This window comes from Bos indicus x Bos taurus, chromosome 8 (assembly GCF_003369695.1).
Source record: "Bos indicus x Bos taurus breed Angus x Brahman F1 hybrid chromosome 8, Bos_hybrid_MaternalHap_v2.0, whole genome shotgun sequence".
Lineage (NCBI taxonomy): Eukaryota > Metazoa > Chordata > Mammalia > Artiodactyla > Bovidae > Bos > Bos indicus x Bos taurus.
This window is the reverse complement of record NC_040083.1, coordinates 23530028-24106743: the sequence shown is the minus strand read 5'-3', so window position 1 is coordinate 24106743 and position 576716 is coordinate 23530028. Positions and strand designations below refer to the sequence as shown.

Here is a 576716-nt window from a genome sequence, read left to right as displayed (position 1 = left end):
AGACCTGGATTGATTTCCAGCTGTGTGTTTTTGGGTAAGTCATTTAAGTTCCATGAGCCTAAATTTTTCTCATCTACAAAATGGGAATAAATTGTAATACTTGTACATATGACTTGGAACAAAGTTAAAAATGTAAAGTAAATGGAAATTATTCTTACTATGTCACCCTTTTTGTCAGTATCCTGGCTTTCTACTATTAGCGCTATTTACTCTATAAAATCCTCACTATTAATTAGCTTACTCTTTCATGCTGTGGACTGACATACTAGGTGACAGCTGGTGGTGGCTCAGTGGTAAAGAATCCACCTGCCAATGAAGGAGACACAGGTTTGATCCCTGGGTTGGGAAGATCCCTTTGAGAAGAAAACAGCGACCTCCTTCAATATTCTTGCCTGGGAAATCCCATGGACAGAGAAGCCTCGTGGTCTACAGTCCATGGGGTTGCAAAGAGTTGAACACAACTTAGCAAGTAGATGACAACAAAGAATAAATAGGCTCTGAGCAAATAATAGGCATAGTTTTCATGGCTGCTTAAAATCAGACTCCCTGTTCCAGATTTGTGTTCTAGAATCTTGAACAGGATGATAAACAAGTTTCATCTTGTATGCCAACTGATCTCTTGGAAGTGGCTTCCAGGAATGTTGGCTTGAAAAGAACTCTGCACTCCAGTCCTAGCTCAGTGTGAAAGACGGCAGTGATCAATTAGTAATGTCTGCCTTGGGCAAGGGATGGAGGTGGGGTGAGACGGGTGATATACATGTGCCACATATTTGCTGAAACTAATCTAGGTTCTCAAGCTTTCCTATCCAACTCAGTTATCTTCATATAAACGAGGGGGTATGTACATGTATGACTATAAGTAAGTAAGGTCTCTCAGTCGTGCCCGACTCTTTGCGACCCCGTGGACTGTAGCCCACCAGGCTCCTCTGTCCATGGGATTCTCCAGGCAAGAATACTGGAGTGGGTTGCCATTTCCTTCTCCAGGGGAACTTCCCGACCCAGGGATTGAACCCAGGTCTCCCGCATTGCAGGCAGACGCTTTAACCTCTGAGCCACCAGGGAAGAACATGTATGACTATATGTGTATACAAATCCACAAACATATCCGTATGTGTATATAAATCCACTTATGTATCTATAAAGTATCAATTTTATTGAAGTCTGAATGCATTGGGGATTCTAACATGACATGGTTTTATTTTTCACTAATCACTGTTCTAAACTGTTATGTCAGAGGCCCCTTTGGGCATATCCCATTAGTTTCTGTTTAAAATGTAGCTATTTAAAAAGGAATTAGTTCAGCCTACTTTGAAAGTCTAACCCCAAAACTATTACAGATCTCCTCTCCTTTTCTCTGCAGCACAGGCTTAGTCTATATTTCAAGAGACTTGCAGAAGTGAAATCAAGTGGGTTTCTCCTTTAATTCATTTTCCTCCTTTCTCTCCTGGGTCAGACTCTGGGACACCTTCTCTCCCTCAGCCCCATCCAATTCTGGGTCTGTAGATCCTCTGGAAAAGGAAAGAGGGGAGAAGGTAGAGGTCCTGACTGCCTGTCTATAGTCAGAGGCATCTTTGATCTCTGGCTTGGTCTGGTTTTGTCTGCCACTGGTAGCCTGTGCTCATGGGATAGTCTCTTCATGGTTTCAGGAGGTGATGGCCATCTTCATTCCATCCCTCTATTCCTGAAGGGCAGTCACGTTACTTTTGTAGACAGAGTTCCACACGTTCAATCCCTTCTCCAGATGGGGTAAATATCAGTTGGGAGACACCTTGGTAGCCCCAGAGTTTCTGCCTCCTGCTATGAAGCCCTGGGGAATCCTTTTACATACTCTCAATGATAAGGTGGGTGGGAATTCGTGCCTGATTTCTTCTCAAGCACAATAAACTGTTGTGGGCTATCTTGCTGTCATCAGAAACTTCCAAGAACGAGACAGATCCCAGACTCTATAGTCACTCAAGCCCCAAACTCTAGAGGATGCGTTGAGCTCTCCCATTTACTCTCTCTCCACCCTCTGCTTCACCATGCTGGCAGGACCAAAGGGAGTCTTCACGGTGCCCATCAAAAGAGCATGTATTTAAGTGAAGAGATGCTAGTCTTCCCTTCATTGGGGAACCTTCAATCTCTAAATCATTCTCTTGAATGCTCCTTTATGTTCATATGATTCATTTATAGCTGTACCTTTTGAACCTGATACTGAGACTAACATCAGCAGGTCAGGCAGTCAGAAGGGAAAGAAGGAAGTAAAGTAGGGGAGAGCAAGGATGAGCCACAACCCACAAGGATGAAGTGGAATCTGGATCAGTCTCTCACTGTCTCCAGCTTCAAAGACAGGACTCCTGGGAAGCTGGTGCCTTTTGTCATGGCACAGAAGGCACGTCTGACCCAAGAGTTCAGCTGAAGCAGGAAATCTCACAAGAACAAAAGAGTCATGGGCTGGGCTCTTCTGCCTTATGCCTGGAAATCAGTGGGCAGGTTCCAGCAGAATGCTTGAGCTGCAATAGCATCTCATCTTCTGAAAGCAAAGATGGCTGCTGCCTCACCTCTGCCTTTTGTTCCCAAGAGAATTTCTCTTGTGGCCAACCCTAGCCCAGACCTTACCAAGAAGGGGATTCTGGGAAACTTAGTTCCAGCTTAGTTACGTTGATCCAGTGTAAAATACCCCCAGGCTTAAGACTTTTAACTCCAGTGTTTCTTTCATCCCTCCGTGACCCTGTCTTCCTGTCTTCTCATATAGATGTGAATGGATATAAGAAGTGGGGAGTGGATGGTGATAGCAGAGCTAATCTCTTAGTAGACCTGGATGAGAACCAGCCCCAGGGGTTGGAATGTAGGGTCCCTGAATCTTGTTACTTACAGTTTCAGGCCCCAGTCACCATTTCCAAGGCAGCAGGAAAAGTCCCACTATCTAAGACTGTATTTGCATAAGATTGTATTTTATTATAGCACTTAAGCTTCTAGCTTACAATCCCATTACATGAGATTTTTTTTTTCTATTTTAAATGAATTTTTCTGAGTGGGATGGGATCAATACTGGACTGTGCTAGTATAGCTTTAGCTATTTAGACATTTCTATGATCACCTGAAAATGTTCACAAGTGTAATAAGCAAATTTTAAAAAGTATACATGACAATTTCACTAATGTAGGTCTGCACCACAGAATGCAAAATCTAAACCAGTGCTTTTTAAACTATGAAAGGAATGTAAAAAATGATATCAAGTAGATCCTTGTTTATCCTAACTATATAATCCATCCCCTTTCTTAGCAATATCAGATTTCTACAGGATCAAAATGTTATTTTTAGCTTGATTCTATTGTATTATTAAAGAACTCAGAATCCTTTCACTAGGATATTGTTTTTAGGAAAAACATGAAAATGTAATAGATACTCTATTGATTGATACATACAATATCTAATTCTAGGACTTGGATTAGAAAGCTATTTTCTCAAGATATAAGTGAGATGTATAATAGAGAAACTTATGAAACAGTTCATGAGGTTAAGTGAGTGGAGTTCTACATTGATTCCCAAGTGATTTCCTAAATATGTTTTGCTTATAATTTTTGCTACATTCACCCATATCCATCCACTACCAAAAAGGATCTGAGGTGACTGATTTTTTAGATTTAACCTAATCCTATGCATAATTCAAGATAAATAAACTATGAACTATGTATGATTTATTTTACTCCTCAACTAAAGCTGTATAAATATTTTCTCAAAGTACTAAGTGTTTTTAAATCATAGAGGATGTATTTAAATTCAGTGACTGATTTGTTGAAAGTGAATATAACAAAAAACCTCCAACAACATACACACACATAAATGTTTAGGAGAAGGTATGGGAGGATCCACTCCCACCTGTGAGTGGCAGATCTTTGGGGAGGACAGTGAGAATGTCCAGGGAGGGAGAAGCGGGTAATTTGGTATTAGGGGAGATAAAAGAGGGCTCCCTCTTGTAATTTTCACAGTATAAATGTGTGTTTTATTTACTACTTGTACACTTAAGGAAACAAGTACTGTTCTAATGAAAAGGCAACAGATTTAAACTTCAAAAAGGCATAGATCTGAATCAAAATAAAATCAATCTAAATATTCATAATAACATGTGCATGTTAATAATTATAATCTTTTCTATGTTAAAGTATAATTAATTTAAAAATATTGAAAGCATGCCTTGTATGATTTCAATTTTATAAAACTATTATCTATCTACCTACCTACCTATTATCTAATCTATCTGTGTGCCTATCTATCAAGTATGTGTCTACTTATGTTTCACAGGTGTGTGTGGAGGAATTGGTACAAGGCTAATGTATGCACTAAGGCATTAAAGAGCTCATCTCTAGGTGGAGACTGCAGTCTTCCTCCTCTTACGCTATCTGTACCTTTATTTTAAAATTTAGGTAAAAACTGTTAAATCATAGATTCCATTACATTCAACAATGTTTAAATGAGAATATATGGGAAGAATCCTTCCTACCTGGCACTTTCCTTCTAGTCTTTATTTTTCATTTGTCCCCTTGAAGATCAGAAGTTGAGTCATTGTCTACATTCATGAGTACATGAGTACTTTTGACACCACATACTGTGTGCATAGACATAATATGAATAAGTGTATTTATATATTTTCTGTATATATATATTGAAATACAGGAGTAGTAGACTGAAAGATGAATATTTTCATGTTAAAATAAGTAACTATTATTATACAAATAATTAAATATCCTCCCTTTTTAAAGGAGTTACATAAATTGGGAGGGAAATGCAGGTAGATGTGTGTGTGTGTACAATCCATTTTTTTTTAACAAAAGCATTTAGTAATATTTATTTCCTTCTTTATGAGGAATTGTGGGAAGGCTATATACATATATATATATATATATATATATATACAGATATATGTGTGTGTGTATAATTTTACACAGATTCATGCATGCACACAAGATAAAATCCAAGGCAGCTGTCACAGCTGTAGAAATCCAGGCGGGTTGACAGAAGCTGCAGTACCGGGAGAAGGAGCTCTGTTTCTCTTTGCCCTGGAGTGTTTCCATGGTGAGAAAGTTGTTAGGAAGAGACGAAGCAATGAGACAACACAGGTTCACTCAGAATCAGACTGCAGTACCAGAGAAGTTTGCAAGCACACGGATGGGTTCAGTGCAGCCTCCTGTTTGGAAAACTCTGTCCGTTGTTCTTGTGCTCTTTTCTCTCCAACTTCCTCCCAAACTCCAGCTCAGATTGTAGCCCTCACGTGTTGGGCTACTCCCAATAGCCATTTACTTCTTTTCCATCTGGTGTCTCTCATAACATTATTATTAGTTGAGGAGCCATCGGTCCCCTCTGCACTAGCGTCACTTCCCACCCTGCCTGTCAGGAGCTGGGAGAGGACAGTCTGCGTCAGCATTAGTTCTCAGCAGACTCGCCTCCACGGTTGGACTCAACTGTGCTCCAAACTCAACTCCCTCAGGTCCCTCCCTCTAACGGACCTTAATCCATGAACTTGATGTGAGGAAAGTGAGTTGGTTGTTACTAAAAACCAGCCAAACTAACAAACCTGGTGTGATGCTATTATCCAGCCTTGGATATTCCCTTGAACAGGTGTTTACTTGCTAATAAGGATGAATATTACAGATCTGAAAGGGGTAAAATCATATACTGAAGTACCTATTATATACCAGACATCTGTCTAGGCATGTTCACCTGAATTAACTTGTTTGATTTAAGAAGATGATATGGGACGGGTATGACTGTGAAGTGGGAGGAGGTCTGGGGTCAACACCAGAAAAATCAGAATAAAATATTAAATTTAATTAGGGCTATATGTTTCACTTACTAACATAAGAGAACATGAAATGACACTGTGGATCTACTGTCATTCACATACTGAGAAGTCTGAAAAATCAGCTTACTCAATTATAAAAACTACAACAGACGGGACTGTTAAAGCACACTCACTATATGTTTTCACAATAGATTTGAGCAAGAACATGGAAATAAAATGCTTGGTCAAAGGTTTGAAATGATCCATTTGACATAATATCAAAGTAGTGCAACAGAATATAGTTAATAAATTCAATTCACAAAGGATGGGTTTCCCATACCTGCTTTTAAAGCATATTTAATGTTAACCCCTCTGCATTTGCATGGAAACACAAAGAGAACTCCAAAGTGAGGTAAACAGGAGGTGATAGAGAAAAGGGACAGAATTACCAGCCTTGGTTGCTGTTAATAATTACCTGGGTAGCAATGATTGCTTTTGGAAATTACACAATCTTTGTAGCTGTCACTCACTTATGGCCTCAGATTTCACATGGACTGGAAACCAAGGAGTTTGGTTCATTTCACAGGCATTCAGAAACTCCCCCACCTACCATCACCAATTCAAGTTATGGTCAAGTACTTTTTCTCTGATCTTGCTTAGAAAACATTCATCTGTGGGAGAAAAGGCACAACCTGCTTGGCCTTAAGTTACCTACTTTTTCATTTACCAAGCTCTTGGCTTGGTGATTTTGTTCAGGATTAGAGAAGAGTTAGCCAAATGCCCAGAGAAGCAGCTGTTCCTCAAAAACAAACCAGGAAGGAAAACAATAGGACCTCCTGCCCCTTAATCAGAGAAGGCAAATGGCTGGGCAATGTGTCCAAAAAGGGATGTCTTTAAGGAGTGCCCACCATTCGAATTAAAACATATGTTCCAATGAGCTAAGGCCCATGGACATCCTAGAGCTAGGAACTTCTGTACTGTAAAAGACTATGCTACTCGGGCAGAATAAAGAGTCAAAGAAGACCAAGCTGACTACTCTAGCCTTTAATTTGCCGCATCTCCACGGAAATGCTTTCCCATTTTCTCAGTTGTCTCTGTAAATCAATTTAGAGCTGCTTTGCTTAGACTCCAGGCAGACAGAGTGGAATCACAGCCCTTCCAGGAGGTGTGAGTTTCTCCCATTTATCATCCTGGGGGCTTGCTTCAAAGCCTGGTTGGGGGACTACTTAAAGGAACACAAATCCAAACAAAATGGGACTGTGCTGTCTGGATTTGGTTAAAAATCTTGAGAATGTGTGGCAGAAAATTCCAAGCACAGACCTGGAAAGCAATTGGGAGGAGACCTCACAAACGGCTTAAAAAAAAATAAACAATTGTTGAACTCCCACCCACAACACATATACACACACGCAAGCATTGGGACTAGAATAGATATGTGAACTTTGTTGGAACCCACAGTTGGTTTTTCCGGCTTTGGCCTTCAGCAAGCAGGTTACTCCTGAATTACCGACACTGCTGCCAAACTTGACTGCCTTTTCACATTTATTGGTTCCCATTCAACCCTGTAAATATTTAAGCTGTCTGTGGCATTGGAATGTGATTATATGATCTTACGTGATTAGAGTTAGTGGATTCCCTGATAAGAAAAGCCTTGAAGTTTACAAATGTAAAGAAAGTATAACAATATATGCATGTATGTGGTACATGTGTGTGTTTGTATATCTAGCTAATTTCAGTCACTGTGAAAAGAGGAGACAGTTTTCAGGCCAAAAAAGAGATCTAGTCCTGAAGCATGAAGCATCTGAACCTAAAGAGCTTCGGACTAGTATTTTCAAGTGCTTTTCAGTCTGTGGACATCTGTTGACTTACTGGAAAACACCTGAGGGGCAAAGTAAAGCCTCGTAATTCAGCCATCTGGTCATCTTCTTGTTCAAGCAGCTGTCCCTCTATAGCCCCTTCCCTAGACCACCAGACCAGTAGCTTTCAATGCTTTTTGATCTCAGTCTTTTGTAAGAAATGCTTTTTACAATGCTATGCAGGATGTTCACGATGCATTCATAGATCCTGTGGAAAGAAATGTTCATAAAATAATACCCAAAGTGCATTTTGATATTTTCTATTCTATTCTGTTTTATTTTCTTTAGTGCTTGTCAGGACCCACTAAATTCATTTTATGTCTCACTAATGAATTGTGTCCTGCTGTTTGAAAACCCTGTAGTAGAATTAATACCAGAAATTATAATCGCTCTGTATCCCAGCTCCTAATACTTGGTCACTTGGTAAGCATTTGTTAAATAAATGAGTGGTGAATAAATAAATGAATAAGTTGAGGCTAATATTCTATATTCAAGATATATAAGGCAGGGATGTTGGCCAACCTGGAAAACTATCATTTACAAACTAATCAGAAAAGATACAAGCATAAAATAAAAGATAAGTGTCACCCTTAGGTGGTGGGTGATTTTGGATATTTGGGAGAGCATTACTACCTGTTGGCCAGCTCTGCCATAGTTGTCATTGTCTTCACTGTAGTAGTAGTACTGGTGTTCAGTCCAGTTGTCAGCCATATCCAAACCATTGCTACTCTTTGGTAACAATATTAACTAAGATAGCGGCAATCATACTAGCCCACTCTTGTTGCTCAGTGGCCGTGGACCAGTTTCTGTGTCGCCAGATAAAGCCATAAAGATGGATGCCACTAGAGCCACTCTTTTGTTTTGAATATTTATTTATTTGGCTGCACCAGGTCTTTGTTATGGCATGTGGGATCTTTAGTTTTGGTATGTGAACCCTTATTGGCAGCATGGGGGATCTAGTTCCCTGTCCAGAGATCGAACCCAGCTGCCCTGCATTGGGAGTACAGAGTCTTAGCCACTGGGCCAGTGGCAAGTCCCACTGTCTTGTCTTTAAAAGCTTCTACTTTGGCATTTTTCTCATGCATCTTCCAATCCAGAAACCAAAGGAACTGAAATCGTAATCACAGGTGAGTTTACAGCTGTTGGCCAGTATAGAAAAATGGCAGTGAGGTCTGTGAGAGAGGCAGAGGTGGGAGGGTCAACACCTCCATGCCAGTAGCTTTTACAGACGGCTGCTCAGTGAGCAAAGAAGTGAGGGGACAGGAAAAAAGGGATGATGCATCGTGACCATTGTCCTTAAAGAAAAATACTAAACCATCCTGTGGAAACCTCGCCATGACAGTAGGGAATACAGTGTATGTTAATATTAGTTAATATTGTTCCCTGGTCAGAAGAATTTGTTTTCAAATCCTAACCTGCTTACCAACTGTGTGGTGTTAGTTAAGTTGCATATTCTTTCTTGGCCTCAGTAATAAAATGGGGACTATGTAGTAATAAAATGGGGACTATGTATGATCTATTTCATCTGTTTTAGGCTGCTTAAAAGCAGAAATCACAAATGCAACTGCTTCCAGGGGTCTGAACTGAAAGGAGTCAAAATTAGGGAGTGTTCCAATACTTTGGCCACCTCATGCAAAGAGCTGACTCATTGGAAAAGACTCTGATGCTGGGAGGGATTGGGGGCAGGAGGAGAAGGGGACGACAGAGGATGAGATGGCTGGATGGCATCACCAACTCGATGGACAAGAGTTTGGGTAAATTCCGGTAGTTGGTGATGGACAGGGAGGCCTGGCATGCTGCAATTCATGGGATCGCAAAGAGTCACACACGACTGAACGACTGAACTAAACTGAACTGTGAACTATAGAAAACTGAAGAACGCAGGTCCCATTTAAAGACATTCAGATTTATGTGCAGAAAACAGAGTTTCCAATAGGCCAGTTTGGCCTGCATGCCACCAGTATGCAATTATTTAAGACAATTACCATAAAACACTTCACATAGAGCCTAGCACATAGTAAGCACTCTATAAATTGGAGCTATTACTAGCTATTATTTCGTCACTTAAAAAAAAAAAGCCTCTGGAACTATTTGCAGATTCTCTTTAAGAGAGAAAATAAATGGCCTCTGAATTATTCCTTTATATGCCTCAGTTAATGGCATCATTAAAAATAAACAGGTCTTAGGCCACCCAGAGATGAAATAAGTAGAGGAGCCTGCAGTCTACTGTCTACAGATGAGAGAATATATATAAGCTCATGGTTAGAAAGCCAGAACCATCCCTGAAGGGCAAGGAACTCATGAGGGAGACCCTTGGACCCATGTTGTGGGGACCTGTATACTGTCATAGGGCTTCCCAGGTGGTGCTAGTGATGTAGAACCCACCTGCCAATGCAGGAGATGAAACAGAAGAGACCAAAATCCAGATGTGATCCCTGGATTGGGAAGATCCCTTGCAGGAGGGCATGACAACCCACTCCAGTATCCTTGCCTGGAGAATCCCTTGGACAGAGGAGCCTGATGGGCTACAGTCCATAGAGTCACACAGAGTTGGACCCAACTGAAGTGACTTGGCACGTACACACTCATTGTCGCAACAATGAGCAGAGGACAGAGGAGCCTGATGGGCTACAGTCCATAGGGTCGCACAGAGTTGGACCCAATTGAAGTGACTTAGCACGTACACACTCATTGTCGCAACAATGAGCAGCAATACAGTCCTTTAAGGGAGCTGAGACGAATGCATTCCTGCCAGCTGATATTAAATTCCAGCCCTCCTTTCCAAAGCAAAGTGATACTAGATGGTTTTAGAACCAGGCAGACATGGGTACAAACCTCAGTCCCCCCCACTTGCAATATACAAGGTGGATTCAACCAGTCAGCCCCTCAGGAGTCTCCTCTGTCATGTCAAGGATGGTAATGGGTTAGCATTAGTGATCCAGCAGCATAAGAGGGGCTCAATTCTTTTAGCCTTCCTTCCTCTCCATTTCCTGTGGGTTGCTTTAAGTTGTTGAGGCTTATTTTTTGCTCAAACATCATCTTGATTTCCGTGTGGGTAATAATGGGGGCAGGACAGTGCCCAGAGTCTCATTTGTCCTGCAGGTTCCTTACCCCTCCACTCCCTTCCCAGATTAACTCCCATGGGTCCCAAATGATCCAAATGGCTTCCCACCCTTTCCTCACTCTGCCATCCTTCACAGAAACATGCCATTCTGCTGGGGCTTCCGCCCTGCTCACGGAGCCCATCAGGTTTACTAGAAAGCTCCCCAAAGGGCAATAAAAAGTTTATGTCAATCTCACGCCCACCTGCAGCATCTCTAGAGTACACAGCCTCCTATCCATCCTCCTCCTTTGATTCCGGGCTTTGTAAATCTTTTACCAGATGTTGTCAAAAGCCTGGCAGATCCCCAACTCCTTCCCTGATAACACTTGGTCTCTTTAAACAACCTGGCAGCACTTCTAAGTGAGAAAAAGCCCTAAAATAAAATACACCATGTTTAGTCTCTAAGGTCATTTCCTGGCTTTGTCCTGCAGTTTCTGTTTCCTCTAACTAATCACCAAGCGACAGACCTGGATTTATTGTGGAGGCTACTTGAAAGTTTGGGTGAGCTTCTCAAGCAGACTACACACCCCCTCCATCACTCTTCCTCCCACTCCCCAGCCATTTATCACTTGCTGTGATTTAGTGAGGAGGCTTGAGGTGCGACGGTAGCAGGAACCAGATCTTGGTCACTGAAGCTTTTCAGAAGGCAAAGGGGCTAAACCCAGCTTGATCTGCAATGTGGAGCATTGTGGGCACAGTGCAGCCAATGGATCACAGCCGGTCAGGGCAGCTGCCTGCACACACTCCTGGCAGAAACTGTCAATGGGAGCTGTGCGTTCACCTTGACATGCTCATCATTCATTTCCAACTTTTATAATGATATCTAACCTTTTTAAAAGATTTACGTGGGCAAGGTGAATCACTTTATTTCATTGACTATCCACAGCAGGCATGTGAGATAAGAACTCTTATTATACAATTTTTCAGACTCCACAGCTCAGTATGGCAACCTGAGTGTCTTACTGCAGAATTCATGCTTTTAACCCAAATCTTTGTTGAGCTATCCTATACTTGACCTGCAGTGCTGATCCTCTAGTGCTGAAGGGTTCCTGATTGTGAAGAAAAATAATATAGTAAAATTTACTGAGCACTTATGAAATGCCAGGCAGTTTTGAGAAACTACGGATTATCACATTTAACCCTCACAATAATCCTAGGAGTGCTAGCTCTTATGAGATCTGTCTTACAAGTTCCAGTTCCATTGCAGAAGCAGAATTTGAAGCCTTTAATTCTGATACTGGCTAGTTACTGGGACCTGTGTGTGTGTCTGTGTCTGCATGTATGGTACGGTAGTGAAATGAAACAAGCAAACAATGTGACAAATAGTACAATGTGACAAATAGTACAGTGTGACTTGGCTCAGGTTAGAATTACGCAAAGGGTGCTCTGCATGCATTGAAAATGGGCCTATTGTGTTAGTCTATTCACACTATCGTAGCAGAATACCACAGACTGGGTGGCTTACAAACAACAGAAATCTAGTTCTCACAGGTCTGGAGGCTAGGAAGTTTATGATAAAGGTGCATAGATTTGGTGTCTTGTGAAAGCCCACTTCCTGCTTCATAAATGGCCATTCTCTGCTGTGTCCTTACATGGAAGAAGTTTTGAGTGGGCTCTTATTTGTCAGACACCTATCCAAGTCATGGGGAATCCATCTTCTTTATCTAATCAGCTCTCAAATGCTCCTCCTCTAAACACCATCACATTGGGGGTTAGGTTTTAGAACACAAATTTTGGAAAGACACAAACATTTATGGCACTCACATTAAACTGGAGGTTTTGGATTGGCATCACAGAGAAGGTGATGTTAGAGGTGACCTTTGAGGTGTCACCACCACATTAGCATGTTCAATGGGGTCTCTCTGGAGCCCACTTGGCAGACACAGGTAGCAACATATGCAAAGGCCTAAAGCCAGGCAGGGGCAGGCTGGGGCCAGGTGCAGTGTGAGGGAAGGGGTGTGGCGTGAAGTGGCTTTAAGAATAAAGCAGAGGCCAGACGTGAAAGGCCTTTTTAGCTATTCTATCACATGAAAGGTATGAGGAGGTTTGAAGGGTTTTGAGAAAAGGAGTAGGGGGGTCACATGTGTGTTTTTGATAAATTACTATCTAAGGGAGAACCAAAGAGAGGAAGACATACCTGAGGTCTGCGGAGGGGGAGGCAAGGAAGAGGCTGCCTTAGTTACAGAGCTCAGCAGTTACTTAGGGAGAAGAACCTGAACTCCTCTCATATGATTACAATCACGTAGGAATGTCATGTCCTGGCTAGTACAATTGCTTCTCTTAGGAAGACTCCAAATCAGGGGACCAAAGAACTGGACCCACGGGCTGAGCCAGTCACTGGTCACTTGTCATGTTCCTTCTGTTCCTGTGGGCTCGAGGGCCTCCACACAGATATCCACACAAACCCCTCTTTCCAGCTCCCTGTCTTTGCTTAGGGAGAAGCAGATATATTGTCTCTTAGAAGGTGATGCAGCATAGCTAAGTGATGACTTTCCCCAGCCATGGCTCCCATTCACTCCTACCTCACACCCTCACCAGTACTTTCTGCCATAGAAATCCCTCTCTGTGAGGAACATGGTCGTTACCCAGCTTGGTCTTTGCTCCCAATAGAAATGTCATGTATGCTGTAACAATGCCACCCTGCCATTGATATAACATAAAAGGACCAAAGACATAAATTTCATTCTGAATGCATATGTACACATACTTCATAAGCAGAAAAAAATCTTATTTATTGAAATGCTAAGAATTTGTTTAATTAAAAAAAATAAAAGAGTAAGCCACTAACAGATTATAAATAAGTTTTAAAGTAATAAAGAATAATTGTGAGGGAAGTGTGTACTATTTTTTTTTTTAATCAAAAGATTGCTGGGAACAGTAACTGTCTGTGACAGAGTTGTTTAAGGATTCAATGAGATGGGCTGTGCACACGACTGGATGTAGAGCACAGACTTGCAACACATCAGGTCCAGGGAACAGGTTCCGAGGACAGAACTCTAGCCTGCAGGTGAGCCTCAAAGCTGACCAGGACTCTTGCCCGGGTAGACAGACAATCCAGGACTCAGTCACAAGTTGTCTCTTTTTCTCTAGGGGTAGTAGTATGTTGGTAAATGCTTAATAACCAGCACTGTGGTGGGGTGGGGGGAGGGTAGGAAAAGCCCTCATTTGAGAGTGTCCCAATTTCTGAGGTGTAAATACTCCTGCAATGACTGATTTCAGACTGCTAATGTGATGTCAAGGAAGCAGAGTTGGGAAGATTCACATAGCTGTCCCTTGGGAGCCACTGTCTTGTTTCCCGCACACAACTGCTTCAGGGGACTCTAGGTGTCCAGGCTGACTGGCTCCTGCCTTGCTCCTAAGCCCTGACCTATACCTTGGAGAACTGGCTATTAACCAACCATCTAGTCTGGTGCTTTGGTAGGAATTACCCTGCCCTACTGTAATTGGTTCATGCTTTGGGTAGTAATTGAGGTTGGAGCTCTTTGTCTCTTTCAAATGGGAGATGTGTGTGTTAGTTGCTCAGTCATGTTGGACTGTTTGAGACTCCATGGACTGTAGCCCACCAGGCTCCTTTGTCCATGGAATTTTCCAGGCAAGAATACTGGAGTGGGTAGCTATTCCCTTCTCCAGGGGAACTTCCTGATCCAGGGATCGAACTCAGGTCGCCTGCACTGCAGGCAGATTCTTTACCAGCTGAGTCACCAGGGACACCCAAATGGGAGATACTCTAATTTAAATTCCCTGATTTTCTCTGTTATAATGATTTTAAATCTCTTCACTGTTTAATTAACAGAGAAGATTTGTTTCTCCCATATTTTTGACCCAGAGCAATTAAGCCACCAGCAAAGTTTGCAGGGGAAGGAAAGATGATCATTTAATTAGAGGTTAAATAATTAATTATTAATTATTGAATTGAGTTAGCATTCATTAATTAGTTTGTAAAGTGCAATAATTACATCTTTTGTGTTTTAATATGGAACTATTTTATAATTATCTGCTAAGTCAATTATGTAGCCATTAGCATTTTGCCCAAGGGTTAGGTTACCATTGTTTTTTGTCTTCTGCAGACTGCAGATGACAGAGAAATGCGGTAACTGGGTTCTTTCACATAAATGGTATCCTGTTTACAGTAAAATGTTAGACAACTTGGGTCACTGAGTCAACTAACTCTCTGTAGTTATGTAGACAAAGAGACAGACAACTCTGCATTATTTACAGTAAAAAGAATTCTGTTAAAAGAGAGTTTCCTGTTGTGAATGAGATGGTTGTGGGAGCTGGTTCTAGTGGGAAGGACCCAGGCCAGGGAGGAATGGTGGGGTGAGGTGGTGATGGTTGTGGGGGTGGGGAAACACACACAATGTGAAGACTGCTTCTATTTCAAGCTGGCTTAGAGCAGTGTGTATACTCAGTTGTGTCCAACTCTTTGTGACTCCAAGGACTGTAGCCCACTAGCCTCCTCTGTCCATGGGATTCTCCAGGCAAGAATACCGGAGTGGGCTGCCACTTCCTCCTCCAGGGGATCATCCGGACCCAGGAATCGAACCCGGGTCTCTTGCATTGGCAGGCAATTCTTGACCACTGTACCACGTGGGAAGCCCTTATGATGACCTAACTATTCCTCATTCCCAGCAGCTGATCAAAACTAGGAAGTGACAAGACACAGTTCCAATTTCTTTCTTTTTCGGCTAGTGTTTTTGCCTTTTTGGGGCAAAGGACCCCTTTGAGAATCTCAAAGATACTCTCTGAATAATGTACCCACAACACCAGCACCAAAGTTTGAGTGCAGTTTCAGAGTTCATAGGCTCCTGAACTCATCTAAGGATTCTCAAATTTGGATGTGAATGAGGATTATTTGGGGAGTCATGTTAAATGCAGATTTTGAGCTCCATACCCACATATTTGGATTTCCTGGGTTTAGAAATCTGCATCTTAAACAACCACTTAATGGAATTTTGATGTGTCTGAGAAATGTGACCCATGGTTCTTCAGGTTAAAAATCCCGCTTAGTGTTTTCAAATAGACTTTGAGCATCCAACTCAGACAGACCTAGATCCAAAGTCAAATTTCTCCACTTAACTGCTAGGCATGTCATTTAATGGTTTCAGGGCTCCGTTCCTTCATCTGTGAAATGGCTATGATACCTAATTTGCATGGCAGCTAAGAGAGAAATGAATGAGAAAACCAATTGGAAAATGCTGGCCATGAGAAATGTTCAGGATCTCCCTTTTAATCTTTAGTAGATAAGGTAGAATCTTGACAGAAACAATTTGTAACAATGGAAAGACTTTGCATTTCAGTGCCTAGGAAAAACTGAATAGTTTTGCTGAAGAAGTGTGTAATTTTTAGTTTATGTTTGTGGTATCTGCTGTCAAAGTACATCATTCTAGCTTTGATTGGTCAATTATAAATACCAAGGCCAAGGGGGAAGAGCGTTATAATGGAAAATATAGGGACCACCTTAGCACTATAAATATTTTTTAAAACTTCATTGGAGTAGTGAGGATGAAATTGGCCAGAGAGAGAAGGTTACAAACATGGGGGAGGGGTGGTTATCAAAGATCTGAATACACCTCAGAAACACAGCTCCAGACCAGAAGTCCTCCGTGCTTGGTTATCGACACACCCCTTCCTTAAAAAATGGTTTCAATCTGCCTAAAATTTTTCTTTAACACAGGAATATTCTTCAGGTTTTGTAACAAAAGTCGATATAAAAGCATAAGATTTGCTATACACAAATTCCACTTGTGAACTACATCTCAGATGAAATGAAAGATGGTTGTATTGATTTTTCGGCAGCTTTCTTTAAGTCACTGCATTACATTTGCCTTCACCCCATTCTTCAAGATATTTTACAAATCGACTGAGCTACAGGGGAAAATGTGCTTATTTGTAAGCACTCTGGTCACTTTAAGATTCAAAAAACCAGTAGATACTATAAAATAGAACTAGTATTGATCCCACATTTGGTGTGAATACTCAATAGGAAAAAATCTCAATTTTACAGGAGTTTATATTTTAAAATTATATTAGTGAACATGGGTGTTGGAAATTCATACTGTATTTCCTCTATGCAAATATCATAAATCGTAACATTTCCTGGGTTTTCTCAAATAACCCATTGTTCTAGAATGTAGTTAAAATATACTGTGTAATTAAATAGAAAAGATAGTAGAGAAAAATGCTATGCTAGTTTTAGAAGTATAGTATAGTAGGGAAAAAGAGAAGCAATAAATTTAGTGGAATACTTTTGACCAAGGTTTGAGTCCTGGTTCTGTCTTTTCCTGACTTTAGGAAAAAAAATTTAAGTTCTCAGAATGTCCACATGCTTTGATATGCATACCCTTAATTTGATATCTGCTGCTACTGCTGCTAAGTCGCTTCAGTCGTGTCCGACTCTGTGCGACCCCATAGAGGGCAGCCCACCAGGCTCTCCCTTCCCTGGGATTCTCCAGGCAAGAACACTGGAATGGGTTGCCATTTCCTTATCCAATGCGTGAAAGTGAAAAGTGAAAGTGAAGTCACTCAGTCGTGCCCGTCTCTTAGCGACCCCATGGATTGCAGCCTACCAGGCTCCTCCGCAGAGAAGGCAATGGCACCCCACTCCAGTACTCTTGCCAGGAGAACCCCTTGGATGGATGGAGGAGCTTGGTAGGCTGCAGTCCATGGGGTCGCTAAGAGTTGGACACGACTGAGCTACTTCACTTTCACTTTTCACTTTCACGCATTGGAGAAGGAAATGGCAACCCGCTCCTGTGTTCTTGCCTAGAGAATCCCAGGGATGGTGGAGCCTGGTGGGCTGCCGTCTATGGGGTCGCACAGAGTTGGACACGACTGAAGCAACTTAGCAGCAGCAGCAGCAGGCTCCTCCGTCCATGGGATTTTCCAGGCAAGAGTACTGAAGTGGGTTGCCATTGCCTCCTACGAATTTGATGTCTAGAATGACGTAAATTCTAAATAACTTTAAGTTAAACTATGCTGACTAAATAAGACAGTACTTGTAAAGCACTTAGAGTGCCCATCATAAAGTAAATACTCAGTAAATACTAGCTACTATTACAAATATTCTTCCTTTTGAATTGTTGAAAATGTAATTATATAGGTTTGCTAAGAATATGCTAGTTCCTGGAAAACAGAGACCTGCAATGAAAAATAAAGCTGAAGAAGAAAATTTCTATCCAGATTTTAAAAGGGGCATCTGTCTACTTTTGAAAGGATTAAAAGTTGATGATGCTAGGTGGGTTTTCATCTCCCCCAAATTTCTCAGCAACACATGTGCCTTAACTTTTCCTGGAAAGGGAATTATCAATAAAAGAGCAGTTCCTCCTTATATTAAGTGGCTAAGATTATATTTTAGCTCATAGGAGTAAAGAGGGCAAAGAAAAAGGAAATGGAGATATAAAATGACTTACTAAGGTAATTAGAAAAGATTAGTAAAAAGAGAGGATGTAGGGAGGGTATGAGGTTGCTAAGAACTCAGTGATTCTCACTAAGGAGAAGTTGTGGAACTCAAGAGAAGTGGATTCGAATAGCTCTGCATGCCATCTCCCAAGTGGCAAGGACATTTTGCTTAAGCTCTTGGGCAAGAATGAATAAAGCACCGGTCCCATGCAGACAAGTCAGGTGCTTAGGATTTGAGCAATGTCTAACACAGTGGTTCTCACCTAGGGTTGATCTCACCTCTCAGGAAATATTAGGCAATGCCTGGAGACATCTTTGATTGTCATGACTCTTTAGAGAAAGAAAGGAAGAGCAAGAGCTGAGATGTATTCTCAGGCTCTAGTGGGTAGAAACCAAGGATCCCATTTGACAGTCCATGATGGACAGCGCAACCCTCACAACAAAATGGTCCAGCCCAAATGTAAACAGTGTCAAGGTTAGAAATCCTGACCAAATGCTAGCTCAAAACATTATTTTTAGGATTATGATGACAATATTATCACTTTAAAAGGCTAGGTCCGATAATATCAGAATTGGCAGAGTTTAGAGAAAAAAGTGATAATTCTCCCTTGTTTGATAAAATAAAGGTTTTGGCCCTTTGGGCTCATCTTCATTCCAGAACATGATAAACTATTTTAAAATCGAGTCTTCTCAGAATAGTTCTGAAAACTAGGGACACTGGCTATGGATCTAGGCTTCCTGGATTGAATTCCAGCTCAGCCATACTAGCGTTGAAGCCTGGACAAGTTACTTAACCTCTGAGCTTCAATTTCTTCATCTTTTAAATGGAGATCATGAGAAGACCACCTTCAGGAGGTTGTGGGAGATGAACAAGCTGAACGATGTAACATACTTGGCCCCAAACCTAGCAGCGGAAGTGCTCCTTAAATATTTGTTATTATCCTACTCACTGTTCTAATTGTTCATCCTCAGGCTGCCATGCCCAGTAGGGATGTTCTTTTGTTACTTCTAAGTGTTGAAGTCTACAGGCGAAAAGTTCAAGACAGGAAGCCTGACTCTCAAGGCAGAGCTCTTTGCACATGACCCTTTGAGTAAAAAATTCAGTACACACTTCAGAAACACTGAGCGTGAGGCAATCTGACACGTGGTGCTGTTACTTCTCCTGCCTTCTTCCCTTCTATGATCTTTCTTCAGCTGAATCAGTAAAAGTACCAGAAAAGAAGGCTTTCCCCCCAAATATAAAATCAGGAATTAAGCTAAAACCACCAGCCTCCTCATTTACATTTAAAACATACTGGTTTCACAAAAGAGAGGCAAGAATGGGTTGTTAGATTACAGGCTTGATGTTACAGTGGCACGGATAATAGGAAGAAAAAAGCTACATCGAGGCAGGATAATTTCTGCTGCTAAAGAGGCAGGAAAGATAAGCCAAGAAATGTGCTAGAATGAAAGAATCAAATGGATTTTTTTCTTAAAGTTATATAAATTTTTTAAAAAGCAGACTCAAAATGTGTTTTTTAAGTAAGAAAAATGGATGAGTTTTAAATGGAAGTGGAAATTCAATGTAATATAAAATGTCACAGGAATAATAGACTAAGAGGGAACAGATGTTAAGACTTAAATTAAAAAGGTGTGGGTGAGGGAGAAATAGAAAGCAAGAAGAAAATATAGACAGAGTGGGGAGAAGGAGGTGAGAGAGTGTGGTGGAAAGATGCTAAACCAGTCTGGACCTGCGAGTCCTAGGTTTGGTGTGTCTCACTCTGTGACCTTGGCAAAAATTCCTGAACTTCCGTGGTCCATGACCCACATGAGGGGTGGGCTAGATGGAGTCTGCTGTGTCCAGAGCACTCTGGGCTTGCCTTGGTTAATTGCAAGAGTCTAGGACAGAGCTCGGAGAAGGCAATGGCACCCCACTCCAGTACTCTTGCCTGGAAAATCCCATGGATGGAGGAGCCTGGTGGGCTACAGTCCATGGGGTCGCTAAGAGTCAGACAGGACTGAGCGACTTCACTTTCACTTTTCACTTTCATGCATTGGAGAAGGAAATGGCAACCCACTCCAGTGTTCTTGCCTGGAGAATCCCAGGGACGGGGGAGCCTGGTGGGCTTCCGTCTATGGGGTCGCACAGAGTCAGACACGACTGAAGCGACTTAGCAGCAGCAGCAGCAGGACAGAGCTGGAGTCTGGAAATGGGCATGCCTGCTGGAGTGGGGCAGTTAGAGGAGGGATTGGGTGAAAGGATGGAAGGAAGTCCAGTCCAGGACAGAATCCAGCGTCTGGAGAGTATAAAAAATAGTGATGAGCACTAGGGAACAGAAGGAGCTGCACATAGCAAAGGTGTTCCTATGGGTGACTGGCTACAGCAGGTGAAGCAGGCAGGCAGGAGACTGACATTGTGGAAATTGGCAGTAAGACCCCAGTTCCTGGGCTCTGGTTGTGGGCATGATGATACTCCTTAGTGACTCATTGGTGAGACAACTTGGAGCTCAGTGCTGGAGACCTGGAGGAACTGGGCACAGGAGATGATGATGGCAAGCAGCTGTAAGAACTAAAGGACACAGTGGCCACCAACTCACAGAAGGGAGGATAAAAATCTCTCCCGTATTGGGAGGGGGCAGGGCTGGAACTATAGGTCAGGAAGAGCAAGGATCAAGGGTGACATTGAGAAAGTTCTCTAGAGCTCTATTATTCATCCATTCATTCCCTCAGCCTTGGGTCAACATCATATGTGGGGCTCTTAAAGTTGTGCTGACTTGTAATCACATCTCATGGCTGCTACTTCACAGCTTTGTGACACTGGGCAAGTGACTGGACATTTCTAACAGTCTATTGTGAAATAAGGTTGAGAATATCTACCTCATACAGTTGTTGTAAAGTCTTTAAATATGTGCTTGGCACTGCTAAGTCGCTTCAGTCATGTCCGACTCTGTGTGATCCCATAGATGGCAGCCGACCAGGCTCCTCTGTCCCTGGGATTCTCCAGGGAAGAATACTGGAGTGGCTTGCCATTTCCATCTCCAATGCATGCATGCATGTTAAGTCTCTTCAGTCATGTCAGACCCTGTGCAACTCCATAGACGGCAGCCCACCAGGCTCTGCTGTCCACAGGATTCTTTAGGCAAGAATACTGGAGTGGTTTGCCATGTGCTTGGCACAGTCCCTAACACAAAGCATGCCCTTCGTAACTGTAAGCGATCCTCATGCATGCAGTCAAGATTTACTCAACACTCACCATCTTATGAATCTAAGTCAAGAATGATGGAACATTTTGTTGTTGTTGTTGTTATTTTAGAGAAATCATGGTGCTAAATAGAACAAAAGCAGGTATGTGTGAGAAGTTTGAGAGCAATTTTTGCTCTGAGGAATGTGAAAAGCAGCGGAGAAACTCATGCTAATACATACAGTGTAGAATGATTCCAGGTTTAGGGTGGGAAAGAGGGTTGGTTAAGATGGAATACAATGAATCGAACGCTGGCCATTTTGTTGCCAGGACTTCTGAGCTTACAGCAAGACGAAAGAGAGCCTTGCCAGCTCCATCCCAATGTGCGTCACCCGGTTCTTTTGAACTTCCACCAAATGACCGAGGCGAGCATGGCTTCAAGTACAAGAATCTTTGTTCCATTTGGGACTGCTTCCGTGAGTTCCACTGTCAGACTTGTCCTTTGTGCCTGCAGGAAAATATATCAAGTAAGTTGGGTAGTTCCAGAACTCTCTGGGATTGTCCAGAGTTCCCCACAGCTTTCACTTGATCATGGAGAGGTGAGTCAAGTCATCCATCGGGGCTGTTGACAGCTGGTGTCCCACCTGGCAAGCTGACCCAGGGAGGGAATACTACTTACAGCCTACTTGAGGTGCTTTCCACATACCCCATGTGACTGAATCCTCACAACAACCTGAGAGTTAGGCCTTTTGTCCACAGGTGTCAGATGAAGTCTAAGAGTTAAGTCGTTTTCTGTGGGTCGCATGGGCTATACAACTGGAGGACTTGAGCACAGGCTTGCTTAACACCGTCAAGGTAGTGCTTTCGTTCTTCATTTTACAAGAGGCCTCTCTGCTAATAATAGGCGTTGAATTTTTAGAACATTTAGTTTTTTAAAAGAAAAGTGAAAGTGAAGTCGCTCAGTCGTGTCCGACTCTTAGCGACCCCAGGGACTACAGCCCACCAGGCCCTCCATCCATGGGATTTTCCAGGCAAGAGTACTGGAGTGGGGTGCCATTGCCTTCTCCGTTTTTAAAAGAAGTAAAGTCTAAAAGTCAGGCAAGTTAACCTGTATACATGCACATGAGCTGAGTGGTGTGTGTGAAAAAGAGAGAGAGAAAGGGAAAGAAAGTTATCTCTTCTTTCATGTATACAGCAACAACGCCTCCCCACTCATTTTCATTCCAGTGTAATCTATGCACATGCAAAATAATTACTTCTTCCTGTAGGAAGTGTCAGTCCTCTGAGCAAAGAAGAAAAGGCTATAGCATATGTTACCGACACATGTTTTCGCTAGTCTTGTCTCTGTTCCGCCTGCTGTGGCAATCAGCTTTTGCAAATACTGTCACTTACCAAATACAAAAAGCATGTGAATGCCCAGCCAATGGCCTGGGATAAACACAACCAGGCTTTCTGACTTGGAACATCCACCCAGAACAGAGTCTTTGTTTCAAAAGAACAAAACCAGCCTTGTATCATCAAAATCAGAGGGGGCAGTGAGGGTAGAGGAAAGACATGGACCCAACCCAACACACGGCTTTGAGTCAACCTCATACATATGAAGGAAAATTGATAGTATCTGATAGTGGGTGTGCTCAATCCAGCCAAGCCAAAGATGGGGTGGGGCTCAAAAGCACTGCTGGAAGAGTTGGGATCTGGCCAAATGGCTAAGTAGCCAGTTGGGGGTCTGAGAAGCACATGCACAGAAGGGCTTTGAGCTCTGCCTCTTGGCTGGATGCCCACTCGTCAAGTTCTTGCAGAGGGTGTGTTGGCAATGGGCACTTCTAATCCCAGAAGCCCTTGACAGGTAGGCTGTCTGCCGAGACCAACCGCGCCCGCCACCAATCCCCCTCAGGTGCCAGACTGCACTTCGGACACAGCAGCTCTGAGAACAATGATGAGACAAAGAAGGGGAGTCTGGCACTTAGAGTGGAGAGCCTGTGGTCGCAGGCATTTGTTTGATGCTTCCTGGCCTGGTGAGTGTGGTGCTGAGAGGTGCATTGTCCCTGGTGGAAGGACTGTGGCAGGCTTGGTTAGGGTCAAGAGGGCACAGCTCTAGACATCTCCAACCTACCATTAGTCCAGCACTTTCTAGAAGGCAGCCTCTAAGTATATTTATATAGTGAACAGCGACAAGAAGGTAGAAACTCCTGGTATTGGGGAAAGGACAAGAACAGTTTCATTTAAAGAGTGTCCCAAGAGACGGACATACCTGCATGCGTGCATGCATGCATGCTGTCGCTTCAGTCGTGTCTGACTCTTTCTGACCCTAGGGACTGTAGCCTGCTGGACTCCTCTGTCCATGGGATTCTCCAGGCAAGAATACTGGAATGAATTTCCATGCCCTCCTTCAGGGGATCTTCCTGACCCAGGGTTTGAACCAGCATCTCTTATGTCTCCTGCATTAGGAGGCAGATTCTTTACCACTGACACCACCTGGGAAGCCCAGCTGACATTTACATACTACTTTATATAAAATAGGTAACTAACAAGAACCTGCTGTGTATAATACAGGGAACTCTACTCAGTGCTCTGTCAGGGCCTATATGGGAAAGTAATCTGAAAAAGAGTGGATGTATGTATATGTATAACTGAATCACTTTACTATACACCTTAAACTAACACCTTGTAAATCAACTATACTCCTATAAAAATGGGGGGGGGGGAGTGGGGGGGAAAGAGTGTCCCAAGAAAAATCTGAATTAAGTTTGCTTCCTGTGGAGCTCTGGGATATTGAGAAGGAATCAGGGGTCCCACTTGTATAAGGACGTTTGAGCCTTCTGGGAGAAATGCTAGAGAGAACTTTTAGAGTCTATAGTTAAATACTACAATCCCTAGAACTAAGGTCCCTGAAGGGACAATGGAAACCAAAGTGGCCTAAGCCTTGAGGACTGAGGCCTGGAGGACGTACTGCTTCTTCCATGTAGGACTGGAGAAAGTGCCAAAGAAATGCAAATGATTCTTTTCTACTGCACAATCAGAATTCTTCTGATTATCCTATTTTATTTGTCTGTCTTGATGCCACCATGCATACAGCTACTACTAACTCATTGGGCTTCTATAATCTCTAGGGAAGCCAAAATCACTACAGCAACTCATAAACTGGTCATTGTTAGACTTGCACGTGGCTGATGTAAGCTTCATCTTGCTGTGCTGTGATTTGTCTGATGCTTGGCTGTTGACCTCTGACTAGGGCTTCTTGAGATCAAGAACCATCTTTTCTACCTCTGCCTAACAATTGATTAATAGCACAAGGTCTGGTACAGAGTGAGTGCTCAGTATATTTTTGTTGAATTAGATACAAACTTACTGATTTAGTTGCTCTAAATGTGTCTGTGTGGGGGTCACTCACTCATGCATTTGGCAAAAATTTATTGAGCATCTACTATGTGCTAGAGTCTGTGCCAGTCACTGGGTATACAATGATCAAAGGAAGGTCACAGCCCAGTGGAGAAGACAGACACACACACCAAGTGATTACATTTATAAACCTGTGATTGGGAAAGAAGAACAGATTTCTCTGAGAACATGTAGCAAAGTGAGGTGGAGAAACTTCCCTTAAAAAGTGACACATAAGCTGAAATTCAAAGGGAGGAAGGATGAGGATTAACAAGGCTCAGTTCAGTTCAATCGCTCAGTTGTGTCTGACTCTTTGTGACCCCATGAATTGCACCACGCCAGGCCTCCCTGTCCATCACCAACTCCCGGAGTTCACTCAAACTTACGTCCATTGAGTCGGTGATGCCATCCAGCCATCTCATCCTCTGTCGTCCCCTTTTCCTCCTGCCCCCAATCCCTCCCAGCATCAGAGTCTTTTCCAATGAGTCAACTCTTCGCATGAGGTGGCCAAAGTATTGGAGTTTCAGCTTTAGCATCATTCCTTCCAAAGAAATCCCAGGGCTGATCTCCTTCAGAATGGACTGGTTGGATCTCCTTGGAGTTCAAAGGAGTCTTAAGAGTCTTCTCCAACACCACAGTTCAAAAGCATCAATTCTTTGGCACTCAGCTTTCTTCACAGTCCAACTCTCACATCCATACTTGACCACTGGAAAAACCATAGCCTTGACTAGACAGACCTTTGTTGGCAAAGTAATGTCTCTGCTTTTGAATATGCTATCTAGGTTGGTCATAACTTTCCTTCCAAGCAGTAAGCGTCTTTTAATTTCATGGCTGCAATCACCATCTGCAGTGATTTTGGAGCCCAGAAAAAACAAAATCTGACACTGTTTCTACTGCTTTCCCATCTATTTCCCATAAAGTGATGGGACCAGATGCCATAATCTTAGTTTTCTGAATGTTGAGCTTTGAGCCAACTTTTTCACTCCCCTCTTTCACTTTCATCAAGAGGCTCTTTAGTTCCTCTTCACTTTCTGCCATAAGGGTGGTGTCATCTGCATATTTGAGGTTATTGATATTTCTCCTGGCAATCTTGATTCCAGCTTGTGCTTGCTCCAGTCCAGCATTTCTCATGATGTACTCTGCATATAAGTTAAATAAGCAGGGTGACAATATACAGCCTTTATGTACTCCTTTTCCTATTTGGAACCAGTCTGTTGTTCCATGTCCAGTTCTAACTGTTGCTTCCTGACCTGCATACAGATTTCTCAAGAGGCAGGTGAGGTGGTCTGGTATTCCCATCTCTTTCAAAATTTTCCACAGTTTATTGTGATGCACACAGTCAAAGGCTTTGGCATAGTCAATAAAGCAGAAATAGATGTTTTTCTGGAACTCTCTTGCTTTTTCAATAAGTAAGTCATAAAAAGGGAACACTTACATGCTACTCTTATGTGCCAACACTGTTCTGCTTACTTTACATACATGTTTATTTTATTCTCCCAACAGCCCTAGGATGGAGCTATCATCATTATGTCTAATTGTATAGGTGAGGATATCAAGGCATAAGAGGTTAAAAACTTTACTGAGGTCACAGACATTGAGTAATAGGCGAACCTGGTAGCCTGGCCTTGGAGTCATGCTCTCCATATATAGAAGAGCTTGTACAAAGGGCCTGGGGCTTAGCAAGCAACAGATCTTCTTAACCCCAGGCTAGACAGGCTCCCAGGTGTCATCTTATCAAATCCTTCCCAACACTGACAACTCTCCTTTCCTGAGAATTTTGGCAAGGGAAATATTTTCCCTTTTGTTTTATCTGTAAGGCATCTTTCATGGTGTTAACTCACAGCCATTTTTAAAGCCAAGTCACTGAGGATGAGTGACCTAAAGGAAGGAGGAAAGGCAAGTGCCCACTGCGTGGAGTGGCCAGGAAGTGTCTCATCACTTGTTGAGAGGCTTGTTGCATCTGCTAATTCTTTGGAAAAAGAGAAGAAAGGAAAGGAAAGGAACAGGCTGACCCAGCAGATTTCCCCATTGCATCTGGAGACTGTAAGTCACAGAGCAAGGAAATACTTAGGTGGACAAAGCCAAACCTTTGGCCAGAATGGTAGCATCAAAGGCTTTTTCATGGGCACTTGAAATTGGTTGTCAACAGAAATGCAAATTGAACCCATCTTTGTCTTGAAGCCATATGTCCACTGGGACAGAAACAACATTTTCCCTGCTGAGAATGCTGTTCAGGGTTTACTTGGTTACAGCTTGAGCAAGTCCTGCATGTTAATCAAGGGGGAATGGTAAAGGGAAAATAGAACACCCAAAGAATTATAACCAAGCTTAGACAACCTTTAGAAAGAAAAAGAGAATTCACAAGCTACTCATCTCCCATCCTCAGAGAATCTCATTTGCTATTTGATCTCACTTACTACCTTGCAGTTTTTTCAAGCAAAGTTCTCTCTCCTTAAAAGTGTTTCTTCACAGTAAATTTCCAGGCTATTATCCCATCTATCTACTTTCTCTTAAAACCTAGGACTCTTTGTTTTTTAATTTCTAATTCCAGTCTCCATGTGGAACAACCAGGAAGATCACTTAGGGAGCCTTTGTTTCTTAGGGGATTGCTGTTCCTGTCCTTTATTATGTAATTCTAGTTTGTGACACTAGAGCTTGGGAGGGGGTCATATTCAGCAGGAGTCTATCAAGGAAGACTGAAGTTCAGAACAACATCTTCCTTATCTAGGATTATGGGATTATCCTATTGCATAGGATCCTGCGAGATGATCTTTAGGAAGTGCTTAGCAAAGCATATTGCAAGAGTGAAAAATCAGGTTAGATGTTAGCTATTATCATTATTAAGATAAGGGGGCCAAAAGCAGTAACTGGAACCAAGATTACAGTAAATAGGTAAGTTGTGTGTGATCAATGAACAAATTATAGGTGATCAGTCACTCAGTCCTGTCCGACTCTTTGTGACTCTTTGGACTGTAGTCCACTAGGCTTTTCCATCCACAGAGTTTTCCAGGAAAGAATACTGAAGTGGGCTGCCATTCCCTTCTCCAGGGGATCTTCCTGACCCAGGGATCGAAGCTGCATCTCCTCCATTTCCTGCATTGCAGGTGGATTCTTTACCACTGAGCCATTGGAAGATGATAATAATATGAATATATAAGTAGATAGGCTGGTAGTTAGGAGTTAGGCTAGAGTGCATAATATGGGAAAAGAACATAGACAGGGGAAGGATCAAGTGGATTGTATATTTATCCCTGCTTGATTCCTTGTGTGTTGGTCGCTCAGTAGAGTCCAACTTTTTGCAACTCCATAAACTATAGCCTGCCAGGCTTCTCTGTCCATGGAATTTTCCAGGCAAGCATACTGGAGTGGGTAGCCATTCCCTTCTCCAGGAAATCCTTCTGACACAGGGACTGAACACATGTCTCCTGCATTGCAGGCCAATTCTTTAACATCCGAGCCACTAAGGAAGCTTGATTCTTTACAGCAGGGAAAACCCAGAATCGGGATGTACATTCCCAGATTATTAGCAATAACTGCCATGTATTGAGCACCACTGTATGCCACGAATAACACAAAAGGCTTTAAATAAGTTGTTTAAATATAATCCCCATCAAATTGTGAGTTTAGCTATTATAACCTTGGAATGCTTAGCACAGTGCTTGGCACATAGTAGATGCTCAGTCAATATTTGTTAATTTTGAAACACTTTGCAACATTCTTAGTTTATCCCTTTTGAATGCACATAATTTGCTTGGCAATTCAAATGTGGAAGCAATATTATAGATGTTTGCCTTTTAAGCATCTGAAGCACAGAGCCCATGCTGATGTTAATCAAGTCTATTGCTAAGATCTTTGTTCATTGGTGACAAGACTTTTCTACATTGGCCTAGATTGAAAGAAAGCAGCACAAGCCAATGATGTGCCAAAGGGGATATTATGAAGAGAGATTGCTTCAAGTTTTACAGACTAAATTGGCAAATGAATAACAAAGTAATTAAGGGAGTCAACATTCAAAACAAGGAAGTGAAAATCTGAAACAGGCACCAAGACAAATAAGAGTACGGCTTCAGCTGGAAATACCAATTGATAGAACTATCCAGATACTAAAAGGGGAAGAAAAAAAAAAGAATTTTCTAATATAATTCCTTTTAGTATTTTTTCTTTAAATAAGGATCTCTATTTCTCATGTGAAAGAATTTTATAAGTAGTGAAACCAAGGTTTACAAATTCTCCCAGAATAATTTAGGCCTAGGATGCTTCCTTCCGGTCCTATTTTTAACTCTTTGAGGGTAGTTTATCAACAATCCTGGGTATTGGGTGAATATTGGAACCTTCTATCCCATTTAGAGGACAGGTATCATGGTTAAGAATAACTGTATGTGGCAAGGATTTTCCTGGGATTTATCTAGCAATATAAAACTTATTGAGATGGACAGCACACTCTATTGTCTTTCAGGAAAAAAAAGGATATAGTCTAAGCATGAAATGGATTATTTTCTGTTTTGTACTTTTATAATAGCTATTGTTCCAAAAGTATCATATCAATCAGTCAACAACTATACGTTTGAACACCTATGAAAATGCCCATATAATTCAGAATGTCACAGTCACTGAGTAGGTATATTAAGTCGTTCAGTGACTCCAACGATTTTTTTCCCTTGGAGATCTTGCTAGCTCGTAGTTTAGCAGCTATAATATTTTTGGCAGTGTATAGGAAACCACAGTCACTAAAGTGGGTGACTCTAATTCATTCCTAAACATGATCAATCTCTCTCACTTTCTTTGTCTCTCCCTCCTTCCTTCTTTCCCTTCCTTTCTCCCCAACCCCCACCCCCCGCCACCACCACACACACACACAATCACTCACATGGTTTCAATCGTGGTCCAACAAGGGAAACAGAAGCCACCTAAGTATTTATACAAGAAGGCATTTAATCCAGGTGACTGGTTACAAAGATGATGGGATACATGAGAGATTAGCGACATCAGAAAGAATTACCATCCTAAACTGGAAGGATTTTAAAAACTCAACCAGAATCAGAAGTCACTAAGTGGAAGCTAGAAATGTATTGCATCTGTTCAGAGGAAATTGGAGCAATAAAATGGAAATAGCCAGTTGGAAAGATGGCCACAGATACAGAGACAAGGGGAAAACACCATGGCTTCTTCTGCCTACAGTCTCACTAGAGTGACCCATTGGCCAAACTTAGCAAGAACCCAGCTTACAGGGGACACTGGGAAATACAACCTTCAGGTCTCAGTCACCCTGCTGAACTGAGCAGAGCAGGGAAGGGACAGGGGACACACCTGGTATCCACAGGCCAGAAACTAACATAAGCGTATACCCATATATGCATGTGCACGCACACACGCAACTTGGTTCCAGCACCAGAACTGTCCCTCTTTGAATCTGAAGATAATTGAATCAATATAAAATAAGGCTAGCCATTCACAAAATAATTTGACTTTCCAAGTCTACTTGACTCTAAGATTCCAGAGTATTGTCTTTAATCTGGTCAAGGTATAGCCTAGAAAAAGAAAGGCATAATAGAAACCCAATGGTTACCATGTATTAGGATCTGTATTTAGTGCTTTTCAACATTATATCACTTTATCTTCAACCCCATAAATTTATTACAGTTTAAGCTTATAATGGTATATTCACCTCATTGCACAAGTGAAAAAACTGAAGAAAGTAAATACATTGTCCAGGATAAGTTTTGGAACCCACATAAGATAGTCTGACTTAAATTTTTTATTGACAATATACAGGCTGTGATGCAACTGATAAAAGGTGTAAGCTGTTCATTTGCTTGTATTTTGCTGTTTATTGTAGTGATACAGATATTGAAAAGAGGCGAATAACAACTTGAACTAAAGGATAATAAAAATATTATATGACTTTCAAATTAACAAGAAAAATGGGAAAAATTATATAATCAGAATAAGGGAAGAAAAGGAAAGATTGACTTTAAAAAACAAGAATTATTGGAAAGCACATAGTAATATAGTAGATTTAAGCCCCTGCTGCTGCTAAGTCGCTTCAGTCATGTCCGACTCTGTGCGACCCCATGGACGGCAGCCCACCAGGCTCCCCTGTCCCTGGGACTCTCCAGGCAAGAACACTGGAGTGGTGTGCCATTTCCTTTTCCAATGCATGAAAGGAAAAGTGAAAGTAAAGTCGCTCAGCGGTGTCCAACTCTTAGCGACCCCATGGACTGCAGCCTACTAGCCTCCACCATCCATGGGATTTTCCATGCAAGAGTACTGGAGTGGGGTGCCATTGCCTTCTCTGAGTGTCCCTAATTCTATTAAATGTAAATGGACTAAATGTACCAACTAAAAAATTATCAGACTGGCTAACAACCTAAAACTAACAATATGCTGTTTCAAGTGACACATAGAAAACAGGACAGAGATAATTTAAATGTAAAAGGATAGAAAAAGGTTAAATATAAGAGGATAGAAAGAAAAGTTATTTGGATGGCAAATACTAACTAAAATAACAATGATAATAATACCAAGCAAAAAAGTTTTATTAAAAATAAGGAGGGATATTCTATAATGATAAAGTTTTATCAGACTTAAAAACCAGTCTAAATTTTTATATATTATGTAAAACCTTTAGAGCATATAGAGGAAAACGGACAGAAGTATAAGAAGAAACAGACAGTTATCACAACATCAGGACATTTACATATCTGAGTAAGTGGTAAAACAGACAACAAATCAGTATAGATAGAGAAAATGTGAAGAACATAGTTAACAAACTGAACAATGATTTAAAAACTTGACATAATAGACGCATATAGGACAGTTTTGCCAACAACTGCAATAGAATCATTATAGTGAAGCATATGTTGAAATTCTCCTACAAGTTACCATAACCTGAGCCATAAATTAAGACAAAGGCATTCTCTGACATGGTGGGTTTCTTTTTCTTTTTTTAATTTCCCACCCCTCTTTACTTGCCTTGGCCTTCATATTTTATTTTGAAGTATTTCTGAAATTTATGGTGATCTTGAAGTATCTGCTAATACTTTGGAGTGAAACACTAGACAGCTGGTTTTAAGCTCTGAGTATGGGAGGCAGGGCTTTCCATCATTCATTAGGGGACCCTTACTGTCACTGTATGTGGTCATTTCAATGATTCAGTTTCACTGAGAAGGTACCTTTAATCCCCTGTTTTCTCATATGTAAACTCAGGATAGCAATTGTCCCTAGTTCACAGGGCTATATTGTAAGGATTAATGAGACAAAGCACTTGATGTGTTCCTGGCATACTGAAGTATTTACTATATATTAGCTATTATTATTTGAAGTTTTCAACTACTCTCATGGTTTTGGTATCATTGAATCAAAATGTTGATGGTACCCAGATGTGTATAAGCAATCATTTCTGTAACATCTCCATGTTACAGAAATGATTTCTTTCTGTAACATCAGCCATTTCAAACATATAACATCCACTCTTTCTTCACTCAGTAAATAATCACTCAGTAAATCATCACTGTCTTAGTAAGCTCAAGCTGCCATAACAAAATACCTTAGACTCCGTTTGCATAAACAACAAAAATTTATTTCCCTCATTTCTGGAGGCTGAAAGCCTAAGATCAGAGTGCCAGCATGGTCAGGTTCTGGTCAGGATCACTTTCCTGGCTTTCAGATGGTCGCCTTCTCACTGTGCCCTCATGTACTGTAGAGAGAGTCAGTTTAGTCTCTTCCTCTACTTATAAGGACCGTAATCTCATCATGGCCTCCCAAAGGCTCCACTTTCAAATACCATCGCATCAGGGTTAGGGCTTCTACATAAGAATTATGGGGCAAATAAACTTTAAGTTTATAACAACCACTTTTGCGATTGCTCAAATGAGAATCCCAACTCATCCTTAAATCTTCCCTTTAATTAGTTTATGGCCTTTTCTCCCCTAATCAAAATGGAAGCCATTAGACAGCAAAGACATTCTCTGTCTCCTTTTTGGGGGGTAATGGAAAGTGAGTCTCTGCATTGGCTGTGTCTGAATCAGCATGTAAAATAGAATAAAGGCACTGAAATAAGGAGCCATCGTACTTTACAACACTGAGTTGTGAAACTTCATTCTTTAAAGGCTGGGTTTGTTTCCAACTCCTTGATCTTCCTTTTTTCCAAGTTTTTTCTGTTTTTGTTTTATTTTATTTTTATTTTTTAATTTAATTTTATTTTTAAACTTTACATAATTGTATTAGTTTTGCCAAATATCAAAATAAATCCACCGCAGGTATACATGTGTTCCCCATCCTGTTTTTGTTTTTACTTGTTTCATTCACTTCCAATTACTTTAAGATAGAGCCTCATTCTCTCCTCCATTTAGATTTTGTTTAATCTTTAGTTCTCTCTCCTTTGTAACATTTGCTGGTGAGAGCTTTACTTAGTTCCGAATTATGTTCTGACTGCCATTTCCAGGGCCCCTGGGCATCATAAAAAAAAAAAAAAAAAAAAGTCTTTAGATTCTTGATGGCAGACTGTTGAGTTTGGAAATGTAGACTCCTTTCAGTTATTTCTGGCTTTCTCTTTCAGACTGTGCTGGTAGGCCTTTGGAGCTTCATATTGCTTATTCTTGGAGACTTCCTGGAGCGTCAAAAATGACTTAAAATGATTACTATGCTGTGCATCCGCATATATGACATTCAATCGCCCAACTCTGAGCTGAATTTCAATGAGATTTGTGTAAATGAATCAGAAACATATGGATTCCATCCTCCCTAACTACCTCTACTCTTTAAAAAAAAAACAAAAAGAAAAAAAACCAGGAACTCAGCATTTGTGTTTCACTGGATATGAAAGGTCTGAAACAGAACAAGTAATGGCAAATCAGAGCGAGAGAGGCTTTCCCATTCTTGATAGCCATCTTGTCTCTCATATATCATCCTAGTCCATGATCAGGGGTTGTTAATTTCTGCTAAATTTCATTGTCCTCTTGCCTTGAGATTTTCCTTCCTTACTATAGTTCCCTATAAACCAACCCCCTGCCTTTTGTCCTTCTGTCCTAGAAATAGTTACCTGTTGGTCACTTCCTTGCCCTCCTGGCACTCACATCCTAGAGAGATGACAGAAAGATATATTATAACCAAGGAATTCTAACACATTGTGAAGGCGTCACAATAGAGAAGCATAAAAAGAATTCTGAGGAGACAACAACTTTGGGGGCATTTTGTTTTTTCCTACCTTTTGCTTGCTTTACTTTTTACTCTATTTTACTTTATTTCCTTGCTCTGGTTTCCATTTCCAGTCTTTTTCCTCCCACCTGAGTTTTCTCCAGTCACATTGGCTCTTTCCAATTCCTTGTAAAAACTCTTTCTTTCCTTCTAGTGCTGCATAAGGAAGGCAACGGCACCCCACTCCAGTACCCTTGCCTGGACAATCCCATGGACGGAGGAGCCTGGTGGGCTGCAGTCCATGGGGTCGCGAAGAGTCAGACATGACTGAGCGACTTCACTTTCACTTTTCACTTTCATGCATTGGAGAAGGAAATGGCAACCCACTCCAGTGTTCTTGCCTGGAGAATCCCAGGGTCGGGGTAGCCTGGTGGGCTGCCGTCTATGGGGTCGCACAGAGTCGGACACGACTGAAGCCACTTAGCAGCAGCAGCAGTGCTGCATATGCATAAGGGGTTTGGTACTGTCCTCTCCTAACCTCTTCTCCATTGTCCTGAATGGAATCCTCACAGTTGGAACCTTTTACTGCTCTTAGGCTGCCTCAGTCTGGTGTAGGTCTCCAGAGAACAGAGCCAGCTCCTGTGGGGCACAAGCTGAGCGACTGCATTGAGATCTCCAGTTGCACAATACAGAATATGTGCCGTGAGTGGCCAAGACTGATGAAATCCTGTCACAGTGAGGAGACAGAATGAAGTGTTGAGTTACATGAGTATATATACTCATAGCAGATACAGTACATAGGATAGTCAGCAAGTCTGATTAATGTTGCCCTTTTCCCCACTGATACGTGTGTTAATTTAGTCACAATGCCCTCAATCATAAAAAAAGAAATATTCCTCTATGTAGTTTTTTGTTAACTATGACAGGGATTGTGTCATTTCTCTTTTTACCACATCTGAAGCATTCTACTAAAAGACAAGTTAATTCTATCAGGCATGTATATGTCAAGCCAGAAGGTTCAGATTCTCAATAATGTCCCTCTAAATCACTCATGCTATTTTTAATGCTGTCGTTTCTAAAAGACTAAATTTGAGAATATTACAGTCTTTACCATTTATAAAGTATTTAATAATTAGTTATAAATATTAGTGGTCCAACCCGACTGTTTCCGTGTACCTGACAAAGTACTTTACTAGCATGAACTTTGCACGTATAACCCATCCATAAAGGAACTTGTGTTTTTAGCTCCTGTCTTCAGTAGTAGGCATAGATTTGCCTATCCAGTCTTTCCTAACCAGATATCAGTGACTTGTGAGATAGCTGATCATAGTTGGGACTGTGGTTAAAAAGTAGAGAGAAATCTCACAGGCTCACATGGAGATAAATGGATATAATGTTTGCATTTGTCCCATTAGCCTCCTAATCCAGACATCTGAAACTCATTGTATTCTCAGATGGAGTTCCTATTCCCACAGGATATATTCATCCTCAATGATGACAATTCACATATGTGTAATTCCATTAATACCATTAAAGTTGAAGTTGTTTGTTTGTTTGCTTTCATTTGAGAGGAATGATGATCCATTTCATTTATTTGGTATTTGACAGTGTTCAGAACATGTTCTCATAACTCTTCAAACTGTCTGAGGCGGATATTATTATCCTCATCTTACATATGAGAAAACTGAGACTTAAAGAGATTATTTGACTCCCCCAAGGTTCTGTAAATTGCAAGCATCAGAACCAGGATACAAAACCACATCATCAGACTGTACTCTAGTAGCTTATCAAAATTATTCCCATGTTACTTTCCATTGCACTTTGTGGTTACCCTTCAAAATTTCTCATTTTGGTAAACAAAGACTTTAAAATAAAGTCTAACAAAGGAGCTCAACACTCAACATTAAATTTACTGTTCAGAAACTTCCTGGCTCACAACTAGAGACTTCTAAGTGATGGAAAGAGGGCAGTTAACATGTTGCGATGCTCTCTCTTTCAGCCATAACTTTTCTTCTAAGTTTATGGTTATGGTTTGGCTTTGGAGTACAAAGCCGTAAAACTTAATTGAATATAAGTCAGATCAAGGTCTTTTCAAGCTGGACATAATGTGAGTAACACAAATAGATGAATCAATATTTTTTTTTAAATTTCAGTTACAAAGACTTCAGTGGAAAATATAACTCCTCACTTATAAAATCTGCCCACCATGAAGCTTATATTGTGTGACATACGCATGATTAGGTCCATAACTATTATTATTAAAAATTAAAAGTATACTATAAAACTCATATCTAGAGGCCAAAAGTATAATTCTGATTCAAATCTATGTCCTTCAAAAAAACCCAGAAATATTTGTGGGTGAAAATGCAGAAGAAAAATGATTTCCCCATGTAAAACCTTTTACCAAGTCACATTTAAATACATTCAATTCAACAAATACATTATACTTTCCTAGTCTAATTTCTACTGTCCTAGAAGTTAAGCCCCTTTTTATTATGACAGAATAATATCCACATTCTGATATTTTAGAACTCTTCAAAATGCTACTTTGATGTTATATTTTGCATCATATTATTGTAGTTGCATGCTCTTTTCCCAGTTTCTAAATCAATGCTGTCCTATATCAAAGGTAGAGAGTGTGCCAACTTCAGATTAAGTATTTAAATATTAAGTATTAAAGCTAAGGCTGGATAGTTACTATGGTAATGGTCTCCCAACTATGTTCACTTCCTTTCCCTGGAACTGGTAAATATGTCCCCTTAAAAAGAAAAAGGAAGGTTGCAGCTCTGATTAAGTTAATAGTGAGATGGCAAGATATCCTGGATTACTTGAGTAGTCCCAATGTAGTCACAAGTGTCCTTGTAAATAGAAGTAGAAAAACATCTAGAGAGGAGATCAACAAGGATAAAGAGAACGTGAACAATACCATAAACCAACTAGTAGACCTAACAGACATATATAAAACACATCATCCAATGACAGTAAAGTGCACATTCTTCTCATGTGCTCAGAGAATATTTATTCTCCAGGATATACCATAAAGCCACAAAACAGATCTCCATACATTTAAAAAGATTAAAATCATACCAAGTATCTTTTAAAACCACTGTGGAATGAAACTAGAAATCAATAATAAAAGAAAAACAAAATTTTACAAATATGTGAAAACTAAGCACACTAAACAACTAAGGGATCAAAAAAATCAAAAGGGAAATTAGAAAATACTTTGAGATAAATAAAAATGTAAACACAACATAGTCAAACTTATGGAATGCAGCAAAAGCAGTGCTCAAGGGAAATTTATAGTTGCAAAAGCCTACAGTGAAAAAGAAAACTCTCAAGTCAATGGCCTAACTGTACCTAACGTTACTCAAAGAAAGAGAAAAAGAAGTACAAACTAAACCTAAAACTAGCAGAAGGAAGAAAATAATAAAGAATAGAGCAGAGATAAATGGAATAGAGAATAGAATAAAGTAGAACCAACAAAATCAAAATTTGGTTGTTGGAAAAATTTGACCAATCTTTAGCTATAATAACTTGAGAAACAAGACAGAGGATGCAAGGAACTAAAATCAGAAGTAAAAGTGAGACATTATTATCAAATCTCACAGAAATAAAAAGTGTTAAAGAACACTAGTTCTTTAGTTAAAAGCCAACAAACAGGATAACATAGATGAAATGGACTAATTTCCAAAATCATATAAATTATCAAAATTGACTTGTGAAGACCTAGAAAATCTGAACAGGTTTATAAGTAAAGAGATTAAACCAGCAATCAAAAACACTCAACAAAGAAGAGTCCAGGACCAGGTGGCTTTACTAGTGAATTCTACCAAACATTAAAAAATTTTACAACAATCCTTCTCAAAATCTTCCCCAAAAACATAAGAAGAGAGAACACTTTCTAACTCATTCTATGAAGTCATCATTCTCCTGTTACTGAAGCCAGACAGAGACATCATAAGAAAACTATAAACCAGTATTTCTCATGACCATCAGTTCAGTTACTCAGTCACGTCTGACTCTTTGCAACCCCATGGACTGAAGCACACCAGGCCTCCCTGTCCATAACCATAGATTCAAAAAATTCTTAAGATATTAGGAAACCAAATTTAGCAATGTACAAAAATCATTACAGTCAAAAGCCAAGTGAGATTTATCCCAGGAATACAAGGTTGACTTAATATATGAAAAATCAACTAATATAATACATTATTGTAGCATAATAAAGGACAAAAACCTATGTGGCCATCTTACAGATACAGAAAAATCACTTGACAAAATCCAACACCCATTCATGATTAAAATCTCTCAGCACATCAGGAATAGAAGGGAATTTCCTGAATATAATAAAGGGCACCTATGAAAAATCTTCAACAAGTATCAAACGTAATGGATAAAGACTACAACTTGTAAACTAAAGAAATTAAAGGAGGGAAGTAGACTATTTGCTGATGACGTCATCCTATACATAGAAATTCTTAAGGAATACACACACATCTGGACACACGATGCAAAACTACTAAAACAACTTCATGCAAGGTTTAGGATGCAAGGGCAATACGAAGCACTCAATTGTTTTTCTGCAAATTAGCAACAAGAAATCCAAAAGTAAATTTAAGAAAATAATTCCATTCACAAAGAATGAATCAGAATAAGATACTTAGTGCAACAAAAGAAGTTCATGATTTGTATGAAAAGTACAAAGCACTGCTGAAAGTAATTAAAGAAGATATCAATAAATGGAAAGATATTCCATTTTCATTGATTAGAAGATTTAAGAATTTTTTGTAGAAGTGACAAGATAAGACTAAGATTTATATGGAAATGAAAGAATCTAGAATAGCCAAAATGATTTTTAAGAGAACAAAGTTTACTTACTATAAGGTTACAGTATCAAGATAGTATAGTATTTGCATAAAAATAGCCCTGAGGATCAATGGAATAGAATTGCGTTCAGAAATAGAACCTGACATTTATGGTCAATTGATTTTTAACAAAAGCTCCAAGACAACTCAGTGAAGAAAACATAGTTTTCAACAAATGTTTGTATCAGCAGTACACACACACAAAACTCAAAGTAGATCATAAGTATCAATGTAACAGCTAAAAATATAAAACATCTTGAAGAAAACATAGGAAATCTTCATGACCTTTGGTTAGGTAATGATATGTTAGATATGATACCGAAAGCCCAAGCCATAAGAGAAAAACTGATAAATTGGATTTTATCAAATTAGAGCTTTTGTACTTCAGAAGACACCATTAGGAAGATGAAAGGACAAGCCACTGAGTGGGTGAAAATATTTTCAAATCATATGTCTGATAAATGCCTTGTATCTAGAATATATAAAGAAATCAATGTTCCGTGAGAAGACAGTCCAGTTACAAAAAGAGCAAAATTGCATATGATTGGTTAACAAGTACATTAAAAAGTGTTCAACATCATTAGTTATTGGAAAAATTAAAATCACAATAAGTTACCACTGTATACCCACTAGAATGGCTCAGATTTCAAAAGACAGAGAAGGGAATTCCCTGGCAGTCCAGTCGTTAAGACTTGGCCCTTTCACTGCTATGGGCCTGGGTTCAATTCCTGGTTGGGGAATTAAGATCCCACAAGTCACACAGTGCCCTCCTCCCCCCAGAACATACAACATCAGGTGTTGGTAAATATGTGAAGAAAAATGTACGGCCACTGTGCAAAAGAGTTTGGCAGTTTCTTAACAGATTACATAAGCTTATCAAAGGACTTAGTGATTCCAGTCTTAAGAGTCTACTTGAGGAATGAAAACATGCACGAAAACTTGAACATAAATGTTCATAGACGCAGTGCTACAACCCAAACAGGAAATGATCTAACAGTCTAGCAACCTGACAGCGGATAAATAAAACATGGTACCAGCACACACGGACTATTATACGGCAGTCAAAAGGAATTAAATAACAATACACAACTAAAACACAGATGAGCCTCAAATACGCCATAGTAAATGAAAGAGGCAAGATCTACCAGAAGATACACTGTGTGATTTCATTTGTATGAAATGCATGGAATTGCACATTTATAGAAACAAGTAGATTAGTGGCTGCTGAGGGAGGGGGTTTTTTGTGAGTGAGGATTAACTGCAAATAGGCTTGTGGAACATTGTGAAGGTGATGAAAAGGTCCTAAGATCAGATTGCGATGATGGTTGCACAACTTTGTAAATTTACAACAAAACACTGAATTATGTACTTATAGCATATAAACTATTTTCCAATAAAGTGGTTTTAGTTGTTAGAGGGAAGATAAGTTAGCCAGGGGAAAAACAATGAAGATTAAGCTCTTCTTTGATCACATAGCCTGCTGTGGTTACTTCTATTCCAGCAGTTAATAACACTCTTTTCAAATCAGCTGCCTTATTCTCTGATTTACATTCCCCGTTAGAAAGGTCAACAGAGCAAGTTGATGAATCTGGTAACTATTCTTTCCTGCTCAGAAAATTATTCCACATTAGATCTTTAGGTGGAGTGTACCAGTCTTGGCCAACTGACATCTCAAGCACCTGGCACTGAGATCAGAAACAGAAATCAGGAAGAGCTGGAGACTACAGAGAACAAGGGCACACGATCTGCAGTTGCCAAGAAGATGTGGTTTGTGGGACTGCTCAGTGCACTCCAAGAGCCCAGTGTGAGAACTGGCTATCAATGTGCCTGCCAGTCAGCCTGAGGCAGGGAAGGGATCCCAGCACAGAAGAGAAAAGGAGGAGAGAGGACAGGAGGAAGTGAGGAGAGAGAACAAAGTGTTGGCAAATCACCCTGTTGCAGGCAATTTCTGCTACTCCAAAAACAGTATCCAACTGACGAGCCTCCAGAGACATGGGAAGGCCATTTGTATTATCAGACAAACTGAAAACACTTGGTTCAGGGCCCTAAAACTGTGAATCCTAGAACCTTATGATCACATTTCATAGCTGTGGGGAAAATCAGAAAAGGAAAGACTGGGCAGAGGTTCAAAGAGGAAATGCCTTCTGCCAAACCAGGTCACCTGAGCTTCCTGTCTAAGCATGGACCCAAGGAGAATGGGTGAGACAAAGGGTCTTATTCGTGAATCAAAATTTACTTCAACAGCAAGGCAGGCTGGGGCAGGATGGGACCGGGTTCACATCTCATTTGTATTTTTCGCTGTGAAAGGCGGAGGATGCAATAAGAATGCTAGTCCCATGTATGTGTGCGTGGATGTTTTTTTGTTGTTGTTAACAAAGTCTTCTTTACTTCTTCCAAGTGTCACGTATGTGTGTGTGGATGTTTTCGTGGGCCAGGCAGAGGAAGAAGAGACGCATGGGAGGAGGTGGTGCTCAGAGGATGCACTTGTTTCTTGAGGGCCTGCATGCTGAGCACGGTTGGGCACTTTTCCTTTATTTAGTTCCTCTGGCAACTTTGTAAGATGTGTGTTATTACACCTACCTGACAGATGAGGAACTGAAGCTCAAAAATCTTTCCTACCTGTAAAATAGGTAACATTATCCATGATACACATTATTTACAAGTAAGAACTTCAGGCTCCAAATTTTGAATGGCCAGTATTATTATTGTTCAGTCGCTCAGTTGTGTCTGACTCTTTGCAACCCCACGTACGGGAGCATGCCAGGCTTTTCTGTCCTTCACCATCTCCCGGAGCCAGTGTTACATACTTAGTAAGTGGCAGAGCTGGGCTTTAAATTTAGGTCCATGTGAGCCTGGAGCTCCTATTTTTCTTTTATAGCTCACTGCCCATTCAGGTTTGGATAGTTTAAAAAAATATTCAGCTTTTCAGCTTTGGCTCTATTTCTTGTTTCTGGATGATAATAAGCCAGCCAACAGTCCTCCTGGGAATTCTTTTCGCCTCTAGGGCTAGAAGAATAGAAAAACACCGCCATGCCCTTGAAGCCTCACTAACAATCACGACTATAAAGGCTAGAGTCAGTGCTGAGAGGATATTATTAACAAATGGCTTAAGAAAAACCTTCAGAGCGTTTGCAGCCACCCACACCATTTGTAAAATCTTAGGGAGGAAACCTGATCCAGAAAATGGTTGGAAAGAAACAAACCCCAGTATCAGAAAAATAAAAGGAGGGGGATCATTGCCTTCAGACAACTTGTTTTATCGAGAGCAATGAAAGTGTTCCAGTTGATTCAACAAAAAATAACCAAAAACAAGGTCATATTTTAAAAGGCATTTACAGGACTGTGGGTTTCATTTCCTTTGCTTTTAGATCTTTAGCCTCTCATTCTGAGCAGCAGATGCGATGCTGTCCTATAAGGAAGACCACCTGCTTTCCAGGGCATCTCTGCAACAAATAGCTTTGAGGGAGAGAGAAGAAAGATCACAGGATGAAAAGGAAAGAATTAGAAAGGGGGAAACGGGAAATTAAGAAGTTGGCTTAATGCACATCTTCTGAATTATTCAACTGCTAAAAAGCCGACAGATTTCTTTTGACACTTGACTGTCTCACAGTGTCGATATCCATGTTCCACTTTTTAAGGACCTACTTAAAGAGAATTACGTCCATCTGCACAGCCCAGTTTTGTGACATATTTATCTTTCTTGGCAAAATGGAGGCATAAAAAATTTATAGAACATGGGTATTAATTAAATGGTGTTTTAGTTGAGGAAAGTTGCTCAGCTTTAAAATGACTCCCAAGGGTGAATCTTTTTGTAAAAGAAAGACTCTTTTGGAAATTAAAATAACCCACAGTCACTCATCCTTCTCATTCACCACCACAAAAAAAAAAAAAAAAAGGCTTAGTATTTTTAAGTTTCAGAGTTTCTAAAAATGTGTTAAAAACTTGTACTTGAGGCAACAGGTATGACTTGATTCACTTGAAATTACAACCTCAGGGGCTAATCGTTTGGAGAGAACTGTGTCCCCACATACCAAAGGAAATAAGACATTAAGGGAATTATTCATACAATTCTGATCAAATAGACATACTCACCTGAAGTACACCAGAAATAAAAGTAATAACAGGAAAATGTCTACAGTTTGAAGTCTCAGGAAATAATTTGTTCTAGAAAGTTGTATTTTCCATATAGTGGAGGTTTTCCTTTTATTAGACACACAAATATTATTTTCAGTTTTAAATAGTTTTAAGATTTTTGTCAAATGTATCATGCATTGCTTTGCCTTCTTAAACAGTGCTTATTTAGTTATAATTCATTCTATTAACACTTTTAAAAAGGATCTCAGAACTACTAAGCTATAGTCTAAACATAATTAGAACTCTCTTCGGTGTTGCAGGATCTTCATATTAAACATCAGCAATAGCACAAGACTATAATAAGGCAACGCCCTTAGGAAGATAAACATACTCGGTCCTTTACTCTGTGGTGGCCATATCCTCCTTTAGTGTTTTAATTCTTGTGTCTGCTTCTTGAAGTTGCTCTGTCTCTTCCTGTACTGCCAAGCCATCTCTTTTTGTTCCTGTTACAAGGCTTCCTCTAACAGTACCCTCCCTCTCTTAAAAACTATCACTTCTAATATTCTACAAGCTCAGAAACCAAATGATCCACTAGAACAAAAAGGTGCTAAGTAAGGACCAGAGAGCACCTGCTCTTCTAACATATAGCCCAGCAACCAGAAAAAAGCAGGCTGGAATAGGTTTTTTCTAAAAGTAGCATTGACAGATGACATTCAAGGTGCAATATTTGGGACATGTTTTTGTTTAGTCACTCAGCTTTTGGAGAGATGCAACACTTACCTGCATGGGTGAAGGAAGAGCCTTTGAGCTAGGCTGGAATTTTTCCTTTCTAGATTTTGCTGATGTTCTTGTGCCTATGTTTTCTGTGCTTGGGCATTCTTAGAACTTGAAACTCTTTTAAGAGTATTCTTTGCTTCTGTTAATGTAGTTGTTTAAAAGTGACTTCAATAAACACACGTTCAAATGTTGATTTTGGGGGGGGTTATTTAACCTCCTGGAATCTACTTTGCAAAATGAGCATTAGAACTCACATTTTTTCACCTGGGGCAGCTTGCTTCACCCAAGACACTGCCAAGATACAGAAGTTAAGGTCTAAGCCTTTTGGCAAGGAGATTCTTCAACGGAGCAAACTTGGCTGTCACAGTACTTCCTGTGCAATGCCACCAATATCTCTCCTCTCCTCCCTTCAGAGGAGAAGAGAATCCAATCAGAGTCACACAAAAAATCTGAAAACTGTGGATGATGTAATGTTGATTTTGATGACACGTATGCCCAATAACCATAGCTTTCTTTTTGGTTATTAAATATATTCCAGATAAAATAGTTGACAATAATTGAGATCTGGATAAGTAAGATGTTTCAGCACTAGAGCAGACTAGATAAGTCAGAATAATTCTCTACTTCAACACTCAAAACACAGATGAGGCTATCGCTTCTGTGGTATTACTGCCAAAATGTAGAAGCCAAATCTAATCATAATGAAATAAATAAATGCCAAATGAGGGCCATTTCTATAGAAGGCTTACACTCTTCAAAAGTGTCAAGATCAAGAAAGACAATCTTAAGAACATTTCCAGCCTGAAGAGTTAAGAGACATGTTTTTTAATCAAAAAACCCCCCAAAAACCTTAAAATTGAAATACGAACAGATTTAGGGCAACTAAGTAGGAGAAATATGGAAAGAGAAAAATGACTGATTACAAATTCCTTTTGATAAAACTGTACCTTAGAATTTGCTCTATTCAGATTCTAAAGGCAATAGATTCAGCTCATAAATGTTGTAGGAAAACAGTATATCGCAAAACTACATTGAATCTCTTCTTCACACACCTTCATAATGATAAATCCCCAATCCAATTATCAAGATCCAAAAGTTTTCTTGAAAAATTCTTATATCTGCGTATCTTTTAGAATGAGCTGAGATCATGGGCCTTTCACTTTCCAGTTCTTCTTATAAGGAATTTGAAAATCATCACTCTGTTCTCACAACAAGTAAAAAGATAAACAGGCTGAAAAATCAACAACTCTTCTTGGATACATAAGAGACAAAAAACAGATCTCTGTGCCCAAGATTGGAGAGACAGACAGGTGAATATAGGGAGTCACAGCTTATTGGAGTAGAGATTCATGAGTGGAAACCATCTGGTTGGAAACTGCTTAAGTTAAAACTGCTCAGGAACAAGTGCCAGGGCAGGAAAACCTAAAGTTTAATTGACAATTACTGCAAGCTTAGTGTGCACAATGCTGAGCGTTAAAAAAACTGTAGGTGACTTAGTAATCGGTAGCCCCTCATGCTGTTGTCCCTGGAGAAGGGAAAGGCTACCCACTCCAGTATTCTTGCCTGGAGAATCCCCATGGACAGAGGAGCTTGGCAGACTTCAGTCCATGGGGTTGCAGAGTCAGACACGACTGAGCGACTAAGCACATGCTTTTGTAGAGCTTTCTAGGTGACTCTAGTAGTAAAGAACCCACTTGCTAATGCAGGAGACATGAGACTTGGGTTTGATCCCTGGGTGGGGAAGAACCCCTGGAGGAGGGCATGGTAACCCACTCCAATATTCTTGCCTGGAGAATTCCCTGATCAAAGGAGCCTGGTGGGCTGTAGTCCATAGGGTCTCAAAGAGATGGACATGACTGAAGCAACTTAGTAAGCATGCAGGCTTTGGTAAAATTTACCTCCAGAAACTCAACCATGTTCTCATAATGAATATTGAGGAAAATCTCTTACTTCTGACAGGGGTGGGAAAAAGTAACCTGTTTGAAATATATCAGAGCATATTTCTTAAGGCCTGCTCTTAGGAGAAACTAGTTGGCTAGAGCCTAACATGCTGAGATGTTATAAGGGAAATGTCCAACTGCAGTCAACAGTAGCCTCCTACATGAGAAAGAAAGTATTCAACACTGGCACATTCTAGCCATTCTGTGTTACGTAAGAGGGGAGAAAAGCCTGAGAAACAGTTGTGAAGTTCACAATCCAGAGACATAGGTTCACTACAAGACTAAGACCTAATCATAGGATTATAAAATTCTTCTTTCCCCACACCATGCCATGACTTTACTAAACGCCTATTTATAGCAGTTCCTTTCACACAGTATGTTGTGTCCAACTATTAAGAAAAAAATTACAAGGCATACTAAAAAGAAAAAAAAAACACACAATATGAAGAGACAGATCAAAAATCAGAAGCAGGCATGGCAGGGGGATTGGACCTATCAGTCCAGAAACTTAAAACTGTTTTGATTAACATGTTAAGGGCTGCAATGGATAAAGTAGATACCATGCAAGAACAGAGGGACAATGTAAGCTGAGAGATGGAAATTCTAAGAAAAAACAAAAATAATTTCTAGACATTAAAAATATTGCAACCAAAATAAAAATTCCTTTGATTGGCTTATTCTAGACTGGAAATGGGTGAAGGAAGAATCCCTGGGCTAGAGGATATATCTATAGAAGCTTTTAAAACTATTGAACACAAAGACTGAAGAAAATAGAACAGAATATCCAAGGACTGTGGGATAACTACAAAAGACGTACCGTATATATAATGGGAATACCAGAAGGAAAAGAGAGAAAGTAACAGAAGAAACATGTGAAACAATATTGACCAAGAATTTCTACATATTGATGTAACAAAATAATCCATAAATCCAGAAAGCTCAGAGAACAGTAAGCAGGATACATGCCCAAATACCCACACCCAGGCAGCTCATTTTCAACCACAGAAGTCAGAGAAAAAACTCCTGACAGAAGTATGAGGGGTAAACAAACCTATAAAGAAACAAAGATAAGAATTATACCTTCCTTCATCTCACAAATCATGCAAGCAAGAAGAGAGTAGAATGAAATATCTAGTGTTGAAAGTAAAAACCACAACTACAGAATTCTGTACCCTGAACAGTTACCCTTGAAAAGTGAAGGTAAAATAAAGACTTGTTCAGACAAACAAATTGGAAGGAATTTGTTACCAATAGACCTACCTTACAAGAAATGCTTTAAAATGCTTTTTTATAGGGAAAGAAATTAATATGTCATAAACTCAAATCTTAAAGAGAAAATAATGTAAATAAAGTAAAAACTTTTATTTTTCTACTTAATTGATCTAACAAATAATGTGGGCTTCCCCGGTGGTAAAGAATAAGAAAAAGTGGTGAGGTGGTAAAGAATCTGGCTTCAGTGCACTAGAACACCTGTAATGCAGGCGACAAAATGATCCCTGGGTCGGGAAGATCCCCTGGAGAAGGAAATGGCAAATCACTCCAGTATAAAAACGTTTATTTTTCTACTTAATTGATCTAGCAAATAATAGTTTGAAAATAACAATAGCAACAATGTATGTTTACATATGTGTGTATATATATATATATATGTAAAATTTGTGTGTGAAATGAATATAAGAGATAAGAGAAGGACTTATTTTTATAATGTACTAACACTACTTGTGAACAGATAGAGTTATTTGATGGACTTCAGTTAGTTGTAGTTCCCAGGTGGCACTAGTGATAAAGAATGCCTGCCAATGCAAGAGATGAAAGTCGTGGGTTGGATCCCTGGGTTGGGAAGATCCCCTGAAGGAGGAAACAGCAACCCACTCCAGTATTCTTGCCTGGAGAATCCCCTGGACAGAGGGGCCTGATGGGCTACCGTCGATAGGGTCGCAAAGAGTCAGACACAACTAAAGTGACTTAGCACTGCTGCTGCTGCTGCTAAGGCACCTCAGTCGTGTCTGACTCTGTGTGACCCCATAGATGGCAGCCCATGAGGCTCCCCCATCCCTGGGATTCTCCAGGCAAGAACACTGGAGTGGGTTGCCATTTCCTTCTCCAAGTATATTGCAAATTCTAGGGCAACCACTAAAGAAAAAAAAGGAGTTAAAAATAGAAATATAATATGCTAAAAAAGAGAATGAATCAAATAAAAGTCTTAACTAAAGCCATAAGAGGCAGAAAAAGAATGGAAAACAAAAATAAGAAAATACAAAAGTGACATATAGAAAATAGTAACAGACATGGTGAATAATGGGTTTCCCCAGTGGCTCAGTGGTAAAGAATCTGCCTGCAATGCAGGAGATGCAGATTTGGGTTCAGTCCCTGGGTTGGGAAGATCCCCTGGAGGACGACATGACAACCCACTCCAGTGTTCTTGCCGGGAAAATCCTGTGGACAGAGGAGCCTGGTGGGCTCCAGACCATAGGGTTGCAAACAGTCGGACGTGACTGAAGCAACAGAGCACACACATGGTGGATAATAATCCAACTATATAACCATCACTTTGAATGTCAATGGTCTAAATATATCAATTAAAAGATAAGGATTGTGAGTGAATCAACAAGAAAGACTCAACTATACATTGCCTACAATAAAAATCACTTTAAATAGAAAGACACAAGCAGATCAAAAACAAATGGATGGAGAAAAACACACCATGGTAACACTAATCAAAAGAAAATAGGAATAGCCATCTTAATTTTAGGTAGGGCAGACTTCAGAGCCTGGAGCATTATTAAAAATAAAGAAGGGAAACACATCATGATAACAAAGAATCAGTTCTCCAAGAAGACATAACAGTCTTTAATATGCATGTGTCTAACAACAGAGCATCAAACTACATGAGGCAACACCTAATAGAATTGCAAGGAGAAATAGATTGATCTACTATCATAGAGACATCAATACCCATCTATCAGAAATGGACAGGCAGAAAATCAGTAATGACATGGTTGAGCTCAATAAGCCCATCAGTCAACTGGGCATAATTAAAATCTGTAGACTATCTCACTCAACAAAGGTGAAATACACTTTCTTCTTGAGCTCACATGGAACATTCACCAAAACAGATTACATTCTGGGCCATAAAACACACCTAACAAAATAAAGAATAGAAATCATACAACATCTGCTCTCAGATCCAGTGGAATTAAACCAGAAATCAGCACAGAAAGTTAACTGGAAAAGCCCAAAATATGTGGATAACAAACAACACACTTCTAAGTAACACATAGATCAAAGAAGAAATCTCAAGAGAAATTAAAACATTTTGAACTAAATGAAAATACAATTTATCAAAATTTGTGGAAAGAAATTGAAGAAGGCACAAATGAATGGAAAGATATTCTGTGCTCATGAATTGGAAGATATTGTTGTTAAATGTTCAATATGCCCAAAGTGATCTACAAGAAAGCACTCTACATTCAGTGCAATCCTATCAGAATCCCAAGGACATATTTCAAGAAACAGAAAACACATTCCTAAAACTTGTGTGGAACCATATAAGACCCCAAATAGTCAAAGCAATTTTGAGGAAGAAGAATATAGCTGGAGGCACTCATTTCCTGATTTCAAGTTATATTACAAAGCTATAGGAATGAAAGCAAGTTGGTATTGGCATAAAATAGACACAAATTTCAATGGAAGAGAATAGAGAGCTCAGAAAAAAAAACCACACATGGGTATCAATTGACGACTAAGAGGCCAAGAATACACAATAGGGGAAGGATAGTTTCTTCAATTTTGGACAGCTACATGCAAAAGAATGAAAGTGGACCACTATCTCATACCATTCACAAAGATAAACTCTAAATAAAGGACTTGAACATCAGACTTGAAACCATAAAACTCCTGGGAGAAAATATGGGTAAATTTCCTGACATCAACCTTTGCAATAATTTTTTAATTTGACACCAAGAGCAAAGCCATCGCTGGCACTCTCTTTGAGGACTTGCATCTCTATCTTTGTCTTCTTGTAGCCACCGAAGGTAAACTTTTGAATCACAATTCTTTCCCAATCCTAAACAAGCTCCCACATTGAAAGTGTTGCCTTAAATCAGACTCTAAAACTCCATAAATATTCTAATTTTTCCCTCTGCCCTCTGAAAAGCACTAGAATTCTGTCAAGCAAGACTGCTTAGCCCACAGTTTATGCTTTCTACAAAAAGGTGAGAATACTTTCAGGATGCTTGGACAAATATGTTTCATGGCCAGCAAGCTTACTAATGCCTCAAGCAATACTGAGCTTGAGAAATTGGAGTTGCATTCATTAGCAGAGGTATAGGGTCCAGAGTGGCAATTACACAACTATTTGTACTATAAATATTACCTTTAGCATGGGAAAAATAAACTCAGATTTGTCTTATTAAGAGGTTGTTTTGATGATATTTTCAAGGAGCCATCATAGTACATTTGATTGAGTTTGTAAATGAACCAAAGAGACCTCAGGCAGCATATTCAGGTTAGAGAGTGTGTTTTGGCATAGCACAGCATTCCTGTGAACTGCTAAAGCACCTAACACTTTGCAAAGAATAACAGAGAGGTAAAGCTTTCCATGGAGATCAAATTATAAAGGCCTGATACTTAAAGTTTCTATTTAATGCAAGAACATTAGGAAAGTCTGGACAGATCCACAGAACAAGATATTAATATTAACGATTCATAGCAGCTAAGGAGCTACAAATAGTTCTTTAAAACGAGACTGTTTAGCCCACATTTTATGCTTTCTTCAAAAAGGTGGAAAGAGTACTCTCAGCATGTCTGGACAAATTTATTTCATGGCCAGTGAACTTTCTAATGCCTCAAGCACACTGACCTTGAGAAATTGAAATTACATTCATTAGAAGAGGTATAGACTCCAGAATTTCTAACCATTGCCATCACTATCATCAACAATGCCTCATCATCATCCTAAAGTCATATCAGGATAAAACAGTGCAGTGGCTAAGGATGGAGGATTAAGATGGAGGGACTGTATTTGACACGTGAGATGGATATGAATCATTGGGGAATAGGAGGTGGACTGTAGTTGGATGAATAATGACCCACCAAATTTGTCATCCTAATTCTCAGAGCCTGTGAATGTTACTTTATAGGACGAAAAGGGCTTTGAAGATATAACTGTTAGTATTGAGATGGGAAGATTATCCTATATTGCCTAGTTGGCCTGATGAATTACAATATCTTTATGAGGGACATCGGAGAAGTCAGATAGATTATTAGAGTTCAGAGTCAGAAAGTTCAGATTATCAGAAAGTTCAGAGTAAGAGAAGGTGAAATGATGATGGAAGCAGAGAGGGGAAGGATGCCCTTTGAAGATAGAAGAAGGGGGTCATATTCAGGGAATACAAAAGTAGCTCACCTTAGAGCATTCAGAAAAAAGCAGCCATGTTGACACTTGAATATTAGCCCAGGGAAACTAATTTTGGACTTCCGACTTCCAGAACTGTAAGAGATAAATCTGGAGTGGTTTAAACCACTAAATTTGTGGCAATTAGTTACAGCAGCCAGAGGAAGCTAATACAGAGACATTATACACAGTTCCACTAACTAAATTCAGATACTACATTCATTTTTGACTTCTCATACTTCTAGGGTTGCATAACAAATTATTATACATGTGAAGTCTTAACACACGTGTATTATCTGTTTTCATAGATCAGGAGTTCAGGCATGTCTTAGCTGGGTCCTATGTGTTGGCTGGGGGTCTCATCTGTGGATTGAGATCCTCTTCCAGCTCCTGTGGTTGTTGGTAGAATTCATTTTCTTGCAGCTGTAGATCTCATGATGTCTTGGAAATTGTCTGTTTCTTCCATTTGACTCCTAGAGACTCTCTTTTAAATGACTCATCTGATTAAGTCAGGCCCATTCAGGATAATCTTTCTTTTGATTAATTAAAAGTCAACTAATTCAAAACTTCAATTAATCTTCAGAATCTTCTCAACTTTGCCAGGTAATATAACCTAATTATAGGACTGATATCTCATTCTATTCGTAGATCCTGCTTAAGCTCAAGTGGGGGGTATCATATAGTGTACATAAGGCAGTGAGAATATTGGGGGCTCACTTAGAATTCTTTCTAACACAGACACATAAAATGTCATTTTTAAGACATTTTAGATGACATAAAATCTTATATTCCTAAATTAAAATTCTCATACTTCTAGGATTTACAGAAAATCTAATCCTAGCAATTGAGGAAGTTATTTTTGTAGATAAATATGTTTAGTGTATGTGTAGATACACAAAATACGAATAAAATTTTACATCTGTCTATATATATTCTTTGGCAGGTCAGGAAGCAACAGTTAGAACTGGACATGGAACAACAGACTGGTTCCAAATAGGAAAAGGAGTACATCAAGGCTGTATACTGTCACCGTGTTTATTTAACTTATATGCAGAGTACATCATGAGAAACACTGGACTGGAAGAAACACAAGCTGGAATCAAGATTGCTGGGAGAAATATCAATAACTTAGATATGCAGATGACACCACCCTTATGGCAGAAAGTGAAGAGGAACTAAAAAGCCTCTTGGTGAAAGTGAAAGTAGAGAGTGAAAAAGTTGGCTTAAAGCTCAACGTTCAGAAAACAAAGATCATGGCATCTGGTCCCATCACTTCATGGGAAATAGATGGGGAAACAGTGGAAACGGTGTCAGACTTTATTTTTCTGGGCTCCAAAATCACTACAGATGGTGACTGCAGCCATGAAATTAAAAGACGCTTGCTCCTTGGAAGGAAAGTTATGACCAACTTAGATAGCATATTCAAAAGCAGAGACGTTACTTTGCCAACAAAGGTCCATCTTGTCAAGGCTATGGTTTTTCCTGTGGTCATGTATGGATGTGAGAGTTGGACTGTGAAGAAGGCTGAGCACCAAAGAATTGAAGCTTTTGAACTGTGGTGTTGGAGAAGACTCTTGAGAGTCCCTTGGACTGCAAGGAGATCCAACCAGTCCATTCTGAAGGAGATCAGCCCTGGGATTTCTTTGGAAGGAATGATGCGAAAGCTGAAACTCCAATACTTTGGCCACCTCACGTGAACAGCTGACTCATTGGAAAAGACCCTGATGCTGGGAGGGATTGGGGGCAGGAGGAGAAGGGGATGACAGAGGATGAGATGGCTGGATGGCATCACTGACTCAATGGACGTGAGTCTGAGTGAACTCTGGGAGTTGGTGATGGACAGGGAGGCCTGGCGTGCTGAGATTCACGGGGTCGCAAAGAGTCGGACACGACTGAGCGACTGATCTGATCTGATCTGAAGAATCTTAGTCCAACAAATCAAATTATGAAACAAGCAACCCACTGGAGGCCTAGGCTCAAAGTTCAGATCTCAACAATTCTTGCTTAAAGTTCTACCCACTATACCATGATATAATCAGTATTTGATTATCAGGAAACACATTATAAACTCAGAATTCAGATTTATATGGTGTTGATGTCAATAATTTCCAGCAGGAGACTATAATACAAGTCCTCATAAATGCTGGTGTTTTCCCTTCACGCCCCAAGGGAAGCTTTAATCATCCAACATTATCAAGTAAGTGCTAACACTGTGTTCTTATTGCCTTTTTGTAGGTATAAGAAGTTGACATGGCCTCATTACTCAATGCACACACACTATTTATGAGGTTCATGTCCTTACCATTTAATCATGGAGCCCAATAATTTATTATTCATTTAGGACAATTAATAGTTTTGTTGACAAATCACTTTGAAGCTGTAATTTGGCATTCCTGATTAAATCATGGCCAGTAGCCTCATGAAACTAATCAGGAAGAAATAAGAAAAGGGGAGGGAGAGAGACAGACAGACAGAAGCAGAGAGGGAGAAGAGGCAGGCAGGGAGATAGGACTTGTATCTTTATTTTTCAGTCTTTTTAGTCATAATATTTTCTGGTAGAAGCCAGCCTGTCAGTACAGATCAAGTTTTTATTCAATATGCAGACCCTCTAGTCATAGTAGGGATCTAGGAGGATTAGAATTTTCTCTAACATCCCATATTGCTTCTATTTTTCTCTCCTCATTTGTCTTTTCCTGGAAATCAGAATTTCTACTACAACTCTACGAAACTCTAGGACAGAAGCTGGGGGCTGTGGCTTCTGGTTTCAACTCTGCCTCTAACAGCTTATGTGATCTTGGCAAATTATTGTTGGCCTTGGTTTTGCATCTGAGAAATATCAGAAGATTTTCAAACTCCATCTAGTTCTAAAATTGTATGATTCTCAATTGAACTGAATCCAAGTGAAATTCAGTATCTATTTAGTGAAACATTATTTTGTATCACAATTTTGGTATTACTACTTTTATTGCTTTTTAATAGCTTGGAGGCAACTCATATGAACTATAACAGCAAAGTAGAAATGAAATTGGGAGCAGAAATAATGATAAAACTGCCATCTAATGAGCACTTAGTATGTGTCTGGTGCCATGATAAGTGCTTTAAACACTTTATTTACTCCTCAGGACAATATTCTGATAGGATTATTACCTCTACTTTACAAATGGAGAACTAAAGTCTTAGAATGGTTAGGTGAGCTCCCCAAGCTTGCCTTGCTAAGCTAGTCAGCAGCAGAGCTCAAATTTGAATCTATACCACTAGAGTCTAAAGATTGTGCTTTTGAGGTTTAAGCTCTTCTAATATCACCTGCTCCATTCACGTGCATTATGGCCAATCAAACCCAACATTGTTAGACAGTGAGGTTACCCAGAGTAGGCAGCATATGCTGTTGTTCACACTCTCCTTCCCACACCCTTTGGAGCACACCAGTGGGAGACTGAATGGCTTGCAAATGTGGGCTCATTCCTTTCTGCTTTCAAAAACTCCAGAGGGTCTCTGTTTCTCTTGTCAGCATCACCATGGCTTTAAGAATCAGGGAAGTTCAAAGGCAGATCTTCCTCTGGAAAAATCTGGAAGACTGCACTACTGCAGTCCAAACTACTTGCCCTTACTAATGTACAATTGCTGGCAGGAAGTGACCTATCTTTCTTTCCCATTTTAAAAGAAATTATTATAGAATTAATACGTGACATAAAATTTAAGGCTGATTAAAAGGGTAAAAGTAAAAAGTTAGAGCCCCTAGAATGTGATACTTGGATGAACATGAGAAATCACCCTGATCCTAGGAAAGAGTGAAGGCAAAAGGAGAATTCTCAGACAGCAGAGGATGAGATGGTGAGACAGCATCACTGATGCAATGGACATGAATTTGGGCATACTCCACGAGATAGTGAAGTACAAGGAAGCCTGGTGTGCTGCAGTTCATGGGGTCTCCAAGAGTTGGACATGACTTGGCGACTGAACAACAACAAAAATATGTTGGTGAGTTTGTACAAGTCACTCAGTTCCTCAGTATAGTAGGAATAGAACTGGTGCCTAGTTCCCTGACTCTCCTGCTTTGGGGCTTTTGCTACTGCTGGGCAGTTCTGATTAAAGAAAGAACACAATATACACAAGAAGAGAATGCCAGGGAAGGACCAAGGTAGAGATTGAAAGAATCAGACATTGTAACTGCAAGCCAAGGAGTGCCAGAGAGTGACTCACAATATATGTTGTCCCCTTCTTTCCGTCCTAAGGGAAGACCAGCCTCCAGCTGAGTATCTCTTGCCTCCTAGTTGCCCCCAACTTTCTGGGGGAAATATGAGATGGGGAGAAGCTCAGAGGCATTTTTTAAAGTCTCATTCATAGCTTGACCAGATGTAGTAATGCTCTGACATCAAAGAGTTAGACATCCTTTGCAGCTGAAGAACTTTGGGGAGGTAGAGACCTCTATTACCTGGAAAAGCTCCCAAGAGCCTCCAATGGCTGCAAACTTGATTTCTACGATTGCCAGGTCAGCCCTAGTGAATCCTTTCTGATATTTTTGTTTGTTTGTTTCTTCCCAACTAGCTCACTCTCTGCCTATTCTCTCTGAACATCCCTTCCCAAACACCAGGGAGACAAAATAATACAGATGCAAGAACTGATTCAGAACTGGAGTTTAGGCTCCCTCAAAGACAATATGTAGGGTGTATGTAAGTGCTGGTGAAGGTGGTGTGCAGAGGGGCACAGCTCTGGGAGAAGGTGTGGGGTTTGTTCTCTGGCACTGGATGGCACAGGGTTTTCCAGTAGCCTCTGGGGAAAAGGGTTTTTTTCAGCCTGTTAGCATCCCTGTTCTTTATGGGTGCTGGTGGAGGGAATCCCCACTGGCCTCATGCTGGACTGGCTTGGCCAAGCCTGTGTGCTTCACGTTCACTGTAAGAAGTAGGAGAGAGCCTGAGCAGAGTCCCTCGGTGGGAATTATAATTCTTCTATCCTCCCTAGAGAATATTTCTGGGGTCATTAAAGGACTCCCCATTGCTTTCAGCCTCTCCCTTCCAAGGTGGGTATGGAGGAAATTAACCGGAACGGCAACATCAGTTGTTATTCCATGTTCGGCAGCTCAGTCATGTCCAACTCTTTGTGACCCCATGGACTGCAGCACGCCAGGCTTCCCTGTTCTTCACCAACTCCATGAGTTTGCTCAAACTCACATCCATTGAGTTGGTGATGCCATCCAACCATCTCATCCTCTTTCATCCCCTTCTCCTCCTGCCTTCAATCTTTCCCAGGATCGGGGTCTTTTCTAATGAGTAGGCTCTTTGCATGACGTGGCCAAAGTATTGGAGCTTCAGCTCCAATATTCTTTCCAATGAATATTCAGAATTGATTTCCTTTTGGATTGACTGGTTTCATCTCCTTGCAGTCCAAGGGACTCTCAAGAGTCTTCTCTAATACCAGCAGCATCAGAGCAGCTCCTATTCTACCCTCTGCAGAGAGCCTGGCTCTGTGCTCAATGTGGGGCTTCCAGCCCATCTCCCCACAGGTGAAGTGACCTGAAGCCTGAAGAACAAGATGGTGACATTCATCTTCTTGTCCTTCTTCCCTTCTCCAATACAAAAGTAGTCTTCAGAAACTCTAGCTGTGAGATAGGCACCAAAACCCCACTCAGGCAGGCCGTGAATGTGAGCTGGCTGCTTCCAGAACCATTCCACACTCCTCCAGTCCCTTCCTGCTACTCTTTCTGTGCTAAGCTGGCTCCCTCTCTCCTCTGCTTTCCAGTTAGCCTCTGACCTCTCAAGTCGCCTACCCTGGTTGCTCTGACCTTTTCTTTTTTCTGCAAAAGAGTCCCTCCCTGTCCCTAAATCTTCATCAGTAAACACTCCCCATGGCACCCCTCAGTCTGTACTTAGGAAGAAAATAACTGGGAGATAAGCTGAAATAAAGAACAGGAGACAGTTTCTAGTGAGCTTGACTGGCTATGCTTCCTTGAGTATGTATACCTTAAAATACTAGTATCTTGATGTAGTGAATTAAATGCTTGTACTTGCATGCTAAGTCACTTCAGTCATGTCTGACTCTTTGTGATCCCATGGACTGTAGCCCATCAGGCTCCTTTGTTTATGGGATTCTCCCAATGGGACTACTGAATGGGCAAGAATACAGGAGTGGGTAGCTATTTCCTTCTCCAGGGGATCTTCCTGACCCAGGGATCAAACCCACCTCTCTTATGTATGTCTCCTGCAGAAGAGTTCTTTACCCTTAGTGCCACCTGGGAAGCCCCAGTGATTTAAATGGTCCCCTTCAAATATATACCCATACCCTAACCCCTGGAGCTTGTGAATATGACCTTATTTAGAAAAATGCTCTTGGCATATGAATTAATTAAGGGTTTTGGAATGAGATTATCCTGGATTTATCCTGGTGGTCCCTAATCCACTGACAAGTATCCTTAGAAGAGAAGAAACATACGCAAAGGAGCACAAGGCCACGTGAAGACAGAGACTGATGGGGCAGAGACTGGAGTTTACAGCCACAAGCCAAGGGTCTCCTGGAGCCACCAGAACCTTCCTAAACATAACCACGCTTAGCAGGTTTTTGCATAAGTCTTCCTGCAAGTTGCTGAGCAAATATCAGCTTACGTGTGCTTATTCTTTTGTTTAACACGAGTGGGATTATATTATCCTGTCTTGCCTCTTGTCTTTTCCACTTAGTATATCATGGATATATTACACATTGGCCATAAAAAGATTTGCTCACCTTTTGATGACTGTAATATTCTCATTGTATGGCTCTATCACAATTTGACTATTCTCTATGGAAGAACGTTTAGCTTATTTCTGGAGTTCTGCTCTTTTAAATAATGGTACGATCATAGCAGTATACATATATCTTTGTGGTTTTGGCAACATTTTTTAGAAATGGAAGAAATTTTTTAGAGTAGGTCAAAGGGCATGTCACCCAGTTAGCTTCCAGAAGGATTGCACCCAGTTTTACTTTCACAGGATTTGAGAGGACCCAATTCCCAGGTCACTGACCATACCAGGTACAATCAGCAATTTTAACTGCTACTGGCCTGTATTTTTCATATTTTTCATGTTATTGGGTGGGGATAGGGAGAAAAATATTCCATGCCTGGGAATTATGACCTAAAACTCAAATAAAAATTCTAATTAATGTTATTTCTTCCACCTGAGGGAAAATAGCCTCCCCAGACAGATTATATTGTAGCTTTATTCCCTCAACCCTGACATGTACTGTTGGGTTAACCCCAGCTGTTCCTCATCACCTTTCAGGGGATTCTCACCGTGATCTGAAAAATATTTTGACTTTTCAAATCCTGATATGATGACTTGAATAGATTTCATGCTACTCCATTAATCTTATGCCAGAGAAACTTGTCTGTAGCACATCGTACCTGAGGTCTCTGTTCCAGTTGGCTCAGATTTTATTTAGGGCTTGTTTGACGTTGATTGACAACATTCCAGGAAATAAAGATGCAAACTTGATATCCTCAACCAGAGTGCCTGCCAGAGAAACACAGGCTGCTGTATTTCTTTGGGATAAATTGCCTCCTATTAACCCTGATTTTGTGTTTGTGCACTTAAGGCTTCTCAGTTGCACAGCAGCAGATCCAGGTCCTGAAACCTCCTTTTTAAGCTAATTCCTGATTCCCAGGCATGTCACATGGAAAGAATATGTTGGAGTGCCCCACATAATCTCTGTCTTATTGCAGTTTAGTCACTCCTGTTTGCAGAGCTTTGTGACTGACACCCAAGGCAGCAGATCTGAGGTTCTGCAAACCCACCGTTCTCCTTGCTCCTTGCCAGGAGTGCTGTAGCCCGAGATCCCACCAGCTGCCATGCTCTGTGGTGATTTTCTCTGCATGGCTGTTCCCCAGCACCCTTGCCGATTGGCTGCCTGTCGGCACTGTGAGATGTGCATGTTCCTGTGCTCTGCCCTCCTTTCCCATCTCTTGACGTTTTGCTGTCATCTAGAGATGGAGAGAGAGGATGCTCTGGATATCCCACCTCTCTTCCCCATGGTGGGGGTGGGGGTATGCTGCTGGCTGTTTCTTAGAAATGGACTTTAACTTAGTTTTCTAAGAACCAGTTAAGAATGTCACACTATGTATATTTTACCCAGTAAAACAGCCCCAAACAAACAGAAAAACAAATTAACAGCTGAGTGTGTGTGTGTTAGTCATGCAGTCATGTCCGACTCTTTGTGACACCATAGACTGTAGCCCACCAGCCTCCTCTGTTGATGGAATTCTCCAGGCAAGAATACTGGAGAACCCCTTTCTCCAGGGGATCTTCCTGACCCAGGGATTGAACCCATGTCTCCTGCTTTAGAAGCACAGTCTTAATCACTTGATGGCCAGAATGTCCCATTATTTTGCTTCCAAAAAAGCCACCAAAATAAGGTATTTGATCTGTCTGCTCCTTTGCATTATTATGTGTCTTAATAGAAAAACATGAGGGCAATCAGGCCTCGCCATGACATGCCTTCCTTGATGTCTAGGGTGCTGGTTAGCTAAGCTAATGAGGTACCAGACTGTTGGTACTGGGGATATTAAGCATAGTAGATTTCACTGGGGCAGCACGTGGTGAAATCATGAATTTGAGCTTCTGAAACTTTTGTCTCTTGATTACAGTAGAGTCATGGATATTTTCTCCTCTGGATCCCCTCTAAGCTCACCTTTGATATCACTACATAGTATCAGATCACATGAAGTCAGGTGGGAGGCATGTGAACACAGTGCATTGCCAGACCTTTCGTTCTTCTTGGCCTTGCTACTTCCTCTCTGGAGTTTCAGGGAAGGCTGCCTTCTACCTCTGATTTCCCCTTCTTAGCAGCTCTGCAGCACCTCACAACTGAGAATAAACAGCAGACCACATCTTTTTCATACCGCAGCTCAGGTATGAAAGGAACCTGAAAAACAGGTGAAAGAAGTAAGAAGTGTGCCAAAAATTGGATAGAGGTCAAAGATGGAAGTGAAAAGAATCACGAAAAAGGATTTTGATCCTGGCAATGTGGCCTGATTGCAGTACCTTCTTCTGTACTGTATTAGAGATGCATTAGCAGCTGAATCACCATTTCCTTGGCCTACTGGTGTCTGGAAATCATTTTAAATACCATTTAGTAGCATTTAGGTTATTTTATGATAACATGGTACCCACTGAAAAGATTATTAAACTCGTATGTGCAGTGGCCTGGGAAAAAAAAATAATAAACCTTATCTCTTTGAATGATAATTCCCACAATTGCCCCTTCAGCAATTATTCATTTAAAAGCCCTTCTGCCTACATTAGACCCTGAGATAAATTGGCATGTGCTAATGCAGGGTTCTGCTGTGGGTTTCTCCTTTAGGAGTTCAGGCTGTCATTACCTACCAACTGATGCTCAGAATCCTCTACCCCATTCCCTTTAGCTTGTTGTCACTGTTATGTTGTTTACTCTGAGCCAAAGTCATTTCTTTTCTATTCCACATACCTATCGCTCCTTTGACAATGGGTTTCCAGGGCAATATTGCAAGTAATAAGCCCGTGGTCAGAGCTCTCTTGCTTGCCTCCCCAGATAATACCTCATTAGGAAATAGATCTCAGCCTTTCACTATAGAATGGGGGGATTTTGTAAAAAGCATCACTTTTCATGGCTCACAGAAGCCCATAACTCACTGGAGGGAGATAATGCTGTCAAGTGAATCCTCAGCTTCTCTGTGGATACCTGAAAGATGAAGCAGGTTAGCCGTGTGCTAGGTGACTTGGTGTGCCTTGGGAGAGTCCACACTGATCATCTCTCCCCAAGGCCAGATTTGGTGACTTGTGTGTGTTAGTCACCCAGTTGTATCCAACTCTTTGTGACACCACAGACTGTAGCCCACCAGGCTCCTCTGTCGATGGAATTCTCCAGGCAAGAATACTGGAGTGAGTTACCATTCCCTTCTCCAGTTGGTGACTCAGGGTAGCCTGTAATTGGCTGGGAAAATTGGGAAACACTACAAATCAGAATTTCCTTCCTCCATCCTTTCCTTTCTGTTTTCCTGCTTTTCCCAGAGCTGATGATTAAACATTTGCCACACCCAGCCACCTCAACAGACTCTCCAGAGTGAAACAATTCCCCAGACACAGCTGGGCAGAAACCAAGACTTGTTCATTGCTGGAGGCTCACTGTGAAAGTGGGCTGCCGGTTCTCGTCCCTGGGTAGCAGCACCAACTCTCTCCTGGCTTATTATTTCTGGCCAACTTATTCAGCCCAGTACCTATACCTTTAGCTTCTCACATATTCATCTGAATTATAACCAAGAAATTTCTGCAATGAAAGTACCATGAGCCTGATTGTACTTGGTTTTGAAAAGGAAAATAAAAAAAACTTCTTCTCAATGATTTAATTATGAAAGATGTTGAGAAGTTTGGAGCACAGTTGAAGGTTTTGAGAGCAAGACAACGGGAAAGGATTGCTTCTATTATTACATCCATTGTTTTCCTAAAACACGGTAAGCAGGACAAGTCCCAACATCTGTTTTAAATTCCTTTAACATAAGCCTTTAATTACTAGTGAATCAAAATTTTATTATTTAAACTCTTATCTTTACTCTAATGTACAAGAGAAAGATTTTGATGGAGGATGAAAGATATGGAGGAAAAAGGGTTTGTGAGCATGGAGCTCCCAAATAAAACATTTCCCACTTTATTTTCTCATCATAATTCCTAGAACTACCCTAGACTATATTAGTATTGTCTGACTAATATTTTAATTACACTGTTGTACTTAAGTAGCATGAAGAGTACAAATGAAAAGTAAAGTTTACTCCCCATCCTACTGTTCATAATTAATGGCAAAATTTTGTTGTGTACCTTTCCAATCAAAAATGGAATATTTGAATGCTAAATAGACTGTTGCATTTGTTGATTAAATATTCATTACAAGCCCACAATAGTTTCAAAGAATGTTTTTCCAAGTATGCTTTTACTCAGACATACAGACATCAAACAATGTTCATTAATATTAAAAACCTGGCTAGTTTGCTGCATTAATTACAAAAGCCTGTGGTTTTGCTGCTTTCCCTTTGGAATTTTTTTTTTTCTTTCAAAGTAACCTGAATACAGTAGAGGAAATGCATGGGAAGTGAGAGTCCAGAGCTGACTTAGCTTCTCTTGGCAGGATTTTTTGCCCTGAAAGATATAGGATACCAGAAGAGTGTATGCTGCCTGCCTCCCAGGTCCTCCTACATCACTGGACTCATAAGACCAAACACCACCACCTCTCCTCCTCTCAGAGCAAAGGACTCTTCAGTAGAGTCATAACTACCAAGAACCTCACAAAATGTTCATAATGGCAGCCACCGGATATCTCCTCTCCAGTAATACTAACGGCCTGTCCTCAAATGCTCACTCCTCCTCTCTCCCACTGTTTCTTTTATTGGACCACAAGGGCTATGTTGCCAGGGCATCTGCTTCAGGGCCTCCCACTTCCGTCTCCCAGGGCCCTGAAGCTTGAGATTCTTCCAGGTGAAGAGGAAAGGGTGGGGTTCTGATCCTGTCAAAGTGGCCCTTGCTGCCTTCACTTGTTTAGACGTAGCCTCTGGACAGTTTTCCTGTCAGGAGAAGTGGGAGGGACCAAGTTCCTAGCTGAGGGCTCCTCTGTGGCTGGGGGACCTCCCCTCACAGGTATTGTTTCCATTGTTACAATCTCATCTCTCTCAGCAACAAAGCATCTATTTCTGGGCCTCTAGCTTTTGCTACTTCATTGCTCCATCCTTTTCTGGGTAACTCTCAGCTTCCTTGTGACACACAGGTCCTAAAGCCTGAATGTACTGTCGCTCAGTCATATCCGACTCTTTGCAACTCCTTGGACTGTACCCCACCAGGCTCCTCTGTCTATGGGATTTTTCACGTAAGAATACTGGAATGGGTTGCCATTTCCTCCTCCAGGGGATCTTTCTGACCCAGGGATTGAAGCAGTATCTCTTGTGTCTCCTGCATTGGCAGGTGGATTCTTTACCACTGTGCCACCTGGGAAGCCCGAATAGCCCTAACCTATTGATATTACATTCATCTTTTTGCATCTTATTGAATTCATTCATATCCTTAAGCACATGAAGGCTTTCCTGGTGGCTCAGTTGGTAAAGAATCTGCCTGTAGTGCAGGAGACCTGGCTTCGATCCCTGGGTCGGTAAGATACCCTGGAGAAGAAAATGGCAACCCACTCCAGTATTCTTGTCTGGAGCATCCCATGGACAGAGAAGCCTGGTGGGCTACAGTCCAAGGGATCACAAAGTGTCAGATACAACTGAGCGCATGACTGAGCACAGAGCCTTCAAGGGCGGCTGTGAAGATTAAATTCGCCATAGTGAAAACTGTAGCTGAACCACAATATACCTGGTTCTTGTCTGGAGTTTGTGCTGATTTTCACTGCCTCTCCCACTCCCCAACACACTAGTCTAAGGATTAGAAGTTAGAGAGAGAGACCTTGATTCATTCTGGCTTCAAACAAGGACATTCATTCATTCAATAAATATTTATTGAGCACTTACTGTAAGTCAGATATTGTTCTAAATGCTAGAGATATCAAGGAAGATTCTTAATCCTCCTTAGCTTCCCCATAGTACAACTGAAACAAGAATGGAATGTTTACATAAGAATAGATGTTACTAACAGAGACATAGATACAGAGAACCCAAGAAATTGAAATTATTTGGTTGACAAGATACACTTGATCTCTGTGTAGATCATGTATCAGGCCACATGTGAAATCTCAGCCTAGATTTTAGATCCAGCATTCGGGAAACCATTTACATAAATCTACTGCCTTCAAAGCCTAAACCCCTTTGCTCAAGTCTCAAAGAAAGATAACATTTCCTTTCCTTACAGCTGAAATCCTGTCTTACTCTGCCTTACTCTTACTCTGCAGGAGGCAAAGTTGATATAAAATCATCATGTATTATTTGGATTCTCTATAACCTGTCTTTCTTTTCTTCCTACTTGATCTAAGAAAGATTTTTAAAAAATTTGTTGGTCTTCCATTTCTAGTTATCTTTCTTTCAACTTCTACTTGTATTTGTATGCCTATTTTTATTGTTTGCTTTAATATATATTTGGTTCATAAAGGTTTAGGGCAGCAGCTCCTTCTTTGTAGAATGAAACCACGGCCAAGAAAAATAGCTGTCTTGGTTCTGTTTAATGATTTCTGATGTGAATTATACTTTGATAATATTTTGATTCTTGCTTCCTTTATGTTCTCAGTTTTTAAAATATACTTATGCATCCTTTTCATTTTTGAGTCACATTTTTGATGTCTTTTTGAAATAGCATATAAATGAATTTTGTTTTCCATGAAATATTTTTCTTTTAAGAGGGTAGGTAATACAAACACCAAAAAAATGTAAGACATCTTGGGTTACAAACTTTGTCTCTCATAATTTCTGTTGTTCCATTATATTCTCACATTTAAAAATTTTACATGTGAAAATACGAAGGTTTTTAAATGCCTTTATAGTAAACCTGTTTGTGTCTGTCATGATGCTTCAGTTCAGTCACTCAGTCCTGTCCGACTCTGTGACCCCATGGACTGTAGCGCTCCAGGTTTCCCTGTCCATCACCAACTCCTGTAGCCTGCTCAAATTCATGTCCATCAAGTCAGCCATCCAACCATCTCATCCTCTGTCCCCCTCTTCTTCTCCTGCCTTCAATCTTTCCCAGCATCAGGGTCTTTTCCAATGAGTCAGTTCTTTGCATCCGGTGGCCAAAGTATTGGAGTTCAGCTTCAGCATCAGCCCTTCCAACGAATATTCAGGACTGATTTCCTTTAGGATTGACTGGTTTGATCTCCTTGCAGTCCAAGGGACTCTCAAGAGTCTTCTCCAACACCACAGTTCAAAGCATCAATTCTTCAGTTCTCAGCTTTCTTTATGGTTCAACTCTCACATCCATACATGACTACTGGAAAAACCATAGCCTTGACTAGATGGACCTTTGTTGGCAAAGTAATGTCTCTGCTTTTTAATATACTGTCTAGGTCTCACAAAGTAGTGATTCTAGAAGTGTGGTCTGAGGACCCATGGTGGTCCCTGAGACTATTCAGGAAGTTCATGAGGTCATTTTCGTAATATTACTAAGATATTCTTTTGTGGTGTTGACATTTGTACTAAAGTGCAAAAGCAATGATGCCTTAGCAAGAATCAAGGCAGTGGCATCACTGTGCTGTTAGTTATTGTATATTCTATTTAATGATAAGGGAAGGAACACAGGCATTCTGCAGCACACCTGAGTATGATGACTGACTTGAGGAAAACAACGGGGGCAATTGTTTGAGTAGCAAACTGAACTACCCACTTCATGAAACACTCCTTTTCTCTTGAAAGGAAAACTAAGAGACAAGCTATGGTAAATCAAACTTCAATATTTGTCAGGCATTGTCTTTCAAATGGACTGAATGAAATTCATTTTCAGGAAAACAACTGACTCTATTTGTTGTCATTAATAACATTCAAACTCCCAAGTGAAAAGTTAGAGCTCTGGAAAACTTTTAAATGACCACTGTGACCTCATTAGCAATTTGTAGAAAAATCCAATACCTGGATTTTTTGGATGATATCAGTGTTGATATTAATGAATGTGATCTTTAAAATTTGTATAATGAAATGTGTCACATTTGGAGATCTGTATAGCTCAGGGAAACAATATATTTTTAAATGATTAATGAGTGAAGTTGTAACAATAATATATAGGTGGAGATCCGTCCAAAGTGTAGAATAGACTAGTGGATTTGGCTATAACTGGGTATGAAAAGTTATTTAATATGATTTCAGTTTCCATATTACAATTAACCTTTAAAAACTACCACATTTTAAATTTGGGTGCAGTATTTTTAAAATATCCACAATTGTCTGAAATGGCTTATACTCTTTTTACCACTACATATCTGAGGGATGATAGCTATTTATCACACACTTCAACAAAAATAGCATATTAAAACTAATTGAATGCAGAAGTAAATGTGACTGCTTCTGTCTTCTACTAAGTTAGACATTGAAGAGATTTGCAACAATATAAAATAGGGTCACTCTTTCCAGAATTTTCTTTGTTTTGGAAAATAGAGGGTTCTTTTCTCACAAAAATATACTTCTTATGTTAACATGAAATGGTATTAAAAAACTAAACGTAGAAATGTTTTTTTTAAACTCTAATTTCTAGTATCGTAAATGTTGATAAATACAATCTATATATAAACAAAGTCCTTTGGGGTCCTGATTGATTTTTAAGAGTGTAAAGCCATTGTGAGACCAAGAAGTTTGAAAATGTTGTTATGAAACATTATATGTTAAAAATACTGCCAGAGTGTGACCAAAAGTGAGTCTTTCTATAGATTTTTGCATGGGTTAGCCACCTTAATCTATAAATCATTCTTTCTCTCAAGCATATCTCCTTGTGTGTATCATTTATTATTACTTGTTATTTATTTACTATCCTTTAGGGACACCAGCTATCCATGTTGAATCCCCATTTTCCATCCTCCTCATCCTCTCTGATCAGATTTGCTTTCTTTTTTACTTTATTCTATGGATTTCAAGTCTGTTATCGTATTTTCTACACCTCTTGTTGAAACTTATGTTGTGTTTTTATCCTGGCATTTTATCTCTTCTTGGCTTTCTATTTCTGTTTCTTTTTTGCAAATAGTTTCCTGATAGTTTTTTTCTGGAATAAAATCTTATATAAAAAGAGAACATTATTTTGGAAATTTAACTTTTCTCTGTCTTCTAAAATATTATTATGTAATATTTCTTAGGTTCAGGCTGGATTTTCCTTTTGTCTTCCTTTTTCATGTTTGTCCTTGTTAATTTTTAATTAAGTTCTTTTAAAATTTGTTTTGTTTCCAAAAACACAGTATTTGGCTGAGGTGACATTGGGCCTGCTCACCGCCTTTTCTGTGTCAGTCCCTCCTGTCCCCAAATCCACAGCTGAAAGGTACAGTAACACGTGAGGAAAAGTGAAAATGAAAGCATTAGTCACTCAGCCGTGTCAGACTCTTTGCGACCCCATGGACAAGAGCCCACCAGAATCCCATAGAATTCTCCAGGCAAGAATACTGAAGTGGGTAGCCATGCCCTTCTCCAGGGGATCTTCTGACACTTAACACACTGACATTGTATTAAGTCTTAATTCAATTTCCAACGTCCTGTGAACTTTCCCCTAGTTGAAAACTACTTTACCAATAGTCCTTTTTTTTTTCCTCCACAATCTGATTCTTGGTCCTGTCAATCAATATTAAGTCATGAGAAACTATAATTCTTGGCTTATACTTTATAATAAATATATCCCACTTCTACCCTACCTACTGCCTTTTACTTAGGAGCTACAACTGCGAGAATTAACTGTGCCGTTACCATTACCCCTCATCTGCCTCGTCTAGGGATCCTTAATGTTAACCTATACCTCTAATGGGAATAATCTAATGGTTGAGAGCAAGGTTGCTGAACAGAGTACTCAGGTTGCCTAAGAATTCATCACACCTTGAGATGCATTCTGAGAAATTTGTTTTCAATATAATTCAACCTGTCTACATTTAGAGTCAGCAAAGATTCGCCTCCAGATATTGGCAATGGGTTATCTAACAGATTTAGTGTTCAGTGTTGATATGAGTTTTTTCTCTTTTTTCTGTTTCTTTATAAATACTCTAGTGGATATTGGGAAACAACATAGTAGAGACTAATAGATTCCACTTTGAAATTGTTGGCAATATTAAACCAGTCTCCAAGTTACTACAACTCTGTATGTGTATGCGTGTGTGTGTGCGTGTGTGTGTGTGCGTGTGCATGCAGTCAGTCATGTCTGACTCGTTGTGACCCCCCTGGACTGAAGCCCACCAGGCTCCTCTGTCCATGGAATTTTCCAGGCAAGAATACTGGAATGGGTTGCCATTTCCTACTCCAGGGGATCTTCCTGACCCAAGGATTGAACATGCATCTCTTATGTTTCCTGCATTGGCGGGCTGATTCTTTACTGCTGTGCCACCTGGGAACCCTATGAAATAGTCCTACAGTTTCTTCTACCGAAAATACAGATCAAACTTCTTGTAGGATAAACAGGGTACCTGAACTTCCCCTTAAGGTGGCTGGGGCAATCACAATATGGATGACACCCAAGTAGACTGATTTCAAGACTGGATCCAGGGTTTCAGAACTTTGAACAGTCTGAAGCAAATGGCACCAGGATATAAATATAAAAGTTGGGGGAAAGGCTCTTGGGTCAGAGCAGAGAGCACTTAGTCATTAGTTCTTAGAAAAGAGCAAAGGGCCAGATATAGCTAATGAAACTCAAGGTCATTTATTCAACAATATTATTATACATATTTGCTAACTGTAAATTATATTATCAGTGCTTAAGCCTAGGAAATGTAGAAATCAAACAGGAAGCAGGAATAAAATAAGTGGGGGAGGTCTAGAACTTTTGTTGGAAATAAGGCTATGATGCCCAAAGTGTTTTCTTCTCAGTTGCTAGGTATCCTGATTTTAAAGATTTAAGAACTAGATACATACTGAAATATTTCCATGGCATCATACACACCGTATGTATCTTTATTTGATCTCCTATCAGTACCAACTGAATTCAGATCAAACCCAGTTTTTCAAAGAAAAAAATTGACCCTGTGTTCCAAATGTAAGTAACTTAGCATTGTGCATGACCGTTCAGTCATGTCTGACTCTTTGTGACCCCATGGACGGTAGTCTGCAGGGCTCCTCTGTCCATGGAATTCTCCAGGCAAAATACTGGAGTGGGTTGCCATTTCCTTCTCCAAGGAACTTAGCATTAGGGTCTAGCAAAAGGCTTCTAGTCAGCCCCCCAAAGATACTGCCTGGCTATTTTCTCTTTATCCCTAAAGTGGGAAGAAACATTCGATCCATCTTGTCTCTTGAATAAACATGCTAGGTTATAAGTCTGCCTGCAAGTGACTTCTGCAGAATCCATATCCCACTTGTGGCTGTCTCTTAGTAGAAGGCAGAATAAAGATACCCGTAAATCCAAGTCAAGCTCTCTTGTAAAACCTCTCATACTTTCTTTACTTACACAAGGAGTAGCCTTGGGGTGGTATTTTCAGAGGTGCTGCCAGTTTCTCTTCTTTCCTCCTCTGCCACTAAATTTTGGATGCAGCGCTCCTTTCCAAACATTGATTTTAGAATACGTGTAACTTAATGAAAAGAAAGCCAAAGAGAAATAAAAGCTTTAAGACACGTCATTATGCAGATAGTAATGCCTCAGCTGCTTCTGCTGTCAACAGAAAAAAAGATAAAGGTGTATGTAGCAGCTGACGAATTTAGGTTAGACACCAGAGGAAATGAATATTACCAGTCAAAAGATGACAAGAAGAAGACATAGGTTCCCCAAGGGAGACTGCATGACTTCCTTTGTAGGTTTTTGAAAGAAATGGTTGACAATTCTATTTCTTATAGAGAATAGAGTTCTATCAGGGCATAGGGGGAAATACCTAATCACTCTCTGGCCAGCCCTTACCAACAGTAATTGTAAATCATATAACTGTAATAATTCATTCACCTGGAAAAGGACACTTGCCTTTATGGCCTTCTTCCTTAATTACCTTTCTGGGTGGAAATCTGCTCACAGGCTGGTTTTGGGTACTGATTTTGCCGTTCATTTACCAGGCTGATGAAAGTGTACATATCCCATAAAGTCTTTAAACTGTAATGAACTTCTAGAACTCTTCCCCTCAAATGAATAAACAGAACAAGGAAAATAGTAGGTTGTCGCAGGATAAAATGAAGACAAACTGTTCTGTGTTTATGCCTGAGGTCAGACCCCAAAAGCTTTCCCGAGGTATCTTCCATGCTTCTTCTAGGGCCAGACTGAACACCAGACCTACATAAAGCAATGAAAGATTGGACCTATAGTTATGGTGTTTTTTTTTTTTTTTTTTAATGCCTGCAAAGTAGCCTGACAAGATTAAACTGTACTTTCTAGATACCTCTAGTTTTGTGATGTGTACTGTTTGGTTCCATAGAAAAATAGCTTTAATATGTAATGCTTTGATAATGATGGAATATTAATAGGATTTTTCCTCCTCTGGTCCTCTCCTACCCAGATATGCCCAAATTCTATGTTTCCTGACAATTTCATGTCTCCTCCCAACCACTCATTCCTGAGCATGTTGTGCAAAATTTCTGTGTTGTGCTGACAAGTTGCATTTTAATCCCTTGTCGTGAAGTTCATTTCCATCTCTTATCTTTCAGTTCGCAGCATAAATGCCCCTTTCTCACAGAAGATTTCCCTGATGTTAAGATTAGGTTAAGTATCCTCGCTGCATACTCCATGTTCAGCTACATTTCCCTAGCACAGCTCTCATTGTAAGTGAGAGATATTTGTACAAAATCTGCATCTCACTAGATTCAAAGTTCATGAGGGTCAGAAGCTTGTCCAAGTTCACTGCTCTATTCCCAACATCTAACACAGTGCCAGACACTTAGTGGTTATTCAGCCAAAGTTTTAAATAATTCATTCAGTTGTAAATTTTGAATAAACCCATGCCACCATTAACACTCAAGAAGGTCAATAATACTTCTTACGACCACGTTCTCAAGTTTTCAGGCTTCCCTGGTGGCTCAGATGGTAAAGAATCTGCCTGAAATGCAGGAGACACAGGTTTGATATCTGGGTCAGGAAGATCCCCTGGAAAAGGGAATGACTATCCACGCCAGTATCCTTGTCTGGGAAATCCCATAGATAGAGGAGACTGGCGGTCTACAGTTCACAGGGTCGCAAAGAGTCAGACATGACTGAGTGATTAACACACTCAAGTTTTCAGTTTTAATATTCTCTTTCACAATTAGTATTTATTTAAAATTCCTTCCACCCTGATTACTTCTCTTATTAGGGATGGTTTCTGGGTCTTGGTTTTGCATTTTGTTTTTCTTTGTCGTTTCCTCCCACCACCATGTCATCTTCCTGGCTCTTTTAGTTTGGAAACAAGTAAAATTCTTAAAAATTTTTTTTTTCTTTTCTTGGGGGGGCCATTCTGTGCAGCTTGTGGGATCTTAGTTCCCTGACCAGTGATTGAACCTAGGCCCCCTGCAATGGAAGTTCAGAGTCCTAACCACTGGACAGACAGGGAATTCTCAAGAAATAAGCAACATTCTTAACAATACACTTCTCCTAGTTCATGGAGACTGCTTACCTTGGAACAGGTCTTTGTTCTCAGAGGACTTTTGTAACAGCCCCCTGAGGTAGGAAAATAGACAAGAAGATATTTATTGCTTTTGAGGAATGGTGTGATGGATCACTTTCGGCCTCATAAAGACCATCCCACCCAATACCCACTTGGAGATTGAACTCAGAGCTCTCTGGTCAGGCAAATTTATAAGCAGGCCAAGGAATTTCCTGGAAGGAAAGGAATGGAGATTTGACCTTTTCCCTTTTGAAAATGAATGATGCTATAACCTCTAATAACTTTAAATGGCATCAACTCAGCTTGAAAAAAACTTTTTAAAGAAAATGATAGACACTAAGAACTGCCAAAATAAACTGACCACGAGGGAAGACAGAGTATAAGCATGGAAAAGAGATCATGGTGGAAACACGGCCTCACTATTGAAAGCCTGGATGAAGATCTGAGAACCCTGAAGTCTAGGCTTCTGGTGACACAGGATTAATACATCTGAGATTAACTCTAAAGAGAAAGGCCTCCTTTTTCTCCTTCAATAATCCTTGAAGCCTCCTTTATTCTAGTGAACAGGGACAACATCTTACGGTACAGCTCTTCCATTTTACAATATGACCCCAAACGGTAACCCCAGAAGCTACAGGTCAAAGCCTGGGTTCTCTCCAGACTAGACTCCTTAGTTCTTTCTTTCTATGTTCAGTTCAGTCACTCAGTTGTGTCCGACTCCCTGTGACCCAATGAAACGCAGCACACCAGGCCTCCCTGTCCATCACCAACTCCCGGAGTTCACCCAAACTCTTGTCCATTGAGTTGGTGATGCCATCCAGCCATCTCATCCTCTGTCATCCCTTTCTCCTCCTGCCCCCAATCCCTCCCAGCATCAGGGTCTTTTCCAATGAGTCAACTCTTCCCATGAGGTGGCCAAAGTATTGGAGTTTCAGCCTCAGCATCAGTCCTTTCAATGAACACCCAGGACTGGTCTCCTTTAGGATGGACTGGTTGGATCTCATTGTAGTCCAAGGGACTCTCAAGAGTCTTCTCCAACACCACAGTTCAAAAGCATCAATACTTCGGCACTCAGGTTTCTTTCTCTGTAAGGAGTTGAAATTTAGCCTATGCCTTCTTCAATGAGTAAGTCCAGAGTGTACTGGAATGAGGACTCCCATAGCCCATAGCTGGGGCAAAAAAGGTTCCATGAAATATATTAGATTTTCTACTTCTCTGGGCAGAAAGAGGATTGAAAAATTAATATGAATAAAAATAATTCAAGGAATATGCATAACCTCCAGTCTTCCCCAGACTGGATAAGCAAGTCAGACAGAAGAGAATTAACATAGTAGGCCTGCAACTTAGACTTAAGGCCTGTTACCCTTAGAAAGGCTTGTTTGCAAGATTAGCCTTTGACTGGCATCTGGTGACCTGGATTTCAGGAATGTTCCCATGACCCTAACTGATAAGAGGGTCTCACTGTTCCTAAACTGTTTGTACAACCAATATGGTTTATACTGAACATCTGCTTTCCTTCTAGGAGTCTTGCAAATTTCAGTACATGCTAAGTAGAGGGTGTCTCTATGACCAGTCCTCTTGAAAACCTTGGACCCTGAGTCTCTAATGAGCTTCCCTGGCAGATGTCACATGCATTGTCACAACTTGTTTCTGGAGGAATTAAGTGTGTGACTCCACTGTGAGAGTGGAAGCTTGTGCCTGGTTTCCTCCAACTTTGCCCCATGCACATTTCCCTTTTGCTGGTTGGGCTTTGTATCCCTTTGCTGTAATAAATCACCACCATGAGTCTGACTGTACACTGAGTCCTCCTAGGGAATTATTAAACCTGGGGCGTTATCCTGGGAGCCCAAGAAAAACACAAGAAAAGCACACAAGTAATATCCATCACATGGGATGTCCCTTTTTCAATGCAAGTAGCAGATTTTGCCAGATAGTTCCATCAACATTTTAAAACATTTTCTCATTTTATGTTTTATTATAGTATAGTCTGTGTACAAGCTTTTGACTCATTTTCCTTACACATTAACAGAGTTATGTTAATTTTTTTAATGGTTCCTATTTCAATGTCAAGACATCTGAACTGAAAGAGATTTTAGAAGAAATACAGTCCTACTTACTCATTTCAAGAAGAAACTGAAGCCACAGTATAAGAAATAAAAGATGGGCTTCCTAGCTTTAGAAATGAGGACTCCGGACATGTGGCTTTTGGAAACCACTTAAACCCTACAAAGGAAGTCACTGTTTACAATATTTGAATTTGTGACATTAAAGCAAGAAAAATAATTGACATATAATGTAGTTATAGAAGGAAATTTTACTCTTACTTTAAAATAAGTACTTATTTATTTATTTATAACTGGATACTTACTGACCCAGTTATATTAGGAGTTCAAGAAAATCTGATGATATGTGGTACCATCAGCCTGGTAAAAAGTTTTATAAATACTTAATCAAATCAACTCCAAAATAAAATCTCACCCAAAGTAGTCCAACTTCTTCCACTACACACACTGCTTTTTTCACTCATACCTTAACCGAAATAACTGTTCGAAGGCTGGCTTGGCTACTTTTACCATATTACAGTCCTACCATTCTTTTCCTCTTCTTGGTATCCAAACTATAAGAGCACAAACTACATGAGAACTGTCTGCAACCCAAACAGTAATACGTGAGGCTATTGTTCTTACATTTTCCCTTTGGTGGAATATTATGACTCATTGGTGCATGAATTAAATTTTAAATTACTTTGAGGGAAGAGAAAATGTTGGCCCTTTGAAAATTCATTAGCCTAAGAATACTGGAGTGGGCAGCTTATCCCTTCTCCAGCAGATCTTCCCAACCCAGGTATCTAACCGGGGTCTCCTGCATTGCAGGTGTATTCTTTTCCAGCTGAGCTACCAGGGAAGCCCTTGCATCCAATTACTCAAACGATTATAAAGTTTCACATTGATCTTTCCTTGGTTTGGGGCAGGGTTTAAGAAAAATACATTTCTGTGTTTCACTAATTCTAACATATACATTTTTTTTTTTCAAATTTTAATCCCTTGAATCAGGATTCATTTTACAATCAATGGCATATCAGGTTTGATTGACAGCACTTTTCCTTGAAGTAGTGTTAGTCGTTCAGTTATGTGCAACTCTTTGCGACCCCATGGACTGTAGTCCTGGCAGGCTCCTCTGTCCATTGAATTCTCCAGGCAAGAATACTGGAGTGGGTAGCCATTCCCCTCTCCAGGGGATCTTCCTGACTCAGGGTTTAAACCTGAGTCTCCTGCATTGTAGGCAGATTCTTTATCATCTGAGCCACCAGGGAAGCAAGAATGCTATTGGTTATAAGATGAAATACAGCAGGCATGTTTAAAGTATCTATTAATTCAAGTAAAATATGCTGTTGAATATGTGCCTGCTCTCCTTCCAGTTCTACTTTCCCTTTCTCCACCTTGCTTGGGGCTCAGGAAGCTGAATTGTGTACATGGCATCAACCAGGCTCCCTTGCCATACTTGTTTTGGTTAGATGTGGTTAGAGGGAGGCACTAGCAGGCAAGCTGGGGGGCAAGGGGAGAGTGAAGTGGGATATATATTCCCATTCTACCCCCTTAAGGATCACCATGAATTGGATGGGTCCCCCCACTGAAGGCAAAGGCTGCCATCAGTCCATCCATCACCCTCCAAGTTGTTCTTTGTCTTTGATCCTTGAGATCTAGGGTTAGTGTCACCATCCAGGTGTTAATAGTCCTGGATATTGCACCATCCCTTGTTACTTCTATATATGATGCCTCAGTCAGTTCAGTTCAGTTCAGTCGCTCAGTCGTGTCTGACTCCCTGCGACCCAATGAATCGCAGCACGCCAGGCCTCCCTGTCCATCACCAACTCCCGGAGTTCACTCAGACTCACGTCCATCGAGTCAGTGATGCCATCCAGCCATCTGATCCTCTGTTGTCCCCTTCTCCTCTTGCCCCCAATCCCTCCCAGCATCAGAGTCTTTTCCAATGAGTCAACTCTTCTCATGAGGTGGCCAAAGTACTGGCGTTTCAGCTTTAGCATCATTCCTTCCAAAGAAATCCCAGGGCTGATCTCCTTCAGAATGGACTGGTTGGATCTCCTTGCAGACCAAGGGACTCTCAAGAGTCTTCTCCAACACCACACTTCAAAAGCATCAATTCTTCAGTGCTCAGCTTTCTTCACAGTCCAACTCTGACATCCATACATGACCACAGTAAAAACTATAGCCTTAACTAGATGGACCTTTGTTGGCAAAGTAATGTCTCTGCTTTTGAATATGCTATCTAGGTTGGTCATAACTTTCCTTCCAAGGAGTAAGCGTCTTTTAATTTCATGGCTGCAATCACCATCTGCAGTGATTTTGGAGCCCCCCAAAATAAAGTCTGACACTGTTTCCACTATTTCCCCATCTATTTCTCATGAAGTGATGGGACCAGATGCCATGATCTTAGTTTTCTGAATGTTGAGCTTTAAGCCAACTTTTTCACTCTCCTCTTTCACTTTCATCAAGAAGTTCTTTAGTTCCTCTTCCCTTTTTGCCATAAGGGTGGTGTCATCTGCATATCTGAGGTTACTGATATTTCTCCCAGCAATCTTGACCTTAGCTTGTGCTTCTTCCAGCCCAGCGTTTCTCATGATGTACTCTGCATATAAGTTACATAAGCAGGGTGACGATATACTTTTCGTATTGACGTACTGCTTTTCCTATTTGGAATCAGTCTGTTGTTCCATGATGCCTACACATCTATAAATAAGTCCTTTATTAGTCTCTCCTCAAATTTCAGTCTGCATATGCCATCTATTTTTGCCAGGGCCCTAACTGATACATACTTTCTTTAGCCCTTGGATTAGAAGCATCTTCATCAGTTGGGAGCTTTTGAGAACTGCAGACACTTGGGCTCCTCCCAGTTCAGTTCAGTCACTCAGTCATGTCTGACTCTTTGTGACCCCATGAACTGCAGCACACCAGGCTTCCCTGTCCATCACCAGCTCCCGGAGTTCACTCAAACTCATGTCTATTGAGTTGGTCATGCGATCCAACAATCTCATCCTCTGTTGTCCCTTTCTCCTCCTGCCTTCAATCTTTCCCAGCATCAGGGTCTTTTCTAGTGAGTCAGTTCTTCACATCAGGTGACCAAAGTATTGGAATTTCAGCCTAAGCATCAGTCCTTCCGGTGAATATTCAGGACTGATTTACTTTAGGATGGACTAGTTGGATCTCCTTGCAGTCCAAGGGACTCTCAAGTGTCTTCTCCAACACCACAGTTCAAAAGCATCAATTCTTCTGTGCTCAGTTTTCTTTATAGTCCAACTCTCACATCCATACATGACCACTGGGAAAACCACAGCTTTGGCTAGATGGACCTTTGTTGGCAAAGTAATGTCTCTGCTTTTTAATATGCTGTCTAGGTTGGCTGTAGCTTTTCTTCCAAGGAGCAAGCATCTTTTAATTTCGTGACTGCAGTCACCATCTGCAGTGATTTTGGAGCTCAAGACAATAAAGTCTGTCACTGTTTCCATTGTTTCCCCATCTATTTGCCATGACATGATAGGACCAGATGCCATGATCTTAGTTTTCTGAATGTTGAGCTTTAAGCCAACTTTTTCACTCTCCTCTTTCACGTTCTTCAAGAGGTCCTTTACTCGCTTTCTGCCATAAGTGTGATGTCATCTGCATATCTCAGTTTATGGATATTTCTCCTGGCAGTCTTGATTCCAGCTTGTGCTTCATTCAGCCCAGCGTTTCTCATGATGTACTCTGCATATAAGTTAAATAAGCAGGGTGACAATATACAGCCTTGACATAATCCTTTCCTGATTTGGAACCAGTCTGTTTTTCCATGTCTGGTTCTAACTGTTGCTTCCTGACATGCTTACAGATGTCTCAGGAGGCAAGTCAGGTGGCCTGGTATTCCCATCTCTTGAAGGATTTCCCACAGTTTGTTGAGATCCAAAGAGTCAAAGGCTTTGGTGTAGTCAATAAAGCAAAAGTAGATGTTTTTCTGGAACTCTCTTGCTTTTTTGATGATCCAGCAGATATTGGCAATTCAATCTCTGGTTCCTCTGCCTTTTCTAAAACCAGCTTGAACATCTGGAAGTTCATGGTTCATGTACTTTGAAACCTGGCATGGAGGATTTTGAACATTACTTTACTAGCGTATGAGATGAGTGCAACTGTATGGTAGCTTGAGCATTCTTTGGCATTGCCTTTCTTTGAGATTGGAATGAAAACTGACCTTTTCCAGTCCTGTGGCCACTGCTGAGTTTTCCAGATTTACTGGCATATTGAGCGCAGCACTTTCACAGCATCATCTTTTAGGATTTGAAATAGCTCCACTGGAATTCCATCACCTCCACTAGCTTTGTTCGTAGTGATGTTTCCTAAGGCCTACTTGACTTTGCATTCCAGGATGTCTGGCTCTAGATGAGTGATCACACCATTGTGGTTATCTGGGTCATGAAGATTTTTTTGGTATAGTTCTTCTGTGTATTCTTGCCACCTCTTCTTAATATCTTCTGCTTCTGTTAGGTCCATACCATTTCTGTCCTTTATTGTGCCCATCTTTGCATGAAATGTTCCCTTGGTATCTCTAATTTTCTTGAAGATATTTCTAGTCTTTCCCATTCTACTGTTTTCCTCTATTTCTTTGCATTGATCGCAGAGGAAGGCTTTTTTATCTCTCCTTGCTATTCTTTGGAGCTCTGCATTCAAATGGGTATATCTTTCCTCTTCTCCTTCACCTTTCACTTCTCTTTTCTCAGCTATTTGTAAGGCCTCCTCAGACAACCATTTTGCCTTTTTGCGTTTCTTTTTCTTGGGGATGGTCTTGATCTCTGCCTCCCGTACAATGTCATGAACTTCCATCCATAGTTCTTCAGGCACTCTGTCTATCAGATCTAATCCCTTGAATCTACTTGTCACTTCCACTGTATAATGGTAAGGGATTTGATTTAGGTCATACCTGAATGGTCTAATGGTTTTCCCTACTTTCTTCAATTTAAGTCTGAATTTGGCAATAAGGAGTTCATGATCTGAGCCACAGACAGCTCCTTCCAGACCTACTGAAATGGAATCTTCATTTTAACAGGATCCACAGATGATTTGTGTGTATATTAAAGCTTGAAAATCACTTATTTAACATATCAGTGGATATAATCAAATATAGCATAGAATGTTAACAGCTTATTCAGAGACTATTTTCTGGTCCTCACTTGATGTATGCTTCCCCAACACTTCCTCCATTCTTTGAACCAAAAAGAAAATACAAAATCTAAAGTGAAAATATCCTTATTTGGCAAACCGAAAGAATCTTATGTAAAAAGTTGTTGATTCTCATCTCAAAATAGTTTAATTTTAATTTCAGTGGAGCATTTGGAAGAAAAAGGAGAGGGAAACAGTACTTACAGATATAGTAATGAACAACAACTTGGCCTGTCTATGCCAAACACCAATAAAATAAGAAAATAGTAGAGTTAACTGGACAAAAATGCTTGCCACATTGCATGCAAGTATTGGTAATTGGAGCCTCATTTGTCAGCGCTAAGCCATTCACATTGATTTTTCTACTTCTGCAAACTGGAAGTCGGGATGCAGAATGAAGAAATAATTGTTAACAAGGTCTCTCTGGATAGAAAAAAAGAGAACATTTAGTCAAATTAAGAAAGCAATCCTCAGTAATTTTTGACACTTGTCTGGATGTAGAAAACAAGGCAGAATCCCCAGGAGGTTTTAGAAACTGCGAATTTGCTGGTCTGTTTAAAATGCTCCACACATTACTCAAGGAAAAATCAGACATACCATGTATGCAGGGAGCTTTTAAGGCATCCTTCCAGGTTCAAGAAATTTATGAGACTGCAGTTGCACTTACTCATTTTCCTTACCATGTAAGATTACCTCACTTTGTACTAGGTGTTCTTGAAAATAATCGAAAACTTCCTTACATTAAGGAGAAATGTCTGATTTATAACTTGGGTTTAAACCTATAATGAGGCATTCCATTCTGAGTGATATCAGGTAGCCAAAGCAATGATAGACCCAAGGTTTCAGTGAACAAGGAGCCCTGCCTGGATGGATGTTCTGCAGAGTCTGGGTCACCCTTTTTTCTCCCTGCTCAGAAAGTGTGGCCTCTGGGGCTCTGAAAAGGGGCTTGGCTGAAGGTGAATCACCTCATTTTTCATGGGTCAATCTTGAACAGCCCTTCCCCCACCCTCGTGCAATGCCCACCATCATCCTTAACATCTTTCTTCTATCTAGGTGGTAGTGGCCTTCAATCTCTAGATGACAGGCCCACAGTTATGTGGTGGGAGGCACCTGGTTAGAGCGGGAAAAGTAGAAGTGAAGCAGGTAGCTCTAGGTTCACATCATGGCTCCGTTACATTAGCTGTTTGGCCCCAGCTAATGGGGGACAAACAGCTGGTCATCTGTTTGATGCCCAGAATTTTTCTAACACAAAGCCTTCTTTAGCAATTGAGTACCTTCCAATTTCAGTGCTGATGCCTTGGTCTTCCAGGAATCACCTGGAAGGGCTCTTTCCCAGGCTTGGTCAAGAAAGCTTCCTTAGTCCTTTCCACCTCATAGTTCTAGGTAGCAAAGTAGCATAGTGTGGTGACAAAGAACAGACTCTGGTCTAGCCTGCCTAGGGTCAGATCCTGACTACATCATTTCGTAACTGGGGAAAGTGAGTTCCATGCTCTGTGCCTCAGTTTCCCCTATGAAGAAATAATTATTACTCTTTTAAAGGCTTGTTGTAAGGATTCAATGATTAGCATATACAAAGCACTTAGAACAGTGCTTGTTGAATAAAAGTGGGCTTTTACAATGTTTATGATTATTCAATTCAGTTCAGTCACTCAGTCATGTCCGACTCTTTGCGACCCCATGAATCGCAGCAAGCCAGGCCTTCCTGTCCATCACCAACTCCCAGAGTTCACTCAAACTCATGTCCATTGAGTCGGTGATGCCATCCAGCCATCTCATCCTCTGTCGTCCCCTTTTCCTCCTGCCCCCAATCCCTCCCAGCATCAGAGTTTTTTCCAATGAGTCAACTCTTTGCAAGAAGTGGCCAGAGTATTGGAGTTTCAGCTTCAGCATCAGTCCTTCCAAAGAACACCCAGGACTGATCTCCTTTAGAATGGACTAGTTGGATCTCCTTGCAGTCCAAGGGACTCTCAAGAGTCTTCTCCAACACCACAGTTCAAAGGCATCAGTTCTTTAGCACTTAGCTTTCTTCACAGTCCAATTTTCACATCCATACATGACCACTGGAAAAACCATAGCCTTGATTAGATGGACCTTTGTTGGCAAAGTAATGTCTCTGCTTTTGAATATGATATCTAGGTTGGTCATAACTTTCCTTCCAAGGAGTAAGCGTCTTTTAATTTCATGGCTGCAATCACCATCTGCAGTGATTTTGGACCCCCCAAAAATAAAGTCTGACACTGTTTTCCAATCTATTTCCCATGAAGTGATGGGACCAGATGCCATGATCTTAGTTTTCTGAATGTTGAGCTTTAAGCCAACTTTTTCACTCTCCTCTTTCATTTTCATCAAGAGGCTTTTAGTTCCTCTTCACTTTCTGCCATAAGGGTGGTGTCATCTGCATATCTGAGGTTATTGATATTTCTCCCGGCAATCTTGATTCCAGCTTGTGCTTCTTCCAGTCCAGCGTTTCTCATGATGTACTCTGCATAGAAGTGAAATAAATAGGGTGACAATATACAGCCTTGACAGACTCCTTTTCCTATTTGGAACCAGTCTGTTGTTCCATGTCCAGTTCTAACTGTTGCTTCCTGACCTGCATACAGGTTTCTCAAGAGGCAGATCAGGTGGTCTGGTATTCCCATCTCTTTCTGAATTTTCCACAGTTTGTTGTGATCCACACAGTCAAAGGCTTTGGCATAGTCAATAAAGTAGAAATAGATGTTTTTCTGGAACTCTCTTGCTTTTTCCATGACCCAGTGGATGTTGGCAATTTGATCTCTGGTTCCTCTGCCTTTTCTAAATCCAGCATGAACATCTGGAAGTTCATGGTTCACGTATTGCTGTAAGCCTGGCTTGGAGAATTTTGAGCATTACTTTACTAGCATGTGAGATGAGTGCAGTTGTGTGGTAGTTTGAGCATTCTTTGGCATTGCCTTTCTTTGGGATTGGAATGAAAACTGACCTTTTCCAGTCCTGTGGCCACTGCTGAATTTTCCAAATTTGCTGGCATATTGAGTACAGCACTTTCACAGCATCATTTTTTAGGATTTGACATAGCTCCACTGGAATTCCATCATCTCCACTAGCTTTGTTCGTAGTGATGCTTTCTAAGGCCCACTTGACTTCACATTCTAGGACGTCTGGCTGTAGGTGAGTGATCACACTATCGTGATTATCTGGGTCATGAAGATCTTTTTTGTGCAGTTCTTCTGTGTATTCTTGCCACCTCTTCTTAATATCTTCTGCTTCTGTTAGGTCCATACCATTTCTGTCCTTTATTGAGCCCATCTTTGCATGAAATGTTCCCTTGATATCTATAATTTTCTTGAAGAGATCTCTAGTCTTTCCCATTCTACTGTTTTCCTCTATTTCTTTGCATTGATTGCTGAGGAAGGCTTTTTTATCTCTCCTTGCTATTTTTTGGAACTCTGCCTTCAGACGCTTATATCTTTCCTTTTCTCCTTTGCTTTTCGCTTCTCTTCTTTCACAGCTATTTGTAAGGCCTCCCCAGACAGCCATTTTGCTTTTTTGCATTTCTTTTCCATGGTGATGGTCTTGATCCCTGTCTCCTGTACAGTGTCACAAATCTCCGTCCATAGTTCATCAGGCACTCTATCAGATCTAGTCCCTTAAATCTATTTCTCACTTCTACTGTATAATCATAAGGGATTTGATTTAGGTCATACCTGAATGGTCTAGTGGTTTTCCCTACTTTCTCCAATTTAAGTCTGAATTTGGCAATAAGGAGTTCATGAGCTGAGCCACAGTCAGCTCCTGGTCTTGTTTTTGCTGACTGTATAGAGCTTCTCCATCTTTGGCTGCAAAGAATATAATCAATCTGATTTCGGTGTTGACCATCTGGTGATATCCATGTGTAGAGTCTTCTCTTGTGTTGTTTGAATTATTATGTGTGTTGTTATGATTATTAGGTTCATTAAAATAGATTCTCCAATAAACATCATGACTTATGGTAAAATTTAGCTTTGCTGGTCATTTCTTTACTGAAACCCTCATTTTTGAAAAGTTTTATTAATATTTTTACTAGATAATTATTGATTATAAAAATTTGAAAAATGCAGCACTGTTAACATTTTAGTGGATTTGCTTTCAAATCTTCTTCTCTGAACATGTTTTTGATTAAAATTGAAATCAAAAAAATAAATTTGCACGTAGGCTTTTAAAACAAACATGATATTACAAATATATTCCCATGCCAGTAAGTATTCTTTGAAAATGTATTTTGAAATGGCTGTACAATATCACATTATACTGATACCATAAAACATTATATGGATATCACAATTACGCCATCCTGTTTGCTGTTTTTATCCCCTTTTATCCTGCTTTTTTGTCTATTTCTAATTACTCTTCATAAACAATAATGCTTTGATGTTCTTCTGCATAAATTTTTATGCACTGACTTCTGCTTTCAGTCAAAATGGAATAACAGAGCTCAGATTTAGTATTCCCATATTGAGACTAAAACAACGACAGCAAAATGAAACAATGGTTTCAGACATTGAACAACAGGCAACTTAGGACAGTGATCCCTGGGAGTGGAGAAACGAATGAGATACATCTTACAATTTAGACTATTACCTTAAAAGAGGTTCCAGATCATATGCCTGACTGGGAGAATCCAGGTGGAAGACAGTGGTTATACTATGCTGTAGAGATGGGGTTGGGAGTTCAAGAAGTCCAGGTGGCAGAGTGTTAAAGAGGAGAGAGCTGCATCTACTAGCTGGACATTAGACTGGCTATTACAAATAATGTTGTGGGAGCTCTGCACAGGAATCCCACCCCCACCCAGTACATGTGTGAGAAAACACTTTCTGAGGCTAGGGAAAGAACCACATCAAAGGAGCAGTTGGAATAACACATGCAACTCACACATGTCCCCACCAACCCTATGCAAAAACCTCATAATACCTGGAGTATCAGGAAGAGTACTCAGAAGGGAATCGCCTCAGTTGTGGGGTAAAATTAGCTGTAGACTAAAAAGGCTGCTCTGGTCCCACCTAATAAAGCCTAAAAGCAAAGACCAGAAAGAACAAGTTTTCCAAGGAACTTAACTGCATCACTTGCTAGTGTTTTCTCATAGATGAAATCAGAGGAACGAAGTACATAGTCACAAGAGTGCCACACTACACCTAGGAGAAATGACTGGAGGAAGGCAAGCCTACACTGCTGTAGGAATGGGCAATGTTCTGGTCCAGCCATGTCCATTCATTTGTTCATTCACTCATTCAAGTATATAAGGAGCACCTATCATGTTCCATGAGCCTCCATACATTTTAGCACAAAATAGTGGAGTCAGTCCATTTACAGAGCTGGTGAAAGTGAGTGTTAGTCGCTCAGTCCTGTCTGACTCTTTGTGTCCCCATAGACCGTAGCTCACCAGGTTCCTCTGCCCATGGAATCTCTAAGCAAGAATACTGGAGGGGGTAGCCTTTCCCTTCTCCAGAGGATCTTTCCAACCCAGGGATTAAACCAGGGTCTCCTGCATTGCAGGCGGATTCTTTACCATCTGAGTCACCAGAGCTGGTGCTCAGTCACTATTTTAGGAACCAGGACGTGGCCAATTGCATTGCACTCTGGCCAGCCTTTCTGGAATATACCTGTAAAATGAAGGGAGTGAGATGTATCTGATGGACACATCAAACCTGGTTTCCTAAGACCAAACTGCTTCCCCTGAAAGTTTGATTTAATTTGTACTAAAGTCACAAAAGGATCTGCTGGTTGAGACCACCCTGTTATGAAATTTGCTGATGCAAATTTCTGGGGCAGGACACGTTGAAAGTTCTGTTTTTCTCCTGTTATTGGATCATAGGTTCAATGAATGGACTGTTTGTGGTGTGTTGAATCTCTCCCATCTTCTTCATTCCAAAATTGTCTATTAGATGGTTTCAATTTGAGACAATTTTCAAGCAATGATTGCATCAAACTAGAGTCTAATTGGGGGAAAGTAATTTCTGGCAAAATCCCAAGCCAGGAGATTTTCTATCTGAGAAAATTATATACTGAAGCTGCCAACTCGGAATGGAAAGCTTAGCAGCCTTAAATACAACTCTGCCTTTGTCCATTTCTGTGCCCTATGTTTGGTGAAGAGCCACATGGGACAAAGCAGAAGTTACTAGGATCTATTCTGCAGTTTTCTCAAGACTGCAGAATAAATATTTGTTCCATTGAAAGGAAACTTAGAGGTAATGTCTAGTCTATTCTCCCACCTCAGGAACTCAGCACAGACCATGCTATTGTTCAAACTGCTCCCGCACTGGATTGCGATTCTCACAACTCTAAATCCATCTAAAACAGGTTGAAACTTACCTTATCCAAAAGCTTTTTCTGTCTGATCCAGCCCTCACGTATCTCCTTTCTAAATGCCTGCAGATCTTAGGATCCATAAGCATTTAGTGAGGTGTGGATTTCAAAAGAGAGCATATATATTGTTTATGGACTGTTGTGAAGGAGAAGGCCAAATCATCCATCATAGCACGAATCCAACTCAGAGTCTACCTCCTCCTCAAGGGGCATTCTCCAATGGGCCCTCACAGTGTCCCAGGCTTACTTCCTTCTCAGTACCTACTGTACTGGGTTATGATCTTTTCAATGCTGGTCTCTCTCAACTACTAACCATGAGTTCCTTGAGGCCTGAGATCATGGCTGGGATGTATTAACACTCCCAGAATATAGTACAGAATAGCACTGCAATGGATACTCAAGGAATGAGTGCAAAGTGAGGGAATAAATGAATGCATAAATGACTGAATTCTAGAAGCCCAATTACTCCTTGCTGATCAATTCATTGATTCTGGTACAAGGGAGCAGAAGAAGGATGGTTTTCCTCTGTGCTTAATGAAAGTTGAAGATGGTAGGTAACTCAGATCATCCTTAGCAAGCATGCATTATACTAAGGGAAAGGAATGAGAAATAAAAGCAACCATAGTCGTGTTCATGTTAGGCCCTGTTAATACCCAAAATATATAAGATCAGTTATGTAAGACCTGTCTCCATCTTTTGTACAACTGAACACTGTCTCTCTTTTTCTACTCTTATCCCCCAAGAAACCCACCTCCACCACTTTAGAGGGAAATCAAGCCTGTCCCTGTCACTTCATTTGGTAGGATTAAGCTAGAAATGTATTTTGGCAGAGACTGATAGCCCCATGTACACCCATTATCATTTCTAGCCAAAAGTAACAGCTCCTTTCCTACCATCTGGGTGTGGTCAAGTAACTAGGTTCTGGCCAGTGAGGTATGAGCAGAGGGGAAACATATGACTTCTGAAAATTTTTCACAAAAGATGGAAGCATGTTCTCCCCTCCTTTTTATCCATATACCGGAGGCTATAATGTGGAGGAGGACAGAGCAATAGCATGGAAGGAGACTGCATCCCTGATATTAGGCTACATACCAGCCCCTTCCATGAAAGGAGATAATTTTGTTATTTTATGATTTCAGGGTTTCTGTAAAGTGGCCTAACCTATATCTTAACTACTACTTGTTCGTTAGGCAACAAGAATCTAGCTCCTACATCTGTATGGGATAATACATCTAAGAGGGGACTAGAGAAAAGATATTTTATGGCAATCCTAGAAAGCACTTATAATGGTCCTCCTTTTAGAAAATGAAGACACTGAAGTTCAGAGAAATCACCTACTGGTACAAGGTTGCATGGCAACTAAAGAGCCTCTTGATAAGGGTGAAAGAGGAAGAAAGCTGACTTAAAACTCAGCACTCAGAAAACTAGGATCACAGCACTCAGTCCCATAACTTCATGGCAAATAGATGGGGAAGCAATGGAAACAGTGACAGACTATTTTCTTGGGCTCCAAAATCGCTGCAGATGATGACTGCATTGAAATTAAAAGACACTTGCTCCTTGGAAGAAAAACCTAGACAGCATATAAAAAAGCAGAGACATTACTTTGCCGACAAAGGTCCATCTAGTCAAAGCTATGGTTTTTCCAGTAGTCACGTATGGATGTGAGAATTGGACTATAAAGAAAGCTGAAAAAAAAAAAAAAAGAAAGCTGAGTGCCACAGAATTGATGCTTTTGAACTATGGTGTTGGAGGAGACTCTCGAGAGTCCCTTGGACTGCAAGGAGATCCAACCAGTAAATCCTAAAGGAAATCAGTCCTGAATAATCATTGGAAGGACTGATGCTGAAGCTGAACTCCAATACTTTGGCCACCTGATGTGAAGAACTGACTCATTTGAAAAGACCCTGATGCTAGGAAAGATTGAAGGCAAGAGGAGAAGGGTATGACAGACGACGAGATTGTTGGATGGCATCACCGATTCAATGAACGTGAGTTTGAGTAAGCTCCGGGAGTTGGTGATGGACAGGGAAGCCTAGTGTGCTGCAGTCCATGGGATTGCAAAGAGTGGTACATGACTGAATGACTGAACTGAACTGAACTGAGCGACTGAACAACAGCAACAACCTGGGTCTTATTGAGTCCAAAGCCCATACTCTCCACTTTATAATAACAGGAATAGTGACAGTAATATTAATAGCTGACATCTACTAAATGCTTATCACATGTCAAAATCTGTGCTGAGCATTATGTGTGAATTATCTCATTTAATTCTCAAAACAGCTCTTTGAAATACCAGCTACTATAGTGTCATTGATTTTATAGTTGAGGCAAGTGAGTTTACAGTTTAATTAAATAACTTTCCTAAAGTCACAAAGCTAGTAAGAGGCAGTTTAAAGTGTCACAGTTTAAACTGTTGTCTGACTGACTTGAGCTGCAGGTCCCACCCTCTGCTTGACTATGAGCACATCCTTAGATTAAATTCTTACTCAGTTAGAAAAGGAATATCTAGTTTGCAGTTTTTGCCTTAGCCTGTAGAGTAAGTCATCCTTCTGAATTCAAGGGTCTAATCACCATTTGGTGACACACATGTGGCCAGTTCGACCCCAGTGTAGAGCTGGTGAAAAGTAAAAGGAAAAAAACCCCCACATTTTCTTAAGTTATCTAATGCACAAGAACTATATAGTAAGACTCATTTGCCTACCTGCCACTGTCAGTGTATACCTTCTTCGCACAGTGGTAATTTGCACATCCAGATCAATGAGTTATTGAATAGAAGTTGAAAGAAATTCACTATATACATTTAGCTGTTTGGGTTTAATCCTGCTAACATCCTATCAAGAAGCTAGGGATCTTATGAAAGGTGACTGATGAACTATAGACATGATTAAGCTTTCATAGGCCTTTGACTGAGGCTTGAATGATGATCAGTACTTTTTTAGTGGCCACTGTGGACTTCCTCTTTTATAAAAAATAAAACTATTAGTGTTGTTCTCAAATATAGTTTTGTTTTTGCTTTCATTTTAAATCATATATTCTACTATTCTATGATTCTTTTAAGTCATATGTTCCTATCAACAATTCAACCTGGTATTTGCTTCTGAAAATCAGTTGAAAATGAGGGAGAAAGAAAAACATGAGAATAAAAAGCATTTTCAAAATTGATCTGCATAACTCACATAACAAAACCTGACAAAGGCATTATAAGACAAGAAGATGGTAAACCAATATCTCTCATGAACATACATGCTGTGATAAGCAGATCTGTGGAAGCTCCTAGTGTTCGTGCCCTTGTATCAGTTCAGTTCAGTTCAGTTGCTCAGTCGTGTCCGACTCTTTGCAACCCCATGAATCGCAGCAGCCAGGCCTCCCTGTCCATCACCAACTCCCGAGTTCACTCAGACTCACGTCCATTGAGTCAGTGATGCCATCCAGCCATCTCATCCTCTGTCGTCCCCTTCTCCTCCTGACCCCAATCCCTCCCAGCATCAGGGTCGTTTCCAATGAGTCAACTCTTCGCATGAGGTGGCCAAAGTACTGGAGTTCAGTTTTAGCATCATTCCTTCCAAAGAAATCCCAGGGCTGATCTCCTTTAGAATGGACTGGTTGGATCTCCTTGCTGTCCAAGGGACTCTCAAGAGTCTTCTCCAACACCACAGTTCAAAAGCATCAATTCTTCAGTGCTCAGCTTTCTTCACAGTCCAACTCTCACATCCATACATGACCACAGGAAAAACCATAGCCTTGACTAGATGGACCTTTGTTGGCAAAGTAATGTCTCTGCTTTTGAATATGCTATCTAGGTTGGTCCCTCTAATTTGAGTGATATGGGAACTGCAGCTTGTTTCTAAATAACAGAATATGGCAAAAGCAATGAGATGTCACTGCATGACATTTATGTACCATGTCTTGCTAGTTGGGAGACCCGAATGGCAAGAAAGTGAGGGTTCACTCAAAGAACTGAAAGCAGCCGTCAGACAATAGCCAACAAGCAACTGGGGCCTTCAACTGTACAACCACAGGGAAATGAATTCTGCCAACAACCTGAAAAGGCTTGGTAGGATATTCCTCCCTAGCTGAGCCTTCAGATGAGAATACAGCATGGCCAACACTTTGACTGCAGCCTTGTAAGACATTAAGCTTGGACCCAGTTAAACTGCAACTATTTAACCCATAGAAAGCTGTGAGATAAGTTTAAAACTGTGTTTTAAACTTTAGATAACTTGTTATGCAGCAATAACACATGTGTGAAAATTGTCAAGAAAATATTAACGGATTAAACTCATCAATACATTTCAAAATTGTGAAATTGGTTCAACATTCAAGAATCAATTAAAACATTTGTCACAAATGGCAACTGAGGTAGCATCATATCTTAAAAGGTGCAGAAAAAGCACTTGAAAAAATTTGATACCTCCATAATAAATATTCCTAAGTGAACTAGGGAAAAAAAAACAAATACTTCTTCAATTTGATAAAGGGCAAACCGACAGCTAACATCATATTAAATGGTGTAAAACAGAATGCTTTCCCCAAAGATTTAGAACAAGACAAGGATGTCTACCCTGACCTTTTCTGTTCAACATTGTAATGGAGTTCCTATTCAGTGCAATAAAGAAAAACAAAGAAGTAAAAGTCGTAAAGATTAGAAAGTAAGAGGTAAAGTTGTCTTAATGCAAACACAACATGATTGCTTACCTAGAAAATCCTAAGGGATTAGTTTCCTATTGCTGCTGTAACAATTACCACAAACTTAGTGGACTTAAACCACACAAACTCATTATCCTCATAGTTCTATAGGTATAGAATGTATACCTAGATGTATATGAGTTTCCACAGGACTGAAATCACAAGTGTTGGCAAGGCTGTGTTTCTTTCTGGAGGCTCTCAGGGAGAACCGGCTTCCTCAACTCTCTCCCTTCCAGAGACCACCTACATTTCTTGGCTTGTCATCCCCTTCCTCCATATTCAAAGCTAGCATAATTGCATGTCTCTGACCATTATTTGCATACAAATATTTTTTTTCTCCAGGAGTATTTTGCCTTTAAGTTTTCTTCGTGGTGTCTTCAAAAGACACCACGAAGACTTAACTAGAAATGTTAAATTTTGATTAGGCCCATATAACACATTTTTCTTTTATGGTTAGCTCTTTCCTGTGCCCTTTTAGGAGTCTCTGGCTAACTCTAAGTTCTATAGGTTCTACAAGGTTTATAGTTTATCTTTTGTATTCAGGTCTATGATCATTTTCTGATCCATTTCAAATGAAAATTTTTGTATGGTGTGTGAAAGGGGTCAAGTTGGCTATCCAACTGATTTAGATCATTTGTAGAAAAGATTAGCCTTTTTCCATTGAATTACCTTGGTGTCTTTCTTGTAAGTCAATTGATTATGTATGTGTAGGCCTGTTTGCAGACTATTCTATTCCTCATATATTTGTCTATCTGTTACCCAACATCACACTGTCTCAATTCAGTTCAGTTCAGTCGAGCAGTTGTGTCCAACTCTTTGCAACCCCATGGACTGCAGCACGGAGACCTCCCTGTCCACCACCAATGTCTGGAGTTAACTCAAATTCATGTCCATCCAGTTGGTGATGCCATCTAACCATCTCATCCTGTATTGTCCCCTTCTCCAACTGTCTTCAATCTTTCCCAGCATCAGGGTCTTTTCAAATGAGTCAGCTCTTCACCTCAGGTGGCCAAAGTACTGGAGTTTCAGCTTCAGCATCAGTCCTTCCAATAAATATTCAGGACTGATCTCCTTTAGAATGGACTGGTTGGATCTCCTTGCAGTCCAAAAGACTCTCAAGAGTCTTCAACACTACAGTTCAAAAGCATCAATTCTTTGGTGCTCAGCTTTCTTTATAGTCCAACTCTCACATCCATACATGACTACTGGAAAAACCATAGCTTTGAATAGATGGACCTTTGTTGGCAAAGTGATGTCTCTGCTTTTTAATATGCTGTCTAGGTTGGTCATAACTTTTCTTCCAAGGAGTAAGCATCTTTTAATATCGTGGCTGCAGTCACCATCTGCAGTGATTTTGGAGCTCAAGACACTAACGTCTGTCACTGTTTCCGTTGTTCCCCAATCTATTTGCCATGAAGTGATGGGACCAGATGCCATGATCTTAGTTTTCTGAATGTTGAGTTTTAAGCCAACTTTTTCACTCTCCTCTTTCACTTTCATCAAGAGGTTCTTTAGTTCTTCTTCACTTTCTGCCATAAGGGCGGTGTCATCTGCATATCCGAGGTTATGGATATTTCTCCCGGCAATCTTGATTCCAGCTTGTGCTTCTTCCAGCCCAGCGTTTCTCATGATGTACTCTGCATATAAGTTAAATAAGAAGGGTGACAATATACAGCCTTGACGTACTCCTTCCCCAATTTGGAACCAGTCTGCTGTTCCATGTCCAGTTCTAACTGTTGCTTCCTGCCCTGCATACAGATTTCTCGAGGCAGGTCAGGTGGTCTGGTATTCCCATCTCTTTCAGAATTTTCCACAGTTTGTTGAGATCCACACAGTCAAAGGCTTTGGGATATTAAATAAAGCAGAAGTAGATGCTTTTCTGGAACTCTCTTGCTTCTATGATGGTCCAGTGGATGTTGGCAATTTGATCTCTGGTTCCTCTGCCTTTTCTAAATCTAACTTGAACACCTGAAAGTTCATGGTTCACATACTGTTGAAGCCTTACTTGGAGGATTTTGAACATTGCTTTGCTTGTGTGTGAGATGAGTGCAATTGTGTGGTGGTTTAAGCATTCTTTGGCATTGCCTTTCTTTGGGATTAGAATGAAAACTGAACTTTGCCAGTCCTGTGGCCACTGCTGAGTTTTCCAGATTTGCTGGCATATTGAGTGCAGCACTTTCACAGCATCATCTTTAGTATTTGAAATAGCTCACCTGGAATTTCATCACCTCCACTAGCTTTGTTCTCAATTACTGAAGTTTTATTGTAAGTCTTAAAATTAGGTAGTGTGGCTCTTCCAACTATGTTTTTCTCTCTCAATCTTTTGTCAAAATTCTTTTGGATGTTCCTGATGCTTTGCATATCTTTGTACATTTTAGCCTCACTCTGATTATTTCTACAAAGAAGAAAAGAGCCTGCTGGTATTTCAGTTGGAACTATATTGAATTTATTTAGATCAATTTGGAGTAATTGACACGTTAGCAATATGTAGTCTTCTAATCTGTAAACATTGTATAGCTCTAATTTTTTAAGGCCTTAATCTTTTAGGAAATACATAGTTTTCAGTATAGACATTTTAGATTTATATGATGCTATTATAAATGGAAATTTTAAATGTAATTTCACCACTGCTTGTCTAAGGGCCAGGAAAAAAAAAAAAGAAAGAAAGAAAGAAAAACTAAAGTTAAAAGGCTTAGGTGCAGATTGCATTTACAATGTCCTTTAACAAAAGAATTAACATCATATTTGATGTTACACCTGTCAATAAAAGTTGGTTGAGTGCCTACTAGTTGCAAAACTCTGGTTACCCCAAGAACATAAAGTTGATCACATACAAATCCTTCAGTAGATATTTTGGAGACATATCAGTGCTTATCAAAACTGTCCACTTCTTCCAGTGAGTTTTTAACTCAGTGGTTCCCAATCATGGTTACACATTAGAGAGACCTGGGGTGCTTTAAGAAAACACCAATACCCATATCCCACCCAAAGCTACCCATAAGCAGAAATTCAAAACTTCTCTCTCGAGAACTCATTCTGAAGTATTATTGTCCTCAGCACATTCATTTTGGCCATAGTGCTGTTATTCTTCCTTCTTAAAAAAAACCACTCAGGCCCCTTTTAACTGTATTACTTTCCTTCATACTCACCTAGAGCTTTATACATAGCACACATTATACATAGCCTCAAAGAGTGGGTGGGTGATCGTTTGCTAACAAAAACAAAAAGAAAAGGGGAAATCTGCTAAAGCAGCATTCCAAGGCATCTCCTGAGAATGTGTTCATTGGACTGAGGACATTTCAGTGAGGTGAGCTAGGAGACACCAAATGTTCCAAACAAGCCTGGCTGCATAATTTGCCCAGCCAGGTGCAAAATGAAAATGGAAGTGCCGTGTTCAAAAATTATTAAGCATTTCGAGACGGTGATAGGAGAGCATTTTTATCCAAGCATGGAGCCCTTCTAAGCACTGGTTCCTTTCTGACTGCACAGCTTACTTGTCCATGAAGCCAGCCTTGGTTCCCAGGACCAGAGTGCTCTGTTTTCACTCAACAGTTATGCATACTTGCTGGTAATCAAGAAGGCATAGTAAAGAAGTTGATTGTATTTCCATCCCAATGGCCTTGTCAAAAACAAAAACAAGAAAACAAAAAAACCCTAGTTTAAAATTTTTGATTTATCCCTACCTTGACTCCTAAAGAATTCACTGGAGACAGAACCACCCTCTCTTCCTGTTCTTGTTTTGAATAAACATACATATTTTTAGAATTGCAAGTTTTCTTTATTGACCAATTTCCATAAAGCTTAAAAATCTGAGTTAAGGACTCAGTTCAGTTCCACTTTTTTTACCCAGAGCCAGTCACTAAATGCCATTCCTGTAGCTTTCAGCTTTTAGTTTTTAAAAAAGCAGTATCTACTGAGCACCCTCTAAATGCTTTATATTAATTTTCCCCCTCACAATAAAGTTTTATTATAAAGGAGGAAATATTTTCTCTACTTTTCAAATGACAAACCCAAGGCTCAGAAAGGTTAAATGATTTGTCCAAGAGGGTACAGAGAAGTAATTAACATCATAAACTTGAAATCAGGCAGATCTAGGTTCACATCTCATGTTTGCAGTTGTACGCATGAGACTTGGAAAAACTACTAAACTATGAACCAGATTTTCTGTAATTATACCATGGAAAGAGTAATATCTACCTCATAAGATTATCATGTGGATTGAGATAAGTAAAGTGCTTAGTACAAGGTAAGCACACCATCAACAGTAGTGCTTATTATTAAAGTCACACCTAGTAAGTAGAAGTGCCAAATTTTTACTCTCTGTCTGAAGATAGCATTGGTAAATTTCCACTCTCTTGTTTTAGATAACCCCTGGATTAAAGAAAAAGCAATAAGCATCAATTACCTTAAAGTTGAGCTTAAGGCTAGGACAAGAAACTTTTAGAGGTAAATATTGGGGAAAGTCAAAATACAGTGCTGACTAGCATTTTGAAAATAACACACCTAAGTGTTCAAGGCCTTGACTTCTCTTCCCTATTCTTGATGATTAGGCTTAAAACACCAAAAGTATCTTCAACTCGTAGAAGAATATAAAGTGTTGTCTTATAAATGCACTTAATGAGTTGACAGCTTTTCCAGTAATTTCTATCTATTCCTTGAATGCTTGGCCCTTGTTACCTCCTATTATGATACAGTTTTTGATGAGAAAGGGCGAGGGAAAGAGAGTGGGACCAGAGGATTTTCCAGGTTCCTCCAGCTCAAAAATAATCTGTGATTTTGTACTGCAGACCTATAGAGAGAAACAGCAAATATGTCATTTTAAAAATTTAAGCTTACCAGGTGTTTTTTTTTTAATTACCAAAAAACACCCTGCTTATTATAAATATATATATATATATATATATATATATATACATATCAGATAATACAGGAAGTTAGAAAAATTTAAAAGAAACAGTTGGCCAAGTTTCTGCCCTCAAAGCCAATCTTGTTCTGATGCCTTTTCTTCAGGGGCTTTATTACCAAGTCTTTGGCTGCACCCTTCTGCCCCTGCCTTCCTCCTTCCTTTGTCACTTACCTAGGTCTTCATGCTGTCTTTCATTATTGCCACCACCCACACACTCCTCGTGTGCTATGGTCAAGCACTGAAACCTGACCTCCCAGAGGGTCCCCATCCACCAGACTTCTCTAATCCTCTCACTCTCTAAAAGGTTTTGCAAGCACTGGGCTTCCTTCAGGGCTTCAGCCCTCTGCCCAAGCTAGCCTGGTAATGAACCTGCTTTTGATTGGCAACTATATTCCATGGAGGCCTTACTATATTCAGAAGATAAACCAGAGGGTAAGAATTTCAGGTAGCCCAATGAAAGATCCATTCAGTGGAGATGAGACCATTGAATGCATTAAACAAGTGTGTGCTCAATACAACTGGAGGCAGCATCATGGCAGAGTAAAAAGAACATGGACAAACAGACGTACATTTAAATCCAACTGCTCACTAACAGGCAACCAACTTCACTTCTCTGAACCTCTCAGAAGTGGTAAGGCCAACTTCATAAGCTTGCCATGCAGCTTTTAAAAATGCGAGTATAAAATGCCTGGTCTGTAAGAGTTCCTTTAAAGGATTAAATTAGTGAAAAGTGCTGTGAAATTTTATAAAATGAATCAGACATGATTCATGTCCTCAGGGAGCTTACTGTCTAAGAGAATAAATAAGACATACATAAAAATAACATGAATATTGATTTTTAAAAACTCATTAAGACCCAGGTCCATAGACTTATTTTGTAGATGAGGAAACAGAGGCTCAGAGAAAGGGAAATGACTTGACCAAGTTTACATAAGTGGGAAATTGCAAGGCCAGAATTTGAACCTCTGTCTGCCCAAATGTATACTAATATACCAAAGGTGCTTGCTTTTACCGCTATTTATAAGACTAACCCTGGACACCAGAAAACACCATCTTGCTCAAGCAAAATGTGGCTCCCCTGGTGGCTAGACTGTAAAGAGTCCATCTGCAATGTGGGAGATCTCTGGGTTTGATCTCTGGGTTGGGAAGATCCCCTGAAAAAGGAAATGGCAACCCACTCCAGTATTCTTGCCTGGAGAATTCTGTGGACAGAGAAGCTTGGCAGATTTTTCATCTTCACTTTCAACCTTGGATCCCAGAAAATACCATCTTGCTCAAGCAAAACTGTAGGTCCCATTTTGAAATTTTTTCTACTATTTAGGCTGTGACCCATCACAGAAAAGTGTTGGGAGTTGAGGCAGTAGATTTTAGGGCCTTGAATTTAGGTTTTTGACCTCCCTTTTCAGATGAGACTATACATATACTCACAGAGATTCACGGTGACAACTTCAATCACATGACTTAAAACTAGTCCTGCTACTGGTTCTGCAAGGTGGCTTAGAGTGGTTCAATTTAAATATTTAAAATGTACCACATTTTTATTCTGTCATTTTGTTATTTTTATCCTGAGAGCTTCAAAAAATGGAAAAGGCTGTACTTCTCTCCATTAATGTTCTGATTTTCATCAAGGCTCCAACAGGAAAGAATCACACCATCATATATGCTGGGCCTTAATCCTTCCATTTGGCCCATGTACTTCCTCGGTAACACTGTACCCTAAGAAAGAGGAGCAAAGACTTCAAAGACTAGGGAATTTCCTCTAGAACAGTTACTGCCATTACCAGGTGGCCAGGCAGCAGGATGAGTCATCAGGGCCTCTGAGTCTCTATACAGATCCTCTGGGTCTTACCCAGGTAAGGTTGTCACACATGCCAGGTAGCAGCATCATTATTCTCAACCACACTTTCTGATAACAGCATGAAAACTCTGACCAGACTCATTTTGATTGTGAGGATGTCCATGTTGAATTGTCATAAAACTTTCTTTTTTAAGAAAGGTTGTGGGACTTCCAGTTTCTGGTCTGGCAAGAAAGGAGCTTGGAAACTGCTGTTGCTGCTAAGTCACTTCAGTCATGTCCGACTCTATGAGACCCCATAGACGGCAGCCCACCTGGGTCCGCCGTCCCTGGGATTCTCCAGGCAAGAACACTGCAAGTCTATCCTAATAACAAGAAAAAACTGAAGAAACTTAAAAATCAGCAATTCTAAGAGAAGTTGGATCATGGAACAAACCAGTGCCACCGAAAAGTGAGAGGTAGACAGACAGACAGACACAGAGAATCACAACTCACCAGAGCAGGAAACTCTTTGGGAACAAGTGCCAGGGTAGAAATATGTGAACTGTAATTGCTGAATTGCTGTAGGCTCAGTGTGGACAAGTCAGAGTCCAGGGGTACCAAGCCATCTGGGATGGGGACAGTCACACTTTTATGAGTTTTTACCTCTACAAGCTTACCCCTCTTGCTTCCTACAGGAGGATTGGAAAGTAACCACTTTGAAATATACCAAGCACTGTGTTCTTCTTTAAAAGGTTGCTTTCAGAAGAAACTTTACCCAGAGCCTTTTCTGCAAGGGTTTTTATCAGAGCCTAAATGACCTGGAGGAAGGGAAAGACCCAACACCATGGGGCTCTAGACTTCATACGGATGAAAGGGAATATCCAACTCTAGCCCATTCTAGCCATCCTGTCCCACCTAAGAGGGGACTGAGACGTACTTGTGAAATTTCACAGTCCAGAGGCACAGACTTACTCAGAGACTGAGACCTAATCATAGGACTTAATACAAAGCTTACCCTCCACCCACATGGCATCACCACATTACTAACAGCCTAGTTACAGCAATTCCTTTTATCTCGTTCATCATGTACAACTATGAAGAAAAATTGCATACTAAAAGGGAGAAAGCAAAGTTTGAAAAGATAGAGCAAACATCAGAGCTAGACTCAGATAGAACAGAGATGTTGGATTATCAAACCAGGAATTTCGAAGAACAATGATTACTATGTTAAGGACTTGAATGGATAAAGTAGACAGCTACTAGCAAGGCAGTTATCAAACTCCTTCCCAAAGTGATTCAATCCTTTTATACTTCTCTGGACACTGTATGAGGTTCCTGTGGTTCTACATTCTTACCAACCATTAGTACTGTTCAAGTTTTTGACAGTCTTGTAGGTATGAAAACATATCTTTCTATGGTTTCAAATTGCAATATATTGGTTAGGTTTACCATCTCCTTGTATGTTTTTGAAAGCATGAGTATTTCTTCTGTGAAACCCTGATTTATAACTTTCACCTTTCAAAAACTAGGTTGTTTGTCTTATAGACTTGTAGAAGTTCTTGTCTAGATATGAAACTCTGTCAGTTAATTGCCTTTAATATCCCCATTTCCACTAGCTTATTCCTGGAAGTCAATCAATAAGGTTAAGTTTCTATAGGAACTTTCACCATACATGCTCATCTAATTGTCTAAGAATTCTTTTCAGAATCTGACAGGTAAAACTTTAAAAAGACACTTGAACACAATTAATACAACTAAACATACTTTTTCTTTCATTCTTACCCCATAGTTAGGGAAAGTGCCGGAAATGAATGAGTCTAAGGATCAAAAGTTTTCAACAGAATCTTAGTTGAGGAATTTTGCTAATTCACTGTTCCTCTTTATATTTTTGGTTTGAGAGCACAATTAAACATACGTATATTTTATATTCATGAGTAGCCTTAATTCCCCTAATTATACCAACTCTGAACTGTAGCAGCAACAGAAGGTATCAGGGGAGGGCAGGGAGAATGTGGAGCCAGAGGCAGGAAACTTTATTGATGTTGCCTCTGTCTATAGGGTGTATCATATTTTTAGGAAGAGGAGGGAAAAACACATTCTGAACTGGTTTCAGTTACTTACATTACAAAGGGGATATCCATGCCTAGAACAGCTTTCATGGATTTATTTGCCAATTGACATAAATTAAAACCAGACCAAACTTCATTCCAAATCTTGTTTTTTTCTTCCAATGATTTCCCTTGTCTTCTCCCCACATTCTCTCTACCCCACCCCAAACCCTTCTTCTCTTAATGTCTTTAAAAATAACCTTGCTTTGCATACATTTTCTACTTTCTCAAGAAAACATTTCCCCATTCCATTCTGCCTGAGGGAATGTTTTCTTCTCTCCTTCATTCCTTCATTGTAATCCTTTCAATTATCTATGAGTCTCTGCCTCAAATCTCTAATAAACATTTGGAAAGGAGAGGGCTCAGGCTTGTTGATTGAGTGGTTTTGATGTTTTTGGTTGTTGTTGTTGTTTTTTTTTTTTTTTTTTTTTTGAGACCAGGAAACTTCAGTTTAAGTCTAACATCTTTTAAGAAAACATCCTTTTCATATTAAGGCAGTCATTTACATTTGGGGTCATTTTAACAACAAATGAGAATTCCTTAAAATCATATAAAATTCTAAAGCACAAAAGCTTATCCAGCTCTGGATAGACAGCCTGCAATGATGGAAAAAATAAAGAACATTATCCTTATTAAAACCTGTGTTCACCCAGTTTTCTGTATTCCCAGGGTAGGGCTTTTCTGTGAGCCTCAGTTTCCTTCTCCATAAAATATTTAATGCGTAGCTATGTTGTGGAGAGCTTCCCAGGTGGCACTAGTGGTAAAGAACCCATCTGCCAATGCAGGAGACGTAAGAGATGCGGGTTCGATCCCTTGGTTGGGAAGATGCCCTAGAGGAGGGCATGGCAACCCACTCCAGTATTCTTGCCAGGAGAATCCCATGGACAGAGGAGCTTTGTGGGCTACAGTCTACGGAGTTGCAAAGAGTTGGACTTGACTGAGTGACTAACTTTCACTTTTGCATGTTGTGGAGATTTACAATAAGCTGAATAAAAAGCCGGAGAAGGCAATGGCACCCCACTCCAGTACTCTTGCCCGGAAAATCCCATGGATGGAGGAGCCTGGTAGGCTGTAGTCCATGGGGTCGCTAAGAGTCGGACACAACTGAGCGATTTCCTTTTCACTTTTCACTTTCCTGCATTGGAAAAGGAAATGGCAACCCACTCCAGTGTTCTTGCCTGGAGAATCCCAGGGACGGGAAGCCTGGTGGGCTGCCATCTATGGGGTCGCACAGAGTTGGACACGACTGAAGCGACTTAGCAGCAGCAGCAGCAGAATAAAAAGCAAATATTTTCTCATTGTTCTAGTTAGAGTTATAACTTACACTTGATCTTAGCCAAAAGGCCAAGAAGCAATTAGAGTTATAACTTAAAGTGAAGGAAATTAGAAGGATGATGTGACTAAGAGGTGGATGGAAAATGAAGAAACATATATCACCAGGAGCATTAACTGGGAAGCTCTGAACATCAGCAGCTACAGTACCTCCAGGCAGCAGGCTTGGGAATGAATCAGCTAAAACCATTACTAGTTCCATGGCAGCTCCTTATCTGAAGGACAAATGGTCCCCTTATCAACAGCCAAACCTTTCCCCCAGTCAGACAGCTAATGTCCCAAGGAAAATGGGGATTCTTTTTGGAAGGGAATGAGGATGCCTGATAGTCAAAAATCAGTGAGAGCTGTCTACACAGGTTATTAGACCTAATTGCATTCCCTGAATCTTGATTTTACTTACATTCCCTAAAATATAATTCCAAGGAGGAGATTCAAGAGATATACCTACTTCATGTGAAATATAACAGTCAACCACCCATAATGACCCAGTTCTTCTGTCTGCTTAAATCTTAACATCCTTTCAGTTCAGTTCAGTTCAGTTCCGTCGCTCAGTCATGTCCGACTCTTTGTGACCCCATGAATCGCAGCACGCCAGGCCTCCCTGTCCATCACCAACTCATCACCTCCTCCATGAAACTTGCCTCTGCCATGCCAAATTGAAGGATTTTCCTCTCTTGGGGCACCACCAACACAAACTGACACCAATACTGAACATACACATGTTGCAGTCCTAGCTATTTGCACGTGTGTGTGTGTGTGTGTGTGTGTGTGTGTGTGAAACAAAAACCTTACAAAATACTTAGCCTTAATATGTATGATGCATGTTGATATTTTAAAGTTCTAATTATTTAGTCAGCACTAAATAGTCATACTAAAGTGATTTCACAATCCACTGATGAGTTTCACAATCCAGTGAGTTTCAGATAGCTTGAAAAATATCAGAGTAGTAATGGAATGTGGACTATAGACATAAAAGAACCAGGTTCAAGACTTGGCCCTGTCATTCAGATGTGTGGGCTTAAACAAGTCACTTTACCTCTCTGAGATTCAGACTGTATCAAACAGAAATCATAACAAACCCTTTCTTCTACCTAAAATGACTCTGAAATGATACACAAAAAGCATTTAATAACATAGTGCCAGAAACATAGTAGTGTTAGCTATTATTAGTATTAAGTACTTAATAAGTAACAGAATTGGAATCAAGATTAGAAGACTGTGAAGTGGGAAGAAAAATGTAAACTCAAATATAGTAATTTTACATCATTCTTCAAATGGACAGGATCTGTCTACAAGCCTCAGGTGACTTCACTACTACTGGAAAACCCAGGAAGGAAAGTCATGTGTATAGACTATATAGAGCCTTTCTTTTTAGTCAGATTATCTGAATAGTTCTCTTTCTTGATCCTGCCATGAATAAGGATGGAGAGTGACCTGGAGTTTGGAGTTTTCAATCAGGTTATAAATGTCTTCATGGATCCATCATCTTCATTCCCATTCTCCCCATGTATGTGTCCCAGTCCCATTTCACTTCTTGTTCTCTGTCTCCACTCTCTGTACCACAGTCCACATGGTAGCTCAAACTAGAAACTTGGCCTCACTCCTCAACACCCAGTCTCTATCTCTTAACAACCAATTCTACCTTCAAAATATTTGTATTCACACAGACATTGCCCTAATTCAGACTTTGCTCAATTTTCCTTGGACTGTAATCGTCTATTAAATGGTCTTCCTGATAATCTCCCCATCCCCAAACCCACTTTATGCTTTCTGCTGTGCTCCCTGAATATTCTTTCTAAGGCATAGATCAATTTTCATGTAACTGTCTGTATCTCCCACTTCTGTCACCAACCTGGGCTTATATATGATCCATGGTTCCCTAAAGCCTGAAAGATAATCTCCCAAATTTCTTTAATATTACATTTGAGGCTCCCTACAAATTAACCCTTGGCTACTTTTCATTCAGAAACACAAGCTGGAATCAAGATAGCCGGGAGAAATATCAATAACCTCAGATATGCAGATTACACCACCCTTATGGCAAAAAGGGAAGAGGAACTAAAAAGCCTCTTGATGAAAGTGAAAGTGGAGAGTGAAAAAGTTGGCTTAAAGCTCAACATTCAGAAAATGAAGATCATGGCATCCGGTCCCACCACTTCAGGGGAAATAGATGGGGAAACAGTGGAAACAGTGTCAGACTTTATTTTTTGGGGCTCCAAAATCACTGCAGATGGTGACTGCAGCCATGAAATAAAAAGACGCTTACTCCTTGGAAGGAAAGTTATGACCAACCTAGATAGCATATTCAAAAGCAGAGACATTACTTTGCCAACAAAGGTCCATCTAGTCAAGGCTATGGTTTTTCCAGTGGTCATGTATGGATGTGAGAGTTGGACTGTGAAGAAGGCTGAGCACCAAAGAATTGATGCTTTTGAACTGTGGTGTTGGAGAAGACTCTTGAGAGTCCCTTGGACTGCAAGGAGATCCAACCAGTCCATTCTGAAGGAGATCAGCCCTGGGATTTCTTTGGAAGGAATGATGCTAAAGCTGAAACTCCAGTACTTTGGCCACCTCATGCGAAAAGTTGACTCATTGGAAAAGACTCTGATGCTGGGAGAGATTGGGGGCAGGAGGAGAAGGGGATGACAGAGGATGAGATGGCTGGATGGCATCACTGACTCGATGGACGTGAGTCTGAGTGAACTCGGGAGTTGGTGATGGATAGGGAGGCCTGGTGTGCTGCGATTCATGGGGTCACAAAGAGTTGGACACGACTGAGCGACTGAACTGAACTGAACTGAACTGAACTTTTCATTCTCGCCTCCTGCCCTCCACACACCCTCAGACTCTTCCCGTCATTTGCCATCCAGCAAATGGATCACACTCATTACTCTGCGCTTGTATAGTGCTGTCCCCCCAGCCTAGAATTCTCCTGTTCTCCTTTTCTGTATGGAAAATTCCTATCTGTAATTCAGGTCTTATCTTGTCCATTTATTTAACAAACATTTGTAGAGCACATAAATGCTCAAAAATTCTTCTCAGCTATGAGGTATGAAGATGAAGAGAGTTCTTACCCTCAAGGATCTCTGTCTAATGGAGGAGTTGTGAAGCCCTAGGCAGGATTAATCACTGTCTTCCCCATGCTATCCAAAGACTTTGTACATAACTTTGATTGATGCCTTTATCACCTTATACCATAGCTCTTTGCTTATATATCTATGTCTCTCACCAAATAGTAAATGCTTCAAAACATGAATATCTTTCAGATTCTTGCAATCCCACAATCCACCCCAGCGCCTGAGAGCCCATAAATAATGTCCGCTTTAGGAGCAAGAGTATAAGCCATGTAAAATGGAATAGTGTGATCAGAGATTGATTTAATCAGGACCCATATTATCAGCTCATGATAAAAGAAAGAGTAGGAAAGACAGGTGACTCACATAACTTAGAAATGAGTACATATTATATTCCACACAATTTTTCTTCTCTCCTCTGTCCATTTTTCAGTTTTTATGATTGTGGAGGGACTGGTATGGGGGAAAAAATGTCATCTTCAAATGTGCCCAGATAAGAGACTCATGCTCTAAAAGTAACATTAACTTAATATTTGTTACTGGATCATATATCTTAGAAGATTCATGTAAATAGAAACTGCCTAGAATTCCTAGTATTTTACTACTAATAATAGTGTTAATATCATCTCAGCAGGAGATTATGATCCCAAACTACAGTAATTAAAATTTACTTGACTATTAGCCTACATTCCTATAATGTGTTAAAACCAGATTATTCAGAACATCATTCAAAAGAGAACATGGAGTTTTCAAAGGCCCCTTCCCCCAGGATCTCAAAATGTATTAGTAGTATCTCCATTTTAAAATAAGCAAGATTTCCTATAGAATTGAGAGTCCAGAAATTAATATATACATTTATAGTCAATTAGTTTTCAACAAGGATGGTAAAACTACTCAATGGGAAAAGAATAATATCTGCTACAAATCATACTGACATACTGGATATACACGTGCAAGAAAAAATGAAGCCTGACCCTTATCTCACACCATATATAAAAAGTATGGTATATCAAAGACATAAAACTCTGAAAAAAAATAGGGATATGGGGATAAATCTTCATGACCCTGGATTTGGCAAAAGATTCTTACTTAAAATACCAAGAGTAGGAACAACAAAATTGAAAATAGATAAAATGGATTTCATCAAAATTAAAACCTTTTGTGCATCAAAGGATACTATTAAGAAAGTAAAGACAATCCACAAAATGGAGAAAATACTTGCAAATCACTTATCTAATAAGGATCTAGTTTCTAGAATATAAACAGCTCTTAGAATTCAGCAACAAAAGAGTCAAAAAAAAGCAAAGCCCAATTTTTAAATGGGCAAAGGACTTGAGCAGATATTTTTCCTGAAAGAAATGGACATACAAGTGGCCAAGAAGCACATGAAAAGATTGTATACATCCTTAGTCATTAAGGAAATGCAAAGCAAAATAATAATGAAATACTATTTCATACCCACAAAGATGAGCTATAATTTAAAACAGGCAAAAAAATGTTTTTTAAACACGTGAGTTGGTAAAGATGATGTGAAGAGTCTGGAATCTTCACACTAGTAGAAGTATGGTAGAAATGTGAAATGGTGCAGCTGCTGTGGAAACCCATTGGTGGTTCCTGAATAAAACAGAACCGATAGGACATATGAATAAATTTGTTATAAGGACTTGGCTTACTCAATTATGGAGGCTGAGAAGTCCACGATCTGCCACCTGTAAGCTGGAGACCACAGAAAGCTTGTGGTGTGATTTAGTCTGAATCCAAAGGCCTGATAACCAAGGGAGGTGCTCGTATAGATTCCAGTCCGAAGAACCTGGAGCACAGAACGCTAGAGTAGATCAATGTGCCAGGTCAGCAATCAGGCAGGGGGAGCAGAGTTCTTCCTTTTTCCACCATTTTGCTCTATTCAAGTCCTCAATGGATTGGATGATGATCACCCATATTGGGGAGTGCAACCAGTTTACTGAGTCCACCAATTCAAGCACTAATTTAATCCAGAAACACCCTCCCAAACCCACTCAGAAATAATATTTAGATAAATATCTGGGCACTGTGTGATCTGGTCAGGTTGACACACAAAGTTAACCATCACAATAAGTTTAACGTAGAAGTACTGTGTGACTCAACAATTCAGAAGAATTGAAAACAGGTGTTCAAATGAAAACTTGTACGAGAATATTCATACAGCACTATTCATAAGAACCAAAAGGCAGAAACAACTCAAATGTCTACCAGCTGATAAGCAGATAAACATAATGTGGTATATCCATAAAATTGGATATTATTCAGTCATAAAAGTGGATGGAGGATTGACACATAGAACCACATGAACCTTGAAAGCATTGTACTAATTGAAAGAAACCAAGAACAGAACACCACATGTCGTATGATTCCATTTACCTGAAATATTCAGAATAGGAAAACCCAAAAGATACAAAGTAGATGAGTGATTTCTGGAGGTTTGAGGTAGAGAGGGGAATGGAGTGACTTCTTCATGGTTGTGTGGTTTCCTTGGAGGTGCTGAAATTGTTTTGTGAATCTCCTAAACATTACTAATGGCAAATTTTATGTGTCATTTACCACAATATAAAAAGTCAAGATTTCCTAAAATGTTTCTCTGGCCTACCATTCCCAGTCTCTTCAACCTGAAGCTGCTGTGAAGAGATTTTCTTCGACTCTAAAACTGTCCTCAGCCAAACACGTTTGTCACCTTACCTCAATTCTCCCATGTATAATTCTAAAAATAGCTGATAATTGTGTGCCAGGAATATTTTATTTATTTCTTAATTACTTAAAAAACTATTACGTTACACCCTCTATATAAGAAACTGGAGATAGCACATTGAACAAGACAAATGAGAAATCTACTCCCAAAGAACTTAAATCACAGGAAAAAGACAGGCAGGAAGTAGATAAATGAAACAGATAATTTTATGAGCACTCTATTATGAGGATGATAAAACAGAGTGACATGATGGAGAAGGATAGGGAGGGGGGAATCTAGTTGAGCTGAGATTCTAAATGCAGAAAAGAGCTGATTAGGAGAAACCTTCCAAGCAAAGGGAACTCATGTGCAAGAATCCAAGGCAGGAAAGGCTCCAACTTGTTCAGAAAAGGCTACAGTGGCTGAAGCAGAGTAAATGAGAAGTGTAGGCATGCATCAGATCCTATAAAGCCTGTAAGTTTATTGCGAAGCCACTGGAAGGTTTTAGGAGAGAGAAATCATGGTCCGATTGATGATTTAAAAAGACCACCACTCTGGCTGCTGTGCAGAGGCTCTGTAGGATGCAAAGCAGAAGTGTGGAGACCAGGTAGGACAGAGTTGCGTTAGATTTCACACGAGAGACAATGGTGGCCACAGCTGGGTGGGAGTTGCGGAGACAGAAAAATCACCCAGGACTCCTTGCCCTGTCTCCTGCTTCTCCTTTTTTTTTTTTTTTTGCCACTCCTGCCTTTTGGACATCATACAATACTGTATGCCATACCCAGCCTCGGGACCTTGCCTCATCAGACTTTGCTCCCACTTTCTCAGCAGGACCTACCCTGTCCTAGTCTCTGTGTGAGGGCAGAGAGAGGCAGAGGTCTGAGCACATCCATGAACAGCAACAATAACAAGAAACACAAGAAAGCACAGTAGCCAAGATTTCTTCTGTTTTCTAGAATGTGGGCTCTTTTGCAAATAAACTGGTCCAGACACTTCCTGTTTATAGAAGGAGATCCTGCAGTTCAAAGCAGAGCAGGCTTTAAAAGGAGGCTTGGCCTGTGACGTGATTTCATGCAGATGATTCCACAGACCACAACTTGGAAAGCAGTTTATTTATCCCATTATCAATGGGGAGGGCAGACTGGGTGCCCAACTTCTGGTCACCTCAAGTTTTCTTTCTGCTTATTCTCAAACTGAACCAGAGGCAGGTAAACTAGACAAGGAACCCAAATTAGAGAATTTGAAGGAAGGGAAAATGACATTCATCAAGAATATGTCTTGGAAAACAAAACTTCTTCACACTTCAGCTCCTTAGGGAAGGCCCAAGTTTTTAAAGGAAGATGCCTCATGTATTTAAAGAAAAATATAACTTTGGTGAAACAAGAAGTTAACGGCCTAAAAAGTAAGATGAGAGAGAGCTGGGGGCTACAGGAGGCTTCCAATTATACTTAATTCAGTGCATATAAGAAAGTGGAAAGGAAGAGAGGCTGAAAGCTGGAGGGCTCCAATAGGTATTTGCAGAAGTTTGTAAGTGTGGCAGTCAGAGGGACAAAGGTCACCCTAAATTTTCTTAAATTTATAAGCAGATAGCCAGACTGCATGTGCAGGCTATTGAGTGAAAGAAGCAGTGATCTAAGTGGGTTGAATGTACAGGTTTAGCATTGTAATAGAATAGCACTTACCGGCAGGTTAATCTAACATATATAGCTAATGGAGTGCATAATCATGACTGTGCTTTGGGGTAATTAGGCATAAATGGTAAACAGTTTACATAATTAAGCGTAATTGGTTTTACCTTTATATAACTGAACACATTTTAGCTTTTCTTTTCTCACTTTAAGTTTTCTGCATCCATTCTGCTATTAGAAGGGCTGATTTTCCCTGATATTAACACTGAGTTATCAGTGTTAATATTGTAAGGAAGGAAGACCCAAACCAATTAATGTATTGCTGTGAATGTTCAGTCTCTCTTCTGCCTACTTCAAACACTTTAGACAGCCTTTGTCCTCCAGACAGGTTCCTTCTTGGTTAACAGTTATTGGGGCTTTCCTGTTCAGGAGAAAGAAGAAAAGAAAAACTGATACGAAAATATTAGCAAAAAATTTGTAGAGGAAATTGCAGAGGTGCAATGGAAGGGAGTTAGATGATAGACAAAAAGAGGATTCTTTGAGTGATGTGTTATTGCATCAAGAAATAGAAATAAAATCTTCAAGTTATTTTGAAAGTTCTTTGATGGCTAGATATTTATTATTTTTTACCATGATACAGCTTTGAAACTGGACCACATGGATCTTGATGGTGTTGATGACGTTTTAAGTGTTTTACCAATTGCCATTATCAAACACTGACATGAGTATCTTTTAAAGGTCTCAGATCTTACTCTATAATCATCTAAATTCTACTTTCTGTCATTCCCAAACTATGTGTCAAGGCTGAGGACTCTTGTGTTCTATCCAATTCTCCTCTGTCAGTCTCTCTCACCCAGGATTTTCTTTTTCATATGTGGAAAGCCTTGTGTACAGAAAAGACTATTTACAGCTATTTGGCTGATTATAACTGCTGAAGCCATAAATACTAAAACCTAGGTTTCCTCATGTCTTTCAGTTCAGTTAGGTTCAGTAGCTCAGTCATGTCCAACTCTTTGTGACCCCATGGACTGCAGCATGCTAGGCTTCCCTGTCCATCACCAACTCCCAGAGCTTGCTCAAACTCATGTCCATTGAGTCAGTGATGCCATCCAACCATCTCATCCTCTGTTGTCCACTTCTCCTCCTGCCTTCAATCTTTCCCAGTATTGACTTTTCCAATAAATCAGTTCTTCACATTAGGTGGCCAATGTATTGGAGCTTCATCATCAGTCCTTCCAATGAGTATTCAGGACTGAATTCCTTTAGAATTTGCTGGTTTAATCTCCTTGCAGTCCAAGGAAATCTCAAGAGTCTTCTCCAACACCACAGTTCAACAGCATCAATTCTTTGGAGCTTAGCTTTCTTTATAGTCCTCTCACATCCATACATGACTACTGGAAAAATCATAGCTTTGACTACATGGACCTTTGTTGGCAAAGTAGTGTCTCTGCTTTTTAATATGCTGTCTAGGTTCGTCAGAGCTTTTCTTCCAAGGAGCAAGCGTCTTTTAATTTCATGGCTGCTGTCACCATCTGAGGTGATTTTGGAGCCCAAGAAAATAAAGTCTGTCACTGTTTCCACTGTTTCCCCATCTATTTGCCATGAAGTGATGGGACTGGATGCCATGATCTTAGTTTTCTGAATGCTGAGTTTTCTAAATGTTAAATTCTGAATGTTGAATCTCATTTCTTTAGGTTCAGTTTATAAATGGTGTCATTTTATTTAGAAAACTAGAAATTCTATCTCAAAAGAAAACTATAACTCATATTTTTTATTTGTATTATGTTTAATTATGTTTAACAGATCAGATGCCACTAAGGGTCCAGTAAAAGTGTTGGTTGCTCAGTCGTGTCCGACTCTTTGCAACCGCATGGACTATAGCCCACTAGGCCCCTCTGTATATGGAATTCTCCAGGCAACAGTACTGGAGTGGGTAGCCATTTCCTTCTCCAGGGGATCTTTCTGATCCAGGGATCGAACCTGTGTCTCCTGCACTGCAGTCAGATTCTTTACCATCTGAGCAATTGGTAAGCCCAAAGGGTCCAACCCATTTACAAATTAATTAAAACATGTTAAACACTTTATGATGGGGTTTTGATGTGTCAACTTGGCTAGGCTACAGTTTCCTGGTTAATTAACCAAACATTAATCTAGGTGCTGCTGTGAAGGGATTTTGCAGATGTAATTAGCACCCTTACTCAATTCACTTTAAGCAAAGGAGATTATTTTGTGTGAGCCTGACTTAGTTCAAAAGCCTTAAAGGCAGAGCTGAGGCTTTCTCAGAAGGAAGAAAAAAAGGAACTCCTCCTGTGGACAAAGCTTTGGCCCATGTTTATGGAGTTCCAGTCTACATATGGTCTTCTCCCCTAAGGACTTTCCTAACCTCAGACCTCTTAGCCAGTGCCCACAATCACACAAGCCAATTTCCCTATGATAAATCACACACACACATATCATACATTCTCCTGGATCTGCTTCTCAGATTGAACTCTAACTGATACACATTTCAAACTTGGTAAAGCTGATTCTCTCACAAACTTCAAATAGCTGACAGGGCTGATTATAAACCCTATGAGCAAAACTTTGATTACTCTAATAGAAGAAATGTTAAATTAAAAACACACACCAAAAAAACAGGTTTTCTTAAGCTTGCAAAACTGTTTACAAAGCTAATCATGTTCTTACTTTTTCAAATTTAGAAAATCACAAATCTAATAATAAGCATTGTAAATTAAAATCACAAAGCAAAGACGCCAGCTTCTTGAAGTGTCAAATTTTCTTAAAGTTTCAAATGCCTAACTAAAATAACTGATACAATCATCATGATAATCAAAACTTTTTTCTTAAAAACACAAATTATAATAACTATAGGTTTAATTTATTCCCCTATATCTATATTTATTTATATAACTTGCCAAAATTGCAATGTTGTTTACCCAATTTTTTAAAAAATCATAAAAGTAAAATTGGACTTGAATCAGGGTAAGAGAATTTATAACTCAGGTAAATGGTACGAACAACTGAACAGTAATCTCAGCCAGCCTAAAATATGCTCAAGAAACCTCATCTCACAAATGTGTCAGAGAGTTTTATAGACAAATACTTATGAGAAGTAGCTGAACATGAATTTCAGTTTGACCTAATAAGGTAAATTCTATTTGAATCTTCCCTGTTTTGACAGAGAAAAAACTTCCAAAAAAGCTGGAGGTGTCTGAAATGAAGAGAAGGGGATGTCAATGAAAGGAAACAGGAGCAGAAAAGAGAGGCCCAAGTTAGGGAACTGATCCAACGAAGGGCAAATATTTGTTAAAACCTTCATGACAACTATAACACTGAGCCGATGCTGTACAAATGGAGGGCAAGGGAAATATTTAAGAAAGCTTCCTGTAGAAAAATAGGCAGAGCTTGGTGAGGTCACAGGAAAATTCTAGTATAATTTGAGAAATGATACTTCAGGTCAGTGAATTGATTCTAAACCCGACCTATATCAGGACTTCCCTGGTAGTCCAGTGGTTGGGACTCTATGCTTTCAATGCAGGAGGTGTGGAGGGGGGCAGGTTTGATCCCTGGTCAAGGAACTAAGAAACCACATGCCACAACTAAAGATCCTGCATCCTGCAACCAAGACCCGGCCCAGCCAAATAAATAAGTAAATACTACCTATACCTCAACTTTCGAAGAACTATGTCAGATGAAGTTGAAGGGAATGGAGGGAAGGGAGGAAGAAAGGAAAAGAAAAAACAGCACAAAAAGAAATTAACTCCCAAGGCTGAGAAGAGAGGTCTGGAGTCTCAGAGGCCAGGAGAACCACAGATCCCCCAGCCACTTCCAGGAGAGGTGAAGCCACTGGGACCCCAAGAAAAGAAGCAACAACAACAACGAAAGCCTTGGGTTAAAGGATCTAAAGAGAATTTTGCATAAAGTTTTGAGAATGTGGATTTAGAGACTGGTAGGAGTAAGAGTCTTTAGTTTGCCAACACAGGTCCATCTAGTCAAGGCTACGGTTTTTCCGGTAGTCATGTATGGATGTGAGAGTTGGACTATAAAGGAAGCTGAGCACTGAAGAATTGATGCTGTTGAACTGTGGTGTAGAGAAGACTCTTGAGAGTCCCTTGGACTCCAAGGAGATCCAACCAGTCCATCCTAAAGGAGATCAGCCCTGAATATTCATTGGAAGGACTGATGCTGAAGCTGAAACTCCAATACTTTGGCCACCTGATGTGAAGAATTGACTCATTTGAAAAGACCCTGATGCTGAGAAAGATTGAAGGCAGGAGGAGAAGGGGACAACAGAGGACGAGATTGTTGGATGGCATCACCGACTCAATGAACATGAGTTTGAGTAAACCTCGGGAGTTGGTGATTGACAGGGAGGCCTGGCGTGCTGCAGTCCATGGGGTCACAGAGTCGGAGACGACTGAGAGACTGAACTGAACTGAACTGAGGAGTGAGAGTAGCTAAAGATGTAAGAAAATTGGAAAGAGAGAAGAATTTTCCAGAATGTTATTAGATTCCCTTTAATTTCCTTTGAAAATTCAAATAAAGTCCTGAACTACATTTTAAAGACTTTTTTTTGGCTGGACTGTGCATCTAACTACAACAGCAGCCTAAATCCAGGCCACTAGGCAGCCTGGGATTTATTCAGATCACGTATTTTGGAAAGTGATTCACTTAATTCTTCGATGCAGAAATAGAGAAGAATACTTTCTGTTGCTGGAAAAAGTACAGATTTATCAGTTGCTTTTTCCAACAGAGCCAATCTGCTTTACACGGGGTCATCTCTATTCTTTTATTTGGGGACTAGAAACCTATTGTAGATATACTTCTCAAGGCAACACATTATGTAGGTTTCAAAGAGAATCTATAACACTGGTGATAGTGTCCATTTATTTAGTAAGTTATTCAGCAAACATCTGTGAAGAAGTTACCACATGCTCAGCACTGGGCTTAGGTTCTAAGATTAGAGAGATAAGACACAAACTGAGAACTTTGCAGGCTGGTGAGGAACATTGTGAATTGATACCTTTAGTCATTTTGGAAATTAAGTTAGCCACAGCTATTAAAAGGAATACAAATTTCACCCAACTCAGTAAATCCATGCCCAGAAATTTGACCAAATGAAATAATTTAAAATCTTTGACTCTTAATTTAATTTTTAATCAATTTAACTTATTTGAAAATTTTTGTGTTGAATAACTTTAGTCAGCCAGATGTCAGTTCAAATCCTGTTTCTGCCATTTATAAGACTACGACTTAGCTTCCTGGAATTGTGCTATCGGTAATATAAAAATTAGGATTCTAGCACCTGGAGTCCTTGTAAGTCATCGTAATTAACTGAAACATGTAGAGTTTATCATTGTGTCTGGGACATGAAAATGCTTAATAAACAATAATGTCTCCTCTGAACCACAGAAAGGTTACATTACATGTCGTTGTTTTGTCTCTATGTTGTGTCCAACTCTTTGTGATGCCATGAGCTCTAGCCCACTAGGCTTCTCTGTCAGTGGGATTCCCCAGGCAAGAATACTGGTGTGGGTTGTCATTTCCTTCTCCAGGGGATCTTCCTGACACAGGGATAGAGCCGGCATGTTTGCTTGGCTGGTGGATTCTTTACCACTGAGCCACCTGGGAAGCCCTACATCTATATATAAGTTTCTAAACATGCAAATGAGGCTGAAAAAACATGCACTTTTTGGATAGTTTTTATTCTTTTTAATTTTAATTTCCTACAGTGTTGTTCTGTAGATGAAACTTTGAGCCCCAGATTCTGAATTATGTTAATATATTTCATTGTGTTGGGGAACATAATGCTTTTTCTTTTTCCAAAGGCAAGACACGTTTTGACATATAATAAGGAAAGAGCAATCCTTCTTGGTATCCATGTACCCTCGTGGTTGGGTGCTCAGCCTCACTACATTAGCCATGCAATTATTAGCCACTCAATAAACATTTATTGAAGATCTACAATGGGCTAGATACTGGCCCATGGTTTCAGAATGAAACCATGTGATTCTTGTCCTCAAGGGGTCTATTTCTGGTATTTACAGACAAATAAATCTATTATTACAGGACAAGGAAATCCTATCACAGAATTACATCCAGTTCTACTATGGGAGCCTGGAGGAGAGGCACCTAAACCAGACTGGTTGGTTAGAGAGGGCTTCCTGAGGTTGTGGTTAAGCTGAGTCTTTAGGATGATGAGAAGTAGTAAGATTTAAAAAAGCAGAAGAGTCATGCCCAGAAGAAAGAAAGGTATATGCAAAGGGAAGGAAACAGCATGATTGATAATGGAGAGCCAAAAATAATCATTCCACACTTCACATTTACATTATATTCTCTGGAATTTTGTTCTTCAGATGAATTCAAACCAATTTTCTCAATTACCAGATATTCTCACAAGACAAGAAAGGAAGACTTAACTCTGAAATTACCCCCCCAAATATTCACCACTTTGCTCCTTGATGTTGGCCTCTCTCTGTGAAATACAGAACAAAGCAATGATTCAGAAGAGCAAGGAGGCAGAGCATCAACTAATACATTGGTTTTCTTGGCCATGTTAATCTGGCAGAAGATTGACTCCACTGGAGGAACCAAAAGCACTGAACATTTACCCAAAATGCATCTGCACACTTTTCCTTTAGTACCTTTCACCTCCAATCATGAACTTTTCAATTGCATTAAAGATAAGAAGTAGGAATGGATAAATTGAGAACAACTGGCCAAAAGGGCATGTTTCTTGAAAATATAATAAATGGAGTCACATCTCACACAGGGTTTAGTTTTAACAGTTAGAAATAAGACACAATGAGTGTGGTCCAAAGTACTCTTGAATATCTCATATGCTATGCTATGCTATGCTAAGTCACTTCAGTCGTGTCCGACTCTGTGCGACCCCATAGACGGCAGCCCACCAGGCTCCCCCATCCCTGGGATTCTCCAGGCAAGAACACTGGAGTGGGTTGCCATTTCCTTCTCCAATGCATGAAAGTGAAAAGAGAAAGTGAAGTCGCTCAGTCATGTCTGACTCTTATCGACCCCATGGACTGCAGCCTAGGAGGCTCCTCCATCCACGGGATTTTCCAGGCAAGAGTACTGGAGTGGGGTGCCATTGCCTTCTCCGTGAATATCTCATAAGCCACCCACAAAGAATAACATGTACATTTCATGTTGACAACCCTGTTCTTCAGTATTGTGCGTGTATAAATGTATAATGCCTACAGTAATAAAAGTCTATGGTAAGTGGCACATATGCAAAATAACATTTAAGCCATTTTTATGTAAATTATTTAGAAGAGCACTTGGAGAGTTGAATTTAAAAACAAACATATGATGGGTCTCTACTTTATAAATCCCTGTTCAATATGTAATGTCAGTCCAGGAATTTAAGATCTTTGTAGGCCTAAGAAGAGCACTGGACTTGGAATCCGAAGACCTGGGATCAAGTTCTGCCTCAGTCACTTATTGACACAAAGGTCCTAGGGGTTTCTAAATCCTTTGGTGTCAAAGCCTTTTGTAGTGTTTTTCCAAGACAGTAAACGTTCACGTTTCTGTTTGACATTTGACGTGTTGGCCCCATGCACCAGACGTGGATATGAAAGAGCACTGGGCAGCTCAGCCAGGAACCCATGACTTCTACCCCTTTCTGTGCTTAGTAATCAGAACTAATCAAGAATCTTTTTATCTCCCTTAAATACCTTCACTCATTCTCTTATTTACTGCTTAATAAATGTTTAGACTATTTTTAGAATGGACTGTTTTAAAAAGTATAACACAATCTTTAAAGAGAATTAAAGAGGTTTTCCCAGTTTATATATGGAATGAAAAACAGCCACAGGAATCATGTGTATGATAAGTTGACCACAAGTTATTTTTCAGAAAGCAAGTCTCATTCAGGATCGACAATGACTGTGTTCAAAAATTAGGGAACAGAGCAAACAACGAAGCGCTAACCTATCTGCCAAATTGGTACTAGGAGGGAGGGAAAAAAAGATGGAGATGGAGACAGAGGGAGGAAAGGAGATCAACCTTGGCTTACTGGCTGTGCCCTAAGAATTCCAGAAAGTTATGGGTATTATCATCACTGTCTCAGGTCCCCTCATCTGTGGATCCCTCAGAACTTAGGAAAACCAGCTAACTTGAATCTTAACCTCTACACACTCTAGCAGAGATGGCCCTTTTTATATGAATGGCTATATTTCATTTTTAAAAGGTGGTTGGTAAACTGGGTTCCTTTGGGGATTTCTACAGTATCATGGGTCTGTTTTCCAAATAATTCAGGCTCAATAAAACTGCCAACTGTGCTTTGTCACTTGATTTTGTTTTTCAAATATGGGTAATTTAATCCATATGTTGCTCATTCATAAAAATCTCTACAATGCAGTTTAAGATATTTTAAGAGCCACTTGTTTTCCCAGGAGATACTGGGGCTTACTTAATACTTTTCTAGAAACTATTTTTAAATCAGATTTCAAAACAGGGGGCTCTCTTTTTCTTATGAAATCTGGATCCTGAAATTTTAGGTTGGGTTTGAAAAGTGATTCCAAATGTTGGGTCTTGTATTTTGTTTGTAGACCACTTGCTCTGAGACCCATTTCAGTGGGTAAGTCATCTCAGCTTTGGAGCTTAAAATCTCTTTAAAGGGAAGAAGGGTGACCAAAGAATGCAAGCAATATTAGTCAGATCCCATTGCACGACTTGTTTTAGGAGCAGGCATCCCAGGAGCTAATGGAAAGATCCTAAATTTCCTTGCGTGTGTGCCGACTGTATTTTCCCAGGGAACTAAGGTTTCATTTAGAAAATTACTTTTTTAGGGTTCTAATTATGCTACTTCCCTGCAAGGTTGACTCACATCATGCAGACATGAAGTGACATGTCTGTTGCAAGAAGAATCCTCCCCCAATGGATGTGGCTCAAGTTTTAACCTCAGAGAAGTTGTTTCACTTGCAGGCAAAGGCCTTCTTCATGATGCCAGTTCAGAAGCTCTGCCTTATTTCCTCCCCTTTCCAACTTTAATCTTCAGAAAGATAAAATCTGCCTCAAGAACAGAACAGAAATCTGTGCTCATCCCAATGTCCCCCTGCGTCACGGTCACCCTCCACTTTCTTTAGTCTGAAAACAGCTGTAAATGCATTCCTTTCTACATTGCTAATTGCTGGGGAAGCTGAGAACACAGAGACTGCAAATGCGGCTTTGTTTTTCCTTGCCATTTTAAAGTAGAGCTGGTCTTTTAACTGCTTTGGGGAAAAAAAAAACCTCTACTACCCAAATGGAAGAGGCCTGAGAGAATTCCCTATTACATCATGATTAAACTATAGGGTCTCCAAAGCTGACTGCCCATGTTAAAATCCCAACTCTGTTACATACTAGCTGTGAGACCTCAGTCACTCTAGTCCCTCTGTGCCTCAGTTTCCCATATGTCAAATGGAGATGACAACAGTACCGAATAAAGAGATTGCTCTGAGTAATGAATGAAATTAAACAGGTATAGAGCCAGGCATTCAAAACACACCGGTGTTACCAGGATCTTTCTCCCTTCTGACTAGTTCTGCCCTGTCAGCCAGCAACACCCTTCTGAGAATCCCCAAAGATTTGCTTCAGAAGACGTACACTCCATGTGTTTCTACTTGCCATTTATTCCACAGATATCTAGCTAGGTGGCAGACTCTGTTAAGTGTTGGTGTATTATTTTGTTCCCCTAAAAATACAGACTCAAGATTCACTTTCATCAAATGGTAACAGAGAAAACCCACTACTCCATTCAGCCTGTCCCCAGCTTCTGTCTGATCCAACATGCTGAGGCTGGAGGACCCAATTTCTCCCAAAGGTTTGCCTACACCAGAGACTCATTAAATGAGAAGAAGCATGGATGCTCCTGAGAGAAAAAGGCTAGATAACATCAGCACTTTGTATTAACATCATTCACTTGGTAGACCCAGGCTCCTGACCCAGCTAAGAAGCCCCTTTCGCATGGGAAGAGCCCACACCGCTGAAGGAGACTAAGTGATGCGTTCCCTTCCGGTGCCCAGGGACCTATGTGTGCTGCTCATTAGTGGTAAATGGTAGCTGTGTGTGGAAATCCCTGCACATTGAGAAGACAATACAACCCTCAGGAGCCATAAATCACCTGCACTGATTCTAAAACTGACTGAGATGTGGCTGGAGAGTTGTTTGTTCAGAATTTAATTTGATGCACCAGCCGTTGGACCGGCTTTTATTTGGTGTTAAACTGCTACACTTCTAAGCTACTGGAGCTGACTCAGGTGTTCTTGAGGTTTTGTCTTCCTCCCCGCCCTGCCTCCCACTCCTAACCCCCAGGTTTGCAGCAAAGAGAATAGAATACGTTTCTTTCAAAACTTGCTTCTGCCCATGTTGAAAAGCACCCGTGTCGGGGGAAAACATGCTGATCGAGTGACACAGTAGACTGTGGTGCCTGCAGCAACTGCTGGACTCACAGCTGGGCACAGCTGGATGAGGGTTAGGTTTGGCATCTTCCAGGGGTGACCTCTCTATACCCTTATAAAGATCAAGGCCCGCTGGAAAATACAGCCCAGTGTATTTGTAGCTGTTGGATACAGTTCTAACAGCAGGCAAAAAAAGAAAATATGAGCCCCTTATTTCCAGCCCTCAGTTAACTAGCCACCTGAAATCCTGACCATAGAAATTTTCACCTTCCTGCTCTGCACCTTCGTGCATCTCCTTGCACACTAGCTGCTCTCTTTACCAAGCTTAGCCTGAGCCACCCATGGTCATACTCCATCTCCAAGGACATGGTGTTCCTCCTCTCTGTCCACACCTTCCCTCTCTCCCATGTCCCTGTCTGGCTCAGGTGATTCCTCTCCTGTTCCTTCACTCACTCCCTGCCTCAGCTGTCCATTGGCTGGCTTCTGGCTGCACTTGACCTCCTGGCTTAACCTGGGATCTGAGGTTAGCCATATTTAGGTGACCTTTACTCATTCATCCCTTTCAGATGCTTCCATACCCAAAGGGTAATCCACATACCCAATCACTCTAACCATCTGTAGGAAATGCTCCATTTCAGAGCTTGTCCCACAGGACTTGAGAGAAGTCTTGTATTAATTATTGCAGTTATAGTGAGTGATTTCACTTTCACTTTTCACTTTCATGTATTGGAGAAGGAAATGGCAACCCATTCCAGTGTTCTTGCCTGGAGAATCCCAGGGACGGGGGTAGCCTGGTGGGCTGCCGTCTATGGGGTCGCACAGAGTTGGGCACGACTGATGCGACTTAGCAGCAGCAGCAGTGTGTGCCCATAGAAGTCATCCTTCTAGGCTCCTCTCCAAGCCTTTTCCTTCTAGATGCTCTTCTTGATGGTCTCAGCCAGATTTGAATTCTCCCACCTGTGAATTCCCACAGCTCTTTTCTCATAAGCCTTTTACCTCCTTAAACCCTTTAGTGTTTCCTCTGTCTAAATTATCTTCTCTGCAAGATTATGACCCTCTGAATGTAGGCTATGTTTTGATTAATCTCAAGCCTAGTCTTCTACTTTTTGTCATTGTACATGTGTTTTGTTTGATTAATTTGGACTGAGCAACCAAATCGTCACTTGGCAGTGCTGGTAATCTTCAGCCTTGCACATGGAAGGTTCAGTTCAGTTCAGTTCAATCGCTCATGTTCATAAATCAATGCTTTTTATAAGTGATATTTGCAACAAGTATTTCTACATGTTTCTTTGCTGTTGTGGCTGAGTCATGGAGTTTGGATAAGTGACAGAGAAGCTAAAATTGATGAAAAAACCCACCCAACAAGAAAGAGAAATAGCAATCCTTCGGCAAAAAGGGGGAATTCAAAGAGAAGAAAAGGCAGGAGATCAGAAATGGGAAGACACTGACTCACCCAGGATTCAACTCACTTGGATGGGGTTTAGTGAGTGCGAAATTTGAAACCTTGGATGAATTAGAGAGGAAGGTAGACAAGCAGAAATTCTAATTTACTGTGGTTATACTAGCTAGTATAATCTTCATAAGAAGAGATGAATCCAATATAGTCACCTGGGAGTGCTGAAGTGGTGGTCTCAGAAAATTGGGTAGCAAGAGAGCCTGAATGAGTATATTCATTAGTATGTACAGTTGACTCTTGAACAACATAGGTTAGGGGTACCAACCCTCAAGTCTTTGAAAATCCACTGATAACTTCACAGCAGCCCCCCAGTATGTACGTGTGGTTCTACATACGTGGATTTAACCAAATGTGTACGGCAAAGTTCCATAGTGCATATTTATTGAAAAAAAGCCAGTATGAGTGGACTGATGCAATTCAAACCTGTAGTGTTCAAGCATCAACTGTATAAGCACAGTTGTGGGGGAAAAAATCAATTTCCTTTATTCCTACTTGAGGGACCCAGCAAGCTCTAGCATAATAGCATAAAGCTGTAGGCTGAAGTAATGAATCCATGCTGGCCCTGTCCTAGGTTGGGACTGATCTTTGGACTTAATTTTCTTATCCCTGTAGTCAGCTGGTGGCTGCCTTCTGCCCCGTCTCTGGTCCCATCAAAAGCTTTATTATCTCCTGGATTTCCCACATTCAGGAAGTCAGTGTCTGAACAAGATTATTATTAGTGATTTTATGCTTTTCAAATGCCTGGTGGGCTATTTAGTAGCTATGTGACCTTAAGCAAGTTTCTATGTCTGCAAATTGATGATCATTATTTCTATGACACTTAACTATTGTGATAATTAAGAATTAACACAACGTGTGATGAACCTGGTTGGTACACCCCATTTCACCACATTATGAAATCAATTACACTTCAGTTTTCTCCATCTGCTACACGCCTTTGCTGCTTCCCATACCTCTGCTCTCTACTTTATTCCCTTCCATCATTTTACGGACTTGTCGTCACAATTATCCTTCCTCCCCCAAGACTGTTCATGGTCCTCTCTTTTTTGTGGTTTACCCCTTAATCATCTAACATACTCGGATATTCCCTATCTTGAACAAAATCTACTCAAGTTCAACTATCTTGGCTTAGTATCATACTTTCACTTCCAAAATGATTGTTAAGAGTGTTCAGCTATATGCTAACTCCATGTCACAGCCTACAATCTCAATTAACTATAATCTAGGTTATGGATTCTACTAGATTCTATCCTACTTGAAAATGCCGTTTCTCTTGATTCTTTTCAATAACCTAGTTTATCACCAGTGACCCACCTTTCCAAAAACATTACTTGCATCCTTGAATCATGACGCTTTCCTTTCTAGAAATTTCAGTGTCTTTAAAGAGTAAAATTCTGAGTCTTCACTTTAGCATTCACTCTCCATGACCCCACTGTATCTTCCTACACCTGATATTTCCATAAAGACAAAATTAAAATAGAGTTTCCTGATGAAAGAAAGTTCAGAAAACTTCGCTTACTATTCCCTCTTTAGAGATTCTTCATGTGTATTGTGACACTAATGGCTCTATGAGGAGCTCTGGGGCTCCCCAGGTGGCTCAGTGCTAAAGAATCTGCCTGCAATGCAGCAAACTCAGGTTAGATCCCTGGGTTGGGAAGATCCCCTGGAGAAGGAAATGGCAACCCACTCTAGTATTCTTGCCTGGGAAATCCCATGGAGAGAGGAGCCTGGCAGTCCATGGGGTCTCAAAAGAGTTGGACACAACTTAGCAATTTAACAACAATATGAGGAGCTCTTCAGGAAAGAAAACTTATTCAATAAGTCCTTACCTATTGCACAGTAAAATCTATAAAATATTTTTATTACTATTTGACTTTTTAGTGAACAAGTGTTATTTCAAGTTGTTTTTAAGCTACTAAAATAAGTATCTGGGGCTCTATATTTGCAGCCCTTTCCAAGACTGTTCTAGGACTTAGATGTAGTGTGTGACCAATATCAACTGGATTTCTAGATTGCTTCCTAGTATAAGCATGACTTTTTCTTATTTAAAAAAAGTTTTATACCACATTTGTCTGAAATGAATAGGAAGGCAATGAACTATAGAGTCTCTATGACACAAATATTTTCTTTAACTCTCCCAAATGGCTCATTTCTCAATATCCTATATGACTCAAAGGGAGGATGAACAGACTTTTTAAAATTACCTCCTAGAGCCAGAAGTCAAGCTGATTCTGTTCAAGTACACAATGGTATGTATAATTTACAAGTTTATGAAACAGACATGATTATACACAATTTTACCAACAATAAACCAAGGCTCAGTGTCACCCACCAATTAAGTGACACTTTATTCAAATTCAGAAATGCTGGTTCTAAAAATCTTTACTCTTTGCACAAAACGGAAGCCTTTACCAATAGTGAGGCAAACAACAGTAACGTGCCAATGCAGGTGATGAAAAGGAAGGCCACCCAAGAAAAGAAAACCATTTGGCCTGGGTGATTATCTTTGCCAAGAGTAGTGGGAGGAGCAGGAACTGTAGGTACCAGGTGCCAAATCCAGTCCTACCATGAAGAACCAAAATGAAGGAAGACAAAACAAAGGAAAAAAAAAAATCCAATAATGTGCTCAAATTGCCTCAACTCCTGCAAAGCTATTTGCTCTAGGGAAAAATCAACTGCAAGCCATTTTTTTCTCCTTGTCTTCATGCTGATTATCTGGTATAACAAAAATTTGACTCGACTATGCCAAGTAGGTTATCTGCTGCAGAAGATGATGAAACAAGAAACTATAAGCTTCCATTAGAGCCATTAACTGTGTTTTACTCTTTTCTCCCATATGTGTTTCCCACTTCCTAACAATTACATTCTTGAATATTCATTGAATGCTACTTGAATGAATGAGTGAATGAATGAAAATAGGTTTATATAAGAGAACTATTTAAATTCCCTACCAACCCCTTCATTAGTTTTGGCAGCCTCAATATGTATGGGGGCTTCCTTAGTGGCTTAGATGGTAAAGAATCTGCCTGCAATGTGGGAGACCCAGGTTTGATTCCTTGGTCAGGAAGATCCCCTGGAGAAGGGAATTGCAACCCACTCCAGTATTCTTGCCTGGGAAATCCATGGACAGAGGAGACTGGCAGGCTACAGTCCGGAACAAGACATTTACAAGTAAAATGCTTTCAAAATGTGTATTCTGAAAAGAAGAAATGTATCAACATTGCTTGTGGGTGGCTGAGTACATCAGTCATCAACAAGTCAATATTTCTACACATATGACTGTAATATTTTGATAGTGCATTATCACAACACCTAGTGTTCACTCAACACTTCCATGCATTCCTGACCTCAGAAGCAAATCAAACTGTATCTTGTGGATCTACATCGAGTGCAAGCCCTACTGATGGAAAAACCTCTCTGCCTACAAGACACTGATATTCTTTATATGTTACCTGCTAAGTTGAAAGAGTACAATGAAAAAAAAGTGGCTTGGTGGCAGCATTTCACTAGATGTTAGAATGACATGATCAGAAAATAAAATAAGAAAACTTTTGTTCTTGATGCTTTTCACTGAAGATTCTTGGACCTTCTCTGAAAATCCAGTTCTACAAGGCTTTTTCTGCAAAATTATTGGCAGATAGGAACTTTTCAGCTAGCACGTGTCAAAGCCTCCGCCAGGAATGTAAACTGTACAATAATTTTTTTCTGTCTTCAGACACCTAGAACAGAAACCTTAAACACCCAAGTGTCAAAAGAAGACAGATAACCCAATAAATTTGCTAGAGCAGGGACAGGGAAAACAAACACAGCCCTTCTGTTATACAGACGTCTGTTAACTCGCTTGGACCACTAGCCTGAAACCTCAGCCTGCCACACGTCTTTCCTGTCGGGCTGTTTATTTAGACTCCTGTAAAGCCTCTTGGCACCCATTTTTAATTTTCAGCTTGCTTCTTGTTAGTTTTCTGAAAAGCATAGCAAGATCCACTGTTTAACAAAAACACACACAAACCAGGGAAGGAGGAGATGGATAGTGGGAGGCAGTGGGTGCAGGCAACTCCCGGCAAGTGCAAGAAGACCACATTCCTGGTCCCATTTGTTTGTAACGGTGTGCAAGGTTTGCAACTGGGGTCATTCCATCACACGCACTTGGGTTTAACTCTCTGTTCATCCTCAGGAAGGGTTTTGCTTCATGTAGTCTTGTAGTCTGCATTCACTCATGAAACATTTTCTTCATGCTCCTTGCTAATGTGTAAGAAAAAGAACCTTCAGTGGCACTTTATATTTCATTCTGGTGGCTTTGATCAGAGGGCTCGAAGAGGCTGCAAGCAATCATCATGTCCCACTAAAGAGGAAAGATAATAGACTGTTGAATTCAAAGATCATCATCAAGTAGTAGTATTTTTCTTCAATGTGACTGATAATCCATGAAGCAGCAACTATTTATCAAGGAACTGTTACATTCAAAGTGCTGGACCTGATCTATGGGAAAAGTGAACATATTTTGGGAACCAAAAATTGGAATTCAGAGTCTTGCATGAAATAACTGTGGCAGGTTCCAACTCAAGAGGCAGTCCAGACAATGAAGTGTGGGTGCCTAAAGTACTGGAATTTATAGGCATTTTGATGTCTTAGGGGAGCCATGTTAAAGACTGTTTAAAAGTGGGCTGCTTGTCCTGCAAAAGCATGGCTTAGGGTCTCTGTAGTTATGGGGAATATAAAATTTCTTCATCTCTGCACTGTCTCTTGGCTCCCAGCTTCGTACAGTTGGAAGCGATCTCTCAGTTTCCTACAAGCCCAAAGACTCAGTTTATACTTCTTTTATAGTTTTCATCAGTTTCTACAGTGAATAGTAATTTATCCTGGAACATAGTGATTTCCTTAAAATTGTGAGGTTGTCAGGGACTGTTGGGTAAGAGAAGGAAAGAAAGAGATTCTTTAAAAAAAAAAAAAAAAAGTAAATTTCACCCATAATTCAATTATATGTGTGTGTGCTTATGTATGTCTGTGTGCCCACATGCATATATGTGCATATAAAGGAAGAAGTGACAGTCTCAGACTATCTCTAACAAACAATCCCACCCCTCCCCCAGGATTAATCGCATTAGCATTTAAAGGCATTACTTTCCTAGATTTTGTTCTGGTGCTTAAATCTGATCTATCAGATCAGATCAGTCACTCAGTCATGTCCGACTCTTTGCGACCCCATGAATCGCAGCACGCCAGGCCTCCCTGTCCATCACCAACTCCCAGAGTTCACTCAGACTCACGTCCATTGAGTCAGTGATGCCATCCAGCCATCTCATCCTCTGTCGTCCCCTTCTCCTCCTGCCCCCAATCCCTCCCATCATCACAGTCTTTTCCAATGAGTCAACTCTTCACGTGAGGTGGCCAAAGTACTGGAGTTTCAGCTTTAGCATCATTCCTTCCAAAGAAATCCCAGGGCTGATCTCCTTCAGAATGGACTGGTTGGATCTCCTTGCAGTCCAAGGGACTCTCAAGAGTCTTCTCCAACACCACAGTTCAAAAGCATCAATTCTTTGGTGCTCAGCCTTCTTCACAGTCCAACTCTCACATCCATACATGACCACAGGAAAAACCATAGCCTTGACTAAACGAACCTTTATATACATATATTACACAAACCGCCACATATGTACTTCTTTTCCACAAAGATGGAATCTACTATACCTATTGATATGCAACTTGTTTTTATAATTCCATTATATTATATGTATATCTGATGAAGTACATATTGTTCTATACATTCTTTCTAATAGTTGCATAGTACACCTTTAAATAAATATACCATCTTTTATTTAACTAATTCCCCAGCTGGATGAACACAAAACTCATTGCCAACTTTTGGTTTGACAAACAAGGCTGCAATTAACATCATTATGTATATTTTTTCATCGTTGTTGTTTTTTGTTTAGTTGTTAAGTCTTGTCTGACTTTTTTGAAACCCCACGGACTATAGCCCACCAGGCTCCTCTGTCCATAGGGTTCTTCAGGCAAGATTATTGGAGTGGGTTGCCATTTTCTTCCCCAGGGGATCTTCTTGACCCAAAGATTGAACTCACGTCTCGTGCATTTTCTTCCCCAAGGGATCTTCTTGACCCAAAGATTGCACTCATGTCTCTGGCAGGCAGATTCCTTACCACTGAGCCACGAGGGAGGATGAGATGGTTAGATAGCATCACCAACTCAATGGACCTGAATCTGAGCAAACTCAGGGAGACAGTGGAGGGCAGAAGAGCCTGGTGTGCTACAGTCCATGGAGTCACAAAGAGTTGGACATGACTTAGCAACTGAACAACAAAAAATGTATTTTTTCACTGATTTTAGTTAGTGCTGAAAGATATTAATATCTTCCTAGAAATAGTGATGCTGACAACCGGGACTCATCTTTAGTTATTCATTTCTCATAAGAAGGAATTTGAGATGGAAGGGGAAGAGATCATCAGCAACATAAGCACAGAAGGTCTGGAAGACAAGTGTCAGCAGGGCCCATCCACATGCTGTTGGGAAAAAAGGAAGCCTGAGTCTCTGACTTCTGGTGTCTGGTCTCACTGGGAAAGGATCTCTGAGAGAGCAGTGCTTCCAGCTCTCTTAGGTGGTCATTTTAATTCTAATGATTATTAGGTAAATTTAATAGCACCTAATTCCTATAGGTTATTCAGATTCTATTCTCACTAAATGACATTCTCTGCCAAGTCTGTCTTTTGGGTTTGTGTAACTCCTCCCTTGAGACACGGATCCTCCCAGCATGCCCATGAACTCCTTGAATGTACAGAATTACTGTCCTGTGGGCCATTTGAAAGCCATCTTGTTATTAATGGTGCCAACAACTTGCCCCCATGCTATATCTTCAGTTACATGCTTGGATAGATGATCACAAGCTTCTAGAAAGCAAGAGCCACAGTGGTTTGAGTTTGTCAGTCCTATAGCTAGAGGACAGTGGCAGAGGGGCCACTGACTGCTAAGTCAGTTTCTCAGCATCTTTGCATTGAGATCTTACTGGTTCAGGCTGTCATCCATGACATCAGTACTGCCTGCAGTTGACTCTACTGTCTTCAGTCTCACTCTCCTCAAAAGCACTCTTAAAGAGCATCCTATTGTTTATAAAATAAAGTGCAATCCCCTAAGAGCTGGCATTTAAAACCTGAGTCCATCATAATTTAGTGGTCCAATTTCTCACTACACTACACACTTTTCTATTCCCATTTCCAGGTCTCCGCTTCTACTATTCTTTCCACTTGAAAGACGCTTCCATTCCCATCACTTTGTCATTGAGAAACACAAACTGTATTTGTAAGATAGAAGGTAGAAAAGTCTCACTGAAGGGTGGGAACTTCTGTGGAAATGTGAAGGTTTGACAAGGCTGGAGACTTGTGTGGGGAGGAAGAGTTTGGGACAAACCAGTCAGAGACCTAGCTCCCTCCCTCCCATCTCTGGCTTTTCTTTTTGAGCTATGGTGGCTAACCACAGAATAAGGTCTTTTAATAATTAAAAAATATTTTCATAAATAGATATTGTTGTATATTATTTTTATAAAGGTAAAATTGGCATTTTATCTCAACCTTTCTTGGGTGGCCAAGGTAGAAAAGCTGTGAAACAGACATTAAATCTTTATTTGTTCGATTAACATGATACTGTCCCTTGGAACTAGATAAAAAGTGAATTATTCAATGAGGGGGAAGAAACCTTTCTAAACTCAACCAACATGATGCTTATTTTCTTTTTGAACTTGGTTCATTGACACCACCACCAAGCAATCATTTTTGAAGTTGTTTTAGAAACAATTTGGCCAAGTTGGTCAGATTCATGTTAATACTCATTTGAAGTTTAACATTTTTTTTCTTGAGAAAAACAGAGATTTTTAAACAAGTTGTTAGATATTATTCTATAAGGCAATTCAAGATCTAGAGTACTTTATTCAGAAGGATTCTTATTTTATTTTCTTATATCATGTGGAATATGTAATGTTTTCCAAGTTTCAAGGATAAATCTTTCCTAAAAGTTGCCCTGACTTGCTGTTTACCTTGCTGTAAAGAACAGAGGGAGACCCAACCATGAACCCATCTCAAATGAAGTTCAGACTTAAGGTTAAATACCTTTGCTGCCAATCAGTTCTGCCCCCAAAAACGTTATAAAAAGATCCAGGACACCTCTCTCCTTTGAATTGGCTGTCCAGTTCTCTGAATACTCCCACCTCCAAAGCTGAGATACTCAGATCTACTATACTTATGAAAAAGGTAAAAATTTTCCCAGAGCATTGAAAACTACGTGGCAGTCCATTTTGTGCAATAAAGCTTTGACACAAAAATAAATGGGCCACATCACATCAACTTGACTGGTTTCTAGATCTCTTGATGTCTGGAGATTTCTGCTTTATATCTTGTTTTAGAAGAAATAAAAACTGGGCCAAAGCTGGAGAAAGGAGCTAATTCTGAGTTTGGCAAGTGTCCAATATAGATGTGCAGTAAATAGGTGATCAAACAGAATACAACTCCAAGATTCAAGCCCTTAATCAGAGCTTATGATTTCTTTCTAATGGAAAACTTCACCTACCAGTTTTGGAGGACAGCCTGTGTTCAGGACCTATTTTATCAGTCTTGAGCGGATAGCATCACAAAAGAGTGCAGTTAACCAGGGGCAAAGGAGAGGGTGGGATGAACTTCTGAAAGCAGCATTTCCATATATTCACTACCATTGTATAAAATAAATAGCTAGCAGGACGCTGCTGTATAACGTAGGGAGCTTAGCCCAGCACTCTGTGACTACCTAGAGGGGTAGCATGGCAGGGGCGGGAGGGAGGCTCCAGATGGAGGGGATATATACTTTCAACTGTTTGCACTGTTGTATGGCAGAAACCAACACAACTTTGTTGGAAAGGTTTTTAAAGGAAACCGGCCAAGCACAAAAAGAAAGAGAAGGCAAAATAGAACTATCTCAGGAGAGGAAAGGTACAAAGAGCTATTAGAGGAATCTGTTTCCAAACCAGGTACAACTTACCCTTGAAATTAAAAAAAAAACTATCCGCCTGTACCTTTGATGATGGCGCAAAGCCATGAGAGACATTTTTCCAGTGAGAGTCGAATGTGAATTATGACTAGTTTAGAAGAAAATGCCTTTCACAGGAAGTCTTTGGCAGCTGTGGAAGCTGGATTTAGAAAGGAGTTAATTTAAGTGCACAAATAAATGGAATCTATATACATGGGTATTAGGAATGTCATTTTTGACATTTAAAAAGAATAGATCTTGACCTCAGTTGGAATATATATGTGATATGTCTCCCATCTCATTCCTAACATCACTAACTGGTGCATTACAACTTGGAAAGTAAATGAAGAGAAATGGCATTCTGTCACTGGATCAACATGTTATTTTAGAAATCCCAGTTTTAACACAAAGAATATGTTGACAATGGATGGAGCGTGCACTCGCTGAAAACCTCACACAGTGCAGCTGGTAAATCACCCAGAAAGCCAATTCTATGTAAATGCTTATGGAACCTCTAAGGGGAAATCCAAAACTTTTTTTTTTTAAATCACATCAAAAGTGAAACACAGTCTTCCAGCAGCAACAAACTGGGAAAGTGAATGGCAAAACTCGGGTTTCTTCCTCCACTTGGGAAGCCAATCTTTTCTTCCTTTATCTTTAAGTTATTTATTTTAATGGGAGGCAATGAGGGCTTGTATTTGTATCCAGGTTGATTCTAAAACATTGAGTGGATTTATATAACAAATCCTCAGGAGGTAAAAGATCCTGATGAGAAACTCATCTTCTCTAACTTGTAACCACAGTATCTAATTCAGATGACCTCCTGGTAATTCCAAGAGCTTTCCTCTCTAATTCCAGTTCAACTTGGCTGTTGGGTCTCAATTTTCATCAAGCTTCTATTCAGGGCTCAGCCACACACACAGTAAATATGCCCATCAACCATGAAGAGATTTAATATTTTTGTTTGTTGGTTTTGAATTCAATGAGCTGAATTTGAAACAGTTAGTAAATAATCACTTTCCAAGAGGTGATATTTTTCATCTTGAAATGACCATTGTTTTCTTTAGTGCCATGTCTAAGATCAGAGATTAGCCAACTTTTTCTGTAAAAGTCCAGATAGTAAACAGTTTCTGTTACAACTCCTCAATTTTGCCACCGTAACACAAAAACAGTCATAAATAGTACATCAACAAGTAGGGTTGTGTTTCAATAAAACTTTATTTAGACATGTATTTGAATTTCACATAATCTTCATGTATTAAACAATATTATTTTTCTTTGGCTTTTTTTCCAACCCTGTAAAAATATAACAGCAATTTTTAACTTGCAGACTGTGCAAAAACATGACACATTAGGTCCAAGGCCCAAACCTTGTTGACCCCTGTCTGAGAACCTCAGAAGGGAAGAGAGTGCCAAAGGACACTTCCAGGAGTTATTAAAAGATGCAGCCCCTTCCTCAAAGGTTAAGGTCAACTAGGTATGATAGTCAGTATTGTTGTCCATGAACTATTCCCTGATTTATACCTGGGCACAAAGATAATAACATCATCCTTTCCCACACCTCTGTAGTCAGTGTGATCACATGGCTTAATCTGGCCAAGGAGCTATGGGAGGAAGTGACAGGTGCCCCCCAGGTGAAAAATGAAAGAGCAAATACATGACTTACCAGATTCCCTTATCAAGTTTAAAGCAGTTATAAATGGCAAAGTACCAACTACTGGCCTTTAGAACAAGAAGTAAAGTTCTGTTGTATTAAGCCACTGAGATTTGATGGTGATTTGTTATCATGGTTTAGCCCAGCCTGTACTAAATGAAGTCAGCTTGTTGTACATTATGATTAGAGAACACCTATGACTTCTTAAAATGAAACATTTAAGCCCATTTCAGAAGGAGCCAGTCACTTTGCCAACTAAAAATCAGCTACCAAATACATCATGAATTTATTATCCTTGAGTCTTTTTGACTGCAGAGAAAACCATGAAAAGTATAGATAATTTTAAGTGATACTGTTCAATGCAGATGAAAGTGTTAAAAGTCATTTCATTATCTGCTGCTTGGAAAATAAACTTCTAGAACCTTTCTGGAAAGCCACTTTCCTATACATCAAGATCTTTTACAATTTTTCAAACTTTTTGGTCTCCAGGCAAGACAGAGGAGCCTGGCAGGCTACAGTCCATAGGGCTGTAAAGAGTTGGACATGACTGAGCGACTGAGCATGCATGCACACTGTAACAGCAAAGCTCAGGGGCTTAATGTACTTCCTGCTCACTTGACAGTCTGATCAAGTATTTGAGGGCAGCCTCTGTCTGATAATGCCAGCACCCAGTTTCTGCCATTTCATGGGACCACCGTCTTCCAGGGCTTCCATGGTGGATCCACTGCATTCAGCTAGCCATAAAACAAAGAGAGCTGGTTAGGAGGAAATGGCATACACCCTACCTTCATTCCATTGTCAGAGGACAATCGCGTAACCCATGTGACCACAGGGAAGGCTGGGAATGTAGTCTCCTTGTGCATTCAGGAAGAGGGAAAGAGGTTGGGAAACATCTAGGCTGTTTCTGCCATGTTCACTGCAGGCAACTGCGAGGAGCTGTCTGCTGTCAGTTCTCGATAATACATACTCTGCTTCAGCTCGAGTTCTTTACTAAATGGACTCCTCCACGCAGTCAAGCTTTTCCTGCCAGATTCCAAATTGGTTTTGAATTTGACCTTTGAGGAGCTTTTCTAAATTGCTCCAATCAGAATGAACTTGTCCCTTTCTCCATGGTTCTATTGCATGAATCTCTACTACAACCCTTCTCAGAGACTGACTTGTATGAGAGGAAATCATGTTATGTTTCTCCATCAGAGAGAGGGTGCTCTGGTGCTTTCACACAATGGGCTCTCAGCAAACGTTAACTCCCTTCCTTTGCCTTTCAATCAACATCTGCAAAAGCTAACGGAACAAAAATGCACTGACCAGCACTTCACATTAATGCTGCGGGTTTTAGCTCTCCCTCTTAGCAGATATTATATGAAGAACATTTATAGGAAGGTCCAGAAGAACCATCTAAGAAGTGCATGGGCTTTAAACCCTCACTGGGGATTGATTTAAGAACCAAAGGATCTAGCATAAGATTTCTTATTCCTCTGATAATCCTGTCATATTTTGCAGATTTTAAAACCCTCTGTGGATTTTTCCTTTTCCTGGAAAATCCAAGTTCTTCTGTAAATCAACTTTTCAGCCCAGTGGGTATAAAAACAGCCTGTGTAGTGAATGGGCTTCAGCTTTGCTGAGTTTGCAGGCAAACGGAAAGAAAAGCAAAGAAATAAAATAAAAGTGAGAGGTGTGAACCTTCCCCATCCATCTTAATGGAGTGCTAACCTTCCTGCCTCAAGGTGACCATTTGAATTCTAGAACTATTAAACAATGAGCTGAAATCCAAACACTCAGTCTGGGAGTGAAATCTCCTTGAGAAAGGACAGCTGTGTCCAGTTTTGACTACGGCTCGGGCTTAAGAAAACAAACACACACCAAACGAAACTGATCTTGGCTGTCCTCTGTCAGCTTTAGGCTCTAGAATCTCCCCTCTTTGCTCTGCCCTGAAAAATTCACCCTCTTTAAAAGGTGGATGGAATGCCAAGCATGGTCTTGCTGTTTGAGATGGCACCTGAGTTGGGGAAACTTAAATCAGAGACTATCTTTCATCAAGGAATGTGCCTCTTAGAATTTAGAATCTCAGCAATGGTTGGTGTCCACCATTTGGAGTGATTGGTATGGTGCCAAGTATTATCCTTGGCCCTGCTCGTTTGAATCAGGGCTCAACAAACACACATGGATGATATGGTAGAAAGGGGCCAAAAGAGAACAAAGACTAGCCGAAACAGCTTAACAAGAACCCAGAAAGAGCGAACAAGAGTACTCGTTTCTAGAGCATTCTGCTTGGTCGCCTCCTCCTTTACAAAATAAAAGAATTGGAACCAAACAACAAACAACTGCCTGCTGTTTCTGATGTTTGGTAGCGGGGTAAAAAAAGAACACCTGCCTGGAAGTCAAGTCAGACACGGGCTTCATTCCCAGCTTTAGGACTTAGCAAGCTGCTTTACCTCAGGCAGATGCCTTAATTTCCCTGACCTAGGCACCTCATCCTTAAATTATGAATTATAACATTGCTTCGTAATTTTGTTAAATTTTGAGAACTAAAGGATATCTTGGATATAATCAGCAATCATACTATAATACTTACTTGTCTGTGATGAATAGGGACTCAGGAGAAATTTTCAGGGACTCTTTCCTAATAACAGACATCCCTTCAGATTCTCCTACCACCTTCATTTTGCCTGGCCAATGGTTGCAAATAAACCAACAAGCAAAATCCCACTTGAATCTATATGAAGAAAAAAAATTATTGGAAAGCAAAACGCAAAAAGTTGAACATCATTTCAGATTGTAGGGAGTTGGCTGGTTTCTGGTTTTTCCTCTTTGCAGTTTCCAAATTTCTTGTGTAAGCATATATTAAACATTTTAATAAATATTTTTGACCAGAAAGGAAAGAGTGAAGAATCAACAAACACAGAGTGATCAGTAGACTAGTTTATTAAGCAGCCATTTGCAGGTTGTTAGACAGAAACCATGCAAACCTACGCTCCAGGTTTTAGGGGAGAGTTTTAAGTGTGGCTATTCCATTCCACGCGCTTGATTAGCTCCAGTGTATATGGTTACTCTATATACCAAATGCTGTAACACATGAGGGAAAACACACACGATCCCACCTATCTGAAAATTTAGATCCTAAACCAGTTCTGTGTGCATATTAAAACGATGAAATCAAACTATGTGATGCCTACGCAGAAAGTGAGCACATTGGAAAGTGGTAAGTAAGGAAGTTATACTAAATACAGACAGCACTGTGTGGTTTTAGGCAGAGAACTCCAGTTCCCATGGAGTACTTCATGTTGGTGGAAGAGATGGCAAAGGAGTAGAGAATCCAGGGTAGGTAAAAAACAAATTAGAAATGATTAAAGACTTTACACTGAGGATGAAAGGAATGCAGCAGAGAAGGGGTGTTGGGAACAGGATCCTGGAATTAGGATGACTGTCGAGAAATTCACACGTCTTCAGCCCAGAACAAAAGAGTTGTGATCCTATAGTTCTGTTAGATAACAAAGTTACCTATGATGCAGCTAAAATCATGTTAACTTTTTTGCCAAGTTAGTGTTGTTTAATGTGAAAAATTGGATACCCTACTTAATCAAAATGTGTTTGACTGTATGTAATAGGATGTGTCACTCAAAGTGATTTGAATAACAGAAGGCTAGAGGTAAAGTGGTCTCAAGGTTAATGACTCAATAACAACAAAGATTCAGATTCTTACCGGTAGGTTTCTCTCTGCCACCTCCTGAGTGCCATGACTCCCTGCATAACTGCAATATGACCGTGACCATTCCAAATATCATATCCCTATACTCTTTGCAGACCCCATGGACTGTAGCCCACCAGGCTCCTCTGTTCATGGAATTCTCCAGGCAAGAATTCTGGAGTGGGTAGCCACTCCCTTCTCCAGGGGATCTTCCTGACCCAGGGATTGAACCCAGGTCTCCTGCATTACAGGCAGATTCTTTCCCATCTGAGCCACCAGGGAAGCCCTGTACAACCTCCTAGAAAGTAGGAAAGAGTCATAATGGAGGTGGGCAAAGAAAGCCAGAGTAGCAAAGGATTTCTCCCCATATGTCTCTCCATCTTTATCAGAGAGAAACGTATTTCACAGAAATTCCCCAACAAACTCCTCTGTATATTCAATGGTCACCACTTGGTAAATGACCACCTCCATCAAGAAAGGTAGGAAAGCAAGTATCTGCATTTTCCATTTCTGATGTGGGCTGTGGTCTCTACCTGCAGGAAAAAAACAGGGTAGCAGTTAGCTGTTGTATAGAGAATCAACAGTAGGCATTACAACACAGAAGGAACACACACACACACATACAGAGCAAACACTCCTAATACTCGCCTCTATTTTATTTTATTTTTCTCCTTGCTCTTTCCAAAATATTTGTTCCTTGGCTGAAATTACAGAATAAGATAATCTCACAATTACAAAAGATAGTGTTTATTTCTTGTCCTTTGGATTTTTGTGAACTTTCCTTTTTGGTTTCAGATGCTATTACAGGAATTGTGATAACAACAACAAAACCCCCAAAAGCCAAGAATACGTGGTTTCTATGACCGTTTACCTTTTTTTCTGCAAAGTTTGAAAGCAATATTTCACAAACACTTTTGAAATCCCACAATAAATGACGAACATTTATTCATCAAGCACTGAAAGAAAACTAAGCAAAAATAGAAGTTAGACAAAAATATAGTGCATATTAAAGTAGCTTCTATTAACTTACTCAGATGCCATGAACATAATTTCAAACACCAAAGGTGAGTATACATTCACAACAGTTTAATTTTTAAACAAATAAAAATGATTTCTGAATATTATTTGAAATCAAAAGCTGTCTGTCTGGAAGGGGTTAAGAATAATTAAACAGTGAAACTAAAAATGGGCGACAAATTTTTATCTGTTTTGTTTTACTTTCAAATAAAAACTAAATGCAACACAAAATAAGAAGAGCAATTTAAAATTGTCATGCATTATAATAATTGCTTTGTAATTGGAGCACTTCATCTTTTATAAGAGCTTATTACCTGTATAGTGCACTCATCTGCACAAACATTCCCGAATTCCCTAAGGTAATTAGCTTATGAAAAATTGCTGCATGGTACATCCTCCCTCTTCATTACTCCTGAGATTTTATAAAATACAAGAACTCTTACCACAGTGTTATGTTGTGAAATGTAATTAACAGAAAATATTGTATGATATCCATGTCAAACATTACTTGGGCAAAATGCAGAGACCCTAAGTATTCCTAGAGATCTAATTAAGCAAACCAAATTTGTCTCACAAACCTTGACACCATAAACCTTCACCAGAGAAGACACGAAAGGCCTTGGAAAGCACTGATTCTGTTAAGCCTCTCTTAACCACACAGCTTCCCAAGACTCCATATCACACAATGAATCTATGAAATGACCCAGGAGAATTCCCTTCGGTTCCTTTTCAGTGAAGTCCTTATCTCTCTAGTCCACTAGAGCCAATCCCACTTCTCTACTGGCTCTTCTTTGTGATGTCTCTATTACTGTCTTCTTGGAAGCCATAGACCATAAGAGATCTTTCACTCATCAGTACTCCACTCAAGGCACATATGTTGCTGAATTCTATCCAGTAATACAGAAGAAAGGAAACTTCCTTTTGCTAGACAGTGACATCATATAGTTTTCTTTCCCTTTCCTGTTCATATTGAATCCTGCCTTTGCTCTTCTATCTACTAACTGCTCCCCCAATGTCCAGAGTTTACCTGTGTGTTAAAATCTTGCACCCTTGTACTATTCTCTTAGTACTCATAACAAGAAAAGTATTTCTTTTTAAAGGGAACTATTGTTCAGCATTGCAGCATATCAACCAACAGTTCCCAAAGTCAATAGCACAAAGATCCAAGACCAAGGTAAAGGAGGGAAATGTTTTGATTCATCAAAATCAAAATTGCAATTGCTTTTCCAGTTAAGAGCAGATGTCATGAGAAGTGATTGGTTCTGAGACTAGGGTGTCTGTTAAAGCCACTATTACTTGTATCCAAAGCAGTAAGACAATAAAAATGATTTAAAAACATGATTATAATTTTCTTAGATCAATTCATTTGTTGGTCATCAACTAAGTCCTCATTATTTTGATAAATAACTAGGGTCAAGACCTAGGAAAAATAGAAAACACAATAACTGTTAAACTGAAAATATTTTCTATTCAGGAGAATTATTACCAGTGGGATCAAATCTCCATACAAAACTATAAGATCAACAAGAGGGAATAAATATAACTTCACATAATCTACATTTATCATTATCTGAAAATGCTACACACTTCAAATTACCCATAATAAATAATACCAATTTTCAAATTTCCTCAGAGCTCCACTTTTACTACATATTTCGAATGCAGAGAATAGAATGAGGTGGCTTGAGAGACTCCATGAGAAGGGGTGAAGAGAGTAGAGTACCTGGGATGAAAGACAGAAAAACAATCACTCTCAAAAAGATAAAATGATCATTAATTGCTAAAAGATGTGTCTTGGTATTTCACAACTACGTGAAAAGGACTTGAAAGTAAAAGGTGTTGGGGAGGGCAACTTCAGAGAAGCATTCCTTTGAAGGGAGAATCAGATAAACATAGAAAATAAGGTGACCTTTGGAGATGTAACAGTGAAGAGAAAGAAATAGAAAGGAGAAATAAAAATTAAGATTCTACAGAAATTAGGTAAATAAGATACTGTAATCATTCTTCCTACCCTTACCACCATCATCATCATACCTTACAGAAATTTCACTACATGATACTAAGGAGGGCACTTTTGAAACTAGAAAACATGACCACAAAATACTTAGAAATGAAATCTAAAAAGCAATCCAGATTAATGCAAAGATCCTCCAAGGATAACATAAGAAAACAAAAACTGACTCTCAGTTGAAAATTCTGTCCCATGAAACATAGGAAGAAAAAACAATAACCCTCAAAGTAAATGAAAAATCCTTGAGCGATCATTTAGGGAGATGTTTTAATGTCTAGAATCAGAAATTTTAAAACTAAAAATAATGAATTGCTGGAACTCAGGAAAGAAATTTAAGGAAAAAAATTATGAAATACTGAATAAATTACTAGTTTCACAAGGGAGACTAGATGTAAATGAAAATTTAATAAAAGATATTGAGAAAAGTCTGGGAAACAAGTAAGAGAATGAAAATGAGAAAAGAGAGAACGATGACAAGAGTAAAGAAGGCAAAAACTGTCCAACATGTATGTAACTGGAAAACAAAATGATGGCACGTTTGCACACGGTTAGTGGGGATGTAAACTGGTGCAGCCGCTGTGGAAAACACCATGGAGGTTTCTCCAAAACTTAAAACAGAACTACCGTATGAGCCAGCAATTCTACTCCTGGATTCACATCTGATAAAACCAAAAACATTAACTCAAAAAGACACCTGCACCCTGATGTTCTTAGCAGTGTTATTTACAATTGCCACGTTATGAAAGCAACTTGTGTCTATCAACAGATTAATGGATAAAGAAAATGTGAATACACACACACAACACACACACGATGGGATACTACTCAGACATAAAGAAGAATGAAATTCTGTCATTTGCAGCTGGGTGGTCTGGGAAGGCATTATGCCTTCCAAGTGAAATGAATCAGACAGAGAAAGACAAATCCTGTATGATATTGCTTGTTTGTGAAATCTAAAAAATACAAAAAAGGAAAAATAAAAAAAACATAGTGAATATAACAAAACAAGCAGATTCACAGATATGGAGAACAAACTAGTGATTACCAGTGGGGAGAGGTCAGATTGAAGAGGGGAGGGGCAATATAGGGGCAGAGGATTAATACATACTCTAAAATACAGGGAAAATAGCCAATATTTGGTAATAATTATAAATGGAGTATAACCTTTAAAACTGTAAATCAATATATTGTACAACTGTAACATATAATATACATCAAGTATATGTTAAGGAAAAATACTGGAAAAAACGCTGTATCATGGAAGTGAATATTTAAACTATAACCAAGTAAAATGTTCCAGAAATAAAAGAGCATTTGACTCTATATGTTGCAAAGGCCTACCTTATGTTGGGAAAAACTGAGATAGAACTATTCTGACCAACCACTAGACCTAACCTTTAAAAAACAAAGAAAAAAATCACCAGGAACTTCAGGCAAATGAACAAATTACCTATAAGGACCAAAAAGTCCTTAATCTGATACCAGAGTTTACAAGATCTATTTTAAAAATACATCCATAGTGAAGTTGAATTTTCAAGAAATTCTGAGGAGAAAGTGCAAGTCAAGAATTTTATGCCTATCCAAGTTTTGCTTCAACTAAAAATTATAGAAAAAAATTTTTGAACATCAGTAACTCAGGAAATATACACATGAGTCATTTCTAAAGAATCTACTAGAGCAATTTTTCTTAACTTTTTATTTCCCATTATTGCCCCCAAAGGAGTCTTTTAAGTTATGCCTGCACACACACACCCACAATCATGAAATGTTAACATCTCACATACACTGTATATCTGTTTATGTATCATTGTTTTGTTTTGTTTTTTTTCAAGATTATATATCTAAGAAATTTTCACCCGAGCCCCAAGAACCAACTTTTACTCTCTTGGATGTACTGAAGAACAAACTATTCTTTAATCAGGAGATAAATGAAAAACTTTGGAAAAGTACTGATGAAGCATGTATTTCATTGTAGAGTTAGAACTAAAGTAAATGGTAGGGACATGGGTTGAAAAATAGTATTTAAACATCTTGTATTCTGACAAAGTATAAAGAATATTAACCACCTCCCACCAAAAAAGGAAAATGAAAAAGGAAAGAGAAATGGTAAAGTCAAATAATATCAATTTATTACTGTATAGGTAAGAGGTTGATGTCAACAGATATCTATTTAATATAGGCAAGCCAGAGAATAAAAGAATAAGCAATATATATTTATAAACCACATATGAGATTCCAGACTGGAGGAGAAAAAAACACTATGGAGGACAGTACTGGAACAAAATTGGCATATGTTCAGTAGAATAAAGCACTGTATGAGTGTCAATCTTCCTGAATTTGAGAACTGTATTTTGGTTATCAGTTCAGTTCAGTCGCTCAGTGGTGTCCAACTCTTTGTGACCCCATGAACTGCAGCATGCCAGGCCTCCCTGTCCAGATTTCGGTTATATCTGAGGTTACTGATATTTTTCCTGGCAATCATGATTCCAGCTTGTGCTTCATCTACCCTGGTATTTCGCAGAGATCAAATTTCCAACATCTATTGGATCTTCGAAAAAACAAAAGAGTTCCAGAAAAACATCTACTGGGCTGGAAGAAGCACAAGCTGGAATCAAGATTGCCAGGAGAAATATCAATAATCTCAGATATGCAGATGACCCCACCCTTATGGCAGAAAGTGAAGAAGAACCAAAGAGACTCTTGATGAAAGTGAAAGAGGAGAGTAAAAAAGTTGGCTTAAAACTCAATGTTCAGAAAATTAAAATCATGGTATCCAGCCCCATCACTTCATGGCAAATAGATGGGGAAACAGTGGAAACAGTGGCAGACTTTATTTTTGGGGGCTCCAGAATCACTGCAGATGGTGACTGCAGCCATGAAATTAAAAGATACTTGTTCCTTGGAAGGAAAGCTATGAATAACCCAGACAGTATATTAAAAAGCAGAGACATTACTTTGTCAACAAAGGCCCATCTAGTCAAAGCTATGGTTTTTCCAGTAGTCATGTATGGATGTGAGAGTTGGACCATAAATAAAGCTGAGCACCGAAGAATTGATGCTTTTGAACTGTGGTGTTGGAGAAGACTCTTGAGAGTCCCTTGGACTCCAAGGAGATCCAACCAGTCCATTCTAAAGGAGATCAGTCCTGGGTGTTCTTTGGAAGGACTGATGCTGAAGCTGAAATTCCAGTACTTTGGCCACCCGATGCGAAGAACCAGTTCATTGGAAAAGACCCTGATGCTGGGAAAGTTTGAAGGCTGGAGGAGAAGGGGATGACAGAGAATGAAATGGTTGGATGGCATCACTAACTCAATGGACATAAGTTTGAGTGAACTCCGGGAGTTGGTGATGGACAGGGAAGCCTGGCATGCTGCAGTCCATGGGGTCACAAAGAGTTGGACACAACTGAGCGACTGAACTGAACTGCTTTATTGACTACGCCAAAGCCTTTGATTGTGTGGATCACAACAAACTGTGGAAAATTCTTAAAGAGATGGGAATACCAGACTACCTGACCTCCCTCCTGCGAAATCTATATGCAGGTCAAGAAGCAACAGTTAGAATTGGACGTGGAATGACAAACTGGTTCCAAATTGGGAAAGGAGTATGTTAAGGCTGCATATTGTCAACCTGCTTATTTAACTTATATGCAGAGTGATGGCTACACAACATTATAAAGCAATCCTAAAGGGGATTTGACATGGAGGATTTGGAAGGGCAGAAAGTGAGGGCCCATTGAGCATGAAAAGCCGAGAGGACTTGACAAGTTGCATGCTTCCATGAAGCAACATGGCACTAGGGACATTTTTGTTCTTACCTTAAAGGCACTTCAGTAAAATCTTTTCCCTCTAGAGTAAAGCCTCAGTGAAGCTCAGGTGGGTCAGGTGATCAAATAAGCAGCTTAAAAATGGAGTAAGGAGCCTTCTGTGTTACTCACTCAGTTGTGTCTGATTCTTTGCAGTCCCATGGACTGTAGCCCACCAGGCTCTTCTGTTCATCAATTCTCCAGACAAGAATACTGGAGTGAGTAGCCATTCCCTTCTCCACGGGATCATTCCTACACAGGATCGAACCTGGGTCTCCTTATTGCAGGCAAATTCTTTATCATCTGGGCCACCAGGGAAGCCTCCAACAAGACTTCTATTCTTCTCCAAATAAGCCATTTTTCTGAGTAAAGTGATGTCTTCTGATTTAATTAATTTTAAGTTAAAGTTAAGTGATTTATGATTTACAAACTTCTAGCTGCAATTTTAGTTAGGTGAGTCAGATGGTAAATCAAACCACAGAGAAAGAACCCAAGAGCCTGAGGATCAATCAGAGACCATTCTAACTGAAATTTTAAGTATAAAAAGAGAGGTCAGCAAAGGTTTGGGAGAGTAGTAAGAAAGCTCTTGCAAGAACAGTCATTAAAATAACTTCGTGTAATCTCCCCCACTAGAAATAAACTCTGGAAGGATCTGGAAACAGCAGTGTCTTGGGAACACAGTGTACTATCTTGCAGATGAAAAATGCCAGCCATAGACACTGTTGGACATGCATAAATTTTATTTCCAGGAATTCAGCCAGCGATACAAAGGAGAGAGTTAGTTGATATTGATGACTATGACTCTTAGGTCTATTTTGAATATAAACATCCATCTCCATGTCTATTCTTCTCTCACTAGTTTGAGAAAATGGCTAGTCTTGATCTATAACATACTGAAATTGAAAGATGAAAAACCAACTTGCAAAATCTGTAAATACACACTTAATAATGTAACACTTAAAGTTCTGGAAAATATACAGTCAACTTTTAATAGTTACTTACAGTGGGAGGTGTGTGGGGAGGATGGTGAAGCAGGGAAAAGTAGAGAGAATTTCCCTACTATTTATTGTTCCTCATGTGTTTTTCTCCCCTTGTGTGCTTTAACAGTAGCAATTATTTATCTATGTACTAGGTGGGTTTCCCTGGTGGCTCAGACAGTAAAGAATCCGCCTACAACACGGACTTCCCAACTGGGTTGGGAATATCTCCTGGAGAAGGAAATGGCAACCCACTCCAGTATTCTTGCCTGGAGAATCCCAAGGACAGAGGAGCCTGTCGGGCTACAGTCCATACGGTTGCAAAGTGTTGGACATGACCGAGCAACTAACACTGTGTGCTAGGCACTCTTCTAAGAGTACTTTAGATGCATTAACTCATATAATACTCGCCTAAACCTCATGAAGTAGGGACTATCATTATCCCCATTTTGTAAATAGGAAAACTGAGGACCAAGATTAGCAACTTGCTCAAGGTCACACCTCTGGTATGTCAAAGAGCTAAGGTTCAAACACAGGTAGATTTGCTCTACTATACTGTACCTTCAAGCACCCAACAATCGGATACTCAGAAAAGAAGCAAAATTATAATTCATGTAAGGAGTATGACACTTAGAAGGAACTATTGCTATCTAGACCATAAATTTGTGAGTCCTCCTGCCCAGAACCATTATCATCCATGTAGGAGTTGCTGTTGAATTTCTTGGTCTCATCACAATTGCCTGAGCCTAATTGGAGAAGGAAATGGCAACCCACTCCAGCGTTCTTGCCTTGAGAATCCCAGGGACGGGGGAGCCTGGTGGGTTGCCGTCTATGGGGGCGCACAGAGTCGGACAGGACTGAAGCGACTTAGCAGCAGCAGGGTCAGAATGGGTAGGGCTGGTGACTCAAGCTGTCCAATCAGAATTGCCCTTCTGAATTTCTTCAGCTAGACCTGGAGGGGCGTAGAGATCCCCATTCAGTGGTGGGATCTATGGGCTATGAGGCTCCAAAGGGCTGGAGCAGCCATATTTCCCATCCTTTGACGGACACACAGTAAGTGAGAAACAAGGCAGCGAGTAAACAGAGAAACATCGGAGACGGAGAACTTCAGCCAGGGATAGTCTACATCTTGAGCTACGGTGGCCCCCAAGGCCAGGGGGCAGGTCTGCCCTGCCATAGCCTGCCTGTTCCACTCCTCTGTCACTCCCGAGGGACCTCCCATCAACCTTACATTCCCTTTCTTGTTTACGCAATTTGATCTGGGTTTTAAATGTTTTTGCCTCTACTCGTTTGATCTGGTTATTGCATGTGGCAACAATAAATCATATTTATCAAGGGGAAAAGGAATCATTTTGATATTTTTGCTCTAAGGGCCCAGAATTTCAACTTTTGGTGCTAAAAGAATTTCATGCAGTAGCTCCAGAGAACAAAGAAAAATGTATAGTCACTTGAAAGAAATAAATTTACTACTTAAAAAATTCATTGATTCACAAAAATTTATAGTTTTGAGCCTAGTTATTTCTACTGTATGTCTCCATAGAAAATATTAGACGAACTGGTATTTATTTTTACTCATTTCTTTGAAGTGCTTTAGTTTTTTCACTTATTCTTCATAATATGGGCCTTTCGTCAAATATATGTGTGTATTTGTTCTTTATTTTCATAAGACTTTTTATATAAACTTAAAAAAATACCTTATCAAACTTTATTTCCTGGCTTCTAAAATAGTCACCAAAAGTTCTGCTGGTACTGTATTTACTTCACCTATTTCTCTGCTCACCGTCTTTAGAAGGAAATATTCATTTCCTTTCTATAAATTATTTCTCCCCAAGGAGCTACTTTGTCTTCTCTGAAGCAACAGAACAATTCCTACTCTAAAGACTCAGATCAGAGCAGCTAAAGAGGTACAAATGACCCTCTTTCCTGAGTAGCAGGACTTCAGGAAGAGGTGTCGTCGCTGGTTATGCAATCTGACCAAGTCTTGAGAGGAAGTGTGTGATGTGTTTGGAACCTACAACGTAAGGCTGGGGAACCAAATTCTAACCTGTAGTAGCTCAAGTGAATAATAAATTAATTAAATATATTCTAAAATAAAGGTAAAATATGCAAGACAAGAAAACTAGTATTTATTGAGTGCCTATTATGTCATATGGGCTTCCCAGGTACCTCAATGGTAAAGAATCTGCCTGCCCATGCAGAAGACACAAATTCGATCCCTGGGCTGGGAGAATCCCCTGGAGGAGTACATGGCAACCCACTCCACTATTCTTGCCTGAAAATCATGTGGACAGAGGAACCTGGCAGGCTACAGTCCATGGGGTCGCAAAGAGTTGTATACCACCAAGCATGCATGCATTATGCCATATATGGTATACAATGTGTGATTTCAACAAATACTCAGAATAACTCTAAAAGCAAGAAATAAGCACCCTTCCTTTGAAGATGAGGGAAGCTGAGTTACAAAGAAATTACATATATTGCCCAAGCAGACATCCTCAGTAAGTGGAGAGCCAGAATTTGAACCCCTATCTGTAGGCCTCCAGAGTCCCTGCTTTTCCCACTCTATCACACTACCTTTAAGCAAGCCATTATTCTACTTCATCCATTCTAAGAGTTACTCTACCTTTGACAGCATCCAATATGCAAGAATTTGGATTGATAAGATTCTATTTATTCCTTTAATATAAGCTTAAATATTTTCAGTCTTAAAGGTACAGGTAAAAAGGTGATGATTTGAACACATCATGATGAGCCTATATCCACAAATAAAATCACACTGGTTTTCCTAAGCCGATCTTGCCAAGACAAAGTGTTTCTTTAAAGGCAATAAGTCATTGCAAGGGTCCTGCAGCCCATCAGCTGTAACTGTCCTCGAGCGTGAGACTGCTGTCTGCCTCCCCACTGCAGCCTGCAAAGGGCTTTATTATTACCAGCCGAGAGCCACGGCAGCTGAAGGGCACATTGTCGCTACAGTTTGCTCTCCCACATGTCAACATATTCTGAGAGCTAGTGACATCTGATTTTGGCTCTTTGCTGCCTTCTGTTCCTCTGGCTTTGACAGATTTTAATGAGACAAATGCTAGCTGTGGGTTTCCTGTCTCTGTATTCTTCTACCACCTTACCCCTCAGAAACTCACTTTCTGCTGCTGTCTTTGGCAAAACGGCAAATTCAACATGACAAACTACTGATAAGGAGAAGTAGACTTGTGCCCGGAGGGTAAACTTAGCAGAGCTTTCCCACCGCATTGACACTGACCCCTGCCTTTACCTCTTCAGTACTGGCAACCAGACCTGCTCCTGACACTCAGGGATGTCAACATCCAGCGACTTGTGAGAGAGCAACACCTGATGTTTCTAGGACTCTGATGGAATAGAAATGCTAGGATATGTGTTGGGAATTGTGTTTGGCTCAGGTTCTTAAGCAAGTTGATAGATTAGTGGTTTCTTAAGGAAACTTGGTTGAGTCAGCCCAAATACCTAGGAGGATGCTCAGAATAATGACCATTTATTGAGGATTAGTTACATGTCAGTTATTTTGTGTATTTTTTTTAATCTGTGATTTAAGCTTTTTTTAATTTTAAATGTATTTATTTTTTAATTGAGGGCTTCCCTGGTGGCTCAGACAGTAAAGAATCTGCCTGAAATGTGGGAGACCTGGAAGGATAACTGCCTTACAGAATTGTGTTGTTTTTCTGCCAAACATCAATAAGAATCAGCCATAGGTATATTGTGTATATTTTCTTAATTATCCTCAAGGTTGAACTATCAACACACTCCTATGACACTCAAAGACCAGCTTTCAGGTTGGACAGACTTGTATCTAAAGTCATATTTCTATCACTTGGGGAGATTCCTTCAGTTGGAAAAGTTTCTTTCCATATGGCTGACCTTCATCTAGGTGAACTGAATTATTGCGACCACCTCTTCCCTAATCTGCTACCAGGTTTCCTAATATCACAATTTAGACGCTCAAAGTTTGGGGGCAGCTGGAAGAAAGAGGAGGTCCTAGAAATCCTGAGTAGGTGGGGCAAGACTCTTGGCACACACAAGGTTTATGCCTTGCTCTCCTGGAGAGTGATCACTCATAGATTGCCCTGTGGCGCAGAGCAGTGGAGTGTCATCAGGACAATGGTTCTGAGGTGGTTTCCCGTTCCCTCCAGCTTGGTCAGAGGGACCAAGACGTGGATGAAAGACGTGGTCAGGGGTACCTACAGGAGACCCAGACTATGACATCATCACAGCTGAGAGCCAGGTGGGATTGTCAAACACCAGCAGATGCTGGTCCAAGTCCAGAGGCCAGGTTGGGGCCCCTTTGACCACCAACAGAAACTGGAAAAGGACACAGAGGCCAGAGAGCCCTCCTCCTGTGGCCATGTTGTTATTTCTGAAAGCTTCCCTCTGTGCACAGATGTCTTCTGGAAGAAAGAAAAAAGGAGAGGGAGGGGAAAAAAGTCCTGAAAGACTGTGCTTTATGCCAAAGTGAATGGATTAAGACTGAGATAATAACATGTAAATTGACTAGGAAAAAACAGCATCACAAAATGGAATACGATAGATTGTGTGCTCTAGGACTTAAAAGTTGAATTCAAATATACAAAAGAAAAAATTACATTTTGGTACCTTTGAATTACAGAGTTTGCTAATATTACCTGATAGATGTGTTCTTTATGCCTTTATTGCTTAAAATTACTGAACAAAATTGGACAAAGGAGAGTGCTTGGGACATGACTAAAGAATTGCTTCTAAAATGACATCAATCTATATGTCAATATCCATTGATTACATTGGTTCAACTAATCACAATGCAATATATTTACAGTCTTTATGTCCCATACTTTCCATGAAGATATCAATAAAGAGTTGGTCATTGCCTGGATGAAATCAAGATACACAATATTTACATAAAGTATAACATAATAAATAAGTGTTGGCATTGGAGTTAGAAAATCTCTTGAATCCTGTAATTTACTAGCTGAGTAAGATTCTATAAATTGCTTAACTTTTCTAAGATTCCATTTTTAAAGTTTGATTATCTGTTAAATGAGGGTCAAATTCAGCAATAGTACCTGACTCAAAGATTTGTTATGAAGATATGAGCATCAGCTGAGTCACATATGTAGTATTAATCACCACATAGATGTCAATTGTTACCTTTTGTTATATGGGTAAGTTTTACTTAAAACTCATTATTTTAGAAAGAAATGGTTGATTTAGGTATGTCTTTGTATTAAACCCATGGTGGCTCCCAGTGATCTCTATTTAACTTTCTAACTGCTTATAAGCCATCCATTTTAAAATTCCAAAAATACAAACATTTTGCCAAGGATCATTTCAGAAATCCTTTGTCCTTTCATACTCAGGAGACTGGGTATGTCTACTTCTCAGAAACAAGGACTCTTTTGGCATCTTTCCAGCTCCCCTTGATTCCATGGAGATTATTGGCATGGTTCAATGATCACATCACAGTTCCTATGTTTCCGGAAATATTAACAATCAGAACCTTAGAGACTTGGGCATAATTTTCACCATCCCTTTTTGTTTCTCAATTAACCTGTTTTTCTTTCCCTACATCAAGTGAAATGCACAAACCTCTTAGCCATATTGGTTTGCTTCTCTCCAGTTTGAAGATACTCTTCCTTAATAGAGGAGAGGGGACAAGCGAGAAGTTCAGCGCTCTGCTTTCTCTTCATTCACTTGTAACATTGCATAATGTGTTGAGGACAAGAGACCTTTTCTTCCTATTTCTCTTCCTTGCCCTGAACTAACCTCAGCTCACCCCGGGCATAGACTTCCTCACACTGACAGTCTTTGCGGGAATTATTCTCTTTGGTTATGAGCCCTTCCTGCTACCTTCGGCACATGCTCATGTCAATAGAAACTGTCTTCAGAGAGAGCCTATGCAGGAAGGTTCTTGGTATTTGAAACAGTTTCAGGTACCCATCTGAGGCCTGGGATCATGAGTGATACTGACTGGAAGTCCCATTGGTGACCATTGGCAAGGCCAGTCCAGCCCGACAAGCTTCCAGCATCACTAAGTCACCTTGTCCTGGGGGGCACATAAAGAAACTCAGGAGAAAAGGAACAAGTTCATGTCAGTACATAAGTATCAAGGTCAACCAAAATCTTAACAATTAATATATTTGAGCAATAATCTGATCTTTTACTTGTCTGAATGTTCTAATATCTCTTTAAGAGGCAAGAATTACTTTTAAAATTGTTTTATACAAACTATTTAATAGTTCAGTGCTCCCTAGAATGATGATAAGACAGAAGTTTGTTTTTTTTCTTTTTTAAACTGTCTTATTTTTAAAAGTTACTTAGAAGAAACACTTCCTGGAGAGAAGACAATGTTCGACTGACCCTAAAATCGAGATCCAATTTAGTGACTCATAACGGGATGTGGGAAAATAAATTTTATTTTCATTGAGCATTTACTGAGTTATTATGTGCTCAGTCCTCAGATAGCTGGGGGGAAGACTGAGTATAATACCTGATTCCTGATTTCAAGAAGCATTTTTAAAAAATTAACTGCAATAAAAATGTGTCCTACTTCATGTTATGAAATATAAATATAAGAAAGAAGTTCAGAGAATAGGAAGATGAGCATGAATGGAAGCAAAATGTCTCCATGTGTTCTCTACAGACACACAAGGGATCCCCCTCAAGGACAGTCATATATTTGTTAGTATATTTAAGGTTCTGAGATGTCTACAGTAAAGGAAGTTATTTAACTTTGCATAAATATTAATACTATCATTTCCCAAATGTATTTGACAATAGGAGCTCTTTTCTCATGGAATACCTTTAGTATCTTGCAGAGTTGCCCAACCTTAGAGCTAATGTTGCCAAAAACAGATTTATGTAGGATATGCTGTGGAAAATTCTTCAAGAGATGGGAATACCAGGCCACCTGACCTGCCTCTTGAGAAATCTGTATGCAGATCAAGAAGCAACAGTTAGAACTGGACATGGAACAACAGACTGGTTCCAAATCAGGAAAGGAGTATGTCAAGGCTGTATATTGTCACCCTGCTTATTTAACTTATATGCAGAGTACATAATGAGAAACACTGGGCTGGGAGAAGCACAAGCTGGAATCAAGATTGCCGGGAGAAATATCAATAATCTCAGATATTCAGATGACACCACACTTATGACAGAAAGCAAAGAAGAACTAAAGAGACTCTTGATGAAAGTGAAAGAGGAGAGTGAAAAAGTTGGTTTAAAACTCAACGTTCAGAAAACTAAGATCATGGCATCCAGCCCCATCACTTCATGGCAAGTAGATGGGGAAACAGTGGAAACAGTGACAGACTTTATTTTGGGGGACTCAAGAATCACTGCAGATGGTGACTGCAGCCATGAAATTAAGAGAAAATTGCTCCTTGGAAGAAAGTTATGACCAATCTAGACAGCATATTAAAAAGCAAAGACATTACTTTGCCAACAAAGGCCTGTCTAGTCAAAGCTATGGTTTTTCCAGTAGTCACGTATGGATGTGAGAGTTGGAATATAAAGAAAGCTGAGCACTGAAGAATTGATGTTTTTGAAGTGTTGTGTTGGAGAAGACTCTTGAGAGTCCCTTGGACTGCAAGGATATACAACAGTCCACCATAAAGGAAATCAGTCCTGAATATTCATTGGAAGGACTGATGTTTAAGCTGAAACTCCAATACTTTGGCCACCTGATGTGAAGAGCCAGTTCACTGGAAAAGACCCTGATGCTGGGAAAAATTGAAGACTGGAGGAAAAGGTGATGACCGAGAATGAGATGGTTGGATGGCATTGCTGACTGAATGGACATGAGTTTGAGTGGGCTCTGGGAGTTGGTGATGAACAGGGAGGCCTGGCGTGCTGCAGTCCATGGGGCTGCAAAGAGTCAGACATGACTGAGCGACTGAACTGAACTGAACTGCACTCATTCTGAGCTTTGAAGAATGGATCGCTTTTTTGATGGGCAGAGGATGGAGGACGGAAAGAATCCTATGGATGTGAACACACAGACTCAAGACATCATAACTAGGGTCCAGATTGATCCTGAGAGCTGGAAGCAGGCCTGGAGGGAGTGAAGGAAGTCAAGTGGTCCTGATGGAAGGATCAGAGGGGTGCTGAACAGTGGTTTGCAAAACATGCATCTACGACCATCTGCACCTGAATTTTCTGGGGTGCTTGTTGTAAACTCTTCAGCCTCAACCTCAGTTCTACCAAAGGTGGGTCTTGGAAATTTGCATTTTATAATAGCAGCCCAAGTGATTCTTAAGTGCTCTAAAGTTTATAGGGAGTGAAAGCCAGGCTAGAGAAGGAAAAAGAGATTTGACAGGAAAATGAAGTTCAATGGAAAAAGGTGAATCCCCACACTCGTGCTTTCATTCATCTAATGTGTACTGAGCACTTGCTGTATGCCAAGACCTACCCGAGGTGCTGGGTCTACCTGGTGGGTTGTGACTGGAAAACCCCAGTCATGGAGTAAATTACATCCAATGATCAATTATGACACATTTACTGTATCTGCCTCTGGCCCCTTGACGAGTTCTGAAATTTTGGCTTCTGCCTCATCTCGAAACCCATCCCCATATATCTGCCCCATTCAGTTCAGTTCAGTCATTCAGTCGTGTCCGACTCTTTGCGACCCTGTGAATCGCAGCACGCCAGGCCTCCCTGTCCATCACCAACTCCCGGAGTTCACTCAAACTCACGTCCATCGAGTCAGTGATGCCATCCAGCCATCTCATCCTCTGTCGTCCCCTTCTCCTCCTGCCCCCAATCCCTCCCAGCATCAGAGTCTTTTCCAATGAGTCAACTCTTTGCATGAGGTGGCCAAAGTATTGGAGTTTCAGCTTTAGCATCATTCCTTCCAAAGAACACCCAGGGCTGATCTCCTTCAGAATGGACTGGTTGGATCTCCCTGCAGTCCAAGGGACTCTCAAGAGTCTTCTCCAACACCACAGTTCAAAAGCATCGATTCTTCAGCACTCAGCCTTCTTCACAGTCCAACTCTCACATCCATACATGACCACAGGAAAAACCATAGCCTTGACTAGACGGACCTTTGTTGGCAAAGTAATGTCTCTGCTTTTGAGTATGCTATCTAGGTTGGTCATAACTTTCCTTCCAAGGAGTAAGTGTCTTTTAATTTCCTGGCTGCAGACACCATCTGTGGTGATTTTGGAGCCCCCAAAAATAAAGTCTGCCACTGTTTCCACTGTTTCCCCATCTATTTGCCATGAGGTGATGGGACTGGATGCCATGACCTTCATTTTTTGAGTGTTGAGCTTTAAGCCAGCTTTGGTAAGCGAATTTCGGCCCCAGTCCACTGCTTTGTGCCTCTCTTCTGTTTACCCACCTACTTCTGCCCCCCCTGCATCTTCTCTGCACTGCCCCTGCATCCTTGCCTTTCTCACTGGAGCATTATAGCCGAGCTCCTGCTAGCTAACAGACTGACCTCTCTGGTGCAGGCTGCCTCCTCTCCATCTCCCTGCCTGGAGCTTCACGTGTGTCCACGAGCAGACTCCCAGTCGCTGTGCCTGGACTACCTCACTACTCCTTCATGCTGAACCCTTTCTTTGCCGACCACCTACCCAAACTACAGTTGACTTTTGCTGTTGATCCAGGTCGTTTTATAGAATCAGCTTTGGGGTCAGTCCTAAGTCTAAATCTTAGTTCCTACATTTTTCAGCCATGTGGCCTGAGGAAATAGAATCATTTCTCTGAACCTTAGTTTTCTCAAGTGAAAAAGGGGGATGGGTGATAATAATGCCATTCCAGATCATCAAGAATGAAACATGATGGTGTCTTTTAAGCTCCTAGTGCGAAGCCTGGCACATAGCAGGTGTTCAATCAATGAGAGGCATTTTATTCATCTTGGGCATCTTTGCCTTCCAGGCTGTAATTTTCTTTTAGCATCTACCTCCATACCTATTTCCACAACTTCCAGGGATGGGGGCTGTTTTCTGAGTCCTGGCTCCATGTACACTTTGCAAAAGTGGCACCTACACAACTTTCAAAAGATGATATGTGACTAGTCCACCATCAAGGCTAAGATGAAAAGCCATGAGAGGAAGCAGTGTGAAAACAAAACATCAAGTTAGTGTCCCTCAACCAACCAGCAGAGCAGGTCCTGTTCTCCCCCACTCCCCATCCCATCCATGCACCCAGGCTTGTTGCCAATGGTGTCAGTGCCATTTCAACCCCTGCCACCACTCTGCCACAAAACAGAGCTTAGCTGACCACAAATATGGCATTAGCCTGATAAGCTCATGGATTCTAAATAAGTCCAGTTTTTTGGAAGGTAAATTTCCTGTCCTTCATTTAATTGCCCTATAATTTGCCAATCAAAACAAGGCTAACATTTCCAAGAATGGATAATAACAGGGATAATTCTCTGCCTATATGTTCTTCTTTCTCTTAGGTTAAATATCTTCTCTCCATCACTTACTTGATGAAATCTGTACTTCTTAGCCTAGGGCACAAGGGCCTATATGATCAGATGCATGTTGCTCGCCTCAACAGCCTCATCTCCTGCCACCTTTCCATTCTTAAGCCTTTTGCTGCTGTCATTCTGAAATTTTTGCAGTTCTAGAACTCTCTTGTCTCCCTCTATTTGTACGTGCTGCTCTTTTTGCATCCTTTCCCCCAGTTCTTTGCCTGGAAAACTTCCATTCAGACTTGTCATTTCCTCTAGAAACCATCCCAACCCCTCCCTGCCCAGCCTTGGCTAGGTGCATCTTCATGCTCAAAACATTTGTGGATTTGGTGGCAAAGCACTTATCAGACTTTATCATAATGAAGCATGGGTTGATGGTCAGTCTCGCCTACACCTTTGCCACTCAAAGTATTGGAAATGCAGAATCTCTAGGTCCATCTCAGAGTTGCTGAATCAGAATTTTTGTTTTAGCAAGATCTGCAGGTGATTCCTAGGCTCAATGAAGTATGAGAAGGCTTCCCTAATTTAAGACAGACTTGGGAGGAGCCTCAGGAGGAGAACTTGTCTTTCATCTCTGAATTCCCAGTACCTACGACGGTACATAGCACATCATAGGGGCTTTTTGGCACCATGCCTGTACCTGAACCCCAGGTGGCCTCCTGATTTGGCTTTGTATCCCTATTGGAGAGGATTTGAGCAAAATCTGTTTTTAAGAGAGGCTTTTGTAGGACTCCTAACACAAGCAATGTTTTATGGGGCCCACATGGCAACATAGAGCCCCAAATCTGGGGCCTGACCAGGATCACAATGGTCCTTACAAGAGGAATGCAAGAGGAATCAGAGTTGGAGGAGTAACAGAAATGACAGCAGAAGCAGAGGTCGGAATGATGGAAGAAAGGGATGAGGAGACAAGGGATGAGGCCGGGGATCTAAGGGATGAGGACAGCCTCTGGAAACGGAAAGCAAGGAAACAATTTCTCCCCTAGAACTTACTGTAGAAACCAGCCCTGCTCAAACCTTGATTTTAGCCCAGTGAGATTCATGTTTTAGACATCGATCCTATAGAACTGTAAGCAGAATAAATGTGTGCTGTGTTAAGTCTCCAGATTTGTGGTAATTTGTTACAGTAGCACTGGAAAGCTGGTATAAGTAGGAAAGCTGAGTTATTTTTATTAATGTGAATTTTTCTGTTTAGACAAGCTGGGGCATGAAGTAACATCTGGGATACTCAAGCTAAGCTCCAACAGTCCTGGTCTGCCAGAAACTGGTTATATTTCCAGCTGATTGGCTCTTGGAAAGCTCTAGAAAGAAACCTACTCCCTTGGGTGGGTTGGAAGTGGGAGGGGAATAAGGGCCTGGTTCTATCTCAGTTTCAAAAGCATTTTGTGGGCAGATTTACTGCTCCATGCAAGAATGTTCTCCCAAAGGCATCTTCCTAGCCTAAACCCTGAGCAGTTCTGAAGAGCCAAGCTTCCAGATAACAACGATGGATTTTCATCCTGCATTGATAAATCGACCACTGAGAGCTCTGGAATCTTGATGGGGAAAGTTAGTCATCACAACCATGGAGTGAAAAGCCTGGGGACCATCAAGGCAGAAAACCAGTAGCTTCTATTAATAAATCAATCCTTTCCCAGAAGAACGTTAAAAATTTTTATGACTGTTGGTTTATGGAGAAACCTTAAAGAAGAAAAAAAAAGGAGCGGGCAATTTCAGATCTGTCTAGACCATGAAATCCACATGACATTATGATTCTTATGGGCCATTTGAGCTCTTCTCTTTGAAAGATCTCATTAAGAGTGCAGCTCTCTCCGCAGCTTTGAATTTCACATGGCTTGAGCCTCCCTTGGGAGAGCTAACAATGGTCTAGGTGCCGAAGAATCCCAAACACTGAACAGTTTCCTTGGTGTCCAACAGCTAAAGTGACTCTCTCAAGATCTCTGCAAATCGCATTACTTTAGCTACAGGCAACTGATTCTGAGCCCCCATAGAGGAGGTTTCTCCTGAGTTTCCAAGCCTACAAACAAGTGGCGGTGACCACTGCATGATATTGCTTCCAAAGGGGAATGCCCATCTCGCCTGCTTAGATCAGTGTTGTTCTCGGTCCAAGGGCAGCAGGGAGGGGAGGGGAGATGGGCTGTCTTTCAGGGTCTCTGACAGCCACCGACAGGGGCCCGAGCCACAAATCCAAGAGGAATGACAGCTTCATTCCCAGTCCCCCACCGGGAAGCTGAGGCAGAGGTTAATTAACTTCCTCTCCACCAGTTCCCTGGGAGAGTTTCCATTGGTTCCTAGATACATGAACCCACAATACTCCCTGCAGGAGACCTGGGGAAGTAGGCAAAACTAGCTTGTTGCTCACTGGGTCTTTGTTTCTCCATCTCTCGAAGAGAGTCAGGTAACTCACTGCCTCTAAGTGGAAAGTGCAACGGGCAGCACAGTCTTCAGGGAAGATAGACCAGGTTTGTATCTGGCTTCTTAAAGGAATCCTTTTAGGGCCCCTTCCTCTTATAGACATCTTCCTACTCCTCTCAGATCTATGCCCTGGCAAATGAATCCAGTTGAGACAGGTAATATATGAAAAATGTAATTGCCTGTTATATACATTTAATAAGCATATAAATATCTACTCTGTGCCAGAAACTAGAAAGAACAGGTTAATAAGGAAAATGACATTTAATGAGCATCTGCTACAGACTACATCGTGTGCTCTTTTATACTTACAACTTCATGGCCTTCTTTTTTCAGATGAGAAGAGCAAGGCTCAGAAAAGTCAAATAATTTACCCAACATCATACAACTAGTAAGTTATGCACAAAGCAAGAATTTAAGCTGACTCTCTCTCCCTCCAAGCCTGGGCTTTTTCTCTACTAATTATGAACTTTAAATCCAGAATGAAAAACAAAACAAAAAACCTAAGTTCAAATTTTGGTTTTACTATTTAGTAATTATATGACTTTGACCCAATAACTTAAATTCTTTAAATCTTAGTGTTTTCCTCTTCAAAAGGGGGATGATAAAAATAAAATCTATTTCAAAGGATTAATGAGGGTTCAATTAGATAATGTTTATGTGCTGTTTAGAACAGTACTAGGCACACAAAAAGTTCTCAAAAAGTATTAACTATACATGATTTTTTTTTCATGCTATTCTCAAGAGACTTATCTTCTAATGGTATTCCTTTACCAATATACTTTCACTCTTCTAAAATTAATATCTATGAATAGACTTTCGAAGATTGTTTCTCCAATAGCAAAAATCTCAGATTGAGTGATCTCGAGTCACTCAAAGTCATTAAATTGGCCTAATCAAGCTGTAGCCACCATGTTTTTTAGACCGCTTTTTCTTGGGACAGATTTTTAGATCTCTCACTTCCACTCATGAAAATATCCATTATTGCTTTTAGTTTGTAAAGTATCCTTGATGATCTCCTTAGTGAATGTCAAGTTTTTTTTATAGTCATTGTTTTAGTAGACATAAAAATATCTCAAAGAATTTTTGTAGAATCACAACTTTAAGATCCTGACTCACTTTTTTCCTATAAGGTCTTAAGTTCGTAAGTGGTGCCTTCCCTTGCCAGGATGGTTAACAGGGACTAAATCCTCACCAAGAAAAAGTGTGCATATGAGGGGGTGATTGCCTCAGACTAGAAGAAAGGCAACTATACAAACAGATGGGGAGCATTCTGGGAGTATCTGGTGAAGCCGAGAAATCACCTATGACTAGGTAATCCCATTCTTTAGCCGCTATTTCAGAGAAATTCTCACGTAGATCCATCCGGGCCTACCTACAAGGAGTGGCCCTCTTGAGAAAATATAGTTGTGTTGACAGGTAGAATATTGTGGTGAATATCCCCTAAGGATTACTATGCAGCAGATAAAAGTAATAAATTTGACTTAATTTCAGCAACATGGATAGATTATTAAAAAATCTAGGGTGGAAAAAGAGAGTGAGGTTTCTAGCAAAACAAAACATATAGATCAACTAGAAGCATCTACACACAAGACAACAAGACTTATTTTTGAGGGTATGCACATGTTATGGATACTGTCCAAACATATTAAAGGGGCTTACATTGACCAATGAAGATAATATGCTGTGCTGGGGGTTGGGGCCAGGATGAACTTAGCTTTCCACAGCTCAAATCCAACCAAAGAAAACAAAATATGAGAGAGATGCAGGTCAATTGCACTAGGCATGAACAGAAAAGCATTAATTACCCAAATTTGAAAAGAGGAAACAAAGCTCCAAGGAAGCCATGGCATTCCAGTAGCTCAAGAGCAGGATTTCCGTGGGTCGAGGGGGACAGGCTTTTGAAGGCAGTGCAAGTGAAGTTGCTCAGTCGTGTCCGACTCTGCGACACCGTGGATTGTAACCCACCAAGCTCCTCCGTCCATGGGATTCTCTAGGCAAGAATACTGGAGTGGGTTGCCATTTCCTTCTCCAGGGGATCTTCCCAACCCAGGGATCGAACCCAGGTCTCCTGCATTGCAGGCAGATGCTTTAACCTCTGAGCCACCAGGGAAGCCCTTTGAAGGCAGAGGCATAAACAAAGGCTCTGAAAGAAGAAGTTAATTCCAGAAAAGGATCCAGTGTGCACATCAGAGAGGGGTTGGAATAGAGATGCTGAGAAGGTCAAGGAGATGGATAAAAACTGGAGGGGAAGGCCTGCAAAGCTACCATAAAGACTACATTTTGAATACATTGGGCAACCAGGGAATGTTTTAAATTTGGGAAGATGTACATATTTAAGAAAAGATATTCTGCGAGTCAAGTTAAAAGTAGATGAGAAGAGTATAGACTACAGTGGGTAGAGTGGAAATAATTTAGATCACCATCATGTGGACATTTGTTATAACCATCATGTGGACATTTGTTATAAATGCAGATTCCTAGACCATATTTCAGTTCACTGTACCCGAAGGTGTCTAAGTAGAGCCCTGTAATCTATATATTTTTAAACTAGCTCCCAGGTGACTCTTAGCTCATTGAGGATTAAGAACTATGTCATTTTCAACCATGGCAGCATACAAGAATCAGTTGGGAAATTTTTTAAATTCTTGATACCCAGGCAACTCATCAGACCAATTAAATTGAAATCTCTGGGGTGGGGTCTGGGCATCAGTATATTTTAAATCTCCATAAGCAATTCTAATGTGCAGCCCAGACTGAGCACATCCTGCACTCCAACAAGCCTTCTTTAGAAAACTCAGGAGCCAGCAAGACTTCTCTTTATTCCATCTTCATTTAATCTCCAGCTAATTTGATTCTCTACTTAATTGGATCAAAGCCGCAGGCTCTAAATCACTTATATTAAAAATATAAATTACCCAACCTTTTATTTCAAGAACCCCCAGGCACCCAGTATAGTGCTTTTCCATCCCTGGTTCTGGACAATTGACATTTGATTATCATAAAAGGACTAAAGTTGGAATTAAATAAAAGTAGCAAGATCCTTGCTCTGGTTTGGTCTGATGAAAAGAAACAACACCAGGTGGTAGAATATGGCCACATACTTTGTATAGTAAGTACACCTTGAAACCATGTACATTTAAAACTCAAACATACACCGATATGAGATACATACATCAATTAAAGTGACAGGAATGGGTTTGAAATAAAGAAAGCAACAGACTAGACCTGCAACCTTGAGCAGGACTAAGATACATAAATTATGCCTTGGGATTCTATTGTTTTTCAGTCAGTGAACAGACTTCTGATTTAAAATGGTGCCTGGCTGGAGTTTCCTCCTGTATCCTCCCAGTTTCCCACTAAAATATCATCTATGGAGACACAGAAAAACAAGGAAACTTGAAAACTCAAATCGCCCAAAACAAGGACTGTCAACTCAGGGCCAGAATCTGGGAAGACTTGCCAAATATTAAACAGAAGGAAATAGAATGTATTTTTTAAACCCCACTGATATCCTCTAATGAAATGTAGCTAATCCTTTAATGCAAAAATAAATATCTATTAAATGAGATTCTAAAAATAATACTGGATGCTGAAACCCATAAATAGGATAGTTTGTTTAGAGATGAGAAATATTTAGGATGATAATAAAGAAAAATAGAAAACACAATAGAGAAACATACAAAAATAATTGAATAATTGGAAACAGAAGGTTCTTGAATAAGAAAATGCTATATTGCTACTGAAAGTAATCTGTGAATTCAGTGACTTCTCTGTCAAAGCCCCAATGGGGTTTTGTTTTGATTTTATCTTATTTTGCTTTAAAACGTGGCAAAATGATTCTAAGATGTATTTGATGCAATCATCCAAGAGAAAGTGGCAAGAAAGATTTTTTCTTATCAGATTTTAAAATGTATCTTAGAACAATAGTAATAAAAACATAGGAATAACAGAGGACTAGAACCAGTAGAATGGAGAGTATGTAAATATGAAATTTAATATGTTATCAAATGAGGCATTTTAAATTATCAGACAAAAGGACTGAGCTGGCTCTCTGGGAAAACAAAATTGAGCTCTCCCTGTTTTTACCCTAGGTAGGATTCTAAGCAAATCAAGGACTTTAAATGTTTAAAAATGAAGAAGAGTCTTTCAAGCATATTATGAAATCCAAAAGTCAAAAAGTAAAGACTAATAAACTTGATTATCTGTAGATCTTAAATTTGTGTGCAGAATAAAGAAGTAGAAGGAAGAAGAAGAGAAAATCCTGTCATCAAACAGTAGTTATGGGCTTCAGATAGACAGTACTCTTTGGCGGCTTAAGCCCCGACTCCAGATTCTGCGAGCCCCTCTGCTTCCTCCCCAAGATTTCTGTACACACGCTGTGCTCATATGCTCGTGGTCACTACTCAGCTTTCTTAAAGAACCTTTGATCCAACTCTACATACATCTCCCTCTCTTTGAAGGGAGAAATGAACCAATTTGCTTACTTTTCTTTGATTTCCTAGAAATCCCAGACAAAATATTTACATATTTAACGAAATTTATTGAATGTCTAGGATGAGGAAACATGTACAGCAATAGCAAATTGAATATTGAATAATTTTGTCCTAAAAACTACTTCATACACTGCACTGATTGGAAGAAATCATTAACAGTATTTTCCTGCAGGCTTCAGCCCCCTGCTATGTCATCTAGCTCCTTTTCTCCCAGTATTTCTTTTTACCTCCTATATCCTCACTTCTCTGCATTTTTTGAACTTCTGAAATCTCTATTTTATTGCTAAATGTAAAATACATTAGAAAAGTTTAAAAGTTAAATAGCAAACACCTACATCAAGAAAGAGATCATTGAAACTCTAAGACACTTCTCAAAAGAAAACCACACACACATACAAAAATACTCTTCCTCATCACAACCACCACTCCTAGAAACAGCCAATATTTTAATTATTGTGCATTCTAAGCTGCTTCAGTCCTGTCCAATTCTTGGCGATTCTAGGGACTGTAGCCCACCAGACTCCTCTATCCATGGGATTCTCCAGACAAGAACATTGGAGTGAGTTACCATTTCCTTCTCCAGGGTCTGATTATTATTTGTGCCCTTAATTTTTTAAATAATTAGTAATCATGTCCTTGTTTTTCTTTGTAGGTTTACTACCTGAGCATACATCCCTAAACTATATAATTTAGTCTCTTTTTTACCTTTGTATACAAATAATGACATCTGCTGTGTTCTTTATGCCTCTCTTTTCTTTTTCCCAATCCATGTTAGTAAGATTTATCCATGCTGGAGCATGTAGCTTTAATGTATTTGTGTTCAGAGCTGTATAGTTTTCCATACCACAGTTTATCTATTCTGTCCTAATGGCTATTTAAGTTCTTTTCAGTTTGAGGAAATTATAAACAAGGCTTCAGTGAACATTATTGTGTGTGTATGTGTATATATCTATCTATACAGATAGATATATATACACACATATAGATAAACATATCTTGATATAAAAAGCATGCATATTTGTAGAAATTTATATATGTATATATATCACCATCTCCCTTGGTCATGGGATATATGTGTCTACATTAGGAACTTTTCCTAAAGGTTTTACAGTCCCACCAGCAATTTTGAAGAATCCCTGATATTCCATATTCTCAAAAACATTTAATGGCAGTAAACATCTGATAGGTGTGCTTTTCTTTATGTTTTAATTTACATTTATCTGATTATTAATTATGTTTTAGAAATTTTCCATGTATTTATTGGTTTTTGGATGTCTTCTTTTGTGAAGACAAACTCCACTATATTCAAATATTTTGTTCATGTTTTAAATTGGTTGTCTGCTTTTTTCTCTCAATTTGCAGGAGCTCTTTAAAAATTGGCTTTGTTGGCTTTAAAAAAAAAGGAGTTGGCTTAAAACTCAGCATTCAAAAAACTAAGATCATGGCATCTGGTCCTATCACTTCATGGCAAATAGATGGGGAAACAATGGAAACAGTGACAGACTTTATTATTTTGGGTTCCAAAATTACTGCAGACGGTGAATGCAACCATGAAATTAAAACATACTTGCTCCTTGGAATAAAAGCTATGACCAACTTAGACAACACATTAAAAAGCAGAGACATTAGTTTGTCAACAAAGATCCATCTATGGATGGATTTTTCCAATAGTCATGTATGGTTATGAGAGTTGGTTTATAAAGAAAGCTGAGTGCCAAAGAATTGATGCTTTTGAACTGTGGTGTTGGAGCAGACTCTTGAGAATCCCTTGGACTGCAAAGGTATCAAACCAGTCAATCTGAAAGGAATTCAGTCCTGAATATTCATTTGAAGGACTGATGCTGAGGCTGAAGTTCCAGTACTCTGGCCACCTGATGTGAAGAACTGACTCATTGGGAAAAAAACCTGATGCTGGAAAAGATTGAAGGCTGGAGGAAAAGGGGATGACAGAGGATAAGATAGTTGGATGGCATTACCAACTCAATGGACATGAGTTTGAGCAAGCTCCATAAGTTGGTCATGGACAGGGAAGCCTGGTGTGCTGCAGTCCATGGCGTCACAAAGAGTTGGACATGACTGAGTGACTGAACTGAACTGTAGGAGTTCTTTATGTATACTGAATACTAATACATGTCAATTATATGTGCTGGAAAAATCTCCCACTTTTCTCTATTTTATTGTGTCTTTCGTTTAACATCTTCCAGCACTCCACTGTGTTTAGCTGTCTCTGTGCTTCATTGTTTTCATATAAACTGAACCTTCATATTTATGACCTAAATTACTAATTAATGTATTCTCTTTAGAAAAATTAAATTTCCACTTCAAATACTGTCATGGCAGGTGTTAAAATGATAAAAAATTTTATCTCACTATACAAGGTTAAGAGACAAATGAGTAGTGTTTTTTAATTTTTTTTATTGAGGCATAATTGCTTTACAATGCTATGTTAGTTCAGTTAATATTCTGAGTATACAAAGAAGTCCTAAGCCATAAGAAAAAGTCAACAGACAATTTTTAAATAGGTAAAAATATAAACAGGCAATATAAAAAATAAAAAGTATTTACCAAAGGTCAATAAACACATTTCTGCTTAATGCCATTAATTAAAGAGATGTAAGTAAATATAATTTGATATAAATATTCATCTGTAAATCAATGATATGAAAAAGTTTCACTAACCTCTGTGCTGGTGAGAGTGTGAGAAATGAAGACTCTTGTGAACAGTAAATATAAATATAAATTCATTTGAATTTGGTGGAAAACTATTTGACATTATGCATTAAGATAAATTATTGACTATGCCAAAGCCTTTGACTGTGTGGATCACAATAAACTGTGCAAAATTCTGAAAGAGATAGGAATACCAGACCACCTGACCTGCCTCTTGAGAAACCTATACGCAGGTCAGGAAGCAACAGTTAGAACTGGACATGGAACAACAGACTGGTTCCAAATAGGAAAAGGAGTATGTCAAGGCTGTATATTGTCACCCTGCTTATTTAACTTAAATGCAGAGTACATAATGAGAAACACTGGGCTGGAAAAAGCACAAGCTGGAATCAAGATTGCCCAGAAGATTGCCGGGAGAAATATCAATAACCTCAGATATGCAGATGACACCACTCTTATGGCAGAAAGTGAAGAGGAACTAAAAAGCCTCTTGATGAAAGTGAAAGAGGAGAGTGAAAAAGTTGGCTTAAAACTCAACATTCAGAAAACTAAGATCATGGCATCTGGTCCCATCACTTCATGGGAAATAGACGGGGAAACAGTGGAAACAGTGGCAGACTGATTTTTTGGGGCTCCAAAATCACTGCAGATGGTGACTGCAGCCATGAAATTAAAAGACGCTTACTCCTTAGAAGGAAAGTTATGACCAACCTAGACAGCATATTCAAAAGCAAAGACATTACTTTGCCAACAAAGGTCCATCTAGTCAAGGCTATGGTTTTTCCAGTGGTCATGTATGGATGTGAGAGTTGGACTATGAAGAAAGCTGAGCACCAAAGAATTGATGCTTTTGAACTGTGGTGTTGGAGAAGACTCTTGAGAGTCCCTTGGACTGCAAGGAGATCCAACCAGTCCATTCTAAAGGAGATCAGTCCTGGGTGTTCATTGGAAGGACTGATGCTGAAGCTGAAACTCCAATAGTTTGGCTACCTCATGCGAAGAGTTGACTCATTAGAAAAGACTCTGATGCTGGGAGGGATTGGGGGCAGGAGGAGAAGGGGATGACAGAAGATGAGATGGTTGGATGGCATCACCAACTCAATGGACATGAGTTTGAGTGAACTCGGGAGTTGTTGATGGACAGGGAGGCCAGGCATGCTGTGATTCATGGGGTTGCAGAGTCGGACACAACTGAGCGACTGAACTGAACTGAACAGAACTAAACTGATTAAAGATAAAACCATGTCCATACCATTTGAATCTAAAACCTAGCTTCGTTAAGTTCACCTTAAGGATATAATTGCCTAGATATGAAAAGACAAACATGGGAGCCTCTTCAATGCAGCATTATTAATAGTAATGAAGAGAAATGACATGCCCAGAAGACCCCCAATCTAGTGGATGGTTTCACAGGATGGCAACATGTCCTGCAGGCTTCAGCCTGCATTGTCTATGAGTAGATTTCAAAAGGATGACCAAGAGCTGGGTTTTTCGTTTGTCCAACACTTGTAGTCAACTTTTTAAACGTAAATTTATTGTCTTGATTTAAAAATTAGTAGACTTCACTTCAAGCATTGCCTTAGGACTTCTCTAGAAAAATCAGCAACTCTGAGCTATCTGTATCTCCACATGATAACAATCAGCTGAAACTGGAGATAATCTCCTCTATAGTTTGACATTTTCTTATACCATTCCTGGTCCACTTGTGTATGTTACCCGCCTAATACCTGTGTTTTAAGTGTTAGATATAATAGTAATTAGGCTAATAATTCATTACATCTTGCCAGGGGCATTGAGCTATCAAAGGTTTGATACACCCACCTTTTAAATAACTTCTTTCTCCTAATTATAAAAGTAAGGCATAGCCGCTATAGAAAAGTTAGAGGCATAGAAATGCATAAAAAATAAATGTCAGTAATCTGATCCTTCCTAAAGATAACTCTGGTGGAATTTGTGTATATATAACTTGAAATTATGCTTTGTATTCTGCTATTTTCCAGACTTGCATGTCCAAGGCATTGCAATGAAAGCAATATCGCATCATTTTGATAACTGTGTAATATTCCATGGTACAGATGTACCATAATTATTCTTCTAAAGTTGGGCATTTAATTAGATTCTTTGTGTTTTGTGGGGGGAGGGGTCTTTTGGTTTTTTGGGGGTTTTTTTGTAATATATAATGCTATAGTGAAGATCTTTTAGTACAGTTTAATGACTTTCTTTTTGTAATATCTATAAGAGGGATTTCCAGAAATGGATCTTCTGGATCAAAGCATATGAGCATTTTTAAGTTCCTTGATATAGAGAGGATTGCCAAATTGCTTTCCTAAAGGTTAGCTGGATCAATTTGTATTCTCATAGTAGAGAACAGGCCCGTTTTTAAGTTTGTATGTTTTCTCCAGGATACAGATAGTGTGGGGGCCATATCTACTGTGATTGCTTCTAAAGTCAGTTTAATTCTGTTGAATGGGGTCATTATCTATATCAGTTAACACCTAAATAACTTTCGTCAATCAAAGTCTTGCCAGACTCCAGAATGAACCCAAGCAGAACTGAACCAAAGAGATGAATATCATTTCTAAGGTCAGGTCTGCCTACTTGCCCACGTGCGTAAAAGGTGGAAAATGAAAATGTACGAGAAACAGTCACCATGACCTCCCTGACTTTCCCCATAAATGCTTTCCAGAGGGCCATCTCAAAGCCACAAGTTCGCTGAGGACTTTCCTGCCACTTGGCTGCATCATGGGTGAGAGGAGGTACAAAGCGATCCACTTTCAAAGGCAGTTCCCTCCAGATGTGTCAGCCCCAGGTACCAAGGCTCCGTACCAGATGTGATCCCTGGGAGCTGAGGTGAGGGGAAGAGCTTGGTGTGCACAGCTGCAGGTGATGAGGTCATCAGCACAGTTTGGGGAATGGATGAGTTCACTCGGGAAAGGAAAAAAAAATGTCACTTTTCTTTTTTCTTGTTTGAAGTCACTAAGCTTCAGGGTTCAGGAGGGAATTGTTGCTCTGACTTTATTCTCTGGGAGGCGGGTGGCTGCCTGCCAGAGGCAGCTGCACGCAGGGTCATTTGCATTGCATGTCCTCTCTGGTTTTGAAGGGGAGCTCTTCCTTCCCCTTAGACCGTCTGCTTCTTTAGAGTCAGGGCCACTGCCTCACACAGATTGTATTCGCCCTTTAATCTTTTCCCTACCCCTCCCTCTCCCTGACTTACTCCATGCAGTTTAACAAGCTTCCCAGACAGGTCCTGCGGACTCATCCCAATCACTTTGAAAGCCAGCTGGCAGACAAAGGAGGAATTATTTCCTACACTCCTGGTGGCTGGGTGCTGGAGAGAGGTACTTTGGGGGACACACCGGGGTCCCCTTGCATCTCTCCCTCTCTCTCACCCTTCACCCCGAGGTGCTGACACCTAGTAGCTGGGACCTCAGCTGGGTCTGACCTCCTGAAGCACAGTTAAGACTGCTGAACTTTCAGCTGGCCCTGACAAACCTAATGGGGCCCTGAGAGAGCAGTTTCCCAGAAGGAGAAGCAAATTCTCTTTTGTGTCTGGGCACATTCTTGAAGTTTCACCAAGGTGATGCCGGAGCTAAAAGGGATGGAGAGCTGGTTCTCTGATGTGGAGAAACTTGCTTGCAGTACAATGAGGCACCTCTTTTCTTTTGGAGGGTGCAGGGAAAAGAAATCAGAGAGGAGTGAGACAGAAGGTAGCCTAGGCAGGAGACAGGGACACAAGGCCTTTTTTTTTTCTCTGCAGAAAAAAAAAGCTCATTTCTAGTGAGCCAATTGCTTATTAAGTGACAAGAATGTTTTAGGTGTCATTTTATTTTCTCTCTCTCCAGTTAGAGATGATTTCAGCCATTATTTTAGAAATGGTACCAAACGGAGAATAAGTGGTCCATTTCAGTTTGATCTTTTTAAAATTCAGACTGGATAGAGGCCATGTGCCTTGAACCAATCAAAAGAACAGAGAGATGTAATAGTCACTGTTGAACACGGATGTCACGGAACAGCCACCGTGTTATTAAGCCCCCAAATGTTCCTCCTATCCTCAGAGAATCTAGCAATCAATAAAGCAGAGGGCTGCTTGGTAGCTTCAGATGGACTTTGCTTCTTCCCAGTGGCATTTGGGAAGTCTTGATTCTTACCATTAATGTCACTATGAAGCATCTTGAAGAGGTTTTGAATTTTTAATTATTTAGTGTGAGAGTACTTCTAATTATCTAGAATCTAAATAACCATTCTCCTCAATATTTTCTCCAACAATCCACTTTGACAGTAAACGGGCAAAAAAAAAAAGTAGGGAGGGGGAAGTAACATCAGACAAATAAAAAAAAATATTGTGTTTCAAAGACAATCACAATCTCCCAAGCTTTCTGATATCCAGTTTTTATAGCGAAGATACTGAAATGCTTCAAGTAAGAAAGAAAAGAGCTAGGGCTTCCCTGGTGGCTCAGTGGTAAAGAATCTGCCTGCCAAGGTAGGAGACGTGGGTTCAATCCCTGACCCTATAAGATCCCACATGCCTCGGGGCAACTAAGCTCAAAGTCCGTAACAACTGAGCTCACGCGCTGCAACTACTGAACTAGAGTGCCTGGAGTCTGTGCTCTGCAACGAAAGTCCCCACAGTGGGAAGCCCGCACATCACAAGGAGCAGTAGGCCCTACTTGCTATAACTAAAGAAAAGCCTGCCCAGCAGCTAAGGCCAGCACAGCCAAAATAATAAATAAGTAACTTTTTAAAAGCCTGTGTTTAAAAGGAAAGAAAAGAAGAAAAGTACCTTTATTTCCCTGCCATTTATATCAGATGCTGGTTAACACTGCCACACACCTCATTTTGTTTAATCTTCATAATAACCTGACAATATATTTTATCCCCATTTAACAGACTGACTTCTGATTCCATACATTTCAAACCCAGTTTCTCCTCCTTCATTAAGTACATATTTTCAGTGCCAAGCACCAGGGGACATGTTGATGTGGACAGTTATCTTCTTCTTGTGCCCTTCCTCTTTGTGTCACATTGCCAGTCTGAAGGCATGTACCTGGAAGCCATTGTTATACCAAGATGGACAGCAATAAAGTAACCATACAAAGAAGTGGCTTTGATCCTCATAAATCTAACTCACTAAAGCCCAAACTGAGTGAATTTCCAACTCAACTGCTTTGTATCACTCCAACTCCACAAAATGGGGGAAATACAGAAGTCGAAACTGAAACAGCAGTCAACTCATTGGACTTAAATATACCTTATTTTTGCTACAAACATGTGAACACATTGCTAGGATCCCTCTCAGGGCCTCAAAAGGGGCCCAGAAGCTTAAGCTTTATTAGCTTCATGGTAAATTGGCCTCTGCCCAGGGATCCTGCCATTGTCCACAGCTTTTGGCATTGACTTCAGAGCTTACTTCATGCTTGTCTGAATAGTTTTGCTGGTAGCTTTATGGGTTGATTGGACTTTGGGAAACAACCAAAGTCTTTTGGACTCAAATGTCATGGGGTTCAGGTAATTGGTCAGGCTGTGGAGTCCCCTTTTAAAGGCAAAGGGTTTTCTTCTGTTGCTCATTAACTATATCTGAGAATAGTTCTCTGAAACAGGGATTGGCCCTGCAAACCAAAAAATACAGCCCAGGATCATTCCAAGATCATTCAACAGAGTACTCGCGTCTCTCAAGACCCAGAGTCAGCCTGTAACTTGGCCAGTTGTCCTGTTCCTTCAAGTGCACAGAAAGCAGAACCCAGGGCTGGGGTGCCCCTTGGCCGCACATGCCAGACATGGGGGATTTGGTTATCCCTACAGCTAACAGCTCTCAGGAGCTGTCTTTGGGGAAGGGTTTTGTTGTGCCCAAACTTCATCCCATGGCTTTAATCCCACTGCATTTGTCATCTTCAGCCTCACTGAATACAGAGAAAGAGAGGCTTCAACCAGCTTGCCAGAGAGGTAAATAGGTTTAAACTTCACCACAGATGGCCTCATCTCTCAGTGCCAGATTTTCATCAACAACTGGTGTAGCTAGTGACAGGGCAAAGAACCACGGCTAAGCCTGGCTCTTGTCCACCTTGCTGATAACAGACACCACGTGGGTGGGGGGTGGGAGACAGAAAGGGAAAAATGGAAGTGAGGGATTGTGGGGTGAAAGGGAGGCATCGTGTTAGAAGCCAGAAAGAAACATTGCAACAGGAAAAGAATGAAAACCTAATATTCTGTCTGATTTATTTATTTACTAATGGCCTGCCACATTCCATAAAAGACTGATTCCCCCCCGCCCCTTTTCTTCTGAGTTAGAGCCAGATGAAGCTGAAAACTGCCCCTTTCGTTCTCTTCTTTGGGTTTGTTTATAGGGAGGGAAAAGGTAACAGTTAAAAATGACTTGTCATTTTAAAACTTCATTCTTCCTCTCTCCCTGTCATCAGCCTCTACTTTCCCACTATTCTCAACTTCTTTTCCTCAAAAACAGGGCAATTACAGCAAGTATGCATTTGCCAGTGCTGTACAGCCATACTTCAGCAGTTAACTAGAATGAGGAGAAAAAGAGAGAATCATACAAAAAAATTAAAGGGAAGGAAAGGAAAAACATGAACTGACCTGTAATCTTTGGGAAGTTGCCAGAATCCTTGGCTAACAAACCAATTCCATTCCACGGTGCGTGTGCATGGGTGTGTGTGTGTGTGTGCACTGCACATCTCTAAGCCTGAGTGAGCACAGAACATTCAACTCCCCATGAATTGCTGGGATATATGAGGCATAAGAAATGCTACTAGTGGCAGTCACGGTCCACGCAATTATCAAAGAACTGCTCTCCTGATCAGGTTTTGTGCTAAACACACCAGAAAGAGAAAAGGAGCGCTGATGGCTGCTTGCTTGGCATTTCTTTGTAGTCCGGCCCTTTTCTTCCCCTGAGGTGGTTGTTGTTGTTAACCGGGGTTGTGTGAAACCCCTTCTGTGCAGGAATGAGTTTCCGCTTTGAAGCCGGAGAGTCTTTGTTCTTCACCTAAGTTGGTGCCATTTTCGACAGGAGCATTTGTATTGAAGTCTGGTCAATGCCTGCCACCCAGAATTCAGTGAGGCTATTTGCCAGGTGGGAAAACATTGTGATAGTCGGACCAGACGGGACAGGGTGGGTTGGGGGCAGAGGAAGGATGGGGAGGCATTGCCTGTGTATAAAAATGCAGAATAAGACACTGTAAAAGTTGGCTTGGATTTGGGGGGAGTCAGAGTTCACAGTCCTCCTCTGGGATTTGAATGCTCCAAAAATGACTGGGGACAGAGAAGAAGAGGGGAGAAAGGCAAGTGGGATGTATTGCTGGATTATAGAAAAAGAAGTGGGAGGGAAGGGTAGAAATGTATGTAATATATATAGAATCCCTTAGTAACTGGCATTGAGACCAGGAATGGGTTTAGAAGGTACCAGCATGGAAAGCAGTAGTTTTCAGGGTTTCCCCAAAATGCTTCTTCCAATTTCACTTTTTGAAATTTATACTCAAAAATTTTAATTTGGAAAACAACTCAATTGCATTTTGAATCTCTTATGCACCAACGTGAAGTGGATTTCCATTTACCCAGAGTTAGGTTTCAAGATTGGCAAATATTGCTTTTTAGCCAAAGTGGCTTGAATATCCTTAAATCTCACATTAATTACACATATCCCTGAATAGTAATGCTTATTCACACTAAAGCTGAGGAAGCATTGACCTAAAGGGATAAACAAACAAACAAAAAGAGTGGGTTAGCTTGTCTGTTATCCTTTCCCAGCACCATCCAGTCCAGCTGTGATGCGGGTGAGAGTAGAGAGACCTCTCTGGGGCTTGGCAAGAGGATTTACTCCTACTCCTTTCAGTGTGGAGCCCCCATTACCTAATACAGGACATAATTCTTTGGTTGTTGTGACAAGCTAGATGATGTAATTCCTTTTTATCGCAGGGAGTTGTCCCTAAAGTTGCATGTAAATTTGCTCCTAATTCAGCTCCACTGTATATCAAAGCATTCACTGTTGGCTCAGTCAGTGCTACTGTGGATTAGCAGGTGAACTCAGGCAAGTCACTTAAGGTCTCTTCAAGTCTATGTATCCATGGTCTAGATGGCTTCAGGATTCCCTTCAGTGAGAACTGTTCATGCTGCTATTAATACAATTAAAACCTCATCTTTAGGCTGACAGCATCACACTCAGCATTAATTGTGCTGCATTGTAGTCCCATGACAGGGTCATTCAGGTAGGGAGAGGTGGTCAGCATGTGAAATGGCGAAATTTGCTCTGTCCTGGAGCCAGAAGCTATCCCTCACACTCTGAATGAACACCTACAATCCTGGACTTGGGGTCCAGGGTAAAATGGGAAAGCACATTATCACTAACTAGAAAAAATACATCTCAACCCAGACTCTAGTGCCGGGGCACTGCATCATTCCTGATTTTTGAGATGACTTGTAGTACATACACATTGCATGCTCAGTCACTCAGTTGTGTCCAGCTCGTTGTGACCCCATGGACCATAGGCCAACAGGCTTCTCTGTCCAAGGGATTTCCAGGCAAGAATACTGGAGTGGGTTGCCATTTTCCTCCTCCAGGGGATCTTCCCAACCCAGGGATCAAACCTACCTCTCCTGAGTCTCCTGAATTGGCAAGCAGATTTTTTTTTTTTTTTTTTTTACCACTGAGCCGCTTGGAAAGCCCCACAGTGCGTACACATTAGCAGATACCTAATGTGTGAAAAGGAACCCTTTCAAATCAACATTATTTGACTATTTATTCAACATTTATTTATGGACAGAAACTCTCCTTCTAGAACAACAACAAAAAAAGTGTGTTCAGGAACAGATTCACATGACTAATTCTTTGGCTGAAATAAACTCAACATACAAAAGAAAACTCAACAAAAGTTTATTAAGAAGTGGATTCAGAGTTTGAAGTTAAAGGACTTAAAAATATGTTAAGTATAGATGTAGTGAAGACTTAAAAGCCAAAAATTATTGCTTATATCCTTTGAACTAGAAGTGAAGACGCCCCAGAGGCATCTTACAGGGTAAACCATCAAATTGCATTGGCTGGAAAAGCATATACAGTATCTGAGACAATAAAGCCTTCTATAGTTGAATTGCGAAATACCTGCTATATGAAAAGTCAGTAAAAAGAATTCAAGCACTGTGACATTCCAATACTACAGTAACTCCTTGAGTTAAAGGTTTAGTTGGAAACATGAAGACTGAGTTGCCCTCTTTTCTGTAGAATTGTACTTTTGCCTCACAAATGGAAGAATCTACAAACAACGATTTTGCTTGTATTGGTATTTGTCCAATATCAGCACCAACGAATCATTAAAGAAGATTATCCATTATTTGAATGCCTGATAACAAGCATGAGTAGTGCTGAAATAACGTTCCATACATTTTCTAAAAAAATCTTTTGATTAATTTTGGAAAAACCACATTGACCTTGTGTTGATGTTACAAAATAATGGTGGATAAAACTGTTCACATAGGGCTTCCCTGGTGGCTCTGCAGTAAAGAATCCTCCAGCCAATGCAGGAGATGTAAGTTAGATCCCTGGGTTGGGATGATCCCCTGGAGAAAGAAATGGCATGGCAACCCGCTCCTGTATTCTTGCCTAAAAATCTCATGGACAGGGGAGCCTGGCAAGCTACAGTCCATGGGGTGGCGAAAGAGGCGAACATGACTTTGTGACAAGACGACAATGACAAAATATAAGTTACATCTCAATATGCAGAAAAGACCTTTGAAATACTTAGAACAATATGATCATAAGATATGAAAGCAAATACCCACCCCCCCCATTATAAACAATTGAAAACAGCTGCTTGCATCTTGGCACAAATCACAGTGATGGCACCAAACTGTGCCAGGAGTTACTGTATTCTTTACACACCAGAAGTAAAAACAAATGCTTGTTGCACTTAAGGTGATGCTTGATGAAGCAATAAGAAGATTACTTTTTATTAAACTTGACCCTTCAGCCCACATTTAAAAATTCTGACAAAATGGGATGTAGACTCAAAGCACTTCTGCACATTGGGATATGATTTACTTCTATGAACATATTGAAGAAAAGCACTTAGGTGCTTCAGTTGCAAGCTGAGTTACTTTTTCCATGGAAAGCCATTTTTACTTGAAAGAATGACATATAAAAACTGAGACTATTTCGAGCTGGATATTTGGCTGATGTTTTCTAGAAAATGACCTAAGTAAACCTATAGCTTTAAAGAAAACAGCTGATACTATTCGCTGCCAGTGATGAAAGCGGAACTTTCAAACAAAACTGCAAATTTTGGTAAACTTGTCACCATGAGCTTTATAGTTTCCTGATACTTGTGTTCTCTTCTGATGACATCAACAGTGATGTTTATGAATTTTGTAATGTCTTATGTTTGTGATATTTTATTATGTTATTACATATTTTGTTTATATTATGATTTGATGTTTTACAAGGAAACACATCTGTGGTTCACTCAGTGAACCAATATTTTCCAAATAACTAATACCTGATGTTACAAAATCCTGCCTGGTTAAAAGATCCATTCAAAATACAAAGTGGGCCAATAAATTTTTGTGTGACAGAATAAAAAAATGTTATGGATTTGTTTCAGATTCTACATTTCAATTAACTTTTAGGAAACTACCACTTATCAAGTTTTGGTGGAGCATCAAAGAACTTCCACAATCATCTGAAAAAGCTACTGAAACACTTCCCCCTTTTCCACCTGCACAACTGCGTGAGGCTGGGTTTCCTTCATGTTCTTCAACCAAAATAACATATAGTACTCTTTTTGGTGAATTTTTGTGAAAGAAAAAGAGCGGTAAGATATAGTTACTTTGAAAATATTTATTCTAGCATGTAATTTCTTTAAGAGAGTCATTTAATTCATCTTTTACAAATTTGTTTTAATTTCTAATAATATATATATAGCCCTCATAAAAGTTTGGGGAGATATTCAATGTTATTCAGGAGAATAAAGAAGCCCTAAAGTGCAGAAGAATTGATGCTCTTGTACTGTGGTGTTGGAGAAAATTCTTGAGCGTCCCTTGGACTGCAAAGAGATCCAGTCAGTCCATCCTAAGGGAAATCAGTCCTGGGTATTCATTGGAAGGACTGATGTTGAAGCTGAAACTCCAGTATTTTGGCCACCTGATGTGAAGAAGGAGGAGAAGAGGTCATTAGAGGATGAGGTGGTTAGATGGCATCACAGACTCACTGGACATGAGTTTGGGTAAACTCCGGGAGTTGGTGATGGACAGGGAGGCCTGGCGTGCTGCGGTTCACGGGGTTGCAAAGAGTCAGACACAACGGAGTGACTGAACTGAACTGAACTGAACTGAAAGCCAAAATAAGTGAGAACTGTGAAATTATTTCATTGTATCTTACTCTGTCTCCCTCACTACATTGGGCTGGTCAAGAATATGCACTGTATCCTATTTTAATCTGTAACTATCCTCCATGCCTGGTATTTAGTAGATACAACAGTTAGAACTGGACATGGAACAACAGACTGGTTCCAAATAGGAAAAGGAGTATGTCAAGGCTGTATATTGTCACCCTGCTTATTTAACTTATATGCAGAGTACATCATGAGAAACGCTGGGCTGGAAGAAGCACAAGCTGAAATCAAGATTGCTGGGAGAAATATCAATAACCTCAGATATGCAGATGACACCACTCTTATGGCAGAAAGTGAAGAGGAACTAAAAAGCCTCTTGATGAAAGTGAAAGTGGAGAGTGAAAAAGTTGGCTTAAAGCTCAACATTCAGAAAATGAAGATCATGGCATCCAGTCCCATCACTTCATGGGAAATAGATGGGGAAACAGTGGAAACAGTGTCAGACTTTATTTTGGGGGGCTCCAAAATCACTGTAGATGGTGACTGCAGCCATGAAATTAAAAGACACTTACTCCTTGGAAGGAAAGTTGTGACCAACCTAGATAGCATATTGAAAAGCAGAGACATTACTTTGCCAACAAAGGTCCGTCTAGTCAAGGCTATGGTTTTTCCAGTGGTCATGTATGGATGTGAGAGTTGGACTGTGAAGAAAGCTGAGTGCCGAAGAATTGATGCTTTTGAACTGTGGTGTTGAAGAAGACTCTTGAGAGTCCCTTGGACTGTAAGGAGATCCAATCAGTCCATTCCAAAGGAGATCAGTCCTGGGTGTTCTTTGGAAGGAATGATGCTAAAGCTGAAACTCCAATACTTTGGCCACCTCATGCAAAGAGTTGACTCACTGGAAAAGACTGTGATGCTGGGAGGGATTGGGGGCAGGAGGAGAAGGGGATGACAGAGGATGAGATGGCTGGATGGCATCACTGACTCGATGGAGGTGAGTTTGAGTGAACTCCAGTAGTTGGTGATGGACAGGGAGGCCTGGCGTGCTGCGATTCATGGGGTTGCAAAGAGTCGGACACGACTGAGCAACTGAACTGAACTGAACTGAAGTAAACAATCACTATAGGAATGAATGCATCAGTGATTCATTTTAGTGTGTGAAATTTTCCTGAATTCTGTAATGCTGTTTTTGGCCTCACTGACCAAGAAAAACTCCTGCCATCACAATGTCCAGGTTGTGAAGAAAATCATAAAGGACAGATCACACATTCTTTCACATTTCTTCCAAGATCCTCCATGACATCCCCTCTAACCTCGCCTCCACCACTCCCTGCCTAAGACTTTATATTTCAGCAGCATCAAACTACTAGTCACATGCTTGATTATTGCCCCCAGAACCCAAAATCTACACACACACACACACACACACACACACGTCACAGTTCTAACCCTGAACTTTGAAGGTTCAGATCAGGCTTGGACACGAGGCATGTCTCTATTTTTTGTGCTGCCATAATACTCTATGCTTCATTTTCTCATTGCACATGCAATACTTTGCCTATAATTGCCTCTTTGTGTGTATGTCTTCCTTTCCCAACTATCAGTTCACACATTCTTATATTCTCAGTACCATACATAGACTCTGACACCTAATAGGTACTTAATAAGAATGAATTACACTGAAATGGTTCCTTCTCATGATAAAGCTTAGGTATAAGTCATCCAAGCCCCATTCAATTTCACTTCCTTTTATTGAACAGTTACATGTAACAACGACTGTGGTGAGCATTCGGGATTATAAATATTTAAATCAGTGACCTTACAGTCCAATGGAGGAGAGAGAGACTTGAAATGACAGACTACAATAAGCAAGCTATATACACGTGTTTCTACAGAGCTCAGGAGAAGCATAGTCCTTCAACGGATACCTAGAACACCTTCCATGGGGCAAGACACTTGTGCAAGACCCTCATGGAAGCATGTGCCCTTAGTGAATGTAAAGTCTTGTGAAGGAGACAGGCGTTAAACAAACATCACACAAATGAGATGCGTAATTACAAACAGTGAGCAGGACTGGGAAAGAAAGATCATAAAAATATACTACCATCAGGGATCAGTTTTGACTGGGGAGGGAAAACAGATCAGATTAGGTGTTTCTGAGAAAGTGCCCTGAATGTGCAGGTGGGTGGGAGCGCGATGGAGTTAACCATCATCGGAGAAGCAGAGGGAGTACTGAGGAAAGCATTGAGAACGGTGGGTCATTGGCTGGGGCAGAAGCCTTGCCGTGAACGTCAGCACTTGCCAGGTTTGCTGGGCTGGAGAGCTGGAGGAGGAAGGGAGGGACGAATATGGTGCAGCACCCAGGTCTGAAGAAGCCTACGGCCAAGTTTGGATACTTCCGTGTTCCTCTTGTGATAGGCTGAACCGCGATTCTGGGTGGTCTGCATTCATCTCACATAAGCCCTCACAAGATAAATAGAGCCTGTTTCCTCAAGTAACTACTGCTAAGAGAAAAGTTTTCTTATGTATTTTTCCATTGGCACTTCCCCATAGGGCACCTAAAAACTTGATTTATCATAAATGTTTCACCCAGAATACGTGTACAGTAATACGAATGTAGCATATTTAAATGCACTCCTCAAACAAATTTGCTGGCAGTGACCACAAACCATAAATAAAGGAAAAAAATAGCGCAGCTGTGGTTGTTTCCAGAACAACTAGATAGACCCCTACTCGGGCTACTGCCCAGAAGCTGACAAATAGCTCAAGAGAGTCGTGGCGATATTATGGGAACATCCATCCTGGGGCTGGGACCAGCTCTTACTTAAGGGTTGGCCCCTCCAATGGGAGGAATTTACTAGCAAGGCTCCATAGTTTTTTCAGCTGGTTTGCTAAAAAAATAGGGAGAAACCAGGGCTGACCAATGAGCAGCCTACGTCTTGTCGAGTAATTAAGGTCCACTGCCTAAGTGGCTCAGTGCCTGCCAAAGCAGGATATGTGGGTTTGATCCCTCGTTTGGGAAGACCCCCTGGAGAAAGAAATGGCAACCCACTCCAGTACTCTTGCCTGGGAAATCCCATGGACAGAGAAACCTGGTGGACTATAATACAGTCCATGGGGTGGCAAAGAATTGGACATGACTGAGCAACTGAGTTTGCACACATCTTAAGGGTAAACCCCAGCGTATCCACGAACTTGCCCTGTGACCTCGGTTGTTTAACCTACCTGTCACTCATATGTTCCTCTGTAAAATGAAATAATACCAGTTACAGGTGTTAACTGAGATAATGGAAATCCATGCTTAGCACAGCATTCACTACAGGTCATCTGTTCTTACCATGACTCCCCAGCCTCAATAAGTCAGCAAGGAGGGTTTCCAAGGCTCAATGTGCCAGGCCTCAAGACCAGCCTAGCTGTCTGCTTCACCCCTCATCTGTAACCATTCATTTGGCATTTGAAGGACATAGTTATTGTAAGAAATCACCCCGTTTTTAGTCTTCGTGCAGATAGCACTCATTTCATGAAATCCTAGCCAACAAGCCTTGTGAGATTTTACCCCCTTCCTTATTGCTGTAACTTCTATACCCTGTAAAAAGTATGCTAAGAAAGTTCTCTATTAAAATCTAAAACATGGTTCTAAAAGAGCCCTTTCTTCGCAGAATTTGCCAACTGCTTCCTTTATGGTTCTGAACAGACACTGTTGCCTTGAGAAGAGCAGCCCCCTTCCCTGTCCCTCACCTACCCTCCCAACATGGGGGCGCCCAAGTCCCCACTCAGACCGGAGCACTTTCACGAGCCCTCACTTGACACCCACCAACATCCTGAAACCAGACGCCTGCCACATTCACCCAAGACTGGGCAAAGCATGAAGTAATCACAGATTTTGATATTTTTCCACCCTCAAGCACCCTCAAGGTCCAATGTGTCTGTGTGAGTAAAGTGACTCTCTTACCTAACCCACAGTGGAACAAGGATCAGTAGAAACCACATCAAGATTGTGCTTGGTGAGAAGTTAGAAAGACTTTCAAAAGTATACATTTGGCTTAAGCATTCCTGAAATATGAAATAACTAGAATAACATGCCTCTCTGACCTTTGCATAGGGCCTTTCACTGGAATATCTCAGGACCTCAAATGAAAGAAAGTACTTAGAACCTTGAAACACTTTTTAAAACCTGCAGACAGCTTAATGTGAAGGGTCTTGTGAACAGTTCGTTGTCAGGAGTTTCTAGCAAGTGTTATTTCTTCCTGAATTCCAAGAACCAAGTGCTCTGATGTTTACATTCACACAGGATGAACAAGCCCACCACAGCATTAAAAAGGACAAAATACCTGATGTGGTTTTCTTTGAGGGACAGGGTTAACACCGGTACACACACATTCAGGCCCAGATTCTGGCAAGGTGGCAGAGAGGCAGGTGGCCTCCCATGGTTAGCGCCACACTAACATCACTCACACAATTTAAAACAAGTGCTGGGAACCAGAAAAGTAATTTTTGACAATAAACAAATGGCTCTTTAAAAAACAAAAGTCTGTAGGGTGACAGAAAGCAATGATAAAAGACAAGCATTTGGCTAAACAGCATTTAATGAAGAAAAAAAATGGACAGAATCATCATGCTGAAGGTTCTCGTACATATGAAGGGTGCTGAGTGATAGGGTTTGTGAGTAACAAGAGGGGAAGAGAAATCTGAAATGAGGTGATCATTGCAGTCACACTGCTGAATTCTTCTTTTCTACTTCAGTCTGGACAGTCAATATAAATCCTTCAGCTCTAGGAGGGGTCCTGGAACAGGCAGAGGTTTTGTAAGGTTTATGGTTTTTTAGGTTTTATGAAGAGAAACTTGACTTTGGCATTAGGAAGAAGAAAAAAAAAAATCATTACGGCCATTAAGACGTATGTATATCTGATTCCAGGACCTCCCTCAAAAAAGCTGCTGGTGCTCAAGGTAAGAAAACATTGTGCAAAGTTTTAACAAGCATTTGCTATTCTGATTGGTATGGGCACTTGTCTTTTCTACCTTTAAAAAAAGCCCTCTTACTTTTATGGTTATAAAATAATATATACTGGTATTTACATTGGTTATAAAACAAGACAAATAATCGTACAGCTAAGAAATTCAGAATGAATATTGAAGTCAGTTACACATGGATGTCAGTCTAAACAATTGCACTAAGTATGGCTGCAAAACAAGTGTTGTCTATAAATTATTCCTAAAAGATTAGGTATAAAATATAAAAAATAATAATTATAGCAATAATTGAATAAAATAATTTAGTGTTAACTACTCAAATTATGCTTTCAAAAGTTGGGAAATAATGAAGCTGGAATAAAACATGACAAAATATAAGAATATTAAATTATTTGTCTAAAATACAGGATTTCCAAAGATTCATGGTTATTTTTTTATTAATAACTAAGAAGATATTGGTCAAAGGACAATATTTTTAACTTTTTTTTTGTATGGGATATAGCTGATTAACAATGTTGGGACAGTTTCAGGTGAACAGTGAAAGGACTCAGCCATATATATATACATGTGTCCATTCTCCCCCAAGCTCCCCTCCCATCCAAGCCATCAAAGAACAATTTTTTAACTTAGAATGAAATAGAACTGAGGTGGAAAATGAGCCTTCTAAGCACTGCAAAAAATAAAAGTAAGTAAGTTACAGGCTACATGGGGGAAAACAAAGACACCTACAGAGAATAATTAAAATATGACATTAGAGGTAAAATCAAAATAGCTACATCAATAAATGAATTGAAGTCATTAAAATACAGAGAACTTCAAAATAAATTTTTAAACTCAATGATAGTTTATTAAAAGTGAAAAATTGTATTAAGGTTTATTAAACCATAAAGTAAAAAAGATTTTAAAATATTAAATGTATTCCCTTTCCTGTCCCCTGGAAAAAATATAGGTGTCATAATACTAGTACAATAAAAATGAAAGTTCATGGCAATAAACATGAGACACAATTATAATTTCATGTGGATAGGTGGTTCAATTCATAATGAAGATATAAGTCAGCAAATTTTGTGTGCCAAACTCATTACATACAAATGTATAAAGGGAAAATGTTTAAAATAGGGGAAAGTGACAGAAAAAAAAAATAGAACTGTTCAATGAAAAGAACCCTCTCAGTTTTAGATGGCTCTCTAATGCAAAAGTACCTGGGACATGGAGGAGCTGAAAAATAGCTATTGATAGGAATGATTTATTAAATCATTCCACAGATATCTACAGGTATCCATCTCAAACATCGCAGCCTACAGATGACACTTTTTTGGCTCCTGTGAAACATTAAAAAAACCAGAGAGTGTTGTACATGTATTAAATGTAGGTAAATATATACCACCTGATCTGCCTCTTGAGAAATCTGTATGCAGGTCAGGAAGCAACAGTTAGAATTGGACATGGAACAACAGACTGGTTCCAAATAGGAAAAAGAGTACATCAATGTTGTATACTGTCACCTTGCTTATTTAACTTCTATGCAGAGTACATCATGAGAAACGCTGGACTGGAAGAAACACAAGCTGGAATCAAGATTGCCAGGAGAAATATCAATAACCTCAGATATGCAGATGACACCACCCTTATGGCAGAAAGTGAAGAGGAACTAAAAAGCCTCTTGATGAAGGTGAAAGTGGAGAGTGAAAAAGTTGACTTAAAGCTCAACATTCAGAAAACGAAGATCATGGCATCCAGTCCCATCACTTCATGGGAAATAGATGGGGAAACAGTGGAAACAGTGTCAGACTTTATTTATTTGGGCTCCAAAATCACTGCAGATTGTGATTGCAGCCATGAAATTAAAAGACGCTTACTCCTTAGAAGGAAAGTTGTGACCAACCTAGATAGCATATTCAAAAGCAGAGACATTACTTGGCCAACAAAGGTCCGTCTAGTCAAGGCTATGGTTTTTCCAGTGGTCATGTATGGATGTGAGAGTCGGACTGTGAAGAAAGCTGAGCACTGAAGAATTGATGCTTTTGAACTGTGGTGTTGGAGAAGACTCTTGAGAGTCCCTTGGACTGCAAGGAGATCCAACCAGTCCATTCTGAAGGAGATCACCCTGGGATTTCTTTGGAGGGAATGATGCTAAAGCTGAAACTCCAGTACTTTGGCCACCTCATGCAAAGAGCTGACTCATAGGAAAAGACTCTGATGCTGGGAGGGATTGGGGGCAGGAGGAGAAGGGGACGACAGAGGATGAGATGGCTGGATGGCATCACTGACTCGATGGACAACAGTCTGGGTGAACTCCGGGAGTTGGTGATGGACAGGGAGGCCTGGCGTGCTGCGATTCATGGGGTCTCAAAGAGTCGGACACGACTGAGTGACTGAACTGAACTGAAATATATGTATTTATAAATATTCACAATAAAATGTATATAAAAGGTAAACATTTATAGTGATGATATGCTTTTAAGAAAAACAGAAATTTTATCAATCTCTTATAAAATTGACCATACTGTAAAAAATCCTTCATTTTAAAAGTCGAAATAAGCATCAGCCATTTGAAAGTTTTAAGATGTTCCTTTAAGCAACTCTTTATTAAAATAAAAAGTAAAAACTGGAATTATATATGATTCATAAAGTAATTAAATACATATCATAACTTCTAGGATGAAGGCAAGTTTATATCAGATAAAACTTCAGTCTTAAATGTTTTGATTGTTAAGAAGGACTAAATATAATAAGCTAAGCATTAAATTTAAGAAGCCAGAAAGCAACACATTTGTAAGAAAAATTGGAAGAAGGTATGGAGGAAGAGAACATAAATAATTAACTTAAAAGTAAAAAATAAATATATTCAAGCATAAAAATACTTTAAAAAGTTAACATAATTTCCCAACTGCCTTTCCTTAAATCTAAAAAAGAGAAAAATAGGAAGAAAAAGGTGTGAATAACCATAGACATGAAGATTTTTAAATTATAAGATCATATTCTGTATACTTTTATGCTAATGATAAAGTGGACAATACTCTCAAGAAATAGACATTATCAAACTTGGCTCTGGAACTTAAAAAAGTGTATAAACTAATAATCCAACTCAAAAAATTTGAAAAAGCTGTCAAATAATAACAATAATATTTTTTGAGTGCTTACTATGTGCTTTGCCTTAGATCAGGTACTTTATTCACTACCCCTGATATATCAACCCAGAAACGTAGGTATTGTTATACACATTGCTCTGATTCCATATCACTCTGTATTTCTCTTATAAAAAACTCATTATATTCTGCTGTTGTCATCTGTCTTCTCTACTAAACTCCACCAGGCTCAGTCCACCATGAGCAGCCTCTATGTTCCCAGCACCCACATTCACATAAAGCCTGAGACATAAGGGTAATTCAACAAACTATTAAAAGAATGAGAACACTGGGAACTCGTATAGTATGTTTGTAGTGTAGCATAGTATACTACAGTATGGAAAAGCTACAGTCCAGTCTCACTAATGTGGGCTCCCTGGTGGTGCTAGTGGTAAAGAAGCCACCTGCCAGTGCAGGAGGCGTATTGAGATGTGGATTCAATCCCTGGGCTGGGAAGATCCCCTGAAAGAAGGTATGGCAACCTGCTCCAGTATTCTTGCTTGGAGAATCCCATGGACAGGGGAGCCTGGCAGGCTACAATCCATAGCCCTGCCGAGTCCGACATGACAGAAGCAACTTAGGATGCAGGCGTGCACTCACTTACGTATATGAATGTGAAAACCCTACCCAACATATGTGTGCATGTCTTTAACTGTAATGTAAAAGTTGCATTCCTAAGAAACCTCATATTATTGAGAAATGTTTTATTAAAAAATTCTTTCAGTGGGATGAAGGGGAAGACACACAATAACAAAGATGCTTTTCTACAGAAAGTTGAATAATTTTTAATAGAAAAAAATATGTGTAACTACAGCAAACCTACACCGAGCAAACCCATGCTTTGATTATGATGTATGCTTAAGTCAGGCCTTTTCCTGTATCTCCCTGTGCTGTCATTAGCCCAGGCCCTTATACCGCTTACTAATGTTTTCACCTTTATCAGACCACTTTTCCTTTTTTCTTGTACTGTTTCTATTGGTAGGCTGATGACTTCAGCTATCATCCTTGTAGTGCTGTGCTGTGCTATGTGCTAAGTTGCTTCAGTCATGCCCGACTCTTGGCGACTCCATAGACTGTAGCCCGCCAGGCTCCTCTGTCCCTGGGATTCTCTAGGCAAGAATACTGGAATGGGTTGCCATTTCCTCCTCTAGGGGATTTTCCTGACCCAGGGATCAAACCAGGGTCTCTTCTATCTCCTGTATTGGCAGGAGGGTTCTTTACCAATAGCGCCACCTGGGAAGTCCAAGCCTGGTATTTCCAACCACTTTCTGCCCCTGAGGTAGAGGGCCTCTGACCTAGGCTGGTCCCCTGAGACTGCCTCAGCCACAGTGAATGACCCAGGAAATGATCACTAATCCAAAGTAAGTGGACCTTTTAACCCTAGAGAGAAAGCATGCCTGTTCCTCACACTTGTTCCTGGCCTTGAGGTCTTGCTGTTTAGCCTTTACTTCAAGTCTTCAATTTTCTCAGTATCCTCCCAATAAATCCTTTTGTAGTGTTGGCTGTAGTTCAATTTAGCCTGAGTCCATTTCTGTTACTTACAAGGGAGGGAAAAACACCTTAATTGATAGGCCTATTTTTTAATGATAAATCCTAAAGCCATTCAAACAAAACAAGAGGATTTTTCCTTCCATTTCCATTGCAGTGTTAATACCTGATATCAGTTAGTGCCTTGGGCAGTTAGTCCAGTGCAAACGTGTTTCCTAAATAATGCATCATATTGTATCCAGTTTGCCTCAGGAAAATGTGTGCTGTGAGAGAAACACAGTCCCTAGAAGAACAGGATGACCTGTCAATAAATTAAGCTTGATTTTGTTTTCTTTCTCTGTCTCCTCTCTCAAAGAGGAAATAGAACAGCCTTAGTCTTCCTTGGAAAACGAATTTCTTCTAAGAAGAGGTGAGGGGATGGAGTCTGGGAATAAGCATATTTAAGAGACGTATACAAATCTTGGCCTCCTGAGGTAATAAACCTCTACAGATGTGAGTTGGAACATAAAGAAAGCTGAGCGCTGAAGAAATGATACTTTTGAACTGTGGTTCTAGAGAAAAATCTTGAGAGTCCTTTGAACAACAAGATCAAACCAATCAATCCTAAAGGAAATCAACCCATTCCAATGAATATTAGAAGGACTGATGCTGAAGCTGAAATTCCAATACTTTGGCCACCTGATGTGAAGCGCCAACTCATTGGAAAAGACCCTGATTCTGGGAAAGAAAGGGCAGGAGCTGAAGGGAGAGACTGAGGATAAGATGATTGGATGGCATAATCAATTCAATAGACATGAGTTTGAGGAAACTCCAGAAGATAGTGCAGGACAGGGAAGCCTGGCGTGCTGCAGTCCATGGGGTCAGATACGACTGAGCGATTGAACAGCAAATCTATCTTTATCAGAGAAGAGAGAATTATCAAGTGTTCCTATTAAAGTGTCAAAAAAGAAACATTTCTTTTTAATATTATGGTATACACAGTCCATGATAATATTTGAATTGCACATTGGGGTGAAAAAAAACAGATTGGTTTTTGAAGTTTGTTGTGGGATTCCCAAAAGACACTCCAGCTAACAACCCTTGGTTCTGACCCCCCATCACTGTCTCTCGTGGGACAGTAATGATCACCATGCCTCATCTGTAATAGGTTCAGTGGACAGGTATCCTGTGCTTTTCAGTAGCACCACTGAACAGAAAATGGGTTCAATTTTGGAACAAAGGCTTCTCACAGTATGCTTATAAATAAGCCTGTATAATAATGCTTCTGATCAAGTACATAAATATCTTGGCCTCAGTTGAGGATAATAATTCATAGTCATGATTGGCTGTTTTCATCTTTTTTTCAAGAAAGAGAGAGAGGAAAAATAATTAAATGTGTTTTGAGCCCATGAAACCTCAGACACATAAAGGAAATACAAGCAGGTTATCTTGAAAGACTCTTAAAAGCTGGTTAAAAGAAATGTGTACATATGCTCACCAGAAGAACATAAATTTTCATGACAGACCCAAACTGAATATATTCATACAAGGGAATACTATACTATGGAATACTATATACTACTACTACTAATAATAATAATAAATACTAATATTTATATATTTATATATAATATAAATATACTAATAAAAATACCAATGGAATACTACACTACAATGAAAATAGGAGATGTATAACAATGCAACACATACATGAAACTCAACAACATCCATGAAACTCACAAACACAATGTTGAATGAAAGAAGCCAGGTGTAGAAACTATATATAAAGTTCAAGATCGGGCAAAACTGATCCATACTGTTAGCGGGTGAGTAGCGATCAGAGGAAGATATTACCATAGTGGGTGAGGGGAAGTGCTTCTAGAGTTCTGGTGATGTTCAACATCTTAATCTGGGGGCTGGTTAAACATGTATGTTCAGTTTATATAATTCATAAAGCTGGAAATCTATTCTTTGGGCTCTTCTCATATGTGTACAATATTTGATGTTAAAATGTTTACCGATAATATTTAGAAAGAAGAACAAGCAGAGGGTGTGTCTTCTAGGCCTGTGGGTCCTAACCTTTTTAAATGTATGGCACTCAGAGACAATGATAGTATTTGAATGCTGTTTAGAGTGAAAAGAGAGATTGGGTATAGCATGAAGAACTGGCCCAGGGGCTCCGGCTTCCCTGGGGACTGAGAGGATCAATTTTTTTCAGAACCCTGCTTTGTCTTCATTAGCAGGGAATCTATGACTTTCCCTTCTAGTCAGAGAGATCTGAGTGCACAGCCAGGAAGGACTGGAGGAACATGGCATTAGACACATAGACTCTAAGAATCGCATCCTCTGTATCCATTGACCTTCTGTGGCTTCCAAATTCAATTAGCCAGGTTTGACCACTGCATAAGCATTAGAGACCCCATTTATCTTAACTGTGTTAGCCCACTACTCACTAAGGCTCTCACCCTACTACTGCTTTCCAGATTTCTTTCTCCAGAAGAGTATCTGTTTCAAATTATTGTCCCCCAGATGTTTTGGGTTCTCCTTCTCCAATCTGAACCACATCTGGCTATTTCCTGCCTATATTCCTGATCTCAGTCTGCTTTTGTATTGCTTTGCTATATTCATTGGAACTTTCAACACCATCCATTTTGCATAGTTCATGCATTTTGTTCAATCAATTATAGCTGTCTTTCAATGATCTCAAAGAAAACAGTGATCTGGGAATCAGAAGTCCCAGATTTATTTCCTGAGATGATACTATGTGGCTTTAGGTTAGCAATTTGTCTTCTCTGGATATGATCTGTAGATTGAGGTGACCATTTTCTCGGCTCTCCATCAGAGAATATTCTGTGGGAAGGAGGTTCCCATAATGATGAACCTGGAGCTTTCAAAAGATATTCAAGGGAAAATTAATTTTAAACAATGAACTCTGCTGCCACCATCATTAGAACCTATATCTCCAAATCCATCCATTCAGATGCTCCTGTTGGTTGTCACATCATAGTCTCCGTGGATTCTGCCTTTCATATTTGTCCACTCAGTCATTGGTGTTTCCCATTTGACTCTTGGTAACGGAACACTTTCTATGTCACTGATCTGTAATTAGACTTTGATATTCTTCTCTGTACTCACCTTGTTAATCTTAAAGCTGGAAAGAGAGATATTATCTTTGCCAAAATAAAAAACATGTTATCCTAAGGACCTATGAGGCTTCATCCATTCTGCTTTGAAAAGCAATATTACTGACCATATGGCCCCTTTTCCCTGAAAGCTAGGAAACTGGGTCAAATTGGTAGCTGGATCACAGAAGCCGTGCTGGTTTGACCTGCACATCTCCTTTCACATTTCAGGGCACCTCTTTAAAAGAAATTGGCATTATCAAATAATAGACCTCTGGCATCTTCCAGGCAATGGTCTGCTTCTGTTTTTTTCAACATTTCATCTTTGAATTATTGGTTAATGTTCAGTTAACAGTCCCTCCTTGATGCCTTAGAAACCTCAGTCATGTTTCTATTACTTTGAGTTCCTGCCACTATGGATATGCTATCCCTTCTGACAGGTTTACTCTGGTTTGAAAAGCAGTGCTGGGATCTACATTTTATATTTATTTCATTAAGCAGCTGATGCATCTTTTGTTGAAGGCAACTTCACCTTCCTTTTGTAAAATATAAAAAATTTCAAAAAAGAAAACTCAATATTTTCATTCCAGAACTTCAGTATGATGCAAAGGTAAAAACCTAGAAAAATATTTTGTAATTTTCTAAATATATCTCTCTTGTCAATCATTGCCCTCTCATTTAAAATATATTTTTATGGCTCATATGGTAAAGAATCCACCTGCAATGCAAAAGACCTGGGTTCAAACCCTGGGTTGGGAAGATGCCCTGGAGGAGGAAATGGTAACTCACTCCAGTATTCTTGCCTGGAGAATTTCATAAACAGACGAGCCTGGCAGGCTACCATCCACTGGGTCACAAAGAGTTGGACATGACTAAGAAATTAACACTTTGATATTAATTAGACATTGAAATGAAGTAATGGGGTAAAACTGTTAACCTAGACTTCTCACTTTTTTGGGACAAATTAGTCCCAAGTCAGTCCCTTCTTCGCTCCTCTTAGGGAGATAGAGTCATCACTAAGCCCTCCAGCTGCTCAGAATCCCTAAATGGCACATGGTGAGGTATGGATCCCTCCAGAACAGGAGAGAGAAAGGAAAAGATGGGGAGATACAAAGGACCCTAGATCTTATTAGGCATATGTGGGGTAAATGAGTAACAACAGCCCTTAGCCATTTATAGTTTTAATGGAGCCAAGGTGACCAAAAATCATTTGGTACTCAAGGAAAATGATTTTGTGTATGAGGGGACCCCAATGATGAAGTGTTGGTGGTTTAATTCACATTTTAAAAAATGAGAAAGTTAGGAAATTGAGAAAGGAGAAGTGTTAATGAAAGAGTACCTCTGTTATTGAGGGTGAGGGAGGTAGAGACCAGGGCTTCCCAGGTAGCTCATCTGGTAAAGAATCCACCTGCAATGCAGATGATCCCACTTAGATTCCTGGGTCAGGAAGTTCCCCTGGAGAAGGGAGAGGCTACCCACTCCAGTATTCTTGGGCTTCCCTGGAGGCTCAGATGGTATAGAATCCACCAGCAATGCAGGAGACCTGGGTTCAATCCCTGGGTTGGGAAGATCTCCTGGAGAGGAGGACATGGCAACCCACTCCAGTATTCTGACCTGGAGAATCCCCATGGACAGAGGAGCCTGGCAGGCTACAGTCCATGGGGTTGCAAAGAATCAGACGTGACTGAGCGACTAAGCACAACAGCACAGAGATAGAGACCTCCAATTTTGAGTTACTCAATGTGGTTTTGTCCACTTCAGTATTCTTGCCTTGAGAGCCCCATGAACAATATGAAAAGGCAAAAAGGTATGACACTGAAAGATGAACTCCCCAGGTCAGTGCCCAATATGCTATTGGAGAAGAATGGAGAAATAACTCCAGAAAGAATGAAGACAGGGAGCCAAAGCAAAAGGAACAACCAGTCTTGGATGTGACAAGTGAGGGAAGTAAAGTCCGATTCTGTAAAGAGCAATATTGCACAGGAACCTAGAATGTTAGGTCCATGAATCAAGGCAAATTGGAAGTGGTCAAACAGGAGATGGCAAGAGTAAACATCAACATTTTAGGAATCAGTGAACCAAAATGGACTGGAAAGGGTGAATTTAACTCAGATGACCATTATATCAACTACTGTGGGCAAGTATCCCTTAGAAGAAATGGAGTAGCCATCATAGTCAACAAAAGAGTCCAAAATGCAGTACTTGGATGCAATCACAAAAATGACAGAATGATCTCTGTTCATTTCCAAGGCAAACCATTCAATATCATGGTAATCCAAGTCTGTGCCCCAACCAGTAATGCTGAAGAAGCTGAATGGTTCTATGAAGCTAGAACCAACACCCAAAAAGGATATCCTCTTCATTATAGAGGACTAGAATACAAAAGTAGGAAGTCAAGAGCTACCTGGAGTAACAGGCAAATTTGGCCTTGGAGTACAAAATGAAGTAGGTCAAAGGTTAACAGAGTTTTTCCAGGAGAACGTGCTGGTCATAGCAAACACCCTCTTCCAACAACATGAGAAGACTTTACACATGGACATCACTAGATGGTCAATACCAAAATCAGGTTGATTATATTCTTTGCAGCCAAAGATGGAAAAGTTCTATACAGTCAGCAAAAACAAGACTGGGAACTGACTGTGGCTCAGATCATGAACTCCTTATTGCCAATTCAGACTTAAATCAAAGAAAGTAGGGAAAACTACTAGACCATTCAGGTATGACCTAAATCAAATCCCTTATGATTATACAGTGGAAGTGACAAATAGATTCAAGGGATTAGATATGATAGATGTAGTGCCTGAAGAACTACGGATGGAGGTTCATGACATTATACAGGAGGCAGTGATTAAGACCATACCCAAGAAAAAGAAGTGCAAAAAGGCAAAATGGTTGTCTGACATGGCCTTATAAACAGCTGTGAAAAGAACAGAAGCTAAAGGCAAAGGAGAAAAGGAAAGACAAACCCATTCGAATGCAGAGTTCCAAAGAATAGCAACAAGAGATAAGAAAGCCTTCCTCAGTGATCAGTGCAAACAAACAGAGGAAAACAATAGAATGGGAAAGATTAGAGATCTCTTCAAGAAAATTAGAGTTACCAAGGGAATATTTCATGCAAAGATGAGCACAGTAAAGGACAGAAATGGTATGGATCTAACAGAAGCAGAAGATATTATGAAGAAGTGGCAAGAATACACACAAGAACTGTACAAAAAAGACCTTCATGACTCAGATAATCCTATCGGTGTTATCACTCACCTACAGCCAGATATCCTGGAATGCAAAGTCAAGTGGGCCTTTGGAAGCATCACTATGAACAAAGCTAGTGGAGGTGATGGCATTCCAGTTCAGCTATTTTAAAAGATGATGCTGTGAAAGTGCTACACTCAATATGCCAGCAAATCTGGAAAACTCAGCAGTGGCCACAGGATTGGAAAAGGTCAGTTTTCATTCTAATCCCAAAGAAAGGCAATGACAAAGAATGTTCAAACTACCACACAATTGCACTCATCTCACACGCTAGTAATGTAATGCTCAAAATTCTCCAAGCCAGGCTTCAACAGTACGTGAACCATGAACTTCCAGATATTCAAGCTGAATTTAGAAAAGGCAGAGGAACCAGAGATCAAATTGCCAACATCTGCTGGATCATCGAAGAAGCAGGAGAGTTCCAGAAAACATCTACTTTTGCTTTATTGACTACACCAAAGCATTTGACTGTGTGGATCACAACAAACTGTGGAAAATTCTTCAAGAGATGGGAATACCAGACCACCTGACCTGCTTCCTGAGACATCTGTATGCAGGTCAAGAAGCAACAGTTAGAACTGGACATGGAAAAACAGACTGGTTCCAAATAGGGAAAGGAGTACGTCAGAGCTATATATTGTCACTCTGCTTATTTAACTTATATGCAGAGTACATCATGTGAAATGCCGGGCTAGATGAAGCACAAGCTGGAATCAAGATTGCCAGGAGAAATATCAATAACCTCAGATATGCAGATGACACCACCCTTATGGCAAGAAAATGAATAAGAACTAAAGAGCCTCTTGATGAAAGTAAAAGAAGAGAGTGAAAAAGTTGGCTTAAAGCTCAACATTCAGAAAACTAAGATCATGGCATCTGGTCCCATCACTTCATGGCTAATAGATGGAGAAACAATGGAAACAGTCAGAGACTTTATTTTGGGGGGGGGGCTCCAAAATCACTGCAGATGGTGACTACAGCCATGGAATTAAAAGATGGTTGCTCCTTGGAAGAAAAGGTATGACCAACCTAGACAGCATATAAAAGAGCAGAGACATTACTTTGCCAACAAAGGCCCGTCTAGTCAAAGCTATGGTTTTTCCAGTATTCATGGATGGATGTGAGAGCTGGACTGTAAAGAAAGCTGAAGAACTGATACTTTTGAACTGTGGTGTTGGAGAAGACTCTTGAGAATCCTTTGGATGGTGAGGAGATCCAACCAGTCCATCCTAAAGGAAATCAATCCTGAATATTCATTGGAAGGACTGATGCTGAAGCTCAAACTCCAATACTTTGGCCACATGCTGTGAAGAACTGACTCAGTGCAAAAGACCCTGATGCCTGGAAAAATTGAAGGCAAGAGGAGAAGGGGACGACAGAAGATGAGATGGTTGGATGGCACCACCAACATGATGGACATGAGTTTGAGTAGGCTCTGGAGTTGCTGATGGACAGGGAAGCCTGGCATCCTGCAGTCCACGGGGTTGCAAAGAATCAGACACGACTGAGCCACTGAACAGACTGAACTGACTGAAGGGGGTTTGTAAACCCCAGGACGTTCCCATTAGTGGGCCATTTTGCAGACACATTGTAAACATGGATGGCAAGAGAAGACTATGTATACTTGCTGGTGAAGTGAACCAAGGGTCAGCCTCCTATTAGCATGTGGATGCCCACAGTGCAGAGTGGGTTTCCAGGCAGTCATGGGAAGAGCACTGGGAGCCTGCAGCAAGCAGGTCTATTACCTCTGCCAGTGTTGGAGCAGGACACTGATGTTGAGAGAAAAAAGAGCCAGAAAAAAAAAGTGAGGAAAAAAAAAGAGTAGGGATCTTTGAGTAAGTCACCTAGAGCTGGAAGAAACATTGTTTTGTTCTTTTTGAGCCTCTTTGGCATGCTGCCTTGACACTAGGCCAGTCTTGGAGATTTTGATAATATTTCCTGAATTGGATGGATTCAGGCATTCTAGCCAATACATTGTCTGTGCCAAGCTTCTCCTAACTGGCAAGTAGTGCTTATGTTAAGCAATTTTTAATAGTGCCTTCATTGGTAGATTATTAAACTTTAGGTAAATCAACAGTAGCTCTTCATCAAGAAGATCAATGACCCTTAGCACAGGAGAAGTGCCAAGAACACTTGTATTTCTTGTTCTTGCGTCGGTGTGGTCTTCGGACATTGGCATGTTTAGTAGGGTACATGATGGAGTACTGAGTGCATAAGACTTAACAGTTGCTAAACTTGCTCCTGGGTCCAGCTGTGCCACGACTAGCTATGTGATGTTTGGAAACTGACAACTTCATAATTTCCTCAATTCAAACTGTAAAATAGGAACTAATAGAAGAGTGATTAAAAGCAATGAATGCATTCAGCACTATACTAGATCTTTGCGGGGCCAGGAGGGTTAAAGAAATATGGCTCACTTCCTGCTTTTAAACGATCTGTTTTCTCTACTTAACAGGATTGAAAATACTAAATAGGGTGGTCTATATGCTTTGAAAAAGTGTAACATACTATATAAACACAATTTATTATTGCATTTAGTAAACAAAAACTGCTGGTTCCTATAGATGAAAATAATTTGTTTTCCTGACAACATGATGCTTCCATGTATTTCTCAGTGATTCCCCATCCAAGCAAATGCCTGGCTCTTAAGGTCAGTGACAGCATCCTATAACATCATCACTAGGCAAAATGGAGGTCATCCTTTCCTCCTTTGTCATTCCTTCTATTTCCAATGGACTCCCCTCTCTGTCCTCCCTTACAAGGGCCTGGTGGAAAAGTAATCCCTTTGTTTCACCACTACCTTTGATGCACCCCCATGCTGACTCCAAACAGCTCATGTTCACTAAAATTGAGCTTTCCTCCTATTCTCACATATTCAATCAGAGCTCCAGATGGGTAAGCAGGAGATCCCAGATGGCCTGACCACTTCCTGGATCATAAAGCTTCTCAGTATATAAAATAGAAATCTCTTTGATGATCCATGTATTTGTCAGGATTTGTTACACAACACATGTCCCAAGCGAGTCTCCTGTGATTTCCAGCACCTCTGTCATAAGCCCAGAAAGACAGTTGGTTAGTTTGTTTGTTTATTTAGCTTTCACTTGGGCAGTTGGTTGCAGAGTTTCCTATTTGTTTTTTCTGCCTGCCCCATCGTCCTTTAACTTAGAATGCAGTCATGATGCCCTTCCTTTTAAAAATACATGAATGCTAAGATCCAGGATGAACTGCTGATTCTCTGAAATAATGCCATGTTCTTTATTATTGGAGATTATTTCTCATAATTTATTTTTAAATTTCTTGGTTCTCATTTACCTAACTGGAAAATATCTAATTCGAATAAATTTCATCCCCAAAGGAAATGGTCAAGATAAATCTTCCTTTAAATATATGTATTTATTTAACAAATATGTAATGAAATCTTACTTTGTGTCACACTGTTCTAGGTGCTTAGCATACAGAGTTAAAAAAATAGACGAACATCCTTATCCTTGTAAACATATTCATTCTTATCTTACCAGAACTTATATATTAGTGAGAAAGAGAAACAGTGAAAAGAATAAGAATGAGAAGGAGGAGGGGAGGAAAAGGAAGAGGAGGGGAAGAAGGAGAAAGAGGAGGAGAAAAAAGAATAGAGAAGGGACCATATGAGTGTGTGTGTATTTTTTTTAATTGTGTAAGCTCCATGGAGAAAAATGGAGAGGACAAGGAGGAAGCCAGGAGTGGAGATGCAATTTAAAATTTTAAGTGCTAAGACTAGTCTATGGGGAACAAAGAGAAGCAGAAAGATAGTGGTGGCTTAGGATAGGGTGGTGACAGTGAGAGTGGTGAGAAGTGGTCACTTTCTGGGTTTATTTTTAAATTAGAACCAACAGGATTGTTAACAGACTGAATTTGAGAGAAAGAAAAGAAAGTTAACATGAGAGAAACTAACTTGGGGAAGAAGGTGAAGGATTTGTTTCGGATGATGAGGGTAGCAGAGGTGATAGATATTTAAAGAAAGAGGAGAAGTTATGAAATAGTAATTTAGGAAGAAACAATGTAGGAGAAAAAAGATCTGAAGTCATAAGAAATAATAGTTTTCTAAAATCGAAAGAAGACATAAGTCCTCAGACTGGAAGTACAAAGTCTTAAACTGAATATATAAAAATAAATCCACATGTCGCCACTATAATGAACCTGCAGAACATCAAAGAAAATAAGAAGACTTTTAAAGCTCTCAGATAGCAGGCTTTTCCTTAGCTGCAATCAATGCCAAAAAATAACAATACTATCTTCAGGGCTCACCGGAAATAACTGTCAATCTGCGATTTTATGCCCTAACAACCTTTCAGTTGTAAGACAAAAAAGAAGTCATTTTCACCATTCAGAAACTTGGAGTATTTACCACTTACTGATCCTCACAACGGGGACTATTAAATGATTTACCTCAAGAAGAAAAATGAACCCAGAAGGAAGAAACAAAACAGCACACACACAAACATGCACACATAAAAATCACTATTTATTTTGAATTTTTAAAAGTACAATAGAAGCTGTGAACTCAATAAAAAGATGGGGTGGAGGCATCGTTCCTTGGTAGTAGGAAGCAGGCTAATAGATCTTGTAATGTTTGACAGGGAGACAGAATTATTACATAGCTAAAGGTTGCTGGACATGGGTTTGGGTGAACTCCGGGAGTTGGTGATGGACAGGGAGGCTTGGCGTGCTGCAATTCATGGAGTCGCAAAGAGTCGGATATGACTGAGCGACTGAACTGCACTGAAAGGTTGGTAGAAAAATGTATCAGTAAATATTCTGGTAAATGTTTAAGAGTAATAAATAAAATGGCAGGAAGACAATCTAGTTTATAAAACAGCAGAAAGAAGAAAAGAATGTGGGTATCTGTCTATGGCCATACCACCCTGAACACGCCCAGTCTCCTCTGATCTTGGAAGCTAAGGAGGGTTGGGCCTGGTTAGTACTTGGATGGGAGAATGTAGGTATCTTATTAGTCTACTAGAAGAAAGGAAGTAAAAGAAAATAAGCAAGAATGAAGAAGGCAATCAGAAAACCTAAAATAAAAAAGGTAGAAGTAAACCCAAATAGGTCAGAACACAAGCAATGTTAAGTATTTTAACTTACCTAATAAAGAATTAAAATGAGAAGCATCAAACTTGAGAAGGAAACCTCAAACCTCTTGTTATTTATAGGTGATGTGATTGCCTAAAGAAAATAAGAGTCTACAAAGTTAGAATCAGTAAGAGAGCTCAGGAAGAGTTTATACAAACATCTGTCAGGTTCCTATGAACTAGTAATAACCAAAGAGAAATGTAATAGAATAAAAGTTACCACTCAAAATATCAATTGAATGTGTTTTTTTAATTTTAATGATACATCTAAGAAAAGATATGCTATAATTTTATGGGGAAGGCTTTAAAACAGCATTGAAGGACACAGAAACAGACCGAATAGATTCAGTGATATTCCATGTTCCCTGATGGAAAGTTTTAATAGCACAGAGATATCAAGTCTTCTCAAATTGATGCATCAATTCAATTCCACACAAAATCTAACAGAAACGTCCAAGAAATTTTAAAAAGTTAATCCTAAAATTTATATGGAAGAAAAAAGGACAAAAATCACCTGGAAAATCTTGAAAAACAAAATGAGTAGTTGGACCCTATCAAATACCATGATTTATCATAAAGCTATAGCATGTAAGTGATCATGATATTTGCGCAAGTGAATAGACAAATAGATCGATGGGATAGGATAGCAAGAACTAAAAACAGATCTGTGTATAGGCGGGAAATGGACACATTACAATTAGTGGGATAAGATGGATTATTTAATAAATGGTGCTGTGATAATTGGCTATTTATGTACAAAATAAAATTATATCCCTAAGCTACATTCTAAAAAAAAAAAAAAAAAAAAAAACTATTGGTGGATAAAGATCTCAGTGTGAAAAATAAAAGCTTAAAATTTTTTTAGAATAGACTGTTTTTATATTTCCAAGCTAGAGAAGAATTTCATAATAACTGTACCCCTAAAAAGTACAAAGCCTAAAGGGAAATATAGATAGATAAATTTGACTTTATAAAAACTTTAAACTTTTGCACATGAAGAGACACCACAAAGAAAAAAGTCAAGTCAGATACAGGGAGAAGGTATATATATATATTCCCAAAATACATAAAGAACTCCTGTTACCAAACCAGTCTGCTCACCTGCTCAGTAAAGCCGAGCTACTGACACCACTCTGTGGTGAAGGAAAGTGCAAGTTTATTGCAAAGGCCGACCAAGGAGCGGGACAATGTGGAGTTGGCATCATCAACCTGGACCCACCTGGCCTGGGGCTTGTGGGCAGCATACAGTTAACTTCTTACACCTTGTGGGGATTTCACCAGCTGTAAAATAACTCAAGGATGTGGCTCAGAATATTATCTCAACCCCTTAGGGAGGAACTAAAGGTCCTTGATTTTGTTTAATGGCTAAATTACTAATATTTGTCTTGCTTGACTGTTTTCTTTTGCTTCTGCATTTTCTCACTTTTCTGATTAAATCTGTGCTTCAGAACTCAGGAAAGACCTAGGAAGCTAAAAGTCTTTCTACAAACAAGAGGCACGGGGAGGACATAGGAGTGGGGAGGGGGTGGTCTGTGGACCAGAAGGCCCCATGGGGTCCTGTTTAATTATATTCCTAGAAGTCACCAAGAAGAACAAAAGGCAATGCATTATGAATGGTCAAGTTACAAAAGGGAAACATTACAGATTCACAAACATGAGGAGTTGCTCCATTTGAGTCATAATCAGAGCAATTCAGTTTACAACACTAATGATATAACCATTTCGCAACCATAAATTTAATAAAAATTAAAGTCTGAAAACAATAATAAGTATCCCCATTCATGGTGGGTGATAAAATCATACCTGGCAGAAAAATAAATCAGTAAAAACTGTTTTGCAAAGCCAGGTAGTATCTTCCAATGTAGATGCTGTGCATATCCTTGGCAATTCCTCTTCTAGGCAAATCTCAGAACGGTGTTTCTAAAACTTGAGGTTTTGACCCATTAACAGATAATGAGATCAATTTTAGTAGGCAATGAACGGAATGGAAGGGGAGGAGGAAGAGAGGAGAGGCTAGAATAAACACATTTAGACTTTGACTCATCCATGAATGTGTGTGTGTGTGTGTGTGTGTGTGTGTGTGTAGATGAGGGATATAATTTTGCTTTATTCTCTACATAAGCAGCCAATTATTCCAGCACCATTTATTGAATAATCTATCTTGTCCCCACTAATTCAGTAAATTAATGAAATCAATTTAGTGGGAATAAACAGAAGGAAGGGGAAGGGGGGAGGGGGAAGAAGGGGAAAGGGAAGACGCAAGATGGGGGGAAGGGAGCGGAGAGGGGAAACATCAGAATATATCACAGGTTGGTAGGTGCAGTCAGTACTGGTGGTGCCCTGCCCAGATCCCCTTTACTGGGCGAGCACACTCACCCCAACCTGCTCTATTAGCTGCTAACTGCTCACACCTGCACTCTTACCGCGACTTGCCAGTAAGCAGAGAGGAGCCTCTTTACCTGGAGAAGTCTGGACAGTTGCCCCGCCCCATCCCCACGCCCCCAGGTGGCCAGCAGCCAATGGCTGACGCATGAGGGGTATAAAAGCCAGACTCGCCCCTGGCACGGTTAGGCAAACTTGTGGTGCCATTTGTAGCTCAGGTTTTTATGTTGGGTTAAACGGAGGCTGCTGCTGCTAAGTCACTTCAGTCGTGTCCGACTCTGTGTGACCCCATAGATGGCAACCCACCAGGCTCCCCTGTCCCTGGGATTCTCCAGGCAAGAACGCAGGAGTGGGTTGCCATTTCCTTCTCCAATGCATGAAAGTGAAAAGTGAAAGGGAAGTCGCTCAGTCGTGTCTGACTCTTCGCGACCCCATGGACTGCAGCCCACCAGGCTCCTCCGTCCATGGGATTCTCCAGGCAAGAGTTCTGGAGTGGGGTGCCATTGCCTTCTCCCTAAACGGAGGCTGGTTTTTTAGCAGAAACTGCATCTTTCCTAAGCTTCTTCATCCCCTCTCTTGTCTTTCTCACACCAGCGATACTGTCTCAAACTCAAGCTCTGCTGTTCGGGAACCTGACCTTAGGCCTAAAACGGGGGGTGGTAAGTGCTTTTAAGGGTGTGTGTAGGGTGTGTAGGTGAGGTCTGAGTGGCCCAGTGGGTAAAGAATACCCCTGCAATGCAGAAAACACAGGAGACATGGGTTAGATTCCTGGATTGAGAAGATCCCCTGGAGGGGGGCATGGCAATCCACTCTAGTATTCTTGGCAGGAAAATTCCATGGACAGAGGAGCCTGGCGGGCTGTAGTCCATAAGGCTGCAAAGGCCACTGAGCACACACACACATGTAGGTGAGAAAGGTTATGATGTAAAATAGGGTTTTAAAGGTTTGAGCGCTTCTGCTCCAGAATCTTGTAAATGTTCATGCGCAAGGAGATAGGGACAAGAGTGTCTGTTGTGAAAACTCGAGTGTAATCTGCTACCAGTAAGAGGACAGATAAACCATGTGTGAAAATAGCAAACCCCTTGCTCATGTTCACCTTAGTCCACAAAGGACTAAAGGTTGAGGAAACTTGGGAAGTTTCAGCCTTTACAAGCTGGGTGGGGGCACTGGGTGATTCTGATATTTTTTATGCTTCTCTTTTCTACACTTCTCTCTTTATTTGAAATATTTAATGAGCGAGATAAAAGCCCTGATCCTCACTTACTTGCCCACTCACCTTCTCTTATACACCCCCATGGATAAATGAGGAAGCAATGTGTTTCCCACTCTTTGATAAATTATGTAAGTTAAGTTTCTCTTGTTCTTTATTCTAAGGATACACAGGAGAACTAGGTTATACGGAGGCTCAATAAACTCCTGGTCTTTACAATCAGCTGGTACTCCCAATTGCCATGGGGCTGGGGTTATTGTTTAATTGTGGTTCTTGTTTACTCAAGTCTTTCATGAAGTAAGAAAAATATGTAGGAAGGAGGGAAGGAGAATTGGAAGGAGAAAGTCAAGTGAGAAGGCAAAAGAAACTGTGAATCTCATAGTTTCAGTGTAAACGCTGTGGTTTAACATTGGGATGGTTTGTTTCCTTGCAGTTCCTAAGGGTGAATCGGAACCACTTGGGAGAAAGCCCCTGTGATCAACTATATTTTTGACCGCAGGTGATTTCCTTTTTTGATTTTTGCTTTTTGAATGCCTAAGGAAATCAAGGAAAAGCTGACATTCCCTCCCTTACCAATTGTAGCTTCTCACCCTGCAGTTCCACGAGGAGTAGAGGCTTCCCATTTTTCTATGTAGAAGCTCCCAGTAAATGCATATTTTCTTCCAGCTCATTTTGGAGTCTGGTGAAACATATGGGAAATTTGCAGGAGATTGAGTCCATCAGCCAGGCATCAATCTGGAATGATTTATGGGCATGTACATATAAAGAGACCATAGTTGTCCGCTAACTGCATACATATGGCATCCGGGAATATAAACTCACAGCCTTTGCCTTCAAAACCACATGCTACCCAGGGAGGTAGAAGCGTGGTTCACAACATGTGGGTTGTGACCCAGAGGAGTCTGCCAACTTTTGGCAGGTGGGCAGCTAGAGATGAATTGTGTGCCTACTGCAATTTCCTTTCTTTGAGGTTCCCTTGGGTGTGTGTACACATGCACATACTCTCTAGGCCATAATATATACCTGGAGTGGAGCTGGAGCAATGCTGATGAAGACTTGGACCAATACGTACACATATTCCTGTCTCGTCATTTTGTGGGCACATTCTTCCATCTGTCTTTATTTTAAATACATTACAGATACATGTTTATATATTTCATGGACCTATGCAATTTTTGTAATCTCTGTCAACCATGTGTGTGTCTTACAGCCCCTATGGGGAAACCTGACCGTCTGCAAATAGGTATATCTAGCCAGGGAGGTGGGATCTGACTAACATCAGGGAAATAATTTAAGACTAGAGTATTTGTTCTAATTTTGAATTAACAGGAGTAGGGGGTGTGGGGGAGGCCCTACTTGAGTAGTGGTCTTTCTTATTCTTGAATCAGAAGCAAATTTCCCAAATCTTTTCTAATCAGTGAATTTTATTGTTCATTCTATAAATCCAACATCCACAGTAACTTCATCTTAGCATTGTAATAAAGTGAGTCCCTTTTAGACTATTTGACTCTAGTTGGTTCTGAATGGCTTGAAATGTTGCCTCTTTGCAAATGGTCAGATTTTCATATATGCTATGACACAGTCAATTGCTTTAAAATATAAATATGGTATGTTGACTCTGCTGCTGGAGTCAATTAAATATTTTAGCTGCACTTTGCCAATGAAAATCTTTGGTTTGTTTATGGTTTCTTTGGTATGTGATGGTGTGTAACCTCACTATTCTTCAGTGATGATCTAGTAACCTGGCAAAGTGGTCCATATCTATTTGCATCATCTTTCTGGTGTTTTAATAACCATTTAGCCATGAAAATATTTAATGACAGCTCAACCCCTTGAGTTGAAGGTCTCGTGAACTAATACATAATCTTTTGCAAGCTTACACATTTTGAAGAAATAGCCTGAGCAGAATGAATTAAAGATGACTGCTGCAGAAGTCAGCTATGTTTCTGTAATGCACTGTAACAAAAATAGTGTCTGCTACACCCTTCCAAGCATAGCCATCAGCATAGCCTTAGGGCATTCCAGAACAATCTAGGCAGCCAATTATGCTCAATAATCACCTGAGCTCAGACCCAAAGACTTGATCTCTTAATGTGAGTGCCTGAAGTTTTCCCACGTCTCTATTGGGATAACTGCTTCAACCATGTCTCACGCTCATGGCCCAGCGACTAACGCTCGGGGGATTGTATGGTATGCAGTGTGTGTTTTTTCCTAAAACTAGTCTCAAAAATTGCACCCCATCCACCATGAAAACAACCTGTGCCGTTTTAGCTATTTGGAATTCAAGTCTAGAATTTTTTCCAAATGGGACCTTCACTTCCCTCTACAAATGGGCTTCCACAATGGCTCAAGCAGTAAAGAATCTGCCTGTCAATGCAGGAGACATGAGTTCAATCCCTGGGTTAGAAAATTCTCCTGGAGGGGAGGGCATGGCAACCCACACCAGTGTTCTTGCCTGAAAAATCCCATGGACAGAGGAGCCTGGTAGACTACAGTCACAAAGAGTAGGACATGACTAAGCATGCATGCACATTCCCTTTACAAAATCAAAGGGCCCGAGGAAGTCAGTCTTCCATAAAAACAGGTTATCATTCCCCTCCCCCCACATCTTCATCTCTTGTAGCACAAAGAAATGCAAGAAGCTTTGACATGACAAAATCCTTCACTTCTATATTCTAAGTTCACAAATTTTCAAACCTTATGCACAAATTATTTTAGTCACAGGTCTTGAACAAATGGAATTTGCAACTGCTTTGACCTAGTGTCTCCACAACTGGAAGATATGCTGAACTGTGTTTTCCAAAGATCAGACCTTATGGCTTGAAGTCAAAGGCCTCAGATTTCCTTTTCTTCTCTTCTGCAAGACACTAGCTCTTCTCCAGCTCTTGCTCTCAGGTACAGAGCATGGACTCTGGTAGGAGGCTCACAAATGCATCAGCTGTGCCTACAGTTTACTTAGTTTCATGTACGTAAGCACCCAGAGCAGGAAAATTGATGGTGGAGTATGAATTCCCAATTATGGGAGTACATAATCAAATTTTAAAAAAAGAGGGGAAGATAACTCAATCTTCCCAGGTGTGCAAGTGGTAAAGAAACCACCTGCCAATGCAGGAGACATAAGAGACACGGGTTCAATCCCTGGGTCAGGAAGATCCCCTGGAGGAGGGTATGGCAACCCACTCTGGTATTCTTGCTTAGAGAATTCCATGAACAGAGGAGCCTGGAAGGCTACGGTCCACAGGGTTGCATAGAGTCAGACACGATTAAAGTGACCTGGCAAGCACCAGGGAGCTCAAGTGGAAGGGGTAGGCTGGTTTGCAGGAGGATGGGCACCAGAGGTGATGATTTCCTCAGATGCTCCCTACTATAGCCCTGAGAGGGAAAGAGAGAGAATTTCATCCTCCCTGATCTAGGAAGGGATTGAAGCCTAGACTACAAGCAGATTGTGATGGCTCTAAAATGGATTCAATCAAGTGTGGCACCCAGGCCCCAAACTCTTGTTTACCCACCAAGCCCATGTGTAGCTGGAAGCACGCAGAAGAGAGACCTCCTTCAGAGGAAGGAGAGATGATGGTGAGGCTGAGGCTGCTCACTCTGGGGAAGGGGCAGCTGCTAGCACTCCATGCAGGATGAGGCACTGTAGTGGCTGTGGCATTTGGATTCTTCCAGAAGGCCCCAAGGCCACCAGCCAGAGCCAGTCATCCCTGAGAATGCAGATTTCCATGGAGTCATGGAAGAAGATGCCTGCTTTGGGCCAAAGAAAGGAATTTAGCAAATCTGAAGAACCTGGAGGCAGGTGATAAAGGGCAAGTTGTCATAAGCTATGTTATTTCTCTCCTTGCTCTTCTGTAACCCCCACCACGTCTTCCCTGGAGGAAGACATGCTATTGACATTTCTTTCTTTTACATCACCATAGCTCTTCACATGCCTTGAGTCTATGCAAAGCTTCTTAACCTGACTAGAGGTAGTGTAGTACAGTGGTTAGAGGTTGATGACCAGGGTTCAAATCCAGACTCTGCCACTCAATAACTCGTGTATTATGTGACCTTGATGAATTACCTTAGCTTCTTTGTGCATTGATTTTTTTTTTTTTTCTTTTAATTCTTATTTAAGTAATTGAAGGCACAGTGCTCATACCCACCTCAGAACTTTAGGGGAAGGATGAACAGACTAATAGACATAAAGAACTAAAATAGTGTCTGGCCCATGTTAGGCACTCCATAAACACTGTGTACAAGTTTTTACTTGTTTAAATTGGAGGCCCTTGAGTAAAAAGGGCCTCATAAAAGAAACTTCATTCACACAATAGACTGAAAATGTCAGGCCCTGGGCAAGCGTCTAGAGATAAAAAAATAATTGTGCTATGCAATTCATGACTTTGTCAACATCTTCCTGCAACAGTTTACCATCTTAATTTCCTAATCTTATGCTCTTTTTCTTCCCTTTTTAAAAATTATTTTTGCAATACAATATTAATCACAGTGAATAAACTTGGATTTTTCATGATTTTTCTTTAATATTGGTCACTTGCATACATTATAGGCTTCCCAAGGGCAGGATCTGGGATCTGTCTATTGCTGTATCCCCACTGTCTAACCCAAAATCACATATGAGATGCTCAGTGAAGGTTTGAGTGAATAAATGACGCAAGAGGAGGAATTATCATTTTCCAGAAGTTCTCACTAAAACTCAGCACAGCGACAGAGACAGGTGGTAAGTGTTAAATATCTTACCACCAGCAGTGATGATGTGCTTCCTGAGAGTAAACCACATGCTTCTCTGTGCTACATAAGTCATTTCTCTGAAAGATAACATGGAAACCCTGCCACCTCATCTTCAGGTTACTTCCTCATCCGAAACCAGGAAATGTGGCATCTTGGTAGCCAAGGAGGTAGCTTACCCTCAATTTAAATATTCAAGAGAGGATACATAGATACTATTTTAGTAGGAGACAGAGGAGAATGTATCTGAAATAAGTGTTCTCATTATACATGGATGGCTGTTTATTGATTTCCAAAAATCTTTCTGCCAGTGAGTTGAAAGGGAAAGGATCATGAAAGTAAGCACCCTGCATAAACCACAGGTTGTGAATCAAAAATTTTCAAAGATAAATTTTTCTCTGCACTTATTTCTCTGCCAAAAGGATGGCCACTTCTCTTGTCCGGATTCACTGTCACGTTTGAGAAACACAGAGCCAAGTTGAATCTCAACCAATCATGTCTGGGCTTTTCGGCCAGCAAATGCTGAATTTACAATCGTGTACTCAGAAACCCCTGAATAATTGAACTAAAAAAAGACAGCAGCATCCTGAATAATTGAAAGGATTCTGCTGCATAAAATCAGTCTTCTCCAGCCCTGAAAAGTAGAATTGTTTTCACCTCCGGTGGGTGGAACTGTTTGCATAGTGGGTCACAGCAGGAAGCTTGTTGGGGCACTGGTACCAGCCGGTGGGGCGATTATGCTATCTGAAAGGTATGCGCCTGCGATTTCTTAATGATGGCTGCCTGCTTGTTTAGTCCTGCAGGTAATCAAGGATGGTTACGGGGAAACGTGAGCCAGATCAATGAGGGATAGAGGAGGTGGGGACAGACAACCACAGTGAGCCAGCAGCGAGGTGTGCCTCACGTTGTCAGGCAAAGCTGGAGACCGAATCACAAAAGCCAGAGGCTCAGAGGAGCCCTCCAATCTGGGGACTCAGGGTTGGAGGGAACCCCCAAGTTATGCCTTTGGCTGACTTCTGCTTTTGTGATCCTGAAAAATTTGAAAAGGCAACCTTTCAGGAAGTGGTTCATTCATTCATTCATGTATTTATGCTTTCTTGAGCATAAAGTATAATCTTATATGTATTGGGCATTACCTTCTACAATAATGATGGCCCCCATTTAACAAGCACCTTCTAGGTGCCAGGCATTGTGCTAAGTGAAAGTAAGTAGTATTATCACTGTTACAAGAGAGACTGAGATGCAAAAAGGTTCAGTAGCTTCCCTATGGTGATGCGGAGGTGGCAGAGCTCGGACCCAAGTCTTTCTGACATTAGAGTCCTTGTTTCCTGCTTCACAATGCCCCACCTTCCTCTTGAAGGTTTTTCTGGGGATTTCTAGCTGATGACTAGAAGCTAATTTGTTGGGAGGAGGGGAAGAAGAGGGAGGGATGAATTAGGAAGATGTGAAAACATCAACTAGTGAAGACCAGAGAAACCCTGTGTTGGGAATGATTTGCTTTTCTGTTTATTCACCTGGCACTGAAAAGAAGTCGGGCTTTTATTCAATAATTCTTAGTAAGACTTGATCTTAGTAGCCTTCACATAGTTCTGGGGAATAATCCAGACCTTTGTTCTGATGAGTGACTTAGCCCTATCTTGGTGAGGAGGGTCCTCCTTGTCCCCCAGACAGAAGTCATCTCATAGGTCCCATGGTGTAGTGTAATTTTGAGTTGCAGATGTAAGAGTTAGATGGTTCTGGAAGGCCATGCTCCTAGGGTTCATTGATCAAAATACTCCAGAAGGCTTGGATGAAGGTGACCTCGCTGCTCCATGACTCAGGAGCCATCTCGGCCTCATGAAAGATCCAAGGGCCCCAGGCTGGAAACGGAAGTGTGGGTGGTCCAGCTGAGCCTTAAACACAACAACGACAACAAAAAGAGGCCTGCTCCTGACTACGCAGACCCAAGTGCATTTATGAGGTTCGACACCTGTCAAGTGCTTGGATACTTTCATGTGTTAATTCACTTCACCCTCACACTCACTCCAGGAGGCTGGGATATTTCTCATATGTTATGAATGGGGGAAAAAAATGAACTCAAGAAGTGTAGCATCTCATTCATGGCCAGGTACCCTTTACACAGAAAAGTTGAAAATGCAGGCCCGCACATCCAGCAGCTTGTCCTTTTTACAGAGTGAGAGCCCCTTTAAGTCATCTGTATCCACATGGAAACATCACTTAGACTGGACTTCTGAGTACCTTGTTCCAGCCCCTCACCCAAGATCCAGCTGGAGGTGAGGTTGACGAAAGGGGTCATGTTCTGGAAACTCATGACTATGGAAATTAAACTATGGAATTATGGAAATGAAAACTAAGCTAGTTAGATGATAAAGCAGTCTATGCTTTAGGTGTGGTCTGGGGTACAAGCACATTCCTAACAAGGATACAAATGGAGGGCCCCAGTTGGCCCCCTTTTCTCTCTCCTCAGGCTCCTTCTGGCTCTGAGGGGGCCCTTGCCTGCCTGCCTTTGGACACTCAATTGTGCACGTCCCAGCTCTGTGTAAGCGCCACTCAAACAGCCAAATCCTGGAAGTGGGCTGGGACTAGGGTTGCCGGAAAACATGCAAGATGCAGTCGAACCGGAATTTAGATAAATAACTTTTTAGCATTACGCATGTTCTAAATATTTCATGGGACATAATTATACTAAAAAATTTGCTGTATCTAAAATTCAAATTTAACTGGTCAGCCTGTATTATTTGCTACCTCTAGCAACTCCAGCTAGGACCCCTTGGTGAGGGAGTTCCAGGAGACTAGGCATCCAGTGTATAGTCTAAAATGAAAGGGGGGCAGGGGGGCAGCAAGGCGTCCCTGGGTAGCAGAACTATCCAGTTTCCCAGACTTTTTCCCTCCCAGGAGGGGCCCTCTCAAGCCTGGAGCCTGGGGTGGGGACTCCTGGTGCCCAGATCTAAGAGCAGTCTGGTAGTCTTGGAAAGCCAGCACATGGCGGGGAAAGGCCTTCAGCTATGAAACAAAGAGACTGGGCTCCACCATGAGCCCTGGGCAAAATCACGTTCTCTCTCTGAGCCTCAGTTATCTGAACAGTGTATAGAATGGAGGCTTTCCTGGATTCCTATTTGTCAGAAACCTAGCCCGTGCTCAACACTTAGTAGGTCTCAATACACCTTCAAGGGAGATCCCTGGTGGCTTAGAAGGTAAAGCGTCTGCCTGCAATGTGGCAGACCTGGGTTCAATCCCTGAGTTGGGAAGATCCAAGAAGGAAATGGCAACCCACTCCAGTACTCTTGCCTGGAAAATCCCATGGACGGAGAAGTGGCCCCACTCCATGGGGTCACAAAGAGTCGGACACAGCTAAGCGATGACACATTTGTAAAGGGAGATCAATGCTAGGAGAATGCTGTGAGTTTTTCTGCTTCTTGCTTTCTGTTGAGTTGATTGACCTCAGCTGAGCTGGGAAAAGGTATCATATCAATGTTTCCACTGCTTATACCTGGATTAGGAATAATCACTCTCTGCTCAATGTAGCAGCCAATGAAGCTCAAAGAGAGAGAGACTGGGGCTGAGTTTTCCAGGAGAGCTGAGGGCTTATTCCGTTCCCCACCTGCCTTCACTGTTCCTCAACACCTATATCTGGGCTGCTAGGTAGGTGAGGCACTATCCTTTCCAAAGAAGGCAAGGAACAGAGCAGACACCTTGCCTGGCCTGAGGTGTGTGAAGTAGTTACTCACTCACCTCACAGACTTGCCTCCTGTCTTGGGTGGAGCCAGCCAGCCTTCTATGAGAATTTAAGCCCTTTTGTTGTAACTCAGGGCTGCAGGGCTGCACACAAAGGGAGCCCAAGCAAACTCACCCCCAGGCAAAGTGCTCAGTGTTTGAGAAGAGAGGTAAATGAACTTGGACCATCATGAAAGCTAAGACTCTTTTCTTAATTTCAGTCTCATTCCTAACCACCACCCCATGGAATCTGACTCAGGGTATCTTTCTGTTTAAAAGTCCAGAGTAAGAAGTAGAGGGGTGAGGGTGGTAACGGCAAGGTGGCTCAGAGTCAAAATGATCAGCTTCCTTTTTAACTTGGGTGATTTAATGGGAGTAGAATTTTTTTGAACTTTAAGGCATCCAGGTTTCTTTCTTTTGCAGATTACAAGAGTTTAAGTTGACTAGGGGCTGAAATGACCTTGTTTAGGGGCTTGGACTGTCCCTAGGACCATTGTGGTTCTGCATTTTGGTGCAAGCAGATGAGAAGGTAAAGGGGGGGTGGGGGTTCGGGTTCCCAGGAAGAGGCATTACCCAAAGTTCAGATGGAGATCTGTCAGTTGAGGTGATAACACTTCTCCAGCCCCTTCTGCATCTCTGAGGGTCTCATGTAACCAGATGTAGAGCCTTTGTCCCTGAAAGACCATTGCACGAATGGCGTCTCTGCCACATCCAGGTAAATTCATGAGTCTTCATAAAAAGTGAAGCTGCTTTTCCCTCCTTCATCTCCTCCCTTCAGATCCACCCTTCTCCCAGAAAAAGGACTCTTCCTTCAACTTTGTTACAGTAATAAAGAAAATATAAAGTGCAGATATCTTAGCTAATAAAAACCATACGACTTTAGACCCCTACCACCACCTGTGAGGACACATAACCGTTTTGCTCGCCTGATAATAATGCTGAGGGTTGTTTTTTTCCCCCCATTCATGTTAGTGTCTATGAGAGTGACTGTTTAGGCAAATACTTGGCTTTTCAGGCAGGAAGAGGAGGGGTCAACGAAGGATGAGATGGTTGGATAGCATCACCAACTCAATGGACATGAATTTGAGCAAACTCCAGGAGATGGTGAAGGACAGAAGCCTGGCGTGCTGCTGTCCATGAGGTTGCCAAGCGCTGGACACAATTTAGGGACTGAATAACAAGAAGTGGCTTTTCAGCTTGACTGAGTTTTGAAATCAAATAATTAAGCACCTACTACAAGTAATAAAATAAGTTGCCAATTATTTTGGCAAATTGCCAATGCAATTTTAGCAAATATTTTGACCGCTAGGGCAGTGGGTAGCATGATGATCAAGAGCGAATCCTGACTCCACCACCTACCAGTTGTGTGATCTTGAGCAAGTTACTTTAATCCCTTCAAGCCCAGCTCCCTTACAGTATGAATTACGAAAACACTGCTTCATTGGGTTGTTGTGAGGAATCATTGAAATCATGTGTGTTAAGCAGCCATCACAGTGCCTGGCACTATTGACTGGTCAAGGAATAAGGATAATCATGTGGTTTCTGTCCTTTAAGGAGCTTACTACCCTGAGTGAGAATAAAGGCAGAAAATTGCCACCTCTCCTGGAAAAGGATGTACTACTGTGCTCAGTGGGTATATTAATCAGGATTTTTCAAAGAAATATAGCCAACAGGATATACAGACAGAGGGAAGATTTTTTTTTTTTATGAGGACTAGTTAATGCCATCAGAGAGGCTAAGAAGTCCCATCTTCCATCTGCAAGCTGAAGGCCTGGGAAAGCCGGTGGTGTGGTTCAAGTCCAAATCTGAAGGCCTGAGAACCTGGGCGACTGGTGGTGTGTAAGTTCTGGTCAGAGTCCAAGGGCCCAAGAAATGTGGAAGCCAATAGTGCAAGATCCAGACCAAGTCTGAAAGTCCAAGAACAGGAGCACCACTACCCAAAGGCGATTGCAATGCCCCAGCTCAAGCAGAGAGCAAATTCCCCCTTTCGCTCTCTTTTCATTCTATCAGGCAGATAGGATACCACCCACCCACACTGGTGAAGGTGATCCTCTTTACCCAGAGTATCTATTCAAATAAAACACTATCTCTCTCACACACACACACACACACACACACACACACACACACCACTATCACACATATACCCAGCAATTATGTTTTACCAACTATCTGGGCATCCCTTAGCCCAGTTGAACTGACACATAAAATTATCACAGGGGTCCATGAGCCACTAAACTCCACACAGGCATGGGTGGAGAGGAGGGAGAGGAGTTTGGGGGGCCAAGCCAGGCCTTGAGGGTTCACTAGCCTGCACTGAACAGGTTGAAGGGACAGAAAGAGCAGAGGTAAGTCATACCATCATGACTTCTAAAAAACAGTCACCGTATTTATTGTCTATTTCAGCAAATGCCTGGTCCCTTCTAAATCAAATTAGTTGCCCCTACTCCTAAAGCTTACCCCTTCATTCTCCTTGACATTTTTCTCTAAATTTTAATGACCACCCAGCCTTGTTCCCTAGGGCCTCAGTGGTAAAGAATTTGCCTGCAATGCAGGAGACTGCAGCTTTGATCCCTGAGTAGGGAAAATCCACTGGAGAAGGAAAGGGCAATCCACTCTATTTCTTGCCTGGGGAATCCCATGGACAAAGGAGCCGGGCAGGCTTCAGTCCAGGAGGTCACAAGAGTCAGACATGACTTAGTAAACACCACCAACAACCTTGTTCACCAAACACATCTTCTGCCCTGAGCATTCTATCCACCATTCCCCATTCTACGTACTAAATTAGCATCCCAACTCAGTAGTTCTGGCCCAGTTCTCAGTCAAGCTCCAAGAGATTTGACACTTTGTCTGTTTTCTCCACAATTTCCACATGAGCTTGGCTAAAATACTACTTTGCCTCAGTGTTCCTGTTCATAAATAGACACATGCATTCTAGCTACCTAGATAAAAGGAGTCTGGTAAGCTTCAAAAGCCTACAAAGTCTCAAGAAATGGAGTGGAAAAAAAACCCACTTAGAAATGGGCTTCCCTGGTGGCTCAGTGGTAAAGAATCCACTTGCCATTGCAGGAGACGCGGGGTTCCAGCTCTGATCCTTAAGGATCCCACATGTCATGCAGCAACTAAGCCTGTGCACCACAACCATTGAGCTTGTGCTCTAGAGCCCAGAAGCCACAAGAGAAGCTTGCACACTATGTCTACGGTAGTAGCCCCGACTCTGCAACTAGAGAAAAGCTGGAGCAGCAACGAAGATCCAGAACAGCCAAAATAAATAAATCTATAAAATAAGGCCAAATTTTTTTAAAAAGACAAATAAATAGCAAAAGAATGCCATCTGACTCAATTCACTGGGTTGGTGGGCTGGCTTGGTCATATCCAAGAATGCTGCTTACAGATCAACTGGAGGCAAGGAAATCCAACTGGAAGCTCAGGCTCCAGCAAGATGGACCTGTATGTGTTAACAATTATCCCCCAAGTTAACGACTAACCGCAGTTCATCCAACAGGAGATGTCAGGTCTCCCACAGGAGGGTCCGAACCTCTAAGGCTCTAGCACAGGAAGGGGAAGGGACTTTGGAAGAGACTGCTGGTGATTCTGGCTCACGTTGAATGTGTTGGGGTTTTCCTCCCCTCACCACATCCGATTCTAGGATGCAACACCTGACAAGGGAAAGAACCTCCTTCTAACTGGCTGCAAGAAAAACATCCTGAGGCTAATTAAAAACAGAACTTAAGCTCAAGTAGAAGTAAACATCGCTCAATGAATGGCTTTGTCATTGCCAAAACCTCACTTCTTTGCTGCCTTCATTTAGTTAATTAGCCTTTCACTGTCGATCTGCTGCTGTCAGCTAGGCAGCGTATGCAAACCACATCTCTAACTCCAGTCGGCTCCTCAGTCTTTGAAAGATGGGAGGGAGGGCGTTGTATCCAACCTACAAGCCAATTGCAAAATGAAAAGTTTCATTTCCCAGGCATAAGGTGCCAAGATCTTTCTTCAATAATCCAGCAGAGTTTTCTTTCACTGCTGGTGGAATTTCAAATTAGCAGAAGCTTCCGTGGTTTCTTGCAGACCACCTCAGTTACAGATGAAAGGGCCCCCCAAGCCCCCATTTTGCGTGTTTTCACTTCTCCTTTTATTGCTAAGCTTGCACTTACATTCTTAACTTTCTGTGCACAAGTTTTTTAAAAACTATAAATTAGCACCTTCATTCCCTCATAGTTGACATCTGCATTTCAAGTGAGAATGCATTAAAATCACCTGTTCATGATGATTTTATTCATGCCTTCATTATCATAAAGGCATATAAACAGAATACTGACCTCCTGGCTCCATCATTTTTTGTGATTGTGTGTATCAAATATTTCATAAATATGGAATATTATAAAACTTCATAGCATACTAAACAGTATATAATACTGTTGGTGAATACATGTATATAAGTAGTACAAATATTCAGACATGCTTGAAAATGATAAACATCACTTTCAGCTATTGAGGAGACCTTTCACCCAGGATACTTTTTTCTAGCCAGGTTGTAAACACGTTTACACACACACACTACTACATGTAAAAACATATTCTCAATTTCATTTTATATATATATTATATGAACAAGGCATTCTGGAGTTTGTCTTAGAAGACTTCATTCTACCTTTAAAAGAAAAGGAAGGCAGAGCAAGTGAGAGTTTGTTGATGTGGGGGGGTGTTCATGACCTAACTTTCAAGGGTTTTGACTGCCTTCCAGTAGCTCCCCTCCTGGGTTCATTTTTTGAGGCAGGCTCAGGCTTGGCTCAAGGCCAGTGTGACAATCAAGGCTGGCGCAGTCTCTTCTTTCAGAGATTATTTCTCAGGTTTCTTTGTTTTATTGGTGGACGGGAGGAGGGACAGTGAGCAACCGGGAGTGGGAGGGAGAGGGCGTCAAGCGGGAATTTCTCAACTCAAAGCGGCGTGTCCCGCTGCCGCGCCAGCGCGAGAAGTTGTGCTCACACGGACGGCCAGGCTCACAGCCTGGGCGGGAGGGCTTCAATTAATCCAGTGAGTCTGGGCAGCCAGACTGATCCCATTGAGAGGCTCCAAACCCGGAGGAGCACCCCTGACTCGAGCTGTCTGGCCAAGGTGGTTTCGAAGAATGATGAACTCAAGGGAAAATTTAAAAAGAAAAGATAAAACTATCAGGTTAAAATACGTGCCTTTAAATAGCTATGGGCCAGACACCAAAATGAGTCTTTATAAGCTTCCAAGGAGACAATTAAAGAAACTGGGAACAAGCTGAAGAACCAGATGATTTCAGCATTGGAAACAGCAGAAGGAGGGAGGAGGATCAGAAAGGGGGCCCCCAGGCCAGCAGTGGGGGAGGATGAGCAGACGGACCTCACCCCCAGGCCAGCCAGAGGAGCCCCCCACCCCACACACAGCCCTCTTGTGAAACGTGTGCCCCCAGATCCTGCTGGCCTTACACCCGCCTTCAGCAGGGACTGAAGAGGAGAGAGGGCGCCAGCGCTGAACATCTTTGAAATTCTGCTTGGGTTCCAAATGAAAAATCGTTCTGCCTTCAAAGCCTAATGGAAGTTTGGTAGAAACATGTGCTTCCCCCTTAGGTTCAAAAGAGAAATTAATATCCCTCTCATTTCTCTGTGCATTTATATCTCCCTTTCTCAAGCAGAGAGCAGAAATTATGATAAGAGGCATCCTATAAAAATAGAAGGTATTACAGAATAACAGTTCTGCTCTTTTATAAAAGCAGATGTTTCCATATTTTCTTTAAAACAGAGAAACACAATTTGCTTTAAAGTCTACCATAGTACCAGCGTACCTAATAAAAAAAATCAGTTTTTAATAGGACATTATCATGATTATTTACTCCTATTCCATTTAAAAACATTGTTTGCAAGGCAGATGTCAGAAATGATGTCCATAAACCTTGGCAGGAGATAGCATTGGGTGCAGATTACAGGGACTTTCACATCTTCAATCATTTATTCCTATAAAGATTTTCTTTTCTGATGAGAACATTTTAATTTTATAATAGGAAAAACAAAATTAATTGAGCAGAAATCCTGTAACAGGCCCTACTAACACAAAAATGATTAAAGATCTCATGGCCTATTTCTGCCCTAAAAGAGCTTGTGTCCAATACAGGGAGAAAGGCAGGTGAAGAGGAGCAAACTGATGAGTGTTACAACTGAGTTAGGTGATGACGTACCTGAAGGTCCAATGCTTTCTGTAGGATGACTACCAAAGAAAACTACCTCCATGATATTAGTGAAAGCAGAAAGGCAAGGGAATCAGAGACGAATAATAAAGGCCAAGAGGAATGGAAGCCTGATGTTTTCTGGAAGCAGAAAGGAGTCCAGTGTGGCTGGAGTGTGGAGACGGGGCGAGACTGGAATGGTTGGAGCTGGGCTGGGAATGTGGACTTGGAGCCGGAAGGCAGTTCATCAAAGGCTTAGATTGCTGTGCAAAGGAAGGTGGCTGCTAAGAAATAGGGGAAGGAAATCAGTTTAGAAAAAAAACCCTGGTCTTCAGAAGCTGTGCTGGAAGGGAAAGGGGTCTTTCAAAAACAAGCAGCATCTGTACTATGGCAGTGTTAGGGTGGACTGAAACAGGGAAAGGTGAAGTCAGACTGGATCTAGTGAAAAGATAAGGTGAGCTTGAGGGTCAAGTTCCTAACACAAAAAGTGGTTGGCTAAAATAGGAAGTGCTAAGTAACATTTAACATTTACCCACGTGTTGCTATGTGCCAGATCCATGCTAGTTTAATTCTCACAACAACCATCTAGGGCAGGAGCTATTATTATACCCATTTTACAGATGAGCAAAATGAGGCAAAGAGAAGTTTAGTAAAGAGCTAAGATTACAGATAACTCAATGAGGCAGTCAGAATTTAAATGAGGGCAATTCAGTCCCCTGCACACTTACTACCCATATGCTCATGGAGAAGAAGACACAGCATTTAAAGGGAAAAAAGTGAGATCATGTATGAATGTAGATTTTGAAGTTGCTGCAGGATATCAAGACAGAAGAGGGCAGCAAAGGATGAAATGGTTGGATGGCATCGCCAGATCAATGAACATGAACTTGGGCAAACTCTGGGAGATAATGAGGGACAGGGAAACCTGGTGTGCTTCAGTCTATGGGGTTGCAAAGAGTTGGATACAACTGAGCAACTGAACAACAGCAAATCAAGACAGATGTCCAATAAATGGTTGGAAAAATAGTCCTGGCACGTGGAGAAAGATTCATTCAGCAAATATTTCTTGAGTGCTTATTACGTACCCAGCTCTGTGTCAGAGTTGGAGTTATGACATCATCAAAATAGTTAGTACCCACAATGGAAAGTACCTGTATACTAGATTTTATTATTTTTGGCCACATGATGTGGCTTGAAGGATCATAGTTCCCCAACTAGGGACTGAACTGTGCCCTCAGCAGTCAAAGTGCAGAGTCCTAACCATTAGACTGCCAGGGAATTCCCCTTCCCATCCCGCCCCCGACCTTTTTTTTTTGGTAGTGTATATCAGATTTTTTACCCTGTTCCCTGGTAGCTCTGTGATAAAAGAATCTGCCTGCTAATACAGGAGACACGGATTCCATCCCTGGGTCAGGAAGATTCCCCTGGAGAAGGGAATGGAAACCACTCCAATATTCTTGCCTAGGAAATCACACGGACAGAGGAGCCTGGCAGGCTACAGTCCATGGGGGTCACAAAAGAGTCATACATGATTTAACAACTAAACAAATATCAACTTTTAGTCAAGCAAATAGTTTTCATCACAGAACTGAACACATACTCTAAAACAACTCAAAGAGATCCGTCTATAAAATAATTCATCCCTTTTATATAACTTTGGGATGACGCTTACTGGTTTTCAATTAAAACAAAATACCTCATAAATGTGTAAAAATTCAGTGAGGAAGAAAGGGTTCATTTTAATTTTATAAACCACTTAGCACATGTGTTGGGCTGGGGAAATAAAATGTCTCCATCGCTTATAGAACTTGATAGAACTTCATAGGTAGCCCACAGTAGTGAAGAGTTCCTCATAGGTAAACGGAATGCAGACCTCTCTCCAGAAAAGAAAGAAGAAAGTCAATCATGAAATTGAAGATCACAGAGAGGAAGGGAGCAACCCCAGTCCCCTGGCCTCAGCTTCACAGTCCATACAATCACCGACCACACCGTTCACAAACATTGAATACTACTTAGATTTTTGTGGCCTGACAGGATTGCATTCATACCACCCCCGACTAGAGCCCCCCACCCACACCCCAAACACAGCTGTTGTGTGAAATCTGCTCTCTGGCTTCAGCTTTAAGGGGCTGGGGCACCAGGACCCTTATCTAGTTCCAGGGAACTCTGCTATCCTCTATTGTTTCTCGGCGCCAAATGACCATTACGCAGTGTACTGCATTATAACATGAGATTCCTTTCACAGAAAAACATTTGAGACCGTTTATGTCTTGAATTCATTTAGCCCCCCTCTGCTAAGCACCTCAACTGACTCTCAGATACCATCCTATGAAATCTTCACAGGTTTCTGTACTGGAAATATTTTTTATGCTGTGGCTTGGAGCGCAAAGCCATTTCCATGAATGCACGTCCTGGCTGAGAGCAGGTATTGATTTATTCTTCCCCTGGAGAATCAGCAGATCATTTTCTTAAGCAAATCCCATGGTGGTCCAGCTCTCACTTGGGCAGCAGTACAGAGCATAACGGTTAATAGCATAGGCTTGAAATCAAGCTCATTTACTGTGTGAACTTGGGCAAGTTTTCTAACACCTGTAAAATTCAGTGTCTTCATCTGTAAAATGGGAATAATCACAGTCCTTCTCAATATGCTCAAGAGAGTTGTTACAACATACAAAGTGTTTGGACAAAGCTGGCACGTGGTGAGTCCTCCATATGTAGTGGTTGATTAGATCCACCTATCCATGTGCATAAAGCGAAGAGCTAGGAAGTGGATGTCAGAGGACCTGGATTCTAAATGCAGGTCTCCTACCAACGAGGTGAGCTTTCTTGATAAAGTCAAGTTCTCTGAGACTCAACTTCTGCTTCCTGAGGTGGAATGGATTATTCTCACAGGGGCCTTGGGGGAAGTAACTGCAGCTAGGGGCCAGTGGTGAAGACAATGGGCCCTGCTAGGAGCTCCTGCTGGCCCACAATGGGTATCCGACAGCGCAAGAAGGTTTCTTGCCTCAGGGACTTAATAGTGGTTGAAGAGAAATACCCTCAAAGAAAGAACTTTCCTCTGGCTCTGCCTCACAAGCAGAATTCTGAGACTTCATTTCCCTCTCTTATCAGGAATAAATTAACTACCCAACTGCAAGCCTATGTACAACTATATCTCTGGCATTTATTTTTCTGAGGCACCTACATGGCAGAGCTCCTGTAGGGTCTTCATAGACAATAAAGTATCCATTAGACAGTCGTTTCCCCCAGAGATTTGCTTATGGTTCTTCCTGCCCCTGCTCTCTCTTTCCCTCTCCTTCTAGAAGGTGTTCAGTGGGGCCACAGACCAGCTTCAACATTGGGAAAGGAGTGTGGCAAGGCTGGTTGATATTTAGACGACAGGTAATAACAAGCCCCACATCTCTTGCCTGTGGCAGACATCACCAATCAATAGTGGCTCTTTTCTAGTAAACCCAAGAATCTTTTTCCAACACAGCCATTCAGGAGCCAATAACACAATTCAATCTGGCAAGTGAAGTGAAACTTCTGTGTCACCCAGGCACTAGGCCTTAAAGAATGAAAACTCAAATCCCTCCAACAGGGACTAGGCTGCTCATGGAAATAAAATGGGTGGGATGCCAGTCCCCCTTGGACACTTCATGTGAGAGTGCTGAGTGAAGCATCTGTCCTGGATGAAGGGGCAGCCACGTCGCTCCAGCTATTGTCTTCCCATGTGGAAGTGCATGTTCAACATTGCTTTATCTTCATATTTTTTAGTAAAAACCTGAGCCTGTGAGCATGTATCTCAAAATCTCAGTTTTTCAACACTAGGCTGCTGCTGCTGCTAAGTCACTTCATTCATGTCCGACTCTGTGTGACCCCATAGACGGCAGCTCACCAGGCTCCGCCGTCCCTGGGATTCTCCAGGCAAGAACACTGGAGTGTCGACACTAGGCAGCCTAAACAAAATGCACGTTTGGGTCACACACAGCGCAGAGGCCATCACTTTGTAACCTCTGCTATTAGCCAAGTCTGTAATCCTTGCCTTTCTCTGAATTCTGAGCATCTGGGTAAGTTTCATGACTTGATTTCCTGGAAGCACTGCTCTCACCTCGATTAATGAGATCCCTAAGATGCATCTGGACAAGTTGCTCATATATGCAAGGCACCAGCTGGCTCCAGCGTTTGCCTCCTCCAGACAGAAGGGTCAGGGCTAGTCTCTGCCCAGCGCGGCTCCCAGCGAACAAGACAGTGGAAAAAGAAAGGCCCGTTTGCCTTAACATTGGCAAGAGAAACCGGAAAGAGGGGGTCTGACCAATGTTTGGGAAAATCTCAAAGGTTACATATTGTCTGAGAATTTCCAATTCTGTCTCTTCCCGAATGTCTTGCGCTCTGTGGTACTTTCTCCCAATGAGGTTTCCCAGATATGCCCTCAATCTCCTGGTAATTTTTTTTTCCTTCTTCTATACCCCCAGCTGTCTCAACACCTAGTCCCAAATTAGCAAGAATGTCTCCAAAAAATGTAAGACACCCACTCCAAATTGTCACACTCTAGAGCCCCTTCTGGCTCCAGGCTCCCCTGAGTCTTCTGTTCTGCCTGACTAAGCAGCTGGTGCTTTGCTGCTCTGAGCTCCTGCCATCTCCCCTTTCATTGTTGCCTCAAGGCTCTCTGACCTTCCAATGGGATCATTAGTTAATCTTATCAACTAATTTGCTGAGGAAAGACACCAGGCTCTTGGCCTTCTAGGGGAGAATAACAATGGAATTCTAGAAACAGGGCACCCATCTTTGTAGTCTGTCTCAGGGCAATTATCTCTATAGTGGGTATTTGCGGGCAGGCTAGAGGGAAGGCTTGACCCTTAGACCTTAGGTGGGTAGGCATCACTCCCATAATTATCCTAAAGGAGGGAAAAGGGAACAGTGTGATACAGCCCAGAAAGAGGCCTGATCTTAGAGAAGACATGTCTATTATATGCATGCATATGTGCTAAGTCGCTTGAGCGGTGTTCGACTCTTTGCAACCCTATGGTCTGTAGCCTGCTGGGCTCCTCTATCCATGGGATCCTTCAGGCAAGAATACTGGAGTGGCTTGCCATGCCTTCCTCGAGGGGATCTTCCCGACCCAGGGATTGAACCCGTATCTCCTATGTCTCCTGAATTTGCAGGCAGATTCTTTACCACTAGTTTCACCTGGGAAACCCATCTACTATATGATCTTACTATTAATATCTCAGTTCCCATTTATAAAATAAAGATCCTAACTCCAGCCCAGCCTTCTTCCCAGGGCTTTTATAAGACTTTATCAAATCACTTGTGAATGAGTCTTGAGCTAAACAGATGGGTAGCTATTAAAGAGTTGCATTTAGGGCTATAGATGCTTGAATTTGGCATGACTTAGATAATCATTGTTTGCACTGTCTCACTTCTGAGGGTTACCAGGTGAACAACAGGAGAAAGACAGATCCCACTGCTATTTATCCTAGGCTAAGTTTCCAGGGCAGGGTTCTCAGCCTAGGCTGTATATTAGCATCATCTGGGGGAGGTTTATAGACCATAATGTTCTGAACCAATTAATTTCTGAGGCAGTAGGACCCAGACATCAGTACTCTTTTAATAGCCCCTCAGGTGATTCTCTGCACACAGGGTTGAGAACCCCTGCACCAGGGTGAGTCAGCAGCACAGAGATTAATTGGAGTCTTCTCCCATCGATCATGCAACCACACTTGAGGGACAGAGTGACACGGCCAACTCACAAGGGGTCAGAGTACCCTTGGTTTTCTTTCTCGGCAAGTGGGTCAGCATGGGCGATGCTACGTCATGACCCACTCTGGGGGTTGCATTTACTCCTCGGAACTACTGGAGGTTTCATGTCAAAGGTTTTAAAAATGTGTCAGGGGCTTGGAAGACGGAGGGCAGTGAGGAAGAATCGTGTTGGAGAAAGGGAATATGAGGTTGAAAGAAAGAGATAAAAGCAAAAAAAAAAAGAGAGAGAGAGAGACAAAGACAGGCAGGGGGTGGGGTGCAGAGAAGCAGCAGCAGAAAATAAAACTGCTGATAATGGCTTTCAGAATTCAGACCTGCTTTCAAACCATATGGCAGAGATATTAGCTTGCCTGTAATTACTACAACATTCTCAACTGCAGAATGACTTTCATTAAAACCCATGGATTGAGGCACTTGGAATTTGTGAATAATTTTGCTTTGAGCTCCAGCTCTATTATGCTTCTGTTTGGAGTTGATATTTTTTAGGGAGGGAGAGACTCCACTTGTTCATCAGGCAACTATTTTGGAAATAATGCTGTCAAAATCCACTTAACGAGCATTTGTTGAGCACCCATCATGTGCCAGGCTGTGTGCTAAGAGCTGGGTAGTAGGAATAGATAAAAAGGACTGATCCCATCCCTTGGCCACATCCATTCAATAAATATGTTCAGGATCAACAGCTTGCCAGGCACCCTGTGAGGTGCTAGGGCTTGAGAGAACCCTAGAAACTGACAAGAATGCAGGCAACTGCTTGTAGTAGGGTCACTTGAGTGTAACCCATCAGACATCCATTAGGCTGCCTCCAGTGATGAAGGGAGGAACATGGTAGATGCATTTATCCTTGACTGCAGGGGTACCTAGAGTGAGAAGAGTGACCACCACTTAGTGAGCCATGAAAGAGGCAGGTGACAACTTTCCATTTCCTGATGCAATCAGGTTCCAAGCAGGTTCCTGCATGGAGAATGTCCCTCTCTTTATAGAATGGAATGTGGCCAAAAGAACTCCCAAGTTCAGGGTTTAGCTCATTTAATATCTATACCATCCTTGCTAGCCATTTGCCACTTAGCCCCGAGAGGACAAATTGCTTGCCATCCCTGATCAATTGGTAATGACTGCTCAGAGTACTGCTGATAAGGTTTCTGAGCTCAGAGGCAAAAAGTCTGGTGACTGATAGGTAATGTCTGCCAATGCATTAAACCGTATAGTTTGCATCCCTTTCTCAGCCCCATCTCCTTTTTTATCTATTGCTCCACAACAAACCACTCCCAAGATAGTAAGCTTATCAGTCTGCATCAGTTCCTCATCAGTCTGCAATGTAGGCAAAACTCACAGGAGACAGCTGGTCATAGATTAGGGCAGAAGATCTCCTTCAAAGATGGCTCATTCACATGGCTAGAACATTGGTCCTGTCTATTGGCTGGGAGCTCAGATGGGGCTACCCTCCAGGGGCCTTGGTTCCTTTACACATGAGCCTCTTTAAGGGGCAGCTTGGGCTTCCTCACAGCATTGTGGCTGGGTTCCGAGAGACAGTAAATGAAACTTCTGGTATCTTACAACCTGGTCTTTGATGCTGATCGAACATCCCTTCTGCCGTATCCTGTTTGTCGAAGTGGTCACAGAGTCTGCTCAGGTTAAAAAGAGTAGAAAAAGCATCAGCAAAGTTGTGGCCAGCTTTCTTCAACCAAATTTTTCTATTTTGTGAAGCAAGTTGAGTCTAAGCTTCAATTGTTGGTTGAGTTTATCCTAAAAGTGGTGGGGTGGGGAGCTCAAGACCGATGACTTGGGCAAAATGGTTTAGAATGTGATAGAATGTGATAGAATCCTTGCAACCGATTCTGTGCTACTCTCTCTGATGTCCTTCCTGGTAAGCCTCTGCTCTCCTGTACCCTCAAGAACTTCAAAGGTTTAGTCCTTGGTGAAGGCAGAGCACTGCCAAGCCTTTGCCAGTTGTTCCAGGAAGTGGGCTGTCTGTACTTCATAATGTTTTCCTCTCTCTCTCTCTTTACCAACTGAGGCCTCCACTTTCCCCATTGTGTCTTTTGCCCAACCTCTACTTCCTGGGGTGATTGTCCCAAAGCTTCTCTTGTCCCACTCTTCCAGGCTCTGTCATAGCATTATAAAGGCTGTGGCTTTCCAAACCTAGCTGTCAACTTCCGTGCAGGGGAGGGGATGGGCTCATGGTTTCTAGAGCTGTGCATTCAGCAAGGGTTTTCTGATGAGCCCAGGGAAGGGAGAAGGTTCTCCTACCTCTCCCAGGTAGTAGAAGCCATCTTTGGAGTTAATAAATTCTAAACAAGTTTGTGGCTCTTTTTTATTTTTATTTGCTCCTGCCATACCCATTGAGAATGAAGTGGCTCCCAAAGAAAGAAAGGAAATTGGGAGGAAAAAAAAAACAAAACAGAAAACTCTAACATGCACTCTCTCTTCCCTAAGGTGAACAAATGTGCACTGACAATCCTATTATTTTTAGAACAAAGAATTTCTATTTGCCTTTGGTTACTGAAAGCTTAATCACTTCATATAATCAGAGGATTCAGCACTCTAAGGTACTAAGGTACTCTAAAAATGAGAGGCACTATCAACCTGGTTTTAAAATTGGTTGTGGGTTTTCCAAGGTATGTTATTTCAGCTTACCCACAATGTCTAGGAATTCTCCCAAGTCTCTTGGTCTACCATATACACTACCAGACTGATTTGATCCTAATTACAATTAGTGATAAATACTCGGTAAAAATTTTCGAATTTAACAATTAGAGATTTCCAGACAGGCTGCCAAAATAGAAGAAAACTCTCACCTAAGCTTTAGAAATGTAAAGCTCCTAAGATTAAAATCTGCCTCTTTATAGTTGTTAACCAAATTGAAGAACAATGTCATAACTATATTTTTTCATGTAAAATTTGCTATTTTTTAATTGGTAAAGCCTGGTCTTTGGAAAACATGGAAAACACCAATTTTTTTTTTTTTTAATCATACCATTGACAAAAGACAGCATTGTTTGCATTTTATTTCCCCACAACTGATAGAAAAAGGAGAAATAACCCTGTAGTACATTATTCCTGGCTACCCAGATGACTCAGAATTTTACTTTTGAGGCAATAAAACTGACCCTCCCAAAGGCGTAGTGTTCCACTGGGGTCAGACGCACATAGTTTGAATCTTGGTTTTGGGCTTTTCCTACCTGTGCAGCCCTGGAAAATCCGTTATCTGCAGCTGCCTCAGTTTCTTCATCTGTAAATGAGAATCATCAGGACTGCCTCCTGGGCTTTTGAGAGGGTTGGAGATACTATATGTAAAGCTTCTAGCACAGTGCTTAGCAAAGGAAAGTGGTCTATGTTGGCCCAACATTAACTTTTAATGAATTTGTGAACTGGATTCTTGAGGGACTCCTAACAGATTTGCCAGCTGCAGGAGTCTGAGCCACCTGCAACTTGGCTGCCAGAAACGGGCCTTCACCTCAGCATAGCCCAGAAATAATTAGGTCTTGCCAGTGGTAAAGAACTTGCCTGCCAGTGCAGGAGACGGAAGAGATGTAGGTTAGATCCCTGGATTGGGAAGATCCCCTGGAGGAGGGCACGGCAACCCACTCCAGTATTCTTGCCTGGAGAATCCCATGGACAAAGGAGCCTGGTGGGCTACAGTCCATGGGGTCACACAGAAGTCAGACATGACAGAAGCGACCTAGCACACTAAAACTGGAAACAATGGCTCTTTCCCACTATGTATGCTTTATCACAGGCACCCTCTCACTTCGTATTTGGGCATCAGCCTGTATAAAACGGAAGCTATCATTCTAGAGCACCCACCATGTGGATGCCTCACTCTGGCTCCCCTGAACGGACTTCCTCTGGGGAATGTTCTCCCTCATTCTCCCCATTCTTCTCATCATGTTCTCCTGCCATCCACTCTGGAGTTGGTACATTTTTCTACTATCACGTCTCTTTCTAATCTGCAAAGTTGGTTGTAATGTTTTTTCTTGAATAGGAATTTTTATCTTCACCCCACTACCCCCTGTACCTAGCAGAGCAGCACTTAGTAAATGTCAATAAACGTTTGCTGAGTAAATGAATCAGAGTTGAGTAAAAGGGTGCATGAACAGAACATGTGTAGATTTACCTGCACCTACAATAACACTGCATGCTTTCTGTAACCCAAGATCCAAGCCATTTTCCAGATCACGAGCGATAGACATGCACTTTTTTCTCTCTTCACTACTGATTTGTTCTGAGGTTAACTGGGGAGGTATTGACCAGCAAGGTTCACCAAGACCTGGGCAGGCGAATCTTCAGGGGAGAATTTGTTACAGTTCAGGTCACCACGTGCTTTCTGGTGAGAAACTAGGAAGCTTGTAGAACTCCAAGGGCACACTTTCCACTGGACTCCAAGTGAATGATGGCCCCTGCATCCCAGTGCCTCTTCTTATATGAATGATGCCCTCGGGAATAGTTATAGTCCAGTGCTAGTTTCACCCTATAATATGTGTCCCTTTGGGAAGAATTTTGCAATATTTCTCGGTGCTGCTGGAAAAAAGCCAACCCTAAACACTTCCATGATTGTAGGGAGGAAACCAGCTTATCCACTTCCCTTGGGCCCTCCTGGTGTCTTCCTTCAAGCCCCACACAATTAAGGCTCTGAGTCAATCTCAAACCTGACAGAGATACACATCTCCTCCTCTCTCGCCCCGGGCTCTTACTGGTCTCTTTCTTGCTCTGCACCTCTGGGCTGGCCAGGTGTCTGGAATGACTAAATTTTGACAAGAGACCCAGAAGCCACTTCCTCCTGCCAATCTGACTTCTATCACTGTCAGCCCTGAGGGCCCCCATCTCCAGCAATACCAGGCAAACTGTCAGCACTCACTAAATAATGCAAGAGATCAGGAGAAGCTGATGTATAACAAAAGCTGTGGAGAACAGGGGCGCTGAGGTTACTATGCCCCCACTCAGACAGCTCTGACCAAGCTGAGCCCCTGACTGGACTAAATTCCACAAACCACTCTGAGCCTCAGTTTCTACATGTATGAGGTTAGGATAATGATACCTACTCTACAGGATCGTTGAGGGAATTAAGAGTTCCTATTCAAGTGTCTGAACAAAGCTGGCGCCTATTCAGCCCTTGATCAGTAATTGTGGGCTGTTCTTTATCAGATAACTCAGTTTATCTCCTCCACTCTGGGCAGGACCAGTTCACATACTACAGCTGAACCTTGTCCTTCCTCAAAGATTTTTTTTTTTCTTATGAAAACACCAAGTCAAAGAATTTCTAAAACAAAAATCTTTCCTCCATGGAATGACGAAAAGAGCTGAGCTAAAGCATTTAAAGGAGAAGGCAATGGCACCCCACTCCAGTACTCTTGCCTGGAAAATCCCATGGGCGGAGGAGCCTGGTAGGCTGCAGTCCATGGGGTCGCAAAGAGTCGGACACGACTGAGCGACTTCACTTCCACTTTTCACTTTCATGCATTGGCAAAGGAAATGGCAACCCACTCCGGTGTTCTTGCCTGGAGAATCCCAGGGACGGGGGAGCCTGGTGGGCTGCCGTCTATGGGGTCGCACAGAGTCGGACACGACTGAAGTGACTTAGCAAAGCATTTAAAACAATCCGTTCCATCACTCACTCACCAGAATTCGGGGCAAAGCGCAGCCTCAGGTTCGGGTTCCTCCTCTGAAGATGGGAGCAATGAATGATATCTACATCAGTTGGTCATTGTGAAGATTAAGTGAGATAATATGGAAGATCCTCTGGGACAAAACGTTAATACTAGTTCCTCCCATTCCTAAAGTTTCCATTTTATAGAAAACTGAGATTTAGGGTCTTCCCTTGTGGTCCGGTGGCTAAGACTCCACACTCCCAATGAAGGGGGCCTGTGTGCCACAACTAAGGCCCGGGGCAGCCAAATAAACAAACAGTAATTTTGTTTTTTTCAAAAACTGGTGTTTAAAGGGTTAGGCAAGTCACCAAATCTCTGTGAATGTCATGTTTGCATGTTAAGTCACTTGAGTCATGTCAGGCTTTGTGCAATCCCATGGACTGTAGCCACAGGCTCCTCTGTCCATGGGATTTTCCAGGCAAGAATCCTGGAGCGGGTTGCCATGCCCTTCTGGAGTGGGTTGCCAGGGGATCTTCCCAACCCAGGGATCGAACCTGCATCTCTTACATCTCTTGCATTAGCAGGCGGGTTCTTTACCACTAGCACCGCCTGGGAAGCCCCTCTATGAACGGGCATGCCTATAAGATGGACTGATATAAAAGGCCTCTGAGGGACTCTCCATGCTAAAACATGGAAGTCTCTGAGCTACAGTTGATGCATGGAGTCACCACTGTTACAACATCTTCCTGATGAGTGAGCACTGAAGTAGACCACTGAGTCCAGGACTCAGACCAAGATTCAGACCTTGGGTCCATCAGCATGGCACTGTTACCTTTTGAAGGATATTTCTAGGCCAATCCGAGAAGCAGCGCCCTGCAAATGTCCTGGAGCGTGCCCCTGCCCTTACAGCACCCACAGCAGGGGATCCATGTAAATGATTATCCATACTGCTGAGATCTCTCCAGTCACATGAGCATCACAGCAAAGAGGACAGATGTGGCTGCTGGCAGACCACTGGACAGGCACTGCCATCCCCTGTGTGGATTCTGGGCAAAGGCAGAGATTTAAGTGTCCCTAAGTGGTGGTGATAATGATGATAAAAGGGAGCTGAAACTATTTAAAATAGCTAGAACATGGAATGGCAACCCATTCCAGTACTTTTGCCTGGAAAATCCCATGGATGGAGGAGCCTGGTAGGCTGTGGTCCATGAGGTCACTAAGAGTTGGACATGACTGAGCGACTTCACTTTTACTTTTCACTTTCATGCATTGGAGAAGGAAATGGCAGCCCACTCCAGTGTTCTTGCCTGGAGAATCCCAGGGATGGGGGAGCCTGGTGGGCTGCTATCTATGGGGTCCCATAGAGTCAAACACCACTGAAACGACTTAGCAGCAGCAGCAGCAGCAGAACATGGAAGCAACCTAGATGTCCATCAACAGATGAATGGATAAAGAAGTTGTGGTACATATACACAATGGAATATTACTCAGCCATTAAAAAGGAGCACATTTGAGTCAGTTCTGATGAGGTGGATGAACCTAGAGCCTATTATACAGAATGAAGTTAAGTCAGAAAGAGAAAAATAAACATCAAATACTAACACATACATACGGAATCTAGAAAGATGGTACTGAAGAATTTATTGGCAGGGCAGCAATGGAGAAACAGACGGAGAACATACTTATGGGCATGGGGAGAGGGGAGGAGATGGTGAGATGTATGGAGAGAGTAACATGAAAACTTACATTACCGTATGTAAAATAGATAGCCAACGGGAATTTGCTGTATGGCTCAGGAAACTCAAACGGGCTCTGTATCAACCTAGAGGGGTGGGGTGGGGAGGGAGATGGGAGGGAGGTTCAAGAGGGAGGGGATATGTGTATGCCTATGGCTGATTCATGTTGAGGTTTGATAGAAAACAACAAAATTCTGTAAAGCAATTATCCTTCAATTAGTAAATAAATGTAAATAAATAAATGTAAAAGAAAAAGAAGGGAGCTGAAGAAAAGTCATCCCATCCCTGCCTTCAGATAACTGCTTTTCAAGGTTTCACAAAGGCCCAGGTTTCCTTGTCGTGCACATCCACTAAGCACCTAATTGGCTTCCCTGGTGGCTCAGCAGTAAAGATCTGCCTGCCAGTGCAGGAGACACAAGTTTGAATTCTGGGTTGGGAAGATCCCCTGAAGAAGGAAATGGCAACCCATCCCATATTCTTGCCTGGAGAATCCCATGGACAGAGGAGTCTGGCAGGCTGCAGTCCATGGGGTCGCCAAGAGTCAGACACGACTGAGTGATTAAACAATAAGCACCTAATACATATTTCTTTTCTAGGGCAATTCAGGAGATACACATCACCATAAGTCACGGTGTTCTGAAACTTCCTGAAATATGAGAGCTACATTTCACAACCTATATTCTTAACACCAAGAGGCTCTCCAAATCCAATAGGTCCCACACATGTGAGTTTGAAAATGTCTGCATCCTTGGAGATTTACAGTGCACTTCATCACAGCCAAGGCACTGAGCAATGAAATGAAAGCTAATTTGATCTTATTTAATTGACAGGTAAAAAATTAATGTAAAACCCAAGACTTTAAAAAAAAAAAAATGAGAAGCAAATGTTCTTCAGACCGAATTTGGAAACTGCCATGCTATAATTTTAAAAAAAGTTTTTATTTTTAAAATATTTTTGGCTGTACTGGGTCTTCATTGCTGCAAGGGCCTTCAGTAGCTGCAGCGAGCAGGGGTACTTTGTAGTTGCTCTGCGTGGGCTTTTCATTGCAGTGGCTTCTTTTGTTGCGGAGAACAGGCTCTAGGCGCAAGGGCTTCAGTAGCTGCAGCTCAAGGGCTCTAGAGCACAGGCTCAGCAGTTGTGGTGCACAAGCTTAGTTGCTTTGTGGCATGCGGAACTTTCCTGAACCAGGGATCGAACCAGTGTCTCCTGAATTGGCAGGCAGGTTCCTATCCACTGAGCCACCAAGGAAGTCCATCCTATACTTTTAAATGGAGATTAGATGTCCTCTTTTCACCACAAATAATGGTATTTTCACTATGTTGCAAATAGTTTTCACCATCACTATCACCCACCCACACTCCCATCCATACCCATCTCACATATCATGTTAACTTTGGGAATAAGAATATGGCAACTACTTGCTCATATCCCACTTAGAACTCAGTTTCAAGGTTAGTGTGGCCTCTTAAGCCCACTGCAGGGCCAGGCCCCCCTCTCCAACAGCTGCGTTTTCCTTGGCGTTGGGGGGCAGGGGAGCCTGGGTAGCAGTGATCCTCATTAGTAGTAGGGAAAGACAGCATTCTGACTACAGGGATTCTGACCTTTGAAGGGTGTTGGGTAGGCAGTCAGGGGAGACCCCAAGGTGAGGAGTTAGATGTCCCACCCTTCTGGGAGCTCCCAGACACCCTCTGAAGGCACGTTCCCAGAGCCTAGAGCAGAGTCTGCCACATGGTGGGTGATCAGCTATCAGTGAATGAATGAATCACTTTTTCGCATTGCAGGACATCATGCTCTTCCATATACGGGAGAATCTTTGCCCCTGGACTGTGAAACCTGTAAGGGAAAATTCACGTCCTCTTAGTTTTGTGTGCCTGGTGTCCACACTGGGCCCAGCTTGGAGACTTAACCAACAAGGGGGTGGCTGGGTGAATGACCTTGAGCTTCTTGGGCCTGCCTTCTGGGTGCCAAGAATTGGAGGTAGAGCACCCAGCCCTCTCTCTATTTTCTCTTCTCCCCCTTTCCACTTCCTCCTCCTCACCTGGGTTCTCTGCTACTTGGCTCCTGTGCTGGAGAGAGGGAGAGAGAGACAGGACTGGCCTGAGGAGAAGCAACCCCTCTAGCCACGCATGCACGATGAGGTTCGCACTGACTGGGAACCAAGACTTAGGGATCAGCTCCCTCACTCTCAGAGTTGGTTCACAGCACTTTGCTGGAGGTCACTCTGGAAAACTGGACATGCAGAGGAGCCGGGAAGTGGGGAGGGAGAGAGGATGTTGGGGTTGAAGGAGGACAGGGGTAGGAAGATAGGAGAGGGGGATTGGGAAGCACTAAGGAGGGAGCTCCCTCACCCCTACCCCCACCCCAGTCACTGGCCACAAGCCCCAAGCTCTTCCTTTGCATCAGGCCTCTAATCCCACCTCTTCAGGCTCAGCTCTCTGCTCTCACAGGATGCAGGCACTCTTCCAGGGCCCATCTGAAGACTTCACTTAAGACCTTTCCCATCTGCCCACTGCTCACAGTAGGTAGTCTCTGAGCAGAAATAAGTGCTGTGTCGGGGGAGGAACAGGAAAGTGGGCTTTCAGAGGGGAGCCCTTCCAGGACACTAAGGACCTGCCATTCTGGGACATCATCTCCAACAAGGAGCCACAGGAGCAGCACTCACTGTGGACACTTTGCAGCTAGGGATTTTTTTTTTTTTTTAAGGCACAATTTTGCAGCTAAAGATTTAAAATTCTCTGCTTTGACATTTTGCAAGTGACTCCAGTGGAGCACTGGGGAGCAGAGTCCTATGTCACTGTGCCTGAGTCATGAGTTTCAACATCCAGGAATCCAGGCTGGTATGGGGGAGGGAACCCTAGCTGGGTCCTAGATGTCACCTAAACCTCACCAGTTTTGTGGCTCACTTAATACAAATGTGTATGAACCTTTCACTTTCCCTGGTAGGGTAGCTGTTATTATACCAGTTGTATAGATAAAGAAATGAGATACACATGTGATGCAATGCCATTTGATTTGGGGAATTATGGATATCATCCTCTCAGAAGGAAAAATGAAGTGAAAGTTGCTCAGTCATGTCCCCCTCTGCGACCACATGGACTTCTCCAGGCCAGAATACTGGAGTGGTTAGCTGTTCCCTTCTCCAGGGGATGTTCCCAAACCAGGGATTGAACCCAGGTCTCCCACATTGCAGACAGATTCTTTACCAGCTGAGCCACCAGGGAAGTCCAATTAATTGGAAGTGCATGCATACATGCTAAGTCGCTTCAGTTGTGTCTGACTCTTTACGACCCCATGGACTGTAGCCCACCAGGCTCTTCTGTCCATGGGATTCTCCAGGCCAGAATACTGGAGTGGGTTGCCATGCCCTTCTCCAAATTAATTAGAAGGACTGATGCTAAAGCTGAAGCTTCAATACTTCAGCCACCTGTTGGGAAGAGCCGGCTCGTTGGAAAAGACCCTGATGCTGGCAAAGACTGAAGGCAAGAAGAGGAGGAAATGACAGAGGATGAGATGGTTGTATGGCATCACCGATTCAATGGACGTGAGCTTGAGCAAACTGCAGGAGAGAGTGAAGGATGGGGAAGCCTGGCGTGCTGCAGTTCATGAGGTCTCAAAGAGTCAGACACAACTTAGTGACTGAACAACAGCAACAAGCCACTCAGGAACACCCACCTATTTGGTGATTCTGGATCCAAACCCCAGTGCCCCATTTCTCAGCTCATCTTTCCCTCCGACTCTTTAATTCCCCAAACTCCCTTCTCATTCATCTGTTCTCAGCTCTTAAGTTCTGAAGGAGGTGGGGTACAGTGAGAAGGGGAATATGGGGAGAGAGCAGAGTTCTGGATGTTTCTTTTCATCCCCAACATCTGTTTCCTCTGCTTTCTTTGTTTCCCTGACATCAGCTATCCTTTAACATCCAGACAAAATCAGCCCGAAATCCCCTTCTACAACCAGAGAGAAATATAAGCTCCCCTCAAGATTTCTTCAGCTTCTCAGAAGTGTGCCTTTCTCTGCTGCTGCTGCTGCTAAGTCGCTTCAGTCATGTCCAACTCTGTGAGACTCCATAGACGGCAGCCCACCTGGCTCCTCTGTCCCTGGGATTCTCCAGGCAAGAATACTGGAGTGGGTTGCCATTTCCTTCTCCAATGCATGGAAGTGAAAAGTGAAAGTGAAGTCGCTCAGTCGTGTTCGACTCTTAGCGACCCCATAGACTGTGGCCCACCAGGGTCCTCCGTCCATAGGATTTTCCAGGCAAGCGTACTGGAGTGGGGTGCCATTGCCTTCTCTGTGCCTTTTCCTAGTTATCTCTATCTCATACTTGGTTTTTCTTGAATTTGTCAATCAGGGTCATCTAGGCTTCTATTGTTGCTTTTTAAAAAATCCTCTTCTTGGTATTGACCCAAACAAAGAACTCAGCCCCCTCTTGATGTCTTAATGTACTTCCCAGTCTCACTCACATGGAAGACTATATTTTTACAGGAGGTTGGGGATCATGGTAAGGTGTTTCTACACAGTACTGTACAGCCTGTAATTGAAGAGCATTATCATGACTATTCATAACAAGCCCGGTCACTCATCCTCTCCATCTCTCTCTGCTACCCAACCTCACAGCACATCCTCCCTCCCCCCAAGTAGATACTTTTCCTTTCTCAGCCTAAACTTTCATCCTACTCATTTATTAATTAGCCTAATTAATAAATATTTATTGAGTGTCTACTAGGTGAGAGTCTGGGGATACAAGAGTAAACAGCAAGGCAATAATCCTTGTCCTCATAGAGATTACATTCTAAGGAACTCTGCAAACCCTCATTTGGGAAATAAAAAGGTTTCAACACATTAAAAGCTTGAAAGGTGATGTCTTAGAATCTTTAAGAAAACATTTAGAGTCAACCATAGCAGGTTGCTAATTTTCCTATTTATTCCTTTTAAAAGGAAGGGGAGCTGGAGGGAGGAACTGGCTCCTGTGTTTTGGGATCCAGTTTCCTTTTTTACTTTCCTCCTCTTTGAAAGGACTATTTCCTCCTCTATTCTCTTAGGCTGTGCTAACCACCTCCTATTTCCTGCTTAACCCTCTCTGAGACACGCAAAACTGCACTTCCCACCCTACCCCCACTCCATCTCACCCCTGCCTTCAAGGTTATTATATCCAAGGCTCCTTCCCACTGAGCCCTGTTGCCCACTCATCTACCTCACCACGCTTTCTTCTCCCACCTAAATTAATTCTCTTGGCCTATTTTGAAGATGTTATCTGTGCTGGCGGGATGTGCTGCTTTGTAGGTCATTAAACCGTCCCCATATAATTTACTGATCCCTCCAATGATGCATGTCTGACTGTAGATATCACCAACAGATGTCTGGGGAGTTACATTCTACCCGGAATATGCTCTCCTGCAGTTTTAAGAGTTAGACTGTGCATCTTTATTCTTCCTCTCCTCCTAGGCTAGTGGGTTTCACCAGACATGTGCTGCTGTTTCTTTTATAGGATTTCCTTTTTAATTTCTCCAGCCCATACCCAACAGATCATCTTTGGAAAGTCACTTTACAACTGGCTGGGATTATCAGGACATGGAAGTCCTCTGTCACAGCACTGCTAGGTGCAACAGACAAGAGACCTTAGATGGCTTTCTACACGTGCCTCTATTCCTGTGGCATCTCAAGAAAGAAAAGCTCCAGCAGGAGACTGGTGTAGACATCAGAGATGAAAGGACAGTGTCTAACAACATGCACTACCCAAATGATTCTGTACTTTTATTATTTACCTGGACTCCATCTTGTTTAAAAAAAAAACTGGGGAGGGAGGCTCTAGAGGGAGGAGACATATGTTTACCTATGCTGATCCATGTTGATGTATGGCAGAAACCAACACAATATTGTAATTATACTTCAATTAAAAATAAAGTTTGAAAAATTTGAGGAGGTTTACAAAAGTACATTTATAATATTATAATATATAAATCCCAACAAAAAACAGGATGCATCAACATGGATGGACCTCGAGACTGTCATTCTGAGTGAAGTTAAATCAGAAGCAGAAATATCGTATGACATCCCTTATATGCGAAATCTAAAAGGATATGATACAAATGAACTTATTTACAAAGCAGAGACTCACAGACTTAGAGAATGAACTTACAGATACCAGTGGAGGAAAGGGGGGTAGATAGAGGAAAGGGGGTTTGGGATGGATAGGTACACACTGCCATATTTAAAATGGACAGAAAACCAATAAGGACCTACTATATAGCACAGATAACTCAATGCTATGTGGCAGCCTGGATGGGAGAGGAGTTTGGGGGAGAATGGATACATGTGTATATATGGGTGAGTCCCTTCACTGTTCATCTGAAACTATCACAGTATTGTTAATTGGCTATACTCCAATACCAAAGATTTTTAAAAAACAGTAAGGAAACTCAGTTAAAAAGGAAAGAAAAATGAAAATATCCTTTTGAAAGAATTGTATATAACTTGCCTGTTATGAGAGTCTTTGTAGATCTTTGAAGGCACTGACTAGCTTTGGCTCTGAGCCTCCTAATGGCCAAAGCAAAGAGGACAACACAGCTTCCTGTGAAGCCCATCTGGAGAGGGGAAGGAGGTCCTATTAGGGCACGTTTATTTTTTCACAATGACTTGAGAATATTCTATACATCTAGTGGGTGGGGTCAGTAAGCCTAAATATCCTGCAGTACATAACCCTCCATAGCAGGGTTGTCCCATCCAAAATGCCAATCACATACCTTCGAGAATGACTGACTTTTATGATTCATCGAGTCTAAAAGCCAAAAATTCAGACTAGTAATTCAGGAGAAGCACTGAGACCAGAAGACACTATCCTTCTGAGACCTAATAGAGACTCAGTGGTGTAACAGACAACATCAAGACCCTCTAAGAGATGTAAGGAGATTTCTATCACCATTCCTAACATCATCCAGAGAGAATTGCTATTGAGGGGTTTCATGATTTGACGTAGCCGTTAATGGAGAAGTTCAGCCTGATAAATCTGTCCCACAAATGTGTGAAATGAGTGCCGGGTTCTGTTCTAGACCCTGCCCTGGTACCCCTGAGGGTTATAGACCCCACCTCTATCTCAAGGAACTGATCTTCTAACAAGGCCACAATCCCTTCAAAACCAAGTTAGGAAATTGACCAAATAAAACCCCAAACTGTCTCACTTATCTCTCTGATAAACATATAAACCAGTCTTTGAAATAAACCAATAGACTGATCAGGCAACTCAAAACAATGAAGAAAAACTATGGCAGCAACCTCTGAGAAATCTGTTTTGTTCTGGTCAGGGTGCTTGGTGCAAGCTCTAGACATTTATTCTGGCTCCCTTCGGCAGAAAAGAAATTTGTTGGAAGATTATCAGTGACCCACGGTATGTGTGGGAAGCCGGAGCCAAGTGAAACATCAGTAGGAGGCTCGCCACGGAGCCCAGCAGCAATGCCCTTGGTGCGGCGCAGCTACTGCAGATGAAGATGAAGAGCCATCAGTGCTTGTCACTCAGTCCTGACCCAAAATCCCAGGCTGGGATCTGGTTGGCCAAGCCTAGGTTACACTTGGCGGCCAGGGTGCAGGTGAAAAGCATCCGCATCCACCCTCGGCAAATTCTACAGAGGGAGGAAGGCTGTGTGTCCAACTACTACCACACCCAATAGAGGATGCACACAGCTGAAACGTGACGCTTGTCCCCAACACCTGATTTACATCTCTGCTCAATCAACAAGTGTGTGCTTGACACTATTCTGAGCACCAAGGATGTGAGTGAGGAGACCAAAGTTTCTGCTCTCATGAAGTTTATATTCTAATGTGTGCTTGGGTGGTGGAGTAGGTAACGAACAAACTAATTAAGACACTGTGTGTTATGGCCTCAAGGACTCTGGGTATAACAAAAATTGGGGTTAGAAGAGCTGGGGGCTGCGATTCTACATAGACTGGATGGGGGTGTCATGTCATATGGATGGAGGGTCATGCAGGTATATGAGGGAGGAAAATTTCCAGCCAAAGGGACAGCAAGTGTAAGCCTGAATCAGGAGCACACTTGCTGTGTTTACAGACCAGCAAGGGGCCTGCGGCTGGAGTAAAGTGGATGGTGAGACTAGACAAGCAGGGAGATGATGCAGGGTGCTCTCAGCCATGTTGGGGATGTGGGCTTTAACCTTAAGTGAGCTAAGAAGATCTTAGAGAATTTGATCAGAAGAGTGGCTTGATTCAACTAATGTTTGAACAGGATCCATCAATCTTCTGGGTTAAGGATCAACTTTTCAGGTGCAAGGGGGAGGCCAGTTCACCCCTAGGTCCCTCTCCTGACCACTGCCCTATGACTGTGGAGTGGAGAGTTTACAGGCAAAGGGGACCCTGGCGAGGTTCCAGACAAAACTGTATTGAAACTCAGGAATGTGAAGGGTCCACTGTGTTTCACTCTCAGGGCTGAGGGGAGAACCAGGCCTCCTAACTTGGTCCTGGGATATTTTCACCAAGCTGCAATGACAGTAGAGGAAGCTTGGTGTGTCTTACTCTTTTGCCCAAGGATGATGGAGCGTGGCGTACATTCTGGGGATGAAGAGACTGCCCTTCTTGGGCCTCTCCCCCACACTGGGAAAGGAATAGAAGCTTGAATGGCAGCACTAGACATGACGGTACCTTTTCCTGCTTCAATCACCATCCATGTGAAAGAAGCAGTCTTTATGCGCTACATGTTGTAACACGTGGCTTTCTTCCTCAACCTTCACCCCAGCCTGACTCCAGACAATAGGTTCAGGCTGGACTCTTGATCTGAGCCGTGGAATCTGAAGGCTGGCCAAGCAGTTGAGATGAGGCAGCCTGGCCCAAAAAAGACAAGAATGGCCAATCAGAATCACTCTCTGGAATTTGAATTAAGAAATACCAATAAAAAGAGGTTCTCAGCAGTGGCATCTGAAGCTAAAAGTGAATATAGATGCAGAGCTGGGTTAAGGCTTATGGCAAACAAGTGGTGAAGGAGCAGACCTACAGAGAAAAGCACAAAGGCCTGAGTACTGTGGTACCCATAAGAGTCACAGGAGGGGCTGGGTCATACTCACGCCAAAGCATTCACAAGGAGAACCACGAACCATCTTTGTCCAAATTCCCTGAGACCAGCGGTGCGGCTTTTTCTGAAAATGGGTATATGTACAGTAGCATCTCCTTCTGAATGTCCAAGCCTTAAAGTAGCCACCTCTGCTTAGCCAGTCTCCACATAGGAACACACCCAAGATAATGTCACACATTCTCCTTAGAACCACCCCTTCATATAAGTGAGATCATATAGTATTCTTTCTCTGATTGACTTATTTCATCCAGTATAATACTCTCTACATTCATCCATGTTGACCCAAATGGCAGGGTTTTGTTATTTTTTATGGCTGAGCAATATTCCATCATATGTGTACATGTAACATCTTTTTTATCTATTTGCACACACAGAGGTTGCTTGCACATCTTGGCTATTGTAATTAATGCTGCAGTGAACATAGGGGTGGGTGCAGATGTCTTTTTAAATTAGTATTTTCATGGGAAAAATACCCAGAGACAGAACTGCTAGATTATGTCATAGTTCTGTTTTTAGTAGAACTCCATACTGTTTTCCATAGTGGCTACACCAATTTACATTCCCACCTACAGTGCACAAGGGCTCCCTTGTCTCCTCATCTTTGTCAACACTTACTCCTTGTCTTTTTGGTAATAACCTTTCATACAGGTATGGGGTGATATCTCATTGTGGTTCTGATTTGAAGTTCCCTGATTAGTAATGTTGAACATCTTATGTGTCTGTTGGCCATCTGTATGTCTTCCTTGGGAAATGTCTATTCAGAGTCTCTGTCCATTTTTTAAATGGGTTATTTGGTTTTTTCTAATGTTGAGTCATCTCAGTTTTGTTGTACATTTTTTATATTAACCCTTTATCAAATGTATCATTTGCAAATATCTTTTCCCATTCTGTAGGTAGCCTTTTAGTTTTGTTGACAATTTCCTTTGCTGTACAAAGGTTTCTTCATTTGTAGTCCCGTTTCTTTTGTTTTTGCATTTGTTTCACTTGCCTGAGGAGACATAACCAAAAATACATTGCTAAAATTTATTTCATAATGTTCTGCCTATGTTTTCTTCTGGGGGATAAATGTAAGACCTGACACTATAAAAGTCTTTATCAGTTTTTAGTTTATTTTTGCATATGGCATGGGAAAGTCCATTTTCTTTTGCATGTAGCGGTCCAGTTTTCCCAACGCTCCTTACTGGAGGCTGGACAGTAGCTGTAATTTTGATGTGTCTGTGGAAGGAGGTGAGCTCAGTATCTTCCTACTTTTGCCACCTTGACCTCCCTCCAAGTCTGCCTTTAAAAGAACTAATGTTGATTGGGTAAGTCCATCAGCAACTCATTGATCCATTTCTAACCAAGATGTCTGGACAATCCTCCTGCCAGACTAACAGCTCACTTGGCTCATAAAATTAAATGCTGGGGAGTTCTAGATTTTTTACTATCTTGTTTAAAGTATAATTGGAAAGATAAGATCACATTTTAGGAGACAGAAATATCTTTTCTCAGATCAATGAACTGACCATTTCATCCCCACCATGAAAATAAGTCTTCTTCCATTGGCTTGTGGGGCTGGGCACAAGTCCTGGCCTCAGGGACTTGCTCTCATGGCATTAATGATTTTGATCTTTCAAGCTAAGTATTTATAAAGTTTTCCAGTAGAACCATCCAAGGTCAAAATTGAGATCGCCATCCTTAGGATCTTCATCTGTGTGTGCCTGCCATCTAAATGAAGCGGTAGGGTCTGGCAGAAAGGAGGCCGTTGCCAATGGCAGTCATTGTTTTAGTTTGGATCTCCAAGAGCAAAGTCTGAGATGGGGATTCTTAAGAATGTATTGGGGGAGTGTGCTCAGGAGAAAAAGAGCAAGAAAATGAGAATAGGGCTGAGGAGAAAATAAATGAAGGATATGGCTTAGATGGCTTCAGTGTGGTCCCATCGGGAGCTCTGGAACATAAATTGTACCACAAAGTTGATCTTATGTCCAAGAAGGATTACCTTCTACCCCTTGTCAGTCATCAGCCTCTGGTGGGAGGTGGGATATGCAGAACTCCAGATGGAGACAGCCTCCATGTGACCAAGGGCAACTCTGCGAAGATAGCAACTGTGAGTTGCTAGGAGCCAATAGAGCACTGGAGGACAGGGTGGATCCACCTGGTGAGGAAGGTCTGGGTCAGTCACCCACTCATCCTCTAGAAGCAGCAGGAAAAGATGGGGTGCAAGTTTTCGACACATTCTGTCTCTGCACAGGACAGAAGACACTTTGGGGCACCTGAGAAGTTGTTCTGAATGACTGTATAAACATCAACTGTGACCACTGTTACCAAAGAAGAATTCTCTAGTACTGGAGCAATGTCAGATTTTAGATTGATGGTTTTGATTTTGTCTTTGTTTTCATTTTAAACCTGGGCCCCTATAGTTGGCTGAATGGTGGTCTTCCTCAAAAGACATACCCATGTCCTAAATCCTAGAAGCTGTAAATGTAACCTTACTTGAAGAAAGTGTGTGTGTGTGTGTGGCTGGGGGGTGCGGGCGGTTGGGGGTAGTCTTCACTAATATAATTAAGGATCTCAAGTTGAACTGGGTTCTAAATCCAAAAACAAGTATCTTTACAAGAGACAGAAGAGAAAACACAAACACAGATAGACATGTGAGGATGAAGACGGAGATTAGAGCCTTGCAATCTACAGCCAAGGAATGCCTAGATAGTGCCCCCAGAAGCCGGAAGAGACAGGGAGTGGAATGTGTTCCCTAGAGCCTTCGGAGGGGGTGCTGCTGCTGCTGCTGCTGCTGCTAAGTCGCATCAGTCGTGTCCGACTCTGTGCGACCCCAGAGACAGAAGCCCACCAGGCTCCCCTGTCCCTGGGATTCTCCAGGCAAGAACACTGGAGTGGGTTGCCATTTCCTTCTCCAATGCATGAAAGTGAAAAGTGAAAAGGAAGTCGCTCAGTCACGTCTGACTCTTAGTGACTCCATGGACTGCAGCCTACCAGGCTCCTCCGTCCATGGGATTTTCCAGGCAAGAGTACTGGAGTGGTGTGCAGCCCTACAAAAACCTTGACTTTGGACTTTGGCCTCCAGAACCACCAAGGAATAAACTTCAGCTGCCTTAAGCTACCCAGTTTATGGTGGTTTATTACGACAGCTTCATGAAATTAATACAAATCTCTTATCTGCCTGGTGTTTTCCTGGTGTTAGCTACTCAGAGCCTCAGCTTCCTAATATGTAAAAAAGGATAAAGAATCTCATAATTTTGAGAGGGAAAAAAGCACATGGGCACTCAAGAATTGACACATAACAGATGTTCAATGAGCCTTACTTTCCCATCTCTCTTCTGCCTATACTGGCCCTAAACGAAGCTGTATGAAGTAGGTTCTCACTCTGCCTTTCCACTGTGGCAACCCTAACACCATAACCATAGAACCTTAGCACCTCTCCTCTCACAGATGTATGATGTCGCTGTGCTACCAAAGATCAAAATAAGGCCAAACAGAAAATTTTCAATAAAGCATAACTTCAATGATAGCCTATTGGAGGATCAAATATATACATATTATTAGTAGAGAGTTTGAATTTCCACAAACTGAGCACAATCACGTAACCAGCATCTAGATCGAGACACAGAACATTACCAGCTTCCCCTCTCCCAGAAATCTCACCTGTGGTCCTTTCCAATCACTATTCCCCCACAAGGGAAACCATGATGCTGGTGAATTTTGCCTGTTTTTGAACTTCATATAAATGGAACCACATGTGTCTTTTGTGCATGTCTCCTTTTGTGCCATGTAATGATGACTCACCTGTTTTATCTGTAAGGGTAGATTGCGTGTTATCATTGCTGAATAACATTTCCATATGGGGACTATACAATAGTTAATCTATCTATTTTACTAATGATGAATATTAGGGTTGTTGCCCATTGTTGGCTATGACAAATGGTGCTTCTATAAACATTCTAGTTTATATCTTTCAGCAAACATGCTTATGGGCTTCCCTGGTGGCTTAATGATAAAGAAACCACCTGCCAATGCAGAAGACATGTGTTCGATCTCCGGGTCAGGAAGATCTCTTGGAGAAGGAAACGGTAACCCACTTCAGTATTCCTGCCTGGAGAACTGCATTGACAGAGAAGCCTGGCAGGCGACAGTCCATGGGGTCAGAGAGTCCGACACGACTGCGTGACCAAACAACAGCAACATCAAAGCATACATAATGGATTAATCTGGGAAAACTGACCTCCCTATAGTATTAAATCTTCTAGAACATGAACATGGTACATCCTTCCTTTTATTTAGGTGTTTTAAAATGATCTCTCAAGAATGTTTTATGCTTTTCTTTGAAGTCTGTCAACATCTTCCCTTAGATTCACTCCTAGTGTTTTATTAATACATTTTTGATGCTATTGTAAATGGTATTGGGACTCTGTGGGACTTTAAGGGGGCTTCCCAGGTGGCTTTCGTGGTAAAGAACCGACCTACCAATGCAGGAGACATAAGAGATGAAGGTTCGAGCCCTAGGTTGGGGAGATCCCCTGGAGGAGGAAATGGCAACCCACTCCAGTATTCTTGCCTGGAGAATCCCATGGCCAGAGGAGCCTGACAGGCTACAGTCCAAGGGGTTGCAAAGAATCGGACATGACTGAAGTGACTGACTGACTGACTGGGATTTTAAGGCGATGGAAATTTTCAGTAGCTTGACCTTTATTGCCTCTCCAGACAAGGAATATAAGATTTCCTTCAATTAAAATTGTAGAAGGAGGAAAATTATTCCAAACTGTTAAAGCTGGCAAAGGGGAAAACAAATGTGATCAGAAGTTGCAATTAGTCCATTTCAGTCATCAGTGACAAATTCCAGCTTTCATCATCAATGGTATCTAATAAGCCCTAAGAAACCCTTTTCCAGAAAAGTACCCAAAAGAAACAAGTTGAAATTCTGTGGTTTATGTAAAATAGATTAATTCTCTTGATCTTTGGCCAGAGTTTAGTACTTTCTCTGATTTCAAAAATTTGAAAAGGGAGACAAAATCCAACATTTATATACTCTATTATGTGTCAAGTACATTTACATAATTATCTCTTAATTCTCATGATAAACCCATATGCTGTTAGCATTTACTCGATTTTACAGTTGAGGAATCTGAAACACAGAGAGATTAATGCCCCAAATCACACTCCATCAGTGATAGAAATGCAAATCCAGGCCTGACAGATGCCGAAGGTAATTTTCCCCTCCTTTAAAAGTACATTAATTAGTATCTTTTCAACTATTAAAGAAATGTTCATTATAGAAACTCTGAAAAATATAAAGTATGGACAACTGGTTTTTATAAATACATATTTTTCAGTTAATATTGCTTCATGGTAACTACCTTATAATCTTACATATTCTTCTGACATCATTCTAATGTATATATAATTTTTTATCAGTTAAATCCAGCATATTTTTTTAACCAACTATCTTTCATGCTGGACCCTTAAATTTTGTGTGTGTGGGTTATTCTTTTTTTATTAATTAATTTATTTTAATTGGAGGCTACTTACTTTACAGTACTGTAGTGGTTTTTGCCATACATTGACATGAATCAGCCATGGGTGTACATGAGTTCCCCATCCTGAACCCCCCTCCCACCTCCCTCCCCATCCCATCTCTCAGGGTCATCCCAGTGTACCAGCCCTGAGCACCCTGCCTCATGCATCGAACCTGGACTGGCGATCTATTTTACATATAACGGACCCTTAAATTTGTTTTTCATCGAATTGATAACTCTGCAATGAACTACATAGGCATTTGTATCATTACAACTTTGCATACACTTACAATTTCTCCTTTATGATAAATTCCTCAAAATATTCTCCCGGGTTAAAGGAATAGACATATGTGAAGGCTCTTTAATATACCTGGCCAAGTCCTCCCCCCTACACCTGATGCCCCACGCCCTTGAGATGGGTCACTGTTCCCCCTCCCCACTGTCTGAAAGAGTGGCCACCACTTTGTCTTTGCCTGTGTTGGGTTTTATCACTTAGAAAAATACGTAACAAATTGGATAGGTTTAAATCATATAAATTTATATTTCTTTAATAGTGATGTTAGACATTTACTTCTAGGCCACATGTATTTTCCCTTTTGGACACCACTGTTTCTCAGAATATGGTTTGGTAATTCTGGATTACCTGTGTTAGAATGCTGAGGTGCACAGGGAATAGGCAGATTCCCAAGTTTCAAACCAGACTTGATCAGACCTTAGTTGGTGGCCTAAGAGGGGAATCTGATTCAGTTAGTGCTTTGCTATCAATTCATATGCTTCTAGACTTTGATAACCACCATCTTCCTCCATCCTGCCTCTGCCAAGTCTGTCCCTAGGAGCCACAGGCCAATAGCCAAGTCTTCATTCCGTGAGAAGCAATAATCCTCACATGATGCTCTTGCTCATCTATATCATGTCAAATGTGCTTTCAGGTACATTAATAGTTGCAGAGAGACTTGTTGAATGTAATTATTCAATCCTGGCCATGTGAATAAACTACAACACAGTTTCAGTGGTCCAGGGTAGGCAGCCACTGTGAATTTAGCCTCTGTGCCAAGAGATCTTAAAAGCAGAAGGTACAATTTTTATTTTGAAGTGTTCAAAAAAAAAAATACTGTAAAAGCTATTAAAGCTACACCTAGAAAGCCTAGCAAAATAACATGCCATCCAGCACTGGCCTCTGAGGGACAGAGGGGAAGTACACCTGGGTAGGCTGCTCAGCCTCTCTGAGCTCGCCCGCCTCCACTGACTCCGGTCTCATCAAATAGTGACAAAAGGATTGTTTTTCCTGAGGATGGCATGCGTATGTTTACAGGCATTTGGTTTCCGTTTCTCATGCCTTACAGGGAGTTCTAGGGACATAACATCTGCAGTGGTATTATTTGGGGGCCAGCTATTTTTTATTATGTCTGGGCAATTCAAACAAGCAAAACGTAATTTCATTAGCAGTTTTAGAACTTTATAGCCCAAGGAGTACCTATGGGTTTTTATTACCAAGAGGCCAAAAGAGCCAGGTCATAGGCCAGGACTGGTAGGATGAGCAGATGATGACACACCACGTTCTAAGATGCAGACAGTGTGGGAACCTCTTAAGGAAACAAGCTAAAAATGTCCTCTTCCTGGGAAGGAAGAGAAAACAATTTTATGTATGGAGCCCCTTAGTCCTGCAGGTGCTACATGATATTCATACACTCCCTCTTTATCCTCATGACACTGACCCAAGGTGGCTCTTCATGTCTTCATGTGGTTGGTACCCATGCCATGACGACTTGACCAAATGAAGGGTTGTTTTTACTTATGTGCAACATGTGTAGAGAAAGTGCCTTTGACAGAGTTGGTGCTCCATGGATGATCAGAGATGAATGAATGAACAAAGGAAGCAACAGCAGACACTGACCTGTGGCCTACTGATGCCAAACCCCCTCTTCCTGTTGCATCATGCTGACAGAGGGCTGGGCATCAGCAGAGTTGCCTTTTCTGGCCAGAAACTATGTGCTGGCTTGACCCAGAATGGACATATTGGAATGTCTATTGGACATATTGGAATGTCCATAGATTCATAGACATGCTCAAAATTTCATAATTTAACCACAGATCTCTCTCTCTCTCACACACACACACACACACACACACACACGCATAATCAGCGCTGGGATGCCCACTTCTTGAGCTCTACTGCCCCAACCTCAGCTGAGCTCTGCCAGGAAGAGAGCAGACAGGGCTCCCTTCACCCTGCTCCCAACCCCTCCTTGAACCCTGCCACTTTCCCAGCCCAGCAGAACTGTGCTTGCTGCTCTCTGCTGAAACCCAGGGAGGGAAATCATTTTCTTTCTAGCCATGCTGAGCACAGCATGCAGGGTAAGGCTGAACTCTGTCAAACAAACAATGCAGAAAACCCAAATTAATACTGAGATGGACCCAATTCTCTGACAGGCGTGTTAAATGTGATTAAAGCTGCATAGCATTCCCCGCATACCCATCTGCTGCATTGAGGAGCCCACAGCTGTTCTAATTTCCGACGACATACAGTTTCTTGTCAGTTGTGGCAAAAGCATCTCATCTTGCGCAGTCTCCAGGCCCTCCCTCCCTCATCGGCTGGCCCTGGCCAGCTTCTCTAAGCAGTCGCTGATATCCACATGCCTCTGGCCGCGGGTCTGTGGAGGAATGTGTGAGCCCTGGCTGGTGCAAAAATGTGTGATCACAGGGAAAGCTTAGCGCTTTGGCGGCTGGAATGAATCTCTTGGATCCTAAGCTGTGGTGACGCCACCACCTGCGGCTCCTGCTGGCTTAGGCTGTGGGGTGAGAGGAAAGAACAGGGACGAAGCATTTTGGATGCTAAAGGGAGCTGCCCCTGAGCAGCCCACCAGCTACCACAGAAAGAGCTACCACAGGAACAGATTCTGAAAGCTCTTGAAATCCAGTGAGATCCTGAAGGCTGAGGATCCTGGGGAGAGGCAGAGAAGCAGAGACAGATGGGGTTCTACTGGGTGAGGGAAGGGGAGTCCACAGAAGCCACTGGAGACCTTGAGACCCAAGGGCACAGAAAAGGCAGAGGACAGTTCATTCCGGGATAAGAACCAGGCTGGCCAGCATCTTCATGAAAAGATTTTAAATGTTGCCCCCTATAGGAGTGTGGCCTTGAGCCAGGATACACACCAGGCAAGCATGGGATTGTTGCCCTATTTGTCCCTTTGACCAGGAGTCCTTGTGCAGTGAACCACCTGTGCAACCATACCCACCAGCTCTGGACAAAAGAAGAGGTCAAAAGTTACTTGGGGAGATCACCATCCGAAGCAGGGAGACAAGATGAGGGAAAAAATACCTGCCTTCAAGCAAACAATAGGAATAAAGTTAGCATATGAATGTGGAAAATACAAGGAAGCCAAAAAGAAGAGCCAGGAGAAAAATAGGAAAACAGAGTAGCAAGTGGATTCAAAGAAGTTGAAGTGTCTTCTTAGCTTCTGGTGGTTTGCCAGCCAGCTCTGGCATTCCTTGACTTGTAGATGCATACCAATCTCTGCTTCAGATGTCACAAGGCATTTCCCCATGTGCCTCCATCATCCTATGGCTTATAAGGACACCAGTCATATCCAAGGGAATTCTTTCTAAAGGACTGATTGTTGCTTTACATCCCATATGAGATGAAGCATCATAACTTGCTCCACCCAGTTGACCAGCCTGGGCAGGGCTATTGTTTTCTATTCTGGGAAAAACCTGGGCTGGGGCTTTTACTTGTCTCTAAAACAATTCATTTTTTCCCTTAAAGCCCCTGTTTTTTAGGTCTGAAGAACCAGTACTATCACAAGCTAAATGCAGAAAACAACAGCTCTGGATTAAGAGAAAAACCTAACTGAGCATAACCCCCTGAGTTCTATCAAAAATATCAGAAGTTATGTATTGATTTTCTTAAAGAAAAAATATGAATTGAAAAAGAAAAGCTGGCCCATTATATGATAGCTACAGTTGAATTCAGTAAGCATTTGCTGGACAAATACTATATTTCAGGCAGGAAGGATGCAAGAAAAATAAAACATTCTGATGTCAAGGAGCGCCTGGTGGTGACAGAAGTAGTACCACAGGCAAGGCCACAGGACACCAGGGGACAATGTCAGGAAGTCACGTTCCTTCAAACCCAAGCTCTTCCTTCCCCTAAACTTCAGATCACATCTGTATCACTCTAAGATAACTACAAAATTTCAGTTGTCAGCTAGTAACAACACCAATTTTAGACCAGGTGTAAAATAATCAGATAAACACACAGATACATCTGTGTGAGTGTATATGTATAATACACATCAGATCAGATCAGTCACTCAGTCGTGTCTTACTCTTTGCAACCCCATGAATCGCAGCACGCCAGGCCTCCCTGTCCATCACCAACTCCCAGAGTTCACTCAGACTCACGTCCATTGAGTCAGTGATGCCATCCAGCCATCTCATCCTCTGTCATCCCCTTCTCCTCCTGACCCCAATCCCTCCCAGCATCAGGGTCTTTTCCAATGAGTCAACTCTTTGCATGAAGTGGCCAAAGTACTGGCATTTCAGCTTTAGCATCATTCCTTCCAAAGAAATCCCAGGGCTGATCTCCTTCAGAATGGACTGGTTGGATCTCCTTGCAGTCCAAGGGACTCTCAAGAGTCTTCTCCAACACCACAGTTCAAAAGCATCAATTCTTCGGTGCTCAGCCTTCTTCACAGTCCGACTCTCACATCTATACGTGACTACTGGAAAAACCATAGCCTTGACTAGATGGACCTTTGTTGGCAAAGTAATGTCTCTGTTTTTCAATATGCTATCTAGGTTGGTCATAACTTTCCTTCCAAGGAGTAAGTGTCTTTTAATTTCATGGCTGCAGTCACCATCTGCAGTGATTTTGGAGCCCCCCCAAATAAAGTCTGACACTGTTTCCACTGTTTCTCCATCTATTTCCCATGAAGTGATGGGACCGGATGCCATGATCTTCATTTTCTGAATGTTGAGCTTTAAGCCAACTTTTTCACTCTCCACTTTCACTTTCATCAAGAGGCTTTTTAGTTCCTCTTTACTTTCTGCCATAAGGGTGGTGTCATCTATACAAATACAGTTTGTGTATGCATTAAAAAAAAAAATAAGTGGGCATCAAAAATAAAACCAACTTTATGATACAATAGACCAGTTAGACCTAATTGATATCTATAGGACATTTCACCCCAAAACAATGAATTTCACCTTTTTCTCAAGCACACACAGAACCTTCTCCAGGATAGATCACAGCCTAGGCCATAAATCTAGCCTTGGTAAATTCAAAAAAATTGAAATCATTCCAAGCATCTTTTCTGACCACAATGCAGTAAGATTAGATGTCAATTACAGGAGAAAAACTATTAAAAATTCCAACATATGGAGGTTGAACAACATGCTGCTGAATAACCAACAAATCACAGAAGAAATCAAAAAAGAAATCAAAATATGCATAGAAATGAATGAAAATGAAAACACAACAACCCAAAACCTATGGGACACTGTAAAAGCAGTGCTAAGGGAAAGGTCCATAGCAATACAGGCTTACCTCAAGAAACAAGAAAAAAGTCAAATAACCTAACTCTACACCTAAAGCAACTTGAAAAGGAATAAATTATGAACCCCAAGGTTAGTAGAAGGAAAGAAATCTTAAAAACTAGGGCAGAAATAAATGCAAAAGAAACAAAAGACACCATAGCAAAAATCAACAAAACCAAAAGCTGGTTCTTTGAGAGGATAAATTAAATTGACAAACCATTAGCCAGATTCATCAAGAAACAAAGGGAGAAAAATTAAATCAACAGAATTAGAAATGAGAATGGAGAGATCACAACAGACAACATAGAAATACAAAGAATCATAAGAGACTATTATCAGCAACTATATGCAAATAAAATGGACAACTTGGAAGAAATGGACAAATTCTTAGGAAAATACACCTTTCCAAAATTGAACCAGGAGAAAATAGAAAATCTTAACAGACCCATCACAGGCACAGAAATTGAAACTGTAATCAGAAATCTTCCAATAAACAAAAGCCCAGGACCAGACTGCTTCACAGCTGAATTCTACCAAAAATGTCAAGAAGAACTACACCTATACTACTCAAACTCTTCCAGAAAATTGCAGAGGAAAGTAAACTTCTAAACTCATTCTATGAGGCCACCATCACCCTAATACCAAAACCTGACAAAGATGCCACACACACAAAAAAACTACAGGCCAATATCACTGAGGAACATAGATGCAAAAATCCTTAACAAAATTCTAGCAAACAGAATCCAACAACATATTAAAAAGATCATACATCATGACCAAGTGGGCTTTATCCCAGGGGTGCAAGGATTCTTCAATATCTGCAAATCAATCAATGTAATACACCACATTAACAAATTGAAAAATAAAAACCATATGATTATCTCAATAGATGCAGAGAAAGCCTTTGACAAAATTCAACATTCATTTATGATAAAAACCCTCCAGAAAGCAGGAATAGAAGGAACATACCTCAACATAATAAAAGCTATACATGACAAACCCTCAGCAAACATTATCCTCAATGGTGAAAAATTGAAAGCATTTCCTCTAAAGTCAGGAACAAGACAAGGGTGCCCACTCTCACCACTACTATTCAACATAGTTTTGGAAATTTAGCCACAGCAATCAGAGCAGAAAAAGAAATAAAAGGAATCCAGATTGGAAAAGAAGTAAAACTCTCACTGTTTGCAGATGACATGATCCTCTACATAGAAAACCCTAAAGATTCCACCAGAAAATTACTAGAGCTAATCAATGAGTATAGTAAAGTTGCAGGATATAAAATTAACACACAGAAATCCCTTGCATTGCTATACACTAACAATGAGAAAACAGAAAGAGAAATTAAGGAAACAATTCTATTCACCATTGCAACGAAAAGAATAAAATACTTAGGAATATATCTACCTAAAGAAACAAAAGACCTATATATAGAAAACTATAAAACACTAGTGGAAGAAATCAAAGAGGACACAAATAGATGGAGAAATATACCGTGTTAATGGATCAGAAGAACCAACATAGTGAAAATGAGTATATTACCCAAAGCAATCTATAGATTCAATGCAATCCCTTTCAAGCTACCAATGGTATTTTTCAGAGAACCAGAACAAATAATTTCACAATTTGTATGGAAATACAAAAAAAACCCTCGAATAACCAAAGCAATCTTGAGAAAGAAGAATGGAACTGGAGGAATCAACCTGCCTGATCTCAGGCTCTACTACAAAGCCACAGTTATCAAGACAGTATGGTACTGGCACAAAGATAGAAATATAGATCAATGGAACAAAATAGAAAGCCCAGAGATAAACCCACACACCTATGAACACCTTATCTTTGACAGAGGAGGCAAGAATATACAATGGAGAAAAGATAATCTCTTTAACAAGTGGTGCTGGGAAAACTGGTCAACCACTTGTAAAAGAATGAAACTAGAACACTTTTTAACACCATACACAAAAATAAACTCAAAATGGATTAAAGATCTAAACATAAGACCAGAAACTATTAAACTCCTAGAGGAAAACATAGACAAAACACTCTCTGACATAAACCACAGCAGGATCCTCTATGATCCACCTCTCAGAATATTGGAAGTAAAAGCAAAAATAAACAAATGGGACCTAATTAAACTTAAAAGCTTCTGCACAACAAAGGAAACTATAAGCAAGGTGAAAAGACAGCCTTCAGAATGGGAGAAAATAATAGCAAATGAAGCAACTGACAAAGAATTAATCTCAAAAATATACAAGCAACTCCTGCAGCTCAATTCCAGAAAAATAAAAGACCCAATCAAAAAGTGGGCCAAAGAACTAAATAGACATTTCTCCAAAGAAGACATATAGATGGCTAACAAACACATGAAAAGGTGCTTAACATCACTCATTATCAGAGAAATGCAAATCAAAACCGCAATGAGGTACCATTACCCACCAGTCAGAATGGCTGCTATCCAAAAGTCTACAAGCAATAAATGCTGGAGAGGGTGTGGAGAAAAGGGAACCCTCTTACACTGTTGGTGGGAATGCAAACTAGTACAGCCACTATGGAGAACAGTGTGGAGATTCCTTAAAAAACTAGAAATAGAACTGCCTTATGACCTGGCAATCTCACTGCTGGGCATACACACTGAGGAAACCAAAATTGAAAGAGACACATGTACCCCAAAGTTCATTGCAGCACTGTTTATAATAGCCAGGACATGGAAGCAACCTAGATGTCCATCAGCAGATGAATGGATAAGAAAGCTATGGTACATATACACAATGGAGTATTACTCGGCCATTAAAAAAATACATTTGAATCAGTCCTAATGAGGTGGATGAAACTGGAACCTATTATACAGAGTGAAGTAAGCCATAAAGAAAAACACCAATACAGTATACTAATGCATATATATGGAATTTATAAAGATGGTAACGATAACCCTGTATGCAAGACAGCAAAAGAGACACAGATGTATTGAACAGTCTTTTGGACTCTGTGGGAGAGGGCGAGGGTGGGATGATATGGGAGAATGGCATTGAAACATGTAAATTATCACATGTGAAACAGATCGCCAGTCCAGGTTTGATTCACGATACAGGGTGCTTGGGGCTGGTGCACTGGGATGACCCAGAGGGATGGGATGGGGAGGGAGGTGGGAGGGGGGTTCAGGATGGGGAACATTTGTACACCCATGACAGATTCAAGTCAATGTATGGCAAAACCAATACAATATTGTAAAGTAAAATAAATTAATTAATTAATTTTAAAAACAGAGAGAGGAAAAAAACCTTTATCATAGTCATCCCATGCTCCAATCTAAGTTGAGATCAGCTGAGAATGTCAAATAGCACAGAAAAGTCACATCAAGAAAGCAAAGGCATTTTATCCTTAGTGAGGATAAGAAAAAAAAAAATAGTCATGTTTGAGTGCTTATCATGTGCCAAGCATTTCATTTATGTTTCACATCATTCTTTTATTTAATCCATGTATTTGGATTATCTCATATAATCCTTACCTTGACTCTGAGAAGAAGGTCCATAATTTCCTCTTTTTCACCAGTGAGCAAGCCAGGGGTTGACAAGCAATTGACTCAATAAATGGCAGAACAAGGATTCAAACCTAGGTCTCTTGCATTCCAAATATAATCTAGGGTAAGGTTCTAGAATGAGCCCCAAGGTCCAGGCTGGGCTCCAAGTAACCAAATCAGCAGTTTTACATTAATTCTGATGGAGGAGAGAAACCATACAAGGAGACCAAAGTAGCTGTATCCAGGGGCGAGGGTGAGGCTGTCAATAGGAAATCAGGCTGCAGCTTGGAGGCCAAGGGTTCTGAAACCTTGGGGGAGGAGGGGAATCGAAGCTGAGCCTGGGGAAGGGTTGGACACATGATCTGTGAGTGAAACAGGGGTATCTGGGCTTCTAATCAGTCACTGGTGGGCCTGCCTGCCTAAAGGACAGTGAAGGTCTGGAAAAGACCCAGAAGACTCAACAAATTCTCACTGGGTCTTCCAAGCAGCTGGCACCTCCCTGGCACATATCCCTCTGCAGCAAATAGAAGCACTTACCCAAGAAAGAGCCAAAGCAGGCCCCACGCAGGCAGCTGCCAGGAGTCCCATGCAGAGTCAGGCAGAGCTGGGTCTGTGACAGCTCTCAGATACAACACAGGTAGCTGCCTGGGGCGCTCCCTCGGAGAGGCCAAGCACAGTCCAAATAATGGACCACAGGCTTCAGTGGTCCTCCTGACCAAGCCTTTTTAGGTCACAGACGATGCTGTGTTTATACTCCCAGGGACGGAACATCCTTTGCTCATAGCCCATGCCCCACCCCCACCCACCACCTCCCTTCCTCTGGCAAATGGCTGGACTCTTAGCAAGCTGTGCAGATGTGTCGTGAATCACTGTCAGTTCAAGTACACAGTATTCCCTGACTTTAACCCCCATCTGCTTGCCCCACATACCTCCCACTCTAAGTGTGGATGGAAGCCGACTCCACAAAGCAGGAGTTCCCTACTCAGCCACAGTCAGCCACAGCAGGCAAGGCAGCCACCAAACTGGCTGACCAAGACCCCGGATGCAGAGCCAGTGCCAGTTTTGCCCTAGAAGCTTGAGATCCCCACAGCCCTGTGAGCAAGCGTGGATCACGTCTATCACAAGGATGAGGAAACAGGCTCAGGGAGGCTGATCTGCACAAATGCTGATGTGAATAAAAGAGCTGAGATTCAAAACTGAATATGTTCTTTCTCATAGACAACATCTCAAATCAATTATTTTTATTAGCAGTCATAATAGCAGCAGCTTGGGGGCTACACTCTGTGTTAAGTGCTTCATATGTATTAAGTTATTTAATCCTTCCCAAAAGCGCTGAGTAAGATAAGGATTGTGATCTGTTTAGAGATAAGACTCTTGGGCACAGAGAGCTCAGCAGGCAGGAGAGGATGAGGAAGAAGGCAGTGAGCCACCCACCCCCTGCAGTCCTCATTTCCTTGACTCCTCTCCTGCCAGAGGCTACTCAGTGAATCTGGGCAGACTGAGACTCATGTGACTTCAAGTCCTTAGGTCCTCCACAGACCCTTGCTAGGGGTGGAAGGATCTGAGGGGATGGGCAGCCATGGAGTGTCTGAGAGATGTTTTGGTGGTTGAGATATTTGTATGTGCTGGGCTTCCCTGGTGGGCTCAGCCGTAAAGAATCCACCTATCAATGCAGTTTGATCCCTAGGTTGGGAAGATCCCCTGGAGAAAGAAATGACAACCCACTCCAGTATTCTTGCCTGGGAAATCCTATGGACAGAGAAGTCTGGTGGGCTACAGTCCATGGGGTCGCAAAAGAGAGCTGAACACAGCTGAACAACTAAAAGAACAACAAATAATATGCATGTATATATAGATATGTATGCCTATATATACATATCAGCCTCATAAAATTGCTCCCTGAGGAAAGCAGAGAAAGAAAAGGTGGGTTGTGGACGTCTGGAGCTAAAGACGCAAAAATGTACATTGGAAAACTTGGAAGTTTCTAAAGACCATGGGCGTGGGCAGGATGAGGCAGAGCAGGATGGTCAAAGGAACAATAAAGACTAGCGCTTCCCTGTGGCCAGCCCTTCATCCTGGGTCACAAAGGATCTCCACAGACTTAAATGCATATTTTATTTAGCAGAGACGCAAATATTCTGTGTATAAGGCAAGATGACATAGGGAAAAGGAGCATGGAAACTTGGGAAAGGATATTGAGCAGGTGGGAGTATATGGAGGGTGGTCCCAAGAGGAGCCGGCCATGCCAGAAAGAAGATTGATGGGCTCTGGAATGAATCACGTGAGTGATGGCAGAAGCTACTCAGCGTCAGTCATGTCCAGCCACACTCCTCATGCTCCCTGGAACACGATCCTTCCTTGAGAGGTGTGCAGTATCTCAGTTGGGTGTTTCTCTACTTCATTGGTAATTTCGGCTATCATAGGACAGGAAGGGATGGCTCCCAACAAACTCACTGAACTGCTGTATTCCTGAAGACCTAGAATGGTCCACAGGGGATTGGAGAACAAGCTTCTCTACTCCTCACCCCAAGACCAGCACCAAAGTCAGCTTTTATTCATCTTCACTAAGCATCTGCTAGGCCCAATGCTAAATGTGGGTCTAATTTTGAAGACAAGGAAACTTGCTCAGGAAGGGGCATGCCCAGTCACAGAAATCGTAAGTGGCAGAGCCAGGATCCAAACCTTGGACTTCATGGTCCACGTTCTCAACACGCCATGTTGCCTTCTGGAAACATCAGCCAACTCTGTGCTTCTGTGGCAAACATCATGTTCAATAATTCTGATTACTTTGAATTCAGAAAATGCCTATCAGTTAGATCAAGATCCACAATATAAGCTTACCTTTATATCTAGTACTTTCTGAGAGAGAGAGAGGAGTGTGTGTGTGTGTGTGTGTAATACAGTATTTTGAAATAGAGATAGATGATAATGGATAGATGATGGAAGGATAGATGGACTTTAAATTAAGCTTTGGTCTTAGCTCCTCCATCAAGCTTGGTGATCTTGAAAAAAGGTTTTGTTTTTCTGTAAAATGACCCAGTCAAACCCTCTCTCACAGGATTCTTGTAAGAACACAGTCTCTAACAATGCCTGGGGTACTCGTAGACTCTCACTATTCTTCTCTGTCTTAAAACTGCCCTAGAATTGTGTCCAAATTTCACAGCAAGGACCCAACTCAAACATTGTTGAAAACATGCGGAGCACCTGTTTTTGACATCAAGTTGGCTTGAAGGTTTAACAGCCTAGTACCCATAATGTCCCACCCAAGAACCTTTCCTTCAAAACAGGTTCCTGTTACAGAAACAGCCAGGGTTTTCAATATACTCCCTCTGCTCATAAAAATGCCCCAATCAGCTAAAGCCATCCTGCCTAAAATATTTAATTAATACCCTCACAGTGGTCTGGTCCATATTAAAGAATCTTGGGGACCATGTCTTAGGGGCAGTTCTTTGTTCTAAGCAGCTCTATGTGTTACAGATAAAGTACTGGAGCGTGCTTTCTATTAAGAGCAGGGAGGCTGTTCTGCCCACTGCTGCAAACCCCTTTTGTCATCAGAGTGACACATTAAAGCATAATCCAAGTACAACACACAAACAAAAACAGTGGAAATCCACCCACTTAGTAAAAGGAGTCCCGGTAAAACCACAAGAAAGGGCTGGTGATTAGCCGAGGGGATTAAAAACTTGGATGAGCACTGCCTTTACCTCGGCTCCCCACTGAAGAGGCCACAAACTCATTCTGCTCCCCAAGCAAACAAGAGCCAACCTAGAGGCACTCGCTGTGCTCTGTAGTCCCCTCCCAGCATCTTCTGGGCTTCTCGGCCTTGGACAGGTAAGAGGAGCCTGGGCTAACAGTCTGCCCTTGTCAGAGGCAGGCCCACCCTCTGCCCACATTTGTCTCCCCAGCCAGAAACTGCAAATGCTTCTTTATACTTTTTGGTGTTAGAGGAGTTGTTGGCCTTGTTATAAAACGGTGTAAGCTCAATTTTGAAAACTTTGGAACAAACAGGAAAATAGAAAATAAAAATTAATCTTAATCCTACCACCTAGAGGTGTGCATGTATGCTCAGTCAGTTGAGTCCGACCCCTTGGACTATAGCCCACCAGGCTCCTCTGTCCGTAGGATATTCCAGGCAAAAACACTGAAGTGGGTTGTCATCTTCTCCAGGAGATCTTCTCCACCCAGGGATCGAACGGGCATCTCCTGCATTGGCAGACAGCTTCTTTACCACTGTGCCACCTGGGAAGCCTCAGGATACATTTCACTTCTTCTCTGTGCACCGTTTCACATGACGATCCCATAGATTTCCACTCCATTTCCTGCCTCTTGTCTTACTGTTCCTCACTGAGCACTTCCCTCTGTCATTTCTTTTTCATCACCAAGTAGGAAACCACTATAGGCTGGCCCACCAAGACTATAACCCATCATTTCCTTGTGATAAACTTGGAGGTTCTTTGAATTTTTCCCTACTGTAATCAGTGCAATGATAGCATCTTGCTACATCAGTCTTGGTCCATTTTTTGGATTATCTCCTTCAGACAGACTCCCCCAAAAGGGTATGGCTAAATCAAAGACTAGGAATATTTTGAAAGTATTGATGTCTTTTGCTAAATGTATCTCTCAAAATGCTGCAACACTGTACTGCTTACATGTGAGAACGTATATCTCACTACACTTTAAAATTATTTTTTAATTACTAAGATATATAGATAGCTACATTTTTTAAAGCAGAAAACCACCAGGAGGCTGTTGTCCTTTTTCATGTATCATAAGAGCACAGTTACCCCCTCTCTGCTGGCCCTTCCATTTACACAAAACGGAGTTCTGGGCCCCCTAAAAGAAGGGTGCACCCCTCCTTCCACCTGAATGAATTGCCAGGGAACACTGAGGGTTTTTGCAACATCCAACATGGTTGAGAGCAGGGATTTAAACTTCGGCCCCTGTACTGCAGCCAAGATCTTCGAAGAGTTTGTTTATTTTTCTCTACTTCTCCCTTTGAAAATCAACAAATTTAATGCATTCGTTTAAAATCCCACAAGTCTGTTCCCTTTCCCAGGAGCAGAATGAGTAATCTAGTTCCCACGTTCTGACAGTCCTGTCTGGGGGCCACAAAAGATGACAGCCCCCAGCCTCCATAGAGCCAGGGGTGGTTCAAATAACTGGATGTTTGCTAACACAATCAAGCGAAAGGACGTCTGCACCAAAGCCTTGGAGATCTTCTCGCACTTAGCTACCCATTATTCCTTCCTACCAGAGTTTCCTCCACCTGATTGTAGCCAGAGCTTGACATTTAACTGAGCTTTGCTATCAGAAGATTCCATTGTTGTCTTCTTAGAGTTGCAAGTGATGCTTTTCTTGGGTAGGCAGAGCCGCTTGGTGTAACCTCACAGTGTTCCAGGTCTTTGCATCCTATTTGAAGTTAACACGGAGACATGGAGGTGGGCGCCCAGCTCAGTGTGTGCTGAGTATTCTAGGCTCTGGGGGTTTGGATAGGGGAGACTTGGGAAGTACTTTGAGCCTTATCATCCCTAACCAACAGTGACTACACAAGATATCCCCAAGCCCACTGAGGGTCTCAGTTAGGTTACATCTCATGATGTGGCTGTAAAGCCATCCCAGGTATGGATCAGTTAGTTTCAGGTTTTATGCCGAGTGACTGTGAGGCTAGCTTCCGTTTGCCCTCTGAAGGCCTGGCTGGGATTTGTTGCTGCCCCTACACAGTCACGACCTAGGTCTACCCACTTAAGGGACAGGCAGGCAGGTTAACTATTTCACTGCTGCATACCAGCTCCATCCCACATCCCCCTAACTCCCAGCCCACAGCCCTAGGCGTCCATTCTGCAAACACTTACCAGGCTCAGGGGAAAGCTGACCATCTGACCTGAGTTCTCCTTTTTTAAAGGAAGAGAAGATATTGAGAACAAGTTCATTGTACTGAACACATTTAAAATTTGTTTTAAAGTTTTAAAAATTACAGAGAAGAATTAAAAAAAAAAAACAAAACAAAATAAAACAACTCATCAGCCAAATAATCCCTATGGTTATTTTACATAAAACACATCTGTAAGTTTAGGTGTTTTAGAAAGGTACAAAGTTAAAACTGTGAAAAGGCAAAGTCTACTTTACCCATCAGAATAAATATAAAACTCATAATATATTTTTCCTATTTAATTATGCACAGTTTGAATCATACTAAGAGGCAATCCTTACATAAAATGAAACAGCCTTGCACTATTTTCATCATTCTGTTTTATAGAGGAGGCAACTAAGGTGAAGAGAGAAAAAAAAAAACTTGCTAAAGTCTCAGAGATACTACGCAACAGAGCAAGGATGTCTGTCTGTCCAGAGTCAGGGGACCATACATCCCAGCTCCTTACAGTTCACCTGGGTCATCTGATAACAGACCAGCATTTCTGCTGCCAGATCTAGCATCCACCAACCCATGCCCCTACTCAAGTCTCTTAATGTCTCTCCACTTCATATGCCCTCACTGGGGAACTGATTGGGTATGGGAAATACCATTTTGAGACATGCTTTTTAAAGAGAATGGACTCTACCAAGCAGGGTGATAACCATTTTAGTAGTTACAAAAGAGTTAGTGTAGGTGACTACCTCTTCCTGTTAAGGGCTGTAAGATAATGGCTATTAACATCTTATTAAGATTTAGGTCAAGAGTTGGCAGTAATAGTTGGTTGTGTGTATATGGGGGGGGTGTTTGTTTTTATTTTTTATGTTTTTTTCTTGCCTTACACCCCTTTTGAAATAGGAGGGAAAGGGAGATTAAGCAAATAAAAGTGAAATAGTTAACAATTGTTTGCAGTATCTACAGTGTAGTGAGCACTTTGCTAAGTGTTTTCCATGTATCAGCATATTTAAGCACATACCTCTGAGGTAAAAACTATCATCCCAATATACATATGAGGACATTGAGACTCAGAGAGGTGGTACCATCTATCCAAGGCCACCCAGTGGTAAAACGGTGTTAGGGCTAGTTTGCTAAGGCTCCCGTAACAAAGTACCGCAGACTGAGTGGCTCAAACAATGAGCATTTATTTTCTCATAGTCCTGGAGGCTGGAAGTCTGAGATCCAGGTGCTGGCAGGGCTGGTTTTTTCTGAGACCTCTCTCCTCGACTTGTAAAAGGCTGCTTTCTCCCTGGGTCTTCATATGGTTGTCCCTCTGTGTGTTTCTACGTCGTCTCTCTTCTTACAAACTCACTAATCCTACTGAATTAGGGTTAGTTTTGTTCAGTCATGTCTGACTCTCTGCAACACCATGGACTGTAGCCCACCAGGCTTTGTTATCCATGGGATTTCCCAAGCAAGAATACTGGAGTGGGTAGCCACTCCCTCCTGGGGATCTTCCTGACCCAGGGATTGAACCTGAATCTCTTGCAATGCAAGAAAACTCTTACTATCTGAGCCACCAGGGAAGCCCTATTGAATTAAGGCCCACTCTAATGACCTCATTTTAAATTACCTACCCCTTTTTAAAGACTCTGTCTCCAAATATAGTCAGATTCTCAGGTATGGTGTTAGGACTTCAACATATGAACTGGGGAGGGTAGGGGGTGGCAATTTAGTGCATAATAGGTAGCTGAGCCAAGATTCTGATCCAAATCTATGATATTGGAATCTGGTATTGTTTCTGTTGCCTTATGTTGCTTTGGAATTCAGAAAGATTCTTTAACACCTTTGGCCAGTTTCAAACTGATTTAGGGAAGGACAAAATTGACAATATCTGTTGATATTTATCATCACTATAGCTCTTTTAACCATACTGAGCAAAGAAACTCAAGGCCCAAAGCACAGCAATTGATTGGTCTCTACAGTACACAAATGCAAATGATGAGCCTTTATGTAACCAGATTGTTCATTTTCCCCCAAAGGCTCCACAGATAGAGAAAAACCTGAAGACATCTGCTTAGCCATGGATAGGATTTAGGTGCACATTCTTGGCTGGGATCAAGACATATCCACATCCTGTCCAGGGACGCTCAGGCAGAGTTACCAGCCCAGATCTAGCCATGTGGAGTGCCTACAGGTAGAGCAGGGCACGGCCAGATGGCTGGGTCAGGTGCCTTTGCTTCCCTTCATGAATAATACAACCATGCCCCTTTACATTCCCTTATGTTCTCATCCCAGATGGACTCACTTGACTATTACCTTTATAATTTTTACCAAGCCTATATTCAACCTATGATATTTTTTTGTGTACAATTCCTCTACAATGTGGGATTAGTTTCTGCTGTACAACATGAATCAGCTATATGTATACATATACCGCCTCCCTCTTTCAACCTATATTTACTTTTTTTTTTGAAATCATCTTACATGTTTTATCTAAATTTCTCTTCAAAAGGAAGATTTATAGAATTGTCTTAAATGAAAAACCTATATGTTCTGCTACAGATAAAAGGTAGCCACATTAAAGTACAAGAAAATAACATATGCTATTAATTTCTAGCTAGATAGAGGCAGTGAGCAACTCTATGAGCAACTCTATCTGTTTATAAGGGGGATGGGTCTGGGGAAGAAAGGATATGAGGAAATGTTTAAAAGAAGTGTTTGAGACATTTTAGTATTAAAGTGAGATTTTGTTTGAAACTAGTTGGAAAGTTGGAAATAAACTTAAAACAGGAATAGCTCTTACGCTATGATCGATGTTTTCTGGGTCTCTGTCCTACCTAAAATCAATTCCACTCACATCTGGGAAATGCTGCTTTCTATTTTTCAAAGCACTCTCATGACAACCCTCTCACATAAGCAGAGCAGATATATTTTACCCTTGTTTTCTAAGTGGAGAAAATTCCAGCAAATTGTAGGCACTCTTAGAGCCTCCTAAACCCCAGGCAAGCCTCTTAATTAGAGTTGAGAGTTGGGCGACTGTTCTCGGGGGGCCAGGAATGCAATCCAGACCTGGGGAGGAGGGGACGGCAGGAAACACTTACTGCTGAAGAGATGACTTTCTATAGTTGGCTCAGCCCCTCTGCTGGTCTCGAGCCAAGTGCTACACAACTGGAAACCAAACCTAGGTTCATACACACACATGCTAGACCCAAGCTTCCGGGACCTTGTCTGACCAGGCTGTGGAGGGTGTGGGGACACTGTCCGCTTAGCCCAGGGAAGGAGGGACCGCTCTCTCTTCTCTTTGCTCAGCTGCAGCAATTAATTTGACCACAAGATTTACCAGCTTTTTCCTTCCCTGCCTTTGTTTTACAAATAGCTATCCCAGTTCTCAAGTCAGAGGACCCCTAAATCCTGGCTCTTAAAGTGTCACCTGGGAGCTTGTCAGAAATGCTCAGCGTTCCATCCTCCCCACCGCCCTCCCTACCACACAGGTCAATGGATTCAGACTCTCCAGCTTAAGTGATTTGAGAAGCATTGCTTTAAAAGATGGCAGTCAAGAGGTCATCCTGGACTCAGGCCATGGATCATTCAGCTGTGTGACCCCCAGGCCCAGAGCTAGGAGCCACTGCTCTGAATGTTGCAACAAGGACAAGCATGGTTCTCACCTAGGGTCTCCTTCTTACCATCTAGGGGCTCTTGAACAAGTTACTCAGCCTTTCTGGGCCTTTGTTGTACATACGTACATGCTAAGTCACTTCAGTCATATCTGACTCTGTATGACCCTATGGACTGTGGTCCGCCAGGGCTCCTCTGTCCATGGGATTCTCCAGGCAAGAATACTGGAGTGGGTTGCCATGTCCTCTTCCAGAGGAATCTTCCCAACCCAGGGATCGAACTCACATCTCTTAAATCTCCTGCATTGGCAGGCGAGTTCTTTACCATTAGAGCCACCTGGGAAGCCTGCTGCTGCTGCTGCTCAGTCGCTTCAGTCGTGTCCGACTCTGTGCGACCCCATAGATTGCAGCCCACCAGGCTTCCCCGTCCCTGGGATTCTCCAGGCAAGAACACTAGAGTGGGTTGGAAAAACAAGATCTACATCCCAGAGTAACGGTCCATGAGAGGAGTGGGAGGAGTCTGTGAGAAGCCCTGCCGAGCTCTTCCCCCAGTGACCCAGGGCACTCATGCCGCGCATGGAGTGTGAGGTCCAGCCTCTTCTCCAGGCCCTGGGGCTACAGCCCTGAACAGGACAGAGAGGATCCTGCTCTTGGGGTGCTTCCATTCAAGGGGCTAGAAAAAAAAGACAAGATTTTCAGTAGTGATAAGGACCCAGAACAAAACAAATCCCATGAGAGAAACAGGAACGGGACTTGGCACCATGAACAGGGTGGTCAGGCATGGCAGGCCTGAGGAAATGACATTCCAGCCAAGATCCAAATGAAGGAAAGGGGCAGCCAGGCGGAGATGTGAAGGCAGAGCCTTCTGGACAGAGGGTACCACGGGCAGAGCTGGGACAAGCTTGGTGCAGAAGAGGAAGTGAAAGGTCGGGCTGGCTGGTGTGGAGGTGTTAGGAGATGAGGCTGCAGAGATAGCTGGCTTCATTTCTATCACCATGACGATCTCTCCATGGGCTCATCCTTCAGCTTTGTGATTATCCACACCTGCCCATCAGCTCTACTCTGAAAGTCACTCATGTTCACTGGCAAGACAGAAGGCAGAGAGGCTTGGAGACCAAGAGAGCTCCTTGTTCCAGTGTCTGGCTTCACAGGGATGTACCTGCCTGTGTTCTTAATGGGGAAAAAAACTGCAGACCACCCCCAAGCGCTTTAGAAGGGAGAGTGAGACCCTCCCAGGAATATAGCCTCGTGGGCTTTGGCTAGACGGAGTGGATGGACATCTCTGGGGTGGGATAATTTTCTGCTAATTTCACAGATAAGCCAACACAGATGTCAAATAGTGTGAAAAGCATTCCCAAAGCCACCAACAAGATCAGATTTGGAGTTTTCACCATATTCAGGGTGTTAGCTCTGAGCCAGACCTGATAGTTCAAGGTTGCCTCAATTGTGTGAGCCAGAATTCAGGGAAATGTGGGGCAAAAGGGCAATCAAGTAGCTTGCCTCAGAGTCTTACATCTCACATGACACCATGTTATAGATCCAGAATCACGTTCACCAATAATAGTTGCTGCTCCTCACTTGATCCTAACAACCCTGGAGGCAGAGGAAGTCTCCCCATCACAAAGGACAGTTCTGATGCTCAGAACAGCCTGGAGGCGTCACTAGGACTCAAAAGCAGATCATCTGGGCCTTGACCAGTGGCTTGTGAAGTGGATGAGGCATCACCATAGGTGGCATACCCATGTCCTTCACAAACTTCACAAACAAGAACGTCTCCCTCCCAACCCCCTCCACTGTTCCAACCTCCTGCTGGCCCTTCCCACTATTGTCACTGCTAACTTTGGTTTATCCTCTCCTTGCTATCTCCATTTTTGTCCAAAGCATAATCCAGGATAATCTCCCTAGTTTAAAATCAGCATCTTAGGGACTTCCCTCATGGAGCAGTGGCTAAGATGCCGAGCTCCTAATGCAGGGAACCCAGGTCCAATCCCTGGTCAGGAAACTAGATCCCACATGCTGCAACTAATAGACCCTGCATGCTGCAATGGAGACAGAAGATCCTGTGTGCCACCACCAGGACCTGGTGCAGCCAGGTAAATAAAGTAAATATTAAATCAGCATTTTCATTTCCCTTTGCCGTGTACCCTAACATACCCCCTGTCTCTGGGAATAAGGACTGTTTTTGGAGGGGGCTGACCGCAGGCAGTATCCCCCTGAGCTGCCATTACTTGGCAATAGCTTTACACTGTGGACGATTTACTGCCACTCTTGAGAATTCACCACTGTCATCATCACCTTCGCAGCTCCAAACACTCAGCCAGGTGTTTCTAGTTTGGGGTGATTTCATCGTTAAGAATCTTTAATTCTGTAAACTTGATTGGCGCGATTCCTTTTTTAAGAAACCCTTCCTACATCAGAAGGAAGACCAGTCCCTCCCTCACCTCTCCAAAATGTTGAGACTTAGAGAAAAGTTAAATTCCACTTTGAGTGCAAACCAAACCTGCAAGATTCAGTTTCAGGGGAAAAATGCACTCAGAGCATTTCGGCTGGAGAAGGGGCAGCCATTTCACAGTCTTAATGAGAACATGCTTGCCTCTGACAGTCAGCCTAGACAGTGTTTATAGCTGTACCGTCTCTGTGCGGTGTGCAGCATCCCACCTCCTCCCAAATGGGGCCATTTGCTTTGAAGAATGCCTCAGAGGCTACACAAATGCATTCAACTAGTTCCTTTGCTAATTACATCACACATTCCGGAGTTACCGTGGCTGGCTGAATCTAATTACGATAAATGCATCTACATGGAGATTTCCTAAACACCCAGAGAGAGGTTTTGAAGGGAAAACCTCAAGCTTTGGGGGGAAAAAAAAAAAGCTGTAATGGAGTCTGGCCACATTGTTCTGTTGGTCTGGGGTATAAACCCTTGATGGGGCCATAGGAACAGTGTGTGCCTTCCTCACTGGACGGCTACCCTTAGAAACTCGGTATTAAGAGCACAAGTATCCCAGCTCTTTGGGAAAATTCAAGACTCACACCTGCCTCTTTCATTTCCAAACCTTTACTGAGCATCAGCCTTTATTAAGAGCTCTGGGTGGTGATATGGGAAAGACAAAGATGGTTAGGTAACTCAAGGTAGGCCAGTGTGTGGAGGATCCTGAGCAGTCTTATTATTTGATGCCACTTTTAATGAATATTCTTTAGGTATTTGTTAGATATTTACTTAGTGGGGATGGGGAGAAAATGATTTAACAATCATTGTATGTAGCAGTAAATTCACTTACTTGACCTTCACTGACTAAAATAAAATATTCTTTAAAAATTGACCATTTTCTAGAGTTTGCAGTTTTTTCCCCCCAGTTTTACAAACCAGACTACCTCTTAGGCAGAGGGATGCATTGAAGAGTTTTGAATTCAAGCAAGAAAATAATTCATCCATTGCCAATAAATAGCCCCCTACCAGCATTATGTGGTTTCAGAATTATGGCTGCCACCGCAGGCCACTCTCCCCTGGGTAGTGTGGCCATTGGTTCACTGTGAAAATTACATGTGTGTGTCACAAAAACTCTCAGCAAACTTAGGTGGATGTGGAAAGAGATATTGTCTTTCCATTCCAGGATGCTATCTACTATAGCAGGAGAGAAATTAACTCACATTTTGTCATATACCTGAGTTCATCAGCACTATGCACACATTTTTTCTCATTTATTCAACAGATATTTATTATGTGCCTGCTGCTACTGCTAAGTCGCTTCAGTCACGTCTGACTCTGTGTGATCCCAGAGACGGCAGCCCACCAGGCTCCCTTGTCCCTGGGATTCTCCAGGCAAGAACACTGGAGTGGGTCATTTCCTTCTCCAATGCATGAAAGTGAAAAGTGAAAGTGAAGTTGCTCAGTTGTGTCCTACTCTTAGCGACCCCATGAACTGCAGCCTACAAGGCTCCTCCCTCCATGGGATTTTCCAGGCAAGAGTACTGGAATGGGGTGCCATTGCCTTCTCCATTATTATGTGCCAGAAGATCCCAAATACTGAGCCTGCTCCAAAGAACAGCTCAGATAATGACCCTGTTCATATAGACTTTGAATTTTAGTAAGGGTGTGGGGTGGAATAATAAACACTGAAATCTACAAATTTCAGGTAGTGGTAAGTTCTTTGATGTATGTAAAATAGGGAGATATGATAAAGAGCAAAAGTGCAGGGTATTTAAGAGCTCAACAGATACTCTGTGACTGTAGAATGGAGAGCAGATTTAAGTTTTTATTTGTAATTGAGCTGAGATGTGACTAGTGAGGAGGATCTGCCCAAGCAAAACCCTGAGGGAAAGCAGTCCAGGCAGAGACAACAGCAAAGGGAAAGGCTGAGCTGAGCTTGTGGCAGGAGGAACAGACAGAAGGCTAGTGCTGCAGCAGCAGCAGAATGAACCAGGGGTAAGAGCTAGGGAAAGAGAAGGGGAGAAGGGACCCAGACCTTACAGGCTATGATAAGGAGATTAGATTTCATCCTAAATACTAAAGGGAAACCATTAAGGGGTTTAATAAAGGGAGTGACATGATCCAATTCACTCTTTTAAGAGATTATTCAGTTACTGTATGGAGAATGGATTATGGTGGGGAAAGGAGGATTATGGTGGGGAAAGGAGTAGAAATGGGATGCATGCTTAGGCACATTGCAAGAGTCTAAGCCAAAAATAAGGGCAACTTGGACTATGATTATGATTGTCTAGGGGATGTGATGAGAAGTAGCTGAAATCAGATGTTTTGGAGGTAGAGCTTTGTGGATTTACTGATACTGCAGTGTTTAAGATGTGGGAAAGGAATCAAGGGCAACTCCAGTATCACTGGCTGAGATGGGCAATGTGGTGGCGAGGGTGGGGGTGGGGGGCTGCTGTTGCATAAAGAATCAAAAATTCTGCTTCAGACGTGATACATACAGTGGTATGGCCTGGATTTGTACACATCAAGTTGGCAGTTGGTTGCAGTTGCTCAGTGGACAGGTCAGGGAAAGAGAGATCATTTTGGGATCATTTCCTGTTGACAGTATTTAAAGCCATGGGACCAAGATAAAAGCGTAGACAGGGGTTAAGTCCAGTGATGCATTAGTGTCCTTCATCACATACATGTTCCTGGAAGCTGTTTGGTGTGTTCACTACTTACCAAACTCCAAACAAGGTGCTTGCTCTCTAAGGGAGCTCAGTACATAAGGAAAGACAGCAGGTAGTTACAAATCAGAGTATTATGTGTTACATGATGTTAAAAAGTGAGCTAAGTATTGTGGGAAGGCAGAGAAGAAGAAGATGACTAATAGCCTAGGTCATACAGAAGATGACATGCTAAAGAAGGTATTTGAAAAGAGCTAATCTAAGTATAGTGAAGAGGAACTAAAAAGCCTCTTGATAAAGTGAAAGAGGAGAGTGAAAAAGTTGGCTTAAAGCTCAACATTCAGAAAACTAAGATCATGACATCTGGTCCCATCACTTCATGGGAAATAGATGGGGAAACAGTGGAAACAGTGTCAGACTTTATCTTTTGGGGCTCCAAAATCACTGCAGATGGTGACTGCAGCCATCAAATTAAAGACGCTTACTCCTTGGAAGAAAAATTATGACCAACCTAGATAGCATATTGAAAAGCAGAGACATTACTTTGCCAACAAAGGTCCATTTAGTCAAGGCTATGGTTTTTCCAGTGGTCATGTATGGATGCGAGAGTTGGACTGTGAAGAAAGCTGAGCGCCAAAGAATTGATGCTTTTGAACTGTGGTGTTGGAGAAGACTCCTGAGAGTCCCTTGGACTGCAAGGAGATCCAACCAGTCCATTCTGAAGGAGATCAGCCCTGGGATTTCTTTGGAAGGAATGATGCTAAAGCTGAAATGCCAGTACTTTGGCCACTTCATGCAAAGAGTTGACTCATTGGAAAAGACTCTGATGCTGGGAGGGATTGGGGTCAGGAGGAGAAGGGGACGACAGAGGATGAGATGGCTGGATGGCATCACTGACTCAATGGACGTGAGTCTGAGTGAACTCTGGGAGTTGGTGATGGACAGGGAGGCCTGGCGTGCTGCGATTCATGGGGTCGCAAAAAGTTGGACATGACTGAGCGACTGAACTGAACTGAACTGAATCTAAGTATGGGCTTCCCTGGTGGCTCAGCAGTAAAGAATCCGCCTGCCAATGCAGGAGACGTGGGTTCGATCCCTGATCCAGGAAGATCCTCTGGAGAAGGAAATGGCAACCCTCTCCAGGAAAATTCCATGGACAGAGGAGCTTGCTGCTGCTGCTGCTACTGCTAAGTCGCTTCAGTCATGTCCAACTCTGTGCGACCCCATAGACGGCAGCCCACCAGGCTCCCCTGTCCCTGGGATTCTCCAGGCAAGAACACTGGAGTAGGTTGCCATTTCCTTCTCCAATGCATGAAAGTGAAAAGTGAAAGTGAAGTCGCTCAGTTGTGTCCGACTCTTAGCGACCTCATGGACTGCAGCCTACCAGGCTCCTCTGTCCATGGGATTTTCCAGGCAAGAGTACTGGAGTGGGGTGCCATTGCCTTCTCCAACAGAGGAGCCTGGTGGGCTATAATCCAAGGGGTTGCAAAGAGTCAGACCCAACTCTGTGACTGAACAACAGCAACAAATCTAAGTATAGGTTTATCAAGTAAAGGAGAAGAAAACAATATGTGCAAAGCATGAGGCAGGCCATATTGGTAAAGTTCCATGAAACAAACAAAATATATATATGTATTTCCCATGTTAAAAGCTGGAGCAATGCTTAATGCAGAGACAAGAAAAATATTCCCATTAAAATCAGCAACAAGGCCAAGATTTCCATTTTCACTACTACCTTTTAACACCGGTCTATCAGTACGATCAGAGAAGCTAAGGACCTTACAAGTTTAAGACTTGCCAGGAGGTTAAATTCTCAGTATGTGTAGAAGATAGGATCATAAACCTAAGGGAAAAAATAAAAATAGGAAAAAATTAAAATGAATGCGAAAATTCAAAAAGGTCGTTATAAACAAAGTTAGTACTAAGAAATCAGTAGCTCTAAATATGGGAACAATAATCAACTGGAAAATATAGTAGAAGAAAAGGTCCTATTTACGGCACCCCAAAGAATAGACTAACTAGAAATAGACGTAAACTTTGATTTCAAAGAAAATACTGACAGAACTTTATCTCACTAAACAAACTAATTTTAAAATGTATATGAAAAATGCATAGTAACAAGAATATCTAGAAAATTCTGAAAAAGAAAAGAAAGGCAGACTGGTCCTACCAGCTGGTGTTACATAAAGTTAGAGAAATTAAAACATCATGGGACTGATTAAGAAAATAAAATCCAGAAATAAACTCTAAAACATATGAGAATGTATAATATGACAAAGGTGGCATTTCATATCAGTGTTTTAAAAACACAATTCAGCAAATGATACTGAGACAACTAGGAAGCCCTTTAGAAAAAAAAAAGTTGGATTATTAAATTTATTATCAGGTCAAAGTAAATTCTGGTTAGGGGGAAATCACTAAAAAAAAAATACTAGAATTATTTTATAATCTTAGAGAAGGAAAAGCCTAAGTATGGGGAGAAATCTGAGAAACAAGAAAAGAATAAAATTGATAAACTCAAATGCATAGAAATTTAAAACTGCATCACAAACAAGTTGAAAGACAATGGCAAGAGATCTAGGAAAGTTTTTATAACACATGTATCAAAGGACCAATTCTCTAAACACATACAAACACTGTAAATCAATTTTACAGAAAAAGGCCAAAACACAATAGAAAAATGGACAAAGGAGCTGATCAAACACTCAAACAGCACACACAAATGCTAACACACGTCTGCTACAAATAGATTTAGAACACATAAAAATGTTTAAGAGAAAGCAAATAAACCAGATTTCTCACATTTCAAATTGGCAAATATTAAGCCCCTGAATGCAGCCCTCTTGGAGACAGTATGAGGAAACAGTCCTCACTGTGTTATTGCTGGGACTGTAAATTGACGCAACCTCAAGGCAGGGTAAGTTGAATACTTCCATAGAAACCATAACACGTATATCCTTCAACCCTGCTTTTCCACTTGTGAGAATTTATCCTACTGGCACATGTGCAAAAAGATATAGTCTCAAAGCTGTTCTTGCAGCATTGTTTATATTAGCAAAGGAAATAACCTAGGTGATAATCAATAAAGGACTGGCCTAATAGATTACAGCATTTCCTTACAATGTTTCAACAGAAGCCATTCAGAGGTGATATGCTCTATCCATATAAATATGGAATTACTATCAAGATAGTGTTTCAAAGTTTTAGAATAATGTGAAAATTTTACAATTTATTATTCTAAATCTCTAATCTCCCATTTCTGCAAAATCAAACAAACAAACAAAAAATGCATGCATTTATGCATGTGTGTGTGTAAGAGACCAGTACCAGTGATTGCCTTTAGGGAGGCAACAGGATGGTTGAGATATAGAGATGGGAAGGACTTAACTTTCACATTCGGATCTCTGGAATCATGTGCATGCATTACCTCTTAAAAACCAATTAAGCAGCAGAAAGATGAAGACCATAGTCGTTTTACCTTGTGATTTGAGATTACATTGTACAGTGGGAGGAACAGAGATGAAACTGAATAACAAAATGGATCTTGTGGAATTTTGAACATTAGAACGTTCTTAACACTTAGCAAAGTGCTTGGCCCATTTTAGGTGTCCAATAAATGTTAGCAATTATTACCCACAGATTACATAACAGAATCACACATCATTTAGTGAGGTGGGAGGTTTGATTTTGCAGGTTTAACTAGAGTAGAGTGAATTCTCCTGTTACCCTGTGTTGCAGATGGTGGAGTCTGGTGAGAACCAGCTGTGAGTTCCATGGGCCTGACTGTGAGGTGAGAGCTGGCGCTTGGCCTGGAGCCACATCTGGTACCCAAGTATCAGCCCAGAGGACATCAGCCCAGAACACACCTTTCTTCTTAGGCAAATAGACCTTGCAGTAAACACCTGTCCATCCCTTAGCACTTGAAACTCTCCCAACCAAATGGGGCAAGTGCCCACCTTCTGAGCACAATAAGGTATGGACACCTGACCCAAGCCAAGCCCATCAGATTTCCTTCTTTGGGAATACAGAACTTGAACCAAAGGAGAGTCAATTTATCTTCCCTGTGAGGCTGTGAGTATAATCTGTACAGGTGGGAGTTGTAGATTAGAGCAGCAGAAAATTTCTGTCTTCCCTGAGGAAAAAGGAGGTCTTTTACTTTTCACAACAGAGGGTTTCCAGTTTCTGGTTCCAATCCCTTCCAGAAGCACAATTATGTTAGTGACTTTGTTTTTCATCTGGGTTCTTAAATTTTGTGCCTTTTTACCCCCTTAGGCTAGGTGAACTTGATTTCTATTTTCTGTTTTGTTTTTTTCAATGAAAACATCCAAACCAATACAGGCAGTGAAAACAGTAAATCTCAACCTCTCGATAGTAACAGAGGATTGATCGTGGGGAGAGCCAGAGCCTGCCCATGGCCTTCCCAGCTCCTCCAAAGATTCACGTGCCCACAAGTGGCCTAGAGGCAGAGGAATACCTCTGAGGCTGCCATCTTGGGCCTCCTCTCCCATCTAACAACTTAGGCAAAATAGGATGTCCCTGGAACAGGGGCTGGAGGCTCTCACCATGTGTTCAGAATCCTCACGAAAGCCCTGGGCTTCCAGTGCAGACCCAAGAGTTGGAATTTCCTGCTGCTCTGGCAGGAGGAGAGCTTAGAGTCAGCTTTGATTTTAAGAAAATAAATAAATGTGCATTTTCACACATGAATTGTGGACTGAGGTTCTCAGCCACTCGATTTGTTTCATGTCAGACTTCCCTAAGTCCCTGACAGCCAAGACAGTCAGCCTTAGCTTACGGCCCAGTGCAGACTAAGTGCCTGTCAATATTTGCTGAATTGAGCGAGTGAGCAATCTTGGAAGGCAAATCTTGGAAGAGCGGGCATTAGCTGCACGAAGCCTCCGTGCTCACTGTCCTCTAAAGCCGGTTGCCACAGAGCAGACGCTGCAAGACGGCCTGGGTGGTTTCTGTCTAGGCAAGCATCCCTTCCTGGCGAGCAATACCTCCGAAGCTGCCTCGCATCTCGGGGCTTCATGCCCATCTTTTGAATTTTCAAGTGCCCCAAGCTATTGTGAATGCATTCTATGTTTATATTCCAAGCAGCTTGAATCTGTGCCTAGCAAAAATGCAAGTTGGAAAGTTAATTCATTCCTTTATGTCAAGTTAATTGCAATTTCACCCTAATCCTCTCTTGTCAAAGACGTTTCTACAATGCAGGGAGTTATCTTTTACAAGAGACACTTCAAGGTGATTTAATAACAGCACTTGCTATGAGTCACATTTTCCCTGTAGTCATCCACTCTTTGGCTTGGGAGAATAGAGTTTCAAGTATAGAAGAGAAAAGGCATTTGGCTAGGCTTAGAACCCACTTACACGCTCTCAGCCAAATGCACACCTTCGAGACAGAACACCCTAATGAGTACTTGTAACTAAGGTGCTAAACAGATCTTTCAAAGCAATGCCATTTTTGTTTGTTTGCTTTAGGGCAACTACTATTCATGCAGGGCTCTGAAACTTCTTAAGACATTTAGGAGTTTGACAACTGTGAACAAAGGGGAAATTCAATACTGAGATCAATTATTAATTCAAAAACTATTTGAGTTTGGATTCAAATGCACACAAGGTTTGCCTGCTAGCTGCCCTCACCCAGCTTAGAGTCTACTGAGTAGCTTCCTCATCCTCAGTCTCCTTCTCTCAATTGGAATACTAGGAATTTATGTCCTAGAAATCCTCCTTTTTCTCTTTTTTAAAAAATTTTTACCCTAGCTTCCTAGTAAAGGGAATAGGAGTGGATTTCTCTGATCTAACAATTTTTCCCCTGCATGGTGGGGGAAAACTTCCATGTGCTTTATGCTTTCTATTTCTCATCTCACACTAACTCATACCAAAAGGCAGAGAAAGAGCACTGGCTGGATTGTGGCTAAGGACGAGGTGATTTGAGTCTAAAAAGCCAGCAGGTGGCCCCATCTTGAAGACTTCTTGGCCCCAGAGAAGTCAAGTCTCCCTCTGCAGCCCCGCCTCTAGAGCTCTCATCTAATGGTAACATCTACCCCTGAGAAATTCCAGCTGAAGAACAGAACTCTCAGTAGAATCTTCAAAAGACTAACCATAATGTCTCCCAGAAAAACATACACAATACACTTTAAAATCAAGACTAGACAATTAGGACAGGAGGACCCCTTTGCCAAGTGCCACCTACTCCCACCTCCAGTTGGAATTCCCTGGGCATGCCGGCACTGGCGTTACTTGCTGGAGGCAGATTCCTACCCGTACTTACAAAAACCCAAACTGGCTACTCCTCATGGAGTTCTTAGCGTGTCTCTTTCAACCGGATTTCTAAAACAAGGAACAATGTAATTGGCAGGTAACGACAGGTTAACAGGATTGTCTTAACAAGGTACTGGTGCATTTTCAGTTGACTTTCACTGGCCAGGATGTTCCATACAGATGTCTGAGCCACAGGAAGAGATGCCAAAACACGAGAGCTGTAACCCAGACTAAAAGAGTCTGGCTTGTACCTTAATGGGGGGGCGGTGAGGTGGGGAGGCTACTTACTCATCCTTGTGTGATGTCATACTTTGAATATGATAAGTTCAGACATAAAATTACTTGGGAGTTTAGCCGCCTTGAAATATTTGTGAAATGAAACAAGATAGAAGTGAATTAAATGGTGGAAGGCGTTAACTGTCTATGCCACACTTTCAAAACTTAGAAAAACAAAAGAGCAACAGCAGCTGTCTCTGTGCTGACAATCATTTCTTATCCCAGAAATTGACTTTGCTTGGTTGAACTGATTCCTTTGCCTTAACTGAAAATCTAAACTACCAGCAGAGTACCCTTATGTCCAGGATAGATTCCTGTGAAAATAGAGCAGAACCTTTAAACCAGGGTTCCCTGTGCGTCTGAGTGTCTGAGTCTCTCTCCAAGGGGCCCACCATGTCACCAGGCACAGCTCTGTGGGGAGCAACTCTCCACCCTTGCCTTCCATAAGTTGCGTTACTGTCCCTGATGACCTTCGTATGAGCTAATGACCCCGCCTGAAAGGCATAGACACTCCTTTTGTGCTTTCAAGGCAGAGACTTAAGCTGCCATAACCACAGAGGGTTTAGCTAAAGCCCAACTAAATCTCTAGGTGTGGGGCCCTGGGTTCTCTCCAAGACTGAGAATCACTGATTTATGTTGAAACAGCTGTCTTGGGACTTTCCTGGTGGTCCAGTGGTTAAGACTTCACACTCCCAATGCAGAGGGCCCGGGTTCCACCCCTGGTCAGGGTACTAGATCCCACATGCAGCAGCTAAGAGTTTATATGCCACAACTGAAAGATCCTGCATGCTGCTGTGATGATTAAAGGTCCCATGTGCCATAACTAAGACCCAGTGCAGCCAAATAATAAAGTATTTAAGAAGGCAACTGTCTTTCTTGACCAAAATATGTGGGCCAATAATACACCCTGTCTTCCTGACAAATAATACAAGTAAGTGCTTTGGCAAGGTCTTTCTGTCTCCCCCAGGGTTGGTGACAAGACAGCTGGAGAAGGATGGCTGTGGGGTAGGAACACAGTGGTGCCAGAGGCCAGACGTTAACTCCCAAAGCAGAAGTCAGTGCCCTAAAGTGATTGAAAGGGGAGAGCTAAAGGGAGATCTTTACTATGAGATAGGGTGAGGAGCCCCAAAAGGAAGCCCAGGCAGTGCTAAAGGGGACACAGAGCAGGGCTGTCAGCAGGGAAAGGCAGTGCTGGTTTATAGACAGAAGGAAGTCAACTTCCACACTGCACATCCAGTGGGATGGCCATAAGCATGGGCCTGCATCCCTGGGTACTCCCTCTCCTCAGCTCACTGGGTGCTTAAGGTCTTGAGTGGCTATAGTTAGGTTCTGCATATGAGAGGCAACTTGGAAGGGGAAGTGGGTTTTAGTTCAGATCAGCAAAATATGTGTAACTTCGTGGGCATCAGGTCCTAGGGTTTCAAAACACTCAACATTGATACAATTCAGTGATAAGAAAGTTAAAAATCTAAGTCACTCTGGAAAACCCACATGAATCAGTCACTGAATTATGGTTTTCCAAAGAAACAGAACCAATAGGATATCTACAGACATATAAGATGAGATTTATCATGGGCATCAGCTAATGTGACACTGAAGGCCAAGATATGCTACCATATAGTGTCTGCAACCTGGAAAAGCAGGAAAGCCAGTGGTCTAATTCAGACTGGGTCTAAAGACCTGAGACCCAAGAGCGCCAGTGTTTCTGGGAAGAAGAGAAATGTCTCACTCTGAGAAAGAGAATTTGGCTTTCTCATGACTTTCTGTTCTATTTGGGTCCTCAGTGGATTACATGTTGCCTGTCTACCTGGCTAGGTTAGCTGTGATCATTGGCACTCCACTGGGACTCTGGCCATGACAACCTGTTTGCTTAGCCCAACCACACTACTGGCCCAAGGATAGTCCATGACATTTGGGGTGTCTTGCTCTAACAACTTTAGAGTAACCAATCCCATTTTTTTTTCTACACTGTGCAAAACTTAAAACTATTCCCTTAATAAATCATGTTGGGTCTCTGCTGCTGCTGCTGCTAAGTCGCGTCAGTCGTGTCTGACTCTGTGCGACCCCATAGATGGCAGCCCACCAGGCTCCCCCGTCCCTGGGATTCTCCAGGCAAGAACACTGGAGTGGGTTGCCATTTCCTTCTCCAATGCATGAAAGTGAAAAGTGAAAGTGAAGTCCCTCAGTTGTGTCCGATTCTTCGTGACCCCATGGACTGTAGCCTACCAGGCTCCTCTGTCCATGGGATTTTCCAGGCAAGAGTACTGGGGTGGGGTGCCATTGCCCTCTCCATGGGTCTCTGTTACTGGGTCCTATATTCTCTCCCCAAGTTCAGGAGCCCAGAACTGAGTCTTAGTTGCATATTAGAATCACCTGAGAAGCTTGAAAAAATGTTAATGCCTGGTGCCCCACCATTCAAGATTCTAAATTAATCGTACTGAGGTGGGACAACGATGATAGTATTTTTCTTTTAACCTTTGTTAGGCTTCTTAATATTTCAGCCAACTTCTGCTCATTGTTTTTATTGAGTGGGCACTTATAACCAACCTCCAGCCTGATTAAACGCAGCACCTATATTTCCTCCTTGACACTGTTCAGCAATTAGCCATCTCCAGTTTCCTAAGTGGAAATCTAAAGATTATAGGGACCTTCTTGGCTCACTGGAAGCCTGATATTTTTAATGAAACTAAAATACACCACTCTTCTTGGTGAATTTAAGAGGTTTCTAAGAATTCTCCATAACATTGAAGGTTGGTAACGTAGAGTTTATTGACTCTCATAGCGGGAGGGTGTGTTTGTGGGATAGAGTTCTCCTTGCCATCTTCCAAACCTCTTCCTACTATCTTTGTATTTAATGGCCTTAAAAGTACTGACATTGAGGCAACCTGCATTCTCAATCCAACTTTAATCCAAAAGTCTCCATTAACAATGTTTTTATCAACTGCAGAAAAATCTGCTCCCAAATTCTGCCCCATTTCTCTCCATCTTACAAATAAAAGAACAAACTAGCTGACTGACCCACTTGAATGTTCTTATCTTGAGGAATTTTTAAGAAAATGCTTATGTTAAGGGTTGGGGAAAGAAATGGTGAGGACCAAATTCACTTTAGGCTCCCTTGTAGTTTCTCAGGGAACTTCAAATATATGTCACCTCTTGATTCTTATGTTTAATCCTCATTATGAAAGCTGGAAGGTGAGTTCTCCACCCTGCAGGAATTTCTCAAGGCTCTTTCAACCCAGTCAAAACACCAGGTCCTGGTTCTGAGATACTTTTCAGACTGCTGTGCCTCCTGGATTTTCACTACATTTTGTCTGCGTTGCTACAAAATTCATTATCATGGTTTGATTAGCTGGGTTTGTTTCCTGTCTGTCTCTCATGAGGTCCTTCAGAGCTGAGGCCGCATCTTTTCTTCTAAATATATCCAACCTGACACAGGAGGTACTCAAATGTGTGGCCATAAAGAATGACCCACCAAATGAAGAGTCAGTTGCCCCCAAAGCTGCCTGAAAGTGGTCTAGTTGGAGGACAAAGAGAAAGGTCAGGACCGTGGGTGCCCCAGCAGGGCCTGGACTGCAGAGATTTATTGCTAAGTCTTCTGCTTTTGCCTCCATTTGTCCACTGCTGTTTTGCCAATCAATATCATTAGTTGTGGAATAACATTCATTTATACATTATTTAGTAGGGGCAATCGGTCAAAGTCCCCATGATTGTGGCCCAGCTTTTTAAACTTGCCTCTTATCTGTAAACACATTTCCTGAGCTGCTCTATCTTTTCATCTTGTCTAGGTGATCTATAGCAATATCCCTGAACCTGCCTATTTTCTTTTTAATCCCCTGATGGATTATAAATAGCCCGCTCTCAACCTTCCCAAAGCTTTGAAGGCAAATTCCGGCTTCCTAAATTACTATCAACCTCTTGCTCCACACTCAGACTCCTTCAGGAGACTGCACTCCTTCTCCAGAACAGATACACAAAGCCTCCTACACTTCTCTGCCCTCGGGCTGAAGTAATACTACAGCAACTACCAAAGTGTGGAAAGAAAGCACGTGAAAGAAAACAGTGAGTAAGAGGGAAGAGAGAGCCGCAAGAATAGATGTGAGGGAAATCCAAGGAATACAGACATGAGGCCAGGAAGGCAAAAATGAACACAGGAAACCTGGGAGAGCCTGGGCTTGCTGTCTTTGACATTAAGGCACCGCACTTGTGGTAAAACACCCAAGTTAGTCCAACCCCCTCTGATGTCAATGCCATTATAAGAGGCAAAATGGCCTGGAAAGAACTCAACTGTCTGCCTTATGGATCCTTTTTACTCTCTGCACAGAGAAGAAGAGCCCCATTACCCACCTTCCTAGATTTCAGACAAGTGCCTCCATCAAGGCACATTGTGGGGTTTGGGACCACAGTTTTTTTGTTTTAATTGGAGGATAATTGTTTTACAATGTTGTGTTGGTTTCCACCATACAAAAACATGAATCAGTCATAATTATATATAGGTCCTCTCTCTCTCGAGCCTCCCTCCTGCTCCCATGCCACCCCTCTAGGTCATCACAGAGCACCAGGCTGGGCTTCCTGTGTTACAGAGCTTTCAATTCACTTTAATGAACATCTCAGGATATTCACTTCCAACAGGACCAAGCTCCCAAGACACCCTTGAGTCCCTGCTTGTAAAAGCCACTCACAGGGCAAAGTGGAATCTTCTCCTCCCCAGCTCCCCAGGACTGCCACTCAGACCAGAGGTGAGCAGCCGGGGTGCCCTTCTCAGATTTCCATTCTTTCTGTGGATTCACTTTGCATTTCTGGTTGCGGCCTAATCCATTGAGAAGCACTTATTCTCAACATACCTCTTGAGCAAGCTCTAAGTTGCTGCTTCTCAGTACAAAATCATTCAACTAGAATGTAGCTGCAAGAGGGGAGAATTTTTTGTTCCCTTCTGAACGCTTGCAGTCTAGAACAGTGTTCTGAATGAAACATTCCTGAATAAATTAAGATATTCTTCTTCCCTCCATTTTACAGTTGAGATGAGAAAGAGTTTAGGGTGACTGATTTTAACTTGTCTAGGTCATTGAGCCAGTACATGACAGAGCTACACAAATAGTAGTAGGGCTTATCAACCTCCCTCCCCAAGGTCAACATGCCTCTGTGGGAAACATTTTTGCCAGGATCACTAAACTGGGGGTTCAGTCCAGTTCAGTTGCTCAGTCATATCTGACTGTTTGCAACCCCATGAACCACAGCATGCCAGGCCTCCCTATCCATCACCAACTCCTGGAGTTTACCCAAACTCATGTCCATTGAGTCAGTGATGCCATCCAACCATCTCATCCTCTGTCATTCCCTTCTCCTCCTGCCCTCAATCTTTTCCAGCATCAGGGTCTTTCAAATGAGTCAGTTCTTTGCATCAGGTGGCCAAAGTACTGGAGTTTCAGCTTCAACATCAGTCCTTCCAATGAACACCCAGGACTGATTTCATTTAGGATGGACTGGTTGGATCTCCTTACAGTCCAAGAGACTCTCAAGAGTCTTCTCCAACACCACAGTTCAAAAGTATCAATTCTTTGGCGCTCAGCTTTCTTTATAGTCCAACTCTCACATCCATACATGACTACTGGAAAAACCATAGCCTTGACTAGATGGATCTTTGTTGACATTCGATAGATGTTTAGTAAAAAATTAATGTCACTGGAAAAGAAATTTTAGATTTTCCTAGGAAAATATTGGATACTGGTTGTCTTGTCCAGGCCAGCCAATTACATCCACCTCCGTGAAAATGATGGTGACCATTTGAGAAATTTGGTTGGGGGCCATAGAAGTTAATCACATTTGAGAAGAAAGTCATAATCCTAATGGAAAGTTTGTAAAACAAAATATATAACTAGTAGAATGGAACCTCCTTGATAACAAGAGAGAAACCCGGAGCAGAATCTGTCATGTTAGTTCTGCCCAGGAATACACAGAGATGGGATGTGAGTTCCACAAGTCAAGCTGGGAGGTGGGCTGCTTTCCAACTACTAAAAACATTCCAGAAGGAAAGACAAATGGCCATGACTTAGAAAGCAGAAAGTTGAGTTGGTGAAGCATAAACAGGCAGTCTACGGAAATCCAAGCTGACACCTTCTAATATATTTATCTTTTCTTTCTCTGTTCCCCCTGTGCAGGCTTCAGAGTTTTGCCACATTTGCTCTCAGGGGAGGAGGATGGAGACCAGCTAAGGAACAAAAATTCCTTCTCTGTTTCCTTGAGTCTGTCCAGGGGTCTGGGATATTAGGAAGTGCCTTCAACTTCACAGCTCTTTCCAATCAAGAAATAACATTGCTCCTTATCCACTACCAAGCTCCATCTGAGAGGAAGGTTAGTGCCCCAAATGAGGACTCACCCAGCTGGCAGCTCCAGATTCCTTTTATTGACGTGACAACAGAAGGAATCTCTCCTCAAGTGTCAATTGGACCTAGTGACTTGCTTCTCATGAATAGACTATAGAAAAAGGTAATGGGTGTCACTTCCATGATTAGATTATAAAATTATGACTTCCATCTTGCTAGCAGACTCTCGGCTTGCTGGCTTCTCTCTGCAAGCTGTCAGCTGGAGAAGCTCACACAGCAAGAAACCGAGAGCGTCCTCCAGCCAACAGCCAACAAGGAACTGAGGCCCACAGTCCAACAGCCTGTGAGGAATTGTTGAATCCTGCCAACAACCACTAAATGAACTTGGAAGCACATCGTGCCAAACTGGAGCCTTGAGATGACTATAGCCTAGCCAGCCAGCAGCTTGACTGCAGCTCTTGGAGGGGCCCTGAGCCAGAGGATCCAACTAAACCAGGCCTAGACTCCACAGTAACTGTGAGATTAAAAAATATGTGGTGTTTTAAGCTGCTAAATGTAGGGGTAATTTGTTATGTGGCAACAGATAACTAATACAAGGGTAGCAAAAACATGAGATGCATGTTGCAGAGGTTCATGCTAAGGGTACCATGAGAACACACAAGTTTGGGGTCAGAGGATACTTAATAGTATACTGTTGAGTATATTGTAGAGGGGAAGAGTAGGGGACCCTACCTAATAATGCAAAGCTGGCCTTGATACTCCTACCCACTACAGCTGCCCGTTTATCTGGCAGGTGAAGCCCAAGTGTGTTAGTCTGGCAACAAGGATGGCCAGCATGTGGCCTTTGCCTACTTTTCCAGTTTTATCTCTTGCTTTCCCCCATCTGTAGCCTATCTTCGAGTCAAATTGAATTAGATGTAATTGTCCTCAGTACTTTCCCCTTTGTCCATAGTGGGCTGTCTTCCTGGAATGCCTTCCTGTACCAGGCGTTCCATGCCTCCTGGGTTCTCTGTGCAGCTCCATGCAAACCCCCATATCTGGCCCTATGGTGACCCCCTCATATCACACATTGCCCTGCCTGCAACTTCTGTTTTTCTTGCCTGGTATTCCATCTAGCTCTAAGGCTCAGGGCTTATCCTCCAAGTTACTCAGAGTCTGGAAAATCCCTCAGTCAGCAGCCAATGAAATAACCAGGGGTGGACCTTCTGGGAGGATGAACAATTATTTATTGGCTAAATTATAATTTCTATCACACTACTGAATACACATACCTGACACCTTTAAATCAGTGGCATCTTATCTTCTGGATGCCTTCCATTTTGAAGAAAGAGAAAAATTAATGACTTAGTTTGTCAAAAATTTTGCTTCCATACAAATAAACTTATTGTTCTGAGGGATTTCAAAGCAAGATCAATAATGACCAATAATGACCCTTGGAGAAAAACTTTGAATTCTATGAAAGTAGGATGACTTGGAAAAAAAAAAAAAAAATACTACTCCTCCTCAGTCAACTTGGAATCACCATCATCTTTTGTCCGCAGAAAACATCCAAAACCTAAGTTGACATCTCTATTCCTTTAGGTCATAAGTCAACACTGTAGTCAAATCTGTGGAGATTCCATACAGCAAGTGACTTTTGAGTTTTTATAAGTTGGTGAGGTATGAGGACACCATCAGTGGGCTGGGGACTCAACTATGTAAATATGCTGGGAAAACACCTTTGAGGAGGATTGGATGATTCTGTACAAAAATTCTGGAGCCTGAACATCCATACCATAGACCCTATTGAGGCTAACATAGTTACAAAGGAGAAAGCTACATAATTTCAGGCAAACAATTTTTCCACCTTGGTGACCGAGTTAAAGACACGAGGAAATAATCCATTTACTGAAAGGCAAAACTAAAACAAGAATAAACAGTGATCTTCTTATGCTAGAATTGCTAACAAATTGGATCGTATAAAAGAAACTGAAAATGTCTACCTGATGCACGAAAACAATCAGGAAACATTCAGTATTTCAGGGCCAGCACGCTGTCTCCATCAGAGGAAATCTGACTGGTGCCTTCTTAAGTACCTCTGCTTTATTTACACCCAGATATGATCTCCCTCATTCCTGTGTGTGGTACTTTAGAGTGGTGGTCCCCAACCTTTTTGGAACCAGGGACTGCTTTTGCAGAAGACAGTTTTCCACAGACCAAGGGGTGGAAGAGGGATGGTTTCTGGATGATTCGAGTGTGTTACATTCCCTGTGCACTTTATTTCTATGATTTTTACATCATTTCTATTATTATTATATCAGCTCCACCTCAGATCACCAGGCATTAGACCCCAGAGGCTGGGGATCCCTACTGTAGGACATCCCTCCCTCTTTCTTGCTGTGAACCGATCAGATGACCTAACAAGGAAATGATACATCACTGTCCAGACAGCCCTCGACAGAGCAGAAAATCCAAGGAGAATCAGTTAAGCAAACTGGCCCATGCTACTCGTGCAATGCCCCATCCTTGGTATGCCACCAAACCAAGACCAGGAATACTGGCCACAAGGGCACATCACCCAAATGCAGGGAACTGAGAGTGGATTTGTGGGCTAGATTACAAATCAGTGGAAGTAAAGGCACAACTTTAAGTTCTTGGCCTCAGGATCCTAAGTAGCTCTACAGTGTTTCCTACAATTTCCAGGTTAAGAGTCACCTAGAGAACTTGTTAAACCCATAGCTTTTTAGCTGCAGCCCCCAGAGGCTGGGGTAGACAAGCATTCCAGAAATCTGTACCCAGAACAAGTCCGTGATGAGCACTGGGGATCCCTGGGAAACAGAATCCTGATAGCTGAACAACCAGAAGATTGTTGCTAGGATTGTAACCTCCAAACCTGGTGGCCTGTTAGAAACTTTAACAATCAGGATCTGTGGCCCCTATTCTAGGCTTATTAAATCACAATCTCTGGCAGTGGGAACCAGGACTTTAATTTTTTACACTCCTATCCTGGCTGCACATTAGAATAATCTAGGGAGCATTTGAAATTACTGAGATCCAAGGCTTCGGGCAAATGAATTAAAGCAGAGCCTCTGGAAAAGGAATGGCTTGTAAAAGCTCCCTGGGTGATGCTGATAAAACCAGACCACAGCTCAGCATATGGGAATCACTGGGGTAGATGGTGTAGGATGATGCTGACGTCATCAGGTTCTCATCTTTATTAAACAAAACGGAGCAGCGAGGAGCAACTACACACTGACTTGGTGGCGCTGCAGGGCTGGTTCCTTTGTTCTGTCAGCGCCCCAGACTGCTCCCTGTGCGCTGTTTGAACTATGTATTCCGATGCTGGGAAAGAGTGAGGGCATGAGGAGAAGGGGTAACAGTTGATGAGATGGTTGGATGGCATCACTGACTCAATGGACATGAGTTTGAGCAAACTCAGGAAGACAGAGAAGGACAGGGAAGCCTGGTGTGCTGCAGTCCACAGGGTCACAAAGAGTTAGACAATACTTAGCGACTGAACAACAACAAATTTACTTTAGGCCATTCTTTAAAAAGGTTGTGAAACTCAGATCAGATTAAGAAGTTTGCCATCAGCAATGGGAGTGAGAAGGCTGGGAGCCCAGAGAGGCTGTTTGGTCTGTCTGCCAGTTAAGGATTTCCATATTGCTTCAAACAAATCCTAACCACATGATGACATTGTAGCTCAGGAGGAAAGAGTCTCTGTCCCAGCAAAGTGGGAGGGGAATTCTGTAGCCATCACGGTTACATTTTCACAAGCTCCTCAGGAGACTGGTTGGCACATGGTAGATACTCAATAAATATATGTTGAATGACAGACTGAATTTCCATCACCACAGCCAGAACCTTAAATAACCTTTCAAGATGGTTCACTGTGGATTTTTCAAAAATTGCTACCACAGTTGTCACAAAGTATGATGCCGTGAACTATTAGAACTGGAGGCAAATTTACTTTCATTTTTAACGTGGATGGACAAATTCTACATAGTTACCTAAGTAGAAGTTTATTTCCTTAAACTTCCAGAAGGATGGGGATTTCAATACTGGCATCTTCCCACTGTGGTGGACACAGTAATTGCCCCCAAAGATGACCATATCCTAATAGCTAAAACCTGTGAATATATTACCTTACGTGGTAAAGGGGCAAGTTTGATTATGATTAGTAAAGAATCTTGAGATGGGGAAATTATCCTGGATTCTCTGGATTGTCCAAAGGTAATTACAAGAGTTCGTAAAAGATGGAAGGAGGAGGCAGAAGGTAAAAGTCAGGGAGATGATTTATAAAGCTACACTGCTGACGTTGAAGATGGAGGAGGGGACCGTGAGCCAAGAAATGCAGGCAGTCTCTAGAAACTGGAGAAAGGCAAGGAAACTGATTCTCCCCTGGAGTCTCTGGAAGACTTTGTGCAGCCCTGCCGACATTCTGGGAAAAGGCAATGGCGCCCCACTCCAGTACTCTTGCCTGGAAAATCCCATGGATGGGGGAGCCTGGTGGGCTGCCGTCTATGGGGTCGTACAGAGTCGGACACGACTGAAGCGACTTAGCAGCAGCAGCAGCCGACATTCTGAGTTTAGCCTGTGCTCAGTCGCTTCAGTTGTGTCTGACTCTTTGCAGCCCCTTGGACCATAGGCCACCAGGCTCCTGTGTCCATGGGATTCTCCAGGCAAGAATACTGGAGTGGGTTGCCATTTCCTCCTCTCCAGGGGGTCTTCCCAACCCAGGGAATGAACCCGTATCTCCTACGTCTCCTGCACTGCACACAGATTCTATGTTTGCACTGTTTTAAGCAACTAAGTTTGTCATAATGTATTATAGCAGCAATAGAAAATTAACACATCACATAATTAAGAGAAAAAAGAAAATAGGGAATAGTAGTCACTAAAGTGGGCATTTCTTTGTCTTGCAACATAGCAAAGGGCTATACGGGGGTCCTCTACAAAGCAATATGGCCAAGCACACGCCATCAAAACTGTGGTATGGCTTTTAAGAGTACAATACTGAAATAAGAGTTACGGAGATACTTGCTATAAATCAGATCACAGGATTAGAAGAGAACAGTTCAACATAGTATACATATCTGCTTTCAAAAACAAAAGGAGTAATATCATCCTAAGGTCTATATGATAACTGAGTAGAATGACTGTCTAACTAAGGTCACAACCTTGGTTTATTCCAGGTAAAATTGCCAATATTATTGAGAGGCTTAAGCCACGGGTGCCTTAAGATGGCAATGATGATAACAATGTACAATAATCCCCCTTCAGAAGATGTTATGAAGTCATGTTTGAAAGGACAGACTCTCTCTCTGTCCTTCAAAGACCCTGAACTTCCTAAGACTGGAAAGTTTGTAGCCATACAAGGGGGAAAACCAAATGGGCTCCGAAAGGGGTTGAACCTATGACCTCAGCTTCACCAACATTATCTCCGCCAAACAAGCTCACCAAGAGAAAATGTGCTCAATTCAGTTTAAGGTGACCCAGCCCTGAGGCCAACTAGAAACCTGAACACTATCCCATTACCTCTGCCTGCTTTTCTTTTCCAAGCTGGAAACAGCTACCAAAGCAGCAGTCAGTTGTGTAACTGATAACTGTTTTGCAAGAAAGTGCACATGAGGATGGCCAATGCTCATGGCTGTTTGAACCACGGGCACATCACAATAGGTGGACAACCAGAATAAAGACACTTGAGGCTGACCAGCAAACAGCAACAAGGTCCTGCTATGTGTTGGCAAAATTCTCAACCACAAGAGCGAATCAGAGGCTCTCATCAGACTCCAGCAGCAGAAGCACCGTAAAAACCACTCTGTTGCATGCAAAGTGCTCTTACAAGTATCTCGTCTCTGTAACAACCTTAAAACAGACATACATTTTTATTCCCATCTCACAGATGAGAAAACCAAGTGACAAGAAAGGTTAAGGGTTTAAGGACTAGGAGTGGCAGTTCTGGGATTCAAAACCAAGCCTTTCTGACCCCAGCATCTGTGGTTTGTGTCCCCATAATACCCTACCTTTAAAACAGTAGCAGAATAAGGGAATTTTGGAGAAGGAGGCAGTAGAGAGTGCCAATGTAGCAACCCCCTTGCAAGCCAAGAGGTTTATTTACAGTCATTCATTCACTCAACATTTTTGGAGTCTTTGTTCCGTCTCTACTAGGAATTATACCTGTGCAACCTAGAAGCACTAAAACATCAAAGGATATCACATGGCAGGGCATGAAGGCAGAGTAAAGAGCAGCGAAATTCCAGAACACACTCCAACAATAAGCAGGGAGAGGGTGTCAAGCCCCCGAAGCAGCAGCAGGAGCCAGAGTGACTCAGCAGGTGGCAATGAAGAGGTGACATTTGGTGCAAAGGTGGAAGATATCCTGTGTGGAAAAACACCACAACCTCAACATGCAATAGGGTCTGGGAACAGGGCCAGGGACCCAACCTGTTGGATCCATACACATACCTGTATGGTGCATGTATTGTAGAAAGGACTGATCATCTATAGCCTATTCACCTATTCAGATGATAGGCTCCGGTGGGGGTGGGTCGGGGGGCAGTGTTGATGATGAGGGATGGCCCAGGGGCCACTTCAACACCTGTAGATCTTCAGTAACTTTGAAAATGCCCTTTCCAACCTGGATCCTAAGGGCTTGCCCCTACCTTGAGGCGGATGCTCTTGTTCCCATATATAACCCAACCACTGTTTATCATGTACAGGCAGAAATCTGAGGGTAGAAGCAGAAACCTGAGGGTAAATTTTCAGTTCTCCATGTCCAATAGTGCATTCCTTGGAAATACGATGCCCTGCCACATATCCTAGTTTGCCAAAAACAACTCACTTTACTCACATTGTCCTGGGATAATTCTCTAATGTTCCACTTTGGATGGCAAGTGGTCACCTAACCCAGAAAACAATTTCTGGGGATATTAACAGCTCTACTGTCCTTCTGTGAACCTGCAGCATCCCAACTTTAGGTTGTAAGCCTTGAATGAAATATAGTGTAAAATTATGTTGATCAAGGAACTTTAAAGCAAAACATCTGTTACTGTCTTCTGCAACTCCTGTTGTTACATACAACATAAGAAATAGTGTTCAAGTTAAATCAGTTTGGTGGTTGTTGGCAGAATATATGGCTTCCCAGAGATTTACTAGAGGAGTGAGTGATGAATTTCCAAGAGGGTCAGATACTGGGCAGTTTTCCCAAACTCGCTTTAACACAAAACCTTTTTTCATAAAATGTCAAAAGAGGTCAATGTTTTACAAAATACTCCCACATTTTCACTCAACAAATATAGGTACCTAGTTTGTCCAGGAATTGTTCTAGGTCCTGGATCCAGCAGTGTAACAACACAAAGCCTTTGTCTTCATCAGGCTTTCATTTCAGTTGGGGTGGGGGGGCACGGAGGGGTGGATAGGAAATAAACTTGTAAACAGGCATACATTATAATGTGGAAAACAATGATCTATTCCCCCAGTGATGGATATTCAAAATAAAGACCACAACAGTCATCAATTCTGAGGAATATTCACGAAGCAACCTGTCTTCAGACAAAGATCCACATCTGTCAAAAGCCATGAATTGATGGGCACCTATTTTCTGAGTAGAAGTCTCCCATACAAGTCTCCCCCTTTGAACTGAGTGTACTTCCTTTGTCATTAATATATATGTGCCTCTGGGGGGCGTCCATCTGCCTTTGGCTTTTGTTCGTGGACTATATTCATAACATGTGCTTTTAATACTCTTTCGTGTCCTATCTAGGCTGAGGTATTATTTAAAATAGCATCTCTTTCCAAAGAAACGTGTATAGTTGCCTAGCACTCAGGGGATAAATTAGAACAAATGGAGAGTTACTACACTCCATGCCATACATCCCATCCCCTAGACCTGGGACACAGGACAAGGAGGTGCTTTAAAACACCCGCACACACACACACACACACACACACACAAACCTCCTACCCTTTGATTCTGTGCAGAACAGAGACTCATATTTAAATGAATAAGCTAAGTTAAAACTTTCTCTCCTGGAACAAAGCAAAAGGAAAGCCTCTTTATGTTGCAGGGGCTATAGATGCCAGGGGCTGAGCCTGTCCCAAAGCTTCCCTCCGCTGCTCAAAAACTAAGCCAGCTTGCTGCATTTAGCACTTCTCCCCAGACCACCCACCCAGACACGGATACACAAACCACATGTGTGAGGAATGCTGTTCAGCTAGGAAATCGGTATCAGTATTTCAGCCTTATTACTTGCACAGACGGCCCTTTTAGTGCGACTCATTTGTTTTATCTTTTCAATAGCTTTGATTATTTTCTTTTAATGGCCTGGATTTATCCTTTTCTACCCTTTTGAAACTTCAGAGCTCTGCAGTGGGGGCCACATGTGCTGGGAGACGTGTTACCAGGCAGAAGGAGCAAATTGCTTTGCCTTCACGCACCACCATCTCCCTGTTCCCTGTGGCCACCTCTTCCGTGCACATGATCCCAACGCCCTGAGTTATTATCAGCGTGGACTCGGGAGCCTTCTCATTCCAGCAGTAGATTATTTTTGTACGGCTATAGGGCCCAGTTATAATTAATGGAGTGTTTTCTCGTTTGTGCCTTGTATGTCTCTCCCTAGCGCTTGGGAACCACACTGGTTACCCTTCTCTAATTAAGGGGAAATTAAGACCAAGAGGCTGCGCCGACAGCCCAGGGCAAGTTAACAACCTCTGGAAAAGACTGGAAATGCCTCCAAGAGGAAGAGGCCACATAAACAGGAAGGTGTGGATACTATTACCGGGTGGAGAAAGCAGAAGCATTGAAATGTGCTCAGGCTTTTCTAGTTGGGTGGTATTCTGAGCAAGGGAACCCATAAAATACCCTTAGTTACTCCACTAATCAGAACAAATGAGTCCATTCGTTTTGGACACCGTATCCCCAAATTGCCAAGCAGAGAGTTCTGGGCATCAGGTCTCGCTTCAGCTGCCATCTCTCTCTCCAGGACTCCCTGGGTATCCAAGTGGGAGTGCGATTCTGCATATGGCATGGGGTGGTGGAGGGGGAGAGTGGGGAGGTTTGGGGGGAGACTGAGGTTCAGTGCACTTCCCATGTGAGAGCACTTGGGAGACGACATCCTGTCTTCAGCAAGCCCAGGATGCTTACTCTGACTTTCTCCATGTTGGAGAAAATGCAAAGCCATTATTTTAAAATAAACAAATGAATATCTAGGCTGAAACAAGGGGAAAAGATAGTCCACTTCCAGCATGGTCATTAGAAAGCTTAGCTGTCAGATGAGCCCATCTGGGACTGAGGCTTCCACACCTAAAACCAGTTGCTAGTTGATAAGATACAAAGCAGTCCACTATCGTCCCCTCAAGGGCTTGTCACCTGAAGATAAGGTTTCTCAAATCTGACCTCTCTCTACTTTTAAGCAGCATTACATAGAGCATTACATCCAATCCCTTGGTTCCTTGCGAAACCAAAAGTATTCTCTCCTCTCTGTTGATATAGTCTTTCTCCTTCCTGTCTAAATAAGGTAGCATTTCTTGCCACTAGAGTAAATGCAAGACCTTTGTTAAGTTTGTAAACAGAACCTCCCAGAGAAAAAAGGGGAAAAAGAAAAAAATACCATGCACAAGTAACCTGGTTTATTCCAAGAATGTACCCTACCATTTCTTGCCCAATCTTTGCAAAGCTTAAAAAATGTACTGGTTTTAGGACACAGAATATGGTGCTAGACCCTGGGGACTCAGAGATGAATGGAGCAAAACTGTGTCCCCAGCCGTTTCTCCTCTCACCATTCCTTAAGACCAGCATCACTTCTTGAGAAAGGCTGGGGGCTCATTTTTCTTGTATGCAAAGGGAAACCAAATCTTGGTCAAATGACTCTTAATCAGGAAGACTGTACGCTGAAAAGAAAATGGAGCCACAACAAATTTGATATGAATTTAAGTAAAACACCTATTTCTGTCCATCTGTACTTACATTTCAACATGGGTTTTAGAGACGGGAAATACATCTTAACGAATGCCTTGTAGTTCACATAGTAGCATCTACACACCATACACAGTGTATCTTTCAACATTACTACACATACACACTCCATTCAAAAAAGATACTGACAGATTTATAAAACGTACTGGCCTTGCACTGTTAATCTCAAGAATACAATTACTTAATTTATTTTTGCACTGCATGGTAGCTGTAGCCACCGTTAGGGATCTGTCAGCATTTCCATCATAACTCTACTTTCAGAATACCGGAGTTCAAGTGCCAAAATACATATTTACAGTTTACAGACAGTGGTGGCTTTGTCTTCCTTTGACTTCTTCAATGCATCTTTACAAGGGATATTCAAGGATGGCAGTGCCTACATAATAAAAAAGTATCATAGAAAACAAGAGGTCAAAAGATGTAGACTTCCAGTCCAAGACTCGACTAAACCATGGGAATCGACTCCTCAACATTCATTGCAGTTGTAGTAGTCTGTACATTATACTCATAGCTTTAGAGCAACAGTCCAAAGCAAGATTTTAAGGTATGTGTACGTATGGAGTACACAGCATTAGTACACAAAAGTGCTAAGGGTGGAAAGTAACAAGCATACAGCGAACTACTCCAGAGCAGATCACCTCCACAGTGAGAAAAATGAACACACACCATCCAATAGCGACACGGGCCATTTCCAACACGAAACATCCAACTCCGTTACCTAGGGACACCTAAAACATTTTAAGAATAAAGTCTCTCTCAAATACAAGTATGTCAACTTATTCACACGTGTGGGGCTCTAAATAGTATGTGGGATGGTATGCAAGCTGAAACTTTTTTTTTAAAAGAGTAGCTGGGTCTGTAAAAGTTACCAGCAGAAACATTTTTGGTAGAAGACGTGTTTAGTGGAAGAAAACCAATTTTATTGGTTCTTCCCACAAAACAGGTGGGTAATTATTCAGATTACAGCAATTTGCTTTGCAATTTAAAAATGTTTGGGACGCTCTCCTAGGAATTTTTTCTCCTAGAGATTTTGTCTCTTGATCTTAAGTTTTTATGTCCTCCCCTACTTTGACACAATATGCAAGCATATATAGACATATCTTTTTGTCTACATAAAGACAGGTGGATTACAGTGAAGAAACAAAATAGCTGCACGCATTTTTGTTGCTAACATGCCTGCTATAAACTAAGTATATCTTTTTCTAAATATCCAGCTGCAAAACCAGAGGCAAATGCTAATTGATAAGGGGAGGGGAGGAAGTACTGTACATAAATTGTTTTTTCCTTTGAATTGCTGAGGGAAAATTTAAAGTTTATTATACTCTGGTTGGCTTAAACTATATTCACACTCACCCAATTAATTTTATTGGAAACATCTATCATATATATATATATACATACACACACACACACACACACACAAAAGAAATTAAACCCTGCCATTTTCCCTTCATGCTTAAAAAAAACTGAAGCCACTGTTAAAACACACATGTCAAAAATATCTTAATAGGTTTCAAAGGTGAGTGTACATAAGTGTGGCAGAACTCAGTGGGTTTCTAAGTATAACTATTAGAATTTAATTGAAAGGGGGTTTATCATTTCTGCATTTAAAAATCAGATGAGAGCAAAGAGTTCAACTTCTTAAAAAAAATTAATAATATGACTCGTATTCTATTGGAATTTCATGGAAAACTCATTTTTCTGTCTCAGTAAAGGGTTAAATTTTCCTGAATTTTATCCATTCCAGACAATATTCTAAGACATTTGCTTTATTACCTAAATTTTAGGCCTAAAGTTTATCACTGTAATAGCTTCCCTTCTTACTATCCTTTTTGTCTGCTTACTTCTTACATTAACCAGTTTCTTGGTCAGTAACCTAGGGAACAAAAACATCTTTACATTGCCAAATCACAGTTTTGGTCACACAATTTAAACACAAAAATAAAAATGGCCCATACTACATATATACATTTCTAGTTAAACTGCACAGATATTTTAGTTAAGGTACATACATTTCTGGCTTAATTAGAGTGTGTGAATTAACATTTAGAAAAATTTCAAGAGTTTTAAATGTCGCAAACAATTCCATATAAGCATTGTCCGCCCCTTTCACCTGTAAAGTTAAAAAAAAAAAACAAAAAACACACAACTAAAACCATGCAATTCATCAGTCACCTGATGTTCAAAATGACTCAAAGTTCCTCTGTAATTAAACAGTGAGAAGTGGACTACGAAACAAATGCTTCAAGGATGGTCCTGCCAATCGTAAGAGTCATAACATTATTGAAAAAGTACATTTGTCCTCAGAGAGGATGCTTTTGAGAAGTAATTTACAAGGAGCATGGCTGTATTATAATTTTTTTTTAAGGAAAAAGTGTCTTTGGATAGAAAAAAAACAATGTAAAAAAAAAAAATCCCCTTTTTAAAATGCAGAAATAACTCCATTATCAATCTGCATTTACATTCCTGCCCAAAAGAATGGGTCTGGAAAGACCATTTTCTGTACAGACCCTAGTTAATCTCTGTATGAAAAGACAGCATCTGGCGTGGGAATCAACAAGGGAGATACTGGTCTATTAGCACACATAGAGACTTTCTTAAGGCTGATCCAGTGAACGAACCTTTGGATCCAGAAGTATTTCTTCGTTTTCTTTTCTTTTCAGTTGAATTCCTAGTACAAAACCTTGGTGCTGAGCTGCTCGTATTTTGCATGTCTCCACTTTTGGAGAAGATGGAATAATGACACCAAAAGTACTTTGGGTTTTTTTTTTTTCTTTTAAAAATAATTTGCTTTCTTTTGCATGCCACAGGACAGATTTCTAGTTTCAAAACAGGGTACATCAAGAACAAAAATATCCCCCCTCCCCAACCATCTTTATTGTCAACCGTCTTTATTGTCACCAATACAAGAAATCCTTCTGGAAACATAAGCAAGTGACTAAATAGGTATCGAACCACTGAATCTACAAGTTAATACATAATCTGTTATGGCAGAATAATCAAGAGTTTTCCCCCAAAGAAAGATTTTAATTTTTCAAATATAAAAGAGGCTAAGAGGATCATATGAGAACAAACAAAGATCTCTTACTCCAGGTTTGGTGGTAAAGATGGGTAACACACTGGCAGCTGAAGAAAGCTGAACCTCTTACTAATAAATAGACCCAAATTAAGAATTTCTACAACATTTCTTTAGAAAACAGAATCAGAATTCCTTCTTTTTTTTTTTTTAAATGATGATCCTGTGGAATGCATTCACTTCCATATTTATCTAATATCATAACAGTGAAACAGACACAAGGATGTTGATGACAGCTCAACAATGTAGGATGCAGGACGTTTACAGGTACACGTTTGTTTAAAAGTCCTACAGGTTTATTGACTAAGGCTAGACAGCAATTCATATGATCCTATTTGGTGCATTTACTACCATGGTCCAAGATCATTCATTATATGGATACAGCCAAGGACTGTAACTTTCAGGAAAAAAAGACCACAAAGAAGAAAATCAGGGTGGCTATTTGGTCCCCCCAGTTGATCATTTGTGTCCTGGAACTGGAAAAAAAGGTGGAAAATACAGACTGCAACGAGTTAAGGGACTTGGAAAAAGTTGCTGGAGAGTGGCACGGTATACGGAGTAAGGTCACTGGGCTTGGGATGGCAAGGGCGCTGCATTGAAAGAGCATCCACGGGACCGAGAGATTAGAATGTCTTGTGGTGTCATCCCCTCAACGACTCTATAGTATGCGATTAATAAATAGATCAGTTATGTAATAAGGCAGTGTGTTGAATATGCATTCGTCCTGTGGAATGAACCACCACAGAGAGAGAGACACGTGATACCATACACATTCTTTAAGTTTTCTCGTGTTGTGTTTGATCTCTTTGTTTTCAAGGCTATCCAGGCTAACTCTTCCCGGGGATTTCCTTGGAGAGAAGAGTGGTCCACTGAGGCTGGTTTGCTGAACCTCTCCTTTATCAAGAGATGATGACTGGCTTTAAAGAAAAATAAAGCTGAAGGTTGTTTGCTTTTTATTTTTTTCCCTTTTGGTTGCATCATTCTGAGTGTTTTCATATAAACAAACAAGGAAAAAAAAATCACAACCAAAAAAAAAAAAAACAATAGTCTTTGATGTATCCAGTTGTTGTATCCTCAAGATGTTCCAGATGTTTCCAGGTAACTCTGTAGTTTACGAACTGTGGTTTTGTCCAGCGAGCAAAGGTCAAAATCAAATGTTGTGTTTGTGATATGAAAGTGTCCAGTTTCTTCTATAAGGTTCACAATCTAGAGGAGTGAAGAAGAGAAAGTTTAGGCAATAAGCAATAGGCGTCAAAATGCAAAAAGAGAGGGAGAGAGTAAAATATGGAACCCAAGGGGTTAAGAGACTCATTTATAGAAAGAAGGTCCCATATTATTGATGGCACCAAACTACCTCTTAGCCAATTTGGTAGGTCAAAGGAATATTAACCCTTTGAACTTCTCAATGAGAGCAGATTACCTGTTCTCATCATTCATATTCTTTAAACTGATTCCTAACTTTTAAGTCATCAACAGACTATTTTACTATAGGGGTGGGAGTGAGAATGGATAGTTAATGGGAGATACAATTTCAAGACCCTTTTAAAAATTACTGACCCAAAGGACAGTGGCTGTACTTAACAGATGAAAGGAAATTCCAGCCTAGGAATAACAAAACTCCTTATAAAAATATGTACATGCAGAACACATACCAATATAATGATCATTTTTCTTTCAGATTACCTTATTGTTGAAAGTTTAGAAAATGCAATAAACCCACCAAAAAAAAAAGGAAACCATTTCCATCTCCACCTCCCTAAAGATATGGGTAGTGACTATAGAGGGGCTCAAGGAAGACTTCTGGGGTGCTGGGACTGTTTCATTGCTTGATTTGGGTACTGGTGACAAAAGATGCATTCACTTTGTTAAAATTGATCTAGCTGCACATTTTGTTATGCTTCCACAAAAAATAAATAAAAATCTATATTTATTCCAACAGTCATGTTCAGTGGATGGCCTTGAGCGTTTGGAGGTAATAAGTATTATCTACAGAAAGAAAAGATGCCTTGTCTCCCCATTTGGAATAGCTATACCTCATTCCTTGAATTGGCTCCAACTTCCAGAAATATGATCAACAGAAGTGGTGACAGAGTTACTGTTGGTTTTGCCCAGTTTTCAGGAGGACACTTTCTAAGGTTTCAACATTAACAATGATGTTGGTTATGATTCGAAAGAATTTTTTATCTTGTTATGTGTCTTTCTATTCCTATTTTACAAATAATTTTATCAGAAATAGATACTGTGCCTGGCAGTGTGGGTTTTAGGTATGTTTGTTGTGAGTAAATTGGAATGGAGGGAGGTTAATTTCAGCAAGCTTTGTGAAGGAAAGAGGAAAATCACCATCAAGATGAAAGAAAAACTATTTGTGCAGAGAAACCAACTGGCAATCCATTTGGCTTATTTGTAGTTGTCTGTTATCCTCTATCACTTGCTTCTGTTCTTTCTCAATCATCCTAAGAGGAGTAATTTTAATTATTCAGTCTATTATTTATTCAATGAAGTTTTAGATTACCTAGTCTGGAGTTGAAAACAGCAGAATGGAAACTTTTGACCTTTTCTTCTTACAATTAGTTTTCTTCAAAAAACAGTAAATTTGCGAACTGTTTCCTATGGGTCAGTGGCTCTCAATAGAAAATGTGCTCCCCATTCCTGACATATTTGACTGCCACAGAAACATAAAAGGCACAGTGAACCTCATTCCAATTAATTGCACAACTCCAGACTGAGCTGTTATTGCCGTATTCAACTTCTGAAACTATTTTTTTTACAGATGTAACTGTGGGTTTAATAACAAAACCAGTTACTCCCCTTGCAAAATCATGACAGTCACAGCAGACTGCCTACCTCCTATTCATGTGTCCCTTCTTCTTTCCTAGCAGAAGCTTGACTTTCTGGAAGTGGCAATACACTGGCTTCCCAGACCCACTTGCAGCACTAGGCAGACACTGCTATTCAGTTTGTCAAAAGTCACTGGGCTTTTAGGAAAAGTTTCAGAAGGGTGTGGACTATGGGCAGGTAGCTTTTGCCCTCTGCTCCCTTCCTGTCTGGAAAGAAGATGCAACTCGGGAAGTGCAGCATCTGTCTTCCCCTCATGTGGATGAATCAACGAAATGAAAGATGGCAGAGCAGAGTGGCAATGAGTCTATGTCCTCGGTTCCATCTTTTAAGCCACCACACCAACCATGAATCACTTACCTCCAGACCTATTATTATATGGGGTGGCAGGGAGGCAGGATGCAGGGGTAGAGAGGGAGCCTTACTTGCTTAAACCACTAGACTCAGGGTTCAATTACATGGATCAGGAGATTATCTGAAGGCACGTTTCTGATTATGGTTAAAGTATGACATTCATGTAAGCATTTATCAAGCTAGACCTTATTAACACTAAAGATCTAAAATGAACTCTCGTTGGCTTTATTAGTTAATAGTTACAGGATAAGTCACCCCCATACATCTATATGCGTAGAGAAACATGCACACACAGCTATGTCCACAAATATAAGCCTTTCAAGGCAATCCAATACTTACTATATATTTAACATTAATTGAATCAAGAGTACTTTCCAGAGTAAATTATCTTTTTGCTACATCGATTAGAAATACTAAAGACGAACTGAAAATGTGTAAACTTCAGTACAGCAACAAACAGCCCCTTCAGAGAGCTCTTTTAGGATGGAAACAAATAGCCTTTCAATTTATGCAATAGAAGCAAATGACAATTATCCCAGAGTGTGGCTCCTCTTCTCAACGAGCTGGCCAGCAGGTAAATGCCCAAGCATTCAGAACAGAGAATCCTGAATTTGGCATATTTAATCCTGACTCTTTTCATACTGTTCATGGGATCCTCAAGGCAAGAATAATGAAGTGGTTTGCCATTCCCTTCTCCAGATTATGGCATCCGGTCCCATCACTTCATGGGAAATAGATGGGGAAACAATGGAAACAGTGACAGACTTTATTTTGGGGGGCTCCAAAATCACGGCAGATGGTGACTGCAGCCATGAAATTAAAAGACACTTGCTCCTTGGAAGAAAAACTATGACCAACCTCGACAGCATATTAAAAAGCAGAGACATTACTTTGCCAACAAAGGTCCATTTAGACAAAGCTATGGTTTTTCCAGTGGTCATGTATGGTTGTGAGAATTGGACTATGAAGAAAGCTGAGTGCCAAAGAATTAATGCTTTTGAACTGTGGTGTTGAAGAAGACTCTTGAGAGTCCCTTGGACTGCAAGGAGATCCAACCAGTCAATCCTAAAGAGATCAGTCCTCAATATTCTTTGGAAGGACTGATGCTGAGGCTGAAGTTCCAGTACTCTGGCCACCTGATGTGAAGAACTGACTCATTGGAAAAGACCCTGATGCTGGGAAAGACTAAAGGCAGGAGGAGAAGGGCACGACAGGGATGGTTGGATGGCATCATCGATTCGATGGACATGAATTTGAGCAAGCTCCAGGAGTTGGTGATGGACAGGAAAACCTGGCAGTTGCAAAGAGTCGGACATGACTGAGCAACTGAACTGAACTGATCCCGACTCTGCTCTTTGAATGGCATTGGACAGAACATCAGAACCTCTGAGCCTCAATTTTCTCAACTGTAAAATGGGGACAATGCCACCCATTCTACCTATCATGCAATGTTGTTTAGAGGATCAAATAATATACAGAACATGAAGCTTCTTTATAAGCTGAAAATTGCTACACAGATGAGGGCAACATGATTATGACTACCATGTAAACATAAACTTATCCTTAATTATCCAGGAGGTAACTATACAACACATGAGTTTTCACACCCAGTGCTTTTTCCTCTGCCCCTCATTGACTGTTGGCCATTTCATCAGCACTAAAACAAATGAAGCAGGGAAAATGCCAGAAGCTGAAAGTCAGAAAAGATCTCCTTGAAATTAAAAAAAAAAAAAAAAGTATAATAAAAGTTTGCAGGAGAGAGGAAAGAAAACAGGGAGAATAGCAGCTGAAGGAAAGTAGTTGAAACAACAAGGGATTTCCCTGGAGGGCCAGTGATTAGGGTTTTGCCTTCCACTGCAAGCAGTGTGGGTTCAATCCCTGGTCAAGGAGCTAAGATCCCACATGACTCACGGCCAAGAAATCAAAACATTAAACAGAAGCAATATTGTAGTAAATCCAATAAAGGTGTTAAAACGGTCCACAGCAAAAACAAAAAAATCTTTTTTAAATGACAAACTAAAACCACAATGTGGGGGTAAAGAAGTACAGTCCTACATTTTCCCTTGAAAATGACAGGTAACTCACCATTGTAAGAAAATAAAATTCTGTGACTCAATCTAGTTGCTTACTAATTACTAAATAATAAATAGAAGAAAGAATAATAAAAATACCTTCTAGAAAAGGCCACTTGGTTTTAAAGCAAATAAACACATTTACTCACTAGGATATTCAACCCCCTCACCTCATGGGCACTGTACTATCTTGTAGGTTCCGGGGCTTCGATTACAGCTCTCCTGCCTCCTCCACAAACTTCACACCCCACTCTGCCTGCAGCCACACACACACAAAGAAACAAAGGGAATCTGATCACTCGCACTAAATGAACCCTGCATTTTTACGGGAGCTGGTAAGAATGCATCAAGGTGGAGGAAAAGACGGCCTTCGAGCAGTAGGAGTGCCAACAGATGGGGCGTTCAGGACTATTTGCCAATGGGAACAGCATTAATGATTTGAATTATTAGAGCATGAATCTACACCCTCAATTAAGTAAAGACTTCATAAAGAAAAATAAATGTGGGTTCCTTTCCAGGAATCCTGATAGTTAGAACATCAGAAACAGAGCATTAACATGCTTTATGGTAATGACACAAGCCCCACAGCCTACAGACACCACCCCGCTGGTCCCTGAAGGACGCCCTGCTGCCGTGCCATAGGATTCCCCGACCTGCAAATGCACATGCTGCCACCCTGGTGTCGTTACCTTGCATCAGACTGCAATGATGAATCTAACTCCAAAATAATAGTAACAGTAAAAGGCAGACTGACTGCAGAGGGGGAAAGCAGCCAAGGGCACGTGGTATGTTATAGGTAGTGAAGGAGGAAGAGCATGGAAATTGCTGAGCCCATTCTTCAGATGATGATGGTTGTGCAAATATTTGTGATGGATTATTTCCTGCCACATCAGCTTTGGAGGGGGTACTATGCAGGGTTTTTTTTGTTTTCTTTTTAAGGGGTAAGATCCACTTGTTTAAGTCTACGGCTTCTTCCCCCAACCCTGGTTATAAAAGTCATAAAAAATTATAAAAAGGCAATAAATTATTTGTAGTCTGATTTTACACATATTTGCATATACACACACACACACACACACACACACACACACACACACATATGTATGTATATAGGCTTCCCTGATGGCTCAGCAGTAAAGAATCTGCCTGCAAAGCAGGAGACAAGAGTTTGATCCCTGGGTTAGGAAGATCCCCTGGAGAAGAGAATGGTAACCCACTCTAGTATTCTTGCCTGGAGAATCCCATGGACAGAGAAGCCTGGCAGTCTACAGTCCAGAAAGTTGCAAAAAGTCAGACACAACTGAGCGACTGAACACACACACATACATATATATATATATTTTTAAAGGATTCTTTTCACCCAAACAGCCTCTTCACTGAGTGAGAAGTCATGAACAAGTTTTGCTTCCGTCTGGAGGGAAGTCAGGGCTGGGGTGAGCTAGGTCTTCCTGCAGAATGGCCCCTGCTGTGCGGACAGGGAAGCCCCGTCTACGGCTGTGACAACATTACTGGGGTTAGGAAGTGGGCCATCAGGCTCCAGTCTTCAAGGAATTCTAAAATACAACAGGAGATTCTCCAGGGTGGAGAAGATCACTTTCGGCAAAACACTTCTCAGGGAGAGTTCTCCACATTGTTATAACACTCTGCCATACCATTTATTCCCTATCTCCCTAAAGAAAATTCTGAGTATAATAGCTGTTACCTAAACTGCTGAACCAGCCTCTAAGGAAGCCCTGGTTTTCCTCAGAGGTTATTTTTTTTCTCCTGAGGAGGATGCAAGCCCAGACTCAGAGCTGGAACTGCAAGAGAGTTTAGAAGTCTTCAATCTCCCTTTCCAAATAAATGTTAGACATGTGGTTTAAAGAAGAATGAAATTATTAGTCAGTCCAAGGTACTGACATCTCTGGTTTTGACTGTGTCCACTGTACTACATTGTACCTGATGGAAAAGGGCCTTAAGAACACAGCCTCTCTTGATCCAATGCTTTCTGTTCATTAACCTAGATGCCGGGTGCCAGCACTGCATGATCCCAGAATAAAAAAGAGATAAACCATTTTTTGTGAGCCAAATAAAAATGTCAGGCCAGATTTTCTGATAGGATCCCTTTCATAGGAAAAGAACTGGGATAGGCTCCCGGGCTCACTAGAAATCCTGTCTCAGGTGCTATGGTCTGCATGGCAGAGGAGACAGACTCGGTGGAACGCAGTCCACAGGATGCGCAGCGCTCAAGGTGGGGAATAACGTCAGTGCTCAACAGTGCTATGCTTTACAATAGGAATTAATTAAGCAGTAAACCATGACAGGACATGCATCATGGTATCATAATCACAAGCCTCAGCTGCATTACAAGGCACAAGGCCAAAGACTGAGAGCTTTCAACCAGCCTGGGAATGCAATTAGGTTGAAACGCTGTGGGCCCTGGAGTGCCTTTATGCCAGGTTAAAAATTCATAGATTATCACTCTCTCCCTCTAGAATGCTAAAATAATCCACTTCCATGAAACTCTCCTGTTAAGCCACCTTCCCTCATAACGCTTTCAAAGGTCAAAATAAAGGGCAATGTGAAATTGGGAATGCCAATGACACCCCATGGTAAGACCCTGCCCAATGGCACAGTATCCTCGATTCACTGGCTGGCTTTCTGTGAGAAGGGGGTCCCAGCGCTGCCCAAACATCTATCTTGCTCTCCTGTGAGACACTATTTAGGTCCAATTTGTTCAATAATAGCTTTATTAGACAGCTTTTCCACAGTGGTTCAGAGCTGGTGCTCAGGAAAAAAATGGGAAAATCAGCTAAATAGATTTACCATCACCATTCAGGCAATGGGCCCCAAATAATTGCCAAGTGGCAGGCTAACTGACTAATTTTCAGTTGTACAGAAAAAAATTGAAGAAAAATACTCTCGATATACTAGGATATGTCTTAGAGCAAGCCGCTCAGATCCTGCTCCCTGACCTATTGCACACTTAGATAGACATGCAAGAAATGCAACTTATCCTCAATTAAGAATTATAGGTCTGTAGTCTTCTGTTCAAGTCTGAAACTCTAGAATTTTAAACCTTATCAAACCAATCAGGGAACTTGCAAAGTTTGAGAGTATGTATTTATAGATTTAACCAAAAATGTACACAGAATATAAATGTGACCATCAGCCATTAAATATTAAACACACACACACATATACACACAGCTGGGGTAGATTAACTTCTAACATCAAGTCATTTGAAAGCAGTCTTTAAAAAAAATTCAAGCAGCAAAATAATCTACAAATCTACCCTGGAATTTAGAACACAACCTTCACTTTGAGTATTAAAGAAAAATTATTTTATCTTTAATTTTTGATGCAATGGGAACACATACTATAACCATATGAAAACTAAAAACCACCCTCCTTCTCAAAACATCAAATTGTACTAATAGAAATGTCCCCACTCAAAAGTATTCCACAGTTGAGTTCATAATAATAGAATGTATGTTAAACAAGATAAGACAAAAGAGGAAAATATTTATTTTCCTTAGAATAGCATTGGCAAAGGTTACTAAATTGAATCACAAATGTTTACAGCACTTGACTGCAGTTCTTATCACTGTTTTCCCATGAAACCAGAAGCCTGGCCCCAAAGGTTTCTGCATTCCTCCCATCCCTCCGTCAGCTCACATGACAGCATCAGATGGCTTGAGATCAGTATGTTGCAGCATCGTCACTTCCCCAAGTGCCCCGTTTCCATTGTCTGTGGCACCAAGGAAGCCCCAAAGCAGACTTCCAGGTAGCCTTGGAAATAAGCCCCTCCCCAAATACTCTGCAGGTGGCACTGGCCCAGAGAGCGTGCGGCCAGTGTGCCTCCAGGTGCTGTCACACCAGCGCAGGACAAACCAGACCTCAAGGCTTCTGGAAAGGCTGGTGTTCAGAAGCCCTCCTCACCTGCTGCAGAATGTGTCTTTCCCTCAACGTCATCAGCCTTCTGTGAAGCTCTACCAGTTCATCGAGGTATGCCTGAAAGAGAATGGTATGCCCCCAGTGACAAGCATTTAGGAAGCAGTTCAAAACAAAAGGATAAACAAGTAAGAACATACCAGAGGTGGTTAGAGGTCGCACATTCTACCTTCTACCCTAAGCTGTGTGGATGCACTGCCCAAGGCCTTTGCAGACCAACTCTCCTTTGGCCAACTAGTACTTTCTCAAGGCAGCTTTTTTTACAAAATAGGGCTATTTGTGAACTTATTTGCTCCCAAGGGAACAGGATTAACCCTCTCCCAACCATACCTCTACAGAGAGAAAAGGAATTCAATGAAAAAATGTGAGCTTAAGCATATTATCACAGTACATATTCTTTTTTTCAATTATTCTTCCATCTTAGGCTTTTTTCTCTTAGTTATAATGTTTCCAAGTTTGAACATGGAAGTATCAATGCACATCACTAATTATGTAATTAGGGCAAATTGGAAGGGGAAAAAAAACAACCTCTCCTGGTCATACCTAACATGGCCAGTGAACAGCAAGTAACAGGACAGAAGAAGGTCTTATGAAAAATAGAGGTCACTATCCAACTCAGCATCTGGCTTGTCGAGTTCCCCTGAAAAGGCAGAGCCCCTTCATGTGCTCAGACTCAGGTCTTTGTTAGCATAAATGCCTGGGTATTCTTTGTGCCATTTGCAATGAAAGCAAATAAAGGTTTGTGAAGCATTATCCAGGCCTACCCCGATCCTGCAAAGCATGTGAGGACCCTGCTTACAACAGGAGACAAACCCCCAACAACCCTTGAAGTCAGATTTTGGATGCGTGACTGCACACGGGATCAGATGTCCTGCTCACTTCAGTCCGAGATTCCTGAACCCTCCACCTCCACCACAGCTCTCTCACCTCCTAATTCCATGTGCCCAAAATCCCTTGGCAAGCATGGATAGCAAAAGGCCAAGTTTATCTTGTTCACTGGAGATGTAAACAAGACTTGGAAAATAAACTACAAAGCACTGGAAAGAAGCGCCTGTCATTTGGGAACTTCAGGCCCTTCTGATGAAGAAAACGAAATGAGAACCAGCAAGAATGATCAAGGGAAACACAAAGAAACAGAAGAGTGTCAGTGCAACGTTACTCACGGTAACAGACTAGAAACCTACCTTGTCACATTCGCCATTCTTTATTTGCTTATCTGATTTGCTTTGCTTTATTGGACTTTTCACTTCAAGAATCTAGGGATCAAAGAGCAAACAGTTAAGTTTGATTGCTAGCACTGCTTGGCTAACCTGCCACATAAACAAAAGGCGCTATGAATGAAATGCATAATAACATCACTTTCCAAAGAGCATTTTTCCTCCTCACATTTTAGTTCTTCTCCTCTAATCTGACTTTCTCTCAGAAAATAAACTACTTATATCCGAAATGCTGAGTCAGGGCAATAGAACTTTAAAAAAAAAGTGACGATAAGGAAATTGATCTATGCTTCCAAGGCTGCTTCTCTTTAGTGACAACACTCTCCCACATATGCACAGCAGCTGAGCTGTAGTAGATTACAGTCCCCTCTGGCAAGAAATTTTTCTTATTCATCCTGTTGTTTCAACATGACTACCCGTGTTCAGTGCAGTAAGGATAAGATAAACACTCAAATAACCCTTTCTAGTACCTGCCTCTCAGATTCTAAAAAGTACTCCTGTCTACTAAATTGAGGAAGGTTTGGAAGTGAAGGTGGCTGCCACGCTGGCTGCTCCCAACTTGGAATCCTCCTACTCAAGAAATCAGAGAGCCAGGACCATTTTCTGTATTCTAAGAAATAATGTGTTTACCCAGGATAAAATCCCCAGTGCCTTTCCTTTGATCTGAACCAATTATAGCTCAGGTTATGAACAGCAGTTTTGCATACTGTTCAGACGGTGGGGAGTTACATTTCTAATTAATAAAAAGGAGAATACATTATTATTTAATAAACACAGTTGATTAATTAGAATTTTCAAAATTGAGAATTATGCTTTAAATGGTGAAAACCACTGAAATTATTGATGAGTGTTTACAGACATATAAAAACATAAAGGCAAAGGTAATTTGTCTTTTTCATTATATTCTCATTATCAAGTGAGTTACAATCTGAAGCTAACATTGAGGGAAAAAAATGCCAAAAAAGGAGATATTGAAGAAGTTTACTCTGCTTTAGCATACACACACACACACACACACACACACACACACACGTGTCTCACGGTTCTGTTCAAAGGTCTACCACTTCCAAAATGCACAGATTTTTAAAATGAGTCCACATTTATTTTGTAATTTAACTTGTACAGAGAGCATTGATTGGGCTCAGAAACCCAAGTTCAGGTACCAGCCCTATCATTCAATGTTTTTTGAACTTTGACAAAAATGAGACAAATAAAAAGAGCTAGGAGCAAGGGAGCATCCAGGTTCCCATTTAGCCATGAAATTTTCTACTGCTAATAAGCACTTTACTTGCTGAGGATGACATTCTAGAAAAGACCAAATGCTTCTCAAAAGGAATACACATTCATTTGAATTTAGGAAAATGTATAAGAAGTGAGCTCCTAACAGCATCTTGCCTGAGAATCGCCTTTCTTCCTTCGTTTTTAAGATTAAGATACCAGATGACCAATGTGACCAGGCTAATTTCAAACATAATACTTCTGGCAACACAAGGAAATTACTTAATTGCAGAGGCAAAGCAATAGCTTTTAGTAAAGGAAACCAAACACCCCCCTACATTCAGAACTCCCTTCTCTATTTTGGCTGGAAATGAGACCTCGAGGGGAACGTTCGTTAGCACTGAGACCTAGGAGTAAGTAGGTCAGTAGATGGCACTCCTCGCCAACTCAGATACAGGGCTGGGCCAAGCAGAGCCGATCTGCTGTGAATGCAGGCAAGAGGAAAAATACAGCCCCTGTCTGCCTGCCTTGTGCATTAGAAAACTGAATTTTGTTCCCATCATATCCTTCCCCTGAGTACCCCGCCATTCCCTGCCCCAAGTCATTGTTCTCTGGGGACCAAGTGACCGAGAACTCTCTATGGGGCACACGGAGTTATGAACTAGGTTGAGAGAGTTCCACCACCTTCTCTTCAAAGCAGAAAATAGAACACGCAGGGCGCTGAAATCCCATCCTACACATTCCATAAGGGCTGCGGCACAGGAGGCCCAATGACACTGAAATCCTGGTTTCTTTCTTCTGAAGCTGCAGAGGCAGGAACAAAAGCCCCGGGTGTCAGTGATCCGCCTCGAGTTACTGAGTGGCTGCCCAGAGAGGGCTCAGTTAATCTTCCTGCTTTGATCTCTCCCTGCTCCAAAATAAACAGCTTTGTCAAAACCTCATTCTGAGAGCTGATCCATGCTGAAGACAATTGTTTTATTTATGATCATTTCTTATCTTTAAGGAAACGACTCCAGAATAGAAAAATATGGCACCTTGTCTTCCACAGGCCGATTTCAAACCAGTTTAACTGGATGGACTCTTTGATTTCATTCAACACGCCTCGCAGGCTGATAGGTGATTTATGATATTCTGAATATTAACTTGGGTCCGATGGATCGCTTCCTTCCTTTGAGGCCCCTCCCTCCCCTCCCTCCCCTTCAATACTTTCAGCCAAAAAGGATCTAGAATTTTGATTTTGTTTGAAATTCACATAAAGAAGTTTGAAGTTAAAAAACAAAAACAAAAAAACTTCGGTTAAAATGGCACAGCATTATTCCTCTCTATTAAGCTGTAGGGAGAAGAAACAGCCACCCAGACTGCTGAGAGGCACCAAGTATGCACGTGATAGTCTCTGAAAATAGAACTATGATGAGTTGCGCTTCTATCCTTAATCTGAGGATCTGGCTTGAGAATCAGATTTTCAAGATTATTATTTTTCTGTATTCTTTTGTGAGGACTGACAACTCAATTACTCAGCAGATGGATTCTCTACCGCTGGGTCTTTGATGTTAACGATCACTAGTAGCTCCTAACAATACTCAGGTTAATTACTTGCTTTGTTGACATATGGCTCTCTATCTCTGTTCACTTTTTTTCCAAGAATTAGAAATGTCTGACTCAATGAGCACTTTCCCTCTTCCCCAGTCCCTAGAAAATTGAGAAAAAGGAAACCATAGCTTTGCCTGGTAATTTATAGAAACTTTGAGACTATTATCAACCTACACAGAGAGAATAGTCAAGGGATATGAAAGAAGAAGACTCAAGAGTCTGCCCGTTTCATAGTTTGGCCTTCCTGGTATGTTTTCGCTTATTTCATGTGAAATTTCAGATCATCTCATTATCATCACTATCACACTCACAAACACACACACACACACACGACTAAACACACTCCAGTTCTAAGACACAGGTCCAGAGGAAAAAGCACCCTTGGGGTACATATATTTCCTACCCTAAACTAGTTAAAACTGAAAGCATATGGACCCCCTTATTATGCTTATAGGTGTATGGAGAAAGTGACATATAACTGAGTATTCCTGACAGATTGATGACTCACATGTGTGAAGCTACATTTGTCAAATAAACATATGCCAAGAAACCAGTGGTATGCTATTTAATCGGATAAAGCAAATTTTACCCTTTCTAGATAGATGGTACCATTTCAATTTTGTTTTGCTTTTTTTTCATCCTGCCAGACAGTCAATAAAAAAAAAGTCTGACACAGAATCTAAACCTTTCCCTGAAACCAGGGTCATGTCAAGACTGCAGCAGGTCCAGGAAGAGACTGGGGCAGTTCTGTCTGCAAGGCGAGATGGTGGCTTGCTGAAGCTGCATTTATTTAGCAAGCATAGTCTTCACTCCACCTGGGAACAATGCTGAAGGAGACTACTACAGGGCACAAAAGCACAGCCTATAATGCCCTGCACTCCTGGCCCTGCCAAGGCCACCGTCACCGCCCAGGAAGAATCCCAATTTCAACACACCACCCACTGGAAGCAGAAATCAGGCCTACATAGGTTGAAATTGGATATAAAACTATATTTCAAGGTCCAAATGCTATTCTATTGACAGCTTATACTGAAGCACACAATTACAAAAGAATCCTCCAAGTTATCCAGTCAGCCAGCCTAGGGCCCTTCTCCACTGACTGGCAATGATGGCTACGCCCGTGGTCCTCCCTCTCCCCAGCCATGCTTGACTTTGGAGTACTGGGCAGCCACACTTGAGGTGACGGCTGGCTGGGTCATGCGTATGGCTGGCCCTGGAGGCAGGGAGACACATGGACTGTGCGGAGTCAGGATAAGGAAGAAGAAAGTACAACTCCTTGCCGGCCAGCCTGTAACGGGTGACGAGGCTGGGCCTGCAGTCGCATGCAGGACACAAAGAAACTGCAGTTGAACTGCAACTGGTGAGGTAAAGAACACTGATGATATTCCTACTTAATAATGGAGGCTTTAAGTTGTAGATCAATTAGATGAGGAATTTTAAATTTTAAGAGATTTTTGCTTTATATGAAATTTGAAATGAAAAAGTCTTCGGCTATAAAAATCACATTTTCCCCATTAAAGAAAGATCACAGATTTCAAGGACAAGGCCATTTAAAACAACAGGTAGGACACCTGTGAAACAGAATACTTTTGCAAACCACATTTTCAAGTTAACGTTCATACGGTAACTTGAATTAAGCAATTATTGTGAGGTCTCATGGAATCTGTCTAAATAAGGAAAAAAGAATAACATGGTAATAGAGAATCAACCTGATGCATAATGAGGTTTTTTTTACAATACTTGAAAACAGCTTATTTTATCAAGTGTTTAAAATAATCATTCGTTTAACGAAAGCTCTTCATCACAGCTTTGCAAGCTCTGCCTAGACCTATCCAAATAACTATATTCTTTACTCTGATTATCAAATTAATAAGCTTTCCTTTAGCTGGACTTATAACAACAGTGATAATGACCATTGTTTACTCTATAGTTTATAAATGATTCCTTACAATCCCAAGTGATAATCCTTTTTCCCTGGATAAGCACAGAGGCAGAGCACCTGTACTAACCATATATCATCAACTGTTTGCCAAGAGGTATGAACCATGCTTCATGCTCTTTACACACACTTTTTTGTTACCCTCCCAGTAGCCAGTAAGGTAGACATTAATATCCTCATTTACAGATGAGAAAACTGAGGCTAAATTAAAAAAACTTTTTGTACCAATAAACTACTATAAATCAGTAAAACAGAGAACCAGGCTTTATACAGTTCCAAAGGTCATATTCTTCCCAATTGACGGGGAAATACACAGAAATCAGGAGTAAATGGGTAACACTTTTTGTCACCATCCTGTCCTGCATCTATTGACATTTAACTAACTCATCCAATACCATACTTTTGTGACAACTTAAGTCCTTTTACCCTATGTGTTTAGTCCTAAGGTTGTAGGTTCCCAGCTATTTGCTGGGACAAAGTCAAGAGGGACTTTGTTTAAAATTTAAGGGGTAAAATGCCTGGCATACTTTGAGTTCTGCAGAATCGTGAGAAGTGCAGACCCAGAAGCTTACCTGGTTGTTGTTGGTTTTTAATAAGGGTGGCGGGGGTTCATGATGTAGGGGTGAGGAAGCAGAACTGCTTTCACTGTCACTGCCATCACTTAAGCTAACTCTGAAAAGGAACAGAGAAGTCAGTCGCAGCGTTACAGACAATTCTTGAAGTATCCAAAGAATTAGGGGTAGAGAGCAAGGCATCCAAACACTCATCTTCGGGAACTTGTTTTAACTCATACAATTGCTACTACATGCCGGCGTTTACTTTGTATCTAGAAAGGGGTTAAACGTTTGACTTGCTCCTTCTCATTTAATAATCTCCATTTCATAGATAAGGAAACTGAGACAAACTGGATCACTCACATAGCGTCACAGAGGTAAGAGTGCTGGTTCTAGGATTCAAATCCAAGCAACGTGACTCACAGCCCTGGTACTCGGCCAGTATATTTTGCTGCCTTCATTTATTCATTTATCTCCCTGTTCCAGATCCATCCACCTACTGTCATAAGCATGTCACCCAAGCTGGAAGTTCAGCAAAATCAGACAGTTCACAGGTTACTACCCTTTTCGCCCTTCCTTTCCTTCTGCCTATTTGTTACAGGTGAAAATTTTACAAGTACAGCTAAAATACAGGGTGCAGGAAAGGAAGCAACTGCTAAGAAGAATGTGGACCACGGCCCTGCAGGACTGACAGTGCAGAGTGACGTCTGAGGGTGGGAGGTGTGAAGCTCAACATGACAGACCCATCACCAATCATTTCCACTGTGTCATGATGCAAAGTTGACCCTAGTTCTGATGCAATTCCCTGGAAATACACCACTGAACAGGAAAAGACAGTGTGTTTGGGAAAACTGCTTTAGAAAAATACAGTGTCTTTCAACAATGAAAGACAATAAAAATATCACCTCCTTTTTTTTTTCCTTTCCATTGAAAATGGAATTTTCTTTCAGCGAGAATAGGAGATACGTCTTTATTTACTCTGCTGAATGTGTGCACTCTTTTAGAAATGTCCTTCAGGGCTTGCTCCCTCGCTTCGCTTATATAGTAACCTAATACAATATTCTTCTCAGAAACAGAAAATGCTTTAGAAATCGGATAGTTTTTCTGTCGTTCTGAATAGGCAATCACATTCCAGCCCTATAATACATTCAGATAGACAAGATACGAGATAGGAAATGAAAAGGATACACTGGGACATCCTTTTAGGAAAAAACTGACGGAACTTGTTTTTCTTAACTAAATTACATTAATGAAGTGTTCAGTTGAAGCGCTGCTTTAAAATGCTTCTTGACTGAAGTGGAAGGCTGAGTATTTAAACTGATTAAACAGTTGAGACTTCACAAGTGCCATGAAGATCAAATGTTACCCGGGCGGGGGCTGTGCCAACAGCATATGTCAGGAGGAAGGGAGAGCCTTGCAAACAACATGCATCACACATCAGTCAACTCACAAACATGTATGATCTGACCCATGTTGACTCAGGGGACAAGGCAAAGAGGGAACAGGCCACAGCCCATCACAGAGTGTCTAGATCTTCTACATACTAAGTTGGGAGATGTCTAAACTGGTTATGCATTTTTTCACCAGCTAAATGTAAAAGCAGTCAGTGGTCAGGATTTCAATTGTTATAAAGATGCTCCTAGCCTACAAGTGTCAGTTCATTTTTAGGTTTTTTTTTTTTTTTGCCCCATCAGTTTCCTTCTTGTTAGATTAAAACTTGTAAAGGGAAACATTATAAGGCCAAGACCATAAGGTTCCTTATGTCTCTCTTATTTAAAAGGAATACAGATGGGTGATTTTGGGAGATGAGTAGAGAAAAAGGAATTGAGTACAGCCATAAGGAAGAACCACTGAGAGATGGGACAGGGTATATATTCTAAGGAGACTCTTCTCCAAGGACACGAAGGAATTACCAATTAACAAACACATGGTCTGTCCAGTTTGGGTTAAGATCACATCATTGTGGGGCATTTTAGGGCCTGCTACCCAGTAATGGATAATGAGAAAAGACTTAATGCAATATATTATCAATGTAATTGGATTTTAAGTTCAAGTAGATTCATATTTTTTCCTACTCAAAACCCATTAAAGTAAGCACAGCTATTTGTTTTGCTCATGATAAATAAAATTCTCGAGGCAATTTCAAGTTGACTATTAATTATAAGTGACATGAATTAGCATCTTTCCAATGCAGAAGTATGCCTCGCTGCATTAAAGCTACTTAAGTAACAGTCAGCGCACTTAAAAGGAATTTAGTTTCTGGAAAACACACAGGTGATCCCAGTTTTAATTAGGTCACACATAATTCATTGAAATCAATCATGCATTTCTAACTACAAACAGCGAACACATTTCCTCAAATTCTGAGTTATGAATACCTACAGCAACGAAGCTACACAAATTCTTCAAATGAAAGCAGAGTTCATTTCAGCCGCCGGTCCAGCCACCATGGCATTTACTTTGAAGAGCAAAAGCTTCCAATAGGACTTTTTCTCTGTAAAATTTATAGAGGAAAAACCTCTCCTTTCTGAGAACAAGGGATAAAATAGTTCCCTGGGGAACGGTGAGTGTAAGCATGCCAAGGTGCCCCAACTTAAACTTTGTACGGCGTATAATCTATAAAAATAGTTTATATTATATACAAATATCGTGTATTAACATCTATAAAGGGAATCTAGAAAGACGGTACTGATGAACCTATATGCAGGGCAGGAATAAAGATGCAGATGTAGTGGACCGACTTGAGGACACAGCATGGGGGTGTTAAATAGTGGGAAGCTGCTACGTAACACAGGAAACCCAGTCTGACACTCCCTGATGACCGAGAGAGAGAGTTACGGCTAATTTGTGTTGTTGTATAGCAGAAACTAACACAACAGGATAAAGCAAGCACCCTCCAGTTAAAAATACACACACACTATACTATCGAATTACTATGCTGTACACCTGAAACTAACATAATAGAGTAAGTCAGCTATACTTTAATAAAAATAAATGAAACAAATTCAAAATACTTAAAAAAAAATGAATGTGACTATTTATTTGCCATCGTTTTTGGTGTTTCACATTTTTGCTGTGGCTATACTCTTAGATCCAGTGAAAAGGTATGATTCCATCCCAGGGAACCTCATCTCTACCAAGACACTCACCTGCGACTTCGGCTGCCCCCTCTATTTACAGGTCTCTCCATTTCGGAGTCATTGTCATTATCCTCTGCTTCATCTGATTCCTCCTCGTTGTCATCAGAATGCAGATCTTTCATTATAGACCTTAAAGGACCTGAACAATGAGAATGAACCACAGGCAATCAAATACACTTAGCCATAGCCGACATAGGGGGATAACTCACCAGCACAGAACATTGCTTAAAAATTACCATCATCAGATACAGTTATACAATTTACATGATAAATCTGGTAGTTTCTGGAATGCAACCTCTCCCCAAATACTACTGCTTTCATAACACATGCCCCAAAATGTTCTTTACAAAATCTCTATTTCCTAGGAATTTTTTTCCTATGCATTTTTCTTCCCTAAGAAAAATCACACCTAAAAAGAAACAGAAAGATCTGTTAGTAAATTGAATGTTTTGTTAGGTTAATCCATGTATTGAAAAGTTGAGACTAATAAATCACCATGGTTGTAACTTGTTCTTAGCAAGGCGGCCTTTGTGTGGTAGTTTTTGATCTATTAAGGTTTAGCTGTTCCTTTTATTTCAAGGTCAATTTCAGGTCAAGCAAGCATTTCAGTCAAGTTCAGATTATAAAGTATTTCAATTCCATGGTGCAATGTCCTATTTCTGATCTTCATATTGATCTTGGACACAAGGTCTTGTTGCAACAATTTTGTGTAGCCAATTTTATTTTTTTGTTATTTTTTATTATTTTTGTGTAGCCAATTTATACTTTTTAAGAATTTCCTGGCAAAATATTGGCATGAATTTACCTAAATAAGACCATGTAATAAAACAGTGCCCAGAACATTCAAAACAGTATCCAGTATTAGATGAGAGAGAAACGTCAAGGCAGAACTAATTTTATTCTAGAATGTAAAAAAAAAATTAAATTCACAGAAAAATGCATTAATGTGGCTTATTTTCATCACACTACTATAAATGTAATGAAATCAAAATAGGTATTTCTAATCTTAACAGAAGAGATTGTAAGGACAATGGAGAGAGTGAGAGAGGCACTTTCATCCTAGATTAGCCAATTCCTAAAGGCTAATCTGTGATAGGACTATCTGAGCTATCATTGCCTTACTTCTAAAATAAGTGTTGACTCTGTGTAATCTCACATTCTGCAAACTCCAAATTTCTCTGCTTTTGTAATGGGCTTTTATCTTGGGAAGTCAGTGGAACAAGAACTCTAAACAGCCAAAACGAACAGTGTCTTTTACTTTTTTCCTGGAAGCTTAGCCTTAGCCTAAACGCACACAACAATTTAATCCTTTTCAAAACATGCAAGGCCATCAGGAATTCAATGCGGTCAATCAAAAAAGGTAATGTGCAACGTGATGCCCAGAAACAGATTATTTCTTGATATAATCTGTTTCCCTGTTTAAAAAAAAAAATTGAAAAACGGGCCTGTGTTTGTAGAGTTTCCACACATGAAAAATGGAACATATATTTAGTTAATGTTTCAGTTTAAATTTTTTTGCTAAATTTATTTTGAGTTTGAGTAGAAGAAAATATATTCTAAAGACAGCAAATTAAGACTCACCACAGAAAAAAGTCTATTAATCTGTAGAAAAATAATAAAATGAAAGATGTCCAGGAGGGGGACTAAAAACCTATTTCTCTCTGTCAAAGCCTCTCAAGTCTAGCTTTCACTATTGTATTTCCTTTGGGAACTCCCTGGAATGGGCTGTGTCTATAATCCTTTTGTAAAATGGGACTCTGATGGCAGGGACTGGAAAAAGGGGAATTTCTAGAGGCTGGCCTCATACATCAGAACAATACTCAAGTGCATTCCTAGGGGAAATAAATACAACTGCATAAAAGCCAAGTTATCATTCAAATAATAAAACAGTAGAAAATAGGCCATAAATCAAGTCATTAAGATGTTTTATGAGAAAAATGTTTCCGAGCTGGCCTGGGAGATGTGGATACCTTGTTGCCTGGTCTGGGATGGTGTGAAGCTGGAGCTGGAGCTGGAGCTGGCAGGACTGGGCTGTTCAGACTTGAAATAAGAAGAGAAAAGCACCATCAGTAAATGCATAGGACGCTACACACCTAAAATTAGAAACACCATCGCTGCTCAAACAGATTTTGCCCTACAAAAACAGTCTGACACTGTGCTAGAAAATGACTACAAATTGCCTCATTTCAAAAATGCTAACACAGGAAAGTCAGTGTCCTTGTTGTTTTGTCCACAATAGTTTCATTAGATGCAGAAACAAGTGCAAAACCTCAAGGATAAAGAGGGACACACCTCATAAGGCAAGAAACCTGGCTTTGATTCCACTCCCATGTTTACTGTCATCTGCATTGCTTTCTGAAAGATACCTTGATTACCCTTTCTGCAACATTTGATTGACTCAACTGGTTAAAACATAGTGGTAATGAGGCCAAGGTCATTAGTTCAATCACATTATGAGCCAGTTAATTTTACTCTGGTCCAAGGCCATGACCCAACCCTAACCCCGTTCATCCACAGTTCACAAATGGAGGCCAGTGATTGCAAGGAGACCTGGCCAAGTCCCACACATGAGTCAGGGGAAAATGTTCCCACCACTTAAAACAAAACACACCCTTTAATTCCACAGTACAGTGATGCAGGGAAAGAGCATCATATACACACCCCACTCTCAACACATTCTCTTCATTCCTTAGTACCCAGAATAAGTTCCACATCCTCCTTGACCCACCAACTCAAAGTTCTCTTCCTTTCCCAAACCCACTGAAAATGTGGATCATCTGTTTGCTTAGAAGATCTGCTATGGAATCATGCTACCTCTGATGTAGATGTTTTTTCTTTCCAGTAACCTGCCAGCACTTGAAAAAGCTGGGATTGGAGCCTCTGCCTTGTGCTTCTCATTATGCCCTCATACTCAGCAACACTCACTGCATACAACAGGCGCTCTTTCTCTGTGACATTAGGCCCTCTGGTCCACCATCTGTTTTGTTTTTTTTTTAATTTATTTAATTGGAGGCTAGGCTAATTACTTTACAATATTGTAGTGGTTTTTGCCATACATGGACATGAATCAGCCATGGCTATACATGTATTCCCCATCCTGAACCCCATTCCCACCTCCCTCCCCATCCCATCTCTCAGGGTCATCCCAGGCCACTGGCCCTGAGTACCCTGTCTCACGCATTGAACCTGGAGTGGTGATCTATTTCACATATGATAATACACATGTTTCAGTGCTATCTGTTTTTATGAGACTTTCTGGTAGGTAACAGTGGGAGGAGAAAACAGATGGACAGAACTGTGCAGAGAAAGTGATCATGCCATCCAGACACTTGAATTGTACACATTTGAGGCCCAGTTTGGAGAAGGCAATGGCACCCCACTCCAGTACTCTTGCCTGGAAAATCCCATGGACGGAGGAGCCTGGTAGGCTGCAGTCCATGGGGTCGCTAAAGTCGGACATGACTGAGCAACTTCACTTTCACTTTTCACTTTCATGCATTGGAGAAGGAAATGGTAGCCCACTCCAGTGTTCTTGCCTGGAGAATCCCAGGGACGGGGAAGCCTGGTGGGATATAGCCCATAGGGTTGTCATTAGTTTAAAATAACTTAATGTTGATCAATTTGGTTGGAAGAAGGCATTATTTTTCTCCCATTTCTAATATGCTCATAGTTTAAACTACATGCTCATGTCACTTGAGAAACTTCTGAGGTCTTCTCACGATCAGGACACATCTTCGTTGCTCAGTGGGTGACTACGTTTATCACGGCCACATGGAGGACACCCTGGAGCACAATCAGAAGCCACTCCATGAGGATGAGAATCCCAGTTCCATTCACACTGCAGTTTCTCCCCCTTGCTCTTCTCAGCTCCCCTCCCTTCACTGAATCCACTACCCCCTCCCCTCCAAGCGGCACCAAGCTCCACAGACTCAGACACAAGGAAGCACTTTCAGGCATTCCTAATGCATACTTCATATCCCGAGGCTGGATGGGAAAACAGGTGTCAGCAATCTACCACTCACCCTCCAGGAAAAGAGCCAGACGGGACCTCTAATGAGCAGCAGGTGGCCCACCAACCCACCACCCCTGCAAGTTTCCTTGAAATTTGCAGCACGAGGTCCACATTGCTATTCGTGACCCACAAAGAAGAGCCGGTGGACAAGTACAGAGGCCTGTGAGAGGTACCCTTCACTCTGCCCAGTGTCTTCCACTTCCCAGACCCTGCGGTGAGTCACACAACTGAAAGGGGATGCAGCACGATGCCCAGCCGCAGACATTTCTCCGGGGGTCCACGGAGCACTCCCTCTCCTCTCCAAGTTGCTCTCTTCAGCCATGAAAAGTGTCTGCAAATGGTAATATTTTGATAGTTCTGGAAACCATTTTGGAGCCAAAAAAGAGGTTTCCTTAGAGAGAGCTGCAATCCCCATCCTGCCTGGCCAGTACACGCTATGCTGGACTTCGAGGAGATGTTCTGCCAGAGCTATTTGCTGTGAGTGACATTAATTAGGATCAAGAGGACAGTGGCCATCTCTCCAACTCCCCCATGCTAAATGTGACCCATCTGTCTCAAGCATCATGCCAATGCCGGAACCAAACCTGGAGGCAGCCTTCTTTTAGCTTCCTAACCATAAACAAGGTTAATAATGCCACAGTTGCTAACCATCAGAAAACTGGCAAATGCTAAAGAACATAATACAACCAGAGCAAAAGGCTTTCTATTCAATGTTTATCATTAACACCCTGGCTCTTTCACCAAGCATTTGAAAGGGTTTACAGTAGAAGACACAGTCATTCAGTGAGAATATTAAAATGGAAACTTTAATATGGAAACTTTTCACGGTTGAAAGCAACAGAGGTGGATGGAGAAGGATAAAGTATTGAATGGTGGGCAGAAAATTCCCATGTCCAGAAAGTTTTTTGCCATCAGTACAAGGACTTGTAGAATGTGAGAGCTAAGGAGACCTCTGAATCATCCAAAAGAGTGATTGTCATACTTCCATGAGCAGTAGAGAACCAACTGGGAGAGCTGGTAAAATGCAGACTCCTAGGCCCCACCCAGGGTGTCTAAGTCAGGGAGAGTGATAAGAACCTGGATTTCTTACAAGCTGCTGTTCTGAGGGCCAACCAGACTTTTGAGAACCACTGGCCAAAGACTCATATATTCACAGCTGTGAATATTCATCGGAATCAGCTAGGGGGATTCTACACACGAGGAGACTCTGATCCAATATATTTGGCAGGGCCAAATCAGGGAAGCCCTCTCTTTTTATACATGCAAAAATATGTTGTTGAAAGAATCTTAACTTTAAGAAAGCATAAGAGTTTGCATCATGAGAAAAAATATAAACTTATCGATCTATCCAGAGGTAACAACCCAGCATAATCTTCAAAGTATTGGGCAAAAAAGCCCCCTGAGAGAACATAGCTGCTGCTGCTGCTGCTGCTGCTGCGTCTCGTCAGTCGTGTCCGACTCTGTGTGACCCCATAGACTGCAGCCCATCAGGCTCTGCCATCCCTGGGATTCTCTAGGCAAGAACACTGGAGTGGGTTGCCATTTCCTTCTCCAATGCATAAAAGTGAAAAGTGAAAGTGAAGTCACTCAGCCGTGTCCAACTCTTCACGACCCCAAGGACTGCAGCCCACCAGGCTCCTCCGTCCATGGGATTTTCCAGGCAAGAGTACTGGAGTGGGGTGCCATTGCCTTCTCCGACAGAACATGGCTACCAGTGAATAAAAACATTCATGAAGCATGTACAATTGTGTTTTGGTGGATAGACCTTACACTAACCAAAGCTGACCAGGACAAAATTCAACTAGATGTTAACTACTCAAAAAGCCATTCTGCTACTAGATGAGGCTGATCCAGCCTTAGATTTTATCAAGTCCAACAAAACCAAGCTGGAGGTCACTTTAAGTTTGTTTGTTTTAAAATCAGATTTACCCACCAAAAACACAAGTCAAAGATGACTATATAAAACTAGGTAAGGTTGTGTGTGTTACAAAAATTTTCACCATAAATAGAGCTAGATTAAGATCTTAACTAGGCCCCAAGGATTGAAGAGATTATGTATCTTCCTTTTCCCTCCCTAGATGTGCCAAAAACTAACTGCAGGGAATTCCAATGAGGTTCTGATGTCCCCCTTAATTTAAGACTTATTTTTGAACATTAAAATTTTCACTAAGAAAAAAAGTTTTTTGTGTGCTTCTTATTGCTTATGCCCTAAGCACGTGTTTAGCTGAGGTACTAAGCAAGGCACACTAGACATGAAGTTTCTTTAAATAGTCTGTTCCACAATGACAAAAGTATAGGCTGAAGAATCTCAAATTCTATTGCTCATTAGTATATGTTTTGGGAAGATTACTTAAGCATTAGTTTCCTCAGTGAGGGCACTGAACCTCATGTAGAAGTGCTAATGTTAAGTTGACATAATAAAGTAAAAAATCCTAGCCCATGGCTGTTATAATGGCAGCTAATCAATACTTAGTTGCAACTACTTTTTACAATAGATCATAAACGCCTCTATTGCCTAAAACAAGATATATCTTTACTACCAAAACAATGGGCCTACCAAGATTTGCAATGCAATCTTCAACATTAAATGGCTATGCAAAACCATTTTGTAATGGATTTTCTATGGAGGATTATTCTTGTCCAAGACAAGTAAGAAAAACCGCATGTTTACAACTCCTAGAAGTTAAGTCTTAGAAGTGTTGTTGCTTCAAACAAGAACACCTGTCAATGCAGGTCACACGACAGGACTCATAAAATCTGCCATTGTTCCTTAGGCTTGGAGCAGATTTCCTCTTAGGTAATCAGAACCCAGAATTTTCATCTTTTCTAATGGGCAACTATATTTTTGAACAAAATTTCAACTTGATCTTTAAAACAATAAAAATAAAGAAAAGGTGGGAGAATTATATACACCTTTCTTCAGGAGAAAGGCAGAGAATATGGTGTAAGTAAATTATTTTAGACATGTTTTAGACATATTGCTACTTTATTTTCACAAATTTCTGTTTTGTTTAGGAAAAAAACACATACCCTCCAATAAAGATTATCTTTTCTTTGCACAAATATTCAGACTGTGTCAAGGATGAGTACTAATCAAAGAAGAAAACACATATGTAATACACTTTTAAAAGACTACATCATTCATGATGTATATCAACTAAATTTATGATAGCAATCATTTCACAATATATACATATATCAAATCACTATGTTATGAACCTTAAACTGATATGATGTTTTATAACAATTATATCCCAAAAAAACTGAGAAAAAAAACTACCTCATTTAGTTTCCCTATGATAAGAAACTAATCAAACTCAACTTTCAAATAAACATTTGATTTTAAAGAAAAATGACATTCAACATCCATTCTAGACAATGTTCTTCATCCTATGAACACACTCTTATCAATTCCCATTAATAGGTAATGTATTGTGAGAGCTATGTCAATAAAAGGTAAGGTAAAAGTTAAGCTAGGAAATAAGTATTAAAAGTTACAAAATAACACTTAAATTTAACAAGGTTATTACAACAGTTGGAGAAGGCAATGGCACCCCACTCCAGTACTCTTGCCTGGAAAATCCCATGGATGGAGGAGCCTGGTGGGCTGCAGTCCATGGGGTCGCTAAGAGTCGGCCATGACTGAGCGACTTCCTTTTCACTTTTCACTTTCATGCATTGGAGAAGGAAATGGCAAGCCACTCCAGTGTTCTTGCCTGGAGAATCCCAGGGACGGGGGAGCCTGGTGGGCTGCCGTCTATGGGGTCACACACAGTCGAATACGACTGAAGTGACTTAGTAGCAGCAGATGCAACAATGCAACAATGAATTGTCAAAAGGCTAAAAACAACAGAGTTTTAATCTTCATTTGGTTTTACATTAATAACTTTTACAAAATAAACATGCTAAAAGAACAAAACCTTATTATACAGAAAGGTATATGAAAATAAGATTGGAAAATTCAGTCAAGAACTCTAGCCTCTTAATGGGTCTTTGTGTAGATCTATCATGGTCTTTATTTCATTTGTTCTGCCATGAGAAAGGCAAGTACTGGTATGGACTAAATGTGTTTCCCCCCAAAGAAATTCTATGTTGAAGTCCTAACCCCCATGTGATGGTATTTGGAGATAGTCTTTGGGAGTAATCAGGTTAGATGAGGTCATGAGGGTGGGGCTCTCAGGATGGGATTAGTGCCCTTATTTAGACAAGACACCACAGAACTTGCTCCTCCCTCGCTTCTCCTATGTCAAGATACAGTGAGAAGGTGACCAGCTGCAAGCTAAGAAAACAACCCTCACAGAGAAGCCAAATTGACCAGCACCTTGATCTTACCAGCTGACTTCCCAGCTTCCATAAATAAAAATATTAAAAAAAATTTCTGTTGTTGAAGCTACACAGTCTATGGTATATTATGGCAGCCAGAGTTGACTAAAATAGCAGAACACATTTTTAATCTCCATTTACTGGTGATGAAACTGAAGCACAATAAAATGAAGTGACCAGCGGGTCACTCTGGACTTTCCAGGTGGCTGAATGGGTAAAGAACCTGCCTGCAATGCAGGAGATATGGGTTTGATTGTTGGGTTGGGAAGATTCCCTGGAGGAGGGCAAGGCAACCCACTCCAGTGTTCTTGCCTGGGGAATCCCATGGACAGAGGAGCCTGAGGACTACAGTCCATGGGGTTGCAGAGAGTCAGACATGAGTGACGTGACTGAGTATAAGCATGGGTAATATTTAGGTGGATTACAACCAAGTTTTGTGACTTCTAATCTAGCCCTCTTTATACTGCACCTATTAACATTAAAGAAGATCTATCAGTTTAAAACAGAGTTCTGAACATACTAACACCATTTTATAACACTAGTGTCAAGGAAGAAAGTTTTCTATGTCACTGGGAAACTGAATATCCCTCTAAGGGACAGCTTGTGAGCAGCATCCAAAGCAAACGAGTGGTAAAAACACTTCACCCCTGGGGCTGTATGTCTGTATCAACTGCTTCTAACATTCGTCCAATCGATACCACATTAGATCCTGGCTACTCACCTCACTAGTACAGTAAGGTTTTTTCTTTTCTTTTTTTCAAAAAGCAAGTAAGTTTTCCCTCTGAACTATCCTGATCCTCTTGACACTAGCATCGATCAAGAAGACTGGCAAACACATCAGGCAACACGCTACAATCATTTACTTTATTTGCCTTCAAGGGTGAACTATCACTTTCCCCAAGCCATGAAATCCAGGGTTTAAAAAAATAGATTTAATGCTTTAAATAATCTGTTAACAGCTCTTTCTTTGAAACCAAGGTTTAATTGGAGAAAGAACACTGGAGTAGGAAGCTGGAACCCTTATTGCCAATTACTCAGGTCTGTGAGCACACAGAAGAAACCACATCTCTCTTGGGCAAACCCTCTCCATTTGTAAGTATCATGACAATTTGAGTGAATCCGATGTTAAATTATAATTGTATTTAGTCTCTTGGACCCTCGTATTATCAAAAGCTATTGTTATGTCCACCATGTGCTGGTAATAGAGGAGGATCCTAAGAACTACCTCTCCTATGGTTAGCAAAACAGAAACGATCTTTATTTCTATTATATTTTCAACTTACAGACAAAGTCATTCTGGGTGCCAAGATAACTGGCTTTGCATCGAGCTGCCTCTGTTTTTACAACTGCATTTGTATTCTTCATTATTATTGCCATCTTCACTATTATTATTAAGTGCCGTCAACATTTGTCACCATCCCTCCCTGTCTGAGAACACAAAATCCCATTAAGAAACGAACTGGCCTTGGGGAACAAGGGTCTATAAATCTTTCCATAAGACCCTTTTCCACACTTGGGGATGGCTATAATTTTCTTTCAGCTTCTTCTCTTTTAAACAGAGGAGCCTCAAGTCTTTTATCTCTCATCACCAGTTGTACTTTGAAGGCTGCTAACTGACTATTGTGGACAGAACATGTGATCTTTCAAAAAAATCCAGTTGTTGCAAGATGGTGCATGTGCCAGGTGTGTTCTGAAAATCACTCACTTGTTAAGAGCTTTAGGAATGAGAAATCATCTGGAAAAGACCATGTACAGTTGTGCCACCTCGAAGCATGTAAGCATTCCCTGAGTAAAGACTGCACACAGAAGTTGAGTTTCACAACTGGCCATTAATTATACCACCTATTTGTAATGTTAGAGACATCTTTTAACTAGTCTTTTTTTTTTCTCTTTCATACATTTTAAAAGTAGAGGAAGAAAAAATTACAAGAGAGTTTGGAGCTATAATGCGTCACAAAAGAGAAACAGGAAGAACAAGGAAAAAAAAAAAGTTTCCTGATAGAATTGCCGCATAATTAACTGTTATTGAAGCTGACCAATGAACATCAAAACACCACTGCTCCTCAGCCAACAATAAGATCACTTAACTGTTGTCAGAACTACTATTCAGTTGCTTGTGAAATAACCCACCTGTGTAGTGCACGAGACACTTGAAATAATGAAAAAGTGTCGGTGGATTCTTTGTATAAGGGCAGGGCCCAATTGAATAAAATACTAAAAGTACATTTTATGTGGTTATAACTCTCAGTTTGGGATTATAAATTTTAAATATAAAAGTAAGTTAAATAGAATGAATTCAGAGTATCATAAACATGGTAAATAATTGAAATCAAGTAAAACAGAGATATATCTAAAGAGATCATCTTGACAAGACATTTACCTGCATTAAAAAATGGCTTACTTAAAAATGGTCATAGAGTAATTGATTGACCCAATAGAATCTTTATCGACCTACACAAATGTCAGGACGTTTTATTAATTTTAATCTTTCAGCTATCTTAGAGAATTTTCCCCATTAAATGTGAAGCTTAGATTTACCATCATAGCCGCAGCATTAAGAGTTCATTTTATTCACTAAATGCTTATATCCATGGTATTTGGACTTCCAAAAACAACCAAAACTCACTGGGGAAAAAAGTACTGATTTAAAATTAACCAATCAGCATCAGGTTAAAAACGCAACACTTCTCATGGTCAGTCTACACAACAAAGATTATTAATAGTTGCAAGAACTCTTTCTTTACAAACCTGTATCTTCCTAATCAGAGTAATAGTGTATTTTTCAGGTTATTTTACTGGAACCCTTTCTTCTGGATGACAGCATCTCGAAGTTCCTTGGGTATGGATATGCACATGTGTTCACAAAGATATGTGTCATTTAATCCATAGGGGTAAGAGAAAATAGGACCTTTATTCATGTTTATTTTCTGTCTTTACCTTTTAAATTTTCAATTTTTTTGTATGTGTTTTCTTATATATGTTAATATGGCTATTACTATATGTATAATCTGGAAATATACATATACTTGGGGACACATGTCTATTAAGAGTTTTAATATCAACTCTATAGATAGTCAGTTTTAATTCTGTAATTTACCTGCTCAAATCTTAATTATATGACAGATTTCAAATTCTGGGGTGATATGTGCTAAACCTATAAGGCACCATCATTACAATTTACTCAGGGAGTGTCCAGATTTTTGTATTTTGTGCTCAAAATTGACTTAGAGCTTAAATGTTTAATTTTTAAGTTAAACAAAAGTATTTCAACAGAGTTCCTTAACAAATAAGAGGCAACACAAACCTATTTAAAAGATTTTAAAGTGTATATATGTCTTCTTAAAAGTCCAAAGAAAAAATACTCTACATGACCTCCTTCTCCCCAAAATTTGAAATTACCTTCACTGTGGCTCTATTTGAAGCTCTCATTTTATAGTATTGGCTGGAAATTGCACAATATTAAGTGAAACTGAAAAATTTTTTTAAAACAGCCTAACATCTAAATATTTTATACTTGCATTCACTTCTCTTAAAATATTAAGTACTAACAAACATTTTAAAAAATAAAGTTATTTTTTAAAATTCCCTTCTATCAAAAAAAAAAAAATGAACTAAAATAGCAAAAACACAGCACAGTTAAAAGATTGTTCTCATGTGAAAACATTAGATGAACTTTTTGTTCTCAATGTACTCCCTTAAAAAACGTAGTATTTAGAATCAACAGATTCCCTATTAGTAATATTAGATTCTTGTCAAGAATAGGAGGAATGTTGCTGCTTATAAGGCTGTAAAGGAACCTACATTTCCATGCACACATCTTATATAGGCCTAACAGTTGCTTTTCTTCATAAATCAATCTATTGTTGCACTTCATAATGAGAAGGCAGATTTACTGCCTTTTACCGCCTTTTCTCACCATCAGAAAGATGCCTATTTGGGTCATAGAACGTTTCTCTTCTTCAAGGGTGTTTGGGATTAGGGAGGCAGGGGCAAGAACCTTTAACATCTGCTCCCTTCAAGTGAATGACACCTCCAGTTCTCACAGCCGGAATGTTGAAAAGCAAATACCCATAAGTTGATAAAATTTTCTAACCTGAACAAGCACAACACTTGAAATCCACTGAAGACACACACATCTCTAAAACACACATTTGGGATTTGAGGGTTATACTGTAAAAAACAGTAAAACGTATCATTTTGATTGCTAACATTGTAATTCAAATGCCATGAAATCATCATCACAGTTAGAACAATAGGAGTTTAGAATAAAGACCTCTGAGCCCATCATCTTGAATTTTCTCTACCACTGAAAAACAATCTAAAGTGCTGGGCAGTAAGACTAACATTTGTCATCTCAGTATTTTGTGCAGTAATAACAAAATAGTTTATAATATAGACGTACACTCTTCTGTTTTTATTTATTTAATTTATTCTTCCCTTAGGGAGAAATATTTAAGATTTGTGAACTTTAAAAACAAGAGAAAGACACTTGTCAGCATCTAATGCTTAACCATCTGCCTTTTAAAAATATACACACATGTACTTACCCGCTCACGCTAGTTAGGCTAAACATTCTTAGCAAGTAAGTACAGTTTGATGGATCTAAACAGAAGTTTCAGTAACATAGCTATACTTTTGGAAACACAGCTATCTTTAAACAAGGCATCATGATTTCTATGAGCAAATGCAATCAGCCATAAATTAACAGCAAATAGACACCATCCAAAACAAATAAACAAAGTGAGGCAGGTATTGGATTCAAGGAAGAACCTCTTTTTTTGAAGAAAACTAAATTATGTCTTCTGTCCATGAATATGGAGTATTGCCTAGTGAGCTAACACTTCTTGTTACTTTGGGCTATCTTTTGTCACTTAAGCAATGCTTTCTGACAGTTTTACAGGCTGTTATCCCAAGGACTTCAGTATTTATGGCCTTTATTCACTTGGGCTTTCTGCTCTTATCCACTAGTTACTAATCACTAAATAGATTTTTTTTTATGGGACTGAAATTAGCTCAAAGGATGTCCTTTGACAATGGCAGCTCTGGACAGTACCGGCTAAAGTTCTTCTCCTCAGCTTCTTCTTGCTCTCCTCAATTTTCTCTTCCTTACAGACAAGTTAATGAGGGTTCAGATCCACGCTGTTCAATTAGAGCAACAGTACAAATGATTTACAGCATTCTTAGAGGACAGTTTTGAAATGTTTGTGAATTGATTCTCAGAAACTCATTCAATTTCAATAACTCAACGATGATTTAAAGACCTATATTTATTTTTAATCTTCATGAAACTTGTAGAATCATTATTCAGGAAAAGCTACAAACCTTACTATACATACAGTATTTATAGAGCGACAAATTCTACAAACCTTACTATACACAAGCATGCATAGATGTTTCAAATATATACATTATATTTTAAAACTTTGGCACATTTAGTTTACAATATGGTACTCCAATTTCTCCCTAGACAATAAAGGCTACTTAATACCTTTTTATCCACTACACTTAAAAGAGCCAAGCGCTGAAAAGCAAGTAGAAAACACAGACGCTTCTTTCCATTTAATTGCATTTGACTTAAAACATCTCCTAAGAGCTTGGTTTTTATCTTATGAACAATGTGAAATGTGTAATAGATTACATCCTCTACCAGCGGGCTGCTAGAAGCTTTAAAGTCAAATTACTCTGGAAAGCAGTGTATTTTTATAAACTAAAAATCTGAAAGAAAACTAAAAATACTGATATTATTACTCTCATAAACTTCTGGATGAACTAAGCAGAGGCACAATTTCTTGAGTGTGTGCTAAGCAACGGGGTGGGAAGGGAGTGGGGAAGGGGGAGAGGGCACTAGCTCTGAGGAGCAGTAAAGCTCCACTTACTGCAACTGCTCCACTTACTCCAACACAATTCACCAAATATGACTCTTCCTGGAATGAAAGGGATTATTACGATCAGCTTCTGTTTTCTCTGAAATTATGCTGGAATGAAACATTTAAAAAGGAAATGGTATTTTGTTAAAAAAAAAAAAAAGAAAAAATTTTTTTTCTTTAGTGTTGAGATATTTCCTCGTCTGGGTAAAAACAATATGTTTTACCCTGTCAGAAAAACAGTTTTAACTTATTGAGCTTAGTATTTACATGAAATTACTTTGCCCATTTATATATAACATTAACTATTTGCACATCGAGTGACTGCATTTACTTTATAGAGACCCATATGGTAAATTCTTGAATGTGGTTCCAAGAAATTTATTTCTGCCAATGAATGTACATGCTTTCTGACATTCCAAATATAAAAGAATATAACTCTATTTCTATAGGAAATTTGCCTAAGTCTGAATGAGTGCTATGTTCTTTAAATTTTGTTACTTCTTCTCTTAATTTCTATTTGTCACATATATTAATGTGTAAGCCTAATTCCATTCAAACTGTCCTACAGTATGACTGTTAAAGAAGTTAAAAATTAAATACTTGTATAAGAATTTACATACAAATTTTAAGAAAGTAAGTTAGTATATCTACGTTATCAAAATAATATTAAGAAAACAGCATTTTAATGTGCAATTAAATGATAGCTAATCTGTATCAAATACTCTAGTGGTTACATGACAAGGAGTGTCCTGTTATTTTTTTCCATAAGTTAAAGATAATATGTAGCTTGCTTTTACATCTAAAAATATGTGAATGGGAAAAGAAAAACACTTTGTGTGGATGGCTTTGTAAAATATGATAAGCTATATAATTATAAAAAAAGGAAGAAGAGTATTATTCTTTTCTAAAGGAAAAGATTCATTACAGATTAGTAAGATATTTATGTCTAATAGCTTCTTTTTTAAAAAATAAGTCTATAATACAATAATCATGAATAGAAAAACTTCAATTTCTTTAATATTCATTTTAATAATTCCTGGGTAAATAAAATACATGTAAATACTTCAAAGGCATAGCTGAAGGGCATCTTTTATTATTCCTACCTTAAATCACACCAGGGCTCCACTATAAAATGAGTTATCATAAAAATTATACCTCATTTTATAAATACTTTTTTAATCTAATTTTTCTTAGATTATAGCATGCTAGGTGCAAATCAGTGATCTGAAACTGAAATTCTATAAACAAAACCTGTAGGTCTTTTCCTCATTTCACCACCCTCACCCCCTCACCCTTTCTTTCATTACCTTGTAGAACATCCTAGAAGTTATCTTTCCTACGAAGTTACTGCTCATGGTAAATAAACTTAACATACGGATGGCCTTTAAAAATCAGAAATACAGCAAGCAAAGAAATCACCCTCACCTCTTCTAAAAGAAAACAGAGTAGCCCTCAGGAAAACAGAAGTGCCCCAAAGTTCATGTGTCGGCAAGGACTTGAGAGCTGTTAAGAATGATCCTCTTGAAAAGAAAGAAGTCTCCTTAGGCACCCACATGTATATTTAGATTAGATTGGCAGTTTAAATGACAGCAAACACATGGTCATGACTTCCCAATTGCTCACTCATCCAACACACACACACAGGCTAATGAGAAGCAAACATCCACCCTGAGCTGTTTTAGAAACGGGCTTCTTCCATCTGATACAGCCGTATGTGTGGTAAGCATACTTTCTGCTGGAGAGGTCAGATGTCAAATACTGAACAATCTCTCCTAGTCTACCCGGATCTTGAATCACATTGCTTGAGTTTTCCAGGACATTTCTCTAAAGTCTGACTTATCAACTGAAGTCACTTGAGTAAACTGCCTGCTCTGTCTAACCTGCAGAGTGTTATGAAGTACACAGTCAAGAAATGGCCACGGGAAGGTTCCAGGATCTATTTGTCTTAGGAGTATTATAACTGTAAGACCTGCCCATCCTATCAGTAATAGCACACACTCCTATTCCGTAAACAGGGCAAAGTCACTACAGAGGATCACATTTGCTTGTGCAAATAAAGAGTAGCAGAGTTAAAAGGTAAAGATACTGAACATGAACTTTAAGCTCCTATTCATTACTGGGGTTCCAATAACATTTTCCAGTATATAAAGGAAGAAAAAAGAAAACACAGAAGGCACTATTTGGAAGCAACTATGAACTACACCTACAACACTGCTGTGCTATGTATGTTCATATTACACTGTGTTGTGTATATGCACATATATTGAGATTCATAAATATTAAGATGTGTTAGATTCATAAAGGGATTCCCTAGTAGTTCAGCTGGTAAAGAATCCACCTGCAATGCAGGAGACCCCAGTTTGATTCCTGAGTTGGAAAGATCCTCTGGAGAAGGGACAGGCTACCCACTCCAGTATTCTGGGCTTCCCTGCTGGCTCAGCTGGTAAAGAATCCACCTGCAATGCAGGAGACCTGGGTTCGATCCCTGGGTTGGGAAGATCACCTGGGGAAGGGAACGGCTGCCCATTCCAGTATTTTGCCAGGAGAATTCCATGGACTATGAAGGCATAGGCTATCCACTTCAGTATTCATGGACTTCCCCGGTGGCTCAGATGGTAAAGAATCTGCCTGCCACACGGGAGAACTGGGTTCGAGCCCTGGGTTGGGAAGATCCCCTGGAGGAGGGTATGGAAACCCACTCCAGTATTCTTGCCTTGGAGAATCCCCATGGATAGAGGAGCCTGGTGGGCTACAGTCCATGGGGTCACAAAGTCAGACACAACTGAGCCACTAAGCTCAGCACAGATTCATAAATATTAAGATGTGTTAGTAAAAGAGATGCAAAAAGTCAAATGCTCTGTGATAGAGGAACAAGTTAGAAGAAATGGCAAACAATTTTGCACTTAGATCTAATGCCAAATACTCCAAAAACTCAAGACTAATACGAGTGTGAAGGTGAAAAGGGTAGGATAATAAAACGATTTGGGGCTCAGGTTCTGGAAACTCAGATCTGGTTTGAATCCCAATTCCACCATTTTCTTGCTGTGTGACCTAAGCCAAGTCATATGCCTTCTCCAGGTCTCAGCTTCTTCATCTCTAAGTGAGGAAATTGAATTAATAAGAGTACTAGTTCATATAGACAGCATGAGAACATAGTTAATGCAAGCAAAGCATTTAGGACAGAGCATGGGATAAATGGGGCTTCCAGGTGGTGCTAGTGATAACAAACCCATCTGCCAATGCAGGAGATATAAGAGAGACAGGTTTGATCCTTGGGTCGGGAAGAACCCCTGGAGGAGGGCATGGATACCCACTCCAGTATTCTTGCCTGGAGAACCCATGGACAGAGGGCTATAGTCCATAGGGTCGCAAAGTCAGACACGACTGAAGGGACTTAGTGTGCACACACACACGCATGGGATGACTAATTAACTGCTACTATCACCAAGAAGAACCGTGAAAGTCTGATATGAGAAAAGTCACATCTGAGTCCATTTGGCTTCATCTGAGTCTATTTGGCTTGTCCACCTCTCACCCTATGACAATCTTCCCTGAAATATATTGGACACTTTCAGAAATAAGGCAGCCTCCTTCAACTGACCCTAAATTTATTTTCCCTCAAACTTCTCTTAGAGCAGGGAGCTAGCTGGCCAAATGCCTCATTAAATGCCTGGTATAAAAAAGACATCCTAGAAAGGACTTCCACAGAACAAAGATGAGAATGAAAACATGGCCATTAATCTAAATATAAATCACCTACCGGAAAGTAATAATTACTGGTCAAGTAAGAATTAAGAATTTGCAGAAAAATGAAAGTGAAACTCATTTAGGGCATTCCACTGACTGAGATCCAGAAGTTTATCCTCCTACAGAAAAATGGGGGACCCCAAGAATATCAATAAAAAGATCCATTTAAAGGAAATAAATATCATGCTGTGTTCTTGATATTTCATCTCAATTTTACAGATGTATACACTTCTGTCATAGGTTAATTTCTTAGTATTAAAAAGACAAAAACAGATGGATTCTGATGGTTTAATGGCAGAAGTATTTGTCCTGTGGTCTGTTACTTTATAAAAGTATTAGTAAGGAATTCAGAAGTGGGGTGAAACCTCAAACTTAATTGAAACTCCTTTACAGTGTCTGACAAATTAAGATTGTAAGTAGTCTTTATTATATAACATCTGCTCATGTGGTAACATCAATGTCAAGTTATTTCACTTTTTTCTTTAAAACCACAGTCACTACATGCAGTTCCTGCACTTCTCGTTAAGAGGTTTTGATATATAGTCAAGTAAGCAAATTTGATGTACTTGATAAATAAGATTATTTCCAATGTTAATACTATCCAAAACTTGTTCTTAATATTCATCTGTATCTATCATTAAAATGTAATATAACCTAACACAGTTATCATCAATAGGATGCAGGTGTCAGATAACTATATTAGTATCAACACTACAGGCAAATTAAGATTTCTTCCCATGTGATGGAGTTCTGATAAATATCAATTCCTTGGCTTACTGAATCCTGAAGATCAAAAGGCCTTGCATATGGCACTAATAAATCAAACAGAGTCATCAAATCTACAGTCTGTTTTCTTTGGCTAAAACTGCAAAGTTTTACTCGCAGAGCCTTATCTACTCCTAAAAATTCTCTGCCAAACCAAATTTAGCTTACCAAGAGTACAGAAAATATAGCACTCCCCAGCTGCACCCTCCTGGGACTTTTGAAGTTCAGGGATACTATTGTGTGGTCTAGGATATCTGGTCTTTTCCTCTTCTGTTCTTTTCTACATCTCACAACCAACTGAAAACTCATCTAAAAAGTAAAACGCTACCCCTAGGTTCAGACTGAAAAGTTACAAAATACTTCGACTTATTAACAAGACCAAACATAAATAAAGGTACTAAATAGAAACTTCTAAGTTATGATGAACACATACACACTAAAAATACTAAGATATCTCACAAAATTTGTCTCTCAGATACCAATAAGAATTCCTGATGTTGGGAATTCTACAAAAGTATTTATAGTCTAAATAGTCACTTTCTGATAAACTGAACCTAACTGTGTGTGACTGTGGTGTTATTTAAAACAGAAGAGGCTAGGAAGAGATAATAGAAGCAGGATGAAAGCCCAGAAAAAATCCCACTATCTTTCAGTTGTTTTCTCTAAAGAGAATATTCTGATAGAGAAACCATTCTCTTTCTTAATATTTCCAATCTTGAAATAAATACACAAATCAGTGATGGAATCAGGTTGTGTCTAATTTTTTTCTCTATAAAAGTAGCTTGTAGTTTTCCAAGTTTTTTACATAACCATATTGAAAACATACAAACAAAAAGAACAAAATGTATTTCTTTGGCTCAACTGAAACTGCCTTAAAGCAGTAAGAAATACTCCCTTTTCATGCCCAAAAGGATTTTAGAAAGGTTTAATAATTTGTTCCAATAAGCAGAAATCTCAGCTAAATATTTTTGCCCACTATCCAGAGTTTTTCAACATTTGCATTGTTAGGTAAAACTCAAAAAGTGTTTGTTTTAAGGGCTGGCCTGTGCACTGAAGAAGATTCAGAAGCATCTCTGGCTTCTACCCACTAGATGCCATGAGCATTGCTCCTTGCCATCCCTCCCCCACACCCAGGTGATGACAAAAATGCCTCCAAACAGGAAAGACCTTCTGTGCAGCACAGGGAACTATATTCAATATCCTGTAATAACCTATAATGGAAAAAGAATCTGTAAAAGATCAGGTATGTGTATGCACATATACATACATATATTTTATATATATACACACACATATATAGAACTGAATCACTTTGCTGTATGCCTGAAACGCTGTAAATCAACTATACTTCAATAAAATAATTTTTAAAGTTATAATCAATATATTCTTTAAAAAGCCTCCAAACATTGCCAAATGTCACAGGGTAGGAGAAGTCAAGTCACCTAGTTTGAGAACCACATCTCTAGACTAATATTTTCTTTACAAGCCAACTACAGGAGTTTCATAGACTCATGTACCATGAATTAGCACGGCATTTCATTTTAATAAAGTTCTAATTCTGAGATCTCCAGGAAATGACACCTTTGGCCTGACATCCATTTCAATGGGCTCTCTCTGGTATTTATGCAAAGATGCATTTTGGAAAAAACTAGAATCTCTTCCTTCTGCACTATTTGCATTCAGTCTCCCCCTTTAGTATTCCGGCCTATCACTTCACGCCACTTTAGTTCTGGGTTGAATCCACCAGTGTCTCTTAGACTGAAATCAAATTTCCATTTCCAGTTGGCACCGCCATGTGTGTATTCCACACACAGAATGAGGACAGATGCATGCCATTTGGTGAACAGTGTCCAGAAAGCACTTTGTGAGATTTCATACATAATGTTATCTGAAGCAAAAAAGGGTTTCCAGTTAGAACTGGTGGATATAAGAGTGGTATTATGAATCAGTTTACATTTAGAGAAAGCTTGTTCTGAGCTTGAAGTGACACAAAACAATGTTTACAGAATAGCTTCCAAGGCACAGTATGTCACAGAGTGGGGAGAAGGATCATTCAAACAACTCTCTGGTCAGGAGTCCCAAGACTACTACTCCCTAAGAAGCCAAAGTCTGTCAAGTTAGCCTCTGAAATTGGGGGTTTTCTTCTTCTTGGCTATAGCTTCGCTAAAGAAACACCAAGAAAGAACTAGTCTGGTTTCTGTCATCAAGATTTGTTTGGAGGCCCAAAAGCTGGACAAAGGAACCTTCGGGAGTGGACAAAGCCTATTAACAGAAGCTTTCAGCTGCCACAGACATCACTGGAGGTGACAGGACCCCATTCCACAGATGCCCCAAGCTTCTATGTTAAAGATGTGCTGGAATGATACAGCCCAAGGAATACATGACTGCACTGACTATTCCAGACCTCAGAGAATTCCCGGTAAGGAATGCCAACTGCCTTTTAGGGCTATTCATAATAGCCAATCTGTTCCAATGGTGATAGCCATGTTACTTTCTGGATAGGTGTGTGTGTGTGTGTGTGTGTGTGTGTGTAAAACTCCACACTGTTCTGAACTGAACCTAGATAATGAATTATAGTCCAACTATGGCTGTTTTTCTCTGATATCCATTATTCATCTACATACAAATTCTGCTTCTTAGGGAAGATGCCTTTTATACCCTTTTCATCACTGATTAATTCTGTTGTTTTGCATTTTGCTTTGTGTATGAGTTATCTGAATATTGATACTAACTGCTACATAAGCAGTTGGAGACGGAAATGGCAACCCACTCCAGTGTTCTTGGCCTGGAGAATCCCAGGGACAGGGGAGCCTGGTGGGCTGCCATCTATGGGGTCGCACAGAGTCGGACACAACTGAAGCGACTTAGCAGCAGCAGCTACATAAGCATGAGTGTGAGGCTATAAGTGAAAGTGAAAGTTGCTCAGTCGTGTTTGACTCTTTGCAAACCCATGGACTATATAGTCCATGGAATTCTCCAGGCCAGAATACTGGAGTGGGTAGCTGTTCCCTTCTCCAGGTAATCTCCCCAACCCCAGGACTGAATCCAGGTCTCCTGCATTGCAGGTGGATTCTTTAACAGCTGAGCTACCAGGGAAGCCCAAGAATGCTGGAGTAGGTAGCCTATCACTTCTCCAGTGGATCTTCCTGACTCAGGAATCGAACTAGTATCTCCTGCATTGCAGGCGGATTCTTTACCAACTGAGCTACCAGGAAAGGAGGGTGAGGCTATAAAGTACATCTTACTTGGCATTCTTTATAGAAAATGTTGATAACTTTTTCCCTGAAAGAGTCCAACAGTAAAGTTTTAGACTTTACATCTATACATTCTTTGTCAGAACTACTCAACTTTGGCCTTGGAGTGCGAAAGCAGCCACAGACAATACATAAACAAATGAACATGGCTGTGTGCCAAGAAAACTTTATTTACAAAAACAAGCAGCATGCCAGATTTAGTCCAAGAAATATAGTTTGCTGATCTCTAACCTACAAGTACTCAGCATAACTTCATACTTACAGTGGGTTAAACCAAATTTCTCTGATTTAATTTACCATATTATTTCTCCTGCTCCATTTCTGTTTATATATACAAAATACATTGTGGCTTTATCTTGGAAAAAAAAAAAAAAAGCAGCAGCTTAATGATCTCAGTCACTAGCTATGTGGCTTACAACTCCTTTAAGACACTCTCCTCTGGCAACTAAATTTTATCCCATAAAAGAGCAGTGTTCTGACTGTGTTGTCCAAGTTTCTCACAGTTAATACAGAGACATAACTGTTTTGATTATGCTGAAAAATGAGTTTTCAAACTAATGATATTATTGATTGGACTTCCCAGGTGGCTCAGTGGTAAAGAATCTGCCTGCCAATGCAGCAGACATAAAAGACGCAGGTTCAATCCTTGAGTTGGGAAGGTCCCCTGGAGAAGGAAATGGCAACCCACTCCAGTATTCTTGCCTGGGAAATCCCATGGACAGAGGAGCCTGGTGGGCTACAGTCCATAGGGTCGCAAAGAGTTGGATACAACTGAAGCGACTTAGCATGCATGCACACATATTGTTGATTGTATACAAATAAAAATCTCATCAATTAAATAAATTACTCTTTACCAGATAAACAGCAGTTCCTCTGACAAAGCAGAACCTTGGAAATGCGGCTGGAAAAAAGTTACAAACTTAGGATTCCAAAGTCACTGCAAACACCTACAGGAAAGCTATCCAAAGGTTACTCATTTATCAAGTGCAATTACGAACTTTTAAAAGTTCGAAAGTATTTAACGTGGTAAGTTGTGGTGCTGGAGAAGACTCTTGAGAATCCCTTGGACTGCAATGAAATCAAACCAGTCAATCCTAAAAGAAATCAACTCTGAATATTCACTGGAAAAGCTGATGCTGAAGCTAAAGCTCCGATACTTTGGCCACCTGATGCAAAGAGCTGACTCACTGGGAAAGACCCTGATGCTGGGAAATATTGAAGGCAGAAGAGGGCAACAGAGGATGAGATGGATAGATAGCATCACTGACTAAATGGACTTGAGTTTGAGCCAACTCTAGGAGAAAGTGATGGATAGGGAAGCCCATGGGGTTGCAAACAGTCAGACAAGATTTAGCTACTGAACAACAAGTTTTAGTTATCTGGAGGGTCAACTTCTGTAAACAGAAATATAAGACAGGCTCATGGTGGGGGTGGGGGGAGTTTGTAACATCACAATCACCCAAAATAATATCTGATCAAATAAACATTTGTGCTTTAAGTTCAAATTAACATTTAGAAGATCACTGTTTTGATTCTTATCTAGAAGAAACTTACCACAGTAGAATCTTCAACCACACTGATTGCTGTGTAAATCTCAACACAAAGCAAGCAGATCAAGTACTGGATGAGGAGAAAAACTTGTACTTGATTGTTTTCTTTTGAATACTTATTTTGTTCTCAAAAACAGTAAAACTGATCAACTAAAAAGAAAAACCAAAGGTTGATGAAGAAGATGGTAAAATTTATCTTAAAAAAAGAAAGGAAAAAAAAACTATTCCCCCCCCAAAAGAATCCCCTATTAAAGAACAAAAATGTAACTGTCAAGAACAAACTGCCAACTTCCAAAATGTCCATGTTTTTCTAAACAGTTGCATAACTATATCAGATCAGATCAGATCAGATCAGTCGCTCAGTTGTGTCTGACTCTCTGCGACCCCATGAATCGCAGCACGCCAGGCCTCCCTGTCCATCACCAACTCCAGGAGTTCACTCAGACTCACGTCCATTGGGTCAGTGATGCCATCCAGCCACCTCATCCTCTGTCGTCCCCTTTTCCTCCTGCCCTCAATCCCTCCCAGCATCAGAGTCTTTTCCAATGAGTCAACTCTTTGCATGAGGTGGCCAAAGTACTGGAGTTTCAACTTTAGCAACTACAAATAATAAAGCTGTGGGTGGGTGCATATTGTCCTGAGGATACCTAAATGACTGACCCAGAGGGACATTCCATGGGGAGAAAAACAACCCATCTCCCTGAACAATTACCAAAATTCTCCAAACTTTCTCAAGATGCTCAGAAGTAAGAAGAAATAGAAAAGTTATACCAATAAGAATGTCAGGGATTCTGAATGCTGTTGTCAGATCAGAACATAGTATTTCATCAGTAACTCATTATGTAAAAATAGCAGTATTCACAGTAGGGAAAAGATGAAATCAATCAAAGTCTTTTATCAACTGATGAATAGATAAGCCAAATGTTGAATAGACATGTAATGGCATATTATTCAGCCATAAAAAATGAAGTTCTGCTACATACTACAGAACAGATGAGCCTTGAAAATATCATGCTAAGTGAAAGAAGCCAATTACAAAAGACCATATATCATGTGATCCCACTGGCATGAACTGTCCAGAAGAGACAAATCTATAAAGACAGGAAGTAGATGCACTAGGGCTGGGGGAGATGAAGGAATTGGGAGCTGATAACTAAAGAGCAAGAAGTTTATTTGGGGGAGACAATAAAAATGTTTTAAAATTAACCGTGGCAATGTTTGCACCCCTTTGAATATACTAAAAACCACTGAATTGTACACTTTAAATGGGTTAATTACAGGCATGGGAATTATATCTCATTAAAGTTGTTTGGAAAAAAATTATAATGAATATATACTAATACTTGTTCATTCAATTGTTTCCCTTTTTCTTATTCTGTCCAGTAAGGCAATTTGATTCAAACCCTATGTTTTTAGATTAAAACATAATTAAGTTATGTATACTTTGGGGATATTTAGTACATCAGATTATTATGGCAGTTTTTAAAATGGAAATGTTATGAGACTCAACCAAGAGACTTTAATGGTGAATTTGGCAGTAAAGTTTCCAATGAACTACAGATAAAATGTAAAATATTAGCCAAAGAAAATAGTAGTAGATTTGATAGTGTTACATTAAGAAGGATATAAATTAGAAAAATATGTTGAGATATTTGGAGATAAAAGGTGGTTAAGTTTAAACAGAAAACTGAAAAGTGGGAAATTAATTTTTCTCCAAGATTGTAAATATAGGCAGGGCTTTGAAAATAAAACTTAAACCTTATAACATAGACAAAGATATACTCACTGACAAAGAAAAAGCAGCATTAAGGTAAAATGAAAATAGAGATTTAAGTATACAGGCAAAAATAAAAATCAGATAAAAATCAGATGAAAGCACCAATCACAAAATAATCATAAATTAATTCCTCTGTGTAAAGCATATCAGAAAATTCTGTATGTCAAAAGCTGTCTTTTATTGACTTGTTCTTATATGCCTCATATGTTCTTATAAGTGTGTCTGGCAATGTATTAGCACCCTGGGAAAATAGTGCTGGGCAATCCAGATATGATTCCTGACCCACAGGCTTTCAGTCTAGCTTATGACTTAACATTAAACTGCCTTTTGCTTCACTTTTACAAAGAACTCTAACAAACTGGCTGCTTTTATTTCAACATTTAAAATCAAAGCTAGAAGTACAGATTAACAGTCAGATAAATCACTTCCTTCCTATAATGGCAGGACAACTTAGATATTTCATAGGTTCAACTGAGGTGTAACTTACATGCAGTAAAATGCACAAATCTGGATATATAGTTCAATTAATTCTTACATAGGTGTACACCCATGTAGACACCACAGGTCAAGGTGCAGAGTAGTTCCCCGGATAATGATTATAGTTCGCTACTAGAGTGTTGATACTAGATTGCTTGCTGGCTCCCAGCAACTCTCCTAGGGCATTGGACAGAAGATTTTGTAAACGGAAAACCAACTGATATTAGTCAATCATTCTGAGGAAATAAAACCACATCTAGATGACTGGTTGTCTTCACATAGAAAATACTAGCTCATTTCTAGCAAAGGGAGAAAGATGGGATAAAGGAAGCAGAATGGGTTCCTGCAGAATGGACAAATATAAGTGGTCAATAAGAGTGACTTCTCATGGGGGGAATTCTCTTGATTTTCCTCACATTTATTTTGCAGGGAAAGTAGATAGTGGGAAGAAATTGTTACTATAAGGCATGGAACCAACGACATCACAGCTAGATTTGACGGCAGCCTAGGAGAATCAAAGAGCAGCCTGAAACACGTGGAATAATTGTTTCATCCCATCTACCCATCCATCTGGGCTTCCCTGATGGCTCAGTGGCTAAAGAACCCACCTGTAATACAGAGACACAGGAGATGTGGGTTCAGTCCCTGGGCCGGGAAGATCCCCTGGAGGAGGAAATGGCAACCCATTCTAGTATTCTTGCCCGAAAAATCCCATGGACAGAGAAGTCTGACGGGCTATGGTCCAAAGGGTCACAAAGAGTTGGAAATGACTGAATGACTAAGTATACATGCATACGTATACCCATCCATCTATATATTTATTTAACATTTTCATTAGAAAATATTCCAGCCTGTGAAAAAGACCCTGGGCTTATCTGTCTCCTGACCCACTTCCCGTATCTACCTCTTTTAAATTTAATCACATGCTGTTGCATCTAAGCATTATTTCTATGAGCTACACTATTTTTTCTACAACAAGGTAGGGCAAAAAGATATGTTATTACCAAACATCACTTTGTAATGTTGAAGTTAACTGAAGGAAGCCAAGGATGTGACAGATGTCTAATGAATAGCTAGAAATTATGCAAGTTTGGCAAAGTTAACGTTTTAGTATGTATCTCCTCATATTTCTTCCATCTTATTGCACTACAGCCCAGGTGCTGCAGAAGCTTAAAGACTGAAAACAACTAAAGAAAAAGACAAAACTATATGGAATTCAGTAGAGGGAGTAAGAAGGGGCCCATCCATGGTGGCTTACCACAAAAATCAGCACAGCCGGTGGGTAAGAGAGACCCTCCCTGGATAAATACCATACAACTTGCTCATCTTAGGCTTCTCCTGAGCTGCTTTATCCTGCCTCAGCTCCCTGAGTTGCCAAGAAGCCAAATCCTATTGATCAGAGCACAGAGTTACTTCCAAGAATACTATTTCAAAAAATAAAGAGAATTATTATGTCTCTTTTCCCAATCTTGCTTCCTTAAACCATGACTGGTGGCTCCTAGACCCATCAGAGTTCACAAATTGCTCTAAGAACTCTATTTCTACTTTGTCAGCATCTTTAAAATGTAGCACCAAACACGTGACTCAGATATGGTCTGATGGGTGCAGCAGGTAATGGAGCTGTAATTTTCCATGACTGACACACAGTGTTTCTATGAATACAGTCTCAGATTAAACGAGCTCACAGAGCACTGGTGAGCCACTGTAACCAAGATCATCATCCCACCCCTCCCCACCTTAAAAACCGTCTCTAAGGTCAATGTCCCTTATCCTTTACTAATCAAAACAATTACTTGCTTTTAAAAGAAGGAGCTTACATTTATCTCTGGTAAATTTCACTTTCTTGGGTTTAGCCCAGCATTTCTTTTTTTTTTTTTTTTTTAGCCCAGCATTTCTATTTGATAAGACTTTCAAATCTTAATTCTCAAATATAATATGGAATATATGATCCTTCCCATTTTTAGGTCACTGGTGAGCATGCTTTCCATATTTTTTAGGAAACTCACTATAAAAATAACAAACAGGACAGCAAAAATGCAAAGCTCTGCAAGAGCTCTCCACAGGGGATCTCTTGACAGGATGATATAGATTTTTTTTTTTTTAAGGGCACTGTTCAGGAGGTACAAATTCACCTGTCTCAAGAACCATGCAGCTTTCATATCTCCTCCACCTGATCTTAATGTAACATTAAAAGACTGATGAGTCACTGTATTCTCCAGTCAACCTTATAATTAGAATATTAGATTCCTTAAGTACAATAAGCTATTAGAACCTAGTGACAGCCAGTCTTTTGCAAATGCTCCTTGACTACATATTTCAAATTCAATTCTAGAGTTTTATTAGGAAATAATATAGGACTTACCAATTCAGTTTCTAGAATAGAAGGAATTGTGAGGTCTACTTATAGATCACACTTACTTTATCACTGTTTGTTGACTGTTGCAGCTCTAAGGCTAGAGGAGCCTCGTAGGTTGCAGTTGCTGGGAGTCGGACACAACTGAGCGGCTTCGCTTTCACTTTTCACTTTCATGCATTGGGGAAGGCAATGGCACCCCATTCCAGTGTTCTTGCTTGGAGAATCCCAGGGACGGGGGAGCCTGGTGGGCTGCTGTCTATGGGGCCGCACAGAGTCGGAAACCACTGAAGCGACTCAGCAGCAGCAGCATATTATATCACCTTCAGCGGACTTGCTATAAAGATTTCCCATCAATTTCAAAATTATTCAATAATGGTTTGGGTTATTTGATAAGAAAAGGCCAATGTCTGAAAGTTGTAAATGTTCAATGCCTTTTTTTTTTTAAATGTTTATTTATTTGGCTGTACCAGGTCTTAGTTGCGGCACATGGGATCTTTAGTTGCGGCATGTGGATCTAGTTCCCTGACCAGGGATTGAACCCAGGCCCCCTGCTCTAGGAGCACAGAGTCTTAGCCACTGGACCACCAGAGAAGTCCAATGCCTTTTTTCTTTATCCCAAAAGCTATGCCTGGCATAACTGTGTTTAATTGCCTGGCAAAAGTAGTGCTAATTGAGAGGGGGAAAAGTCATTATTGGCCCTATGTAATAATTAATCCTGCTTTTTAAAAGTACCAATTACTTAATAGAAATGGCTATAAGACCACAGACAATTGGAGTAACAAGAAAAAGTGATAACCTAACTTGAGATATTTTAATACTTGTTACTGTCATCTTGAGAGTCCCTTGGATTGCAAGGAGATCCAACCAGTCCATTCTGAAGGAGATCAGCCCTGGGTGTTCTTTGGAAGGAATGATGCTAAAGCTGAAACTCCAGTACTTTGGCCACCTCTTGGGAAGAGTTGACTCACTGGAAAAGACTCTGCTGCTGGGAGGGATTGAGGGCAGGAGGAGAAGGGGATGACAGAGGATGAGATGGCTGGATGGCATCGCTGACTCGATGGACGTGAGTCTGGGTGAACTCTGGGAGTTGGTGATGGACAGGGAGGCCTGGCGTGCTGTGATTCATGGGGTCACAAAGAGTCGGACACGACTGAGTGACTGAACTGAACTGTCATCATCGATTTTTAAACATATATAATAAACTGGTTCTGATTATTTGATGCTTTACTTGAAAGCATCTCATCATTGATTAATAAGAGCTATCATTCCCGCAAAGTTTCACATCTAATGAAAAAAGATTCAGAGCCATTTTAATTATCCTTTACAACATCGCAATCAAATCTCAGTGCCACCATCCCTGCTTCGAGCCAGGTGAGGAAAATGACTCTTAAACGCTTTGTAGAATTTTCACCAACTCCTCCACAAGGAGCTGGCTGGATTCCTATATAGTCTACTGGCTGTGGACTAAGAGACTCAACACAGAGGACCTGACTCCCCAGAAAGAGGAAAGGACCTCTTCCAGACTCAGAATCGAGTTTTCAGAGGGAGGCAGGGGGACTAGAGAAGCTCCTCCCAACCTGAACACAGAATAAGATGCTAGCTGTGCCAAACAGGTAGATGGTGAGCAGTTTTAAGACATCTGACTGTGGTTCCACCTACCTAGACAATGAGCCAATTGGTAACCTGGCCCTGATTAGAGAATGAACAGTTCAAGTCTACCAGAAAGCCTTAATCAGGGGTGGGAGTGTTGGGTTGAGTTGTATAAGGAGGGGAGTTAAATGGTGATAATTTAACTCAATACCCCAGTAGGAAAATTTGGGGTTCACAAAGAAGACATCAACTCCATGAAGACAACAGTTCCATCAAGACAAGAGAGGACAGAACTGCCCTACTCAGAAGACAGAGTTGTAACTTTCCTCCATCTATCTTTAAGAGATCACCTTGTCCAGGGGTTATCTTTATTTACACAGGCTGTAAGATACACTTGTAAAAATCACGGAAAGTATTCTTAACTTTTTCCTCATATAAGACAGGAAAAATAAGTAACAGAGTAATAGAAACAAAAACGCCTGGGGGAAATAAAGCTTCCAGAGAAAAACAGAAAGTCCTGGCCTATTTTATCTTTTTATTTTTTAATGGATCTATTAAAGAAGCTGTGTTCTGATATTGTGTTGGCAGGTGGGGAGGAATTTTCTGTGCAAGGTGATCCATGTGAGAGAAGGGCAGCTAAAAGAAAGGCCCCACAAGAGTCATGAAGGCCATAATCTCCCCAAGTTCATCGGTCACCACCTGTGAAGCTCATACTGTATTTGGAGAACCAACCCATAGTGTCTCTCAGAGCAACAGATGGATCAAATGAATTAGTCGGAGCCCTTCCCAGGACGCCAGGCATACAGCACTTTGGAGGGAAGGCAGTTCATCAGTGCATCCTGCGACAAGAGCCTGACATCTGCTTAATCTTCTCCCTCAGACTCCAACCCCACACTGGATATTTCAAATGGGTAACAATGTGAAAGCTCCATGTGGACTTCCCTTTCATTATTATCATTTCAAATGCTAAATGTTATCTACTTAAAGATCTTACCTTGGCTCCCTGCCTTGGCAGAAGGCAAGATTTTTCTGCTAATAAGAGCCTGGAGGCTTTACAAGACCATGGGAGTTTTCAAAATATTCCTACATATTCATAATAGTCAAATTAATAGATCTGATGCCAGATGTAAAGTGGCATTTTATAGGTAGCTTTAAAAGGTACCAATGGAGTAACTTTTAAAACTACTTTAGACATGCAGCCATGAATCTAAACTACAAGCTTGTTGCCTTTTGATCTTGGCTGTGTGCTCACTGTCCTATAGCTAACTAATCAGAAAAGGTTTGGCATATTTCTTCCCTGGAAAGATATCTGACATTCAGGAAAGAAATTTAGGTTAAACACCTTTCAACTATCCTCTCTGTAACAATTAAAAGCTTTTCCTTTGACTTACTGACACGGTTCACAACCACACACAATGAAGGCAAAATAAATCTTTCCTGTGCGGTACATTATACGCTCTTAGATGGATTAAGACCTGCTATCCAAGTCTGCATTTTTACAGGTTTTAGGTCCGCTAAAAAGCCATCATGATTAGTGACAGCTCGAGCAGCGGGTAAACAGGGTGAAGGAAAACCACTGGTAAGATCTACTTTGGGATCTTCTGACCCTGAAGTCAGGACAGACCTGAGCTTGTTTTCTGAGCAAGCAGAGTCCCCACCTTCATAATTCACAAGCTTAATCGGGAGACAAGAGAAAATATACTGGGTGACAGTTACCTAACATGTATGAACAAAGCATCCACAGCAGCAATTTTACATCAAGCAAAACAAAATGTGTCAACTAGAAGAATAAAACGCTTAGTATAGATCGTGTTTTCAGCTACACATTTAGATAAAGTCATCTCTTTAAAATCTTTTGAGCAGCCATTTTAAATTTGAGAAGTCCTTTATACAAAGAATCCTAATAACCATGAGGTGGGCGTTATTAGAATCCCCATTTTATTAAAAGTAAGGAGGAAGGGGGAAACAAGTTGAGAAATATTCAGGTTCTACTACATTTACAAACTAGCAATGATGTGTCATTTGGTTCATGCAATTGTGGAAGCTCTTAATCACATTTCAAAAATTATGAAATTAAGATTCAAAGAGGTTCTTTGCCTCAGATCACAAAGCTAACATAACTGTCAGACCTGGAGCTTTTTCCCAGTTCTCAAGACTTTTTCTGGGATATCGTTTTCACTTGGTTTATAAAAATGCACGGTCTGTCTTCCTCACCAAAATATGGACAACCTGCTTTCTGGGCCTGACACACCATGGTCACAAGCAGATACCTGGGTCCAGAGTGCATTACATAAGCACACTGAGCTTAAGGAAAAGGTGGAAGGCGTAGATGCTGCCAAACTCACTGATCCCATAAGCTCATTTGGGAAACACTCTGTGTAAGAGGTCAGATAAGGAGGGGATCATCGTTCACAAAATGGAGTAACAGGGGAAAGGAGAGGAAAGACATGGATGTTGATGCAGTCTCACCTTACCTCAAGGTTCAAAGAAAAAGTACCAGAATCATAGGTGAAGGGCAGTCAAGATTTCTGGCTAGTGGACATCTTTCAGATGAATATCTGAAATAGTCTAGAACTAGTTAAAAAATTAACTCACATCCCTTAAATATTTTACTTTAACTAAAAGCTTATAAATAGTATTATATATTATTCATTATAGTATACTATATAATATTATATGTTAACAATCATATAGTATATAATATATGTTAATGATTATATATATTATTGATACATATTAACCAATTTTTTGATGTAGGATCAAGAAGTTTACTTTGAGTGAAAAAGTGCTTGTTAAATAAACCAGCTTCAAAACATTATCAGTGATTACCACCTATAAGCAAGAGTCCAGAGACTTGCATGTTATTGAAAAGGAAAAGTCCTTCTAGATGCTTAAGATTTTTTTCTTCCCTCAGTGTAAAACCTTCACTTCATGTTTCAATTTCGTTTTTTGCAGAAACAATCACTTTTTGTGTACATTACTGGTTTATATAAGATTTAACTAATTAATGCAATTACAAGTGGAACACTCATACACGTTTGAGAACAACTACTTGGCTTCTTGGTGAGTTTACCATTCAATCTATGGAAGCAGGAGTGTACAGTAGAAGAAAGCACCCCCCAGCGAGAAGCAACAGCGAGGATGTTTCGTACGCAAATGGAGAGTCCTGTTAAGAGTGCAGGCCCATCAGGGAAGCTTCTGGGTGCAGATCATGCAGGGTCACTTAACAGCTGGGTAGAGGGGCTGCAGTTCAGGGCACACTAACACACAAGTTCCAGCTTAGGAGATGCCCAGAACTGGAGATAGAAGGGAACACATCTTGAAGACACTGCAGATTCTGTTTCAGACCACCGTAACAAATAAATATTGCAATAAAGCTAGTGCCACAGACGTTGTGGTTTCCCAATGACTATCTATTAAGTGTGCAATAATTTAAAAATATATTGCTGGGACTCCCCTGGTGGTCCAGTGGTTTGCCTTCCAACACAATGGATGTGTATTCAATCCCTGGTCAGGGAGCTAAGACCCCACACACCCCACGTCCAAAAAAGCAAAACATAAAATAGAAGCAATACTGTAACAAATTCATAGACTTTAAAAAATGGTCCACATCAAAAAAAAAAATCTTTAAAAAAAAATTTCTAACTATCTGAGCCATAATCTTTTGGTTGGCGAAGGGTTTGAAATATTCCAGGAATTACCAAATAAGACACAGAGACATGGAGTGAACAAATGCTTGTGAAAAAAAATGGCGCTGATAGACTTGCTCAAAGGAAACTTTCCACAAACCTTCAATTTGTAAAAACAAACAAAAAACCCCACAATATCTGTGAAGCACAATAAAAATAGTTACATCTGTGTGAGTTTTAGGATACCTTAGTAAGGTTTCAAAGTACCTATGCTGGGGCAATGTCATTCCTTAAGATATGAAAAGATGGATGTGGTAACATTTTCCTCTCCAAAATGATGGCTGCTGTGTTTGGTCCATTTTTTTCTTTTAATAGCTTCAACCTCCCACAGTGATAAATTATACTGGTTATGATTTTAGTTTTATAGTAGAATGATGACTCTCTTAAAACCACCCTTAGAAAGGCTAACAGTCTCTGATGACTATAATTAAATATATATTTGAGTATAATTAAACATATATTTGAAAACTAAGATGATAATTCTTTAGGGAAATTAAGTGAATCCCCCATGTCTTGCTTCTCTCAGCATGTTATTGTTCAGTAGAACTCTCTCTCTCTTGTTTTTCTAACAATGCTTGCCCCTTGTGGTTAGGAACTTAAATTGTTTGTGAGTATGGTTTCATTCATTCTTCCACATATACAATAAGCATTTAATTGGACAGTTGCACATACTCAAGTGTGATGGCTTAATAATTATTTAACAACCAAATTAACATTATTAATTTAAACTAATCTGTCACGGTCATTATGCAACCTGAGGAAACAGAAGGGGGAAAAATAGTTCCTTTTATACAAGTGGTTTTTCACCAGTTCATTTCAAGAGTACATATAAACACTGGAGAGAATATAACCATATTTCACGATCACAAAGACAGCAAAAACAAGGTGATCGTATAGCTTTCATGTTATCATGCCTCCACACAGTCCCTATAGGAAACAGGGAGGCAGAAATTTCTTTCACTTCAACATCCTGTTATTGAAATTTCTCTGAAAACCATTTGCTTTTTCAAAATACAGAAGCAAATGTTTTGGGATTGTACACTCTGACATCCCTCTGTTGTCTCAATAAAAGATTAATTTGTGGTCCTTGCCTCCCCTTTGTTAGTTTTGTGGTTTAATACTCCTCATGATAGAATCAGTTAACAACAACAAAAAAATCTCGGGTTTTTTCATGGGCGTTTTCAAGAGCTCCATACTCCTTGGCTAGTTTCTGTCCTCCAACACAGAGGCAAAGGCTGCAAAGACTCCTTGGTCCCCAACTGATCCCAGGATTCTGTTGTATAAACTTATTCGTACAAGGGTGGGTTATTCCCTGAACTGTGGTCGTCTAAGAGAGCCAAGACAGGTCTACCAGGGAGTCTCCCATTCTGTGTGGCCTGTCCACTCTACCCCCATTAAGGGGAGGAGCCAAGTATCACATTTCCAGATCATCTGGATGTATTTGCAGTTAAGACACTGCAACTATGAATACATAAATCAGTTAAGAGAAGTCAGTTACAAATATATAAACAAATCTTTGCACTTTTTTAACTCAAAATTTCTTGAGCACCAGTTAACTACCAGGCACAGTCTGAAGTGCTGAGAAATCAGATAGTTAAGCATCTATATCTTCCCCTCAAACACCTTATGATCAGGAGAAAAACACTTTAAGATGAGACAGTAACAACTATAATAAAAATATAGATAAACTGTTAATGGAGGGAGCACACAGAAGGGAGGGATTCATTAAAGTGGGGCAGATTATTTAGAAAAGTTTCAGAGAAAAGGTGAGTATTAATCAGGTCATAAAGGACCAAGGGTATTTCATGAGGACATTAAATAGCATGGGATGATCAGGAAATTCAAGATGGCTAATATATTAGGATCACTAAAGTATAAGAGCAAAGAAAGATGAGGGTGGATAGGACACATTGAAGAAGTCTTAAAAGCAATGCTTAAAAAGCTAGCTATTGTTAAAAGATGCCAGGAAGCCAATGCCAGGAAGCCAAACCCACCCCTTTGAAAACTGTTTTTTTTTTTTTTAAAGGGAAAAGAATCAAGTGCCATGTTTGACTTTCCCTATACAAACTAACTGCTGGTTAAACAAAGGGTAGAAGAAGAAGAGTTTCTCTTGATAGGTGAGTTCTGGCTGATATTATCCATGAAGAAAGAATGATGGGATAAAAATACCACTGATTCACAACCCATAATGGACTAATGCATCCAGGGTCCAAGCATCAGTGGGTACTAACCTCACGAAAAAAAAGATGAAGTCACTTTATAGGCCTCCCAATGAAAGACAACAACTCTGTCCATGAAATAGTCTTCCCTCAAAACCAAAACCAAAGACCTAACTTAAATCTGGCCATATCCCTAATTTACAGAAAATACACCACAAAGATACTCTCAGCAAAATTCAAACTTAGAAATTTTATAAGGCAAACTATTCATTTTTTTTCTTGCACTTTTACAGAAAAAAGAGAGATGAGAGGATCTACAGACTTGCTGTTGTTCAGTCACTAAGCCTTGTCCAATTCTTTGTGACACCATGGACTGTAGCATGCCATGTTGCCTGGAGAAGCTATAGATTAAAAGTGACCTAAAAGACATTTTTACAAATTACAAAATGTGAGCCTTACTTGGGTCCTCATTCAAACAAACTGTAACAACAAAAAGAAAATTTATGAATTTTGATTCTATTGCAAATTTGCCCAATGACTAGATATTTGATATTATGAATTATTAATTTGCTTAGATGTGATAGGATATTTTAGTTCTGTTTTTTAAAAGTTCTTATCTTTTAGAGATTCACACTGAAATATCTATGAGTGAATCAATATGACATCTAGGATTTTATTAAAAATTATACTGGGGGAAGAGTAGATGATACTACAGTTGAAACAAGAATGGTCAGCTGTTAATAACTTTTGAAGCTGAGAGATGAATGAACAGGAAGGTTCACTATGCTATTCTGCATATTTTGTGTATATTTGAAATTCTCCATAACAAAAGATTACAAAAAGAAAAGAGAGAACTTAGTGTTTAGCATACATAGGATCTGAGTTTTTGAAATGAGATACTCTTTAAAAATAGTGATATTAAAGATATTTTGAAAATGACCCATAGTACCATTTTAACTAGTTGTTTTAGATTCTTTCACACATCTCCTTCCAGAATCTATCTATGTTTTAGATAGTTTTATAGAGAAGGGTCTGAAAATAGAAAGAGACAAGTAAGCAGTGATTGTCCAGGGAGAGATTATAGAACAGAGAGGAAACAGGATGGCAAATTAAGGTTGGTAGAGGAAGACCAGTTGTTGGAGGAGACTCACAGAGAATGGTTAGAGCGGTCAGGGCAGACATAACAGGGCCAAGGAATAAAACAGAAAAGCAAGTCAAAGATGCCAGAAAGGTAAAATCCAATGCTTAGAAGATGTTATCTACGTAAGAATCTGGAAGGCACTGGTGACCTTTACCGATAGCAGCTTTAAGGATAGTTTCTAAAAGCCAAACCACAATGGGTTGAGGAATGAGCTTTTGAGATGTCTGTCAGCAGGAAAGGAAGTGAAGAGATTATAGCGTGAAGAGCATCAGGGTTAACTGGAGAGCTGGAGGCTGTATGAGAGGCTGGTTGGTGTGAAAGATGCTGTACTCTCTTCATTACTGTTGTAGAAGAGACTAAGGGGAACAACAGGACACACAGGCAGATACAGAAGATACTGGAGGGTAGGAGAAGGAAATGGCAACCCACTCCAGTGTTCTTGCCTGGAGAATCCCAGGGACGGGGGCTGCCACCTATGGGGTCACACAGAGTCAGACACGACTGAAGTGACTTAGCAGCAGCAGCAGCAGCAGGAGGGAGTAGGACCCAACTCAAGTTCTACCTGGTAAGAATATCAGCTTGTCCAAGGAAAGGCTTCATTTATGCTGGAGGTTTTTAAAGCTCTTTCCATGTTTTTATTTTTAAACAATATTAAGGCCTCTGATTTGTCAGATATCTAATTGTGCCATTTTCTGTTTTGTCCATATCATGATTTATTTTTTTCCCCTGAAATATACCAAGCCATGATTACTCTGGTTGTTGTCTTCCCCATGACAATCAAGGATGACCAGGGAACAGGTCTATCAAATCTTTCACCAACTAATCTCTGTAATACCCACCGAGACTAACACACTATCCTCACTTAGACATGACATGAGGCTTTTCAAGGAGATTCTGCTGAGGATGTGAAATGTAAGGGCCATTCATTCAACAAAGAGATGTAGAGTGAGATGCAGGACCAGGAAGTCTCATGCCTAGTGGGTAAAACCACTCATTGCTGCTGCTGCTGCTGCTGCTAAGTCGCTTCAGTCGTGTCCGACTCTGTGCGACCCCATAGACGGCAGCCCACCAGGCTTCCCCGTCCCTGGGATTCTCCAGGCAAGAACACTGGAGTGGCTTGCCATTTCCTTCTCCAATGCATGAAAGTGAAAAGTCAAAGTGAAGTCACTCAGTCGTGTCCGACTCTTAGCGACCCCATGGACTGCAGCCTACCAGGCTCCTCCATCCATGGGATTTTCCAGGCAAAAGTACTGGAGTGGGGTGCCATTGCCTTCTCTGAAAACCACTCATTAGGAAGCAGATAAAAATGTTCAAGTGGAGAAGAGTTTGAGAAAAGGAGTGAAGGATGTATGAAGGGTTATAAATTGTTGCAACTGGACATCAACAGTTGCAACTGGCACATCAACATCAACTGGCACACCAACCAGGCGCCTACCTCCTGAGGGCCTTTTGGGGGGCAATGAGAGCATCCTGATCTTGGGCAGGTTATAAAACCTGGTCTCAAGGTCTCCTCTGCAAAAGGCAAGTTGTAAAAGGAAATTTCCAAAGTCTTCCTGCTTTTAAAAATGCTAGGATTTTCTAAAGGGTGAAATAAATGCTGTATTAAAAATAGATGTTCATGGTTTCCAAATTTGGTCTTATATCTTTAAAAGAGTACATAGTAAGCTGTGGAGGGTTTTCTAAAAAGAGAAGAGAGACAACAAAGCTATTAATATGATGAAGATCAAAAGACAGGCACCATAGAACACATCACCACCTTCCTTTAACCTTAGTTTTAGGAGAGGGATCTGAGACTCACTGGTCTTATTGTACAATCCAAGGAGGACTGTGCATGGCTGGTCTTTAAAAATGGAGAGGAGGGACTTCTCTGACTGATGGTCCAGTGACTAACACTCAGGACTCCCAGTGCAGGAGGCCCAGGTTCAATCCCTGGTCGGGGAACTAGATGCCATATGTCACAACTAAGAATTTGCATGCTGTGACTAAAAAAGATCTCACATACCACAACTAAGACCTGGTACAGCCAAATAAACAAATACTGTTTTAAGTATGAAAAAATAAAAACATAAAAGTGGAGAGGTAACTTGTTGCATGTTTCTGAAAGTTAGTTGCTAGACAGTGAATGCAAGCTTCGTAAGCAAGTGTAAGGCATGACTCTCACATAAAGTTATCAGATAACTCAGCACTTTAAAATAACCCATCACGGGACTTCCTTGGCCATCCAGTGATTAAGACTCTGTGATCCCAATGTAGGGGGTATGGGTTCGATCCCTGGGAGGGGAACTAAGACCCCACATGCTGTGTGCAATGTGGCAAAAAAATAAATAAATAAAATAATCCATCAAAAGATCAGAAACAAGTTTGATGTTCACCTTTAATTAAAATAACCCCGGAGAATAATGAGAAAGAGGAGGAAACGTGAAAATAGAGTGAGTACTTTACAACTCTGAAAATGTGTCAGATCACTTCACGTAGAATCTGTCAGATACTAAACATTTTAATCCAGGGTGGACTTTCAGCAACACTCTGTTTTGATTCACAACATGATCTAAGGTTAGGCCAAATGGAAAGTGACTCCTTGGAAACAGTACTGAAATTAAAAATACGTGATGACCATGGATTATAAATCATGGTCATTTATATATATTTATATATATATATATATAAATTTATAAATTATAAATTCCTAGACTGCAGCTTTGCCTCTTAATCTTTACAAGAACACCTACCAACACCAGGTCTTCATAGAACACTATTAGTAAATTACTAAACAAAAACGTTAAGTCTTTGTCTATGACATACTTAAAAATTTTGCATGAATTAATACCTGAGTGGAAGTTTGCATTCATAATCTTATCACCATCATTAAAATCCACATTTTACAGCCTACCACTAGAAAGTCAATTTTGTTTCATCTTTAGATTCCAAGTTGATGCTGGAGGGCCACGCCTCTCCTGGGCCCAGGATGCGGGCCCAGGGATGGCCATGTTCTAGGACAAGGGAACTCTACATTCCTAATAGTTTCAAAGGATTAGATCTGGTAGACAGAGTACCTAAAGAACTATGGATGGAGGTTCATAACACTGTACAGGAGGTGGTGACCAGGGATCCATCTGCCAGTGCAGGGGACACGGGTTCAACCCCTGGTCTGGGAAGGTCCCACATGCCATGGGGCAACTCAGCCCATGGGCCACAACTACTGGAGCCCACGAGCCCACGCTCAGCAAGAAGAGAAGCCGCCACAGTGAGAAGGCGTGCAATGCAGCTAGACAGCTGCCTCCACTCACCGCGACTAGAGGAAGCCTACACGCAGCACCGAAGACCCAGTGCGGCCAAAAAGGGGAAAAAAAAAGAACGCCTTCTCCTACCCATCTACCCCGAACCCACTAATGCATGCTTCCCTTCCCTCAAAACTGAGCCTAAATTCCAATGTTGTACCATCAGTACTACCTAATACAGTGTTTGTATATAGGAGTGAGCGACTGAACTGAACTGAACTGAACCACATAAATATTTTCAAATGTCGTTAAATAAGACAAATGTAATCGAAGAACACTAAAACCAAACATGTTTAGAAGGAAATGTTTGTAGTTACTCAAAGGGACATGATGATTTTATCATGTTTAAAGCAAAAGCAGAAGAAGAGTCAGAAAATAAAGCACGGGTCAACAATTTAATTAAAAAAAAAAAACAAACAGTCCTATGATTCTAAACACTCAGGTCCTAAACCAGGGCATTCTAGTAATTACCTTACTTATTTACTTAAGTAACATCTGAGGACCCCATATGTATATTTTCTTCCCATGACCAAGCAAGGCAAGGAAATCTCCTTTTCTCTGTGTCACTGACTCTGACAATTTCTCCCTATCCCAAGCCCCCACCATCCCCATCCCCCACATCTTCAGAATTCAAAGGCAAAGCCTGTTGTCTCCACACACTTCAGTAAATGCTTTTCCATTTTCTTTCACCTAATAGAAGGATCTTTGACTTTATCTGGGAACATCTCACTGTGCAGTCACCTTTAGTGACCTAAAGAAGCCTCTTAGGGGTAATTTTTCTTTGTGGACCTTGACACTGCCTTGAAAGTTTACAGTCATAAATTGTTACCCACTGAGAACAATTTCTCAAACTTGGTTAAATAATTACATAGACACCAAAAGAAAACCACCCTCTACCTAAATCCACTGCATTATCGTGTCTCCTAATTCAAAGAAAGCCGAGTCGATGTTTTGAATACCTTAGAGGCATTGTAACATGAAGTTACAAAATGGAACTAGAAGATTCAAAAAAAATCTTCAAACTGGAGGACAGCATTTGTTATTTGGTGGCACCTTCTGGGAAAGCTCAAAATTACAGCTCAGCTCTGTTATCCATAAATTCTCACACAGAAGCAAGGTGGGGAAACTTTTGAGAGCTGGGAACCAGTGCTGATGATACATCACAATAATGTTAAAATTCAGAACTACGAGGGTTGGTTTTATTTTAAGTGAATATGTGTATGAAGTGAGAGGTCCCTGGATGTTTCATTGCACATCCCTCAGTTCTGACTGTGCATGCCAAACCCACCCATGAAGACAACCTGTCACCTCCTGAAGGCTGTTGGTAGAGCCCAAACAAATGGAGAGGTCAAAGAACAGGATTCATAAATGGAATAAGAAATACGGTATCAAAGGCTTTCATCAAAATACGTACACACACACAAGAGACTTCCCTGGTGGTCCAGTAGTTAAGATTCTGCACTTCCAAGGCAGGAGGCAGGGGTTTTGATCCCCGATTGGGGAACTAAGATCACCCATGCCAACCAGAGTTGGCCAACACACAAATAAACACAAAAGGCTTTCACAGCAGTGATGCCAATTTCATGAAGCACATCTCTGTAATCACAATATGAATTCCTGGAACAGTAAGATTTCCCTCACCCCTGAATCCTCTTGAGTGCATCCTCTACCAAATAGGATCAAATTCTGGCTCTACTTTAAACACAGTGATGTTGGGCAAGTTTCTTAATCTTTGAGCCTCAGTTTTCCCATCTATAAAATGGGAATAATGAGTCTTTCACAGAGTTGTTTTGAGAATTAAGTGAGTTAAAACAAGTGAAGTACTTAGAAGGGTGACTGGCACATAGAAAGCACTGAAGGAAAGTTTAGCTACAAATATCAGGCATCATGATGACATGGTAAAGCTAGTTGTGCAAATACCACGTTGAGTCACATCCTTGACTTTGTGTCTAGATGACAGATGGGACAATGACATAAAAATCACAGGCCCTAGGATAAGAAACAAGAATGCACTGAACAGGCAAAGCAGCTTCCTTGAAGGAGGCTCACGAAATTTACCGGGAGAGAGAAAATTCAATACAAGCAAGTGAAAATGGTGAGTGCTGGCAATTCTTGATGACAACCAATTCTTCAATGATAGGGCCCCTTCTCTGTTCATGACCCTCAGCTACCTAAGGGCTTCTAAGGAATAATTTAACTTAAAAACTGAAAAACCATTCGGGCATGGTATAGCACCCAAACATGGAAGAGAAAGAGCCTCTTAGTTTTTTGTTTTAATATATCCAGTTTAATTGTTTCAAATCCTTTTTGGAATAAGTGAGGAATGTGTCTGAACAAAGGACCAGTGGACTGGCTAGGCTGCGCCTCCTGCATCTGATCCCATTGAGCACAGACAGCAGACAACAACCAACCAAGCATTAGGAAACAGGTCAGGTGCAGTGTCTCCTGGCATCCAACAAAGTTACCTTTCTGCCAACGATGTTAAAGAATGTCCCACCCCAGGGCTACATCTACAGAGGAGAAGTACACGCCTTCAGGTACTGTTTACTTCCAGTTATAATATGCAGAGAATAGGAGTCCAGAACAAGAGAGCACCCCCCTCCCCAGAGGGTCAGGGCAGCCCTTTAATGAATGGCCTCTCCAGCTGCTCACTCACCATCCTTACAGACTTTACAGCTCTTGCATGTGCTGGAATTACAAGTCATTAAAAAGCCACTTTGAAAGCACAATAAAGACCTTCTTCTCTGACTGCCACAACGTTCCATCACATAAAAACCTGAGGCCAGTGCTTCAACAGCAGGACATTTACTGCCAGCTCCAGACAGTGTAAGCAGGGCAGGGGACAGGGCGGGGCCAGAGGAAATGAGGCACCACAAAAGCGGGGCTGGGGGGGAGTGCAGGGAGGAGAGTTTCTTTTTCCTTCTTCCTTTTTTTCTTTCCAAAGAAACTTTCTGCTAAGCTGGTTTGAAGTCTTTACTCTGTATCTGAACCACCAACCACCCTCCGGAAAACCCACTCCATCTGATGAGATTTCATTGTTCTTTGTCAAGATTTTATCTAAGAAAACACTGGTAAGCCAAACTATCAAGATATGATTAAAATTTCATTTCTCACACTGCCAAATGTAGTCTGCCCATTTACAAGGAAACATAATGAAAACTTTTAACTTCTGTACTTTTAAATTATGATTAAATCTCTACAAAGCAAGATTTAAAAAAAAAAAAAAGTGAAGGCAATGATAAGGAAATTACTACCATAACTGAATCTGATCATACATGGTTATTTCGATTTTCTTTTACTGTTTTTCCCTCTTTTCTGCTATGAATACCGAACTTCCTCATATCACAAAACAACATTAACTCAATAAACTTCCCTTTAAAAGCAGAGTTACATGAAAAAGAAAAACTAGGGAACTACAGTTAAAGGATTTGTTTTTATTCTAAATTAACCTTTCAACAGGTTAATGAAAAACAGAATTACAAACTTCTAGTTGACCCAGACACATTCAGATCCTTACCCTTTCTTGCTGCTAGTTAGTGCCAGTTACTAGTAAGAACAACCACTTGCCACAAGTAGCCATTATGGCTACAAAAAGATGAATTCTTCAACCAAGAACAGCTTTACTCTAATGGAATTACCTAAGTTCTTAAATGCAAAATTTTCTTAATGCTGAAATTTACATACACAACAAAAACAGGCCCTTATCATGTTTTCAGTCTTCGCTAAATGTTCACCCACTATAAAAACAATCCTTCTGCCTCCCTCCCCACCCTCCCAGCTTCCACCTCCCAAATTCTGTAAAGGAAAATTATTGATGGACTTTCATGTGACAATTTTAGGTTTCTTTATAAAATGAGAAGCATTTCAGGAATTTCAAATCCTATTTAAAAATTACTCTTTCAGTCATATTAATAGTAATGCAAAGATAAATCATTTCTTAGGATGTCTTCTTTTAATAGTAATAGCAATAAAAAAAAAAAAAATCTACCAAGTGCCTACCAATGCAGTACTAGGTAAGCTCTAGCCCTTTATTTCATTTAATTAAAAAGCTAAAAAGATCCTGGGAAACTTTGGCTTAACTTTTGATTTAATACTGAGATTCCCTGTCCTGTATTTTTCCAGTTACCATATTACACGTGCACATCACTATCAAGGCCGTATACCTCCTCAATGCAAAATCCAGGGCAAAGAGACATGTATTTCAAGTGCTTTTTCCCCTTTAAAACATTTAACCCACACTTGAAAAAGTACACTAGAATTCTAAAGTATTTCTGAATATTAAAAAAATCTCCTTCAAAGCTATAGGTAATAAGGACTGCTAGAAGCCAAATCATGGAACAATAAATAGCTCATAACATTTTTTGGTTAGTGTATTAAGTGCTTTACCTAAATTGACTATTTTCACAATAATCCTGAAAAGTAAAGGCAATATCTCTATTTCACAAAAGTAAAAAATAAAGAAAAGAAAATTAGAAATATAGAAGGTCAAATTATTTGCCCAAGATTACTGGTAGAGCTGGGATTCAAAACAGCTTATCTGACTCATAGATTTAGAGAACAAACTCATAGTTGCCAGAGGGGAAGAACAGGGGGGAGGGATAGTAGGGAGTTTGAGATGGATGTGTACACACCTCTATATTTAAAATGAATAACCAACAAGGACGTACTATATGGCACAGGGAACTCTGCTCAATGTTATGTGGCAGCCTATTGGAGAGGAGTTTGGGGGAGAATGGATACATGTACATATATGGCCTGAGCCCTTTTACTGTCTACCTGAGACTATCAGAATATTGTTAATTGGCTATGCTGCTGCTCCTGCTGCTAAGTCACTTCAGTCGTGTCCGACTCTGTGCAACCCCATCGACGGCAGCCCACCAGGCTCCCCCGTCCCTGGGATCCTCCAGGCAAGAACACTGGAGTGGGTTGCCATTTCCTTCTCCAATGCATGAAAGTGAAAAGTGAAAGTGAAGTCGCTCAGTCGTGTCCGACTCTTAGCAACCCCATGGACTGCAGCCCACCAGGCTCCTCCATCCATGGGATTTTCCAGGCAAGAGTACTGGAGTGGGGTGCCATTGCCTTCTCCAATGCATGAAAGTGAAAAGTGAAAGTGAAGTCACTCAGATGTGTCTGACTTCTAGCGACCCCATGGACTGCAGCCTACTATACAAAATAAAAAGTTTATTAAAAAAACAACAGCCTGTCTGACACCACAGTACAGACTCCTAATTACTTGATTACTACCTCCCTACCCACATGCACATCAACAAATAAATGTTCCTCAAAAATCATACAGGCATATAAACCAAGGATACACTTTTTTTTTCTCTACTCACATACAAAGTATATAAAAATCAGGGACTTCTCTGGTGGTCTAGGGGTTAACAATCCGCCTTCTAATGCAGGTGACATGAGTTCAATCTCTGGTAGGGGAACTAAGATCCCACATGCCATAGAGCAGATAAGCCCACAAACTGCAAACTTCTGAGTGCATGCCACAAGTGGAGAGCCAGCGCTCTGCAACAAAAGACCTCATGTGTCACAGCTAAGACCCAATACAGCCAAATAAATAAATAAATATTTTTAAAAAACCAAAGTATATAAAAATCATAACCAAGAAACATACGATGAGAATCAAATGAAGAAACATACGAATCAACAGTCTAAGCTTCCTAATCCATCTTAACAGCATTGATTTTTATTTTTTATATAAAACCCAAATCTAACTTAATTATGGAAAAGCTCTTTTTAAAAAATTCTTCCTTCTAATCCTAACTATCCTGTGCCAAGACAAGATACTTTCTTTACAGACATACCAAGTGAATAACCTTTTCCCCTGGCCCTCCCCAATTCCTCATACTTGGTTCAATTTCTTTTTGTGTCCTTCTACTGTTTCCAAAGTCCATGATCTCTGCCTGCTATGTGTTAAATTACCCTCTACCCAGCCCTCCACCAATGAACATAAATCTGACTGATGTTCAAATAATGAAGCCGGAAAGGTCCTCAGACAGATCAGGTCATCTGATCCTACTTACTCAGATGCAGACAGGCTCACCACCAGGACAATGGGAATGGTGTCCTTGAAGGTGGGTCTGTCCCAAGCTATCCAATCAATTGCTTGCCAAGGGAAGGCTAGGGGTAGCTTAGTGCTGTCCATTACAATTGCTTCCTGTTCCTTTGGTCTTAACCACAGAAGGGTCACCAGGTAGCAGAAAGGCCAAACATAAGTTACCTTAACCAGTGGAGAAAGAGAATTTCAGCTCTCTTTCATCCTCCTTTGCAAACATAAAGTCTTTTGGACCCTGGCTTACTTGAAACAACTTTTAGTCAATTCTTTTCTATTCTACCACCTATATGTAGAATATTAAACCAATAGCAGCAACGATAAAAGCACTACTAGAAAACCAATAAGGAAAGTACAGCTGTTGGATTTTACACCCAAATAACCCCAAAATGAAGTACAGCAAAGGCTAACAGAGTTTTGCCAAGAGAGCACACTGGTCATAGCAAACACCCTCTTCCAACAATACAAGAGAAAACTCTACACATGGACAATACGGAAATCAGATTATATTCTTTACAGCTGAGGATGGAGAAGCTCTATACAGTCAGCAAAAACAAGACTGGGAGCTGACTGTGGCTCAGATCATGAACTCCTTATTGCAAAATTCAGGCTTAAATTGACAAAATTAGGGAAAACCACTAGACCATTCAGGTATGACCTAAATCAAATCCCTTCAATTATACAGCAGAAGTGACAGATTCAAGGGATTAGATCTGATAGACACAGTATCTGAAGAACTATGGACAGAGGTTCATAACATTGTACAGGAAGAGGTGATCAAAACCATCCCCAAGAAAAAGAAACGCAAAAAGGCAAAATGGCTGTCTGAGGAGGCCTTACAAATAGCTGAGAAAAGAAGAGAAGTGAAAGGCAAAGGAGAAAGGAAAGATATATCCATCTGAATGCAGAGTTCCAAATAGCAAGGAGAGATAAGAAAGCCTTCCTCAGTGATCAATGCATAGAAATAGAGGGAAACAATAGAATGGGAAAGACTAGAGAACTCAAGAAAATTAGACATACCAAGCAAACATTTCAAGCAAGCAAGAGAGTTCCAGAAAAACATCTATTTCTGCTTTACTGACTATGCCAAAGTCTTTGACTGTGCGAATCACAATGAACTGTGGAAAATTCTTAAAGAGATGAGAATACCAGACCACCTTAAACTGCCTTCTGAGAAATCAGTATGCAGGTCAAGAAGCAACAGTTAGAACCGGACATGGAACAATGCACTGGTTCCAAATTGGGAAAGGAGTATGTCAAGGCTATATATTGTCACCCTGCTTATTTAACTTATATGCAGAGTACATTATGTGAAATGCCAAGCTGGATGAAGCACAAGCTGGAATCAAAATTGCCAGGAGAAATATCAATAACCTCAGATATGCAGATGAAACCACTCTATTTTTAGTATATGTGCTGCCGAAGCGAGCACCAGATGACACCACCCTTATGGCGGAAAGCAAAGAGGAACTAAAGAGCCTCTTGATGAAAGTGAAAGAGGAGAGTGAAAAAGTTGGCTTAAAACTCAACTTTCAAAGAATGAGGATCATGGCGACTGGTCCCATCACATCATGGCAAATAGGTGGGGAAACAATGGAAACAGTGACCAACTTTACTTCCTTGGGCTCCAAACTCACTGCAGATGGTGACTGCAGCCGTGAAACTAAAAGATGCTTGTTCCTTGGAAGAATAGCTATGACAAACCTAGGCACATATTAAAAAGCAGAGACATTACTTTGCCAACAAAGGTCCATCTAGTTAAAGCTAGGGCTTTTCCAGTAGTCATGTATGGATGTGAGAGCTGGACCATAAAAAAAGCTGAGCATGGGAGAATTGATCCTTTTAACTGGGTTGCTGGAGAAGACTCTTGAGAGTTCCTTGGACTGCAAGGAGATCAAACCAGTCAATCCTTAAGGAAATCAGTTCTGAATATTCATTGGAAAGACCAATGCTGAAGCTGAACCTCCAATACTTTGGCCACCTCATGCAAAGAACTGACTCACTGGGAAAGATCGAAGGCAGGAGGGGAAGGGGACGACAGAGGATGAGATGGTTGGCTGGCATCACCGACTGAATGGACATGAGTTTGAGAAAACTCCGGGAGTTGGTGATAGACAGGGAAGTCTGGCATGTTGCAGTCCTTGGGCTTGCAAAGATTCAGACACAACTGAGCAACTCAACTTAACTGAATACCCAAACGTTTTTAGAGGGTTTCCTTGTATGATATGTAAACTACTACAAAAACCCCTGTTACGATCACTGGATAGGTGGCTCTAATATGTCATGAACCATCTTAAAAATTTCCTATCTACCAAACGGAATTACAACTCTAACTCTTCATTCCAGAAGGTTTTTCAAGATATTGCTTTGGATAAATTTATCAAGTTGAACATGAAATTTAGGAAAAGTTGTATCTTAAAAATTACATATGAAAGGGAGGGAGCAAGAATCAAATAAAACTAAGAATACACAGAGTTAGCTAAAGAGGAAGATCATTTGTGATAACTTCATGTACAAAGCTCATTCATTCCATGGTGCTTTATAGGGACTTCCCTGGTGGTCCAGTGGTTAAGATCTGCCTTCCAATGCAGGGGACACAGGCACAATCCCTGTCAGGAGAATAAAACCCACTCCTGCAGGGCAACTAAGCCCAATTGGCAACTACTGAGCCTGTGCTCTAGAGCCCAAAAGCTGCAACTACTGAAGCCCGAGAGCCACAACCATGATTCAATGCAACCAAATAAAAAAGGATTTTTTTAAAAATAGTGTTTTATTAATGTTATTTGGTCTTCTCACAAATCAGCAAATAGTCAAGAAAGGTGCATTTCAAAATTTTGATGATGACCTACTACTGTAAGAAATATATACACAGTCTCTAAAATAAACATTTCACAAACCATTCCTTACCATACTAGTTACAATATATTCTTATTTCCTTTTTTAATGCTGGTGATGACATGCTAAATTGATTTCATGGCTCACTAGTAAATCACAAACCACAATTGGAAAACCTCTGCTCTAGAAGAACTACAACAGGACAGAATATGGAGAAACAAAGTTGCTAAACTTGAGGATCTTGACAGACTGGTCACACCCCAACAGCATCACTGAAGGTTTCAGAGTGACTTGAAATAAAAGTCAAACATACCAAAAAAGTTCTGTACTGAGAGCAAGTTTTGAATTAAGAGGAGAGGAATAAAGCAAAGGAGGAAAAATAAATGCTTGTGAAATCCATTGCTTTCATCTCCATTTCACAAATGATCACTTTAAGGCCTTTACCAAACACTGGAACAGATTACCCCATCTCCAGTGTTTATATGCTACTCTGCCCATAATCTGATTTAAAATTTTGACAGAGACTAGGGAGGAAGGAGGTGGTCTCTTGATCTGATGCCATGTCCTAAACCTGGCTGCCTTTCTACCCAGACCAGTGCAAATGGAGAATCTGCTAAGGCCTCCTAGCCCTTGCCAGCCTTTGAGCTAGGAACTTTAGTGTAGCCTCTCTATGTAACGGAAAGAAAAGTATTCTAAAACGATCGGCGATTTTTAGCCAGAAGTCTTCCCTGAACATTGTTTAGAAATACTGATATCTCAAAGAGATTAATGGGACCAATCATGACTGATAAGTAACAGCAGAGGACCAAAGTTAGAGAAAAATGGGAAGTGAGGAAGAGATAACTTCCTAGTAAATAATGTTCATTCTCCAGAAATAGAAAGGAATAACTAATAGTACTGTCACTAGAAATGTAGGATCTCCTACATTGGAAGGAGGTTAAAATAGGTAACCTGAAATTCCTTTTCAACTCTAAGAAATCTATAATTGTAAGTTTAAGTCTTAACATCAAACAATATTTTGGGGGATTATTAGATGGCCAGATGTTCTTTAAGGAACACACAAAAGATAATGCTACCAGTCAGCAAACCTTGTAATGAAGATTATACACTCTTCCCCTTTCCAAATGGGCAGTTATATTACGGGAGGAAAAATTAAATATTTCATTTTCAAAATACCATTATCTGGTTTCATGACACACATATACATCAAAATGTATCAAATTACACATTTAAAATATATAGTATATTGTTATAAAAATTTTGCCTCAATAAAAGTACTAAAAAAATACCATCACCAATTTTTAGTCTATATAAACAAACTACATAATTCTACTGAACAAAAAGATCAACACTATAACTGTACCCTAATATTTTGTTTATTTTTAAAATTTGCTTTCTGATGTATTCTAGTTTCATCACATTCTTTTCACTTTCCTAAATCCACAGTCACTGAAAAGGCACAGCAACTAAGTTCTGATGAGCATCTAGATTATTCAGCTGCCATTCAAATGACCCATTATTATACTATGGAATATATCTTTCCTTAAACAACTTAAATCATAGCCTACACATCTGCACATTCCTTAATGATTTCATTTCCTTCTTTCTGTTGGTCAAGCAAATTCATTTCTAGGCCATGTCTCCTTTCTTGCTACCATTTTATGGTGCAACCGTCAGTTTTCTTCCTCCATCTTTATCCTGAAGCTATCGAAAAATTAACAAGGGAAAGGAGAAAAAACAAGCAGACTACTCACATCAGACTTAGAGGACATATTCTCTTCCACGTCGGAATCATTGGGATCCACAATATCATCAAATGGTGGTAAAGTTGATTTCTTCTTCTCTGATGTCTCACTTTCAATTTTGACCTTTCCCATCTTGACATGAGATTTATCTTTTATCTGTTTTTTATCAGCAGAACAAGTGAGTATCAGTGGTGGTGCGCTAGAAAAACTTTTAAATAAAGCCTCTGAGCTACTCTTTTTCCTTTTTTTGGCTGAGAGTTCTTCAGAATCTGAAATGGGGGGTCTTTTACTAGGAGCCTTCTTATCTTGCTGTCCACTGGTGATCGTGAGTAAGTTACTGTCGGGTTTTGGCTCTTTTGACATGGGTTTCGGTTCCTTGAAGGCCATCTTAGGAACGATTTTTTCTTCTTTCAGTGGCTTATTTTCTTTGGGTTTCTTAGAGGATTCTTTGGAAGATTTGTTGTGATCCCTGGAAGGTTCTTTGAAGGCACTTTTATGTTCTCTGGAGTCTTTAGAAGGTTTTTCCTTGTGCTCCTTCATTAATTTGTGAGGCTTGGAAAAACTGGTGCTGCTGCTGCTGCTGCTGCTGCTGCTACTGCTGCTGCTGCTGCTGCTGCTGCTACTGCTGCTGCTGCTGCTGCTACTGCTGCTGCTGCTGCTGCTGCTACAACTGCTGCTGCTGCTGCTGCTGCTGGTATGGATACTCCTGTTAGGATCCTGCAGAAAGGTGGGAAGAAAAGCAAACTCTCAAAATGAAACGTCAATGAAGGCTAAACGCCAGTCCCCTTACACTCCAGCTCCTCAAAATGACCCTCTGTTGAGTGCTCCCAAGTGCGTTTTAATAGAACCCGACAACCACCATAGAACAGGTGGGAGTAGGGTCTGCAAGCAACAGTGAGTGCGGGCAGCCGTGATCGAGGAGTTTAATGAGGCAAGTTGTTTTCTCAGTCATGACAAGCATGGCGTTCTGAACATTTCAGTTCAACAAATGTTCGCTCGATGCTTGTCCTGAAAGAGACAAAGCTGGGTAACACATGGCCCCCACTCTTAATAACTATGACACATCTATGATGAATAGCTAGCTGTTTGGGAGCTACCTACAAAGGGCTACGATGACAAAAAGGAGAGAGGAAATTAATTCTGTGGGGGGATGGAGAGAAGAAGAATTCAGAGATTCTTGGAGAATCAACACCTCAGTTATGTCCTTAAGGATAAGCAGGTAATTTCTAGAAATATAAGAATAAAAAGGTACATGGAGACCATGGATTATAATGAACTAAAACAACTAAAACAGATTATATTTAGGGAGTGGCATGCAACTACAGCAAAGATTGAAAAGGAGGTAGGAAAAAACAGCCAAGGGTCACATACTGAGGTAGATAATATTAAATTTTAATAACTTTTTAACATGAAGAATCACAAGACCTCAAAAAGAAATAAAATAATTCTCAATTTTAGATAAATAGCAATTTTTTCTAACCAAACTTCTTCAGTTGAGGAATATGTCTCCCACCCACTAGCAACAACAAAAAAAGCAACAAAAAAAAAAAAAGGAAGAAAAATAAAAGGAAAGGAAAGAAAAACCTAAAAGAACAAAGATTTCGGGCTTCTTGTTCAAGATGGACAAGTAGAAAGACGTGTACTCATCACCTCCTGTGAGAGCACCAAAATCACATCTAGCTGTTGAATAACCATCGACAGGAGAATGCTGGAACTCACCAAGAAAAGATATCCCACATCCAAAGACAAAGAAGAAGCTACAGTGAGATGGTAGGAGGGGCACAATGATGATAAAATCAAATCCCAAACCTGCTGGGTGGGTGACCCACAAACTGGAGAACAATAATACCAAGGCAGTTCTCCCACTGTTGAAAAGGTTCTGAACCTCACATCAGGCTTCCCAGACTAGGGATCCTCACAGAGACTAGGAATCCCTAGGGAATCTGCCCTTGCAGGTCAGAGGGATTTGATTATAGGACTTCCACAAGACTGGAGGAAACAGAGATTCCAGTCTTGGAGGGCACAAATAAAATCTTATGCACACCAGGACCCAAAGGAAAGGAGTAGAGCCCCCACAGGAGACTGAATCAAAACTACCCGCTAGTGTTAGAGGGTCTCTGGTAGAGGTGTGATTGGCCAGGGTTCAACACAAAGACAGGGGCCCTGGCAGCAGCAGTCCTGGAAGGTCCCCCTTGGTGTAAACCCTCTTGGAGTTCACAGTTAACCCTACCATACAGCCCACAGACCCCAGGGCTGGGTTGCCTCAGACTGAACAGCGCAATCCCATCCATCAGCAGATAACTGGATTAAAGCTTTACTGAGAAAGATCCTGCCCACTAGAGCAGTTTTTCCCACCATTAATCCCTCTCATCCAGATGTCTACACAAGCCTCTTAGCCTCCTCCATCAGAGGGCAGACAGAAGAAACAAGAAGAACCACAATCCCACAGCAGCTAGAACAAAAACCACATTACAGAAAGTTAATCAGAATGAAAAAGCAGAAAGTTATGTCCCAGATGAAGGGACAAGATCAAACTCCAGAAAAACAACTAAATGAACTGGAGATAGGCAACCTTCCAGAAAAATAATTCAGAATAATGATAGTGAAGATGATTTAGGATCGTGGGAAAACAATGGAAAAGATGCAAGAAATGTTTACCAAAGACCTACAAGAACTAAAGAACAAAAAGAGATGAATAATACACTAGAAGGAATCCACAGTAGAATAACTGAGGCAGAAGAACAGATAAATGACCTGGAGGACAGAATGGGGAAATCACTGCTACAGGACAAAATATAGACAAAGAAAAAAACAAACAAAAAAATTAAAATAGCCTAAGAGACCTCTGATCAGATCAGATCAGATCAGTCGCTCAGTCGTGTCTGACTCTTTGTGACACCATGAATCGCAGCATGCCAGGCCTCCCTGTCCATCACCAACTCCCGGAGTTCACTCAGACTCATGTCCATCGAGTCAGTGATGCCATCCAGCCATCTCATCCTCTGTCATCCCCTTCTCCTCTTGCCCCCAATCCCTCCCAGCATCAGAGTCTTTTCCAATGAGTCAACTCTTCGCATCAGGTGGCCAAAGTACTGGAGTTTCAGCTTTAGCATCATTCCTTCCAAAGAAATCCCAGGGCTGATCTCCTTCAGAATGGACTGGTTGGATCTCCTTGCAGTCCAAGGGACTCTCAAGAGACCTCTGAGACAACATTAAATGCACCAACATTCACATTATAGGGGTTCCAGAAGGAGGAGAAAGAGTAAGGACCTGAGAAAATATTTGAAGAGATAATATCTGAAAACTTCCCTAACATGGGAAAGGAAACAGTTAACCAAGTCCAGTAAGCACAAAGTCCCAGGCAGGATAAACCCAAGGAGGAACACACCAAGACACACAGTAACCAAACTGACAAAAATTAAAGACAAAGATAAATTATTAAAAGCAACAAGGGAAAAATGACAAATGACATACAAGGGAATTTTCATCAGGTTATCAGCTGATTTCTGATTTGTAGAAACTCTACAAACCAGAAGGGAATGACATGATATATTTAAAGCAATGAAAGGGAAGAAACTACAACCAAGAATACTCTACCCAGCAAGACTCTCCTTCTTATTTGATGGAGAAATCGAAAGATTTCCAGCCAAGCAAAAGTTAAGAGAATTCAGCACCACTAAACGTTTTACAATGAATGCTAAAGGAACTTCTCTAAGCAGGAAACACAAGACAAGGAAAAGACCAACAGGAAATAAACCCAGAACAATTAAGAAGATGGTAATAGGATCATACATATCAATAATTACCTTAAATATAAATGGATTAACTGCACCAATCAAAAGACACAGATTTGGCTCTGGAAAACATGTATATTTCTGCACTTCTACTTACCACATCACTCTGCTTGACCCCCCAAATCATATGTAAACTATTTTATATTGTTAGGCTAATCATATTCCCATCATGGTTTACAAATGTAATTATCTTTTTTTTTGGTCTGGCTATTGATTGTGAAAACTGATAAACATCTTTTACCATTGTGATTATGTAACTATTACTCATTTAATACCACTGCATCATGATTGGTCAACGGAAAAATAATAGAATTCTATCTCACCAAAACTACCATTTACTGGAAAAACCTGTAATCACTTTTTAAAATCCAGATGCATATCAGAATTATCTTGGAAAATTTGAAAAATACAAATGCCCGTGTATTGCCTTTTTTCTCCAAAGCTCCAGATGCTTCTAATGAGCAGCCATGTTTAAAAACAACTGGACTATATGATGATCTTTTACTTTTATCTAGTTTGTCTCCCTTTTTCTAGTTCATATTCAGTGCTCCCATTTAATTTAGTTTATGTTTTCCAATTTCTCCATCTCTTCCTTTTTTTCTCTTTCAATATTCTTTCTCAAGCCTTTATCAGCATAGTAGAAAAGCTTTTCTATACCTATATATAAATAATATGCATAATATATATATTTTAGAAACCTATGAACTTTTTTGCCTCACTAAAAATTTATGACATTTTGATTCCATTTGTTTGACTTAGCATGAATACAATGCTAGATTTCTAATTAAAAAAATAGATATGCAACAAGCAACAAGGTTTACTGTATAACACAGTGAACTATAGTCAATATCTCATAATAAGCTATAATGAAAAATAATCTGAAAAATAATACATGTGTATATGTATAACTGTATCAACCTTGCTGTACACCTGAAACACTGTAAGTCAACTATACTTCCAAGCAAAATAATAAATAAATAAATAAATAAATAAAAGGACAAAGATTTCACCTAATGGTCATCAAATGGACTGAAAATCTTACAGCAATTACTATTGTATAATCATAAGGAAAGAATTAATCTCTATTTCATTTTAACTGTGTTACCAATATTTTTACTCATATAAATAACTCAGAATATAAAACCTATAAATAAGCTTTCTATCTAGGAACACAATCTGAGTTCATACTTACCAGTTTCTGAGCCTCTATCATGAATAGTAAGAAGAAACAGAAGAAGATAAAGTAGATTTTTGCATCTGGACATGCAAAAACCCAGACCAGTACTAAAAGACAAGCTCTTTCCTGCTTACTTCCACTTCCTAACAGAACCACAGGCAATTAAATGCCCAGGTTTTCAACTAAAACCTGTTAACATCTTTCACCTGTAACTTACCCACTGAAGTCTAATGATATGTAAACCAATCTTATATTCCTTAAATATCTAGCAGGACCCAGGAAAGACCCATAGTCAAAGACTATGCTTTTCATGAAAATGAACAATCTACCAATTGGGTCTATACAAGGAAAAAAAACCCACAAAAATAAAAAACCACACAAATATATATAGATCAACTTCATAAAGCCATATCCCAAATGAAAAGTTATTGTTTTATGATAGTGGAATATACATTTTTCTTATTATAAAAAGTTGTGTCTTATTTGCTCAACAACAAAATGACATATACCAATTATTCCATTTATTATTCTCAAGTGAGCATTTGATGTAAAAATTATAAAATTAATGAAGTTACTAAGCAAAGACATGTTTTTATCCATTAAACTAGATAATTCCTTATAAAATATTTTAATCTGAGATTTAAAAGCAGAACGCTAAAGACAGTACATATTCATATTACTGAAAGGATGTTATTTTATAAATCCTATTATAAGACATTTCCTGGCATGTTAAGCAATACTATGAATAATAAATATAAAGTATAATGGACAAACTAAATTAAGGAAGAATGTTTTGAAATCTAATATCCTTGAGGTTTTTTTTTTTTTTAATTGGTCTGTTAACCCACAGAATTTTGGCAATTTGCAAACAGTATTCTAATTATGGCTCTAGAACACCCAAGCACTGCTGTTTAATATTCAGTCTTCATGGAGTATTACGTACAGTTTTATAAATACACAAATTTTAACCTACTAACATATTTTCTAGAGTTAAGAATTTAAAAATAATAACATTTCTGCACCAAGAAAAAAAAGGACTTCTATAGGGGTCCTTCCATGATTTATTTTCAAAATCCTTTTGTAGGACAAACTGAATTCTTAAGGCAAAGTACATAGTGGTAACGACACAGGTTCTTGTGTCATAGAAAGTTCAAGTTCTCGTCTTAATTACATACATATGATGTTAAGTACAAAACTCAAGAAGTTTTATAACTTTACTCCCCATGTTGGTCTAGGTATTAAATGCCTACTGTCACCTTTTCACCCACTCAACAAATCTTAATACAAGCAAGTAACCAATTATTCTTGCTCCTTCCACTTTATCCAAAAGCTATCTTTAAGCTAAAGCAACTCAAAGTTAAGAAGGGAAACATAAAAAAAAAAAAGAAGAAAAAAGAAGGGAAACATATTTTCATAATAACACCCAGACAAAAAATTAGAAAATAACAAAAAGGTGAGAGAACAGTTTCTATTCCAGAAGGTTACATTTTCTTTGGCCTGGGCCTGTGATAAATGGCAAAGTTCACATGTAGTCACCTGCCTTCATATTCATACATATAATAAATGTAAACAGAGACTTAGATACACCATCAGGACGTAAATTCTTACTGACACAGAATAGAAGCTTTCACTAATTCTCAGTTTATCAATCCCATATAAATTGGGGATCAAGTCACTGACTTTTAAAATATTTACTGAACTATTAACCTCAATATTAAGTGCCACTAAGCTGCACAGACTAATTACCATTCAATGTGAAGTTTACACATGTTGTATAATTTAAATTCTCTTTGCCTGAGGCTGATTAGCACAAACTGAATATCAGTATTAGGGAGAACATGTGTGCATAATTCAAATCTCAAATATTTAAGGCCAATGTTTAAACATAAATATACATATGTTTGTACTAACTTTACAACATATGAATATAGGGTACAGTATTTTCTTTCATCCACTGAGATTCAACTGAATGCTTCCTTGTTTTAATTTTCTGGAACAGAATGGGTCCCTTTAATTCATAATCTCTTCTAATACTGCTGCTGCTGCTGCTGCTAAGTCGCTTCAGTCATGTCCGACTCTGTGAGATCCCAGAGATGGCAGCCCACCAAGCTCCCCTGTCCCTGGGATTCTCCAGGCAAGAACACTGCAGTTGGTTGCCATTTCCTTCTCCAGTGCATGAAAGTAAAAAGTAAAAGTGAAGTCGCTCAGTCGTGTACAACTCTTAGCGACCCCATGGACTGTAGCCTACCAGGCTCCTCCGCCCATGGGATTTTTCCAGGCAAGAGTACTGGAGTGGGGTGCCATTGCCTTCTCTGCTTCTAATACTACTTGTTGGCAAGTCCAGTAGATGGCTTATGAAAAGAACAGATTATGACTATTGGCCAGAAAAAGGTTTTCTGATTATACATGACTTTCAATGTCCATGTTATTACATCCTTTTTCTAGCACCACTGATAACCCAAAACTGATTCTTCCTCCAGCTCCTATTTCTTCATCTATCTATCCTCTTATTCTTGGTCTCTATCCTAGTGTAACTGGCTTCTGTGTTGCGTAAAGATATTCAGATCACTCATATCTTGTTTAATAAAATTTGCATAGGAACAAATAAACTCTCTCAGAAGTGTATCTAAAACCAAGAAACTCTCCAAAAGGAGTTTATTTGTCCAAAGCGCATTTCCTAGACTAGTCCAAGTATAGTACAGTCCACTTTCTAGTAAAGTCCAAGAGGTTATGCATATAGGTTGGAGAAAACCATGACAGTCAAAGATAGGCTTTCCAAATAGAAATTTCTTCTGTAATGCCATTAAACACATGATAAAGGCACAGAGGGATGAAATACCAACTGAGGCTATGAATAAAGCATAAAAATTCAAGACTCTGGGGAGAAAAAGAACCCTGGATTTGACTTACCTTCTCCACTTCAATCCCAAATCCAACCCATTTGCCTCTCTTGAGCCAGCTGGTGATATAGAGGCCAGCAGGTAGTGAGCAGGGCCTGAAGAATGTGGCCATGGATTGTAAGCATCTTGAAAGAGGACTGGTGTAGGACTTGCTCTGCTCTGGGCTCCAAGCAAGACCCAGAAGAGTTCTACATGTACATAAGTGCACAAGTGTGTGCTCAGGAGGCACTCAAGAGGAGAAGGAGTCCCTTGTCCCCCTGAGGCTGGGAATGCAAGAAGATTAGAAGGAAGGCACAGATCCTCCAAGTATACATGAAATATACAACATGCCTGCTGCTACAGTGCAGGCTGAGATTCTTTATAGGATTAAAACAACCTAAGGTCCACTAACAGCTCGACCTGAACCCCAGTGCACATGTGAACCACATACCCAATGACAGGAGAGAGAAGGAGAGAACAGACCTAACAGATTTCCCAAAGGATAGGGACAAAACAGAGGTCAAAAATAGTGTGACTACTTAAGAAGAGTCGAGCAGAGAACAAAAAGTAATTCCTACAGATTTTAAGAAAATAAATTAAGTGAAAAATTTAAAGGTAAAATCTTCAAGCTGAATAATTCAGTAGATAAATTAAAAGAGAAGATGGACTGTAAATGGTGACTAAGAGCGACTAAAGGATCAACTGGAAGAAATCTCAAATTATGAACTGAAAATATGAAGAGGTGAAAATCATAAAGGAAAAAGAACAAGGCCGTGAAGAACAGATTAAAGCAACCTAACTAACATACCAACCACAGGAAGAATTCCCAAAGAGTCTCTAAAAGGGGGAAGAGAAAAAGATAATAGAAGAGAGGCAACAGCTAAAGTAATATGAAAGAAAATTTCTGTAAACGAAAGAAAAGATTGAACTGCAACCTTACAGGGCATTCCAAGATCCAGGCAGGACTAAAGAAGAAAAAGGAACACCTTCAAGAGTATCACACTAAAATTCCTAAACTTTAAGGATAAAAAGGAAATCTTACAAGTTACCAGAAAGAATAATTACTTAACACTAAAAAATAATCAAATTAACATTGAACCTTTCATTTGTAATGCTGGAATTGACAAGAAAGAACAGTAACATCTAGATTGCTAGGAAAAAAGCAGTACAAACTAAACATCCTTCAGTGGGAGAGAAATGTTTTCCAAAATTAAAGATTCAAAGATCATATCACCTCCTGCCCCGATTAATGAAAGAACTTCAGAAAGGATTCTAATGGATCAATAACTGAATCAGAAATAAAACCATTTATGTAACAAAGAATGTAATTATTTTACCTTCTATACAGAATTAACTAAATGAATAATAAAATATACATAATACAGAATAACTGTTCAATACGAATTTTTAACACAGAAACATCTAATATAAATCTGGACCTAAAAATTAAATTATCTCCAAAGAAATTTAGGAACATTAAAGGAGAGAATTAGTGTGTGAAGGTGAGGGAAAATGTTGGTATCATTTTTCATGTTAAAACAAAGGGAAAAATTAGATTTATGAACAATCGAAAGGGAAGGTGGCCAATAATGAAATGGAAAAATACAGAATAACTGACACATAAATAAGGGAAAACTGGGAAATAAGTATAAACTTGAAAATAAATGCTAAATTAAGAAAAATGAAAAAAGTCACAAACATAAATAAGTAACAAGGTCAAAATTAAAAAAAAAAATCACACATTAGAATTCAAAAGAAAGCTGAATTCTCCCACTAAAAGACAGACTGTTAGATGAGTTAAAAAGACAAAGGTCATATACAGGCTGTTTATAAGAAACATTTAAAATTGAATGACCAGGAAAAGCTTAAAATAAAGGGAAGAGCCAAGAAATATCAGCTAAAGTGCCCCCCAAAGAAAGCATGAGTGTTATATTAATATCACACAATATGCAATTCAGGGTTACGCTGACTAAACAGCATAAACAATTTAAAAGTTAAATTATATAAAGAAAGGGGTATTGAATATGCAAAAAAAACATTTCAATGAAATAAGAAATCAGTACATTTTTGTCAGAAATATACAGATAGACAAAATAAAGTGAAATGAATATAGAAATAGTGAAATTGATTAATACAATCCACAAACTTGATTTAATAACTCTACAGAAAACTTCCTATCTCTTAAACAAAGCTTATAGTTTTATATATGCCTATGAAACACTGATAAAAATTAATCATAAAGGTATCATAAAATGAATTTTTAAAAATATCTGAATAGATTGTATTGGTAGATCATACTCTAATAAATTAGAAAGCTAAAAAACTAAAAACAAAAGAAAATCAGTCAAAAGAAAATAATGAAAAGATCATTTCATATAAAAAATATAGGGGCACAGGAAAACATTTGCCCTACAGGAAATGTATTGTTTTTATTGCATTTTTTATTTTAAAAGCAGAAGAGGAGACAAACTAGTCCTAAAAATATACTTACTACTCAAAGAAACTTTCAGAAAAAGGTCCACAGATATAATACCAAATACAATAAAGTAAATGAAACAAATTTCACCAACATTTCTGCTCTAAAATAACAGTGAAACATGTAAAATATCATGTATGAAATGAGATGCCAGTCCAGGTTCGATGCACGATACTGGATGTTTGGGGCTGGTGCACTGGGACGACCCAGAGGGATGGTACGGGGAGGGAGGAGGGAGGAGGGTTCAGGATGGGGAACACATGTATACCTGTGGCGGATTCATTTTGATATTTGGCAAAACTAATACAATTATGTAAAGTTTAAAAATAAAATAAAATAACAGTGTTCAATGTATACGTAGGAATCAAATTCTAAAGAGAAATTTAACAAGTTAATTCTGATTTAAAGGATAGCTATACTCTACTTTTTAACATCTACTAAAAGAGGTTATCCCCTGGACAGAGGAGCCTGGCGGGCTACAGTCCACGGGGTCACAAATAGTCAGACATGACTTAAGAACTAAAAAACAACAAAGAGAGGTCAAGTTTCTTGAATTTAAAATTTCTTACATGTAAAAACCATGATCTTCCATGAAAGGAATAAAATCAGTGAAAGGATAGCAACTTATAGATACTAGTATCTCAAAATAGGTAGGCAAATATCAGAAGATAGAATCAAACAGTTCAAAATGGTTGAAAGAGAAAGAATCCAGGGAAAGGATGGAGCAAAGTGGACAGCTGATGATTTTTATAGGCTTTTAGCACCGTTTGAGTTTTGTACTATAAATGTTTTATTAAAAATAAATATAATAACACAATGAGATGGTGAAGCAGAAAACATTTCAACAACAAATGATAGGACTAGTTTTAAAAAATGAATCAAAACTTAGTTAAACATCAAGGCTGAAGAGAGGCAACAAGGCCCCAAATTTAACATGTATCACTCAATCAATAGGGAACTGAAAGAACATTATACAAATGGAAAAGAAATGGCATTTGAGAATAGCAACAAGGGTCTTTCATTCAATAACAATCTAAATGGCCTGTGCATAAAAAGAACATGAAATATTTAGACTACAAGAAGGAAAAAGAAAAGTGTGCCATTAAAGGACACAATGCTTTGGAATGTTTTACTTGTTTTGATTTTTTAATAACGTTGTACTGTTCTTGAAGGTGATACTCCACCAGGAATTTGAGAGAACTCTACAGTACACCCCCACAGCACAGAGAGAAAGAGAAAGAAAAGAAAACCATTTCAAGATCTGTCCAGGGAGGGGCAACAGACAGTTTGAGGAAATGAAGACTCATCCTCAATTCCTCAATTTGCCTGGATCTAAATAAAAGAAAACAAATAAAGATATAAAACTACACCTATAGCTGCTACTGCCGCTAAGTCACTTCAATCGTGTCTGACTCTCTGTGACCCCACAGACGGCAGCCCACCAGGCTCCCCCGTCCCTGGGATTCTCCAGGCAGGAACACTGGAGTGGAGTGCCATTTCCTTCTCCAATGCATGCATGCATGCTAAGTCACTTCAATCGTGTCCAACTCTGTGTGACCTCATAGATGGCAGCCCACCAGGCTCCTCTGTCCACAGGATTCTCTAGGCAAGAATACTTGAGTGGGTTGCCATTTCCTTCTCCTATAGAGATACAGGTAAGTGTGGATTTTGCACAAAATGACAGAAGATGCAGCAACTGTTCTATCTTTTAAGCATGAACCAACAAGGAACATGAAAGAGCATCAAAAGATGATGTTGATCATTCCAAGAGAGAATCTAAATAAGAATAACAGACATAATCAGCCATACCTGGCTAGGAGTCCTGCCAATTCTTTATAAAGAAAGACTGGCTTTAATAACAGGTACAAAGAGCAATTACATCTAGGAAGCAAAGAAGACCCATTTGAGGACTTTCAAAGAAAGAGTCAATATTAATAACTATCCACCTAAGGAGGATCATTCAGGAGCAATGTGGAAGAGAGGCTGGAACAGGCAGAGGGTGAAAAAGGAAGGCTACTTAAGGAACCACTGTACTGACAGTGATGGTGGTGAGAGCAACAGTAACGGCTCAGACACACTTACAGTCCACACACCAATGTAGGAGTTTTACCATTATCTTATGAACCAACTTCTATTTGCCCATTTTCCAAGTGAAGAGACTGATGCACAGAACCTAAAATGTCCAAAGACACATCCATAATTTAGCGCTAGAATTGAGATTTAAGCTCCAGCAGTCTGCCTTCAATGCCCGTACTATCAATCACTATGCTTCTATTGACTCCCAGAAGGACAGCTGGTATCCAAACCAACTCTTCATCTTGTCAACATAACCTGAGCTGTAAATGAAAGAAGGATGGGAAGAAACAAGGAGGGAATCAATGGCTTTAAAAGAACATGCCTGCAGTCTAGGCATTTTAGTTCCAGCAGAGGGGGTACAGTATATCACTTTGGGGTAGGTATTAATAGCAAATAACACATTTTGAAACCAGAGGCTCTTCCTGTATGTTTCAAGTGACTTAAACTTCAAGTCTTTTGTTACTAAATAAATATTTCAAGTTTGACGGACATTAAAATAGTTGTGTTCTGTCTTAGAGAATGAATATATGGTCACCAAGGAGGATGGATAGGGGAAAGGGATAGTTACTGCATTTGCGATGCACATTGTACACACTGCTATATTTAAAATGGATAACAAGCACCTACTGTATAGCACAGGGAACTCAGCTCAATGTTATGTGGCAGCTTGGATGGCAGGGGAGTTTGGGGGAGAATAGATACACATATATGTATGGTTGAGTCCCTTTGCTGTTTACCTGAAACTATCACAACATTGTTAATCAGTGATACTCCAATACAAAGTAAAAAGTTAAAAATAAAAGTTGTGTTCAGAGGGCGTGTTTGGTATTAGAACATCAACATTTCCTATAATATTCTTTCAGAACATGTTATCTTTAATCATTTTAAAGAGTATCGCAAAATTATAGGAAACATTTCTCTCATAATTCAGTTTTCGAAATCAATGTAAAAATCTGCCACATTATATAATTTGAAATAACAAAAATTTATAGTACTCAAATGAAATAAATGCTTACCTCCAAAAAGGGTGAGTTGAAGAGATCACTGAATAAGAAAACTGCAGAGATTTTATAAAGGCCTCCATATTTGGAAAGAGAGAAAACTGGGGAATTTTAGCACAAAAACAGGGGGCAATAAAGAAAAATAATAATTTTTAAAATCACAAAATAAATGTTATATAAGAAAGGAAACATGATAATAGTATATATCTTGACAGTGGCAACTTTTACAGTCACAGCTGTAAACATTTACTGATTTTCAATTTCTACATTTTAACATGCTCAGCTCTACCACTTCCTAAGTGACTTAAATTTCCTTGTCAGTAAACTGGAGACTATAATATCACCTATACCATCAAGGTCAACTAGATGATTAAGTAGGTTTAATATATGTAAAATATCTGTGTGTGTATACATGTATGTATTATAAAACAATATAAATATATATATATTTAATACATGCAAAGTGCTTGGCACATAGCCGGGACTAAGTACTTTCAATTACCACCACTAGCAGCCATGAAATTAAAAGACACTTGCTACTTGGAAAAAAATCTATGACCAACCTAGATAGCATATTAAAAAGCAAAGACATTACTTTGCCAACAAAGGTCCATCTAGTCAAAGCTATGGTTTTTCCAGTAGTCATGTACAGATGTGAGAGTCAGACTATAAAGAAAAGTAAGCGCCAAAGAATGGATGCTTCTGAACTGTGGTGTTGGAGAAGACTCTTGAGAGTCCCTTGGACTGCAAGGAGATCAAACCAGTCAAAGGAAATCAGTCCTGAATATTCATTGGAAGGACTGATGCTAAAGCTGAAACTCCAATACCTGGGCCAACTGATGCAAAGAACTGAGTCATTTGAAAAGACCCTGATGCTGGAAATGACTGAAAGCAGGAGGAGAAAAGGGGACGACAGAGGATGAGATGGTTGGATGGCATCACCAACTCGATGGACATGAGTCTGAACAAGCTCCTGGAGGTGGTGATGGACAGGGAAGCCTGGCATGCTGCAGCCCATGGGGTCTCAAAGAGTCAGACATGACTAAGAGACTGAACTGAATTGAACTGAATTATTATTACTACTGCTGCTACAGACAAGCACAGAAAAAGTAAAATTTCTATTATGTAAGACACTGTTATCTCCTGTGACAATGCAAAAGTAAGTGTTTGGATGATAAACATGAAAGGTAGATATATAAACAGAGAAGGGAAAGAAACTCTAGTATACCCTGAGGCTACAAAGTTTACAATCAAGAAACAAAATCCATGATTAGTGGAACAAGAAATAAACATGCAGAAAGCTATATACAAGGTAAGAATTAAAAATGGTATCATACTGGGAGGAAAAGAGAGCAAACAGGTTGGGTTCTCACACAAAAATAGAAGCATAAGCACATAGTTTGGAAACTTAAAAAAACTTATGCAGTAAACCTAGAACTTAAAAAAAAAAAGAAAGAAAAGAGTAAGGAAGAAATTTAAAGCTCTTCCTTCTAGGAAATGGAAAGACTGGGGAAGAATACTATATAGGACTTCCGGATTTTCTTAATATCACCCTTTGCTAATTCTTTTAAACTATGTAAGTGCACTATTTTGGCAGAAAATACATGTCTTCAACCTCCCAAATGTACTTTTGCATTCTCTCCTCTTTATGCACCCATTTACACTTCAGAGATTTTGTCAAATAAACTTTGTGTTTGAAAAATAAAACGAGAAGCTGTTCAACTACATCACTGCTATGTGGTTGTATGTGCTATGTGCTCAGTTGGGTCCACCCAACTCTTAAAGACCCCATGGCTGCAGCACGCCAGGTTCCCTGTCCTTCACCATCTCCCGGAGTTTGCTCAAACTCATTGTCCATTGAATCGGTAATGCCATCCAACCACCTCATCCTCTGTTATCCCCGTCTTCTCCTGCCTTCAATCTTTCCCAGCATCAGGTTCTTTTCCAGTGAGTCGGCTCTTTGCATCAGGTGGCCAAATTATTAGAGCTTCAGCATCAGTGCTTCCAATGAATGTTCAGGGTTGATTTCCTTTAGAATTGACTGGTTTGATCTCCTTGAGATCAAAGTCTTGTCCGGCAGCACAGTTTGAAAGCATAGATTCTTCAGCACTCAGCCTTCTTTATGGTTCAGCTCTCACATCCATACATGACTACTGGAAAAACCATAACTTTGACTAGATGGACCTTTGTCAGCAAACTAATGTTTCTGCTTTTTAATATGCTGTCTAGGTTTGTCATAGCTATTCTTCTGAGGAGCAAGTGTCTTTTAATTTCATGGCTGCAGTCACCATATGCAGTGATTTTGGAGCCCAAGAAAATAAAGTTGGTCACTGTTTCTACTGTTTCCCCACCTATTTGCCATGAAATGATGGGACCAGATGCCATGATCCTCATTTTCTGAATGCTGAGTTTTAAGCCAATTTTTTCACTCTCCTCTTTCACTTTCATCAAGAGGTTCTTTAGTTCCTCTTTGCTTTCTGCCATAAGGGTGGTGTCATCTGCATATCTGATGTTATTGACATTTCTCCCAGCAATCTTGATTTCAGCTTGAACTGCATCCAGCCTGGCACTTTGCATGATGTACTCTGCATTTAAGTTAAATAAGCACAGTGACAATATATAGCCTTGATGTGCTTTTTCCCCAATTTGGAACCAGTCCATGTCCCATTGTTCCATGTCCAATTCTAACTGTTGCTTCTTGACCTGCATACAGGTTTCTTAGGAGGCAGGTAAGATGGTCTGGTATTCCCATCTCTTTAAGAATTTTTTTAACTTTCTGTTGATGTGGTTTCAATGTTACCTTTTCTTTTTTTTTTTCCAAAGCAAACTACAATCAATCTCTAAGCTACAAATTTAGCTTGGATTCTTAGATTGCATTTTGAATTTTATTCACTATACTAAGATCATTAAAAGACGAAGAAAACAAAACCTATAAATCATATTTACAATTGAGAAATGGAAACTGAAAAAAATTTCTTTCCATTCTAAAGAGAACAGAATTAATAGTTAAAATTTCATTTCCCTAGCCTTCTGTTTAAAAGCCTTAACAGTAAACCTAAAATATGTCTTCTTCAAAATTAAAAATATATTGAAGTACTATATGTGCATGTAAATACGAAATTTAACTGTAAAGTATTATTTGCAAGAATATTCAATATTTTACAAAATAATACTCCATGTAAATTTCCAAATGTCTTCCTTTCTCAAATGATTAGTTTTAGCTATATTCTATGTACTAAAAAATACCTTTGTTTCACAATTCAATCTCATTTAAATTGATCCATTTTATACACTACTTCCTCACTTGCTACGGCTTCAAGTCTAAATTATAATTAAGTACTGTTAAAGTAAGTTATATTTAGAAGACTTTGCAGTTTCAAGCAAACTTCTGTTTACATTTGTGGTTTTAAATTAGAAACTCAAAGTAATAATTATATAACTCCTCTTTCTAGATATATATACTTAACGTTGCACAATTTCTTTGTACAAGCTCTAAAACATATTGGCCAGATCATTTGGTCTCTTTCAGCACTAGCTGGAATTCTGACAATGAGCCTTGATAAGTAGTTGTTACTCACAAAGAACAGTCAAATCTTCAATGTTTAATGTATAATACTAATCACAATAGAGTGGCTGGAGGCATAAGATGAAAAACGGTGCCGATATTTAAAAATTCAATAAATCTACTGTAAAAATAAAAAACCCAAAGAGAGATACAATTAAACAAGGGGAAAATATAATCAGGGTTAGGCTGTCTTGCCACCTTCTCTCAATAGTTCTTCAATTCATATTTATTGAGTCTCTAACAATGCAAAGTACAATGCTGAAACTGCTAGACATACCATGGTTTTGGGGGGGAAAATCCTTTTAATTGGGTGATATAGTAGACTTTTGGGGAATACAATTAGATATTGGATAATTATAAAACTCTTCACTGTGGAGCTTATTAAAAAAAAAATAAAGAAAGAAAATTCCAAGAGTGATGAGCATATAAAAGAGATAGAGACGGAAAGAGAAAAGAGAAGGGAAGAGTTAAAAAGTAAACTGTGAGCTACAGTCAGGCATGAGAGATGAGGACACTTAAAGGGCATCATAGGTCCACATTCTCATGAGTTTCTAAAGACCAAACTTGGGGCCTAACTCAATAGGCATGAGTTTGAGTATACTCCAGGAGTTGGTGACGGACAGGGAGGCCTGGCGTGCTGCAACCCTTGGGCTCACAAAGAGTTGGACACGACTGAGCGACTGAACTGAACTGAAACTTGGGGCCTACAGCATATTTGGAGACGTGAACTTCAGACTCTCTCAGAAATCCAGGAGAAGCCTTGACAAATCTGCCACTGGGGAAAAGTACTCTGAATTCAGACCTCAGGATTGCCAGAGTTCAACTAAATCAAATAGAACTCACGATTTTAAAATATCCCTAAACACAAAGAAATAAGCCACTATGATCTGAGAGTCTCTAAAAGGGTCTTAAGGGTCTCAGATACTGGAATCATCAGATGCAGAATATAAAATAATGACATACAAGTTATGGAATGGGAAAATGTTGGAATCCAAAGCAATAAGAGATGAGTTTGCTCAAACTCATGTCCACTGAGTTGGTAATGCCATCCAACCATCTCATCCTCTGTTGTCCCCTTCTTCTTCTGCCTTCAATCTTTCCCAGCATCATGGTCTTTTCCAATGAGTCGGCTCTTTGCATCAGGTGGCAAAAGTATTGAAGCTTCAGCATCAGTCTTTCCAATGAATAACCAGGACTGATTTCCTTTAGAATTGACTGGTTTGATCTCCTTGCAGTTCAAGGGACTCTGAAGAGTCTTCTCCAGCACCACAGTTTGAAGCCATCAATTTGTGAGCACTCAGCCTTTTTTATTGTCCAGCTCTCACATCTGTACACAACCACTGGAAAAAACACAGCTTTGACTATATGAACCTCTATCGGCAAATTGATGTCTCTGCTTTTTAATATGCTGTCTAGGTCTGTCATAGCTATTCTTTCAAGAAGCAAGTGCCTTTTAATTTCATAGCTGAAGTCACCATTCACATTGATTTTGGAGCCCAAGAAAATGAAATCTTACACTGTTTCAACTTTTTCCCCATCTGCTTGCCATGAAGTGATAGGACCGGATGCCATGATCTTCATTTTTTGAATGTTGAGTTTTATGCCAGCTTTTTCACTCTCCTCTTTCCTCATCATCAAGAAGTTCTTTAGTTCCTGTTCACTTTCTGCCATTAAAGTGGTATCATCTGCATATCTGAGGTTGTTGATATTTCTAGGCTCACAAGAGTCTATTGTTAAATTTTCAGGAATTTTGTCAACAGTTTTTAAACAAGGCTTTTGTGTGTATGTGCTCAGTTGCTCAGTCATGGCTGACTCTTGCAACTCCATGGACTGTATGTAGCCTGCCAGGCTCATACCATGGAATTTTCCAGGCAAGAATACTGGAATGGCTTGTCATTTTCTACTTCAGGGGATCTTCCTGACCCAGGGGCCAAACCCCCTGTCTCCTGGGTCTCCAGCATTGGCAAGTGGATTCTTTACCACTGTGCCCCCTGGGAAGCCCCAAACAAGGCTATTACTAAGTGTTAAATGATAAAAAAAAAAAAAAAAAATTATAAGAAGGAAAGTATTAAAAACAGAGGTAACAGATAATCAAAATTCATCACTCACTAGTTTACTACATTTACTATTATCTGTGTTCTTGAGGTCATTATTGATGTTTATTGTATCAGGATGGTGGAAATACTTCACAATTACATGCTACTGCATGTCTATTTTCAACTCTTACAATTATTGACATACATGGTAATAGAGTATTTACACCACAGAAATGAGCAAACACTAAAACTCAGGAATGTTTCCTCCAGAGAGGGAGATGCTATATCTCTAGGGGTATAACCCTGATTTAAACAGATAAAAAACTTAAAAAAAAAAAACCAAAGAAATATTTTCAAAGCATTGAAAGTAAACATCAACCTAGAATTGAATAATCAGCAAAACTACTTTTTATAAGAGGGACAACAAGCAAAATTTGTACAGTTAACAAAATTTAGAATTCACTAAAAGAAAACATCACTAAAAGAACTTCAATAGGATTTACTTCAGGAAGGAGGAAAATACATTCAAGAAGAAATTATGATAATACAACTAAGCTAAAAATCAAACAAATTATTTTTATTTAAAAAATTTCCAGACATTTGGAATTGTAAAAATATATTTCTAAATAATTTGCAGGTAAAAGAAGAAATTAAAATGGAAAATTTCAAATTTACCATATGGAACTAAGAAAATACTACATATTAATACTTGTGGGATGTAAATAGTTAAAGCAGTAATTAAGAGAAAAAATTTTAGCTTTAATGCTTACATTTGAAAAAAATGACTGATAGAGAATTTTGCATAATAACTCAAGCAAAAGCAGACTATAAATTTTTTTTTTTTTAACTAAAAAATTCAACAACATAAGAAAAGTGCTTTGCGGTAAAGAATCTGCCTGTGTTGCAGGAGACTTGTGATGGAACCCTGGTTCAGGAAGATCCCCTGAAGGAGGAAATAGCAATCTTTCCAATATTCTTGCCTGGAAAATCCCATGGACAGAGGACCCTGGCAGGCTACAGTCCATATGGTCGTAAAGAGTCAGATACAACTGAGCAACTGAGCATGCATGCACAATAAAAACCAGTCTTCTCACTAAAACTGACCCCAAAAAAAGTAAACATCAAGAACAGTCCCTCATTTAAGTCAAGTATGTAGTTTAAAATCTTCCTACAAAGAAGGTATCAAGCCCAAAGATTTTATAAGCAAGTTCTAGGGAAAGACAATATTAAACTTACAGAAACTCTTCCAAAAGATTAAAAAGAGATCACATTTCTCACTTCCTGCAGTGAATATTATCAAGTACAAAACTTGCCAAGAAGAGTAAGAGAAAGAAATATCCAAACTAACCTCAAGAATATGAATACAAGAATTTTAAATAAAATATTAACATAATTAGTCCAATGGAGGAGGGACCCTAATAGGACTAGACCAAATTGGCTTTATCAGCACTCTTAACCAACTAGTATTAGGAGATAAATTCCTTAACATGAAGAAAGATAGCTACTGAATTCCCATGCAAACATTATTCTAAATGGTCATTTGTTAGAATTATTCTTTTGAAAATCAGGAATATTTATGCCTAACATTTTACTAACACAGGACCACAAAAGGCAGGGGAAAAAAGAAAACTGAAAATGAGAGACATATGTCATTATTCACATGATATGACTGCCTACAACGAAAAACAAAAGGAGCTTTATGGAAAAATTATTGGAATTAATAAGTTTAGTAAGATAGAAATATGCAAAGGTAAACTGCATGTTTACGCATCAACAAAAAAACAGGGAATTCAATATGCTATTTATAATAGCAATAAAAAATATGAAGTTCCTAGGAATAAACAAACCATAAAACTGTCTAAACTTTTATCAGAAATATCTTAACACTTCAACAACACTAAAGAATGCCTAAATAAACTCATAGAGAGATTAGTTGCATGGATAAAAATACTCATTATCTACAAATTCAATGAAATTTCAATCGAAATCCCAACAGAGTTTTTCAAAGCACTTAAACTAAACCTAAAAAAGAAAATGTAATAGAACTTGTCATGCCATACAGCAATTATAAAACTATAGTAACTGCAACACTGGGGTATTGCTGCAGAGATCAATGAACTGACCAAGGGAACGGAGTTGAATCACATCCCTCCAACAGTTTCACAAATATTTGAAAATCTGAAATTTGACAGGGTAGGCACTAGAGATCTTTGAATAAAGCACAGACAACTCAATAAATTGCTCTGGGACTGATTTTCTATATAGGAAAAAATTTAAATTAGACTCTTACCTCATACCATACATAAAATCAACTCCAGATGTTTGAAAATATTTAAATGTTAAGCAAAACTTTTCTCAAATGTGTTGAGAAAAAAATACAGTAGATCATCTATATGACTATGGAGTAGAAAGCATAACAGGACACAAAAAGAACTAGCTATAAAAAAATCTGACATTAAAATTAAGAATTTCTATCAAAAGATATAAAGAAAATTAAAAGCCACTAAATAGGCAAAGTAGGAAAAGATATCTATAACAAGTATAACTAACAATGCATTCATATTTCCAGAATTAAAAAAAGATCTTCAACAAATGAATAGAAAATAAGCAGAAGACATGAACAAACATTTCAGAAAGAAACATGAATGGCCACTAAAATGTATGCTCAGCCTTATTACTAATCACTTCAATATAAAATAACAGTGAGATATTATTTAAACACTCTATAATGGGCATTGATGAACAAGTTTAACTAGAAAAGAGAGCAATGGTACTTCTTTACACATTGCAGATATAGAATTCTAAATTGTGGCAACTACTATATAAAATAATAAAAAGTTAAATATGTGAATATCCTATTGAGACAGGAGGGGTACAGAGCACAACCTTTAAAAGAATGACACGGCTGTTGAAGACACGACATAAACTGGTTAGAACCAACCAGGTCCAAAAGGGTGGATGAGTCAACTTCCAGTGGACCTTGAGCCTCATTATATGCTCACTGTTACTACATTAGCTAATGACACATTCACAGGTGCCATGACAGTTCCGAGGCCAATCATAAAAGGCCCAAAAGTAGGTGGTGGCCCAATTTCTGGAAATCCCTGCTCCCTCCCCAAAACAGTTGGAATACCCCTCCCATTCATTAGCCTATGAAATTACCCTCCCCTATAAAAACTGACAACCCCTCACCCTGGAGCCTCTCACCTTCTGAGATAGCCCATACTTCGTGGAGTGTGTTTCTTCCGTAGACTCTTGCCTTCTGAGATGGCCCTCAATCTGTTTATGGAGTATGTATCTACCTTAATAAATCTTCTTTCACTTTACTACAGCTTGCTCTTGAAGGCTTTTCTGCACAAAGCCAAGAACCCACACTTGGTGCCCCATCCCTGAGATAGGCCTGAGACCTGGGACATGTGTGACCATCCTCTGGCCCACCCCCTTTCTTTCCTGCAACACTATGACTTGGAAATTTCATTCATGAGTATATACTCTATAGCAATATTTCTCAAATGTGTCAGCAGGCCAGCAACATCATTATTACCTGGATACCTATTAGAAACAGATTTTGAAGCATCCCATCCCAGACCTACCAAATATGACTCTATGCAGCAAAGCCCAGGAATCCTCACATATACCGACCTCCTGGTGATTCTCATGGGCCCTAGAGTTTGAACCACTTGTTTAGAGCAATGCTATTCAAACAGAACTTGTTAGTGAGACTGGAAAGCAAGAGTGGATTACATTGCTATTTATAAGTCAACCTGTATAAAACAAAGTAGATTGAGTCCCATGTAGTAAAGGTAAGTATTGATTTGTAAAAGTTTTGTCTCATTTATCTATGTATACTTCCGTGAGTGGGTATTTACTTTATTACAGAAAACATATTTCTTACTATGGGTCACCATCATAAAAGTTTGAAATCCACCACCCTAGAAAAACTTTTGTATATGTGTACTGGAGACATAGCCTACAAAGTCTACAGTTTCATCATTCAAAATAAAACAAAATAAAAAGGAGTAGTCTAGACATCTAGATAACAAGAGAATAGATATACCAATCATACTGTACAGACTAGAATAATGCAGAGAAATCAATAATATGCAATAACAACAGCAAATCTTTACACAGTGCTGAGTAAATAAAGCAAATCACAGAAAATTACATACAGTATCACACTATTTTCACCAAAAATAAGCAAAGCTGAACAAATATAAGAACACATACAATTGAGGTAAAACTATATTTAAAAGCTCAGGAAAATTTAGGAGCACAGTTACATCTGGGGGACACAAAACAGTGGACGGTAGAGCTGTATACAGGTAATCTGAATGGTACTAATGTTTTCTCATTCTTAAGTTGAATGGTGGACTCATGGTATTCTTTTTATAATTTATACATAAAATACATTTAACCATCATATATATCAATTATAGCTTAACATTGTTATTTTAAGAAAAACGTAATACCTGATGTCAAAATCCTTGAGTTTAGTAAGGGAAATCTAAACACATTTAGATTCAATGGACACTTATCTATTAGCTGCTTTGACCAAAGCATACACATTGTCTCACTGAATACTTTAAGAGTCCTGAGAGGCAGGTACTTGGCAAAGAATAGGCAATCAAATATATTTTGAGTGAATAAATGCCCAAATAATTTTATAATTCAAAAAGAGAGTTTGATTATATGCTGTGTATTATGGTCCTACCCATAGGAGTTGAATGAAATAAGAGATGATTAACTCTATTAATAGAAAGGAACTTATGCTCTATACTTACTGTTTCTACAGTCTAATACTTATTACTAAATGTATAATGATAAAAATAACTTTTCTTGCTGGAATTATCTCCGGTTAAAGGTAAGAAAAAAATTAACAAACTACAGGGTAGAGCTAACTAATATAACATTTCTACATTACTAGGATTTCCATCTTGCACTTAAAAGCCAAGTTAGCTATGTGCAAGGCACCAGTTCTCCTCAGGGTAGGGAAGAGCCAAGCTATAATGATACAATAAAATAAATTACCAAGGCTAAAAAAACATCTATGACATATTTAGTCTATGCACTTTAATAAGAACTACACTTTAAAAAGTGCAAAGTCAAATCCTTTTTTCATTGAATACACATTAATATAAATGAACACACTGGAAATGGCTGCCTCACAAAATTATTTCCATCCTTCACAAAGAACTATTTCCCTTTACAGGGCTCCCACAAATGTATGCATTATGTTTTTCAAACTTAGTTCATTGTTGTGTTCCCCTCCAGCACCACCACCCCCAGAACCTGGAATAATGACCAACCACTAACAAGACACAGAATTAAGTATTTGTCTTTGAATGAACTTACAAACTTATTGAGCATTTATAAAGGGCACTTGGGGATGCCAGATCAAAAGTGTTATAGTATATACACACACATATATGTGTGTGCCCATGTTGATGTATAATAAATATAAGAACAGATTTAAATTTAAGGAGGAATGGGATATTTATATTTTCTCTAAGTATCTCCCAATAAAACACTTACTAATTACAAAGGTGAAAAAAAAAGTAATTTGCAGTGGAGAAGCCGACTGACAGCATCTGAATCAAGTGCTCAGAGTAATATTGCAGTAGTAATGGTAGGGTACAATGGAAATCACGATCATATGATTGCAAACAATGAGAGGAACCCAGTATCACTTCTGTAATATTCCTGCCAGAGATGCATAGACTGAATCTGGTCATGAGGAAATGTCATACAAACCCAGATTGAGGGCCAGCTACTAAATAATCAGCCTGAAATAATTCAAAGAAGTCAAGAAAAGACCAAGGAACTCTTCTCAGATGACAGAGACCAAGGAGACATAATAACCAAATGCTACATATGATTTTAGACAGGATTCAGTTCAGTTCAGTTCAGTCATTCAGTCGTGTCCGACTCTTTGCGACCCTATGAATCGCAGTATGCCAGGCCTCCCTGTCCATCACCAACTCCAGGAGCTCACTCAAACTCACGTCCATTGAGTCGGTGATGCCATCCAGCCATCTCATCCTCTGTCGTCCCCTTCTCCTCCTGCCCCCAATCCCTCCCAGCATCAGAGTCTTTTCCAATGAGTCAACTCTTCGCATGAGGTGACCAAATATTGGAGTTTCAGCATTAGCATCATTCCTTCCAAAGAACACCCAGGGCTGATCTCCTTCAGAATGGACTGGTTGGATCTCCTTGCAGTCCAAGGGACTCTCAAGAGTCTTCTCCAACACCACAGTTCAAAAGCATCAATTCTTCAGCGCTCAGCTTTCTTCACAGTCCAACTCTCACATCCATACATGACCCCTGGAAAACCATAGCCTTGACTAGACGAACCTTTGTTGGCAAAGTAATGTCTCTGCTTTTGAATATGCTATCTAGGTTGGTCATAACTTTCCTTCCAAGGAGTAAGCGTCTTTTAATTTCATGGCTGCAGTCACCATCTGCAGTGATCTTGGAGCCCAAAAAATAAAGTCTGACACTCTTTCCATTGTTTCCGCATCTATTTCCCATGAAGTGATGGGACCAGTTAGGCAGGATACTTCTGATATAAAAACCAAGGATATCAGTGCAACAATCTAAAACTTGAATGGGATCTGAGAAGCAGAGGCTGGTAATGTATCAGTGCTTCAGTGCTAAATCCTGCCTTTGATAACATTAACATGCTTATATAAGAGAATGTCCTTGTTTGCAGAAAATAACATATTCAGGGATGATGGAACATTGCGTTGGCAACTAATTCTCAAATGGTTCAGGAAAGAAAATCTCTTTGTACTAATAACTTTCCTATAAGTTTGAGATTATTTCAAAATCAAAAAAAATTGAAGTATATAAAGGATTTGGAAGAACCCCATGTCTTAATCTGTGCCCAGTGGACTAAGGAACCCTGGGAGGGACATCAAAATCAGAGGATGTTCAAGAAGCAGCCTCAGTCTGTTTAATTTGCTCACTTGGTTCTCTCTCCAAGGACCCATATCATGTTAAGAAGAGCTAAACTGCACCATATTTCTTCTAAGTGGAATCTAAACACCATTCCAAAACAAACTAAAGCTTTCTAATAAGTTATATTTGTCAACTAACTCGAGGCTTTCCTAATATAAGAAAAAGCAGTGGTTTGATCTCAAAACTGCCAAATGAAGTTGCATTTTTAGACCATACACAAAACAAAGAAGACAAACACATCTGATCTGGGACTGTAGTTCATCTCCTCCCCATTAAAACCAATTGTTTCTGTTGAAGTAAAAGACAATAAACTTGTAATACAAATTCAAGATGTACTTGGAAACAACTTATCTATTGCTTATTTGGGAAAATCTGTTCCACTTGGTACAATCTGTTGTAGAAACAAAACAATTTTATATACATTCATTATAATCATCTAACGGGTATACACAAAAGACCAAAGGAGAAAACGTTGTTGTTTTTGCCATCCTTTGTCTTCAGAAGCCCACAGAACCTGCTTGGGGTATGACAGCAATGGGGTCCGGGGAGAAAGTGTCTGGTCCCCCAGAAAAAGCAGTGAATGACTCAAAGTACTGCAGCTTTTTCTCCTAAAAGCACACCCAGGCAGCCTGGATGAACAGGTAGACATTTGTCTTTCTTTCTTTCTTTCTTCTTTCTGTTCCTTTTTCTTTTTGTAAAGAAATCAATATGGGTTATTTTAGTTTTCTGAGAAGGTGAGAATGCATTTTCCCTTGAAACTGACAAAGAGTAGAGTTGGTAAAAAGAAAGAAAGAAAGAAAAATCTATTGTTCATTTACTGTATACCTAGCACCCGGCATTAAGTATGGCCCATAGCAGGCCCTCAAATATTTTAAAAGTACTTATGCTTTCTAAGGATAAGGCAAGTGCTAAGCTTAAAAAATACACACACACACACACACACATTGGTACCTGAAGACAAGGGATAGGACAAGACTTAGCAACACTTAAGAATGTCCTCTCAAACTTGATTTTCAGAAGAAAGAAAAATCAGTTTTGTTCAGGGAATTTCAATATATGAAGCAAGAAACAAAAGGGTAAAAATCTTCTGCAAGAAATCTTGTAGGATTTGAAAGGCATCTTGGATTTGAGCCAAAGGCATCTTGAGCCTGTCCTACCTGTCCCAGATTCAAATATTCTGAACCATCTTCAGGTCAAGTATCCTGATTTTGGTGCATGTGTGCATGCCTGTGTGTGTGTGTGAGAGAGAGAGAGAAACAGAGAGAAGGGAGAGGGAGAGAGAGAATCCAAAGAAGTTAAAGCAGTTTCCCAAAGAAGTGGCAAGCCAGCCTCAGTAAGCTGATTCTAATAAAGCATATTACCAGCCAACTTTCCAACCCTGAGGAGAAAAATCTTTTAATATCTAAGCACTCAAAATCACTCCTACCCCATGACTTATTTGCATCTCTACTTTGAAAAACCTGGGAGATTACAAACTTATTTGTTGACTTTATTACAGCCTTTTTCACATGCTGGCTAATGCCAAGAAAAACCACTTCTAAAGTCATGCATACCCTTGCTATTCAACTGAGAAAAAAGACTCCAAAAATTATGCTTGTCTCTAATTCACAGAAAATGAAAATGCAACCCGTCCCCACAGATAAGCTGATGTTGGCTTTAGAAAATTTGGGTGGTGGGAGAACAACTTCCTAATTATCATTTTCTTCACATAAATTGGATTTTCAGACACAAGATACAGAGAACTTCAGTCTACAAAGCAAGAAACAAAAGGATAAAGTTGGCTAGCAGCAGCAAATGCATGGCTCTACTCTGGCAATTTATCTATTAAGGGCTTCGGGTTTAATCCATGGGTTGGGAAGATCCCCTGGAGGAGGGCATGGCAACGCACTCCAGTATTCTTGGCTGGAGAATCCCATGGACAAAGAAGTTGGGTGGCTACAGTACAGGGGGTTGCAAAGAGTCAGACACGACTAGGCAACTAACACTTTCAGGAGGGGACTTGTGTATAATAAGCTTGTCCTAGTGGCCTGATGGAGAAGGCAATGGCACCCCACTCCAGTACTCTTGCCTGGAAAATCCCATGAACGGGGAGCCTGGTAGGCTGCAGTCCATGGGGTCGCAAAGAGTCGGACACGACTGAGCAACTTCACTTTCACTTTTCACTTTCATGCACTGGAGAAGGAAATGGCAACCCACTCCAGTGTTCTTGCCTGGAGAATCCCAGGGATGGCGGAGCCTGGTGGGCTGCTGTCTATGGGGTTGCACAGAGTCAGACACGACTGAAGCGACTTAGCAGCAGCAGTGGCCTGAAGGCAACTAAAAGAAGTGTCCCTGGAGATTTGTTTTATTTTTAATACTTTGTCGCTTTTAATTGCATTTTTAAAAGAAAACTAACATTCCTCTATGTTATGATAGAAAGAATATGCCAGAACAGTGAACAACAACACTGGCTCCACTATGCCTTGGTTGGCCAATCATTTCAGTATTTGACCACTTATGCATTTACAAAGCAGGAAGCTTGACCTATTATATCAGAGAATCTCTTCAACTATAAAACTGCATGTAAATGCATGTTTTTCTCCTTTTACAAATGAGGAAACGGATGGAGATTAGTAATTTGTCCAAAGTTACACAGTTACTAAGTGCCAATGCTAGCATCTGGGGGGGGAAAAGTCTGTTTTTTAGAGAATTCTACTCTTCCCACTGCTGTCCTGTTTTCTTCATCAGAAGACATCAGAATAAGGTGTTCAGAACACAAAACAGTGAGAAAGTGACCACCTATCACAATAATCAATATAGGTTGTATAATTACCTTCAGAGCTGATTAATCAAGGAAGATCTTTGTGCCTGGGAGACATTCACCCCTGTGTTGCTCTGCAGGTCAGAGGCTCATACATCTTTAACCTCAATGCATTTTCTTTTAAGAAAGGTAAATCAGAATAAATATTTAATTATAACATGTTTTCCAATTAAAGAGAAAAAAAGAACTGAAGCCAAAATCAGGAGTATGTATACAAACCACAAAAATCCCTTCAGGAGAAGAATAGAAAAGATGACCACAGGGGACATTATAGATGGAGAAGAAGAGAAGCCCAAGAAACCTGACCCTGGCAGGGAGCATGATGGACATAAGAAATGGAGCCCTTCTTCATCAAGAGGAGGAAGAGTAATCTAGGGAAAAAATACAGAAGGGACATAAGGGAAAGAAGACTCATGAACTAGTTCCAGCCCTAGCCTGGGGAACTATTCATGTGCTGTGCTCAGTCACTTCAGTTCTGTCTGACTCTTTGCTCCCCTATGGACTGCAGTCCACCAGGCTCCTCTGTCTATGGGACTTGCCAGGCAAGAAAACTGGAGTGTGTTGCCATGCCCTCCTCCAGGGGATCTTCCCAACCTGAGGACTGAACCTGTGTCTCTTATGTCTCCCTTATCGGCAGGCTGGTGCTTTTACCCTTAGTACCACCTGGGAAGCCCAACGGAACTATGAAAGTGAAAGTGTTAGTTGCTCAGTCGTGTACAACTGTTTGCAACCCCATGAACCATGGCCCACTAGACTCCTCCATCCATCGAATTCTCCAGGCAAGAATACTGGAGTAAGTTGCCATTTCCTTCTCAGGGGATCTTCCCAACCCAGAGATCGAACCCAGGTCTCCCACACAGCAGGCAGGCTCTTTACTGTGTCAAGAGTCAGATCAGATAAAGTGCATCTTAAACTTGGAACAAAGTGGAAGGCATTCTTAAGCAAGAACAGTCACTGTTGAGCTCTAGAGTAACCCTAATCTGGAGCACATTGATGCTCTCTTTACCATAGCATTTAGACCTCAAAATTATCAAAAAGGAAATGTCCACCTTATTTCATCATTACATAAAAAAAATAATAAATCACCACCCACTGTGTGAAATTCCCAATAGCAAAGGCTATATTATTCAGCTGGTCTTCCAGTTTTTGTGTCCATGTCCTTTCAAAGTGTTAGCCTGGTTTAGCACAATAGTCTGATCAAAAGCCTTCTTGCTCCCTGTGCTTAAACCAGATCTTTATAGTGATCTGTGGATGATAAATAATAGTATCATAAGGTAAAAAACACAAAGCAGAGGGGCAGAATAAGCAGCCAGGCTGAACCTTCAAAGGACATGGCCATTCAAAACTGGAGAACAAATTTTCAAGAAAGCTTTATTTATTATTTCCCTAGAAATAATAAATCACTCCTGTCTAGACTATCTCAGGCAAGACAGTTTTAACATCAAAATCACTTTTTTGGCCTGGACCCATAAATAGTGCCATGACTGTAAATGACTGTCCAGATGGTGCACAAGGATGCCTGGCCAATGGGAAAAGGACTAGCTGCGGTCCAGCCATGCTCATCCTAGCCATGCCATGTTCCCCGGTCCAGGGTTTCATGAGGCAGAGGAGGAAGCACTTATTTCTAATTTGCCCAAAGACACCACGGACACAGTATGAGCAGACTTCTGTCTGTATAACTCCCTATAACCCACTCAAATCCATCTCTTCAGTCACCCGGAGTTCATGTGAAGACTAAAATTTGCAAGGTTAACCAAATTTTTATTATATTTCCTGTTTACTCAAACTATAGTTGAGTGGACTAGTTTGTTTTACAGATAAGGCATTCTTATTTTACTCAATGTTTCCATTAATGTCTTTTTATATTAGGGCTTCCCTGGTGGCTCAGACAGTAAAGAATCTGCCTGCAATGGAGGAGACCTGGGTTTGATCCCTGGGTAGGGAAGATGCCCTGGACAAAGGAATGGCAACCAACTCCAGTATTCTTGCCTGGAGAATTCTATGGATAGAGGAGTCTGGTGGGCTATAGTCCATGGGGTCGCAAAGAGCTGGACACAACTGAGTGACGTAACCATTTCATATTACACACAGGTCTCCAATCTACCCTAAAAGGGCAGAAAGGCAAAAACAGCATTTACAAAGACAAGCTACCAAATCTACACCTATAATAACCTATCAGATCAGATCAGATCAGATCAGTTGCTCAGTCGTGTCCGACTCTTTGCGACCCCATGAATCGCAGCACTCCAGGCCTCCCTGTCCATCACCAACTCCCGGAGTTCACTCAGACTCATGTCCATTGAGTCAGTGATGCCATCCAGCCATCTCATCCTCTGTCGTCCCCTTCTCCTCCTACCCCCAATCCCTCCCAGCATCAGAGTCTTTTCCAATGAGTCAACCCTTCGCATGAGGTGGCCAAAGTACTGGAGTTTCAGCTTTAGCATCATTCCTTCCAAAGAAATCCCAGGGCTGATCTCCTTCAGAATGGACTGGTTGGATCTCCTTGCAGTCCAGGGGACTCTCAAGAGTCTTCTCCAACACCACAGTTCAAAAGCATCAATTCTTCGGCGCTCAGCCTTCTTCACAGTCCAACTCTCACATCCATACATGACCACAGGAAAAACCATAGCCTTGACTAGACGAACCTTTGTTGGCAAAGTAATGTCTCTGCTTTTCAAGATGCTATCTAGGTTGGTCATAACTTTCCTTCCAAGGAGTAAGCGTCTTTTAATTTCATGGCTGCAGTCACCATCTGCAGTGATTTTGGAGCCCAGAAAAATAAAGTCTGACACTGTTTCCACTGTTTCCCCATCTATTTCCCATGAAGTGATGGGACTGGATGCCATGATCTTCGTTTTCTGAATGTTGAGCTTTAAGCCAACTTTTTCACTCTCCACTTTCACTTTCATCAAGAGGCTTTTTAGTTCCTCTTCACTTTCTGCCATAACGGTGGTGTCATCTGCATATCTGAGATTATTGATATTTCTCCCGGCAATCTTGATTCCAGCTTGTGCTTCTTCCAGCCCAGCGTGTCTCATGATGTACTCTGCATATAAGTTAAATAAACAGGGTGACAATATACAGCCTTGACGAACTCCTTTTCCTATTTGGAACCAGTCTGTTGTTCCATGTCTAGTTCTAATTGTTGCTTCCTGACCTGCATATAGGTTTCTCAAGAGGCAGATCAGGTGGTCTGGGATTCCCATCTCTTTCAGAATTTTCCACAGTTTATTGTGATCCATGCAGTCAAAGGCTTTGGCATAGTCAATAAAGCAGAAATACATGCTTTTCTGGAACTCTCTTGCCTTTTCCATGATCCAGCAGATGCTGACAATTTGATCTCTGGTTCCTCTGCCTTTTCTAAAACCAGCTTGAACATCAGGAAGTTCACGGTTCACATATTGCTGAAGCCTGGCTTGGAGAATTTTGAGCATTACTTTACTAGCGTGTGAGATGAGTGCAATTGTGCAAAAGTTTGAGCATTCTTTGGCATTGCCTTTCCTTGGGATTGGAATGAAAACTGACCTTTTCCAGTCCTGTGGCCACTGCTGAGTTTTCCAAATTTGCTGGCATATTGAGTGTAGCACTTTCACACCATCATCTTTCAGGATTTGGAATAGCTCAACTGGAATTCCATCACCTCCACTAGCTTTGTTCGTAGTGATGCTTTCTAAGGCCCACTTGACTTCACATTCCAGGATGTCTGGCTCTAGGTCAGTGATCACACCATCGTGATTATCTGGGTCGTGAAGATCTTTTTTGTACAGTTCTTCTGTGTATTCTTGCCATCTCTTCTTAATATCTTCTGCTTCTGTTAGATCCATACCATTTCTGTTCTTTATCGAGCCCATATTTGCATGAAATGTCCCTTTGTTATCTATGATTTTCTTGAAGATATCTCTAGTCTTTCCCATTCTGTTGTTTTCCTCTATTTCTTTGCATTGATCGCTGAAGAAGGCTTTCTTATCTCTCCTTGCCATTCTTTGGAACTCTGCATTCAGATGTTTATATCTTTCCTTTTCTCCTTTGCTTTTGGCTTCTCTTCTTTTCACAGCTATTTGTAAGGCCTCCCCAGACAGCCATTTTGCTTTTTTGCATTTCTTTTCTATGGGAATGGTCTTGATCCCTGTCTCCTGTACAATGTCACAAACCTCATTCCATAGTTCATCAGGCACTCTATCTCTCAGATCTAGGCCCTTAAACCTATTTCTCACTTCCACTGTATAATCATCAGGGATTTGATTTAGGTCATACCTGAATGGTCTACTGGTTTTCCCTACTTTCTCCAATTTAAGTCTGAATTTGGCAATAAGGAGTTCATGGTCTGAGCCACAGTCAGCTCCTGGTCTTGTTTTTGCTGACTGTATAGAGCTTCTCCATCTTTGGCTGCAAAGAATACAATCAATCTGATTTTGGTGTTGACCATCTGGTGATGTCCACGTATAGAGTCTTCTCTTGTGTTGTTGGAAGAGGGTGTTTGTTGTGACCAGTGCATTTTCTTGGCAAAACTCTATCAGTCTTTGCCCTGCTTCATTCTGTATTCCAAGGCCAAATTTGTCTGTTACTCCAGGTGTTTCTTGACTTCCTACTTTTGCATTCCAGTCCCCTATAATGAAAAGGACGTCTTTTTTGGGTGTTAGTTCTAAAAGGTCTTATAGGTCTTCATAGAGCTGTTCAACTTCAGCTTCTTCAGCGTTACTGGTTGGGACACAGACTTGGATTACTATGATATTGAATGGTTTGCCTTGGAAACGAACAGAGATCATTCTGTCATTTTTGAGATTGCATCCAAGTACTGCATTTTGGATTCTTTTGTTGACCATGATGGCCACTCCATTTCTTCTGAGGGATTCTTGCCTGCAGTAGTAGATATAATGGTCATCTGAGTTAAATTCACCCATTTCAGTCCATTTCAGTTCGCTGATTCCTAGAATGTCGACATTCACTCTTGCCATCTCTTGTTTGACCACTTCCAATTTGCCTTGATTCATGGACCTGACATTCCAGGTTCCTATGCAATATTGCTCTTTACAGCATCGGACCTTGCTTCTATCACCAGTCACATCCACAGCTGGGTATTCTTTTTGCTTTGGCTCCATCCCTTCATTCTTTCTGGAGTTATTTCTCCACTGATCTCCAGTAGCATATTGGGCACCTACTGACCTGGGGAGTTTCTCTTTCAGTATCCTATCATTTTGCCTTTTCATACTGTTCATGGGGTTCTCAAGGCAAGAATACTGAAGTGGTTTGCCATTCCCTTCTCCAGTGGACCACATTCTGTCGGATCTCTCCACCATGACCCGCCCATCTTGGGTTGCCCCACGGGCATGGCTTAGTTTCACTGAGTTAGACAAGGCTGTGGTCCTAGTGTGATTAGATAATAACCTATATCAAAATATAAATTTTTCCAAATAATAGACCTAATTTGGCCCATCCCACTGCAACAACAGTAAACCTAGACCATCATTCTTCTGTATTGTCAGAACCATTAAGAAACAACCGCAAATTTGTGAAAAACAAATTTTCACAAAGTTCTTTTGTCTCTGATTTCATCTATAGTATTTAGGCCTTAAGCCAGTGACTTTAATTTTGAGAAGCTGAGAGCATAAGGAGAAAATAATAACAAACAAAAACATAGAACACATTACCAGTAACTTCTTAGCAAACAACCAAAAATTTTACATCAATACTCTTAAGTTTGAGAATATGTCTTTATAAAGAACAAAAATAAAGTAACTCATGTATTCTAAAGTGTATGAAATTCATGTTTAATATATTAAGTGCGAAACACAAACATTTTGTACAATCCTATCTACATGAAAAATGCAATGTAAAATACACATTACAATCACTAGAGGGATTATAAATGATTCTTCTTCTTTTTGCTTTTCTAGAAAGTCTACATTGTTCTAAAGTTAGCATACATTTATTTTAAAATCTGTTAAAAAAAAAAAAAAAAAAACCACCAGATTCCTTCTTGAGGCTAAAGTATGTTCTTTCTTAGCAGAAAACCATCATTATGTCAGTCCTAAAATGGAAATCTTTCATTTTCACCTTTCTAGGTAATAAACAATGTGGTTTAAACCAAAACATAATAAAAAACCTATAGAAAAAAGAGGCTGAGTCAATGAATAAAATAACTATATTCTGACTGCTTAACTATGTACCACATTTTATTTAATAATCTCGGAAAGAAGGGGATAATTCAGATTTATACCAATTTACAGCCCAAGGTAAATTAGTAGCAGATTTAAGAATTGAATTTGTGCCTTTAGATTTCAAATCAAACATTCTTTATACCACACACCATGGCTGTGTCCTTTGTGGAATAAGGGATATTGTGTTTACCTACCATTTGTTGTTACGCCTCAAAAATAAAACAAATATCTATTTTAAAAGTCTCAGACATCTATTTCCTAAACTGCTACTACAGATCCTAATCACTGTCAAGTTTTCTTATAGCTTACAGGAAAAGAAAAATTTAGAAAATAGAATGTTAATCTCTGTTTCCCTTTCCCTTTTCTACTCCCTCCTCCCAAATTGTTTTTCTTGTAATATTATAGAGTATGAATCCAAAAAATATCCAGGGGTGACGATTAACACAAAAATTCCTTTACCATCCTAGGAGTCTGGGAATGGATTCAGATATATTAGATAAACTTTCTGTGCAGCTTTGAAACTAGGGCATAAAGAACCACCTGAGCCAAGAAGGGAGAAAGAAAGTGAACCAATAGTTTTCAACTATAGTATTTTTGTATTTAGAGAGAGAAAGAACTATTCATTTCTTAACTTGAAATTCTTCGATTTCTTCTTTTCTTGGCTTTTTTTTGGTGTGTGTGCGTTGGAGACAGGAGCTAGGGGCAGGGCTATGTGATGGTTTTCTTTCAGATATTACAGCATTTCCTTTCAAGACTAAACTAAGGTTCCTACGCAGGGTCAGCTGAACTGCTGCTCCTGAGTGGCCAGCCGAAAGCAGCATGGCGCACCATCCAGCACGAACAACTCAAACACTCGTCACGGCTTTCCTACTCCACACTCCAGGAATATCTGCCTGTTTCTTTCTCAGCTTAGCCTCTGCTCAACTTAGGCAGGAAAAGTATCTGAACTTTGGACTCAGTGAAAAGTGTGCCTCTATTTTTTCCCCTCCTTACTGAACAGGTGAACAGGTAACCTAGAAGAAGGAACAAATGAAAGCAGGAAGATCTATGCCACAGATGCTCTTTTGGTGCATATTTTCAAGTCTTTAACTGTCCTTCAAACAACATATGTGATTTTCAGAAGATGTTAACTATAAATTAACCATGAAGTATGCTGAGTGACATAAATAACTTTTCTACTATCATGACCATACTTTCCAATGGATTTCATAACTTGGACATTCGAGTTATCATGTATATATCTGTTCTACTTTCATGATTTACTTCTCCAGACTTTTGGTGAGGGGCAGGGGGGTGGTAGTCAAAGAAATGGAAAGAAAAAAACACTAAATATGACATAAAATTGACCTCGATTCTGAGAAACAACCAAATAGATGAGGCTGCCTGCTTGATCTTACATTCATTTAAATATATCACCTTTTATCAGTGCTGGTGAAAAACAGCAGCATCCTTTTATCTCTTGAGGCAGACATTTACAGGATGATATATATCGAAAAATTACATAAAGGCACACTAGTCCCAAAACAAATATCCAAAAATTCAATGAAGCTGTCCAGTAACAGCAACTAAAATAATTTTCTATGTATTATTTCCTTTGAGTTATTTTAAAAATAAGCAGCCAGCTATCCCTCTCTGGGCACTGTTAAGATGAGTTTGCCACAAAAGCCACTTATATTTTTAGAAGCCAAAGTCTTGACAAATCAGTCCCGAGGAACATAATTTGTTACACGCTGAAGAATGCCTGAAAACACAGACCTTGGTTAAAGAGGCTTCCGTATCTTTTTGTAACCCTTCCAAATGTAAGTATGTGGGAAGAATACTCATAAATTTAAGCTGAACCGAAACATTTAGAACATCTCCAATTTAGAACACATTAAAATGCGGTCTTTGAAGGAAATGAAAATGGCTTTAAACATATGAAAAGATGCTCATCATCACTTGTAAGAGAAATGTGAATTAAAAATGAAATATCATTTTTCACCCATCATATTGAGGGGAAAAATGTTTAATGAATCACTGTATGGCGAAATAGGCACTCTTACACATTGTTGATGCAAGCACAGAGTAGTATAACATCCTTGGCAGGCAATTTGTAAATGTCTATCAAAATCTAAATTCCACTTTGCCTTGGAGCCACGATTTTACTCCCAGGAATTTATCCTACAGATACACTCATCCATGTGCACAAACAACTATATAAAAGGTTATTCACTACAGCATCGTTGGTGGCCTGGAGGAAGACTCATTATATGTCATTTTGTATTGGATGTGTATTTACCTATTAAAAAAAATTAAAATTTGAGGGGAAGAGAATGTGATCTGTACTGTTTAGAAATTCAAAGTGTTCTGAACTCCCCTACAAAAGGAAATACTAAACCATCCTACACAAGATTCATTCCAGAACCCTGAGATCAAATGCTATGTTCAGATGGCTTGACACGGCTGCATTAGTGAAAGCTCCTTATCATAAGATCCCTTTGGCCCTTTAGTAACCAAAACCCTTTGTTGGGAGTCCACTGTGGGTCTGATTTCTACTTCACAATAAGTAGTGCTTCAAAAAATTCCAATTTATTCCTTGCAAAAACATATCAGATATAAATGAGACTGTCACTCTGAGAAACAGGACTGCATTATGCTGCAGACTTAACACAGACTGAAAGCATGTTCCCCATGTCTTCTCCAGCAAATCCTGCCAAATGGGCGTCTGAAACGTCCTATTGAAACAGGTGGTGTCTGAACAGAATTGGATTTCTGCCTATAGAAACCCTAGTTTTAACAACTGCTGTGGTTAGTTTTAATTTTCAGTCCTCAGAATTAACTGCTTGCCAGCGATTCAGAAATAGACTGAACAACATGTTTAGACCTTGCTCTGTTTAATTGAGGAAAGAAAGAAAGGGGAAAAAAAAAGCCCACCAACACCCTACCACCATCCCATAAAAAACAACAGAACCAAAGCAGACCACTTGATTTCTAGGCCAAAAAAAAGGGAGCAGCTGTAAAACAAACTCAACTCTCTAAAGATGATTGTCCCTTTTGTGCCTTCTTCACAGAAGCACAAGATGTACATGCATACTCGCTGAACACACTACTTAGGAAATCTAAGGGTTTTGAGAAACTTTTAATCTTCTGGAAATTTAGAATTAAGAACAATGGTAAGAATCGACCATTTTTCCAATGAAAATGGACATCTTAAAAAATGATATTGCCAACAGACCTCTGTTTTAATTTATACAACCAAAATACAAACAGCCAGAATGTAAATTCCTTGAAGAAAAATACAATGGGCTAATTCCCTTTAAACCCAATGGGTTGGTCACACTTGCTGGTGATAAAACACATATTCTTGTGAATAAAGCTAGGGTAGCTTACACTAAATAACGAACTTTTTCCACTGTACCTTTAAGTGCTTGATATAAGAATGGATAAAGCTCTAATTTTCTAGGCCAGCAATCAAATTAAAGGAATCCAGGGACTGGTTATCTACTATTGAGCTGCACAACATGGTTACCCATTCTCAATGAAGGCAACACTGTCTTGACCACTATACAGATGATGAACTGAGATTCAAAAACATGTAATAATTTTCCAAGGGTCATTCAGTTAAAAGATGACAGAGAAGAGGTTTTAATTTAAATCTGCCTGATTTCAAAATGTCTCCAATTGTCTCATACTCCCTCCCAAAAGAAAATTCAGAGAGATAAATTAATGAAATGACAAGTTTCAGTTATATGACAAACATTGTACCATTGCTTTGCCAACACCCACATAAAAACTCATCCTCTCTCAATCAAAAGCGATGGATGTCAAATCCTCCTGCATTTTTCAGTGTGACTGAATTCCAGCTATTAAGAAGGTGATCAAGTAAACAGAGAGAAACCCATCTATCGTGATCGTAACTCCTTAAAAAAAAAAAATCCTGACATTGTAAAGAGCATATTTGAAAATCCTTCCACATGGATTCATCAGTGCATGGAAAAAAAAAAAAAAGTATCTCAGTGAAAGTGAGAGTTGCTTCCCAATGGGGTACATTTGATCCTTTTGCTTATAACTCAAGTATAAATAGATGACATCAAGTCTGGCCTTCAGAAGTTTATAGCTCACTGTGCTCTACCTCTCCTACCAACCAAAGAAGAAAATAAGATCTCAAAATGAAGGCAATCTCCTTCCAGAAGTTCTTAGATTATTATTTTCCATTTTTAACCTCTGCCCTGGTTTAGTTACTAAGTTGTGTCCGACTCTTGCAGCCCCATGGACTGTAGCCTGCCAGGCTCCTCTGTCCATGGCATTTCCCAGGCAAGTATACTGGAATAGGTTGCCATTTCCTTCTCTGGGGGACCTTCCCAATCCAGGGATCGAACCTGTATCTCCTACATTGCTGACAAATTCTTTACCAACTGAGCCATAAGGGAAGCCCCTTTCTGACCCCTATCTTCTGTCTTTTTCTTACACAGGTCCCAGAGAGGCTAGCTCGTAAACCAAATCTACAATTTCCCTATAAGCTCCAATGACATCTCTCATTTAGAGAAAAATAACTGCGTGTAAATAAAATCATTTTGTATTTCTGTATTCTCTGAAAATGATGCTTAAATCCAAAGATAACCTTTCCACAAATTTTTTTTCTCTTTTCTTTGAAAGCAATGATTCCTTAATTTTAGATAGCTATTCAAGAGAAGAACACAGATAGTATTAAGTTTCTTCCAAGGGGGAAGCGCACCAAGATTTCTTTGACACTATTTAGAAAAGAATTACAACTTTTTTTTTTAAGAAAAAAAAAAGAGTAAAAAGAAGAAAATCTCACTGCCCACCCCCCAAAAAGTTGTCATATAGCTTACAGGTTTATAGATTATGAAAATCTGCCATTTTTCAAGATTCTTCTGGCAAAATGTTCTTTGGAATCATTTTCTTCTGAAAGCTGAAAAGCACTTTCTAAGATGTTGCCAGCTCTAAAAACAACCTTTCTGATCCCTTGAAAAGCCAAGTTCTACTTTTAATAGTGCTATGTACTTTTGTTTTCAAAGAAAAAAGTGAAAAGAAGGAACTACAGCCAAATGATAAGTTTACTCTACTCGTGCCTCAAGCTATACATGATTTCACATAGTACATATGAAGAAGGGATCGATTTTTTTCCTTTAAAAACAACATATACCTCCATGGTACATATGCAATATTTAAATATGAGGAAAAACAGCACCCCCTTTCACCCCAGGCTCCAGTTAACAAAAATGTTTATACAAAGAAACAGTCATGGGCATAAGATTTTCTAAAGCAAAAACAAAAGCAAAAAAAGCAAAAACAAACAAGTGGAACTACATCAAACTAAAAAGCTTCTGCCCAGCAAAGGAAACCATCAAAAAAATGAAAAGAAATGGGAGAAAATACTTGCAAATCATATATCTGATAAGAGCTTAATATCCAAAATATATAAAGAACTCATACAACTCAATGGCCAAAAAAAAAAAAATTCAAACAGTATGATTTTTAAATGTCAGAGAATCCGAATAGATGTTTTTCCAAAGAAAATATACATATGACCAACAGGTGCATGAAACGTTACTTGACATCACTAATCATCAGAAAAATTCAAATCAAAATAAGCTATTACCTCATACCAGTAACAATGGCTATCACCAAGAAGACAAGAGATGGTAAGTGTTGACAAGAATGTGGAGAAAAGGGAACCCTTGTGTGCTGTTGTCAAGACTGTGAATCCTACAGTGCAGTCACTATGGAAAACAATATGAACCTTCCTCAAAAAATTAAAAATAGAACTACATATGAGCCAGCAATCACACTTCTGGGGACATACCCAAAGGACATTAAAACAGGATACTGAAGATATATCTGTCCTCCCGTGTTCACTGTAGCATTTCTCACAATAGCTAAGATATGAAATAATGCTAAAGCTGAAACTCCAGTACTTTGGCCACCTCATGCGAAGAGCTGACTCATTGGAAAAGACTCTGATGTTGGGAGGGATTGGGGGCAGGAGGAGAAGGGGACGACAGAGGATGAGATGGCTGGATGGCATCACTGACTCAATGGATGTGAGTTTGAGTGAACTCTGGGAGTTGGTGATGGACAGGGAGGCCTGGCGTGCTGCAAATCATGGGGTCCCAAAGAGTCGGACATAACTGAGCAACTGAACTGAACTGAACTGAAGATATGAAAATAACCAAAGTGTCCATCAACAGATGAATGGATAAAGATGATGTGGAGATTTGTGTATGTGCACGTGTGTACATAACAGAATATTATTCAGCCATGAGAAGGAAGGACATCCTCCCATTTACAACAACAGGGATGAACCTTGAGAATATTAGGCTAAGTGAAATGAGTCAGACAAAATGTATGATATCGCTTATATATACAATCTGAAAAAAGTTAAACTCATAAAAACAGAGGCCAGAATGGTATTTACCCAGGGGTGGGAGAGGGGAGGTGCGAGAGAAGGGAAGGTATGGATCAAAGAGCACACACTTCTAGTTATAAGATGAATAAGTTCTAGGGATCTGATGTGCAGCATGATGGTTAGAGTTACTAAATTATATATGTGAAATTTGCTAAAAGTCAAATGATAGAGAAATGGTAATTACCTGATGTGATGCAGGTGTTAGCTAATGCATGGTGATAATGATTCTGCAATACACAAGTGTATCAAATCAACATGCTATAACCTTAAGTTATACTCCATGAAGCTGGAGAAACAGATCTCCAGTCAAATCAAAACGGCTTATAAAATAGCTGACACCATGACAGAATGCATTGGACGCTACTTAGCAACTGAACAACAACAATGATAAAAATTAAAATGTCAGGTGAACAAAATATTAGGTATACAAAAATCTCAGTAAGACAGTTTAATAGTTCAGATTCTCTCATTTCCATCAAAGACTATTTTAACCCTCCCATGTGAAATGGACAGAATCTATGAGATTACTAGTATTTCAAATGAATTTTTAAATGTTAATTTTACTACAAAATTTACTCAAGTCAGTCACTTAAAGAACTTATGTCGAATAATGGGTGTGCTTGAGTACTTCACATTTTAGAGTTGTCAAGACACAATGTAAATCTAATGGGGGAAAACAGGCAGGCTTCGAATAGCACTTAAAGAAATACAAAGGAGGGAAGTTAGAAGTCAAGGAGGATAATTCTGAGATAAAAGCCGAGTAGAGAGAAAGACAGAAATCAACGAGAGACCTTATCAGGGTGCAGTGCTGCACTCTGCTGCATTATCACTGACCTGTAACCTCTTCTCCAGCTCACAAACAGCCCTTGAGTACTCCAGGACTAAGTGGATGTTTTAAAAAGTTCTTGTGTCATATTTACTTTTTCCGACGACCCTTATCAGAAGCCTGATGTACTCAAGCTCCATAATTCACATGCTTCAATTACCTACCTAACTACATACCCGAGAGGAATAACCAGAGGCGTAAAATGCCACCCTCTTAAAAAGAAACATAATGGGAATGATTAGGATTTAAAATGGACAGGCTCATTTTTAAGGGCATAGTCACAGATAAGTAGCATCAACACTGTGCTCTAGATAACTAAAAAGAATCAAATAGGGTTTGTTTAAAAAACACTCCTGAATAAATATATAATAAATCCCTAACTTTAAAATAAGTTGTATGACAAAAGCCCATTTCTTTACCAAGATACATTTCCCCATGAAGTACTATAAATGGTCATTCATTTCCAAAGCTGGCCAATCGATATCTATTTAACCCATAATCTACTGACATGCAATACAGTGTGGAATGAAATGTGGTAGAAGTTCTTGTAAAACTTCAGATGAATGTTGCCCTGTATAAAATCCAATTCTTTCCTACAAAGCTCTCAGGTAGAGTTTATCAGTGAAAGGAGACATCTTAAGAAGTTACCATCTACATACCCTTCATATAATAAGCTCATGAATGCAAAACTTCAAAAACATTTCAGTAAAACTAAAGGAAGGGAATCCTAAAGAATGCACTGGGAAAAAAAGGGGGAAAATATATATAATAAAAAAAGAAAACAACACACTGCAAAATGTTATGGGATCTGAACTGCCTACATAATATGACACAAGGAGTTCAGCTAAAGTAGAAGCTGATGGTCCCAGGAGCACTCAATGTTAAGTAGATTTCGACCCATGTTCGTCTGTGCAGCTGACTTCGCTGCAAGCAAACATTCCATGTTTATGAGAAATTCCACTTAAAAGTCTTTCCCTATCCTAGCCAATTCACATGGGCAAAAACTTACCATGCTAATTATCATTATCTTAAAAAGAAAAATCCATCTATTACCTACAAACAATTCAAACAAACAAAAATATGCTTTTAAATGAAAAATATGTAATTTGAATGAGTACATCTTTTCTATTAATTTTGACCTTAAAATTTGGACAATATAGTTTTTAATGTAACTTTCAATACACCAAAATAAAATTAAGGTACTGTTCTTAACTGAAAATAGTTTGGGTTTGGATTGCTGTCGAAATAAATCTGAACTGTGTAGACTACACATGCATGCTAATTCACTTCAATAGTGCCTGACTCTTTGTGACCCTATGGACTGTAGCCCACCAGACTCCTCTGTCCATGGGATTCTCCAGGCAAGAATACTAGAGTGGATTGCCACGCCCTCCTCCAGGGGATCTTTCTGACCCAGGGACCAAACCAGAGTCTCTTCGTTGTCTCCTGCATTGCAGGTGGATTCTTTATCACCGAGCAAGCAGGGAAGCCCAAATAAGACTATAAGGCTGTTCTAACCAATAATGTAATTTCAGACTCATACCTACTTAAAATATTGTTTGCTTACCTCTTCTTTTCAAACCATGAGTACACAGTGAGGTCATTAAGGTGCTTCATTTCTTTTACCTCTCTCAAAATACTATCATACTTCTTGACACACTGCTGCTGCTGCTGCTAAGTCATTTCAGTCCTGTCCAACTCTGTGCGACCCCAGAGACGGCAGCCCACCAGGCTCCGCCGTCCCTGGGATTCTCCAGGCAAGAACACTGGAGTGGGTTGCCATTTCCTTCTCCAATGCATGAAAGCGAAAAGTGAAAGTGAAGTCACTCAGTCGCGTCCGACTCTTAGCGACCCCATGGACTGCAGCCCACCAGGCTCCTCCGCCCATGGGATCTTCCAGGCAAGAGCACTGGAGTGGGTGCCATCGCCTTCTCCCTTGACACACTAGGAACTAGCTTTTTATGGGAAGGCTTTCCACAAGAAGACAGAATCACTTACCCCTCCTGCCTTCAGCAACTTTCTTCTGAACTCCTCTGTGGGATTGTTGAAAGTCAGTTTTTCACAGCGGAGGTGATTCACTGGTGGATGGCCTTCAAGATGCAGGAATAAGTCATAATCAAAGCGAACTTTCTTAGGTTCCTCCTAAAAGTTAAAAAAAAAAAAATAAGAACACAGAGAGTTAGGCATAAATAGAGATTTAAAGCAAAAGTTTACTTCTGATAAGGATCAGAAAAGACCCAGAGGTCTAACAGCTACAGTGTCAAAGAAGTACCGGGGGAAAAAAATCATCATGGAACTATCTACAAAGCAAAATGGAAACATCTGAAAAATTAGTTTTTCTTTGAGGAAAACTGAAAAGAATAAATTCATCATCTTTCTTGCAATCTCTCAAGAGGTATAACACCACTAACACAGTCACTCAACTGGAACCCTAAGACACCCCTGAAGCCACTCTTCCTCCCCTGACTCTACCACCCTACACCCATCATCAAGAGCTGCCATTTTCTCTTTTAAAATATTTCCTGAAGAAGCCCTCTAACCCATAACTGGCATGCTCTTACACATTGCCCAAACTACTATAAAATCCTTCCTCGAATAGCTCTTCCCACTTCAGGATAGATTATCAATTCCTTCTTCATTCAGGCCTCCAAATTATCCATATGAAACAAAAACCTAGCCATTTTCACTCCTTGATTAAAATCTCACAAGTTCCCAGTGCCATCAGAATAACAATCTGAGCTCACCTATACGCCACTTAGGAGAAGGCAATGGCACCCCACTCCAGTACTCTTGCCTGGAAGGTCCCATGGACGGAGGAGCCTGGAAGGCTGCAGTCCATGGGGTCGCTGAGGGGTCGGACACGACTGAGCAACTTCACTTTCACTTTTCACTTTCATGCATTGGAGAAGGAAAAGGCAACCCACTCCACTATTCTTGCCTGGAGAATCCCAGGGATGGCGGAGCCTGGTGGGCTGTCTATGGGGTCGCACAGAGTCGGACACGACTGAAGCGACCTAGCAGCAGCAGCACATGCCACTTAGGATTTTCAACATCTACTCTTGGTTCCGAGTCTCACCATAGCCTTTCCACCCATCTGATGGTCTAGCCACATGCTGTGGTGGGTTGCTCCCAGATTTCACTCATTCTCAGTTAACTCTGGGTTTCACTCTTGCTTTACATTACTATGGTCATTGTCTACCTCCATTTCTCCACCTTCTGCTTTACATGGGTAACTTCTACTCATCTCTCTCTCTTCAGGTTTTACTGGGAAGGCTTCTCTGAACTCTGATCCTAACTACCTCTCCTCTGTTCTGTGTGCCTCTCTCTCTTATCCTTGCCACGTCTTAGAATAACTCTCTTCTTACTATCTCCCTTTACCCTGCTGGATCATAAGATGTTTGCAAGTAGGAATAATGGCTGGGTCATCACTGTACCCTCAACAACTAGCTTAGTGCCCTGTGCATCGTAAAAATGCAATAACGCCTGTGAAATGAATGAACATGTGGCATTTTCCTGGAGGACAAAACAGCACCATATCCAAGAGAACACAATAATTATAATTCCATGATACTCAAGGTTCTACTCTCCAGCCATTACTTTAGCTAGCTAAACATCTAAACCTTTCCTGATTCTCAGGCATCCACAGGGAAATGAATACTCAGCATAATAATAACAATAATATGTTTTTTAACATTGATCTCATTTAATTCTCATAGCTCTCCTTAGGGTCAGTTGTCAGCTCTGTTTCACAGATAAGGAAATTAAAACACTTAGAATTTATTACTTTTTATATAAGTCCTTGTGTATTATAGATATTAACCATCTTTGTGAAATGTTACATTTTTTCCATTTGTCATTAGCTTCGCCATTTTACTTTTTTAATAACAGCTATTTATGTTTTTTTAATAATAGCTTTATTGAGAAATAATTCACATATCGTAAAATTTACCCATTAGGAGTGTAATACTTACTGGGTTTTAGTACATTCACAGAGTTATGAAATTATCACCACCTTCTAATTTCAGATTTCCATCACTCCAGAAAGATATCTCAAACTCTTTGGTAGTCATTACCCAGTCCCCCAGATCCTGCATCCCCTGGCATCACTAATCTATTTCTGTTTCTATGGGGTTGCTTATTCCAGACATTTTGCATAAATACATGAACATACATAAAATATGTACACAATATTTTGTGATCTTTTGTGACTGGCTTCTCATACTCAGCATGATGTTTTTGAGGTTTATCCATGTTGTAGCATCTGTCAGTTCCTTTTTACAGCTGAATAATAACACATCATATGGGTATTCTTGGTTTTGGTTATCCATTTGTTGGTAAATAGAAATGTGAGTTGTTTCCATTTCTGGCCATTATGAACAATGCTGCTAAATTTCTCCTGGGTATACACTTAGGAGTGCAATTTCTGGGTAATAAGGTAATTCTATGTTGCACATTTTTTAGGAACGACCTTACTGTTTTCCAGGGTGACCGCACCATTTTAAAATCCCACCAGCAACATGAGGAATTTGTGTGTTTTTTTAAATACAGTATTTTCTAAAACTACACAGTCAAATAAACAATGTTTTTCTTTTTCGAAAAAGAGTTTGTTATATTACTAACACATAACATAACCAAGTGATTTGAACCCAGTTCTTTTGACTAAAAAGTCTTAGCAACTAAAACTGTCAGAATGTAGGCATTACCTACTACATATTCATGGGTCTCACCTCTTCATTCAAACTTACCTAAATCACAGTCTCTACTCATTCACTGACTGTCTCTCACTTCTATTACTCATCTGGCAGAAAACTTGCTACTTCTTTCCTTGATCAGAATGCCATTCTCTCTCAGGGTGCCATTTTCCTCACACTTACTGGCATTCCTTCTTAGTTTTCATCACAAGCTGCTGCGTTTCCTTTTTCATTGACTCTTAAATGCCCTTTAATTTTTCGCAAAGTTCCCCAGGGAGACAACACCCACTTACAGGAAGTTAGTTCCTCCAATATGACCATGACTCCCCTCTCTTTACCTCCAGCCCAGTACCTGACTCCCTTTGCACGTGTTCCAGTCTAACCACACCTCCACTGGGATGAACCGCAGCAGCAGCAAAGCCATGCATTATCCTAAACTGAAGTTATCTTCATGTGTCCTTTCCCCTATACTCTATACGATGGCAAGCAGAAACCAAGGCTAACATACACAAAAATCATCCGAAACACTTCCTTCTCGCTTACTCATCACAGTCAAACTGCTTCTGAGGTCTATTCAGAATTCCTCCTGAGGAGCTCTCAAATCTATCCCCAGTGCTCTAGTCACCCTAACCGCTGCCTGAGCTTGGACCTTGACCATTCCTCATCTGGTTGCCTCTGTTTTTAAACTTACCCCTTTCTACTACCCACAATGACAAGAGAGTGATCTTTCTAACACAAAAGTAAGATTACTTCTTCCTACTGACATAAAAGCCTTTAATGGCTCATCATTTTCTACAGGATAAAATCCCACTTCCTGGTAATAACCATTACAGTCTTTTAATACCTTTCCTGCATTCCCTTTGTGCTCTTACTATGCTCTGTCCTTTCACAAAGGTGAAGCACTTGCTGTTCCCCAGTGTTTCCTACTATCTCAATTTGCCTTTCACATATAGTCTTCCCCATTGTCAAAAATGTTTCCCCTCCCAGCAGACAGACTCATCATTCAAGACCTAACTGAAGCAAGAACTCCTGTGAAAAGTCTCCCAAACCCTCCCAACCCATCTGAATTAGACACCCTTGTTAGAGCATTCCTTTACTAATGTAATTATCATAATCATTTTTTTTAGCTTATCTGCCTTTTCTCTGAATTGAAAATAGTCATTATAACCATAGAATTCATTTGAAAAATAAGAAGGGCCATTTTCTATCTTACAATTGGGAATGCAAATTGGTAAAGCCTTTGAGAAGACACACTAGCAATATCTATCAACATACTAAATGCATACAATGTTTAACTCAGTAATTCTGCTTCTAAGAATCTTCTCCACAGAAATACTCAAATATGTGTGCAAAGGTACATAAATGTAGATATAGATGTAAAATACAATGTTCGAGGTAGCATTGTTTATAGTAGACAAAAAATGTGGATAATCTGCATGATATCATTACCATGGCATACCATGCAGATATTTCCAAAAACTTGGAAAGGCGTATCACTAGGGGAATTAAAGGCAAGTCACAGGAAAATATTAAAATGTGATATATTATGCTCTTGCCAAGCTCTACACAGACATATTTTTTTATCTATGCAAATGCATGGGGAGAAAACTGGAAAGGCCATACCAAATAGTTAACAATGATCAAATGAAGTGAAAGGAATAACGCCTAAGTTTTAGTCCATTCACTTTTCCTAGCAGTATATTCCTGCACACTTTTTAAAGGAACAAAAAATAGACTGATGAATATAATAATTACCAGAAGAAAAAGAGTGAGGTAGTAACATCACTTTACAGTTCATATCAGTTTAAAACCAAGAGCAAAAAGAAGAAAAAAAAATCACTTTTCAGTAAAACTAAGGCTAAATGAACACAGAAAGTGGCTATCTTTGCATGAATCCTAAGGGCAAGTTTCTTTTAAAATTTTTTATAGTACCCATAATATAAATGAAATACAATATTTTAATATAAATAAAAATAAAAGTACCCATAAATGTGTGTTCTGACCAACTGAATATCTTTCTCAGAGGGCTGACATCAATCTAACATCAATCTATGCTCCATAGAAAAGATTTTTCTTCAAAGTTCAAACAAGGAAGCATGTACTTATTCTCCATATAAAACGAATACATTTCCTAGAGGTTGGAAATCTGGTTTTGGCAACATTAAATTATTCCTCTCAGTCTGCTTCAGACCTTGACATTTACTTATGTACTTTTCTGAGGACAGAATGAAAGAGAGAAGCATGGGATTTTTTTCAAACCTGAAGTGCTACAGTCAATTATGTTTCAGTGGGCCTGTTGGTTTAGTTTCTGAAATACACATGATTCTCACAGATAGGCTTGTTTCATTGCATACAACCACAAAATAAGAGAAGAAACAAACAAGAACTCAAAACAAGCACTGACACTCCACCACTCCTCTTGACTCTGACCTCTCAAATAAGTGAGCAAAACTGAAGACAAGCTTATTGTAAGCAGGAAAAGTACTAGGATGGAGATGGGACCAAGGACAGGATGATATATACTGAAAACGTGGTGGCAGGCCCCTTCCAACACCAAGTGCAGGTCTTTTGCTGCTTTCTCTCATCCCCTATGAAAACTTGAAATAATACTTTTTTTTTATAAACCATTATTATAATGGATGTTCTTTCTACAAGACAGAGTTAAGTAAACTCCAGGGATAAATACAATGATATACACTCAAAAGAAATGAAATGAACATTCTGGAGAAATGGCCCAGACCTACTAAATTTTCACCCATGGGTCATTTCAGTAGGAAGAGAAATACGAAATATATCCAGCTTGGAGATCCAGAATAAAAGACAGCAAAATTTTGGTTTCTAAGATAGTCTAAGATAAATTAAGAGAGATGACCCAGTAATAATTTTCAAGAATCAAGAACATACAGAAAAGTACTTAAAATACTACACCCATGCATTTTCCACTGAGTTTAAACAGATAATAACACTTACACCATGTTAGTTTGCCTTTTTCTCTAAAGAAATAAGTTTTATAAATACAGGCCTTTCCATCCCTCTTCCCCCAGTAAGCCATGCCCTTTGGTTCCTGTGCTGTCCTTTCCACTCAGGCTCTTGTACTACATATGTGTGTCTCTGTAACCTCATGTATTCTTGCCTTCACACATAAGTGATGGCTGCATACATAAGTGATACCGTAACCGTATATAACGACTTCTGTAACATTTAAGTCATCATTTTTGTTTTATAGACATGTCCATCTTGCTACATTAATTGCTAGATAGCGGTGTGTGCATTATTAACCCATCAGTAATTAACCCCCATCTCTACAATTAGGTATATCCTGGCACAGTGGTAAAGAATTCGTCTGCCAATGCAGGAGACCCAAGGGATGTGGGTTCCATTCCTGAGTCAGGAAGATTCCCCTGGAGGAGGAAATGGCAACTCACTCCAGTATTCTTGCTAGGAAAATTCCATGACAAGAGGAGCCTGGTGGGCTACAGTCCATGGGGATGCAAAGAGTTGGGCACAACTGAGCACATGTATGTATGTATGTATGTATGTATGTATGTATGTACTTTTTCATATTATAAACACTGAAATACTTTTCATTGTGCACCTGGGGGCGGGGGGAGGGAAATGGCAATTATTAAGTATAAAATCTTAAAGAAAATCTACTAGAAAATCAGATCAGATCAGTCGCTCAGTCGTGTCCGACTCTTTGCGACCCCATGAATCGCAGCACGCCAGGCCTCCTTGTCCATCACCAACTCCCGGAGTTCACTCAGACTCACGTCCATCGAGTCAGTGATGCCATCCAGCCATCTCATCCTCTGTCGTCCCCTTCTCCTCCTGCCCTCAATCCCTCCCAGCATCAGAGTCTTTTCCAATGAGTCAACTCTTCACATCAGGTGGCCAAAGTACTGGAGTTTCAGCTTCAGCATCATTCCTTCCAAAGAAATCCCAGGGCTCATCTCCTTCAGAATGAACTGGTTGGATCTCCTTGCAGTCCAAGGGACTCTCAAGAGTCTTCTCCAACACCACAGTTCAAAAAGCATCAATTCTTCGGTGCTCAGCCTTCTTCACGGTCCAACTCTCACATCCATACATGACCACAGGTAAAACCATAGCCTTGACTAGACGAACCTTTGTTGGCAAAGTAATGTCTCTGCTTTTAAATATACTATCTAGGTTGGTCGTAACTTTCCTTCCAAGGAGTAAGCATCTTTTAATTTCATGGCTGCAATAACCATCTATAGTGATTTTGGAGCCCAGAAAAATAAACTCTGACACTGTTTTCACTGTTTCCCCATCTATTTCCCATGAAGTGATGGGACCGGATGCCATGATCTTCGTTTTCTGAATGTTGAGCTTTAAGCCAACTTTTTCACTCTCCATTTTCACTTTCATCAAGAGGCTTTTGAGTTCCTCTTCACTTTCTGCCATAAGGGTGGTGTCATCTGCATATCTGAGGTTATTGATATTTCTCTCAGCAATCTTGATTCCAGTTTGTGTTTCTTCCAGTCCAGCGTTTCTCATGATGTCAACTTATCTGGACACTAAATAGAATACCTACTAAACAGTGGTCAGCCAACATGTCTATTTCACACTGGCTCCCAAGGAATAACTATTTTTCATCTCAAGTGCATTTTTATTCTTTCATATTTTAAGAAATTGAAACTTCCTCACAAGTGAATAAATAGTATGTCTTTCAGTCACAAGAGTTGCTCCCCAAATTACCAAGAAGGCCACATTTGAGTGTGGCCACGTGTTACACACATTACTTGCTGCCTCTTCATCCTGCATTTATTTTCTTTTTAAATCAGGTGGATGAGGAGATTCCAATTATTTCTGTAAAGAAGGGAACTTGGCAGTTCCTGAAGAAATGAGAGCTTGTAAAAGTGACCAGAGAAGTTAAGAACAAAGTAGGAGGCAAGATACTTCATTGCAGCATTATTTTCAAACTAAAGCTTTCAATGTACCTTTCATATACTGCCGGTAGAAATGTAAAATAGTACAGTCATTTTTGGAAAACAGTTTGGCAGTTCTTCAAAAAGTTAATTTAAACACAGAGTTACCACACGACCCAACAACTCCACCTAGGTATACGCCCAAGAGACTTGAAAACGTATATCCATGCAAAAACTTGCATGTGAATGTTCACAGCAGCAGTATTCATACAGCAAAGATGGAAACAAGTCAAATGTCCATCAAATTATGAATACGAATATAAATAAAATATGGCATATACAGTGGGATACATTATACAATGGAACAGTATTCAGTTATAAAAAGGAGCAAGTATCGGTACATCCCATAACGTGGATAAACCTTGAAAACACACTAAATGAAAGAAGCCAGACACAAAAGGCCACACATGGTATGGTTCCATTTATAGGAACTGACCAGAATAGGATATTACATAGAGAAAGGAAATAGATGAATGGCTTAAAGGAAACAGATTCAGCCCAGGAGTTGGGAGAGGAAGAAATGAGGAGCAGTTGCTGATGGAGGCAGGGTTTTCTTATGAGGTGATGAAAATGTCCTAGAATTAAACACTGGTGATGTTTGTACAATATATTAAAACCCACAGAGCTGTACACTTTTAAAGGATGAATTTTATGATGTGTAAGTTATATCTCAATTTTTTAATGAAGGAAAAAAGAAAGCTAAAAACTAATTTCTTAAGGGAAATCTTGAAATGAGAAAAAAACAAATCTATACCTCAGCGTGAAAGCATGTCTTATGAATAGACAGAGCACATCTCACCAAATTTTGATGTGATGAAAAACATGTGAACATTTTAGTGATATTACTACTGAGGAAGGTAATTATCCTGGCAAAGAGTGACTTCTGCTAAGGAACAGAAGTTAAGAGAATTGCCAATGGAGAGAAAGACCTAGATTAAGAATCTGGTTTTAACACTTTCCAACTGTGTGTGGCCTTGGACAAGCCATGTAATCTTTCCATGACTCAGTTTCCTCTCCTGTAGAGTAGGAATAATAACCTCTCAAAAGTTCTTATAAACCAGCTGAATAAAGTAACATATGTAAAAGGTTTAGCAAACTGCCATGGACAAAGTAAATACTCAAATATTTACACAGAAATAGATTATGTGTAATACTGTGTAATACCACCAAATAATGTTCCCAAAATACAAACATACAGAAAAACAATTTAAAAGGGTAACGTGTAGGAGGATCAGGGAGCAGCAATGTGGCACACGAGGAAACTGGCTTTTGAAAAAAATTTTTAAATATGGAAAATAAAATCTACCCCTGTTTTCTACACATTCCAACTTTTAAGGATAGTTTCATTAGAGCTTATTTAAAAGCAAATTATCTCTTAATCACAAAAAGGCTTTTATTAAACCGAAGGCTGAACCTTCTATACATTGAAAAAGTCAGTGGAGGGACTTTCATGGTGGTCCAGCGGTTAACACTTCACTTTCCAATGCAGGGGATATGAGTTCGATCCCTGGTCAGGGAGTGAAGATCCCACATGCCTCTCCGTCAAAAAACCAAACCATGAAACAGAAGCAATATTGTAGCAAACACAACAAAGACTTAAAAAAAAAAAAGCCAATGGAACACAATATTGCAATCAACTATACTTCAATTAAAAGGAAAAAGAAAAAGTTGGTGAGGCAGTATTCCAGGAGTGGCTTATCAGGGTTTTCATACTCACTGGTGTTTGTTTACCTGGAAGGCCAGTAAAGATGCAGATTTCCAGGCCCCATCCCAGAGATTCTGATTCAACAGATCTGGGATAGAGCCTGAGAATCTCATTTCCAACCAGCTCTTGGGTGATGCCAATGCTGCTGGTCCAAGCACCAGACTGTGGAGCACTAGCTTGGATGACACAACATTCTAATAGCTCAATTCTTTTTTTTTAAAAAAGTGAATTATCTCACTTTGGGGCAGGTTTTAGGAACTATGATTACCTTAGTAATCAGGAAAGGAATGAAAGAAAGAAACAGGGTGATTAAAAATAACAGCTAGTATTTACTAAGTGCTTACTTACATATGAAGCATCATTCTAAATACTCTACATTGCTTTATTTGATCAATTCCTCTGAGCCACTTTACGAGGTAGGTACTCTTATCCTATCCCCATTTTATAAATAAGGACAGTCAGCCCCATAGAGGTTGAGCAATTTGTCCAATATTATATAGTCTGTGTGTTTTGCCATATATGCACTGCTGAAATTTTTTAAATCCAGTAGAATTCATAATTTCCACTTCTGATATAACCAGAGAAGGCAATGGCAACCCACTCCAGTACTCTCACCTGGAAAATCCCATGGATGGAGGAGCCTGGTAGGCTGCAGTCCATGGGGTCGCTAAGAATCAGACATGACTGAAGCGACTTAGCAGCAGCTGATATAACTGTATATTTGTGTGTTCTGTGTGTGTGTCAGATAAAGATCAAATAAAGAAAAATAAAAGACAATTCTTCAAAAGTCTCAAAATTCTAGAAGTATGAAAATGAGAAAAAGATCATTTCACTGAAAAGCCATAATTTCTCTTTTCTATTTTACAAACATATATTAATCTTCTTTTTCAAATTGACAATCAATCTTCTCTTAAAAGAGACATTTAATGAATTTCACATAATCTGACTCTTCAGAACTGAAATTATCTTTCTCTAGCCACTTCCTCTTTATTTAAGGACAACAATAGCCAAAATTCCTAGAAGATAAATTTAACATTTTTTAAAAACCATCTGGTGATCAAAGTGCTTATAAATCAAACTATTTTAAACATTGTTTGGTTAATGAAGGATCTTCTATTGAAAGATTAATGAGTAAAGATTACATACCTTGTTTTTAAAATAAACCTCAATTGGCAAAATGAAACCAGCATACCCAGATTCTTCTACTTTGTAAGGTGGATCTTTGCACACTGAAACATTAAAAAAAAAAACAAAAAAGAATATGTGAGATGAGAGTTATAGGCAAAAAGACATTCTTCTTTCCTTTAAAAACAAGAAAAAATAAATAAATAAATCCCATCCTTCCACCTACATCGTTCTCAATTTTCATGCCACCTGGCCAAGCCCCAGCTAACTCTGAGTTATTCTTTATTTCTTGTTTAGAATCTACAATAATAATCAGATCAGGTCAGATCAGTCACTCAGTTGTGTCCGACTCTTTGCGACCCCATGAATTGCAGCATGCCAGGCCTCCCTGTCCATCACCAACTCCCGGAGTTCACTGAGACTTATGTCCATCTATAAATCAAATACATTAATTATTTATCCAAGTCTTGATAAGGGATAGAGCATCAGTGTCAGCCACGGTCATGAATGACTTGACCTCAGTTGTTAAACCCTGCCCTAATGCTTTAGGGAAACTGAGGACAGATCCTTGTGACCCAAAGCTTGAAATCAATTATCAGTTTCCTAACAAACATACTATCTATGTCTAGTCTGTGATGTTTATCACTCTACCCCAAACCTCTCAGTTCTCTGAGATATCCTTATTTTCATATCAAAAAGTGGCAAGATCACCCTCCTTCCTTAGAAAAATCCCAAACCCAGTATCTCCCAATGTCATTAAGACTCACTATTCTCCATTACCTCCACCAAAGAATATTTACTGAAATATTGTGATACATATAAACACTTCAAATCTATTTATATCATAAGAATATATAAGAAACAATACGGTTTTTGTATTCTTATGAAGAAAGACTTATTTAGACTTGGGAAATGAGATATGCCCTATGAGCTAAATATGATTCACCCCACTAAAATTTCCATTCATTCAAAATCAATCACAAGCCAACTGAAACTATGCTAGCTAAGGCTGCATATTGGTAGTCAATATCACAAAGAAGTCGAAATGTACATGTTGTACATCAGGACCATACAGCACGTAACCCAGGTCTGCAGGGCTCCAATCTACCTTTTCAACCTTCCTCCTTTTGTTAGCCATCAAACCTCTTATGCTGGATCCAACTGCACTGATTCACCACCAACAGGCCCAGTATTTCCCACCTATGATCGGTCCTCTTCCTGTCTCTCATTCTTTGATTCTACTCTTATTATCTTCTGCTAGTTCCAATCCCAGTTTCCTTATAAAACCTTTCCAGCCCACAAGGTACTATCATCTCTTCTCTCTTTACCTTTCTGAAGTATTAACTGTCTGAAGCACTGATTTGACACTTAACAGACTTCCTTTTTATCATATATTCAGGGACCTCATCTCTAATTCCCTTTCACTCCTTAAGGACAGAAACATTTGCTCAGGAACATGAAGAGTGTCCAGGGCTCGGGTACACCTGGATGCCAATCTGGGATCCATCTCGAATTAGCCAGGCCACCTTTGCAAAGTTACACCAGTCGTCTGAGCCTCAGGTGCCTCATCTGGACCATGTAAGGGTCAAACAGGATGATGTATGTGGAAGACTCAGCAAAGGTCCTGGCACACACAAGTTCTCAAGATGCGACAGAAGCGAGGCAGGAGCTCTAACCTGTACAATATCCAATGGTCACGTAACTTTTTCCAATGAAAACAGAAAAAAGAAAACAAGTACAAAGCCCTGGATTTGGATTAGAAGACTGAATTCCATGGCCCTGGACTAAGGATTCTCTAGACAGCTCCAGCTCCATTCCTTTTAAAAGGGAGGGACAGGTATACAGTGCTATATTTAAAATGGATAACCAACAAGGACCTACTGTATAGCACAGGGAACTGCTTAATGTTATGCGACAGCCTGGACGGGAAGGGAGTTTGGGGGAAAATGGATACATGTGTATGAACGGCTGAGTCCCTTGGCAGTCTACCTGAAACACTATTAATCGGCTATACTCCAATATAAAGTAAAAGTTTAACGTAAAATAAAAGAAAGGGAACATGAGTTAAATAAACAATTTTTAAAAGAGAGAAAGAACACCATGCGTACATTGTAAGCACGGCTGTCAAGACTCAAGAAGATTACATATGTGGGGAAATACAAGTCTAAGGCATTTTTAATGCAGAAGATGAGGACGATGTACCTAAAAATTGGTTAGACATTCCACGAATACAAATACGATTACAAACAGTTATACTGAAGACAGGATTTTAACATTAGGCTATCTCCTGTAGCCCACTTTGGGAAAATTTCCCCAAACTGACATCAGAAGTAAATGATGAATGAGGCATCTCACCTGACCTTACAAGTTTCTCTAATAAAAAATGAAAAAAGCAAAAGGACTCAGAGTGGCTTCAGCCCATCATCCACTGACCACCTGCCAATCTATCATGAATTATCAAATACCCTGAACGTTGAGTGGGGGCAGGATGCCACTAAATGCATGGGCACCCCACCCCACCCCACCCAGAAAGCATGACATTTCCAGGCTGCAGAGCCCCTTTTCAGAACAGCAGTTTCACTGGCCAGGTTGCTTGGGATTTAATCATGCCAATGTCATTTGAAGGAAGTTTATTCCGTGGGCTGCTATACATGCCAGAGAAGTTATAGCTGTTCCTTTATACACCCTTTTGTATAATTCATTTTCTCTGTTCTGCATGCAAATTGCTCCTATTATAGAAAACAGCTGTTAATGAGCACATCTTATAGTTGACGGTCTTAGTTTTCTTTTTTCCACCCTCTAAAGGAAATGATCTGTTATGTATTACTATTCCATAGAAGTCTGGTTTTATAAGAAACTGTTTACCAACTCATACCTCAATTATTTTTAAATGCAGTATTTTTCATCAAAATGAACAATGTCTGTTGAATACCCTGAGTTCTTAATTAGAAGCAAACAACAGAAATGTTTTATTCACAGTAAACAGGACAGAAAATCAGTAGCAGTGCAAATACAAACTTATAGTTCTAATAAGAAAAAAGTCAAATTGGGGGAAGTAGTTTGGTTTATTTATTCAACTGTTTTATAATCAGAATCATTAACACGAGTCTCTAACCCTAAGAATCTATTAAGATCTATGTAATAAGATGCCAAATGTCATAAGTTATTGAGGGTATACCCATCTTTAGAAAGCCATCAAAATTTTTAGGTGACAATAAAATGAGAGATTCATATTCACTTTTAAATTATATGCATTAATTAAGTAGAAATCACTGGGAACTCTTATTCCTGTCGAAATCCAGCCCAGATTTTAGCTCTTTCAGAACGTCTTCCGGTTTTTCTTCCAAGCTTCTCCTGCTGCACTTATGAGGCAGGCTGATAATATTCATTCACCTCTCAATAGACTAAGCAACATAAGGTCAGCAACACCACCATTATTATTTGAGCACCAAATAATAGGTGCTCAATAAATGCTGAATTGAATTTCTTAAAGATTCATGCCACTCTTGATTTTGGGGTTAGTCAATGCAAACTTGGAAAAGGCGATGGCACCACACTCCAGTACTCTTGTCTGGAGAATCCCACGGATGGAGGAGCCTGGTGGGCTGCAGTCCATGGGGTCGAGAAGAGTCGGACATGACTGAGCGACTTCACTTTCATGCATTGGAGAAGGAAATGGCAACCCACTCCCGTGTTCTTGCCTGGAGAATCCCAGGGACAAGGGAGCCTGGTGGGCTGCTGTCTATGGGGTCACACAGAGTCAGACAAGACTGAAGTGACTTAGCAGCAGTAGCAGTAGCAGCAATGCAAACTGGTATATGTAGAACAGATAAACAAGACCCTACTGTATAGTATAGCACAGGGAACTATATTCAATATGCTGTGATAAGCCATAATAGAAAAGAATACAAAAAAGAATGTATGTATACGTGTAACCGAATAACTCTTCTGTACAACAGAAATTAACACAACATTATGAATCAACTACATTTCAATTAAAAAAAAAAAAGACTCATGCCACTCTGCTGATCTACCATTGCTAAAGAAGTTGCAATTCCACAAGCAGCAATGAACTGATATTAACCAGTCAAATTCCTCTCCAAACTCCCTATAATCAACATAATATTATAAAAATGGTAGAAGTAATCAAAAGTGTTGCCACAGAGAGGTTTTCTCTTGAAAGTTGAGTATCTAATGTGGAACTGGTTCTAACTTTTGTTAAGGACGTGCCCCAGCTGCCCATCGATAATTATTGCTTTTACTTTATTCATTGTGCTAAGCTCGATAAAGGACAGAAATGGTATGGATCTAACAGAAGCAGAAGATATTAAGAAGAGATGGCAAGAATACACAGAAGAACTGTACAAAAAAGATCTTCACGACCCAGATAATCACAAAGGTGTGATCACTCACCTAGAGCCAGACATCCTGGAATGTGAAGTCAAGTGGGCCTTAGAAAGCATCACTACGAACAAAGCTAGTGGAGGTGATGGAATTCCAGTTGAGCTATTCCAAATCCTGAAAGATGATGCTGTGAAAGTGCTACACTCAATATGCCAGCAAATTTGGAAAACTCAGCAGTGGCCACAGGACTGGAAAAGGTCAGTTTTCATTCCAATCCCAAAGAAAGGCAATACCAAAGAATGCTCAAACTACCACACAATTGCACTCATCTCACACGCTAGTAAAGTAATGCTCAAAATTCTCCAAGCCAGGCTTCACCAATATGTGAACCATGAACTTCCTGATGTTCAAGCTGGTTTTAGAAAAGGAAGAGGAACCAGAGATCAAATTGCCAATATCCGCTGGATCACGGAAAAAGCAAGAGTTCCAGAAAAGCATCTATTTCTGCTTTATTGACTATGCCAAAGCCTTTGACTGCATGGATCACAATAAACTGTGGAAAATTCTGAAAGAGATGGGAATACCAGACCACCTGATCTGCCTCTTGAGAAATCTGTATGCAGGTCAGGAAGCAACAGTTAGAACTGGACATAGAACAACAGACTAGTTACAAATACGAAAAGGAGTTCGTCAAGGCTGTATATTGTCACCCTGTTTATTTAACTTATATGCAGAGTACATCATGAGAAACGCTGGGCTGGAAGAAGCACAAGCTGGAATCAAGATTGCCGGGAGAAATATCAATAACCTCAGATATGCAGATGACACCACCCTTATGGCAGAAAGTGAAGAGGAACTCAAAAGCCTCTTGATGAAGGTGAAAGTGGAGAATGAAAAAGTTGGCTTAAAGCTCAACATTCAGAAAACGAAGATCATGGCATCCAGTCCCATCACTTCATGGGAAATAGATGGGGAAACAGTGGAAACAGTGTCAGACTTTATTTTTCTGGGCTCCAAAATCACTGCAGATGGTGACTGCAGCCATGAAATTAAAAGACGCTTACTCCTTGGAAGGAAAGTTATGACCAACCTAGATAGCATATTCAAAAGCAGAGACATTACTTTGCCAACAAAGGTTCGTCTAGTCAAGGCTATGGTTTTACCTGTGGTCATGTATGGATGTGAGAGTTGGACTGTGAAGAAGGCTGAGCACCAAAGAATTGATGCTTTTGAACTGTGGTGTTGGAGAAGACTCTTGAGAGTCCCTTGGACTGCAAGGAGATCCAACCAGTCCATTCTTGGAAGGAATGATGCTAAAGCTGAAACTCCAGTACTTTGGCCACCTGATGCGAAGAGTTGACTCATTGGAAAAGACTCTGATGCTGGGAGGGATTGGGGGCAAGAGGAGAAGGGGATGACAGAGGATGAGATCGCTGGATGGCATCACTGACCTGATGGATGTGAGTCTCAGTGAACTCTGGGAGTTGGTGATGGACAGGGAGGCCTGGTGTGCTGCGATTCATGGTGTCGCAAAGAGTCGGACACGACTGAGCGACTGATCTGATCTGATCTGATCTGAAGCCCTCTAGAAAGGAAACATACTAAACTCTCTCTGGTTTATCTAGAGACTGGGTATTACCATGGCTTTGGGCCCAATGTCCCTTCCAGTTGGACTCCTCTTCCTGCTTCCATTGCACCACATCAGCGCCCCTAAGAAAAATGAAGCAGGTACTATATGGCCATCTTGCTGTCCCCAACTGCTCTGTGCATCTGGGATTAACGTCTAGGCTGGGCAAAGCCCTGCCACTGAACATAGCCAAGACTTTACATTCCTAACATTTTGAAAAGAACAAGAATCAACAGTTGGATTTTTTGTTTTCATAAGCACATGCATCATGTGTGCATGCACACACACACACAGAGATTCTGCCATTGCTTCCATTCAGCCCATTTCAAAACAGGTATTTCCAAATTAAAAAAAAAATGTTTTCCCACTTTCCTTATTTCCCTGAAAATGTATTAAAGATAACATCAGGCAATTCATGAATTGTATTGTTGAGTTGTTTTTACCTTGTTGACTTTTTTTTTTCCAAATTAAAATGCAATTATGAAAATCTAATTGTTTTCTATGCAATAGAGAACAGCAGCCACAAGAGATAACTGCCCAAATAACTTTCACAAAGTTATAAAGAAACAGCTAGATATAGTTAGCTAGCTGGGCAGATGTGAAACACATGGCTGCCTCCTCAGGATTCACCACTCCAGGACCACTCAAACAGACCTTGGCTGGAAAACCTTCAGCCAATGCTGCTGCTGCTAAGTCGCTTCAGTCGTGTCCGACTCTGTGCGACCCCATAGACAGCAGCCCACCAGCCTCCGTTATCCTTGGGATTCTCCAGGCAAGAACACAGGAGTGGGTTGCCATTTCCTTCTCCAATGTATGAAAGTGAAAAATGAAAGTGAAGTCGCTCAGTCATGTCCAACTCTTCGTGACCCCATGGACTGCAGCCTACCAGGCTCCTCCGTCCAGGAGATTTTCCAGGCAAGAGTACTGGAGTGGGTTGCCATTGCCTTCTCTGTCAGGCCACTAGGACAAGCTTATTATACACAAGTCCCCTCCTGAAAGTGTTAGTTGCCTAGTCATGTCTGACTCTTTGCGACCCCCTGAACTGTAGCCCACCAGGTTCCCCCATCCCTGGGATTCTCCAGGCAAGAATAGTGGAGTGGGTTGCCTTTTCGTTTTCCAATGCATGAAAGTGAAAAGTGAGAGTGAAGTCGCTCAGTCGTGTCCGACTCTTAGCGACCCCATGGACTGCAGTTACCAGGCTCCTCCATCCATGAGGTTTTCCAGGCAAGAGTACTGGAGTGAGGTGCCATTGCCTTCTCCAATACTCTACAACAAAAACGGCCCTGTCCCTCTTCTGGGTTCAGCCTTTTTTCTCATTGATCCCATTAGCTCATCCTAATATACAAGCTATGATCAAGCCCCACCCTCACACTAGATTAATTCTGTGCTTTCCAATGGCTAAGGTTGTGTCTCAGGCCTCTTTTCATCTCTGAACCCAGCCTACTCTTTATGAAACGCAGTAGAATTAATAAAATGTAACTTTAGTATGACCTCAAAGGAAGAGATGGAGCAAGCCTGGAAGTTGAGAAGAAATGCCTGGGTGGCAAACAGAAAGTATGAGCCTGAGTTTTGCCTCAGGAAAGTAACAGCATAACAGAATAGTCAGTATAAGAAGAAACACTGAAGATGATGCAGACAAAAATAGGTAATATGGAAGAAGCTTATATACTTCCATAGAGAATTCACACCATACACACTTAGAAATTCACATCCAAACCCAGGGAGGGTAAAATGGATAACATATATAAAAAAAGGGATTGTTAATTTTGAATGTTACACAAAACTCCTAGACTTGGAGTAAGAGTTCACAACTCCAAACTGGCTATGTTGAAAAAATCTTAATGATCATACATAAAAACAGCTTCATTGTTTAGTAACTTGGGATCTTTATGTATAGATTCAGAAGATCCATGATTCTCTCCAGAAGGGGGAGAAAATAGACAATTTTTTAAAATGTATACACATTTCCAGCTTTTGGAGGAGTTACATCACTAGCCCATCTAGCTGAGTTAAATCAATACATTTCATCTGGAGAAGACCTAATCACCTTATTAAAATAAGACCCCCTTCATAATCATTTCTTCAAGGATCATATAACAAGCCAGCAAAGGAGTAGAAAATGGCAACCCACTCCAATATTCTTGCCTGGAAAATGTCATGGACAGAGGAGCCTGGCAGTCTACACACTCCATGGAGTCACGAAGAGTCAGAAGACAACTGAGCACGCATGCACACGCACACAGATTGCAGGATTTTAGTTCCCTAAATCCCCATACACAACTGTGAAAGCACAAAGTCCTAACCACTAGACTGCCAGGGAATTCTTGCCATGTCTTAAGGTGTCAGTTATCTAGGTGCAAAATTCAAAACACTACATCATATACTTCAAAGTTGCAAAAGGCTGGATTTTAAATGTCCTCATCACAAAAAAAGAAATGAAAATTATGTGATGGAATGACAGCATTAGCTGATGCTATGGTGGGAATCATTTTGCCATATATAAATGTATCCAATCAACATGCTAGCCACTTTAAACTTACATAATGTTATATGTCAAGTATATCTCAATAAAACTGGAGGGGAAATAAGCCAACAAAATACAAAAACTGCCTAAAACAACATATCATTAAGAAATGTTAGGAAATATTAAATATAAGTCTTCAAGCTTATATCTTTCACTAAAGTTGATAACGCTGACACCAGTTTGTCCCAAGTTCCTTCAATATAACTCAGTATATAGCACTGCTTCAGTTGACTGGCCCAGTGGAAACACATATCCCAGCTAATATGATAAGAAAGAGCAAAATTAAATCTTCAGAGAAAGTTCAACCTAGAGACAGACCTAATTCTTTTATTGAGAATTATTAAATCAAGAGATCTATCTTAAAGAGACTATCACTTTTAAAGTTAAACCTTGGGCAAAATATTTTTCAGAAAACCATATTGCAGAAGGTCCATCAGGAAAAGCTACATGGAAAATGATCTCTTAGGGAAACTAGAGAAGTAACAAAGAACCTCACAATATGTGGCAGGAGCATCTTCATTTCAATACGTACCATCACATCAAAAAACGAAAAAACAAAACTGGTCATCAGAACTGTTAGTAGAAATGTAAGTTTTCAGAGCCACTATGAAAAACAGTATGGCGGTTTCCTTAAAAAACTAAAAACAGAACTACCATCTGATCCAGCAATTCCACCCCCAAGTATATACTCAAAGAAAACAAAAACATTAATTGGAAAAGATACATGCATACCAATGTTCACAGTAGCACTGTTTACAACAGCCAAGATATAGAGGCAACCCAAGTGTCCATCAACAGATGAAAGGATAAAGAAGATTCGGTGTACATATGCCACGTGGAATAGCACTCAGCCGTAAAAAATAATGAAACTTTGCCATTACAACAACATGGATGAACCTGGAGGGTATCACACTTGGTGAAGTAAGTCAGACAGAAAACAAATATGTTATCACTCATACGTAGAATCTAAAAAATAAAGTAAGACAAATCAATGAACGTAACAAAACAGAAACAGACTCACAGACACACAGAACAAACTAGTGGCTACCATTGGGGATAAAAAAAAAAAAAGAGGAAGGGGCTTGATATGGGTAGGGGATTAAGAGGTACAAACTGCTATGTATAAAATAAATGTACTCATAAAAGCTACAAGGATATGTTATGCAGCACAGGAAATATAGCCAATATTTTATAATAAGTTTAAATGAAATATAAGCTATAAAAATTTTGAACCATTATATTGCACATCTGAAACTAAATATAATATTGCTTTTCATTATTTAATCAAATATATTAAAAGCCACTGAAAAATCTCACTTTCTAAAATAATCACCTTGTGATTTTTGGAACAGCATAAGTCACCAGTCCTTGGGACAGTCCTTCAGCATCAAAGTTTTACCCAGTTTTATCCCAGGTTTTACACTTGGCCCCTCTATCACTGAGACTGATACCACTTCTTATTTAGAGGGAAAAAAGGAATGGAATGTCTTCATTAATAAAGTTATCCTACCTTTTCACTTTTTTCAATTATGTTAGCCTAAATAATTCAATTCAAGAGGCACTATATAATCATAGGGCTACAAAGATAAGGCTGGCTTCCCAAATGCCTCAGTGATAAAGAATCCATTGGCCAATGCAGGAGCCACAGGACATGTGGGTTTTATCCCTGGGTTAGGAAGATCCCCTGGAGAAGAAATAGCAACCCACGCTAGCATTCTGGCTAGGATATTTCCATACACAGAGGAGTCTGGAGAGCTACAGTCCGTGGGGTCCCAAAGAGTCGGACACGACTGAGCAGACACACACAGAGATAAGGCGGAATCCTGCTCTCAAGCAGATGACAGTCTAGCCAAAGACACTGTCCGCTAAGTGCAGGTTCTATTCTAGGGCCTGGAAATAGAGCGATAAACACAGCTGACATGGCCCCACACTTATTAACCTTATGTCCATTGCTGGGAGGCAGGGAGGGCGAACAGGAGAGAAGAAAAAATACATGTACAAGAAAATACTGAGAGAGTATTGGATAATAGGGACTTCAGTGAAAATACAGCAGGCTGATGTGAAGAATATTGGGAGTTCCTCCTTATTTTAGATGAACATTTCCCTCCCTGAGAAAGTGACATTTAAGCTGAAACCTCAAAGAAAAAAACGAGCAGGGTATGTGTTGGCCAGGCAGGAAAAAAAGCCCTATTTATGTTGCTTACAGAGACAGACGTGTAAACAGCCTAAAGAAAGCCTGTCTTTACACCTGCCTCCAGGGCTGCTTACCCGGATTTTCCTCTTCAACTGAGGTGAAGGCTACTTCCTCCTTCCTGAACATTCTCTCCCATTCTGTATCCACCAGTTAACACTCACAAAGGTTTGGCTCTTAGAATCTCACAGTTTGATTTCTCAAATCTTAAATTCTCCCAATGCTATGAACTCCCAAGAAAACAAAACATCTACTTACAGCATCTTCATGAAGATCCTTCATCATGAAGGTTTCTTTAGGGAGATAGAATTCTTGGGATTTGTATAATCTAAAGTAAGAGTTGTTTGTTTGTTTAAGTCTGTCCCTTGAAATAGAGCTCCTAAACACAGTACAGAAGGAAGCATCTAGACTAAAGAACGCCAACCACAAAAAAGGAGTGGATTTTAAGTGCAATCTGAGAAAAAGAAAGATCATAAGTATAAAGCTACCTACTCAAGGGGAGGGAAACAATGCTGCAAGGGGAAGAAAACCACATGAATCAAGAAACAAAGGAAGAATACAGAAGCGATGACACTCGAAATATTAGAATACAGAAGTTATGATTTTCTCCCTTTCATATTAAAGGGATATTTTTCAACTTAATTTTTTTCTTTTAATAAGTGCACAGTGTGTAAGAGTCACTTTTAAATGTGGTACATCCATCTTTTCATGTAGAGCATGCAATTCTTAATACTTGCCCTTTAAGTATTCAATGCAAAGGATGATGAAGTGATGTTACACACAAGACAGATATCGACTGCATTAGGGTGAAAGAAGTGGCAGTGTGTTATAAAAAATAAACAAATACAGTCAATTAAAGTTAACACTCATTTTGTTTTAAAAAAAAAACACACAACCGCCTAAAAGATCACTACAACCTAACTTCACAGAAAGTCCAAAAGATAATCATCCCCAAAAGGTCAATGATCCAAATTTTCTCTTCTTAATTTACTTTTGCTTTATTCCCTTTTCAGTAGGGAAAAAAAAAAAAAAAAAAAAATACTTTCAGGAAAGGAATCAAAATTGTCCTAACTTTAGAGAAAGAACTAAAAACAAAATTCCTTTTCAGCATCTTGTGGATCCTTCTTTCTTTTTTCTGTTCGGCATTTCGCACAGAAATAGCCTATCTTAAGTACACTAATTGATTTAAGCTCCATTAGATATTACAATGGCATCCCACTCCGGTACTCTTGCCTGGAAAATTCCATGGGCGGAGGAGCCTGGTTGGCTGCAGTCCATGGGGTCTCGAAGAGTCGGACACGACTAAGCGACTTCACTTTCACTTTTCACTTTCACGCATTGGAGAAGGAAATGGCAACCCACTCCAGTATTCTTGCCTGGAGAATCCCAGGGATAGGGGAGCCTGGTGGGCTGTCGTCTATGGGGTCACACAGAGTCGGACACAACTGAAGCGACTTAGCAACAGCAGCAGCAGCAGCAGATATAAGGAATGAAGACAGAATGGGGCAATGCTCATATGATGGCAACTGTTCATACATCGTGCATACAAGAATGTGGTTCCTGTTACGCCTGACAATCTTTCAACCTTCCCAAATAAACCAAGGAAAATACTGTAGCTCCACTCTCGTAAAACAAGGGTTTTAAAACTGATTCCAGAAAACCCTACACTCCAGCAGTATGGATTGCTTTCACAAAAACAATAGAGCACTAGCCCCAAACAATGAAAATTTAAATAGCCAAAGGACCAATCCTGAGTTTTAGATACAGAATTTGGGTCCTTTTTATGTGGGAAAAAAAAAAAAAGAAGAAGAAGAAGAAGTAAGCCACTGCTAAAATAAAATCCGATATCACTGTTCAAATACACATTATAAAAATTTAACCATATCATTAAAGTTATGATTTTTTTCCTTGCTTCTACTAAACACAGTAGTGATTTAGTGTTTTCTGTCTGTCCTGACTATAAAAGTGAGCTACACTTATTTCTCAGTGAGATTTGCAGTTCTGACATGTCTTTGAGCTAAATAGGGATACATAGTAAGAGGAAAAAACCAGCTTCCACTCTTCTTGAAAGGGTCAAATTTTATAAAATACCTTCTTATTATTAAATGCAGTACTAGTTGTAAGGTACTTCTCATGGTCTCTGAATTCCAGGATTTAATGGGGGAAATAGTACAAACATAAAAGATAAATCAGAATGAACACAAAACCCACTAACAGTCAACATTATAGGTCAGTTCAGTCAGGCGCTCAGTTGTGTCCAACTCTTTGCAACTCCACGGACTGTAGCATGCCAGGCTTCCCTGTCTGTACCAACTCCAGGAGCTTGCTCAAACTCATGTCCATTGAGTCGGTGATGCCAACTAACCATCTCATCCTCTGTCGTCCCCTTCTCCTCCTGCCTTCAATCTTTCCTAGCGTCAGGACCTTGTCCAGTGAGTCAGTTCTTCACATCAGTTGGCCAAAGTATTGGAGTTTCAGCTTCAGCATCAGTCCTTCCAATGAATATTCAGGACTGATTTCCTTTAGGATAGACTGGTTGGATCTCCATGCAGTCCAAGGGACTCTCAGCAGTCTTCTCCAGCACCACAGTTCAAAAGCATCTATTCTCCAGCAATCAGCTTTCTTTGCAGTCAAACTCTCACATCCATATGTGACTAATGGAAAAACCATAGCTTTGACTAGACAGACATTTGTCGGCAAACTAATGTCTCTGCTTTTTAATATGCTGTCTAGGTTGGTCACAGCTTTTATTTCAAGGAATAAATATCTTTTAATTTTATGGCTGCAGTCACCATGTGCAGTGATTTTGGAGCCCAACAAAACGAAGTCTCTGTTCCCATTGTTTCCCCATCTGTTTACCATGAAGTGACGGGACCGGATGCCATGATCTTAGTTTTCTGAATGTTGAGCTTTAAGCCAACTTTTTCACGCTCCTCTTTCACTTTTATCAAGAGGCTCTTTAGTACTTATTCACTTTCTGCCGTAAGGGGGGTGTCATCTGCATATCTGAGGTTATTGATATTTCTCCCAGCAATCTTGATTCCAGTTGTGCTTCTTCCAGCCCAGCATTTCTGATGATGTAGTCTGCATATAAGTTAAATAAGCAGGGTGACAATATATAGCCTTGACGTACTTCTTTTCCTATTTGGAACCAGTCTGTTGTTCTAACTGTTGCTTCCTGACCTGCATACAGGTTTCTCAAGAGGTAGGTCAGGTGGTCTGGTATTCCCATCTCTTTCAGAATTTTTCATAGTTTATTGTGATCCGCACAGTCAAAGGCTTTGGCATAGTCAATAAAGCAGAAATAGATGTTTTTCTGGAACTCTCTTGCTTTTTTGATGATCCAGGACAGGTTGGCAATTTGATTTCTGGTTCTGCCTTTTCTAAATCCAGCTTGAATATCTGGAAGTTCACGTATAGCTGAAGCCTGGCTAGGAGAATTTGGAGCATTACTTTACTAGCGTGTGAGATGAGTGCAATTGCGCAGTAGTTTGAGCATTTTTTGGCATTGCCATTCTTTGGGATTGGAATGAAAACTGACCTTTTCCAGTCCTGTGGCCACTGCTGAGTTTTCCAAATTTGCTGGCATATTGAGTGCAGCACTTTCACAGCATCATCTTTTAGGATTTGAAATAGCCCAACTGGAATTCCATCACCTCCACTAGCTTTGTTCGTAGTGATGCTTCCTAAGGCCCACTTGACTTCACATTCCAGGACGTCTGGCTCTAGTTGAGTGTTCACATCATCGTGATTATCTGTGTCATGAAGATTTTTTGTACAGTTCTTCTGTGTATTCTTGCCACCTCTTCTTAATATCTTCTGCTGCTGTTAGGTCCATACCATTTCTGTCCTTTACTGAGCCCATCTTTGCATGAAATGTCCCCTTGGTATCTCTCATTTTCTTGAAGAGATCTCTAGTCTTTCCCATTCTATTGTTTTCTTCTATTTCTTTGCATTGATCACTGAGGAAGACTTTCCTATCTCTCCTTGCTATTCTTTGGAACTCTGCATTCAAATGGGTATATCTTTCCTTTTCTCCTTTGCTTTTGGCTTCTCTTCCTTTCACAGCTATTTGTAAGGCCTCCTCAGACAGCCATTTTGCCTTTTTGCATTCCTTTTTCTTGGGGATGGTCTTGATCCCTGTCTCCTGTACAGTGTCACAAACCTCTGACCATAGTTCATCAGGTACTCTGTTGATCAGACCTAGTGCCTTAAATCTATTTCTCACGTCCACTGTACAATCAGAAGGGATTTGATTTAGGTCATATCTGAATGGTCTAGTGGTTTTCCCTAGTTTCTTCCATTTAAGTCTGAATTTGGCAATAAGGAATTCATGATGTGAGCCACAGTCAGCTCCTGGTCTTGTTTTTGCTGACTGTATAGAGCTTCTCCACCTTTGGCTGCAAATATAATCAATCTGATTTCAGTGCTGACCATCTGGTGAGGTCCATGTGTAGAGTCTTCTCTTGTGTTGTTGGAAGAGAGTGTTTGCTATGACCAGTGCGTTCTCTTGGCAAAACTCTATTAGCCTTTGCCCTGCTGCATTCTGTACTCCAAGGCCAAATTTGCCTGTTACTCCAGGATATTCATATTTATCCTGGCAATCTTGATTCCAGCTTGTGCTTCATCCAGCCTGGCATTTCACATGATATACTCTGCATAGAAATTAAATAAGCAGGGTAACAATATACAGCCTTGACATACTCCTTTCCCAATTTGGAACCAGTCTATTGTTCATGTCCGCTTCTAACTCTTGCTTCTTGACCTGCATACAGGTTTCTCAGGAGGCTGGTCAGCTGATCTGGTATTCCCATCTCTTGAAGAATTTTCCACAGTTTGTTGTGATCTGTACAGTTAAAGGCTTTGGTATAATCAATAAAGCAGAAGTATATTTTTTTCTGGAATTCCCTTGCTTTTTCTATGACCCAACAGATGTTGGCAATTTGATCTCTGATTCCTCTGTCTTTTCTAAATCCAGCTTGAACATCTGGAAGTTCATAGTTCACATACTATTGAAGCCTGGCTTGGAGAATTTTGAACATTACTTTGCTAGCATGTGAGATGAGTGCAACTGTGTAGTAGTTTGAACATTTTTGACATTGCCCTTCTTTGGGATTGGAATGAAAACTGACCTCTTCTACTCCTGCTGAGTTTTCCAAATTTGCTGGTATATTGAAGTCAAGAGACACCTGGAGTAACAGGCAAATTCGGCCTCAGAGTACAGAATGAAGCAGGGCAAAGGCTAACAGAGTTATGCCAAGTGAACTCACTGGTCATAGCAAACACCCTCTTCCAACAACACAAAAGAAGCCTGTACACATGGACGGCACCAGATGGTCAATACCAAAATCAGATTGATTATATTCTTTGCAGCCAAAGATGGAAAAGCTCTATATAATCAACAAAAACAAGACCAGGAGCTGACTGTGGCTCAGATCGTAAACTACTTCTTGCAAAATTCAGCCTTAAATTGAAGAAAGTAGGGAAAACCACTAGACCATTCAGGTATGACCTAAATCAAATCCCTTACGATTATACAGTGGAAGTGACAAATAGATTCAAGGGGTTAGATCTGACAGCCTGAAGAACTATGGACAGAGGTTTGTGACATTGTACAGGAGACCAGGAATCAACACCACCCCCAAGAAAAAGAAATGCAAAAAGGCAAAATGGTTGCCAGAGGAGGCCTTACAAATAGTTGAGAAAAGACGAGAAGTGAAAGGCGAAGGAGAAAAGGAAAGATATACTCATTTGAATGCAGAGTTCTAAAGAATAGCAAGGAGAGATAAGAAAGCCTTTCTCAGTGATCAATGCAAAGAAATAAAGGAAAACAATAGAATGGGAAAGACTAGAGATCTCTTCAAGAAAATTGGAGATACCAAGGGAATAATATATTGTGCAAAGATGGGCACAATAAGGGACAGAAATGGTATGGACCTAACAGAAGCAGAAGATATTAAGAAGAGGTGGCAAGAATACACAGAGGAACTGTACAAAAAAGATCTTCATGACCCAGATAATCATGATGGTGTGATCCCTCACCTAGAGCCAGACATCCTGGAATGTGAAGTCAAGTGGGCCTTAGGAAGCATCACTACGAACAAAGCTAGTGGAGGTGATGGAATTCCAGCTGATCTGTTTCAAATCCTAAAACATTACAGGTAGGGACCAACAAACTGAAAATCTTGGGAAGAAACTAGAGAGAAGGAAAGAGGGAGTCAGTCACTGGGTTTCATTTTGTGTGTTTAAAGAAAGCAGGTATGATACTGCCAAAAGGAGGAAAAAAATTTTAATGAGTGGTAATTATTCTAGAAAAAGCTTAGTAGGAAAAGATTATAGTCCATCTGGAGTGTGGGAGAAACATTCCAGTGGATGGGTAACTTTATTAGGGATTTCTCCATGGTTCTTTTCAATCTTGAGATACTAAGGAAATAAGTTCCCTAAGAGGAAGGTAAAAAAACAGGATATTAGAAAAGAATTAAGCAGCCAGTGGCTAGCAGCTTTAATCTTATTTGGGAATAATAGAGAATCACTTAAAGTTTTTTTGAAAATAGAAATGAAGGTATCCAAGTTAAGCCCAATGTACACTGAGTTGTTGCTCCAAATGAGCCAAGAAAAGGGAGAAGTGCAGAAACTTAAGAGTGAACATGAAGAAAGAGGAAGAAAAAGAGGCTGCAAGTTAAGATGGTCCTAGAAAACTACTGTATCCCTAATTTAGTGAGAGAATTCTCAAGCGTATGGCCAAAGTTTACTGAAGGAATTGTAAAAATGTTCACTAATCTAAAGCAGAGCCCCTTGAAAACTTTTATCAGTGGGTGGCATTTTGTGGTGGAGGAAATTATTTGTAACATGGAGGTTTATGGTCAAGAGCCAGAGCTTTCGAGAACTCCGTGGTTCAGATCCCACCTTGGACACTCACATAATATATTGTGTTTTCTCAGTTACAAAAGGGAGTCAGTGCTATTACCTACATCATCCCCCTCTTGAAGCTTTAAGAGACCATCCATGCTAAAGGCATAAATGAGATAATCCCTACAAAGCTTTACAACACTTTCTGGAAACTAGAAACCATCCAGTAACCTAACGGTAGTCAAACACAAACCATAAACATTAGAGAACTTCTTTTGAACTTTCCCCAAGATCTTTCCAAAAAACAGATTTAAATTTACATACTTACCATCAGTTTAATTAAACATTCTGGTTTTATTTTGAGCCTTAGGGATTCTCGACAGGGATAGATGAAAGAGGAAAATATTCTTCACTTTGGAATTCTTTGGACTCAACTCACCACTAAAAGTCCTCACAGGAAGTTCACAGAGTCGTCCCACCTTCAGACTCATGAAGCCTAAACTAGCACAGATTGTGAAAAAGCCATAAAGCTTCTAAGGTTATGTATGGGCTTCCCTGCTAGCTCAATTGGTAAAGAATCCGCCTGCAAGGCAAGAGACCCAGGTTCGGTCCCTGAGTAGGGAAGATCCCCTGGAGAAGGAAATGGCAACCCACTCTGATATTCTCTCCTGGAAAATCCCATGGACAGAGGAGCCTGGCAGGCTACAGTCCATGGAGCTGCAAAGAGTCAGACATGACTTACTGACTAAACCATCTAAACCAAGGTTATGTATTATAAACAATAACACTAGAATACGGTACTAAAACAAAGCAACAGAAAAGAGAAGCGTAATCCAAATTTGAGTCCTGTAGTGTAGTAACAGATAAATTAGCCAGAAATCAAGAGATGTAGTTATGGCTTCATTTCTACCACAAATTTGCCATCTGACCTTTGGAGAGTTTCTTCCACCATGCACACTGGAGCTCTTCTGTGGTATAAAGAGCCAGGCAGCTTCTAGATCTACAATTCTGTTATTCCAAAGACAAGTCATATATGTAACTTCTATTCTGACTTGAAGGCAAGTGCATTTTACCTTTTAGTATCTTCCTTTAAACATAAAACATCTATCAGCTAAATACCATATATCTGCTATAACATAACCAGGAAATTGGGACAAAACAAAAGAATAACAGAAACAAAAGAGATTCAGAATCACACTTGAATTATTAAAAAGGTTTCATTGTAAGTGCTTTTCAGAAGAGAATTTTTATTAGACCAGTAAGTAAATAAATCCTGGATTTCTTTAATAGAGGAAAAAAATTCTATAAATTAATTTTTTGTTTTCTACTTTCCATTTTGATTATGAAGTCAGACTAAATCTACTGAGTGAGAGCCTGTTTTACCTGCATAAATCAAACTAGAAATTCAATTCCTCGGGAACTTGACACAATTGAGCAATAGCAGCAGATCGGCTCAAGTTATTAAGGGATGAAACATCAGAACATACTGGCAGCATTTATGAGAAGCATCATGCTTTTAAAAAGCTGAAGTCAAAAATTAAATCAACTGTTTGCACATTAGGTGTAACACATTATGTTAAAAAAAAACAAAACCCTTGAGTGTTATGATTTTACTATATACTGCTCTTGTAACACCCTTGTTCTTGATCACACTGAAACATATTACATTGCTTTTTAAATAGAATGCACCCTGCCACAATGCACTCAATATTCATAGTATTCCAGAACAACATGCCCATATGAAAGACAGGCTGATGAATAGGTTTATGTCCTATTCAAGGAGATGAAACAGCTCAATAGCAAGATTAAATAAGGCTCCTGCCAATGACTGAATCTTAAAGTCAAAGAGAAGAACACAACTCAAACCAAATGTTACAGGCAAAGGTCAAACAAGAGAATAATTAAGACCCTAGCTTGAAGAGCTAGCTAACGTTCACTCATTCAGTGTAAATCAGAAGAAAAATTCCTCCTCTTAAAGTGGGACTATAAAAATTTTTACTGAGTCGGCTTCAGAGATCCATTATAAAACTGAATGAATGAAGGTGAACTAAGTCCCCAAATAACCTTTAGAGGAAACCACTCCTATTATGGAACTATTGCACCTTAAATGCAAAATTCCCTAGTGTCACATTGTACTTTAAAAATTTATTCTAGATTTATTAAGTATCAAATATTAATAGAAATAAGAATTTTGCTAAGAGCCTTGATTAATTATTTTGTAAAACTCTATTATAAGCCAATTCATTTATATAAAAAGAAAGTTTATAAAGAGTAAACCAGCAGTTTATGTTTCCAGGGGTTTTTTTGTTTGTTTGTTTGTTGACTTGATTTTCCCGCCACTAGCGACTTCCCTTTCACTTTTCACTTTCCTGCATTGGAGAAGGAAATGGTAACCCACTCCAGTGTTCTTGCCTGGAGAATCCCAGGGACGGGGGAGCCTGGTGGGCTGCCGTCTATGGGGTCGCACAGAGTTGGACACGACTGAAGTGACTTAGCAGCAGCAGCAGTCCCAACCCATTTTAACAGGAGATTTAAATGGATGAACGTATTTCTATCTACACACACTCGCTACAGAATGGAAACACAAGCCCAGCTATATGAAAATCTGCGAAGTATAAAATAGTGCTAAAACAATAAGAAAAAAGAAAAGTTGCTTTTCAAGCTAGTAAATATTTTGCAGGCATTGTAATCCCATCTGGAGAAAAGCTTACTACATTGAAATTTATCGTGGGAAAATAGGTACATTTGTGTTTTTTAAAAATCATTCTCTACATGCACTGTCATATCCTATTTTGAAAACTCACTATCTAACTTGTTTCTCTTCCAAATAACCATATTTTTGGACAACGTCACTGGTATCACCTAATAAACTAAGTAAATTACATGAATTAATATGCATATATCCCTATAATGCCCATGGAGTAAATACAATCAATAAGAGAAAATACCAAGAAATCAAATAAGCTTTCCTGACTCTATCAATTTCTTTTCCCTGTTACTCTATTTTCATGAAGAAATGCCGGTAGATAAAATCTAAATCCATCCAACTATAGTTTGGGCTCAGGGAGGGTGGAAACTAAACAACAGAACTGAAAATATCAAAGGAAGAAGTTTTTAATGTTTTATAATGATGATTTATTTATAAATAAATACATTTGTTCTCACACATACTCCCACCCGAATAAACACATACCTTATATTGCAAATAAGTCATTTTCTTTCTTATGACAAATAGCAGTAAGATATTTAGAGAGAGCAAATTTCAAATAATTTCTTCCTCAGAGATAATAATAAAGGTATGATTTATTTAACACCTTTCACCAAGTCCCTGAAAGATGGCTGATGTCAAATAAATCTATAACGTAAGGAAATAAGTAGCACAAGAGCCCTGCCAGCCACCCCTTTTTACAGATGGAATATGACAACTTAAGCAATTTACCCAGAGGTCAGGGAGCTAATTCCTGGCATTCAATCAATAGATATTTATTAATGGCTTCTATGCCCAGCACTCTGTGCTGGATGCTTGGATGAAAAGTATTATCTTCTTTGTGCTTATTTGCACCTTCTCATTTTTCTACAAAAGAAAAAAAGTCTTGTACAATAAAAGAAAAATGTTTAAAACAACAATAATAATGAGATGCTGAATGAATGTGGAGAAGAACAAGGTATCTGGAATATGAAACATTTGGAAAGTAAGAAAAAGTGACATCAAAGTCTCCCATCTGCGTGTCCCTTCCAACACATATACCTTTTCCTATGAAAAAAAATGCAATATACCAGTAGTTGAATTTTATAGAGAAACCTAATTTAGAGCTAGCAAATCTGTGTTCTTTGTCTCGCTCTGACATTGCCTAGCTGGAATAATTAATTTTAGGCAAGTTACTTAACTTCTTTCTACCTCAGATTCTTCTATCCATAAAAATTTTAAAAAGTATCACTGTGTAGCTCCAAAGTAATATGTAGGCGGTTATGAGAAAATCATCTTATAACTGCTAAATTCCTACAATTTTGCCAACAGTTATGCATATTTTCACTGAGTAGGGACAAAGGAAAGGTGCCATTTAGACAAAATTTCTGACAAACCAAGAGTTTGGTGTTAGAGATATTACAACACAGCCTCTGTCTGCACTTATGAATATCTCCCATCATTTCATGCTTTCAGTCTCTAGTAGTATCTGGATATTATGCCCCTGCCAACAATGTAGCAGGGAAGATAAAGACCTTAAAAAATTAACAGATTAGGATAACATGATTCTGTTAAACTATTAAAATGAATGATATAAATTTGGAAGTTTCTTAATTAATTTCATGATTAATTTGGAAGTTTAATTAATGATTAATGATATGAATGATCTAAATTTGGAAGTTTAATTCCTTTACCAATATAGCTTACTTGGACTTCATATTTTATGAAATGCTTTTGTTATATCTCCATGGCTTTAACCCTGGTTTCATTTAGATAACGTGTACGCCTGTCAAAAATAATGGTTTCTTGAGATTCGTTTTGATATTAAAAATTCAGATATCATTTAACTCTACTAGGATTTTCAGTTTGCCTAAATTTGTTGAGATAACAGAAACTATATTAATAAGCTGTGTACTGTGCTGTGTGTGTGTGTGTGTGTTGCTCAGTTGTGTCCGACTCTTTGCAACCTCATGAACTGTAGGCCACCAGGCTCCTCTGTCCATGGGATTCTCTAGGCAAGGATACTAGAGTGGGTTGCCATGCTCTCCTCCAGGGTATCTTCCCAACCCAGGGATTGAACCTGCATCTCTTATGTCTCCTGCATTGGCAGGCTGATTCTTTACCACTAGTGCCACCTGAGAAGTCCATTAATAAGCTAATATGCAAATTTTTCAAATCATCAATAGATTCCCTATGTGAGTTATCTGGGGTGGTTCCCACCATTACCACCATGGTCTAATTATTTCCAACAAATGTGCTACTGGCCATTCATTCATTCCTTTCATAAACACTGCACACATTACATACCACGACTAAAAATTCAAGCATAAAAAAAATGAGAATTTATCCTTGAAGAAATCGTAAGCTAGGCATTTTCTATACAGACATTTTAGATCCAAATTAAGAAATTCAATTAACTCCCTTCTCTCCTTTCCCGGGCTGCAGTATTAAATGAATACAAGTGCCAAGCCTCTGGTAGCAACAGTTGACCATTCCAGACAGAACAAACTTCAGGATGGTCTGGAACTACACATGTAAGCAAATGCATATTTTAATGTAACAGCTCTTAACCGATATCAAGTAAACCCAGTTTAGAAACATATTAAGTTCTAAACCATAGGATTTTGTTAACCATATTAGTTCAGCCACTTAATTATAATTCAATCCTCTCCTAGTCAACCTAGAGTCAGTCAGTCACCCTCTCAAACAGACTTCAACTGCCATTCTTTGCATTTTCTGTGGTGTTACCAGCACTACACTTAAAAAAGTTTCTTAGCTAGGACTCCATTAGTTTAGACTCCATTAGACCACTACAGCAGTGACCTCTGGATCAACAACATGACCATCACCTGAGGAAACTGTGCAACATGCCAACCAATTCTTGGTCCTCACCCCAGACCTCTTGCATCAGAAACTCTAGGGAAGTCTCTGGCAATCTACTGCCCGAAGTTTTCCACATGATTCTGATGCCTGTGCAAGTGTGAGAAACACTGCCCTTGAGACCTTCCCTCACATACTCAGCCAGAGCAGAAAGTCTTTCTGTGAATCACTTTTTCTCACTGCTTCAGTTACATGGCTGTTTTTTTCCTCCACCGACTGGGTGAAGTTACTTCCTTCCAGATAAACTACATCACTTTCTAATACATGATTAATTTTGAAAGGACCAAAGGATTGTGTACAATCATCCCCTACAGTTTCCTTTTCTGACACTACTTAATAATAGAAAAACTGTTATAACATTCAATTTCTCCCACTGTAATTTGTCTAAAAAGAGAGAGAGAATGAACAACAACAAACTAAATGTTCAGAGTACCCTTATGATTCTTAACGTGATGATAGCACAAGAGGTATGTCTATTTACTGCTCAAGCAATGCCTACCAGGAAGACACAGACATGGTCATAGAAGGAACTTTCAAAACATCAGAGGCTAAATAACAGTTGCTTTTCATGTGTTGAGTAGGAGTAGGACTAGGTCCAATAGTCAAGCTTAATCCACCAGATAATGTGCAAACTTTTCCCATAAGAAATGTCAAGAACAAAGTAATCCCATAATGTCACTACTATGAAAACCATAATCCTATAAAGAAAAAAAAGGAAAAGACAACAAAAAAAATCCAACTGTGCTAATAAACTCAGAGCAAAGTAGTTGCAGGCTATTTAACAGGAATGGACTCAAAGCCTGGCCCATGTACAATAATGGAGCACAATACATAAATAATTATTGTGCAACTTGCAAATTCTTACTGCACTTTCTAGTCATTGCACAGATAGAATTTATTGTACCACACTCTTGCTTGATGTCTGTTCCTAGAAGGCTAGAGATGATGCCCAATAGAAGCAGGAACATCAAATTTGTCTCTACTCAAATGCCTAGAGACATGAAATAATGTCGACTCCCTTAACTGATAAAATAACCAGCCCCTTAACACACGAGGGCCCTGACCTTGCTGCAGCTGCTTCTGATTTGTGAATGTCAGCTGGGAGTATCTTTTTCTGTCTCTTGGCTCCTAAACTTGTAATATGTCATTCTGAAGATCCTACATTATTTCTATAACTCTAATTACTGGACTGATTTGAAACCAAAGGTTCTTTGGTAACTTCAGCTCAAGACCACACAGAAACTTTTATAATAACCTATTTAAATGAATGAGTTGTGTAAACTGGAAGAGAAGGTTTGGAGTAGTGGTAAAGAAGTTAACTGTTATTATCTAAACGCTGGCTAAATTCAGAAGACTAAACACCTTGAAAATTAGGTTTGGGCAGATACATAAATGTTCAAATGCAGCTGAGAGTACTTTCATTTTCAATGACTAGCTGGCCCACAATCAATATTCACTATACTAAGTCAATTACTTTCAAGTTATTGCTGATAAATGAACTAACCCTACCTTGTCAGTCTGCTCCCGTACATGAATCCACTTACTCATATATTACAAGCCTCAGTCTGAACACAAAAGCCTCTGCCTCATTCAGCATAGACCATGAGCATCCTATACACCTTAGCTTCCATCCCACCCTGATCTGATTTCACCCTACGGACAGTTCCCTCTCTGATCTTGCTGTTAGTTCAAGAAAACAGTGCCGTACAGGCAGTCTGACCAAAAAGATAAAGAAGCAGACCAAAGAAGTATCCTATGACTGTAATTTAATGAGAGCAGCTTTCTCCCACAGTTCTAAAAGTAATTCTGAAGACAATATCCACTAAAAGCACTTTAAATAAATATACTCATCTGCAGGGATATGTTCTAAATATTTCTAGTCTAAAGCCCATCAAATACTTGTCAAATAAACTTATCAAATATCTTTAAACGGTTGATAGGTGCAAGAAACAGTGTTCTAACTGACCAAGGACTTTACTGTCATAAGTCAATATCTAAAGCTCATGGATGAACTAGAATAATTTGATTCTATGAACTGGCTACAAACCACTCATCAACCCAAAGCTTTGAGGTCACCTGACATTACAAAGCAATTGCAAGAGAAAAGAAAAAGAGAGAATGAAAAATCCTTTGTCTAACAATTTGATTCCTGCATTTTAAAGGTCGGTATGATTTATACAACCTTAAGGCTCAAAGTGAAGTTATTTGTGCTGATGGGAAGGCAGTCTAGAAAGCAGAAATTCAAACACAGCAGAAATGCCAACCACTAGATTGTTAATGGCTGTGCTTTCTACAGTAAATTTTTATAATGTGAAAGAGGGCAGCTAAACAGATATCCCTCAATAATTCATCTAAAAAAGGCACATTAATACCCCTAAGCCTTAACAAATTTTCTCAAAGATAACCATCAAATCTCCCCTTCCAAGAAGCCATCCTGCACTCTACTCACTTGATATAATTTTCAAATTCTGATCTGCTGCATTAAAACTAAGGCACAAATCACCTTCAGTGAAGAAATATGTAAGAATGTGTGAACATTTATTAAACGGGTTCATACAGTTTGCTACAATTAGGCTAAGGTATTGAATTAAGTCATGCAGATATTAAAGGCAATCCAACAGCATCAGAAATGTACCATTTACAGCTGATGGGAAATGGTGCTTAGCTCACTGGGACTGGCCCAAAGTTCCTGGGCCAGGAATGGGGGCCCGCATGGGTTGTATGGAAAAATCACATTTGACTCCCACTGCCTTTATTTACATTACCTACCTTTTCCCGAAAATTGACATATTCTAAATATGAGGGCCACTGACCCACCAAAGTTGAGTCCTCCTTCAAAATACAGACATTGTGAGTGTTGAACGTAGCATATCAGTCAGGGTGCTATTTAGCAACAAAACTGTCCCACCTGGGCAAACCATACATTTCACTAAGGCATATTTCCTAAATATTAAATATGAAAATGCTACCTAAAACTTTTCTCGACTGTTCCAAATTTACTTGATCCAAAACTAGGTAGGAAATGATGGTCCAAGCATCAGTCCTTCTATTTGGTGAAGACATTTCTGGATAAAATGTCTTATGATAAATAAAGCTAACAAAACACGGGAAAACTAATACAATACTTGAGCAATGTACACACTCTTTCAATTTTGTGCCATTTCCTCTACAAGGACTGAAGGGGTGAGTCAGTGGGTTGGTTCTCTAAACAAGCTAGAGAAGACCCAAATCAGAGAAATACTTTACAGTAGAGTCCCGAGACAGCAACTTTACTTTGATGAATATATCCCAGAGTCAAATAGTTATCTAGCAAAGGTTCCCCGTATACTCCAGCATGCCTCACCCACACGTTCCTTCTTTATATTATGCAAATATAAGTTACAGCAGTCACCTGTGAAACAGTACAAAAAAAAAAAGTCAACGATTTACACCTTTAAGACAAAAAAGAAACGGCATCTTAATTCAAACATCATGGAGAAATAGATGTTTGAATAACTGGTGAAGTGAAGTCGCTCAGTCGTGTCCCGACTCTTTGCAACCCCATGGACTGTAGCCAACAAGGCTCCTCTGTCCATGGAACAAATGGTAACATAATTATGAACCAAAATTAAACAAAAGTTTTCCGAATTATACTGGAACCCTCTTAATCATATCATACCTGGTTGAAATTCCTTGGAAAGGCTATGAAACCCAATCTTCTAAAAATTTGAAATGAATGTTTTACTTTCTAAGACAGTGTCATATTGAAACCCCGTTATGCCCATCTAATAAATAAGTGGCATCTTCATCCTAAAGACTGATATTTTATTGATTTCTCAACCTCAAACACTAATTGTTGATAATGAAGATGATAAAAATCATCAGTTGGCTAAAATGCCATGGTTTAAATTCATGTCAATTACTATGGAGCATGTTAAGGAATCTATTCTTTAAAGCAAAACAAAACAGTCTTTATCATCTGTGAATAAAAGCCAGGCTCTAAAACCTATGGTCTTTTGTTTTTTCCATCATGCTATAAACATGCTATAAATAGTCTGACAGACAGCTTCACCTTCGACTGAACCAACCCTGGCTACAACAGGGATATGGACTTTTGTCTCCTCCCTTCCCTGGGGCCCAGTGGGATAAATGCCAGAGGGATTCCACGCAAGCTTTAGATGTCTTGGACTTAGACCCTATTTGTTTTGGAACCATGGGTCCCTTTCTTATTAAATTCTCCTACTTGCCAGGAGAAAACTGGAACAAAAATGAAAAAGTCTAATGTGTTGACTTCAAGGTTTGTTCCATCAGTTATGATAGGAAATTTCAAGCCTTTTTTTTTTCTTTCCTTTTTAAGGCAATAAACTCGACAAGTTGCTTATGGCCTTTGCTTTTTTTGAAATAGGCTTTTAGAAAAGTGAAACAGAGGCTCTGGTTTATAATTGCATTTGGCTAGCAAACCCTGATGCAGCTGCACTTGCATCTGCAATTTAAAATCTTTGAAAGTAGACCTCCAAAAATGAAAACAAACCCAACACTGAAGTGGACCGTTAACCTATGACCAGAGGATGATAAAACTGGACAGAAAAAAAACTCAATGATACCTTCCTCTCCTACCTGTTCTGGGGTCCGTGAAGCCTAGGCCCAGATTCAGTCACACATACAACTTCTCCCTGAGACTCCATTTCTTCCACAAAATGAGGGATGAAGACAGTGTCCTTTCAGGCTCCACGGTCCTTCCATTCCAAAGAGACACTGAGAAGAACCAGTCCTTAATGGTCTGAGTTATGTTTGCAAGCTAACATCTACCTGAACACGGGATGCTCAATCACTGGGATATAAAAGTAACAGAGACAATTTCAAAGAGAAAAAAAAAAAGTTTCTATGACTGTATGTTTCAGATTACAAACCAGTAAAACATTTAAGTATGTAGGGTTTTGTTTTGTTTTGTTTTTAATTGCATTGCAAAGCCTTTGCCAACTCCACCCCCTATTCTCAAGTGCAAAAGTAGAAGCACAATCATTGTCTGGGCTAGGTCAAGAAAAACACAGCCTCCTTCAGATACAAAATGCCCTAAACCTTGCCCTAGGGCTGAGTGTACAATGAGGAGGTCCTTTGCCACCCATCCATGACCTGGGATTCCTATTAAACTGACAGCAGTTGCACTAGGCTCCCCTGGTGGCTCAGATGGTAAAGCGTCTGTCTACAATGCGGGAGACCAGGGTTCGAGCCCTGGGTTGGGAAGATTCCCCGAGAGAAGGAAATGGCAACCCACTCCAGGACTATTGCCTGGAAAATCCCATGGACAGAGGAGTCCACAGGGTCGCAAAGAGTTGGACACGACTGAGCAACTTCACTTTCACTTTCACTTTCAGTTGCACTAGGAGCAACATCCTGTCCTCAACCTCTGCATGTTAACTGAAGTTAACATGGCATACTTCTCAATATTTAGAGGGCTCTATAAACACTGCTGGCTCTCCATGAAGAGGTAACCAGAGGAGAGGGGATGCAAGATGTGTGCTGAGTTGTTAAGCCTTGTTCTGTCCCCCTGTGCCTAGCACAATACCCGGCACAGAACAGATGCCCGATAACCCTACACAAGTTGACGGGACAGACAGACCTCTTGAAAGTTCACCAGAGATGTGACTCAGAATTCCAGCTGGTGAACAGCAGAGGGGGCCACTAAACCCTGTGCAGGAACAACTCAAACTACTGATCATGGTCTTATAAAGGCTCCAAGATGAATTAAACATCTCTTCCTCTGCAAATGATCGAAGCACTTAAGACAGAAGAGACAGCTATGGCAAGGTGAGAAGAGCTCAGGTCTGGGAATAAGATGACCTGGTTTTAAATTCTAAATCCGCCACTTAATGCTATGACCTGGGGCAAGTCATTTTAACCTCTCAGCTGTCCTCCAGTGTAACCAGGGAATACTACTTACTTCACAGTCTAGTTGTATTTAGAAAGGAGGCCAGGTCTGTGAAAGCACCTGGAGGGAGGGAGGGAAGAAAGGAGGTGGGGAGGCGGAGACAGGGAGGAGCGGAGGGAGGTGCAGGGAGAAAGGAGAAGAGAGGGAGGAGGCGCTGGCTCCAGCAAGGGGAAGTTCCACTTCTAGGAACTCAGAACGGAATTTTCCAGAGCGGGCTGGAGTAGAATAGCAGCTGTGGGAATGCACTTGAGAGACTATGAAGAAAGAGATTGACAGGACCTGATGACAGTTTGAATGTGAAGGCTCTCAATTAAAGAGATCCTGGCCTGCCCTCCTCTGGCAGGGCCTGAACTCGTTTCCCCCCCCCCGTGTTATTCCTAACATGATGGATCTCTTTCATTACTGAGGAGGAGGAATAATTTGGAAGGCACTGCTTAAAATGGTTTCCTTTATATGTCTAATGTCCTAGGATGACATAATCCTGCTGGCCCGTTTGGTTTTTTATTTTTTTATTTTGGGGGGGCGGTGCAGGGGCAGGAGATAGTGCTGGTTCTTTTGATGCTATTAGGTTTCTCAAGAAAGTTTTTAACTTTGTACTAGAGCCCCAAGGTGATTATGTGAAAGGTGCTCTTTAAGCAATAGGACAATTTCTCTAATTAACTTGTTTATTATGTTTTTACTGTTGTTGGCCATTCTTTACATCTGGAGCAAACTATTTGCTTTCTTTCTTACGTCATTTTTTTTCTTTTTTAAAGAAGAACATAGGTGATTCCATGTCTCCACCGAAAATTCTTAAAAAAAAAGTTTTTCAAATTAGTGCCCATATCTAAGCTGAGACCTTCTGCTTGGAAGAGTTAACTTATTTAACTCAAAGCAAGCAATTTAGACAGGAGAAAAGAATAAGACTTAGAGTAAGCAGGTACTGTGGTTTATCTGGATCGCCACTAAATAACTGTAAGAGTCAAGGTAAGGCAAAATTTCCCTGTGACTCAATTTCCTTAATCAGACACAAGTGGCAGTATCTGTCGTCATCTTCTTGGGATGTTGTGAAAAACCTTTTTAAAAAAATAAAAGTATTCTAGAAATAAAGAGTATGAAAATCAACATGTGAAATGTCACAGAGATAACAGTATTTATCTGTGGGTAGAACCAAATTTGAATAAAGACTGTGAAATATTTTTCAGGGAAATCATGCACAACATGTTTTAATTTCCATAACTTATAACAATGCTGGGGTATATATTACACGACAGGCTGACTCATGCCCAGGTATGAGTAGAAATTTCCTAAAGCCTATGTTCTGAACCAACCCAACAATGTAAAAGGTGAAAATATCATAGCCCATAACAAGGTACCATCCTTTCCGCAAATACAAGAGGTATATTATCTGCCCCCTTCCACTGCCACACCCTGTATCCTTTTTCCCACCAACCTGGCCTTTGGAAAGTGGGTTTAAGGCAACAAAGCAAAATGCGAAGGTAAAACATAGGAATTTAGTTCCTCAGTCGTGTCCAGCTCTTCGTGACCCCATGGACTGTAGCCTGCCAGGCTCCTCTGTCCATGGAATTCTCCAGGCCAGAATACTAGAGTGGGTATCCATTCCCTTCTCCAGGGGATCTTCCCAACCCAGGGATTGAACCTTGGTCTCCTGCATTTCAGGCAGATTCTTTACCACCTGAGCCACCAGGGAAGCCCACAGGAATGTAAATAAAATAAAAAATTAGCAGAAAGAATTGATGCTATTTCCCTGAGAGCCAAACTATAGGCCACAAACCTGGGGCCTTTCCATTCAATCCTTCTTGTGGCCTTCCCCAAAACAAGGGGGCCTCAAAATCTGTATGCATGTGACATAGCTCCTCCACTGGCTCCTGGGACTAGGCCTTCACTGCTTTCACTCCCAGCTCCTGGTCTTTCATACAGAGGCTTCTAGAGCTAGAAGTTTCCTTTCATGCAAACAAATATACCTGAATTCTCCCAGCAGATCAATGACAAATTGCTACATGCAAACTCAATGATGGTGAACTGACAGCTTCAGGTGGAGCCAGTATACTGTTGGCCTACACCAAAGCCACCTCTCTCTGCAAGGAGGGTCAGGATTCCTTTTCCTCCATATGTTGGAGAAACAGCCTTGCTCTTCTGGTGGGCACTCAGAGCAACTGTGCTCTTCAAGACACAAATGTATTTCTGAACAACCCAGCAGAATCAAATTATAACCCAATTAATTCACAAAACACTCATGTACTAACTCACTTAAACAAGCCTTTCTACATTTTCAGAAGAAAGGCCATTCATTAAGCATCCAATCATTTTAAAATCTCAGAGTTCCTCATGTCATGATGAATACACAGTAGATACTCAATTGGTTCTCTCTTGACCACGTGTTAAGTACTAGATACTACACATATAAAGATCACTGGAGCAGAAAGACCCTGTGTAAAGGAGAACAAAAGACAAACCTGTAGAAATAAATTATTATAATGTCAGAATTGCAGTTTTAGAAGTAACAGCAAGGTAAGGGTCAGAAATGGTTTCATAGAAAGTATTTAAGAGATATTCCTAAAGCTAAGCCTTGAAAAATAAGTATTGTCAGTAAAAACTTACTTATGATTCAACAACCTGAAGTAAGAAGAGAGAAAGTGAGAAAACTATTGCCAGTCACTCTCCTGAAGTTGAGCTTTCCTTAATGAACTCTCTAAGTTTGGGGCAGCTGGAATATTAATATACTTTTCCTAATGATGAACCTATATGTTTCAGCCAGAAAGCTAAGAGTTATTAAATCTCTCATTCATATTCTTGGCCATTTCTTAAATCAAAACTACAGTGAGGTACCACCTCAAGCCAGTCAGAATGGCCATCACTAAAAAGTGTTGTTGTTCTTCAGTCACTAAGTTGTGTCCGACTCTTTGTGATCCCATAGACTGCAGCACACCAGGCTTCCCTGTCCCAGGGTGTGGAAAAAAAGAGAACCCTCCTACACTGTTGCTGGGAATGTAAATTGGTGCAGCCACTATGGAAAACACTATTGAGGTTCCTCAGAAAACGAAAAATAGAATTACCATATGATCCAGCAATCCCACCCCTGGGCATATATCCAGAAAAAAACTATAATTCCAAAAGATACATGCATCCCTATGTTCATAGAAGCACTAGTCACAATAGCCAAGACATGAAAATAACCTAAGTGTCTACCAACAGATGAATGGATAAAGAAGATGTGGTATACACATACAGTGGAATAATACAAAGGCATAAAAAGAAGGGAATAATGTCATCTGCAGCAACACAGATGCAACTAGAGATTATCAGACTAAATGAAGTAAGTCAGAAAGACAAAGACAAATATCATACCTATATGTGGAATCTAAAATATGAAACAAATGAGCTTATCTGCGAAAGAGAAACAAAATCAGGGACACAGAAAACAGAATGGTGATTGCCAAGAGAGAGGGTAGGACTGAGACTCTGGGATTAGACGCAGATTGGTATACACAGAATGGATGGACAACAAGGGATATACAGCACAAGGAACTATATTAAATACCCTATAATAAATCATAACAGAAAAGGGTATGAAAAAGAATGTACATATGTAAAACTGAGTCACTTGGCTAGACAGCAGTAACTAACACAACACTGTAATTCAACTATACTTCAATAACAAATATATTAAAAACACTTACCAAGGAGCCACTGGGGGAGCTCCAAGAACAATTTAAGAGACACCTAAATGGGTAGCCTCAAATTCTACAGTTATCTGATTTTATCACACCTGATGTCACTGTGAGATAGCTACCAGGAATTAGGAATCAAATTGCTCCATATCCACCCACCCACCCCCACCACCCCCATCTAGATCTTCCTCTCAAGAATGTATCATGGGTTAACAATGCCTTGTACTTCTTAGTCATGGAGCATTGGGAAAAAATGTAATTACTTCACGCACACTTGGAAGAGGTTACAAGCTGCTTATCAAAGTCAAGACTGTGAAAAGTTAAAACAGTATTTTTCTAAAAGTCAAACAAAAGAAAAGTTCCTTCCGTAGCACTACAAAATAAGCAATGCCATTGATTTGGGCCAAAATCACCATAATGGTAACTTGAGCCAACTACAACTTCAGAGAAAAAAAGTTTTAACTTCTTCCTGTCACTGTCAGGGTGGTGGGTGGTTTCCTATTCAGTCAGAGCACATAAACACAAAAGTCAATGATTTACAGGGTCTATTACCCATGGGAGGACATGATTTTAAAAAAGACATTATGGATACTGCAGAGCAAATGGAATGGGGAAAGAGTTGGCTGTCCGCTAAAATAACTGTGGTGGGCCAAATCCTCACCACATGTTTTTTCAACCACAGCCTCATCTGGTTAACTTTCCTATGATTTCACCACTAGAACCAAACTGGCAAGTTGTCTTTCAAACGAATATTAAATTCCAGGGCCAGAAGGAACAGAGAGGTCATTCAAAACACCTGCAATTCAAGATGACCAAACCTTAAAGCCATCCTCAAATAAATAAAAATGTAACAGCTTCTTAAAATTGTGCAGAGAAGGCATTTTAAATGTCTAACTTGACTGGCATGCATTTATTATGCTTGGTATTTCAGGAAATATTTATTGACTTCTCTCCAAAGTCTCTCCTGCTATAGTTTAATTCTTATTTCATCATTTCTTATTTCATCATTCCAAGTTACATTTTCTACAATTTTAAAGTATGCATTTCAAGCTCTTTTCATCTCCAAATCAAGGCATTACATTTCATTTTTCCTGTAGTTTTTGGCAATATACAATCTATTACTATTTTAGACATTTGTTTTCTTAGAAATTTAAGCTAACTTTGAATTAGATAAGTTCCCACTATTAGCTCTCCACTTTAGCATGCAAATGAGAAACCAACTTTCTTAATATACACAGAGAAGGCATCGTTCAGTGAGAAAGATTTTTGTAAACACTGCCTTTTGAAAGTTCATCTTCTAATTTTATCTTATGCTTTACCACTGAGAGTAGGTAATTCCCCATTTCTCCTGAAGCTAAATCCTCTGACACCCAGAGATCTTGTACCTACCTTCCTGTTCATAAATCTTCACAGTCTCAGTACACAGTCCACCTGACATCTGAAACCTCCAACCTGAAGAAATGTGCTCTAAACTCAGTCCTGTTTAGATATATGTCAATCCAAGAAAGTCTGCTAGCAACCAGACTTTTCATCATCACATCCTCTATTTTTCTTAGTCACACCTGAATTTAAATCTCTAAATGGTGCTATCTCATAAAGATATGATACCATACACTATTAGGAGTCCCTATTACCAGTCAGAAGGCTGAACAATAGATTATCATAAAAATACAAGTTCGAATAAGCCCCAAAGACAAGAATGCATTAATGACTCAGATAATGTATAAGAGGTTTTAAAGGATTGGTTTCATTTTATTATCACTATTTTTTAATCAAAGAAAAGTTCAAATGAGTGTACATTTACTTCTCAAGTGATCAACCCCTTTCGTGACGGGGGACACCCACACATCTATTCTTTCCATTTGCATATCCCTATTGTTTTTCTTGTACAAATCATAAGTTTGACACATTATCCCATACCCTGTTGGGTGATTGTTTATATCTTAAAAATGGGTCCTCCACCTCTTAACTCACCCCATCTCCAATTTTCTTTGCTGATCTTAGAACTGTACTTAACTCTTCAAATGCTAAGAACTGGAACTGAAAAATGACAAGTGACTCTGGCATCTTCAGGTGCAAAAATGTTGTGAAAAAGAAAAGGACAGCTGCTGCTGCTAAGTCACTTCAGTCGTGTCCGACTCTGTGCGACCCCATAGATGGCAGCCCACCAGGCTCCCCCGTCCCTGGGATTCTCCAGGCAAGAACACTGGAGTGGGTTGCCATTTCCTTCTGCAATGCATGAAAGGGAAAAGTCAAAGTGAAGTCATTCAGTTGTGTCCGACTCTTAGCGACCCCATGGACTGCAGCCCACCAGGCTCCTCCGCCCATGGGATTTTCCAGGCAAGAGTACTGGAGTGGAGTGCCATTGCCTTCTCCGGAAAAGGACAGCTAGAGGCCAACAACTATGAATCATTTCAGAATCCTTAAGGGAAATGGCAACCCCATACCCAGTAACCCTTACCAAGGCAATTGATCAGAAATACTCCATGGTATACCATCATGGGTACTCAAAACATCACTGAAAATAATTACAACTTTTTAAAGTAAAAAAATATATGCTTTTTTTTTTAAATGACAGACCAGGAAAACATTAACATCATATTTCAAGTTTAAGATGCTACTGACAGTAAACAGATGTAACGCTACTTTATGCTACACTAGAAGAAAACATAGCCAGGAAAACTCTAACTTTGTACTGAGTAGTAGACATAAAGGACATTAGAGATGTTAAAATGTAGATCTTAAAATCTATGAAATATAGTAGTGATATAATTATACTTGAGTATTTGTGGGTACATGAGCACATTATAAGAGATTTGGTTAAAGAAAATGTGCTCAAAGGGGTAATCCAGCAAAGTTGATCAGGGGGTGAAGTATCATCAAATCAAATTTATTTTCCTTTTGGTATCACTATATTTTCCACTTAGGCCTAGTTGAAATTTTGGTGAAAATGGTTCTTTTATCAGACTCAGTTCAGTCACTCAGTAGTATCCAACTCCATGCAACCCCATGGCCTACAGCACGCCAGGCTTTCCTGTCCATCACCAACTCCCAAAGCTTGCTCAAACTCCTGTCCACTGAGTTGGTGATGCCAACCAACCATCTCATCATCTGTCGTCCCCTTCTCCTCCTGCCTTCAATCTTTGCCAGCATCAGGGTCTTTTCAAATGAGTCAGTTCTTCGCATCAGGTGGCCAAAGTACAGGAGTTTCAGCTCCAGCATCAGTCTTTCCAATGAATATTCAGGGTTGATTTCCTTTAGGTTTGACGTCTTTTCCAGGACCACAATTAAAAAGCATCAATTCTTTGGTGCTCAGCTTTCTTTATAGTCCAACTCTCACTTCCATACATGACTACTGGAAAAACTACAGCTTTGACTAAACAGACCTTTGTCAGTAAAGTAATGTCTCTGCTTTTTAATATGCTGTCTAGGTCTCCCTACTATGTACCCACCTGGAGAAATACTACTCATCTTTCAAATCTCAACCCCAAAATTACTTGTCTTCCCTGCCTTCCTCATTAAGACTTTTCTGACATCTTCCTCTTAAATTCCCCCAAATTACCAATTTCTCCTCTGGCATCTAAATGAGGATACTTACCCTTGTTTTACTGAACTTGAAATTTGGTTCTCCATCCCTGCTACTATCTGTAACCTATGCTGCTGCTGCTGCTGCTAAGTTGCTTCAGTTGTGTCCAACTCTGTGCGACCCCTGAGACGTCAGCCTGCCAGGCTCCCCCGTCCCTGGGATTCTCCAGGCAAGAACACTAGAGTGGGTTGCCATTTCCTTCTCCAATGAATGAAAGTGAAAAGTGAAAGGGAAGTCGCTCAGTCGTGTCCGACTCTTTGTGACCCCATGGACTGCAGGCCCACCAGGCTCTTCCATCCATGGGATTTTCCAGGCAAGAGTACTAGAGTGGGGTGCCATTGCCTTCTCCGATCTGTAACCTATAAAATCTGCCAAAAGAACTATTCTTTTCTCCTTTTATTTTGCTTGACATTACCAGGGCCTAGTATGGTGCTTAACCTGAAGTATTCAAAACAGTTGATAAAATACTAAAATTTTGAACATAAGAACACTATGACCCAGAGAACAATAACTATATAATCGTACCCACATCTTGGATGTAGTTAACAACTGTGGCAAAGGTTTTCGAACAAATGAATCAAACTTATACAAATTCCCTGATATAAAATCTATAGTTATTTTTCTTAATCAGATCTTTAAAACAAGAGCATATTCAAGCCTCAGTTAACAGCTTGATTTTTACATAAAAAAATACCTGTTATATTTAAATTTATTTTGATTGGTGAAATTCTTTTAGGGAAATATAAATCCCACACATTATTTTAAGGCAGTTTTCACTAACTGGCTCCTAGGACAACTGATTTCTATATGTATGAAAATCTAAACAATTTATTTTATTTTCAAAGAAGACATTTACTGTGATATACATTAACTTGTTTATTTCTCATATATATGCCCTAAACTTAAAAGCTATGAAATGTCACCAACATAATAATGTACAGAACACTAAGCAAAGACTTTTAAAATGACACTAGAAAGAGATATATATTTAATTACTAAGTTTTTAAAAAACAAAACTGCTATACTTTCTGCTTTAAATTATCCCATATTCATGAAGAAATATATAAATACACACACACACATATATGTATATATGTATATATATATATGTATATGTGTGTGTGTGTGTGTGTGTGTGTGTGTGTGTGTAGACTGATTTAATACATATAGAAAACACTGGAAAGCTACAAAACAAACTTAACAGTGATATGCCCCTGGGAGTGGGACTGGAAAATAAGGACAGCTTTTTATAGTCTTAAGATGATAAATAAATCAATGCTATTGACTGCAATAAGGCTGAACAAACAAATTTTACTTGGCCTAAAATTTTCACTGTAATTCATCAGTTGTCAAAATGATGATAAAATTGTAAGAATGGATTCTGCACACAGATGGACAGATCATATTATTTTCGGCCATAAAGTAACACTTCCCTCACATGCCAAGTTATGGTCAAGTCATACATTTCCTAAAATGTATTTTTGTCTGTCATCAGCTATACTCAAGTGCTGAGCTCTGCTTTTTGTGTTTGCCAGAATGGTATCACTGAAATCTTGTATGTCTTCAACAGGAATGACCACTAATAGCAGCATAATTCAAAATTATTTTGAAAATCCTAGTGAATATAATAAAGATTTAAAAAAACAACCAAGAGCCATACATATTTACTTATAGAAGATTACTGTCTACTCAGAAAAACGGATCCCTGGTCGGGGAACTAGATCCCACTTGCCACAGCTAAGACCTGATGCAGTCAAAGAAATAAATAAAATAGTTCTTTTAAAAGGAAAGTGTATTGAAAAAGTATTAGTATCAAAAGGATTTCCAGAAATAAGGTAATATACAATAATATATTGATTTCCTTCATGGCCTCAATAACTACTTTCTGGAATAACCACTTCTGAAATACAATGGAACAGAAGTCTCCATTTATAAAAGCAACAAAAACTTAATGAACTCAAGAAATACAGATTACCTATAATTACAGCTATATAACTTTAGTGAGAGAAATAAAAATAAGACCTGAATAAGTGAAAAGACATGACATACTCTTAGACAAGGAAGATAAAATATCACAAAAAGATTAATTTCCCATAAATCAATCCATACCTTTAACACAGTTCCAACAAACATCCTGTCCCCTATAGGCCAACATTAACATAAAGTGGTCTTGATGATTAATGAGAGAAATGGGGAAAGCACACTAGTTGGCAATCCTCCAAAGAAAAGAGCAGCTAGTAAATATATGAGAGGCTATTCCACCTCGCTGGGATCAAAAAATGCCAAAGACAATTTTTCTAAAAGATTGGCAAAGAGTTTAAAATAAGATAAGGTCAACTTATACAACACAAATCAGTATCAGACACATTGCAATAAATCTTTCTACCTATTCTTCAAGGTTTAAACTTTTTGGCAAAGGTGCTCCCAACAGTGCCCCCAGAGCCTTGTATGTTTGCTCTTTTCAGTAAATGTCTAGAAGCACCCATGAACTGGTATACTCTGCAAAGGTAAGACACATACATTTTAGTCTTTATATCAGCATTTGTTGATTAATAAAAAATTGCAATAGACAGGAATCCAGAAGGAAATAAAGAGCCATTTAACTCTCCATGACACCGTAACAACAACAAAACCACTTCAGAACGTTATAGAAATGCACTAATGATTATCAATTGTTGGTTGTCAAGATTCTAAAACAGAATAACTTTGTGAAAAATAAATTATTTACATACATAATCAGCTATGTTCATCACCTAAAATTATAACACAAAGAACATCAGTGAAAATGTTCTGAAACTGGTACAGAAAAGTTGCAAGACAGAAAGTGAAAGTGAAGTTGTTGCTCAGTCATGTCAGACTCTTTGCAACCCCATGACCGGTAGCCTACCAGGCTCCGCCGTCCATGGGATTTTCCAGGCAAGAATACTGGAGTGGGCTGCCATTGCCTTCTCCAGGTGATCTTCCCAACCAAGGGATCGAACCCAGGTCTCCTGCATTGCAGACATACGCTTTACCGTCTGAGCCACCAGGGAAGACCAAGAAAGAAGTAGTCAATACTAAAAGGTTTCTCATCTCATCTTCACGTGTTCTCCTGGTCTACTAGGTGTTAAGGAGGAGAAGGTAAAAAGGTTGTTTGTGAAGCCATGGTTTCTGTTTACCTATGTGTGCGTGCTAAGTCGCTTCAGTCGTGTCTGACTCTTTGTGACCCAATGGACAGTAGCCCGCCAGGCTCCTCTGTCCAAGGAATTCTCCAGGCAAGAATAGTGGAGTGAGTTGCTATTCCCTTCTCAAAGGGATCTTCCTGACCCAGGGATCAAACCCACATCTCCTACGTCTCCTGCATTGCAGGCGGGTTTTTCACCACTAGCCTCCTGTTTACCTGTAATTCTGACTATTCAAGGTCAAAATCTTGCTGCTATCTGGCAAAACCACAGGACCTTAACTACTCGAATGCAATTCTATTTACATTCAACAGATCACTCAACTGTCTACAAAAAGAATGAATGTGATTATAATCCTCCACTGGGAGAAGCTTACAGACACTACCCAGAAGACAACCTAAGCCATTTTTTAATTCAAGCCTTGCTTTCCCATGCCAAAAATCAGAAAATTGGCTCATATTCCTTAATCAGTACTATTCAGAAAACTCCTTAGTTATCAGGCAAAGTATCTACAATCCAAATGGTATAATTTATCAATAGTGCAATCTTATCAAGCTAATTTCAAACAACCTGTGGCATATGAGACATACTGCTGTCAAAAATCAAGGCATTACTTGTCTTAGAAAACAAGGAATTATTACCATTAAATACTAGTAGCACAGACTAAACATTCAAGATGGAAATTCAAATAACCTGAAAAAAAGCTAAATTGAAATATATATATTTGAAAGATAGGAATATCAGTAAAACCCATAACTCAAACTTCAAAGCTTTACTTTTTTCATTCAAAGACTCTCTATTTTAAAGACAAGTTATATAGTCATATATTCCTAGTGTTGAAATCCTCCAGATGAAAAGGATTCAAAATATACAAGGCAGGTAAAGGTTACTTATTAATTCCTTAGGCAATAAATTAAACAGATGCCTATAAATCAAGTCTTCTTCCTTGTCCCTGGGCCCACCCCACTCAGGCTTTGAAGGATAAATTCTTAAGGTGAACATTACAAAAACAAACCAATTAAGTCAAATTCATAGAGACAGAAAGGAAAATGGTGGTTGCCAAGAGACAGGGGAAGAAAAGGATGAAGTTATCGTTTAATGGGTACAGACCTTCACCTTGGGATGATGAAACAGTTCCAGAGATGGAAAAGGGTAACAATTGAACAATGTGAATGTTCTTAATGTCACTGAACTATATACTTCAAATTGGTGAAAATGGTAAATTTTATGTATACTAGCCACAACTTTAAAAAGTAGTAATCGGATAAGTTGACCCATAAAAGTTGAACGAGGTACATCAATTTTAAAAAAGACTGAAAAATTGTCCATACTTCAGAAAACTTTAAACACAGTGCTAATCACTTCCCTGATTATAAGCTAATGACTTCAGAAAGAATCACAAATTCCTCAACAAACTAAACAAATACACTTCTGATTTATTCTGGTAACAGGATAGTTTTCAAAAATAGTCCAAATAAGCAATACAGAAAATGTGGCTCTTTCAAAGAGATTCTAAAAGATCTTTCTCCTGAAAGAAAATTTGGTTTTTTTAAAAAGCTCAAATTCAGTTTAAAAGTAGTTGAAGGAAAAAAAGCAAATGCCCAGTTTTCCATGAGAGAAACTAGACTGCCAGATGAAACTGCAAAACATATAGAAAGATCAAAGAAATAGTGAATAGACACTGTTGATCCTAGATTTAGAGAGAAAGGCATTTTTGAAAGGACTAACCAACCATACTGAATGCTCACCCAGCCCTTGTGATGAAATTCAAAGGCAGCAAGGTAAACAAGGAACTTTGGCAAAAGATGCTTAAATTTTCTGGTACAAAAGAGTTACTTTACATTTTGCACCTTTTTAGGTGGAGAGAAGAGACAACATCTAAGTGTCAGAAAAAGCAAGAAAGTTTAGAAGACATCATTTATGAATGAAAGGAACAAAGTAAATACTTTTCCACAAAAGGATATTAAACAAACTCATTTCTCCTGGTATAACACAGGATTATAGGCGTGAAGGTTGTAGCGAGTGGAGGGCTGAGGAAGTCAATTTAATGAAAAGAGTAAAAGAAAAAAAATTTTTTGTTTAATTTTAATGAGTAGAGTCCCTGAGACAAACAGGTGTTCATATCTACAGAGAAAGGCCTATGGAAATATCCTAAATACAGTATCATTAGATAGCTTTAACCATTTTTTTCAAAAATCTTGCCATCTTAAAGGTAAGAATTGCTACGCTTTTTTCTTGCCAGGTCTCCAATACATCTAATAAAATCAAAATCATCAAACGAAGACTGAAATTTGTTTATCAGGGAAAATCCAAAAACAGTAAGAGGAACAGAGGCTGATTATCACCTTGCAGATGTGTGTAGTCATAGGTTCAATAGTTAAGGATACCACCCTGAAGAGGCCAATAGGGTACCTGCTTCTGCTGGGGCAGGTGACCACCTTTACACTCAGCTATCAACAGTGTTCTATACTCACAGATCAGATCAGATCAGATCAGTCGCTAAGTCATGTCTGACTCTTTGCGACTCCATGAATCGCAGCACGCCAGGCCTCCCTGTCCATCACCAACTCCCGGAGTTCACTCAGACTCACGTCCATCGAGTCAGTGATGCCATCCAGCCATCTCATCCTCTGTCATCCCCTTCTCCTCTTGCCCCCAATCCCTCCCAGCATCAGAGTCTTTTCCTATGAGTCAACTCTTCGCATGAGGTGGCCAAAGTACTGGAGTTTCAGCTTCAGCATCATTCCTTCCAAAGAAATCCCAGGGCTGATCTCCTTCAGAATGGACTGGTTGGATCTCCTTGCAGTCCAAGGGACTCTCAAGAGTCTTCTCCAACACCACAGTTCAGAAGCATCAATTCTTCGGCGCTCAGCCTTCTTCACAGTCCAACTCTCACATCCATACATGACCACAGGAAAAACCATAGCTTTGACTAGACGAACCTTTGTTGGCAAAGTAATGTCTCTGCTTTTGAATATGCTATCTAGGCTGGTCATAACTTTCCTTCCAAGGAGTAAGCATCTTTTAATTTCATGGCTGCAGGCACCATCTGTAGTGATTTTGCAGCCCAGAAAAATAGTCTGACGCTGTTTCCACTGTTTCCCCATCTATTTCCCATGAAGTGATAGGACCGGATGCCATGATCTTCATTTTCTGAATGTTGAGCTTTAAGCCAACTTTTTCACTCTCCACTTTCACTTTCATCAAGAGGCTTTTGAGTTCCTCTTCACTTTCTGCCATAAGGGTGGTATCATCTGCATATCTGAGGTTATTGATATTTCTCCCAGCAATCTTGATTCCAGCTTGTGTTTCTTCCAGCCCACCTATCTCCAAATACAAGTTACAGAAGACTCGGGTAAGAGTACATACCAGTCCAACAAATGCTAAAAAAGCAGAAGGCAAAGAAATTCAAAACATGTGGTCCAATGACAAAAGGTCAGTTGTGGCCGCTTCCTGCACTCTTGCACCCAAGCTATTTTATCTTTGTGATATGATGACAATCAAAAGTATGAAAAAAGGGGAAACTCAATGTTATGATTCATCTTTCCAAGGAGGCACAAGAGATATTAAAACTTTCACACTACTGGTGATGATTCAGAGACAGAAAATGAATAGAATCAAAAGGTAAATTACATTCAAGTTATCAACCAGTGGCAGGTATTTAAATAGCTATATGACAAACTCCAAGGTCCCATGGATCTGAAAAAAGTAAGGAACAGTGCCTACCTACAAGGAATTTACAATTTACTCTATGCTCCTGTGGTGAAGATACGATTTCTTTCGTCACTGTTGGTTGCCTCCAAGGCAACTTTTCACCACCATTTTTGAGCACCAGGATGGGGAGAATTTCAAAGCTGTCCCTCAAGACTCCTGTCCTCTGGTTATTCGATCAAACACTAATCTAGGTACTACTGTGAAGAGAGTTTGTAGATGTAATTAAGGTTATTAATCAGCTGACCACAGGCTATGGAGACCATCCTGGATTATCCAGGCAGTCTCGAGCTGATCACGAGACCACAAAGTGGGGAGCATTCTCCAGCTGTAAAGAGAGCGATGTGGTACAAGAGGAAGAAGAGATGCAGTAGCAGAAGAGAGGTTTCCCAGTTGAGAAGGCTGTGCCGTGCCCTTGCTGGCTCCAAATGCAGGGGCCCACGAACAAGAACTAGACAGCAGCCTCTAGGAGCTAAGGGCTGGACTCACTGACCGTTCACAAAGAAACAGAGACCTCAACCCTACAACCAAAAGGAATGAGATTCTGCCCACAATCTGAATGAGGCTGAGAGCAGATTCTTCCAAATCTTCTAGTAACAGGCCAGCTGACAACATCTGGATTTCAGGCTCACTAAACTCTGAACAGGGAAACCAGGTAAGCCAATCCTAGCTTCTACAGAACCATGAGATAATGAATACGTGTTGTTTTAAGCAGCTTTCTTCTGGCAGCAATAGAAAATTAATGCGAGCACTTACATGGAAGTGCTAGAACACAGTAACTCATTTAATTCTCATAACAACCCTGAAAAGTTATCCCTCTCCGTTTTACAGATGAGGAAACTGAGAATAGAAAGGTTAAATAACCAGCTTACTTACAAACTGGAATCACTAATGATCAGAGTGGCTTACATATACTAAAGTCATTGATAATACAGAAAGAAAATCAGGAGGGAAATACAAGCCAAAAGTGAAACATATTATTTAGTTTATGGGAAAGACTGACAGACACAATCAATCACGAAAATGTCTATAATGAGAGGAATGAAATTTGTTTCCTAACCTTCAAAGTGTTATTGCTAAAGACAGTAAAATATTTTCAAGATTTTGGATTTCTTTACTTTGAGATTCAGTCAAAATTCAGATATCAACAACTGTTACATTCTAGAACAATAATTAACAAAAGTACAAATATTTTGAGGGGAAATATGCAGAAACCTTTAAACAATCATATATAGACTTGAACTTTACTAATTAATAGTACTTTCCTCTAGCGATGATGTTTTCTTATTGGACTTTTAACCTTGAACTCTTGATTCCTAGAGTTGGAGGCAAAAATCTCAGAACACAGAAGGTCCTTGGCTGATAAAATACAAAATTTCCTCTCAAATAAACCAACCTTGGATTTCCAACATGTAATGGGAATTTAAGTCATTAAATGAACACCTACTTGGTCTTTTATGTAGGAATAGCGGAGAAGGCAATGGCACCCCACTCCAGTGCTCTTGCCTGGAGAATCCCAGGGATGGGGCATCCCGGTGGGCTGCCGTCTACGGGGTCGCACAGAGTCGGACACGACTGAAGTGACTCAGCAGCAGCAGTAGTGTACTTGTGTTGTTTTAGATTCAGTAATTAAATAGCTTATTTAGAAAAAACAGAGACACAATTTCCAGTTTAAGAAATTTATAGGAAAAAGTTTATATCTGGCCACAGTTAAAATTTTCAATGCTAATGTCCTATTTTTAAATATCTTTGTTATTATGAATTATGTACATGCATTGATATCTATCATTAATTTGCAGGTACTCCCAACATAAACTGCATATACCTATTTAGATTTTTTTAAGGCTACTAGCATACTAATTCAGAGCAGGCAATGGCACCCCACTCCAGTACTTTTGCCTGGAAAATCCCATGGACGGAAGAGCCTGGTGGGCTGCAGTCCATGGGGTCACTAGAGTCGGACACGACCGAGACACTTCACTTTCACTTTTCACTTTCATGCATTGGAGAAGGAAATGGCAACCCACTCCAGTGTTCTTGCCTGGAAAATCCCAGGGACGGCGGAGCCTGGTGGGCTGCCGTCTATGGGGTCGCACAGAGTCGGACACGACTGAAGCAACTTAGCAGCAGCAGCAGCAGCAGCATACTAATTATAATTTAAGAAAAGAATGTGGCAAGATCTTTCCAACCTGTACTTTTCCTACAGGCTAAGAAAGGAACTTAGAGGTAATTTGGTCATGTTCTAGTTCATGGCTGTCCATTGGATAATCTTGCTTTGTCACCTACACATTACCTATGTTGTCCTATATGTACTAAGTGCTAGATAGATTAAAATTAACAGGTGGTACAGTTTCTTCAAAGTATAGTCACAAACATAAAAATAAAATTACGAATGTTGTATTTCATGACTTCCTATATGCATATAGACACTAATGCCTTGGAATTTATAGGAAAAAAAATCCTTTACAAAACTTTAACTATACAGAAGAGCACAAAATAGTTGCAATCCAGAAAAATGTAAATCCACTTAAAAACCCAAATTTCCAAACTAAATTAAGAACTTTAGTAAATTATATATAGAAAATACAGCTTATAGATCTGGTCTTGAAAACCTTTAGTTCTGGCTATAAATCCTTTACGGAAGACTATAAGGGTAACTAACCTATTGCTGATAAGCCAGAAGTCTGGGTTGTTTTTAACTTTATAGAGTAACTAGGATGGATCCAATTAACAGGATGGAGTATCTAGTTGATTACCTTACCTCTAAAAAACTGGCTAAGAAAGAGTATTACAAATCAGTCTTCAGTCTGAATTGTAATCTGGTTTCTGTTTTTTTTTTCTACCACAGCTATTATTCTTGTCTCCTTTTTTTAATTTGCTTAGTGAATCACAACTATCTCAATACTTTTGCCCTAAATTAAATTCCAGAGAGTCAGGCATTAAACATTACAAACTTGATCTTATTATTAGAAACTTTATTGTCAAGTACTCTCTTATTCTTATTTATTAGCAGAATATTTTTTTAAGGCATTTGCCATGTAAACAATTCATTTCTTTGGAAAACATCTTACCTCTCAAAACTTACCAAAGGACAAGTTTCTGGCCTTTTCCCCCCACTTCAACAAGTGTTAAAAACAGGTGTCAAAGATAGAACCAGGTTATTCTGACCTATCCAACTCCAGCTTAGCTTCTAACACCTTGTCACAACATCCTTATGGGATACAGTGGCTAAGCAGTAAAGAATTCGTCTGGAATGCGGGAGATACAGGAGATGCAGCTTCAATCCCTGGGTCAGGAAGATCTGGAGGAGAGCACGGCAACCCACTCCAGTACTCTTGCCTGGAGAATCCCATGGATAGAGGAGCCTGGAGGGCTACAGTCCAAAGGGTCGCAAAGAGTCAGAACAACTGGGCACTTGCACAACGTCCTTATTTTTTAAAACCCAGGAAGGCTGGTGGATTCATTTTGATATTTGGCAAAACTAATACAATTATGTAAGGTTTAAAAATAAAATAAAATAAAATAAAAAAACCAGGAAGGCTTAGTATTTCTTTGTAAACAGTCCCTCAACTTCACAGACGAGCTTTTAAGGAAAGGTTTTCTATAAGACTTAAGAATATTAATTTCAGTTCTGGCAATCTGTTCTAAGCAGAAAATTCTCATCAAAGAATAGCATCATACTCTTATGATATTCATTATAGTATTATTCACCTGCATGCGTGCTCAGTCACTAAAGTCATGTCTGACTCTTTGTGACCCTATGGACTGTAGCCCCCCATGCTCCTCAGTCCATGGGATTCTCCAGGCAAGAATACTGGAGTGGGTTGCCATGTCCTCCTCCACGGGATCTTCCTGATCCAAGGATCGAACATGAATCTGCTGCATCAGCTGCATTGCAGGCAGATCCTTACTGATGAGTCACTAGGGAAGCCTGATATTATTCATCTGAGAAAAACATAGAAATCCACTTAAATTCTGATAAGAAGGAATGGCTACCCAAGTGGTATACCTTTTACAAATGGAATATGACACAGTCATAAAAAATCATGTTCACTGCTAAAAATGTGCAATTACATGAGAAACAGCTTATGTTACAGGAAGTGTGAAGAAAAGGACAATTACAATTTTTGAAAACTACATTAAAAATATTAGAAAGGATACAGGGTATTTTTTTATTGTTTTTTCCCAAAAGGTATATACAATGTACATATACAATTTTTTTAGTAACACCATAGCTACAGTCCTTCTGCTCACATTTTATGGCATGTGGCTATCAATACCTCCTTGCTCACTTTCCCAGAATGCATACTTCTAACATTCAATCATCTGAAACACAGATGAAAATTTTTCAGATAGAAACTAATAGCCTCTGTCTTTCAGAGGATGCACTTGGGTGTGTATTATCTGAAGACTATTAAACTATCATAGTTAAAAATAATTGGGCTATCAATTATTATTATAGCAGATAAACACAATTTGACTTTCAGGATCCCTGGGGATTCTCTTTCCCACACGTGTCAGGATCCTAAGGAACTTTCACTGTTGTTGAATGATTTCTATGATCCATCACATCATCTATAGAGACACATCATTCCCCCATTCTTCAGGGAAGACCAGATTTATGCAGCAACCCAGAAAGCTATGATCATTTAATCTTCAATTACACTACAAGAGTTTGACCTGAATTTAAGAAAAACTAGGCTACTTTAAGAAATAAGCAAATAATTCCTTGAAGTAGTTGATCTTATCTCCCTCTGAACATTTTTTTCTTAATCCCAAATTCACATTTCAATGATATTTCCAGATAAATCCAGCTGCTTGAAGTTCTCTTTGAAAATATTCAAAATCAATACATTTTAATAGCACTTGGGGAAAATTTACCAACATCTTACAGGCTGCCCTTCTTTAGGGGCTCAAAAAAAAAAAAAAAGACAGTTAAAAAGTATTTTCAAATTAGTCTCCCATTTTCATTTTTCAAGCAGACAAGTTTCCCCATCATGAACATTTCCTCATTACTAAACTATTCTTCATAACCAGTCAAGTTGGCCCTGAGTTTAATACCCACCACACACTCATTTTTATTTTATATACATTGACATTCAATGATATAATTATTTTATTAGTTTATAGATACCAAAGGGATATTTCCAGGGGAAAGAAGTTGTACTGTACGTATATACAAAATGATTTTTCCCCCCCTCACAGGGAAATTTGCATCTTGATGAGGGGTTGTCTTTTAAACTACTCTACTTTCACACATTTAATAGGTAATAAATTTAATAAAGGTAATAAATTTATAGTTAGTTGAATGGGAAATGCTTGTGCCTCATTTCTGCCAAACCATAAGCAAGCTACTTAATTAAAGGGAGTTCACCACTATCTTTTCACCTTCAAGGAAAAACTGCGGATTGTGAAGACAGCCGTTTCTCTCTATTTCCACCACACCAGCTGTACAGTGTTGAACATTATGCTCCACCACACCAAAAACGACACTCAGAAACGCCTACTCCCTTGTTTCTCAGAGTGTGGTTCACAAGTCAGTGACATAATCACCCGGGAACTTGTCAGAACTAAAAATCTCAGACTCCACCCCAGACCTACTGAATCACAATCTAAATTTACCAAAATGCCCAGGTCATTTGTCTGCACTTTGAAGCTTAAGAAGCACTAGTCTAGAAGTTAAGGTAGAAGGCAGCATAGTTTACAAGCAGGTAAACTATCTCCTGCTTGTACATGCTAAGCTGTTGTGAAAAGCTGCAGAAAATCTACAGTCAGCAACATATAAATCACTCTTAGAGATTGTTAATAAATCTTTTAATTAGATCAAGTCTTTCCACAAAGATAAAAACATGCAAGTGACTGATGCTTTGTGCCTATTAACAGGATTTTCACTGCACTACCAGAATTAGATATTTTTTAATAACAAGCTGAAAATACATACATCTGTTCTCTATTCTCTAATAGAAATCTTGCTAAAAGATATTTCCTCTTCTGTTCAAACCTAAAATGAATCTTGTGGATGGAATCTATTTTTAATTGTTCCAAGTTAAAAATGAGTCAAAGAACCTTAATAGAAAAATCCTAACTGATCAGTTTTAGGAACCAATGTAATTCACCTTATAAATGAATGAAGTATGCATATTTAAATCAAATATATAGCCCTTATCATAGTCTGTGGTCTCACAAGGAGGTACCTGTAACAAAGGTCCTCACACTTTCAAGAATAACTTTCATAAGAAAATATCAAATGTCAGGCTTCTGGGAATTTACAATACAATGTGACTCACAGAAGTGTAATTTATACAACTTTCCAAAGGTGGATCCAATACATAACATGGTACACCTGTACTGACCCATGCTCTATTAGTCTACAGATCTTTAAACAAGCTGCTTCTATAAGGACTTCAAATATAGCCTACCACAAAAGTGTTTTGGGAATAACTTTATCCCCCTACAATCCTAGTCTTGTTCTAAACAGAGCCCTTAAGTAAATTAAATCTTTAGAAAAACACACTTTTTTGTTTGTAAAGAAAGAAACATTTCCTGGATGCCAGAGAATGTTTCCTTGAGAAATTGTTTATGTTACTGTGTTGAAAAGGTGTTTATGTTGCTATAAACACCTTCCTTGTAAGAGGGTATGCAGAGTTTCCCCATTGTTTACATTGTAATCAGCCTTATTCTGAAAAGATCTACCCTGATTCCTCATGCCTGGACTCATTCTTCCTCCATTCTGTCCCAATTAGATCACTCTCAAAGATATTCTGTATTTGTTTAGCAAGATCGACTCATCTCATGTGAACAAGGGAGTTTAGGTTCCTAATCAGGACTACAATTACCAACCTCATTAATGAGCAAGCTGTGGTGGTTTGTCAACTTCATTTAAGTGGAAATTACATCTCCTGGAAAATTCTTCTCTGTGTAGTTCCAGGTTAAAGTTAACCAAAAGTAGAACTGGCCTAGACTTGGAAAGAAGGATCTGCATGGATATGGAAACCAATATTCTCTGAAGGTTGTCATGGTTAGTACAGTGACCAGACATGGCTGTGTAGGCAGGTTCAAGCTTATCTTTGCTCTTCTCAGATCCCTGTCCAATTTCCAATCTGGTCTCTCAGGTCAATAGTGACTCCAGGCCCACCAACAGACCCATAGATGGTAACTCTATGGAGGCACAGCCTTCCACAGACCTGCTCCCATGAGCCATGTCTTATGTTTGGCTTCTCAGGCTAACTAACTGGAGACTTCACTGACACTGTGACTTGCCCTGAACCTTCAATCCCCAAGCACCTTTCATAAATGTTTAAGGAATAATTTCTATAATAAAACTCTCACTCAATAATCAATTGTAGTCTTCTTCCATGATTAAACACCAACTGATTCGAAAGGCTTGGTTTACCTGTTAGCTCTGCATTGAATGGTCTCCTGCCATTAATGACATGGCATATTCAACAGTAAATGGCACAACAAACTTCGCTTGCTGATGCTCAGCTGTGCTAATATATGGCCTAAGGTTTAAGCCTATCACTAAACCCTACCTTTTTCCCATATAACTTTTTTCTTTTTGTTCTGGCTTCATTGAGACATAATTGACATATAAGAAATCTCATATTTAAAGTACATAATTTGATATGTTTTCATCACAGTCAATAAAACATACATATCTATCAACCGCAAAATTCTTCTCACCTTTCTTTAAAATTCTTTCCCCTATCTGCCTTGCCCCATATCTCCCATCTCTAGACACCACTGATCTACATTCTATCACTAGAATTAGTTTGCATCTTCCAGAATTATATATACACATGGAATCACACAATATGTACTCTTTTTCGGGTGGGCAGGGGTATCTGACTTCTTTCAGATTCATTCATGTTGCTGTGTACATTCAGATCAGATCAGTCGCTCAGTTGTGTCCGACTCTTTGCGACCCCATGAATCGCAGCACGCCAGGCCTCCCTGTCCATCACCAACTCTCGGAGTTCACTCAGACTCACGTCCATCGAGTCAGTGATGCCATCCAGCCATCTCATCCTCTGTCATCCCCTTCTCCTCTTGCCCCCAATCCCTCCCAGCATCAGAGTCTTTTCCAATGAGTCAACTCTTCGCATGAGGTGGCCAAAGTACTGGAGTTTCAGCTTTAGCATCATTCCTTCCAAAGAAATCCCAGGGCTGATCTCCTTCAGAATGGACTGGTTGGATCTCCTTGTAGTCCAAGGGACTCTCAAGAGTCTTCTCCAACACCACAGTTCAAAAGCATCAATTCTTCAGCACTCAGCCTTCTTCACAGTCCAGCTCTCACACCCATACATGACCACAGGAAAAACCATAGCCTTGACTAAACGAACCTTTGTTGGCAAAGTAATGTCTCTGCTTTTGAATATGCTATCTAGGTTGGTCATAACTTTCCTTCCAAGGAGTAAGCGTCTTTTAATTAACAGCTCCTTTTTATTATTTAGTAATGTTTCACTATGTAGATCTCTAACAGTTTATTTATACATTCACTTATTGGTGGACATTTGAGTTGCTTCTAGTTTGGAACTATTACAAATAAAGATCTCAAGCACATTTGTGTAAAAGTCTTTGCATGGACATATACTTTCAAGTTTGTTGATTAAGTACCTATGATTAGAACTAGGAAAGTATATGCTAACATTTTAAGACACTGAAAGACTATTTTCCAAAGTGATTAAACCTTTTCAAGTATTGATCAGCAATTTATGAGAGTTCTGGTTGCTCCATAACCTCATCAACATTTGGTATCGTCAGTCTTTTTAAATTTAGCCATTCTAATGGTTAAAATGGTGGTATAATGATTTCTCATGGTAGTTTCAATCTGCATTTTCCTAATGACACATGATACTGAGCCTCATTTCATGGGCTTACTTGACATGTGTATTTCCTCTGCTGAAGTGTCTATCCAAATATTTTGCCAATTTTTTAGCTGGATAGCTTTCTTATTACTGAATCGTTGTTTTGTTATTCTAAGTAGTCACTAAGTCATGTCCAACTCTTTGTGACCTCATGGACTGCAGCATGCCAGGCTTCCCTATCCTCCACTATCTCCCAGAATTTGCTAAAACTCACGTCCACTGAGTCAATGATGCCATCCAACTATCTCATCTTCTGTCGTCCCCTTCTCCTCCAGCCCTCAATCTTTCCTAGCATCAGGGTCTTTTCCAATGAATCAGCTCTTTACATCAGGTGGCCAAAGTATTGGAGTTTCAGCTTCAGCATCAGTCCTTCCAATGAATATTCAGGGTTGATTTCCTTTAGGATTGACTGGTTTGATCTCCTTGCTGTCCAAAGGACTCTCAAGAGTCTTCTCCAGCACCAAAGTTCAAAAGCACCAGTTTTTTAGTGCTCAGTCTTCTTTACGGCCCAACTCTCTCATCTGTACATAACTGCTGGAAATGCCCACATCTTTGACTATATGGACCTTTGTCGGCAAAGTGATGTCTCTGCTTTTTAAAGGCTTTCTAGGTTCGTCACAGCTTTTCTTCCAGGCAGCAAATGTCTTTTAATTTCACTGAATCGTAAACCCTTTAAATAATCTAGATTCAGTTCCTTTGTCAGACATATGCTTAGCAGATATTTTCTCCCAGCCTGTGGCTTTTCATTTTCATAACTTTTGAAAAGCAGAACTTGTTTCATTTTCCCTACTTTAGACACAAAGTCTGTCATACTAAAGCACTAAAACATCTTTGATCCTGGAAGTCTGAAATCAAGGTGACCAAAGTGTCAGCAGGGTGATGTTCCTGCTGAAAGCTCTAGGGTAGAATCCTTCCCTGACTCTTCGAGCTTCTGGTGGTTGCTGGCAATCTGTGGAACTCCTTAGCTATGGTAGCATAACTCCAATCTCTGTGCTGTCTTCCCACAGAGTTCTTCACTGTGTGTCTCTGCATGTCTGTATCTTCACACTGCCTCCTCATAAAGACACCAGTCATTGGCTTTAGAGCCCACACTTAATGCATTACAATCTTAACTTGATTACATCTGCAAAAAAACCTATTTCTAAATAAGACCACATTCACAGGTGAGGGGGTTAGACTTTCATCCTATGTTTTGAGTTGGGGGGGTACAAAATTCAATACACAGCAGGTGCACAGATTTTAATATTAAAAAAAAAAAGCACATTGAATGATAAATTATTCAACATGAGTTCTAGCCTCCTTGACAACAGTCTGTTTTTTTGCCTCTTTCACTGTTCCCATAGAGATATCCCCAAGCTCATTTGCAGAATGTCTTGCCCGTGGTCTTACTTCCTCAAAACAGATGGATTCCTTGCAAGAGTCAGTTCAGTCTAAGCTTCTGCCCTTGGTTCGTTGGTCCGTACCAACTATTAGCTAAATGAACATGAAGAAAAAAAAAAGTTGCCATGATTTTCTCTTTTATGATCTCTCCCCCTTGGTCTTCCCCCAACTAGGGTACTAAATTTGGGGGGAACAGGGTTAGTTACAGTTAGTTAGTCAGTGTTAGTTGCTCAGTTGTGTCTGACTCTCTGTGACCCCATAGACTGTAGCCCGCCAGGCTCCTCTGTCCATGGAATTTTCCAGGCAAGAATACTGGAGTGGGTTGCCACGCCCTTGTCCAGGAGATCTTCCTGACCCAGGGACTCCTGCATTGCAAGCGGATTCTTTACCTACTGAGCCACCAGGAAAGTTAGTGACAAATCTAAATCTAAGAGATGTGTCTAATTACAGAGCTGTCTTCCTTCAGCATCACCTAGAAGAAAACACAAATTGCTTCTCCAAAGAAACATGTTCTAATTATCAACTGTTGCATAATAAAGCACCCTAAACTTAGTTTAAAAATAATAACAGCCATTAACTATCTTTCCCTCAGGACATTGGGAAGATCTGGCTGGGCAGTCCTGACTCAGAGTTTCTCATTTCTCACTTGGCAGCAGACAGACAGTAGCTGGAGCTGGAGCGACAGGGCTCTCGGGAGGCTGAGGGCCCTTTCCTGTGGTCTCGCCTTAAAACACGATGGCCTCAGGACAGTTGGACTGCTCCTATGGTGGCTGCAGGTTTCACAATCAAGTCTTGCTTTCCAAGAAAACAAAAAAGAGGAAGCAGCACTCTTATGATCTCACTTCGGAAATCACAAAGGGTCATTTCTGCAGGACTCTGTCAGCTGAAACAATCATAAAAGCCCACTTAGTTTCAAAGAGGAAAACATAGACCTATCTCTTGATAAACGTGTCAAAATCAAATTGGAAGATGAACATGTCAGATGGGAGATAACACTGTGGAAATCTTTGGAAAGCAAAATTTGTCACAGAATATATCCTATGTCTCCCTGGGGCTCTGCTCCATTTACATTAAATGCCAAGTTTAAGGTATATAATCAAATTCCTAGCACTCAATATTTTCCCCATTCTTGTTTCTGCTGATACTGTCTTCCATCTTGACTCCTATGGTCTAGCATACACTAATGATTTAGGTCCTCTGGGTGTTCTGTGTTATAAACAGTGGATCCAGAATTCTTTACTCAAAATCATACAGAGAAACTAATGGCAACCACTTAACTCTCTGTAATTAGCAACTCCCTCCATTCCACCCTTCTCCTCATAATGAAGGCCCAGAAACCGAGGTTCCATTCTAGCCCTACCAAAACTTATTCAGAACCATTTATAATTCAGTTTCAAATCATTCTTTCATGGGTTTGAAGTTAAGCCCTCACTGTAACACACACACACACACACACACACACACACACACACACACCCCAACACCTTCTTCAGTCAAACGCGAATGTCTTTTGGCTCATTCATCAATTATGGTTCGTGATAGCTATTCATTAGTCTGAGTGCCAAGGAAATGTCCCATGATCCTTTCTACTTCCATAAATCAGGATAAATCTTCATTCAACTACACCATTTTTAGGCACTTCCTTTAAGATTCCCTTCTTTTCTATAAAATACAATGGAAAATAAACTAAATTTCAAACAATAAATATTTATGGAACCCTGACTGCCTGCCAGGCCGTCTGCCATGTGCTGGGCCACAGAGAGAAGTAAGGCACAGTCTCCTTCCCCTTATGGAGCTAAGCTTCCAACATGGGAGGCGAATTTACCAGCAACCACTATACAACTTCACCACAAACAAGATACGACTAAGGCTTAAGCGACTTGTTTAAAACCGTAAATAAAAGAGATTACCCAGGTAGGCAAGGAGAAAACATAAGAGCCCACAATATAAACAAGACATAGCTGGATAAGGAAGCACCAATGAACCTGAAGGTTCCTCTTACAGAAATACTCCAGGTCCTTGATGGCTTGTGACCAACCATGAGGCTAGAAAGGCAGGCAAGTGCTAATCTGTGTTGTTCCTTACACAGTATCATGAGGAATTGACAGGCAACAAACAGCAACTAAATACTTTTAAGAGGTGAAAAGACTTAAGGAGACCCAGTTTTCAGAATGACAATTGGCCACCACGTGGGAAATTGTTTGTGGGAAAAGAGCCTGGAAGTAGGAAAAACTACTAAGTTCAGGCAAAAGGAAAAAAGGGCCCAGGAATGGAATGAACAAAGCAAATACAAGAACATCCAATCTGGTGACAGATACCTTGAACCAGGGCTGGAGGGAAGGCGGGCGATAAAAGCATCCTGTCAGAATAAGAATCTACAGAAGTTGGAGAGAATCATGTGTCAAAGTCAAACAGATCAAAAGGCTAAGAGAGGAAATAAACCAAGACGACAGTGATTTTAAACTTACTTTCTGCAAGAAGCTTGGTTAATTATAGAACAACATCACTAAACGACACCCTAAGTGACAGACTATGAGCTAAGTACATAATCACAAACTCAAGGAGAGTAATTTTTCATCCTGGTGATCGTCTTACTCGCCTTATAAACCACGTTTCTCTCCTACCACAAAACTAGAAGGTAGAAACCAGAGGCCCTGAGATGTCAGGGAACAAGAAACTTTAAAAACAAAGTCATAAAGAGGAATAACAGAATCAAAATGGAATCTACAAAGTACACATATATAACAGCCAAAATAACAACTGGCAGAGGATGAAAACTGTAAGAGGTTAGCCTGTAAGATCTCAAATAAAAATGTTCCTATAGGAGTAATTCCTCATCCATTCTTACTTTGGCTGTAGCCCTTCTTCCCATGCCTCACCTGAAGATGTCTGAAAGGCCCCCTGGTAGCAAGCATGTCTCTTATTACAGACAAGAAATGAGCTTGTAGTTGCACCTTCAACAGGTGGGTTTTTTCTCTTCCCCTTTGCTTCTCTATCCTCACCTTGGGAGGTTTATGTTACAGGTGAGCAGTAGGTCTGGCACATAACATTAGAATATCTCCAACCGCTAACTGTTCATATTAGCTACAAGCATTAGATACCACTTCTGCCTGATCCAACTCTGCCATTTTTCAGCTGTGTCTTGTTTTGTTTTAATATTTATTTATTCATTTGGCTGCACCAGGTCTTAGTAGTGATATGCAGGATTTTCAGTTGCAGCATGTGGGATCTACTTCCCTGACCAGGAATCAAACCTGGGCCTCCTGCATTGGGAACACTGAGTCATAGCCACTGGGAAATTCCTCACTGTTTCAAATGTAAGCTGAAATGTCTTTCATGATCCATCTTCACATTCCCAAAGACAGCAAGGAAAATATGCATTTCTGTTTTGTCATCTCTGAAAAATAAGCGACAGTGGTCACTGACAGGGGTCACCTACCCCACCTGTCCAAGAGGAGAGGCTGGTGAGCACCGTGGGGGCACTGCTGGCTTTCCCCTGCCACTGCAGCCTCTCCATCCTGAACAGTTTCCAGAGCCATAACCATCGAGTAAATACTATTTTTTTTTTTACCTTTTAAATATTAAACACCCATACAAAGCCAGTCTTCAGTGAAACATGTTGTTGGTATAAGGATACAGATTTCTGGCTTTGAATCACATCCAGTTATTATGCATTCCAAATCACATGCCAAAATTTTAATGAACTTTCAAATTTACATTTATGAAAACAGACCTTGGCACACATAAATGGGTTATTTTTCCATATCACTTTTCAAAAGGTGCCTAGTAGCTAAAATGATTCTGAGCTGTCTTCTGTCATTCAAAATGAACTCTACAAAAGAACTAAATGTTCCTACTTTTACACTAATTTATTCTACATTGGTTTTACTCAGCATATGGTAAACATATGGGAAAAAGAAGTGTATCTGGAAGCTGTTAGAACTGCATGTAATCAAAATCTACCAGTAGAAATCTAATTTGATTAATTGAAAATTAAAGTAGTAGTTAATCACTAGCTATTTGAGAAAGCAGGGGGGGAGTGGGCATCACTAAAAAATGAATCCTTCTCAAACACACAAAATTAATTCTCTTTGTTCCAAATCAACACTTACTATTCAATTGGCAACAGCAAGGGTTGCCAAGGCACTCCTAAAATCTTCAGTGGGTCAGCCCTGGCTTAATGCTAAAGTGAGCGGTAAATTTTGAAAATGAAATCTACTTTTGGCAAAGAACCCTGTTCCTTAAAACATCACTTTAAGAGCTAATTGATCTTTTAAGAGAGAAGGAGATAAGTGGAACCCAGGTCAAGTTTTCTACCCATATCTAACTCCAAATTTTCATGCTGACATACCATCTACAAATTCACATAATGTGTTAGCTGTGTATCTAGAGCAATCCACTTCCTACCCAAAGAATATCAGCATCCAATGAAAAGCTGAGAGAATTTTTCTGAAGTTTTCTTAAATTTTTCTTAATTTTCTAAAATTGCCTGCTCTAAGTGACCAGGGCCTAAGGTCAAAACTTTTATCATTTTCTAAAGATGACAATGGTATTATCATAAAAGATATTTATGGTATGATGAAATTTTATATAACCTTTCCAAAGCCTGCTTTAAAAGTCAGACCCTTATTCTTCCCTCCCAAACCTCTGGGATAACACTGTAATCAAAACCAAAATTAATCCCATGTTCAAAGCTAGCATATGATTTCTCAGGATTACTCAATTTCCTCCTGCCCATGCATGCAAGATTTTGCTTACTAACTATAGCAAGTTCACTATCTTCTTCAAGGTGAAGCCTCAGTATTAGAAGAATATTAATCAATCACATAATTTCATGCAGCCTATTTCTAAACTGGAAAAAACAAGTCAAATCAGGATAATAGATAAATCAACATTTTAAATGTTAAATGTTAAGACCAAATAAAATAAAATGTAAGCAAAAAGTGCATGTTACAATAAGACTATATCATCAATCCAAATGAAGTTAAGTTCATTTGGTTAACCTCTAGGTTAAGTGTCAAAATATAACACATTAAAAAAAATAAAAGAAAACAGCTTATACCGGGTTTGAAGCAAGCATACTAAATGTGAAAGTAAGGAATATTAAGATATAGAATTTCACATTCCCTGCTGCTTAATACAAAAAGGGAGGTTCTATTTCAGTGTTACCACAATAAAATATTTTAGGGTCCACTATTGACCAGAATCACAAATAGTACCATTGCTTCTGAGACTGCTCTAAATTTAAAACATTGCAACTTTCCTCTCATAAAATCCATTTGTATTAGCCGCAGAAAATCCAAGGTAAATGCAAAACCCACAGAATGCTTGAAATGCATAATGAGGACAACAGATCTATTCCCTTACCTTTCCCCCACATTCCACCCTTGCTCTTTAATGAAAAAAAAAAAAAAATGTCTTCGGTCTTATCAGTTTCCTTTCACAAACCCTCTGCTTCATGTATCCTCCAGAGGCCCATCCACTAAAGGCAGAATGAAAGTGTTTACAGATGGTAGAAAGAGATAGGGGAGGACACCACCCCTGAGCCAACACTATCTTCCCAGGATCTAGAGACCTAAAGAGAAGAAATTCTAGTCCACAAAACCCCAGTCATAGCTTTAGTGAGGAACTGAAAGTAAATCTTAGAGGTAAAGAATGAAGACAAAACATAGCTAAAGATTCAGGCTATAGGAAAGGATTAGACAGATAAGCACAAACTGCTTTAGAAAGTCAGACTCCAAACAATTCAAGTCTATAGAAACCAGCCTCTTGAATTAAAAAGAACTAAACAAAAAGGAGGACGGTTTTTTTTAAAATGTTTTAAACCCAGATGGCAAACTATATTTGCCATATTCACTAAAATAAGTATAAAGACTCCATCAACCCAACTAAAAAAAAAAAGTATGGCTAAGAATCCCAAATTTTACTCTACTCAAACCATTTCTATTTTATGGTATCACTAATTTATACACCTGTCCTCTCTGTGGCCTCAAGGAACTAGGAACCAAAAGAGCATAATACATGATTTCATTTGAAATCATTCCATTTTAGAAGTCAAGTTATTCTGTGTTTGGAGAAGGGTGGTGAGGACATGACAAGGAATTACAAGCCAAAATAAGCCAGTGGGAATTAGAAGTAGGGCTCTGCTCTTTTCATGCAAAAGAGATCCCTATTGTGGTAGGCACCATGTTTTTCTAAGTATGCACAATGCCCACAGTTAACATTTTGTGAAGATCTAAATGAACACCAGGTCAACTTGGGCTCCTCAAATTCTCTCCTTTCAGAGTCCAGACTGGGGCCCCTTCACATCCTGGTAGTACAATAACTGGCTACCTAAGCTGGTGATCTTTTTTTTTTTTTTTTGAGTATGTTCACTATGGGCAGTATGCTCATTAAAATGTGTGTTGAAAGGTATATTTACTTGGTTCAAATTTCAGATGAATATAGTGGGAAGAAATGTTTACTATATTCTTTGTAATTCTTCTTTATCTTCAGATAAAAGAGGTTATTACTCTCTAGTAGTGCCTGGTCTGAGTCATTAAAACATCCTTGTTGGAGGGTTGTTTCTTTTCTACCTTGCTTCTTTTCCCGAGACAAGTACTCATTAAATGTCTGCACTTGAGGTTTGAGTTTGTTTTTAAGCATAAGTAACTGAAATACTGAGTGATACACCATATTAAAAACAGCTCACCACTGCAAAACTAATTATACCACGGTTCAAATTGTTTTTGTTATGTATATATCAATGCATCTTTCACTAACAGAATAACTTATACCTTCTATCACATGTATCTCTAAAACAGATTACAACTATTTCATTAATACCACGGATTTTTGTTTTATATTCTGCAAAGTGACTTCAGTAACTTTTATTGTAAGAAGAACTATCAATCAGAGCACAATGCAATGGCCAGGGTACAGTATTTTTAAAACAAGTTAATTTGAATCTGGTAAGCACCACTTACAAACCTGGGCAGGCTACTTGGCTTCTCTGAAAATCGGAGTCCTCATCTAAAGATGAGAATATCAACATTATACCCTATTTATCTCAGGGATATTAAGAGGATCAAATGTGAAAATGTTTTATATCCTAAAAATCCTATACATAACCATAAAAGAAAGAACTGATAAGCTGAATTACATAAGCATTTACTATTTCTGTATGGCAAAAGACAAGTGATAAACTAAAAAAAAAAATATTTTCAACACATCTGTCAATACCTCTAAAGGACTCCAAAAATTTGATAAGTGAAAGAACCCAAGAGAAAAAAAGATGATCAAGAAATAGAAAAAATGCAAATAAATTAAAAAATATAAAGAAAGATGTTCAACCTCACTGGTAGGCAGAGAAATGCAAAGATCAAGTTTGCTAAAAACTGGCATTCTCATACACTGTGTTTTTGGAGGAAGGGGGGATAGTATGAAAGTCTACAGTCTTCTGGAAAGATACATACATTATTTAAACTTTAAAAGTCATATATCCTTCAATTATGGTCTTCCCAGGTAGCTCAGTGGTAAAGAATTCACCTGTCAAGCAGGAGACATGGGTTCGATCCCTTGGTCGGGAAGATCCCCTGGAGAAGGAAATGGCAACCCACTCCAGTATGCTTGCTGGGAAATCCCACAGATAAAGGAACCTGGCAGGCTGCACTCCATGGGGTCATAAAAGAGTTAGACATGACTTAGCAACTAAACAACAACAAAAACATCCTTCAATTAAGGGACCCCGTTTTTCGTATTTATTCAACTGAACTTAAAGCACCAGTATTTAAGATATATATTCAGGGATATTTTCATTACTGTTTAGAAGAACAAAAACTGGAACTGCAGTTTCCATCAATAGCAGAAAACCTGAATAAATCACAGTTGATTCTCTCTATAGAATATTTATTTATTAAAAATAATGAATTCTATGTCTGCATCTGTTGATCTTGAAATATGTCCAAGATACATGTATGTTGAACTGAAAAGTTCAAGTTGGAGAATCATGTAAATGGCATTATCTAGTTAAGTTTTTACATGTCTATTTTATTAGCCATATGAGAAAGATGTGGGAGAAATATACCATAATGTTAATACTAGTCATCACAAAAAGTTGATACTGGTGGGGCTGATTGTGTTTATTTGCACATGTGTATGCAGGGATATTTATTCATTTCTGGAGTGACTGACTTATGAAAATTAAATGTATTACATTTTATAATTTAAAAAATTTTCAAGAAAAAATAAGATGAAAAGAAACTGTGCCCAATATTAGAAAGAATACATACAAATATGCAATTAAATATAAATAATCAATATTCCATATATTCTTTCAAATAGGAAAAAAGAAATCTACCAAGACAATCAAAGTATACTACAATGAGTTCTACGTTGAATACTTTACGATATTCTATCTCATCACTCCTTGTCTCAAACTGCTACCAGAAGTAAAAATAAGAGAAGTAGAAAAAGTTAAGCTATGAAACATCATTAAACACATCATTTATAGATGCACAGATACCACAGGTGCTCACACATACACACACACATTACTCTGTCACTGAAGGGAAGGAAAAGCAAAAGTGAGAAGACAGGTACCTGCAGCTGAGGTTGAGGGTAGGGGATGGCAAGAGTAGTCACAGCAGACATTAATAATCAATCATGTGTTCATTGATATGGAGCTGAGAATTCCAGTCTCAGAACTGAAAAGCAGGAGAAACCCATCTGCCTTCCCCGGCTCAGAAAGGCAGATAGCCTAGCTGTCTTTGCCGGAGGAAAAAGGTTTCCAAGTCTGAACCAATGATGAGATGCACACCCTTGCCTACCCTTTGCTACCAAAGCAGTTCAAGAGCAAGTCTTCAAAAGTCTTCCTTCAATAAAAGCTACTAAAATGCTCATTCTTGATCTGCCTCTAAGAAAGGCTACAATTGTGTAGTTTTAGGGATTGTGGAACAATAGATCCCTCCCCATCTGGCAGCTGGTATGAAATTCCATTAACAAACATGTTTTCATTCCATAATAGATCTTTCTTAATTTCATATGGCAACAGCATACCAGCATGAATTGGTAATATCAGACACTTGCCCATTTTGATAGGTCCTCTTTACCTTTAACCAGCAGTTACCAAATTGTGACCTCAAGACTAGCAGCATCAATACCACCTTGGAATTTGCTGGAAATGCAAAAATGATCAGGCCTCACCCTAAAACAAATGAATCAGAAACTTCAGGGGAGGAAACCAGTTCATTTTTCACCCAGCTTTCCAGTTTGTTCTGATTCTGATAACCACTAAAGTTTCAGAACCACTGCGTCAAACTACCCGTGTGAAAACAGCATCAATATCTGTAGGTGTTTTAATCCTGCAGGCCTGAAAAGTTTAACAGCAGTAATGCTATTTCAGTAGTAGCATAACATATAATGACATCATTAAGTAAATTTCATCTGTTATTTGGGTTTTTTTTTTAATATAGCTAATTTTTTTTCAAGAAACTCTGTTCCTAGAAGTCAGTAACTGAGGTTACTAAAATAGCTATGGCAATCACCAGAACTGCCTCTAACCTCACTGCCACTGACAAAGCAAAATACATGACCAATCCCTCCCCATACTAAGGATACAGTTTGCAGAGCCTGCCTTTTGGCTGGAACGCCTGCTGTTTATGGTACTTGCCTTTTTTTGCATCACCAGCTGTAAAAATGACTTGACTTAAATGTATAAATCCATACTCCACAGTATAGGACAATTCAACAAACACAGATGATCTAACATCTACTATACATAAGACGCCATATGAAGAACAGCATGGAAGGCCCTGACTTCAGCGAATTTACAAACTAGCTGGAGAATACCATGCAGAATGTGGCAAAGATTCCCAGATTTCCACCAAAATCTGCTCCTCCCCGTTCTGTGCTTCACAATATTTCCTGGCTTCCTTTGTAGTAGAGTGGTTGTATGAACAGCTCTTACTAATAGAATGTGAAAAGTGATATACGACATTAGACATCTTAGGCTTTAAACCATCAAATATGTTTCTCCTTCTGTCCTGTCCCCAGAAAACCTGGACCTGGTGGCCACAGGGCTTCAATCACGCAAATGACAATGTGTCATGGGATGGGACAAACAGACTTGAAAGGAATCTGGATCTCTGAATAAACACAGGTCCCTCAACCTGGATCATGCCTATCAAGACTTACATAAATGAGAAAAACATCTTTGCTATTGAAGCCACTGTATTCTTAGGTCTCTTTGTTATAGCCGCCTGGCATAGTTTGACTCATCGACTATCTAAATCCTAATATACTAAGTAGTATACAATACAGAAGGGGCTGCAGAGAGGTGTTCCCCTCTACAGGGGGCACCAGAGAGAAAACAGAAGTTGTAGGAGCCCAGTAGTAGAAAAGATTGTCAGCCCCCTAACCCCAAACCCCAAGCAAAGTAGAGGGAAGACATGAGAGAGGGTGTGGCATGATTTGCTAGGGAACAAGCTACTGTATCTGGTGCTGAGTCATAATGCCATTCACAGGGATTTCAGTTTGACGGCCCTATGTACAGTTGTGCCTCAGTGAGCCCTGAGACCACAGTCATTCTGAACTGTTTCTGAAACCCCGATGTAACCTCAGACTATCCACTCAAAAATACATGTGCAAAAAAAGTTTTCACACGTAAAAAATTTCCGTACCATTTCAAAAGGCTTGCGCCCCACACACCAAGTTCATGCACAGACTCCCTGATAGAAATGTTTTGTGATCGCGCTTATGTCTGAAAAAAAATGATGTACATTCTGCATCAGAACAACATGGATTCTGTGAAGGTTTTCACGCAACAAATGATGCACGGGCAAACGTCACTAGATGTGTTATATTATGTACCACGGGAATATAATACATAATGACAAAGAAATACAAAATGAAAGCAAAGTCACTAAGAAAGGCATCCAGAAGATGTTAGCCATAAACCCCAGACCCAGCTCCAGGTCTTTACAGCTGTGAACACTGAACATTAGCCCTGCATAAGATGTGCCCCCCTGACTCCTACAAGACTTCAGCAACCCCACCTGTGATGTACATGAAGGAGGAAGCAGCCCCATCATTAAAGCTTGGAAACAATGTTAACACTAAGTGGCTCTTCTGATCACAAGGAGGCTTTATATGTGTACTGAAAAGCTATAGCAACTTTAAAAAACTGATGCAGAATTGACATATAACATTATGACTCAGTGTCTGTAAATACTGCAAAATGATCACAATAAGTCTAGTTAACATTTTTAAATCACATTTAAAATCACAGTCCAATCTGATAGGTAGGCTTACAAAAATAAATAGAAAAGCATAAAATTCTAAACACATACACAGCCAAATACTTTAAATTATAGGCAATCAGAGAACTTCAACAGTCTCCCTGTTCTCGTTCTTTGGCTTATCTCCAAAACTTTCATTACCTATCGGGACCCCCTGTTGTTCCTCACTTTTCTGTGTCTACAGAATGTTATTTTATTAAATAATTGTCATGCCAAAAGGCACACACTACTATAAAACTTTATTTGCGATGCTGAGCAGGAACATCTATTTCTCTTTTGTCAAAACGTATTATAATGCTCTATCACCTACAGAGTGTGTAGTATGATTTCCAGATACACTTGAACTAAAAAAAAAAAAATCTGTTTTTCTCCTAAAAGGGTACCAATAGTTGCAATGATGTAAAAAGATTATGTGGTAATCTTGAATAGGCAACATATTTCATGTTTCCAAATATCTTAGCAGGTTCAATAGAAGACTAAAAGGTAAAATCTTTCCTAAGTATATTAATTTTACACTATCATGAGATAATTGAAAATGTGTTCTAATAAACTTGACTCACACATTTTAAGTACCTACTTAATTTTCAGTAATTTGCTGGAAATTACTAGCCAGTAAAGGATATATGTTCCACTTTATTAACTATAAGAAATAATTATACTTAATATGGTATCTATTTTTTAAACCAGTTTAATTCAATTTGTTAATGAACATTTACTTACTGCCCATGTAGTAATATAGGGTTTTTTTCAGACTTTAAAGAGTTCAAAGTTTAACGTTTCATAATGCTTATTGAATCAGTGTCATTAGAATTCTGAACATATAACCTTAGAGACATAAAATGGTCTCTAAGTCTATACTAGGATGTTTTTTAGTGGGCTAATAGTAGAGGGCTATACAAACAACGTCAAAATAGAATCTCACACACTTAAACCATAGCACTATCCACTGAGAGGAACAAGAAGAAATGGCTCTCAGTAGCAATGATCACAAAAGGCGCCCCGATCTAAATACTGCTGCTGCTGCTGCTAAGTCACTTCAGTCATGTCCGACTGTGCGACCCCATAGACGGCAGCCCACCAGGCTCCCCTGTCCCTGGGATTCTCCAGGCAAGAACACTGGAGTGGGTTGCCATTTCCTTCTCCAATGAATGAGAGTAAAAAGTGAAATTGAAGTCGCTCAATCATGTCCGACTCTTAGCAACCCCATGGACTGCAGCCCACCAGGCTCCTCCATCCATGGGATTTTCCAGGCAAGAGCACTGGATCTAAATACTAGTCCCCAGTAAAGAAACCAAGGCTCTCTGAAAAACTGATTGAACCCAGGGCTGGGAAAATGAAAATATAAGATGCACTTGGATAGTCTCATGGAGTCAGAAAATTTGAAAACAGGGCGGTTCAGGGAGTGGGAATGGAAACATGTCTTAAAGCCCCAGGAAGCAACCTGCAGGAATTCCCACTGGCCAAAGCTGGGACAACTTAAATAACAAAATACACAACAATAGTAACATGGAAAAAAATATCCATGTGGCATACTGATACAAACAAACAATCAGGGAGAAGTGATCAATTTTCTTTCTGGAAGAATTCCAGTTAATAAATGAGAAGAAATAAGTAAAACTTATTTAGAACTGCTGCAGGAAAATTCATGGATGAATGCCAAAACAGGTGGGCAAAAGTTTAGGCAGAAACAAAATATCACATAGTCTCAAAAGCATCTTTCCCAAAATATTTAATAATCACAGAGAAAAATGGTAACTTTACAGTGGAGTATCCTGGTAGATACCACTTAAACAAAGGGAACGAAGTAACAAATATTGACAACATGCAGCCCCTGAGATGATGCACTGAGAAGGGCTCAGCAGGGCTGTGCTATTCTTCCCAGTGCCACATAACCACAGTCTAATCATGAGAAAACATCAGTGAACTCCAAATTCAGGGATATTCCACAAACCACCTGGCCAGGACTCTTCAAAAATATCAAGGTCATGAAAGACTAGGAAAGACTGAGAACTGCCACAGACTGGAAACTAAAGAAACCTGACAACTAAGCGTGATGTGGGATGTGAGACTGGATTCTGCAACAGAAAAAAAAGACTGCAAGTAGAATTGATAAAGTTAAAATAAACTCTGTATTGCACCATAACTATTTTATGTTTATTTAAAATGTTAACATAAAAGGAGCTAGGTGAAGCATGGACAGAAATTCTTTTTCCTATTTTTGCAAATCTTCATTAAGTCTAAAATTATCTCAAAATAAAAGCTGTGGAAAGCACAACAGAAAAAAATAAACCAACTGTACCATCAGCAAAAAATTACCAGCTATAAACCTGACAAAAACCACAAAATAATTATAAAGAACATTATAAAATTTTATAGGACATAAAAAAGAAGGCAGGAGTAGAGGAAAATACACTAAAATCACACGATAAAAAAAGCTAATAATTCTCAATAAAGGTTAAGATGGATCACTATTTTGAATTTAAAAGGGGCAGGGACTATTTTCATTTTGCTGGTCCTGTAATACTTTTTAAAAACTGAATGGTTCAGTTAACTAACAGTGAGTTCAATCTTCCTACATGACAAAGATCTTCCTTCATGACAAAGATAAAAGAAAAAGCAATGCTTTTAAAAAATTAAATTGGTGAATTGAGATATGTAAATGTTACAAAGAATCAAAATTAAGGATGAAAAATGAGAAATAATAGTCTTCCAAAACTAAAAAAAAAATAAGGAAAACTATAGAAGTACTTATTAAACATAAGAAATTTATGTAAGTATTTAAATTAAGACTTCTAACAGTTCTCCAAACACTTCTAATGTGGTGTCTGGACTGGATTTGAAACACAAAAAGGATATTAGGATAAAAACTAAAGAACTCTGAATAAAGTCTGGAGTTTATTTAACAGTGATGCACCAACATTAGTTTCTTAGTTTTTACAAAAATATCATGGTAATGTAAAACCTCAACAACAGGGAAACGATAATAGCTACACAAGAATTTTTTGTACTGAATTTGCAATTCTTCTGAAAACTTCATTCATTTCAAAATAAAAAGTTTATTAAAATACATGTCTTATAATTTTTAGTTGTACAAAATAGTTCCTGCATTGGAGCATGTCATTTTATTAAACCATATTGGTTTACTTGATTATATGGCAGATATTTTTTCACACATGTAATACATACATTCATTCCAATCCCAAAGAAAGGCAATGCCAAAGAACTACTGCATAACTGCACTCATCTCACACACTAGCAAAGTAATGCTCAAAATTCTCCAAGCCAGGCTTCAACAGTACATGAACCATGAACTTCCAGCTGTTCAAGCTGGATTTAGAAAAAGCAGAGGAACCAGAGATTAAATTGCCAATATCCATTGGATCATCAAAAAAAGCAAGAGAGTTCCAGAAAAACATCTACTTCTGATTTATTGACTATGCCAAAGCCTTTGACTATGTGGATCACAACAAACTGTGGAAAATTTAAGACATGGGAATACCAGACCACCTTACCTGCCTCCTAAGAAATCTGTATGCAGGTCAAGAAGCAACAGTTAGAACTGGACATGGAACAACGGACTGGTTCCAAATCAGCAAAGTGTACATCAAGACTGTATATTGTCACCCTGCTTATTGAACTTATATGTAGACTACACCATGAGAAATGCTAGGCTGGATGAAGCATAAGCTGGAATCAAGATTGCCAGGAGAAATATCAATAACCTCAGACATGCAGATGATACCATACTTATGGCAGAAAGCAAAGAACTAAAGAGCCTCTTGATGAAAATGAAAGAGGAGAATGAAAAAGTTGGCTTAACGCTCAACATTCAGAAAACTAAGATCATGGCATCTTATCCCATCACATCATGGTAAATAGATGGGGAAACAATGGAAGTGAGAGACTTTATTTTCTTGGGCTCCAAAATCACTGCAGATAGTGACTGCAGCCATGAAATTAAAAGATGCTTACTCCTTGGAAGAAAAGTTATGACAAACCTAGACAGCATATTAAAAAGCAGAGACATTACTTTGTCAAAAAGGTCCGTCTAGTCAAGGCTACGGTTTTTCCAGTGGTCATGTATGGATGTGAGAGTTGGACTATAAAGAAAGCTGAGCACCAAAGAATTGATGCCTTTGAACTGTGGTGTTGGAGAAGACTCTTGAGAGTCCCTTGGACTGCAAGGAGATCCAACCAGTTCATCCTAAAGGAAATCAGTCCTGAGTGTTCATTGGAAGGACTGATGCTGAAGTTGAAACTCCAATACTTTGGCGACCTGATGTGAAGAACTGACTCACTGGAAAAACCCTGATGCTGGGAAAGATTGAAGGTGGGAGGAGAAGGGGACGACAGAGGATGAGATGGTTGGATGGCATCATCGACCCGATGGACATGAGTTTAAGTTCCAGGAGCTGGTGATGGACAAGGAAGCCTGGCGTGCTGCAGTCCATGGGGTCGCAAAGAACTGGACACGACTGAGTGACTGAACTGACTGACTGACATACATACATAACTCATGATATACATGGTTGAACTCACAGAATTCATTGTCTCAAATGGAATAAGCTGAGCTACAATCATATATTGACTCACAAAACTTATCAATTATCAGTTTAAAAGTACTTATTTTGAGTTTAGTTTGTACCAACCAAGTCCCATTCCAAGTGCTCTGAATTCCAATTTCTTTCATGTAACATAAATCTAGTAAAATAGAAAGGCATGTAAATAATTGGAGAATCATGTGAAGACTAATACAAGAAAATAATTAGAGAATAAAGAGAAGACCACCAGAGTAAAACCATAGAAGAGTTAGGTACACAGAAAGAAGGGATGACTGATTACCTAGAAGACAGAACAGACTGTTTCCTAGAGGTGATTGTTGAACTAGTCTGGAATGAAGACTGGATGCCTGGAGAAGGAGAGAGAATGTCTCAAAGGCACATGGACAGGAGAATTCAAGGCACATATGAAAGTGGCAAAATGTTAAGAGAGAATGCTGACCCATGGTCACAGTACAACAACTACACAAAAAGCCACAGAAGCAGTGGTGGGTGTTTGTGGGTGTGTGTGTAAAAGGGAGACAATGGATCTCAAATGAGTTAACATTTAACAAAAGATTGACAGGAGAGGAGTATTTAATTGTAATACAAATCCAAGTCTCTACAGAGACTCTTGCTTCAAAACCATATTACTGTAACTCTACCATAAAAGGAACATTCAAACTGCAAAGAATTTTAAGTGTACATGCTCTAGACAGGAAGAAAACAGTACGAAAATGTGTTCTCAAACACTGTATGAAAAAGATGACAGTGCTTTCTGTTCTTTAAATCAGAATTGAATCCTGGATTTAATGAAGAGAAATCTCTTATTGTCCATGATGCCATACGCAATTAAGACCAGCTAGAACTCATTAATTGCTAGAAAAACAGCCATAGTATGCTTATTCTATTTATCCAATGCAGCCTGGTATTCAAGATCAACAGCAATCTAAAACAGGAGATATAAAAAATGAATGCATATGAACCAAAGAGAGAAAGACATCATTTGATAGTAAAAGGGACTTATCCTTTAATTGTCACAAGTTTCTTAATATTCTCGAAAACATATTGTGAGGAGTTTCCTCATAAACTAAATGTAAAAATGTAAAGCACATTTATTCCTAGAACCCAGAATCAAGTTTTGATACAAAAAAAAATTTAGGAAGAAATAAAGACCCTCTTGTTATCACCAAACTATTAATGTTTTTTAAATTACCACTGAAGTAGATGAACAAGCTTTACACAGAAATCCTTTTGATAATTCACACTTCAAATAAGACCACCAAAGTCACCTCTTTCAGCTTTGAAAGCCACCAAAGGAAGCATTAGTTTAAAAAATTAAACTAATCCTGTACTGTACTTACTGTTCTTAGACCTGTATTCTACTTCTGCTTTATTGACTAGGCTGAAGCCTTTGACTGTGTGGATCGAAACAAACTATGGAAAATTCTTCAAAAGATGGGAATACTAGACCACCTGATCTTCCTCTTGAGAAATCTGTATGCAGGTCAGGAAGCAACCATTAAAACTGGATATGGAACAACAGACTGGCTCCAAATAGGGAAAGGAGTACGTCAAGGCTGTATATTGTCACCCTGCTTATTTAACTTCTATGCAGAGTACATCATGAGAAATGCTGGGCTGTATGAAGCACAAGCTGGAATCAAGATTGCTGGGAGAAATATTAATAACCTCAAATATGCAGATGACACCACCCTTATGGCAGAAAGTGAAGAACTAAAGAGCCTCTTGATAAAAGTAAAAGAGAAGAGTGAAAAAGTTGGCTTAAAACTCAACATTCAGAAAACTAAGATCATGGCATCTGGTCCCATCACTTCATGGGAAATAGATGGGGAAACAGTGGAAAGAGTGAAAGACTTTATTTTGGGGGCTCCAAAATCACTGCAGATGGTGACTGCAGCCATGAAATTAAAAGATTTCTTGGAAGGAAAGTTATGACCAACCTAGACGGCATATTAAAAAGCAGAGACGTTACTTTGCCAACAAAGGTCCATCTAGTTAAGGCTGTGGTTTTTCCAGTAGTCATGTATGGATGTGAGAGTTGGACTATAAAGAAAGCTGAGCACCAAAGAATTGATGCTTTTGAACTGTGGTAAATGAGAAGACTCTTGAGAGTTCCTTGGACTGCAAGGAGATCCAATCAATCCATCCTAAAGGAAATCAGTTCTGAATATTCATTGGAAGGACTGATGCTGAAGCTGAAAACTCTGGCCACCTGATACTTAGGCGAAGAACTGACTCATTGGAAAAGATCCTGATGCTGGGAAAGACTGACGGCGGGAAAAGAAGGGGACAACAGAGGACGAGATGGTCGGATGGCATCACCAACTCAATGGACACGAGTCTGAGTAAATTCTGGGAGTTGGCAATGGACAGGGAGACCTGGCGTGCTGCAGTCCATGGGGTGGCAGAGTCGGATACAACTGAGGGACTGAACTGACTGACTGTACTTAGATGTAGATAAACTGGATATTAACGTTTAAACATTATTTGGAGGAAAACAATGGGACACATTAAAATTAGCTTTACCTCTCTGAAATATTGATAGACTCTTTCTGTATCCCAGTACTAAAGTCATTACTCTTTAGAAGATAGAATTATTGCCCACTAATGGAGTTACACTTAAAGGTGGCTCTGTTTGTCTTATATCAAATTTCAAAGTCATATGTAACATTTATTCCCTCTTGTTTCAAATATCCAGGGAAGTTCCTGCTCAGCATGTGTAGCATAAGAAAGAATATAAAAATAAATAAAAAATAAGTATTCTGTCTATTAAAATACTATTTGTATCAAGACCAGAATTAATAGTATCCTTATCCTGGTTCTTACATGACAATCTCCATGAAAACATCTATGAAACTATCTCACAGCACAATGGCATGATAAAATATTTCTGCCAGATGAAATTTACTGCTGCTGCTGCTGCAAAGTCGCTTCAGTCGCGTCCGACTCTGTGCAACCCCATAGACGGCAGCCCACCAGGCTCCCCCATCCCTGGGATTCTCCAGGCAAGAACACCGGAGTGGGTTGCCATTTCCTTCTCCAGTGCATGAAAGTGAAAAGTGAAAGTGAAGTCGCTCAGTCCTGTCTGATTCCTAGCGACCCCATGGACTGCAGCCCACCAGGCTCCTCCGTCCATGGGATTTTCCAGGCAAGAGTACTGGAGTGGGTTGCCACTGCCTTCTCCTGAAATTTACTGCATAAAATAAAAATTTTCTTCCTAATTTTCTAAAGCAGAGGAACAGAATGACTAACTAGAAAGAACATTTCAAAATAAAAATACTGAAGAACGTGACTGGGGTGCAGGGTCGGTAGCTGTCATGAATGGTCCACCACAAGCTTTATCAATGGCCTCAGGAATGATTACCACACATGTTCATGCTTCCCCTCCCATTCAGACGAATCCAGCCCACCTCTGAGTGAGGCTCCCGATGGTCACTGATGCTTCCCAAACTACACAGCCCCCCATCCCTGCTTAGTTTTTTAGATGTATCCCAAAGGGAGACAAGAAATTAAAACTCTTCCTTCCAAAGGAACACAACAAATGCAAGGCCCTTGCGTGGGAGCCACGGCAGCCTCAACAGTCTGGAAGACCACCTACTCACTAGGAAGGGGGACGGGGGAGGGACGCACAGGATGAAGACGCAGAGCACAGGGAAGCGGGCACGAACGAGAAACTGAAGAACTAAAGAAGCAGGACTGGACAAAAAGGAGCAGTGGAAAAAGCACTTGGTTCCTTAATATAAGTGAGTTCTAGCAACAGAAGACAAAAATCAGTTTTTGAGTCTTTTTTTTTTTAAAGGGCCAAGGTTTTTAAATGAAATTTAAAGCTCTTGTTTTTGTTCCTCCTATCAAATGTAACAGTATCCCCACTACACATGCTTCTTATTTCATTCATTTGTAAACCATTCCTGTCAACTCTCAAATGCAGGTCTAGTCAATCTCAAGGTCACTGGGCACACATGCTTCTCTGTTTAATAGGTTTGGGATACAACGTCTTTGCTGTACAATTTTTTTCAGCTCTTTTAATGTGTCAGTTCAGGCTTTTAATACCTTTCATCAAACTATTACTCATAACTGGTCTCACAAGACCCGTAGTAGTTTAGCTCGAAGTCTGACCCTCTAAATTTATATGTTGTGACATTCTTTGAAGGCATTTATTTAAAATCATGGCAAGGGTATTTGTACTGAGACCAAATAAGAAATATCTTTTGTAATTTTGGCCACAGCTAAGGAAGACTTGGAGGTCGACAAGGTTGGAGGGAATGGAGAATGGGTAGGGTTGCTGTAGAGAAGATATGTATGTTTAAGATTAGAAAGCACTAGAATATCTTGTGTGAAAATTTTCATAAGGTACTAGAAACATAAGAATCAAGTAAAACCAACAAATGTTTATTAGGCAATTAGGCACCCACGAACTGCCAAGAGCTTTGCTGACGATGATTAACTTTTTGTAAAGTAAACTTATTGAAGTTTAGTATACATGCATACAGAAAAGTGAAGCAGATCCTAAGTATACAACTTGATATACTTCTCAGCAAATCAACAAACCAGAATAACCACCACCCAGTTCAAGAAATACATTATAAGCTTCTGAGAAGTCTACTCCTCCAAACTCAACCTATCCAAAGGTGGTTGTTGTTCAGTCGCTCAGTCATGTCCAACTCTGTGACTCCGTGGACTGCAGCACACCAGGCTTCCCTGTCCTTCACTATCTCCCGCAGTTTGCTCAGACCCAGGTCCACTGAGTCAGTGATGCCATTCAACCATCTCATCCTTTGCCCCCCTCTTCTCCTCTTGCCCTCAGTATTTCCCAGCGGCAGGGTCTTTTCCAATGAGTTGGCTCTTCGCTTCAGTCGCCAAAGTACTGGATCATGATTCTTTTTTTGAACTTTCTAACAACAGAACTGTGGAATACATATTCTTTTGTGTCTGGCCTCTTAAATGTTATGTCTGTGAAATGCATTCATACTGTTGAGCATAGCAGTAGTTGGTTCATTTCTCTAATGTACAAAATTATATTTTTCCAGTGTAGAAACATTCAATGTATTTATCCATTCTAAAGTTGATGGACAGTTTTAAGTTATTACAAGTAGTTCTGCTATGAATATCCTTGTACATGTACACACACATACATACACACATTCCTAGAAGTATAATATCTGGATCATTGAATATGTCTATGTTTAAATTTACTGACAGTTTTCCAAAGTGCTTGCACCAATTTACATTCCTACCAGCAGAGTTCGAGTTTCAATTGTTCCACATACCTGTCAACACTTTATTGTCTTTCTTAATTTTAGCCATTCTGGTGAGCATGTAGAGGAATTACATTGTGGTTTAATTTGCATTTCCCTAAAGACTAATGAGATTAGGCACTTTCATATGTTTGTTGTACATACTGGACACTCATGGAGTGTTAGTTCAGGTCTTCTATCCACTTTTACTACTGGGTTGGCTGCCTTTTCTGTATTTTGATTTGGCCGAGTCCTTTATATGTTCTAGATACAAGTGCATGGGCAGAAGTTTGTAATCTATTTGATACAAATATGATATATACACATGAAAAAGTTCTCAGTTCAGTTCAGTCGTTCAGCCGTGTCCGACTCTTTGCGACCCCATGAATCCAGCATGCCAGGCCTCCCTGTCCATCACCAACTCCCGGAGTTTACCCAAACTCAGGTCCATCAAGTCGGTGATCCATCCAGCCATCTCATCCTCTGTCGTCCCCTTCTCCTCCTGCCCCCAATCCCTCCCAGCATCACAGTCTTTTCCAATGAGTCAACTCTTCGCATGAGGTGGCCAAAGTACTGCAGTTTCAGCTTTAGCATCACTCCTTCCAAAGAACACCCAGGACTGATCTCCTTTAGAATGGACTGGTTGGATCTCCTTGCAGTCCAAGGGACTCTCAAGAGTCTTCTCCAATACCACAGTTCAAAAGCATCAATTCTTCAGTGCTCAACTTTCTTCACAGTCCAACTCTCACATCTATACGTGACTACTGGAAAAACCATAGCCTTGACTAGATGGACCTTTGTTGGCAAAGTAATGTCTCTGTTTTTCAATATGCTATCTAGGTTGGTCATAACTTTCCTTCCAAGGAGTAAGCATCTTTTAATTTGATGGCTGTAATCACCATCTGCGGTGATTTTGGAGCCCAAAAAAATAAAGTCTGACACTGTTTCCACTGTTTCCCCATCTATTTCCCATGAAGTGATGGGACCAGATGCCATGATCTTCGTTTTCTGAATGTTGAGCTTTAAGCCAACTTTTTCACTCTCCACTTTCACCTTTATCTAGAGGCTTTTTAGTTCCTCTTCACTTTCTGCCGTAAGGGTGGTGTCATCTCCATATCTGAGGTTATTGATATTTCTCCAGCAATCTTGATTCCAGCTTGTGCTTCTTCCAGCCCAGCGTTTCTCATGATGTACTCTGCATATAAGTTAAATAAGCAGGGTGACAATATACAGCCTTGACGTACTCCTTTTCCTATTTGGAACCAGTCTGTTGTTCTACTTATAAAGTCTATGACTTTTTCACTAAAGATCCTACATCTCCACAACCAAATCTATTTTAAGATTTAGTTTCCACCACCGTAGCTCTTGAAAAACAGTAATTCGATTAGAACACTGGAAGTTTCAGAATTTCCTATAGGTACTGCTCACCTTCTAACATAATGTATTTCAGAAAATGTGCTCAAACTGAATATCCAAGAGTTGAATCTGAAAAGTCCAACAACAGACCTGTTGAAGTGTCACAATTCTAAACACCTTTAATTCAGAATGACATCATTTTGGAACATCTTTGGGTGAGGAAAAAAAACATTAAATGAACACATCTGTAAAGGAACACATTTATTGAAAGATCTGAATTTGATAAAAGAGACAAGTGGTATGCCTTAGAATCAAAGACGCAGAGTAAATGTTATAAGAAATGATCTATTCCCAGTGCAATAGAAGTTTATTAAAATCCCTAATTATCACACTCACATTTTTAGAAACAATCTTCAACAAAACAGTTTCAGCATCCAGTACATGTTCATTAATTGTGTTCTTTTACTTCATCATTAAACACAGCTTAAATCTAATGAGCATCTAATTGAGGTTAAAGACCCATCCTAATGATTTCCATCTTTATTTCAAAAACATTATTATAGGCTACACTACTGTGTATGTGTATATATAAACACAAACACACATGTGTTCACAAACACACAAACCTTTCTGTGATTTCAACTTATTTTTATAAAATGGGGTAATGCAATTAAGGACTTAATGGATTACACAAATATATAGTGCTGTGTAGAGAGAGAGAGCAGGCCACCAAAACCCAACTGTACACGGAAAGCAGCCACATTAGTCTCCGCCGCCGACTGCTGTACCAACCAACCACAAACTTGGTGGCTTAAAACAACACACATTTAACCTCTGACAGTTCTAGAGGCCAGAATTCCAAAAGCAGTGTCTCTGAGAATAAATTAGACGTCAGTCAGGATGCACTCTCTCCGGAGACGCCAGGGGAGAATCTGCTCCTCGCCTCTTCCAGCTTCTGGTGGTTGCAGGCATTCCCTGACTTGTGGCCCCACCACTCCCACCCTTGCCTTCATCTTCACAGTGTCTCCTCAGTATATCTGTCGCATTTCCCTCTTCTTTCCTCATCTTAAGATCTTAATCAAATTTACAAAATACTCCTTTTCCATATAAGGTAAGATTGACAGATGCTAGGGACTAGGACTCAGACAAATCTCCAGACCACATTCAGGCCTATTACAGCACCCTGCTGTAGGGTTGTTTAAAGTACTCATCAGTTTGTATGTCAAAGTCCAAACTGTAGGAACGGGTAATGCAGGCAATTTCAATCCATACGGCATGAAAGTTCAGGGTGCAGTAAAATACGATGTCCAGAAAAATCAGACGGCCAGTGTCACACTATAAATATCCATTACAAATAAGTCCCTGGCACAAGGTTATCAACTCTGGCTAAATATTAAATCAGCAGGGAACATTTACAATTACTGATTTTACAATTACTGATGCTAGGGCCCCACCTGAGATCACTAAAATTAGAATCTGGAGGTACAGCCCAGATTTGGGGATTTTTGTTTACTTGCTCTTTTTTTCAGAGAAGGCAATGGCACCCCACTCCGGTACTCTTGCCTGGAAAATCCCCCGGGCGGAGGAGCCTGGTAGGCTGCAGCCCATGGGGTCGCTAAGAGTCGGACATGACTGAGCGACTTCACTTTCACTTTTCACTTTCCTGCATTGGAGAAGGAAATGGCAACCCACTCCAGTGTTCTTGCCTGGAGAATCCCAGGGACAGGGGAGCCTGAGGGGCTGCCATCTTTGGGGTCACACAGAGTCGGACATGACTGAAGTGACTTAGCAGCAGCAGCAGCAGCAGCAGCAGCAGCAGCAGCAGCAGCTCTTTTTTTAAACTCAGGTGATTCGAATGTGCAGCCAAGATTGAAAAACCACCATCTCCAGCAGAAAAAAACAAATAAGATGGAAAACTTAATTATACAGGGAAAGATTTGTTTGTTTTTACAACGAATTTAATGGAACCACATTTTCTCCTTAGGGAAAAAGAGTATCTTTAATAATCATATTCTTAATTTAATTTGAAAATATGTTGAGATCTTAAGTTCTAAAAACTTAGATCTGTAACTCTTTTAGCCAAATTAGAATATGTGAACAGGAGGGCCAACTGAGAAACTACGAAGTTTAATTACAAGGAACCTCAAGTTTGTTCACTTAATTGACACAGCTTTAACAGGCTCTGAAGGTAAAGAGTCTGCCTGTAATGCAGGAGACCCGGGTTCCAGCTCTAGGTCAGGAAGGTCTCCTGGAGAAGGGAATGACTACCCACTCCAGTATTCTTGCCTGGGGAATTCCATGGAAATAGGAGCCTGGCAGTCACAGTTCACAGGGCCGGAAAGAGTCAGACATGACAGAGCAATTAACCCTTAACAGTATTAAGCACTGCTAGCCTAGAACAGGAGAAGGCGATGGCACCCCACTCCAGTACTCTTGCCTGGAAAACCCCATGGACAGAGGAGCCTGGTAGGCTGCAGTCCATGGGATCGAGAAGAGTCGGACACAACTGAGCGACTTCACTTTCACTTTTCACTTTCATGCATTGGAGAAGGAAATGGCAACCCACTCCATTGTTCTTGCCTGGAGAATCCCAGGGATGGGGGAGCCTGGTGGGCTGCCATCTATGGGGTCATACAGAGTCGGACACGACTGAAGCAACTTAGCAGCAGCAGCAGCCTAGAACAAGCAACTCATGGAAATATTCATGTTACATTGAGGTTATTTTAGAATTATGCCTACTGTTTCATGATTTTATTTTTATATAGAAAACCATTACCAAGGCATGGGAAATGACAGTCAAAACTCAAAAGATGATAAACCAAATTTCCTATCACCCAGGTTAATTATCCAAACTGAGGATTTTATATTCGTATCTCTGACTCCTCTTCCTTCTTTCTGCAACTGCTCTTTTATCCAACTACCTAGGGGTTTTACTGCACCTTCATGACACAGAAACAAAGGAAACTCAAAGTCAGTTGATTCTACTTCTAAATGTATATTTTTTTAAATGCTTCTTATTAGAAAAGGGGAAACCTATATATGTCAAAGGTTGAACAAACAATGTTACTGTTTGTTAACTCTGGTTGGAAATATCTTTATTGGTGATCAATATGATAAGTAACTACAAAGCCAGCAAAAAAAAAAAAAACATAGTACCTCAATACACGGAGTTCACAGATATAGCAGGATCAGATCAGGAAGCAATAAAAAGGCTGAATCTACTGTTACCCCTACTTGCCATTATATAAGTAAAAAATTACCAAGATGAGAACATACATGTTTTAATATGAAAACTATAAGAAAGAGTCACTACACTTTTGAATTGAGATATGCATTTCATTTTTATACAACGAAAAAGCACTTCAAAGTCCCTTAGGAAATATTCTACCCAACTCACCTGTCAAATTTTCCAGAGCTTAAACAGGCCAAGATACAAAGGTTAAGGTGTAGTTCCTAGCTGACATAAAGGGGAATTTATCCAACAACTTTCAAAATCTGAAAAATATTCTTCAGAAAATCACACCTATTTTTCACATTCTGTTTCCTGGTAAGTATCTTTACAAAAACAACTACTGAATATAAACTGGTATTTGGTCTGCCACAATCTGAAAGTCTTTTGTAAACTGCTTATACATTTTAGATGAATTATGAATTATATCTTTCATTTACAACATACTTCTTTGTATCCAAATTTATTTTAATAACCTACTTATATTCTTTGATACCTCTTGTTTTCCCCTCAAAAAGAAAAATCCAAGAATAGCCTAGTTTTGCTGTTGGCTTTCACCATGACAGAGCAACCATTGTTTTCTCCTCTCTGTCCATTGCACAGTTGCTTTTTCAAATACATTTTCCTTTCAACTCTGTATTCATTTTGTTTTCTTTTTATCTTTTTTAAAGCACTGCTTGTCTTTATTTTAATTCTTTGTCACGTACTTAATTAGGATTTCATCTTGGTGGCGGCCACTCTAATTCTATAGACTCCTCATTGAGAAGCAGGTTTTGCTTCTCATTTATCTTCCCCTAAACTTTTTTCTTTTTTCTCATTTTCACTAGCGATTTTAATTACAATCAATTTCTAAGACAGGAAGTATGACATGAAATGTGTCACTGCATTTTATATTAGACTAAGAAACTGTTGATTCCATGTCATTTCCAAAATATAAAAACTACAAAACTAGTTAAAAACAAATTTTAAAAATCTTTGAGGAAAAGGATGGCTTGATGTCTCCTCTCACATTTCCAGTAAGGCCTCTGAATCTTATCTGTTTTAACAATCTGTGTAATCTACTGATTTACAGTAAAGCTAAAAAAAATCTCAATTTTAGTTTATACAAAATAACTAAAATATTTACAAATCATCCACTATTTGTTAATACAGTGATAAGCAGCAGTCCTCCATATCCCACAAAAATGACCAAATTAAATTAATCTCAAAGTTGTTTTCATAGCTGCATTAAATTATAGATTTGGTATTGGGCCCTAAATGTCATGATTTCAAGCAAAAGATTAAATCTTACAGCCTTCGTTTAATCTGTAAAATTAAGATATTCAAGCATATGATGAAGTCTCTGCAATAATCTAGAGAATATTGCTTGACCCTTGAAAAAGATTCACCAGCAGCACTTTAGAGAGTTTTTTGTTGCTGTTATTGTTGTAGATACACAGTATGGAAAACCTAGTAAATGTAGAAATCTATATAAAAGTTAAAATCATTCATTAACCTAACAACCAGGATGAACCAATGATAACATTTACAAACTAGAAAAAGACACCAACATGATATGTGTTCATAAATGTGAAAAATTAATACAGTTGCATCACATGGTATATAATTTGGGCCTACTTTTTCAACTTATATCATGAACTCTGTCCTCCATCACTAGAATACCTAAAAAAAAATAGCATCTTAGTGGCTGAAATCTACTTCCAGAAAATTTAAGTTACTACACAAATGCAGTTTTTCAAAGGAGAAATATTTAGCAAATTTATTTGTGAAATTTTGTAAGACACGTTTTTGGAAAGCTCCTCTGGAGAGGAATTATTCCAACCCTTAAAAAGCAAATAAGATAAATAGCAATGGCAATGACGGGAAAAAAAAAAATCTTTATTACAGATCCTTGTTTAGAGTCTTCCATGGCTAAAATAGTTGGGGAAAGATCCAACTGAAACACTGATCCTATGTTTCTGCTTCAGTCCTATATATACGCAACCAAACAACTTTAAGTTTAAAATTAGTTATGAATTGACAGAATCATGCAAAAAGTTCTGAGCTTCAGGAACACTGCTCTTCATTTTTACCCAACCTTGTCCCACCTGGATGCATGGAAAATGAGTTTGAAATAAAAATTAAAAATATGCTGCTTTCTGCAGAGCCCTCGCAATAAGCACACAAAACCCACAAGCACTCACAAAACTAGAAGAAAAAAAAAATTGTTTAAAGCCAGCATTAACCATGATCTACACAAACAAGAAGGAGCATTCCAGAATGCAAATACTAAGTCTTCCACAGGCATGTAAACATTAGGAAAGATACTCAGCAACAGTTCATCAGGTCTAACCCCTGGGAGCTCTGGTGCCAAAGAGGCCAGAGCCTGCGATGCTTTTTTAGACATGATGGACCTTTAATAGAAACCAAGAGGAAGCAAGGGAATGTACATCCGAAAAAATCAATCAGAAAATATTCAAGTAATGAGAGACATAAGAGTTATTGAAAGAAAACTGCATTCGCTCAGCAGAAACAGACACTGCAAAGAACACATTTAAGGTTCCAATAGGTAGTGTGGGACGAGTGCTGAAGTGGCAAGGTCTGGGAGGAGATGTTCGCCACCATTAAGGAACATCCGAGAGACCTGAGGAGCTGATCATCTCAGCCCCCACATGCTCCACATCCCAAAGACACCACCACATGTTCAAAACCTGTTCGATACTGGCAAATGTTAAAAACAGACAGAAGTGGGAGGATGCCAATCCAGACATAACTCAGCTAGAAATATCCATGCAAGGCAGAAATTTGGCCCAATGAGGTTGTCTTTGAATCCGTCAAGAGGCAGACAGGGCTATGTGATTCTATTACTAAACAGGAGGTTGTAGCAATTCAGGGGAGAATGCCTCCAACTTACAAAGACCTTCTGCGCTTATTAAATATAAAAAAGCTTTTAAGAGTCCATCACAGGTATATTTCTGACTGTAATTCTTAAAAGGGGATTTTTTTTCCTAAATGTAGTCAAGCAGGCAAAAAGCCAATCAATCCATTAAAAAAATCAAAGAGAGAGAAAGCTATGCTTTGTCATTAATTCAGTCATGCAAAAAGCAATACTACAGGCATTCTTGTTTGTTTTTTAACTGGACAGAAGTGGATAAATGGATAACAGAACAGGAAGTGGACAATGCCTTTGTAATATTTATCCTACAACTGAGACAGAGCTCATACTTCTGCTTCACACCACGTCTTCGGGCCTGAGCAAGTGTCCCAAGTTTCAGGGGCACATGTAAAGATAAAAGAAGAAAGCATGTTATCACGAAAAAGTTGTTTCTGACTCTAGACTTTGATGACTATCATTTAGGCAGAAAGAATACACTGCGTTTATCCAAATTTTTCCCTCAACCCCCTTAAGGTGAGAACTTCATAAAAACCACCATTGTTGTTGTTTTCAGTCACTCAATCATCTCTCACTCTTTGTGACCCCTTGGACTGCAGCACACCAGGCTTCCCTGTCCTTCACCATCTCCCAGAGCTTGCTTAAACTCATGTCCATTGAGTCAGTGATACCATCCAACCACTATGCTATGTTAGGTGGTAAATTTAATACGCTATATCCCTATGGTTCTTTCGTTATCAGTCTAATGAGCCATAATTGACCTAGAAGAAAAAGTTGAGTAAAGGAGAGGGTAAAACTATTGGCGAGGCAAAGAGACCCTACACCCTGGTTACACAACACTTTAATCAGATTCCCTCCCATTTAAATTCGTTCTTGAATGCTGATGAGTATTCCTGAAGGGTGATCTTTTGTATACAGAACTGTTTTAATAAAATCTACCACGTGCAATTTTTTGAATTACAAAATTATTTCACATGACAACCAAGGCTATTTCTTTTCGGCTCCGGTATGTGACTCCTCCTGTAGGTAGTGACTGTTTAACTAGAAAAACAAAAACACTGCCAACAGGCACATACTGTGCAGAAAATATAAGTGCTACATTTATAGACAGGAGCAGCTTTGTAGAGCATCTAAGATCGGCAGCCTAAGTGAAGGACAACCATCTGGTTTTTCACTTATGACCAGGGTTTCTCAGCCACACAAACATCCAGGAGCATGAAACCTAGGTGTCTGTACTGCCCACTGTCAAGCTATCAATGGGAAGCCATTAAGTAGCCAATTACTTAAGGCCATATAGGAGGTATTCAACATAAGCATTCATGGACACTTACCTTTCAGTTAATGGCAGATATTTTAAAAAATTTACACATTCCAAAATGGCTTGGAGAAAACAGACAAGTATTCAATGTTATTACAGCTGGGCAAGAAACTGCTACAATTCAATCAATGTTTAGTACCATGGAGGATTTGGAGAAGGCAATGGCAACCCACTCCAGTCTTCTTGCCTGGGAAATCCCATGGACAGAGGAACCTGGAGGGCTACAGTCCATGGGGTTGCCAAGAATTGGACATGACTTAGCGACTAAATAACAATAACTACAGAGGACTGGTGCTGTACACAGGTGTGCCTCCCTTGGTGCCAGAGATGTATACTACAAAAGTGAAAATATTCCATTTGTCTAATGGAAGGGGTGATGTGATTTTTAATGTAAAATGTAGAGAAAGATATGTGTAACATTCCTTTTGTACAAGAAATCTTAGAATCACTTTCTTATTCAAAGAACGCTTCTACTTCCCTACAGATGATCATCTCACCATTCATGAACATCTTGAATTATAAGCTCTAGTCCAAGCTTTTCCTAATAAATGAACACTTAAGACTTTTCATTACTTACAGCTTAAAAAAAAAAAAAAAAGGAATGAGGGAGGGTGAAGGAGTCCTGTCCCTCCTTGGTTCCAATGTGAACTTTCATCTGTTTATTTTTCAAATTTTGGAATAATTCAAATAAAGCAACACAAGCTATAAAAGTTCAATGTAATTAAAACACCAAGAAAATGAAATTTAAAAGCACTACCATTAAGTTTTAAAACTTAAGATCCTTCAGATGATTTATTGCAGTGTGAAAATAAAGTCTAAGTTGCAAAATTTATTTGACAGACACGGCATATTATAAGCACTCCAATATCAAAGTGTCACCATGGTTTATGCTGCTCAAATACATTAATCTTCATCTTACCCTAGGTTTTACACATACATTAAAAAAACTAATTACAAGCCCGAAGACAAATGATAAACTACACAGCAACATTTGTAATATCCCTTAATATAAATGTAATGTTCATATAATCATTAAAAGATTTGGAAACCTCCTGATCTAAGACTGTATAATCTCCTGTTACACCATCTGGGTGTTAAGAGTTCTCAATGACAGAAATAATGTGTGCCCGATTTGTTCATTATTTCTGGTGGAACTAGAAAGGCTGGTCACCTCCGAACCCAAGAATTTAGCAAGTGTTCTAGTTTTTAATATTCAGAGTAATAAAACACACACTTATATAGCACTTAGTATGTGCCAGGCACTATATTTAATTCACTTTGCCCTCTGAATGTTCCTGTGAGAATTTCTGAACATTCCTGTTCAGAGCTTCTAACATTAACTTCATTTTATAGATGAGGAAACTAAAACAAATATGCAAAAAACAATTATTTGCCCAAAATTTACAGCTAAAATTCAAACCTGGCAATCTAGCTCCAAAGTCTTAATCTTTTTTACCACATTTCTACCATACAGCATATCAAACAATCCCAACCATCCTCCCTGTCTTCCCACCTCCATCTGAAGATCAGGAATACCCGAGAAGGCAAGCATTCCTAACTAAATTTACACCATCTTCCATCCCTTTGGATAAGTAGATTCACATACCTACATTGTTCTAAACATGCTTGAGGTAAAAGGGAAAAAGAGAAAATACAAATTCCCTTATTCTTCTGGGAAAGAGATACTGGATACAAAAAATGCAGCAAGTTATAAATTATAAAGAATTAGAGAAGGTATTATCAATAGAGTTTTCTAAACAGTCCTACTGAGATCCTTAAAAACATGAAAAAAACTCAATGCTTTTTAAAAATTACTCTAATGAGATCATCAAAACAGTATGGTGCTGGCATAATGACAGACATACAGACCAATGGAATGGGTACATGGTCAAATAATCTTTGACAAGGAGCAAAGACTACTCAATGAGAAAAAAGACTCTGTAACAAATGGTGTTGGGAAAACTAGATATCCATATGCAAAAGAAAGAAGTTGGACTGTTAACTTACATCCTACACGAATATTAACTCAAAGTGAATTAAAGACCTAAATGTAATACCTGAAAGTATAAAACTCCTAAAAGAAAATGTGGGCAGGGGCAAAGCCTCATAATACTGAATTTGACAAGGATTTCTTAAATATGACACCAAAAAAGCACAGGTAACACAAGAGAAAAAGACACAAATGCACTATATCAAAATTTAAAACTTATTCACAACAAAGGAAACAATCAAAAGAGTGAAAAGGCAATCTATGAAATGGGAAAAAATATTTGCAAACCATGCATATGATAAGGAGTTAATATCTAGAATATACAAAGAACTCCAACAGCTCAATAACAAACAAATATCCCGATTTAAAAATGGATAAAGGGTTTGAATAGACATTTTTCAAAAAAAGATATATAAATGACCAAGAAACATATGACAAGATGGTCAACATCACTAATCACCAGAGAAATGTATATCAAAACCACAATGAGACATCATCTTATACCTGTCAGAATGGCCACTATCAGAAACAAAGAAAGTAATAAATATTGATGAAGATGAGAAATTGGAACCTTTGTATACACTATTGATGGGAATATAAATTGGTTCAGCCACTATAGAAAACAGTATAGGTGTTCCTCAAAAAATTAAAATAGAACTTCTGTATGCTAGTATCCCACTTAGGGTATATATCTGCTGCTGCTGCTAAGTCGCGTCAGTCGTGTCCGACTCTGTGCAACCCCATCGACGGCAGCCCACCAGGCTCCCCCGTCCCTGGGATCCTCCAGGCAAGAACACTGGAGTGGGTTGTCATTTCCTTCTCCAATGCATGAAAGTGAAAAGTGAAAGTGAAGTCGCTCAGTCGTGTCCGACTCTTAGCGACCCCATGGACTGCAGCCCACCAGGCTCCTCCGTCCATGGGATTTTCCAGGCAAGAGTACTGGAGTGGGGTGCCATTGCCTTCTCCGGGGTATGTATATAAAAGAACTGAAAAAAGGATCTTGAAGAGATATTTGCATAGCTGTGTGACTTCCAGCATTACTCATAATAACTAAGTAGGACTTCCCTGATGGCTCAGACAGTAAAGAATCCACCTGCGATGTGGGAGACCTGGGTTCGATCACTGGGTTAGGAAGATTCCCTGGAGGAGGGCATGGCAACCCACTCCAGTATTCTTGCCTGGAGAATCCCCATGGCCAGAGGAGCCTGGTGGGTTACAGTCCATAGGATCCCAAAGAGTCATACACAAGTGAGCGACTAAGTACACAGAGCAACATGAATGTACATGGATGGTGAATGGATACAGAAAACACAGTATATTCATACATTAGAAGAGTATTCAGCCTTAAAAAAAAGAAAGAAACCCTGTCCTATGCTACAGCATGGATGAAGCTCCAGCACACTGTGCTAAGTGAAATAAGCTAATCATAGGAAGACAAATACTCCACGATTACACTTATATGAGGTAGTTATGTGAGTAGTCAAATCTGCTCCGGGAAACAAAGTTGAATGGTGGTTGCCATGGGTTGGGGGGAGGGGGGAAGTTGTTAGGTGAGTGCAGAACTTTGGTCATGCAGGAAGTGGGGGCAGGTTCTGGAAATTTGCTGCACAGTGTACATACATGTGGTTGACAATATTTCACTGTAAATTGGAAATGGTTGGGAGGGCATATTTTGTTATATATATTTTTGTGGCCAAAAGCAGGAATATACAACAGGAATATATTACTTATACCTAAAATCTTATTTAACGACCTCATGTTTTAGTCATGCATCTTTAACCCTATTAGATTTAAATCAACCGCAGCAGCAAATCTACTTGTAAGACACTCATTTGAAATCATACAAGGGTTCAGGGTTGAGATTGTTTTTCATATTCAATAAACATTAACCTCATCATTTTATTTCCAGATGATTTTTATTTCTCATGAACTCTTCCAGAACATGATCTCCCAAAACACAGGAACATCTGAGTATGTTAAAAAGCTTCCAAAGACACAGATAGGGGGAAACAACCTAATACAGCACTGCCCAATAGAAAAAGAACATGAACAACACATGCAATTGAACATTCTCTAGTAGCCACATTTTTTTTTAAAAAGTAAAGATATTTTTGAAATTAATATTAAAAATTATTGTGGCATTTTACATCCTTTCATTCATACTAAGTCTTTAGAATCTAGTGTATACTTTACACTTACAGCACATCTCAATTTAGATGCTAAATGTTCACTGGCATCTACTTGACAAGTATCTAGGTTTCAAAAAATTTACAGCTGAAAAAGTAGATTCACACACCCAAGTTGTTTTAAACATACTTACAGTTTTCTAATAACTTGAATGAAATCTGATTTAAATTATAATGTAATTAAAATTCAGTAACATTTAAAATGCAATTTTTCACCCTGAGACACATTTCAGGGGCTCAACAAACACCAGGAGTTAGTGACTACCAAACTGCACGGCAAGCGTTTCTAACAGGAACATGAAAAGGCATCAGTTTCTTCTGTCTTCATTCTCCTTTAGTCCTACAACATTCATTTATGATGACTCTCAAGGTATCTAATTGGTGCAGTCCCAGATTAGCCAAGAAGTTCCTTCTCCCCAAGGAAGCTGTTTTTGTTTTTCTGGAAAGCAGTCAGCATTTGATGCTTGAAAAATAGGAAATGAAAAAAGTGTAAGTCATCCAGGGCGAGTGCTAAATGCAGATTAGATTTTACATCCCATTGGTGTGCTTATGGTAAATGAATTTTCATTGTAATAGTTAATTGTTGGAAACACCAGGGGTAAAATGTGCTTGCCCTAATTACGTGAAATTGCCCTAACATCCATTTGGAATGGTCCTTATAAGAGTAAGAGCCAAAAGAAGCCACCCCCTAAAAAGGGAACCCTTCTACACTGTCGCGGAGAATGTAAATTGGTACAGCCACTATGGAAAACAGTATGGAGATTCTTTAAAAAACTAAGAATAGAGTTACCATTTGGTCCTGCAATTTCACTCCTGGACATATACCTGGAAAAGACAAAAACTCTTTAACTCAAAAAGAAACATGTACCCCAGTATTCATGGCAACACTATTTACAGTAGCCAAGACATGGAGGCAACCTAAATGTCCATCAACATATGAATGGACAAAGAATGGATACACACACACACAATGGAATGTTACTCAGCCTTAAAAAAAAGAATAAAATAATGCCATTTGCAGCAACCTGGATGGACCTGGAGATGGTCATCATTAGAGGAGAAGGAAATGGCAACCCACTCCAGTGTTCTTGCCTGGAGAATCGCAGGGACGGGGCGGGCCAGGTGGGCTGCCGTCTATGGGGTCGCACAGAGTCCGACACGACTGAAGCGACTTAGCAGCAGGAGGAGTGAAGTAAGTCAGACAAAGACAAATATCCTATCACTTATATGTGAGATTTTAAAAAATGACACAAATGAACTTATTTACGAAATAGAAATGAGTCACAGACATGGAAAATAAACTTACGGTTACCAAAGAGGAAAGATAGGGGAGGATAAATTAGAAGTTTAGAATTAACAGATACATACTACTATTTGTAAAAGATGAACAACAAGGACCTACTGGATACAGCACAGGGGGCGATAGTCAATATCTTGCAATAACCTAACCTATATAGAAAAGAATCTGAAAAAGAATATACACAAATATATATAATTGAATCACTGTGCCACACACCTGAAACTAACACACCATCGTAAATTAATTTATTTCAATTTTTTTTTTAATAAAAAAAAGTCATCCTCTGTCTCAGGTACAATCTTTCCTGGGAATTCTGGGCAGCAGGGTGATAAAAGGGCAGCAAAGAGCTGCAAAGGAGGAAACTATTCACGTGAATGTCTTTGAAAGTTACTCATGAACAGTATTCTTTGTTGGGAACCTCAATCTGCTCAGACTGACCAACATACTCATTTTACTCAAAGACATTAACAAAAATGATAAAATTAAACAAGGTGTTACAAGTACAGCCTTCCTTGGACAAGGCATAAATCACTCAAATCACCCATAAATGATGAGAGCCTCCTTGGAAGCTTCCCAAAAGAGAAAAGGCAACAAGTTATAATGTGTGTGGATCCAAACACTGGACTGAAAGATAGAATAGGCTTTGCTTTCTCTACCAAGAAACAGCATTTCCGTTACCACGTTAAAAACATGGTTTATAGCAGCCATGACTAACTCTTAAAGAGTAATAATAATAGTAATAACAACAATAGCTAACATATGTGTGTCACGCTGTGCCAGGAATTGTTCTAAGCCTACATTACATATTTCACATATATTGTTGAATCTGCACTCTGACTCTATAAATATTTTATAACCCCTACTTCGAAGATGAGGAAAGTCAGGAAAGTACAGTTAAATGAACAGAGGTCACATGGGTGATTGGCAGAACAACACCTGAGATTTGAACCCCAACAGTCTGACTCCACAGGACATACTGTAACCACTACAATGTACAGCCAAGACTGTAGCATTCACCGTGGCTGGTTTGAGAAGAACGTAAGACCACTAACTACCCAGACCCTCAAACCCCAACCTGATAGATGATACTTCTCCCAACCTCACCGCCCAAAGATGCCCAGTGATCTTTCCACTGTGATCTTTGTCTCCTTTCTTAGCACACATAGGTAGGAAATCTAGTTCCAGAACATTGTCAATATAATCACATTAGGGAATTTCTACCCCCTCTGCCCTAAATACAATCACATTAGGGAATTTCTACCCATTTTGCCCTCTCCAACCCCAGGGATTTCATATAGTTGAATGTTGATCAAAACAGAAATCTTGTGGCTTACCAGTGATGGACAGGAACCTGTGAACCAGGTCCTTGCTCCCAATATGATAAACTCCAAACCACTTTGAGTTATGGGTGCATGAAGCATGCACTGAAATCTTACCTACAATGTGAAAACTCACAATTCCACTTTAGACAACATTTCTAATCCCATACTGTTATATATATAGGGCTGATAATGAATTGCAAACTGTTAAGTCTCACTCCTCTTATTTGCCCTAAATGCTCAAAGCACTTTATGAGGGAGGTGGCTTATAAATAATAAGGAGACACCCAAGTGGAAGAAAGAGGAGAAAAAAGAACCTAGATATGCAGCCCTTCCTAAATCAGAGACAGGTATTTACCCATGTTCTACTCTGCGTGTTTCTATTGAGTTGGCCAAAAAGTTCATTTGGGTTTTTCCCTTTAACCACCTTACAGAAAAAACTTTTTGGTCATCGAAGAAACTTTTTGGTCAATGCAATATATAATTCACCTTTTTCCTCCATTTAGATTTCTTCCTTACTGCCACTGGTATGTATCTATATCTATATAGATATATAGTATATGTAATATATATAAAGAAATCATACATACATACATGTGTGTATATGTATACACACATATACATATGTATGTATCTATATAGATATATGTGTGTATGTGTATACACACATATATGTATGTATGATTTCTTTATATATATTACATATATCTATATAGATATAGATATATGTGATATATCTATATTACATATGTGATATATATCATATATTTGATTTCTTTACTATGTTGCTGCTGCTGCTGCTAAGTTGCTTCAATCGTGTCCGACTCTGTGCGACCCCATAGACTGCAGCCCATCAGGCTCCCCTGTCCCTGGGATTCTCCAGGCAAGAACACTGGAGCAGGTTGCCATTTCCTTCTCCAATGCATTAAAGTGAAAAGTGAAAGTGAAGTTGCTCAGTCGTGTCCGACTCTTAGCGACCCCATGGACTGCAGCCTACCAGGCTCCTCCGTCCACAGGATGTTCCAGGCAAGAGTAGTGGAGTGGGGTGCCATTGCCTTCTCCGCTTTACTATGTTAAAGCTTGTTTAATATATTTAAGTCTTCTTTAAATGACTCATACTATTGAAGAAAAAAAGTACTATGAAAATTTAACAGGTAAAGAAACATAACCAACATTTTGGCTAAAATTTCCAAATGGTCTTTGCAGCCAACAGACATGAAGGTAAAGTACAACACCCCCAATTCTTGAATTTATTCTTGGGCCCCCCAAGAATAATACCATACCTGGTCTAACTTCTAAGGTACTCCCATACTTGATAATTGAATGAGCTTCTTCTTACAACCTATGCAACTCTTTATTCTACAAAGGAAAGACTGCTTTTAAAGTACTCTACTCAATCCCCCCCTCAGCCTCCTGCCCCAAAGGTGATATTTCCCTTTTTCATTCCCTTTCAGTAAATTATTACTTGGAACGGCATTCCTTGGGAAAAGTCCAGAGGAAATATGTTCTAATTAAAGGAATTTACCAAACATTCTGAGCCCTATAAATTCTCCTGATTGGTCATGAAGTTAACAACCATCCTTCCCTGTGATATTTTCAATTCAAAAACAAACCCAAAGCAAACTTCAAAGCTAAAAAGTGCTGAAATTCCAGAATCTGAAAACAACTTGCTTAGTGACCAAGATGGTACCGTTTCTGAGTTCAGTATTCAACATGGAGTCAATTATACTAAAATCAACTTTTCATAAACTCCCAGTGATAATATATACAAACTATTTACCTGCTGCTGCTGCTAAGTCGCTTCAGTCGTGTCCGACTCTGTGCGACCCCATAGAGGGCAGCCCACCAGGCTCCCCCGTCCCTGGGATTTACCTGGAGGCCCCCAAATACAAATTCTATGAAAGGAAGCAAACCACATATTTATTACAAGCTCTATGTTAACAGAATTTGATATCATTTTTATTGAGCATTAATAACATACCCTATGAAGACGGTAATATTGCCTGAGATTTATATAGAGTCGATTTTTATAGCCTCTTGAAATTAATGTTAATTGTTATGTCTATACTCAGTCCCCATCCCCGTATGTGCACATACACACACACACACAACTGCTCTGATAAAATCAACAATTACACCTGCTTCCCTTTCTCAATTGCCAAGTCATCAGATCCACCCACCCGGGTACCCTTATGACTGTAAAGTTTATGGATTACTTATTTCTCATGCTTTTCTCCTGACACACTGTAACCAGTTTCCTTTTAGAACTCTGATCAGTTCTCAGAAGTTTATTGGGGGAGGATAGTAAGCAACAGAAACAAAGACGTTTTAAGATTTTTCTTTATTACTTGGAGGCTTGTTTGCGAAGAACTTTACAGTCATATCAGAGCCTTCTTACAACACTCTAGAAAAGGCAGCATTCTTAATCCTATTTAACGCAGAAAAAATAAGGTTAAGCAAGTTGCAGAAGGCCACCCAGTAGATCCAAGGTAGAGTGCACATACCATGTAGCAAGTGCCACCTTTAAAAAAATGATCCTTTTAATTTCCTAAGCTACCAAAATTTTAATTTATTTTTAATTATGGCTGACATCACTCACATGAGAGACAGTAACCTTTATCATTACCACCACCTTGTTACCTCTGGCACCACTACCAGCTAAGACTCTAGTTGGTAAGACATCTCCCTGATGAGTTTTTATGGGTGTTAAAAGGGTAACAAATAGAGATTTTGAGAGTGAAGGGGATGAGAACAGAACCTAGAAGGTCAATAACTGGTACGACATCAAGGATAAGCTTTGATTTTCTGATCAACTGTTGTTTTTAAGGCCCCCAACACTCCACCATGGCACTCTTCTCAAGTAATATATTAAAGTATACACTGGGCAATACTGCAATTTGTTATCCAAATAAGCCTTAATTTACTTGAAAAATAATTTTAATAGAAAGTTTAAGAAGCCAAATTCAAGACTGCAGTATTTAGTTTAAAAAAAAAATCACATAGAATCTTTTTCTCCCCTGGCAAGATCCCAAAGACAAACCAGTTTTAGTCATGAGCCTCATAAGACTACATCCTAAATGTTATTATAGGTTTATTAAAAAGCCTATGACGAAAAATAAAGTTTTTTTAACACAAAAATTGAAAAACACACACTAAAACACTTTTTCTAATAAGGATATTCTTTGCATTAGATATCCAGAAAGTACCAGAGAAAATCTGAGAATCTGACTTTTTATTATGAGTCAGTTATGGGTGTTTATTCTTCACCACCAGAGGTCAGAATCCAGAAGGAAGTCCTTGCTTTATGGTCACACTTTTATACTTTAACTCCATGCATGAATCTCAGAGAAGTTTTAAATGTAGCTTCAAACAAAAAAGCCCTCAATTCTCAACACTAATATAAATCTGTAGAAAACAGGTTCATCAAGGAAAAAGAGACAGATTATTTTTGGTTATTTCTTCTTCCAAAATAATTAGAGGCACTTACATTCATATCCACAAAGAGGCTGCAGTCCTTGTCTTTGCACATACCTCATTCACAACAAAGGACAGAGGAGCCATATACTGGGCATGGTTTTAGGTGCCCTGAACACACTAAATCAGAATCTTCATCCATACTCCTGAAGTCCGCCAACGCCAGCTGGTCTCAACTCATCCCTGAAGTGAAGTCGCTCAGTCATGTCCGACTCTTTGCGACCCCATGGACAGTAGCCCACCAGGCTCCTCCGTCCATGGGATTCTCCAGGCAAGAATACTGGAATAGGTTGCCATTTCCTTCTCCAGGGGATCTTCCCGACCCAGGGATTGAACCCAGGTGTCCCACATTGCAGGCAGACGCTTTAACCTCTGAGCCACCAGGGAAGCCCCAACTCATCCCTAACACTCAACAAATACTGAATGCCTACTAGGTCAGCTTCAATGCTTTGCATCAACATTTTGCCTATACATATAGAATATTGCTCATTTTCTTGCCTCAGTCTTAGAACAGGTTTTATCCCTCACCTACGATTGAATATTCAACTCCAAATATTAATGTCAGTATTCACTGGGGCTTTCTCAATGAAGCTGGTCAAATTACTTGAACTTTTAAACACTCTTATCTTACAGATCTAGAACACAGGAAACAAACTGGAGCCTGAATGTGTAACTAAGTTTTCAGAACTACGTTAGATGCTTTCCTAACTTCTTGAAGGCAGGAAACAGTATATATTTTTTAAATTTACAAAATGCAAATACAGACATTCACAACACTTCTAGCAAGGAAAATGTCTCTAGAATACTAAATAACTAAGTTACATGAATTTTTAAAAATTGTTATCACAAATCTTTGAATCAAGTATTTTTCTTTAAACAAAAGCAAATTAATTATAACAGCCCAGTAGCTTTCTATATCCTTGAAAATGATGATACCTTTCCTATAAAAATTTTCCTTTTCTTCTCTGTTCAATTCCAAACACTGCTTTTTCAAACTAAATAAATTTCACATCTATGATTTTTAACTAGCATCACACTCTCTGCCTAACATTTTTCATACAACTCCTCATTAAGGAGACATTAATGATTTCAATCAGACCAATTTCACTTCCTTACCCCAAAATTTAATTTCCTGTACAGTATTGCTTTCATTTCACCTTTGGGAAAAAAAAAATCTTAGTTCACAATTTTTTAAAGACCTCTGTTTTCTATTTAAGAAAATTCATAGCCTGGCTGAATATAAATGAATTCAAGTTGTTACAAGTTCTGTTACCACTCTCTGACAGAGGAAAGCTGCTAGTACACTTATAAAACCAGTCCCACATTCAAGCAACCGTCCTTTAAAACTCTTTTATAAATTACTGAACACCAAAGATGGGTGATAGGAATAAAATATGTTCACAGAACATTACAACAGACAACATTACATGCAATAGGAAAGAAAATCAATGAGAAAGATTCTTATTTATTGGGCAAAACTCTGACAAGGGCACCTACTTTCCCTCTTTAATATACACAAGTGATGGTCTCCATATAGCAAATGCTTAAAGCTACTGAATACCTCCTGCATAACAATATACTTATCAGAAGCATTTTGTTTATTCCCCAATCCGGTTTGGTTCTGTTGAGTTTTTCGGGGTGGGGGAGGGGGGGTCTGTGGTGGGGTGTGTGGTAACTATTTGCATTTGTAATCATAATGAAATAAAAGTGAAAAGTACTACCTTGAAAGAATGAAATGAGGGTGAAAAGCATTATTTTTTAAAAAAACCAAAGCAAATGCTTTTGCAAATACTCAGTGAAGGGGAGCATCTAAATTAATATCGGCCCCAACAACTTTGCCTCAGCTGGTAAAGAATTCACCTGCAATGCAGGATACCTGCATTTGATCCCTGGGTTGGGAAGATGCCCTGGAGAAGGGAAAGACTACCCACTTCAGTACTCAGGCCTGGAGAATTCCAAGGGCTGTATAGTCCATAGGATCTCACAGAGTCGGACAAGACTGAGTGACTTTCACTTTCACTTTCCAACAACTTTGGGAAGAGAACTTGAGACTAGAAGTAAAAGAATAATTTTAATCTGCAAAGATTCTAACCTCAGATTACAGAAGTTCAAATTCTTGCTTCATTTTTTAAATGAATGATGTATTAGTGTGTGGTTAACACAAGAGAAACCACACAGAAAAACCACTCAGAACCCCAATCAGTGGAGATATATATACAGACACTCGTTTTTTTTTAATGATCATTCCTCAGGATATTGGATAATAGGGTATATTTATGTTTTCAGTTAAAATGCCTAAGGTAAATGTATATATCTTAGTTACCCCTAACTAATTAACAAACTAGAGCTAGGCCCAGTAATAGGCTCATATCAAACTAAGGGTTTCAGGGAATGGAACAATGACAAGCTGGCCACATGACTGACCACCCTCCCCACTGTGGCCAGCCCAGTCTCTGCCAGCACTCCTGAAGCTCACGTAACGGACCCCACAAATTATCTTCTCAATCTAAACTTAAACTGGATTCTCCAGTTGATTTTCATGCTGGAAATAGCATTTTGGTGTAAAAACCAGTCTCCCATGTAAGTCTAAATGTATACAAGCACCCAAATGACACTTCTAGAAGCTAAAACTGAATTCTTGAACATGTAGAGCTGAGCAAATAAATTTAAACCTCACTAATACACTACATCCTACAACAATAGTCTTCAAACTGGGCTATGTTTACCCTTTAGGGTACACGAAAACTGTTCTAGAGGAAAGAAATCAATTTCTCCATCTTCAACTGCTTCGAATCCTCTGTCCCAAAAATGACATGGCTGGCAATGTCACCATTTCTTTCCTAAACTGCCCTTTCCTCGATTGCTCAAGTAAGGACACTTCTCAGACATCTCACCAGGGATACAAAACTTTCAGGACACTAGAGAGGAGAGCCACTTGATACAAGCGGGCCAGAGTGCAAAGAATCATGTAAGAAATAGCAGCGTCTACAGACAAGAAAGCAAATACTTCTTCAAGCCAGATTGCTTCAAACAAAACATGAGGATCCAAGCTTTGAGTCTTCAGCCAATTATTAAACCTAATTTTTGATGACAGATCATTGTGTGAGTTTTGCCATGTAACTTCAGAAAGTGTCCAAAGGATTGGCTGTCTTTGACATAATACTCCTCCCATTTTAATTTTTGGGAACAAGTTAGTCCCTGCATATGTTAAAAAGAAAGAGAGAGAGAGAGGAAGGAAGGAGAGGAAAAAAAAGAAAAGAAGTGATAACTAATCTTTTATCAGCTACTGAAATATGAATAACTTGTAAGAGATAAGTTTTAAAAGAGATATATTTTTACTTTTTATTTTTATTTATCATATATCAGAATTTGTAGTATAACCATGATATTTTCATCAACTCTGTTCTACTAACTATTGAAATGTTTAATCAACTACTTCTTGAGTGAGTAATTCTTACAGATACTAGACATTTTTAAAGTTTTTATACATTTTTATAACTATGACATGAAAATCAACAAAAGACTGAAACATAAACATGTATTACATTTGAATAAATGCTGGAGGAGAGAATAGGATAAAAAACAATTCAAGGTTAAGGGGGATAGATAAGTTTCCAATTTAAAAATCTGTTTTTGTTTTAATGAATGGTGGCTGGTATGAAAATGTTAGATTTATTCATCAACTACACTTAAGAGCATCATGTAAAGAGCATAAATAAAAAGGTTTATTTTTAAATGTAAATTTTTATAACATACCTAAAATTATCTTTTGATACAAACTGAACTTGTATCTGAACCTGTGAAAGTTGAGATATCAGTACAAATCTGAAGACCACAGAGCCACAGAAGTAGAGTCTGTTGGCATCCATGGACTCTCATTCAGAGGAATGCTCCAGCTACCTTTCTGGCCTCTACTGCACTTGGAGTCTAAGAAACACCATTTCCTCCAAAAACTTTTGTACTTTCTCGGCCCCTCATCCTCGTCCAGACTGCCAACTGCCAGAAAGACAGACCCAGTCCTCCTCCAAATTCTACCTTTCTCCCTTGAAAGACCAGCTTCTTCTGCTCAGGTGCTGTGACCTGCTAAGTTGGTAAGAGGATCAAATGACATAGTGGGATTGACAGTGTGGAATAAGGTGACAGGTGGCATCGTCTCAAATGCTGGCTCTGCCACTCACTAACTTAAACCACTTACTTAATGTCTCTATGGTCCAGTATCCTCATCCACCAAATGGGGATTACAACCAACACTGCCTGTCCAGGGTTGTGTAAAAATTGAATGAGCTAATTCATTAAAACCCTCACTACTACTTGATAATAGTTTTTGCTACATTATCATCATAATAGCACCACCAACCACAATTATTACTGCCTGCTCGCTCAGTTGCTCAATCATGTCCGACTCTTTGCAAGAAACTCTTTGTCCTACTCTGTAGCCCACCAGGCTCCACTGTCCATGGGATTCTCCTGGCAAGAATACCAGAGTGGGTTGGCATTTCCTCCTCCAGGGGATCTTCCCCACCCTGGGAGCAAACCTGCATCTCCAACATCTCCTGTACATTGGCAGGTGGCTTCTTTACCACTGAGCCACTTGGGAAGCCCAGAATTATTACTACAACTACTATAATCACACCCTATGTCAGGCCACCATTTAGCTGGAAGGTACAGACAAGAACATCTATCCACCACATTTGTTCCCTCCTGGAGAAACATGGCTAGTGAAAGCATAACTGGGTCCAGAAAAACTCTACACAGACCAACTCGTGTTAAGAGAGAGGAATTTTAGCAAGGATATTATAATTAACAAAAAATTCTACCCGGGCCTTTTCTCAGGGTCTCACCCTTTGTGTTCCAAAAATGGAAAAATCTAGTAGCAAGAAATACAGAGAAAGAGCCCTAAGAACAAACACCTGGGAAAAGTCACACTTTCCATCCTCCGGGCTTCTTTCCATCCCTTATCTTGCATCAGGAGACAATTAAGTGGAAAATAATTGAGGCAGAGGGAAAATCTCTATCCATGACCAAGAAAAACCAAAATAGAACTGTATGGACTCACTCTTCAAACTGATATGCTGGTACAGTGGATAAGAACCTACATGCCAATGCAGAGGACACGGGTGCAATCCCCGGCCCAGGAAGATGCCACATGCCCTGGAGCAACGAAGCCCATGTGCCACAACTACTGAGCCCATGAGCTACAACTACTGAAGCCTGCCTGCCTAGAACCTGTGCTCCACAAGAGAAGCCACCAGTATAAGAAGTCCATGCACTGCAACAAAAAATAGCCCCACCCTCCGCAACTAGAGAAAATCTGCACACAGCAACGAAGACCCAGAGCAGCCAAATAATAATAATAAATAGATAAACTTTTTAAAAACTGATGTGGGTACCACTGCCTGCTGCCCTCCAATCATTGTGGCTTAGCTGCTGCTGCTGCTGCTGCTAAGTTGTTTCAGTCGTGTCCGACTCTGTGCGACCCCATAGACGGCAGCCCACCAGGCTCCCCTGTCCCTGGGATTCTCCAGGCAAGAACACTGGAGTGGGTTGCCATTTCCTTCTCCAATGCATGAAAGTGAAAAGTGAAAGTGAAGTCGCTCAGTCGTGTCCAACTCTTCGTGACGCCATGGACTGCAGCCTGCCAGGCTCCTCCGTCCATGGGATTTTCCAGGCAAGAGTACTGGAGTGGGTTGCCACTGCCTTCTCCATTGTGGCTTAGAGCTGACTGTAAAAAGAAAAGTGCAGGAAGGAAGCCAAGAAGAAGACCACCAGAGCAGCCCTGGAGCACATGGAGTGGCAGGTATATGGCTACAGAAGAGCTGATTTCACTGATTACAACAACAACCCCTTCCACCAATATTCCCTCCAAATCACATCTTTAGGAAAGCAGTTTTTTTAAAAAAATAATTTGCCATAATAAATATGAGCCTGTATTTGACCCTGATGAAGCATCCTTCTAAACCAAACTGCCATAAACCTAACTTATTAACAGCAATAAACTTAAACATAACTTGCATAACTTGCACCTAAAGTAAACCAACATCCTCGCATCCCAGGTGGAAGAATAGGCTCTCATCAATTCAGTAGCACCCAGGGGTATTAGAATCACCTGGACTGTTTGTCTGAAACACAGCTTCCTAAATTCCCCAGCCAGCTGGTTCAGTCTGTGGTGAACTGAAACTGTGAGTCCCTCAGTTGTGTCCGACTCTTTGTGACCCCAAGGACTGTAGCCTGCTAGGCTCATATGTCCATGGAATTTGCCAGGCAGAACGCTGGAGTGTGTAGCCATTCCCTTCTCCAAGGGACCTTCCCAACCCAGGGATCGAACACAGGTCTCCTACACTGCAGGCAGATTCCTTACCATCTGAGCCACCAGGGAAGCAAGAATCTGCCTTGTTAAACAAACTCTTAGAGAACTCTTGAGTATATCCACTGTAATTTTACAACCACTGTCTGGAGGACATCCCTGGAACATCAGGCAGTAAATGCAACTCACATTCACTGTGCCCACTTGGAGAAACTCAGATGTGCTGGTGTCATTTTCATCAGTGAGCTCTGGCTCCACAAGGCTGGAACCAGGACTGCAAACTGCTCTGGGTTGGAAACGTCCCATTCTGGAAAGCAGAGGAAGGGGAGAGCATCTTTCCCACAGCTTCAGGCGGCACAATCCTGGAATAAAATCCCAGTTGGCCTGGCTTGGATGATGAGACCACACTGCTGTCTTCCTGTTAGATGGGGGACAATGGGCAGAGACACTGAGTTTGGTTTGTCCTGTCCTGAGTCCACTGCTGGCCAAGATCCCTGTAGCAGGAAAAGGGTGCATGTGTGTGCTAAGTTGCTTCAGTCATCTCCAACTCTTTGAGACCCCATGGACTGTAGCCCACCAGGCTCCTTTGTCCATGGAATTCTCCAGGCAAGAATACTGGAGTGGGCTGCCATTTCCCTCCTCCAGGGGATCTTTCTGACCCAGGGATCAAGCCTGTGTCTCTTATGTCTCTTCTATTGGCAGGTGGGCACTTTACCACCAGTGCTACCTGGGAAGCCCAGGAAAAGGGCTCCCTGCAAATGTGGCTCCTGGAGAATCACTCCTATTGAGGCAGTTTCCCTCATTGTGTCTACAGGTTTATATAAAAATAAGAAAAGGAAAGGAAAGTCGCTCAGTCGTGTCCGACTCTTTGCGACCCCATGGACTGTACCCTACCAGGCTCCTCTGTCCATGGGATTTTCCAGGCAATAGTACTGGAGTGGATTGCCATTATATGAAAATATTAAACTATTATACTTTATAATATGACCCCATTTTAAAATTCTGATATAAATGCAAATATTCTGGAATATGGGTGTTCCTAAAACAAGCAGTAAAAGGCGCTGGTTCCTACTCCTTAAAGATGGATGTTTGAGTACTTTTAAAAGATGAGAGAGACACTTTTAACTTCTGTTATGAAAAAGTGACTTAAACCAAGCTCTAGCTAACTGGTTGAAGCACGTGGTGTTCAAGTTAACATTCCAGTTTCCAAGCTGCTTTTATGGGGGTAAAAAAAAAAAGCCTCAGAGGGGGTTTCTACATCAGAGTAGGAAGCAGGAAGACATGCTCTGGTAGGCTGAAAACCCTCTTCATTTTGGTAATCCATCTTAACTTACTGACTTGGCCCTCCAAATAAATTGCTGGGTTTATCTGATGAGGGATATCTGTTTCAAAGTCTCTCAGTGGGGCAGCACAGGGGCATCGTGACAGGCCCAGCCAAAAGAAATCTTACTGTTATGGAACCTTTAGCCAAATCACTTTGCACCTTTGAAATGAATCACACTGTTTCCTCCAATTTGAGTGACACCTCCACCTGATTTATGTAGGATAAAGTACTTCGTACTATAAAATGTTGGATATCTGTTATGACCACTGCCTGAAGGAGTATAAAACAAATACTTATGGGGCAGTCATTCATGAATGCTTGATGCCACTAACTTCCTCAAGAAGTTTGTGATGAAGAGAAAAACTGACTTTCTGCCAAATACGAAGGTTTTGTGGCACGAAGAGGACCCATGTGGACTCAGGTGATGGGGCCTTTAACCCTACTCAGATACTAACCAAGCTAACCAGTCATTTTGCTTTGGGGAAAGACAAGTAACCTCCTTGTGTGCTTGGGTTCATCAGATACAAAATGAGTGAGATGGAGAAGGAAATGGCAACCCCCTCCAATATTCTTGCCTGGAAAATTCCATGGACAGAGGAGCTGGGCAGACCACAGTCCATGGGGCCACAAAGGATCAGACACGATGGAGTACACACACACACACACACACACACACACATACAAACACACACAAAGGCAAAAGTACCTTGGACCCAACAAGAGTCATAATGTGACCTGGATTGCCATCATCTTCGCAGAGTAGACTCGGTAGACTGAGCGTTCTTAGGATGTGGTGAATGTAACCTCCCAGGGCTGTGTCCTGTAATTTTTAAACGCTGGAAAAGTCCCTGATGCTGAAAAGATTGAGGGCTGAAGGAGAAGAGGGCGTCAGAGGATGAGACAGCCAGATGGCATCACTGATGCAATGGACGGGAGATGATGAGGGACAGAGAGGCCTGGTGTGCTGCAGCCCATGGGGTCACAAAGAGCAGGACACAGCAACAACATCCCCAGTCCAGTGCCTGATAGTCAGGACAGGCTCAATCAATGCTTTCTGAATAAAGTGGATAGGCAAATGAAAAGAAAAATAGACGAGGGAGTCAGGAGACATCAGGTCTTCGAGCTCGCACTCCATGACCCTGTTCTTTTCAAGAAGTCTCAGGTGTTGCTGCTATTTGTATCAACAAAGATAAAGAATATTGTACGATTTAGGTACAAATTCGTTACTGCCTGCTTATTCCTGCTTTGTGTTCTGGAATTATAAGCCTGGGAAAGAGCAAAAGAATAGCTGCCATACATAAGCTGGGAGGAAAAAAAAAAAAGGAGAACATCTGGACACCCAGGCAGCAAATCTTTTCGAATATGCACAAGCAGAAGGTACGCAGTCATTTAAAAAACTAAAAAGCCACAACTGCTATTTTGGAAGATGCTCTATATGAAAATTAACAAAAGGGGAAAAGTGATATATTTATACATACTAAAGCAGCACGATTTACATCAACTATACTATCACTTACTCAACAAATATTTACTGACTACACATTACAAGCCAAGAACCGGGAATAGAGCAGAAAACAAGACAGAAACAGTTTGTTTTCTGGAGCCAGATAAATAGCAGGAGAGCCAGGTTAATGAAAATTAAAGAATTAATTATTACAAAAGCGGCGGCCACTGCACCAGAGAAGAATGTAAAGGGTGTGCCCAGAAAATCTAATAGTGTAAGAAGCTGGGTCTGAGAGCCCTGAAGACTTTCCCCAGGGAATAATAATTTATCTAAGATGTGAGGGATTGTGGAGATATCACATGCTAACAGGAAAGAACATTCCAAACACAAGAGAATAACCTTGGAATCGATCAAATTTTATGTCTATAGGGCCAAGTTTCAATTCCTGTTCTGCCCTCCAGATTTAACCCTACCTATGAAAGCTACTTTATTATTTTTTTTTAAAAAAAAGGTCTATAAATGGAGACTGTTTAGACAATTTAGATGCACTGCTGAATTTAACTAGAAAACAAAGGGATTAGGGAATGTGCAGCTACTTTAAATAAACAAAAGCGAGTGAAGTCGTTCAGTTGTGTCCGACTCTTTGCGACCCTGTGGACTGTAGTGTATCATGCTTCTCCATCCATGGGATTCTCCAGGCAAGAATACTGGAGTGGGTTACCATTTCCTTCTCCAGGGGATCTTCCCGACCCAGGGATCGAACCCGGGTATCCCGCATTGGAAGCAGATGCTTTAACCTCTGAGCAGTTATACTCATTGTGACCATAACAGAGCATATATACAGCCATTAAAATCAAAGGGAAGAATGAAATTGGATCATTTGGAGAGACATGGATGGACATAGAGACCATCGTACAGAATGATGTAAGTCAGAAAAAGAAATAGCAAATATTAACACATATATGTGGAATTGAGAAAAATGGTATAAATGATCTTATCTGCAAAGCAGAAATAGAGACACAGATGCAGAGAATAAATGTATGGATACCAAGGGGGAAGCGGGGAGTGGGATGTATTGGGAGACTGGGATTGACATATATATATATATATACATACACACACACACACACACTGTGTATAAAATAGATAATTAATGAGAACCTATTGTATAGCACAGGAAAGTCTAGTTAATGCACTGTGATGACTTGAATGGCAAGGAAGTCCAAAAAGAAGAGGATATATGTATACGCATGGCTGATTCATTTTGCTGGACAGCAGAAACTAACACAACATTGTAAAGCAACTATATTCCAATAAAAATTAATCTTAAAAAAAGGTGGGGGAGAATCACTGGCACACATATTGTCCTTTTGTCCTTTGAAAAATAATCAAAAAACTCAAACTCTTAATTTTGAAGATTATCCCCAAAACAATTAATCTCAAACTAAATTAGTATAATTAAAAGTTTTCTGATTAAGAGAAAACTCCAGTCCCTTCCAGAGACCACCTGGGCAGCCTCAGAACCAGTATTCTTCTATGTTAATGATTCCTGGTTTTAATCATCATCTTTATGAAAAACAAATAATCACTGCATTCCAGTTGACAATCCATGTTCCAAGTTTCCTTTCAAAAAGTTGTCTTTAAAGTTCAAGGCAAACAGAAACCACGATAGCATGGTTGCTTACAGAACTGACAAAGACTTCTTTACTCCAAAAGACCTGGTTGGCATCAATGATTCAAGCACATTATGAAAATCTCCACACCACTCAAAAAGTTTTCAAGTACAGAACTGAAGTTTACATCCACAAATCTGTTTGATCTCTGCAGTTGCAAAACCATATGGCACACAGAGAAAAACAAATTATCTCTGCTTATGAAATAAGAACCTTCTGTAGGCTTTGGGACAGACCAACAGCTACGATTGTCCTACTTACTATATATCACGATAATTTAACTCTCTCTGATCCTTTTGAAGAATTGAGAGTTTGGATTCTGTTTGTCTATTGGAGGAGGGGAGTGGGTGATCAGAGGCAAAAAGGTAGATCACCACTGGGAGATGGGGAGAGTGTAACAGTAACCTCAGACACAAGAATTTCCATATTTTCTTTCTACAAATATTTTATAGGTAACACTTTTGCGCTTTATTTAATCACATTTATTACTGAGGAAATAGACAAAGCCACACATGTCAATATTTACAATGCAGGGCAGAGCGTTGTGCTAGTAAAAAGCCTATGTCATTTATTATACTCTGTCATTTCCAGAATAAAACCAGTTTCACAATCCATGTAATTCCCCACTCAGCAACGACACAGAAACACCAGCAAAAATACAGCCTGGCAAATGAAATTAAGCAATTTAAAATGTGGTTAAAACTTGCTGTCCCTGATTCTATTCCTGCCACTAGCCTCCCCCTCCACCACTATTATTTACAAAATAAAAGCTTAAAAATAATTTAAACTTCCAAAAGCAAAATGCATCTATCTCTAGAGTAGTGAGCAAAGGGATTTAAAATCTGATCTGACACTAACAGGATTTAAGAAACTATCATAAATATAAACAGCCAACCAACTGTTTAGCACCAGCTGACTCTTAGCACCAACAAAGACAATTTCAGAGACAATTTCGTTTAAAAGATCCAGAAATGTAATAAAAGAAAATGCAAGTGAAGAGTGACAACAAAAAAGGGCTGAATATTCTTAGAGGTAGCAGGCTCACCTCTCATGGATACACATATGATTTTACATAGAATGTGTATTTAAGGAGTGTATATATAGGCGTATAATTTGCATTTCCTAAGGAAGACACTGCTCTTAAGAGGAACAGCCTCGAAGCCCTGCCCCTCTTTCCACTTGCAGGCACTGGGTTTGTGAAAGTGTTTCCCTATGGCTGGATGGCATCACCAACTCGATGGACATGAGTTTGGGTGAACTCCGGGAGTTGGTGATGGACAGGGAGGCCTGGCGTGCTGCAATTCACGGGGTTGCAAAGAGTCGGACACAACTGAGCAACTGAACTGAACTGAATCGCTTGATGTGATGGAGCAGGTGATGCAGTAGGATCTCTAGGGAAGGCCTGGCTTTGAGTCATAACTACTGAGAGTTGTGGAATCGCAAAAACCCTGGGTCACAGAAGCATTCCTGGCATTTTGTCTTCATTTTACTTGTACTGCACCCAATCCAACACCACCTTCCAGCAACACTGCATCCCACCACCACCAAACCACAGCTGGTTTGAGACATCCAGAGGGATCCAGAGACCTGGGACAGAGGAGCATGACAGCCTATTAGAACTGTCTGGCAGGCTGGGGAACATTCCCAAGACGCAAACTAGGCAGGATTCAAGGGAGGAACCATATCTCTTCTGCTATGATCACCTCCAAATTTAAATACCTTTAAATCATACAGATTACACATACAGTCGTGGGAAAATCAGTAACACATCACTGGGTAAAGGCATTAATGGGTTTACCTGGAATTCGATCTACTTATCTCTGAATATCCTTATACATTTTTTTTAAAAAAAGATCACTTTCTATACAGAGATGAACTACAATGGAGAACACCTTTTATTCATTCACTATCTAATCTTGCTGTCCCCAGGTCAGGTCCCTACTGAGGTGGGGCAGCGAATAGTTGAAAACCGCCTTTTCCTTTTCTTTTCTCTTGGTTGACGGTTTATTCAGATAAGCTGTTCTAAATACATTTCTGGATTGTTTCCGTGTGGAGGAGAGAAACAGCCCATAAATGTCCACAGGGACATCTAGAATATGCAACATCTCTACCTACTCAAGAATAACCATGGCTTTTCTGCCTTCCCACTGGCACTTCTAACTCCTCCCACAACCTAAAGCTTCTTGGCTGGATTAGAAAGCTCATTGTTTTGTTCACTTTTCCCTTTACTGAAGGCCTTGTCTACACCTCTTGGCTACAGACAGAGAGAACAAAGGGTAGTCAGACCTATAGATTTCTGTACTTGACCTTCTTTATGTGGTAAAGATGTTAGTGTCCAAAATTGCAACAAGAAAAAAGGAATCTGAGTTGCAGGAATGACAAACAGAACCTACAAAAGAAGGAAAAAAAAACCAACCTGAAGTTCTTTGTTACCTAGTTTAGGATATAACAAAAAAAAAAAAGGTGACTTCTCAAATAAGTAAAAGAATCTAGTGAGGACAGAAATTCACTGAACAAGGAAACACCATCCGCATTTTTTTTTTACAGTTGCATGTTGGTGTTTTCCTGTTTTGATAAATGAGACACTGACTGATATACTTAGCCAAATATTCTGATCTGTCATCATTCTAAATATATGGGCCCATCTTTCAGCAAACAAATTAGCAGGTAATTATCACTGACTGCTCACCCTTCCCTGGAAGCTCTATAAATATAGAGTGATCATGACTGGCAGTTAGTGAGCTTAAAACTTAAAATACTACTAACTTCACTGGAGTCACAAAGCAAAATTCCAGAGTATCCATCAAAAGGAGGGTGTTAGGGAAAGTTTTGTGCATAGAAATTCTTCCAGGAGAGGGAAAATAAGGAGACACCCCCTTTATTTAATCATGGAGAAAAGAAGAAAGGGTCTCGGATGATGAATGACTCCAGTACTTTTTTTAAAGTGGGTCCAAGTTAGGATGAGCCCCAATTTTGGGAAAACTGCAAACTGAAAGGAAAAACAGCCCCTCCCCCTCCTCCAAACCTCCCTACTAAGAGCAATGTTAGAGCATATAAGCTTCCAAATACAGTAAGAGCTGCAAAGCGAGCCACAGCCTTCAGGACTCAGAAATGACTCATGCCGTCTCCAAGATTCTGATTTAAACAATGATCAACTATTTTCTGAGGGCAAAAGGGGAGTAAAGTTCTTAAATCATTTAATTCTGCCAATTAGTTCCGCAACTATGGCATTAAAGAACTATGGATATTTATCCACTGGAAGTGGATCAAAAAGTGGACTCTCTTAATGCCTATTAAATAGTGCTGATTTTCAAGCATCACTGACCAAGGTCAAATCTGAACCAATGTGAAAGACTCCACTTCCCCATCACTAATCCCTTGAGCCATCCATTCTTCCAAAAGGCAAATGTTTTGTAGGAAGGGGAAGAAATACCACACAGTATGTGTAGGCACTTCATATGACTGCTTTCTACACTCAACTCAGCTCACATACTACCATTTATCTATGGTTAAAGAATGAAAACACTCTGGAAACTTCCAGAAGAGATATCACTACAATATTGACATGAACAGAGAATCAAATAACTAAGTGCTTTATTCTACATAAATTAGGTAAAATCTCGGTGGTATTGACTGACCATGAGTTTTTTTCTGGGTACGTAGCTTTCTTCCATCGATTCGAAAAATAAAAGGACACCCACTTGACAGTGTGTTTCCAACTGACAAGATTATCTCCTGCAAGTGTTATTGTTGTTGTTCAGTCACTAAGTCTTGACTCTTTGCGACCCCATGGACTGCAGCATCCCAGGTTTCCCTGTCCCTCACTATCTCCTAGAGTTTGCTCAAATTCATGTCTATTGAGTCGGTGATGCTGTCTAACCATTTCATCCTCTGCTGCCCTCTTATCCTTTGGCCTTCAATCCTTCCCAGCATCAGGGTCTTTTCCAATGAGTCGGCTCTTTGCACCAGGTGCTTTTCACATCAGGAAGTGTGCTGTTGGTCAAACTGCACAATGGTCAAGTTTAGGTTCCATTGAGTTATCAGCTACACTTTAAAAAAAACTGGGGCTCAGGAGCTGGGAGAGATGAGTTTAAAACAAAAACAAAAAAACCACTGTGAGTTGTTAGGCAACGGTGCCCTTGGTGGAGCAGAAGACCTGAGAATTAACTTACCAATTCATAGCCCAAAAGGGAAAGCTTCCAAAGTGCCCTAATTGACCCAAGAACTTAACTGTTCACTTTCTTTATGGGACAACTGCCCTAAAGACCACCCTGCCACCCTCCCAATCTAATACATACTACAATGTAAGCTTCAACTTAATGTTATGCTGCTGCTGCTGCTGCTGCTAAGTCTCTTCAGGCGTGTCTGACTCTTAGCGACCTCATGGACTGCAGCCTACCAGGCTCCTCTGTCCATTGGATTTGCCAGCCAAGAGTACTGGAATGGGTTGCCATTGCCTTCTCCAATGTTATATTCCTACTGAAACAAAGCTAAGCATAGTCCAGTTTAATTGTTCACTTCTAATTATGTCTACTCACCAATTACGGCAACTTTTCAAGAATACTGAATATATTTGAAGTGTATTTAAGCAAGTACGTTCCAAGTCCCCCAAGAAAATACAATTGCATGCTACCTGTCCACTCTCCAGGAAGGAAAAGCTGTAGTGCCCAAAGAGCTGGTGTACCTAGTCACTACTGAAACTCCAAACAAAACAAGGGGCTCCATCAGTCTTAGGCACATTCTAGTCTCTCCTGAATGAAAAGCTTTCTCCCTGTCTCTGCACTTCCCCCTCCTACTCAGGGAGGAGAAAAATCTTTCAAAAAATATGCTTTGGCCTCTGCTCTCCATGGAGCTAATCACTTTCCCACTGTATTTTTATACGTCTCTTCTATATATCACAACATACCTTCTTTTTATTTAAATTGCCTGGACAGTATATGCTTCTAACCAATTCAAATATTACCTAGACATCTACAGTAAAAACAGGTCCACTCTCTCCTCCTTCCAACCCCTGCTAACCATTTGATATGTATCCTTCCAGGCCAGTGTCTATACTTAAACATGTACCTGTTTGTCAGTTTATATCTGTCACATCTTATAGATTATACACCCAGAAATATCTCCTACCTCCATTCCCCACCCAGAGCTGCCTTCAGGGACAAATAAGATGTTGACTTGGAATCCTGATTCCAAAACTACTCAACAATTGCAAATTAATGAGAAAAATCAACTAACAGAATCACTAAGCTATGAAAAATTAAATACAGTGACCAGAAATAGCTACCTGAATATACTCTAAAGTATAAGAGGTACGTGGGGGTGGAGGTAGAGGTGGGGGAGTAGAAACTGTGACAAATCACATTTTAAAAGTATATGTCACTGAGATATTTATGGGTTAAATGATGAGATGTCTAGGACTGAACTCAAAATAAATTCATTTAGAGAGAGGGAGGAAAAGAGGCTGGGTGATGGTACTGGTAACACAAGACTGTCTGTGAGTTAACAACTGTTGAGACTAAGTAGGCTTCCCAGGTGGCTCAGTGGTAAAGAATCCACCCTTCAATGCAGGAGATGCAGGAGACTCAGGTTTGATCTCTGGGTGGGGAAAATTCCCTGGAGAAGGGCATGGCAACCCACTCCAGTATTCTTGCCTGGAAAATCCCATGGACAGAGGAGCCTAGGAGGCTACAGTCTATGGAGTCATAAGAGTCAGACATGACTGAGCAGCACACACACACATATACACAAGCAGTGAATACTATTATACTACTCTCTCTGCTTTTCTGAAAATCTTTAAATTTCCAAAATAAAAAGCAAGGGAGTGGGGCATGAAGTATGTATATCAGTTCAGTTCAGTTCAGTTGCTCAGTCATGTCCAACTCTTTGCGACCCCATGAATCGCAGCACACCAGGCCTCCCTGTCTATCGCCAACTCCCAGCATTCACTCAAACTCACGTCCATCGAGTCGGTGATGCCATCCAGCCATCTCATCCTCTGTCATCCCCTTCTCCTCCTGACCCCAATCCCTCCCAGCATCAGAGTCTTTTCCAATGAGTCAACTCTTTGCATGAGGTGGCCAAAGTACTGGAGTTTCAGCTTTAGCATCATTCCTTCCAAAGAAATCCCAGGGCTGATCTCCTTCAGAATGGACTGGTTGGATCTCCTTGCAGTCCAAGGGACTCTCAAGAGTCTTCTCCAACACCACAGTTCAAAAGCATCAATTCTTCGGTGCTCAGCCTTCTTCACAGTCCAACTCTCACATCCATACATGACCACAGGAAAAACCACAGCTTTGACTAGACGGACCTTTGTTGGCAAAGTAATATCTCTGCTTTTTAATATGCTATCTAGGTTGGTCATAACTTTCCTTCCAAGGAGTTAAGCGTCTTTTATTTTCATGGCTGCAATCACCATCTGCAGTGATTTTGGAGCCCAAAAAAATTAAGTCTGACACTGTTTCCACTGTTTCTCCATCTATTTGCCTGAAGTGATGGGACCAGATGCCATGTACATAGTTAAATACTAACGACCCCTCAGTGAAGAGATTCAGGATTATTTTATTTTCTTCTATGAGCTTTTTGCAGAGAAGGCAATGGCACCCCATTCCAGTACTCTTGCCTGGAGAATCCCAGGGACAGAGGAGCCTAGTGGGCTGCCGTCTTTGGGGTCGCACAGAGTCGGACACGACTGAAGTGACTTAGCAGCAGCAGCAGCATGAGATTTTCGACAAAAATATTATCACTTTTGTGTTCAGAAAGTAAATATTTACTGTTAGCTTGGTGATGATTGCTAAAATATTTCTGGTGAAGAATGATGCTCTTATCTAGATGCCTTTAGAAGCCACTCCTGTCACAGTAAACCAGGTTGTAGCAAGATTCAAATTTAAGAGAAAACCATTGTGCCCTGAGGCACACACACCCAGAAATCCACATAAAAAAAAGTTTCAAGCACGGATGTAACAAGTACAGAATGAAAAGAATCTGACAAAAATATCCCAACAGAAAGTAAAACAAATTAATTCCTTTTCCTGAAGGGCAATATCATCTTTTAAGAAGGCTTATTTTTCCCTTTCAGCTAAAGTTGATTGAGCCCTTGCTAGGTACAAATAACTTGACTGTACTTTCACCTAATCCTCATAATAACCCTGAGAGGAAGTTCGAGTATTACGTCCTTTTCAGAAATGAAGAAACTGAGATTCAGAGAGTTTAAACAGAGTGGAGTTGGGAGTAGGGATTCCAACCAAGAATGTGATCACATCTTTGTCTTCAGGATGTCTGAGAGAAAAATAGGAGAGGAAAGTCCCAGGTGGATAGAGAGAAATTAATCTACTTCAAAAAATTCCCAAAGTAAATAACCCAGAACCTGGACCCTGTTAGCATTTACATTCCTTCTATCCATCCTCAAGACCAAGGGAAGACAGTGAGTGTAAAAGGAATATATCAAGAAGAATTAAAAGTTTCATAAACTAATTCACAAGCTGATGATTACTACCTATAATAAAACTCCAATAATCTGGTGGCTTATTGGTAAAGAGTCTGTCTGCAATGTAGGAGACGCAGGAGATGCGGGTTCGACCCCTGGGTCAGGAAGATCCTCTGGCGTAGGAAATGGCAACCCACTCCAGTATTCTTGCCTGGAAAATTCCATGGACAGAGGAGCCTGGCAGGCTGCAGTCCCTGGCGTCGCAAAGAATCAGACACGACTGAGCATGCACACAAACCAGTGCTATGAGAAACTCAGGGATGCCCTCAGTGTTCAGAACCCCCAGTTACAGAGAGAGATTTGCAGTAAAGAGACATTTTCAAATCCCAGCTTTGCAGTTTACAAGCTCTATGACCCCAGACATGTCATCATTTAGTCACTTCTGCTCTCACTTTTGGTTCCTATTAGTGGTATCAGCAAGACCTATTTATATGGTATTTATATGTAACGGTCAACCATAGCAGCTAGCATTTGTGGAATGTTTATGTGCCTAGCACTGTGTTATTCACAACTGCTTCTAAAGAAAGCACTGTCATTCCCATTTTACTAAAAGTGAACCTCAGGGAAGCCAGGTAACTTGCTCAAAATGACCGCTAATAAGCAAAAACTGTCTTTTAGATCCCAAAAGTCCCCAGGAGCTGGATATTGCATGCATCAAGACACAATGATGATCCTTGAAAAATAGGCTCACTCACTCAATGCAAGTCATAAGTCCCCCCCAGCAGAGCAAGCATCTATGCTCCCAAATTAACACCCAAACAAAATGGTTACCAAGATACCTTAAGACTTTTCAAAGTTTAAAGATGTTAGGAAGATTACAGAGTAGATTTCCTACAACCTATTTAAAACTTGGATCTTACGAAAGATACACAAGCTGATGATAACAACCTATAATAAAACTTTAGCAGATTGGTGCCATGGGAAACACCAGTGGCGTCCTTGGTATTCAGAACACCCAGTTTCAGAAAGAGATTTGGAGTAGGGAGATAATTTCAAATCCCAGCTTCGAAGTTTACAAGCTCCATGACCCTAGGCATGTCATCATTTAGCCACTACCAATCTCACTTTAGGTCCCTATTAGCATCGATAACAATACCTATTTATATGTAAAGCGCCTAACTCAGGGCTTGCCTCTAAACACTGAGCAGACGCTCAGTAAAGGCTTCATCCCCACATAAAGCACTGTGGCCGATACCAGCCAGCATTCTTCCTCCTCAGTAACCCCAAGGGGAAAATGAACCCTCAGCTCCCCGTTTGTGGATCAAAGTAATACCCCCAGCTGGCCCAAACTACCGCCCCTCCCCTCTCATAACACAATAACATCTTTATAGTAAAGATCCTCAAATTGTGGGGATTTAGTTCAGTAACTCTCTTATTTTGCAATACTATAATTTTACTTTATTGGACTTTCAGATGAGCTTTGTTTGGCATTTGATTATTTCAGAGCCAACTTCCCACTTAAAATTCTAGACCGTGGCTTTGATAATAGAATATGAAAAATGCCAGGACATTATATCTATCCAAGGGACAAAAACTCTGTGAGCAGCCAGAGATTGTTTTATTTGTTTATACAGTGACAACAGTCAGAATTCCAAAGAATCAAGTCATAGAATCTTAATTTTCTTCCTTACTAGCTAATTCTGCCTTATTAGCTTGGTAGTCATAAAAAAGCTACAGAGTCCTCACAGTCAGAGTATTTTGCTTTTTAGATTTTGTATTTTGTTCTCCTAATGCTTAATATAGAGTAAAATTAATAAGGCTAACCACTGCATTTTCAAACATATAAAAAGGATCTCTCCTACTTCTATTACTGTTTTAACAATATTTCAAGCTAATTACTTCAAACTACTTTTGTTTAAGATTTTTGGAATGTCTATGACAACAAAACAGATTTAGATATATGCATATTTATGACATGAGGGCAAAAGGAATTCTGAATCTCTTTCTTAGTTTCTTGTTTTTGTCAATGTGATACAGAAATTAAACATTTAAATAAAAATTTAAATCCAAAGGCCTGCTTTAATGAACATCACTTAAAAAAAAATAAAAAGATTAAGTCTCAAATTAGTTGACAATTCTGGGAATTCCTCACAACACAGACTGTTCTCCTTCAAAGAACAACCCCTTCCCCCCAAAAACCTACTGCTCTAAATCCAGACCCAACAAATTCCATACTTTTTAATTCTTTCGAGTCTCGCTTCCCAGTTAGAAAAGGCAGGGTTAAGGACTAAACAGACTCTGACCTTTAAGTGTAACTTGAAAAAGCCATAGCCTGAAGATGAGTCATACAGAGACTTTGTAAACTAACTACACAATTGCTAGACTGTATTACATACAAAGAAGCTGGGAGGAAAACTACTCACTGAAAATAGAACTACATGCCTTTGTAGTACAGAAACACGCTCAGTCACACAAACAAAACCAGGACCACCACTCACACACACATACACACCACCCCTTAACCAACAAAGATGTATTTTCATATAGTGCCATTTAACTTTGTAAAGCAATGTTTTATTTAAGTCTTATGAACTCAGGTGAGCTTACAACTTCTAGATTTCTCATTCAACTTATTAGCTTCAGAAACAAAGAAAATTTCTGACCTACTTCTTTATTATCTGAAAGAAAATTAAAGTAAGAAAACCTCTTCTTGCTCAAAGTGTTTTCTCCATGAATAGATACCATCTCTCTTTTAAAAAAGTATACACTTACATACAAAAAGAAGTACCTCCAGGCTGCTGTCTAAAGAAAGCTTTTGGTTTGTTCTCCTGTTGATCTTTTCATGTTGCCCACAAGTTTGAAAACTAGGTCAGAGTCAAAAAGGATTTTTTAAAAACTACAGAAATATGATACACAGAACACCACTAAAATGGAAACAGAAAAAGGCCTAGAAAAGAAGCTAGAAGAAATTCAAATAACTTACAATTTTTAAACTGGATAAAATAAAGTTGCAATAAGCGAAATGCTATCTGAAATATAAATGATACACTCTGACACAATTTGAGAGGGCTAAACCAAGCAGGTTAGATGTATTTCCATCCTGCGTCCCCTTGGTAACCTGGAATCAAGTTGCTGTGCTGTGCTTAGTCACTCAGTCGTGTCCGACTCTGTGAGACCCCATAGACTGCAGCCTGCCAGGCTCCTCCATCCATGGGGATTCTCCAGGCAAGAATACAGGAATGGGTTGCCATGCCCTCCTCCAGAATCAAGTTGCTACATCCAAAGTATTTTTGAAAAATGAGCTATAGTAGCAATAATCATAGTAGTATTTATTGAACTATTCTATGCATGATACCATTCATCTATCTCATTTAATCCTCCCCAAAACATGGAACTATACATTTTCTCATTTCATAGGAGAGAAAACTAAGATACAGAGGCCAAAGGACAAAATTTTTTGCCTTTTACTTTTTTATTTTATTTAGAGAGAACTGGTGGGTAGGAAGAACTGGTGACTGGCAACCCCTTTAAAGAATATGGACTCATTTAATGTCTGTGTTCTTAAACTGAAAATCAAAATCACCTGGAGGGTTTGTTAAAACACAGATTTCCATGTGCTGAGCACTACCTCCAGGGTCTAAGATTCAATAGGTTTGAGGTGGAGCCCAAGAATTTGCACTTCTAACAAGTTCCCAGGTGATGCTGCTGCTGGAGATCCCATATAGAGACCCACTGCTTATACTAATCACAGTGAGATACACTCAATATTCAGAGATGCAATAAGTGAAAGTGAAAGTCGCGTCCAACTCTGTGACCTCATAGACTATAGAGCCCATGGAATTCTCCAGGCCAGAATACTGGAGTGGGTAGCTTTTCCCATCTCCAGGCGATCTTCCCAACCCAGGGATCAAACGCAGGTCTCCCACCTTATAGGCAGATTCTTTACCAGCTGAGCCACAAGGGAAGCCCAAGAATACTGGAATGGGTAGCCTATCCCTTCTCCAGCAGATCTTCCCAACCCAGGAATTGAACCAGGGTCTCCTGCATTGCAGGCACATTCTTTACCAACTGAGCTATCAGGGAAGGCCAGAGATGCAATAAAAGAATGATAAATTGGGTATAACTGAACCTAATTCCAGTGTCTGAATTTTCAAATTATTTGATTTATACACATTTTGAAGAACAAGGGTTCTGTGAGAAGTTGCTATAGTATAAAGTATAGTATTTTCAACCAGGATTAATTCTGTAACACGGCCCAATGTCTATTATCTTGACCCATATTAATCCCATGGAAACATAACTCTTTCTACTTGTCTGTTCCAAAATTACATTCTGCTCCTTATAGTGATTTATCCCCATATTTGATACATCTAATAATCCCAGTTAGAACAACAGTAGGACAAAAATTTCAATGTACTCTCTCCTCTTTCATATTTTAAAAATTTTGAATGTTCAGACACACAAAAACATCACAAAGTAGGATAGAATACTAACATAAATATTTAGACAACACTGATATATTTATGTAGAATCGAACTCTTAGATTTTCAAATTACAGAATAATCAAGTTTGGTCCAGAACTATTACCACTTATCCATAACTTTCCAGAAGTTATGGACATGGAGAAATGATCTCAAGAAAAAAATACATATATACTCAATATCTTGCTGCTGCTGCTAAGTCGCTTCAGTCGTGTCCAACTCTGTGTGACCTCATAGACGGCAGCCCACCAGGCTCCCCCGTCCCTGGGATTCTCCAGGCAAGAACACTGGGGTGGGTTGCCATTTCCTTCTCCAATGCATGAAAGTGAAAAGTGAAAGTGAAGTCATTCAGTTGTGTCTGAATCTTAAAGACCCCATGGACTGCAGCCCACCAGGCTCCTCCATCCATGGGATTTTCCAGGCAAGAGTACTGGAGTGGGGTGCCATTGCCTTCTCCACTCAATATCTTAAATAACCTATAATGGAAAAGAATCTGAAAAAGTATATGTGTGTGTGTGCAACTGAATCATTTTGCTGTACACTTGAAACTAACACAACATTGTAAATTAACTACACTTCAATTTCACTCAGTGAAATTATCTCTGCAAGACAAATAGCCCCAGGTTCAGTGGAGACTTCCATTGGTCCATCTTTGACTTCTGTATCAATAAGTTAATAACCACTTGGGCAACTACTATACACTTGTTCATTCACATTATTCTAGCCCCTGGATTGCACAACATAGAACAAGAGAAGACCACACTGCCAGAGCTTCTGCCATACACAATGAGACAGATCTGAAAGGAAGAGGGAGCACTATCAGGCAGGGCTGTGCTTCTAAGGCTGAGATCCTGGTGTTCAGCCCCCAGCTGCAAAGCCAACAGCCAACACCCACACTATTTTGCCAGCTTAGGTTATGAGGTCCTGACTGCAGCTGCTGTAATATGGGAGGCTCCTTGCCTGCTCAGCTTTTTTATTACAGCCCAGGTGGCAGTTTCCCTGGCTAACCAGTCTTACAATGTTATTCTGAGAGTCTTTCTTAGAAATTCAACCCAGAGCCTGCTCTTCCAGCTCCTCCAAGATTCAAGAAGGACCTAATATCCTATACTAAATCCCTCCCTGCTGAACCTGGCTGGAGTGTGTGATTTCAACAGGTTTCAACAGGTCAATGCCACTAAACAGAAATGGATTCCTTTTAACTTCTTATCACTTGTGAAAGGAAATGCTCCATAGCAAGGGGAATGAGTAGAATTTAGCACAAGGGAAGAGACGGACAGCACTCTGGAAGATCTGGATTCTACCCCAGATTCTGGCACTGATCTTCACTAAGTAGGAATTTAAGAACTGCTAGATGAATTAAAAATAAATCTAGGTAAATCACCCCTTCCCTCAGTATGTGTTCTGAATATTATAAGAGCATAATGAAAAAGAGGTGATTGATTAACAATCTGATTCATTATCTGAAAATGGGAAACCGGCCACCTCATGCGAAGAGTTGACTCACTGGAAAAGACTCTGATGCTGGGAGGGATTGGGGGCAAGAGGAGAAGGGGACGACAGAGGATGAGATGGCTGGATGGCATCACTGACTCGATGGACGTGAGTCTCAGTGAACTCCAGGAGTTGGTGATGGACAGGGAGGCCTGGTGTGCTGCGATTCATGGGGTCGCAAAGAGTCGGACACAACTGAGCAACTGATCTGAATCTGAATCTGAATCAAAGAGAGAATGACAGATAAAGAAAACTATGCTATTCAATACAGCAGCCACCAGCCACATGTGGCCATGGAGCATTAGCAATGTGACTAAGTGCAAATGAAGAAGTGCATTTTTTATTTTACTTCTTAATTAATTTAAATTTTTAAAATATAACTGATCAATAACCAGAAAATCTGAAAATATTTGGAACAATTCAAGTATATGAATATGCTTTTTTTTAAAAAAATTATTTATTTGGCAGTGCTATGTCTTAGTTACAATATGCGGGATCTTTAGTTGTGGAATGTGCGACCCAGTTCCCCAATCAGGAATCAAACCTGAACCCCCTGCACTGGGAGTATAGAATGTTAGCCATTGGACCACCAGGGTAGTACCAAGAATCTACCTTTTTAACTGCATATTTTATGAAATCTAAACACAAGCCAGACTTTGAAGACTCAGTACAAAAAACTGTAAAACACCTTAGTGATTGTTTATATTGATTACATATTGAATGATAATATTTTGGATATATTCAGTTCAGTTTAGTCGCTCAGTCATGTCTGACTCTTTGCGATCCCGTGGATTGCAGCACACCAGGCCTCCCTGTCCATCGCCAACTCCTGGAGCTTGCTCAAACTCATGTCCATCAAGTTGGTGATGCCATCCAACCATCTCATCCTCTGCTGTCCCCTTCCCCACCTGCCTTCAATCTTTCCCAGCATCAGGGTCTTTTCCAATGAGTCAGTTCTTCACATTAGGTGGCCAAAGTATTGGAGCTCAACTTCAGCATCAGTTCTTCCAATGAATATTCAGGACTGATTTCCTATAGGATTGACTGGTTGGATCTCCTTGCTGTCCAAGGGACTCTCGGGAGTCTTTTTCAACACCACAGTTTAAAAGCATCAATTCTTCAGGGCTCAGCTTTCTTTATGGTCCAGCTCTCACATCCATACATGACTATTGAAAAAACCATAGCTTTGACTAAGACGGACCTTTGTTGGCAAAGTAATGTCTCTGCTTTTTAATATGCTGTCTAGGTTGGTTACAACTTTCCTTCCAAGAGTAAGTATCTTTTAATTTCATGGCTGCAATCACCATCTGCAGTGATTTTGGAGCCCCCAAAAATCAAGTCTGCCACTGTTTCCCCATCTATTTCCCATGAAGTGATGGGACCAGATGTCCTGGTCTTAGTCTCCTGAAAGTTGAGCTTTAAGCCAACTTTTTCACTCTCCTCTTTCATTTTCATCAAGAGGCTTTTTAGTTGCTCTCCACTTTCTGCCATAAGGGTGGTGTCATCTGCATATCTGAGATTACTGATATTTCTCCTGGTAATCTTGATTCCAGCTTGTGCTTCATCCAGTCTGGCATTTCTCATGATGTACTCTGCATATAAGTTAAATAAGAAGGGCGACAATATACAGCCTTGACGTACTCCTTTTCCTATTTGGAACCAGTTTGTTGTTCCATGTTCTGTTCTAACTGTTGCTTCCTGACCTGCATATAGGTTTCTCAGGAGGCAGATCAGGTGGTCTGGTATTCCCATCTCTTTCAGAATTTTCCACAGTTGTTGTGATCCACACAGTCAAAGGCTTTGGCATAGTCAATAAAGCAGAAGTAGATGTTTTTTTCTGGAACTCTCTTGCTTTTTTGATGATCCAACAGATGTTGGCAATTTGATCTCTGGTTCTTAAATTGTGTTTTTAAAATTAACTTGTTTCTATTTTTTTTAATATGATGACTAGAAAACTTAAAATTACAACCATGGCTTGCCTTCTATTTCTACTGGACAGTGCTACCTTAAGGGTTGTAAAACATTTAACAGTTTTTGAAAACAGAGTTAAGAATAAGGATAAATCAAATCAGCATCACAGAGAAACAAGGGAAACATGCTTTTATAAAGAGCCATGATGACACTTAAAAAGCATCTCTCCAAAAAAAGAAAATACAGAAAAAAAATTTTTTTAATACAAATGAAATTTTTAAAAACTGAAAAACAAAAAAGCATCACTCCAAATTAAATGTTTAAGTATCCTACTAATTTACTCACAAGAATTCTGACCTATGCATTAACATATATAAATCTTTTTTTTTTTTTTAATTTAGCAGGAAGCTGGTAAGAGCCATTATGGGGGTACACAAAGTTAATATTCCACAAAATAGAAAAGTATGAAAGGTATGAGGAAATGTAGACTTGTGGTTAGAGTGAAAGAGCTCTGTCTTCTAACCCTACCGTTTTTACCTAGGACTAAGTCCAAAATCAGGTTAGGGACACAGAGGGAAGACCAGACAGGACACAGTAATACCATAAGTGTGAAGCAGGCCTCCTGCCTGCTGAACTATAGAGGTCAGTGTGGGACACGTAGGGAGGGAAAAGGATGGGCCGATGGCTTTATTTTCTACAGGCAAGGAGCAGGTATCGGGTGGATCCACCTTACAAGCAAGCCCCAGATAGCTTCCTCTAAGTACAACTAATTAAATCTCACCAGACTTGTGTGAGGTAAATAGGGAGCAAAGCGGTCCTCAGTCACACTAATGAGGCCCCAAAAAAGCAAGCCCTTGCTTGTTGTCACCTTAGTGAGACCCAAGTGCTCTGGCTTAGCGACCACAGTCTCACAATAGAAAGAGACTACCCATCTCAGTCATGGACGGGCACGCAATGCCACTCACCTCCTTCTTCGCTCTCTTTCTTCCCTGTGAACATTTAGTAAGTTCTTAAAACAAACAGAAAGGTCACATCTCTTCTCTCCATTGATGGAAGTTAACCAAAGTAAATCCATTGCATAACTAGACAGAGACAAAAGTTACATCTAACACCTTGCCTTGAGTTAGTAAGATTTTTTTTTTTTCATGTTGAACTGGAAAAAAAAAAAAAAGTCTTATTAAACCAATCTCTTGACAAATACCATTCCACAGACACACTGGCACTCTTTTCAGTCCTGAATAAATTCAGATTGGGACCCAGCACTGGTAAGCTACAAACTTTCATAAGATAAGTTCTTAGGCTCTCTTAGGACAGCTTTTTAATCCACTTACTTTCAGCAGTTTTATCCAGAAACTCAGTATATAATAAGTCCGAGAGGAGACCAAGGTTTCAGTCAAATGCAATCATGGATGGAATGACTTGAAGTACCTTGTACCAGCTCACCCCTGAATGATGCAGGTTTGAACTGTGTGCCCGCTTTATAACAGATATTTTTTCAATATCACAATCTGTGGTTGGCTGAACCCGATGATGCTGAGGAACCAACTATAAAGTATACATGGACTGATCCCCATGTTGTTCATGGGTCAATTGTAGTTTTCCTTTCAGACAGGCGAGCCTTACCAATGTTTCCTTTTTGCACCCCCTCCCCAAACATGCCCAGGTAGCACCCAGAAATAAAGCAGTCAATGCTCATTTTTATTTAAAATAGCTGCCATATCAGACACAGCATTCTAATCATATTATATCAGAGTGCTGAAAGAGACAGTACCCCACCTTCTAGTCTGAGGGATTAGACTAGACCTACAACAACTAACGGCAACCCACTCCAGTACTCTTGCCTGGAAAATCCCATGGACAGAGGAGCCGAATAGGTTACAGTCCATGGGGTCGCAGAAAGTTGGACACGACAGAGTTGACTTCACTTTCACTTTCACAACAACTAACACAGGGTCAGCCTGCCTAACCACCTAAAGAGAAAAGCTTCTGTCACCAGACTTTATTTTTAAATATACACTATATTCCAAACAAGCTATGCTACGTTGCATTTGTTTATTCACAGGAGAGGATAGTGCCAAATTTCAATTCAAGATTATCACAGACACACCCAATACTTTTTGGTGCTTTTTAAATTCAAGTTATCAATAGATTCATTTATGACTTAGGGTTGATGGACAAACCTTTCAAGATGATGCTTCATTTCAGAGGATGGTTGAACTCAATCCCTGACTTAAATGTAGTAAACCTCGACAATTCAGACGCTGCTGTTTCTCAAATTCTTTGATATTAAAGTGAGACGGAGAAGTTAATGTTTACCTTAGCAGTATCAACGTGAAGTGGTAGTGGGGGAGATTTTTAAGCAAAAGAATTACATAAACAAAATTAAAGAGGTGTTAAATTCTTTTCATTTCCTTTAGAAGTTCCATTTACATACTCACAATGTAAACAGCAGCCACAGTAGAGCTTTGATCTGCTAATTACAAAACATTTTTATCGGTTCATCAAATCAGGAGTTCTAAGAGGCCACTTTAATGATTAAAAGAGCAGCTTGAAGAAGTCTTCTCTAACTCACAGCAAAAATTCTCTTGGAGGAAAAAAATTATTTTTCAACAAAAAGAGGCTAAGCAATTCACCTTTAACTCCTGGGATGGTTGGCTCTATTCTAACAGGCAAGTCTCAAACCAAGGTTCAGGAACAAGGACCACTGATTAAAACGCTCAAGCTCTTAGGGCCCTGGCTAAGAGATACTCTGTCCATGAAGCTCCTTAACCTGATCTACTACCCACCCAATGACTGGGAAATACTACACAATTTTATCAAGTACCAGGAAAACATTTCACATCCAACATTTCTTCACAGATCTAACCCTTCAGTTTGGTAAGGGAAATACCATCACCTTTGGTTCTTTCTCTAAATGATAAAAAACAACAGAAACACATTTGAGAAATGCCAATGAGCTGCTGAAAGACAGTAAATCCCTTCCAGTTGGAAGATACCTCAATTTTTCTCTTTTATTTTTCTCTCACTTTTAAAGCAACAGAACAGAGTCTTGAATCTGATACTCAATTGGTGAAAAAAATTTTTGAATGCTTTTTATTACCTTAATTTCAGCCCTCTATAAACTGTTCATTTTAGAGCAGTTTTAGGTTTATAATTTTAAAATGAGCAGAAAATACAGAGTTCCCATATATTCCCTTATTCATCTCACTTCACCCCACTACATTCCTATTTTAAGCATCTTGCACTGGTGTGAGACATTCGTTGCTACGGACAGCACCAAAACTAAAGTTTATCGTTTACATTAGTGGTCACTCTTTGTGTGATAATTCAACCAGTTTTGACAAATGCATAATGCTCTGTATCCACCATTACAGTAACATACAGAACCATTTACTGTCCTAAAAATTCCCTGTGTTCCACTTATTCATCATCCCCTCCTTCCCCACAGAACCCCTGGCAACCACTGATCTTTTCACTGCCTCCAAAGCTCTGCCTTTTCCAGAAGGTCACAGAGTTGGAAGGAAACAATATGTAAGCTTTTCAGACTGGCTTCTTTCACTTAGTAATATGCATTCAAGATTCTTCCTTATATTTTTGTGGCTTGATAGTTCGTTTTATTACTGAATAACATTTCAATGTATGAATGGACCCCAGTTTGTTTACCCATTCACCTACTGAAGAATATCTTGGCTGCTTCCAATTTGGGGCAATTATGAATAAAGGCTGTTATAAACATCCATATGTAGGTTTTTCTATGTGGACCTAAGTTTTCAACTCATCTGAGTAAAAACTTAGGAACACAATTGCTGAAGGGTATAGTGTATTATTAGTCTGCTTGGGCTGCCGTAACAAAATACTATGGACTGGGTGACTTAAACAATGGAGATTCACTTCTCACAGTTATAGAGGCTAAAATGTCCAAGATCAAGGTGTCAGCTCATCAAATTTCTACTGAGAGCTCTCTTCCTGGCTGGTAGAAGATAGTTCTTCCTGGCTTCTGTAGATAGTTACTAGATCCTCACACGACTGAGGTGTGGAACACTGAGGAGGAGAGCTCTAGTCTCTCCTTATAAGGATACTAATACCATCAGATCAGGGTCTCATGCTTACGATCTCATTTAACCTTCAGTTCAGTTCAGTTGCTCAGTCATGTTCGACTCTTTGTGACCCCATGAATCGCAGCATGACAGGACTCCCTGTCCATCACCAACTCCCGGAGTTCACTCAAACTCATGTCCATCGAGTCAGTGATACCATCCAGCCATCTCATGCTCTGTCATCCCCTTCTCCTCCTGACCCCAATCCCTCCCAGCATCAGGGTCTTTTCCAATGAGTCAACTCTTCGCATGAGGTGGCCAAAGTACTGGAGTTTCAGCTTTAGCATCAGTCCTTCCAATGAACACCCAGGACTGATCTCCTTCAGAATGGACTGGTTGGATCTCCTTGCAGTCCAAGGGACTCTCAAGAGTCTTCTCCAACACCACAGTTCAAAAGCATCAATTCTTTGGCACTCAGCTTTCTTCACAGTCCAACTCTCACATCCATACATGACCACAGGAAAAACCATAGCCTTGAGTAGACAGACCTTTGTTGGCAAAGTAATGTCTCTGCTTTTGAATATGCTATCTAGGTTGGTCATAACTTTCCTTCCAAGGAGTAAGCGTCTTTTAATTTCATGGCTGCCGTCACCATCTGCAGTGATTTTGGAGCCCAAAAAAATTAAGTCTGACACTGTTTCCCCATCAATTTCCCATGAAGTGATGGGACCAGATGCCATGAGCTTCTGAATGTTGAGCTTTAAGCCAACTTTTTCACTCTCCTCTTCAACAGTCATCAAGAGGCTTTTGAGTTCCTCTTCACTTTCTGCCATAAGAGTGGTGTCATCTGCATATCTGAGGTTATTGATATTTCTCCTGGCAATCTTGATTCCAGCTTGTGCTTCTTCCAGCCCAGAGTTTCTCATGATGTACTCTGCATATAAGTTAAATAAGCAGGGTGACAATATACAGCCTTGACATACTCCTTTTCCTATTTGGAACCAGTCTGTTGTTCCATGTCCAGTTCTAACTGTAGGTTCCTGACCTCCATATAGGTTTCTCAAGAGGCAGGTCAGATGATCTGGGATTCCCATCTCTTTCAGAATTTTCCACAGTTTATTGTGATCCACACAGTCAAAGGCTTTTGCATAGTCAATAAAGCAGAAATAGATGTTTTTCTGGAACTCGCTTGCTTAATTTAACATTAATTACCTCCATAAAGGCTCTATCTCCAAATGCAGTCACACTGAGATTTTGATATACAAACCTGAAGGGGATTCAAACATTCAGTCCGTAACACATGTTAAGAGTACATTTAGCTTTGTAAGAAATATCCAAATTGACTTCCAAAGGGTCTGTAACATTTTATACCAGCAATGGATAAGAGTTCCTATTGCTCCACATCCTTGTTAGCATTTGGTGTTGTCAGGGTTTTAGATCTTAGCCATTCTAATAGGTGGGAAGTAGTATTTCATGTTGTTTTAATTTGAAATGTTCTAATAACACATGATGTGGAGCCTCATTTCATATGCTTATTTGCAATCTGTATATGTTCTTTGGTGAGGTGTCCATAACATATTCTGTTCACTATTCTAAATGTATGTTTTCCAAAGTGTGATCCTACAGGCACCTTAGGGCTTCCCTGGTGGCTCAGCTGGTAAAGAATCTGCCTACAATGTGGGAGACCTGGGTGCAACCCCAGGGTTGGGAAGATCCTCTCAAGGAGGGCACGGATACCCACTCCAGTATTCTGGCCTGGAGAATTCCATGGACTATATAGTCCATGGGGTTGCAAAGAGTTGGACACAACTGAGCAACTTTCACTTCTAGAGTGGGATTACCTGGGCTGCCTGTGAGAGATGAAGAAGCTTGGGCCCCATCCAACACTAACATACGGACTCTTCTTGGGTTTCCCTGGTAGATCAGTGGCAAAGAATACACCTGGCAATGCAGCAGACTTGGGTTCAACCCCTGGGTCAGACAGATCCCCTGGACAAGGAAATGGCAACTCACTTCAGTATTCTTACCTGGTATATCCCATGGACAGACTAGCCTGGCAGGCTACAGCCTGTAGTCCAGGCTACAAAAGAATCGGACACGACTTAGCGACTAAAAGATTTTCTTAATATATTCAAGAGCGAAACGTTAAAGGGACAGATACACAGTGGGAGACAGGAGAGGACACTTATTAAGAATCACCAATGGGTAGCCTCACTCTTACTGGACTGACTTGTTAGAGACCTGCATCCTTATCTTTTCCTCACTGGAAGCTGACAAATTCTTTCAAAAAGAATAAATATAATATGGATGGGTATTCAGCCATGATCAGGAAGTCATGGTTACTCAGTGATGAAAAAAGGGGGGTCAGAATAGAAATTGAGTTGTTTGACCTCAATCCCCCAGGAAAATCACTGGAAGCAGGGTGAGGGGTGGTGGGGTGAGGTGGGGGGAGACAACTGGTTCTACTCCTTCAAAATAAGCTAAACTAACCTGCCAAGAAAGAGAAGAGGCAGAAGTTGGACATGCAGCTGGGAAGCTGAGATAAGCAAAATACCATGGAAGCAAATTATTCAAACTATGACAGGTCACAAATCAAACTCATTTTTAAAGCCCCTAATAAGCCTCAAAGAGTTTTGGGTTTTGTTTTGTTTTGTTTTTTACTTCTTTCCTTCCAAGGAAGGAGAGGAAGGAAGGGAGAAAAAGTAGTGAAGCAGTGGGCCTTACTGGTGAGGACAGGAAAAGAAACAGTTGCCCCTTTTCTAAGAGATGGGGGAGGGGAACAGAAAAAGAAAAGCAAAAATGTAAGAGAATAAAAACTATTGCTAGCATAATATTCTTATCTACATTCTACATACTTTATTTAGATTTTTAAGTTTGAAATGAAACCTCCAATCTGTTTTTAAGCCAAAAGCATGATTCCTTCCTGAGTAGTAAATCTGATTAATTAATTTTCTCCAAACTTTCTAGGTAGTAGCCAGCTGATTCTTCAATAAAATGTCAAGTACAAAATGAAAGCCATGATTTTGCAGTTTCCAGTAATAATATACTAATTTCTCTTAAGTATTTTAAACAAAAGTTGACTTATTTATAGTTGAAAATTTACATACTATCTTTTAATCTCAACAGTAAAAGTTGGTAATTACTGCACATTTGCAATAGATAAGCAACTGGGGAAAAATTATTTCCCAATAGGTTCATATCTACAAACAAAACTTATTTAAAAAACCAATAAGACACAAAATAGATTAAAATGATTTTCTTTCATGGCTAAAACACTAAGCTATAATCAACTGTAAATCAGACTATTTAAACATTCTTTTTGGTAATGGCAAATAGTAATAAATTTCTTAACATCACTGATTTATTAGCATTTTACCATTTACAACACATTCTTATACATAATTTCTTTTTTACTCGATTCCATTATCACTATTCTGAGTGAAGTGGAGAAAGCTGATCTGCCTATCCTCATTTTACATAAAAGAAAGCAGTCTCTTGGAGATTAGGGAAGCTTTCTCAGTACATAGATTTGAGCACACAGTAAAGCCAGAATTCAAACCCAGAACTCCATCTCCAAGACAAAGAAGCCCCCTACTCTTTCCATTTTGCAATATTATGATAATGTTTAAATTATAAGACACAAAGAAAAAAATCCATAATGTAGTTTTAGAGTATATTGGGAAATCTTTTTTTAAAAAAGAATTTGAAGATTGTACTCATAAGCTTTGTATCTCTCAAATTCCCTCTGTAATATTAATAGCACTAATATTTCAGACCATGGCGTTAACCAATGATTTCTAGGCAGCCCTCTATATTGCAAGTTATCTGCCAGCACAAGACATCCTGCAGGTAATGAACAGCCTGTTTGCAGAGTCATCTATGCCAGTTGTTGGAAGCTGGAAAATCTCTGTCTCCTTTTCTTTTCACCAAGCATTCTAACCTAATAAGCCTCCACAGCTGCTACATCCATTTCAACGGGCAACAAAAACTCCCTTCAAACTTCTAAACACCCAAGAAGGCAGGATAGACAAAAATGGCAGTTATGTCTAGGAATTTCAAATCCCCTTTTACATTAGTGCTAAGTAAGGACAGTCCCTACACTTTTTTGCTATCCTGACACTAAAAAAGAAAAAGAAGAAGAATACAGGAGACATTTAATTACATTAACCATCACCACCCCCACACCCAAAATATATCTATTTTAGTGAAATACAAAATAATATCAACATTTCGAAGACTTGAGTTTCAAGGGGGTCATAAATCCATATCAAATAATGTTGGCACTTTAGTAAATGTAGTGGCACTTTTCAACTTGTTGGACCTCTTTTTCAAATCTGGTGTATTGTTCTTCCTAATTTATTGAGTTTTTTCCTAACTTACCAGGGCAGGACTCTGAAGAAGATGAGTGAAGTGGCTCCCCCTACTCCACAGTGGAGGCGCTCCAATTCAGAATCACCAAGGAGCTTGCTTAAAACGCAGCTCCCCAGACTGCACTGGAAAAGGTTCTAAGTCAAGTCAACATGACTGGGAGAGTGTCCAGGAAGCAACATTTTAAGATGATTCCAGTGTAGGTGGTGATCTGACAAGTGTGTCCAGCAGATGCTGCCACAAAAGGACTCACCCTGACCCACAGGACAAACTTATAAACGGACATTTTAAAACAACCTGAGAGTACTGAAGGCCATAAAAAGGAAACTGATTCCAGGTGAGGTACCAAGGGCATTCCAAATTAAGGGGGGACAACTTACTTACACAAAGGAGTGAAATACTGAAAGGTTTGGGAAATAAAGAATCATCTGAAAATTAACCAATGTCCAAACAGTGGACTCAGCCTCTGAGGAGTATCTTGCCCTGTAAAATTTTTCACAGAAAAAGGTTTTTAAGACATAGGTGTTTAAGCAAGGAAGTGAATGATTGGATGTATATTAAATGTGAAGGACAGTTTCTAAGGAAGATTAAGCTGAGAGCGAGACAATGACTTTTCCAATGGAACAGAAAGGAAGAGCATTTTTTAAAGAGATACTACAGAAACAGAATGAATGGAAACTGGTGAGCTACCAATCCTATTACCATATTTCTACTCCCAAGTGAAACCAATGAAGACCTACTTCATAGAAAAAACAGGGTGAGTTCACAGATGGACATTTTAGCTATTCCAATCACATATCTCAGTAATGCCAACTGGAAGATGAGAAATTGGATTTTAAAGCTCACAATCCATCTTCACTTTAGCCTTTGGTTATTTCTAACCTATACTGCCCCTACCCTGCTTAGTAAGTAGCTTTAGATACAAACCAGAATAATTATACATTACATTTTAATACACACATAATTTTTGACAAATTAAATGTAATATATATGCATTAATACATAGCACTATTGCTGAATCATATGGTATTAGTCTGCACAGGCTGCCATATCAAAATACCATAGACAAGATGACTTAAATAACAGACTTCTTCTGCCACATTTCTGAAGGCCAAAAATCCAAGATCAGGGTATCTGCCGCACTGATTTCTCCTCCTCTTTGGCTAGTAGATGGCCATCTTTTCCCTGTGTCTTCATAAGGTCTTTTCTCTTTAGGCCTGTTTCCAAGTCTCCTCTTCTAGAAGGACATGATACTGGATTAGAATCCATCCTGCTGCTGCTGCTAAGTTGCTTCAGTCGTGTCCAACTCTGCGCGATCCCATAGACGGCAGCCCACCAGGCTCCTCCATCCCTGGGATTCTCCAGGCAAGAACATTGGAGTGGGTTGCCATTTCCTTCTCCAATGCATGAAAGTGAAAAGTCAAGTGAAGTCGCTCAGTCGTGCCCGACTCTTAGCAACCCCATGGACTGCAGCCTACCAGGCTCCTCCATCCATGGGATTTTCCAGGCAAGAGTACTGGAGTGGGGTGCCACTGCCTTCTCCTAGAATCCATCCTAATAACCTCATTCAATCTTAATTACTTCTCTAAGGGCTCTGTCTTCAAGTACAGTTATATTCTGAGGTGTAGGGGTTGTACCTTCAACATAAAAATATGGCAGGAGGGAGGACACAATTCAGACAATAACACTATTGCTAGCTTTTTTTTTTTTTTCATTTAAAATAAACATTACTTCAGAAAGTTTGAAAATTCCCTTAATAAAGCTCATCAGCAAAAGAAAATGAAAGGCAAACAAACAACAACAAGAAAACCAGCATTACACTCAGGACTCTTCAGGCCCCTCTTAGAATCCATGCTCACTTCAGGAAGAGGATTACCGAGAGGTCTGTTCCATCATTCCAAGATCAAGAATCAGCTCTAAAACTATCTTGGGAATTTTAAGTCACTCCCTAAGGGCAACAAAATTTCAGACAAGTTACTTTCACACCCATCCCTGGTGATAAAACCAAAGAAGCAGTCAAAGAGAAGGGAAAAGGGAAAAAGAAGTTTACATAGTTACATTCCAACACTTGCTTCCAAAGCTGTTAAGAGTATGATGGCATTCTTGATATCCATGCCCAGAACTTAATAAGACCTCACAAAATTTTCCTAAACTGTAGCTAAATCTACAGAGGCACAAATTTCTTCTGAAACTCTTCAGAAGCCATAGCATATTTAAAAGCAAGAAACAAGGGCTTCAATACTGTAAACTAAAATGACCACAGACTAGAATTAGTTCCCTCCCCCTGGACTCACCTTCATCAGATCTCAACATTTAAAAAATACTGGAGAAATTAGAGGACACAGAAAACTTTATATTATCACATATTTCTCTAAACCATATAGTCAGACAGAAAGCATTTGCCAAGACATAGACTGTTTCAAAAACTATATAGCATGGATAAAAGGGGGGGGGGTGATGGAATAAATCCTTATTCTCTTAAACATAAGTACCACAAAACTAAGAAAACAACCAATATGCAATCCCAGTGAAATAGCTAACCAGGTTCACCACAACGGATCATCGGTAGATGCTAAAACATTACACAAAGACTAATGTGTAATGCGGGCTTCCCTCGTAGCTTAGTTGGTAAAGAATCTGCCTGCAATGAAGGAGACTCTGGTTCCATTCCTGTGTTGTGTAATATGACATGTGAAAGATACAAAGTATCATCACATGGCCACTTTGTAATTACAAGAAGAAAAATGTATCTTTTCAACAGCTTTTGCCACTTGCAGGGAGTGATAAAGCTCTGTATCACTAATACTGGGATAATCAACACTAAGCGCCTCCTGATGTGAAACACAACAAGCAATAGCTATGGAAGTGTCTTGCTAAAAATATTCAACCTAAATGGAATAAAACTTATAGATCTAACTCCAATTCACAAGAAAGAAAGGGGATAGAAAATTCAAGTTAAACGAGTCTATAAAGAAATGATCAAACAAATCCAGACTGTAAGAGGTTAGATAACACAACTGGCCTACCCACCTATAAGACAACAATGTTAAGATCAAAAGTGGGGAGAAGGGGGAGGCAGGGGAAATGTTCTAGATTAAAGGATACCAAAGAGACATGACATCTTGAGGCTAATGTTAAATCTTACATGTGATCAATGGCTTTGTGGTTCACTGGAGAAAATTATTGTTCTTAGGAGATACACTGTTAAGGACTTAGGGTTAAGAGGCCATGATATCTGTAATTTAATTTCAAATGACTGCAAGGTATAAACAAAGAGATAAAGTACAGGAAGCAAAGCATTAATACTTGATGACTGTGGGCATTCCTTGTACTACTTTTCAACCTTATTGTAGGTTTCAAATTTTTCAAAATAAAGTTGAGGAGGCCGTAATTTCATGAAAATAAAAAATTAAAGTTGTAGGGATGCTCAAAACTACAGACTTGCAAAAAACTTGATGGCACCCTGACTGGGGAAAAGAGAAATTTAGGAGACAACTGGATGTTTAAATAAGCCTGGCATGGTATGGTATTACGAACAAATTGATCATTTATTTCTTGAGTGATGATGATATTGTTACCCAGGATAACATTCTGGGTCTTAGGGGATGTGTGCGCTAAGTATTAAAGGCTCACGTATGGTGACCGCAACTCACTTTTAAGTGATACACACACAACCAAATATGGTTGCATGTTAATGAATGGTGGCATACAAACATTTGCGCCATTATTGTCTCAACATATGTTTTCTTTTCATCCTCATTAAATGTTAAAAAAGCATATATGACCAAAGCCTTCATATTTCCTTTTACACTTAATGGATAGCTTACTAAATTCTTAGGAGCATACAGGGGGCACTTTTTAATAACACAAAATTCCATTTAAAAAGCAGCATAACTAATACTTTAAAATATTATTTACCAACACTTCAGTTACCTATTATTTTTCAGTTCAGAAGAGATATTGTGAAGATACTCCAAGGTCTTTAAAAAAAATGTAACACATATTGTTTCTGGATTGGTGAACACATGGAGATTCAGGGAGAGTGATGAGCTTGGAGAGAGCAGGGAATGAACTCCACGCCTTTCTCCCTTCCCTGTCCTAGGCATCTCCTCCAAGTGGCTGTTCCTGACTTGCATCCTTTTATATAAGCTGGTAATCCACATGGTAGACTAGACACACTGACTGACAACCCTATGAAAACAGCCGATGAAAAGGGGGGAAAATTACTTAAAAATTGAACTGGCAAAAAGGTTAACTAATAAGAGGCCAAAAGCTTAGAAAGCACAAAAACCTCATGCGAGAGGAGGCTTCCCCATACCCAGAAGAAGGAAGCACCCTAATCTAGGAAGACAAAGGAAGAAGAAATTTCAACAAACAGGCCCTGTTAAATTTCTCCCAGTTTACTACAGTTACCCATACGCCCCAACCTATCTTACTTCTTCATGACCTACCCTTTATTAAACCTTGTATAAAAATACACAGCTCTGTTTCTTTGGCTCTTCATTTCCTTATGAAGGCTCCCATGTCACATAAAACTTATTTATATGCTTTCATCCTGTCGAAAAAAGAAAGTGTAATGTATACTTTTAAATAAAAAGTCCCATCAGATCCTTTTCCTCCACTTTTCATTCCCGACAAAAGCACATGGACCACCTTAATTCCTGTAAAAAGAGTGGATGTTACCATTTCTCTAGTCCTGTTCTGTCCAATATGGCAGCCACTGGTTACACACAACTATCAAACATTTAGAATGTGGCTAGTGATTAAGGAACAGAATTTTGCATTTTATTTAATACTAATTAATTTACATTTAAATAGACACACATGTCTAGTGGCTATTGTTTTAGATCGTGCAGCTGTAGCATATGTACAAAAATATAGGCATGAACGGCAATATAATTTACAAGCTTAAATTAAGGACAGGTTTCAGGGAAAAGTATTTTATAAGCTTTTATCACCAGCTAATTCTAAATCGGGAATTGCCTCCTTTGGACTTTCTTACAGCACTTTTTCTTTACTACAAAAAATAGGTCCTCAATAAAAGTTTGCAGAATGAAACTAATAAAGCTTTAAACCTACCCCAAATCAATAGAATTACCAGAGAAATTACTGCACTCAATCAAATGTATAGGAGTGCCCTGATTTAAGATGTCACAATTGTCAAGACTGATAAAAAAAGAACTGATTTATTTGCAGGTTCAATTTCAAATAATAGGCTCCTTTAGCACACTAAAAATATGGTTTCACTTACAAAAAGTTATTTTAAACACACATTGTCAGAAACATCTATCGTATAAGGTAAAATATGCCTGGCCCAGAATAATACAAAACATTGCTGCTACCTAGTACCATATTCTGTCACTTACCTATTATTTGACTTTGAGTAAGTTATCTAAATCCTGTGCCTCAGTTTCCCCATCATTAAACCCAGAATTACTATACTTACTTTGTAGAATTATTGTGAGATGTACTGGATAACACATTAAAATCACACAGAAAAGTATCTACACATGGTAAGTCTTCAATGAACACTTGTTACCATTTCCTATCAACTAAGAGCTTGAACTTTTGATGAATGGAAACAAAGCTAACATACATATAAAGTAACTTAGAGTAAAATCACCAAAGCAGCCAGATATACACTTTTAATTAGGTCTTGCTCAACCCAGGAAGCAAAGCTCTTTTAATAAACCATACTGGGGCAACCAACAACCCTGAAATGATGAAATGTGCCTTATCAAGAGAAAAGACATATCATCAAGGTTTATTTCTCTAATAAGGGCTTCCCTGATAGCTCAGTTGGTAAAGAATCTGCCTGCAATGCAGGAGACCCTGGTTCGATTCCTGGGTCAGAAGATCCACTGGAGAAGGGATAGGCTACCCACTTCAGTATTCTTGGGTTTCCCTTGTGGCTCACCGGGAATCCGCTGTAATGCGGGAGACTGGGGTTCGATCTCTGGGTTGGGAAGATCCTCTGGAGAAGGGAAAGGCTACCCACTCCAGTATTCTGGCCTGGAGAATTCCAGGGACTGTATTGGACATGACTGAGCGACTTTTCACTTCAATGTATAACTAAAGATATTGCTTGTGTCAGCATTTTTATTAATGAAATAACAGGCTTATTGAGATAGAATTCACAGACTATATAGTCACCTTTTTTAAACATGCAATTCAACGGTTTTAGTATATTCAGATATGTACAAGCATCACAATTCTACAATAGTCTCATCATTTCAAAAAAAGAAATCCTGTATTCTTCAGCTGTCATCTTCTGTTTCCCCTCAAAGTCCCCAGCCCAAAGCAACCACTAATCTTCTATCTGCCTTTATAGATTTTCCAATTCTAATCCTTTAATATAAATAGAATTATACAATATGCGGATTGTGACTTTTTTTTTTTTTCACTTAGCACAATGTTCTCAAGGTTTATCCACACTGTGAACTTCCCTAGTGGCTCAGATGATAAAGAATCCGCCTACAACACAGGAGACCTGGGTTTGATCCCTGGATTGGGAAGATCCCCTGGAGGAGGGCATGGCAACCCACTCCAATATTCTTGCCTGGAGACTCCCATGGACAGAGGAGCCTGATGGGCTATAGTCCATGGGGTTGCAAAGAGTCGGACACAACTGAGCAACCATGCACACACACATCCATGTTTTAGCATGTATCAGTATTTCATTATTTTATATGGCCAAATAATATTCCATCGTATGAATTTACCACATATTACTTGCTGCTAAATCATGTCAGTCGTGTCTGACTCTGTGCGAAATTGTCCATTGAAATAGAAAAGCTTTTAATTTTTATAAAATCCAATTTATCTAGTTTTTCTTTTGTTGCTTATACTTTTGGTATCATATTTAAGAATGCATTCCCTGCCAAACTCAAGGCTATTCCTCGACAAAGATTAATGCATTCTTCTAAGAGTTTTACAGTTATAGCTCACATTTTTGATCCATTTTGAGCTAAGTTTTATGTATAGTATAAGGTAAGGATCCAATTTCATTATTTTGCATGTGGATATCCAGTTTGCCCAGCACCATATATCAAAAAGATTATTCTTTCCCTACTGAATGGTCTTGGCACCCTTGTTAATCTGAGACACATAGGTTTAGTTCTGGACTCTCAATTGATGAACATGGGTTATTTTTCACTTACATATTCTTTAACTTCTTTCAAAAATGTTTTATAGTTTCAAAGCATAAGTTTCATGCTTCTTTTGTTAAATGTATTCTTAAGTATTTTATTCTTTTGATGCTATTATAAACAGAATTGTTTATTTCATTCTTTGAATATTCATAGAGAGTGTATCGAAATACTACTGACTTTTGGATGCTGACCTTGAATCCTACAACCTGGATTAACTCATTTATCATGGGGGTAGTACTAGTAGTGTTCCAATTCATAGGGTGACCATTAGACTAGGTAATTCTTTTAGGTAACATGCAGTATGTGTTAAATACCAGCTATTACTACTAAAGTACTTTTATATATTGAGTACTTTACAAAAGTATCTTACTATAAAATGTTTATTCAACACTTCCCATGTGCAAAAGTGTGAGTGATATAGTGATTAAAAAAAAGAAAAAAATCCTATCCTTAATGAACTAGCAGTCTAAGAGCAGAAATAGATCCTACCTGTCCCTCAAGTGATTTGTACAGATACCACAATAAAAGTTCAGATAAGCTATCTTTTGCAACAAATTTGCCTTCAAACACTCTTGAAAAGGCTCAGGAGGGTATTACTTTGAACTATGCAAATGAGGTTTAGCCCTCCTTTTCCTTCATGCACGCGTACACCCTTTGAATACCTCTGACCAGACTCTTCCATACTTGGGAACACAGCATGGTTGCAGAGCAGTGCTCCTACACTGCCCTTGACCATATGACAGGAAAGTTGTAGTGTCTTGCAATTAGTATCATTGTACTTTTCATTCTCTGAAATCTATTTCATGCTTTTGAATTTCCAGTAAAGGGAAACAGAGATGGGAGGCAGGGAAGGGGGCGAGAAGGGGGATTACAGTCTCCGATCCTACTATCCCACAGAAGAGTTTACTAGTATTTCTTCTCTAAAACAATTTTATTCCAAATACCCTTTAAGCTGAGATGCCTGCTTACTGTTTTAAAGCACCATTTATAAATCAACCAGACCCCCTTTTGTCTCAGCAACATTTTGCTTTACTTCTTTCTCAATAACTTTTAAGTTACAGTTATTTGTCGGAACAATAACAGCCACAACCTACAATCCAAAATTTGTGCCACAAAGTCCAATCTCAGCCCAGATCTATCTTCAGCTCCACAACAGCTAGAGGTAAAGAAGAATTTCATTGTATTGTTCAAGCTGGGTCATAAACTGTCACTGGGGAAGAAAAAAAACAATGCAAAACAACATAAAATGCTTTATAAACCAAACATGGTGCAAAAGATGAAAAGAGACTCAGGTTGAAGCATGTGTTACATAAATGGAAACCACTGTGCTCATCTTCGATCTCAACTTGCCCATTTGTGCACCCACAAAACTCCATTCTGACATCAACTATAATTCTTAACTTACACTGAAATATATCACAGTATCTGCTTACAAGTCGACCTACCCTTCTCCCCACAAGCTTCTGAGCTTTTCAAGGGCAGAGAAGTCATATAACTGCACAGAATTTTAGATGTGGCCCAGAAGTAGGATGAGAGCAACATGGGGCATTTCCATCCCACCCTACCCTGACCTATCCCAGAAGTTTTTGAAAATGGCTTTATTTTGCTTCTGCCCCTCTATGTGATTCAAAAGCTAACAGAAGGCTGACATGAGTCCTCCTTCAAGTGAAGAAGACTACAGCCTCAACAAGGTACAGCTCAGATCACACTGTCTACTGATGAAGTGTCACAGCATGTAAGAGAAGTGACACAAAAGTTCTTTAATTACCAGAACTAATTATTAGTAAAATCAATCCATTAAAGTTTTAGCTAACCGACCTGACAGATAGTACACATCTAAAACTTGACCCTGCTTAAGTGTTGAGCCTTGTTAAATGGGACCAAATAAAAATGACATTCTCAGTATTCATCCAGCAAAGCTGGTAGAAAAGCTGACCCATCTGTGCAAATCAGAACATCAGTTTCCTATTTTCTTTCCCAAATTAGAGTTACTTTCTTCAAGCACTCTTCTGCTGCTCTAAGCTTCTCATTAGGTGGGGGAAAGGAACAAAAATTAAAGGAAAAAGCCACATGTTCAGTGATCAAGAGATGCAACAAATTTCCATTTATCCAGAAGACACAAGTCACCAGAATTTTCTTGATTAGTACCATGCAATGATGACTGATATTTACAGATATGTTCCCAAGACTTGAAGTTCCTTTAATGCCTAAATTTCCTTTGAAATTTCTGAGGGAAAATTAAATCACATTCTAAAACATTTTGGTAACAGGATGTTTAGAAAGAAAGAGAGAGGAAGGAAGGAAGCATGAAAGCTACCATGTTTTTCCCCTTCACCCATGATAAGCACCGCCAACCAAGTACTGAGTACTGCACTGAGCCAGATCTATGTCTCAGCATCCTTCTCATCAGACCAACCATGGAATTAGTCATGACCTAGAACCACAGAAGAAATAGGGTATAACAGTGGTGAGCCTGAGATTCGGAGTTTAAATCTTAGTTTAATGCCACTCAAAAACAGAGTAATCATACAGACTATATAGAAGGCTGAGTGCTGAAGAATTGATGCTTGTGGTGCTGGAGAAGACTCTTGAGAGTCCCTTGGACAGTAAGGAGACCAAACCAGTCAATCCTAAAGGAAATCAGCCCTGAATATTCATTGGAAGGACTGAGGCTGAAGCTGAAGCTCTCTAATTCTTTGGCCAACTCATGTGAAGAGCTGACGGAAAAGACCCTGATGCTGAGAAAGATTGAAGGCAGGAGGACAATGGGATGACAGAGGGTGAGATGGTTGGATTGTATCACTGACATGATGGACATGAGTTTGAGCAAACTCTGGGAGACAGCAAAGGATGGGGAAGTCTGGAATGCTACAGTCCATGGGATCACAAAGAGTCGACCACGACTGAGCCACTTAACAACAACAAATTATTGAAAAAAGCCCCAGTTCTGAGAGTGACACATGACAACAGGCAAAAACTGGGACTATCCCCAGCCAACAGGCCATAATGTCACACTGTATTCAAGCCATACAGACCTTGGACAGCTTATTAATATTGAGTCTTGGATCTACACCTGTAAAATGTGAATAACAGGGTACAGAATTAAAACTTCAGTAACTATAAATTGCCTTCCTACTCCTGTTCAGCTATATAACCCTATATTCTACCATGCTAACCCAGAGTTAGGAAACCGAAAACATCACACAGACACACAATCATGTGAGAGATACTGGATAATTTTTTAATCCATGTAATTTTTATTAGACTTTCCATTTGCAATTTTTTTAGCTTAATTCAAATTCTGATATCTCTGATTAGTAGAACTAATCTCTCAAAATTTTGTTTCCACAGCTTTGCTTTTTGTAACTTCATAAAAGCATTCTTTTTTGGGGGCAGGGGTAGGCAGGGGGTGGGGCGGATCATGCTTAATGCCAGACTAAGTGCCCTGAGTAGATGAGAACTGCTTCAGTTCCTATTGTTATCTTCAATGTTTGAAGAAGTTCCTGTCACATAGTAGGTAGTCAGAGTTGGCTGAATAAATGATGACTACTTTAGAAATACAACTCTTCACTAGCCAGCCCTAACCTCACAGTACATCCTCAATCCATAAAGGTGATCTGTAACTACCTATGTCCTTATCTTTCCCTACCTGAGTTTTCATATTCCTGAGGAGTACCAGCAACCCAGACTGTTTCTTCTCTATAGAGTGGTTTCACCTACTTCCATAGAGGGAATCCATCTTGAAATCCAATTAAGGTTTTTAGAAAACCTTAATTTTAGAAATCTTTTAGAAAATTCCCATTTTAAATCTTTATTCAGATGCTCCTGATCCTTCACACAGATTACTAAAATTGTAACTCTTCATTCAAGTAAAAACAAAACTGACTGTCCCAATACCAGATTTATCTCTATGGGTTCCCACACTTTTTCCCTACCCTCCATGAACTCTTTTTGTCCAGTCAAAACTACAGGGCCTCCCCCCAGAAATTAAGGTACACTTGACAAAGACCATTCTCCTTATTATTGGAGGATCAGAATCTGATGAAAAAAATTAAAAGCAAATTAATACATTCTCAATTTGACAGCCCTAAATGCCTCCAGTGGTAAAATGGTTTTAAACTGTAACAAAGCCCCACGGGTCCCTAAGACATTTCTAGGGTTTCTTAAAAAAAAAAAAAACTAGTCAATCACAGACATGTTTGCTTTTTCTCTGCACAGTTGCCCCCAGACTCAGACTGCTCTCGGGACTGGGGGGTTTCAAGGCAAAACAATGAAGCATTTGACAAGCTCAAAAGGTCTGAATGACATTCTGGTAAAACAAACTTCACTTTGGGTTGCTCACTGACTTACAGTCACATCATGATACACTGCCCACCTTGAGCTTGGAATATACTCGAGGTGAGAGTCCCAGTGTATTCAAAAGACCTCTATGAGCTGACAGATTAAGAACAGTCATTCAAAAGTTCTCCTGCATGTTTCCTAAAAGCCAGGAAAATTTACCTGGCAAATCCTCACCCACTACTACAGTAAACAACCTATGACTGCTTGTTGAAAATATAATTTTTATTTGGAAAGAAAAAATTCACTGTAGCAGCAGCAAACGGCTCTTACCCCAAGCTAAATAACAACAGTAAAATGAAATATTAAAGGTCTGTTAAGAGAGAATGGAAAGCTCTGAGATTTTCACTGTCCCTCCTCCAGAGTTTCTTTTGCTCCACAAAAATAATTTTAATCAGATGGGAATGGGGTGAAGAAAAAAAAAAAAACTGCCAACAGAAAGAAGTATAGTTTCAGTGTGAGTACAATATTAAACGTCCTAAAAGCAGACAGTTCCTCAATAACGTAGCTTCAATAAAAACTTCCTAAACCCTTTCCTTTTTTGTTCCTTTGAGAAAATGGTGAAGCAATTTGCATTTACAGCTTAGTTCCTGTTTCCAAAATACCCCTTTAACTTTTTCTTTTCTCTTTTTATGGCAGGTATAAATAGCACCAAATTGTCAAATCACAGCTATTTTGTGTGCTACCTATACAAATAGGTCTGATTTCTGGCCAGCCATAAAACAATTACTGCCGAATTCCTCTGGCTCTTTGATATCCAGCTTGTCCACAGGGCTTCAAAGCTAGTCTCCAGGACTTTTCTTGGGGCACTGCAGAGAAACAACCTCAACAGAAACACAGAAGATAAAATGTTCCCACTCCTATAAACACACAAAGACATAACTACAGAAGTAAAATAATTCAGCAGCATTGTGGTGTGGTTTCTTCCCCACAAAGGAATGTAAGATGGCCAAGTACTCTGAATTATTTTTCAGCAATGGGAGCCAACTAGACTTTTTCCCCCTCATGCATAGGGGCATATCCCCATTTTCAAGCCACCAAAAATTAAGAATCACTTTGCTTTCAAAGAAATTTTCTGATTCACTAGAATAACATATCCCATGAGAACAGACTGGGCTTGAACGAAAGTTCAGCTTCTTAAGCACATAAATAACTGTATATCACAGAATTTGTGCAATGTTGCAAAATGCATTCAAGCTAGGAGTTCTTTGTATAAGGTTAAATCTGATCAGAATATCAAGTAGAGGAAATTTATGGGTGATTGTACGTTTTGACTATTAATAGGACTTTATTACCACATGACTTATGAAAAATCACTACTTGTAATTAAATGGGACGGCACATACAAATACCTAATATACATAGCACACACATGTGTTCAGAGTGCCAGTCAGCCTATTTCCTATTAAGCCACAGCAAAATCAATATACATGTCTATTACAAGGAAATAAATGCTAACTTCCATTAGAGAAACTTCTAATTGGGCATCTTAGAGGAGTGACAAATATGATATAAAATCTCCCACTACCCAGGTTCATATAATAAAACTTTATCAAGGTTGACAGAAACACACATACATACATACTTATATCTATACCTATATAATATGCACCCAAAAAGACATCACTTTTTTTTTAATTCTTCCTACCAACAGCAGCATGCCAAATCAGTTTTCCCTTAACCCAATATTTTTGGCAGCTCTATCATATGCCAGTTAGGTGGAAAAAGTATTTCACAGATTAAGTAGCTGACAAACGTGATTCTGAATCAGAAGTATAAACGATAGTATCCTTGTAGTATGAAAAGAGACCATTTCAGACACTGCATAAATAGTAAAAACTACCTTCGCACCCCATACCTGCCTCTTATTTCTCTTCTCTTCTCTACCTGAAAAAAATCAAACACTTTTAAAATATTAATCCAGATTGGATTTCAGCACCCTTCCTTGACCTTATCCAGGGAACCACTTGTAGATATTTTTCCAAAGACAGAAAGCCATGTTGTTTTTTAAATCTACATAATAAATCAACTCTTAGTAGTACATAGATGAGCCTTCCTCATTATAACTGGAAAACTTACCACTCAAAATTAGAGCCACCTGTTTACAGCTCTGATCTCAAGTACATAGCTTTTATCTCATAGGTCAAATCTGGCACCTAACATGGGTACTAAATTTCCTCATAACAATATGATTATGTAATCTCTCACATTTAATTATATTTTTTCCCTTCTGGATTTTTTTTTTAACCTAGGCCAAATGCATTAACATACAACAAAATTCTCAACATGAATGATAAAAATGCATTAAAAGTAACCTTTAATCCATGCTATTAACTGATTTTATTCTATTTTGGCACGTTTGAAGTAACTCATCTAAGGATTAGTTAGGCTTTTCTACACTTCTTTTTTATCAGGTCTCTACCATTCTTGATTTAGTTTTGAGAGAAAAGGGTTTGCAAAAACTATAATAATCTCACAGCTGGAGATGGCTGGAAAGTCCGTTAGTACTCATTGTGCCCTTAATTTGCAGGAAGCCTTTGTGCTCTTCTACTCCTCGTTTTACATGCTGAGCAGTTTTCACTGATAAAGTACTTATAGACCAGTTATTTTAGATTAATGAAAAGCCCAGTAAAATTTTATGTAAAATGGCTGTGAACTTTCTCTTTAAAACACTGAAATGTACCTGCAGTCTTAATTGCAAGAAATTCTTAACCCTGATCACTTGCCTCAATAGTTTTCATGTGAGCAAGCAAGAGCAGTCTTAACATTTTCAAGAAGTATATTTTTCAAACAGAAGAGAAATCCAAAATTTTAAACTACAAATTCAGATTGAATGGCTCAAGCCTCAGGGCAAACACACTGATTTAATCACATAGCGGTAGGTTTCCAAATCTTGCCCTCTTTAGCCTGAACAATAAAGTATTTCCCTGCCCTTTAAACCTCTAGCAATAATGCAAACACATTATACAAAAGGAACCCAACATCATTGGGATTTTCAACATTATGACATCAATTTCAGGAGTAGATGGCATTGTTCTAATTTCACACTTATCCAAAACAAGATATTAAAGTCGAGGACTTAGTATTTCCTCTGAATTTCAGGCCCCCAAAAGGATATTTAAATATCCAATTATAATAGATTATAAGTCACACTCAACTTTCACAATTTTTAGAATTCCCTAAAGGTCTTCAGATACAAATGCAAAGTCTAACTTTGAAAGGTAAAAGCTGAAGTTTTTTAATCTGTCTGAATATAAGCAAAAATGTTGAGCTCAGTCATATTCAAGACATGAAACTATTGTAGTAGAGTGCTAAAATTACTCATTTTCTGCTATACTGCCTTCCCATAAATTAGAAGTTCAAATCATAATCACAGAGATTCATATCTAACACAACAAGTATATCACTCATACTGAAGAAAGTAAACCTATCTGCAAAGTAGAAATGATAGTATCTGAAACTAACAGGGTTAAACAATTTCTTTTGTGAGACCACAGGCAAAATCTACAGCAGCTGTCTAACTTTGCCTTTAACGATCATAGCAAAAGCTCAAGGAAGTGATCCAATACAGCGCTGGTCTTTAGTAACCAGATCGTTTCTATTTCATTTTCAGCCAGGGGACTGGATAATGAAAACAGAATTATTCCTCAGTCAGTAATTTTACTTGACAAGCTAATTTTCACCAACCTTTAACTTTTATTCACATATATAGCCAGAAGACCTGTTTCTTTTTTGTGTGTAGACAACCTTAATAACTTTTAAATACTGGCTACACAAGATAAACTTCAGACAACTATCACTTCTTTAAACCCACTTGTAAAAACTACTGGAAAACTTTTTAGCTATTCAAGGACTAGTACTGAGCTAATGAAGAAAAGGCAAACATTTAGTCATTGCTGTAAGCTGTTGAGCCACAGAGCTTTGAGTCTATCAGTGAAGAAAACTACAGAATTCATACCATTTTCATATGACCTGAAACAAGTGTATACTAATTTTTGTAAAAGAAACAAATTCTTTAAAAATTACAATTTTCCACCTAAAACTACTGACATTGTTTAAAACAAACAAAAATGCTCTCTCGTCATATATCATCATTCATTTATTTATCAATATATCTGAGATGCCTACTCCTAAATTCTCTACTCAGCCTATGGAAAATAGATAGGTCAGACTTCGAACTAATCAGGACTTATATTTATTTTAAATAGAAATTCAATATTCTCCATAAATTAATTTTGTGAAGAATGTGAATAAGGAAAACAAAGTAATCAAATCAATAACCCAATAAAGTTATGTTATCACTAATGACAAACTTACACTAGATATTCCAAAGTAATTTTAAACTAAATTATGTAGGCATAGACATGAGTGCAACATTCCCCATTTCCATATTTACAGAGCATAAGTACATGTATTGTTTTATTGACGTTTAAGTAAAAAGAACTGTTTTCTAAAAAGCAATTTTAATCCAGTATTTAATGTATCATTCCAATCCTGTGTGTTTCTACAAAGGTTTGGCCCAAAGCAATTTTGGTTTTAAATTTCAGGGTAGAATACATTTATGCTACTTGCCACAGCTAAGAGGTAATGCTTATAATAATACCTGATATCCTTTCTGATTATAACAGATCCTATCATTTTACACTATCTCCATAAGGAGAAATAAAGCTTCAATTAATAAACATTTGGAAATGACCATAGGTGTTGGTTTCCTAAAGGAGGAGAATTAAAACAAACAAACAGACACCTATGAACTAAAATATACACACAAATGAGTATTACTGAATTGACATATATACAAATGTCTTACTTGTTTTAAAAAGTAGAACTCAAACACTGAGTTAATATGTGTCATTTTTAGGGATTTAAGCCCTAAATTCTTCCAATAAAATTCAAATAAATTGGTTTGCCAGTAATTAACGATGGGACTTCAATAGTGTAAAACTACCTCTGTATATTCTCTATGGCTTGGGAATTTAACTAGTTATGTTCAATATAATACATTTAGTGGGTCTTGGAGCCCACTGCCTGTAAAAATCTCCCATGGAGATTCAAGACCACCCATTGAAAATAGTACGACATTATTGCCTCCAGCAAGAAGCGGGTACATAGGACTAGTTATTCAAGTCTTTTAAATACTATTTTATTGAGGGATTGTGGGAGGTGGGGGAGGGGGAGAAGGGGGATTCATGAGTGGATGGGGGAGAAAAACTCAGACACAGAAAAAAACAGCAATTTCTAAAGCAGAGGTTCCTATGGCATCCCCCTTCCTTATCCCACGCCCCTCCTTTTAAATAACTAGGTAAACAAAGTAATAAGTGCTCAATTTCAGAGAATTACATTATACTCCATCTGAACAGGCTACAAAGTACTTTTATTTGAAAAGCAGCTTCTCCTCTGTTACAAACAGTTTTACTCTGCATCAATTTCAGACAAGAGAAGATGACTAGGGAGATGGAGGTGGCATTAGGAAAAATTCACTCAGTGTCTTTCAATGCCTTAAAGAGTTGATCCAATAAAGATCCTTTAGAGGAAACTTTAAGTCTATTTTTTTCCTCCAAGTAAGCAAATCATACAGGAGGGCTTTTCTTTTCTAGGGTACTGCACCCTGTCTCTTTAAATTCCAGGCCTGCCCCATTTCCCACGCATTCAATGAAAGCAACACGTTTGCTGGCCTCCGGCCCACAATGTCAAGTAGTTTTCTTGCTATTGAATTTCAAGATTATTCTTTTGGATCATTTGCCCTTTAGTTTTAAGCACGCCAAAGCAAAAATAATGTCTTTCTACAATAACATAAAGAAAACTCTGAGGTCTTTACAAGTAGAGAACACCTTGTCCTTTAGTCTCCCTTTCACTGCAAAACCTGCTCCCACTCTATATGCTCCAAATAAGAGCCAGTCACACATTTTCTTGGTAGATCACAGCTTTGTCTGTCCTATAATAAAATTCTATGAGTATATTTATTTAATTTATGCCAAATTGGGAAGCTCTTCTTACAATCTGCAATATTCAAACCAAGTCTTCGTACTGTTGAAACTTTTAAGTCTTCAGTCTGGTCCCCTAAGTGTTCTTTTAAAGTTTTCAAAACAGTTTCAAAACAGGCACTTTATTTTCTATATCTGCAATTAAGACATCTACATAAATTAATTTAATTAGAACAATAGGAAGCAAACATGGTGCGTTGTAATCAAGGTGCTAAAGAGTGGATTTTCCTCATTCACATACACACCTTAATCTTGACGAAAGGAATCCAGGCCACTCTGAATCCCATTTAGGATTCTCTCAAAAAGACCAGAAATAGTTAAAATAAAAATTTATCAGCAGAACTAAATTAAAGCTCTGTGAAATATACTGTTATTCCAAATGCTACCCAATAGAACTTAAAGTAGCAATCTTATTCAAGGAGCTAATAAAGAAACGCTCAAATCACCAACATCAATTTTTATATTTTACATTCTCAGGTAGAATTAATCTGGCTACCTACTGAATATAATTTATGATTTTTATAAATGCATCTAACACTAAAGGGAAAACAGTTTTGTTTTTATTTGACATACAGTTTTGCTATGCATTTGAGTATAATATACTTGTAATAGTGATTTTTTAATGTTAAAAAGGCAGAGATGTTTTCCCATTAATCATAATATTGTGGACTTAATCACATAAACCAAGACTGCTAAGAGATCTTTTAAGACAACTAAAATCAATTCCCTCATTCTGCAGAAATTCCTTTATTTAGGAATATTTATATCAATCTATCTGCATTATCTATAAAACATGAAATTACATTTTATTTTCTTTGAACTTCTAGTTATTTTTAAAGCCTATATATTGAACAGTATTGAAACACCTTTTAATGCTAAATACTGTTTGTGTTTATGCAATTATGCATCGATTCTCCAGGATGGAGAATCCTACTTACTTCCCTGCCCCAAACCTTACTTTTGCCTTGGTTTTGGAAGTTGTTTTTGTACCTTTTATTTCTCATAATTTAACGTTTAACTTCCAAATTATATACATGCATGCATGCTAAGTTACTTCGTCGTGTCCAACTCTGTGTGACCCTATGAACTGTAGCCTGCCAGACTCTCTGTCCATGGGATTCTCCAGGCATGGATACTAGAGTGGGTTGCCATGCCCTCCTCCGAGGGACTCAAAAACAAGAATTTCCAACTATAGATCCCATTTATTCCTAACACACCACCATATATCTAAGCATAATGACAGTCCTTTCATTTGCAGACAATTTTTAAGTCAGATGTAGGCCTGGAAATTTTTCTACCACTATGCATCAAGATAAACATATTAATCAACAAAGTTATATTTATTAAAATTCTACAGGTTAAAAAAGGTCAAACTTCTCAAAACATTCCTAAGTACTCCAAAAGTGTATGTTCTACTGAAATAATAAATACAGTTGTCTTTCTGTTACAAAGAAAAATTTATAAATATATCAAGTACTTATATATCAAGTTAATCTGATTAGTTTTACACCTTAACACAATTGTTAAGAAAGGTAAGAATATGATTTACATGTGTCTCTTTAAAGGTTACAATCAACTTATGAAACATTTATACATATATTCATAGTAATATTAAAAGGAAACACTCAGAATGACAAGGTGGTTAAATTTCAAATAACAAAATATGAAAATGTTCCTTGGGGAAGACATTTCTGTTAATGCTTCAAGTGAGATTACTTTTTAAAAAAACTAAAAAGCTTATTGTAAACATATCCTTATGTACGTTTAAGTATCTAGTTTAACTTTCACATAAGTAGTATGTATCATTCAAGAAAGCTTGAAAAATCCAACAACTTTTTACTGGTGACAAGAATTTCCTGATATCCCACCTCTCAGAGATAACTTTCATTAACACTGTGTGAAGTATTTTCTTCCCATCTTTTCACTGATCTATTTTTATCTGTCATACAAATTCTCCAAATGTGGATAAAGATGAATAATTCTGGCCATTCGCCAGAAATTTTTAGTTCATAAAGAAAAATGAACTAAATCATACTAAAATCAATGATCATGATAAATCCAAAAAAAAACCTCCACAGAAAGATACTAAACCAAGTAGCATTAACTACAAGCTACTATCTAGCCTTTACAAATAAGAAAATTCTCATTCATTTGCTACTCTCTTTAAAATATCTGCATTTGTGTATTTTGTATAATTAAATTCTTGGCTCTAGTCAGTCACTCAACAATTCCCATTAACAAGCTGGAGTGATAACTAGAATTATTTTTCTTTAACCTAAAAGTTATGCAGCATGTTGCAAGTGAAGACTGAAAGGGTACTTGCTTTTCAAGGCAACTTCAATTAAGCATCTGCATTATTAAACAGAAAAGTCCTGCAAATATGTTGAGTGATCAAAGATCTGACATACTTTCTAACCTGTTCACCTGATAATGTAAGTCCAAGCCCCCACTTATTACTCTATTGATAATAGATATATAAATAGTTACCTGAAACATGATACTTTCAAAAAGTAAAACAAGTGACAAAATTTCAAGGTCTGGCTTATGTTATATGAATTTTTTTTTTTTAATTATCAGTCATCTTTCATGAAAAAACCCAAGGATCTAATGACCTGGTCAAGAGCCATATTAGAGGGAGAAGTTTCAAATAAACAGTCTCATGAGTTCCTGAACTGCTCCAACCTACAAGAAGTAGTTGAAAGTAGGTATAAATGGCACCAATATAGTCAGAAAGTAACTTTTCATAACCAAAACTTAACCACCTACTTGGTGAATTATCCACATTATCGTCTACTTCCCTGATATTCAACAAGTCTTTTACCCATTCCACTGTTCACACACCATTTAAGTAGTGTAATATTCCAAGATACTGAAGTTCATGTCAACATTTGGTCTTTTTTTTCTTTTTAGTCATTCTCCAAAGTGCTACACTTATAAAAAGTGAGAAATTAAACACATCAACACATGTCTATTGTCTAGCATGATAACCAATATATACCTGAAATGTAATAAATGGTAGGTATCTCATCATTATAAAAAAACAAGGTAAATCATTGACACACTCAGAATGTATCCTTTTTTAAAAACCAAGGAAAAATAATATTTTAGAGCTGGAAAAGCCCACAGAGTTTTCTCAGTCCAAACACATCCCTTTTACTTCCCCCGGCCAGAGTCTTTTCTGCTGCATTGCTAAATACTGCTCCTACCAGTTACTGGAATACATCTGACTCCTATTTTTAAGCTAAAAGGCTAGTTCTATTTCACGGATTAAGTAATAAAAAAAAAAAAGACGGACCTGGCCAAGTTGCTCAAATTTGTTTTTAAAAAAGCACTTGAAGTAGGTAAGAAAGAAAAGGAGAAAAATTCACTTTTGCCTATAACTACTAAGCTAAAACAATTCTAGAAAATGTGATTCTGGGCCAACACAATGTTTTTTGCTAAATTCAAGTGGTGGTTCTGTTTACATGAAGTCAGTTATTAGAGGTACAGAGGAAATAAGTTTCAGAAGACTGAGTAATAATTTACCACTTAGAGGAGGGGACGCTTAATCAGGATTCTAACTCTTTCTGACTTCCGATAACCGCTTTGATATTATACTGTTGCCCGTGTCTAGACTACATTGATTAAAGGTATGAGTACTACCCATAGTGATAATATTGGTCCCAGCTCCTTGGATGTGTAACTCTAAGGCAGCACAAAAGAAACAACAGATACATACGCAAGGAGAAATGAGCACGGGACTAGCTGAAACATGTAACGCGTGCTTTGTGTTCCCTGTGGTGAAGAAGGTAGCTCCCCACCTCCCTGTACTACTTCTGGGCATAAGTAGGAAAAGGTATAAAATGAGCATCTCTGATTAGACAATCTGGAGCTCTGTCAACATTTTACGTAACTTATCCTACCAAAGGTGGCTCAGTGGCAAACAATCCGCCTGCCAACGCAGGAGACACAGGAGATACGGTTTCAATTCCTAGGTTGGGAAGATCCCCTGCAGTAGGAAATGACAACCCACTCCAGTGTTCTTGCCTGGAAAATTCCACAGACAGAGAAGCCTGGCAGGGTACAGTCCATGGGGTCGCGAAAAGTCAGGCACAACTGAGCACCACACACACACATATCCCACTATTAATAAGAGCAACCAAATCCCAGTGGCCTGGACTCTGTTTTTCCATAAAAGTCAGTACAAAACAGCTGCTTATATTATAGGAACAAGGAAAGAACCCAAATGAAGAAAAACATTTCGTAAAATAGAAGAATATTTCTTCAACACAAAGGAAGCTTTCATTATTCAGCAGCTCATATCAATGGAGTACTTCGGGTAGAAGGTATGGATGACACAAAGTCTACAATGAACCTTGGTTTGTTTTTTCACGGTTCTATGTAAATGAACTTTGTTTTTAAACATTCCAAATGTTATAAATGCTTATCAAAATAAATAGACACATGGAATCATCTGATCTTAATCTTCCCCAATACTACCCTGGGGAGGAAGGGAAGACGACTACAAAACCTATCCGCAAAAATTAAAGGCATCATGCAGATTAAATTTATATCCAGAAACAGTAGAAGAAAGTAAATCTCTTCACTGTCTAGGCCACTATTATTGTATTAATATTTTAGGAAATCGTTCATGTATATTTTGCCCTTAAAAATCAATACTTCTACATAGCATTTGGCTTAGTATTGATGGGAAAATAACTAATGATTTCTGCTGGAAAGGAACAAAGAAAAACATTCATATTTGGCAAAATTAAATATATTAAAATGTATTTGCTCTGAAAATATCAATCTTCTAACATGGGTCATAACTAATTAAATTCAACTGATCATCTTTATAATCACTTATGAACATTATTTCAAATACATGGACCTCAGAATTAAGCTCAGTATAAGCCATAATTTTCTTTCATAAAAAACGATGCACTGATTTTATCCAAAAAAGGTAACTGTTAACTACTGACATACCAACTAAATCACACCCAGATGCTAGACTCTTTGGGCCTTGATCACTACAAACTTAACACACTTAAGTTAAAAGGATTAGGTTTTATTTCTTAAAACAATGTTCTATATCCTTCAAGGAGCTGGAATCTTACCATGGAGGTGGTGGGGGTGGAAAATATCAGGGAATACCTACCATTCAGAAGCAATTTCTCCTAAAGATTTAGTTTCAAAGGAAAACCTTAAATTAATCCATAAAATGAATTTGATTTTACCCAAAAGTGGCTATGGAGAACCTCTTCGTTTTAAATGGCATCTACCATGGTTACCACCACTTAATTAAGTCCTAGATCATGTCTACAAAAGCAGTTATGGCTGAACATTTGTCTGCTAATATAAGTGAATAATTACTCAGTGTTTTAAAAGTAAACATTTACCACCATTTATTACTAGTTATCTTTGCACCAGCACACTTGTGACTCATTGTGTCTACATGCAAGATCACTTCACATTTCTAGGCTTCTGATTAAAAGTAAAATGAGAGGGTAAACAAAGATGAAGACTCTCAAGAGTCCTTGCCAACTCTAAAAGACACAAGCACACTGAAGGCAGGGACCGCCTCTTTCTGTTATTTCCATCTCCCCCAGTCTTTTCACTGCATCCTGCACATACAAAGCCTGTTGGTTAAGCACATTACCATGCCCACAAATTATATTCTTCCACAAAACCCCAAAACCAGACAGGAAAACAAAATAAAACAAATCAATTTGACAAAATTAAAAACTTATGCATGACAAAAAGATACCATACATTAGGATACCAAGAAACAGAAACAAAAATGGGACAAGATGTTTTCCACACAAATAACAAAGAATTAACATCCCACAGATAAGGAAAATCTTTTTTTTTTTTTAAGACAGAGGATAGAAAAAGAAATCAATATAGGCAATCTCCCTCTGTTTCTAAAGAGGGAATGTAAATGGTCAGTAAGCATATAGAAAATGCTTAACCCCATTAGGAAACAGAAATGCAACTGAAAACAAAAAGACACTACTGCAACTAATAACAAAAATGAGAAATTTTAAAATATTCAATGTTGGCAAAGATGTAGAAAAAATGATACTCATTCCCTGACAGAATATAAACTGTCACAACTACTTTGTGGAGCAATCTGACAATGTCTATTGCAAATGGAAACACACACAGCTGGTATCCTAGACCTATATCCAAAATCTTGCTCATTTGCACAAGGTAACAAGTACAAAGATATTCACTGCCCAGAACAGAAAATGACCCATATATTGCTTAATGGAACAGAAAAGTTAATAGAGAACATACTCCTAAACAAAATACTAAGCAGAAAAAATTAAAGGGAATGAATTGGGTCTCTAAAGATAAAATGGGGAAAGGTTCAAGATGTACTGAGGCCAAGAGAGGTGGGGGGAGCAAGACACAAAATGATTTATTCATTGAATTGAATAGTTTTTGCACAATCTTATGAATATACTAAAAACACTAAATTTTCCACTTTAAAAAGGTGAATTTTTTGGTGTATGGATTATATCTCAATTGAAAAAAATGATTCACCCATTATGATACACTTCATGAAGATTTTAAGACACAATATACTATTACCTGTAGCAGTATAAATGTGCAAATGTACATAAATAGATGGGGAAGGGATTGAAGACTTGGAAGAAAAGACTGGGAATCATTTAAAAACTTGAGCCATATCTATAATACTTAATTCCCTCAAATCAGACAAGGAATCAAATAAGAAAAAATGAGCCAAAAAGGACCTACTATATAGCACAGAGAACTCTACTCACTATTATATAAAGACCTAAATGGGAAAAGAATTCAGTAAAGAAGAGATATAGGTATATGTAAAACTGAATCAGTTTGCTACATACTGGAAACTTTCACAACATTGTTAATCAACTATACTCCAATATAAAATAAAAAGTTAAAAAAGTAGGATAAAATGTAAATATATGTTCATTCTCAGTAAAGGGATGTGAATGTTTATTATATTATTCTTTCCTTTGTGTTTTCCTATACCTCCCTTTTTTGAGAATACAAAAAGGGCTCAAAACAAGCATTATCACCAACAGCAAATGGTAAATATGTATACACAAAGATATGTGGCACTACTAATCAAATAAATGCAAATAAAAATGAGGTATCAGTTCATGCAGCAGATTGGCAAAGATTAAAAAAACCTTTTAATCCCTAGTACTGGCAGCCATGTGGGGAAATGGGCAGTCTCCCAACTCCTAAGGAAGTATAAACTGGTACAATCTTTTTGAAGGGAAGTTTGGTAATGAATGTCAAAATGTAAAATCTATATACATAAGGAAATTATTGGAAAAACCATAAAAATGAATGTCAAGGATGTTCATCAGAGCATTATTTATAACAAATTAGAAATGAGAATATAAATTTTCAAATAAATAAATCTATATTTAATGTGATACCATCGAATTCAGCTTTAAAATGATATCCCACCACATACCATGAGGGCAAGAATGCTCATCTGTGTTTTATCCCCAACTTCTAGAAATACTCTAGGCACATGATAAGAGCTCTGAAAACCACTTGCTGAATAAATTATAATTTAAAGTTAGTTTTTGTGTGTATACAAATATAAACATAATTATAAAAAGATGCCTACCAAAATATTAATTATGGTTATCTACGAAGAATTTTCAAGTAACTCCTTTCTTGATATTTCTATGGTTTGATTTTTCTACAGTGAACATATATGTATAAGTTAGAAAATACAATTTTAATTTATATATAAAAATTAATATATGCATTCTTCATAAAGGCTAAACTGTAAAATTGTGCAATGTAATGTCTCACTGTGTAATGTAAGGTATCACACTTTCTATGATAACATAACAAAAACTTGTCAATTACCTGTAACATCATCTATGGGAAATTATTTACCCAAAAACTCTTTTCAGACAAATCATACTCCCAAAAGCAAATATAGCACTACAAAATAATGAGAACCACAAAATATAAGAGAAAACAAGATTAATGGATTAAAATAGCTGTTATGAGGAAGAGAATGAAGTAAAGAGATTCTGGCCACACACACAAAATGTTTTAAAAGAATATAAATTTGTATCACTGAGACAAGAGAATCTCTCCTACATATTAGTAGCTTCGTTGAGAAGTGAAAACACAAAAGTGGAGGGAAAAAAAAACTACAGAATTCTGTATTATTTCTATTGGGACAGTGTGAAACATTGTTTTAGAGATCAAAAATATCCTGAAATCTGGCCAATAAAGATTAAAGTCCAGTAAGTTCAGTAATATATTGAGTCCTTGCTTAATTACATAACTGCTATAATTGTGTTTAACATTTCCCCCGTTCCCAAGTATCTAAACTTTTCCAAGTTCTCTTTTGAAGACTTAAGTCACTAAGAGATTAAAAAAAAAAAAAGACACCAAAAAGTTCCACATCTTAGAACTGTAAAAGCTGTGTTAAGTACTGGGTATCATTGTATTAGATGATCAGGAAAAGAGCTAAAGGGCTCAGGTTGGTCCATGGAAGACCATTAGAAGGAAACTTCAAAGAGCCAAGAGAAGGAACAAAAAAAATCTTTAAAGAAAAATTATAAAACTGACTGATCTCCCAGCTCTGTCTACCTCCCAAAGGTACTTCTACAGAGGGTTACCCAAAATAATAGATATAAAAGGCTTCTGCATCATAAAACGGACAACAATGTTAACTATAAAATATAGTCAGTAAAACCAAATTTGGATTTTCCTTCTCAGAAAAAAAAAAATGTGTTAGATAATTGTTACACTGGAATTTAACCGTGCAAATACCTTGGAAATTTTACCCTTTCTCATTCCACTAAATAAGTATTTTTATTAGCAACAATGATAGAGGTTACAAGGAAAATCACCTTCCACATCTTAACAGAGCTGTTTATCTGTGTTAGATAGTATTGTGATTATTTTATATCAGAGGTTCACCGAGTATAAGTCTGCGGATCCCAGGATGCCCATAACCTTTTCCAGGAACTGGCAAAATTAAAACTATTTTTATAACAACTCCAGGACGTCATTTGCCATTTCACCCTTGTTCTCTCATAAGTGTACAGCAGAGTTTTCCAAAGGCTACATGATGAGTGGTAACACCACAGACCAGATACAGAAGACAGAAGCAGATCCAGTTGTCTTCTATCAAGCAAAACATTTAAGAGACTGCATACAAACACAAATAAAATGATGCTACTCCTCTCACTTTTCTTTTTGTTTTAGAAGATAATTTTTCATTAAAATAGTATCTATACACTCATCTAATGGGCTGATGATTGTTATTCATAAATTAGTAAGTAATTTGTTTAAACCATTTCTGGTTAATTTCAAATACAGGCAATATTAATACATACAATTTACATAAAAATTCGTAAATCTAATTCCTCCTCACCACTGGTCAACAACATCTACCCAAGAAAGTTCAAGAGCACTTTTAGAGAACTACATGGTAATCCATGTCCAAAAGGCAGTAGTATTTACTTTCGTTGTTTTGTCTTAAAAAGTAATGAGTGCTCATTTGAAGGCTTTAAATGTAAAGAATTAACATTTATCTTTAAAAAAATCAAACACTACCAAAAAAAAAAACCTCTCATCGCCACCAAGACCATAGCATCCACTTAAGAAAACTATTAGTAAGAGTTTGATGTTCATTCATCCAGAATTTATTTTATCCACATACATACATATACTTTTTATCTGTATAAGCACATTTTTTAAATGGGATTACGTTGATTATCTTATTTCACCTAACATCTCTTAAAGATCTTCCTGCATCTACAAATAGATTTACCCTCTTTTTTAAATAGATCACCAAGATCTAACTGTACCCCACTGAGGTCCCTTCTATGGATTGCTTCCAAATGTTTGCTATCCAAATACAGTCCAAAAAAATGCTGTAACTCTGTGGAGTTGTGAAGCCATATCTGTTGGAAAATTCCTAGAAGTAAAATTGCTGGGTCGATGTGCATAAACATTTAAAATCTTAATAGATTTTGCCAAATGTCCTCCAAAATGTCCGTGCCCAATTTATATTCTTACTAACAGCACGAGATTTCCTCTAGCAATTCAGCTTTTTAAATGCGCTTTGGTAAATTATACTTTGTGTTGCTTCAAAATGTCAAGCTGTAAAACTGTTCTCACTGGTCATCTTAATTCCATACAGAATTCTACACAAATCTCGTAACACTCACTGACTGTATCAGTATAGTCACCCACTTTTTTTTTCTTCTATAAACCTTTTAAATATCTCAGGAGACAAAATGCACCAGGTGCACACAATATTTTCAACTAGTAAGCCCTTAAATTTTAGATACCCTGATAAAAAGTTATTCAAACTATTTCGGAAGACTAACACAAATCAGAACTACACAGTAAAACCGGGCTCAAACACTTAAAGGAAAGTTACAAGTACAGATTTACTGCGCTTTATCTGCCCACTCAAAGGACTAAGGCTGCAAATAATAAGCTATCAAATCATACCAGTGGCCAAATTAGCTTACATAAAATAATAAGCAACAGATTTCATATCGTAAATGTCAATGGAACAGATTGCAATAGTAAGGATGGCAGTAATTGAAAAGAAAGTTCACTCAAATTCACATCATACTGAAAATGAAAACATTAATATTTTAAATGAAATGTTTTGAATGTGACTATTCATTTCAGTCATACCAGACTATTATAAATCTGTGCTAGTAATAAATAAGATATAGTCTTTTTTTGCAAGCAGATTGTTTTAAAATGCATTATAGTTTGACATGCCTATTCTGTAAATGGCTAATGGATATTCCAGGCTGCACTATTTTATCAAAATCTCCTTTCTAGGATTTTGTGCTAGTAGTTTTAAATGAAACTGTCTTTAGGACAGAGTAAAACCTTATCAATTCAAGTCCAATTAGTTCAGTTTTGAAATGGCATATGTACTTCTCAATGGGCAACAAGTTGAATTTACTGTAATTTTTTCCCCTATAAGTTCTCATAATATTACTATAGAATAAAGGAAATCAACATGAAAATCAATTTGCTTTTCCAAACCAAAGATTTATGAAACTAAGAACTCATTCATCTTAATGGCTTGAGCAGTTCATCCTCAGATCTAAGTCCACTTCTGTTTATCAACTACCATACATTTTGGAAGTGACTGAAACTGGTATTATTAATAGCCATTTACAGTTTACAGCATGCATTTCTTGTAACTCAGATTTCTCACAAAGCCATTTGCAGTTTCTTCCATTTTCAATCCCCTTATTTATAGATCTATAATATCAAATATATAACACTTTAAAAGGTACAGAAGTAGACTTAGAAATGCCTGGCATTCTTATTCTGGATTTATTCTTATCATTTCAAAAGACCTCATAAGCCAAAAAATAAGTCCCCAGGATTAAGTGGCATGTTTGGTGTTACTTGAATTTACAACTAACTATTCCCAATGAACAGAGAAACCTTCTCTTGCAATCTGAATCATGTGTAATTACAGTATGACAAGGTCTCTCCTGGGCTATGTAAGCTGGCATTTTTCCCAGGACTTGTCACATCATGGGAAGCACACATACAAATAAAAATCCAAAAATAAACATTTTGAAACAATGGCTTATAGACTACATCAAGAAACTCCACAATTGAGAATAAAAATTGAAGAACCCTACCAACAAGCATACATCTCTCACTAGAGAGGTCTGAGAAGACCTTGGTGTTATCAAACCACTTACCACACCTAGCAACAAAACTCCCAGGTGTGGGCTGTGCAGGCAGCACTCTCATGTCCCCTCAGGCTGGACAGAAAATCATTAAGTATGGGAAATAAAAGGAGACATCACCACACACACCCACTGAAGCAGAGAAACAGTGGTGAAATGTAGAGAGGTTGATCACCTCTAATTTCATAATACCAATTTGTGGATTGTTAAGCAGCCTAAACAAAGTTATCTTAAGAGCTACATCTTCGGCCAACTGGCTTAGTTTTCCTAATACAATAAATATTGCTTTTTTGTTGTTGTTGTTAAGGGTGTTTCACCTGGAAGTGAACAGACAGTCAAGTAGTCCTAACAGTGTGTACCAAGCAAGGATCTTAGAAGGTGGTTTCTTTTGTTTAAACTCCTCTGCTGTGGCTCTATGGACAGATGGAAAACAAAAAACAAGATCCCAAGAAACATCAGACCCAACCTCAGAGAGGGACAGAAACTTGACAATACTCATCTTCATCACAGTTCAGAGGAAAAATTAAGTATACTATCTCTGGCTATCTTCTGATACAAAGTGCTAACAAAATCTAAATGTTATTTCCAATAGGCAATGCATATCCCTACCCCTCTGTAAGAAGCTGGACTCATTTATTAACCAACCAGCAAAGCCCATCAAATTCAACTGTTGGAGTTTTCAAGAGCAGCTGTAAAACAAACCATTATAGGCAAAACATACACTCCTAAGACCCATTACAGGAGCTCTGGAAACAAAAATAAGCGTCAACACAAACCTCTGCCACCTCTAAGGCACACATTTCTCCTTTCTTTATTCAAGCCCTTGAATGTTCAATAATTTCCACCCGTAACTCTAAGCAGAATGGATTTATTATGATGTTAAGCTAAGAAACTGCAGGAGTTCTAGATGCCAATAAAGATTACGGATCAAATGGAAGATAACTGCTAACCATTGTGTCCACTTAGATAAATAAACCTGATCACAAACAAAGCACCTTACTGTATTACCTCCACTAATCCAACTAAAACAACAGGTCAGTAGCTTTCCAGAGACTGAAGGGACCAGAAATTGGGATTTCTCAAACCCTCTTTATATGTCTTGTAAAATAACACTCCGTTCCTCTTTTTTCCAAAACTGTCCTTTATGGAAAATGTTTTGAGGCCTCAGAGGCTGAGCAGAATTATGCAAACCAGACACCAAGGCTGCTAAAAACCAAGGTGAGGGAAGACTGAAGAAGGCAAGACAACGCCATTCCTCTGAAACTTAGCTTCGACCTCTGGCAGGGACCCTCTCCCCTGCAGATCACATCGGGCAAACACTTATGAACGTGGCTCAAAATCGAATGAGCAATCAACTGCCATCGGGGGGCTAAGGCGCCCTGCTCCCCCCACTCCCAACTGAACATAAAATCCTGGCGGTGGGAGGTCGGGGTGGATAACCCACAAAAAAGAAAAGTCTGTGACAGCTGGCACCTAACGCTTCACACAAGGAGGAAGGCAGAGAGGATCCTAAAGACAGGCGACTTCTCAAGACGGAACAATAACTACATCCCATGCATCCTCTGCTAACAACACAGGTAAATCTCAATTTCTCTAGGTTTAAAAAAAAAAGCGCAAGCTGTTTATTCCCTCCAGCCCCACTCCCCACGCCTCCAAACCCAGCAACTAATTGCAGTTTCCCCGCAGAACTCGCGGCTAACCCCAGAGGACCGGTGAGAGCTGGCTTGGGATGAATAAACACTCGACACCTGACGGTCCTTTCTCTGCGGTGACTTTCAAGGAGCCGAAGTGGCGCGCGCGCGGGCGGGAGCGGGGACCTGGCCAGCGCGGCGCCGCGCACCCCGGTCCCGAGCTACGCCGGCGAGCGCGACGCGGGGGGCGGGGAGAGGGGCAGGGGGACCGCCCGGACCAAGCGATTGTTTCCACCGCCAGCAAAGACATTTTTTATCAAGCTCCTTTTGTATTCGAGCCCTACCTCTTTTTGGCCTAGGAAAGCTTTCGTGCAAGTGGAAGACGACTTTCTCCACAAAGTGCTGTATGTTACTGTGCTCCGGACCGCGCACGAACACCATCCAGTCGTGGGTGAAGCCCTCCACGGTGGGTTTTTTCCTCACCTGGGCGCGGTGCCCCAGCTCCAGCTTCACCTGCACGGCACACTGCGGGCAGGGGGGAGGAGAGACAGCCGTGAACAACAGGAAGGCGACCGTTCGACACTGAACATTGCGCCTGACATTTTTTTTTTCCTCCTTCTTGAAACGCACATAAAAGGAAACGGCAGTGCCCTCTGCATCCACGTTTCACGCGCGTGGGCGCGCACACCCCACACCCCCAAATGCAGCCTATCCGGCCTGCCCGGCCCCCGGCACCCCCGGGCCCGCATCCATACAGGCCGGGATTGTAACGGAATGTTACCCCCGATTGGGAAGGGGGTCCGGTGGTCGGGGCGGGGGGCGGGGGGGGGGGGTTAAGAGAAGCCAGCACACTCAGCCACTACAAGCACGACAACGAATGCATCGGAAACAAATTAGAGACAATTAGGAGGCGATGCCGGGGCGGTTGCCCGCCGTGGGAGGGGAGGTAGCTAGGACACCCGAAGGGGGTTCTCGCAAGCCCCCACCCCGAAAGTGCTGCGGCGACAGACACACGCCGAGGAAGTCTTTGTGTACGTGTGTGTGTGCGTGCGTGTGGAGCGCTGTGCCAGGCGGAATGGAAACTACAAGCTGCCTCTGCCGATGGGCACAAACTCCCGTGTTCTTACCACGGGGTTTGTGCACAACAAAAATGAGACGTCGTCACACACACACGCACACACGCCCGCAGGAAAACACGCCGAGGCGTCCATAACTACTGCACCCCGCACCCCCATCGAAAAGCCCCACGCGATCGGCGAGACCAGCCTAAGAAAGCCCCCGCAACACACTTCCAAGAACCAAAGTGGCCCCAAAGTACCTCCCACCTCCCCCCAAAAATGAAATTCAGAAAGGCAGGGCGGCGGGCGGACAGCCGCGGAGCCCCGACTGCGCACAGCCCGGCGCGGGGGCAAAGTTGCGTGCGGCCCAGCGGCTGTCAGCCCGCTCACTCCGGCTCACACTCGCGCGCCGCGGAGAACGCACCATCGTAGCGGCCGGCGAGGCTGCTCGCCGCGTCCCCCGACTGTGCCCGCGGCTCCCGGCGGCGGCGGCGGCTGAAATATGGCTGAGTTATTATTCGCCTCCTTCCACCGTGTGTGTGTGTGTGTGTGTGTGTGAGTGCGCGCGTGTGAGCGAGAGTGCGCTTCTTGCGATTGCAAAGAGGCGAGGAGGGAGGGAGGCGCGGGGGGTGGAGGGGCGAGTGTGTGTTAGTGTGTGAGTGTGTGTGTGTGCGCGCGCGCCGGGGAGGGGGGTGAGAGGGAGGGGAACGGAGACTGAGGGAGAGGCAGCAGCTCCCTGCAAGCCGTACCAACCTTTCTCTAATTGGAACCGCTGAGCGCTGGCGCTGTCTGGGCTGCGGTGGCGGCGCAGGGCGAGGGAGGAAAGGCGCGGGGGCGGGGGGGGAGTCTTTTATTATTATTTTTGCAGGTACTTACCGAGCTAGCCATGCCTGGGGGCCCGGAGGTTTGCTGGGGTGTTGTGTGGTACCCCCCCTCCCCCGCCCCCCTCAGCTGTAATTCATGAAGAGGCTGCTATGAATGAGAGCGCGCCCAGGAGCGGAGGGTAGATGGCGGACATTCTCTGCCTTTTTCCCCCCGCGATCGCTTGCTCGCTCGCTCGCTCGCTTATTAAACTCAGCCCCAAAAGCAAAAGCAGCAGCAGCAGCAGCAGCTCCAGGGCCAGAGGATGAGATTCCGGAGCATGCGCCGTGGCGCCTGACACCGGGGCTCCGAGCCTCACGGGGCGGAGGGAGGGCGCGCGGGCGGGGCGGAGCGCGCGGGGAGGCCGAGCGAGCGAGCCAGGGGGAGCTCGAAAGAGCCAATCACCGGCCACCTCCCGAAACCCGGGCTGCCAGCACGGCCACACTGGAACGCCTCGCTTAAAGTAACAGGTTCCTGCTGGGGGGTGGGGAGGGGGGCGGGGAGGGGGCGCTGGAGTGGGGAGAGGGGCCAGCTGGGGAGCCATCCCAGTCTCTGTGTAAACTGCTCTCTCCCTACAATAAAAAACGGATTAAAACTGCTGGAATGTAGCCACTGCTTAGAGCCCCCAGCCGCCGGAGAAAGGGTGTTAAATTAAGTCTTTGGCGTTAGTTAGCACGCTCCGGGAAGGGAAGGGGTTTCTTTTACTTTCCACCACGTCTTTTTTATGGTTTTGTGCTGAAAAGGCAAGAACTCACACCCAAACAAACTTATTTAAAGACAGAGCGAGAGAAATGCCACCCTTTCAAACAGCATCTAAAAGCAATCGCTCAGTTTTATAACCGGCAATGATTCCCTGGCCCCCTTTCCCATCCTCTCACCCCGCCCTTCTGCTACCGCTACCGAAAATTTTAAAATGAAATGAACAAGAGCAAGAAATAAGAAGGCTATTTCCTTCCCAGGGAACGCCTCCTGCGTTGGTAATCCACAAACGGGAGGCACCACAAAGCGGTGCCCAGGTGAATCGCTAGATACCTGGGAGTGCTGGGTGCGGACCTTCCGGGACCAGGCTGGGAGTTGTATTTTGGGGAAGGGTCCCACTCCTGACAGCCTGCTGGGTTGCATCAGAACGTGAAAAATTGTCCCCTAAGGACGCGGGGGGCAACTGGGAGTCTTAAAATAGCAGATAAAGTTAATACTGACTGTAATGTGCATAAATTGGATTATAATCTTTAGGCGTATTGGTGACAGCTAACGTAATCCATCTCTGGGTATTAATCCTGTTAGGCTCCCGGGTGATAACCAGTCGCAGGAGTGTTCCCAGAGTCGCGCTTCTACAAAGGTTTCCACTCGGATTTTACTTGGTCTCGGTGGCCGAGGTAGAACAGCGCAGACACGCGTGGGGCGGGGTAGAAGGACTGACTAGCTTCCTTTAGCAACACAGACAACCTTTACAAAGGAAGCGGATAAGATCTAGACGATTGATTTGAAAGTGAAAGATGGGTGTAACTTCGGTTCGTTATAGAAGGATCGTTGCATCTTCCTAGCCCTCATTCCTTTTTTTGCTCCCTTTATCTTCTTTCTTTTCTCCCCTTTTTCCTACCTCCCAACTTCTTTCTGAATCTTTCCCCTGGTTTCACTCTCTTCTCCCTGTCTTCCCTCTTTACTTGCCTCTCTTTTATGTTTTCGGCTCAACTATATTGCTTTCTTCTTTTCATTTTTTTCTTTCTTAAAACCACGAAAGCAAGTTGTCTGGGCCCTTGGATTAAAGAGAGCGATATAGGGAAAAGGAGTTAGCTGGGACATCGGGGATCCTCGATGTTAATTTGTCAGTCCTTCCAGCTGCTCACATGACGATAACCAGAATTAGATCGGACCGCTTCGGGCCAATTTTAATTTCCACTGCAAGCCTCCAACTTGAGTGGCTTGAACCCCTAAAACTGATACTCTGCTCTCTCCCACTTACAACCAAGAAAGCTTTTACCGGTGGATCCCAATTCCTCCCACCATTTTACTGGACCTAGTAAAATAACTGGACCTAGTGAAATAATGGAGAAAACCGTTGCGGATAGAAACATTTTAATCCAAGTCCAAGAATTTAGATTCTCAACTGACCTACATGTACACTGATGCATGTCATCTTGCAGGCATATGTGTGGTTGTGTCTGTTTTTGTATATAAGAACTAAGTTGACATGCACCCAAACAAACTGTGTGTTAGGATCTAAGTGAAGGGTGGACCTACTTGCTATGCATTATTAAATTGTTAAATAAAATAATCAAATTGGAAAGAAGTCCTTTGGAATAATAAGATAGAAAACTGATGGCTATTTGGATGTGCCATTAATAAAGCCGTTTCCTATAAAGCACAACCATTAGGCAGGGAGTCTAGCTTAGCACACGGGTGAAAAATAATAATCCATTCTTCGCTTGAGTTGACTTCGGGGTTTGGCTAACTTCTTCCAAAGCCATCAGGGCTGTCTTGGGATTCTCTCTATGATTCATACTGCGCTGAGGGACTGATGTCTCCTTTCTGAATTACGTGCTTGCAGAATTCAGATTTATTCCAGGAGTCATCTAAGCCATAGAGTCAGAGAGGATCTTTTACCATTATTTCTCCTTTCTCAAAGAATGCTTTCTTTAAAAACCTTAAGAGTAATTCTTTCTCCGGACCCTGGAAATATAGATTCCGTCAGTAGATGGCGCACGGAGCCCTTCCACGGACGTCCTTATGTGACCTCTTTGCAACAACAAGAAAAACTCAGGATGGGGGAAAAGAAAGAAAAGAAAATACAACCCTGAATACTCCAGATTCTACTTTTGAGCAAAGGAATTTATGCCAGTCTTTCAATTTATGCCAATATATTGCTTATAGCCTATTCTAGAAACTGTCTATTAATTAAAAGGATTCAAAACAGGATTAACAACAGGTTAATTTTGTATTCAGCATATCTGAAGCTCTTTGCACTTCAGGTGAGGTACAAATGTGAAACAACCCTTTGGGTCCTTGACAGTGTAATTATAGAAAGTATTTTGCAAATAAGTTTTTCAACCAATTTTTTTTCAGTTCTAAATACCACCCCCTCCCCAAAATTAAACGAAAGTGATGAGGGATAAAACCATTTGTTTATCGAAAGAAACAATTATCTTACCAAAATTCATACTGCAGGGCTTGGCAGAGTGTGAACCACCATTGAGTTAGTTTTTGAGGAGCGGAAAAGAAAAGCAATTGACATCATCATATCAAATAAAATACTTGATGGAGAATAAAAGAGGAATATGTCCAGGATGGATCTTCACTACTGGATCACTGCCACCACCATGGCTACTTCCCTGCATCATCTTCTGGTTCCAGTCCTTTTATTTGCAATTGATTTGTTTCGTTTAGAAGCTGAGGCCAGTTTGGATGTTCTAGCACCTCATAACTTCTTTAAAGAGTAATTAAGGTGTTGCTTTTTAATACAATTTTACTTAATTGTGAAAGATTA

At 39.9% G+C, this 576716-nt stretch overlaps 1 protein-coding gene across 2 annotated transcripts; it reads right to left on the bottom strand.

Annotated features, from left to right (window-relative positions):
• Positions 1-285314: 285314 nt before the first annotated feature.
• On the bottom strand, positions 285315-573529 carry MLLT3 (MLLT3, super elongation complex subunit). Of its 2 annotated transcripts, none has more exons than XM_027549149.1 (11): positions 573248-573529; positions 571658-571838; positions 412575-412657; positions 402085-402228; positions 357942-358649; positions 309274-309343; positions 307313-307442; positions 304182-304281; positions 298830-298901; positions 297634-297705; positions 285315-289657 (listed from the first exon to the last, which is right to left on the bottom strand). In XM_027549149.1, exons 1-11 carry the CDS (start codon positions 573257-573259, stop codon positions 289526-289528), a joined length of 1704 nt encoding a protein of 567 aa, XP_027404950.1. In that variant the 5' UTR covers positions 573260-573529; the 3' UTR covers positions 285315-289525. The 2 variants fall into 2 exon arrangements, with proteins under 2 accessions (XP_027404950.1, XP_027404951.1); XM_027549150.1 differs by lacking the exon at positions 573248-573529 and adding an exon at positions 572796-572983.
• Between the last annotated feature and the right edge of the window lie 3187 nt (positions 573530-576716).

Coding starts and splice junctions, on each gene's coding strand:
- MLLT3 (XM_027549149.1), bottom strand. Junction 298,902..304,181: donor TAAAAACCAACAACAACCAG/GTAAGCTTCTGG, acceptor TTTGATCCCTAG/ATTCTTGAAGTGAAAAGTCC. Junction 297,706..298,829: donor AGAATGGCGAATGTGACAAG/GTAGGTTTCTAG, acceptor ATTCTCTTTCAG/GCATACCTCGATGAACTGGT.